The 492,569-nt window shown below is 43.7% G+C and overlaps 16 protein-coding genes, 1 long non-coding RNA gene, 3 other non-coding genes and 2 pseudogenes across 35 annotated transcripts; 19 read left to right on the top strand and 3 right to left on the bottom strand.

Moving 5' to 3' along the window:
* Positions 1-26,333: 26,333 nt before the first annotated feature.
* Positions 26,334-61,069, top strand: Atg16l1 (autophagy related 16 like 1). 3 transcript variants are annotated; one of them, XM_052750496.1, is made up of 19 exons: positions 26,334-26,608; positions 30,810-30,903; positions 36,093-36,198; positions 37,177-37,250; positions 37,968-38,219; positions 40,777-40,842; positions 43,223-43,309; positions 43,895-43,951; positions 44,164-44,214; positions 44,837-44,939; positions 47,930-48,035; positions 49,123-49,193; positions 51,070-51,141; positions 55,142-55,262; positions 55,597-55,702; positions 57,442-57,591; positions 57,681-57,728; positions 58,912-59,013; positions 59,685-61,069. In XM_052750496.1, the coding sequence occupies exons 1-19, from the start codon at positions 26,494-26,496 to the stop codon at positions 59,776-59,778; spliced, it is 1,875 nt and encodes a 624-aa protein (XP_052606456.1). In that variant the 5' UTR covers positions 26,334-26,493; the 3' UTR covers positions 59,779-61,069. The 3 variants fall into 3 exon arrangements, with proteins under 3 accessions (XP_052606456.1, XP_052606457.1, XP_052606458.1); XM_052750497.1 differs by lacking the exon at positions 44,164-44,214; XM_052750498.1 differs by lacking the exons at positions 43,895-43,951; positions 44,164-44,214.
* On the top strand, positions 46,017-46,289 carry LOC128118095 (small Cajal body-specific RNA 6). The gene has a single exon (XR_008221014.1). It is a non-coding gene; the product is annotated as a small Cajal body-specific RNA 6 (non-coding RNA).
* Positions 53,823-54,086, top strand: LOC128118094 (small Cajal body-specific RNA 6). Its single transcript, XR_008221013.1, has one exon. It is a non-coding gene; the product is annotated as a small Cajal body-specific RNA 6 (non-coding RNA).
* Positions 57,790-57,896, top strand: LOC128118061 (U6 spliceosomal RNA). The gene has a single exon (XR_008220986.1). It is a non-coding gene; the product is annotated as a U6 spliceosomal RNA (small nuclear RNA).
* Positions 60,079-70,324, bottom strand: LOC128117933 (uncharacterized). Its single transcript, XR_008220952.1, has 2 exons — positions 60,688-70,324; positions 60,079-60,631 (listed from the first exon to the last, which is right to left on the bottom strand). It is a non-coding gene; the product is annotated as an uncharacterized LOC128117933 (long non-coding RNA).
* Positions 70,325-70,418: 94 nt separating this feature from the next.
* On the top strand, positions 70,419-112,913 carry Sag (S-antigen visual arrestin). Its single transcript, XM_052750495.1, has 17 exons — positions 70,419-70,831; positions 71,481-71,687; positions 72,924-73,026; positions 78,205-78,265; positions 81,158-81,202; positions 82,880-83,073; positions 86,134-86,193; positions 89,622-89,698; positions 91,083-91,218; positions 92,342-92,426; positions 97,205-97,277; positions 100,547-100,684; positions 102,903-102,980; positions 105,178-105,201; positions 108,963-109,018; positions 111,191-111,200; positions 112,571-112,913. Exons 3-17 carry the CDS (start codon positions 72,961-72,963, stop codon positions 112,677-112,679), a joined length of 1,212 nt encoding a protein of 403 aa, XP_052606455.1. The 5' UTR covers positions 70,419-70,831; positions 71,481-71,687; positions 72,924-72,960; the 3' UTR covers positions 112,680-112,913.
* A 7,044-nt stretch (positions 112,914-119,957) lies between these two features.
* Dgkd (diacylglycerol kinase delta) lies at positions 119,958-224,235 on the top strand. Of its 3 annotated transcripts, XM_052750493.1 has the most exons (31): positions 120,036-120,131; positions 129,468-129,575; positions 158,354-158,464; positions 159,931-160,011; positions 193,646-193,750; positions 194,174-194,306; positions 195,001-195,107; positions 195,433-195,558; positions 196,342-196,444; positions 197,064-197,226; positions 200,186-200,294; positions 202,798-202,937; positions 204,268-204,352; positions 205,697-205,791; positions 205,877-205,976; positions 206,056-206,329; positions 206,838-206,999; positions 207,675-207,800; positions 209,882-209,978; positions 212,143-212,253; positions 213,097-213,193; positions 213,355-213,462; positions 214,276-214,389; positions 215,195-215,329; positions 215,889-216,040; positions 217,339-217,450; positions 217,531-217,623; positions 218,350-218,469; positions 219,870-219,987; positions 221,118-221,248; positions 222,088-224,235. In XM_052750493.1, the coding sequence occupies exons 3-31, from the start codon at positions 158,372-158,374 to the stop codon at positions 222,175-222,177; spliced, it is 3,480 nt and encodes a 1,159-aa protein (XP_052606453.1). In that variant the 5' UTR covers positions 120,036-120,131; positions 129,468-129,575; positions 158,354-158,371; the 3' UTR covers positions 222,178-224,235. The 3 variants fall into 3 exon arrangements, with proteins under 3 accessions (XP_052606452.1, XP_052606453.1, XP_052606454.1); XM_052750492.1 differs by lacking the exon at positions 129,468-129,575 and having other exon boundaries at positions 119,958-120,131; XM_052750494.1 differs by lacking the exons at positions 120,036-120,131; positions 129,468-129,575 and adding an exon at positions 120,383-120,742.
* A 658-nt stretch (positions 224,236-224,893) lies between these two features.
* Positions 224,894-302,960, bottom strand: Usp40 (ubiquitin specific peptidase 40). 10 transcript variants are annotated; one of them, XM_052750484.1, is made up of 32 exons: positions 302,869-302,960; positions 301,704-301,921; positions 298,913-298,980; positions 297,285-297,398; positions 293,868-294,032; positions 288,084-288,230; positions 286,203-286,346; positions 279,791-279,919; positions 276,436-276,531; positions 275,269-275,376; positions 266,135-266,435; positions 263,018-263,099; positions 261,315-261,486; positions 259,068-259,152; positions 258,023-258,093; positions 256,312-256,637; positions 255,288-255,411; positions 253,607-253,664; positions 248,681-248,734; positions 247,656-247,744; positions 246,660-246,746; positions 244,891-244,927; positions 242,411-242,475; positions 239,464-239,538; positions 237,151-237,274; positions 233,386-233,480; positions 231,574-231,692; positions 230,989-231,054; positions 229,490-229,700; positions 229,267-229,362; positions 227,944-228,038; positions 224,894-226,343 (listed from the first exon to the last, which is right to left on the bottom strand). In XM_052750484.1, exons 2-32 carry the CDS (start codon positions 301,900-301,902, stop codon positions 226,232-226,234), a joined length of 3,714 nt encoding a protein of 1,237 aa, XP_052606444.1. In that variant the 5' UTR covers positions 301,903-301,921; positions 302,869-302,960; the 3' UTR covers positions 224,894-226,231. The 10 variants fall into 10 exon arrangements, 8 of the variants coding, with proteins under 8 accessions (XP_052606444.1, XP_052606445.1, XP_052606447.1 ...); XM_052750485.1 differs by lacking the exon at positions 302,869-302,960 and adding an exon at positions 302,422-302,803; XM_052750486.1 differs by lacking the exon at positions 224,894-226,343 and adding an exon at positions 226,350-227,016.
* Positions 302,961-308,721: 5,761 nt separating this feature from the next.
* LOC128117443 (UDP-glucuronosyltransferase 1A8-like) lies at positions 308,722-309,633 on the top strand. Its single transcript, XM_052749332.1, has one exon. The coding sequence runs from the start codon at positions 308,752-308,754 to the stop codon at positions 309,631-309,633; it is 882 nt and encodes a 293-aa protein (XP_052605292.1). The 5' UTR covers positions 308,722-308,751.
* A 13,806-nt stretch (positions 309,634-323,439) lies between these two features.
* LOC128117442 (UDP-glucuronosyltransferase 1A9-like) lies at positions 323,440-325,800 on the top strand. Its single transcript, XM_052749331.1, has 2 exons — positions 323,440-324,213; positions 325,771-325,800. The coding sequence occupies exons 1-2, from the start codon at positions 323,455-323,457 to the stop codon at positions 325,798-325,800; spliced, it is 789 nt and encodes a 262-aa protein (XP_052605291.1). The 5' UTR covers positions 323,440-323,454.
* Positions 325,801-340,351: 14,551 nt separating this feature from the next.
* On the top strand, positions 340,352-341,236 carry LOC128117441 (UDP-glucuronosyltransferase 1A7-like). The gene has a single exon (XM_052749330.1). The coding sequence runs from the start codon at positions 340,355-340,357 to the stop codon at positions 341,234-341,236; it is 882 nt and encodes a 293-aa protein (XP_052605290.1). The 5' UTR covers positions 340,352-340,354.
* A 12,467-nt stretch (positions 341,237-353,703) lies between these two features.
* LOC128117439 (UDP-glucuronosyltransferase 1A7-like) lies at positions 353,704-354,588 on the top strand. The gene has a single exon (XM_052749329.1). It carries the CDS (start codon positions 353,707-353,709, stop codon positions 354,586-354,588), a length of 882 nt encoding a protein of 293 aa, XP_052605289.1. The 5' UTR covers positions 353,704-353,706.
* Positions 354,589-368,767: 14,179 nt separating this feature from the next.
* Positions 368,768-371,002, top strand: LOC128117438 (UDP-glucuronosyltransferase 1A9-like). The gene is given in 3 exon segments (XM_052749328.1): positions 368,768-368,874; positions 368,876-369,611; positions 370,988-371,002. Coding segments are annotated over 3 exon segments (855 nt in total). The 5' UTR covers positions 368,768-368,770.
* A 9,514-nt stretch (positions 371,003-380,516) lies between these two features.
* LOC128117437 (UDP-glucuronosyltransferase 1A8-like) lies at positions 380,517-381,398 on the top strand. Its single transcript, XM_052749327.1, has one exon. The coding sequence runs from the start codon at positions 380,517-380,519 to the stop codon at positions 381,396-381,398; it is 882 nt and encodes a 293-aa protein (XP_052605287.1).
* Positions 381,399-392,688: 11,290 nt separating this feature from the next.
* LOC128117436 (UDP-glucuronosyltransferase 1A7-like) lies at positions 392,689-393,576 on the top strand. The gene has a single exon (XM_052749326.1). The coding sequence runs from the start codon at positions 392,695-392,697 to the stop codon at positions 393,574-393,576; it is 882 nt and encodes a 293-aa protein (XP_052605286.1). The 5' UTR covers positions 392,689-392,694.
* A 4,407-nt stretch (positions 393,577-397,983) lies between these two features.
* LOC128117435 (UDP-glucuronosyltransferase 1A8-like) lies at positions 397,984-398,627 on the top strand (annotated as a pseudogene).
* An 8,839-nt stretch (positions 398,628-407,466) lies between these two features.
* Positions 407,467-409,502, top strand: LOC128117434 (UDP-glucuronosyltransferase 1A8-like). Its single transcript, XM_052749325.1, has 2 exons — positions 407,467-408,294; positions 409,419-409,502. The coding sequence occupies exons 1-2, from the start codon at positions 407,536-407,538 to the stop codon at positions 409,500-409,502; spliced, it is 843 nt and encodes a 280-aa protein (XP_052605285.1). The 5' UTR covers positions 407,467-407,535.
* Positions 409,503-414,905: 5,403 nt separating this feature from the next.
* On the top strand, positions 414,906-489,293 carry LOC128117924 (UDP-glucuronosyltransferase 1-6). Of its 3 annotated transcripts, none has more exons than XM_052750480.1 (6): positions 425,879-426,011; positions 430,112-430,973; positions 485,974-486,105; positions 486,701-486,788; positions 487,034-487,253; positions 488,463-489,293. In XM_052750480.1, exons 2-6 carry the CDS (start codon positions 430,113-430,115, stop codon positions 488,758-488,760), a joined length of 1,599 nt encoding a protein of 532 aa, XP_052606440.1. In that variant the 5' UTR covers positions 425,879-426,011; position 430,112; the 3' UTR covers positions 488,761-489,293. The 3 variants fall into 3 exon arrangements, with proteins under 3 accessions (XP_052606441.1, XP_052606440.1, XP_052606442.1); XM_052750482.1 differs by lacking the exons at positions 425,879-426,011; positions 430,112-430,973 and adding exons at positions 460,022-460,108; positions 472,598-473,374; XM_052750481.1 differs by lacking the exons at positions 425,879-426,011; positions 430,112-430,973 and adding an exon at positions 414,906-415,787.
* On the top strand, positions 418,642-419,496 carry LOC128117997 (UDP-glucuronosyltransferase 1A7-like; annotated as a pseudogene).
* On the top strand, positions 443,353-444,267 carry LOC128117996 (UDP-glucuronosyltransferase 1A5-like). The gene has a single exon (XM_052750592.1). The coding sequence runs from the start codon at positions 443,353-443,355 to the stop codon at positions 444,265-444,267; it is 915 nt and encodes a 304-aa protein (XP_052606552.1).
* On the top strand, positions 454,374-455,288 carry LOC128117995 (UDP-glucuronosyltransferase 1A5-like). The gene has a single exon (XM_052750591.1). The coding sequence runs from the start codon at positions 454,374-454,376 to the stop codon at positions 455,286-455,288; it is 915 nt and encodes a 304-aa protein (XP_052606551.1).
* Positions 476,247-478,074, bottom strand: LOC128117926 (dnaJ homolog subfamily B member 3). The gene has a single exon (XM_052750483.1). The coding sequence runs from the start codon at positions 478,003-478,005 to the stop codon at positions 477,280-477,282; it is 726 nt and encodes a 241-aa protein (XP_052606443.1). The 5' UTR covers positions 478,006-478,074; the 3' UTR covers positions 476,247-477,279.
* Positions 489,294-492,569: the final 3,276 nt, after the last annotated feature.

The raw sequence follows: 492,569 nt of genomic DNA, 5'->3' as shown, positions 1-492,569 counted from the left end.
CAAAGAACTTCGCCCTCATCTCCAGGCTCCAGCATTCTGACCCAGTACATGAGTGAACCAAGGGCCCCCCCAGCATTCTGACCCAGTAGACCAAGAGACAGGTAGAGACACAGCAGAAGTTACCTTGATATTCTAGAGGGAAGACACAGGAAGTACAGGCATGCTCCACCCTGCTGTTCTTCAGCTCATTTTTCCTGGGAATCCACCCTGGGTCAAACTCCCTTGTGACCCCAGAGCTGAGGGCCAGGACCCTAGTGCCTTTGGCCCATGGGACACTTCCTGCTACTATAATAGGCTGGTTTGCTATGTGGGGGTGCCTGCAGCCGCCCATCCATGGAGTAGCAAATAGCTCCTTCCTGTAGATGTCCAGGCCTCCCCTATCATTTCTGTGGCCTCAAAGAGAAGCAGCAAGGTAGGATCTATGCATGCTTCCTGTCCCTTCACTTTGAGCGCTAGTCACCTGTGCAGTCTCTAGACCCTTTTTCCTCTTCCTCCATGGTCCAACACAGCTGTCTTAAGAACCTAGCTTTGTGTGTGGTCAGCTGGGGCCCCCTGATGCTCAACTGGAAACACTACAATTGAAGTTTCATTCTCGTCCTCCCAGCCTCTCTCAGTCCTGTACACACCTCTGAGCTCCCTGACCTGGGCTCTGGGCCACCACTGTCCCCCAGAACCAACTCAAGCTGTCTCTTTTCCTAGCAATTCTGTCTTACCCCCATCCTCCAGCCTATAAGTTTTCCCTTGTGTGGCTGAGGAATGGGAGGTCGGATATTGGCCCCCTGTCACCTCAGTTTTCTTCACTGAGCTCCGTAAGAGGTTAACAAGCTTTGCTCACAAACTGCCCCACCCCTAAGATGACCCAACACGGCTAAAATTGTGGATCAACAGTCACTTTGTCTTTCAAGAAGCAAATCTGCCCTCCTTTGCATGGCTATATGAAGCTGGTCAAAGCCCAGATTTCCTGTTACCATAATTATGGTCTCTGGCATGAATGAGTCCGCCTCTAATCACCACACGAGGGATCCAGATAGCGGTGGCTGCCCTGCCAGGCCACTGGTGGGACTAGATGGGCAGCCACTTCACTCCTCCGTCCAGATTTCTGTCGCTTTCCTGTGACTTTCTAACCACAGAAATGAGTGAGTCACTGGGCAACACTCTCTCCCACAGACACCTTCCCTAACCCAAGCCTACCAGGTCTGTCTTTGCTTGTCCTTAAAATAGCTCCTTTCTGCAAACTAATTTCCATGGAGACCCAGCTATGGAAAGACCCAGAAGCTTTCTAAGAGGCAATCAGCTCACTCTCGGCCTTCACTCCAGCAGAGAGACCCTTTATGATGCAAATATCTGGTCTCACCCTTACATTTACCCCCGCAAGGCCCCATTCTGAGAAAACTACTCTGCTCTGCTCAGGGATTCACACAGGCACACGGAGTCCAGCTACTGACAGTCTGTGTCTGGTTATGCTCTGGTTAGTGACTGCTCCAAGCTGATCATTTCTCTCTCAGCTCACAGATGACCCACTCGTTGGTCCTACATTCAAGTGATCTTAGACTTGATGTGAATGGTTCATGTTCTCAATCTTCCATTCAACCATAGTTCCACTGGACCTGAGGAGACCAGGAAATGGCCATGTGGGTCAGACTGAATGGGGTTTCAATACCTTAGTTTGTGTTTCCTGAGAATAGAGTCTTCAGCAAGCCTACAACCTAAGTTGGATCCCCAAAACTCATGTAAAAAGCTGGATGCATTACCTGCGGTGGTGGCGCATGCCTTTAATCCCAGCGCTCAGGAAGCCGAAGCAGGTGGATCTCTGAGTTCAAGGTCAGCCTGGTCTACAAAGCGAGTTCCAGGAGAGTCAGGGCTACACAGAGAAACCCTGTCTCAAAAACAAACTGGATGCAGCTATGCATCTGTAAGTCCAGCACTCCCTCTGAGAGGTGGAAGGAGGGTAGATACACGATGACCCGTCCCACGGGCCAGGTTACTGGGGAGACCTGAGGAGGCACCTCCTGAAAGATCAATGGGGGCAAGAGAGAAAGGAGACCAGGCGCATAAAGGAAGACAGAGTCAGTCTGAGTCGCGTCAAGGTCTCGTTTATTGACTGGGTATTGAGGCTTATAAGCAGGGCTTCAGGCAGGGAGGGGGAGCAGGGGAGAAGAATGGAAAATTCCTAAGGAAGGGTGAGGTCACTTTGGTCCCAGGCCCCTGCAGCTGGCTGATTAGCAGGTACTCCAGGAAGTTGTACAGCCCGCGGTTAGGCCAGGAACCTGTTTTTGCAAGGTTTGATAAAGTAAGGAAGGTCACACAAAATTCAAGACACAGCTGTCCGGGCTCGGCCCCCAACAACACGAGGATTGCCTGGAAACTCGGGGGGCCAGAAAGTGAGGGGTGTGCATCATAGCAGCAGAAACAAGAAAGGCCATGCCTCAACTAAGTTGAAGGTGAGAACCAACTCCCAAAAGTTGTCCTCTAGCCTCCATACACACTCTGTGGCGTGCATGCGTCCATACTCACGTGTACATACATGCAATATACACACACTCAAGTATGCACACACACAAGAAGAGGAGGAGACGGCAGAGGAGGAGGAGGAAGTAATTACAGTTGTCAGGGTGGCCAATTTGAGGCCAGGAAATCTGTACTTGTCTCATTAGTTTGGGTTCAGACAGTAAGGCAGATTCAAGGGCAAGGAGGTATTCAGTAAAAGGCAGAGACCTGAGGCGAGGAAGGAAAGAATGCCCTCATGAGCAGGTGACTGCTGGGGACAGCTGGGTTTGACTGGAGGACAGCAGCATGGGGCAAAATACCTATTACCCCATCCAAAGAGAGTCATAATAAGGGGTGCCTCTGGAAGCTGATTAATCCTCAGCTCCCCTGGTCTAAGCAGAACGCTAGCTCCAAAAGCCAGGCAAGAGCCTTCCAGCCTGAAGGCACATGGGAAAGCCATTTGTGATACACAGGAGGCACCGATGTGTCTTGCCAATAGTGCCATAGGACAATGTTTCAGTACTAAGCCTGCCCCCAGAACACTGACCCCTCCTGCTACAACTGTGTGTCTACAGGCTGAGATTTCTGGATGCTCAGACAGACATCTCTGAAGAGGGGCACTCCCTTTGGATATGTTCTGTCTCTTGAGAAAAGCCAGCATGGAAGACCCAGGAAAGAGCGTTCTGGGTGGAAGGAGGTGCATAGGCCCTAACGCAGTATCATGGAGAGTGGAGAAGTGAGGGAGATGGATGGGAGCAGGAGGGGATGCCAGGGGGTGTTGGCGGTGCTGGGGGTCCTATAGAAGCCAGTCTCCAGATTTGCAGAGAGCTGTAGGATCTGTGCGGTTACGAGAAAGGCCCATTACTCAGAGTAGATCTGAACCGGGATGCTGGCTGGTAGTCTAAAGAGGGAAGAAGGTGTCCGTGAGAGTGGACTGTGGGAGGTGGTAACAGAAGAGGGAGAACAGGGGAGCCTGCATGAGTGTCTTCTCCACACCGTCTCTGGCACTTGACCCAGGCCAGGCATCCTGGACCTTTGCTAAAGCTTCTGGGAGGAACACAGACAGATCGGCCCAAACATCATAGGGTTCCGTGGTCAAAAGGTCAGCAAGTTTAGCAAACAACAGTATAAGATGCCCAATTCAATTTGGTCATCTAAACATCTAACAGTTTTTAGCGAAAGCTTATCACCGAGGAGTGGGTTTGTGGTTTTCTGCCTGGATTTTGATTAGAGATCCTGTATTTTTTCCCCAGCTAACCTTGTCCTGCTCCCTCTTACCTGAGGAGTCACCTCATGGAGTTGGGGGGTGAGGAGGTACCATGCTTCCAAAACTTGAATGAGGTGCTACCACCTTGAATCCATAAGACATAAGCCCAGTGCAAGCAAAGAAAGATGGTAAATAAAATCCACCACAGACTGAGCTTGAATTCTGGCTTCACTCCAAAAAGAACTACGTGGAGGCTGAGAGAGCAATATTTGTTAAGTTAGATGTTATAGAATTTATTAAATTTTATAAGAATTTAGAGGAGTAGACTGTCTTTGCTTAACTTATGCCATGCATAAGTTATTGACACATGCCTTTAATCCTGTCACTCAAGGGGCAGAGGTGGGAAGAATGTTGCAAGTTTGAGGCCAGCCTGATTTATGTAGTCAGTTCCAGGTCACCCAGGACTACATAGTGAGACCCAATCTCAATACCACCACCACTAATAATAAAAATATAATTAATCATCTGAATTTAATTACCTATTAGCTCTATGAATTTGGACAAGTATTTTTCCCCAGAGAGACAGAATTCAACTAAGATGATTTTTTTTAGGCAAGTGTAATGTACTTCAGGGGAACATACTAAAATTCAGAATTTCATCATGTCCAGGAAAGATAAAAATACTTGAAGTTTGGTGGTTTGAATAAGAACGGACCCCTCACAGGCTCCTATATTTGAATGCTTAGTCACCAGGGTGTGGATCTCTTGGAAAGGATTAGAAGGATTAGGAGGTGTGAGTTTGTTGGAGGAAGTGTGTTGCTGGGGGTGCATTTTGAGGTTTTCAAAAGCCTGCTGTTTCTCTCTCTCTCTCTCTCTCTCTCTCTCTCTCTCTCTCTCTGCCAATGGATCAGGACATAATGATAAGTTTTGGATCCCCAGTTATTGGGTATCTTCCACATTACACATTAAAACCTGGATTTATTAACTCGGCTTGATTGGCTTATTAAATAGGTGGCAGAGGATACCCAATACCCGGGGATCCAAAACTTATCACATAGTTCTCAGCTACCAGCACCAGGGGTGCGGCCATGCTCCTGCCATGTTGATAATGAACTAAACCTCTGAAACTGTAAGAAAGCCCCCAGCTAAATGCTTTCTTTCATGGGATTTGCGTTGGTCATGGTGTCTCTTCACAGCAATAGAACAGTGACTAGGACACAAAGCTCCGCACAACTCCTGAGGAACGGCCAGGGTCCAAGCCTGTTCCACAGGCTGGAATTAGCAGAGACGTCAGTTGCAGCCATTGCTATAGTCCAAGGATTTCTCTGCCGCTCATGCTGCCGTGACACACTTGATACAGAAGTTTATTTGGTTCATGGTTCTGGAGTTTGGGAAATCCAGGATTGAGGAAGGCCAAGAAGGGCCAAGGACCTTCTTGCTGCCCCAGAACATGGCAGAAATCAGGACATGGTAAAAGAATACACACCAGAGAGAGGCAAGGGCCCTGAAGGCGACTTTTGTTAGAAACCCACTTCCTTGATAGCTAGGTAACCAACGTGCTCCCTTGAGAAAGACACAAATCTCCTCATGAGGGCTCTGTCTCTTCGAGGACTCACCTCTCAACACTGCTCCACTGAGGATGAAGTTCCCTGCACATAACCTGGAGGTCATAGACAAATGATAGCAAAGACATAAAGGGGTACTCTTGGGCTGATGAGATAGGTTACTGGCTAAAGGGGCTTGCTGCAAAGGCGGACCACCTGAGTTCCATCCTCGGAATCCTAATGCTGAAAAGAACATTTAGTCCTCTGACACACGTGCACACATACATATTGGATAAATAATCAGATGTAATTTTATTTATTTTTGGTTTTTTGGAACAGAGTTTCTCTGTGTACTGGAACTTGCTTTGTAGAACAGGCTGGCTTTCAACTCATAGAGATCCACCTGCCTCTGCCTCCCAAGGGCTAGGATTAAAGGCGTGCACTACCACTGCCTGGCAACAAATGTAATTTTTAAAATTTAAAGGAAAATACTTTTGAAATTAGCAAAAGAGGTAGGAAATCTCAGCAAGGAAAAAGAAAGTATGAAGAAATCAACTCAGAATTCTCCAGAGATAAAGGTGAAGTAAAGACATTTTCATAGAAAAGAAAACAGATTTGTTGCTATCAAATCAACTATCAAAAATGCTAAAGGAGTCAGGTGTGGTGGCACATGCCTTTAAGTCCAGCACTCAGGAAACAGAGGCAGTTGGATCTCTGTAGAGTTCAAGCCAGCCTGTTCTACATTGCTAGTTCCAGGACAGCCAGAGCTACATAGAGAGACTGGTTTCCAATTCCACATCCACATCTCTTCCCTAACTCTGGTCTTCTGACCCTTTTATGCCTCATGCCAGACCCTGTCCCTGTCTGTTTCCTTCACTCCCAGCTGCCACCAACAGAAGGCTGGTAAAGCAGACGTCACTGAGAGTTTTGGGCAATGAATGATTGCTATTCCAAACTACACAGCCAACTATGTATAAATAACTGTAATCCATCTGTTTGTTTGTTTGTTTTATGAGACAGGGTTTTTCTGTGTAACTCTGGCTGCCCTGGAACTCACTCTGTAGACCAAGCTGGCCTCGAACTCACGAAGATCTGCCTGTCTCTGCCTCCCAAGTGCTGGGATTAAAGGCGTGCGCCACTACTTCCTGGCAACTATTACCCATCTTTGCTATGAAAATTCTTCAGTCAGCTGGCAGACCAGAAATCTTTCTCCAGCCCTCCCTTACCCCCAACCTACCCAAAACCCATTGTTGCCATACCTTAGGGTTGTTACTTCACAACAGCTGTGGTCCTTACACTGTCCTGTTACAAGGAAACAGCATTCTCTCTGAAAACATTCACAACCAGCTTTTAAACCCACCTTTTCTCCCTCCTACATATAGATGCACTATTAAGCTATCTCCTGGCTCCATTTGCTATTAAACAGCAAAAAAGCTCAGATTCAAACTTGCAACACCCACTATGCAGGCTTTGAACCCACTGAGAGCCTTAAGGGCATCAATCCACCCCTTTCCCGTGATTATTCTTGCTAATGTCTACTCCTTGGGTACCATTTGCCATCCCAAGTGGCTTTTTTTCCATGAATATATATGTGAATATACACACACACACATATACATTTATACTTACTATGTGCTAGGTACAAGATTTTGGGTCAAAATATTACGTTCTTTACTTTCCTTAGGAGGAATCTTTCTGTTGTCTCCATATCATCTTCCTGGTGCTGATGAGCATGGGGCCACCTGCAGGCCAGTTTCAAAGATGCAAGTCTGGCTATACAGCTTTTGTTGCAGTCATCTGGTGCCAGTAATGAACTGCCCACAGCTTGGCAGTCTTTAATAATAACGTGCTTTGTTCTCATTCAGCTTCACTCTCCTCTGGGAGAATGGGGCTGCGGACACCAGCACAGCTACTCATCTACAAGATTCCAGAATCCCATGGGATGATGATGTCTGGCAACTGAGACCTGGGGTGGGCTGGGTTGTAGCTACAACACCTAGGAGTCATATTCCTGTAGGACTTGCTCTCTTCTCACTATGTAGTTGCAGGGAAGAGGGAGAGAAAAGGGAAGAGGGAGAGGGAGAGAGAGGGAGAAGGAGAAACAGGCAGGCCGAGTTGAAGACCCAGCCATGGATGCTAAGGCACTTGGAGACAGGGACACAAAGTCTCCACTCTTCTTGTGGTACCCAGTTAGCTGGAGTCCGGGAAGATCTACAGCACTAGAGGAAATCAAAACCTGCAGGGAGGCAGAAGAGATGCGGGTTGAAGTTATGTTAGCCACTCCTCAGTCCTCTCACCCATCTCTGATTCTTCTCACTGCTCATACTCAGGCAGAGTGCAGAGCGCTGGGGAGCCTGGTTCGTGATAGCGATGTGAGAGCTAGCCTGCAACCCAGAGCTCATTGAGAAGTGCAGAGGATTCGTGGAGGGGAAGAGTTTTGTGAGTGGAGAAAAGCAAACACCATGTTACAAAGATGAGTAACATCATCTCTGACAGCAGCTCTCAAACTATACATATATTGAGAGTGTGTGTGTGTGTGGGGGGGGGGGGGGTAGAGGACAAGTGTCCAAACAGTTAAGGAAAATAGACAGTGCCAGCAATCGGCATGGCAGTCATTTGTAACTACATGAGCTAACAAAGTAGAATTCCTGGCATGCCTTCCCCCAAAGTCATTTAGATTTGGCTTAGAAAGCAGAATGGTTTTTATAACAGATTTTTTAAAATTATGTTTTGCTTATGTTAATATGAAGATTTTATTCCTCAAGTAAATACCACCTGATCACAAAGCAGCAGGGCCCAAAAGTACACTGAACGCCAGGTGGAAGCCACACTAGGGTTTCACAATTTGCTGCTGCGCAAAGGTTTGTATTCGTTCTGCGTGGGCTCCTCTCTCCAGCTCATCTGGGAAGAGTGAGGGCAGCTACTCTATCTTCTGGGCTTCCTCTGAATTCCTTCAAAAGAACGACGCTTAACTGGGTGTGTTGGTACATGGCTAGAACCCCAGCTGCCAGGAGGCTGAGGCAGGAGGATGCAAACTCAAGGCCCTCCTAGGCTACAGAGGAAGTTCAAAGGCAACCTGGGCAACTTAGTGAGACCCTGCCTCAAAATAAAAAGGGTCTAAAGTGGGGCTGGGGGTGCAGATAAGTGTAGAGCTCTTGCCTTGCATGAGGCTCTGGGTTCGATCCCAGTGCTAAGAAAAGACCAGTCCAACTTGGCTTCACATAAAGAACCTATTTAAACGCAGGCTTCTAAGCCCTGCCAGGATGATTGACAAGGAGTTGATTCTCTTGGTCTAGGTGGTACCTGGGAAGCTGAATTTCAGCAAGTATTCTAGATCCTTCTGGGATACCTGGGCGTGTCATTTCATTTGTTAAAAAAAAAAAATGTTCCTCAAAGGATTAGATACATGATTACTACTTGAGGTAAAGCAGGCTAGCAGGTAAAGTGAGGGAATGAAAGCCAGACTTGGGCTTCAGACCCCACCTTGGCATTACTGAAGCATGCTTCCCTCTCAGACTGCCATTTGTGAGAAGGGTGATAAATAAATACACCTCAGAATCCTGCATGGGAAGACTGGAGGAAGTAATCCCCAAGTTAACAACTGGAGCACTACCGAATGGCTCTCAGCGTTGTGTCTAGAACGTTCTAGAGACTTTCTCTGTGATTCTTGCCTCCAAAGCCTCGTAGGGTCCACACCTGGGAGCACTAGCCTTGTGTCCATGGGTCACTGAGCCACCTTGTAATTCTGTTTCAGAATCCAGACTGTGTATCAGACTCTCTCTCTCTCTCTCTCTCTCTCTCTCTCTCTCTCTCTCTCTCTCTCTCTCTCTCTCTCTCTCTGTGTGTGTGTGTGTGTGTGTGTGTGTGTGTGTGTGTGTGTGTGCATGTGTACTCAATCACCTATGTGTCCACATGGGGAGGGGAGAGGTCAACTTTGAAATCTTTCTCTAATCTCAGTCCACCATATTTTTTGGGACAGGGTTCCTGACTGCATCTGAACCTCACTGTTTCTGCCAGATTCAGTGGTCATCGAGTGCATGGAATCTACCTGTTCCCCTCTCACTCCCAGCACTGGCGTTACGGGCCCACGCATCACACCCAGCTCTTATGTGGGCTCTGCAGAGCCTAACTCGGGTCCTAATGCTTGTGTTCCAAGTGCTCTGCCCACTGAACCACCTCCCCCCCGCCAGAGCTCGGACCTTGGAGGCTCCTCGGTCTCTTGTTTCCACTCATGCTATTATTGTTATCCTACAGCATATGGACAGCAGGTTTTGTGCCCGCTCTCCCTTGCTGCTGGCACCGCACCATTCAACAATATGGTGTTAACAAAAAATATTAAAACTAGCTGTCTTACATTTTTGTTCATAATGTTGCATAATGAAAAGGAAAATCTTCCCCACAGTCCCAGTGGCGCAGAAACATTTAGAGATGACTCTAAATATAGCCTCCCAGATGACAGAGAGGTTGTTTTATGTCATTCTGTGATTTCTTTTTCACAGCATGTTCTATGTGCTGGAATAAAAAAAAATTTTTTTAATGAAGTCAGAATGCTAAATTTAAAGGCACCTTTGCTCTTTGCTGATTGCAAAACACATTTTGTTGCCCTGTAATTTGCTGTGCATCTTGGCATCAGACTCTAGGCAATGACAAAACAAAAAGCAGAAAGCGATGGCCCTGAGTCCACCAGATCCTGTCCTCCACCGTGTCTCTCCTAACCTGTCAACTATGGACTCCCAGTGACTGCATGTAGAAAGAGCCGCCACGGTTCCTCTTAAATTCCTCTGCTTGGGCTTGGGTATGTGGTAAGAGAAGACTGAAGGGATCCAGTATTTTACATAATGTAATCACCAATCCCGGTAACATATAATAAGCTTCCAGATAGCACCAGAGTACTAGTTGTTTTTTTTTTCCCCGAGACAGGGTTTCTCTGTGTAGCTTTGCGCCTTTTCTGGAACTCGCTTTGGAGACCAGGCTGGCCTCGAACTCACAAAGATCCACCTGCCTCTGCCTCCCGAGTGCTGGGATTAAAGGTGTGCGCCACCACCGCCCGGCCAGAGTACTAGTTGTTAAGCAGAGTGAATTGTAACTGCAAATACTTCTAACTCAGGTACAAAATCATTTGTAACCTATTAGTGGCTATAAACTTCAGTCCTATATCCAATACAGTTATAACACGCTTAGGGCTTCTGCATGTGAATCAGGAGGGGACATGGCTCAATCTGTAGGACATAGCTTTGGTTACATTGATTATTTCCCAGAAAGTCAGCTTTGGTGAGATGCATATGGATAGCTTTCCTTAACTGAAAAGAGAAAGTTCTAGCTGAGAAGAAGAAACCTTTCCAGCCTCTTTCTCCTTTGTGCTGAAGTAGGTGGTTTTTCAGGAAGACAGCATGGCCCTCAGCTGGGGGGATCTAGGAGACACTGTGGCCGACACACTGGGTTCCAGCGTGACTCCGGTTGAATTGTATGCAAAGAGCTGTGTGGGTGTGAGTGCTTCCTGTATCGGTGTGCTTGTTTCCTGGGGAGGTGTGTTCAAGACGAGGCTTCCTTGGTGTTTTTTGGAGACAGTAGGCAAATTCTGGCCTCTGCGCTGAAATTTTGGGCCCTGTGATCATTAATATTGTCAGTCACCTAGGACGCAAGGCTATGGGCACACCTGTGAAGAATTATCTAGATAGGCTAACCTCCAGGCTTCCTCATGAGGAATTGTTTTGATTCCACTAATGGAGGTGGGAAGACCCAGCCTGAGAGTGGTTGATACCATTTCCTGGGCTGGGATCTTGGACAGCCTAAAAAGGAGAAAGCTAGCAAGCACTAACAGGTTTTCTGCCACCCCTCTCCCCCTAATAGGTTTCTCCACCTACACAGTAAGCCAGATCAAGCAGAATTGAAAAAGTATAACAACAGGTTTATTTGAGCAAAGCAACTCCCGGGCGGGTTCTCCAGTCCCAGAGGTCGAGGCCAGAGAAGCCATGCCACCTCCCTTTCCAGCTAAAGCAGGGAGACTTTATAGGTTGCAGGTGAGGGGTGATGATGTGTCCACCACAAGCTGGACTTGTGCCCAAGTACAGTCAAAGGTTGAGTGCTTTAGGCAGGGACCTGGGCAGCTGGCAACTTCGGGGAGGAAGCTGCAGTGGCGGCCAAGAATTCAGAACTGGGCTTTTGGTACCTTTCCTTTGTTTGGAGACTCTCTGAGTGGGTGGGGTTTGAAGAGAGAAAGAGACAGGAATGGGGCTTTCTGGATCATGCAGGGGTGAGCAGGAGGTTCCAACCTAACAAGCGCCAGCAATTATTTCTCTCTGTGTGTTGATTGTGGAGTCAGTGTGACAGTCACCTCACGCTCCTGTCGCCACTACTCCCCCTCCATAATGGACTTTGCCCTTGAACTATGAGCCAAAAGAAGGCTTCTTTCCTTAAGTTGCTTTGGCCACAGTATTTTATTATAACAACAGAGAAATAACTAACGCAGTCTCCAATGTATGTTGATGTGAGAGAGATCACCCCGGGTCTGGCTGGGTGTTAGACAGATCCTCACTCTGCAGAAACATACATAGGACCCAAGAAATGGTTCAAGGAGGTCAAAGTCTTCTAAAAGTCTGCTCTCCTTCTGATTCTGTACTACAGCAATAAATGTGGACACTAATTTCTATATATGTTGGCAAAGATGGCCAAACAGGGTCTTGCACATGCCAGACAAGTACTCTGCCACTAAATTATAGCCCCAGCCATCAGGCTGGGGTCTTATGTAGTCCAGGCTGGCTATGAACTCGCCATGTACCCAAGAATTACCTTGAACTTCTGATCTTCCTGCTTCCACCTCACCAGTGCTAGGATTATAGATGTGTGCCACCGTGTCTGTTTTAGGTAGTGTTAGGAGTCAAACCCAGGGCCTTGGGCATGCCAGGCAAGCAGTCTACCAGCTGAGCTATATCCATAGCCCCTGAGTTTTCCTTTCTTTAAAAAGTTACATTTAGTTTTTGGTCTGTTTGTGCACACACATGTACATGCTTGCAGGCACACACAAGTGCCACAACATATGTGTGGAGATTGGAGGGTAGATTGTGGGAGTTGGTTCTCTCCTTCCATCCCTTCCACTATGTGGGTCCTGGGCATCAAACTCAGGTCCTCAGTCTTAGTGGCAAATGTGTTTACCCATGGAGCCATCTTACCAGTAACTTGAAAGACAAACAGTCTTCATCCCAATCATCTTTCAAAATAAATAGGTTCATCTCTATGCTGGAAAAAATCACACTCTAAAAAATATGAGATGTTTATAGCTGAATGACCTAGCATTGCTCTGACCTGCACTTGGACAGTCCTCTCCTACACTGTGGGGTCTGTGTGTGTTCTCTCAGAAGCACACAGGGAACTCAATGGGCAGCATACACAGACCGTGGTGGTCTCCTGCCTCTTCCTCCCTGAGAGATCCTCAATCTTGTTTGGATAGCACCCCAAAGCAAAAACCCACAATTTCGTACTCTCACACTTCTGTAACTGACTGGTCTCAGCTGAGTGCTTTTATCTGGAGAGTTCTCAGGATGTTATAGTTGACGGCTGCCAGGGCTGGGTCATCCAAAGCTTTCTTAAGGTTCTTCACTCTCAAGTCTGAGGCCTCAGCTGTCATGGTAGCAATTGAGGACCACTGACCAAGCATCCCTCTTCCCTCCTCTCATCAGCTCCAACATGAGTCTGTCTTGGGCTTCCTTATAGTCAGCTGTGTGTGGCAGATGTGTTAGAATTCCTAGCTACTCCCTCAGCTACATGAGTGCACATGTGCTGTCCAGCAGCCAAGCAAGAGTCATCCCAGGGCCTTACGTCCCATGTAACTTGCGTGCAGTGTGATCATGCAATCTATGTGCATGCGTGGTGTAGCTAGGTAAGCTCATATGTGCATGTGCAGGGGGAAACCTATAAAAAGCAGGTTCCATCTATCCCTCCTCTCTCCTCTTGCACGACCTTTCCAAAGGCCTAAGCACCCCCTTCTGTTCCCTTCCCCTAACAAACTCTTATACTGGGCTTTGTTGTACCACGTGGGTTTACTCGCACGGTAAACAGCACCGCTTAATGAATAACATTGTGCCACTTAATAGCAAGATGGCTTCTTACAGGATGCACGGGCAGAACTCTAAAGCTTCTATCACCAAGCCCTAAGAGCTATGCAGTACCATATCTTGTCAGTGATCTAGTGGTAGTCCAGACAGTCCAGGAAAAGACCACCGGGTTGCCATTGGGTGGGGTGGGGTGGGGGCGTTTCCTTTAGAACATTTGATTTTCTCCTGGGCTGGGCTGGAGGGGCAAGTTGGACTCTCCTTGTAGTGAGTGTGGAGATAGTCTCCCTAGAGGTGAAGGGGGAACCTACCTACCAGGTGGGTTCTGGGGACTTAACTCAGATAACCAAGCTTGGCAGGCCCTTCTCTTGCTAAGCCTGCTTGACAGTTCAGAAATATAGCCTTATAGCTCAAGGCCTGGAAATCACTAGCCAGAGTCAAAGAGCTGATTGTCTTCTGACAGTTCCCCACCACCCACTTCTTGTCCAGACCATAAAGGCCGCTTCTTCTCCTTTCTAAAACAGAGTCCCCTAACTGAGGAAGTGGTTAGAATGGAGAATGGTGAACAGCCGTAACTTTGTGAATTTAAGAAAATGGGAGGAGGGAGGGAGAGGGGAGAGAAGGAGAGGGAAGCTGGAAAAGAGAGGGATTGTGTAGTTGAGAGGGTGTTTTTTCCACCTATCAGAGTGTGAGCTAGTGGTTTACCCCCAAGGTCTAGGGCAGAGTAAGGCCCTTGACAGATCTCAAAGGTAGATTGCAAGAACTACAGAAGCCCCTCCTTAATCTCTACCTCAAAGTGGACTTTGTAAGGGTGAGGCTAGGTTGCTTGAGCCTGCAGGAAAAGACAGTTAAACATTTTCTGAGATCCTATTGTGCTTCACAGGTGCTATGATTTGGATGTGTCCCCAGAGTTCATGTGTTGGGAACTTTATAACCAGTGTGGCAGTGGGAAGAGGAACCTGCCTGCACTGAGTGGGTGGGTGCTATTATCGAGGGAGTGGGCCTCAATAAAGGGTGAGCCCCCCTTTCCCTCCCTCCCATAGCTTTCCCTCTACGAGGATCTTTGGCTGTACTATGGTGAGCTCAGAAGATCCTTGGCAGACACTGTCCCTCCATCTTGGATAGTTCAGCCTACAAAATCATAAGCCAACTATACTGTGGAATATCTATCTGTATGTTGTGAATATATGTTGCTCTGATTGGTTAATAAATAAAGCTGTATTGACCTATGGCAAGGCAGCTTAGAGGCAGGCAGGAAATACAAGCAGATAGAGAGGAAGAAGGAAGGCAGAAGGGAAGAGACATAAGCCAGCCGCCCAAGGAGCAACATGTAATGGGACACAAGTAAAGCCATGGAACGTGGCAAAACATAGATTAATAGAAATGGGTTAATTTAAGTTATAAGAGCTAGCTAGCAAGAAGCCTGCCTTAGGTCATGCAATTGGTAATTAATATTAAGCCTCTGAATGATTATTTTATAAGCGCCCACAGAACCACAGAGTAGGAGGAACGCAGACCGTGGGGCCTAGGCATGACCAGAGAAACCTTCTGACTACATAAATAAATCTCTCTTCATTATCTACTTCCCCACCTATAACGTTCTGTTAGAGAGACAATATGCTGGGACAACATGCTAGGCCCTTTTGCCCTGGGATGGACTGCCCACATTTTCAGGGGAACCAGGTCTGTACTTCCCTTTAGTTACTGGAGAAGCTGCTTGTCCTATATACTTTGACAAAATTAAGAAAGACGTGAAGGGGGCTGGAGAGATGGGTCAGCAGTTAAGAGCACTGGCCACTCTTCAGAGGACTGGTGTTCAATTCCCAGCACCCACATGGCAGCTCACAACTGTCTGTAATCACAACTCCAGGAATTTCGACACCTTCACACAGACACACATGCAAGCAAAAACACCAGTGCACATAAAATAAAAAATAAAATAATTTAAAAAAAAGAAAGACATGTAGAATTTTCCAAGGAATCTTTAGCTATGGGATGCTTGACAAGAGACTAAGGTGTGCACAGGGCAAGAAAATTTCTCTTATTGGAAAGAAGTGTGGGACAAAATGCTGATGAAATATTTCTATAGAGTAGAACAATACTCAGCTCTCATCAGAGAGACTTCTCATTGCAGCAGATGGTACAAAGGGATCCACAGCTGGACAATGTGCAGAGAGTGAGAGACTTTGGAGCAGCCCAAAGAAGATGTCTCTATCATGTCTCCCCTCAAGGCTCAGTGATCTATGTGGAAGAAGAAGGGGAAAGATTTGAAAGCCAGAGGTTGGGGATGACTCCAGGGAGACAGTGCTTCCAGACATAGCAGGGCTGATACACACATGAACTCGCAGAAACTGATTGCACCCACAAATGCACATCTACCCAGGTTTAAACCAGGCAAAACCCCAGCCTGGAGAAGCGGGGGTAGACACAGGGTCCCATCCCTAACCAGAAAGCTATTATTGATGCCTGCTGGGAAAGGAAAAATCATTTTTCTCCAGTGGAGTGTCACAGGGAATTTCAACCACACTTCGGGGCAGGCTGCATGCTCTGGAGTAGTTGGGCAACACAAAGCAGACTCCATGCTTTTTTTTTTTATGTGCTTTTTTTTTTGTTTTGGTTTTTCAAGACAGGGTTTCTCTGTGTAGCTTTGCGCCTGTCCTGGAACTCACTTGGTAGCCCAGGCTGGCCTCGAACTCACAGAGATCCGCCTGGCTCTGCCTCCCGAGTGCTGGGATTAAAGGCGTGTGCCACCACCACCCGGCTGCTTTTTGTTTTGTTTTATTTTGATATTGTTTGTCTTATTTGAATTTCTTACCCTCCCCCAACCCGCATAGTTTGATTTGATTTTTGGTGTATTTTTTTTTTGAAAGAGAGAAAGAACATGAAGTTGGGTAAGTAAGGAGGTGAAGAGGACCTGGGAGTAGTTGGAGAGGGGAAAGAATATGATCAAAATAATTGTATGAAAAAGATTGTTTTAATTAATTTTTTTCCCAAGACAAGGTTCTCTGTGTATTCCTCACTGTCCTGGAACTTGCTCTGTAGACCAGACTGGCCTCAAACTCAGAGATCAGCCTACCACTGCCGAGTGCTGGGATTAAAGTCGTGTGCTACCACATCCAGCTAAATAAAAATTTTAAAAAATGGTCAGGACTAAGGGCTGGAGAGACAGCTCAGTGCTGGGTTCAATTCCCAGCACCCACATGGCAGCTCATAACTGCCTGTATGACCCTCACACAGACATATGCAGGCAAAACATCGATGCACATAAAAATAAATAAATCACTTTTTAAAAGTTTTTTTAAAAAATGGCTACATAAGTAACCATCATTGGCCTCATCCCTGGAGGAAGCTGTGTCCCTGGGAAGCTTTGTACTTGGGTATTGTTGTCAGATTTCGTCCATGTGACAGATACCTGAAACCATTTAAGGAAGGTAAGCTTTATTTTCAGATTGGGATTTCAGGCCTCGATGGCACAGAGGTTTTGACAGAGCTGTGACGCTCACATCAAGGAGCAGGAAGCCAAGTATGTACCTGCACTGTCTGGCCTCCTCCTCCTGCGAAACACTGCTTATTCCATCCAAGCCCCCAGCTTATTGGACAGTGCCACCCATATTCAAGGCAGGTCTTTATAAACCCCTCATGGACACACTCCATGTTGTTCTTTGCTAATCTAGGCATCTCTCAATTCAATCAAGCTAACAGTCAAGTTTGTGTGTGTGTGTGTGTGGGGGGGGTGCTTCTAGTATATGTGTGCATGTGGTACATGCAGGCACACATGTATATGCGGTCATACAAAGGCTAGAGGTCAACCTTGGGTGTCACATTCTTCACCTAATTTTTTGAGACAAGGGCTCTTGGTGACCCTGGAGCTCACACTGTGGCAGTTTTGGTTGGGAAATGAACTTCAGGATCCACTTGTCTCTTTCTACTCCTATCCCTAACCCTAGTTCTTGCGTTTTAGACACACAGTATATCCAGCTTTTTTGCCTAGACTCTAGGGTTCCAAACTCTGATAGATCCTCAAGCTTAAGTGTCAGAACTTGACTGAGTTACTTCCCCTGCCCAACAGTCAAGAGTAACTGCCACATTAGGCATTCTAATTTGCAAAGCAGATCAACAAATTGCTATATCAACTCTGAGTCTTATTAAAGACAAAAATGTCAACTTGACCGCTAAACAAAGAACCATATCTCATGGCCTATGATATTTCATTATTCATTTGTTGAATCTTCTGCTGCTGCACTTTCTGGCTCTGCCACATGAGAGTGCGGTGTTGGTGAGACACCCTGCAGAGCTATAAATATCTCATGACTCATTTGAACAGCCCGATTTGAAATGGTGTCCCTTCATTTGCTGTTTAGGAAGAAAAGAAAAAAAATAGCTTCAACATATGGCATTGACAGTATTTTCTAATATTCTAAGTTATTCTCATCTTTCTAATTATAACTTTTAGTTTACAATTTAAAAAAAAAATCCGTATCTTACCAGCAAATACTATCATTTAAAACAGAATTGAACTTACTCAAAATTCATGTGATCTCAGCTTCAGAAACTCCTGAGTTTTGGGCAGGGCTGACTCCTCACACCAAGTGCTAGAGAGAAGAACAGCTGGTCAACCTTTGGTCATCACTTGCAAGTGGAAAGGACTGACTTAATGACTGCCATGGTGTCTGCCTAGCTCTGGGCTTGCCTGCTGTAGGCGACAGATAAGAAGAACTCAACATTATCCAGATCGTGCATGTAACCAGGAAGGCAGAGGCTGTTACTAAAAGGAGGAAGGCTGGGCAGCCCAAGCAGAAGACATGCTCTACAAGTCCCTTCTGGGAACTCCCTGGACCTCTCTAAATCCACCCTCAAGGAAGATTGGCCTATCTTCTTGCCACACTGGTTGTTAGGCAGGGGCACCTGCTGGTCCATCAAAATCCTTTCCTGTGAATTAAGAGCGGAGCTCACAGATGAAGCTCTACTAGGGGAGTCCTTGATCCACCATAAGGATGGCAGGACTGGCTAACAAAAAGAGTAGGACACAGGCCACGGGGAGGAAAGCAGGAAGTTTAGGCGGAAAAGGATGCCAAGGGCTAAATATCCTGATTATCCTGTATCTAGGTGGCAGGGATTCCCGAGGGCTGGCCACATTCCTGCTTCATAGCACCCTGAATCCAGATGATTGTCTCTTGTTCATATTAAGGTAGTCATATTGCACATATATCTACCATTGGTGATGAGGAGCATTTCAGCACTTTATACTAACTCAACCCAAAACAGACAACTAAGAACTTGTCTTACAGTTCAAGTGGTGAGATTTGACATCAGTCTTCCTGGCTATATCTGAGCTCTGTCACTTACCAAGTACCTCTTTATGCCTGTCTCCTCATCTGTAAAAACGACATATTAATAGTTATTTGGATCACAGTGTTGTGAGGGAAAAAAAGTTGGTTCTTAGAAAATAGTGCCTAGTGTGCAAAAATCACCCAACAAAATTCACAGTAGGCAAAAGCAAGAGTGATTAAGAGAAATATAATTTCCTTTAAGATTAAAGAAACTGAGATTCCCCTGCCCTGCTAAGAATCACAGTCCCAACTTGTTTGAATTGAAGTGTGGAGGGGGCTGGGAAGATGACTCACTGGTTAAAAGCACTTGCTTCTCTTGCAAACGACCTGGGTTCAGTTCCTAGCACCCACATGGCGGCTCATGACTATTTGTAACTTTTGTCCTAGGGGATCCAATGCTATCATCTGACCTCCAAGGGCACCAGGCACACACATGGTGCACATATATACATGCAGGCAAACCACTCATACACATCAAATAAATAAATCTAAATATTAAAGGAGCAGCTGCACCTGTGAAATCCTTCAGCCAGTGTTCCAGATGCTAGGCTGCCAGCATACAGAGGAGAAAACAAGAACCCCTCTAAGGGGGCTGCATGTCATCAAGTGCTGGTAGTGCCATCTTGGCCAGTTTTTAGATATACAATCTGCAAGTCAAGGCATGGTTACACACCTGTCTTCCCAGAACTTGAAGGCAGACACATGAGGAATGCAAGTCCTAGGTCAGCCTGAGCTACAGATTGAGACTCTGTCTCAGCAGCAACAGCAGACAAGTGTGCAGTCTGCCAACAGAATGTGGACACGAGCTTCAGGGGTTCTACGAAGAATTCTTCACAATGAAAATGTCTTGCACTGTGCAAGCATCTGCGAAATTGGTAGCACTAAAGGCAACACAAGGAAATAGGGGAGTGAAAAAGTCAAGTGTGATGCCTGTGAGGGAGTCCCATTGCTGACCTGGAGGTGGGGTGGGGGCTGTCCTGGTGTGATGCCTGTAAGGGAGTCCCATTGTTGACCTGGAGGTGGGGTGGGGGCTGTCCTGCTGTGATGCCTGTAAGGGAGTCCCATTGTTGACATGGAGGTGGGGTGGGGGCTGTCCTGCTGTGATGCCTGTAAGGGAGTCCCATTGTTGACATGGAGGTGGGGTGGGGGCTGTCCCGGTGTGTGTGTCTGAAACCCTGTGTAAGTTGGTTTCTTGACAATCATTAGGTTTCCCTAATAGCCACCAAAGGTAATACAGTAACACAGTTCCCTTCATCTGGCTCCATTTGGGGAGTTATATTTTGAGGGAGAGTTGAAAAGAAATGGAAATAAAGATGAAGAGTTAAAATACAGAGACTTCCAGACATGGTGGTACATAATTCTAATCCCAGCACTCAGGAGGCAGAGACAGGCGGATCTCTGTGAGTTTGAGGCCAGTCTGGTCTACAGGGTGAGTTCCAGGATAGCCAGGGCTATACAAAGAAACCCTGTCTTGAAAAACCAAAATTGAATGAATGAATGAATGATAAATAAATAAATAAAATTGAGGTTCATGCCACCACTGCCTGGCAGGACTGTGTTTTAGAAGAGAGGATAAAAGCGAGAGAAATAAAAGGGAACAGAACAGTATGGAAGCTCTAGGAACTTACTGCCATCATGTGTTCTATTCCATACATACTATAGAATCAGGTCTGCTCTGGAGAGAGGTCCTGGAGGTCAGGACCCATGCTGGGATGTCTCTGTCCTCCTGGATCTGCTCACCCCTAAGGACTGAACTATTTTCATATTCTGGTTAAAAGACAAAGGAAATCAAAGCGACAGAAATAGCAAGGAAAACAGCCTCGGAGGTCAAAGCTGATCTCCTCTGGGTTGGAGGGTAGGTGATGGACCACATGGATAAGATCAGGCACCAGGGCCATCACTGTCCTGGCATGACAGTCATTTTTATCTTCATCAGAAGCAGCTGTGGCTACTTGTGAGCATCCTTCAGGACTGGACCTTTTGGCACCCTCTCATAGAATGAGGAGGAGGGTGAAGTCCTCAGACCCTCACCAGAGTCTCAGGCACTCCCTTGCACAGCCCCCTGCCAGCTATATGCAGTTCTGCCCCAGATGTACATGAACTTGGGAGGTGATACACAGAGTGCATACAGTATGGAAGAGTAACTGGAAGGGATCTTCATTTAGACAGCTATGGGGAAATAATCCTTATGGGGACTTTCCAGAAGTCATTGTTTTTGGTAATATAACTGTTTTAGGATCATCTACACTCCTGAGTCTCCTCATCTGTGCTCTGTAAAGCAAGCCCAATAAACTCACTGAGTTGGGTCTTGGTGGAATCATCGCTGTGGTCTGTCATTGGTACCCTATCTGGGGAGTAGCCACTTGTTCATGTCTGCCTGGGAAAAGTCACCCAACATAGGCTTAGGGTAAGAATCTCCTGGAAGGTCTCAGCAGCAGAAATGACACCACTGAAAATCCATTATGCAAAAGCAGGCGGTGTTTTGTCTCAGGGAAAGCAGACTTTCCACAAAGTGCCTTGGTAAGTGACGCTCCTTCCACTCCCATGAGCAAATCTGTGCTGATTATTATGTTGCTTCAAGAGCTGGGAGATATTTCATGTTCTGCTTACATCCATTATGAGCAGTCAGAATCTATTTCATACATGCTGCTTCCCAGCAAAGCATGCTGAATCCTGCAGACACTCGTTATTTACCAGAACAGAGAAAAATCTCTTTAGATCTGTTATCAGCCACTGGTAGATTCTGACAGTCTCATTTCCTGCTGATTTCTGTTACTAATCTCTGGTCCATTTGTTTCCCTTAGAGCCTATAAATGCATGAAGGCCTCCTCAACACTGCCTGCTGGCTAACTGCCAGGATGCTGCAAATTACTGGCTAATTTGCAGATGAACTACAGATTATTTAAATTTATTCTCTAGCCCTGTATGGTGGCACATGCCTTTAACCTCAGCACTCAGGAGGTACAGGCAGCCTGATCTCTGTAAATTTGGGGTCAGCTTGTTCAACATAGCAACTTCCAGGACAGCAGAACTGTATATAGATAGATAGATAGATAGATAGATAGATAGATAGATAGATAGATAGATAGTGAGACCCTGTTTCTAAAGACAAAAATAAAATAAAACATAATATAATAATATTCATTTGCTCAATGAGTTCCAGCGAGCTGTAATGCTAGCTGGATAAGAGACTAGCTAGGTAAGTGAGTGGTTAAGAGCACAGTACTGGCATTCAGCTGCCTGTATCTGAATCCAGGTCTAACCAGGTTTCTTCAGGCAAGCACCTTTCTGGGCCTCAGATTCCTCATCTGTAAATAAGGGTGACAATGCTAACCCTAGTTAATGATAGCCGAGTAGTGTTATTATGAGAAATAAATGAGTTCTATTAAGTGAGATGCTCAGAAGACTGCATAGCTTACAGCCCTGCAGAAGTATTCCTGCTCACATTATTGTCCACAGAGCTGAGCATGCTGCCAAACAGTTGGTTTCATCAATAACTACATGGTCACTTGTCGAACCTTTTTCTAGCATATATAGTACATATATAATGTCTACCAATTAGAAAATGCACAGAAGGTACTGTGGTGGTTTGAATAGGAATGACCCCCATAGATTCATATATTTGAATGCTTGGTCCTTACCGAGTGTCAGTACTTGACAGGGATTAGGTGTGGCCTTGCTGGAGTAGGTGTGGTCTTGTTGGAGGAAGTGTGTCACTGGGGGGTGGACTTTGGGGTTTTAAATGCTCAAGCCAGGGCTAGTGTCTCTCCTTGCTGCCTGCGGATCAAAATGTAGAACTCTCAGCTACTCCTCCAGCACCAAGTCTGCCTGCATGCTGCCATGCTCCCCACCATGATGATAACGGACTAAACCTCTGAAAGTGTAAGCAAGCCCCGTTTAAATGCTTTCCTTTCTAAGAGTTGTGGCCATGGTGTCTCTTTACAGTAATAGAACAGTGACTTAGACAGGTACACAGATAAACAAAGACCCCGGATGCTTGGAAAGGCTGAGATAGGACCAGGAATATGAGTCCAGCTGTAGCCACATAGTGCGTCTGAGCCAGCCTGGGCTACATGAAACAGAAATGGGGGTGAGGTGAGATGCCAGCATTGCAAGTATAATGTCCCAAGAAAATATTGTTAATATTGTTGTATTCTTCCTTCACTAAACTGTTTGCTGACCACCCACTGCTTCAGAACTTTCATGTCTTTGCTGAACAAGTAATAATAAGCAAAAAATACACAGGGCTCTTGCCTCATGGAACTTACAGATGAGTCGGGGAGGTCAGGCCTCCATCAAGTAATGACACAAATACATGTGCAACAAGTGCTATGAGGAGATGTACACTTGTAAGAAGGAGATCTGACCTGGTTGCTAAGAACTGTTCTCTGTGAAGAAGTGGCTACTGGGCATTAAATCCAAGGAATCAGAAGGGAGGAGTGTGCCCAGTGCTCTGCAGAGGGAGGGAGCACAGTAATAGAAGGAAGGATGGCGCAGGGTGATTCAGGGTGTGCTAGCCAGGGCTGTGATTAGGAAAGAGGATGGAGCAAAGCTTATTGCACTTAGTTTAGTATTATCCTTCATCCAACAAGCATCAATAGTGTCTGAGGAGTTAGGAATACTTCTTTTAAACAAGTAAGATCTGTGCCATAATACTGCTTTTACTATGAGCAATTGACAATGAATCTACAATAACTTAGCCAATCTCTTAGGGTTGGAAAAACCATCTCTAACTTTACACTTTATTATTAGCAATGCTATGACAAACATTTTCACATATGGTCACGCGTCAAAATATTATTTGACATACTTCCAAGTGGATGCTGGCTGGACAAACTAGTAAAAATATCAACACTATTTTAATTATACTCTTGTCAGAAAATTATCATGGTTAGTTGTCAAGTTTTGATGCCATGGTCTTTTGCAGTTGACGTTGGAGATATTCCTGGTGATTTTCAGGACCTGTTTCTTCATTTCCTTCTCTGTAGGAGGAAATCGCCTACATCTCTGACTCCCCTGGATCCTTTCAATGCCTCCAGAGTGATGGGTAATGGAGTGTCCTTACTACAGTTCTAGAAACTGACTGTCCTCAGCTCCATGTTTGTTCTGTTCCAAAGATTTCTTACCTGTCTATGAAGGATCTTATTAGAAGATTCCCTTGACATTCCTTCCCCCTCTGTGACCTCTGACTTCATGTGATTCCATTATTTTTTAAATTACATTTTATTTACTTCTTATATGTGCACATGCATGTGTGTTGTGTATGTGTGTGTGCATGGGTGCCCATATGTGTATGTATGGTAAGAAGTCAATTATCTCCTTCCACTGTGTGGGTCCCGGGAGTTTAACTCAGGTCATCAGGCTTGGCAACAGTTGCCCTTACCTACCGAGTCATTTTATTGGCCCCATTACAACTTTACTAACATGTTAAAGGCAATGTATTCACTAGTCTGTTCAAGGTAATGATGTTCAGACACTTCTACTTTGACCCAAGTTTTCTGTTCTATTGAACTTGTCAACCAAAGCTATCTTTTCAAGGATCTGGGCATCATCAGTTTCTCCCATCCAAATTCTACTAGTATTAGATTGCCTTATGAGGCTCCTAGGAGTCTAATAATGGACACAGACACTGATTCACTATTCACATTTTTTATTAGCTTTTGTTTTCATCCATCCCCCTCTCCGGTGGTGGTGGGGGTGTTTCTAAGGTCAGTGGTTCTGGGCACAGGGACACGTGACTGTATATAGTCTCAGATACTCTAGAAACAGATACAAGAATTTTGGGTAGAAGGCAACCTGAGGAGAGAATCTGGGAGAAGGGGGTCCTAGAAGACAGCTTAATCCCTGCTCCTAACTTTATACAGCTTGAGAAAATTGTGAAACCATGGCACAACTTTATAAATAAAACTTCAATTTGCTTTTTTTTTTTCCTAGACAGGGTTTCTCTGTGTAGTTCTGGATGTCCTGGAACTCACTCTGTAAACCAGACTGGCCTCCAACTCACAGAGATCTGCCTGCCTCTGCCTCCTGGGTGCTGGGATTAAAGGCGTGTGCCATCACCACCTGGCTAAACTTAAATGTTCTTTTTTTTTTTTTTTTTAAGATTTATTTATTATGTATACAACATGTATAACTGCAGGCCAGAAGAGGGCACCAGATCTCATTACAGATGGTTGTGAGCCATCATGTGGTTGCTGGGAATTGAACTCAGGACCTCTGGAAGAGTAGTCAGTGCTCTTAACCTCTGAGCCATCAATGTTCTTAACAGAGAGCCAAGAGATCATTTCTGGGAGCTTGAACAGTCTTAAAAAGGAGCTAGGTATGAAACAACTGTCTTAGGTTTTTATTTTTTGGTTTATTGAGACAGGTAGCCTTGACTGTCCTGGAACTCACCATGTAGACCAGGTGGGCCTTAAACTCACAATGATCCACCTGCCTCTGCCTCCCGAGTGAGCCATCAAGCCCAGCCTTTAGTTTGTTTGCTAATCAAGAAAACACTGCACACACTTGCCTACAGGCTAATCTTATGGAGACATTTTCTCAGTGGAGGTTCCCTCTTCCCAGATTGTGTCAGGTTAAAAGAAAACAAAACACACGATTAGCACGGCTCAAGAGAGCTATAGCAGTAATTTGGTATCTGTGCCTCCTAATGAGCAAAGTTCTCCATGGGCTTAAATGTCCTTGAGCTCGCATACATCTCTCCCCTAGCTAATCAAAAACTAAGGCTCCAGGGTGTTTCCTTATGTATGTATGTACATGCATGTATGTATTCATAAAGGATCTGCACTCCTCCAGCTCCTACCTTGTGGGCTTTTCTGGGAAAATCAGAAGAAATACCCTAAAAGGGTGAACTAGTCCACCATGAGGGAAAAGGAATGGGAGGGGGAGAGGGATGGGAGGGGAAAAGGGACGCCTTACTCCATGAATTATGCTACCCACCTCCTTTTCATAAAATGGCAATAAAGTCCTCAACAGAGACACCTTTGAAACAACCCACTCCTCTCTCTCTTTAGCGTGTTTGCTTTGCTAAACTACTGTTTAACTGTGTCTCTCAAATGATTTCTTTCCTCTGAGAGCATAGGAACCAAAAGACTGGAAGGATGGTTTGAGCCCAGGGGTTTGAGACCACCCTGGGAGGCACACACACATGCGCAAAGTCAGTTGCCAGCCCCACAGTACAGCAGCTAGACGTTGGGTAGGCCTTGGAGGGGCATGGTCGTCTATTTAAAGATAGACTTGCCAGGCAGCTGAGACATAAATTACATTGTATAGCTTTTCACAATCCTTTTAAGTACCATTACTGTTCCTATTCTACAGGTTAGGCGACTAAATGCTTAGGGAGGCTGTCACTCAACTTACTCAACGTTCAGTTACTAGGAGGGCAGTGGCCCCCACTTCTGAGCTGAAATGAGGAAAAAGGAGATGGACCAAGAAAGAAAATATAAATATATATATAAATATTTACACAAATAAATAAATATATAGGTATGTATCAAAGAAAACAGACATCAGCAGACAAAATATCCCCGTTCCTGTCTCCTTCTGCGCAGTCAGGGCGCCCCACAGCGGCAGCGTCTCATCACCGACGCTTCCGGCTTCAAGATTGCGTCATTTGAGAGCGTCCCGCGACGTCTCCGGCCGCGAGCTTGCGCGGGGCCTACGACGTCTGGCAGCGAGGCGGGCCTTCCGGCCTTCTCTAAAATCATTTCCTGCAGGGAACCGGAAAATCATCCCGGATAGCCTCAGGGGTACCCTGTGAGTGGAGGTGAGCTTCCGGCGCCGGTTCCCGTGCGCCCGCCGCTCGCTGCACGCTGCAGCCTGCAGTCCCCAGTGTCGGCGCGGATCGGCGGCCTTGAGGCGCCGGGGCAGCGTTCGGCATGTCGTCGGGCCTGCGCGCCGCAGACTTTCCCCGCTGGAAGCGCCACATCGCGGAGGAACTGAGGCGCCGGGACCGGCTGCAGAGGCAGGCGTTCGAAGAGATCATCCTGCAGTGTGAGCCGCGCTCGCGGGCCCGGGGCGGGGAGTGGAGCGGCGCGGCAGCGGGAACCCCAGGCCGAGCCCCGGCTCCGCCCGCGCTCATGGCGGCCTCGGCGGGGACCTTGGGCCCTCACACCCCAGCCCCTTTCAGCGCTTGCCTTCCCTCTTTGACTTAAACCTCGGGTGGGATCGTGAAGGGTTCCACTCCCACTTTCTTTCCACAGGCATCAATTGTGGTTGTAAATCTCGACAATCCACTTGGTGCTGATGCACTTAGGTAGTTAGGCTCCCGAAACATCCTGTTTAGGTGGTCAAGTTCGAGACACACGTTGACTTTAAGCAGTTACTTGAGAGGTTAACGTTCTCTTCGGAGTGCTGTGGAACGAGTGGCCTTTGATTTCTCAGGCTTCTCCATATTTTTTGTGCACATTTTGAATCTTATGGTTTGTCCGTTGGTTGGATCATAGCCTTTGCTATTATTGAAAGTCTTAGGTGAGGAAGAAGTGGTTTTCTTCGCCTCTTTTTACGACTTTAAGGATCAAAAGTATCTTTTGTATTCGTAAGGCACGTCTCACGAGCATTTTCGTGCTTCGTGTTCTCAACTTTGCCAGTCTGACATTTGAGCGAAGAAATTGTCACTCTTCGGTCCTAAGGTCCCATCTGCTTCAAATCAGTGGTTTCTAAGCTTACCTGCACATTAGAATCAAATGGGGATCTTTTGAAAAATATTTGAAAATCAAAGACACCTCCGACTAATTAAGCCAGCATAAATGGCAGAACATAATTATCAGTTGTAATGCTTCCTAAAGGGTTTTGATTTGCAAACAAGTTTGAGCACTTTGTTAAGTAATTGGCATGTATTATTTCATCTTAAATTCTACGAAGCACCAAGTCCAACAATGATTAAGTAACATCTTTCGAGTTGCCATGTGGATTAATGGCGGGGCTGGGATTCGGTTTTTAGACACTTAACTTTTGCATTTGCTCTTCTTGGATCTCCTGAAATGGCCCTTCTCTTCCACTGCACTTAGCCTCTTTAGGTGAGGAGAAAGAGGGTGCTGTGTCTCTGCAGTATTGAGTCCTGGTACTCTGGGAGAGCAACGGCTATTTTTCTCTAGCACAGGAAGCCGCTTCTTACTCAAAATGTGTTTCCCTGACACATTTCATGGGTTCAGTTCTTTAAAAGATAATGTACTTCGGAGCTGGAGAGATGGCTCAGTGGTTAAGAGCACTGGCTGCTCTTGGACCTGGGCTCAAGTCCCAGCTTTCATGGTAGCTCACAACTGTTTGTAAGCTCAGTCCCAGTGGATCCGATGCCTTCCTCTAGCCTCCATGGGCACCAGGCATAAATGCAGCTCACAGATGTATACATTCAGGCAAAAACCTATACACATAAAATAAATAAAAGGGTTTTTTGTTTGTTTTAAAAAGAAGATAATAAACTTCAAAGTCAAATTGTGTTGGAGGCCTCACTAGCTCCTTACTGACCTTTTCATTTTTCTGGTTTGATGTGTCTTTAAAATGGGGGGGGGGGGGTTGCCCTGCCTGCTTCATAAAAACAGTATAGTGTGTATAAGGGCTTTAAAAGCCATCTGTATGATAAAACATTGTCAGGTGCAAATAATCTCAGACACAAAGTGAACCTTTTTTTTTTTTTTGGTTTTTTGTTTGTTTGTTTTTCTTCTTCAAGACAGGGTTTCTCTATGTGTTGTTTTTGTGACAGTCCTGGATCTCGCTCTGTAGACCAGGCTGGCCTTGAACTCACAGAGATCCGCCTGGCTCTGCCTCCTGAGTGCTGGGACCAAAGGTGTGCGCCACTACTGCCTGGTGTGGATTATTTTTTAATTTCAAAACTGGATGTCCTGCTGGTAGGAGAGGGTAGAACTGTCTGAACAATCAGATTTTGGTTGTGAGCCTAGCCTTTAACGGCTGAGCCCAAGAGGGGGAGTATTTTAAATAATGAGGATTCCAAATTCTTGAGCTGAGATGAATTTCAGGTTCTTAAATAATGCTGTCTACTTGGAGCAGGGGAAGCTGGAATGTCCAACAGCAGCCATAGAAGACAAGAAATTTTTTGTAGACTTTGGAGGGTGGGATCTCTGAGCTTGCTAGTTAGTGAAGGCGGCAGATATAATATAAAGGTGGAGTTTAGGAGGCTAATCCTGTTGTCCCACCCTACCTTGGGCTGTTATATACTAGTGTTTGTCAGTTTAGGGGAGGTACTGGATATGATCCTACTGAAAGACTCTATCTTTAAGTCAGACAAGTTAAGTAATGGCTGCTCGGGGCCCAAGAGAAGTGAAAACAGTGTGAGAGACCTGGAACAGGTTGGCAGACACCCTTTGCGTGCTCAACTCTTCCTTATAGGCCAGGGCATTGGGCATAGCTTTTCCAGTTTGACTGTGACCTCGTTCATTCTAGCCTTCTCAAGCCAGTCAATCCCGACCATCCACCTGTGCTTCCTGTGTAGTGTCTGTCTGAGCCTGAAGAGAAACATGAAAAGAGGCCGTGGGTAGGGATAGGTTTACTTACCTAACCTTCTCTGTGGGAGAAAAGAACCTGTATGAAAGAGCCCTCTTAAATGTGTTGTGTCCTTTAAAAGACCTGCCTACCCTTATCACACGGTGTCTGTCTGTGGTGGAACTAAATGGCACCAGATTTTAAACCCCTCTTTTTATCATGCTAGCCAAGGAACCACTTCTTCCTAAAGTTCATCAAACATAGGAAAACGTTTCCTGGACTTCCATTTTCAAGAAGTGGGACGGCCATTGCATCTGTGGCCATCGTGTCTGGCCTTTGTTGTTTTGATCTGTAACTGTCCTCCTTCAAAGTTCTACCAAGTTCCCATGGTCAGTTTCTTGTTCTGCTTGGTGAGGTTGGAAATTAGAAGGTGGCCCTTTATTTTTTGAGACTGGGTCTCTTTGTAACCCAGACTAGCCTCCAACCCAGATCCTCTTTAAGCCGACAGAGTGCTGAGGTGAGAGGCATTGCCCCGACTCAGAGCTGTCCTGTGATGTGCTCAGCTGTGTCTCCTGTTTGTCCCCTACCACACGAAAATGTTCAAATTCCCAAGTGAGAAATTGTTTTCTTTTGGCAATGCTTTGGCCTCCAGCCCAGAGACTTCAGCATGCTAGACTAGTATCCCGGGAAAGAGTCTTAGACTTCATCATCTCGCTTCTCAGTTGTGTTTTGCATAGCTCTGCATTAGTGGACTGACCATGTCTCCTTTCTGTTATTTGCTTTTTGTTATAGGACTGTAGGCTTTGACCTTTTGTGGAAGGATCGCCCCCATTTCTGCCCCTTGGGAGCCCCTCAATCAGACCTTATTGGACTGTGCCTTTTGTTCCCAACTATATCTTTCAAGCCCTGTCTGGTCTTTTGAATTTCTTTACTGTTTACTGTCTCATGGGCAGAAAGAACTTGTTTTATTGCCAACGTCTTTCCTACGGTGTTCTGACACAAACCTCCATCTGATTGTGTGAGCAAGAAGCCTCACAGTGGAATTGACATTTTTCTAATTCAGATTTTTTTCATGTTGCTGCCTGCTTTTACAGTGTCTTATTTCATCATTGCCAGTAAGAAGTCTAAATATTTCAACTCACACCTTTAATCCCAGCACTTGGGAGGCAGAGGCAGGTGGAGTTTGAAAACAGCCTAGTCTACAAAGCAAGTTCCAGAACAGCCAGGGCTACACAGGGAAACCCTGTCTCAAAAAAACCAACAAGTAAATAAATAAAGTCGAAATATTTCATCCTTTTTTTTTCCCTGTGTTGGGCTCTAACCTTTCTTTCCAACCCACTAGACTTTCTGCTTTTCCCAGGATCCTGATCTAAAAATTATTTAAATTCATCAATACAGTTAAGTTCTGTAATACCCAGCATTTCATTTTGCTGTGATGTGTGGTATTTTGTTCCTACTCCTAAGCAGAAAACAATAACCTTGGAGATGGGAAACAATTATAGCTGCCTCTGTAGGGGTCATCCTTGCAGGTGTGTGTCTGTGGTGTCTGTAATTGGGCTTCACAAGCTTAGGCCAAGAAGCATCTGAGGAGTTGAGTTCCTAGATTGCTACAACATGTAACCAAACCTACTGCAGACATAGTCTACCACCTAATAATGATGACGCATGCCCAGGACATCTGGTACTTTTTTGGTCCCAAGCTTTGTAAGATATATGCATGGTGTAATAATAGCTTTTTTTCTTTTTATATATATAGATACCAAGTTGCTGGAAAAGTCAGATCTTCATTCAGTATTGGCCCAGAAACTGCAAGCTGAAAAGCATGACATACCAAATAGGCACGAGATAAGGTATTCTGAAACAGACTTTTATTGTACACTTGATTTGAAGCTGTCTTAGTGTTCTCTTTCATGCTTGCTTATCTTCTATCTATCTATCTATCTATCTATCTATCTATCTATCTATTTTTATCTATCTATCTATCTATCTATCTATCTATCTATCTATCTATCTATCTGTTATTTTTGAGCCAAGGCCCCACACTATAGCCCAGGCTAGTCTTGAGCTTGTAAGCCCTCCTTCTTCAGCCTCCCAGATGCTGGGTATGCCCCCTGCTCAGTCAGCTCTTTTAAAAGCAAACATGTGTTTTCTAGCCTAGTTTTTCTCAGTTCCCTTCAAATAAAAACTCATAAAACGTGTAAAGTGGTTGTTCAAAAGATACACACACACACACACACACACACACACACACCCCTAGAAACTTATCATTACAGTATTATCAGGTTGAGAAACTTTTCAAGGCCTGTTCACATGGTACCAATCTCATTCTCTCTTCTAAGCCACTGGGTTTTACTTTTTGAATGATCAGAAACAAGGGCTAGGTCTGGTGTTGCACACTTGTAATTCTAGCACTTGGGAGGCAGAGGCAGGCAGATTTCTGAGTTCAAAGCCAGACTGATCTGCATATCAGGTTCCAGGATAGCCAAGGCAGCATAGTGTGACCCAGCCTTTACTCACAAAAAAGGTGAGTAATCAGAAAGAGCTGGGTTCCTGAGTAGTCTTCCAGAGCCTTGTTAAAACAGGATTAGCTTGCAAATAAACACAGATGTTTTTTATTATAGTGCTGGTCTGTTTGATCCTTTTTAGCCTGGTGTTTTCAGCTTTAGCTTGTGAAATAAAACTAGCAGGTTGCAACAGGTTTTTATTTTTCTTTCAAGAACTAGATTGGAAAAGTAGCAGTATTTGTTCATGGCAAAGGTAAGTTGATAAATACCCATGCATGTTCATGTGGGATGTTTGATTGTTTACTGGGCCTTCATGAAAAGCCATACTCCAGTGCAAATGGAGTGCAGAGTCTTTCCGTCCTCTCCATTCTGTCTATGACGTTTGCATAGCTGGTGGCTGATGGAAATAGTACCCGTTATTAATCAAAAATTTATCCTCTTTGCATGTTGACACCTAGCAGTTGTTAAAAACAAGTTAACTAATTTAAGGTTTTAAAAACAAAACCAGAAGCTGGGCAGTGGTGGCGCATGTCCTTTAATCCTAGCCTGGTCTACAGAGTGAGTTCCAGGAAAGTCTCCAAAGCTACACAGAGAAACCCTGCCTCAAAATAAATAAATAAATAAATAAATCTTGATGGGTGTGGCCTACCATTTACTTCTGCCTGTAAATGTATCTTCCATGTAGCCTTCTGCCCATCTGGGAAGTGACAGGGTGGGAAAATCGTAGAGAATAGATGACTCTGCCCAGCTTATATTCTGTCTTTGACTTGATCACAGTTCAGGAGATCCTGCCAGTGTGACCTGAAGAGACTTCTGTAGTGTTTAAGATATCAGTTATAATGATTTGGTTAATTACAGGAAATGTGGTTTTACCTTGTTCATCTAAGTTCATTCAGTTAAAAGATTATATTTCTATCTGGGTAATTGCTTTGGTTTCTCAAGACAGGGTTTCTCTTTTTAGCCCTCGCTGTCCTGGATCTCACTCTGTAGACCAGGCTGGTCTCAAACTCAGAGATCTGCCTGCCTCTGCCTGCTGAGTGCTGGGATTAAAGATGTGTGACAGCAGGAGGGCTAGTCTGGTATGCTCTTGGTGACTGTCCTAATTAGATTTCTATTTCTGTCATAAAGACTATGATTTTTTATCCCACTCACAGTTCATCATTGAGGGAAACTGGCATACATACTCAGGTAGAGCAGGAAGCTGGAGGCAGCAGCTGCAGCAGAGGCCATGGAGGAACCCTACTCCTCCTGGCTCACTCAGCTTGTTTTTTCAGACACCCCAGGACCGCCTGCCCAGGGTTGGCACCGCTCCCGGTGGGCTGGGCCCTCCCACATAATCACTAATCAAGAAAATGCCCATAGATTTACCTACAGGCTAATCTAATGGGGCCTGTTTTCAGTTGAAGTTTTATCTTCTCAAATGGTCCTAGCTTGGGTCAAGTTGATGAAAACAATCAGCACAGTGACTGTATTCCTGTATCATCAACAAATTGATTTGTTTGGGAGGGTATTGGAAATACAGACAGACAGTTCTTTGAATTTTGCTAGTGTAGTAGTTTTACTGGAAGTCTGTCTTTTCCCACAATGTACATCCATAATGAGCTGGTCCTCCTGACTGCCTTGTTTCCATTAACGTGTCCTTTCCACAAGTTGTCTGGGGGTCCTTTTTCCCTCGATATCTTTTCCCTCCTGTGTCCACTCTCTCAGCCAGGCTTTTGGGTCTTTATTTACCTCAGGCTTGTGATTCTGTCCATTGGTTTACATTTATTTTGCTACCACTTTTTATTCCTGAACTATGGCTTGAGTCTCTTTCACTTTAAACTTGTGACTGTAGTGTGTCCCGACATTAGAGATACAAAGGTGAGCGTTAAGAGTCCACTTTGTGGGGACAGAAGCTAAGCCAGAGACCAGCACAAAGGGTGTTTGCTGGAAATGTGTTGAGTGTTCACAGAAGGTATTTTGTTTTGTTGTGAGGAGGAGGAAGTCACCGGTCCCAGAGCAGGGGGGTCCTTCTTGCCTTGTTCCTAGCAGTTCTGATGGGTGCTGTGTCTGTCTGTCTGTAAGGCCCTGCAGCCTGCTGTTCTTGTCTGCAGTTAGCATCCTAGGAAGTTACAGCCTGTTACTCTTTTCCACCCCTCCTCACCTTGTGTGAGGAGTGACTTGGTTTTCTTATGCTTTCGTTTCAGGAGTCTTTCTTTTGAGTGCTAGTTCGTAGGTTAGAAGGAGTGTGTTTGATGCTTTGCGTAGCCCATGCTGCTTTGCATTTGGAGAAAGACTTGGTGAGATACTTTCTAATCACTCAAAGTCTTTAAGAATGGTTTTGTATAGAGTATTCTACTTTTTTGACTGCTGCTATCTACTTCTTGGGCTAAGATTAGGGACGTATCCAGTTGCCTAAAAGGGTGAGATGGATGAATATTTATGCTTAGATACATGATAAAAATCCAAGTATAAGTAGAGGTTTGAATTGTGAGGTGTTATTTAGCCCTGGCTGTCCTGGAACTTAGTGTGTAGACCAGGCTGGCTTCGAACTCACAGAGGTCTGCTGGGATTAAAGGCTCTCACCACCCGCTCAGTTTATTCTGCTCTTTGTCATCACCCCTCCCCCCTTTTCCATTGTAGCCTAAATCTTAAGGAACCGGCTCTTCTCTCTCCCCCCAAGCGTGGATGTTCTAGTCAGTGTCCAGCCTCTTCCTTTTTTCCTATTTCCTTTCCAGATTAGAGTCACCTACTAATATGCAGCTGTAGCTCTTGCCAAGACCCTCCCCTTGAACCTTGAACCATAAATCTTCAGTTGTTGTCAGCCAAAATTTTGTAGAATCTCTGCAATAAAAGGGTTTATTAGTCCATTGCAGATGCTGGCCACAAACTAAAGAGGCAGATCCTGGGACCCTGGGCCTTCTCCTGGGAGCAGGGCTGGATAGCCCTGGTAAAAGTGTGTCGTCACCACACCCGATCAGAACTGTTGGCAGTGTTGTTTGTTTTCCCCTGAGCTTTGGAGAAGAAACCTTTGATAGGACTTCCTAGAGGAGAAATGGTTACTTCTGGATCTGTTTGGGTTTGAGTCCAGATACTGAACAGGGTTTAGTGGCCGTAGAGGTCTGTTGTGATAGGTTTAAGTCTGGGTTTCCACATAGTTTGTTTTGGCCACAGCTGTTGAATGATTGACTTCTTTTATTTCTGCCCCTCCACCCTTCTGCCTTTGTAATTTAGAGCCTCTCGCCATTTCTCATCATAGTGCTGTTTCTGAGACACTACCAAAACTCTGAGAGTTCCTAAACCAAGTTACTGTGGTGGCGGCCTGTACTCCCGCAGCATCGTACGCATCTGTGTGCTGACTTTAGCTGTGTGCCTTCAGTGCACCAAAACAGAATCCTGTCCTCACCTGGACCTGTTCTCCCCGTGCAATCAGTAATGATACCTGGCTTGCTGGTTGCTCAGGCCCAAAGCCCTGAGTCATCTTTGATTCCTGTCAGTCTTCGTTCCCCACATCCAAGGACTGTAGGCACTCTTCAGAATGGGACTAGACTGCAAACCGTCTCCACTGGCACCACTGTGGTGTGAGCTACCTTGTCTAGAAGGGTTATCTGGTGTGTCTGCTGATTGGTCTCACTGTTTCTGCTGCTGTCCTAGCACATCCAACCTACCTAGACTAGTCAAACCCTTCATCAGCCGGGTGGGCGGTGGTGGCTCTCGCCTTCAATCCCAGCACTCAGGAGGCAGAGGCAGGCGGGTCTCTGTGGGTTCAAACTACAGAGTGAGTTCCAGGACAGTCAGGACTGTTTAACAGAGAAACCCTGTCTTGGGAAAACAAAACAAAACAAAACAAAAACAAAACCCTTCATCAGTGAATGAATGCTACCCCACAGTCCTCGGGAGTGGGAGGCTCAGCATCATCTTACTTTCTGAGTCTTGGCTCTGGCTCCTCTTCACTGACAGTGGTCTCCCAGGTCTGTAGTGTGCTCCCCCCTCTACTGGGATCCTTTTCCAGGCAGGGGTGATCATATGTCTGGCTCTTCATTCTTTTTGGTCACCCTGGAGAAGCCCTGCTTCCTTGTGTAAATAATAGGACTTTCCTCCCCTCGTTTGTGCTGCTTTTGTAGCGTGTGACGTCACACGTTCACTTGTTTTTGCCCATCTGCTTTTTATTGGTTGTCAGATGCCTGAGGCCAGAGCTCTGTCCCCCTTTGCCTTTCTGGTCACAAGGACAGTACCTGGCACAGGGCTGGCATGCAGATACTTGGTAATGAGTGAGGGTGTTGGCTGTTCACCTACACTTAATTCAGGAGCCAAGCCTTTGCTCCTAATCTGACTGGTAGCTGTGGTGGTTTGATTTATCATCACTAGTCTCCTGCTTTCTATCCATAACGGCTCAAGATTTGCCACTGTGTCAAATACCAAAATGGTTTGGTAGATCGGCAGGTTTAAATTCATGTTAGTGCTGTGTTGCCTAATGGGAAAGGTCTGGAGTCTGATGCTTTATTCCACTCTCCTTTTTTGCATGTTGCCTTCATGTGGCTGGTGGTGATTTTTAGTCCTGGACACGATGGTGCGTGGAATGATAGTCAGCTACAAGAAATGGCCCAGTTGAGGATCAAACACCAAGAAGAGCTGACAGAATTGCACAAGAAACGTGGCGAGGTAAAGAAAACCCTTTTGCTCTTTGCAGGACCCTTTTGGTAGAGGCAGGAAAGCAGTCACTTGCCTGAAACTTTTCAGTAATCTGGTCTAATTGGACATTACAAAGTCTGCATGAGGCAGGGGAAAGGCTGGGGGGCACATCAGAGGAATCCATCCATCAATCAACAGGAGATCCGTTATCAGGAGGTGAGCCAGAGCCAGACCACTGCTTTAACAGCAGCATGAGAGAAACGGTCGGGAAGTCTTCAAGGGTCAAAGGTTTACTTTGTGATCCCCTAAAGTCTTCCTGATACATCAGCTTTTGAGTGTGAACTCTCAAGTATCAGTCACCGAGGTTGAGTGCCTTACCTAGTTTCTGGTCTTGTATAACATAGCTCTAGATGAGAAAATACCTCACCGTTTTCAGCTGAGTCAGTCACAAGGTGGAGGGTATCCTCTGCACACACTGGGCTGACACTTTATGTGTGCTATTTTACTTGTGCTCTAACAAATAAAGCTTGCCTGGAGATCAGAGAGACAAAGGAGCAAGCCACAGCCACTTCTTACTTTGTCAGCTCCTCAGCCTGCAAGGGGCCGAATTCCTGTCTCCACTCCGCCTTATCACTTCCTCTCTCTGCCCAGCCCTATCACTTCCTGTTTCCTCATCCCAAGTGCCGATTAAAGGTGTGTGCCACCGCTGCCTGGCCTCTGTGGTTAACTAGTGGCTAGCTCTGCCCTCTGATCTCCAGGCAAGCTTTATTTGTTAGCGCGCAAACAAAGTATCACCACACAAACGTCCCAGCCGAGATTGTCAGTAAGAGGCAGCGGACAGCCCCACAGGCCCTTCTGCCTGCTCCGCAGCCTTCTCCCTTTCCTTCTTAACTTTGCTCAACCCGCAGGCGCGTCTTCTCTCTTCAGAACAGAGGAAGCAGTAACCCTATGTAGCTTGTGGTTGAGATGCAGCAGTCTCTATTAATGCGAGCGTTCTTTCTCTCCCAGTTAGCTCAGTTGGTGATTGACCTGAATAACCAAATGCAGCAGAAGGACCGAGAGATACAGATGAATGAAGCAAAGTGAGTAGAGCCTGTCTCCTGGGGCTCTGACCTTTGCAGCATGCATTGGCTTTGCTGTACTACTGTGAGCAGGGCTGGTGGAAAACAGTAGCCACGTTGCTCTCCACGAGAATTTTAGTGCATTGCTTGCAATTTGGGGTTCTTTTCTAAGTAAAGCAAGGGCAGTGCCCTTGGGTTCCTAGGTGCTGGACATCTGCCTAAGGAAGTAATGATGGCCCTGGCAAGTGAATGTTCCAGAGGCATTCTTAGTTCTCTGGGGCCACTGTGTGTGGTCACTGGTGTCTTCTACTAGAGGCGGGGCCACAGTGTCCAAGCATGTGCATGTTAGGAGGGTGAGAGGTACATTTGTGAACAGAAAGATTGCTAACTAGCAAGAATTCTGGCAGACAAGAAGCAGACTCAGGCCTTGTGCCTTAGAGCTGTGGAGAGGGCCTCACAAGGCCTTTTGCTGCTGGAAAGTACCTAGAGCTTCCCCTTTTCTCAGGTCCTGTTTTCCTGAAAGCTACTGTTACTGGCCATTCGTGGTCAGTAGGAGCTTCATCCTGGGTGTTTGCTAAAAGAACTATTCTGCACACCAAGGTGTTGGGTAGGCCAGGTATGGTGGCCAGTGTTCCTGCTGCTGCTTGTTCAAGCCCACCTAGGTGGCACTTGGCCTGGTGCTCTGGCTGTGGTACAGGGCTCTGATGAGGGAAAGCTCCTCTCAAATTGTACTTTCAGAATTGCGGAGTGTTTACAGACCATCTCTAACCTGGAGACAGAGTGCCAGGACCTGCGAACCAAACTGCAGGACCTGGAGCTAGCCAACCAGACCCTGAAGGATGAGTATGATGCCCTGCAGATTACTTTTACTGCTCTAGAGGAGAAACTGAGGAAAACTACTGAGGAGAACCAGGAGCTGGTCACCAGGTGGATGGCTGAGAAGGCCCAGGAAGCCAATCGTCTCAATGCAGAAAACGAGAAGGACTCCAGGTGGGTGTTAGCTGCAGTCAGTGTGCTCTGAGGGAAGTGGAACAGAACCTGGTTCTTGGAAAAGAAAAACATGCCTGGCAGTTGTCGATGTGGTGGCAGTAGAGGAGACGTGAACCAGAAAACTTTCCCACATTGGAAATGCGGGAGTCAGAGAAGTTTGCGTTTGCAAGAACATTTGCAGCTGAGCAGAGGGAAACACTGTTTGGAACACACTGTTCAGGTGGCGTGTCCCTGTTGCATGTCTCCCTACTACCTCCCAATTTCAGGAAGCTATTCAGACCTATACAAAACTTCTGATTCTGCTAGTATGTAAGAAGACTATAGTTTATTCTCAGGAATGGAAAATTGAGATTCCTAAACCAAATTTATTGCTAATATTTTTTTAATACAGTGAAGTCTGGGTAGGGTTTATGCCAGGAATTAAAAGATGGGTCACTGGGGTCAGTGACAGCACTTTGAATAAGGAATTTTATAACCATTCAGTTAATACTGTCCACTAAGTCATCCTTTAAAACGCCATGAATCTAGAACAACAGCACCAGCAAAGCTTTTAAAAAAACATCTGTCTGACCAACATCCTGTAAGTGTTTAGTAGGGAAGCCTCCCTCCCACCCTGCAAAGTAGGAAGTTGCATCTGTGTGGCAAGACATGAAGGAATTCAGAGTGCACATGTAGACGCTGACGGTATATTCATGTTCGAAGTCCTGTTACTACACATACTCCCATTCAGACAAGAAGACTACACTTTGAAGCATCTCTCTGGAAAGTCTCCATCTGTAGCTCAGTCTGAAAAGAATTTTAGTTCATCTACAGTGGTGTTGGGAATGAGTCCTAGGGACTGATGAAGAGTGCCTACCCTGTCGTGTTTCATAGTCACGTTAGTGGAAAAGTGAAGTCTTAGAGGTCGAGTTAGAAAGCAAACGAGTGCTGATTATTTTATGAATAGTTCCTAAACAGAAATATTAGAGAAGTTTTCAGTCAGAAAATGAAGTACAATAAATAGTTAGATTTATTAATATCAGAGAACAGTAAATTAAGAAATGCTCTTTATTTCATTACTGTGTGTGTTCTTGTGTGTGTGCTCACACAAGGTAGGGAAGAGAGGGCACGTACCACAGTGTACGTGTGGAAGTTGGAGCACACCTTTGTGGAATCAGTTCTCCCCTTTATGTGGGTTCCCGGAAATCAACCTCAGATCATCAGACTTGCACATCAGTCACTTTTATCCATTGGGCCAGAAATGGTCTTTTAAAACAGTGTTCTTAGTGCAGCCATTGGGAAGAGATGGGTACGACAAGCCGCAATGGTTATGGCTAGTAAAGATGATAGAAAGCTTTGTTAGAAGGCCAGCATGTTCTGGAGGCACATGGCACCATTGTAGGAGGACTGCTGTAGACTAGCAGGTTTCTGACAGCTTTCCCCACTTGTTGGACCTTATCCCAGGGAAGTAAGAAAACTTGTTCACAAATGGTTGGTCAGGGTGGCACATTATTCATAGTGAAAAAGTTAGGTCCTTACACTTGTGACATAAGCATACAGACAGTGGATTTATGAAGACATTTAAGATTAGTGTTTCAGGTATTTCATTTGGTTGTTTTTTGTTTTAATATTTATTAATGTATTTGTGTGTGTGTGTGTGTGTGTGTGTGTGTGTGTGTGTGTGTGTGTGTGTGTGTGTGTCTACAGCCATTGGGTTTCTTCTTTTTTTTTGTTTTTTTTTGTTTTGTTTTGTTTTTTTTTCGAGACAGGGTTTCTCTGTGTAGCTTTGCGCCTTTCCTGGAACTCACTTGGTAGTCCAGGCTGGCCTCGAACTCACAGAGATCCGCCTGGCTCTGCCTCCCGAGTGCTGGGATTAAAGGCGTGTGCCACCACCGCCCGGCTGGTTTCTTCTTATTTTTGTGTTGTAGCTGGGTTAGTAGATAGTTCACTCCAGGAAGCTAAGTCAGAACTATAACTAGCTCCAGGATCCTGAAGCACCTTTTTGTCTTAGGCAGCCAGGGGTCCCTGGCAGGCTGGGTTTCTTTTGTGTGTGAGAGAGTGCACTTGCCACGGTGGCTCCCACAAGGGTCTGACATCAGGCTGGGTGGGTGGCACGTACCTTTCCACTGGCCCTGGAGCCTTTCTGTAGTGGGGAAGCTCATCAGTACTTGGGTGTCTTTGGCCATACTGTTACTTGAAATGCCTTAAACATTCTTTTGTGTGGAGAGGGACCTGCCTCTCTCATGCTCAAGGAGGCTCTTAGGTATTCTGCTCTGTGATTGCCTTATTCCTTTGAAGTAGACTTGCTCACTGAGCACAGCCCCAGTGGTCCTCCTATCTACACTCCACTAGGGTTACGGGCATGCAGCCATGCTGGGCGTCTTCGGTAGGTCCTAGGTCTGAACTCAGGTCTTCATGCCTGTGGTCGTGAGCACTCCTACCCACTGAACCATCTCTCCAGTCCTGTACTGAACCTTCAGAGACGCTTTCAGAACTAGAGTGTGTGTGAGTGACCCTTGGTGCTTTGGAGCAGGCATAAATTTATGCTTCGGTTTGTCCGTGTTGTTTTTGCAAACAGGAGACGACAGGCACGGCTGCAGAAGGAGCTTGCGGAGGCCGCGAAGGAACCTCTGCCTGTCGAGCAGTGAGTACGGAGAAGTTACTCTCCGTCAGCTCTTAATGCTTTTGTTTATTACAGGGAGGTACTGGGGATTGGAGCTCCAGCCCCAGCCCAGAGTTAAACAGTTAAGGGCAGAAAGTAAGAACACGTTATTCTACCACCACAGGAAAGTAGGATGCACACAGCCGCTTCTGTTACTTCTACACTGGTGGCTTCCTCTTGACTTAGAAATAGCGTACTGAACATGGTCTTTGACCATATTTCAAAATCAGTTACTTACTTGGGATGAACTTTTGGTTTTTCCAGACAGGGTTTCTCTGTGTAGTTTTGGTGTCTATCCTGGATCTCTCTCTGTAGACCAGGCTGGCCTCGAACTCACAGAGATCCTCCTGGCTCTGTCTCCCGAGTACTGGGATTAAAGGCGTGCGCCACCACTGCCCAGCTGGGATGAACTTTTTAAAGTAATATTGAATTGACTTAAGACTTTCAGACATATCACCAAATCCAAGAAGTTTTTCTTGTTGACAGCAGTCAGCTGATTATGACTAACTCCCTGCACACAGAGCCAGCTTACTGTTTCCTGTAGACCCTTGATCACTGGCCTTCCTCTAAACCTCTTGTTATGTCATCTGGGCTAGAGTTTCAGTCTCTTACTATCGTAGCCTGTGACCTTAATGGAAGTTTCTCCAATTTTTGAGACATTGGTGAGGTCAGAGATCTCTTTGCAAAAAGAAATGAAATCAAATCAGCTCTCCCTAGTCCACCTACTAATGAAGGTGAAGCACTTAGTATTGGAAGTCCTTTGTTAAGTGGTGGGTATTTCAGTAAGAGTCCTCTCTGCTCTGATTCAAGATGGGTTTCCTGCCAGTGCCCTCTTCTCATCTTCCAGGCATACAGTATCATACATACATACATACATACATACATACATACATACATACATACATGCAGGTCAAACACACATAAATTTTTAAGTGGAGACGAATAAGTTTAAACTCGAGCCCATACACCTTCCCTTAGAGGAAAGGAGAGTTCTCATGCTAAAACTTTTGCTCTAGGAGAGAATGTGAATGTGTGTGTCTCCTGACCTCATTGGAGAAATCTGGTCTTGATGCATTTTTTTCAAACCTACAAAGTAGATAAGTAGGTGGCCTAAAAATGAGATTTGGTTCCTTTAAAAAGGAAAATTTAAAAAAAGGAAATGTCGTATGTCTGCCTCTTGTTTGCCAGTGTAACAAGATGACATGGTTAAAGAAGGACCCAGGATCCCACATGGAAGGCTTGTGCTGAAATGCCAACCTGGCAGAACTTGCTATAGAGGTTTTCTCAATCTGTCTACTCCTCAGGAATGTAGCAGAGTCTGGGTCAGAGACTTTACATTTCCGGGACGGGGAGGCAAGACCTGGTATTTTCTGGGGTGTAGGCCTATGTACACTTCCAGGCACTTTAGAACCCTGAGACTCCACCGAGAGCATCACTGTAGGCTTAGTTCATACTGTTCCTTTTGCCATCTCTCAAACTCTAGGTCTGGGAAGGCCAGCCAAGAAAGAAATCAGGCATAGCCTTGTTCTCCTTATCCTCTCTAGACCCCTGCTGAGAGTGTAAGGCAGCTAAGTGTAATCCAAGAGTAAACAAGGGAAAATAAATTTACTTAGTCATGGTTTGACTTGCTTGGTGTAACAGGTTCTTAAGTGTATATGCTCATAATCCATATAATCATAGGAAGGAAAAAAAAATCTTGCTTTCAAATTCTTAAGAATCCAAACAGTAGGTGGTGAACTCGTAATTTTTTTTTTTTAAGATTTATTTATTTATTATGTATACAGAAGAGGGTGCCAGATCTCATTACAGATGGTTGTGAGCCACCATGTGGTTGCTGGGAATTGAACTCAAGACCTCTGGAAGAGCAGTCAGTGCTCTTAACCTCTGAGCCATCTCTCCAGCCCCGAACTCGTAATTTTTTAAGGTATTTTTTTCCATGAAGATTGCAGCACAACAGATAATTAAGACCAAGATAATTACTTGCCTTCCTCACAGTCAGGAAAGACTTGACCTGTAAGAATGTGTAGAGAGAGGAATAGCAGAGGTGCCTGGCATCCGCTGGCATGAGCAGCAAAAGGAGCATGTTCTGAAACCAGATGATAGCACAGGACGTGTGCAGACCCTCCAGCCCGTGGAATCACGTGTGTTTGGGTTTTGCTTTTGGAAAATTATTCTTGGTTGGCATTACTGGTTTTGAATAAGTCAAATGGTTTATGTTTCTCAAACATGAGGTAGTTCCCTTTTCTCCTTCACCATCACTTTTCAGCCAAGTCTTAGAAAGAGTCTGTCTTTAGAACATGATCCTGGCTGTTGCAGAGCTCCTGTTCAGGACAGTGGCAGATTCCCCTTCATTTCTTTCCAGGGATGATGACATTGAAGTCATTGTGGACGAAACCTCAGATCCCACTGAAGAGACCTCTCCTGTGAGAGCCGTCAGCAGAGCAGCTACGTGAGTGGATCGGCTGGGTGGGGAGAAGGCATGCACCAGCATCAGTGTGACTGCCCATTTGTGGCTATGATAGGAGAACCTAGTCAGACGTACTGAGAGTCCCCCCAGCCCTTCCACCGCAGAGAGGAGAGTGGGATGGAGGCAGTACAGGTGGCCTGGCCTTTCTAACACAAACAGGTGCAGCAACCTCCTGAAAGATGGGCGGACCGTTAAACTTCGCTGTGCACCATGACCATACACATCCTAGGACACAAAGATGTATATTGTAGGGTTTTGTCTTTTAATTTGCTAAAGTAAGGCTGAAAGAATGGATGGAAATTTGTTATTAACGCCCTGAAGTTTTTGGTGAGTTAGACAGATCCCTTGTCGGGATTTCTTAGGGAACCTTGTTTCTTTTAAGACTGTAGGCTGGGTTTTCCCTTCTGCCTTCTTACTGTTTCCTGGTGGTTTAAATGCTGTGTTGAGTTTATCTTGGCTGGGATTTGGGAATGGCAAGTGTATTCCCAGGTATTTGTTTTTAGGGGCTGTTTTGATTTGGGGGCAAAATGTTTCTAAGGTTTAAACCTATCCTCCCCTCCTCTTTAGTAAGCGACTCTCGCAGCCTGCTGGAGGCCTTCTGGATTCTATCACTAATATCTTTGGGTAGGTTAGAAGACCTTCACCTTTCCTTTTAAAAATGTGTGAATATACCTAAGCATATGTATGTGATGTATTATTTTTAATAGACACAAGAATTTCAGCGGTGCCAAGAACATGGATGCCTTAATTCAGCTTGTCATTTAGCTTCTTTCTCTTTTCTGCAACTTCCTTTCTCTTTATCTTGCTATGAGCTGATCTATGGCCTTTCCCTTTAGTCTGTCCGAATCTCCCCTTTTGGGACATCATTCTTCTTCTGATGCTGCCAGGTGAAAATATTACCCTCTCTCAGCCCAGCATGTGAGTGTGGGTTGTTGGTAATCGTGCTGATCACGCTGCGCTGCCCGCAATCATCGATGTCCACAGCTAACCAGGGCGCTTTGCATGCTCCTGGGAGTGAATGCTGGAGCCCTTGAGCTGGGCAGTCAGGTTGAGCTCTGCAATCATCGTGCTCTTGACGCTCTTCCTCTTCGCATGCATTTGACTCTGCCTCGACCACAATTATAAAAGAGAAGGTGGTTGTACTAGGCATGGAAATCAGCTTAAAATAGTGTTTCACAGTGCCAGGGGTTTGCCTCTAAGCTAGCTAGTATGTTAGGTTGAGAACATTTCCCCAAAGTTTACTGACAGAGCAAGGAACTTTTGTTCAAGATTGCATCAGTGCTGAGTTTTGAAGCCCATGAATTAGCAAACAGAAAAGTAAGGTGTGTGCTAACTCCTGTCATTTGAGTGAGATGGTATGAATCCTAAATTTTGGAGGGTCTAGAAAGACAATAGCTATTAACACGGGCACACAGCTTAAGCAAGGTTGTTCTTGAGGCCTTTCTAGCAGTTTGGTGGACACTAATCCTGAACAGTCCTGTATAATGTTGCCTTTGTGTTGTTCCTTAGGAGACGCTCTGTCTCTTCCATCCCAGTCCCTCAGGACAATGTGGACACTCATCCTGCTTCTGGTAAAGATGTGAGAGTCCCAACTACTGCCTTGTATGTCTTTGTAAGTATGCTTTGTACCCAGACCCCTCTGAGCCCGGGATAGTACAGGATCTGGAACTAAAGGGTTCTTTGGGGCTGCAGCTAGGCTTTCCATTGTTGACTTACTTAGACCTGCTGGCGTTGTGACCCCTGAGGAATTAAGGTATGTTGTGCTTAGTCTCAGCACACAGAATTTATTAAAGCCGTTCTCTGTACCCTGGCACTGGCCGAGAGGATTGGTGGCTGGAGCAGTGGGGCAGGAGAGACCAGTGACATTGGTGCAGTTGTTTCTGTCAGTTAGCTGCAGCTTACGGTGAAAGTTGATGGAGACTGTGTCTTTCTCAGGTTAAAAAGCGGGAGCTAGAGAGAAGACTCAGATTTATTTCTAGCACCCATATGGCAGCTTACAACTGTCTGTAACTTAAATTCCAGGGGATCTAATGCTCTCTTCTGGCCCCCACGTTACCAGGCATACACATGGTGCACAGGTATTCATGCAGACAAAACACCCATGCATACACACATAATTAAAAACTAACAAATTTCACCAGGACAGGTGTTGGCTTCATGAATCACATTGTAGCTGGATGGCTTCCAACCGCTAAGAGCCTGTTATTGGAAGCAGGACACAGCACTGGACAGAAACCACGGCAGTACCCGGGATTCTGAGTCGGGTTCCTGAAGTAGCAGCCTTAGTCCCAGTTGGGGCATAGAGGCATAGAGCAGAAATTGGTCTAGCCTGAGGAAATGTGGTTACCTTGCTCATAGCTTTCAGAACAGTGGGGAGGCAGAGCGGCATTGTGACTCTAAATGCCCTGGAGTTGGTTAGGTGGGTTTGGGAGATTGAGAGGGACATGTGGCTTAAGTATCCTGCTTTCAGTTAGTGTCATAGAAGTGGAGTGGCACCTGGGTGGTGGAGCTTTCAGTTCAGGACCTTGACAAGAGCTTCATTGGTAGTCAGGCTTTGCCATTTAGTGAGCTGACTAAGCCTCGGGTACTGAGAATGAGCCTTGCTTTGGAGGAGGAGTTGCACAGGGCAATGGCAGGGCCATTCCCACCCCACTCCCATGATTCCATATTGGGTTGGGCACCTTACAGAGGTCAATGATGATTGGTAAAAGGTCTGATTGCACTAAATGTCACAGCTCCTTCCTTGCCCTCTACTCCCAGCAGCCCGTTCTGTTTTTCCTAGCACATTGAAGTCGTGTGTGGGAGAGTGGGGCAGCTGATAGTTTAGGATTCTGTCAGTGTGTGTTCCGAGAGTGAGTGGTTCACAGCTGACTGCTATCCAACAGAATCCATTGTACAGGAGTCTTGATGAGTGGCAGGGTGGATGTGACGGTGCATGATCTCAAGTTTTCAATCTGAGACCTCAGAACAAATGGTTCTTAAAAAGGGGAACTTCGTAAGGTGAAAAGTCCAGGCACATCACCAAAGTGCTGATTATGTCCCAGTCAAGGAGATGCTGGCTCCCCCGGCTTTGCTGGACTTGAAGCAAAACCTAGACATCAGCTTTGTCTGTAAGTCCTTCTTTGTCCACTGTGTGTTAAGGGAGAGCATAGCAACAGCGTCTCTTATTCTTTCTTCCCCTCTTCTTACCTGAACGTGAATGCTCGTCTGTACTAATCTTAGACATTCACTCATGAAAAGGCCAGGCACAGTGGCACACACTTTTAAACCCAGCACTCGGGGAGCAGAGGCAGGCAAGTCTCTTTGAGTTAAGGGTCAGCTGATCCAGAAAGGAATTTCCCTATGAAGAACTTGTAATTCTTCCAAAATAATAGCACTTTTATTGATAGTTTATTCATTTTTCAAGCACAGTTTGGGTCATAAAAATATTTCTGATAGAAAAAACAAACTGAAGCTCCAGGAAGTTCAACCCGTGATGAACATACACTGTTAATATATGCTAAAGCCATGTTTCCAGAGTGAACTACACAGACTCACAGTAGTAGGACTGGCCAAGAAAGCGTTTCTTGGGCTGTGTAGATGGCTTAGTGGTGAGAGCGTTTGGTGCAATCCATGAGGACCTGGGTTCCTCTCCACAGACCAGTACTGAGGGGTGGGGAACAGAAAATTTCAGGGTTTTGCTGACTGCCAGCCTCGCTTCTAGTTCAGTGAGAAGTCTTGTCTAGTGTTGTACGTTACCAGGTACATAGCATTTAATATTAGTAATAAGTAATAAGAGTAAATCTAGTAAGGATCTGGCTCAGAAGAGGCAGTTTGGAGACTGGAGAGATGTCTCAGCAGTTAGTGTGCTTTGCTGCTTTTCTAGAGGATCTGAATTTGGTTCCCAACCCCCTGTATCAGTCAGACAGCTCATAACCACCTGTCACTTCACCTTCAAGGGATCTAATGCCCTCTTCTGACCCCCCCACAGGTACCCACACACATACACATACATTCATAAATAAAAATACACATTAAAGAAAATTCATTTCTCTATTTACTTTTAAGCTAGTAAAATTAAATAAGTCAGATTATAATTCTTAGGAATAAGATTAATGCAAAGGCAAAATTTAAACAATATATATTAATTTTGAGTACTTTTTTTGTGGGGGTACATCATTGAATTTCCTATCTGGCCTTGAACTTCTGGCAGTCTGTCTGCCTTCTGAGGGCTGGGATTAGAGGTGTGTGTCACCACACCCGGCTGATTTTGAATACTTTTTGTTTAAGCGAATACAAACCAAACGTGCTAGGGGACTCCTGTAACCCTTAGCTCAGGAGGCTAAGGCAAGAGGATTACAGTAGTAGTTCAGGTTTGCCTGGGCTCCACAGTGAGATAGTACTGTATTCAAATGAATGGATTCATGCCACTGCAACTGTAAGAATGAAATGAAACTAGAAACTTCGGAGACTTTGGGCACAGAGCCCACTCAGAGTTCATAATTGGGTCCAACTCTATTTAAGATTGAGTGTCTGGCCTAGGGTTAGGCAGTTGGATATGTATGTCTTAGGCTCCTGAGTGATGATAATTGGGCTTGAAGCACGGTACTTACTGTCTTGCAGGATGCACATGATGGGGAAGTCAACGCAGTGCAGTTCAGTCCAGGCTCCCGGTTACTGGCCACTGGAGGCATGGACCGGAGGGTTAAACTGTGGGAAGCATTCGGAGGTAAGAGCCCCATGTGTCCTTAGAAGGAAGCCCTGGTGACATGTGAGTGACTTTTTGCTTCATTTTGAATTACATTTTAATTTGTTTAATATATAAGTGGTAGAGTCAGGGCTCATTGAGAGCACATGACTTGAAATTCATGCTCTTTGTTTTTGAGACAGTCTCACTGTATTTGCAGGCTAGCCTGGAACTCACGGTTCTCCTGCTGTATCTTCTCCAGGGCTGAGGTCAAATCCCATGCTCTTAACATTGAAGACTTCTCTAGGCTCTAGAGTGGAGAGAAAGATGTGGGTTACTGCTGTTGATGTTCGTTTGAGCAAGAGCAGTGTATGGAACCTTTTGATTGTTGAGAAGTGTTGTGCCTATCTTCCCTGAATTGTGGTTAGCAGGAAAATGACTCAGATAAACCCCTTAGTCTTCTGAAGCCTGGGAGAATGTGATCTTTTGCTCAGAGACTTAGGTTAGGACAGATGGAAGGACTGAGGCTGTTAGAAGATAGAGCTCAGCCATAAGGAAATCTTGGCAGATGCGCTTCGTGAAGATGATGTGGAGTTGGAGGTGTAGCTCAGCAGTAGAGCACTTGCCTAGCCACTAACTAAATAGCAGCACAATTTTGTTTTCTTTGGTCAGTAAAATACTCCTGAGGAGATTAGAAGGACGAAAGTGGGGCCGAAGAAGTACTATTGGTGAAGGAGGATTGTGTGCAGGAGGGAGGTATTCATACAGAGTTGGCTGTCTTAAGTGATAGGATTATAGAGTCCAACAATTTTTTAGGCCGCAATGAAATGAAGATTCCGAAAATAGGAATTATGAAAATTAGTTAGTGGTTGATTTCAGTGAGAACTAATGTAAAGACTTGCATGTATCCCAAAGGACAACTTGGAAATATGCATATGACATTGCTGAATCTTCCTTGTTTCAGAACTGAGATTGCAGCAGAATGCCCTTGTTTTCTGTTTATCTTATCTGATTCTGCAGAGCTGCAGGAAAGCTCTTGTTTGGTGTCATGATTGACTTGCCTTGTGTTACACGGCCCCTTTTAAATGTATTTGTTAACTCTTAAGTTTTTTGATTTTATTTCATGCAGATAAATGTGAATTCAAGGGTTCCCTGACTGGCAGTAATGCAGGAATTACAAGCATTGAATTTGATAGTGCTGTAAGTACCTGATACCTATGATTTTAAGTCGTTTGTTTGTTTGTTGAGACAGGTCTCTGCAAAGACCAGGCTGGTCTGCCTGTGCCTCCTAAGTGTGCAACACCATGCTCGGCCAATATTAGAGATTTTTTAAAAATAATTTAAGGTATCTGATTCTTGAAATTAAAAACGAAAACAACATGGGAGGAAGAGTCAGGTAGATCTTCGTGAGTTCAAAGCCAGACTGGTATACAGAGCTAGTTCCAGGACAGCCAGGGTTACACAGAGAAACCTTATCTCCAAAAAAAAAAAAAAAAAACCCACAAGACTTCTGTTCTCTGCGATTTGAATCCAGTCCACACTGGGGAGGGTTAGAAGTAGATCAGAGACCAACCAACTCTCACCACTTCAATCTGTTTCATAGCCCAATGTCGTTTGTTTAGATGCATGTTCCTAGGGGTCAGGGTGGTGGCTTCTCTCAAGGAATTTCCCTTTAAAAGACCCAGGCCAGCAAGGTGGCTCGTGTTAGATCCCTGGGATCCCTGTGGTGGAAATAGAGAACTGACTCCTCAATGTTTTCCTCTCTCTCTCTCTCTCTCTCTCTCTCTCTCTCTCTCTCTCTCACACACACACACACACACACACACACACCATACATACATACATACAATTTGTTTGTTTGGTTTTGGTTTTGGTTTTCGAGACAGGGTTTCTCTGTGTAGCCCTAGCCCTCCTGGAAATCACTCTGTAGACCAGGCTGGCCTCGAACTCAGAGATCTGCCTGCCTCTGCCTCCGCCTCCCAAGTGTTGGGATTAAAGGCGTGCGCCACCACTGCTCAGCTTGAATTTTTAAGGGAATGGCAAGAAAGCATTGAGTTGCAGGTCTTTATATTAAGGTAATACACCTCTGGGGTGGCTTAGGGACCAAAGTAAGCCATTTGAGGCAGACCTCGAGGTCATATGCAAAGGGTGGCATTGCAGCAGAGGAAGCAGAGAGAAGAGCTGGGGCAGGGCTGGTCCGGAGGCTGGTGAGTAATGGTAGCATCCCCATTGCTCAAGAATACTCACGATGTGATGGAACCTTTTCTGTTTTCTAATAGCCTGTGTTTCCTGAATTTTGTTGCCCTCCTGGGGAAGGTGCTAACCACATCTGCCTCTTCACAGAGCTGAGAACCTTCTCTTAAAGGATGGGCACTGACTAGGTGTTAGTCATCTTTATGCCTCAAGCAGTGGTGCCAGGATACTGGGGGAAAATAAGGAAATAAGAATGGCTAGTTGTGTGGGAGTCAGAATATATGTGATGTCAAAATGTTTAAATAACCATAAAGCCATTCTGAGAGTCTTGAGAGGTTTCTTGGCAATTTTGGGGATCAAACCCAGGTACTTGGGCGTGCTATACAAGTGCCTTACCATTGAGCTACATCTCAGTTCCTGAGAGGTTTGACAAACAGATTCAGAATAAAAATGCGGGTCTGAAATGGCCCACAAAAGCCCAGTGTTGCAGAAGTGGTGAAAGCCCGGAGGAAGGGGCAGGACGGGGAAGATGGGCAGCCTTGAAGGGAGGAGGTGAGTGAGGCGGCTTTCTGGTTTGCTCAGGGTTGGAAGGAAGTCCCGTTTATTGTTAAGGACTTGGGTGAAGGGAACAGCGAGTGGGCGAGACCGAGCTCTACTTTGAGCTTGAGATGTCTATCGTACTCTTGTAAGGTCAAGTGAATCCAGGAAGAAGGACTTGACTTCAAAGACTAGGTGGGGGTAGTTATAAACACATTGACAATATAGGTTGTGTCTAGCTTAGAGGTGTAGTTGAAATATCTGAATTCCTTCTTGGACCTGCTAACTGGGGAATTTTTATATGTGAACTGAATTTTGCTAAACGTTTTTCTTTTTATTCTTGTAGGGAGCTTACCTCTTAGCAGCTTCAAATGATTTTGCAAGCCGAATCTGGACTGTGGATGATTCTCGATTAAGGGTAAGACCCAGTATGAGAAAGCTAGCATAATCTTCTAATTGCATGTGTTGATCAGTGTGTGAAATATTAAAAAAAAAAAACCTGGCAGGTGTTTATAAATATATACATACATACATACATACATATGTATGTATGTATGTATGTATGTATTTGTTTTGTTTTTGTTTTTCGAGATAGGGTTTCTCTGTGTAGCCCTGGCTATCTTGGAACTCACTCTGTAGACCAGGCTGGCCTTGAACTCAGAGATACACCTGCTTCTGCCTCCCGAGTGCTGGGTTTAAAGGCCTGTGCATTGTGGTTTGTAAGAGCCCTAAGCCCTGAAAATTACCTCCTAGTTGGGACTTGGGACTACAGAAATACATGGATGTACTTACACAGATGGGAAGCTGGGAACAGGAGATAGGTGCAGAGGAAGGAGAAGGATGGCGTCAGCTCGTGAGGAAGTGTGCATCTGAGCCCAGTTTGATACCCAGGACAGTGCTCAGAACAGGGTGGTTCTGAGAGTTCAGTAACTGCTGGAGAGAAGTTCTCACGTACTCTTACTGGCGTTGGTGGGACATTCTAAGTGGTTGCATTCGTGTCGGCCCACACAAAGAATGACGTGGTGTTAAAGTGAATATTTGAGCTCTGCAGAGGGAGTCGGTTACATTAGAGTGGTCTTTACAGGTATTTTGGTGGTCTTATTGAATGCTATGAGGATGAAGCTAGAAGGTTCTTCAGAAGCAGATTAACTTACCACTTCAGCTTTTCACTTTCCTGGAATTACTATTTAGACAGGACCTTGAGGGTAATAATTCCTGATTCTCAGTTGAAGGAGAAATCCATTCTGAACATGTCAAACAAGAGCCCAGAAAGATGGCAGATACGTACTGTGAGTGGTGAAGAGTCAGCCTTGTGTTTTTTGAAGGGAGGGCTGCAGCAAGGGGCTGCTGCAGCATTTGTCTGTGCAAACATCCCACACATTTTCAGGTGTTGCACCACAGCTTTGCATTCTAAACATGGAAAAGGTGCCCGGCCAATGCTGCTTCTGAGTGCACAATGATTCACCTGTGGTCAGCTGTCAGTTGTTTAACTGTTCATCTTTTTTGGTCTTCTTTTTTGTTTTTGAAGTTGTGTGCCTGTATCTGTGTGGGTATGTGCACATGAGAACGGGTCTGTGGAGCCTAGTGGTATCACAGGAAGATGTGAGCCACCAGTGCCCAAGGGCCTGCACACATACACACACCTTTTTATTATTTGATCGGAATTTTCCCTACGTAACGTTGACTCTGGCGTGGAACTCGTAGAATCCAGATTGGCCTCTGCTTTGCAACAGTCCTCCTGCCTCTTCCTCCCTGGTGCTGTGATAGGACACCATGCCCAACTCTGTTCATCTGTTATTGGGTATTTAAGATTGAGTGAATGCTTCCAGGAGTTAGTTTGCTTAAAGAGAAAGCATTGTGTGTGTGTGTGTGTGTGTGTGTGTGTGTGTGTTGGATGTAGTGCCGAGCTGTGACTCTTTTTAATTATCTGGGAACTCAGATGAGAGAGGTAGATAAGACAGATTCAGATAGGGGTGAAAGGTCACACAGTTAAATAATGTGGTTAGAATTTGAATTGAGACCTATGCTTCTAGACTGAGATGTAACAGTGCTGACGAACTATGGAAGAGGGACCTGCAGGTTTCTTTATACTGGACCCTGGGAGGAAAAAAGGAAGCATTTGAGGCAATATGAATTAGGGGTTGGTGTTTTTGTCATTGGTAAAGAAAAATTATAGATAAATGGGGAGCACCCTCCTCAAATCCGGATGAGGCAGCTGGAGAAGTAGACCTAGAAGATGGAGATCAGATCTGGGATTGTTTCCAGTTCCCTGAGCTGAAGCACTGAGACCTAGCCAGTGGGCCACTCATGTGGATGAGGTGGGTGCTGGTGATATCATCCGTGGGCTGGCCTGCAGCAGCATTTGATAGACTAGCTTTGATAGGTAGCTGTGAGAGCTTTGGTCTGCTTGTAGCTGTGTCTTGTCCGTGGGTAAATGGAAGATGTGGAGGCCTTTTTTCTATGACTTTTTTGTACCTGAAGAGCTCAGGCAGCTCCTCCTAGGTTCCGGAAATGACGGGGTGGGGGAGTATACTTGTAAAAAATGATTCTAGTCAGGTGTGGTTGTGCATACCTTTAATCCTGTCTGGTCAGCATAGTGAACTCTAGGACAGCCAAGGTTACATAGTGAGTATCTGTCTTTAATTTTTAAAAAATGGCCCCTGCGAAGCCAGAGATAGCTCAGCAAATATTGTGCTTACCATACAAGCCTGATGATTTGAGTTTGATCCCTGGGACCTTGTAAAGGGAGGAGAGGACTGACTCCACTTGACATTCACACACATAATTAATAATAATATATAAAAATCAGAAGGGCTGAAGAGATGCCTCAGCAGTTGAATGCCAAAGTGCTCTTTCAAAAGACCAGAGTTCCATTCACAGCTACCTGTGGCATCAACTCTAAGGGATCCAGTGCCTCAACCTCCTGGAAGCTGTAGTGGTGTACACACAAAAAAAGTAAACTTTTAAAAATAAGTAAAAATAAAAAGCCAGGTGTGTTGGCACATGCCTTTAATCCCAGTACTCAGAAGGTAGCCTTGTCTACATAGTGAGATCTTGTCTCAAAAAAATAAAAACAAACAAAAAACTACCTTGAAAAGAGGTCAATGATGAACAGTAAAAGGTCTGACTTCCGAGGTCACTTACCAGCATCCTGCATCCCCAGCTGCTTGCCTCTTTCCCATCATGCTCTAGTAGTGCTGTCGTGGGCAAAACAGTAGCTGACATGCAGTGATGTCTCCATTCTGTGTTCCCTGACAAGCCCAGGGAAGACACTGGTTGGCATCCAACAGCTTAGTCTCAAAGGGATTTGATTGTTGGGAGTGCTGGTATCCTTGGCTATGATCTGACTTTCAAGCTGAGACCTCTTATTTTAAATGTCCCATGTCTTCTAATTATCTATATGGAATTCTGATGTTTCTTTTTGTAAATTATGCCTGCAGTGGACCTGTCCTCACTTTAAGTATAGGACTGACTTCAATAATTTGAGCCAGACTTGGTGGTACACCTATTAATCCCAGACCTAGAGGAGTGGAGATGGAGATTTTCAAAGCATCCTCTATTTGCTTTCTGTTCCCTGTTTTTCGAGTTTCAAAGAGTTTATGAAGTTTGGTACTGTGTATTTCTCTTTAGTAGGAGATCCCCGCTGCTCCAGTGCTGGGGTCCAGAGCCTCGTATGTGCTAGACAAGTGCTCTGCCATTGAGCTATATCCCCAAGTCTTACTATGTTGCCCAGGCTGATTGTGAGTTTACAGATTCCAGGAATCCAAGTACTGGGATTATGTATGCAACACCGTGTCTGTCTTTATCTTTGTGGCCTTGATCTCTGTGTTTGGTATTCAACTTTCTGCCAATGTTGGGAGAGATGTAATAAGGGAGGACAGAACGCTTAACATCAACATCTCGAGCTCAGGTTTCAGAAGTTTAGCCCATGGTTGCTTGGGCCTGTGGTGGCACAGTACATAGTGTGGCTGATGAACCTGTTTGCCTCGTGAGAGTTAAAGAGCAAAGGAAGAGTCCAGGGGCCCCAGTCTTTCGGGGGAGCGTGTGCTCAGTGTGTAATCTTCCCACTGGGCCACAGACTAAAGAGACCAAGCCTCAACACGTCAGTCCAAGATCAAACCAAGCAACGCCTCATCTCTAGGCAGCACCAGAAATAATTTCTGGAAGATTCTGAAAGCTAGTCCTCAGGTCATAAATGGGGTGCCTAGTAGAAAGTGCTTCAGATGAAAACATGCAGCTTCTTTGATTGAGGCTGAGTTAGGTAAAGTGTTCCCCATATGCCAAATTTCTTTCCTCTCTTCTGATTACTTTGAGGGTGTCTGGCAGGATTTCAGGGCTCTTTGAGACTGGCTCTGGAGCTCCTCTGGGAGGGCAGTGTGTCATCCCAAGGCTCACCTTGGCTGTGTCCTCTCTCCTAGCACACACTCACAGGCCACAGTGGGAAAGTGCTCTCTGCCAAGTTCCTGCTGGACAATGCTCGGATAGTCTCAGGAAGTCACGACCGGACCCTCAAACTCTGGGATCTCCGCAGCAAAGTCTGTGAGGAAATTCAGTCTCTCTCTCTCTCTCTCTCTCTCTCTCTCTCTCTCTCTCTCTCTCTCTCTCTCTCTCTCTCTTCATATAGATATTAGCGGTGAGGTGATGTGCCACATCAGAACTTGCATTTTGTGTAATCAGTCTGAACCCCAGATTTATTTCAGTCTTAGGGACACTGGGGTAAGGAGGGTCATTTCTGCTTGGTCTCATTTCGGTTTGTAATTCGGGGGTGTTCTGTGTTCAGGAGTGTAGCCATATTATATGTGTATATAGCCATATTATATATGTATATAGCCACATGGTTGTCTTTGATTGATGATGTTTGGCTTTCTTTCAGGCATAAAGACAGTATTTGCAGGTTCCAGCTGCAATGACATTGTTTGCACTGAGCAATGTGTAATGAGTGGACATTTTGACAAGAAAATTCGCTTCTGGGATATAAGGTATGACGCCTAGGAGCTTGGTGTGGAGGCTGATGAAAGTACATTTAAAGAGCTGTGAGCATGCTTTGTGTGTAGGTGTGTTCTCATACTCCAGGACGGGCAGAGCTCCAGGACACCTGGGTCTGAACTGTGCTGTTCTTTACACACAACAGCCATCATTTGTTGTACATGAACTATGTACCAGATGTTCTTCCAGCTGTAAGATAAGCAAGAGATGAGAAGATACTCATTCCTACCTTTAGGCAAATTAAGTTGAAACAGGGAAGACAGAACACAGGGCAGTGAACATTTTGCTGTAGTGAAGACTGGCCTTTTTCGTGGTGATGGGAATGGACTTTATACGACAGAAAGCCATTAAAAGGCATGCCCAACTAGAACAGCCTGCTGTAGCTGACATGTAGCATGCCTCAGAGGGCACATGCCAATGAGATAGCAGGGTGAGTGGGCAATCAGATGTCCTGAGTGTGGATGATAAGAGAAAAAAGTGATGGCACTGACTCTCAGATCTGCTCGGTGACTTGTTCTGTCTTCAGAGAGCAGGTTAGGGCACATTGAAAGCAGTGTTGATGAGGACCTGAATTCATGGCAACAGGGCATAGATAGGGACATGCTAGGAGGTTCCCATTGCTGGGCAAGGTTAGGAGGAGGAGATCTGTCAGGACCAAAAGAAGTCCGGTGAGGTGAAGCCCTGAGCTGCTTGCTGAGGACAGAGGCGGCTGGTAATTAGATTGAATAGAGAGGCCACAGTTCAGGTAGGGGACTTGTGAGTGTGGAGAAAGAGGTGAGAATGTATGGCTCTGGATAGACTTTGAAATGCAGAGTGCCCACAAGGACGTCATTGTGAAGCTTGTGACTCCTAGACCCTACTTCAAGCTGTATTTTATCTTTTTCCACCCCCCAAATCTGAAGTTTGAACTTAAAACATGGAATTTTAGAATCTCACTGGATATTACAAGTCTCCTAGCTAATCCTTAATTTGTCGATAAAATGACCCACATACCAGAGAACTGGAGTAGTAGTCTATAGCTGTATATATAATAACAAGACAGACTTCTGCTCAGTTAAGACCGCAAATAAGTTCATTGGAAACCTTCAGCAAAACCATTGAGAGTGCCCCCGTTGGACCCTGTCTAGTGGTGGCCTATTAGCTGACTGACTGCTGTGGATTGAGTGTGTAAGAGAACTGGGGAAGCAGTAGATGCACAGAGTGACACCTGTCCCCTGGGGTCATCCAGTCCCATGTCTGAAGCAGCCACGGTGAAACTACCTGAGCATGTCAGGGTCTGTGGGCTCCTCAGACCCACCTAAGCCGCTTCTATCCAGCCTTATGTAAAAGCTGAAAGTGACATCGTAGAAACTGTGCTACTCTGCAGCTTGGGGGCACACCGTGGCGGGACACATGCTTGCCATGCTCACGAGGCCTCCGACTCAGTCTGCAATGCTAACAGCAGTCACCCTGGCTCACTCTTGCTTATCGGGGGTTCTGTTGGTAGTTGTCCTGTTATTCTAAAAACGGGCAAGAAAATTTCTAACCAGTCCCGCAGTTCTGGTACTCAGCATTCCTGTAGGCTCTTTTGTGGGGAAAGTTTTATAAGTAGTAGTGAGGCCAGAGGCATGCTTACTGCTCTTGAAGACAGTTGGATCTAGCTGGGTAGCATCATTTTTTGTTCAGTGACAACAGCCTAGTCAAATTGGGTGTGGTCCACTTGCCTTAGGTCTCAGGCTTCTGTCTCCTTTAGATCAGAGAGTGTGGTCCGAGAGATGGAGCTGTTGGGGAAGATCACTGCTCTGGACTTAAACCCTGAGAGAACTGAGCTCCTGAGCTGTTCCCGTGATGACCTGCTGAAAGTCATTGACCTCCGGACAAATGCTGTCAAGCAGACATTCAGGTACTGGGCCTGGCCTGGCCTGGCCTGCTTCTGGCCTGCCGGGTGAGTGCAGTGTGGGTACTAGCTGATCTGTCTGCTGTTCGTTTCAGCGCTCCTGGGTTCAAATGTGGCTCTGACTGGACCCGAGTTGTCTTCAGGTTAGTAGCCATGTCCTTCCCCCTGCTTGGTTTATCTCAGAGGTTAAAACTAGACATTTTCATGCTCGCTTCGGCAGCACATAGACTAACATTGGAATGATACAGAGAAGATTAGCATGGCCCCTGCGCAAGGATGACATGCAAATTCGTGAAGCGTTCCATATTTTAAAAAAACAAAAAAAAAAAACTAGTCATTTTCCTTTAAGGGAAGTAAAGCACAATCCTTAAAGTACTTAAAGGAAAGTACAGGAGTGAGTCTGAGGGGCATCTGGTGGTCCTGCTAGGATTTAAAAAAAAAACAAAAACAAAAACGGTGTTACTTTCATGATTGTGAGCGTGGTTGGCAGATAATTGGTTCTGAGTGAGCTGCCACATTCCCCTTTTCATCTGCCCACTTCCCAGACTTGGCACAGTTTCAGGGAACAGTGGAAAGGCTTGGCCTCCCTGGAGTGGAGCAGTACAGTCGAAGGTGATCAGTGTCCCTCTCCTCACTTTGCCTTCTGTGTACCATACTTTTCTTAAGTGTATTCTGGGGTTGGCTCTCATAATAGGGAAAAGTGTCTATTCCATGTGGAGTGTGTGTGGGCTCCCGAGCTTATGCACACATGCAGAGACCAGGGGAGGACATCTAGTGTCCTGCTCTACCATTCCACTCTATTCCCCTGAGACAGTCTTTCACTGACCCTAGAGCTGGGCTGACAACCTGCAAGCCCCAGAAATCCTGTCTCTTCCAGCAGCAGCGCTGGGGTTACAGGTACAAACGTGCACACACACACTTTTTTAACATGGGTTTTGGAGATTCAAACTTGGATCCCCGGGTTGCAGTAAACACTCTGACCCATTAAGCCATCTCCCCAGCCTACGTCTCAACAGTTCATGGTTTCCCCTGCCTACTCTCTAAACCATGCAACAAGTCTGTTCATGGGTGGAAACCTTAAGCTGTTTGGAGGTTGGATTTGGGCTCTTCTGTGTGTTGCTTAAGTCTGGTAGGTAGGTAGGGATGGGGAGCCTGAAGATGCAATCTGGCACTGCTCTTCAGTAGCCGGGCGGCTGAAAGAGCAAAGGGAACACATTGGGCTGCCGTGCTCATGGCTAACACATGACCTGCATCTGTGAGCACGGGAGTGGTCGGTCACGTGAGGTCAAAGCTCTACAGCTTTTGCTCTCCTGTTGTCTTCTCTAGCCCTGATGGCAGTTACGTGGCAGCAGGCTCAGCTGAGGGTTCTCTTTATGTCTGGAGTGTGCTCACAGGGAAAGTGGAGAAGGTTCTTTCAAAACAGCACAGGTAAGATGGGCCCCATCAGTACGTGTACTCAGGCCCACATCCCAAGCAGAGCCTGTGATTTCATCCCAGGGGTTATGTCATATCTGGTTGGGTGTGAACCTCTGAGCCTCTTGAGGGCAGTCCCCTCTCATTTGCAGGGCTGACTGACCAAGGTTAGTGGGGCCAGGCTGCACCACTCAACAGTCTAGCAGACCACAGTGATTGAGGTGCAGCGGGTAGAATCTTCATCCTTTTTCCTACTCCGTCCTCCTTTCCTTGACTCCCACATCTGTCAGTAACTTCACAGTTGTAAACACTCGTTTTTACATGCCTTCCTCACCTACCAGATTAGTAGCCTTGGGCCCTTGTTACTTATTCTTTGCCCAAAGCTTCCTGCCCACTAGAACAGAGGCCCTGGCTTCCTGTGGGTCAGCGGCCTCTCCTGATGACCTTGTGGGTTGTGCAGCTTTGTGGTGTGTTGTCTCCCTGCTTCACTCAGAGCTGTTCTTGGGGTGAGCAGATAAGGCCTGGTTGCTAAAGGAGACGATGTCTTCTGTCTGGTCCAGTGCTGCTTACTGGAATAATGCAGCTCTCTTAGCCTGAGTCCCTGCTGTGAGTGGTGGGCCTGTGTTTCCCACGTGCCTGGGCCTGGTGTCTAGCTGACTGAAATCTCTTCTGATTGATCCTTAAAGCTCCTCCATAAATGCGGTGGCATGGGCCCCCTCGGGCTTGCATGTTGTCAGTGTGGACAAAGGAAGCAAAGCTGTGTTGTGGGCACAACCTTGATGCAGCCCTCAGGAGCAGCGCGGGATCTGCACAGCCCTGTCTCGGAGGGTGATGTGTCCTCCCAGAGAAGAGCTGGAGCCATGTGGTGCCGTGGCTTTCCTGAGAACCGACTTAAGGTCTCTAAGGCCTCGAAGAACCAACACTGAATCAAACTGACTCTGCAGGTCCCTAGCAGAAGTTTGGGTTCTTGTCTGCATTTGGATGGGAAACACTACTAACTCTGACCTTCCATACCTCATGGGGAGCACAGGGTCCCTGCTGGGTCTCCCCACTGGACACAGTGCCAAGGACAGCCCCACACACTGGGTATTGGGTCCTCTGTGCTTTTCCTATCTTTCCAAAGTCGACTGTGGCCTGATGCACACCCCCTTCTGGGGTCACTTACCCAGGGGACTCACTTGTAGGCATTGGGTCAGTGGAAACCAAATGCAAGGCCTGTCCTCATGTGACAAAGGATGGGTGGAGCTGTTTTCAGGGCTGGAGGTGTGGTCTGGTCTCATTGCTAAAACCTCTTGCGTTCTTTGGCTGGCCTTCACAACTCCTGGCTCCCTTCCTGCCAACATTTCCACATAGCTTTGTGTGTATGTGTGAGAGAGGGAGAGTGGAAAGGACCTGTGCCAACCTTTTCCTGTCAGGTAGATTTGCAGCAGGTGAGAAACTTCGTCATCCTGCATCACTGCAGCCACACAGCAGGGGTCTGAGTGCTCACCTGGGCGTTTCTGCTGAAGCCGGGAGTGCTGAGTCCTGTGCCGCCACTGTGCCGTTCCTGCCGTGTGGCCTTAGTGTTGGGCGCAAGCAGCCTGTCTAGGACTGGTTATGATGAAGGCTGGAAAGCGCTGTCCCTACCGCTCACCTGTGCACATGTCTGAGCTGTGGCTGGGTGGCTGGGGCGCTGTCCCTACCGCTCACCTGTGCGCACGTCTGAGCTGTGGCTGGGTGGCTGGGGCGCTGTCCCTACCGCTCACCTGTGCGCACGCACGTCTGAGCTGTGGCTGGGTGGCTGAAGCCCCGTGTGTTTGTCACATTTACTTTGCACTTTACTTTTGCCTCCACACTAGTTCTCTGGACAGGAGGGACAGGAGTGCTGGAGCTGGGGAACAGGGATGGCAGTCTTTCTTCTGACGTCTCCCTGCTTGCAGCTCACCTGTTGGTTTGCTGCCAGAGAGCTTGTGTTGATGGAAGTTGAAATTCGCTGGCAGGGCACATCTTTTATTTATTTAATTATGTGTCCCAACAGAACTTGATTGTCAATAAAGAAAAAAAATGTGTTATATACTTTTCAAACTCCTTACATCTTGGTTGCATTTTGTATTTGGTTGTTTGTTTTCTTCTTTTATGTCCTTAAGTAAGGAGGAAAGGAACTGATTTTTTGATACCTGCTCATTTAGGAGATTCGGTCTTGCTTTGTGTGTAGATCCTCTTGCCTCCTAGTGGGTGGGGTAACAAGGCTGCACAGCCTTGCCCAGCGGGTATTTAGTATTTCCGGTAACGGTTTTCCTGGTGTTGGTCATTCTCAGCATGTCACCCATCCCCGTCAATCATCACTCCCATAAACACTGCACTCCAGCTCTGTGTCTGTGCAAGTCTGAGTACAGGATGTGTCTGCAGATCCCTCCCACCCTCCACCCCACCTGGGCATTGCTGTGGACTGATACCCTGCGTCCACTGAAGAGGTAAGTTGGGGGTGCAGAAACTGTGCCAGACGTCAGCTGTCCTTGTAAGGGAGAGGGAGCGTCAGGTGAACATCAGTCACTTCAGTCACCCTGCTTTTGAACTTGCAGCAGAACTGCTCTTGACTTAGTTCATGCCCCTCCCCAGTATCTGGTCCTCTTTAACTGCCAGTGCTGACTGAGCACTGGTGTGGTCTGCACCCCTGCAGGTCTGCACCTTTCTCTGCCTGCAGGTGGAGTCCTCGCATCACTGGGTTTCTAGTCTGGTCTTCACATGGTGTCTTCTTGTTCTCGGCTGTTTCTCTTATGCAGTCTCAAGGAGGAACAGGCCGACTTCCTCCTCTAACCTGTTCAGTCTGTTTCATGTTACTTGTATGTAACATGATATTTTAGTTAACAGCTTTATATTCACTAGGTCATTGCCCAGTACGATATTATAAATCAGGTTAAAGGCTTGATTCCTTAAGTACACTCTGGGTGCACTGCTCCCCCCACCCCCCATAGGGTCTCACTGTGTAGCCTTGACTGGCCTGGAACTCCCAGAGATCCTCCTACCTGTGTAGTGCTGGGGTTAAAGAGGAACGCCACCATTTCTGACCCTTATACACTGCTTTATATCATATATCCTGGACACTGGGGAACTGGGCATTTTGTGGACACTGCAGTAAATGTATGGAGGAGAGGGCAGGGCAGCCCAGTTCCCAAGGATAGTTTGGCTGGGAAACAAGATTGCCGTGATTCCAGGCATACAGAACACCCACGTGTCTTTGTGTGTCTGCCCACCTGGGTTCTGTCAGACTCACGGTTTGAAGCCTGTGTGGACTATATTAAGAGGGGAGGAGCGATGACCTGCCAGATTGTACTTCTACTTTATTTAACCACCATTTTCGTTTCTACAAGGTGTCCTAAGTAGGAATAAGAGGAGTTCTTAGTTCTCAGATTTAGTCATCTGAATTATATTTTATTTTATTATAAAAATGGGAGGAAGTTTCACAGCTGAGTTCTGACCAGCTTTCTGACCTCAGATGGGCGCATTTGTGTGAAGACTGCCTGCCATTCTAGGTCCATATGGGGGGAGGCATGCAAGATGAGTCAGCTATGATGTCGTCTGTATCCTATTTCAGTAATATTGACAGTGGATCCCAATTTTCATCCATCAACTTAAATCTCAAATGAAGTGAAGGATCCTCAAACTTGAGTTTCTGTAGAAGTGCCTGAGTATGTGTGCCAGTGAGAGGTCACACTGGTCTGTTGACTCCCTTGCTTCAGCAGACTGCTGCTCTGATCTCACATAGTATTTTAAAGTGGACAATTTTGTGATCCTTTATAGATTTATGATGTATAGTCACCAGCTCATAACACCAACAAAGGCACTGGTTGTCTTTCAAATTAAGATCTATAAGTAGCAGATCAATCCAAAGAAAAGTGGACACTTTCTTCTTAAGTAGAGACCACTGCAGAAAACCAGTCAATCAAAATGCAGAGTTGTGGACCCAGTCCCAGTGGATACCTGTACAGAACATTTTCCACACCTAAAGCTCAGGGAACGTTGATGAAGAGGGACAGAAAGATGGTAAGAAGCAGAGGGGCTTGCTGTGAGACTGTTCCTCGTCACATCAGAAGCTATACATGAAGTCTCACCAACATGACCACCCAGATGTGAGGACCCAAGGGGGACACCAACATACACACCAAGTAACGGGGGCGGGGTGGGGGAGGACGACGACAGCTCACGAGGCCTCAGTCCTACACAGCTATAGTCAGCCGGGTAAAGCTGGGAGTGGGAGAGGTGGTCTTCCAGGGAAGAGCACACTGACGCCAGTGCCAAACAGTCAGCCGGGAAAATAGACATACTAGTAACATTCAGCACAAATTTGCACAAATGCCAAGTTCACAGATCCTGGACTCCATCCATGGGGTGGTGGAAGGACACAGTTCTTTAGTAGTGGTTTCACTATTCCGGAGACCCCATTGTCATTGGGGTTCAGTGAGCATTACAGAGCCTAAGGAAGCACCCAGGTATGTATCAACCTCCAGGGTAGGAGGAGAAGAGTAAGTCTGAGAGCCCTGCCTAACCCTATACTGAGCATTTTTTCAAGGGACTTGTCTACACATTCCACAGGTTTCTTCACCCCACCACAAAATGGTCAGGTAGTGATGTTGCCTTATACAAATGGAGAAAAGGAAATCACAGGGCGACTGAGCAGCTTTCTCATGGATACAGGGACTCAACAGTGGACTACAGAACTGAGGGCCACCTCTGGAGCTACCCATCTCCCACTGCACACATCTGGAGCCCCAGTAACATTGGATCCCAGAGTGGTGAAGGGATTCCAGTGCCCTTGGGAAGTAAGCATCCTTATGCTTATCAGAGAAATTTGCATGGAACTTGAAGCAATGGAGAGAAGTAGAGGGAACGTCAGTGTCATTCCATCAGCCCTCCCACGCCTAAGCTGTAGAGGCACATGCCTGTAAGCCTAGTATTTGGAAGGCTGAGGCTGGAGAATCCAGAATCCAGAGTTCAAAACTAGTCTAGGCTGCAGGATGAGATAAAAAGTGAGTTATTGATTTCCCAACCTTGGAAATAACTTACTGGGAATGTTACATAAGAGATCCAAATAAAGGCTGGAATGTGGACCTTAGTTTTTTGTTTGTAAAGTCTTACTACCTTGAGAGTTGTGAACTAAAAAAAAAAAAAAATTGTGAACTATAATTATGTTTACAATTAAGTATTAGGCAGCCCTCTGTTCTATAGAATTAACTAATGTAGGAGTTGGAGTGATAGCTTAGATTTTTTTCAGTGTTTTATGTGTTTGAGTGTTTTGCCTGCATGCATGTCTGTACACCACTTAAATGCCTGGTACCTTTGGAGGCCAGAAAAGGGTGTCAGATCACTGGAACTGGAGTTAAATACAGCTGTGAACCTCTGTGTGGCCTGTGTGCACTGGCAATGCAACCTGGGTCCTCTGAAGAGCAGCCAATGCTCTGAACCACTGAGTCATCCCTCCTGCCCCAGGCGATGGCTTTTAAAAGCTCCTGTTCCTGACACTCTTCAGAAATGGCAGCTACTTCAGACTTCCCTGTGTTTGTTTCATAAAGCTCTGGCAATGAGGACATGCCGTTTCATTTGCAATTGATGTTTAGTACAGTGCCTGTTTTCCTCCAGCGAGTGCCCTTAAGATGACAAGCATAAGCCTCTTGGCTGACAGTGCCCATAGCGCTGCCCCTCCCCCACGAGCCCTGACTGTCCTTAGTGTTTAGAGTTGAAACACAGGGCTTGGAGCCTCATCTCCCTGTGGGTGACTCCAGAGAAAGGTGTCCTGTATGAACAGGACTTCCTGGACTGGGAATTCAGGCCAGTCAACTTCAAGAACAAACCTAGAGGGAAGGTGCAAAGGAGTTTGTGTGTCTGTGTGTGTACACCTTTGGAGGGTGTTAGATACTCTGGAGCTGGAGTTAAAGGTAGTTGTGAGCAAAGGTGCGTGTGTGTGTGTGTGTGTGTGTGTGTGTGTGTGTACACCTGTGGAAGGTATTGGATTCCCTGGAACTGGCGTTAAAGGTGGTTGTGAGCCACCCAGTGTGGGTACTGGAAACCGAACTCGGGTTCTCTGGTAGAGCAGCAAGTGCTTTAACTTGGAGCCATTCTAGCCCCCTTATTTATTTTTTTTTCTTTTTCTCATGTGTATCCCAGATTGTCCTTGAACTTAAGATCCTCCTGCTTCAGCCTTCAGAATGCTGGGATTAATAACACGAGGCGTCATGCCCAGCTTTGGAGTCACCTGTTTTTCCTAAGTAAGGACTTGTCCCTGAGCACCACACTCTGCTTGTTTTATAGAGTGGGTATTTCCGTCCTTATGCTCTGGAGCCATCTTCTGGAACGTTTATGGGCTAAGTGTTCCGTGCCCACACAGCAAGCATTGCTGGGCTTGCTTGTTGGGGGTTTATTGTGCTTCTTCCAACTGTTCCCTGGGCTCTGGAGTTTCATGTAATGCACAGCTAAAGACAGGCAGATCTGCCTTTGCCCAGGGCTGGATGGTCTGTGTAAGGCTTGTCAGAAGTGGGTGCTAGATGTCACTAGATGTTACACTGAGGGTAAGCAAGTCATGTTGGTTCTGAAGCCTATCCTGTAAAGATGGGAAGAGTCACACTGAAAAATTGAGAACCTCAAAATCAGAGTAAGAGAGTCCTGTATCTGGAATACTTGGTTTTTAGGAACAAGAATGCCCTTTTTGTCCCTCATTTCTCTATCAAGAAGAGAAAAATCATCACAAACCAGAGGTTAAAAATAACATTTCCGCCGGGCAGTGGTGGTGCACGCCTTTAATCCCAGCACTCAGGAGGCAGAGGCAGGTGGATCTCTGTGAGTTCAAGGCCAGCCTGGGCTACCAAGGGAGTTCCAGGAAAGGCACAAAGCGACACAGAGAAACCCTGTCTCGAAAAACCAAAAAAAAAAAAATAATAAAAATAAGAAAAAATAACATTTCCGCCAGGCGGTGGTGGTGCACGCCTGTAATCCCAGCACTCAGGAGGCAGAGGCAGGTGGATCTCTGTGAGTTCGAGGAAACCCTGTCCCGAAAAAACCAAAAAAAATAAAAAATAAAAAAATAACATTTCTAAGCCAAGAGGGCACTGAAATCAAAGGAAGCTCCTGCCCCTCCTAAAGCCAAAGTCAAAGCGAAGGCCTTGAAAGGCAAGAAGGCAGTGCTGAGAAGTGTCCACAGTCTCAAAAAGATCTGCACGTCACCCACCTTCTGGTGGCCCAAGACCCTGTAGCTCTGGAGGCAGCCCAAATCTTGAAAAACACACCGAGGAAAAACAAGCTTGACCACTATGCCATCATCCAATTGCCCCTGACCACTGAGTCAGCCATGAAGAAGATAGAAGACAACAACATACTCATTCATTATGGATGTCAAGGCCAACAAGCACCAATCACACAGGCTGTGAAGAGACTGACATTGATGTGGCTAAAGTCAACACCCTAATAAGGCCTGATGAAGAGGAGAAGGTGTATGTTCAATTGAGTCATGATTATGATGCTCTGGATGTTGCCAGCAAAACTGGCATCATCTAAACTGAGTCCAGCTGGCTAATTCTAAATACATACTTTTTTTTCACCATTAAAAAAAAAATAGCATTTCCACATAGAAGTGTGTAGAGGTTTCTCCAGTGTGTATGAACCCAAAGCTTCTGGTTGGATCCCCAGTGAACACACATGCACATGCTTGCATGCATGTATGCACACACACAAAGTTATGGCAGGCCAGTGACTAAGATATGCTCAACTATACCCTTCCTGTGGCCTGGCACCCATGAAGCAATGGGAGGATGCAGGATTCCACAAGCAAACAACTGCAGCCAGGCAGGGCCAGAGAGTCCTGGCCATTTTTCTTCTCTTTGAGTTTGTGGAACTTTTTGATTTTTGTATGTTTAGCTTTTAATTATCCATTACTGTATGTATACATGATGTGTATATATGGGTATGCACACGTGACAGCTTATGTGGAGGTCAGAGGACAACTTTACGGAGTCAGCGCTCTCTTCCCATTTCCATGTGGATTCCGGGGATTGAACTCATGTCATTAGGATTTTGTGGCAAGTATCCTTGCCCACTGAACCATCTTGCTGGCTCTAGTCTTGGAGTGGAGTTACATGAGGGGAAGGTAGAGTCTCACTATGTAGATCACTCTGGCTTTGAACTTGTGGAAATCTTCCCATCAGCCTCTAAAGTGCTAGGATTACAGGCATGCATCATCATGCCTGGCATTATTATTTTATTATTATTAATTGAATTTATTCATTTATTTTACATCCTGATGGAAGTTTCCCCTCCCTCTTCCTCCTATTTCCTTCCCCTATCTCCCTACTTCACCCACCCGCAAATGCACTTCTCTGTTTTGTATTTGAAAAAAAAAAACTTAGATTTTTAAAAATTTGCATTGTTAGAGTGTTTTGCCTGCATGTATGTGCATGCCTGGTGCCTGCAGGCATCAGAAGAGAGGAGCAGCCCCTCCTGCAACTGCAGGTTTAGATGGCTTCGAGCAGCCTTGTGAGTGTTGGGAGTCAAACCCAGTTCTCTGCAAGTGCAAGTGCTCTTAACCACTGCCACTTCTCTCCAGAGATGACATGAGTTCAATTCCCTGTCTTTGTATTTTAAAGGGAGAAGTTAAGAGCATCCTGAGGGGCTGGAGAGATGGCTCAGTGGTTAAGAGCACTGGCTGCTCTTCCAGAGGACCTGGGCTCAATTCCTAGCACCTACATGGCAGTTCACAACTGTCTGTAACGCCAAGATCTGACACCCTCACACCAATGCACATAAAATAAAAATAAATTTTAAAAAGGAGTTTCCTGGATTCATAGCCTATTTTTGGGTTGTTGTTCGTTGGTTGGTTGGTTGTTTTGTTTTTGAGACAGAGTCTCACTATGTAGCCCTGGCTGGCCTGGAACTTACTATGTAGACCAGGCTGCCTCAGAGATCTTCCTCTGCCTTCTGAGCACTGGGATTAAAGGCATGTGCCGCCATGCTTGACTTATAACCTGTTTTAATGCTTATCTTTATTTTGTTGTGTTTTTTTTTTATGTGTCTGAATGTTTTGTGTGCATGTATGTGTATATATGCACCATGTCCATGCCTGGTGCTGGTGGAGATGAGAAGAAAGTGTCAGGTTCCCTGAAATGAGTTACAGGCGGACTGTGAACCACAATGTGGGTGCTTGGAACTGAACCCAAGTCGTCTGCAAGAGCAGCCAGTGCTCTTAACTGCTGAGCCATCTCTCTAGCCCCCCCTTTTTCGGTTTTTGATAAGGGTCTCTGCCTGTACCCCCATGTGCCAAAGCACTCGTGGAGATCAGAGCACAGATTTGGGGGCAGATTCTCCCCCTCCCACATGGGATCCAGGGATTGAACTCGGGTCATCATCAGGTTTGCATAACAAGCAACTCTACCCACTGAGCTATCTGCCAGCCTCTGTTCTGGCACTGTCTCAACCACATTCACATTTCCTCAGTTCATCCAGAATGTTCTGTGCACCCCACTTAGCCAGCTGACTATCCAGTCTGGGATCACACACATGGGTGTTGAGTCCTTAACTTTGTTGTAATTTAACACATCCCCCTTTTTGGCCAGAAGTAGGATCTAAAGACTTCATGGATTCAAGCTAATCCAAAGGGATACCTCCCATGCAGTTGGGACAGAGATCTATATACATCACCTTGTACTAGAGGGACCTCATCCCTACATCGCCTTGTCCTAGAAGGACCTCATCCCTACATTGCTTTGTCCTAGAAGGACCTCATCCCTACATTGCTTTGTCCTAGAGGGACCTCATCCCTCCATCGCCTTGTCCTAGAGGGACCTCATCCCTCCATCGCCTTGTCCTAGAGGGACCTCATCCCTCCATCGCCTTGTCCTAGAAGGATCTCATCCCTACATTGCTTTGTCCTAGAGGGACCTCATCCCTACATTGCCTTGCTGCTTAGTGGCTTAAAGGCGAAGGACTAGTCCTAAAGTTTCAAGATGGAAGTTTTACTATAATTCAGGTATGGTGAGCCAGAAGATCAGGAAATAACTTTACCATAAAGAAATTTGTCACTCAGTTCCCCAGGGGAGGGGGCATGCCATGCATGCCACACAGAACCACACTGGGACCGTGCTAGGGTTGACCAGGGAGTAAGAGGAAACCATGGCAATAATCTTGCCATTTCCATGGAAATAAGAGACAGGCCATGCAAGATCTGAAGAGCAGGGCATGTATCTAGCTGTGATTAGGGCAGAATGGGGCCTGGAGTACAACATACTTGATAAAAGGGCTAGGCATGAAGATGTAGGACTGTTCTACTAGCACTCCAGAAGGTGAGAGGCAGGAAGATCATGAGTTCAAGGACAGCCCAAGTTAGATGCGAGACCCTGTGTCAGAAAAACGAAACCAAAGGCAGCAGATGGGGAATATGGGTCTAGGTTAGGAGCACTAGGAAGCCCGGACTTTTACTGTCTGTAGGAGAAGAGCAATCTCTCTAGGGCCTGGAGTGTTCCAGCTACAGAAACTAGTTAGTGGCACAACACCTAGAATCCCAGCACTTGGGAGGCTAGTGCAGGAGTATTGCCGTGAGTTCCAGGCCAGGAAAAAAACAAAAAAACCTAAACAAGCAAACCTAAAAAGCTAGGATTAATACAACTACATTTTGTTGGATAATGTTTATCATTCCTTTTACATTTGTTAGCTGGCATTTCTGTTAAAAAACAAAAAAACAAAAACATCAGGACTAAAGAGAGAGCTCGGTGATCAGGAACACTGACTGCTCTTGCAGAGGATCTGGGTTTGATTCCCAACATTCATGTGGAGGCTCATGACTGTAACTCTGGTTCTAAGGGATCCTGTGCCCTTTTCCGGTCTCTGCAAGTACTATATACATGTGATACACAGACATGCACTACAGCACACACATACACATAAAAGAATTTTTTTTAAAGACAGTGTTGGGGCTTGAGACATGGCTTAGTGGTTAGGAGCACTCACTGCTCTTAGAAAGGACCTGGGTTCAGTTTCCAGCACCCACATGGAGGTTCACAACCATCTGTAATTCCAGCCCCCAGGTACGTAAGCATGACCCGATCTCAAAGTAAATAATACAAATAGCTGCTGGGTTTTTCCCTTGGAAATTAAAAGCTTGGCCAGTTTTAGGTCAAACTAAATAAAGGGGGCAAAAAGGAGAGTGTATGGGGGACGGGATGAAATAGAATGAAATGCAGTGACGGATGTGTGAAAGCACTATCAAATCCATCACCATGGTAACTACTTCACTAAATCATGAGCTGTTACTACTGTGGTCCAGGTTCTTGACTTGCTAAGTGTGTGGAGTCCCAAGTACTCCTTTGGTTGTGTGTGTTGAAGACTGAGGAGGAGGGGGAGGGGAAGGGGGAGGAGCAGGAGCAGGAAGGGAAAAGGTGGGTTTACAGAAATCAAGGGAGGGCAGCAGACCCGACAGTGGTGGTGGGCAGAGTACTGAGAAATAAGGCCAGGACCTGGCAGGTGTTATCCAGGAGGGACTGAAAGCCACCAGGTTGGGGGACAGAGAGTGACACCCTAGGTATCACAAGAAGTCTTCTGTTGCTACTGTTTTATTTCTAGAGTGAATACCACTATATAGGTGAGTTAGTGGCCATAGCATTCCCGACTTTCATTCCCTGAGGGTTTTGGGGAGTATGGATTACTCCCCTCAAAGTGAGGAAAACACAATGTCATAGGCACTCTGCCTTACAGGTCCAGAGACTGGTAAAGAAGAAGAGTCACACGCCGGGCGGTGGTGGCGCACGCCTTTAATCCAGCACTCGGGAGGCAGAGGCAGGCGGATCTCTGTGAGTTCGAGGCCAGCCTGGTCTACAGAGTGAGTTCCAGGAAAGGCGCAAAGCTACACAGAGAAGGACCCATGTCTACATGCACGAGTGACAGGACCTCCCCATCTGGGGAATTGATGGGTCAGGGCTAAGAAGGGCTGGGCTGGGTGTGGAGAAGGGCCTAGAAAGTAGAGATGGATGCCCATCAGATGTAGACTCATTACTGCCCAGGGAAGCCCAGGTGGTGCATGGACCCACACTGGACATGTAAAGATGTAGGAAGATAGAGAGCCCAATAGGACTCTTGATGTTGAGTGAAGAAGAGGGACACCTGCAGCTCAGCCCTAGCCTGACATTTCTCCTTGACCTTTTCCTTTATATAATACCTTAATGCCTGCTGAGCCTAATCAGGTCAGTCACTTGAACATTCCCCTTCCTGATGATGTTGAGGAGTGAAGGGATAAGCTATCTATTTCCAGAACCCAAAGAGGTTTAGGATTAAGAAAAAAAAGAGAGAGCTTTTAATTAGCTGTTCCTCCCACTGCACCTTCCCCAGGCCAGCAGGATAGCTTGTGCATCTTTGGGATCCTCTGAGAAGATTGGAGCTCCCAGCTAATGCTTAGAACTGCTGAAATGGCCAATCTGCCATCTCACTAATCCAATCTCCTCCCTGCTCTTCAAATCTGATTTGGCTTTTAGACACTGAGACCTCAGTGCTGGGCATCCCTACCGATACCTACAAATTCCCCACGTGGCAGCCAGGGGCCTCACTCTTGCCCTGTGGGGTCATCTGGTGGGACTTCGCCAGTTGCCTCAGAACAGGAGCTGGCTGTTCACCATCTGTAAACACAGGGACCCTTTCCTGACCTCCTTGGCCATCCCAGCTGGTTTGTGGCAAATCACAAGGTAAGTGAGAGCCAAACCCAAGCAAGGGTAGACACAGGCCAACAAGGACAGGCATGCTTCTGCAGGGCGAGATGCTAGAGTTTGCTACCACAGGACTTTGCTTGGGAAAGAAACTTGGAGGGTCTTTAATCCTAGACCGTGAGATGGCCTGACTATCTGTCAGACTGAGGAGAGGGAACAGATACGTTGGTGGGGGAAAGGCCTTCTTGATGGAACTGTGGGGTTCTCATATGCTCCTGACAACATCATTTGGGGAGCAGTTCTGTTCTGGTGTGTTTCAGAAATGGTTTCTGTATGCTTACCACAAGGCACAAAAAAGCCAGGTATGGTGGTACACACCTCTAATCCTGGCAGTAGGCAGGAGGATTGCCAGTTTGAAGCCAACCTGGGCCACATAATGAAACAAGAGGAGTAGGAGGAAGAAGAAAGGATCTAATTATGATAACATTGTTTGGTTTTGTTTGTTTGATACGGTCTTACTATGTAACCCTGGCTGCCCTGGAACTCGCTATGTAGACCAGGCTAGCCCCGAATTCTCTACAACCTAGCTCTGTCTCTTGAGTGCTGAGATAATAGGTAGGAGTCACCACACCTGGAATGAAAGCATTTTAGACGTAACCTGACAAGTACATGACACCAACATTTAATCAGAAAAAGCCAAACTTCATTAGAATCTAGTTGGTGAAGTTTACTGACGTGTTTGAAGCTTACCAAGAAAAACAGAACACACCCCTGGGGAACTATGGGCCAGGTGTGGTAGCACAGGCCTTTAATCCAAGCACTCTGGAGGCAGAGGCAGGTGGATTTCTATCAGTTTGAGGCCAGTTTGGTCCACAGAGTGAGTTTCAGGCTAGCCAGGGCTATGTAGTGAGACCCCATTTCAAGAGTGGGGGTACTGGTGCTTGAGAAATGGCTCAGAAGTCACAAGTACTTGCTGCTTCTCCCGAAGACGTGAGTTGGGGTCCCAGCACCCAGGTCAGGAGGTTACAACTCTAGCTTCGAGGGATCTAACACCCTCTTCTGGCCTCCACAGGCATCTGTACACACGTGGTGCACATAGAAATAAATGAAATATTTTTTAAGCTTACCCTACAGTGAAGTGCAACCAATCAGCTGATTTGATCAAGCGTGGATGCTGAAGCATCCATGGGGGAAATGTCCAAGGGAAGAAGACTCAGGAGTGGGCTTTACATCCAGAGTGTCCTTAATTTTATGTTTGGGATTGTACTTTCCCAGCCCTCCAACCTGACGTAGTTCCCAAGGGACAGACAACATGGCAGCCTGTGTGAAGACCAATAAGTCCCACATCATCTTCAAGAAGGTCTCTCGGGACAAGTCGGTAAGTGGCACGGAAGAGAGGGGCTTCATGGAGATTCCTGTAAGAACAACAGGAAGCAGACATTTGTCAAGTGTAAGCATGACCAACATCCAGCTGCCAGGAGGCCTAGGGATGCTCTATGTCCACGGGCTGGGCAGCCAGTGAGAGGACCAAGGAACACCGATGGATCCTGCATCCCACCATCTCTCAGTCCCGTTGTCCCCACAACCTTGTTACTCTTCCTTGCTAAGTTACGGGAATGTGTTGTGTGTTACAGCGCAGGCCAATTTGAAAACACACTAAGGCTGGCGTATCTAGTGGCTACCTAATGGACAGTGCAGCTCTGCCTCAGTCTACCACCGGTTTCCTTATGGTGCCTCACAGAGGAATCGGCTTTTCCCGTGTCCCTTCCTGCCTGCTCCTCTGTGGGCCGGAAGTGTCATCATTTTCATCAAGCACGTGGGTTCTTTGTGGTGATAGCTTTGGTACCCTACATCTTTTCGTTCGCCAACGTTTATTCCCACTGTGTCTGTTCAGCCCCTTTCATCTCCACTTCCGACAGAAAAGGAATCGCTTTGTGCTAGTTTCCATGGTCACTTACCATTTCCCCCCAATACCTAACAGACATCCATTGTCTAAGGCCATGCCTCCTTGAAATGTGTTTAAACAGAAATCATTTGAACAAGAAATGTATTTCCTCTTTCCCTCCCTCCCTCCCTTCCTCCCTCTCTCCTTCCCTCCTGTGGTACCAGGGAATGACACTTGGGGCCTCATACATGCTAGGCCAGTACCCCACCACTGAGCTATATATATATCCCCAGCTCTAATTTTATTTCTATTCTGAGACAGAATCTTATGGAATTTCCTGGGCTGGTCTTGAACTTGGACTCCTCCAGCCTTGGCCTCCTGAGAAACTAGGATTGCAGGCATGTGCTGCCAGGCCCTGCTTAGTTTTTTGCTGGTCCAAGGGTCAGAGTGGAGGAGAATCTGTCAATTAATGTTTCATGTACTGGGGTTTTCAATGGCAACCTCTGTCTGCCCCAGTCTTGGGGTGCCTGGCCTCTGCAGCTATTTCTCTGTGATTCTTTCTTCTGTGATATCCTCAGGCTGGTGGTGAGCACCCCAGCTCACTTCGGTTCATGGTTTGAGGGTACAGCCCAACACAGTGGGGCTGGCCTGGTGGCAGGAGCATGAGGTGGTTGGTCCTTAGGCAGGAAGCACAGAGAGATGAGGGACTCTTAGGGTGTCTTTTAAAGGCCAGGAAACCTTTCCCAGGAGCTCTCTAGACTTGCCTCCTGTATTCATCGGTTGGGCCTGCATTACCTGCCTACACTAAGCCAATCACAAGCCAAAGGAATTAGACGGTCAGAATTGGATCAGAGCAATCAAGAAACATTCCCAGAGCTGGAAGTGGCAGCACACACTTCCGATTTCAGCACTCATGAGGATCCCAAATTCAAGGCCAGCAAGAGCTACACAGAAAGAACTTGTCAAAGAGAAAGGAAGGCATGCAGGCTGGCTAGCTGGCTGGGGAGGTGGCTCAACAGTTAAGAGCACTTGTTGCTTTTGCAGAGGACCTGGGTTCAGTTCCCAGCACCCACCTGGTAACTAACAACCATTCATAACTCAGGTTCTAGGGGATCAGTTGCCCTCTTCTGGCTTCTGCAGGCACCAGGCACACACAGTATATATACATACATACATACATACATACATACATACATACATACATCCATATACATACATACATACAAGCAGGCAAAACATTCATGCATATAAAAACAAAAAAAAATATTAAAGAAAAAGGCAGGGTTGGGAGAGGGGAGAGAAGAAGGGGGGAAACCCATTAGAGCTGGCCTCCTCTTAGCATGCTACCTAACGAGGATGGTGTGGATCTTGAGTGTGACTGGCTGTTTTAGCCAGGAAGAAGATGTGTTTAGTTGTAGGTGGGGTGCCAGAAGTCTGTTGGTTTCACATGGCAACCCTTCTCCTCCACCTGTTCCTGTCCTTGCCATGCCTTTCCAGGGCAATAGAAGAGTGGTCTTGTTCCCAACTGAGTTCAGAGTCGCTCACCCCTGGGTAAGACTCATGATGTACCACCTCGGGAAACTTAGTCTCATTTAATCTGGATTGGATCTACAGCCTTTCCCAGAGTGGGAACAGGTCTTAGCTGGGCTTGACAGCACACACCTTTAATCCCTGTACTCAGGAGGCAGAGGCAAGTGAATCTCTCTAAGTTTGAGGCTAGCCTGGTCTACATGGCAAATTCCAGGACAGCCAGGGCTATGTAGTTAAACCCTGTCTCAAAAACAAAAAATGTCTTAGCACCCTGCCTCTTATAATAATGACTATCAAAAGCTCCCCTTGGCCTCCAGCTCCAGTTCTCTCTCTTCCAGCCAAAGCTTGGGAGAAGAAAATGCTTCCTCCATCTCCTCACCTTCATGCTCCTGGAGACTCTTCACCCCTCTCTTTTCCCAACCATAAAGAGGCTGCATGCCTGGCTCTCCTTGCTAATCCTCCTTCCACTTAGCTTCCAGCAGGGCCCAGAGCTCAGTGTCTGTAGAAGATAGGGCCAATCTCATCTTCCAGAGTTGTTTTGAATTTGAAATGACCAGTGTCTAGAGTCTTCCTGGGCTCCTCAGGCCTGAGTCCTAGAGACCTTGCCTCACTCAGCCTTCATCCTCACTCTGTGGCCACCTGCTGCAAAGGAGGCCATTGCTGACTCCAGAAGCATTCTCTTCACTCGGGCATCTTGCCATCTCTTTTGCCCAGAGAGCCACCCCTGCCTGTTGTCCAGCCACCTGCCTGTGCCATCTGCTCAGGCAGAGCCTCCTTCAAAGGCAGAGCTCCCCTTCTTCCTGACCACACCCTTTGCCTGCCTCTTCCCCACCACTTACCTCAAACCTAAAGGTAGCAACCTGGAGAGGTTTTGTCCCCATAGACCAGTGATATGGTGAGGCCTCCATAGTCCTGAAGCCAGATGAGGGCATGAACTGGGATGGGGTTGCAGATCTTGAATGTTCCTGTGGTACCATAGGCTGAAAGATGTTAGGCATGATGACTGGTGCCCCTAATTTTAGCACTTCGAGAGGCTAAGGTAGGAGGTTTGAAGTCAGCCTGGGCTACACTGCGTGTTCTAGGATAGCTTGTACTATAGAATGAGAAACACTATCTCAAAGTAACTCAGGGACAGCCAGAGTATGCTGAGATGCAAGAGACTTGAAGTGCCCAATTGTTCTCTTGAAGCATGGGTAAGCATGGGTAGGGGCTTCCTCAGCTAGAGATGTAGCTGAAGGGCCTTCCTTGCTGTGCAGGCAGCAGGAACAGATGGGTTCATCAGAGCTGCCATGGCCAAGGCCAAGGCCAAGGTGAAGACAGAGGGGCCTGGAGCCCAGAGGTAAGGATCCTATTGGCCACCTTCAAGGAACTGGATGCTGTTCTACAGGAGGGAGGAGCAGGCACATCTATGAATCAGGAGGTGGCCACATGTTAGGGTTCCTGCAAGAGCACAGATAGGTTGGATTTGAGGAAAGTTTGTGTTCCTGGGTAAAACTCAAGGTCTACTACCACTGGGAACCTAGTCCCATCTGGTCTGGTTGGGTCTGTAGCACTGGGCACAGGTGCTTCCCTGGTCCGAGGGGATGGGGTATCCAACAGGTTTCAGAACCCAGAAGCCAACAGGCCACCTTCTGGGAACTATGACCATGTTTAGAGGAATGTGCCAGCCATGGGCCAGGCAGGAAAGCAGGGGGCAAACACCAGCTCCCCCTTCTCTCTCCCTCTACTTTTGGGTCCATCCTACATAGAAAACAGAGGGCCAGGGAGTTCACTGGGTGAGTCAGCTGGGCTAGCCTCTGAATGGAACTCTGGTCTAGAGGGTGAAGCTTGGCGCCTGCTGCTGCACACTTTGCAATGTCCCTGCATCCCATGCCCAGATCCCACCCTTCCCAGGCTGCAGAGACACCATGCACAGATTTACAAGGTTTCTCACGGGATCTTCTCTGTTAATAGGGATCTAGAGGCATTTGCTTGATACAACCTCCACCATCAGTCATGCAAATGGACCCACCCTGGGGACAAATGATATATTGTAGAGGATTTGAGTATAAGACATAATTTAATATCAAAAATCATTTGGAATGTTTGCAGAAATAAAAAATGTGTACTAGCCAGGGGATGGGGTCTTGCTCATTGGTGTACTTAGCAAGCACTGATTGAATCCCTCTATGTATAATCATAGGCTGTAATAAATACTGAGAAGGCTGAAAGGGGCATAGAACACTCTAGATCATCAGTTCTCAACCTGTGGGTTGCGACCCCTTTGGGGGGAGTTTAACGACTCTTTCACAGGGTTTGCCTAAGACCATTGGAAAACATATTTACATTACAATTCCTAACAGGAGCATAATTACAGTTATGAAGTAGCAACGAAAATAATTTTATGGTTGGGGGTCACCACAACATGAGAAACTCTATTAAAGGGTCATAGTGTTAGGAAGGTTGAGAACCACTGCTCTAGATCCTCACCTCAAGGACTTTGTGGTCCTTTGGTAGAGCAGTGAGCAGCAGGGAAGCAGCTTTACAGAAGAATAGGCAAGGAGACTGGCTACCACGAGCAGGGACGGCGTCCCCACCAACTCAGCTCCACCACCTCCTTCCTGAGCGAGTGGTTACCGGTTACCTGTGCAGAGCTCACCCGATGGCATGTCAGGCTCCTCTGGAGTTCCTACTTCTTTGGCTAATCCAGAAAGTCTCTGAACAAGAAGACAAGGCCTTTCAGTGCTAGAAATAGAAAGCTGACCGTGTCCATAGGCATAACCTTCCACGAGTGTATGGGTTGTTTATACAGACCTGAGCTTGATGGGAAGGACAGAACAGAGTGGAAAGGATTCCCGCCATCCCTGTGGATGGAAGGAGTTCCTGGGAGCTGATATAGGGCTGGAAGAAAGCACCCTGTACTCGGAATGAACCATCTTTACCCACAGCCGGGAGAGAAGGAAGCCACAGAGCAGCTGTGGAGCCAAGTGACTCCTCCTTTGAAGACTAACGGAAAGGGCTGAGGCTCCAGGGTAGAGGGCTTGCCGTGCATGTGTGTGGCCCTGGGTTTGATGCTCAGCACTGAATAAGAGGAAGAGAAGAACACTAGTGGAAAGCTTGGGGTTGTTGACAGCTAAGTGAATGCCTTTGTTGTTCCCACAGGTGACTATTTACCTGGGGAAGAGAGACTATGTTGACCATGTCAGCCAAGTAGAGCCTGTAGGTAAGTTGAATTTGGAGGAAAATTTAATGCTAGTTTTTCATTAGTCATCAGACAATGACTAGTTTTTCATTAAAAAAAAAAAAAAAAAAAAGGATTTCCAGCCAGGCATGGTGATGCAGAGGCACAGTGGTGCACGCCTTTAATCTCAGCATTTGGGAGGTAGAGGCAGGTGGATCTCTGTGAAGTCAAAGCTGGCCTGGTCTACATGATGAGTTTCTGGACAGCCAGGGCTACATAGAAAGACCATGTCTCAAAAACACAAACAAACAAAAAGATGGATCTCAGGTTGGAGAGATGGCGCAGAGGTTAAGAGCATTGGCTGCTCTTGCAGAGGTCCTAAATTCAGTTCCCAGCACCCACACGGCAGCTTACAACCATGTGTAACTCCATCTCCAGAACATGTGATGCCCCCTTCTTGCCTCAGTGCACAGTACATGTAGATGATATACATAAATGCGTACATACATCCATACATATAGGCAAACACCTCTCTCTCTCTCTATATATATATATATATATATATGTATATATATATATACATATATATATAAAGCAAATATTTAAAAAATTCAATGTCACAAATAATCTAACCAAAGAGATACAAATGAAAATGACCTCAAGTGGCTACTGGTCGATCAGAAACAGTTTATTTTTACAGTTATTTATTTATTTGGGGGGAGGGCATATGTGTGGAGGTCAAAGGACAATGTGGTATAGTCAATTCTCTTGCATACAAAACCTGTGTATGGTTCCACGGACTGGACTCAGGTTGCCAGGACTGTGCAGCAAGCACCTTTACCCACCAAGCCATCTTGCTGGACCCTCAAATTAAAAAAAAAAAAATTAAAGGGCTGGTTTGTAGCTCAGGACTTGCCTAGTGCAAGGCCCTGGGCTCAATCTTTAGTACTACAAGAAAACGTTCGTCTCTCTGCTTCCTGACTGGGCATGCAATGTGGCCAGCTGCCTCAAGCCCCTGCCTCCATATTTTCCCCATCGTGATAGATTGTACCTCAAACTGATGCAAAGGAGACACATAAAGACTCAAAGGAGGCTTTGAGCAAGAGAAGATGTCTGAGGTAAATGGGTTGGAGAAGCCAGAGACAACAGAAATTGTCCTAATCCTAAAACTTTAAATGCACTGGGCCTAAGGGAGGAAGTAGCCAAAAACCACCGCCAATAGCTTCTGTATGTGTTTCTGGGTGAATATGTGGCTGGACCGGCCATTCCTTATATCTCCAGAGCCACCTAGACTCTAGGAAACACCTAGGAATCCAACTATCTGTTAAAAAAAAACTGTTCCTATATGTGATTTTCCTGACACAATATTAATATATTTCAATTTTTCAAATGCAGAAAGAAAGATGGCCAAGAACAGGCAGTGGCAGTGCCAGTCATGAGGATGCCAAGGAACTGGCCCTGTGCACCGCTGCTGGGAGTGTGCAGTGCCCCAGCCACTAGGAAGGCAGCTTGGCAGCTTCTTTAGGAACTGAATGTACATAGGACCCAACAGTAGCACTCCTGGGTATTTGTTGAGAAGGCAAAACCATGCATACAAAACCTGGCTGGACATAGTTGTTCACAGAAGCTCCAAACCGAAAAGAACGAAAATTTCTCTTCAGTAGATGAATAAGGCTAAACAAACTGTGGTATATCCATACCATGGATTACTATTCAATCACAAAAAAAGAACAAGCAGCTAGTTGTTATGGCATACATGGTTTCCCAGCACTTGGGAAACTGAGGTAGGAGGATTGAGAATCTGATGTCGGCCTGGGCTGTATAGGACAGACACTTTCTCAAAAAAGAAAGGAAGGAAGGAAGGAAGGAAGGAAGGAAGGAAGGAAGGAAGGAAGGAAGGAAGGAAGGAAGGAAGGAGAGGGTATAAGAAGTGTGACCTATTGATAACTGCAACAACTTCGAGATCTCTAAGGCATTATGCTGGGTAACAAGAGCAATCTCAAAGGGGTGTGGACTTCATGGTTCCCCTTACGTAACGTTCTCATGATGACAAAATTCTACCGACAGTGCTTGCCAGGGGCTGAGGATGCTGGGAGCAGGGATGGGTGGCACGAGAGAGCCCAAAGGACAATTCTAAATGTCGACTGTGGTGCTTGTGACATGGGTCACCTGTGTTAAAGTAGCACAGACCTGTGCACAGCCATGGTGTGCTTGTCCATGTTTGTAAGCCGTAAGCCCAGGAGGCAACGGGACAGAGGACACCGGAGCCCTGTGTACTGGCTCTGCAACTTCCTCTGGCTTGATAAGCATTAACTATCTATCAAACGTTTGAAAGAAATATGGGGGAACTTGGCAGTTTTAAGCACTGAAAATAAACACTCCCTCAGTGGGTAAGGATTCTTGCTGCCAAGATTCACAATCTGAATTTGATCCCCAGAGCCACATTTTAAAAATTACTATTCTTATTCTTGTATGTGAAAGTGTATGGGCCTGCCTGTATGTATGTGCACCACATGCATGCAAGAGCCCTTGGAGGGCAGAAGAGGCATTGGCCCCTCTGAAACTGGGGTTACAGACAGTTGTGTGTTGCCATGTGGGTGCTGGGGACCAAACCCAGGTCCTGTGCAAGAGCAGAAAGTGCTCGTAACTGCTGAACCGTCTCTCCAACCCCTAATAACAAAACTACGATTCTTAAAAACAATAAAAAGCAAGCTGGTTTGGTGAATCAGGCCTGGAGGTAGGAGGATTACTTGTTTATGGTCATCCTTAGCTATGTACATAGCAAATCCAAGGCTAGCCTGGGCTACATGAGACCCAGTCTCAACCGCCTACCTCCAAAATAAAAACAGAAGACACAATATTGTATCTAGCTTTAAAGCCAGATGTCTGGTTTTCTTGGTCTCACTCTCTGGGTTTCCTCTCTTTTGGTTTTAGATGGTGTTGTTTTGGTGGATCCCGAGCTTGTGAAGGGGAAGAAAGGTGAGATGAACGAGCCCCTGGCTCCTCCTCACTGCCCGTCCTTCTGGCAGTGAAGGTTATCTCTGTGGATAACAGGCTTTCATGTGGGAAACCATGCCTAGTGAGAGGCAAGGGGATAAAACCCAGAGTTTATTTTTCTGTGTCCTTGCAAAGTTCTGTGCCACAGTATCATGGTGCCCTTGAGATCTCTGGCAGCTGGGATGTGTGTGGCAAGCCATTTGTTACTAATGACAGTTGAAAAAACTGAATTAGAACAGATTCGAGCTATGCTTATGATAATGTCGCTGACTCAGTTCCATTCTAAATATGCCTTTGGAGTGGTTGCTACTGGCAACCACAGGGCATTGTTCTAAACCTTGGATGTACCCGCTAGAATATGTCAGGTGTGGGCTGGCAACAGTGTGGGGAGTGAGAGGGGGCAAGGCAGGAATGGCCGGAAATTGTTCTCCTCTGTTGCCCCACCTTCCTGGGTGCTCTGCGGCTCTCTGGTTCGAACCCAGTCAGCCCCTGCCCTTTACCACACAGGGATTCAGTTTTCAGGGGCAACCACAGCCTGGTGGGTGCAAGCAGAAATCCAGGCCTGCTGTGGGCACCTTTCTCAAGCACTCACCTCAAAGGAAGCATGCACGAGTGCTTAGTGGTTCGTCTGAGTTGGTAGTTAAGAGACAGCTGGCCTCCGAACTGGTACGGAGGAAATTCTCAGGCAAAACTAGAGGACTTGAGGCACCACTTTGACAAGCCTTGCGATGAAGAACTATGCACTTCCTGTCTTCAAAAAACTTGATGGGAACTTTCATACACTGGGCACAGGCCGTCTTTAATCAGAGAGAATTTTGGGAAGTGGTGATTTAGAGAATGCTTAATATGCTTCTGAGCAATGTACCAAGACTATACCTGAAACTTTTCCGGTTTGATTTTGTCTCTCTGCCTGGCCCAGGCCTTTGACTGTTCCCTCGGCTTCCACATGGCTCAGGCACACGTCATTTTCGCTTCTAGCACTCTCTGTCTGTCTGTCTCTCCAGACGTCCTGCCCTCTCTAACCCAAGCAAGCACATTAGCACCATTTCAGACGTCCAACTCCAGGTCCCCAAGCTGGTGGACCAGGCGGAGGGAGGGTGGGAGAGCGGACACAGGAGGATGGGTGGACTGCACATGTTGTCTGTCTGCATATTTTTAAACATTGATTACATTGTTACTTATGTACGTATGTATGTGATAGATGCAGAAACACTAAGGCACACCTGTGGAGGTCAGAGGACAACTTGTGGAAGAGTCGGTTCCCTCCTGCCACCATGTGGGTCCTGGAGATGGACTTCCGTTGTCAGGCTTGGCAGCAGACACCTTTCCTCAATTAGCCGTCTTGCCAGCCCTGTCGACAGATTTCTACCATCCTAGCAAAAATAATGTGGTTGCCAGGGAGATGCCTCTCAATCCTGTGACAGCCCTGTTTAGGATAACGAACTCTAACCCTAGGAACGTGCTGATTCTCTCAAAATGTGTCAGCCAGCTGCAGAGTATTAGTCTCTTGGCCCCTATTCCTTCCAGGCAGCAAAGCCTGGAACCAGGGCAGACAGTGTGGTGTGGTCACTCTGTTGCTGGCTCAGCCCAGTGGAAGTGGCTGGGGTAGACGGGCCTGCGCAATGGACCAGGTCTCACCTGTGTGCATCTTCTTCCCAGTGTATGTCACTCTGACCTGCGCCTTCCGCTATGGCCAAGAGGACATTGATGTGATCGGCCTGACCTTCCGCAGGGACCTGTACTTTTCTCGGGTCCAGGTATACCCTCCCGTTGGGGCCATGAGTGCCCCAACCCAACTCCAGGAGAGCCTGCTCAAGAAACTGGGAGACAACACGTACCCATTTCTGCTCACGGTGAGCTCTCTTTCCCCTGCTGCTCCCCTGGCTTGCCTCCTTCATCCACAGTACCTCACAGTGGGAACGGGGCAAAGAGAAGGGGGCAGAGGGAGGATTTCACATATGTGGGCCTGTAAATTGCACCCTTGAAAGAAATTCTAGATTGCATGGTCTGTGATTGTCTGTTTTTAAGTCTTTGAAAATAGCCTCCCTGCCTCTGAAGGCCCCATTTCAACCTGCCCTTTGGTTATTTTCCTTCATCTGACTGCCTAATTAGATGAGTATGTGTTCTGTCTTCTCTCATTCAGCTATAAAAAGAAACTGGTAGCAATGACCCCCAGTTGGCCCCAGGGAGTTCTAAGCAAGCAAGAGCCCCCTATGGACAGGAGGTCTTGGTAGAGAAAGTATCTTTCTTTACCCTTTTGCCCCCACCCTGCTTCCCCACATGGTGCTGGGAATTGAGTCAGGGCCTTGGTCTGTCCCCTCACCTCTCCTGAGGCCCATGTATCACCCAGTAAAACCCAAGTCCTGGGCAAGAGCCGGGGGCGAGGAAGCTACTGCGGCCCTTTCTGTTTGCACGGTTACTATCTTATTGACATTTGCTCTTCCTCCACATAAGTGCTGTGGTTCAGCCTCATGAAGCTGCCCAAGTCAGAACATGGATGGACCCCCAAAACATGATGCCCCATAAGAGAAGCCAGGCACAAAGGAAAAACAGTGTCATACAGTCCCACTTCCTTGATGCGATGGGCATAGCCCATTCATTAAGACAGAAAGTAGGAGACCAGGTCTACTGGCGTGTGGGGAGGACAGGGATCCCAGGCTCCGTGGACAGAGCTTCTCTTTGGGTCAATGGAAAAGGCTCTGGAGACAAATGTGGTGACTGTTGTTTGGCAGTGTGAGCAGATCTAATCACAATGAAACACACATTGAAGTGAGCTAAAATGGTAAGATTTCATGATGTTCTATGTTACCACAATTATTAATATAAAATTCTTTTTAAAAAGATTATTTAGCCACGCGTGGTGGTTCATGCCTTTAATCCCAGCATTCAGGAAGAGGAGACAGACGGATCTCTGAATTTAAGGTCAGCCTAGTCTACAGAGCATGTTCCAGGACTGCCAGGACTATGCAGAGAAACCCTGTCTTGAAAATAGAAACAAACAAAATTCTTTAGTCCTGGGTGCTCCTATGCACCTGTGCTGAGAACCTGAAATGACATAACTTCTTTTGGTGACATGCCAATGCATATCAAAAACTGTTAGAGGCCAGGTATGTTGGTATATGCCTTTAATCCCAGTACTCAGGAGGCAGAGGCAGGAGGATCTCTGTAAGTTCAAGGCCAGCCTGGTCTACATAATGGGTTCCAGGTCAACCAGAGCTACACAGAGAGACCCTGTCTCAAAAACACAAAAAAATTAGGCCAGATGTAGTGGCATGTATCTTTAATATCAGCACTTGGGAGGTAGAGCCTGGCGGATTGCTGAGTTTGAGGCCAGTTTGGTATACACAGTGAGTTCTACATAAGATAGCCAGGGTACACAGAGAAATCCTGTCTCAACTCTCACCCCAAAGAATACAAAAAAAAATTTTAAAAAATCTTTAGAAATGGGATTTTTTTTTTAAAGATTTATTTATTTATTATGTATACAGTGTTCTGTCTGCATGTATCCCTGCAGGCCAGAAGAGGGAGCCAGATCTCATTACAGATGGCTGTGAGCCACCATGTGGGTGCTGGGAATTGAACTCAGGACCTCTGGAAGAACAGCCAGTGCTCTTAACCTCTGAGCCATCTCTCCAGCCCTGGGATTTTTTTTTTGAGACAGGTTCTCCAGGCTGTCCTGGAGCTCACTATGTAGATCAGGCTGCCCTCAAACTCAGATCCTCTTTCCTCTGCCTCCCAAGTGCATGAGCCAGCATGCCTGGCTAGTAATGAGATGAGATCTTTAGGTGCTGGAGGTATAGTTTGGTGCTGGAGCACTTGTGTAGCATGCACTAATTTGGTTTTTGAATTTGGTCCCCTGTACAGAAAAACAAACAAAAAACCCAACAAGCAACAGCCAAAGGCTGGAGAGATGGCTCAGCGGTTAGCTGCTCTTGCAGAGGACCAGGGGTCAGTGTTCAGCATCTGAATGGCAGCTTACACTTACCTATAACTCCAGTTTCAGAGGTTCCATCACCCTCTTTAGGGCTCCATGAGCGTCAGGCACACATGCAGTACACATATATACATGCAGGCAAAACACTCATACACATAACATTTAGAAAGTAATAAATCTTTTGAAAATGTGGCTTTTCAGCCATGAATAATGGCATACAATTGGAATCTCAGCAATATGGAAGCAGAGGCAGAAGGATTGAAAGTTCAGGGCCAGCATAGACTAAATAGAGAAAGACCCTGTGTCTCCCTCACCCCAAACAATAAACTATGATTCTAGTCTGAATCTGGTCCCTTTCTGGCAATGTAACACAGCATTAATTGGTAACACTGGACTAAAGGGTTTGAAGATATCTATTTATTGTGGCATTGTTTTATTTTGTTTGTTGTTGGTTTCTCAAGACAGGGTTTCTCTGTGTAAACAGCCCTGCCTGTCCTGGATCTCACTCTGTAGCCCAGGCTGGCCTCAAACTCACAGAGATCCACCTGCCTCTGCCTCCTGAGTGCTGGGATTACAGCACTGCTTGTGGTATTTTTTATAATGGCAAAAAAATTAAATACCATGAAAGTGCCCAACAAAGAGGAACGGCTACATGAAGTGTGCACTGTGGAAGCTCTGAGCACTGTGGAGAGAAATTGTAATTCATGGTGTGTAAAAACGGTTAGAAAGATTTCTGAGTAGGATAAGGGCTAGTGAGGCGAGCGAACCAGATAGTGAGACACATTTGGTCCCAGTGAACATGTGCCCTGTGTACAACTTCATTTGTGTGTTTTTATGCATGCTGGAGATTTTTAAATCAGTGTCCTGGGTGTTAGGGGAGCGGGAGAATTCTGTCTTTTCGTGTCATCTTGCATGATGGTTTTATACTGCATGTCGAATAGCCCCTCTGAATGAAATGGTTTTGTTTTTGTCTTTCCAGTTTCCTGACTACCTACCCTGTTCAGTGATGTTGCAGCCAGCTCCACAAGATGTAGGGAAGGTGAGTTAAAGAAGAAATGCCACAGGCCCCTCCTCTTTCAATAGGCTTTTGATGGTTTGTTTTTGAGGCAGGGTCTCATGTAACTGAGACTGACCTTGGACTCCTGATCTTCCTGCTGCCGCCCTTCCATGTGCTGGGATGATGGTCATGAGCCACCATGCCAGGTTTTCAGCAGACCTTTAAAGTAGCTTTTTATCATGGAAAATTTCAACTATACGCAAAGATAAAGGGCCCAGCTTAAAGACTCTCCATGACCCCACCACCCATCTCCAGCAATTATTAACCATGAACATTCTTGTGAACAAGAGATCAGAAGCTCCCAGGTCTCACATGTTAATGGAAAGTCACAGGCAACAACAAAAACCCACAAGCAGGGTGTATTAGCTGGCCACAGGTATCTGGAAAGCCTCAGGCTTGTGTGAGGGAGGGACAACAGGTGACATTTAAAGTCAGAATCCTTATGCTAAGAAGAGGGGAAAGCTCGACTCTGCAGCGAGAGAGGCCCCGATCCTTGTGGTGGAGGGAACATGTCCAGGCTCTTTCCTGCTAAACGAGGGGAGAAGGGATGAAGGGTGGGAGCTGAGGTCTGGGGGGAAGCATAGGAAAGCCAGGACTGGAGGACTTGGGTTTGAACCTGAGTGACATGGGAGCCACTGAATAGCAGGCCTTGAGTCAGGTGTACAAAGGGTCAAGAATGGATCTGAGGTTGGTCAGGCTTGTGCTGTGAAGGGGAAGGGAGGGAAAGGGGAGTGTGACCAAGATGGACTAGAGACTCCAGGCACAAAGGAAGGAATGAAGACCAGAGGAGAAGGGGACCAAGACTGACCGTGACGGCAGGTCTGCACCTGAGCATGGAGGACAGGGGACAGTGGTTGACAATGACAGGTGTAAGGACACTGTTCCTCAGGGTGGCATCATCACTCACTCGTGGTTCATAGATCAGAAATATCATTAAAACAAAAATGGGTGGGATGGACGCTCTCAGAACTGGTCACATGTTGCAAAGGTCAACGTCATGTCGGGAGAGTGGTTTCACACATATGTGTCTGTTTTCTAGGCCACACAGTAAATATTACTTCTAAAATATTTGAGTGCCGTGGTCCAGCGAAGCTGAGCACAGCTGAGATCAGGGATAAGGAGGTCACTCAAGAAAAGGGAGGCCAGGAACTAAGAAAATACACCTGAGCCATGTCAGATCCACCAGTGCTCTTTCAAGGAGGCTCCAAATCCTGATTCTTCCATGACCTTTCTGGAGTTTTACAACCCTGTGGAGGCCAGAGCCACTCCCATCCCCTGTATTCTTAGAGGGGAGAGCTTCTTAACTTGGTAGGAAGGCTTCTGGGCTAGGAACCTCCAGTATCCTAGAGCTGGAGACTTGGTTGCAGATGGGAGGCTTGAGGGACACATAGGAGATTATCAGATACATATATATAAACAAATATATAGAAATATAATACATATATATAACATTATATATGAATATAATACATGCCATTTTATGTATCATAAATTACATGTTACAATCATATATAATATTATAGTTTATTTGATGTTATATTAATAAAATGATAATATAATATACTTTACTACTATATAATGGTTACACAAAATAATGTCTTAACATTATATAATAGTTAACAGTGTATAATTTATAAGCAGAAATTTTTAAAATACATGATGTATTATTATGTTATTATTCAGTTTTATACACTATAGAGTGAGTGCTTCAGCCTAGGGCAGCCACAGAGCCCAGGGAGGCCTGTAGAAGTGTGTGACTTGTTCAGAGACCAACACAGAGTGGGGCAGATGGCTGGGATGGGTGGATGACGAAACAGGCTGCCTGCACATTGCCTGACTGATGGAAGGGACACTTGTTTCTTTACAACCTGCAGTTAAAAGGTGCTGTGTCCCTTAGTGTCAGAACCTTTAGTTCTGTTGTAACCGGAGGTGGAACTTTATGTCCTGACCACCTGTTCCCAAAAACCTAACAGCCGCTTCCCAAATTACCACACAGAAGCTTATATTAATTATAAATGCTTGGCAGATGGCTCAGGCTTATTACTAACTAGCTCTTACATTTAAATTAACCCATTCTATTAATCTATGTATTGCCATGTAGCCATGGCTTTTCTGGTCCTCTGGCATCTTGCTTCTTGGGCAGCTGGCTCACGTCTCCCCCAACTCCACCCCTCTTCCTCTGAGTCCTCAGTTTGCTTGTTCCACCTAACCTTATCCTGCCTTGCCATAGGCCAAAACAGCTTTATTATCAACCAATGAGAGCAACACATATTCACAGTGTACAGAAGGACCACCCCACAGCCGTCACCTGTAGCACTGAGACACAAGAGACATCCTTGCTGTCTCTGATTTTCTCTCTAGGCAGAGACCAGGACGTACTGGGCCTACACAGGGAACTGAGGACTGGGGATCACAGGCATATGGCATTTACTCCATCCATGAAGGCTTCAAAGTTCTCTTTCATTTTGAAAATTAGGTGATCTTACCATTTTACCTCATTTTGAAGGGGGAAAAAAATCAACCATTGTAAGCCATTGCTGTCTGGCCAGAGTTGACTTTGCAGGAGCCACTGAGGTCAGAATGTTTGCAACGCTGCAGAACATTCATGGATACTGCTCCCAGCCCCAAGAACCTCTGTGTCTGTCCCCACTGCTGTGTGCAGCATTTGTCAGAAGTTTTTGCAGGGTCAGGTTGTATATTTGTAAAGAAAGTAGAGGGAGGCATGGATGTACCAGGACTTGAGAAGCACATCTCGGGAGGCATGTTGACAGCTGTCCTTCTGTAGGACTCTCAGCCCCCTGCTTACTCCTTGTGGTGAACAATTTTATGTCAACCTGACACAGGCTAGAGTCATCTGAGAGGAGGGAGCCTCGGTTAAGAAAATGCCTCCATAAGATCAGGCTATTGGCAAACTTGTAGAGCGTTTTCTTAATTAGTGACTGATAGGGGAGAGCCCAGCCCACTGTGGGTGGTGCCATCCCTGGGCTGGTGGTCCTGGGTTCTATAAGAGAGCAGGCTGAGCAAGCCATGAGGAGCAAGCCAGTAAGCAGCACCTCTCCATGGCCTCTGCATCAGCTCCTGCCTCCGGGTTCCTGCCCCATTTGAGTTCCTGTCCTGACTTCCTTCAGTGATGAACAGTGATGTGGAAGCATAAGCCAAATAAACCTTTCCTCCCCAACTTGCTTTTGGTCATGGTGCTTTATCACAGCAATAGTAACCCTAACAAGGACACTCATCTTGCTGATGTTGGATTCCTAGTACACTTCTCCACTAGTCTCATGGAACAACCCCAAGAAAGACCCAGCTATGATGAAAAGCTAGGGTCATAGGTCTGCCTGCATGTGTGACCTTCTGCCCTAGCTGCTGGGAAGGGAGGTGCTAACCACTGTCCTGACACTTGTCTCCAACAGAGCTGTGGGGTCGACTTTGAGGTCAAAGCATTTGCCACAGACATCACAGATGGTGAAGAGGACAAGATCCCCAAGAAGTAAGAGTCCTCTTGTGGGACTGGGGAGGGTCTGGGTGGTATAGAGGTAAGGACAAGAAACAGCCCCACCTTATCCTGGTGTGGCAGAACTCTCCCCACAGGTTTCCTGTAGCTGGCTTCATGGAGCCCCCTGATCAGGGCAGATAAAAACTGAGCCATCATCCATTTATAAGTGGGTTGGGGGCAATAACTAATAATATGGGGTGGGGGATAAAAGAGAATGACAGTGAACTTGGCAACCTCAGGGACCCACGGGCCCCAAAACCTTCTGGGTCATTTCTTTCGTTTTCTTTCTTTTAATTTATTTATTTTCTCTTTTTAGTTTTTCTTTTCTTTTCTTTTCAAATGGTATCATACTGTAGCCAAGACTGGCCTGGAACTCATGAGGGTGGTCTTTCTGCCTCAGTTTCCCAAGCACTGGAATGCCAGGCTTAAGATACCATGTCTATTTTTTCTTTCTTGGAACTTTTTTTTTTTTTTTGGTGTTTTTTCGAGACAGGGTTTCTCAGTGTAGTGTTGGTGCCTGTCCTGGATCTCTCTCTGTAGACCAGGCTGGCCTCCAACTTACAGAGATCCTCCTGGCTCTACCTCCCAAGTGCTGGGATTAAAGGTGTGAGCCACCACCACCTGGCTCTTAGTTTTTTAAACTTATGATAATCTACACACACTATGAAGTTTATGATTCTAACCACTTTAAATGTATAACTCTGTAACACCAAGTATATTCACGTTTTGCCATCATCAGATCAAAGCTTTTGTATCATTCCAAACAGAATCTCTGTCACCAATAAACAGTCCTCCTACCAACCAGGTGCTTGATTTTCTTTTTAAATTTTTTTTTGATAATTTCATACATATATGAAGTAAAATATGATGATACACACCTCCACTTCCCTTCCTCCCCTCTACTTCTCCCGTATACTCCCAGCCCTCCCCCCAACTTTATGTCTCCTTTTTATTTGATAACTCACTTTCACTCCTAAGTCTCCACCTAGCCCATCTCTTCCAATATTTTCCTCATACTCAGCACCCATATCTCACAGTGCTGTGTGTTTCGATGTAGATCTGACCCATCATATTGTACGTACTAGGCAAGCACTCTACTCCCAAGCTCTGTGATTTTGATGCTTGTGATAGTGACAATGTGTCACAGTTACATGGCGCTCTAAAGCCTGGTCACATAAGTCATCTGAAACCATTGATACAGGCTCTCCTGAGAGAAGGCTAAGCTGAGTCTGGCAGGCTGAAAGGGATCCTTGAGGGCATTGCTGGTTCAGCATTCAGCTTCTGGGATCATGGAAGAGGGCCCTGGGAGGCTACTTTGAAGCCTGGGGGATGGGTGAGGGTGGGTACCAACCAGGACCCCTGGACCTTTTCTCCTCAGGAGCTCTGTGCGGTTACTGATCCGGAAAGTGCAGCATGCCCCTCCTGAGATGGGTCCCCAGCCCTGTGCTGAGGCAGCCTGGCAGTTCTTCATGTCTGACAAGCCCCTGCATCTCTCAGTCTCCCTCAGCAAAGAGGTAATCCACATCCCTATGGGGATTCAGGTCGGGGGTACAGACCACAGCCCCCTCACTGTGTGGACGCATCACAAGTCACCTTGTTCCTGCCGTGGTGGAATCATAGATGTTTGCAAATTGCCAGCTTATTTCCATTGATCTGGAGCTGGTCACCATGAGCCACCATGGCTTACCATTGCACTTGTTGGCTATCGCAATAGACTGGGGGCTGTGGAGATTAGAAGCAGACATCCTCTCCCATCCACCTTGGCCGTTTTCCACCCCGTCTCTAAAGCAGCACTGCTCACTGTATGACTTCAAATTGCTCACTTCCTTGGAAAATTCAGATTTCATAGAAAACTCACACGGCAGCCATATCGAGAATGATGTCATCGATGAGGATAGTCATGGTAGTAGAAGGTGAAGAGCAGCTGGCTAAGGCTCTTATGATGGTCCAGAGTCAGTGATACACAGGTTAGCCAGAGCCTCATGTAGTGTGTATACATGTGTGGGTGTGCCCACCCAGGGCTGGATAGCACAGGGTGTTGCTAGGTAAGGCTCCATCAGCCAGCTTTCCTAGTGCCTTCTTTTCATTTCACACATCCCATCTCCAAACAATGAAGTCAGGGCAGAGACTTAAAAGAGCTGGTTGTATCACATCCACAGTCAGGAACAGAGAAAAATGAACGAATGCATGCTCACTGGCTTGCTTACATTCAACTTGATTCCTCCACTCTTAATACAGTTCAGGACCTCCTGCCTAGAGAATGGTGCTGCCCACAGTGGGGCTGGCTCTGCCCACATTAATTAACAGTGAAGATAGCTCCCCACAGACATGCCCACAGACCAACGTGATGTAGACAATCCTTCATCAAGACTCTTCCCAGGTGATGTTAGGTTGTGTCAAGTTGACAATTAAAGCTAAACCATCACACCCCTCAACCCCCTTGGCCTTCTGCAGATGCGGCTGAACATGTTCATACCCTTCTCTAGAAGAAATGTCGCTATCATTTTAGTTTCTCTAGTACTGGGGTTATTTATTGGAAAGAGATTAAGAAAATCTTGGTCTCGAGAGTCCTCAGATCAAAGATTGTACCCCCACTGCACTCCATTCTTCTCTTCTGATGTCTCTCTCACTTTTCAGATATATTTCCATGGGGAGCCCATCCCTGTGACTGTGACAGTGACCAATAACACAGAGAAGACTGTGAAGAAGATTAAAGTGTTAGGTAGGACCTTCTAGAACTCAACCTCATGCTATTTCCTAGGGGCCACTCTGATCTGATAAGCCTCCACCTCACCTGTGTCCTTGCGTCTGCCTGTGGTTGCTGTTACCATTGACAGTAGGTCCTTAAAGAGGGAAGGACCTTAAAGGTCATCGCATTCAGGCTGTGGATATATCTCAGTTGGTAGAGCATGCAGGAAACCCTAGGTTCAATCCCAGCACCACATAAAGCAGGTGGTGCATGCCTAAAATTTCAGCACTTAGGAGGTAGAGACAGGAAGATCAGAAGTTCAAGTTGTCCTTGGTTATATGTCTATATTGAAGCCAGCCTGGGCAACATACCTAGATATGTCTATGTTGAGCCCCTACCTCAAAACAAGTCATTGTATTCACCATCATGGTCTCTTAGGTTGCCTTTTGTCTTGGTGCTTTGTCTCCTACAGATGCCCTTCCCATCTTCCCATGATCATGCCATCCCAGAGACACCCCTCTGAGCCAGGTCTCACTTGGGAAGTCCAGGGAGAAGTGTCTCTCTCTCTCTCTTTTTTTTGTTTGTTTGTTTAATTATTTATTTTATGTGTATGGGTGTTTTGCCTGTGTGTGTCCATACCATATGCATGCCGTGCCTGTGGAGGCCAGAGAGGGCATCAGATCCCCTGGAACAGGTGGTTGTTAGCTGCCCTGTAGGTTTGGGGACTTGAACCTGGATGCTCTGGAAGAGCAGCCAGTACTCTTAACCACTGAGCCATTTCTCCAGCCCCATTTCCCTTTTTGGGCAAGTGAGAGTTTCTATTGATAAATACAGCAAGTGTATTGAAAACATGGGGCTTAATCTGTGGGCTCCTGGTATCCCACCCTTGAATCCCAGTTGGTACCCACAGTAGTGGCTCCTTGCCCTTCTTCCCAAGCCTATAGGCACTAAGTAGAGCTCCCACATAGGAGTGCTTCATGAATAGTGAAGTGAGATGTCTCACCTTGAATCATCATCTAGTGAGGATCAACCCTGTTGTATACTACAGTAGAGTGCCCCCCACCCCACATTTACTGCTCCTATATATTATTTCCTCAACTCAAAGCCCATCCAAGTGCAGGTCTTAGAGTATCGTGGCACATACCTATCATCCCAGCACCCGGGAGACTTAGGCAGGAGGATTATGAGTTTGAGGCCAGTCTGGGTAACATACCTATATTTTGTCTCAAAACATTAAAAGTATAGATCAACAACAAAATATGTATGTAGGTCTTTGTGGGCAAAACAAACAAACAAACAAAAACCACAATGGATTGACCTGGGAGAGTAAATTCAGACTTCAACTTCCAACTAAGGTAGATTTACAATGTCAGAGTAATTAGCCATCCCAGGTTACCCAGGACAAAGGATATGGGCATTTCAATGTTAAAATAGGCATTGTAGCTGGGCTCAGCTAGCAAGAGGATCAGGAGTTCAAGGCCAGCCACAGTTTCATGTAGAGGCCAGTCTACATTATGTGAAATTCCACTTTTAAAAAAGCTAGTGATATCGCTCAGTTTGTAGCATGCTTGCTGGGTATAGGCAAGGTCCTTCAGTATGTGTAATCTTCAGTGTGCACATGCGCACTCTCGCATGCGAGTGTGCGTGCACACACACACACACACACACACACACACACACACGCACGTAAATAGGGTTTGTTTTATGCAAACCATGGGTGGTTGTGCAGTCCAGTTATCTGCTGTGGTTTCAATGTGTCCACTGAAAGCTTATGTGTTTGGAACTTAATCCTCACATTCATACGTTAATGATATTTGCAGGTAAGACTTTGGGAAGTAGCTAGGGTCAAATGAGGTTATGAGGAAGGACCTGTAATGACATTAGTGGCTTTGTAAGAAGTAAAGAGGCTTAAATTAGCACACCTGCCCTGCCCCCACCATTTGAGGTCCCCTGCTATTATGATCAAACAGGAAGGCCCTTATCAGATGCCAGTACCACTTGGGAGACCCAGGTTCCAGAGCCAGGGGCTAATTAAACCTCCATTCTTTATAAGTGGTATTGTCTATGGTATTCAGCTATAGCAACAGATAGTGGGCTAACATGTTCCTCTTTCCCTATATGTCCATCCCTACATGTCCATAATAAGATGAAGTTCAGTTTGTGTGCGTGCATATTAGAGATTCTATATTTTTTCTTATTGCTAATATGAATATTAATTTATCCTTGTTTTATGTCAGTGTAGTTCTCTGTAGGACTGAGTTATTCAGCATATTGTATGTAGTGTCATACCTTGGTCTATGTGGTAGAGTCTATCTGTCCATTCAGGCTGCTGTAGCAAAAATACCATAAATTAGGTGGCTCTCACACACATTGAGATGTGGTCCTCAAACTTGTGATCCTCCTGCCCCTGCCTCCCTAGTACTGGTATTTGCAGGTGTGTGCCACTATATTCAGCTAATAACAAATAGTTATTTCTGGCAGTTCTGGAGGCTGGGAAGTTCAAGATCAAGATGCTGGTAGATTGGTGTGATGAGGCCCTCATATTCCAGCAAGTTCCTGGAACCTCCTTTATAAGACCATTCATCCTGTTCATGAGTGTGTCCATTCCCATGACCACATCACTTCCCCAAAGAGTCCTCCTCATAATAATAATGAATGAATGCCTCCTTGGGCTAGTGAGATGAGCTGGTAAAAGTGCTTGTTTCCCAGCCTGGTGATGTGAGTTTGATCTCTGGAACCCACATGGTGAAAGGAGAGAACTGACTCTCCTACAGGTTGTCCTCTGACCCCCAGACAAGTGCCTTGACATGTACATGGCTCTCTTCAATTATGCAAATTTAAGAAATAATGTCACCTTGCAGTTATAATTCCAACTTTGAAAGAGTAGAAGCAAACTTTGAGAAACAGCAGCAAAAACTGATAAAGTATCATCAAATACTGGTATTTAAAATTATGTCTCAGCCAGGCCTTGCACTCGGGAGCCTGGGGCAGTATTGTGAGCTTTAGGCCTGCCTTCGGTACACAGTAAAACCTGTTTCAAAATAAAAATAGCTCTCAAGATTTATTGAATACTAGCAGCAAAACTAATGACCTTAAAAGAAGCTGTTGAATTTTCTGAAACAAAATGTTAACAGCTTTCTATAAGTTGGACACATGATGGGTGCCTTAAATTGTTTCTTTCAGCAGCGTGGTGATGCTACACGCCTTTAATCCCAGCACTCAGGAGTTCAAGGCCAGCCTGGTCTACAGAGTGAGTTCCAGGACAGTCAGAGCTACACAGTGAAACCCTGTCTTGAAAAACCAAAACAACAATGTTTTTAATTAATTTTTAAAATATTTAATTATTTTATGTGTATGAGTAACCTGTCTTCAGGCACACCAGAAGAGGGAATCAGATCCCATAACAGATGATTGTGAGCCACCATGTGGTTACTGGGAACTGACCTCAGGACCTCTGGAAGAGCAGCCAATGCTCTTAACTGCTGAGCCATTTCTCCAGCCTGATTTTGTTTTTCTTGCTGCAATGGAGTCTCGGATGTTCAGGTTGCAGCTGAGGCTGTCCCTGAACTCCTGATCCTCTGCCTTGCCCTTCCGAGTCTTGTGGGCATCAGCCACCAGTCTCAGCTTCATTGTTATTGTGTTGTTTTCTGAGGCGGGGCCTTTCTTGTCTATCTTGCTGGGTGGACGAGGCTATCCTCAAGCTTGCAGAGTCCCTCTTGTCTCTCTCTTCTGAGTGCCAGGATTTACAGGTGTGTACCATCATGTGTGTGCATGCATATACATGCATGTAGAGACCAGAGAACAATCTCCAGTCTGGTTACTCAGGTATCACTCCTCCACACATACACTTTTTTTGGGACAAGATTTCTTACTGGCCTGGAGCTCACCAAGGAGGCTAGGCTAGCTGGTCAGCAAGCTCTGCTCTAGGGATTCATTCCCCTGTGTCTGCTTCCCAAGTGCAGGGATATGTGTCTACCTGAGAATTAGTGTAGGCCTTTGTGCTTTCAAGGCCCAAAGCCATCTCCCCAGCCCATCTTTGTTTTACATTTATTGTCTGTGTGTGTATGGTGTGTGTGTGTGTGTGTGTGTGTGTGTGTGTGTGTGTGTGTGTGTGTGCATATGCCACAGAATATGTGTGGAGATCAGAGGACAGCCTGTGTGAGTCAGTTCTCTCCTTCCATTGTATGGGTTCCAGGAATTGAACTCATGACATCAGGCTTAGTGACATCTCCCTAGTGCCAGCCTTTCTTTTATTCTTCAGACCTGTACTACGAAATCGTCATCCTCATTTTCCTGGTGGGGGAATTGAGGTTTAGAGGAACTAAAGAATTTCCCCCATGGAGATTTGAGCCTAAGTAGTCAGGATGCAGAGCCATCCTCTCTGTCCACCATATCACACAGTGGATGGTCATGTGTTGCTTCGGGCAGGTTTCCAGAAAGCTTAGGGACTGGGAAGACAGTACTCCTTCTGTAAGATGGAGGATGATGGAAAGGGGCTGGGTTTGTAGGCGAGTACATGGTGAGTTCTGAGATGCTGGAGACACCATGCCTTTGGATAAGGACACCCAGTATAGATCATGGGCTTGCAGGAGAGGGGGGAGCTCTTGGGAGCTGCATCTGAAAGCCTAGTGTTTTGGTGGGAATTAACTCAGAGCAAGTCACTGGTGTACAGCGATGGCCTGAAACCAGACCTTGAAAAGTTGCAGCCTTTAAACTGGGGGCTGAGAAAGCCAGAACTCGATCTGATGGTGTGTCTCCTGGAAGGTGTGAGGGCCCGCCCTGTTCACCTCCCTCCTGTCTTCCCTTTGCAGTGGAACAAGTAGCCAATGTGGTTCTTTACTCAAGTGATTATTACGTCAAGCCTGTGGCCGCAGAGGAGACACAGTAAGTCTCGGTTGGCTTCCCACTTCCTGGGCGGCCAGCCCACTTTGTCAACTTCCTCTTCTCAAGAGGAAACTAGAATGCCCCTCCAGGCCCCCGGCCTTTGCTTTCTTCCCCTTTTCTCACATCAAGGGCTACAAAGCAAGTCACCTTTGGGGCCCATCTCTTAGGCTGCAAGATAAGGCTTCATGAACAAGGGATCAAAGAGGAGATATCTAGAGAGAAATGTCACCATGGGAGCATCACAGACTCTGCCTATCCTTGGAATGTGTTGATAGGAATGGGGTGCTCTTTCTGTCCCCAGAAGATGATTAAATGAGCTATCAGCCCAGGGTAGGGCCGTCCTATATATATAGTAGAGTTGGGGTTTAATAAAGGTATTTTAGGAATTGAGGAGATAGCTCAGTAGTTAAGTGCATGTACTGCTCTTACAGAGGACCTAAGTTTGCTTGTTTGTCCCAGCACCCTTGTTATATGGCTCATAAATGCCTATAACTTCAGCTCCAGGAAATCTGATACCAATGGCCTCTGTGTGCACCTACACACACACACACACACACACACACACACACACATGCACACACACACATGCACAAGCACACCGCCTGACTTTGAGGTCAAGTTCTTAATCCACGGGCAGGGTAGAGAGGCTTGGATATGCTTCTCTGCTTTGTCTAACTAGCATGTTCTATACAGAAAACATTACCAGGGTGACAGGAAGGTTAGAGTGAAAGGGAGGGTTGGGTACTAAGGAAAGAAAACCTGAGGTCATATTAAAGAAAAACATCATATTATATATTTAGACCCACAGTAAGCTACTACTCAAAACAAAGACAGCCTTGCGTTTAAGTGTAGTATATAGTGTTAAGAAAGAGAAGAGCAGGGCTGGAGTGATGGCTCAGTGGTTAAGAGCACTGACTGCTCTTCCAGAGGACTCGGGTTCAATTCCCAGCACCCACATGGTGACTCACAACTGTCTGTAACTCTAGTAACAGGAGATCCCATCACACCCTCTTCTGGCCTCTGAGGGCACCACGAATGCAGTACACAGACATATATACAAGTAAAACACTCATACACATAAGATAATAATAAAATGAAGTCGAAAGAGAAAGAAAGAAAGAAAGAAAGAAAGAAAGAAAGAGAGAAAGAAAGAAAGAAAGAAAGAAAGAGAGAAAGAAAGACAAGAAAGAAAAGAACACCTCACAGCTGACTTCCTTATGCCAGGCTGGGTCTGTTCACATTTGGTTCAAGGAGTAGGGAGTCTTGGCCTTGGCTGCCTTTTGGCAGATACTCCACAGCTGTGGGGCTCATTGTCCTGATAAGAGTTTTTTTTCTGATATATATATTATATATATATATATATATATATCATATATACATGCATATATACACATCTCCCATTTCCTGTTTCTCATTCAAAACTTTGTGTGCTTTTTAGACCAAATGATCCTCAGGGAAGTGAAAACCATTCTGAGATTTCCCTGAGGGCAAAAGGAGTCTAGAAATGGGGTCAGATCACGTTAGCTTTTTCATTGTTGAGGCAAATACCTGAGAAAACAAACTCTCATTCATGGTTTCTGTCCGTCACAGCAGGTGGGCGTGGCAGGGAAGAACAGCTCAGGAAACAGCATGCCTGCACTAGTGGGGTGTCGCCCTTTTTTCTCTCCGACTACAGCCAGGCTTCCAGCCAATGAGATGGCGGCATTTGTATTCAGGGCAATCTTGCCCTCTGGGTTAATCTTCTCTGGAAATGTTCTCACAGACACATCCAGAGTTGTGCTTTTCAAATCTCCTAGGCACTTCTCAAGAAAATCCGTTAAGACTAATCCTCATACTGGTCTCAGCCACTCAGAAGACTGTAGCACCCAAGCCAGTCTTCCAGACACACCCAGCCCCTGGGACTCTGGTGGGCAGGCTTCCTCAAACCAGGTCAAACCTGACTTCAAAAATGCTGCTGCTAGCCGGGCGGTGGTGGCGCATGCCTTTAATCCCAGCACTCGGGAGGCAGAGCCAGGCGGATCTCTGTGAGTTCGAGGCCAGCCTGGGCTACCAAGTGAGTTCCAGGAGAGGCACAAAGCTACACAGAGAAACCCTGTCTCGAAAAACCAAAAAAAAAAAAAAAAAATGCTGCTGCTGACACGGTCTGGGATCCTAATTGCCCTAGGCACAGCTGTGGGCCTGGCATAGTCCTTCAGAAAGTTCCACTACAGTAAAGGCTATCATGCTAGCCCCCAGGGCCCCCTTCGTGACCATCAAGCTGGAGAGAGAGAGTCCACCATGACCCAGGTGAGAGGATGTGGCCACCCCTAGCTCAAACAAAACATTGCAAAGGGCTTTCTGTACTCACCCACCAGAGACAGGCGAAGCCAGAGCTGCTTTAGACTCCTCATGGGGAGCAAACAGGGAAGCCCTTCCCGTGGGATGTCTGGGAACTTATTCAGGAAGTGGTCCTGATGCTTCCAGCCGACATTTGCAGGCCACACCCTGCCTTCTGCCCTCAGCCCAGGTCTGGTGCCTAGTATGTGAACTGTAGAATGAATACTGCAGCCCAGAGGCCACTTTGGGGTCCCAGGAATGCTGTGTCCCCAACTGAGTCCCAGAACTGTCCCTTGGCCCAGGGTTCCTTATATCTATCAGACATAGGGAAAGCCACAGGCCTCTGAAGAAGCCCTAGTAAAGAAAGAGATGTGCTGCTTTGAATGAAAGCAGAGTGATCTGCCTGGATAATAGGCCCACCATTAGTCACACACTGACTGTCCTTCTATGGACAGTTTTTGGCTACAGTGGTCCTGTATGAGCTTTTTTCGTTTTCTTTTCTTTCTTTCTTTCTTTTTTTTGTTTGGTTTTTCAAGACAGGGTTTCTCTGTAGCTTTGGAGCCTGTCCTGGAAGCCGCTCTGTAGACCAGGCTGGCCTCGAACTCACAGAAATCTGCCTGTCTCTGCCTCCTGAGTGCTGGGATCAAAGGTGTGTGTCACCACCACCCAGCTGCTGCCTCTTCTTCTTCTTCTTCTTCTTCTTCTTCTTCTTCTTCTTCTTCTTCTTCTTCTTCTTCTTCTTCTTCTTCTTCTTCTCCTTCTTCTTCTTCTTCTGAGACAGGGTCTCTATCTATCCTGGAGCTTGCTATGTTGACCAGGCTGGCCTTGAATTCACAGAGATCCCCTTTACCTTGTAAGGAGGCTTTGACTCTGAAAATGCTCATGACAGATAGGATCTTGAGGTGTGGATGGTGGCCGTGACAGCCATCAACTCTCTGTGGTTCTTCCTCAAGAGAAAAAGTGCAGCCAAACAGCACTCTGACCAAGACGCTGGTGCTGGTGCCCCTGCTGGCGAACAACAGAGAGAGGAGAGGCATTGCACTGGATGGGAAGATCAAGCATGAGGACACAAACCTGGCCTCCAGCACCATGTGAGTCCTGTAGGCTCTGTCTGCGAACGGGCCACCAGTGCAGACTGGTACGGGGATGCCCATCAGCCTTACACCAACCACAGTGCCACCGCCTGCCCTCTGGGTGGCCATGGCCACATTCCTTGAGTTTTCCTGTCTGTAAAGTGGGAGTAATCACAGTTCCGATTTCACATGCCAGTGATGACTAATTAGGACAGTGTATGTAAAGTGTGGTGTCTGACACTCAGAGCATTCCGGAAGTGTCAGTTACATCCAAAAGAATTGTTAGCTCATGTGGTACCCTGAACACGTAAACTGAGTTACCGCATTTGGCTATTTTCATTCATTCATTTCCGTCTCGAAAGATTGGAAGACCTACTGGCTGCTGATAGGCACCAGATTTTCAGGAAAAGGAGAGCTGATTCTGTGTGCCTATTCTGTCTTGGAGAACCACTAGCTGGTTTTTTGGCAAAAGATCTAGGGGAAAAATCTCTGTGCTGAAGCTAGCTGCTAGTTGCCCTTCTGGGCTTGATTTGCTGGGAGACTGTAGGCTGCTAAATGCTGAAGGTGTGAGGCAGGAGCCAAGATCTAGGCTTGAGACCTTACTTCCCTCTCCCATAGGATGTGCTGGGGGCTCCCTTCTGGCCTTACCAGGCTGCCCTCAGAGGTGATGTCAGGAGAAAGAGGAAGTGTTCTGACTCATATGGACCTGTAGCTCACATTATGTGAGGCCAGTAGTGGGGCAATGAATATTTGCCAGAATGAAGGTGGAAATCAAGGGATTTTCTGAGGATAATTTGCCAACTGTCTCTGTAAGATTCTAAAGTCGTGCTCATGAAATTCCAGGGAAAGAAAATGATGCCCTAGATCAATTTAAGGGAGCAATCAGCTGATGCCAGTGGTACTTACTTCTACGAAGTCATTTTTACAACATATGGGGTGGTTTACAAACACTCACACCTCTCCACACCTTTGTGAAGAAGCTGTAACTGAGCTTACTTTTTATACATTGGGCAGTGAGCCCTCAGTAGAACCAGGATGAGAAACTTGTGGAGGGTTCCTGAATGAGTTAATTATTGAGCAAGTCCACTCTGCACTGGCGCTCCCACTCAGGAAAGTGATGGGGAGAACCCTGGCAGTCCCAGGCATACTCTGTTCCCTGTGTTTGGGCCTTCCATATGGCACAGGTTCACAAGCCAATCCCAGCAAGAGCATGGTCTCAGCTGTGCCTCCATCCTCCCATCAGATGGTGATGCTCTTTGGGGAGTGTTGTAGTCCTAGAGCACAGGATCCAGCAGAAGGCCTCTGGGGCTAGACACAATTCCCGGTGCCTGGCTCCAGATCCCAGGACTGCCAGCATAACTTCCCTCTGCCTCCTGCCTTCAGAGTTCTCCATTGAGATTTTTGTTGTGGTTCATAGTAGCTTATCTAGATTTCATGGTTATCTTTCGTCTCATAATTCCTGTTGTCAGACATCATGGAATACTTAAGTCTTTCATGTTGGGTCATAGGAGATAATAAACTCTGGCAAAATGCCCAGTGGGGAACTTGATTGAGAGTGGGAATTCCATACGTGATCACTGAGCCTGGAGTTACCCTTCACTCTGGTCACATCTCATGCTCCTTGTCATCCATTTAAGCTTTCCCTTGCTGTCGGTGCCATGCTGGCTGCTGGGCACACAGAGCTTTTGGGTACAGGAACAATTGTGATCCTGTGATCGAGTTACAGGAGAGTGTCCCTCTGCCTTTCTCATGAGCAGAACACAAGAGCGGGCAGGCAGTCCTACCTGGCTGTGTCCAGGAAGGCTTTATAGCTGGAGGTATTGGGGTGCAGGAGAAGGGCCTTCTGGGCAGGTTTGGAATTGGGAAGAGTGGTGCGTAGAGGCCTCAGGGCATAGCTGGGTAGGATGTGGCAAACGTACCTCACAGACTGCTTGCTGAAGCTGGAACCTGGATGGACTGAACTCAGGCTTCAGGGGAGGATTCGGCAGCTCTGAATGGTGGGCAGGGCATGGCAGGGAGAAGGAGGGTATAGGAGAATGAAATAGATCAGAAGCTGAGCCTTGAGAAGGAGGACAGATGCTGTGCCCAGTGTGAACAGGGAAAAATGCGGAAAACCCACTCCTTAGCCCCACAAGTGGAGAAAGACATGTGGCCAATCTATGGAATTCTCCAGTTCCAAGACAACAGCTTCAGAATTCTACTCTCATAATCCTTCTCCTTCTTTTTGATTGGGCAGTATCAAGGAGGGCATCGATCGGACTGTCATGGGCATCCTGGTGTCCTACCATATCAAGGTGAAGCTCACAGTGTCAGGGTAAGTGATGGGTGCTCCATCTCCATCTGGCCGGTTCCTCTCCTGAATGACTAGTAGGTAGATAGCAAAGGAAACCCGAAGTGCCTGCTGATGCCTACATAGAGTTTGGCGAGGTTCCATTTGCTGGTCTCTGCAGTTTTGTTGGAGGCGATGTGTACTGGAAAAGCAAACCCAAATACATGCACTGTCAGTACCGCTAAGCGGAAGTGGGTGTACATCTGCACACACAGTGGAAGCTGAAGGGCAGGAATGACAGTCGGATCCTTTTGCAAAAGTAAATTGCCTTGCTCAGTTAAAAAAAAAAAAGAATGACATCAGTTTAATTTTCAAATTTCAAAAAGACTTGCAGCTGCAAGTGAACTCTCTGTAAATCTTCCTTGTGTGGCATGAGTCACTTTGGGAGGCTGAGGCAGGATTAAGAGGCATGGTCAGCCTGTGATACATAGTGAGACTCTGATTTTGTTTTTGTTTTATAAATTGGGGCTGGACGTGCAGCCCAGTTGGCAGAGTGCTTGCCTGGCAGGCACAAAGCCTTGCCTTTGATCCGTACCACCCAATAAACTGGAAGTGGTATCCCGGGTCTGTAATTCAGCATTGCAAGATAGAGACACGAAGTTCAGAAGTTCAAGGTCATCCTTGGCTACACAGACATTTTAAGGCCAGCCTGGGGTACATGTGACTCTGTATTAAAAAACAAAACAAAAATCAAGTAGAGCATGTTGGTGTACACCTGTAATCCCGCCACTTGGGAAACAGAAGCAGGAGGATTGCTGCAAGTTCAAATACAGCAAGCAAGGACTACAAATAAATAAACAAATAAAATGTTTATTTAGATCTTAGACTTTTCTGTCCCTAAGGGGGTTCCTTCCTTCCATTCCCTAACATGTAATCACGTGATTAGGAGTTACCTTTTTATACAAAAGTACTGCTATGGAGAGTTCTAAAGAAATGACTTCCTTTTAAGGACTTTTTTATTTTTATTTTATGTGTATGGGTATTCTGCCTACATGTGTATAAATGCGCATGTGGTGGTGTACACCTCCAATCCCAGCACTTGGGAAGCAGAGGCGGGCAGATCTCTGTAAGTTCAAGGCCAGCCTGGTCTACATATCATGTTCCAGGCCATCCAGGAGTATAGAGAGAGACCCTCCTTGTCTCAAAAACAAAAACAAAACAAAAAAGAGTAACCAGTGCCCTTAACTATCTTTCAGCCTTAAGAGACAGTTCTTTATTTTTTTTGTGAAATCAGTATCCTTACTCTTATCAGAAGGGAAGGAATTGAGTTCTCATTTTCCTCTCAGATTCCGTTGGCAAAGGTGCTGGCCTTTTCCCTGACGGGGCCTGTGTTAGCTTGGTCATGCATGTCCCTGTTTCTAAGTAGGGAGAGAGTTCCTCAATTTTGCTTGGGTCCATTTTGGACATCTGGTCCATATCTTTGAATTCTGTCTCTTCCTTCAGTTTCAACAAATGACAGACTGAAAATACTTGGGAAAAAGTAGTTTCTAGTTCAAGGCCAGCCAGGGCTACATCGAGAATCCCTGTCTCAAAAACAAGCAACAACAAACAAAATGTTTCTGTATTGGACATCACGGCGTTTCACCTTGCTTATTCCTTAGACAATACAGTCTACTATCTCTTAGGCATCATAAGCAAAGTAGGGATGGTTCAGAGCCTAGGGAAGGATGTGTGATGGTCATTTTCAAATTTGATACCATCTTCTGAAGAGACTGGGAACACTCTCACAAGGAACCCTGAGACCAGTCCCCAACAGATGCCAGGGGACAGGGACTGCTGTAACAGTGCATCATAGTGTCCTCTGTGGCTGAGAGTTCTCTCTCTCTTCTTCTTAAGATTTTATTTTTATTTTTATTTTATTTTTGAGCTCACTATATAACCTAGAGTAAAGGTCTCACTTGCACTGCCCTCCCTATGCCCCTTGAGAGGACTGAGGTCTCAGGTGTGCTCTGCCACCATAGGGTGGCTGAGAACTTCTGGTTCTGTAGCTTAGGCTCGATTCTATCCTTAAAAATTTCTCCTTTGGAGAAAGAGGGGAAACCGTCTGCAGGATGCAGCTGAGAGTTGGGAGACCCTGGGATCCTGGGATCCAGGGAGTGAGAGCCACGCCTACCAGGCTGGGAGGGGCCTGTCCTGCCTGAACCCTGGGACTTACTGTGGCTGTTTGCTTTGTGTTTTCCAGCTTTCTAGGAGAGCTTACATCCAGGTAAGCCTCATTGCCTCCCTACTCCACTCAGCTCTGGGCAAACTGAGGAAAAGGAGCCTGAGGCTGAACAGAAACTGGTAAAAACTAGTTTCTGGGCAGCAGTGCTCAAAGATGCTGTAAATGATACATGCTGACTCTGATGTGTTTTAAGAGGTGTGGCCAGTAGCCAAGAGGCATGTGGGCAAGGGGACACACACACACACACACACACACACACACACACACACACACACACGGCCCTCAGATTACTAATATACTCCATCCAGCTGTCGTTTGTGTATGTAGGGTGGGTACAAGCCACATAGAGTAAGTTTTACCATTTTAACCATTTTTTTTTTCTTTTTTTCAAGACAGGGTTTCTCTGTGTAGCTTTGCGCCTTTCCTGGAACTCACTTGGTAGACCAGGCTGGCCTCGAACTCACAGAGATCCACCTGCCTCTGCCTCCCGAGTGCTGGGATTAAAGGCGTGCGCCACCACCGCCCGGCCATTTTAACCATTTTTAAACATATACAGTAGAATTAAGTACATTTACAATGTCATTCAACCATTACCACTACCTAGGGTTTTTTTTCAAACCATTTTTAACATCTGTAAAAGAAAGCTAGTGCTTGTTCAGCAATCACTCTTTTTCCCTTCCCACAGACCCTGGCAACCACTGGTTGCTTTCTGTCTCTATAGATTCCCTTTGCTGGGCCTGGGGAAGTGGCTCAGTTGGTAAGGCATTTGCCTAGCATGCATGAAGCCCTGGGTTCAGTTCCTAGCACTGCATAAAACTGGAATGATGTTACATACCTGTAATGAGAGCACAGAGAAGAAGTAGAGGATGGTTGTTCTCAGCTATATAGGGATTTCTAGGACAGCTTGGACTCCATGAGACCCTGTGTCAAAAAAAAATTCCATATGTGGCTTTTGTGATTGGCATCTTTTACTTATTATAATGTTTTAAAGACTTAATCATATTGTAGCATCTACCACAGTACATTCCTTTTTATGACTGGGTAATATTCCATTATGTGGATATACCACATTTTGTTTGTTCACCTGTTGGTGGCATTGACGTAAACTTGCATCTCAAAGAAAATGAGAAAGTGTTTACTCTGGATCTCAATATGAGTGATGCTGAACTGGGAACACAGATTGGGGTCTCCAGATATCATATTCTAAGATGGTGACAGTTTTATGAAGTTTTTTTTTTTTAGTAGTAAAATTTATGATTTTAGATTTAGAAAATCATAAATCAAGGTTTTTTAAAAAATACATTGGTGGGAACATCAGTCGGGCAGGTTATAGTAAGGTGGGAAAATCTCTGCAATAAGCCTCAGGTGCCAGCCTGGTAGCATTCTTAGTTTTGGGGTTGGTAGAAGATAGGGGGGTCTATTTGTATATCCCTCAAAAGATTTCATCTTACAGTCACAGGATGCCAGGTCAAACACAAGGGTAGGCAATGAACGGCTATTAAGGGCTAAGGTGGACCAGGATAAATTTGTCTTTAGAGCTGCAATATTCTTACTCTCCATAGTCACGGAATTTTTAATCAATCATTCAGCCTCACAGAATTTTTAACAAAGATGTGGCTACCACCACCACCACCACCACCACCACCACCACCACCACCACCACCACCACCATCACCACCACCACCACCACCACCACCGGAAACTTTACTTCCCAGCAAACACTTGAATTGTTTCTACCTTTTGACAAAGGTGAATGGTGACACATGTCTTTTGAACCATGCACAAAGAACCAACAAGTTTGGAAATATCTGAGACAAGCATTCACTTGACATAGTTCTTTGTCTCAGCTCTTATCACCTGGGCTAAGAGGCTGATTGACTGATTAGCATCTCTGTGATGTGGAGAGTTGGAATGTTGCAGGCCTGGAGCTGAGTCATCTTGGGGCCATCTTTTGCCCTTAATAGCCATTTACTGCCCTCTCTGTGTTTGACTTGACATGTCGTCTAGCCCTGGTTTGCATCAGGGTCACTGTTAGCAGTTCAGTGCTGGTAGGCTACAGGAGTCCTGGGATGCACCTGGGTCGCTGTTAGCAGTTCAGTGCTGGTAGGCTACAGGAGTCCTGGGATGCATCAGGGTCACTGTTAGCAGTTCAGTGCTGGTAGGCTACAGGAGTCCTGGGATGCCTCTGTTTTCTCATCCCCTTTCTCTACTTCCATTCCTAATTTCTCTGGATTTCCCTTTGGTTCATCTTTCTGATACCTTTCCCATCTTCTCATATACATTCTAATGTCCCTCAAAGCATTTTGGTATGAGAGATATGATGGACCCTGCTCCTCTCTTTTGCAGGAGATGGGTGTGCCCACTCTTGTACCAGCCTCACAGAGATTTTTAAAAAATATTATTATGATTCTGAGGGGTTAAGGGATTTATTTTCAGCCTTGAGGAGAAGTATGAAAGAGTAATGTATACACTATGGCAGAGGTTGGGTTAATTGTCTGTTTTAATTTTTACCTCCCAGAAATGATGGGATGTCTTGAAGTATAGTCTTGCTTTCCAGACTTCTGTTCTGATAGCCATGCTTCTCCATAACACTCATACATATTATATAATTTAGATCTAGACCCCTAAAATTGCTCCAAGATCCTGTCATGTAAGTAAAGAGGCCATGCCATGTCGCCTCATGGGATGCACAGCAGAGGAGTGGGCATAAAAAGGAGGTGGCATGCGCTTTCATGAAGTTGATGAAAGGAACTTTTACTGTCTGACTTCCTGGTGGGATGTCAGTCTTCAGCAAAGGAGGCTGTGACCACTGGCCCCACAGCAGCATGTCACAGACAGTGGTTTCCAGAGGTGGTCACTGGGTCCACCTCCTCTGGACTGCTGTCCAGGCATGAGGAGGACTAGAACACTGAACTTCTAGTTGATTTCCGTGTACTACAGTAACTCTTTATTTATTATAATCGTTATTATTTTTTAGTGCATGTGAATGTTTTGCCTGCAAGTGTGTCTGTGTACCACTTGTGTGTCTGATATCCAGAGACCAGAAGAATGTGTTAGTTTCTATGGAACTGGAGTTACAGATGGTTGTGAGCCTCGTTGTGGCCTCTGGGAATCAAAGTCAGGTCCTCTGGAAGAACAGTCTGAACTACTGAGCCATCTCTCCAAACCCTCACATAAAAAATTAAAATGTATTCAAATGTGTCTTGCTGCAATCAATAGCTGTTTTTAAAGAAAAGATTTAAGTTTTTAAGGGGTGTGTACATGAGAGCATTTATTGGCGAAGTCCAGAAGTGGGTGTTGAATCGATCCCCTGGGCCTGGAATTACAGGCGGTCGTGAGCTGCCTGATGTAGGTGCTGAGAACTAAACCCAGATCCTCTGGAAGAGCAGCAGGTGCTCTGACCACTGAGCCACCTCTTCAGCCCTATGAATGTTTTTTTTTAATAACCAACCTTCCTTTAGGGTTTCACCTTGTCTCTTCCCACAGTGTCACATCTCTACAGCCAGGATACAGGGAACTAAAAACACTAGCTGCCTCAGCCACGCCTGAGTGAAGTTCCTAGACCACATTCCAGGGAATACATTTCAAATTCCTGCCTGACCACTTCCTGAAGTCTGTTTTGTTTTGAATCTCACTGAATGAATCTTCTGGAGAATCTCAGAGGCCCCAGTTTTGTGTTGTGTGATCTGTAACTCTCTCTGTGTGTGTGTGTGTGTGTGTGTGTGTGTGTGTGTGAGATCTGTAACTGTGTGTGTATCTGCCTGTGTGTACACTCACCAGCCTGTATTCTTCCTTTTTTCTAGTGAAGTGGCCACTGAGGTGCCATTTCGTCTCATGCACCCACAGCCCGAGGACACAGGTCAGTCATTCCCATGGTCCAGGATGCACCCCACCCATTAACCAAAGGCAAAATTATTGCCCATCAGTGTATCTCTGGTCTTCCTTGACTATCCCTCTGAGCATGGGTGTCATCCACAGGGTGACCAGATCAGCCTGGAAGGGAGAGCTAGCTCACCCACTGAGCCCTGGGCCTGTCCACCCCTGTCTACATGTGGAGGGTGTAACATTCCTACTCTCTGTTGAGTATGGCTGGCCTCGATTTTAGCAGGGACAGTGTCACTGCGGAAGCTCTGCTGTCCATAGACCTTGATTTAGATTTAGAGACAAACCCTCTGAGGAGCCCGAGGAACTGCTTTATGTACAACGAAAGGCCTCTCGTTTGGAAGTGTCAACAACATCTAGAAGGTGATACATATTTTTGAAAGTAGTAATAGTGATGAGATTACAGAAAATGGTAGAAAAGGTCAGCCTGGGTTTCCACCGTCTCCGTTCATGATGATCCATCCACTCACTCTTGTGTGGATATAAAATGGAGCAATTGTTGCACACATCTGTGAGCACACTGCAACACTCCCACTGTTCCTGCAAAGATGTGAATGGGATGGCGTATGAGCTAGGAGGTTCTCAGAAGAAAAGTGAAATGGAGGTAGGTGTGCTAGGGTATGCCTGTAATCCCAGTGCTCAGGAGGCTGAGGCAGGAGGATGGCAAGTTTGAGGCCAGCCTAGACAGTAAATAGCAAGACTGCCAAAAAATAATGTCTCAAAGTATCTTTGCCAAATATTGTAGACCCAAACCCTGACTTTGCCAAGAGCTTCCCTTTGGGAGAAAATGCAGTCTAGTCATACATTTTTGTTCATTTATGTTTGTCTTATTAAAATGCAATTTTAAACATTTATTTGAGACTAATCAGGATGGCAATCCAGGAAAATACAGATTCAAGCAGTCTTGAAAATGTGCTCCTCAATACTTTTTCCCTCCCTCCCTCCCTCCCTCCCTCCCTCCCTCCCTCCCTCCCTCCCTCCCCCTCTCCCTCCCTCCCTCCCTCCTTCTTTCCTTCCTTCCTTCCTTCCTTCCTTCCTTCCTTCCTTCCTTCTTTCCTTCCTTCCTTCCTTCCTTCCTTCCTTCCTTCCTCCCTCCCTTCCTTTTCTCTTTCTTCCTTTTTCTCTTTCTTTTTTCCCCCTAGAGATGAATTCAACATCTCACACATGTTAGGCAGGTGTTCTAATACTGAGCCTCATCCCCAGCCACCAAGAAAACTTTTTTTTAATGGTGTAAGATTCAGATATCCTGGTTCTCTTCAAAGACATTGAAAACAGTCTCCTGAAACCACACTTATGTTGGGTAGTTTTCTGGAATGAACTTTCTTTCTTGTTTTGTTTTTTTGAGACAGGGTTTCTCTGTATTAGCTCTGGCTGTCCTGCAGCTCACTCTGTAGACCAGGCTGGCCTGGAACTCACAGAGATCCTTCTGCCTCTGCCTCCTGAGTGCTGGGATTAAAAGTGTGCACCGTTACCACCTGGCTGTTTTTTGGAACTTTCAATACAGGTGACTTACTTTGGAAGAAGTGGAGTTATTCTCCCTTCACTTAGAGTATTTTCACAGTCTGGTCATTACAGACCCTACATTAGACAACTTGTAATTTTAAGATGAAACAGTGATCTTTTGTGCTTAAGATTTCAGAGAGTTGGGGCCAGAGAAATGGCTCAAAACCCTGATGTCAGGGTTGCTATCCTTGTGGTCTACCCCTTCAGGCTCAAGGTTCCTTTACTCAACAGAATAAAATTCTTGGGTGTCTCTTTCCAGTGGAAGTTTTATTTTATCTTAAAATTTCATTGGAATGAGGGTTGAATCTAAGGCCTAGAAGGCCCTGGCAAGTGCTCTACCAGCCTTCATTTTGTTATTTTGAGATAGAATCATGGTGGCACAGGCTTGTCATTTCAGCCACCAGGGGGTTGAGCAGGAACTTTGTGAGTTCAAAGTTAGCCTAGCAACTAGTGAGAACCTATCTCAAAAAAAGAGAAGAAGAAGTTGAAAAAGGTCTGAGAGGCTGGAAGTTCAAGGTCATCCTCAGGCTATAATGAGTTTAAGGTTAACCTGGGATACACAAAACCTCATTAAAAAATAATTAATTGATCTCTCTCTCTCTCTCTATCTCCCTTTTTGCCCACTCCCTTCATTCTGGGCCTACAGCAAAGGAAAGGTGAGCCATTTGAATGCTGCTCTGAGTTTTCCCGTGTTGTGTGACTCCTTTCCCCATAGACTCCTCTCAGAATGTCTGTTCAGAGTCCCTGTGTCCTGCTGCTTGTAAGAACTTGAGATGACATATACATATATATACATACACATACATATACACACATATACATATACACATATATAACATAGTTATGCCAGATGTGTCTTTTGTTCTGTAGCTTTTTACACTGTTCTTCTTACTTTTGTTTGTACAGTCTTAGCTAGGAGTGATGGCTTACCTTTAATCCAGGTACCTGGGAGGCTGAGGCAGGAGAATCACTTCAAGTTCAAGGCCAGGCTGGTCTATAGAGTGAGACTCTGTCACAAAAACAAAAGAAAACAAAAGCCCTAAAAATCCCTGAAGATGCCAGGCAGTGGTGGCGCACGCCTTTAATCCCAGCACTCAGGAGGCAGAGGCAGGTGGATCTCTGTGAATTTGAGGCTAGCCTGGTCTACAGAGTGAGTTCCAGGACAGGCTCCAAAGCTACACAGAAAAACCCTGTCTTGAAAAACCAAAAAAAAAAAAAAAAAAAAAAAAAAAAAAAAAAAAAATCCCTGAAGAAAAAGGCATGGTCCCTGTTCATCCTGGTGATGACATGGTCCCTGTTCATCCTGGTGATGACATGGTCCCTGTTCATCCTGGTGATGACATGGTCCTGTTCATCCTGGGATGACATGGTCCTGTTCATCCTGGTGATGACATGGTCCCTGTTCATCCTGGTGATGACATGGTCCTGTTCATCCTGGGATGACATGGTCCTGTTCATCCCTGGGATGACATGGTCCTGTTTATCCTGGGATGACATGGTCCCTGTTCATCCTGGTGATGACATGGTCCTGTTCATCCTGGTGATGACATGGTCCCTGTTCATCCTGGTGATGACATGGTCCTGTTCATCCTGGGATGACATGGTCCTGTTCATCCCTGGGATGACATGGTCCTGTTTATCCTGGGATGACATGGTCCCTGTTCATCCTGGTGATGACATGGTCCTGTTCATCCTGGGATGACATGGTCCTGTTCATCCCGGGATGACATGATCCCTGTTCATCCCAGGAATGATATGGTCCTGTTCATCCTGGTGATGACATGGTCCTGTTCATCCTGGGATGGCATGGTCCTGTTCATCCTGGGATGGCATGGTCCTGTTCATCCTGGGATGACATGGTCCTGTTCCATCTTGGGGAATGGTATGGCCCTGTTCATCCTGGGGAAAAACATTCATCTTGGATTGGTTCCTTTACTGCAGAAAGACCAGTGGTTTTGTTTCATTCAGGATTTCATCTTCAGCTTCAGAGTAAGCACTGACTAACCTGTTGTCTTTTTTCTTCTAGTGTTCAGGATGAAAATTTGGTTTTTGAGGAGTTTGCTCGCCAAAATCTGAAAGATGGGGGAGAGAACACGGAAGTGAAGAAAGATGAGGAGGCAGTCCCGGATGAGTGAAGAGTTAGCCTAGTTACCTAGAAGTGGCTTGTAGTCCTGGGTGCCTTGAGCGAAGCCCCAGGAACCTTTCAGAGTTATGCTAGATGGATATGAAAGCCCAAGTGTTCCTCCCGGAAATAAAGTCTGTGGACTCTCTGATAACAAGTCAGGCTGGTTGGCTGGGCACTGGGCTGTTGTCACTGACAGAGACTGACACCTTTAGGGTCCCTGGAGCTCGGGAGTGAGGGGCACCATCTAGAGGAAAAGGCGGCCTTTCACAAAGTAGCTCAGTGCCACTGGGTTCTTCCACTGGGGCCTGGGTGTATCCAGGGCTTTCGGTCCTGTATCTCTGGACACACATGGAGTGGTAAACAAGTTTAGTTTTCTGACCATCCTAGACCCAGGCCCTCTTCAGAGGTTCCTGAGGTAACCGAGCAGAAAACAAATACAGACAGAAATACCCTTGCGATTCCACTTTGGGGTCCAGTCCCTGTTTGAGCTTTCGGTTGCTGGTCAAGTTTCTATCAGACACAATCAACCAAACCAGACTTGGTTAATAAAAGGGAGCAGAACAGAAAAGGAGGCCCCTGGAGTGTCCGGAAAGCTGAAATGAACCGAGGAAGAACCTGAGCTGTCATGCCCGGTGTTGGCAGAAGCTGTCAAGGTCCTGGGGACTCAGCTCAGAAGCTGGGACTGCCAGCCCCCAGGCCATTCCAGCACCTAGCCTCTGCTGTCTGGGGCAAGAGAGTCTGGCTGGCTCAGCTTTGGCTTGGTGGACCAACATCTCATGGGCAGCAGTGGTGGAGCCCAGGCCTGGGGAAAGGGGTTTATCAAGACCAATGGACCTCATGATCATATTGTTATTACAAAGAGGGAATGGAGAGTGCTGGTGTCAGAGATGGTGGAAGGAGCACAATAGGGGCTCTTCCATTGGGCGGTGGTGGCGCACGCCTTTAATCCCAGCACTCAGGAGGCAGAGCCAGGCGGATCTCTGTGAGTTCGAGGCCAGCCTGGACTACAGAGTAAGATCCAGTATAGGCACCAAAACTACACAGAGAAACCCTGTCTCAAAAAAAAACAAAAACAAAAAATCCCCAAAAACAAAAAAGTTGGGGGGGGGGGGCTCTTCCAAGCCCTTTCAACCAGAAGGCCATTCCTGGCTGCAGTACCCAGCAACCGGTATTATACCAAAAAATTCTCTTGGCAGCCATGAGGGCAGGCTGTGTGTGTTGGGGATGGTAGGAGATGGACGGATATGTGGCTCTTATCCATATTTAGGAAGTAGCTAAGGGGAGTCTGGAGATTTCTGTATAGTTCAGCCTATTCACTATTAGTAGTAGGGTGTGTGTGTGTGTGTGTGTGTGTGTAACTAATTACTTCTCTTATTGCTGTGACAAAATGCCTGAGAAATGTGACTTAAGGAAGGAAGGGTTTATCTTGGCTTACGGTGTCAGGAGATAGAGTCTACTGTGATTTGGGGAGCACGAGGAAGCTGCTCCTACTGCATCTGTGCTCAAAGAGAGATGAACGCTGGTTGGTGCTCAGCTTGCATTTTCCTTTTTTTCAGGGCAAATCCCCTCCCTTTGGTTAAACCTCATTAGAGATGCCTTCATAGAGACACCCAGAGGTGTTGCCTAGGTGATTCTAAAAGCCACTCACGTTGACAAAGAAGATTAACCTGCACAGTGTATACTCCTGGGATTGGTTTTCTGATGCCAAGAGCAGCCGTAGAGAGCTGAGGTTCTGTGTGCATGGAGGTGTCAACATCTGAATTTCAGGCTGGTGTGTGCTATGATGCCTGGGATTTGGATGTGGAGGCACAGTTGGCTGCACTCGGTACCACACAGACAAAGCAAGGTTTGGACCTGTGTGCTGACTGTGAGGTCCCCTGGTACTGGCAGAGATGAAGACTCATTTTTGAAGCTAAGAAAACAGTAATATAAGTAGAAACTTGTGGGTTATCGGGGCAGACACCAGTCTATCTTTTCTTCCTCCCAAGCTAGGGAACAGCTAGCTACCATTGCACACCGCTGTCATGGTGCTCAGCGAAGGGATGGCATGCTTTTGGGGGAGCCCACACTGTGCTTCCTCATGATCTTATCCCCCTGCCTTTTACCAGACACAGTTCTCAGTGGTTAGCTCCTGGTGGGTGGAGCTCTCTGCCAGTCAAGGAGGCTGGGACTCTGCCTAGCAGCTCCTGGTGAGAACCATCCTGTTGGTTCCTGCATTGCTTGACCCCAGGACATCCTAAATCAGAGTGGACATTAATAGGCCCGACCTTTGGAGCAGTGTGGGTGAGAGAGCCAGGAGGGAAGGCCGAAGCCCGAGCCCTGGGGACCAGAGGTCAGAACAGCCCTTGCCCTCCAAGCTATTTCGGTGCTAAAACATCCAAAACAGGCCTCCAGGTGCTGGTTTGTTTACACTGCAGCTGCAGAGGGAGGGGGGGGGGGGCAGGAAACCAGCAGCCAGCTGCCCCAGCAAGCCTGCTGTGTGTGTGTGTGTGTGTGTGTGTGTGTGTGTGTGTGTGTGTGTGTGTGTGTGTGTGGTACTGGCTCAGCTCAGTCTGCACATATCTATGTGTTCTCTGCTGGCATGAAGAACCCTCAGGAGACAGCAAGTTTGAGGGTAGGTTGAATGTGTGGCCCAGAATTTTAGGGACAGGTGCAATGCAAATAAATAATGAATGAATGAATAAATAAATAAACAAACAGTACAAAGAATTGAGAGTGTTGTACAGACAAAGGAGCATTTGGGACAAAGTTGGTGGAAGAACCTGATGACGAGAGTCTTTACCTGTTGTGCATCATCTGACCAGCCCCGAGATACACTGGTTTTGTGTGTGTGTGTGGTGTGTGTGAGAGAGAGAGAGAGAGAGAGAGAGAGAGAGAGAGAGAGAGAGAGAGAGAGAGAGAAAGAGAGAGAGTGCCTTCTCCCTTTCCATCAAAAGGTCCTGGAGATCCAAGTCATGTTGTCAGGCTTGACGACAAGTGCTCGCCTCACTGAGCTCTCTCCTCAGCCCAGTGGAAGAACCTGGGACAAAGTTCGGCATCCAGCAACCAGAGGGCTGGAGAGACATGGATTCCTGCCACGTACCGAGTGCCTGCCTGGTGCCAGGCACTTCACGTGATGGCCAGTTGCCCCAGCAGGTGGAACCACCACCTATTTGTTAGGGGAGAAACTCAGTTCAGCGAGATTAGACCGAAGACGCTGGCAGGCCAGCGAGGCGCGCAGAATGTTCGTGAATAAACAATGCCTGCCCTTTAGTTATCTGGAAATTTTACCGACCGACACAGTTGCCATTCACATGTGGTTGTCAGATATGATAGAGCCCTCATGGGGCTGCTGCTTCCCCCCGTGGTCTCATTGTGCAAAGCTATTGTAGTACAATCCTGCAGGCATGTGCTTACCTTGGTAGAGCCCCTTTTCTGGCTTGGATCTCCCCGATCTTCCCTCTTCTCCTGTGTTAATCTACTTCTGTTACATTTTTTTTTTTTCCGCATGCCAACTCCTTTGGGGGCTGTTGGTTTTCCTGCTCTTTTGACATGCTTTATTGCCTGCTTCCACATCCATTTCACAGACCAGATAGTGAACAGGTCCCAGGGGCGGGTGGGGCATGTAGGGGTGGAAGTCATGCACATTTAGAAGTTTGTGTGTGGTGGGGTGTTCTTGTGGTTGTCGAAAATGTTCTGGGACCCACAGAGTCTCTCTGTCACACTCAGTGAGAAGCTGTCCTGCTTCATGGAGAATGAGGGTCATCTCAAGCTTTCGGGTACAGACATTCTAGTCAGGCGGTTCTTTCTGACAAGATGGGTCCTCTTCCTTGCATGTCACAGAGACTGATGAGGTTCGATGTGAGGTGTGTTATTACTGCCACCTTGGTATGCCCTCCAGGTGGGGTAAACTCAGGGCGCAGCACATCATTAGACATGATTCATTGTGTGACTCACTCAGGGAAAGAGGCACCAGAGGGAATACGCTCTTCCTAGCCAGCCGCCTTGGGGGAGCTGATGGCTCAGCTTCCTGAGATCTCCAAGGGAACCACACTGTGCATTTACCAGGGAACAAAAGGGCTTCTTCACGTGTCAAAAAAAAAAAAAAAAAAAAAAAAAAAATCATGTCCAAGTTAGATTTCTCTGCCTTCAGAGCATAATGTAATTCTTTTCAAGCCTAATACCCTTCTCCTAAGTACATGTTTTATTTCAAATAGTTTTAGATTTACAGAAAAATGAGCACAGAAGGACCCACACTGTTTCCCTATTATTAATATCTTACATCAGTGCAATCCGGTGGCTGCCCCAAGTGAATTGGCATTGACACATTCTTATTAAACTAAACACATACTTTGTTCTTCAGATTTCCTTACCTAATGGCCCTTTCCTGTTCCAAGATCATGTCTGAGATCCATGGGACACACAGTCACACAGTCATCTTGTCTCCTTAGGCTCCTTGGCTGTGGCAGTGTCCAGGGCTTTTTCCTGATTGCAGCTCTCTCTCCATCCTCCTCTCCAGCCCCGATTTCTCCCTGCCGGCTGCTGCTGCTACCATGCTCTTCCCCATGCCTTTGGTTTCTAAAAATCACCAACTCTGGAGCCCAGATGTACCCTGAGCTTCTAGCAGGTGTGGTCAACACACCCAGCACCTCAAGCCAAACCCATTTCTTTCTTACGTTGTGGGGCTCTTGCTGCTGCTGCTGCCATGCCCAGAAAGCCCCTCACGGAAGGGCAGCCAGATTCCTACTCCCCTTTTGTGCTGTGAGCAGCTGGTCATCTTCCCTCTTCTGCTTTGTCTCCTGTCCATCATCCCTACCTCTAAGACAACCAGCCTGGAGCCGGCCTGGTCAGCATGGCGTTGTCACAGCCCTTTCTAATGCCTTCCCTGTCTCTAATCCCTTTCTAATCCACTGCACAAGTCTCTGTCTAGGTGCACAAGGGCTTTGTTTCCCTCCCCTCCTCCTCTTCTTTCTCCTTTTATTTGGGCTAGGGTCTTCAAACTTGAGATCCTCCTGCCTCAGCTTCCCGAGTGCTGGGATTGTAGCTATGACCTCATCTTAACATTGCTTCTTTTTTTTTTTTTTTTTTTAAAAAAATACTTTTTACATTTAAAAATTTTAGTGGTGTGACTAGGCGTGTGTGTACCACATATGTCAAGGTCAGAGGACAATTTGTTTTTTTTTTCTCACCACCATATGAGTTCTAGGGATTGGGCTTAAGTCCTCACTCTTCATAGTAAACACCTTTTCTTCCTAAGCCGCCTCACTGTCCCAATTACCTTTTTTTTTGAGGGGGGGGTTTCAAGACAGGGTTTCTCTGTGTAGTTTGGGTGCCTGTCCTGGATCTCCCTCTGTAGACCAGGCTGGCCTCGAACTCACAGAGATCCGCCTGGCTCTGCCTCCTGAGTGCTGGGATTAAAGGTGTGCGCCACCACCACCACCACCCCGCCACAATTACCTTTTAAAGACCCACTCTACAAATACTGTCACGTACAGTCTCATTCTTTGATGAGGTCAAGACTTCAGTACTGAATTATGGTGAACTTCCTTCTACCCCATACTCTGTCTTTCTGTCCATGCTCTACCTATGATATGAATGTCCCCCAGGTCTTGGCTTCCTGGGAGACCAACCCTGCAGCACCCAAACTCAGGAATCAGCTGGTCTGAGTTTACATCCTGCCTCCTTGACACACCTAGAGAATGATGCCTGAGACTTCCGTGTCAGGGTCTTTCTTTCCCATTGGTTCTGGAGGGTGTGGCTGAGGGCTATGTCTCATTCAGCATGTGCAGGTGATCTATAGTTCGGAGTTGTCACTATGAAGTGCAGTAGAACTTGCCTGTGATGGAGGTACACCCACTCTGATAGCTGTTAAAGCCACTGTGGCTACGGAGTGCTGCAAATGTGACGAGTGCCACTGAGGAACTGAAATTTGTTTTTTAGTTAATTGGAGTTTTTATTTATTTTTGGTTCTTTTTAAAAATGTCATTCCAGAGCTTAGGCTGGCCATGAACTCTCTAATGCTAGTTAATTGTGATTTACATATAAATATTTGCATGTAGTGGGTATAGCACAGGGTGGAGTGTCCTAGTTCACCCAGGGGTCTCAGATCTTTTCTACGACATTCCTGCATTGGGCCTGGTCTTCCTCTGTGCTGGCTGTGAGGTCAGTGTCCTGGCCTCATCTTTGTGCCAGACGGCATCCCGTGGCTCCTGGTGGTGTTTGACTTGTATTGCCTCTGGAAAGAGTTGCCCAGGGCAGTGAGGCCCAGAGCTTGCTGACTGGTGGTCAGGACAGAGGCCCCTGGTCTCTAGCAGCAGCCTTCTGAAATGGGGAGGGGATAGCTAGTCAGTCCCCTGCTGACTTGACCCTTCCAGCCAGGCACAGTAGAAGGGTAGCACATTCTCCTGGATGGCACTGAGTCCTTTTCCATCCATGTGCCCCAAACACCCCAAACTCAAGCGACTCCTTCTCCAACTGCATAGCCTTCCTCTTTTGCCCCAGTGTGGAGTTCATGCCGATCACTTCTGCCTTCCTTTAGTGCCCCATCATTCCCTTATGAATCTCAGTTCCCTTCTCTATCTCTCAGCCTCACCCAGTAATTCAGGTTGCCTACTTGCTCAATACGTCAAAGCCTGGATCATAGGTCCCAGCTTTGTGACCCAGCTAGCGCCAGCTTAACCCACCTCCACCCCTCATCCCCCACCCCGGAGCTACTTGCTGCCCTCAGGCCTCAGCAGAAAAGGCCAGTCCTTAATCTGGTCCTCATAGCCTCATTTGACCCCACAGCTCTCCAGTTTTTATCTTACGCCATTTCCCTCTCTCTAAGCCACAGCTTCTTTTCTTTCTCGCTGCTGGGCTTTTGCACAGAACTGGCCTCCGCCTAGAACACGGTTCCCAGGTTAGGGGCAAGTCCAGCTTACTTTCTCCATCTCTCCCTTACAGAGTTCTGTCTTCTCTCTCTCCCGGTGTACATGCACGCACGCATCCACTCTGCAAACTTTCACCAACATAGTCCAACGGCCTCCTAGAGGTCACTTACTCGGGTGTGAAAACAAGGAAAGGGTACTTAGAAACAAGAAACAGAAATTGTGTTCCAAGAAGAAAACGACACAAGACAGAAGAAGGAAAGAGATGGGTAGGGGCAGAAATAACCAGCGAGGGCCGGACAAGCCTGCGTCTGCGCCCACTGCCGACCAGGACGCGGTGGGGTGGGGCGGCCGGCCTCTAGGCCCCGCCCCGGCCCCGCCCCGGCCCCGCCCCCGGCGCTCGGCCCATCCCATCCCCGCCCCGCCCCGCCCCCCCGCGGCGCGCGCGCTGGCCGGGCAGCATGGCGGCGGCGGCGGGCGCCCCTCCGCCGGGTCCTCATCAGCCGCCTCCGCCGCCGCCGCCTGAGGAGTCGTCCGACAGCGAACCCGAGGCCGAGCCCGGCTCCCCACAGAAGCTTATCCGTAAGGTGTCCACGTCGGGCCAGATCCGGCAGAAGGTGAGCCCGCGGCGTCGGCCGGGCGCGCGCCCCTCACGCCGCGGTCCCTGCCGAGGCCCGTGGCCGTGTGCGAGCGGCCGCCCAGGCCCGGCCCGGCCGAGGTCCCGCGGTCGCTGCCGCCGGGCCGAGCGCGCCGCCGCCTAACGGGCCGCGGGGACCGGGCCGCGGGGACGGGGCCGCGGGGACTGGGCGCAGGTGGGCGCCGCCGCCGAGGAGACTGAGGCCCGGCGTGCTGCTGGGTCGTTGCGGGGACCACAGGCGCGCTCTCCCCGAGGCCCGGAGGTCTGTACGTTTGAGAACCGGGCGCTGCTTCCCGTACTCACCTGTGTTGGCCTCACCCTCCAGTGCCCACCCGGCTGCGGGGTCCTCACCCACCCCCAGGTCCCGAAAGGGAAGGGATGCGCGTGTAGTGGCCGCTTCTCCCTCCGTCCTCGGGAAAGCCGGGACTCCTCACCCGCTGGGCACAGAACTCTTCGTGGAGAACTCCAGCCGCCCGGGATGCAGTGCAGAGAGACGCATGCCTTTTTGTTTTCTTTCCCGAAGAATAAAGTTGCACCCTTTGCTTTCCCTTTCTTGTTCCTCGTGAAAACTGCGTATGGTTTCTTGCTGAGGTGAGCCCTCCTTGTTGGAAGGGCTTCCTCGGGCAGGTGGCTGGACAGGTGGCGGAGAGCAGGTTGCCACCGTCGGGCATCCCTGGCAGTTCCGGCTGGCACGGGCTTGCTCATCCTGCTGCAGTGCGCCTTTCCTCCGAGGCCAGTTAGTTACCCTTTACTGGAAGAGCCATTTCTTGCTTTATCTTCTGTCAGCCTCTGTTACTTGCGATTGGGGGTGGGGGATGCATTTAGGTGCTGCTGTGTTACACTGTTGTGAGGTACCTCAGTCATTCAGCACATGGGATTGAACACCTGTGCTATTCTAACAGCGCCAGTGATGATAGAGCGATCGCATGCAACGGTTCTTCAGTTTCTCTTGGGTTAGCTTTGAGCACTTCAGTTGGGTTAATTTATTTGGAGTTAATGGTTACTGGTATCTGTCATTGTGCTCTTATGGATTGGAAACTGAAGTGGAGCAGTTAAATGACTTGCCCAGGGTGGTAGAAGTAGTAAAACATGGGTCTGGGTTTGAACCTTGATGAGGATCTCACTGATGAGAGGCAGTTTCTCCATCTAGGGGTTACCTGTCAGGTAGGGAGAGGACCCCTGTACTCGTTATGTTATAACATAGTAAATGCTGTGGAAGATTTGAACGTGGCATCTGAAAGTTTAGGCACACCTGGAAATGGTCAGGTTGAGTGGAAGAGGCTGGAACGATCATTCAGGGCCAGGCTGCAAGAGAGCACCAGTGAAGGCCATTCGAAGCGAGGGAGTGACGATCAGATGTGCCCCAGGAACTAGTTTAGGAAGCCCTGGTACTGATAGGAATGCCCTTTCCTAGTGCTTGTCCTTAAGATAGGTACTAGTGTGAGGCGATCAGATCTTGTGACTGAAGGGAGTGATGAATGAAGGCTAAGATCATGGTGGAGAGGGATGGACTCCTCGGAGATTCAAGTGAGTCCAGACTTTTGTTGGTCAGGGGGTGTCTCCCTGCCTTTCCTCAGGATGAAAACAATAGCTGCTGTACCAGCTGTTCTGGTTGGCTGGGGGGAGTGGTGGTTATGGTGTTAAAAATACATTCCGAGGACATGCATTCAGAATACATTCACATCTGCTGTACAGATAGCTCAGGGCTGATTTTTCTTCTGGTTTGCTAGAGCTTGTCAGGATGTGGGAAATGTGAGGTTTACTGTGTGTACAATACCTCCCTTTTGTAGCAGAGAGGCCATTCACGAATTTTTTTTTTGGGGGGGTATATATGTGTGTGGTACATAGTGCGGATTTCCAAATGATGTGATCAGAACCCCCTCTTACTGTTTGATGAGAGGAGTTTAGTTCAGGGGAGCTGTGGCACAGGTGCTGGAGAACAGAGCATGGAAGCTGAAGGCAGTGATGCAACTCAGAGATGAAGCAACATACAGGAAGCCACTGCCACCAGAGTGCAGGGACAGAAGTCAAAGGAAGGAGACCACATCAGACTCCAGGGGCAGTGGGGCTCCTCCAGAAACTGGAATTGTGGAGTCCCACCTGGCACAGCTCTGGGAGGATAGAGCTGCAGCTGCACATATACAAAGCCCCTTCTGCCTGGACATCCTGCCTGTAAAGGTTACCTCCGCTGCAATTTGAAACACATCAGAAGAACCAGAGATGGATCTGAGGACCAACTGGCCGAGAATCGGAGCTGTATGTATGACAGGTTTTCAAAGATATTAGTCTACTGCAGCCTCTAGCCATCTTAATTTAGGGGAGAATTGGTAGTGGTCCTCAGATTTTAGTGTGCAGACACATCCCCTGGGGACACTGTTAACTTGAAGATGCTGGGTGAGGAGGACTGGGGCCTTGGAATGTGTATTTTTAGCACAATCCCAAAGTCATTGATACTGCTGTGCAGGAAGCATGCTTTGAGAAGCAAGACCCTAGGGTGGTCTTGTAGAGAAGGACGTCTTACCAATCTCCGTGTACATCTGTCTAAGGAGTTTGGAATGTTTTTCCTGTAATCCTCTTCTGAAAATTCGATGTGTGTAGATTTGGGGTGGCTATTTATGACATGTTTGATTGGTGTGCCCCCCCCCCCCATTTGAATTCTTTGCAGTTGAAACTGCCCCCAGAAAACACATGGCTTCATTTGTGCTTTCTGACCACAGTACACAGTAACAGCTCCAGGACTACATAGCTAGAGTGGAAAGAGAAAACAGGTAATGCACTGAGCAGTGAGCTCATCAGTACTTTGGAGCATATTTTGAAATTTGAGTAAAGAGCAGTGTAATTCTTTGAAGCTAGTATTTAAGACAGAATTTTGTTATAAGTTTTTAAAAAGTTAACTTTAAAAAAAATTTGAATATAGAAATGTTTGTATTTCATCTTCTTTTTTTTTCCTTCTTCTTTGAGCCAGGGTTTTTCTATATAGCTATGGCTGTCCTGGAACTCACTTTGTAGAGCAAGCTGTCCTCAAACTCAGATATTTGCCTTCCTCTGCCTCTGAGTGCTGGGATTAAAGGTGTGCGCCACACCCAAAAGAAATGTTTGTATTTCTGTTTTCAAATGTAAAGCTTTTTTTTTCTTTGTGAAATGAAAACTAGTAGAAATTAAGTAAAGGGTTCAAGTTTTATTTTTTATTTTACTGTTTGAAGGGACAGGGTCTCATGTAGTCCAGGCTAGTCTTGAACTGACTACATAGTTGAGGATGACCTTGAACTTCTGGTCCTTTTGTCCCACCTCATTGTCTACCACATGCCCGCCACTACTAGTTTTTGCAGTTCTGGAAATTGAATTCAGGGCCTCAATGCTAGATAAACTGTCTACCAACTGAGCTATATCCCCAGCTCTCAAGTTTAAAGGACTTAAAAAACTCGGGTTTATGAAACAACTTTGGCTGGGAAGGTGGGTAGAATGCTTACCTAGCATGTGTGAAGCCCTGCACCACATAAACAAGGTGTGATAGGGGCATGCCTGTAATCCTAGTCATTGGAGATGGGAGCAGGCGAATCAGTTTAGGGTCATCCTTGGAAACCAGCCTGGGGTACAGGGCCTTGCTTTAAAAAAGCGAGGTGGGGGTGGGGATGATAACTCACATGTCATTCAGTTTATTCATCTAAACAATATAGTTCAGTTGAGTATAATGGCACACATCTGTAATCCCAGGGGCCCTGGAGACTGAGGCAGGAGGGTCTGGAATAGCCTGGGCTATATAACAAGATCCTGTCTTAAGAAAACAAAGCAAAAACTGTATAGTTGGGTGGCTTTTAGTATATTCACAGTTGTGCAACCATCACCACAGCCAATTTTAGAACATTTTCATCACCCGTTTCCTCTCAGCTCCCCCAACCCTAGGCAGCTACTTATGTACTTTCTGTCTCTATGCTTACCCATGCTGATTATTTTCTAGAACTAGAGTCATTTAGTATGCTGTCTTTTGTGTTTTGTTTCTTTCATTCAACTATTTAATTTTTTTAAAAGTTAGCATGTACAGTGATGGGGCTTTATTAGAATACTCATACATATATATTATTATTGTACTTATATTCAGTATATTTTCAGGATTCTTCCAAGTTATAGCATGTATCAGTACTATATCTTCTGCTTTTTGGCCTTTCTAAAACACCCCTATGAACGTTTGTGTACATTTTTTGTGTAGACATGTCCTCATTTCTCTTGGGTATATACATAGAAGTAGAATTTTGGGGCTATATGGAAACACTGTTTAACCTTTTGAGGAACTGTTGGGATGCCTTATGAGTGGCTCCATTTTACATTTTCAACAGCATTGTGTAAGGAGGAGTCTCCAGGTCTCTGCATCCTTGCTCATACTTTTCTTTTTTATTATAGCCCTTCTAGTAGGTGTGAAGTGGTAAGATTTTTTTTTTCTCAAATTTTTTCTTTTTCTTGTGCTAGAGATGAAGCCAGGGCCTCATATGGGCTAGGCAAGTGCTGTACCATTGAGCTACACTTCTAGCCCCCATAAATGTTCATATCTTCCACAGCATTTACTACGTTATAATGTCACATGTACTAGTGTCATCTCCTCACTAGACCAGCAACCCCTAGATGGAAAAACCCTCCCATCAGTGGGATGTTCAAGGTTCAAACCGGGAAAACAGTAGCTGCTATACCAAGCTGTTCTGATTGGTCTCAGTAAGGTCTCCAGGTCTTGATATGTCAAGTGTTGTGCTAGGCACTTGCTGCCCTCTTAATAGACACTGCAGGACCCAGAATTCAGTTGAAATTTAAGTTCTGGGAGAAGCTGAATCCAAGGATTCTTTATGGAGCAAAACCATCCTCTAACAATGAACTGACCCCAAGTAATACGAGCCCAAGTAAACAGTATTTTGTAAAGAAAACATTCAGGGAGATTGTTTGTTTTATCTAAAGGAAAAATGACCTCAAGTGAAAGGTTAGAATTGTTAGAAGGGATGAAGAACAATATGCACACTATGCAGGGTGTTTGTGTGGAAAAGACCAGGTGGGTATTGACTGTGTATATTAACTCTTTCTTTGTGTTTAAAACACATATAGATTAAAAACAGTAACGTCATGAAAGAAAGATAAACAGTAAAACTTTTTAAAAAGTTATTTAATGTTAAACTAGTTTAGAATATGAGTCCTAATCTTTTAGTAGCTCTAAAATAACCATGGACCGTAAGTCCAGGACTGGGAAGTTGAGAGAGAGAGAGAGAGAGAGAGAGAGAGAGAGAGAGAGAGAGAGAGAGAGAGAGAGAGAAAAGAAGAAGAAGAAGAAGAAGGAGAGGAGAGGAGAGAAATAAAAAGGAAAGGAAAGGACATGACCACTTCTAGGTATGATAGAGGAGAAAGTTTATTGTAGATAAAAGGGAGAGTGTAGGGAGAGACAGGGACATATGGGAGAGTCCAAAGTGGACATGACCAGACTGAACTGGGCCAGTGGGGAGAGGGAGAGGGGAAGGAAGAGGAGAAAGAGGGGGAACAAGGTGTAGCAGTCTGGAGGCCAAAGGACCAAAAACGGTGGGGAACCAAAATGTCTGGATTTATATAAGGAAAAGCCTCTGGGGGAAGGGCAGCGTAGCTCCTGGGCTGGAGAGTTCAGGGTAGAGGGTGGTGTATGCCAGCCATTCTTTGTAGCAGATAGAGACTGAGGGATGCTGGGAGAACCTGGAGGCCCACTTTGATTTGTTAAATAGGCACCTCAAAAGCCAATTTTCCTGGGTTTGAAACTTAAGAAAAGTGATATAATAAACTCTAGGAAAGAAGGCAAGAAAAGAGAAAAAAAGGGACACTGAGCAAGTGTAACAAAGAAAGCAAACAGTAAGTTAGGAGTCTAAAGTCCCAGTGTTCGTTCCATAGACTTATTTGGATTAAGTTGGGGGGAGGTGGCACAGAAGTGGAGTAAGTACTCATTTGCTTAGCATGTGTGAAGTCCTGGGTTTTGAGTCCAGCATCATATAAATGTAAGTGGATTTAAGTTCCAGCTAAGAGAGAGTACGTAAACTAAACTTATCTAAGCTATTTAAAATGATACATTTAAAACACAGATGTAAAGAGATTAAAAATAAAGCAGTGGAGAAAGTAATGCAAAGACTAACCAAAAGAAAATTGATGTATTAGCTTTAATATCCAATAAAATGGTCAAAGCCAAAGTTATCATATATAAAGGTATTATACTGAAAAATGAGTTTATAAAATATTTCAAATTCAAGAATTAAAAACTTGTAAAAGAAAAATTAACACAAGGATAACATGGATCTCAAATATCCACAGTTTGGAGGCATACCACCCTTAACACTCCCAGGAGAGAGAGAGGCGGGAGGGTCAGAAGTTTAAGGTCACCCTCTGCTGCATAGTGAGTTTTAGGCTAGCCTACGATACTTGAGACAAAACAAAACAAAAAGCAACATCCTCTTCTTCCTCCCTAAAATCACAGCAGGATTTACTTTTTTGAGGTGCAGTGTCTTGTTATAAGGCCCTTGTTGGCTTCAAATTCACAGCAGCCTTCCTGCCTCAGTCTTATGAGTGTTGGTATTACAGGTATTCATCACTGTACACAGCTTCATAGTGGAGCAATTTAATGTATGTTTCTCAGGTGGTGGTAGGACAAACCAGACCAGAAAAAAAAAATGTAAGAATGTAGCAGAATCCAATAACGTGACACATGGATAGACTACTGTAACTAACAGCCAGATAATTTAGTTCTCAGATTTATAGACACATTTGTCAAGATTACTCATGTGCTGGCTACAAGGCAAGTTTCAGCAGTGTTCACAAGAATGCAACTGTACAGAATATGTTTTCTAATTACAGTGGAATTAAATAAGACAGGAATTAATACAAAGAAATCCTGAGAGTGTATATGGAAATTTAGGAGTCTATCTCTAAGTAATTTATGGACCAAAGAAAGATAGAAATACTTTTTGAGTAGAATGATGGCAAAAAATATCTATGTAGCTGTAATTCCAGCACTCAGGAGGCGGAGGCAGGAATGTGAGTGTGAGGACAGGTGGGTCTACAGGCTGAAACTCTTCCTCTAAAAACAAAGCCCCAAAACACCAACAGCCAACCAACCAACCAACTACCAACCAACCAACCAACCAACAACCAAACAACTACCAAACAACAACCAACCAACTACCAAACAACAAACACTAACCAACTACCAACCAACCACCAACCAACCAGCCAACCAAATACCAGCCAACTACCTACCTACCAGCCAACTACTAACCAAACCAACCAACGAACAACCAGTTAACCAGCCAACTACCAACCAACCACCAACCAACCAATAACTAACCAACTACCAACCAACCAACCACCAACAAAAAAACAAACCCAAACCAATTGAACCAGCCAACCAGTCAAACAAGCAAGCACAACATCAAGTAGGATGTAGCTGGAGTCACATCTAGAAGAAAATTTCCATCAATTACTATAAGCACTAGAAAAGAAGACATGTTGGAAAGGCATGAAATTCAAGAAGCAACACACCGAATCCAAAGAAAATAGAACACTGTTTAAAGAAGATGGGGGACTGATAAAGAGTATGCACAAGTGCTGTGGCAGAAGGGAATTGAGGAAATCAGCTAAAAGCAGTTAATAGGCAGAGGGGAAAGGAGGCTAGAGAGCTGTGTTGGAAGCCACATTAAGAAGTAAGAGGTCGCCAGGCAGTGGTGGCGCATGCCTTTAATCCCAACATTTGGGAGGCAGAGGCAGGCGAATCTCTGAGTTCGAGGCCAGCCAGGTCTACAGAGCAAATTCCAAGACAGGCTCCAAAGCTACACAGAGAAACCCTGTCTCGAAACAAAACAAAACAAACAAAAAAGCAAAACAAAAACAAAAAATGGTAAGAAGTCTGTTAATAAGATCCAGATTGACAAGATAGCTCTGGTCATGTCATGGTTGCTTGAGAGGATGCTGCCAGTCCCCATGGGTAGGGATGATGGCAGCCTGCACCAGGGTGGATGGAGTTAGCTGGGTTTGAGAGCATTCTAAGAGAGGACTCTGCTGGCTTGTATAGGTGCTGGGGAAGAGGAGGTTGATGACTCTCATGAGGCATTGAGGCCCTTTTCTGAGGCAAATGCCATAAGTGAATAAGGACCAGTTTGGGGGTTTTGTTCTGATCATCTCCACCCCTGTGTTCTATCCTGGATTAAGCTGTTTCCTCCTCTCCACCCAACCCCAAATCACCATGTGGCAGCTATAGAGACAAGTCAGGGTGAGATTAGGATGTTCAGAGACGGGAGGGAGGACAGGGAAGAGAGGTGGAGGGAGAAGGAGAGGAGCTCCAGTGAAGGCTGGGCAAGGTTTCAGCAGAAGAGCGGTCTGCAGGCCATCCCCAAACACCTCAGCAAGTGCCTCCTAAGCACACCATAGCTTTTCCTCTATCACACCAAGTCTTTGCACCTAAAACACTAACATCACATATCCAGATAATTTTTACATCTCCCTGACAGAACCCAAGTGTCTTTTATGGCTTCCCTCTTAGGACAGGTACTAGTCAATTCATGCGTTGAGCTGGTTATCTTGGCTCTAGTTTTTTTAAACCAGAACAGCTCCCTCCCTCACTTTTTCCCCACCATGACAGTAAAGGCTTAAGAGGTAAGGGCAGCTGTCTTGTAAGAGCTCTGTCTGATTGCTTCCTAACGGGTCTTTTCACATTGTTCTTTTATCCTCTGTTTCCTGTAACCTGGAAGTGAGAGGTCTCAGAGACTCCTTAAGATTCAGGCTGGCATTTGGGGAAGCTCTGAACTCTGTCATGCATTCCACAGAAGCTATGTCCTGTCATCTTGTCCCTCTGAGGTATCGTCACTAGATGTTTTCATGGAGACATGGGTTCCTTTGCGTTAGTAAATTATCTGAGTGGTGCTTCTTGGGCATTATGCAAATGTTTTTTGCCCCCCAGCTTTTACACAATGCAATACTTGTCTGAGTATATAGAATGGAGACTACTTGAATCCTGTGTTCTGCCACTTATTCCATATATATATAGACAGGGGTTCTCTATGGCTGTCCTGGAACTCCCTCTGTAGACCAGGATGGCCTCGAACTCAGATGTCCTTCTGCCTCTGCCTTCTTAGTGCTGGGATTAAAGGTGTGTGCCACCACTGCCTGGCTCACATTTATGTTGTTGTTGCTTTACTATGTAAGCAATCCAGGCTGGCTTCAAATTGAGATCCTTCTGCCTTATTCTCCTAAATGCTGGGACTATAGGCAGTGACATAGCATCTGGGCAATCATGGTTTTTGTTTTAATTTATTATGATTTTTTTGATTTTCAGACAGGATTTCACTAGCTCTAGCTGGACTGGAACTCACTACATAGATCGGGCTGGCCTTGAATTCACAGCAAGATGCCTCCCTCTGTCTCCTGAGCACTGAGATCAAAGGTGTGCATCACTATACTTAGCTATTTTTAATTCAAAATTTTTACTTATTATTTTATGTGTATGTGTGTATTTGCTTGTACACATAAGCTAGAAGATGACTTTTGGTAGTTAGTACTCTCCTTCTACCATAATTTACAGGGATGAGTACTTTTACCCACTGAACCATGTTGTTGACCTGAGAGTTTATTTAAAAAAATTTTTTTTTTAAAAAAATTTTTTGTTTTTTTTTTTTGTTTTTTTTTTTTGTTTTTCGAGACAGGGTTTCTCTGTGTAGCTTTGCGCCTTTCCTGGAACTCACTTGGTAGCCCAGGCTGGCCTCGAACTCACAGAGATCCGCCTGGCTCTGCCTCCCGAGTGCTGGGATTAAAGGCGTGCGCCACCACCGCCCGGCTAAATTTTTAAATACAGGGTCTCTATTATGTAGCCCAAACCATCCAGAACTTGGTGTGGAGACCAGGTTGGCAGTTGTTGATTTTGATGCTTTCATTATCTCTTTTTCTGAGTCAGGCCCTTCATCCTAGCTGTAGTCTTTGCAGGTCTGCGTGCTGTATTACCATGTCTTCACCTTGAGGATTGAGTCTCAGAGTTCTAGTTGTATGGCTAATGGGGCACAGGTGCATCCTGTAGCAGAGGTGGTGTGCTGTTATGACACTGTACATCTCCCTCCTGTGCCTAGGATAGGAGTGCCTAGTGGTCCTGGCACTTTAGGCTTGTGGGCCTTTGCCTACCCTTTATGCACTGGATTAGGTTTAGGATTGAGTTTGCCTCCTGAAAGAGTCTGGCAGCCTTCTCCTTAGCAAGTCTTCTTTGATCTCCTATTGTTTCTCCTTGTATTATTTTGGACAGTTTTTACTGTTTGCAGGCTGGATGGTCTGACCACTGTGCCCATGGTCATGTATCCTCTCTTGATTTAACCAGTAGCATTCAGGGAGCGACAGTTTGTTATATATTGCTGATATCTTTGTGTATTGTACATTTTCCCCATTAGCCCTTCAAGTTGGATTTTAATTCTGCTGTTGAGTGATGAATTTTCCTTGTTTTTTCTAATCTTTGCTTGTATCTTAGCTTGTTGTCTTAAATTTCATCCTGTTCTCATTTTGATGTTCCCTGTCCTTAGAAAAATGCTTCATTTTATTTTTTAATAAAGCCAGTGCCTTCCTGGATCTTACAGATGAAGAGAAGAAGCACACGTGCCTGTCTTCCCTCTCTTTCTCTTGCCTTCTCTCCCCGATCCTTCTTCCTCAAATGAGACCCATGTTACTCCCATGTTTGGCAAACTATCTACTCCCAAGTCACTCCTCCAACCCAACAGCATGAATTTCTAAAACAACCTTCTATTTCTATAATAATTCATTTCATAGTCACGCACATACTTTATTGTAGACAGAAATTTCTCCAGTCCTGCCTGGCCCTGTAGTCGGGATGAATCTCTCCCACCCACACTCTTGCAGCTGCTTACAAAATAATAACTCAGAGGCTTACATTAATTACAAACTGTATGGCCCATTTCTATAAATCTATATGTTGCCACGTGGCCGTGGGTTAACCGTCTGCTGGCATCTTGTTTCTCCTTCAGCAGCTGGCGGGCTGGCGTCTCTCCTGGCTCCACTCTTCTCTCTGTGTCTCTGCTTGGATTTCCTGCCTGGCTGAAAGCTTTCTTGCCATAGGCCAAACAGCTTAAATAAAGCTGTTATTTATCCAGTGGGAGCCACACCTATTCACGGCATACAGAAAGACATCCCATAGCACTTTATGGCATATATTTTCTTCAGTCTACCAATGTTCTCCATTTTTTTTAACTAACTAGTTAGTACCACCATGTGTGTGGCTGCTGGAAGAAATGCTGAATGCCATCAGACTGACCCTAGCTATGCAGCCACACTTGTGTGGATCCATTTTCAGTGTCCATTGTGGATTATGTCCTTGATTTGTGGGTATTTAGCAGTCTCCTACCACCCACCATCGACTGGCTCTTCCCTGTTGCATCCTAGGTGAAGAGTGGGTTGTGGTCATGATGGAGAGGAATCCCTTGCCTCCGGTTTGAACTCTGCTCAGTTTCACTGATAAGTGGTACTTTGTATTTTTGGAAATATTGAAAAGGGTCCCTCTCTCCCTCTTTCTCTCTTAGATCTTACTAAGACTTGTCCGGCCTCACCAAGTGCTAGAGTTCCAAGCCTGTACTATCACTTGCAGATACAAACTTTTTTTTTTGGTTTTTCGAGACAGGGTTTCTCTGTGTAGCTTTGCGCCTTTCCTGGAACTCACTTGGTAGCCCAGGCTGGCCTCGAACTCACAGAGATCCGCCGGCCTCTGCCTCCCGAGTGCTGGGATTAAAGGCGTGCGCCACCACCGCCCGGCACAAACGTTTTTAATTTTAGAGAAGTCTCTTGTTTTCTCCCCCTTTTGTTGCTTATTCTTTTGGTGTTGTATTTTAAGAAGCCATTGCCAAACCCAAGGTCAAGATGATACAGTCCTAGGACTTGTGAAGCTTTATTGTTTTAGCTCTTATCTTCAGGCTGACTGTTTGGAGTTGTTTTTCTTATCTGGTGTAAGTCCATGGGGTATTTAGTTGCCATAGTCCTCAGCTGCAGTCTCGAGTGCAGGTGTCCCAGTGAAAGTGCCTTCTAGGAAGAATTTGTTGTCTTGACACTTTTGGAGTTTTTTGTTTTCTTGTTTTGTTTTGGTACAGGTTCTCCCTGTGGCTCAGCTGGGCTCTCAACTCCTGATGATTCCCTGCCTCTCCCTCCTGAGTGACACCCCATCAGGCTCTCAGTGGAGGTGTTTTTGGGTGGTGGTGGTGTTAAGACAGGATCTCCATCTATAGCCTGGGCTGGTCTAGAATTCATCATGTAGCTCAGGATGGCCTTGAACTGATGATCCTCTTGCTTTGTTCTAAGTGCTAGGATTAATGGTTAGACTTCTGCAACAGTAAAAACATTCAAAAGCAAGTCTCCACCCATCCCTTCCGAACCCTTCTGAGATAGACACTTGACTCAGCTCTTTGCACAGCTTTTTTTTTTTTTTTTTTTTTTGAGACAGGGTTTCTCTATGTAGCTTTGCGCCTTTCCTGGAACTTGCTCTTGTAGCCCAGGTTGGCCTCGAACTCATAGACATCCGCCTGGCTCTTCCTCCCGATTGCTGGGATTAAAGGCGTGCACCACCACTGCCTGGCTGCACAGCCCTTTTTAAGGTTTGAAATAACATTGATGTCATTAGACCTGGGGATGCACCCCTCTTTCATTTTCCCTTTTGGTCATGTCTGCATTTGAGATCTTTATGGAAATCTTTTGAGCAAAGGGAATCTGGGAGTGCTACTGGTCTCCTTTCTGTGTATGGCTGGGTGGTTTCATGCTTTGAGTGGACAAGTAGAACCCAGGGTTGTTAAGACTGTTAAGTGTGCACATGCTCAGCACCTGTTGAAGCTGTGGGCTCTATCTCCAGCATCAAACCAGACCAAATCAAAGTTGCAAACAGCCTCACATTAAAATACCAAGTCAAGCTAGGTGTGGTGGTATATATCTTTAGTTCTAGTACTTGGGAGACTGAGGCAGGCAGGTCTCTCTGAGTTCAAGGCCAGCTTGGTCTCCACAGTGAGACCTTGTCTTAAACAACCAAACACAAACAACAACAACAAAAACATGTCAAGGGTTGTAGAAATGGCTGTGTCTTGAGTACATATTGTACCCAGGACTTACATCAGTTACCTCACAACTGCTTGTAACTCTAGCTCCAGATCTGACACTTCTGTCATCTGCAGGCACTGTAGATGACATGTGCACAAACCCATATATAGACACCAACATACATAAAATCAAAAAGAAAATACATCTTAAAAGCAATTTATCAGACCTTTCCCAGTTGACTATCAGTGGGTGAATGATAAAGTTAACAGGTACTAAGTGCTGGCCTGTGCCGTTCTCTCTCTCTCTCTCTCTCTCTCTCTCTCTCTCTCTCTCTCTCTGTCTCTCTCTCTCTCTCTGTCTCTCTCTCTCTCTGCGTGTATGTGTGTGTGTGTGTGTGTGTGTTGATTTTACCTTCACAACCATATGAGGGTTATGAGAATACTAGGGTACCCTGAAAGTGTCAGAGTGACTGACTGAGCAAGCCAGGGAGGCTGGAATGGGACACTGTTATGAATTGTTATGCATGCATGGGAAACCCCCAGCTGGCCGGGCCAGGGTATCCCAGTTGTGCAAGGAACCATGCTGGCATGCTGGGCAGATGAAGCGGCATGCTGGGCAGATGAAGCGGCAGGCTGGCGGGATGCACTCCATGTAGGCATGGCAGCGGGATGGCGGGTGGACATTCACAACCCAGATGCTACATCTGCACAGAAATGGTTTATTATAATAGACAAAAAGAAGATAGGAAAGAAGAGAGAAAGAGAGAGGGAAAGAGAGAGGGGGGGCAAGGGGTGCATACTCATGGGAGTGGAGGGAGAGAGAGAGAAAGGGGTGGAGTTTTTCTTTAAGAAGAGACTTCTATGTCAGGACACAGGGTGGGTTCCAAGGGGCGGGATCAGAATATTGACAGACACTGCTTTGTGCATTTGGGAAACATCAAGGCAAAGTCATGTTTACAGAATGTATTTTAGCTATGTGAAAAACCAGCATTCAGAGTGAAGATGATATTAGGGCTTCTGCTGTGTGTGTGTGTGTGTGTGTGAGAATTTGGAGTATTTTTAGTTCACATAAATTGTTTTCTCACAGGGACATGTATTATTTTATACTAGAGAACAAGGGTGCTGTCCTTCAGTGAAGATCTGAAGTGGAGCCTGGTAGTGAGTGTCCTTCTGGGTGTGGCTATAGAGGGTAGTATACTATTGTGGGAGATGGAGAGAGGCCTGTCCTTATCCTCTTTTCTAGAACTTTCTAAAACACAACCAGACCTGGTAGATTAAAGCAGGATGAATCCAAGTGTAACCCACCAGAGATGACCACTCAGACACAGTTTATAGCAATTGAAGGTCTTTATTCCAGCTGGCTAGGATGATACTTAGGTATTCAGGACCCAAGTGTAGTGCTGAGTGTTTAAAGTAGGGGGTTTTTAAATGTAAAAACCACATCCCGGTATCTCACTCAGCATCTACAAGGGGAGGTTTGCACAAGCAAGCAGTTTAACAAAAGCTGAGAAAAGAAGTTAGCTGAAGGAGAGAATTTGCATAAGCAGGCAGTTTAACAGAAGCTAAGATAAGTTAGCTGGGGCATCTTGACCTTAGGTTCCTAGAATAGAGTTGGATACTTTTCTTGGGGCTCTCCATAAAGTAGATCAGATTCTAGTTAACCTAAAATGGCTTTGGCAAGAATACAAGATGGGGGAAACGCTGCACTGTTTTGCCTGGTCACATTCTCCACTAGTTGTATTTGCTCCACCCTTGACCTTGGGCTATAGGGCCCGAAGGAGGTGGTGCTTCCTGCTGTTGTGACCTCTTATAAGGGAAGGGAGAAGGGTCACGTGCCTCTGCTCCCTGCTACTGCCTGCGAAGTAGATTATCTGGTCACCTTCAGCTGTCTACTCCGTTCTGTATTCATGAGTGTATTTCCTTAATTTCTATCTTAATAAATTCTGTTACCCATTTAATAGACTCACATGGATTGATCATAATAAGTGGAGCCCAACATGGGGCTCAGCCTTAAGAGCACTGATTGATGTTCCAGAGGAACCGGGTTCAATTCCCAGGTTGTCCGGAGTCTGATCACACCAGGATAAAAAATAAATAAATAAAAGGAAGAAGGGACTACCGAACCTTTCTCTCCTTTCTTATAAGTGGTCATGTACAATGGCAGGAAGCACTGCCTCATTCAAGCCCTTTAGTTCAAGGTCATGGGTGGAGCAAATACCACTACAACTAGTTCTATGGGCATGAATCAAATCATTGACTTGTTCTGTTCTAAGGGGACATAGTTGTTCCTAAGGACTGGTAGCTTAACTGTTTATTCTGTTTGATGTAGTTGGCCATGCAGTTGAAGATGCAGGGTCCCACTGTTAGCTTGATCAGTATAAGAATCAATGGTCAGGGGTTGGGGATTTAGCTCAGTGGTAAAGGCCCTGGGTTCGCTCTTCAGCTCTGGAAAAAAAAATAAAAAAGAATCAATGGTCGCCAGGCGGTGGTGGTATGTGCCTTTAATCCCAGCACTTGGGAGGCAGAGGCAGGCAGATCTCTGTGAGTTCGAGGCCAGCCTGGTCCTACAGAGTGAGTTCCAGGACAGGTACCAAAACAACACAGATAAACCCTGTCTTGAAAAACAAAACAAAACAAGACAAAAAAAAAATCAATGGTCTATGATACCTATTATCTGATCTTTGTCTTCCTTTTTTCCCCTTTCCTTTATGTTTTCTCTGACTGTGACAAGGTTTTTCCTAGTTACCCTGATTGGTTGGCATGGAAACAGCAAGTTTCTCCTAAGGCCATTCAAAGTCCTCCCTGTTTTATAAAAAGCAGGTATAACGTCCTTTAGTTCTGTGGGACTACCTCTGCAAGGGAGTCAACTTAGCTCTCCAGCCTGGAAAGAGAATTCTCTAAATGGTCTAGGCCTAAGTCTGTCTGGGAACTGAGTTCTCTAAAGTTTTGGTTTCCAACAATTAAGGCTGACGTGCCTATGGCAGTTGCACTGGCTATTCCTGCCCCTACTAGAATTGGGACCAGAATTGGGGTCATTAACATTAAGACAAGGCCAATATGAGTTCTCCTCTCTTCTCCATTATGTGCATATACCTGGGAGATAACATAGACCAATATACATAGAGTGGGAGTGTGATTTTCCAGTGAGTTGGAGGAGGCACATTTAGTCAAACTGTTAATACAAGCAAACCAGGTAACTTGAGAAAATGACACAGGTACCTTGTCCATGGCAGAACGACTCACCATTGGCAAGGCACACATAAAACTGTAATCCATGAAGGTTCATTTCTAGGTAGTCTTCCCCACAATCTGATTTACTGATTCCCCATCCCTCCCCTAGACACATATTGTTCCATCCCTGGAAGGGACATGAGAGAGCAGAGGTCCATTTGAAAGATGGGATTTTCCATCCCTAGTTTTTCTGAGTTCCCATGTCCAGGTTTGGGAATGATGGTGTTTATGTATCCTGGGTAGTAAACTCTGGTCAGTCTTATCTTTAAGGGGTCTGAGGTCCAAGTGATGGACCATCTGTCCTCAGTGGCTTCTTTTCTTCTCTCAAAGGATGCCACCAACTAGTTAGACTTCAGTTGGGTTGGTGAGAATAACTAGGTGGGTCCCTTCCAGACAGGTTCCAAGGTCTAGACAGGGACCCTCTATATCCAAACCAACTCTCCTGGCTGGAACTGATAGTGGGTTCAGAGGTAGGAGATGGGTAGGATTCCCTCCATAGTTCAGTCAATGGTCTAGTGAACTTCCTGCAAAGCCTGCAAGGACTTGAAAAATGATTTAGATATTTCTGTCTGGGGAATTTCTTGTAGTTTGGGAGGGGATGGGAGGTTGTCTCCCAAACATAATTTCAAAAGGAGTAAACCCCACCCCAGGTAAGGAATACACCAGGTCCTAAGCAAAGGGGAGGTGACACTTTTTTTTATTTTGCCACTTTCCAGGGTCAATGTGGTCAGTCTCCTAAGAGTTCTATTCATCCTTTCTATCTGACCTGAGCTCTGTGGCCTGTATACACAATGTAATTCCCAATTAATATTTAATACCTTTGTCAGTTGTTTTTTTTTTATTTTTGAGATGGGGTTTCTTTGTGTAGCCTTGACTGTCCTAGAATTAGTTCTGTAGACAAGGCTGGCCTTGAACTCACAGCAACACTTTGGCCATGAAGACTAGGCCATTGTTTGACCCTGAAGCTAGAGGCAGTCCAAATTTAGAGATTATTTCCTGAAGAAATTTTTTAGTAACTATTGGTATTGTGGTGGTGTAGGCCTATACCAATCCTGAGAAGATGTATACAAACACCAGCAAATATTTATAGCCAAAACCAGTAGGCCTGATTTCAGTAAAGTCTAACATTCAATTTTCCCTGGCCCATTTCCTTGAGCCTGGATCCCTTCTAGGGTCTTCCTTTCCCCTTTTGGATTTATCTAAGCACAGGTAGCACATCTAAAGCACATCTAAAAGTGGTGTTTTAATCAGACTTTCTGAATTTGGAACATAATACTTGCATCTGAGAGTTCAGTTTTCATGGCCCCTAGGTGGATGGCTTGGTTGGAGATCCATAACCAGTTGTCTTCCTAGACTTGAGAGAAGGATGGTCTGCCATCCAGCAGCAACCACCATAATTGTTTATCCTTGGAGAGGCCCTACTGGTTCTAGGGCCACTTCCTGGGTGGCCAAGTTAGCTACTCAGTTGCCTCGGGCTTCTGGGAATCTGTTTTGGTGTCCTTTCCTTTGCAGTGAACAACGGCCACCCTTTTAGGTAACCAGATAGCTAACAATAGGGCTAAGATTTCTTCTCTATTTTTGATTTCTTTTCCTGCTTGTGTTAGCACATCCTTTCTTTCCTTGTGTAGAGTTCCATGGACATGAGCCATGGCAAAAGCATATTGTCTATCAGTGTATATGGTGTTAGCCTGGTCTTTCCTCCAGTAGAGTGCTTGAGTCAAAGATAAAAGCTCCACTCATTGAGCTGAGGTTCCCCTGTTTAAAGGTTTATACCTGATCTGTCTTGGATGAAACTGCTCCTGTCTGTAAACAATACCTTGTGCGGTGTCACTAACGGGTCATCAGTCAGATCAGTCCTGATGGACTAGATTAGGTCAGTCACTTCAAGATAGTCATTCAGGGGTTCTGCAGGACCATCATCCAGCAGGAGACTGGCTGGGGTGATGTCTTGTCAAACCAAATGCTGGCTTGATTTGAGAAGTAGGGCTTGGTATTGCGTCACCTGGGTGTTAGACATATATCTCTCAGGTGCCCCCTCAAGAAGGCCTCAACAGAGTGTGGGGCTGTCAGAACAGTTAGTACCCTAAAAGTTAATTTGTCAGCTTCTTTTACCAGCAGGGTGGTGGTAGCTATGGACCTTATATACAGTCATTCAGCTGTGACTGGGTCAAGTCTCTTGGAAAGATATACCACTGGTCTTTTCCAGGGTCCCAGGGTTTATATGAGGACCCTTTAGGCAATGCCTCTGGCCTCATCCACATACAAGTGGATGTGTGGAAGGGCCAGGTTTGAGACAGATACCAGGGTCTTTTTCAAGACTTCAGAGGTTGCTTAATGTCAGTTCGTTCCAAAGGCTATACCCCTGGTATTGCCATAGAGGGGCTTGGTTGTTTCAATAAATCCCATTATCCATATCCTGCAGTATCCAAATGCCTTCAGAAAATCTTTTTTTCTTCAATGTGGGAGCAGGGATTTGCAGGATAGCTGAAATACAATCATGGGAAATTGTCCACTTATCCTCTAGGTTGTAGCCTAGGTATGTGATCTGAGGGACTTCGCAGTTGAGCCTTCTTGGCTCACATTCTGTACCCCAGGACTTGGAGGGTTTCTAAAAGGGTTTCTGTCACCTTTCTACATTCATCCTCAGTGTTTGAAGCTATAAAGAGGTTATCTACATGCTGGAGAAGGGTGCTTTGTAGACTTGTTGCCTGAATTCCAACAGATCTGCACTCAGGGCTTCAAAAAACAATGTTGGTAAGTTTTTGAACCCTTTCTCATAGTCTAAGCAGCGATCACCACATGTCAGTTTCTTTCCCTGTCTGTCTTCAGCTGAATCTTGGCTGTTATAAACTTTCTGAGCAGTTTTCAAAAGTTGAAATCTATTCATCCTTTCAAACCTCTCTTTTTTTTAAATGATTTATTTTTATTTTATGTGCATTGGTGTTTTGCCTACATATATGTCTGTGGGGGGGTGTCAAATCACTTGGAGCTGGAGTATAGACAGTTTGTGAGCTGCCATGTGCGTGCTGGGAATTGAACCGTGTCCTTTGGAAGAACAGCCAGTGCTCTTAACTGCTGAGCCATCTCTCCAGCCCACAAACCTCTCTTATTTCTGGAGCTTTTTTTCTTGTCTGGGGCCAGCTGCATGACAAAGGGCATATTAGTGGCTTGCTGGTTTTTGGTGGCATCTGGGTCTATTGGGAGTAAATACCCGATTAGTCTCACAGAGAAAAACCCAGCAGATGATTATCAGGTTCTTGAGTAACTTGACTTACCTTGGGTAAGTTGGTAGTTTTTTTGTCTGCTGCTTTTAATCTTCCCAATATTTGGCAAAAAAGCATCCAACACCCTCTTAAAGCAGCTGATAAGGGATTGTGGCCTCTCTGAAGAAATGGAGGATTTTGGGTCTTCCAATTATACAAGCGAGTCACTGGTAGATAAGGAAACATCATAAACCATGAACAGGGAAGCAGTTGAACTTCCACTCCCCCTCCCCTGCCTGCTTGGGGGACTTGCTTCCCCCTTCTCCCACTGAAACCAGGTGCTTAGAGCAAGCAGGGGAGGGAACAGAGAGAGAGAGCATTCTGCTCAGGAAACTATTTCTTCCTCCCTGCATGCATTCTGCTTAGAAGGCAGTGCCCCCTACCCCCCATGAGAGAGGTTGGGCCCTTCCCCACTTCACAGAGGGAACAGGACCAGGATTCCAGGACCTTGAGCAGAGTCAAGGGACTAAACAAGCCAAAGGCTAGTGCTCCAGAGCAAGAGGACAGGGAAGGTCAATTTCCTCTGGCAGGGGGAGGTTTTGGGTTTCTCTATGTGACTTGGCCAAGCCAAAAAGATTCTGGTCCCCAACAAGAGGCCGTAGGTCTTAAGCTGGAGTTGTAGGGGTGTGGAGTGTGGTGTGTGTGGGATGTCTCAAACCAGAGAAAGCTTTGTTATTACAGGGAAACTGATGGCTTGCTCAGAACACCATTGTAGCCATAGCAACAGCAGCAGCAGGCTGCCAGTAGGAAGCGGGTGAGCCGAGTGCCCTAGCAGTTCCACTCTTGGGCTCCCTGTTCTTTCCATTTTAGATCTGTTTCTCTAACTGATAGAACTGACAGAAACACACAGAGAGACATAGTTTCTAAGGTTGCTTCTGACTTCCCCTCTTGTGTCCTAACCAGATGGTGTCTCCTATAGACCATACTTACCTCTGGAGGTGTTCAGACCAGGTGACTTTTGATTTACTGTTCCCCCCCCCCTCTTTGGGGGTGTCAACTTGGTGCCTCTGGAGCACTTGATGATGGTTAGTCAGGATTTTTTTGGGGCCCTGGGACGTTTCAGGTTGCCCCCTATGAGTCCTCACCAGCCAGTGTATTCTTCCCCCATTCCTGGGGTTACTGCTGCTCCTAAGTGTTGGTTGGGGGGGGGGGGGGCTAGTCTCTGGAGATCTCGCTGGGGCCTCCAAAATATTAAGAGGAGCCCAGGAGAGACTACTATTCAGGACACAGTTTACAGCCAGTTGGAAGCTGGCTGGTACTAAGGTATTGAGGACCCAAGTTTTTAGAGTAAGTGTAAGCATTGCAGCTTGGAAGGAAAGGTATCCTGGCAGTTTGGACCAGAGGAATACCACAGAGTCATTGTAAGTGTAGCAGCTTATGGCTCTGCTCCAGTGAAAGGTTCCCAATGCAAATGTAACAACTCTGCTCCAGCAGGGGAGGGTTTTCCCAGTGAAGTTGTTCCAGCTCTGCTCAGGATCAATGAAGTGTTACAGCCCTGCTTTGCTAGGGGAAGGTTTCCCCAACAAAAGCATTACAGCTCTGCTTAAAATCCCCTGGAGTGTAACAACTCTGCTTTGCTAGGGGAAGGATTCCCTAACAAAAGTGTTACAGTTCTGTTCCACTTTGCTCTACAGCTCTACACCAGCTCCAGCAAAAGTTGTTACAGCTGAGCCCCACTCCAGCAAAAATGTCACATTGCATAACAAACCTTACTCAAGAGATTCATTGGGAAGGAAGAATCCAGGAGGGTGGCTGCCTCTAGGGTGAGAAGCAGTAGCAAAACAAACAGGGTACAGAGCTTATATAGGGTTTCTTTTGGGGGATGGAGCTTTTCAGGGTGACTTGGGATTTTTGTGGTCTTATTCTGGGGCAAGCTCAGGAATTGGTGGGATTCTGTGCTCAGGGATTGGTTGGATTTCAAACCCTGGTCCTGGGGTCAAGTCAGGGTCAGGGTGTTTTTCTTTGGCCCAGGTTTTAGGTCTAATCAGGGGTAAGGTTGCTGAGTTACCCCCCAACCCCCAAGACAGGGTTTCTCTATGTAGCTCTGACTGTCCTGAAACTCACTCTGTAAACCAGGATGGCCTTGAACTGAGAGATCCAACTGCCTCTGCCTCCCAAGTGCTGGGATTAAAGAGTCTGCTGCCACCATAGCCCAGGCTGAGTAAGTGTAGATGTAACCAACCATCTTATTAAATAAGAAACACAGAGCCAATGCAAAGAAGAAAGCCAAGAGATCAGAGCTAAGAGCCTTATCCACCTGCTGCAGCTAGCCTCTTTAGCCAAGAGAGACCTACTTCCTGAGTGTTTGTCTTTATATAGACTTTCTGTTCTGCCTTCTCATTGGTTGTAAACCCAACCACATGACCGCTTCGTCACTGCCTGTTTGTACAGACCTCCAGATCTTCTGTGGTTAGTATTGAGAATAAAGGTGTGTGTCTCCAATGCTGGCTGTATCCTTGACCACACAGAGATCTACCTAGTTCTGTCTACCATGTGCTGGGATTAAAGGCATGCGCCACCACCGCCCAGCTCTGCTATGGCTTGCTATTAGCTCTGACCCCCAGGCAACTTTATTTATTAGCATACAAATAAAATCACATTTCAGTACAAATAAAATATCACCATATTTCCCCTTTTCTATTTTAATAAAAAGAAAAAAGGAAAAAGGTTATAACTAACATAAGAAAAACTATATACAAAAGTACAATAACTATATACAATATATACAAGTAATAAATACCTAAACAATGTCTAGTCCATTTGTATTTGACAAATTCAGAGAAAATAATTCCATTATCTATCCTATTTTGGTAAGTCCAAAATGTACCTAATTCACTCTCTATCCTAACTAGTCTTCAACTATAACTAACTAATCTTCAACTCCCTCAGAGACCCAAGAAGGAAATAATATTACCTAACAAAAATAAAAACAGGAAGTGCATGCAAGCAACTTCCAAAAAATTTCTGAGTTGACAGAAACAGCCAGCTGCCTGGACAGTCACCTGAGGTTTCTCCACAGTGTTGGGGCATCATCTTCAGCCTATAGGCTTAGTGTATCTGACAGACTCATTTGTGAAGTAGGATGTACACAAGGTCAACAGTTCAACCTCACATTGGGTGAGAGCAGTCCATGTACCAGAAACACCTGAATTCCACTAGTGTCATGTCATGATTCAGGATTTTAAATTCTGGAAATTGCTGATGGTTTTTGAATTCAGCTGTCCATTCTTCTTGACTGTGTATATATGGCTTCATCTCAGCATCCCGTTCTCCACATCCCTCTATTAAATGCCAGTCTACTATTGAGAGGCGTGAGCTTAGTTACTCTTCAAGAATAACTGTTTCAGCTGCTGTTCCATTGCACATCAGAAGCCATCAGCCCACTGCCTGTTCAGCTGCCTTTGAAGAAAAGGGCACTGTACCTTTTCCGGATTGCGAAGGCCACTTCAGGGATGGTGCCATATTGTCCTGGCCTCAGAACATGCCTTTTGATAAAGCCATAACCACACTTGTTTTGGCAAGAATCAGTAGTCCTTTGTTTCGTGTCCTGTCTGTCCTGTTTGTCAACAGTTGATTCGAGGATACTTTGTTGTCCAGTGGCTAACTTTTGCCACCATGATAGTTAACTCCATATGCAGTTTCTTCAATGCCCATATTTTCTCTGAAGTAGATTGGTACTGCCAGGAGCCGACATGTCTCATAGTCATAACAAAAAAGAAAAATTTTCTAAGTTATTAAAACATTTTAAATGCCATATTTTGTACATCTCTGAAGGTTTGAAGATGACCTATCTATCTAAAATATATCTGCTCAATTTTTAAAACATATCTAATATGACTACAAGTTCTATTGTAATGTCTAACTACTAACTTTCATTTCTTTATATCCTAATAGTTGGTAATAATAACATTCAAGGATCAGCAAATTGCATTACATTGTTAAATGAACGGTATAAGTACAATTAGAAATATACATATAGCATTTTCTAACAATATCAATTTCAAGATATATAATTTGTATACAATATAAAACAATCCAATCCAATGTAAAGTATTTAAAACTAGTAATTGTCTTTTTCTTTTCTTTTTTTTTTTTTAAAAAACAAGAACCTTAAATCTAATCTCCTTTGCCTAGCCTTTTTCCTAACCCTTGACAACAACTTGTAACCAACCCCCCTAAACAATGAAAATTACCCCAGACCTCAAACCCATTAAAAAGACCAAAAAACCACCTACCCCACACCACCTCTTTGGGAATGTGGGCGTCGTATTCTTAAAATTGCTTCCTGCTGGGTATGGGCGAAGTTATCTTTATCCTGAAAGAAAAATTTTAGGTTAATTGTCAAATTCTAGGAAAGGTAACTATATTCTTCATTATCCAGTCTGTGTATAATGCCAAAGTTCAGGGTTTATCTCAAGTCCTTATTCAAGTAGTCTTTGAGACTGAATCATCTCAGCTAGCCCTCTCAAAATTGCTCTGAGCACTTTGTAGTTCAAAGCTGATCTGTAGATGATGTTTGTCAGCTTAGTGATACTGTTATTGTCCATGTGGAATTGTTGTTGTTGTGGGGCCCCATCTTCTTCCTGGAGACTTCAGTTGATGTTAGGCCTGGCTGTGATTTCCTGAAGAAAACTGGTAAGAGATTCGAACACAAAGACATATATATGCAGCTAATTGAAGCCTTTTTTCTTTCTAGAATTAGTTAGTATTCTATATGACCATTCATATCTTAACAAAGTTTAAAATGTATCTATCTATCTATATCTATCTATCTATCTATCTATCTATCTATCTATCTATCTATCTACCTATATCTATATATATTAATCTTGTAAATTTTGATATAAAACTTATACTTTAAGAAAAGTTTAAAGAATCAGAATAGAATCAAAGCGTTGAGATTAGTAATAGAATAGTCCCTTAATTAATTTGGCTTTTCTCCTGTCCCATAGCAGAAGGTGGCTCTTTTCTTCTGGCATGATACAGGGAGTTTGCATTTTCCTTTTAACAACATGCTTGAGTTTAAAGAAGGAGAGAGCCAGCCGGGCGGTGGGTGGCGCACGCCTTTAATCCCAGCACTCGGGAGGCAGAGGCAGGCGGATCTCTGTGAGTTTGAGGCCAGCCTGGTATACAGCGTGAGATCCAGGAAAGGCGCAAAGCTACACAGAGAAACCCTGTCTCGAAAAACCAAAAAAAAAAAAAAAAAAAAAAAAAAAAAAAAAAAAAAAAAAAAAAAAAAAAAAAAGGAGAGAGCCATTCTCCAACTCCAAAGTCAGCTTTAAATTTTAATTGAACTGAGACTATTAGAAGACCAATAGTGTGAGATCTTTAGAGAAGAGCAGAAACAAACATTTAGGAAGACATAAAATTTTTTTAGATGATATACCCATACGCCATTTAACTCTGTTTCCTGGGATAGATGATTTGTCCCTTTTCTTCAGTTGTCTCATTTGTCCAGTGTTCTTCAGATTCCTTAACCTTCATTCTCCTGAAAGACAAAAACAGAAACCTTTCCCCAAGACTAATTTTGGGGATGTTCCTTTTTGACAAGTTATTATCTGATTAAATGAAAAGGCACGTGTTACTGGTATAAGTTAGTTTAAATTGGATGTTCATGCTGGTTGATGAACTATCACCTCCTCTAATTAATAGGTCTCTCTTGTTCAAATCGAACCTTTATCAATTTTGATGGTACCCACAGCTTATCTTCTCCTGTAGAAACAAAAGCAAAATCTTGTCCCCAATGTAACACATATCCTGTTTTCCATTCTGAGGTCAGCATATCCTTAAAGTATATACGCTGATTTAATTCTGTAGTTTTTTCTATTATCCAATGTCTCTCTGCAGCTGTTGTTCCTTTCTCATTGGCATTGAGAAAATTCAAAGTTAATAGAGCATTATGCAGTCTATTTCTGGGTTTTTTTTGTTACACCTTTCTGTTTATTTAGCATATCCTTTAGTGTTCTGTTTGATCTTTCTATAACTGCTTGACCTGTAGGATTATGTGGTATGCCTGTAATATGCTTTATGTTGTAATAAGCAAACAAGTGTTTCATTTTAACAGAGACATATGCTGGAGCGTTGTCAGTTTTCATTTGTGCAGGTATACCCATGATGGCCATAACTTCTAGCAAATGAGTGATTACAGAATCAGCTTTTTCAGAACTCAAAGCAGTTGCCCATTGAAATCCTGAATAAGTATCAATGGTATGGTGTACATATTTCAATTTTCCAAATTCTGCAAAGTGAAACACGTCCATCTGCCAGATTTCATTCCTCTGAGTATCCTTTGGGTTGCATCCTGCTGGTAATGGCGTTTGATTGTAGAAGGAACAAGTAGGACATTTCTTTACAATTTCTTCAATATGCTGAGCATTTAACTGTTCTTCTACCAGCTCTTCTAAAGCCTGGAGTTTCTCTGTTGTTAAAGGCCATTGCTGAACCCATACAGGCTTGTCGTCTGTTAACCATTTTAAAGGTAGAGCTGTAGGTGTCTTTGGAAGATCATCAGTTGTTGTGCCCTGTTCTTGTATAATATGGATGGCTGGTGACCACTCATTAGAATAATATCTTCTAATATTTCTCTCAGAAACATGTGCTAGTTTATGATTTGTTTCTGAGATTGGAGGGATGTTAATCTGAGTATTCCATTGTTGCAACAAGTCTCGACCCCACAGATTCATAGCTATGTTAGCCACATATGGTTTTAATTTTCCTCTCTGTCCTTCTGGACCTATACATTCGAGCCATCTTGCACTCTGTTTCACTTGAGATAATGTCCCAATTCCTAACAGTTGAACGTTTACCTCCTGAAGAGGCCAAGTTGGATGCCAAAATTCTGGTGCAATTATGGTAACGTCTGCACCTGTGTCTACCAGACCAGACAACAAAACACCATTTATTTTTATTGTTAATTTTGGTCTTTTTTCATTAATAGAAGTTTGCCAAAAAATTTTCTTTATTTTTTTTCCTGAATAAAAATTTTTTTCTTTTTTTCTTTTTTTTTTTTTTTTTTTTTTGGTTTTTTGAGACAGGGTTTCTCTGTGTAGCTTTGCGCCTTTCCTGAAACTCGCTTTGGAGACCAGGCTGGCCTCGAACTCACAGAGATTCACCTGGCTCTGCCTCCCGAGTGCTGGGATTAAAGGTGTGCGCCACCACCGCCCGGCAATTTTTTTATTTTTTATTCAGGAAAAAATAAAATTTTATTTTATTTTTTTTTCTGTTTCATCATCCTGACCAGCATGATTTATTCCAGTAGGCATTTGGTTATTTAATTGCTCTGAGTAGGGGTTTCCTCTACGACTGCAGGAAAGGTTTGAACTGGATTTGCTATGGGGGCCTGCATGAGGCCCCTCTGGGAGTTTCCCGAAGACTGAGGCAAAGGATTACCTTGTCTATCCCTTGTTGATCTACATTCGTTGGTCCAGTGTTTTCCCTTACCACACCTTCTGTATACTCCAGAAGGAAGGGGCATTCTGTTGCCATTGTTCCTTGAAGAAACATTGTTTCTAGGAATGACCTGTTTACAGTCCCTTTTCAAATGTCCTTGCTTTCCACATCCAAAACATCTAACATTCCTCAAACCTTTTGAAATTGCTTCTCCTACCCCCATATCATCATGGTCATGAGCCTCAACATTAACTGTGTCTCTAATCCAATCTTCCAAAGGTGCAGATCTTGCCTTTAACGGCCTGATTATTCTTTTGCATGCTGCATTTGCATTCTCAAAGGCCAAAGATTCAATTATTATCTGACTAGCTTCTGAATCCAGGACCATTCTCTTTACTGCTGAAGCCAGTCTTTGTAAAAAATCTGTGTAAGATTCTTTTGGGCCTTGTATAACCTTTGTAAATGACTCAGTTTTTTTTCCTGGTTCCTCAACTCTGTCCCATGCATTCAAGACTGCCATTCGACATAGAATTAGGGTTTGGACATCATATAAACATTGTGTTTGTACTGAAGCATATTGGCCTTCTCCAATAAGCGGATCCTGGCAGACTTGTATTCCTTTATCCCTCCATTGTTTTTCTATGTTTTTAGCCTCATCCCTGAACCACATTTCCCACTGGAGCCTTTGACTGGGTTCCAGAACAGCCTGTGCCAACTCCCACCAGTCCTGTGGTATAATCCTATTATATGTTGACCAAGAGTTTAACATTTGCTTTACATATGGGGAATGCATGCCATAAGATATTATTGCCTCCTTAAACCTTCGTAAATCTAACATTTCAATTGGAGCACAAATATTTTGTGTAGTCATTTGATTAGGCAACTGCTGTACGGTTACCGGATAAATTAAGGGTGACTGTGTGAAAACAGGCTTTCTTTCTGTAACCTTATGATCCAATCTTGAAACAATTTCACTGTTAATTTCTTCTGTCTGAATTTGAATTTCTCTATGATTCATTTTTACAGGTTTAACAAGTTTTTCTAAAACTGTTATCTTGGCACTTAAGTTGACTATCTTTTTAAATAGTAAAATGAGGATAAGCATAGTAATAAACTGCATAATTCGTCAACATTAATCTTCTCATATAGTTGTTCCATTGTCAGAGTGCCTAAAATTTCAAACAAAGCCCAATTTTCTTCCAATGTACACATAAAACCCATTTTTTTAAATGTGGAAAAAATTTCTCTTTTAAATAGTTTCCTTTAAAATATTTGATATGTTAAGTGACTTACCAAGTCTGTGTAGAACAGTAGAAATTCGAGGGAATTTCAAAACAGCCACCTAGTGTCCGAGGTGTGAATCCAGAGAGAGAGAGAGAGAGAGGGAGAGAGGGAGGGAGAGAGAGGGAGAGGGAGAGAGGGAGAGAGGGAGAGAGAACGCAAGAAAGCGTAGCCAGAAGTTCTGGCTAAAGCTTAAATCCAGCCATGTGTTCCCTCTTGAGCCGAGGCAAGCCTTGGCTCTGGCTTCCTTAAACTCCGACCACGTGCGTTGGCTTTACAGGCAGGGGCCCTGTTCATCAGGGCAGGCCTGAGTTGTTTGTAGCACCGGCTTTAAGCAAAAAGCTCTAGCTGCAGCTAACTGCTTGGGGCTATGGTCAGTCTGGCCTGAGGCCAAGCTGACCTGGGCCCCGGGCTAGGGAGCTGGCCGCCCAGGCGGGAAACTGGACCTGCCACCAAGCCAAGTCAAGTCAAGCAGTTTTTAATGGATTCTTGTCATGTTGGGCGCCAAATGTAGATGTAACCAACCGTCTTATTAAATAAGAAACACAGAACCAATGCAAAGAAGAAAGCCAAGAGATCAGAGCTAAGAGCCTTACCCGCCTGCTGCAGCTAGCCTCTTCAGCCAAGAGAGACCTACTTCCTGAGTGTTTGTCTTTATATAGACTTTCTGTTCTGCCTTCTCATTAGTTGTAAACCCAACCACATGATCGCCTTGTCACTGCCTGTTTGTACAGACCTCCAGATCTTCTGTGGTTAGTATTGAGATTAAAGGTGTGTGTCTCCAATACTGGCTGTATCCTTGACCACACAGAGATCTACCTAGTTCTGTCTACCAAGTGCTGGGATTAAAGGCATGCGCCACCACCGCCCAGCTCTGCTATGGCTTGCTATTAGCTCTGACCCCCAGGCAACTTTATTTATTAGCATACAAATAAAATCACATTTCAGTACAAATAAAATATCACCATAAGTAAGTTTTGTTTTTGTTTTTGTTTTTTTGTTTTTTTGAGACAGGGTTTCTCTGTGTAGCTTTGGAGCTCTTCCTGGAACTCACTCTGTAGCCCAGGCTGGCCTCAAACTCACAGAGATCTACCTACCTCTGCCTCCTGAGTGCTAGGATTAAAGGCATGTGCCACCACAGCCTGGCTGGTTAAGGGGTGTTTAAAGGCAAAAACCACACTCTGGTATCTCACTCAGCAGCTGCAGGGGGAGGTTTTGTGCATGCAAGCAGTGTTACAGAAGCTAAGTGGTTTTAACTGGAAGGGGAGGTTTGTACATGCAACAGTTTAATAGAAGCTAAGATTAGTTAGCTGGGGCATCTTGACCTTGGGTTCCCAGATTAGAGCTAGGTAATTTTCCACAAGATTCCATCAAGGAGATCATATTCTAGTTAAACCTAAAATGGCCTCAGCAAGAATATATGATGGAGAAACCTCTGCACCGTCATGCCTACAAAAAGACACGACTTGTAGAATTTAAACATGGGGTTTAAATTCCCTAATAGTGTAATAATGTGCACATTATATGGAACAGCTTTGCTCTGTTCCCCTTTGTTTAAACTTTTAAATTCTGTGTTGGAAATTAAATTTGTCTAATCAGTTAGTTGAAGGTCTTGATATAAAGAGGATCTGTTTTAGCTGGACAGTCAAACTATTTGATGTTTGAATACTGTTAGTTTCTCATAGATACATTCTTAATTGTGTCAGTGTCCATCAGTATTTGAATGAACTCAAGTAGGATATGGAGAAATAAAACAGGAAGGAGATCTAGTCAGGTATTGTTGTTTGGGAAGCAGGTTCTTTTTTTTTTTTTTTTTTTTTTTTGGTTTTTTTCAAGACAGGCTTTCTCTGTGTAGCTTTGCGCCTTTCCTGGAACTCACTCTGTAGCCCAGGTTGGCCTCAAACTCAGAGATCCGCCTGCCTCTGCCTCCCAAGTGCTGGGATTAAAGGCATGCACCATCACCGCCCGGCGGGAAGCAGGTTCTTAAGTGATTGTTGTATTGCATTATCCTGTACATGCACACACTTGAAAAAAGGCTGAAAGGATGTTATCTGAGAATGTGAGCAGTGGCTGGACCCTGGGTGTGGCAACTAAATGAGAAGCAACCTCTCCATACAGAAAGGTGTCTAAGAGTTGAGCTGTTCAGCTTGGTGCTTTATTTATAACTGAGGCCTTAAAAGAAGTGAGATCAGGGTCCCAGCTTCCACTGTTTGAACATGACAGTGGCACTCCATGGGACCCTGAAAAGCAGTTTCTTAAGAGGTCTCTGTGCTGTATTTTAGAGAATGATGGAGGATCAGTAATCTAGTGTGCATCTTCAGGCTTCTTGACCTCTGACTTTCTCTGGCACTTGAACATACTGTATGAAGCATTCCACACAGATACAGAAGTTGAAAGAGCCGAGTTGACTACACCACAGTGTGTTTTGGTTTATCTTTAATCCACACCTTTTCTGAGTGTTCCAGAGCTGGTTCTGCGGTACTTTATGCTTTGTGAACTATCCTTTGCTCCAGTGCAGCTTTCCTAAGACCCATCCCTTTCGTCATAGTGTTCCCAGCAGTGCTTGGCATGTTGAGTGCTCAGTAAATATTTGCTGAAACTCAGCAGCTTCATTCCACAGCTTTATAGGGGACAGACCATACTCTGTGGACTCCAAATGAATCCTTTCCACTGTGGCTGACCCACAGTACCATGTGTCTTAGAATGTCCCTCCAACTGCTGGTGGTCCAGGTTTGTCACTTGATGTGTGGTGCAGCTGGGCTGTGTCTCTGTGTATATACATTGTCCTCCAGGAACAGTAGGATGATAGTTTATTTATTTTTGCCTGAACCCGTGAAAGCAAAAATAATGAAGGTAACTCTACTCAAAACATATTCCCATCCCACCTCCACAGTTTTGTAATGGAAGCACACGGATTGATAGGACAGATCCAGGGTCAAGGCCCACAGCTGTTCCTTCTCTCTAGGTGGAGGTGTTTCCCTTGGATTCAATTTCTTTTTTAGCATCTTCACAGGATGGCAAGGCTGACATGAAGGCTTTCTGGCTTCTTGTGGGCACTACAGATACTTCGTTGTTTGCCCTTTCTTCTGCTGAGTGGAAATGTTTGCCGTGGCTGCCTTGAGAGGGCCTCTGTGTAGACTAAATAGATGGTGTGTGAACACATGTGGACTTGGCCAGTTGAGCAAGAAATTGAAGCCAGTTTCTCCAGTATTGCTGCTGAAGCGACCCCTTAAGAATCCTTTGTAGATAGAGACCTGGCATTGTCTCAGTTTCTACCCTTTCTTTCCCACTCGAGGTGACCACTTAATCACCTGTATTATTTTATATTTTTATTTATTTCTTCTTGAGAATTTAAAACTGCTTGTTTCTGTTCACCCCTCCCCCTCATGTCTTCCTGTGGCAGGGGGAGTTACTCACCATTCTTACTCCTTACTGCTCTGAGGACCTTGTTGCAGCTTGTTAGAGAGCTTCTTCATTCTGGTGCAGTTGTGTGGTGCAGTTCTTAGTGTAGCACAGTTGATCCAGCCCTTGCCTCTTATGTACTGGACCTTTCAGGCATTTTCTGTTTCTGCCTGTAGCCCATGGCAGCGGTAGCAGAGTGACCCCCCTCCCCCATTACTCAGGGTGTTTGTGCCTGGGGTAGGCTTGGATAGAAGGGAAATGAGTATAATCTTGTTGGATGTTGCTATGTGCAGTTTTGTTCCCACAGCCTGGCCCACAGTATTCTCTAATATATATATATTTATGTTTTTTTGGTCAAGCTGATGGTGAAGATGGTATTTTAGTTAAGCTTTCTTTTTCTCTTGTGTTTAAGAACCATTTGTATTTCTCTTTTTATGAAATGTTTGTTCATATTTTTGCCTTTCTATTGGATTGTTAGTCTGTTCCTTTTTGTTTGTTTGTTGTTTATTTGTTAGACAGGGTATCATTATGTAGCCCAGGATGGTCTTGAACATATGATCCTTCTGCCTCAGCCTACCTAGTGCTAGAATTAGAGGGTGTACCATCATGCCTGACTTTCCTAGACTGTTCTTGATGTTTAGAAGCTCTTTATAGATAGGAGATGTTTGTTAGCCCTTTATGGTTTGGTGAAACAGTTCCTAAGGCATTGGGGTGACCAAGATGGATAGAATCATTAGGAGTTGGTATGGTGAGAGAGACAGTCTTAGGATGAAGTCTGTATACTTGTAGAGCAGACAGCAGCTATTGTGCCTACCAGGGTGGGGGTTCTGGAAAGGCTTCCCTCAGAGACAGTGTCATTTACCTCTGGTCTGAAGCATAATAGTTTTTCAGCTGATGGAAAGAGGAGCTGAAGATTCATAGTCAGGGGAGGGTTTCTTTAAAAGAACAGGGGTGAAGGGCAGCTGGGCTAGGAAGGAAAGAAGGATGGGGAGAAGCTGCAACCCACATTAGACTTACCTCCTGGGTAGGTCTGTGACTGGGTGTGGGTTCTCAGAGAGGATGGTTATTGGGACCTCCAGGGAGCTTTAAACACTGCCCCCTTAGGTTCCTGCCTACTTGATTCTGATTTCTCAGGAGGGCTGAGATGAGGAGGGATGAGACCAGAGGCTAGTGTTTCTCAAGTCTGTCTGCTAGGTAGTTATAGTGGTATCTGAGTTGAGAGGCACTGGGTGAGAGAATATGGCAGCAGGAGAGATGAGGAGAGTCTGGAAGAAGTCTGATTCTTAAACTTATGTAAGTGGGTCTTCATCAGAACTGCTTGTTCCCAGGCAGGTTGGGAGAGTCCTACATTCTAACAGGTGCCTGTGAAGCCAATTCAGGTGGTCTGGGGGTATACTTTCATCTTGTTTTTCTTGTGCATAGTGTTGGAGATGGAACCCAGGGGTCTGTCTCCACCAAGCAATTTGCTTTTATCACACAACTATATCCCCAGCCCTTGGGTCACACTTTGAGAGAAACTGAGGCATAGAGACAGTAATTTAAACTGAACATGGGTGCATGCTTAGAATCCTAGTATTTGGGAGGTGGAGGCAGCAGGGAATTCAAGACAACAGCTTCAGTTGCACAGTGATTTGAGGCTAGTCTGAGTTATATGAACTCTTATCTCAAAAAAAAAAAAAAGAAAATTGGAGATTATATACTCATATGTATATATATATATAGCCAATCTCTCTCTCTCTCCAATCTCTGTTTCTCTCTCCAGTCTATCTCTCTCTCTCCAATCTCTCTCTCCCTCCAATTTCTATCCCCCTTTCAAACTCTCTCTCCAACCTCTCTCCCCAATCTCTATCTCTCTGTCTCTCCAATCTCTATCTCTCTATCAAAGGAAAAAAAAAGAAAAAAAAGTTAAAAAAGACAGAAGGAAAAAAGAGAGAGTAGGGGAGGGAGGGAGAGGGAGAAAAGGAGAGAGGGATTGGTTGAGATTGATCAAAATTTTAGCTCTAGCTGGGCATCTGAACTCAGGAAGAGAGACAGAATCAGTGGTACTTGGTAGCCGCTTAGAAATGGGGCTACTTCTTTTATTTTTTTTTAAATTAACGTTTATTTGTGTGTGTGTGTGTGTGTGTGTGTGTGTGTGTGTGTGTGTGTGTGTGTGTGTGTGTGTTGTGGAGGGTGGAGGATGTGCTACAGCACACATGTGGAGGTCAGAGGACAACTTGTGAGAGTCAGTTTTCTTCTTCTACCATGTCAGTCCTAGAGATTGAACTCAGGTTGTCAAGCTTGGCAGCAAGTGCCTTTATCTGCTGAACTTTCTCATTGGCTCTGATACTTCTTTTAGCTTTGATGCCATTGATTCTAAACACAGGAAATGCAGGGCTAAGAGTGAGTGACATGGCATAGGTCAGTGAAGAGAATGGCTTGAGATGAGGTCTATTTCATGTGTTGTGGCTTGGACCCTGGTGACACCAACATCAGTACTAAGTAGAGTGGACAGTGACCTTTATTTGGCAGAAATGCGCCCGATTGCTCATTTACTTCAGGGCCTTGGTGTGGCTGCTGTAGTACTAGGCATTGTGTCTCTTCAAGTCAGAAATGAGGGAGTGTTGAAGCTACTTGTGGTCCCTTATGTCAGAGACAAGCGAGCCATCTTCCATACCAACTCTGTCTTTGACCAGGACTAAGGAAGTGCTAGTGAGCATTGTGGTGACGACGCTCCTTGCAACATCACTGCACTTCTGAGATCTTGTTCGCAGTGCCAGGAGAGAATCTGCTTGACTGTGCTGGTGGGTATTTGCTGTGAACCCCAGATGAAGGACAGGCCCCTGAACAGCTCTTGGGGATTCGGATGTTACCTCTTTTGGTTCCTTTCTGATTCAGTCCTTCCTCACATTAGTGAAGATAGGAATGAGACATCTCCCCTGCTCTTCGTGTAAACTTTTATGGTATAGGGGGTTTGAGAACATGGATCACTTTTAATATTGGTGCTGTTGGAGAGAAACCAGGGCACTGGTATTTGAAATTAATTCTCTTTGGTAAGAAAATAAAGCTGTTGACACTTTTCCCAAGTCGGTATTTTAGAGGTCTTTAGGGGAAAAAAATCTGTGTAGTGTTCCTTTTGTTACACTGACAGTGCCACATGTGGGGTCCTGGCTCTGTGGAGTTGAGAATTCTCCAGGATGGTGGATGCCCAGGTATATTTTAGTCTACACTCTCTTGCCATGAGATATTCAGTGTAGAACATTGTGTGTCCCTAGTTGTGCATCTCCTTAGTGTCCTGGTAGACTGTAATGAGAACAGGTAAAGGCCGAGTGCACATAGCTCTGAAGCACATGAATTTGCATATGGTGTTGGAGCAGAGGAAGGAGTTTACCTGTATCCACTTGATCTAAATCAGGATGTTGTGGATGTGCATGTTTGCACAGGGGTATGTGTGTGGTTGGGTATGTGGAAGCCAGGGGACAATTTTGAATGTTGTACTTTAGGCACCCCACCTTGTTTTTTGATAGGACTGGAGGTTTCATAGATTAGGCTAATTTGATTGGTCAGTGAGCCCTGGTGATCTGCTAATCTCTGCTTTTCCCAATGTTTTGATTACAAATGTAATTACAAAATTTACAATTTTATTTTCATGGGCTCTGTGGATTGAACTTGGTTGGGTCCTTGTATTGTGCTGTAAGCTCTTTGCTGACTGGACATTCTCTCCATATACCCTCTTCTCTTCTTCCTCTGCCTGATTCATATTTAATTTTTAATTATGTATATATGCTGTGGGATAATGTTGTTATACACTGGTTTAATAAAATGCTGCTCAGCCATTAGCTCAGGCTTACTACTGCCCAACTCTTACATTTAAATTCAGCCCATTTCTGTTAATCTGAATATTGCCACGTGTTCTGTGGCTTTACCCGTGTGCCATTACATGCTGTCCGCTGGACAGTGGGCTGGCATCTCCTGACTCAGCCTTCCTCTTCCCAGAATTCTTGTCTGTTTATCCCGCCTATACTTCCACAGTTAGACACCAGTATACCTCTTTGCTCTGTGGCCTGAGCTGTGATCTGAGCTATTGTCTGCTCTGTGTTTGAAGAGGGGAGACAGGAAAGAGAATATATTCTCACATGTGCCAGGACCCTGTCTGTGGCTGTCCCTGACTCTCACTGGCTCTGTGGTGGAGACGGTCTGCCAGACCAGCAGCATTTCCTGTGGTGCCTCTTGCAGCCTTCCATTGCAAAGCTCAGCACATAGTTTCAGGGTGCAGTTTTCTTGGCTTTTAAAAGTTAACTGGTTTGGACTGAGTGTTTAAAAATATCCTGTAGTATATCTGTAGTATTTAGGAGCACGAATGAGGAGACAAAATATAGTTTCTGAGAAAGCTTCAAGGAAATATCAGTTTTTATCTTTCTCCATCCTTTTCCGCTGCAACCCACTAGGGTCTCCTTCTGAGCATGCTTGTCCTATAAATAGAATAGCAGGTCTCTTTGGGCAGCCCAAGCTTGCAGGCTGTGGTCTACTTTCTGAAAGATATTTGTGTGTCTGTGTATATGGGTGGTGGTGGGGATTGTGCTTTAATTTTGCTTTCCCTCTTTTGTATGAGATACTAGCAGCATATTCGAAAAAAAATACTCTTATCTGTCCTTTAAGGATAATTTGAAACTTTTTTGGGTTCAGCATATTGATTTTGTTGCCTTATTTTTATTTTAAAATTTGCACATAGGAAAGAAGTGGAAGCAGTTTCTTTCCCTTCATAGGTAAGGAAACTGAATTGGGCTGAGGAGGTATCTCTATAGGTGAGCCCTTTAAGGTCTACAGGAAAGGTTCTCTCTTTGTGCTCTAGGCATCCATGGACTGGTGGTGTTATATACAGATGTTTCTAACAATAGTGCCATCCATGTGAACTTGGATCTGTAAAGGGTGCTGAAAATCAAAGTTGGTTATAGCTCTTCCATACTGCAGATTGGCTTGTGCCCTGATCTTAGGTCCTTTTGGTAGTCCTCTGTCATAGTACAGGGCCTGCGTGTGAGTGACTAGCTGGATGTGTTTCTTCTTGGATTGTGCCATCATGTTATTTTTCCCTTGATACTCTTTAACTGCCTGGGAGATGGGGTGAGTGACTCCTGCAGAAATAAGAGGTGAAGGTATAGACACGACAACATGAGGAAGTGTGCTACTCATCAACAGTTTCCGCCTGGTTTGGTCTCAAGAGGGCAGCTGATGTAGTACCAGGTAGGTACCAGAGCAGAGTCCATTCCAGTGAGCCTGTGGGTAAATATGGGCACATGCATCACACCCAGCCCAGAAGGTGCCTCAGGAAGGTGGCTTGTCAGGAGGAGACGAGGAAATCTCAGGCACCATGTAATGGCCTATGTGCTGCTGGGCTGTGGGCCCTGAACTTGGCTTTGTGTGTTTAGAGGGTGAGGGAGCTGGGGTTTGGTTTAATATTCTCTGTCCCTCTACCTCTCTCCCCTATGATAAACAGACTTGTTTACATAAATGTGCTGTCTTTGTATTTTGGCACGTTTGGATGACCCGAGGTTTCTGTGTCTTGTTCACTATGGTTTTATGTTAGGAAGTTTTAAGTATCCTCAAATGTCTAGGTGCTTCATACATACACTGTTTTAAAAGTTGCTTAAAGGGCAAACCTGCATGGGGTTGCTCAGCTGTTTGCTGTAGTATAAGGAAAGTGCTGAATGTGGAGTAGGATTCTTGTTCTCCTGGATACTATTTATTATTATTATCTTTTCTTTGTGGTGCTGGGAATGGAACCCAGGGCTTTGAGTGCGCTAGACAAACGTTCTATACTGAGCTATACCCAGCCTGTTTATTAGTGTTGACTGTATTAGTGACTGAGTGGCTCAGAGCATCTGGCCATTCCTTGAGCATTTGATTTCCAAGTGTTGTGTAGGACTCAGTGTCCACTAGGAGCCATGTACATGGGGCAAATGAAGGAAGACAGCTCTGACTTACTGTTAACTGAGCAGGGGAAGTTCTCTGGGGAAAAAGGAATATTTCCTGTATTATAATGGCTTATCTGTATCACAGGGAGGATGAATATCAGATGCTTATACTGACCTCAGAACCATGCAGAGGGCTGAGCAGAACACAGGCCTGAAGCCACACTGAAACCCAGAGCAATGAACGTGGACAGTTTTGGCAACAGAATCCTGAGAAATGGCAAGAGGCCAGAGAACATGAAGGCAGGGCCAAGAATAGCTGAAAAATACCAAATGCTGAAGCTGGAGAATGTGCTGGTCCTGTGTCCCAGTTGTTCCCAGCTGTTCCCAGCTGCTACTTCCTGGAGTCCTTGAACCTCAGTTTCCCTTTTGCTAATCTGCTGGGCATAGCTAGGACAGACCTTGGGTCTCTAACACAGGTACTCTGTGGTCCCTTAGAGAAATGGTATGCCCCTTGCCCCCCGCCTTGCATCACAGTGCTTTAGCCTGAGTAGAGGTCAAGGTCTGTGAGAAAGTGAGAATGTTCTTCTGGTAGGCTGCCTAGCCCTTTAGAGGCACACTTTGCTCATCAGTCATGATAGGGTGTTTCAGGGCGATGGGCACCTCAGAATGTAAGCTCACAATGTACTTCTGTGCTTTCAGACCATCCTCAAAGAGGGCATGCTGACCAAACAGAACAACTCGTTCCAGCGATCCAAAAGGAGGTACTTTAAGCTTCGAGGACGAACACTGTACTATGCTAAAACTGCAAAGGTAAGGCACCGTGAGAGGGTCAAATTCAAGAGCCACCATTTAGGGACTGAGTTCTCATGCACAGGATGAATACTACAAATCAGTTATTTCTAGCTGAGTTTATTTGTTTGTTTATTTTATTTGTTTGTTGTTTGTTCTTTTATTTGTTTTAGTCATGCTGGAATTGAACCCAAGGCTTTGGATGTTCTAGGCAGATTCTACCACTGAACTACAGTCTCTCTTCTCTGGCTTGTAATAATACTTGCTGTCAGGTTTTATTTGTCACTAATCATGCTTTATTTCTTGTAAAAATTATTTTTGTTCATTTTCCTCTTCCCTAAAAATGGAAACATGGTCACAGAACTAACTATATTTCAGTTAGTTTCCTTCGGAAAGATGGGAACCACAGGCTCATGGATCTCTTATGGGCTTAGAGTTCCTCTGTGTGAACAGAAATATGCAGCTCTTTTATCTCTAAGCTTCCCAACAGCTGGGCCTGGGCGGTAAGTTCCCAGCTATGTTAAGACTCAAAGCCAAAGCCCCCAGACAGGTGCTGTTAGAGGAGCAGCTGGGCGGCTGCTGCTCTGGTCCAGGTCCAGTGAATGCTGTCAGACTTCAAACCCCAGTGTGCAGGCTGGCAGTCCTAACACCTGTGCTTTTGTCTCAGTGTTGGTGGCAGTTCTGATACTTGGGCATTAAGAAAAATCTGGAATCATTTTGCAAAGCATCCCTAGGGAGTTAGTTTGCTGAAATTAGAAATGGAACAAGGCAACATGTTTAGAAAGGGTTCTGACCACAGCCAAGGTTATTTTGGTCCTGTTGGTGGGGGTGGGGAAAGTTTTCTTAGTTGCTAGTCTTTTCTCCAGGGGTTCCATATAGAGGCATCTTAGAACAGAGGGAACAGTAAGGTAAACAGGAGGAGGGGGCTGTGGCTTGGACCTTAGTGGGGAGAGGAGAGGAACACAAGACATCCTTAGATCTGGCGGGGTCTCACTAGGACTAAATTCCTGTGTTCCATTCCCTAATTTCCTTATGGCTGGGTTCCTCTTATTAGGGCCTGTCTCTTCCCCCTACAGTGTTTGTTTTAGTTGGAACTTCTCTCCTAAACGTGCTCGCTGGAGAATTCCAAACCAGAAAGATCCTCTTACTCTGGACCCTGACTGGCTGTCTCACATTTAAAAGGGAATTACTGGTATTGATATTATTTGCTACAAAGAACAAGTGTAGAAAGAAATATCAGCATTGCTATTGTAATGTACCCATTGATGAACTCTGTAGATGGAAAGTCACAAGCTACCTGTGATCCATGCTCTTTGGGAGAGACAGGCAGGCAGGTGGTTGCAGGAATTTCACATGGTGGATTGATCAGATATTGAGGTTTCAAGGAACCTGGGCTTGTAGGGGTGGGTAGGGAGAGTAGCACCATGAGTGCTTGGAATATGCATGCCCTGGCTTGCCTGAGACCCTCTGTTTGTATCTCTCTCCAGTCGATCATATTTGACGAGGTAGACCTGACTGACGCCAGTGTGGCAGAATCTAGCACCAAAAATGTCAACAACAGTTTCACGGTAAGATTCTAGGTCACACCCTTCTCCAAGGTTTCTCATTGGAGCGTGGCATGAAGTAGTTCAGACTTTCTCATCCCCTTTCTGATTGGAGGGATTCCTGGGAAATGTTGAATTTCAATATGAAGGTAGTACTGTGGCTGTGGCTGGAGAATAACAGAACTTGATAATGTAAGCACAAAGTAAGATGATCTAAATGACATGTTTTTGAAGTGTTGCTGCTTATTTATTAACACTTTTTGTTCAGAAGCTTGTTGATTTATTTGTTTATTTGATTTCTGAGGCAGGGTTTCCTCTATGTAGCCCTGGTTTCCCTGGAACCAGCTGTGTAGACCAAGCTAACCTTGAACTCACAGAGATCTGCCTGTCTCCTCCCAAGTGCTGGGATTAAAGGTGTATAAAGGGGCATGCCATCACACCTGGCTTATTTTTGTAATAATTTGGGAAAGCCAGAAAAGCGTATGTTAAGACAATTGAAAGCGACCACAATTCACCCATTTCACAACATAGAATATTAATATTTTGATATACTTCTTTTTTTATGTATTTGAACCCTTTCTTTTCCAAATTTGTAACAATTATGTAGTACTTTTTTTTTTTTTTTTTTTTTTTTGCAAAAGTTCTAAGACCTCAGAATCAGCCAACCACCCGATCTGGTGTCATATTGGTTCAGGCTTTTTCTGCATCCGTCTTGAAATCAGACTGGTTTTTTTTTTCTCTTGAAAACTTTTGGTGACTCTTTTCCCTTACAGTTGATCTAAATATTCACATTATTTATATAGCGCTTTCTGTTAAGACTTTATACAGTCATGGGCTGACTTTAACAGTATCAGGGGTTGCTCGGCTGGTGGCACTGGAGTTTTTGTTTTTTGTTTTTTCAGACTAGGTTTCTCTGTGTAGCCCTGGCTGTCCTGAACTCACTCTGTAGACCAGGCTGGCCTTGAACTCAGAGATCCGCCTGCCTCTGCCTCCTGAGTGCTGGGATTAAAGGTGTGCTCCCCCAGCCCGGCTAAAATATGTTTTATTTTTACATTAATTACATGCATATATGTGTAGGTGCTGCAAGAGGCCAGAGGCCTTAGATTCTCCCTAGAACTGGAGATCTAGGTGGCTGTGAGCTGCCTGATGTGGGTGCTGAGGGCTGAATGGTCCTATGCAAAGCAGTACATTTAACCATCCTTTTGCTCTTTCCTCTTTCCCTCTTAAAATTTCTGTTTGCCTGCCTGTGTGTCTATCAATCTTTCTATCATTTGTCTGTCTATCATCTGTCTGTCTGTCTGTCTATCATCTATGTATATATATGTATGTATGCACCTATCATCTGTCAATAATCTGTGTGTGTGTGTGTGTGTGTCTGTCTGTCTGTCTTATCTATCTAAGATAGGGTCTGTCTTTCTGTATCATCTCAGATAAGGTCTTGCTGTGTAGCCTAAACTAGCTCATAACTGGTGATCCTTTAGCTGTAGCTTCCAAGTGCTGAAATGATAGTTATGACCCACCACACCTGGCTGGGTTTCTAGTTTTATTTATTTAAAGATATCTTAAAAAAAATTAAAAAAAAATTGTGTGTGTGTGTGTTTGAAATGGCATGTATGTGGTGGTCAGAAGACAATTTTGAGGAGTCAGCTCTCTCCTTCCATTGTGGATTCTGAGGATAGCATTCAGTTTGTCAGACTTGGTGGAACTTGACTTTACCTGCTGAGCCATCTCATTGGCCCTGACTTTTCAAGGTTGCAAAGTCCCAGGTGGGTTTTTGTTTTTTGTTTTTTAAATTTACTCGCATTTATTTTAGAGTCTGTGTCAGAAAACTCAGGTATCTGGGAATTTTGTGTATCTTTTCTGTTTAGTTTTTTCCCTTGGCTCTTATCCTTCGGCCTTTCCTGCTGCTGTGTCAGGTAATTTTGATTGACATTGTATAGTAGAAGTTGACAGGATGAGTTTAGGCTCTGGCTCTTTTTTGAATGGATTTGTTCTTATGACCCCCAAAGGCAGAAAGGAAGCAGCAGATCTGCTGAAGTCCAGGCTGAGGTAGAGGCAGTTTGAGGATTGTCTTAGTTACTGTTCTTTTGCTGTGAAGAGACACTATAACCAAGACAACTCTTTTGAAAGAAAGCATTTAATTGGGTGCTTGCTTACAGTTTCAGAGGCTCTCTTACTTAGGGTTTCTGTTGCTGTGAAGAGTCACTATGACCACAGCAATTCTTATAAGGAAAACGTTTAATTGAGGTAGCGGCTTACGGTTTTAGAGGTTCAGTCCATTATCATCATAGTGGGATATGGCAGCATGCAGGCAGATATGGTGCTGGAAACGTAGCTGAGAGTTCTACATTTTGCAGGCAACAGGAAGTGGTCTGTCTCATTGGGTGGTATCTTGAGCATAGGAGACCTCAAAGCCTGCCCCCACAGTGACACCCTTTCTCCCACAAGGCCACCACCTACTCCAACTAAGTTACACCTCCTAATAGTCCACTCTCTTTGGGGGCCGTTTTTCTTTCAAACCACCACAGAGTCTTAGTGCATTATCATCGTGGTGGGAAGCATGTCAGTACACATAGTACTGGAACAGTAGCTGAGAGCTATATCCAGATCCACAAACTGAGGGAGGGAGGGAGGGAGGGAGGGAGGGAAGGAAGGAGAGAGGGAGGGAGGGAGAGAGGGAGGGAGGGAGAGAGGGAGAGAGAGACTGAGAGAGAGAGAGACATACACATACATGATACACAGAGAGAAAGACAGAGAGAGACAGAGCAATGCTGAGCCTTGTAGCCAGAGCCTTTTCTCTGTTCCGATTGATCCCGCAGCTTATAAAATAATCACCCAGAGGCTTAATATTAATTACAGACTGTTTGGCCCTATGGCTCAGGCTTATTACTAACTAGCTCTTACAGCTTAAATTAACCCATTTCTATTAATCTGTGTATTGCCATGTGTCTCATGGCTTTACCCGTGTTCTGTTACATCTTGCTTCTCTGACTTCTCCCAGCATTTCCCCCGACTCCGCCTTTCTTCTCCTTGTATCTTTGGATTTCCTGCCTGGCTGTAACCTGTCTTGCCATAGACCAAGGCAGCCTCTTTATTTATTTATATTTATTTATATTTTATTTTATTTTATTTTTGAGACAGGGTTTCTCTGTGTAGCTTTGGAGCCTGTTCAGGAGCTCACTTTGTAAACCAGGCTGGCCTCAAACTCCTAGAGATCCAGCTGCCTCTGCCTCCCGAGTGCTGAGATTAAAGGCGTGCGCCACCACCGCCCAGCTGGCAGCCTCTTTATTAACCAACTGTAGCAACACATATTCACAGCATACAGAAAGACCATCCCACAGCAGAGTGTGGCATGGGCTTTTGAAACATTAAAGCCCACCCCCAGTGACACCCTGCCAACATCAAGGCACACCTCCTCCCAGTAAGACCACATCTCCTAATCCTTTCAAACAGTTCCGCTCCCTGGTGACCAAGCATTCAAATGTATGAGTCTGTGGGGGGTCATTCTTGTTCAAGTCACCACAAGGATGGTTTTACTTTTTCTCCTTGCTAGTTTTCACTTTTGATTCACTTGTGTCTTCATGCATGAGTCATTTCATGGGTTTCTGTGTATAACACCAGCTCTGACCAACTTTTTGGCCTCTCTCGATCCTACTTAGAAGTCAGTGTTTGTCACTGTTTTAATTTTCCCCATGTCTTTATCATTCCATTATATTTATAAGCATCTGTTATTAAGATTACTTGTTGTAAATATGAGAAATTATAAGGGCAGTATTGTTGTTAATCTATTGTAACTTAGGAGTATTGTTGCTCAAGTCTTCTTGTGACTTTGTTTCTTTGTTTCTGCTTGATCATAGACTTTGTCTTGTTCTTTGAGAACTTTGCTTGGTCATTGGTTCAACAGGTGATCTTTCAGAGCTTCCCTGGGCCACATATTTGAGGGCTAAAGTTCAGCAGACAGGGAGAGGAGTTCTTTTTATTAAACTTGCATCCTTATGGAGAATTGGGAAAATAAAACCTGAGTGAGTCCCCAGAGGACCCTGAGAATCTGCCTTTGACTGTTTCCTTCATCAGATGAAGGGCCTCGATAGCAGGCTTTGTCTCCCTCCTGCTCCATTTTCTCCCTCTCCCTGTGTTGCTTTCCCTACTCTCTCTTTAACAAAAGAGTATTCATTTATTTAGGTACATGGGTGTTTATCTGTATACCATGTGGGTGCTTGGTTCCCATGGTGGCCAGAAGAGGGCACTGACTCCCTTGGAACTGGCATTACAGATGGTTGTGGGTGCTGGGAACAGAACTTAGGTCCTCTTCAAGAGCAGCAAGTGTTCTTAACCACTGAGCCATGTCTCCAGCCTCTCTTCTTCCCTTTCTGAGACAGTCTCATGTAGCTCAGGCTGACCTCAAACTTGCTCTATAGCTGAGGATGACCTTGAAGTCCCAATCTTCTTGCTCCTCTACCTTCCATTTGTTGGTATTACAGCCTTGTGTCTCCACAACCAGTTCTCTTCAGTTTTCTTTTTTTTTTTTTTTTTTTTTTTTTTTGGTTTTTCGAGACAGGGTTTCTCTGTGTAGCTTTGCGCCTTTCCTGGAACTCGCTTTGGAGACCAGGCTGGCCTCGAACTCACAGAGATCCGCGTGGCTCTGCCTCCCGAGTGCTGGGATTAAAGGCGTGCGCCACCACCGCCCGGCTTCTCTTCAGTTTTCTTAATCTGTGAAAACACAGAACCTCATTGTAAGACAACACAGAGATTTTGTCAGTTTGAAACAATAAAACATAGTGTTTAAAGTTTAGGCTGTGAAAGTGGGAGGAAGTCCTGTCTCAGCCTTACTAGCTGGCTCTGAATGTCAGGTTCTTCATCCAAGGAATGAAGCCTTTGGGGTTGCTAGGAGCTCCAAATTAATGAGTACAATGAAGGCTGGGTAAAATGGTTACTGTTAGTATCGGGATGCTAGGTACCCACTGAGTAGTCAGTTGTGAAGCACGAACACTAAATTAATTGATTATATCATTTGGCTCCTAACTGGAGCTTCTTCTTCTTTGGTATCATTACATTTCTGAAATACCACAGTTTTTATATTTGCTAAGTAACATGTAACTGAACATAATTGCTGTAACTTATTCTCCATTTTACCAGGCCTAAGGCCATATAGCCATATCATTTGACCCTTTAGGTCATAGAAGCAACATCAGTTGGGTTGAACCTTAAAGAGGAAAGACAAGTTTTTACTAAAATGTTCCTGAAATAGAAAATCTTTGGAAAGAATCGTGCTCTGCTCATTTTAAGAAGTGTATAAATCTTTGAATGGCTCCTTGATTCTTTCTTGATGCAGCTGAAGGGACTGTCCTCCTGTCCCCCATCTTTGCATGCCCTTATGTGTCCTAGCATGATCTTGCTCCAGCCACTGCTTTTAGGAAGTGCCATATGCACAGGTGCCTGCTGGTCTTGTGTCTGGAGGGGCCTCCCTTTACCATCTGGAGACCCAGTCCTTTTCTTGGAGATCATGTGTGGACTTTTCCTTCCTATGCTATGCTTAGGAAGCTGTCCTCTGCTTCTTCAGAGTAGTAGTCCCAAGCCTGGTTGTGCTGGAGCTTCTTTGGAACTTAGGAGTTCCTGGCACTACCTCTAGGGACTCTGAAGCTAACTCACAAATGATATTTCAAGGCTGCCGAGGATTTGGAGGTACAGCCAGGTTTAGGACCTCTCTTGAGGATACTTTATTCCACTCATGTAAGGTTGAAGCATCACTTAGTAATTGATGTCCTTGATGATACTGTTTTAGGATGTCTCAGGTTTGAGGCCAAGAGAGGCTTAGGGTCCTAGCACTTCACCTCTAGGCTGACTCCCTCTGAGTGCAGCTACTCAGAGGTCCTGCTGCTCCTTTGTCCAACATGGGCATGAGGATGTGGGGCTACTTCTTTCTTGGATCCTTTCTTGTAGATTTAGGGTCCTCATGTTTGGATAGGCAGTTCTGAGGCAGGCAGGACCAGCCCTGGTTCTCTCTGTATGTCTGTGCACAGAAGCAAATTCAAAAGCTTGTTTATCTATGGAGAATGGGGGATTTATTTGACAGCTGGTTACCAGATTTCTAAAATGAAACAAATAATTGGAAAACATGTTAAATTTAGAAAAACTTGATTTTACTTTTTTTTCAACAGTCTTACATTGTAGCAAACTCTATTGGAAACCTGAAAGGAATATTGGGTGAATAAATGTTCACTCTGTTCTGAAATGTGTCTCATATGAGATATGAAAGAACTAGCTATAGAATCAATAGTAAGCAGGCTAGGAGAAAGCCCAAACACAACCAGGCACTGTGTGTGTGTTTTCGCATGCACGCTGGATGTGGGTCCTTTCTGCAGGGAGAGAGATGTAGGAAGAGTCATTGAGTGTCTTAGTTAGGGTTTCTATTGCTGTGAAGAGACATCATGACCACGGCAATACTTATAAGTATTGGGTGATTTATTAAGGCAACTCCACATAGTTAAAAAGGTTTATTTTGGGGTAACTTACAGGTAGTAAAGGGGTTGGTTACAGGATCCGGGAGAGGTGAGGTGCAGTCCAGCGGTGTTCTCTGGAGAACTCTGCTCGGCCTACCGTCCAGCATCCAGGATCACCAGGAACAAAGAGAGCTGGCACATCCAGATCTCGGGTTTTAAGGGCTCCTGTCTCTGCCCTGCCTCAGGGGCAGGTCATAGGTAGGTGTGACAGTTACCAGAAGCCTCACTGGGGGTAATACTTCCATGTCAAAGCTGGAGCAGCTACCCACTACATATAAGGAAAACATTTCATTGTGGGCTGGCTTACAGTTCAGAGATTTAGTCCATTATCATCATGGTGGAAAGTATGGTAGTGTACATGGTGCTGGAAAAGGAGTTGAGAGTTCTCTATCTGGATCAACAGGCAGCAGGAAGTGAATGTCACACACTAGACCTGGCTTGAGCATTTGAGACCTCACAGCCCACCTCCTTTTGACACACCTCCTCCAACAAATCCACATCTCCTAATAGTGCCACCCCCTGTGAGCTTCCAGGGGGCATTTTCTACCAAACCACCGCAGTTAGGGAAGAGGAGTCTGGGAGCATTTGTTCACTCGGGAAACCATAGTTGTGTCTCTTAGGTACTAGGTTCTATGAGTCAGTTAGTCATTCATTTTCCTTAAAGTGTTTAGATCAGAGTAATGATTTTAAAACAAGTTCAAAATAAAGGGAAATGCCGGGCGGTGGTGGCGCACACCTTTAATCCCAGCACTTGGGAGGCAGAGGCAGGAGGATCTCTGTGAGTTCAAGGCTAGCCTGGGCTACAAAGTGAGTTCCAGGAAAGGCGCAAAACTACACAGAGAAACCCTGTCTCGAAAAACAAAACAAAACAAGCAAACAAACAAAAAACAAAATAAAGGAAAACGTCATTGCTGTAGTTCAGCAGCTTTGTTTTTTTTCCCCTTAGTTTTTCAAAGGGAAACATTGTTTTGCTTTATGATATTTACTGTATGATGTATTATGTCATACGGGTGTCGTTCTGTATTCTGCTTTATTTACCAGTTTGTGATAAACATCTCCCTGTCATGAGCTTCTGTAACATGTGCTGTCTATAGTGGTAAGTCTTTTTACCATGTCAGGTGTTATAGTTGGCCAGTTACTCCTAGAACTGAGGGTGTCTGACTAGTCATTTAAGTTATTGTTAGAAAAGTGTCTCACATTAAGGAAGGACCATGTGTGGTAGTTCATGTGGCTTCCCCTGCAGAGTGGCTCCCTCTCTCTGCCTTTTCTGCTCAGAAGATGTGCAGCTTCTGTTGACCTTGGTCCTTCTTCCCACTACCCATCCTGCAGGCTGAGTAGAGACAGCTTCCTTCTGTGTCACCAGACTTCTAAGAGGAGCCCTTGGTAAAACTCTTTTGTGATATCCTCAGAATATGGCTTGGTATTTCTGGTTGCTACCTCCACTATACCATGAGCCAGCACATGGTCATAAGACCACACTGTACAGCTGTTGTGGTAGAGACCTGGTGGGTATTAATAGCATTGTAGTAATTTCTCTGAAGTAACCTGGTCAGAGTAACCCCACTGCACACACCAAGGAGTGAGCTCTCACAGTGGGCTTAGGAAAATTAAGAAACTTCCAGGAAATACTGTGGGAGAAGTGAACAATAGCCATAAATTTTATGAGATCTTCCTTGTTTATTTGGTTTTTGAAGCATGGCCTCACTGTGTAGCCCAGGCTAGCTTCGAACTTGTGATCTCCCTACCTCAGCCACTTGAGCGCTGAGATTACAGGTTAGGTGTCACAACATCCCACCGAAGATCTTCCTTGCTAGCTCTGTGCCCTAGGGCAAGAGTAATTGTCTTTTTAGGTTTTCTTATCTGAGAGATGGGAGTAATCCTAGGATCCTTCCATGGGGTTGGGTTGGTTTAAAGCATACTCTGCACATTTGCTACCTTTCATTTCCACCATTACTCACCCTCTGCTGAGCAGGAAAGTAATAGGGTTTAACATGCTGATACTAAGCACTTAGTCTGATGTATTGGAATTCCAAAAGATTTCAAATGAGGCAGACTGTATAGATAGAGCTAAACAGTAGCACCTATGGTCAGAGAGTGGATGTCGGGAAAGCAGTTCTCCTTAGTTTTATGAATGTCAGGTTTCTCCCAAGGAGCAGAGCTGATGGAGGATGGGTCACTGTAGAGGGATCTGTACAATTAGCATATATGATCAGAATATGAATTGTCTCACAGTGGTAGACTGCTGGAAAGCCCGTCAGACTAGTAGCTGTGCAGTCCAAAAAGCTAGAAATCTCAGTAAGAGGGACCAGCAGTGGATGCAGCTCCAGTCTGAGGCTGAAGGCCTGGAAGCCTGTTGGACAGTCACTGGTACAAATCACCCCAGCTCCAAGGAGGAGGAGGAGGAAGAGGAGGAGGAAGAGGAGGAGAAGGAGGAGGAGGAGGAGGAGGAGGAGGAGGAGGAGGAGGAGGAGGAGGAGGCGGAGGAGGAGGAGGAGGCGGCTCTCTGAGGTTTGCTAGGTTCCTACCTAGCTGAGAAAACATGAACCACAGGTTCAGAGAGAGACCTGGCCTCAAAGGAACAGAAGAGTGATAGTCAAGGATATACCATAGAACCTTTTCTAGTCTCTACTCGTGCACATGGGTGCATGCACCTCACACACACATGTGCATACATTCACAAACAAACAAAGCACAAAGCCTAAAGAATCTGGAATCTGATTTGTACAGAGATGACAGGAGCAAAAAAACAAAAACCAAACATGCTTATAAGAGATAAGTAGGCTTGTACCTGGAGGCCGAGGCACTATGATTATAAATTTGAGACCAATCTGAACTGTGTAAGTATACCTAGGAGATACCTTTGTTTAATTGCTGAGTGATAAAGGAGCTTTATAATGGATTGGAAGAATTGTTCAGTAGTTCTCTGTGTGTTTGGCCTTTAGGATTATGGGTGAATGGTAACTCCCTGGTGACCCTGAGTATCTCATCTGTTCCCAGCAGATGTCAGCCTGTGGGTGATCAGGGCCGCTCCTTTGTGAGGAACTGTGACCTCTATCCAGATTTCAACATAGGTTTTCCTTCTCAGCTGTTTAGATTTCTCTTATTTCCTGGGCAAACCCCCTAGCCAATCACTTTGGCTTGGAGAAAGGAAAAACTGTCTACACTTGGCAGATTTCCCCCTTAGGCAAGACTCCCTGGTTCCTGTGACTGTTGGCCTTGGCCTGAGGTAGGCAGAACTGCATTTGAGGGTCCTTGGAGTCATCTTGTGTGCCAAATGTTGTTGTCCTACAGTCAGGAGCCCTTGCCTCTCCACTGGGAGTGGGTCCTTCTTTGTGCTCAGCTCAGGCTCCAGGGCTCCTAAACATGGCCCCACATGCCACCATACCTCAGCTGAGATATCAGGCACTTCTCAGCCACCTTCTCAGGTACCTGCAGCTTTACACTGGTATGGTCCTGCCCAGTACAGTGTTGGGCCATGGTTAAGGCCCACCTTGGTTAGTGGCAGGAGCTTGTGAGAACCAAGCAGAGGGACTTTACTCAACATATTCCATGCTTTAGAATTCATTCTGTGTTCTTCAAATCTAGAAGCCGGAAGAAGGCCAGGCCTTGTGCCAGGTTGGTGGCTACGTATTTACCAAGTGTGTGGCTTTGTTGGAGGCAGTACCCATGCCTGGACCATAACTCGTTCAAAAGCCAGGCTTAGGCCAGTTCTCCTAGTCACTCTAGGCAGAGAGGACACAGGTCTCCCTGGCAGCCAGTGGCTTGGTGAGCAGAGAGTGCGTTGTGGATATGGGTGGATTGGAGTCTGGATATGCTGTGTGGTTATGTTGTCAGGAGGGTTGTCATGGGAAAAATCTAAGCTGTTTACCAGATTGTTGTTGTGTGTACTTGTGTATGAAAATGTGTGTTTATTATTAATATTCACTTGTCTTTCTTTACAAATGGCGGAGAAAACAAAAGCAGAAGTTGAATAACTGCTGTTTGATTCTAGTCAAAACCCTTAATAGTTTTATGAAGGAATTTTTGATAAATGACAGGTGGAAAGGCCTTGGATCTGATTGAGTCTTTCTTAGAGTGCCTATGATATTAATAACTAGTTGTTTACTAAGTGTTTTTGATAAATGTGCCTATGGTGTGATGGAGCCAAGTCCTGTCTGTGTTGTTTTTGACCTTAGAAATATGGTGTCATTATTTAGAAAATTAATGTGGAAAAAATCCTACCTATCTGTCTCAGAGTGCCTAGTATTTCAGAGTACAGTGTTCTGATAGCTTGTTAACAAGTTAATACAATTCTCAGCAGTGTTTACTGACTCGTCTTCCCTCCCATCTGAAGAAAACTCGAAACGAAGTCTGTGAGTTCCATGTTCAGACAGCATTCTAGGAGCTGTTGGTGCTAGCTTTCAGAGGGATGTGAGGGCGTCCTCCACACAACCTGTTGTATAAGGTGCCCTGTGCAGGGCTACACCCAGGGCGAGGTCCAGCCCACTCCCGCCCTGATGGACTTTGCTTTAGAGAAGTTGGCACAGCTTTTTCTATGGGCTCATTGTTCATGGCCGCAAAGGTTATTAAGGGAGGATCAGGACAGTCCAACATTTGGAGGATAACTGGAGGTGGGGGTATCTCTGCACCTTCTTTGACGTCTTCATCCAAACAAACAAACAAACAAACAAACAAACAAAAAGGCTGAAATAACATCGACCTTGGAGGTGGGGCCTGGGTGTCTGCCCTGCACCCAGCCCTGCTGGCCTGTGTCTCAGGTGTCAAGCAAGGGCATGTGCAATCTGCTGCCAGCCTTGTTCTGCCTTCTGAGGGATGAACTTTAGGGTCTGCTCTAGCCATGAAAAAATCTAATTATACCCAAACTAGATTGGCTGTTTGTTGTATCCATAGCCAGCTTGCTTCCTGGCTTAGATGATAAGCTATATGGTCACATTGGTCATCAGAAAGGTTCATAATGTTCTTTAATGAATGCATCAGTGTGCTAGTGCATTTTTTTTTTTTTTTTTTTTTTTTTTTTGGTTTTTCGAGACAGGGTTTCTCTGTGTAGCTTTGCGCCTTTCATGGAACTCGCTTTGGAGACCAGGCTGGCCTCGAACTCACAGAGATCCGCCTGGCTCTGCCTCCCGAGTGCTGGGATTAAAGGTGTGCGCCACCACCGCCCGGCTAAATATTTATTTATTATGTATACAGTGTTCTGTCTGCAGGCCAGAAGAGGGCACCAGATCTCATTACAGATGGTTGTGAGCTACCATGTGGTTGCTGGGAATTGAACTCAGGACCTCAGGAAGAGCAGGTAGTGCTCTTAACCGCTGAGCCATCTCTCCAGCCCGTGCTAGTGCATTTTTATAGCTTAATTGATACAGAAATACATCATTCAGTGCAGTATTTAAAGTGTGTGAATTTTCATGTACACTTGCTCAGGCACACGCATATTGAAACTTGTCATAATCAAGATAATAAATATTTCCATCACTTCCAAAGTAAGTTTTCCTGTCTTTTAAAAATTATTAAGATGGGCATTGTAGCACACACTTTTAGTCCCATCACTTGGGACAGAGGCAGGTGAATCTCAAGAGTTCAAGGAAAGCCTGGTCTATAAAGTGAGTTCCAGGACAGCCAGCACTACACAGAGAAACCCTGTTGGGAAAAAAAAAAAAAAAAAAAAGCAAGCAAGCAAGTAAATAAATAAATAAATACAATTTTACGTAGGGGCTAGAGAGATGGCTTGGCTGTTAGAAGCGCTGGCTGCTCTTACAGAGTCTGGCTTGAGTTCAGGTTCCAGGACCAATAACGTAGCTTACAAATGCCTGCAACTCCAGCTCCAGGGGATCCAGTGCCTTCTGGAAGAAAAGGGCACTGCACTCATGTACACAAACTCCTACACAGACATACACATATACAAATGGTTAGAAATAAAAATTAAGATAAAATTAAAACAATAAAACAATCTACTGCTGTCTTCTGGAGAGGTTGTATTTACATATTTTCCAGTAGTGGATGCAAGGTCCTTCTAGTTGTCCATCTGATCAGAGTTGGTATCCTGATGTGTATATAATGATGCTCTGTGTGTGTGTGTGTGTGTGTTTTAAATTTTCTGTCTTGTGTCATGTAGCCTGGTTTGTCCACAGACTTACTATGTAGATGAGGATAACCTTGATACCTCTGATTTTTTTGTCTCTGTCTCTCCCAAGTGCTGGGATTATAGGTGTACACCACTGCATGGGGTTTACCCACTCATGCTAGGTAGTCCCTTTCCTAACCAACAAGTTACATTCTAGCCACAGGGACAGCTCTTAATGTGCTTTTGTACATCTTACTTTGTGAAGTGTATGCTGGAATAATTTGTTTTTGTGTGAGATTATTTTCTTGATATATTCTGGATGTCTTTTGTCTGGTAGCCTTTTTGTGACTGTTCTCCACAGTTCGTCATCCAACTTTTCTTAATGGCATTTTTAGAATAAGTCTTTTGTGGAATTGAATTTGTCAACTTTTTAAAGTTCTGCCTAAGAGATCTTTTTTTTTTTTTTCACTAGAAGTTTTGTAACCTTAGATTGTATACTTAGATCTGTACACAAATGATTTTATGTTTGTCTTGAGGTACAGAGTTGATGTTTTCTACATGGATGTCAGCTTTTCCCCTGAAGTGTTTATGGGAGAGAAACATTCCATTCTATTTAGTTATCTATGACTCCTTGGTCAAAAGTCCAGTGACCTTGTATTTATGAGTCTGTTTTCAGTTTGTGCATGCATGTATGCACTTTGAGACAGGATCTCACTAAGTAGCACAGGCTTGCCTCAAACTGTGTAGCTCAGACTAGCCTTGATCCCATAATGATCTTCCCATTTAGTCTTACAAGTTAGGAATAGAGGCATAAGCTACCCACCCAACTCTCCAGATTCTTACTCTGCTTCTCTGGTCTGTGTATCTGCCCATATCCTAGTCTCATGCTTTATTACTTATTTGATATGTATATATGCTTCATGTGAGTGTATGTCAGTGTACCACATACACATGGGCATGGATGCTATCTGTGGAGGCTGGAAGAGGCCTTCAGATCCTTGGAGCTTGAGTTATTAGTGGTTGTGAGCTACCATGTCGGTACTGGGAACTGAACCTGGGTCCTCTGGAAGAGCAGCAAATTCTCTAAACCGCTGAGGCAACTCTCCAGCTCCAGGAGACTGATTTTTTTTGGTTTTTATTTTATTTTATTTTTTTGAGACAGATTGTCACTATGTAGTCTTGGATGGCCTGAAGCTTGCTGTGTAGATCAAGCTAGCCTTAAACTCACAGAGATCTGCCTGTCTCTGCCTCCTGAGGGCTGGAATTAATAGCAAGTGCTACCATACCCAGGAAATGTGATGTTTTAATGGAGCGTTGTAGTCCTTGGACATGGCACTCCTATTTTGTTAAGAATTTTGCCTCTCTATAGATGCAGTATATTGACTTGTATCCTCCGCCCCACTTATTTTCTTCCATTGTCTCTCTGTCTTTTTATCTTTGTTGAGTGTTGGCACTGGTTTAGCTGGCTTCATAACAAGTGGAGAGTTAGGCTTGGGCGGTGGTGGCGCACGCCTTTAATCCCCGCACTCAGAGCCAGAGCCAGGCAGATCTCTGTGAGTTTGAGGCCAGCCTGGTCTACAAGAGCGAGATCCAGGACAGGCACCAAAACTACACAGAGAAACCTTGTCTTGAAAAACCAAAAAAAAAAAGCCGGGCAGTGGTGGCGCACGCCTTTAATCCCAGCACTCGGGAGGCAGAGCCAGGCGGATCTCTGTGAGTTTGAGGCCAGACTGGGCTAACGAGTGAGTTCCAGGAAAGGCGCAAAGCTACACAGAGAAACCCTGTCTTGAAAAGTGGAAAAAAAAAGGAAAACCAAAAAAAAAAGGGGGGGGGGGGGAGTCAGTAGTGTTGTTTTCTGATAAACTTTATGTAAGTTTGTGTTATTTCCTTCTTAAATGTTTACTATAATTTACTAGTGAAACATGAAGTGTTGGAGTTTCCTTTTGGGTACAGTTTTTGATAATACATCTTAATAGTCTCCTTTTTCTTTTCTTACATATTGGATGAACCCAGGGTCTTTTTTGTTAGGTGAGTGCTCTACTACTCAGATTTCTAACCTTACCTTTTGATATTTCTGACACTGAATTCAAGTTTTAGAAACGAACATCATCTGTTCAGACTTAACTTTGTTATAGCTGTATCTTCTTCCTCCAGCTGTGTCTGTTGGAGGGAGACGTGTGAGCTTTATGAGAGGGTTCTCTCTTTCTAGATCATGCCTAAACAAAGTTGGATTAACTGCTTTATTGTTTTTCTAGTTCCACCCTTGGGATTTCTGGGAAGCTGCTCTGTTTTCACGGATGTGGGACAGTGTCGTGGCTGTGCATGATCAGGGAGATGGCTCCTCAGTCACTCCGGCTGCTTCAGCCACCTGCAAGCCAGGCCTGCTCACTGTGGCAGCTCACATCCTGGTGATATGTTCATGACCTGGTACACAAGGCCTCTGAGGCAGGGTTTACCTTGGGGAAAGAGGTTTTGAACTGTTTTCAGGTCTTTTCAATCTTAAATCCTGTAGTTAGAATGCCTTCCTCCTCTCCTCTTCTCTCCTCTCCTCTCCTCTCCTCTCCTCTCCTCTCCTCTCCTCTCCTCTCCTCTCCTCTCCCCTCCCCTCCCCCTCCCCTCCCCTCCCCTCCCCCTCCCCTCCCCTCCCCTCCCCCTCCCCTCCCCTCCCCTCCCCTCCCCTCCCCCCCTCTTTCTTTCTTTCTTTCTTTCTTTCTTTCTTTCTTTCTTTCTTTCTTTTCTTTCTTTCTTTCTTTCTTTCTTTCTTTCTCTCTCTCTCTCTCTCTCTCTCTCTCTCTCCTCTCTCTCTCTCTCTCTTTCTTTCTTTCTTTCTTCTTTACAGTCTTTTTGACACACCAAGAGGAATAAGGAAGCAATTGTAAGTTTGGTCAGAAGGAAAAGATGTACTACCTCTGATATCTGAATCACATGAGGAACGGGTGCCTGTAGAAGAGGAAGTGTCATTCTTTGGTACTTGTTCTTGTATGTGGTGACTTCTCTGCCTTGGGATGTGGTCTAAACTGGCCTTTTCTGGGTATTTGACAAGTGACAGCCTCTGGACCAAGTGTGTGATTTCATCAAGGACTTACAGAGGACAGACAGGCAGCTAGATTGGTAGGACTTTTTTCTCTTAGGACACTGCACAGCAGCTTATTGCATGCAGGTTCTTGGCATCTATAAGAGGCCTACTCATGTACCCTTTGCATCTTAAAGGGCCTGAGGTATTCATGTATTTGCAGCCAAGATCTTGGGCCTAGGATTAGGGTTTCCTTGTCAGGGCTGGCAACTTAGAAGGACAGCTGTGCTTCTCAGGTTCCGTTCCCTTTCTCATCTGGATTTGAAGGATAGCTGTGTTAGAGTCAGTTTCAAGTTTGTGTGCCATTACATCTGTCACAGGGTTTATTGGCAGGCACTCAGTCCCTCCAGGAGAAGCCCCACAAACCTACCTTGAATACCCATTTTATTTGTGTGAAAGGAGATAAGCACAGATGGACTTCCAGCAACAGGCACTTGCTGTGATTCTTTGAGCTCAGTTCAGACTGGTCCTGAGAGGACCTACATGATGACTTTGTGACCGTGAAGAGGACTGTCTCAATGTGAACATCCTGGCCTTGTCTCTTTAGTCCTTTAGCTGGACTCTACTGTGACAACGTTTGAGACTTTCATGGCATGTGTGCTCAAAGGAGTGTAGTCATGATGTTTTTCTCCTCAGATATTTTTCCTTACTCAGCTTGCTCCTTTTCATCATAAATCTTCATCAGAGTTATAACTAATAACCACACAACAGAGTCTGTAGTAGGCTGTTTTGAGATTTCCTCTGCACTTTATCTTTAGGCAGACTCTTTAGACAAGGGCAAAAAGCAGCCACTTTTTTCACCAAAATATCACAAGACCAGTCTCTAGGCCACATACGGACATTTTTCTTCTCTGAAACTTCTTGATCCCCACACTTCAAATCATTCTTAGCACCACTGTCTTCCGTGCTTCTACTAGTCCGGCCCACTAAGCAGTGCTTAAAGCATTCCACTGCTTTCTTAACCCAAAATCCCAAAGTCCATATTACGCCAAACAAAAACATGGTCAGGCCTATCACAGCAATACCCCAGTCCCTGGTAACAATTTGTCTTAGTTAGGGTTTTTATTGCTGTGAAGAGACAGCATGACCATGACAACTCTTATAAACGAAAACATTTAATTCGGGTGGTTCACTTACGGTTTCAGAGGTTCAGTCCATTATCATCATGGCGGGGAACATGGTGGCGTGTAGCCACCATGAGTTCATATGTGCAGCTGCCCTCTTGTGTTCGGAAAGCTCTGTTTACCTGTCATCAACCACTTCTGGCTCTTACAATCTTTCTGACCTATTTTCTGCAACCTTTTGTGGGTTTTTTGTTTGTTTGTTTTGTTTTGTTTTGTTTTTTTGGTGGTTTTTGGTTTTTGGAGATGGGATTTCTCTCTGTAGCTTTGGCTCTCCTGGAACTTGCTCCATAGACCAGGCTGGCCTTGAACTCAAAGAAATCTGCCTGCTTCTGCTTCCAGAGTATTGGGATTAAAGACATGCACCACCATTGCCTGGCCCTGACCCATTTTCTAAGAAGGTCCCTGAGATTTGGTGGGAGGGGTGAGCTGTCCCATTAGGGCTGAGCCCTTTATAGTCTTATTCTCCGCATGTTAGCCACTTGTGTGTTTCTGTGCTACTAATCTGTTGTAAGAAGCTTTTCTGATGAGGGCTGAGAGATGCACTCATCTATGGGTATAGCAGTAATTCATTAGGAATTGTTATAATACTATGTCCATTTAGTAGAATAATAGTAGGTTTTCTCCTAGGTCCTGTGATCTGTTTCATCACGGAGTTTTGGTCCTGAAAACTGTGCCAGATATGGGTTCTATCTCATGGAGTGGGTCTTAAATCCAATCAGAAAGTGTGTGGTTACTTCTCTAACATTCATGTACTAGCGGGCATATCTTGCCAAGACAAATGTTATAGATCACAGGGTTCCTCTTAAGTAAGACTGATTACTTTTCTTTGTCTGGTAGTGTGCATAGCACCCTCTAGCACTGTGAAATCTAGCCAGTAGGGATGAAGCTTCCTGGTTAGTACCCACTTGATTTTCTCCAGGTTTTATGACTCAAGTGTGTGGTATTTTCAGTAATAGGGTCTTATTGGCAAGTTCTGGAGGGTAACCAAGAGCAATGGCAATGTAATGTTTGGGGACCCTAGGGGACCTAACAACTCAAAAAGAGGTTCTTTTCTTCAGCTTTACTGTGTTGTTGTCAGGTTCCTTGATATTGCTGGCTGTTTGAGGTTAGAGTGTCACTACTGAGGCAGTGAGTTAATTTATTTTTGACAACTGGGAGATAACTAGACGATTCCCTTCCTTTGCTTTCTGTGATGATGAAGATGGTATCTCAGCTAAGATTATATTTGGATATTTAGCTGAAGAGTTAGAGGTTTCTTTTTCTTCCATAGAAAGGCCTGGTTTAGCACGGCAGTGGAGGGTGGAAGCTCAGCTCCCTGCTGTGTTTTCTGTCCCCACTGTTCTTAGGATGAGGAGTCCCCGCAAGGTTTCTTTTGGAAGCAAGATGCCTGCTGCAGGGACCAAGCAAGGGCCAGTGGGTGGCTGCTTCTGAGTCTCCTGTGAGAATGGTGCTGGAGGCCCACCTGGTGATGTCAGCCTAACTCTTCCTTTGCTACCCCAGCTGTGTAGTGTTTTGTCTGGGCCTAGGCTTCATCAGCTAGAGAGCTGTGTTTGAGGAGGGGTTGCCTTAGGTGCAGGGTTTGTTTGTTTTTTTTAACTTTGATTGTTAGTGTGTGTGTGTGTGTGTGTGTGTTTACACATGCATACCATGACATGTGTGGAGATTAGTTCTCTGCTTCCATCATGTGGGTCTTGGGGATTGAACTTAAGTTGTCAAACTTGGCCTCAGTGCCTTTACTTGCTGAGCCATCTCACTGGCCCTCAGAGAATGGTTTTGTATGGACAAGTGTTTTGTGTGCTGTGGTGGTTGAATGAAATGTCCCCCATAGTCTTTGGTGTTTGAATCCTTGGTTCTCATTTTGGGTAGTTTAGGTTGTGTGGCCTTGCTAGAGGAAGTATGTCACTGGGGGCTTTGCGAGTTTAAAGGTGTCACTCATTTCAAGTCCTCCCTCTTTGCTTGCTGCTTATTCAAGATATGAGCTCAGCTGTTCCTGCCGCCCTGCCTACCTGATGCTGTGCTTCCTCATCATGAAAAGTAGAAAAGTAGTTAATGCAAATACTGTTTGCTGTAGACTGAAAAATATAGAAGATCAGAAGAAAGAGGAAAAAATGATCCAGTAGTCCCGTGAGATGTGAACTTCTAGGCATTGTATGCCCTGCCTTTAATGGTTCTTTAAAAAAAAATACATTGTATACTATACATATGTCATTCTCTATGTTCATCCAAGCCTTTTTATTGTGATAAAGTACACATGACATAAAGATTGCTGTCTCAATTGTTAGATGTGTGTGCTCTGAATATGCCCTTCACTGATCCCTGTGGATTCTGTACAGCCTTTTGCTTTTGGTTTGCATCCTATGCTGCTGTGGTGGTTTATTTAACTCCTGCAAGCGTTGAGCTTAGAAACATCCCCAAGACTGACTTATGAGTAAAGGTCCATTACTGCCCTTGCTTCTCTGCTCTGGGCAGGGTCACTGCTTAGTCAGGTCCACTTCCAGTGGTCAGAGGACTGCACACAGGCTTTGAGCTGTGCTGGTTGCCTAAGAGCAACCCCTTTAATTGTACTGTTGTCAGTGGTGTGCTTGGGCATATACAGAATTCCATCAGATAAATATTGGCAGAGAAAAGCGGATAAATATGGGTTGGTAGCTGTCAGAATTGAGGCCAAAGCCTTTCCATCCCCCTCTCCCCTCACTATCCCTTATAGCCCACAGCAGGAGCCTTTCTGCTGTCCCAGCTTTCTCTAGCAAGGTTCTCAGGATTGATAACACCCTCCCCACAGTATAGATGCAAGCTCTGCTTGGAACTGCTTATTTTGCCTTTGCCCTTGTTTCTGGAACTTGCCCACAGTGACTTCTATCTATTAAGCTTTTTTTTTTTTTTTTTTGGTTTTTCGAGACAGGGTTTCCCTGTGTAGCTTTGCGCCTTTCCTGGAACTCACTTGGTAGCCCAGGCTGGCCTCGAACTCACAGAGATCCGCCTGGCTCTGCCTCCCGAGTGCTGGGATTAAAGGCGTGTGCCACCACCGCCCGGCTCTATTAAGCTTTTATATGAAGTAAAGACCTAGCTAGTCAGTGGTGGTGCATGCCTTTAATCTCAGCACTAGGGAGGCAGAGGCAGGTAGATCTCTCAGAGTTCCAGGATAGCCTGGTCTACAGAGTGAGTTCCAGGACAGCCAGGGCTACTACATACAGAGAAACCCTGTCTTGAAAAACCAAAACCAAAACAGACAAACAAACAAACAAAAAGAGGTAAAGACCTAAACTTACTGAGAGATGTTTCCTTATAGGTTTAAAATTTATATATTAACAAATACAGGATTTCTGCCATTTCCTTGATTACAGTTGTGTAGGGTCTAAATGGCTGCCCCAGACTTCTGATGATTTTCACTGTATATTTGTGCATAATGAGAGAGGTTTTAGGAACCTAGTGTATCCTAGCAAAAGACCATGGAGTGTATCCATTATGCTATTTCATTTCTATCTCCTTTTCTGTAAGTATTATAGCTGAGAGTCTAGAAATGAGCAGTATTATGCAGATCTCAAACATGGATTCTGAAGCATCAATGGGGAGAAGGAGTTGGGGGTGCATGCTCCTGAAAGGGACATTTGGAGACACATTGACTGTTGTGTGCTGCTGGCCTCTACAGGATGGAGTACAGGATGCTTGTTACACAGACCCTCAACTCTACAGATTTTTTTTTTTTTGGTTGTTGTTATTGCTGTTGTTTTTGTTTCATTTTGAGTTTTGGAAACACAGTCTCACTATATATAGCTTTGGCTGGCCTGAAAGTTAGTATGTATAGACCAAGCTGGCCTTGAACTCAGAGATCTGATTTCTGCATTCAGAGTGCTGGGTTTACAGGTGTGTGCCATTATACCCAACTACTGCAACTTTGTGGGGACACTGTTACAGAGAATTATTTGGCTCAAAATATAGTAATGTCAAGGTTGGGAGGTCCTGATACAAACCAGTAGTTTTCAGGTCATGTCCTGTAATGAAGGGTACATGAGAATGTAGGTTTATGAAGCCTATCAGTTATACACTCTTTGATTTGCTTTTGATACTATTACACCGGGAGGCTCTTTCTGTGCCGCCAGTGTGCTTGTCATCTCTTAATAGTCTGCCGTGTATGTCCATCATGGAACACTTATAACCTCTCTGGTTTAGACATCTAGAGTAGTTATCAGACCTCCTGAATAGAGCCTGTTTGTGTTTTGACTTCTGCATGCTGGTCAGCTGTCACAGATGGCTGCAGGAGATGTTCCACTGGATTTCAGCTCCTGAACCAGAGGTTCCTTCTGTAGACGCTTCCTTTCCTCCCGGAGGCACATCCCACTCACTCAGCCAAGGTCGGCGCAGACAGTTTCTCACAGCTGAGCACAACTGAATTTAATGAAGCAGCAGCAGATATGAAAAAGATAACCAAATGTTCATCATTTTTCATTTTTAGATAGAACTTTCTCTTCTTGCTTTATTTTACTTTTTGTTTCTTTAACAAAAAACTTTTGGATAGATCACATGCTGGGCTGTTTGCTCCATGCCTGGGCTTCCTGGACTGGAAGGGTAGAATGGGCAAATGGCTTTGCTTTGGTGGCATCTGCCAGCTGTGATGCAGCCCTTCCTTGTCTCCAGTTCTTCTTTTTTTTTATTACATTTTTTTCATACAATATATTCTGATCATGGTTTCTTCTTCTCTGACTCTTCCCAGGTGTCCTTTCTTTCCTTCTCTCTTTAGAGAGCAAACAGGCAAACAACAACAAAAAACAAAACCCCAAACCAAATGAATCAGAATAGAAAAAGAAACACCTATATTCACAACCCATAAAAACACAAAAGCAGAAACCCATAATATACAAGTAAAAAAAAAAATACCAAAACAAAGTAATATGAGACAAAAAGTCCACAAAATACCATTGGGTTCGTTATGTGCTGCTGACTACTTCTGGGCATGTGGCCTGTCCATAAGTGTGGTTAATATATCCAATGAAACTCCATTGGAGAAAACCAATTTTTCCTTTGTAAGTGGGTGTTGGTTGCAGATAGCTTCTTGATTAGGGGTAGGAGCCAATGTCCATGTCCCCCTTTCAGTGTTTCTTGCTCCCAGTTCTGGGGGATTGGAGGAAGCATGTGGCAGCCGTCCTGCCAGGATTCCCTGTCATGGCTATGGACTGGATGGCGGTAACCTGTGGGACCCTGTGGAGGCCTGGACCTGTCTTGAGCTCTTTCTACTCAGGTTGGGCGGGGCAGGTGGGTGGTGGTGGTGGTGGTGGTGGTGGTGTCTGTTTCGTGTTCCAAGGTCTACACACATCCCAGCTGCTGTGAATGGTCTGTCTGGGGTGCTTCCAGTTAGGGAACAGTGCATGGGTACCCAGGGGCCAGAGCTGTACCAGAACAGCAGGATGTGAGTAACAGGAAGTGACAGGAATCGCCCTGGGCGCCGGACCCTTTCTGGGCCACCTTCCTGAGCCAGGAGCTATATTTAGCAGAGCATTTCCCAATCCTGTTCTCTGCAGACACTGCCTGCCACCTCCCCAGTCAGTGACTGGATGGTACAGTTCTAGTGTTATAGTTCTGTGTCCCTGGTCTAGCTGTGTGACCCACAGGTTGCTGTTGACTGTAAAACTTCTTCCCACTTGTGCTGGTTCTCTTGGATGCAGAAACACTTGAAGCTGCTGCAGAGTGGAGAGCAATGGGCCACAGACAGAGCTCACGGGAGACTGTTAGGGTCTCGGGGTAAGAGGTAAGGTTTTCCTGGAGAATGAGAAGGACTGTTTCTGAAAAGAGGAAGGTCTTTAAAGCTTCTGACTTCACGTACATGCTAGAAACATCCTTCTGTTCTTACCTACTAGAAGAAATGCTGCAGATTTCTCTGATTCATCCCAAAGGTTCCAAGCTGTGGCGAAAGGGATGATTTCCCTGTGGTCCCAGAGTAGATGGTGCAGTGTGTAGACCACACCTGCCCTGCCATGTTCTGATCTACTTAGAGCTAGGTTTTCACCCTAAGGCATCTATTCACACCCTCAGCCATATGGGACATGTGTCCACAGTTAGGGAAGAGTATCGAGTTTGTGGTGGTGGCCATCCTTTGAATTCACTGATTGCGTGTTTGGGGTAAGGTGTTTTTTTTGGTCTCTTCTGAAAACTTCCTCGGAGAGGTTTAGATGGTGCCTCCCCTTTCCCTGCCTAAAGCATCAGCTGTGCTTCTGAGACCTTAGCCACTCTGAGGATTCAGGCAGCTACACAGTAGAATGGCATCTGAGAGGCTCTCTGAAACTAGTTGTCTGCTGTAGACTCAGGAGACCCCTAAATATAGCTTCTGGCCCAGGAAGATGCCCCAAGAGAGGTCCTTCAACTGTGGCCTCAGGAGACCCCTCCCATTTCCTCAGCCAAAGAGTCAGTCCACTGGTGTGGTTGCCAACTAGCCTCTTTTTTTTTTTTTAAATTTTATTTATTTGTCTTTATTTTATGTGTGCATTTGTCCATGTGACAATGTCAGATCCTCTGGAACTGGAGTTACAGACAGTTGTGAGCTGCTATGTGGATGCTGGGAATTGAACCCAAGTCCTCTGGAAGAGCAGCCAGTGCTCTTAACTGCTGAGTCATCTCTTCAGCCCATCAGCTAGCCTCTTATATTTCTGAGCTTTGAATATAAACCATAGTTGTATTATTATCTCTGTTCTGCATCTCTATTTTTTATGCTGAAACATTTAAGGCATTCAGAGTCACTCTGCTTCCTAGCCAAAGACACGTGGGTATTCACTGAAGGACGCTCTTGGATAGTCTTTCCCTCCCCAGTCTCACTTCTGTTCTGCTAGCGGTCTGAGTTTGGTGTTCATCATGTTTTGCTTGCTGTTCTATAGGCATATACAGGTGGAACACTAGGCAGTGCTGCCCAGCTGGTTTAAAACTTGAATTAGTGGCATCATGCTTGTATAGCCCCATGTTTCCTAGATTTATTAATTAATGTGAATTATTAATGTGGACCTTTCATTAAGTAGCTCAGGTATGGCCTCTTCCTAATTCTTGGAGTTAAATGTGAATTCTTATAGAGTTCTGTTTACAACTGCAGCCCAGAGTAAAGACCACAAAGTTGGTTTTCATAGGTTCCGTAATGTTCCAGGACTTTTGGAATGTTCCAACCCACTGTCAGTAGGTTTCCCTAGATTTTGCTACTATTAGCTGTGGTGTCAAGGACATAATTATCTTTGTGTTCCTGGCATATAGGCAGAAGTCTCGGGCATGTGTTTCTAGGGATAGAATTACCAGGTCTGCACATCTTCAGCTAGACCAGACACTATTACATTGCTCCCCCAAACTGTGATTATATGTGCTACTTAGTAATAGGATCTGCTTCAAGATCATGTACAGATACCATGGTGTGTACTTACATGGCATGGCTGGTTGCTTCTGGACTGCCAACCTGTAGAACATATTGCTGTCGTGAATACTGTAGAAACTTGTCACATGGTGGTAAGTATTTGTTTATCTGGCCAGGAAAGGAACAGTAAATGATGTGTTTATCAAATTATTCTTTATTAATAAAAAATCAGGAGTCAAATATTGTGGTAAGAACCTGAATGATCAGAGAAGCTGTGGGGAAGTGACCAGTGACCTCCTATCGCTTCCGTTCCTCCATCCAAAAAAGGACTGAGATCCTTTCTAAGTCCTGCTTAACTACTTCCTGTTTCTCTATCTGTCCTCAGTCTTCCAAATACTCTATGGTTAATTTTGGTCCGCTAGTGACTAGCTCCGCCCTCTGATTCAAAACAAACTTTATTGTCAGGATGCAATCAAAATATCACACAACAAGTAAAAATAATAGGTAGCAGGAGCTCTTCAACAGCTCAACTTGTACCTGGTGTCTACCATTGATGGAAATGGCATGTGAGGTGCTAATGAGTGGTTTCATTCATAATGTACCACACTGATGGTAAGATGACGACTTTATGGATGTGACAAGACATTGGCCACAACTTTAATATAGACACTTTGAATCACCGTGTCTAAAGCAGAACTTCTGATCCCATATCTCTCGACTCAGCTTCCTTCACCCCTGGTCTCAACATGGAAGTGGGCCTTATCCATTGCCCGAGGGGGCCTGTTGACTCTTTCTCTTACCCATCTGGCTTGTCCACAACTCCTGTGGACTTCAGAGCACATTAGGGCCCAGCCCTCTTCTCTCTGCCCTAGTGCTGGATTGCTAAGCTGTCTCCCAAAGGCTTCTTGACTGCTGCCTGTCAGTTTTCAGTGGAGTATGCAGAATATTGCTGGAGACATGAGTCAGAAGCTAGCCTTTGTGAAGAAGTTGTTGGATTTTATCATTTCATCTGCAGTAGAAGCTACTGTTTTATGGGGCCTGTATGGCCCACCATCTCTGTCTTGCCTTGTTTAGTTCACCCATTGGATCTCTTCACCCATTCCATCTTTGCTCTTGAGTCACCTGGGTACCACTCCCTGCAGGGTTTCTTTCTTTCTTTTTTTCCTGGTCTTCTTTTCTTATACATCACATTGTGTTCTGTGAGACTCACTTTTGTGTTCTAGTGTTTGTGTACAAACAGGGGTTTTACCTGTTTGTTCAAATAAAAAATACTGCCTAGATTTAGTTCTGAGGAGGAAAGGAGTTAGAGAGGAGGTGGGGTCTAGAGGTGGTTTCTAACTTGGGGTGCTGAGTGGCTGGAGGCAGTCACTCGCCTCTGAGGGCAGTTGGCAAGAAGACTTCAACCCTCCTTTGGTGTACACATGGGACTCCTGAGGTGCCTGGCCGTTGCTCTGCCGTCTCATGTTCCGAGCATTCCTGGTGAAGTGGATGCTGGGTAGACTACTCTCTAGGGAGGGCTCTGCCAACTGTCTTCGTTCATGAATTTCTCAGCTCCACTTATCCCAGACCTTTCTTGGTAGTACTCTGCTGGGACAGGCCAAGTGCCTGGCCATTTGTTACAGCATCTGAGCCGGAGGGCATGGTTCACAGAATGACAATGCTAAGAGGCTTACTGAGTGCTCCCCTTGGTGCCTAGTCCTGGTACAGAGAGCACTGGGATCACCTTTCCTTTGGATATGTGCTGAAGGTGTGTCTGGGACTGTTTCCTTGGCAATCTGGGAGTCTTAACAAGATAAGGGTGCACTTTTGTAAGTGCTGAGTCAGACCTCTTAAGAAATGTGGCCTACTGTAAGGTCACTTCTCTGTTCCCATGTCAGACTTAATTGCTGTTGATCATGGCTTCTTGTAAATAACCTTTTCATTTTGAGTGCCTTTGTATCCTTTACTAGCTTGCCTCAGTGGAGAGCTCTTATACACTGCAGAATGTGTCCTGCAGATATGCTAGCATTGAAACCATCTAGACCCAGCGGATTGCCTTCTCTCTCAGGCGCGTTCCTGCTCCGCTTTGTTTCTGCTCAAGACTTCCTTCTGCAACCCTTGTAGCCACTGGCCTATTTGCCATGCTTATAACCTTATCATTTGGGGAATGTTGTACAAATAGACTCATATGGCACATAACCCTTGGGATTGGCCCTTTTCTGCCCAGCATAGTTTCCTGGAGTTTGACCTAAGTTGTGTGCATCAGTCACTGTTTTTTTTTTTTTTTCTGAGTATATTCCATGGTATTGGGTGTGCCACGGTGCTTATAGTTTATGGAAGGAGAACTTCAGAGTTGTGTTCAGTGATTATGAATAAGGTTGCTGTGACCATCATGGCTATTGGATGGGTTATATGTTCTTCCATAATGAATGCTGAAGAGTGATTGCTGGGTCTTATGGATGTTGCATGTTTAGTTTTTTAAAAATGATTTTGTGACACTTATTTATTAGGGGTGATGGTGGCATGTATCATTGTGTAGTTACGGAGGTTAGAGGACAACTTGGAGGACTCAGCTGTCTCCGCTGTGTGGGTCTTTGGATTGAACTTGGGGTTGTCAGGATTGGTGCAAGAGCCTTTACCTGTTGAGCCGTATCACCAGCTTGCATGTTTAATTCTTTAAAGAATCCGCTATCTTCAGAGTGGTCATGCTGTGTTATATTCTAACTGATAGTGTGACCCAGTTTCTCCACCTCATGTCCAGCTTTTGGAGGTGTTGCTCTGTGTGTGTGGGGGGGGTGGGGTGGGGTTGAGCATAGATATGTATTTGTGTAGAGGCCAGAGGTCATCCTTGGGTGTCATTCCTTGTTTTTTGAGACAGTGTGGTCTCTTACCTAGACCTGGAGTTAGGCTTTCTGTCTTCTCAGCTCTGAGATTACAAGTGTGCCATTATGCCCAAATTTTTATGTAGATTCTGCCTAAGATTCAGGTCCTAGTGCTTGAGTAGCTTTACTGACTAAGCCACCTCCCGATCCCCCTTGTTTGTTTTTATTGTAGCCTTCTTCATGGTGTCCAGTGTTCTTTCATCTTACTGCTGTATGCACCTTCCTTGACTGATGAGTTGAATGGCTGGCTATGTTCTCATTTGCTACTGGCACTTCCTCTGTTGCCACAGAGTGGTTGTTATTTCTGGGTGCAAGGAAGGTAGCTTTGCATCCTCCTTGTCCTTCTCTGGATGCCATCTGGTAGCTGGGGAACAGGTCTATGCTGGAGTGCCCTGGGTATGGCAGGAGTAGGGAGCCTCTTGGCCATTCTTCTGTGGTGGGTTTGTTTTATCAGGCTACCTCTTCTCTGGGCCTTGGCTGTAGAGAGACTTTGGAGGTGGTGGGGCTTTCTCCTACACGAGCGCACGAGCGGTGATGTTAGGTCCTGTCTTCAGCTCTCATTTCCAGGACATCCAGATGTTGAGAACTGAGGAGAGGCCACTGTGGTCATCCTGTGATCCCAGGTCCACCAGCCTTTGCTGTCAATCACCGATGTTTTCGTTGCCCAGGGTTTTCATTTGTTTTTTGTTAGGGAGTAAGGAAAGCTGTATTAGCTGGATTTGCCTTCATGAAATCTGAAGAGCAAGTGTGGCTCAGCATCCAGGCTGCACCCTGCTCACTCTGTGCTTTGCCCTGCTCCACGTGTTTTGGCCTTTGAACATTCTGGGTGCAGGGCCTCACCTTAATGGTAGGAGGCTGTTTCCTGAAACGGTTTTAGTGGTTGTTTCACCCTGATGGTGCATTATCCTCCAGGTCTTACTTCTCTGCCTTCTGTTTTGAACTCTTGAAAAATGTGGTCAGGGTGGGAGGGGCAGCCAGTTGATGACTTACTGAGGTGTGCATTGAACCTCAGGCCACTCACCCTGCAAGAAGGGAATGAGATGAGCTGTCCCACTGTGCTGTGTGAACCCAGAAGAGCTTGAGATTTATTCTTGTTCTCTCCTTGCCCACTGCCTGCTGCTTTGGAACTAGGAACTTTGCAGTCGTCCCTTCTGCCAAACAAGAAGCAGCTGTGGGTAGAGGGCCACTGTGAACCTGGCCTGCCTGGTGCTGCCCCTCAGCTTCCTCATTTGCTGTAGGACTTGGAGCAGCCCCATCTGGCTGCACTGGGTCTCCTCTTGAGAGAGTGAGGACTTCTTTAGGGCGTGAAGAAGGCTCGCTGGGCAGACACTGTAAGTAAAACACCCTGTGGGTCACCCGAGGTTGCAGGTGTCCATCTCTGTTAGTCAGTGTCCGCCAGCCACAGCAGGTGGGACCAGAGCCCGCTTTTAGTTCTGTCTTTTAGACACAGAGTCAGTCATCTGTGTCTAGTGTAGCTTCTTTGTTTTGATCCCAGGGCCTTGTACTAGACAAGTACTCTACCTCTGAGCCACATCGTCAACCCTTGTAGTTCAGTCATCTCCTTAGCCAGTTTTTTTCCCAGCATAATGGTAGCTCTTCTGATACCTTGAGTGTCTTGAGTCCATGTGGAGCAGTGCCTAGGTGGGATCTGCTGAGGGGAGTGATACCAATTTGCCCTTTGTGTCCTGGGAGGAAGATTCTTGTTGTGTTCCTGTTGGCAGGGCTGCAGCTGCTGGAAGTTTCTCCTTGTCTTGTGGGAAATCATGCACTTGTCTGAAGAGATGGAAGCAAAAGTTCTTTTAGACAAACAGATTTTTTTTTTTTTGAAACAGGGTCTCATGTAGACTAGACTGGCCTGGAACTCCTTGCCTTTGCAGGCATTAACGAATGCTGGAATTAAAGGCTTGTACCACCATTCCTAAGTCAAATAGAATTCTCTTCCATAGTCACTTTTCTGGAGCCATAGTGTGTATTGTAAACTTCAGGCTGTTTCTTAACTGATCCTTTGGGTTGGCAGTAAATGGTGCAGAAATGGTAAGAAACAGATGTGAAGTATTTCCTAGCTTCTCAGCTCCCCCTAACTGACACTGCGTTTCCCTCTGCACCACACAGTTGCTGTGCTTGCTTTTGTTGTTTGTATGTCTTGGGAGCTGTGCTGCAGAGGTTCCATCTTCTCAGTGGCAGTGTGGATGTCTACTATATAAACACACAATAATTACTGTAGCCAGTCTCCTGCCATCTTTGTATCTGTCAGCACATGAGTGATTTCTTCTGTCTTTAGGAGTGCTGCTCTGACTAACTTTCTATGCAATGTGTGGTTTCTTAGGCAGGTGAAGGGTAGAGTAAATTTATAGAAGTGCTTCTGCTGAGTTAAAAGTCTGTATTTGAAAGCTTGCTAGGTTTTACCATATGCTCTCCATAAAGGCTGTGTTAACTTATACTCTGCCATTGAGAATCAGTGTAACTGCTATCCCACTGTGAGCTCTGGTAGGTTAAAAAGCGTCTCAGGGCTGTTGAGATGACGCTGGGTAAGGAACTGACTTCTGCAAGTTTTACTCTGACCTCTACATGTGTGTTGTTACATGAACCCTTCCACACATAATAAATAAACAAATGCAAATAAAATAAACTTTTAACTCTAGAATTTCAACTTGGGAAGAATACCAAGCAAATATTTCTATATAGTTAAGATCTGTGTCTAACCCTGAATCATTACAACCCCAGCGGCCTTTCATGTTCATTGCTGGATGTCTGTCTCCTGCTGTCTTTTGTGCATGTACTTTTCTTTCTTTAATTTTTTTACATTTATTTATTCATCTTGTGTGTGTCGTAGCACATGTGTGATGAGAGTCAGTTCTTTACTCCTAGATGTGAGTTTCTGGGATCAGACTCAGGTTGTCATGCTTTACCTGTTCAACTATCTTGCCAGTCCTCAAACATGGGCAGACATGTAGGTTTTCCTTTTTTTTCTGTCTGTCTCCCCTCTTCCCCTCCCTCCCTCCTTCCTTCTTCCTTTCTTTGTTGTTGTTGAAACAGGGTCTCACTATGTAGCTCTGGCTGGCCTGGAACTTGGTGTGTAGACTAGGCTAGCCTCCTGCCTCTGCCTTAGGGTGCTGGACTTAAAGGTGTGTCATACTGTGCTTGGCTACATGGTGTTTTTTTTTTTTTTTAATTAATGTTTTTAAGAATTCCAACCTCTGTATTCTTTCTAAAGTTCAACATACACACATGGGGAAAAAGACATTTCTTGTCTCTGTGGTATCTGTTGGCAGGTGGTATGGCTTGCCTGGAGGGTTTCTCCAGGGAGATGAGAACTGTGGGGCTGAGCCAGGTACAACACTTGGGGTATCAGTCATGAGGGTGCATGAGGGATAGGTACAGACAGGGCAGACTCAGGGTTGTCTGTGGGCAGTTCAGAAATATGGAAGGGGGTAAACTGTTTGGCGAGGAGCAGGGGGATAATTTTATTTGACAGGACTTTGCTGTGATGATCTCATTTCGTTGGCTGGGCTGTTTATGCTAGAACCATTTCAAGGAATGCAGTGTCCACATAGACTGCCTTTTGGTCTTATCACGTGGGCAGTACTGAAGGTGGAGGACTGAAACGCTGACAGTGACTGTGGGAAGGCTTAGGTGCAGAGTACTGGGACAGTGCTTTGCAAGGTGCTGCTGACATACACCCCGACAAGGCTCAGATGTAGTGGGGCCATCAGTAACTGTTTTCAGATGGGGAAATGCAGACACAGGTTGGGAAAGCACCTGCTACAAGTTATGCAGCTTTGGGTGCAGGGGTCAAAATGTGGTATTGATCTTAGGCAGATTGGGTCCCTCTTAAGGGTCTGACCACCCCTTTCCAAAAGAGAAACAGAGACTTACCACATTCAACCATGAGGCCAAGTGAGGTTTGCATCAGTGTCTGTTTTGGGTTTCTTCACTATAGAACAGATGCAGGTTAAAGGAAAGTCCAAACTCAAGTTCCTTGACATCTCTCTGCTAGCTTAGCCTGTACTCTGCTCTTCAGGCTAAGGAAACGACATCATTGATTGTTTGGTTCGGTAACTCACTGGCTTTAATCATAACACTTTTGCAGTGGGTACTGCCCACTTCAGTATGTGCAGGGCTAGATTAGGGGAGGGGGCAAAGATCTGTTTTCCAATATATGCTGAGTCTGGAATAATGCAGCAGTTCCTCTTATAGTTGTGGAAGAAGTAGACATAGCATTGATATAGAAGGGGATGTAAACTCCTCATAGTTCACCTCTGTGAGCATCTTGATGCCCTGTTATCGCTGAGCTATGCAGTGTCAAGTACATATTTTTTCTTTGACTGTGTTTTATTATGCTGATGAAAATGTTCACCTGTTGAGCCCGTCCTAGAGTGAATCATTAAGGAAGAGTTTGCAGACGTTGCAGAAGACCAAGAATAATAAGTAGGGTTTCAGTTCCTGCCATCTTCTCTCACCATGCCTGAAGCACTTGCTAATCCCACTTCTGGGCCTCATATTGTAGTCCTTGTGGCCAGGTGAGCATCTGAGGTGGTTGTAGGTCTGTGTTTCTCCAATGTGAGTTTTCTCTGGGTGGCAGCTTCACTTTCGTGTCCTTGGAAACTCAGCTCTGGAGCACATCAGCAAGCCAGAGGGTGTGGGTGGTGGGAGGGAAGCCCTTCAGGGTCTCTAGTCTCAGGAAAGCCATGCTCCTCCCCTGCTGTCTCTGTCTTCACTTTAGCATGCTCTTGGCTTTTCCCGTGCCTGTGCCCAGTGTACCCTCAGATTCAGATTCTTCATTCTGAGAACCCAGGGAACCTGAGAGTGAACAAAGCTTTCAGTGGAAATCCAGTTCTGCTCATTCTCTGTGGATTGAACCTCAGTTGCTAGAAAGAGCACTGCTTCTATGTGTTTTGAGCCCCAGACAGAATCATAGCCACTTGAATGTCATCTTCCTGAATTGGGTCTTCTTAGAAGTTTAAATAGCTAAGATGGGTAGAAATCCAAAAGTTAAAATCCTTTGATTGTGCAGCCTCCCTGGAAATAGGCATTTTTCTAAACCCGTTGGTGGGAATCAAAAAATGGTCCAGCACTTGCAGAAGGGAATTTGGCAACATTAACAAAGTTACATATGCATTTATTCTCTCTCAGGGAAATTCCACTTCTAGGAATTTGGCCCAGAGATACACTGTAAAAATAGTAAAAGATCATTCACTATGTCACTCCATGAACTAGCAAATGATTTTAAACAGTGCAGAGTTCCCAGTGGCAAACAGGACTGCCTGAGCAGCTGGTGGGTCTGCATCATGGATTGCTGTGCTCCTCTAAGGAAGAACCAGGGGTTATGTGTTATCAAGCATGAAGGCGAGGATATGAAGGCTACAATTAGGAGAGAAAGCAAAGGTGGGAAGTGATGTCTGTAGTATGCTGCTGTTTAGAGAGCGAATATAAATACTTTTTTGTTTTCATGTAGCTTATAAATGGAAGGAAGCTTTTCTTTCTTTTCTCCTCTAGGGAATCTAAATAGAGGGGAAAGACATAAAAAACAGACTTCTCCCCAAACTTTGTTTTGTATATAGATTTGATTTGGAATATTACATGTATTTGTTTATGTGTATGCACACATATTGTACATGTGTGAAGGTCAGAGGACAACTTGCAGGAGTTGGTTTTCTGCTTCCATTGTGCAGGTCCTGGGGCTTGAACTCAGGTCATAGGTTTGGTAGTGAGAGCCTGTACCTGCTGAGCTTGTTGGTCCTGTATCATGATATGATAAAATTAAGAGGTTATGGCAATGTTAATAAACCTTATTTTTTTTTAAATGTCTGTACCTGTTTGCTTCCCATCAGTATTTGAGAACTCTTTTTTTTTTTTTTAATCACACTTTTGACAAGTCTAGATGTCATCTTCTTGACTTTACCAAATGGGTAGGGAAAGAAGCTGTTTCTTCCCTTCCGTGGTTATGCTGATGCAGCATCCCTGCATCCATTATTAGTGTTTTCTCTTCTGTGACTCTGAGTTTGTAGTCTTGCTTCTTCAGAAGGTGGCTTCTCACTAGTTTATAAACTCTCCCTGCCTTCCTTTCCCATTTGCTGGATAGCACCAGTTGTATATCATTCCAGCCAACTTGCTTAGTCCCTAACTGTAGAAGCTGGTTGTCGCATGTGGGACACATGCTCATGTTAGTTTAGTGTTGCTGGAGCAGACTTCCTATGCCATTTAAGTGCTGGCCATTAAGTGAAAGCTCTCTGGAGCAGCAGCTCTATGTTCCTGTGTTTGCTTCTCTTTTCAGTTTTCTAGGACTTCTTTCTTATGTCTGAGCAGTGAGTCCTCAGTGTTCATTAAAGTTGTTAGCTGGTAGATAGCTAATGAAATGCCATTGGCCGTTTGGCTTGAGAGTGAGATTGATTGTTTTTGGTTTTGGTTTCTCGAGACAGGGTTTCTCTTTGTAGCCCTGGCTGTTCTGGAAATCACTCTGTAGACCAGGCTGGCCTCAAACTCAGAGATCTGCCTGCCTCTGCCTCCTGAGTGCTGGGATTAAAGGCGTGCACCGTCGCTGCCCGCCTGAGATTGACTGATCTTAATTTATAGTGACACTTGATAACTACTTTTATGATCTGTTCAGTGTGACTACCTGAGTGAAGTATTTTCCCCGTGAGCACACACACACAGATATAGCTTTGGTAGCTGCCAGCCTTGGCCATGTTCATAGGACATGGAATGTGTTCTTTTCCAGGTCATCACTCCCTGTAGGAAGCTCATCTTGTGTGCCGACAACAGGAAAGAAATGGAAGATTGGATTGCAGCACTCAAGACTGTCCAGAACAGGGAGCATTTTGAGGTTAAAAGAGAAGCATGTTTTCTATGGGTGACTGTTGTTGCCTCTCTTGCTCTTGCTCTAACGGGTCCCCCTTCCCCAGTATCTTCTGAGTGGACTCAGCATGTGTCTTGTAAAATTGAGGCCCAGGGCTCTTTCTTTCCATGGACCTGTCAAGACTGTGGTCCTGTCCTTCATGAATCTGACTTCCTCTCTGGGGTACTTTATGGAATTCTCTTTAGCTGTTGCATGAAAGAATTCCAAAGAGAATTTTTTTTTAAAAAAAAAAAGATTTATTTATTATGTATACAATCTTCTGCCTGCATGCCAGAAGATGGTTGCTGGGAATTGAACTCAGGACCTCTGGAAGAACAACCAGTGCTGTTAACCGCTGAGCCCACCAAAGAGAAATCTTATCTTTGCCCTCTTTATATATCATTCTTCCAGCCTACCCAATATAGTATGGACCATTTCTCAGGGATGCACAACTGGTATGCCTGTTCCCATGCACGGCCAACCTATTGCAATGTGTGTCGTGAGGTTCTGTCTGGAGTCACATCCCATGGGCTGTCCTGTGAAGGTAAGAAAGCTGCATTTGTTACTTTGTGTGAAAGGTGAACTAAGGATTGATAAACTGTTTGACATCCCAACGCAGTCATAGTAAATGAGTATTGCTATGACGGAGGGTGGTCAAGGGAGAAGTGGTTCCCACCACTGCATTCTTCTTGATCTTCCCATAGAAGACTCAGTCCTTGAGTGTCATTTATCACAGAGCTTCTAGAGGGAACAGAAGGAAAGCAGTAGTGAGGAGGGAGGTGTGGGCCCTTTCTGGGTTCTGTGTCATGGATGCAGGAGAGAAGATGCTTCACAGAGTGCAGGGTCATGGGAGGGTTCTGGTGGCAGAGCAGGGGTCACATAGGGACTGTAAGCTCTGACTCATGGCCAGGCCTGTCTTCCATTTATTTTGTATAGCTTGTGAATATGGCTTGTTTTACATTTATTTTCAGTGGATGAAGACAATCCAAAAGAAGAGTATTTTGTAATTATGGAGTTAGATGAACTTCAGATTTCAGTTCTGTAGTGCTTTCTAAGTTTGCTTATCTGCTGGGCAGAGGCTAGGTGCTGTGATGACAGTGGCCAGCATGGCCTGAAGCACCACGTGACGTCCCTCCAGAGCTTATTATCCACCCCAACTTTACTAAACAGTCATCTGTCCCACTGGGAGGCTCCTGCCGAGGGTGAAGCTTATGCGGTTGTGTGTTCCTTTTCCACAGTGTGTAAGTTTAAGGCTCACAAACGGTGTGCTGTGCGTGCAACCAGTAACTGCAAGTGGACCACGTTGGCTTCGATTGGGAAGGATATCATTGAAGATGAGGATGGGGTACGTCCGGGGGGATTCTGCCTGTGACTTGCACAGCACCCACTATCTCTTGCCTTCCCCCTACACTTGTCATTTGAGATGTCACACTGGGATCAGGTATACCTGCCAGTTATACCTGGGACCTTGGTGGTTACTGTACTCTTAACTCCGCCCTCATCCCCATAAGTCTGGGTGTCTCCTTCCCAGTAGGTGCTGTGATGTGAGCCCTGGGTGGGAAGCTTGGATGGGAAGGAGTGTCTCAAAAAGAGCACTTCTGCCCCAGGGTGCCCAGCTGACCCTGGGCTGGAACTCGGCTGTCTCTAGCATGCTCCTGCTTGGTCTACAGATTGCCATGCCCCACCAGTGGCTGGAAGGGAACCTGCCTGTGAGTGCCAAGTGCATTGTGTGTGACAAGACTTGTGGTAGCGTGCTGCGCCTGCAGGACTGGCGCTGCCTCTGGTGCAAGGCCATGGTGAGTGGGCCCTACCTGCTCCTCTGCCTGTGGGTGTGTGGAGACACCTGGGCGCCGGGCTTTCTTTCTCTCCTTCCTAACTCTTGTAAGTTTACCCCAGAGGTTTTCCAAAAGCCCAGAGCCTTGACATCCATGTGTGTCTGGCCACCCTCATTCTCAACAGTTTTGTAGTGCCTTTCCTGTGACTTTGATCCTGCCTTTTTCATGAAAATTATCCTGTCTGCTCCAGATGGCGTCTCAGTAGGTTGTGAAGGGGTCTTTTGGGACAGGTTCATGGACCTTTCCTGAGAGAGAGAGTAGGAACACTTTAGAGGGTCTTTTGAGAGAAGTTTGTTCTAGTACAATAATTATAGTGATCAAGGCCCTCATGTAAGGAGGTGGCACTGCATGGCTGGAGCCTCTTGAATACAAATCTCAAGGTGTTTAATGTTGGGTCAGTGATTAGACAGCTGTGATTTCTGTGGCTTGTACCTGGTTTTGAGCATGTGACTGACCAGAAAGGAGCCTAGTCACATGAAGGCAGGTTGTCTAGGAGCCCTGAAAGTTAAGGGTAGCTATGACAGAAGCTGGGGGCTGCTGTTCAATTTCATGTCTGGCTCCTATTGGATGTATCTGATTCTCACTTCCATGGTGCAAGGCCAGGAAACAGGGTGCTCAGAACACAGGTTGGCCTACTCTGATGGTGTTTGTCTCTTCTTGAGAGGACTTTCCAGCTGCTGGCCAGGGAGTCTCTGGTATGTCTGAGGAGACTGACTCCTGGTGACACATGGATTTTCATTTTAGGTTCACACATCGTGCAAAGAGTCCTTGGTGACAAAGTGCCCACTTGGACTGTGTAAGGTGTCTGTCATCCCTCCCACAGCACTCAACAGTATTGACTCTGATGGTAGGTGCTCCATGCTTGTGTTCACATACACGCTTGTGTTCACATACACGCCCTTTCTCCGTGCTGCCTTCCCCTACCAGCTCTGGAGATGGGTGACTTGGCAATTTTGAGACATGGTCTCAAGAGGCTAGGCTCAGCTGTGGAATGGTCAGGGGCCACAGTTGGCATCCTGGGAATTGCCATACGACTCACAGCTTGAATGAACCAGCACTTTTTCTGGAAGGGTTGATAGAGACCTTTGGCTATTGAGTGGAGACCAAATGTAAAGTGTCTTGGTCTGCCATGAGCTAGAGGGCTGTGCCTGTCACCATGTGTGGCAGAGCCTAGCATGCTGGCCCAGAGCCTCTCTCCATGTCCATCTGGACAATGAAGAAGCATGCTGGCAAGGATTGGTGAAGGTGATCTCTGAGGTACATGTTTCAGAGGAAAGAGTTCTGCCAGGCTAGAAGATGTGAAGTGAGATGAGGTGGGCTCAACCTCCTCACAACTGGGCTGTCCCTCACAGACTCATTGGCTCACTCTGAATTCTGTGCCTCTTGTGCTGACTGTTGCTGCTTATTGAGTCCACAGCACCTCAACAGCTTGTAAGGGTTCTTTCCTGTTCCACCTTCACTTCCAGGGTTCTGGAAGGCCACCTGTCCCCCATCTTGCACAAGCCCCTTGCTGGTCTTCGTCAACTCCAAAAGTGGAGACAACCAAGGTGTGAAGTTTCTCAGAAGATTCAAGCAGCTGCTGAACCCTGCCCAAGTTTTTGACCTCATGAATGGAGGACCACACCTTGGGTAGGGATTGTGTGAGATGTGCTGTTCTTACAATGTTTTGTAGTTAAGACATGCTTGTTTTAAAAGGATAAGAAAATTTTTAGCTAGTGCATATGAGCACTAGCTGCTCTTGTAGAGGACCTAAGTTTGATTCCTAGCACCCACATGGCAGCTCACAACTGTTTATAAGTTCCAGGGGATCTGACACCCTCTTCTTGCCTCTGTAGACACTGCACACATGTGGTACATGATCATACATGGCAGCAAAACATCAATATACATAAAATAAAAATAAACCTTTATAAAGAAAATTTTAAATAGCAAAGGAGTTCACCTGCCAAAATCCCCAAATTACACTTATGAAGGACATGCTCCTAATAGGTGGTAGATGTTTGCCCCCTTTGAGCTTCCACTGTAAAAGCACATGTCTGTAAACATGTACCAAACACCTACACTAGCTGCTATGTGCAGCATGTTCACATGCATCAGCTCCTGTGCTTGGGGTCTTTCCATGTCAGTACCTACAGACCGGCCTTGCTCTCTTTACTGCCTGCTTAGTTCTTTGGTTTCTCCAGCAAAACCAAGGGGGCTTTTCTATCTCGAGAACACAGTAGTATCTTCATGCAGGTGTAATGAGACTTTAGGGGCATTGGGGTCTAAAACTTCTCATCTCCTAGCCATGGAGACAGTGCTTTTCCCTTTTGGGTTTGTATTTTCCACAGGTTTGTAGGAAACATTTGTTTTTGTAAGGTAGGACTCAGAGGACATGCTAGCATTTGGAGAGATTGAAGTGGAAGGTGCTTGCAGCCCTACTTCAGTGTGAGTTCTGGGAGGAACTCAGGAGGGGCTTCTTTTGGAGCCAGATGCTGCTATAACACGAGCCGGGGCTGCTTCTCTGTGTGTCTTTAGCTGACGTGCTGTGGGGCTCATGTTTCCCATCACTCCTGGGTACTCTTCCTTCAGTTTCTTTTTTCTATTCTTGCCAACTTGCTGCACAGCTTGCTAGAAGACAGTCACAAGTGGCCTCCTCCCTCAGACTGCTTGCTCAAAGGCAGCATTCCTAGAATCCTGCAGATAACTGTTTTCTGAATGGCACTGATCCATTCTTTCTGAGGTTGATGAGGAACTAGTCTCAGTTCAGCAGTAGGGAGATTGAAAGTATCATATGGAGGCGGCACTACATCAAACAGGTTCAGGTGGCTATGAATGTGCTGCCAGGGATATTGCATGAAGGTTCCACTCTACTCTGGCAGGAAGCTGCATGGTAGAACTGAGTTTTAGGCTTCACTGTGCTGTGGCAGGGAAGCTGCACAATAGAACTGGATTTTGATGTGCAAGAACTCCATGATTTACAGCTGGGCACAGGCTGAGGTGACACAAGAGGTCCAGTTGAGGTGGCATGGGAGTTGGTTTACTCACTTCCTGTTTATGGGAAGCATCTGACATCATACAGTTCGTAACCTTCCTGAGTTCTGGCCTTGACTGAGAGCACTGCTTCACCAGACAGCAAGGATCTTCATAAGTGAATATTTAAAGGACACATGTAAATATTTCTCTCACCACTTGGAGGTCACATGCAGCCTTGCTGCTCAGAACTTAGGTTCAGATCTGAGGCCATGTCTTGTGCCTATCCTAGCTTGTGTTCTGAGCATGTCCTCTGTGACTCGCTCTGCTAGAAACAGAGTCTGCAAGCTCCCTAGGTGGGAAGGCAACATATGTTGATAGTTAGGGTCACATGGTAGGACCCTGTGCCACTTGAATGGAGGGAGACACTGATTCTTTGGAATCTCCTGTAAGGGTACCTATGTTAAGCCAGTGTCTTAGTATCTCCAATGTGCTAGCGAACCTTCATCTTCTCCTACATGCATGGTGGGGACTGGTCAGACCATGGGAGAGCTGAGGGCATCAGATGCTTGTCAGAGAGGGCTGCAATTGTTTGCTGAGATATTTGACTCTTTCCTGAAAAGGAAGGACAACAGCCTCTTTATTATCAACTCATTAGACAAAACATATGACAGACCTCTTGTTTGAGAAGGCTTTTGTTGGAGGCTCCCTGAGGACTCAGAGCAGCAATAGAGGGAGCCTAGCCGAGCTTATTGAGAGAAAGAGGAGGATGCTAGGGGGCCTGTCCAAAAGCTGGGCTAGGACCGTGTCCAAGGAGGAACATATCCTGGTGGAGGCACTGTAGGACACTAGGGATGTGCATCCTGCTGGAGGTATGAGCATGAAGCTTCAGGGGGGTACAATGTGTGGAATCAGTCATTAGCACCTGTATGATTCTTGAATTGAAAGCAAGGATGAAATCTGCAGGAAGAGTGTGAAGAGTGAGCAGAGGCTGTGGTGGCTTATGAGTGGGAGGGGCCATATAATCAGCAGGAGCCCATAAGGGAGACTGAAGTTAAGGAGAGAAGGCCTGAATTACATGGCTAGGAGGACTGTGTGGCTGGTCTGGGGGTTAAGTGCTGTAGAGGGCCTAGCATACTGTGCATATCTGTAGCCTGGGTGAGTAGTGTCAAGGCATACTGTAGCCTGGGTGAGTAGTGTCAAGGCATATCTGTAGCCTGGGTGAGTAGTGTCAAGGCTCAGTGCCAAGCCACCAGGAAGGCTGGTTGATTAGCACATGAATGAGGAATATTGAGGGTGGAGATTCTTGGGTCTAGTATTGGGCTGGGATGTGGAGACTGTGCCCATAAGTCCTCTTAGGCGCTGACATCAAGTGAGACTGTCTTGATACTCTGAAATGTGTATATTGTCTCCTCCTTGGCCCTGGCTGAAAGAGGTACTGGGATCACCCACATAGACAAAAATGGGTCCTGAGCAGAGGGGCTGGACAGACACCTAATGTTGCCTTGTAGACCCTGTGTACACCTGGGCTTGGCCTGGGTGCAGGTTCAGCCACATGGAATAGGGTGCTCCCCTCAGCTCAGGACAAACCCATTATTTGTCTTAGAGTATACTCATTTCCCCCTATTTTCTACAGCTTACGATTATTTCAGAAGTTTGACACCTTCCGGATTCTGGTTTGTGGCGGGGATGGCAGTGTTGGATGGGTCCTCTCTGAAATTGACAGTCTCAACCTTCACAAACAGGTACCTGGGTTGAGGGACATCCCAGCTCCAGGCAAGAGCTGAGGTCAGAAAGGGGCCAGGAAGTCTGGGTACTGTGCGTGTCTGTGTCCAAGATGTAGCAGTGAAGGTACTGGATGCTTTGTGTGTGTGTGTGTGTGTGTGTGTGTGTGTGTGTGTGTGTGAGAGAGAGAGAGAGAGAGAGAGAGAGAGAGAGAGAGAGAGAGAGAGAGAGGGAGGGAGGGAGGGAGGGAGGGAGGGAGGGAGGGAGGGAGGGAGGGAGGGGGGAGGGAGGAGAGAGAAGAGAGGGACGGAGGGCCATCATTTAGGTCAAGGGAGCTCTCAAAACAACATGGCATCAGGCTTTATGTGGGGAATGAGTGTGGGGGCTGTAGTCACCTAAGCTCCAGCTGTTTCCTGGGAGGTGATGTTCCTAATTGCTGGATGCCTCGGGCTTGAGAGGAGAGGAAGAAAGAATATTCAACAAGTTAGAGTCTTTACACTAAAATAAAAATAGATTGTCCTAATTGCTTATTGTGTTCATTGAATTTTCACTCCCAGCCCCTTCCTTGGTCATTAGCCAGTGTGTACACTGTCATAACCATCACTCAGGTTGTTTGTATCAAGATGTGCACAGTTCATCTGATATCACCTGCTGGTCTGTTACTGTACTGCTGAAAGAGCAGTATGTGTGCACTTTGCTCCCTGGGCAACTCGGAGTGGCAGTTCTTTCTGCAGGGGATGTTCTCCCCGAGGTAGTGCTTCTCCCTAGGGCAGGGGCTGGATGGCTGAGACAACCCTGGCAAAATCCTGTACATGTTCCACTGTCTTCTCTTTTGAGGAGCCATTGTTTAAATATTTGTAGTGCCACACTGCCCTTGTCAGGACTACTCCAGTTCACATTCTTCCTTTGTGGCTAATTCATTTTGTTTTGCCCAGCTATATAAACAGTCTTTTTTTTGGTTTTTGGAGACAGGGTTTCTCTGTGTAGTTTTGGTACCTGTCCTGGAACTCACTCTGTAGACCAGGCTGGCCTTGAACTCACAGAGATCCGCCTGCCTCTGCCTCCCGAGTACTGGGATTAAAGGCATGCACCACTGTCACCCAGCAACAGTCTTATTTTTAAGTAATGATAAAGTCAAACACAGCCTTATTGGTCTGATGTTTTAAATGGATCCCTGTTCATGGGTTTGGTCTTAATTTTTATTGAGGTAATCACATTTAAAAAAATTGATGTTTCACATCACATCATTGTTATACCAGCATCTCACTTGTCATTAAAGATCATTTTTCCTAGTTTTTTGGTTTGTCATTTTTCTCTTCCTTCATATTTTTTGTTGTTCTTGAGTTACTTGCCCCTATGCCAAGATCATAAAAACATTAATCTGTGTTGCATTATATATTGTCTAATGAATTCCTGACTTGAATGAGTTTTCAGTGATTTTGTGTTCTCTGTCCAATCCTGCTCAACAAGTGGTAGGTACTTTGTGTGTCCTAGGGCTTACTGACGCCACCAGTAACTCTAGGAAAAGAAGTATCGCCTCCCAGTGGTGGGATTATGGTAGGACAGTTAGTTTTGTGACTGAGCTTACTGTTGCTTGCTAGGAAGGCTGTGAATGTGGTTCTTCTACTCAGTCATGTTCTGTGAACATTAGTTTCCTGTGGTTCCTTTGTGTTCCTCGGAGCTCTGTCAACTCTCTCCTGCACTTCTAGTTTCCCCCGCCCTGTATATGGCGGTGTTCCTTCTCCTGGCTTCTAGTCCATGCTGTGTGGATAGATCTCATGGGTCCCATTCTCATCCTTCACACTCTTCCTTAGGATAAAGCTTTGTGACTTGCTGGAGTTTGGTGCCATGTCAACTTTGGGGACACTCTGGGGTTTTTGGGTGTTGTAGTGCCGCAGGTTTCCAACCCTACCTGCCACTCAGCTCTTACCTTGCTCATATGTCTCCATGCATCCCGGGCCCAAGTAGAAGCCCTGCTCAGTCTAAGATAGAGCAGGGTTGGGGTCAGTTTGGGGAAGCCACCCACTCATAGGTAAGTGGGAGCAGACTAGGCCTGGTATGTTCATACTGCCTTAGCATGCTTTTGATAGGATCCTGGAAGTCAGTGGGGGTGATTTTAGCAGTGTGGAGTGATACTAGCGATAGCTTTTGGAAAGTGAATTTGGCATCAGAGAGTGAGCTGCAGAGTGGGTGGAGAGATGTTTGGGAAGTTACAGACTTTAGGTGTGGTACTGCAGTATCTTTGGGAAGGAAGGGGTTGTAGAAACCAGAGTCCTTAAGGGTTCATTGTCAAGACATGTGAATAAGTGAGGAAAGGCTGGTGGTCCTGGTATCTACTATTGACCCCAGAGCCTATGTGTCCCCTCTGGTGGTGTCTGCTGAGAAGGTACAGGCCACATACTTCAGATCAGACCTCCTGTACTTCCTGTGGCCATTGATGACATCAGCAGGGTGGGTCCTGGATGGGAATGATTCTTAGACCTGGCGTCTTAAGGACATGTTTTTCCCACTGTTTTCCGCCAGTGTCAGCTAGGTGTGCTGCCCCTGGGGACAGGGAATGACCTGGCCCGTGTTCTCGGCTGGGGCTCTGCCTGTGATGATGACACCCAGCTCCCTCAGATCTTGGCGAAGCTGGAGAGAGCCAGCACTAAGATGCTGGACAGGTGAGTGGGGCAGCCAGCACTGTGTGAATGGCAGCTGTGGCCAGGCTTCTTAGTCTGAAACCAGTAAGGACCAGGAGCGTGGGCCTTCTGACATGACTTGTACAAACTGGAGTTGAGCATATATTTTTTTTCTGATGATTTTTGAATGGATTCTGAAAAGGATAAAAGCAAGTGAAGAGAAAACATGATTTAGACTTTCAGGCCATCTTCTGAGGCCGTTCTTGCATCCTTTAGGGTTGCAGAGAAGGTGACTATAGTCTGACCATCTTGGTTCAGGGTCTAGTAATGATCTACAAAATGATCCTCATACTTGGGCAATACTATTGTCCCACTTTTCTGTTCCCAGAATGAGTATGAGTAGTTATCCTCTAGAGCACTGGTTCTCAACCTTCCTAATGCTGGGACCCTTCAGTACGGTTCCTCATGTTGTGGTGACCCCAGCCATACAATTATTTTCATGGCTACTTTGTAACTGTAATTTTGCTACTGTTAGGAGTCGTAATGTAAATATCTGTGTTTTCTGATGGTCTTAGGTGACCCCTGTGAAAGAGGGTCATTGGACCCAAAAGGAGTCACAACCCAGAGGTTGAGAACCACTGTTCTAGAGCATAACTACTTTGGCCTCCTTGAATGGAGTATTTCTATTTCTGAGCCAGATGGCAGGTCCCCCACCCTCCAAGACTCTATAATTTTTTTTGGTGAAAGTGTTCCTTGGTGCTTAGGATTGAGGAGCTGATGGCCAGAATGATTTTAATATACTTCCCATTTGGGCCCCTCTTAGTGAGGGGGTCCGTGTGTCAGCTGTTGTGAGATACTTATCTCCTCTGGGCACACGGAGCAGTGTGAAGCTCTCGAAACTGTGTCTGATGTCAAGGTGGGAAACATTTCCAGTCTCTTCCAACAGAGCTGTGGTGACCTCTGGGTTGTGGAGGTCATCACTGGGTTGTGGAGGTCATCTGAGTGATGATTTAGCTCATCACTCAGACAGGTGATGAGCTAAATCACAGATGTAAAGTCAAGATAAAACTTAACAATGAGGCCAGACTGCAGGTGCTGTGGTCGGCTACAGTCCTAGCACTTAAGAGGGGGCAGAGCTCTGTCAGCTCATTCTGTTTCAGTTACAGAGCGAGTTCAAGGCTACCCGGGGTCACACTAGCCCATGTCTCAAAACAGACAAACAAACAAACAACAGAAAAAGAAGTCAGAATAGTACTAAGGTTAAGGCACAAGGACCAGAACATTGGAGCAATGAGGGGATGGTTCTGGGGGTCTTCAGATCCCTGGGTGCTGGTGGGCAGCCTGCAACTGAGCTGACTTTGGACCTGTGCAGGTGGAGTGTCATGGCATATGAGACCAAGCTTCCTCGGCAGGCCTCCTCTTCCACAGTCACTGAAGACTTTGGCGAGGACTCAGAGGTACCACTACCTACTTGCTCTTTCTCTTTTCTAGTGCTGGGCATGGCACTTAGGATCTCACTCGACACTGAGATGCACCCCCGCCCATCACCTGCTGTATAAGCCCCACATGGTGATCTTCATGTACTCAGCTGTTTGACTGCACTCCTGCCCCTTGTGTGGTCCTCAAGGGTGAACCTCGGGCTAAGCAGGCTCAATCCTAGGGCTTCATAACTGTATGGGGGTTTCCTAAGTTGTCACTAGGATTTGAGGGGCTTCCTAATACCTAATCCCCTGTGACATCCTGTGTTCCTGACTGTAGCTCAGCACCTATTGCAATCTGCTGTTCCTTTCTACCAGCTCCTCCTGTGTGCTTTCAGAAGTCTCCGTGCTCTATTTCTGCTCACCTTTCCCTCTTGGATGTCTGTGCTGTCCTTGCAGTTAGCTCACTCTGCGTCAGCATCAGTTCTCCCTGGATTCAGCTCTGCAGTCCTGAGGGGTGGGGTTTTGTCTTTATGTCCTGACTGCAGTGCTGGGCACATGCGATGTTGGCCCTACTAGGTGACTGGCACTACCTGAGTGTTGGTTGGTCTGTCAAGCAAGGGGTCAAGGGCAGCAGCAGTCAGCAATCAAAGCCAGACTGCTTTGCATGGCTTCACAGGCAGAGATGGGTCTGTGCTTTTGTTTTGAGAAGAATATTTTGCAGATGCTGGGCATGGTAGGGCATGCCTTTAATCCCAGGCAGAGGCAGGAGGATCTCTGTGAGTTCCAGACCAGCCTAGTCTATAGAGCAAGTTCTAGGACAGGCAAGCCTACACAGAGAAACCCTGTCTCAGAAACAACCCAATAAATATTTGTTCCGAGCCTGAGAATTGCCCAGAAAAATCTTGGAGAGTCCAGCCCAGGTGGTCTTTTTTGGCCCATGGGAAAGCTTGCTGGCCATGGGGAGGACAGAGAACAGTGGAGCTCTCCCATTGGTGGGTAGAGGTGTGCGGGCTAGTTTACACCCCATTGGCAGAGTTCCTGGTGAGGTAGAAAAGGTAGCTTCTGCTCTGACTGGCCACTAGTATATCACTGAAGATAGACTGGGGTTACATGCCAGGGCCTCCAGGCTTGTTTCACTGTCCTGACTGTCTCTTACCTCTGACAGGTTTTGTTTTGTTCAGACCCATTGTTTTAGTCTGTTCACAGGTTGGTGAAGCTTTTGACCTTGTTCCCTTAGCAGTGGATAGCACTGACAGTGTTTGGAGAGGGTCTGTTCTGTTAGAGGTTATACCAGAAAGACCCGAGAAAACCCGAGTTGGAGACTGATGGCACTCACAGTCAACTGTGAGACTAAGTGCCCCTGTTTTGGTGTGATTATAGGTGCAACAAATTCTCTTCTATGAAGACTCGGTTGCAGCCCATCTTTCTAAAATCTTGACTTCAGACCAGCATTCCGTGGTGATCTCATCAGCCAAGTGAGTGCCAGGGCTTCAGGGATTCAGAGAGGCAGCCAAGGGTGCCGCCCAGGACCCCACCCCAGCTGCCTTCTGTTTCCTGCAGAGTGCTCTGTGAGACAGTGAAGGACTTCGTCGCTCGGGTGGGCAAGGCCTATGAGAAGACAACAGAGAGCTCACAGGAGTCGGAGGCCATGGCCACGAAGGTGGGCTCCCGGGCACAGGGCAGGTGGGGCAGCAGCTGCACAAGGACTTGCTCTCCAGGCCACTTTTTCTTCCATGTAGTGCTCTGTCTTGAAAGAGAAGCTAGACTCTCTCCTCAAGACCTTGGACGATGAGTCTCAGGCTTCATCCTCCCTGTCCAACCCACCTCCAACTATTGCTGAGGAGGCTGAGGATGGGGACGGATCAGGCAACATCTGTAACTCTGCTGGGGACCGGCTGATGGGCTCGGCATGCCCCTCCCGGCCACAGATCTTCCGGCCTCGGGAGCAGCTAATGCTGAGAGCGAACAGCCTGAAGAAAGCAATTCGCCAGATCATAGAGCACACAGAAAAAGGTAATGGATCTCTCAGTCACTAGGTGGCACTGGAATTCCCATGTTCCCTGGATGTGGCAATAGACCAAGCACTGGGAAGCAGTCATTCTGGTCCAAGGGCTTCCTCACCTTCACCCTTACATAGGACACTCCCAACCTTACCACCATTCACACCCTCCTGTCCTCTCTCACTTCCCTCAGACAACACTTCACACCATGCCCTTCCCTCACTCCTTACCCTGAGTGGACCCACCTCTTCTCACTTCAGACTCTGTGGTCACACACTACCTTGTCACTCTCCTGCTAGGGCCTCTCTCTAACTCTTTTCACCTCCAAATTCTCCTGTCTCAGAGTCCTTCTCCCCAGCCTATTAGCTGGGATGCCTAGGTCCTGTTACATTAACTGAGCTAGGGCACTGGGCTAAGGTGTGGTATGGTGAAGATTTTGGGTCTGAGCCTTGAGAAGAGAGGACCTAAAGCCCCGTTAGTCCTACTGGCACAGTCTTAGCAAGAATATTCTTTCTTACCAGCGGTGGATGAGCAGAACGCCCAGACCCAGGAGCAGCAGGGTTTTGTCCTGGGCCTCTCTGAATCTGAGGAGAAGAAGGACCTGAAAACTGATAATAGGGTGTGCCCGACATCTGCCCATAGTGAGAGCTGTGTAGTTGCCAAGGGGAGGAGCCACCGCAAAGGTATGACTGGGCTTTGGTTTGGGTGATACTTGGTGCGCTTGTCATGGGCATTTTAGGGTGCTTTTTCTCATTGCTCTGGCTTCATGAGTAAACCAACATTCCCACCTGTGGCCTACATCTCTGTACCTCCTTCATGTCACTGAGATGTGTTTAGTGGAGACATGTGCACTGTAGGACCTGCAGGAAAGAGGGCCTCCCCAGCTGAGGAGCATCTGGTGCCTGTCTTCCCTGAGTTTCCTCAGAGCCTTCTTATGGCTGCTCATAGGTGTCTGGGAAAACTGAGACTTTGGTCCCTCTTGCAATAGACCCCAGCAAAGGTTTTCAAAAGCCTGTCCTGCCACTGTTGGGGAGGGGGGCTCTTCCAGAGTAGACATAGTGTTGATTAGCATCAGAACTCTGTGCCTTCTATACCCAGACTGTGATTAGGGATCAACCCCTCTCCATCCTTACACTGCTTTCCATGTCTGTGTCCGTTCACGATGAATCCAGACCCACAGTGTATGTGTGAGGACCTCTCCCTTTCCCCAGGGACTGTTCATCTCACATACTGCTGGCTGATGAGTGGCTTATAACCCTCCTTCTTCCCACAGCCCTCTTGTCTGTTCATTTTGTTGTGACTTCTTTCAGCTGTGTTTGACTTTGGGCAGTTTCAGTGTGTGTTGTCCTGTTTTACAGCATCCAGAGCCCCTTGTGAAAAGCTAACGAGCAAAGGTCTGTCCCTTGGCAGCTCTGCCTCACTCCCTCCCCAGACAGGAAGCCGGGATGGCCTGCCTGCTCTGAACACCAAGATCCTGTATCCAAGTGAGTGAGCCACTCCCTGCTGGAGGTCTCAGGTTGGGGGTGGGGTACCAAGGAGGCTAGAGGTGCTTGCTGGCCATGGCTGGGCTTGTGGCACCCTGAGTCTTGGAATAAGAGTGTTGCTATCCTTGGAGAGCTTGTAGGCTCATGGAAATACAGACAGAACTCTGTAGTTTATGTGACTCTATGAAAAGTGCCTTTTTGTTTAATTAGTTTTTTATTCTTTAGCAATTTCATACATGTATATAATGTATTTTGATCATATCTATTCCCAACACTCCCCTCCAGATCCCCCCATGGCCCTCCAATGTGTTCTCCCAACTTTATGTCTCCTCTTAAAATTTTTTAATTTTTTTATAATCCACCTAGTCTAATTAATATGCTCCACCCACTGCAACGTGGGCAACTTATGAGCAGCCACACACCTAACAAAAATTACCCTCTCTTCCCTAAAAGCTATCAACTGCCAGTAAGTAGCTCCTTAGCTGGGCCCAAGGCCTTAGAAGGAGCCCTTCCCCTGTCCGTCTGAATTCTGACTGGCTTGATCTTGTGCAGGTAGTCAGTGCTGCTGTGCGTCATGAGTGCAGTTGCCATGTTGTGTCCAGAAGACAGCCTGTCACAGCTCTCTTCCCCATCCTCTGTCCTGTTTTCCTCAGTGTTCCCTGAGCCTTTGGGAGGGCTTGATATAGATGTCCTATTTAGGGTAGAACACTCAACACTCATTCATTCTTGGCACTTTGACCAACTAAGAGTCTCTCCATTAACCACTGCCCACTGGAGAAGCATCTCTGACCAAGGTGGAGCATAGCACTAATCCACAGGTAGAAACAAATATTTAGATTACAACTTGATATCGTAATTGTTTAGCAAAACAGAAGGTTCTTTCTTAGGACCCATACTCTTCCCAGGCATGGACTATTGGCCAGGCTTATAGCACTAGGCATGACTTCCCCTCTTGTGGTACAGGCCAAATCCAGGCAGGAAGTAGTTAGCTATCCCATAACAGTCATACCACTATTGTACCATGGGCACCTCTTGCCTGGCAGGTCAGTATTGCAGCATGCAGGGTCCAGGGCTGGGTAAGACCATTGGTATTTTTTCTCCCAGCAGTCCACAAAAGCACATTCTAGCTCCATGAAAGCTAGCCAAAAGGGAGAGAGCTCCAGATTGATTTCTCTCTGCCCTGAAAGTCAGGTGTGCTGTGTCTTTAGCAAGAGAGGTTTACCATGTAGTTATGGTGGACAACTGTAGTGGTATGTTTCTCCGGTCCTGCCTGGCCTCGTGGTCCTGTAGCTGATTATAAAACAATCATTTAGAGACTTAATATTATTTACAAACTGTATGGCCTATGGCAGGCTTCTTGCTAGCTAGCTCTTTCATCTTAAATTAACCCATTTCTATTAAATCTATGTTTTGCCACATGGCTGTGGCGTTACTGGTCTGTAGGCGTCTTGCTGCTCCTTGGGTGGTGGCTAGGCCTCTCTCCCTACTCTCCTTTCTTTTCTCTCTATCTCTGCTTGGATTTCCCACCTGCCTCTAAGCTGCCTTGCCATAGGCCAAAACAGCTTTATTTATTAGCCAATGGGAGCAACACATTCACAGCATACAGAAAGACATCCCACAGCACTTCCCCCCTTTTTAAGCCTCTGAGTGATTATTTTATAAAGGGCTGCAGGACCTCGTGGCAGGAGGAGAAATATACCATTACAGACAACCAGAGCAGTGTCAATAGTGCATGTTGTTTTGGGAGCTCCTGGGGCCTCCCTTGACCAATAACTTATAGGGTAGTATCTCAAGCCTGGAAAGGTACCTGTTTAAATAAAAGGCATGTAGTGCCCAAATAATGCCCAGGTATATAGCTAAGGAGACAGTTTTTAGGTGTCTTCTGGGTGTTCAATTCTACTGGCTAATATAACCTACTTTTGTTGCATAAATATGGGATGGTAGTGGTGATTTTGAATTGTTAGTCACATTGGAGCACTTGTTCATAATGTTGTCCTGTAGAATATGTGGTGTCAACCTTGGAGATTTGATTTGCTCTGTCTAGAGCTCCCGGCCAGTACCCTCTTCCTCTTCCCTTTCAGGTGTTCGGGCAGGGATGTCTGGCTCCTTGCCGGGGGGCTCAGTCATCAGTCGCTTGCTAATTAATGCTGATCCCTTTAATGCTGAACCTGAAAACCTGTGAGTATGAGGCAACACCACTGGGACATTTTGTTAGGATGCAGAGTGCAGAGGTCTGATTCAAAAATCAGAGCCATCAGCGGACAGCTGAGTAGCAAGCTCTTTTTGGGCTGTTCTTAAATGAGGAAAATTGGCAGCCTCAGAAGTGTGTCTGAGAGCCTTCCCCATAGGCTACTGTAGGACAGCAGAGGACAGACCTGTTTATTGTCCTGTCCCAGGCTCCACAACAGGCCAGATCAGTGTTGACTGTGTTGACATCTCTTTACTCGTTACATTGTTTTTGTCCTTGTCTCTTGTCTTCCCATGATGTCTGCCATCCCTTCAGTGATGTAGCATTCCGAGACTGAAAGATGGGTCCTCCAGGTGGTTGTTCCCTGGTCTTAGGGTTCCCAGGAGACAGTCTTACTTTGAGGATTTTAGAGAGAAAGTCTGATTGCTGCTCTCTGCTGTGTTACAGTGGGGGCGTGGCCTCTTCTGCTGTGTTCTAAGGCCTTGAGGACATCTGCATAGTGGTTTAATGGATCCCTTGTGTATATTAGAGCTCACTGTAGATGGTTTTCCTCAAACCAAAGAAGACAATATTCTAGAGATTTTTTTTTTTATTACTGCTGATTACAGCCTGTGGGCAGCTAGAGGGCGGTGACAGCTGGCTATAAGTTGCCTGCTCCTACTGTCTGGTGTGGTATGACGGAGTACTTGTGTGGTTCACAGAGGCCCTGTTTTGGTAAGCTGGCTCTTCAGCCAGGCTGGTGGTACATGGATCTCTGCTCCTGGTCTGGTCTTCCCTCAGCAGGGCCAGAGTTGTAGTCCCTCTGGGACAGCACTCTTGGGGCCCTGGACCAGGAGACTTCCTTTGCTTACGTCCTTTGATGTCATGGCCCCCATCTGTGACTAAGCCTGTTCTTCCCCTCTCTGTCATTGGTAGGTTCCTCTTCCTTAGATCCCTGCACCCAACCTCCTCCTTTCTTGTCCTTGTACCCTATTTTCTGCATTACTTTTTTTTTTAATCTTCTAGGACCTATAAGTACTGTTCATCATGTGTTCTTTAGCTTGTAATATAGTTTGGCCCCAGAGCTTTTCTGAGCAATTATAAGGCACTTGAATTAGGTGTGTGATCAGGAAGGATTCCTGCTGTAGAGATTGGTTCTCATCAGAGTGTAAGAAACTTAGGCTAAAATGTATTAGAATTCTGGTGCAAGCTTTGTGGACTCTCCTTCATGTCCAGTGTCTATGGGAGTTTTCAGAATTTCCCCTCCTCACAGAGTTTCCCTTCCCTGCGACTGGGGGAGAGCATGGGGTAGGGCACACCTATGGCTCTGGAGGGGTGGGTGAATGCAGAGACAGGGCCAAGGACAAGTCCCCAACAGTGCCCTGGGGAAGGGAGGCTTTTGACATTGGTACAGGAGTTTTCAATCACTGCCTTTTCACTTCAGAGATTGCTTGGGCAGTATAGGGATGTTAGAGAAGCATGCCATGATGATCTTGGGAAACAGGCTGGCAGTGCCTCAGAAGGGCACACCAGAAGCTATGTGTCCCAGTAGTTCTGCCCGTGGTACAAACTCTAGAGATTCTAAAACACATGTCTACAGCAACACTGGGCATTAATGCTCCCAAGTCATCATTAGAAAACAAAACAATTTGAATGTCCATCAGTTAATGATAGACAAAAATATGGTGTGTCCACATAATGGAAGATTGCTTTGCAATAAATATAAACTGTGGATGAGGGAAAGAGCCAGATACACAGGCCATACTGTTTCATTCCATTGGTTTGACAGCTCCTGGGTAGGCACATCCAGAGGATCAGTGATTGCCAGGGTCAGAATGGTAGGAGCCAGTGCAAGTGGTGGTGGTTCTGAAATTTGATCGTAGAGATGAAATGTACTAAAAACTGTTGAATCATGTACGCTAAAGTGATAGTGACATTGTATGTGAATTATGTCTCAGTAGAGCTCTTACCAAAACAAACAAATACCCCAAACAAACCCTGAACAGGGCCCTGGGTTCAAACTCTAAACACAGGAAAACAAAACACCCAAGTGAAACAACAGCAAAACATGGAAGAAGTGATGAGTTTTGCTCTGTGGGAAAAATGGCAGCAGGTCAGTCTGTGGAGGAACCTGTCAGGCCGAACTGTTATGAGACTTTAAACTCACCTTTGCAGAGAGTACTACACAGAGAAGTGTGTCATGAACAACTATTTTGGCATCGGCTTGGATGCGAAGATATCTCTGGACTTTAACAACAAACGTGATGAGCACCCAGAGAAATGCAGGTAGGTAGTCCTCGTTGTCAGGTGTGGAAAGCAGGCAGCCCAGCAAGCCAGCCTAGAAGGGGAAGGGCTCCACCCCTGGAGTTGGCCAGCTTGGGCAGACTGGGATGGGTTGTTTCTTACCGAGCATCAGAGTCTGTGATGGTGCATTAGAGGCAGGTGATGGGTGTGCTGCACAGTCACTGTCCCAGTACTGTGTAGGGAGAGCTCTGCTCATCTACAGACTGCCTAGTCCCTTCCCAGTTGTGGTCAGGATGGCGTGTATAGAGGCTGGGGATTGAAAATTTATTTTTTCCCATGTGCATTTCTGTGCTTTCTAGATTCTCTGTGGCAAGCATAATTTGACTGACTTACTTGTGTGGGTGTGGATGAGCACATGCTACAGTGCATGTGTGGAGGTCAGAAGACCACCACAGGGTGTCAATGTGCTCCTTGATTACCACTCTTTTTTGAAAGTTTTCTATTTTTCACTGCTGTGTACCTGGCTGGCTGGTTCATGGTCTTCTGGGGATTTTCTTGCTTTCCCATCAATCTAGTATGCCTTGGGATTATGGATGTGCTCTACTAGTCATCTCCCCAGCATAATTTTACAGCCAGAAGTCATGATCTATACATTTTTTTTTAAGGGTCACTTACTTGTTTTTCAGGTTGTGATTGCTCTTGGTAGAGTGTTAGTTTGTAACATACTTCCTCATTGGTAAATTTGCTCTTCTTGCATGTCTGAGAAACCCAGACTATCTTGTTATGGTGTCCTACTATACACAGTTGCTGAGTCCCCAAGCTTCAAAGCAGTAATTCAGGTTATTGTAAGGGAAGCCCTGCCCAAAGGAACACTTCTTTTTCCAGGAGTCGGACTAAGAACATGATGTGGTACGGTGTCCTGGGCACCAAAGAACTGTTGCACAGAACCTATAGGAACCTGGAGCAAAAGGTCCTGCTGGAGGTGAGTGGTAGCCTCCTGGGTGCTCTCTCATCCCTGGCTATTGACATTCCTGTTGGACTCCCTGAGGAGCTCCTGCCTCGCCCCAGGTCTCCAGCTAGTGCTGGGGAAGGATTGGTGCATGCTGAGCATTGCTCTTTTCTCTCCACCTTTTTGTGGCTCAGTGTGATGGGCGCCCGATTCCCCTCCCGAGTCTTCAGGGAATTGCTGTTCTCAACATTCCCAGCTATGCCGGAGGGACCAACTTCTGGGGGGGCACCAAGGAAGATGATGTACGTATGGGGTTTGAGGTGGGTGGGCTGGGCTTAGCAAGGTTGGGCATTTGGGACTAGATGTAATATTTCCCTGGTCCTGGCAGTGGACATGGTGGAAGACCAGACAGACAGGCTCCCTCACTGATTGGCCTGCTGTCTAGAAGGCAGGTCTAGCATATGATCACGTGAGAGGAAGCTGAGACTTGAAGGAGAACTTAGCCTGGCCAAGTTGGCTGGTACCAGATGGGGGGAGTACACCGTGTTGGTAGAAAAAACAAGATGTAAAAGCTGAGAATAAGGGGCAGAGAGCATAGAGAAAGGTTCCCCAACTACAGACGGAGAAGGGCTTGGATTGCATGGGGCTGTAGAAGCCAAGGGCAGAAGTATGGAATTTATGCTAAGAATATAGGAAGATATCAACAGGCTTTAACGGAGGTGGGGGGGGGTTGGCATCTTTGCATGTAACTAAAAAGAAAACTAGCACTTACTGCAGACCTAAGAGTGGGCCACTGTTCTAAGCATCTGTTAGCACATTCATTTCACATACTTGCCCCTAAGGAACTAGCACTGTTATCTCCCTCTGAAGGAAGAAGGGCATGAATAACTTGCCTGAGGTCTCATGACTAATAAGTAGTAAGTGTGAGAGCTAGTCCCAGGCATTGTGCTAGCTGGATAAGATACCCAACCCTGTGCTGCATTTACAACCATCTCTGCACCGACCTGTGGGTGTGGGCCTGTCTGCCTCATCAGAACCCCCAGAGCAGGAAGCAAAATAAGGGAGGTGGGTGTTTGGGGAAGTGGGACAGACAGCTTTCAAGCTGGCCCTTTCAGACTTTTGCAGCTCCATCATTCGATGATAAGATTCTGGAGGTGGTCGCTGTGTTTGGCAGCATGCAAATGGCTGTGTCTCGTGTAATTAAGCTACAGCATCATCGGATTGCCCAGGTACTGGCCATGCTGCTCCAGGGGTCTAGCCCACCCCCTTCTGGGGCTCATCCCTGTTTGGCGAGGTAGGGCCTGGCCTCGGACTCCCTGGATTTACTCACAGTACAGACCCAAGGAATACAGGTGTCTTCCTAAGACCTAAAGGTAGCCCCGCTCTGCTCCCTTTCCCACTGAGTGCTGTGAGCCTTGCTGGTGGGAAAGGCCCAGCTGAGCCGTGTCTGCTGCAGAAGTAGTGCACTGTGGGCATGGAGCTGTCTGTGACAGTGAGTGAGCCCACCAGGGCCTGAGGGCACACGACTGAGGCTAGCTTTAATTCTGACAGCATTGGTGAGCTGGTGTAGGTCCACCCACTTGGGGGCAGGGATGAAGTGACTGCACACACAGTGGAGTGCTGATAAAGTCTGTGGGTGAGATTTGCTGGTGTCCGCTTGCGCTCTGTCCCTAACAGCCACTGTTCAATGGTTACCTTTTCGTTCTTGGGCACGTTTAGTAAAAAGAGTTGCTGGACTTCATCACCTGCTGTTGGACTTTGCCCTGCAGTGGGGATGTTTACACATAGCATGGATCATGACCGACTCCTTTACACTTTGATATCTATCTCTATCTGAACATCCTCTACATCTATTTACTTTATATTTGGGGAAGGAACAGTAGCGGCAGGTGGGGCAACAGAGCAGAGTATAAAAAAGGAGGGCCTTAGGTCAACAGCCACGTAAATGGCTATGGGTGAGAAGGTGAGAGTGTAGACACTGTGGGTGCTTTAAAGCCCTTGGCACCTGAATAACTGTTAATGGCATCTGCTTAGTGTCGCACAGTGAAGATCTCCATCCTGGGGGACGAGGGCGTGCCTGTGCAGGTGGATGGAGAAGCCTGGATCCAGCCACCTGGGTACATTCGGATTGTGCACAAGAACAGGGCACAGACGCTGACCAGAGACAGGGTAAGAGCAACTGCCAGAAGGGGCGGGTGGGGTGGGGGCTACCAGTGGCTTGCCCATGGGCTCACTTGTACATTTACAAGAGGCAAAGGTGTTTCATGCTTTGTTGTTGGATTTCTCTTCACGATGCAGAGATTAGTTGACGTGGTGGCGTGCCCTATAGTCTCAGTAATCCAGAGACAGGAGGCCAGCTAAGGTTATATAGTGAGACATGTTTCAAAAGACCCAACGACGCCGGGCAGTGGTGGCGCACGCCTTTAATCCCAGCACTCGGGAGGCAGAGCCAGGCGGATCTCTGTGAGTTCGAGGCCAGCCTGGGCTACCAAGTGAGTCCCAGGAAAGGCGCAAAGCTACACAGAGAAACCCTGTCTCGAAAAACAAAAAACAAAACAAAACAAAACAAAACAAAACAAAACAAAAAAGACCCAACGATGAAGCTAACATCCCTTCCATAAAAAGCTGTTCCCTTGCTGAACCCTTAGAGTGTGTTGTGGGCAGGTGTTGCTCACCCTCTGGAGGGGAGGGCAAAGGAGAAGTCTTGACTCTGGTTCTCACGGTTTAGGCCTTTGAGAACACTCTGAAGTCTTGGGAGGACAAACAGAAGTGTGAGCTGCCCCGCCCACCATCCTTTTCCCTGCATCCTGAGATCCTGTCTGAGGAGGAAGCTACCCAGATGGACCAGTTTGGGCAAGCAGCAGGGGGCCTCATTCACAGGTAGGCCCTGCTGTATTTCCTGAGGCAGGCCCCACGTGCTGGCTCGGTGTCACTGGGGCCTAAGCCTGACTCCTTGGACTTGGTTTGCTTCCCTAGTCTTCTTGGTTATCCGGGTTTGCACAGTGAAAATGTCAGATCCACAAGGGTTTTCAGAGCCACTAAATCTTCAATTCCTATGGTGGGTTTCTGAGAAAGGCCTCAGTTGCCCTGGAGAGTAGTGTGCATCCTGCTCTGGTATTTATTGAGGAAAATCACCAGGCTTTTTCTTCTGTTAGCTGTCCTTGACAAGTGGTTCCTGGAGCTGCTGTTGCTCTTGTGGTATTGCCATTGCAGGCTCCTCCCTGCTTACCTGGGGCTTTCTCCAGAAGTTCTTGTCCTTTCCACAGCTTAGCCTCCCTCTTCTCCTGTGAAGCTGCAAACTAGTTAGTGCCCTTGGCTGGACATTTCTCGTTTCTCTTGAGCGTTTTTCTTTGGCTCTGGCTAAGGGGGCGCTTTGTGTTTCCTGGCCATGTCTGCCTTGCTGTGATGGGCGGAGGCTTCAGACTGCTTAGCAGGTCAGTTTCTCTTTGGTCCTTGCGGGCGTCTCCAGGTGCCTTTGCCTCCACGCTGTTGTCTCTTCTTGGCAAGTAGCTGTCACTGGCGCTCCACTCATTCTACTCTCTTCCCTGTCCGCTATGTTTGTCTAGTTCCTTGTTTTGCAAGGGCCATGGTCCTATTGCTTTATAGTCCCTGGTAGCCTAAGAAGCCTGCCTGGAAGGTGTGTTTACTAGGTCAGCCTTCTGAGAGCCAACAGTAGTCCGATGCTTCCCGTAGGATATGCAAGTTGCTCCCAAGCTTCTCACTCAGCATGCTCTCTCCCATCCCACCTCACCTTACCCAGCTCTCTGAACTACCCTGTGGTTGGCTCTTGGTTTTGCCCAGGCACTCATCATCAACACCAGGTTCCAGTCAGAGGTGGGTCTAACTTCAGATTGCAGAATGACTTGGCCTAGTGCACAGTCTGTGTCTCTTGAGTTTCTTGATGGCCAGCCTGTCTGCAAAGCTGCCTGCAAAGCTGCTTGCCTACTTTGCATTTTGTAAGAGAGGTTTCATTTTATACATTTTCTTCCCTGGAAAAGCTAGGATTTGGTAACAGATTTCCCACTTAAGTCCACTGTTTGGTATTGATCAGAATGTGATATGCCAGTGGCTATGACTGAGATTGTGATGGTCTGTAGACCACTCCCTGTGCATCTGTCCTCTGAGTGTGTTCATAAGCAGTGTGTAAAGGCCTGACATGTGTCTCCTTCCTTCTTCAGCATTCGGGAAATAGCACAGTCCCACAGAGACATGGAACAAGAACTTGCACACGCTGTCAACGCCAGCTCCAAAGCCATGGAGCGAGTATACGGCAAGCCCAGAACTGCAGAGGTACTTAGCCTTTTTGGATCTGGAACCTCCTCACCTTTGCAGCTCTTGGCCTTCCACATAGATGCATTTGTTCTTCTCAGGGGTTGAACTGCAGCTTTGTTCTGGAGATGGTGAATAACATCAGAGCGCTGCGCAGTGAGACAGAGCTGCTGCTGGCTGGGAAGATGGCCCTGGTGAGCTGATAAGATGACCCTTGTCACCAGGGTGTTGGACACTGAAGGGTAGCAGTTTTCAGTTCAGGGTCCTGAGCCTGAAGGAAGGGGACTGAAAACCATGTAGTGTGGCCACTGGGTTGTGGCCACACTCTTTGGCAACATTTCAGCCAGGGTGTTGTTAGATGTTAAAGACCCCTCTTAACAGTATCCGTGTAGTGGACAAATCATGTTTGTTCCTCTTCCTGTGGCTAGGTGCCAGTCACATCAGGTAGGCTGTGCCATCCTGTCTCCACTCAGCATGTGAAACCCTCAGTCTATTGGGTGGGGTGGAGTGTTGCCAAGCTCCAGTTTGCTGTGATGGCTGGCCACTAGCCTGAGTAGGGCCTTACTGGAGACTCCCAGACTCCTTAATGCTCTAGCCGCTGTCTTAGTTGCCTCCCATGCTTGTGCAGGAAGAGCAGGACCTGCCTGCTTGGTGACAGAAGAACCTAGAAGGACTATAGCTGGCCAGGTGCCAGGGCTGCTGCATGTGGCTCCCCAAAGCCAGGGCAGAGGTTCACCCATCCTCACCTATTCCCTCAGGAAGGGAGGTTCTGGGCTCAAGCCTTCCTTACCTGTAGCTTCAGTTCTACAAAGTTTGTATAACAGTGCCTAAGGAGCTTGATAAGCCTTACCCACCTGACTTGGCTGGTCCAGGCTTGCTGTGTTCACAACTCCATTTCTCTCTCCCTTCTTTTGGAGCAGCAGTTGGATCCCCCTCAGAAGGAAAGGCTTAGAGCTGCCCTAGTCGAGATGGACCAGCAGCTCAGGAAGCTGACAGACACACCCTGGCTCTGCCAGCCCATGGAGCTTGGTGAGGAAGAGGTATGTTGGTCCTGAGTTTAATGGCTCATGCTGTTAGTCCCTGTGTGCAATACAGTCCTTGAGGCAGCTTTGGTCTGGAGACTTCTCTACTAAAATGGCCCTCAAGGCCAGGAGAGATTTAGGCATGAAGGAAGGAGTTAAGGGTTGGGGTGAAGAGTGACCCTTGAATAATGGGTCCCCACTGCCTCTGAAACAGGTGGGACTAGGGGTGAAGGAAGCAGCAAGATGTGGGCTAGCCTGCCGCTGTGACTAGTACACTGCAGCTTCTCAGAGGCTGTTGACAGGGACTGAGCCGGTGTAGTGGAATATTAGTGTACGGGGGGTTACTTGTGCTTATGTTACTTTTGTTTAACTCTGTGAAGCTGCACTACTGTGCTTGTGTAAAACACCTGATGGTCTAAAAAGAACTGGCCAATAGCAAGGCAGGAGAGAGGATCGGCAGGGCCAGCAGGCAGAGAGAATGTATAGAGGGAGAAATGTGGGAAGAGGGAGACTAGCAGCCAGAGAAGGAGGAGGACTCCAGGGCCAGCCACCCAGCTACACAGCCAGCCACGGAGCAAGAGTAAGATTTACAGAAGTAAGAGAACGGGAAAACCCCAGAGGCAAAAGGCAGATGGGATAAATTAAGGAAAGCTGGCTAGAAACTAAGCCAAGATAAGGCTGGGTATTCATAAGTAAGAAAAGGCCTCTGTGTGTTTATTTGATAGCTGGAGTGTCACAGCTATCTATGTGCATCTGTGGGTACTTAAAGAGATTCCAACTGGGTGCATATCTAATAGTTTGGATAGCCGGGGTTCCAGGACATACTGTACCTGGGATAGACTCCACCTACAGCAGGAAGAGCAAGCTGAAGGAGGCAGAGGAGGGAGGTATCTGGCAAGGACAAGCCCTAGGCTGCCTCTGGGCTTCTGGTATCTTAGAGATGGAAACAGAAGGGGCCAAGAGAAAGAGTCATCTTGGCCTCCTATAACACAGGAGACAATGTCCTCTTTAACACAGTACAGGAGGTAAATGATACAAAATAGCACCTCTGCCCAGCTTAGTCTGTTGGAACCTTTGGCAGCAGGATGTGAAACGAAGGATGAGGATGTTGGGGCTCAGAGTTTAAGAACACAAGTACCCCTTCCAGATGACCCGACTTTGGTTCCCATCACCTACATCAGGCAGCTCACAACTACATGTAACTCTACTTCCACGGGATCCAATGCCCATTTCTGGCCTCCCTGGGCACCCATGCATACATGGCTTACCACACAAATAAATAAACCCAAACAAATGTATAAGAATAAGAGAATCAAACATTTAGTGAACGTGTTTCTTCCTACCCCGAATTCCCAAGGATAGATTAGGTCTTGGCAAATGAGTTCCTTATTCTCAGTGTTTCCTACTTTCTCCAACAGAATGTGATGCTGGATCTTTCTAAACGCAGCCGCAGTGGTAAATTCCGCCTCGTGACCAAGTTTAAAAAGGAGAAAAATAATAAGAACAAAGAAGTTCACAGTAGCCTAGGAGCCCCTGGTACCTGCCGCTCTCCTGCGTCTGTCTCTCTCTGGCTGTCAAGGCCAGCTGTCCTGGCTCAGTTCTCCTGGTCTCTGCTTTTCTCCTTATCCTTGAGGCTTTCTTTTCCCCTTGGTCCTTGTGCTATGATCCCTAGTCACACTGGCTGCACTAGTCTGTCTTGTACCTACAAGACCAAACCTTGCTTGCTTCCTTTCTCTGTCTGGGTACTGACTGATGTAATGCCCTGCTCAAATACACCTTCCATGGAGACTGTGGGGTGATGGGCAACTGAGCTGACCTGCCTACCCTGAATTTGGGGGCTTGAGGTAGGGAGGACAACAACAGAAATGACAGACAAACTTGGAGACACAAAACTCAGATTGTGCTGGGGTCCTCTGTGCCTGCTCCTTCTGTCAGGCTGCCGATTCCTGTTTAATTGACTCACTGATCAAGGTTCCTAAGCCTGGCACTCCAGGCCACCAGTGATTGCGGGTGAAGAAATCAATAGGAAATGGCGCTAAAGGACATTTTTCTCCCCTTGGATCAGTAAATTGGGGCTTAAAATGTATCTCAGTGGTCGGCCCAGAGCACTGTGGCTGTGTCTGGCACCTTTGGGGCCCAGGGCTGGATTTGGTGTGGCACCTGCCACCACTCAGGGCAGCTCCTGTTTGATTTCTCATCTTTGCATGTTTGTCTAGAATTCGGGTTATGTGAATGATGGTGGATCTGACTCTGCATGGCCTAAGTCTCTGCATGTCTCCCTGTAGTGCTCCAGCTGTGATCTCCTCTGGAAGCTGGAGGAAAGGCTGGCTTTAGTCACAAAGATGTTCCCTTTGTGTTTGGTGTGTTTAATGCCTCTGGAACACAGAGGTATCTAAAAGGCTGGTGACCACCTGGCAGGAGTAGCCAGCACTCCTGCAGTGCATGCCCCTCAGAGGAGGGTGGCTCTCTGTCTCCTTTGCACTGCTGGAGCACAGTGCCTGTGGCTAGGTGATGGGTTCTGGCTTCTGGGGACATCTTGGGTGCCACTGCTGGGATGTCTTGGGTGCTGGTTGCTGGAGGCATCTTGGGTAGCACTGCTGGGTGTCTTGGTGTTGGCTGCTGGGCTCTGAGCATTCACTGCACTCGTGCTTTTCCGTCTCTGACAGTTCACCTCTGGGGGACAGAGGAGGTTGCTGCCTGGCTGGAGCACCTCAGTCTCTGTGAGTATAAGGACATCTTCACGAGGCACGACATCCGGGGCTCTGAGCTCCTGCACCTGGAGCGGAGGGACCTCAAGGTACTTCACAGGTGTCTTCTAGAACCCACACCTGGGCTTTTACACACTCCTTTCAGCTCTGTTCTCTTCCCTGGCCTTGCTGCATCCTAGCATCACCAGTCATCACACAGTTCTTGGTCTTGGACCTTTTTGTGTACCTCAGGTTGACTATGGTCCTTGCTTTTATCAGTGGTGACTTTCTCTGACAGATAAGCAAGGCCAAGTGCAGACACAATGGGGGAAGCGGTGGTTTTCTTAGCCATATAAGAAGGTAATATCCTAACATTCGAAACCAGGGAATGCAGCCCTGTGGTACAGGTTCAGCTGACAAGCTCTAAGTCCCAGTGGCTGGTGGGCCCTGCTGTGCTCCATATGAGCGAAGATGGAAGAGTCTGCTTTCTCAAGCCTGGGAGGAGGGTCAGGCTGCTCATCCTCCCTTCCCTGAACATGTGTGGTCAGGTCTGCACCCATTGCACTACATAGCTAAGCCCTGGCCTGCTTGGCCTTGAAGAGCTGTCTTTTGGGTATTGTTTCTGGTTTTGTCCCAAGGCGGCAAAAGGCCATGGGGACTTCCTTGACAGGTGGCTTTTCCAAGGCTGCCACCCACTTGCTGTCAGGCCTCTTTTCTTTTGTCTGCTGGCTGTCCTTCATGACAGCAGTCTTTGTAGGCAATAGGAACCATGTGTGGGTATCTGCATGACTGATGTTTGTGCCGATTCCTTCCTATTTCATCCGCTGGTATTCTCCTCATTTGTATTTGAAAAAGAGACTGAGAAAAAACATTGGTGGCAGCCAATTTGTAAACCCTCTGGCCTGAGCCCTCTTCCTGATATCCATGGTGCCTTTCTTCTCTGTTGCAGGACCTCGGCGTGACCAAAGTGGGCCACATGAAGAGGATCCTTTGTGGGATCAAGGAGCTGAGCCGGAGCTCCCCTGCCGCCGAGGCCTAGCCTCTGCATTCTCTGCCTGCATCTTCCGCTCCTCCCGAGACTGAGGCCCAGGGAGGACACTGCCACCACTCAGCCCCTGGCCTTTCTCATGGTGCTATTCCCTTTGTTAATGACAGGAAGCCTGATGCTCCTTGGTAACAGCTTTGAAGTCTTGAACGTACCAACACAGCTACCTTTGAGAATCCCTTTCCTAGCTGCAGTCATGGGGCAGACTGGGGCAGTCCCACTTGCGGCTCTTGCTGACCTGCCTTGTGGGCCACAGAGAATATGGTGAAGCCCGACCTCCCAGCACCTGGCACCCCTGCAGAACCTTCTTACCTGGGCCACATGCTTGGACTGTCCTGTGTACTCCTTTTCAGTGTCCTTTATTGGTCCTACTGGGCAGTACCATCGCCACCTCTACTGGGCCTCAGAAGCAGAGTTGGGTCCAGCCTCAGTGGTCCTCACCGGAATGTTCACTGTGCCTGACAGCCACTCTGTGGTTCTTCACAGCAGCCCCACAAAGGCCGCCCACTGCTATTGCCCCTTTTGTTCATGAGTTTTAATTTTTAGAAACAAAAGTTATGTACTTTCCTGGTTTGAAAGTGACATGGATGTGTTTCCAGGCTTATTAGAATCTGTGAAGGACAGGAAAGCCCTCCTGCTTACGCCAGCCAGGCCTTAGGGCACTGGGCTTTCCACTGGGCTCTAAGCATGTGGACAGTCCATGTATCTCCTCAGGATGCTACAGGCGTCTGCAGTCTAGTCTGGGGCAGACAAGGATGAGTTTACACTAGCTCAGCATTACTGTGGAGACCAAGCTTCCTGGGTGCTGGAGACGATGTATGCCATGGGAGAATGAATAGTCAGCAGGGGCAGTCTGGGTCCATCTCAGGTGGCCCAGAGTCTCAGGCTGTGTAGTGGCTTCTTAGTGGTGTGAGGACTCTAACCATAGCCCATGCTGCTGCTGCCCTGCCACTATCTGCTGGGCAGAACTGGTTCTCAAACAGCAGGTGGCACTGTTGGTAGCAGAAGCTCCACAAGGCCCAGACTACATGCTGTGGGCAGTTCCCAGGTGAGGATGCCCCTGGCCTTCAATGCCACTGACTTCCCCTTTTCCCCACTTTCCTCACAGGGACTTGTAGACCAGCTGGAAAGGGCTTTAGCTCAGCCTTGGCAGGAGGTGGGCTGCTGGGCTGTGGTCCTTACCCAGAGAGGACAGTGCCGTGAACTCTGCCAATGCTGTCCTATCTGACAGGGGAAGGAAGTGCTGAGCTTGGACTCTGGGTGGGGCCTCCAGCAGCCCCAGCTGAGGAGGCAGAGTTGACATGCTGCTTGTTCTGCAGACAGACGCCCTGGTCGTCTTCCCTTCCCTGTCAGTTACAGGCAGACCTGAGAGCCCTAGTGGCGTATGGAGAGCCTACAGCGTAATCGCTGCTGCACTGTGCCCCAGGCCTAGAGTTCCACCACAGCAACTGCCTGTCTCTGTGGGACCTGTTGCTCATCATATGTGGGCTGGGAGAATCTCTGCCTGTCTGTGGACTTCACTGCCTCCATGAAAGCAACCCTGAATGGAAACAGCTGTCACTTTTCCGTCTGTTCTGTTTCTCACTGAGCAGTCAGTTGAGACCTGAATGTGAAGGCAGGGATCATCTGGCCTCAGAGAAGTCACAGAGCCTGTGACAGACCAACAGAAACTTAGGTGAGGAGGAAAAACAACTGAGGGCAACACTCAAGTCCTCAGTGGCCTCTTGAGAAAGCATCGCGTTTGGGTGAGGGATGCTGGAAATCAGTGTTGTCTATGACTGACACAGCACTGTTTATACAGTCAACAAGAAGTGAGAGGCCCAGTCTGAGTGCTGGAGGGGCCTGTCAGAGGGGGAGAGAAGGAAGGATCCCTGAGGAATTGGAGAAAAGGTTTTGTGCCTGCAGGTGGGGCTAACCCTCATATTTATAATCTTAATTTATAGTGACCACCTGGAGCCGATGCCTCTTGTATTGTTATGTACATAGTCCGCATCAGAGAGTTGTAAATAAGTTCTTCTCTGTATAATAAAAATAAGCCTGTTTTTGATCTTCCATTGAGCATTCCTGTCCTCATTCCTGTGCTCTGACAGTTGCTAGCTGCTCTGAAGACTTGGTGGCTGTAAAGCAAAACAGTCGTTGTAATCTGGGGTGTGTGTGTGTGTCTGTCAGATGGGCAGTTCAGCCAGCACAGCCCTGGATTAGTCACTAGCAACAAAAAAGGTCAAGCTGGTGCAGGAGCCTCAACTGGTGGCCTGTAGCCACTGTCCGTGCTTCTTGTCAAGGTGCCGTGAATCACCTCCATACACTGAGGTTTGGCTTACTGAACTTCAAAGAGGGAGCTGCTTGTGCTCCCTTAGGTAGTGAGAAGATTCTGCCATCGTTGAGACCCTTGGATTGACAGGAAATTCTTGGTACCACCTTGGCCCTGGCCAGATCCTGTTCCCCAGAATAGTGAACAGATGATGTGACAGCCAGTTTCTTTCAAAATACTTTTCCATGAGTCTAGATTTATTTTAAGCCAAAATACACATTGCCAAAGCAGTATTTCTACTATAAGCCATGTTTGTTGAGTGTCTGAAGTGCTTGGAGAAAAGGCCATACTCTTCAAGCAGCAGGACACAAAGCAGTCAGTGTATGATAGAACCAAGGGCTGCAACTTTAAAAATGGTTTATTTTTTCTTTAATACAATCTTAGTGTTTCCCCCCCCCCCCCCCCCTCTGTTTAGCCTGTTCTATCTCCCAATTAAAAAACAAAACAAACAAAAACCAACCAAATAGAAAGGCCTGTCAACAGGCTTGGGCTGCAGCCAGCACTTGAGGCGCATCTTCTAAAAGCAGTGTCTCAGCTCGCCCATCAGTACTGTTGCCAGAAGCTGGGGTGAAAGGGCAAACTAAGGAGCCACGTCAGTTACAGTACAAGAAACAATAGCCATTACCCAGAGGACTCAGTTGTAGTCAAGTAATGTTTACTGTGTGGGTCTCCTGGAACCCCTTGGTGTGTAGCTATAAGGACATGGCCTAAAGATCACTCACTAGTCCAAATCCAACATCTTAAGATCCATGTGCTTCCACAGAAACAGTCACCTAAAATGACACCAACTCTGGCAAAATGGTGTTGAGAAGACAAAGGACGAACAGGATTACCTGCTGAGTGTCAACTCCACAGAGAAGTCAGCATAGCAATACCAGAATGTGAGACGCTTTAGCCAGCAGGAAACAGCTGAAGCCCAGGCCAGAGTTACTTTTGCCCTGTCTCTCCCTACCTTAGTTCTGTTACATGAAGACATGTAAGAGCTGATGAGAAACTGAGACCTGACAACTTCTTTTAGGAGTGCTGTCTTAGACTAAGTCAGTCCAGGGTCCCAAACCTGCCAGTTCAGTAATAGATACTGTTTTGATAGTGTATTAGTTACAGTGCATAAATACCAAATCTCTTAAATCAGCTAGTTACATGTGCTGACTGAGAAGGAAAAGGCCAGTCTGCCCAGGACAACTGGGAACCTGGATTTGTTGTGCTAGGCTTCTATGATTTCCTGCCTCTTGCCAGCCTGTAGATGGTCAACATCACACCAAGGGAACGTCAGCCTGAGCTCTCTTAGAGTCCTACCTTGAACTTGTCCCAAGAAGAGGCACGTGCTGGAACCGGGAATGAACTCAGGACACACATACCCTTTCCTTGCAGCTTCAGCTTTAGATGGCTAACTGGTCACCTCAACAGTGTAAGCAACTGACTGTGTGTCTTAGCTATCAGATTTGTCCTCTTTGAACAACCTGCCACTGTCCAGGAGCACACTTTATGGAAAGAGGCCGCTGGGGCCAGGCTTGGGAGGTCTGTACTGATTGGCACAGTGTCTGGGTCTGATCAGCTCTGCGGCTGCTGTGCTGCAGAGCTGGTGATCAAGTGTACCTGCTTGGCCTGAGAAGTGTCATCCCTTTGTCACAAGGCTGAAGACTTGGTATCACTGGCTATGGAGGCAACCAGCTTGTCCACCATAAACCCACAAGGCCGCAGTCACAGGACTGGAACACAGTGCATACGGCTGCAGGGCTATCTGAAGCTTGCAACATGGATGGACAGAGAAGCTTCTGGTCCCCGGGGCCGAGTGCGCATCTCTGCACTGGAGAACACATCGCTGCTCTGTGCACGCAGGACTTCTCGGCTGTGGGAGACAGGGTGGCACTGATACACAGGCATGGGTGAGGGGCCTATTTAGTTTTTTTCTTTTTTTAAGATTTACTTTCATGTGTATGTGTGTTCTGCCTGCATGCCTGGTGCCTGTGGAGGTCAGAAGAGGGCACTAAATATCCTGGAACAGGAGTTATAAATGGTGTGAGCCACCATGTGGGTGCTAGGAACTGAAGCTAGGTCCTCTCTCTGCAAAAGCAGCTAGAGCCATCTCTCCAGGCCCTGTGCCAAGGGTGCTTAGAATGGCTCCCAAATGCATTCCTGATACTAGGGCTCAACGTAGAATAGGGTTTGCAAGTCGGACAGATGTTTTCAAACTGCCCATCTGAGGGCTCCAGTTCACTCTCACGCCATCCCTGTAAGAAGGGGGTTCCCCACATCCTGGCTGCACATTCAACAGTGTAACCCTTCTCTCCTTCACATTTTAAACTGAAAGTTAACATTCACAGTGTACTCAAATCATAGCCACACACCTAGGTGACAGTTCGGTCAGCTCCATTTTGCTTTCTCAGTCTCTGTCCCCAAGTAGCCACCACTCTCTCTCACCACTTCGCAGACCAGTCTTCACTGTGACTCCCAAACACAATCATGGCACTGTGGCTGCTGGTCTGGCATTCACACTGCATAGTGCCCTCTGCACACGACTCCTAGGACAGACTCATGCGAAGGCGGAGCTCAGGCTACTGTGCACTTTGTACTGTATCTGCTAAAAGTGAGTTTCTGAGGGTACTGCTGTGTGACAGGTGTGTACTCCTCAGTAGTGCGAAGCACCTCCCAAGTGTTGTTCCATCTCTACCTGCCAGCTGGGCCACTGTCCCAGGCACTGTCTTCTTACCAAGGTGGCATCATTTCAGTAATGCTAGTGAATGTGTAGTAGTTTGAATTGACATTTTGTTGATGAATGAACTTAGTTAAGCATTTTCTGTATGCTGACAAGCTGTCTGCATTTCCCTTCTGTGAACTGTCTGCTCAAACTCTTTATGTTTTTATTAGCTTGTTGGCCTTTCTACTAGCAGGTATGTTTATACTAGTGGTCCTAGCTTTTGACCTAGCCATCACACTCACCTGCTCTCCAGATTAACCAGTATCTGTGCCACCAGTTACTCTGAGCTTCACCCGTGTATGGCAGCAGAGTGCCATACTACCACCATTTGTGAAGGGTGTCAGTGAAGGGCAAGCATGCTCTCTGAGAGGGTGTGTAGGGAACAGTGATGCTGGTCCTTTAGGAAGGTGAACCTATAATGAGCCCCATTGGTGGCTTTTGAATCTGGAAGTCTATAACAACACTAAGTCTCAAAAAATAAGATGGAAAAAGTAGGAAGCAGTGCTGGCTGGTAAGGACACAACCATTCCCGTCGCACGCAAAGGGGGCGCCTGGCCGCACACAGGAGTGGCAGCAATACACAATGTTCCAGCTCTTCATGGGGATGGTCATGAAGGGCCTGACCTGGAACACTGTTGGGTGACAACTAGGGCCCTGCAGAAGATCAGAGGAGATGTCTGAAAGGGTAGCAAGAATGCCAGCTTTCATTCCTGGTGACCTTGAGTAGGGCCTGGCCAAGCCTCAGAGTTACCTTTTCTTTTTCTCCAAAGCCAGCTGCTTCTGGTTTTCCTTCCCAATGTCATCTCTGATGGTGCTGAAGTCATCATCGTCATCAAACAAGAGATTCTACATTTCAAAACAATAAAGACCAAATTTTCAGTCTGGTCTACATTTACAACAGGCTTGTAGTAGACTATTCAAACTGACAAGATACTCAGACTTAACTGGTTTTTGGAAAACTAGATTTTTTTTTTCCAGTCAGTATTTTTATTTATTTGTGTGTGTGTGTGTGTGTGTGTGTGTGTGTGTGTGTGTGTGTGTGTGTGTGTGTGGCATGCACATAACATGAGCATGCCACAACATGTGTGGAGATCAGAAGACAACTTTGTAGAGTTTGTTCTGCCCTTCCCATGGTCGGGAGGATGGCTGAGCAGGTAAGGACTTGCTGTTCAAGTCTGAGAACCTGAATTCAAATCTCCAGCAACTATGTGGGAAAAGTCAGGCGTGTCTCCTCATGCTGGCCACCTCTGCACTAGAGGGGTGAAGACAGGAGGACCACCAGGGCTTGCTGGCCATCAGATTAGTTCCAGGTTCAGCAAAAGCAAAGTGCTAGAGCAGGATACCCAGCATCCTCTCCTGGCCTCTGTGCATGCATAACTACACATACACACAAATGAATAAAATAAACTTAAAGTCTAGACTGGCCTGAAACTTATAATCCTCCTGCCTCCAACTCCCAAGTGCTGTGATTACAGGTAAAGGCAGCATGCCTGGCTGTTTGCTACTATTTTATTTAGAGTTAGATTTTTATGTTCATTGGGTGTGATGGTTCGTATTACCTGTCAACTTGACAGAATCTAGAATCACTTGGGAGAGGGGCCTGCCTGTGGGGATATCTTGATTGCCTGAACTGAGGTGGGAAGACCTGCCTACTACAAGTTGCATCTCTCCGGACACAGGGTCCTGGACTGTAAAGTGGAGAAACTGAGCAGCAAGCATGTACTCACCACCCTTCCTGACTCCGGTTGTGATGTGACAAGGTTTCTCAGGCCCTGGCACTGTGAGCTCCAATACGCCCTTTCTCTCCTAAGTTGCTTTTGTCAGGGTATTTTATCAGAGGGATAGACAGAGAAACTAGGACAAGGGTCATAAGCAAGCTGGCCTAAGTCCTTTATTATTGTCCTTGGCAGGGTTGGTCTCAAGGCTCTGCCTCCCTCACAGTGAATTATCTGTCTTTCCCCTCTTTCTCATTCATTCCCTGAAACAATTTGTATAAAACAAGATTATCTGCTAAGTTTCTCTACAAAATATTTGATCTTTGTGTTTCAAAATGGTAAATTCACTTTTAACCCACCTTAATGCCAATAGTGTCTCCATCTTTCAAGTAATATGGTCCCCCTTGCAAAGTATCTTGGTTTTTCTTCTTTTTCCTTTTGGCAACTTGCTGATTCTATTGGAAAATCAAATACCAATAAAATTCAACTTGGAAATTTTCCCTGGACTCTCTACCGCTGTGGAAAACTTGGTTCTAATGTCAGGTCAACCAGCTCTGCTTTCTCCGAGAAAGCCCAACTCACCCAGCTAGATATTGGAAGCCACTCAAACTTTTCAGGAAAATATTTGGCAATTTCAATCTTCTCCACAGGAAGAGAATAGAAATCAGCCACTCTCTGCCTCAAGGAGCCAGCAGTCCATCCTCGGGTGGTGTCCCATACCAGGTCCAGGGCCAGGGTGTAGGCTCTCTCACCAGGGATGCGTAGCTGTGTCCTCAGCAACACATCCCGGGGGCTGCAGGAGAGCAAAGGGGGCACCAGGCAATAGCACAGAAAAGATGGATGCTGCAGGCACGATGGACAAGGCTGCCCACCTCAGGTGTGCAGTAGGACAGAGGTCCTGCAGCAGCGTGGCGAGGGGCACATGGAAAACAGCTGTGTGGCACAAGGCTACCACTACTGTGAAAGACATTGTCAGAGTCTGGTCACTCTAGATAAAGGGTTCAAACCAATCAGATTGTCTGCTAAGAAACTTCTGGAGAAACATGAAAAATACACACATCACCCATGCTCATAAAATACAGGTTTATAAGCTTGCTGGAAAAAGGCTTAGTAGTAATTACAGTACTGGAAAAGTCATAAACAAGAGGACCTGTTTTCATTTGCCAATTCAGGAGGCATCTAAATGATAAATATTCAAGGTGGGTTTGAGGGTGAAATCAATACTCATGAGCTCTGCTTATGGGACTAGAAACCACCATGACCTCACTTTCAAGGAGATGAAAGCATTTAAGAGACTCAAAGTGTTCACATGAATTGGTCCCTAAACTCCCTGTCCACACATGTACTCTTAGAAAGAGGCTGGGGTTGAGGGAAGGTCAGGCCTGGACGGAAGGGCACTTTTTCAGACCAGGCTGACCTAAGAGCAATCTCACTGCAATGGGGAGAAGGAAGACAGTACTCACTGACAGTCATAAAGGTCATATAGACATTTTCCCCATGTGCAAAAAGCACAAAATGCTTGGAGTGTAGATGATCTGGGGGTACTTCTTTAGTATATAAATAATTACTACATCACACATACTATTGCAGGTCTTGGGGCTACAGCAATGAAAGAATGAACAGTTTGCTCTCATAGCACTTCTATAAGAGACCAGGAGACAGACACCTGCAAATGCATCACTCAGCACGCCGTGTGTCAGCAGGGGCAGAGTGACAGGAACCACTCTAAATCACATGCCCTGGGGAGAGTTGTGAGTGTGCATCCCTTAATGCCTCAGGTTGCCAAGAGCTCAGTAACTCCTTGGGGATGACAAACTAACACTCGCTGCTATTGACACCAAAGTGAGTTATAAGAAAGCCACACAGATCTCTAGAACACAATCTAGAGCTTTTTGAGGCAGGTTCTTGCTACGTAGTCTAGGCTGGCAATGAACTTGTGGGACTCCTGCTTCAGCCACACCCAGTTACAGTTGGAGTTGTTGGACTATTCAGACGCAGTGAGAAAACCACACTTCTGATCAGGCCCCTATATTTTCAGGGAAACTGCCACCCTGTGGGAGGTGTACAACGGGCTTCCTTACCCCAAGTCCTCCTCTTTTTGAAGAAGCTCTAAGCAGAGCTCTGCTCTCCGGCCCAGTCTGTACTCCCTGGGAATTCAAACAGAGCAACTGAGTAAGTCAGTAGGTTTTCTCCGAGCCCCAGGCCCCAATTCTAACACTTCCCTGAACAAAGGGGGTGCTGTCTGAGTGCTGCACTTGAGGAGCCAGGCTTTCAGAGAGCAGAGCATCTGCACTGTGGTGGCTGCTTCGAGGACACTGGGTCGTTCCTCACTGCACATGGAGACCCAGCTCTGGGAAGACGGCATTGTGTGTGCCCTGAATATCAGAGACCTCTATTTCTTGAGTCACTCCGAAATCCTTTAAGTTATGATGTTGTGGTCTCTAGGGCACAGAGAAAATGCACAATGCTATGTCTGATCTTACCATGGAGGCTGATATCATCCCAGAGTTACCTTGGGACAAGAAGCTTATCCAACTATAAGTTCTTAGGGATGGGTTTTCTGGGATAGTCTGACTCATGGCACAGCTTCCCTCATGGACCCTGCTTGCCCCCTATCCCCTACAGTGGCAGCAGGAAGTTGGCCAGGAATCCATTGAGATACTTACTTGAGCTGCCGCCGGTCAATGCGCAAGAGCCTGCTGGGGCGTTTGCTCTCCACTGTCCAAACTCTAAGGAGGGCTGGAGACTGGACTGCAAGCTTTGAGAGAGAGGTCAAGGCCATGGCCTAGAAGAAGAAACAGACATTTGTCTCTGATTTTAAAAGCACTCCAAAGCATCTGAATGAAACACTATGTAACTCCACGGGACGAGCACTTCAGTGTCAGCGTGTCAAGAAATCTATTAGAAACCACAAGGGTCTGGTGTGCTAGGACATGCCCACAACCACAGCCTTGGGAGGTGGAGACAGGTGGATTAGGAGTTCAAGGTCATCCTTGGGTACAGGTTTGTATTCCAGGTGGGCCCGGGATATATCATATCTGCCTCAAAAAACCCCATAAGGTTACAGAAATATCTGTCTTAAATGAAGTATATCCTGGTACTTTTTATATTCCTTTCATTGAAACAGACCAGAAAAATGAACTTTCTATTTCTAAATCCAAGTTAAAAAATATTTTATTATTTTTAAAATTTGAGACAGGCTTCTGCTCTGCAACCCAGTTTGGATAATCCTCCTGCCTAACCTCTTACGTAATTACAGGTATGTACTAGCACTCAAGGCTGAAATTTTTTGTTGTTGCTGTTTGTTGTTTTGAGACAGGGTCTCTCTATGTAGTCCTGGCTGTCCTAGCATTCACTATATAGATCAGGCTGACCATGAACTCACAGAGATCCACCTGCCTCTGCTTCCCAAGTGCTAGAATTAAAGGCGTGCATCATTGCACTCAAATTGAAAAACTTCTTAGTCATGTTTTTACAAAGTCATTTAAGAATCAATTCTACATGGGTGTGACTTACACACACAGAGCCTGCTTGTTCATCTACATGAACACAAGTATGCAAACACATCTGCTCTTCGGTTACAGAACTTTTGGTTTTGAAATAGTTAAAAGACTTTGTTTTGGCTCTAACAGGCAGGCCCAAACTGCATGATCTAATTCCATAGGGGCAGGAAACTTTAAGCGCCTTTCATATGGGGATAAAGCATGGAAAGCAGCCATTGTGCATTAGTTTTTTGCCTAAAAATGGCCATCTTTAATCTTTCAACTGAGGACCAGGAATAAAAAGGTCTTCCCACTTGTTTTCATGGGAATGGAGCTACTGCTTTTCTCAAGTAGGATTATTTCATTTCTTGGGGACACAAAAGATGCCCACTGCGGGCCATAATAGGCACTGTATCTGTCTCTGCAGTAGCAGAAGCAGTGTTCACGGCAGTCTAACAGCACAAGCCACTGTCTCATCACTGTGTGCTGTAGGGTCATCCAGGTATGACAAAGTGACACACAGACAACAAACGTCCAAGTCAGCATCCTCATACAGTCAGCTCTCAGCTGACCGAGGGAAACCCATACCACACAGCTCGGAACTAATGACATTTAACAAGTGGATCACAATGTACAAACAATATCAATGAAGAGCTAAAGGGAATGCTTTACAGATGGTTCAAGAAGCCATGTTTCCTAAAAAGTCAAAATGAACATAGGCCACAAGTCCCCGAGGACAGATCCAAACACAAGCACAGCATGCCTGTGAGGACTGGGTGAGTGGAAACCACGAGAACAATGGCACCAACAGATACCACGGTGTCTATGTTGAGCGTGGGCTGCCTGCTGATACTTACCCCTGACCATGGCATATAACACATGCCATATCAGGACAGACTGTAATTGGGGGAAGAGGAAATAGAAGAATACATTAATTAATATCTCCCTGGAAGAAGCCAGTTCAACACCAACGAATGCTTCAGGAAGGGGCCTGACCTTTGACTTCAGTTCCACCAATGTGGCCTCTTCTGAAATCTCCACGTCTCCCAAGTAGAGGAGGGTAACGTCTGCAGTCTCAGGGCCAGGAGCACCTGCAAAAGGACAGAGATGCATGTTTGGGAAGAACCTAACCTTCCTGACTTCATGTTTCTCAAGTGCTCTGCCATGTTCAAGACTGTAACCAGGCTCACTAGAGTGCTGTCTGAACCTCTGACCTGAGCCTTTGTACCTGCTCATGACCTCACTGTTGGCATTCAGCAGTCCGCCTTACACTCAAGGCTGTCTCCCTGCTGGCTGCTTCCTGCCTCACAGAAGACCACTGGCCAGATACTCGACGTTCTTTTTCTTCCTCAGAACACTTACCTGAACTTTTCATTTTCCTGTGTGTGTGCATATTTATGAGCAAGATTTTCAAGAGGAGGCAGGCAGTTATGGTTTTGTCTACCAGTGTCTGCTGTGCTGGATGCTATACAGTAAAGGCTCAGTAAATAAATATTCATGGAATGAAGCAACTCTTAACAAGAGGATCTATGTATGCTTAAAAATAAAACCCAAACCAAAAGACAATGCCTGGGTGCCGAGCACACAGATCCAGTTGGAGGCAAGTATAGGAAGATCACTGACGTCTGGGTCACTCTGATCCACTGACTGGGCCAGTCAGGGCTACCCTGTCTCAAAACATGTAAACATGGTGACCGGTGAAGTGGCACAGCAGATAAAGGTCCTTTTCTGGGAAAAACTGGTGACCTGGGTTCAAGTTCCTAAATCCATGTAAAGGTAGAAGGAGGAACCAACTCCACAAAGTTGACCTACAACTTTCACATATGCCCCAAGAAAACACACACACACACACACACACACACACACACACACACACACACACACACACTCACACACGATATGATGGGGGAACATGTCAAATGTTCTCTCATGGAAAATAATAACTAAAATTTAAGTTCAGGATATCCACACTCATTTTTTAAAAATTATATTTCTTGATTACTGTGGAGCACCCTGCTAACACATACTAAGAAATTGCAGGTTGATTCTACATAATTAAATGAAGTTCTCTTCCTTAAGTGGGTTTTGGTAAGTTGTTTGGCTGGCTTTGAACTCTTAATCTTCCTGCTTCAGTCTTCTGAGAATGGGGAGGACAAGTGCATCTACTACTACCAGCTTACCAGTGGTTCTTATGTCCCCCAAACACTCAGAAATTCTAAATGAAGAGTTCCACTGTGACACAGAAGCACTACCCAAGGTGAATCTTTCTCTTTACTTTCAAGGAGAAACGGGTTAAACATGCTTTCTAAACCTGTCCCCTCTCTATATGTAATCATGATTTCTAGCACCTAGATATCTTCAGAACTATTGACAATGAACTCATATAATCTAATCAGAATAATTCTCTGCAAATGCCACAGCTGACACTTAGAGAAGAATTTGACTTATTTACATTGATTTCCTCATGGAGGTTTAAAACAAGAACAAATACCATTTGTTCTTCAAAGCACCAAAACAGCTCAAGGTTAAGTAAAAGATACAGCAACCACACCATATTCCTAAAGCGCTGGGCCTGCAAAAACACATGCAGTCCCTTTATTCACGCCTCCAGCCATGAAGCACACTTGCTGGAGTGAAGTGGGACTCTGCAAAGGCAGTTCCCTTCCTGCTGGGGGCTATGTCCACCGTGATGCATGAGTTGCAGTCTGAATTTGACAGCAAGCTTCTGCTGCCTGTATTTCAAACAAGTCAGCTGGGTGACACCCAAGAAGCAGCCCCTAGGTGCTTTGGTAAAGACTCCAAAAGGCCTGGAACTATGCAGGATGTGTCTGGGCTCCAGCTCTGGCTCTTACCCTTGTAGCCATGGGAATGGTGAAGCCACAATTATGTAGGCCCATGACAGTAAGTGAGACTGTTGCCCTGAGGCCCTTGAGAGCTGCCACATAAAAGGTCTTTGAAAAAGTACCAGGTATTAGTATCAAGATCTCCATTCTAGTTCATGTTTTGGTCAATTTGATACAAACTAGCATCATCTGGGAAAAGGTAAACTCAATTGAGAAAACTGTCTCCATCAGATTGCCTGTAGGCAAGCATGCATGTGGGACATTTTATTGACTGATGTGGGAGAGCCCAGCCCACTGTGGGTAGTGCTGCCACTAGGCAGATAATTCTACCAGAAGTTATCTGAATGTGAGCCTGAAAAGCAAGTCAGTAAGCAGATTTCCTCCATGGTCTCTGCTTCATTTACCTCTGCTCTTACCTCCAGGTTCCTGCTAGAGTTCCTATCCTGACTTCCCTCAGTGATGGATAATCATGTGAACTAGGAGGCTTATTTGCCTTTCTTTCCCAAGTTCCTTTTGGTCAAGGTGTTTTACCATAACAACAGAAAGCAAACTAGGGCAATTGCTAAGATCACAGCGCTTCCCAGAGCTCACAAAGCACTGCTTAAAAATGGACGTTAGTATGGAAGATGTTATAAAGGAATGACTGACTAGCTTTTGATTTTCAACTTGCCATATATACATAAGTATATATGTACATATGATAAGATAAAAGGTAGATTATTGAATCTACTTTTAAAAAGGAATTACTTGTTTTAAATATGATAAATAATGAAATTTTTTGTCTGACTTTGTCAAATGTTAATGGAGTGGACATTGTTAATATATATAATGGAGTTTTTTGTCTGAATCTGTCAAATGTTAATGGACTAGACATTGTTAATGCAATTCTTGACTGTATATATTGTATATACTTATTGGATATAGTTTATCTTATATTAGTCATGAACTTCTTTTATTATTTTAGACAAAAAAGGGGAAATGTGGTGATATTGTGTCCCCCAATATATTGTGCTCCCTAATAAACTTATCTGGGATCAGAGAACAGAACAGCCTCTAGATAGACATAGAAGCCAGGCATGGTGGTACATACACCTTTAATCCCAGGACTTGAGATCTAATGTCCTGCTTGGAAAAAACACACGCCTTTAATCCCAGGAAGTGAGGGCAGGAAGCAGAAAAGTATAAAAGGCGAGGCGTGAGAACCAGGAACTAGAGGCTTTTTAAGCTATGCTTTTTTTTTGGTTTTTCGAGACAGGGTTTCTCTGTGTAGCTTTGCGCCTTTCCTGGAACTCACTTGGTAGCCCAGGCTGGCCTCGAACTCACAGAGATCCGCCTGCCTCTGCCTCCCAAGTGCTGCAATTAAAGGCGTGCTCCACCACCGCCCGGCTAAGCTATGCTTTTAGCAACAGTTCAGCTGAGATCCATTCAGATGAGGACTCAGAAGCTTCCAGCTTGAGGAAACAAGATCAGCTGAGAAGTTGGCAAGGTGAGGTTGGATGTGGCTTATTCTGTTTCTCTGATCTTTCAGCGTTCACCCCAATACCTGGCTCCATGTTTCTTTTTATTAATAAGACCTTTTAAGATTCGTGTAACATACATATATATACACACACACACACAAGTATATTTATGTATGCATATATATATATATATATGCACACTTTTATGTGTATGGGTGTTTTGCCTGCAAGTAGTCTGAGCACCATGTGCAGGCAGTGCCTGAGGAGGCAAGAAGAGGGTGTCAGATACTATGGAGAGGAGTCAGATGGTTGTGAGCTGCCATGTGGGTGCTGGGAACTGAATCCAGGTCCTCTGGAAGAGCAACAAGTGCTCTTAACTGCGGAGGCCCTGCTCCAACCCCTCAACCTGGCATTCTTTATGTAAGTACTGCAGCTGACTCCCAGGGCACTGTTCTTACCTTGGCTGGGAGCAGATGCCCAGCTGCTACCTTGAGGAGAGGCACAGTTGGAGTGGTCCCGACTCTCCCAGAGTCCTGACAGTCTTGCAGGCTGGTACCACCAGATGGGCACCTTCAAGAAACCCTGAAGAACAGAGTGTTTTAAGACTGAGTCTTCAAGTCTTCACTTTCACTGCTAGAGAGTTACAGGCTGTTGTGAGCTGCCTGCTGTTGTGCTGGGAATCAAACTTGGGTCCTCTGTAAAAGCAGTACATGCTGATTGCTGAGTCATCTCTCCAGCCTTCATACGTACATTTCTACAACGTTCTTTGAGAAGAGACTGGTCAAATAAATTACAGGTCAGGGATGTAGTGCAGTGGCAGAGTGAGAGACTAGCACAGGCAAGGTCCTTCCTTCTATCCCCAGCGCACACAACCCAAGTCCTTGCACGAAGTGGACTACCATGCAGTTACTGACAGAATGAGAAACTTCATATGTACTGACATAACACATACTTAGAGACAAAATACAAATGAAAAAACTAGGTACAAGTCAGGCAAGGTGGCTCATGTCTTTAATCCCACCACTTGGGAAGCTGGGGCAGGACTGCCATGAATTCAAAGTTAGCATGGACTATATGCAAAATATGGTATGCAGCATATAATCATTTGTGCAATGGGAAAATATGCACATGCATGTACATGTACACTGTACACTGTATACATACAGGACATATACCTGAGTGTACACACACCAAAGTGTAAACCTCTGCAGGCTACAGAAAAAATTGGATGCCTGTGTGGAGGACTGGAATGGTGAGGGCTGGGAAGAAGAGACATTCCAATTTTTCCTGGTCCAACATTTTAGGTATTTGGGATTTTATATCATAGATCTATTCAAACATTCACTTTAAAGATCCTTGTGCAAAGTCAAATAAGAGTCTATGAAATTATGAAAAAGAAAAGAGCAGATTTGATATGTGATCCTCAAGACATGGTTAAGTGAATTTAAAGACAGAACATTAAAATAATGAAGAGATGTGACCCTTCAGTGGACAGTGCAAAGGATGCATATCCTCATTAACTCGCAGCTTATAAAAATGCACATTTTGAACCTCCTTTCCCCTCTTTTCTTTTTTTCTCACCATCCTCCTGCTTCACCCTCACTGGACTCTTAATGCTTGGCTACAGTCCATTTTCTTAGGACAGAAGGGAAACGAGGGGAAAGACATGGCAGTGACTCCTGCTTTCCATTTTCATCATTTGACAAACAGCTTTCTATGCTGTCTGAATGTTCTAATAAGTGAATGTCATTTATCTAGCTATTGGAATTTGGACATTTTTATTTTTATCTTTTTGCCTTAGAAATGAATAAACACTGGTCTTAAAAGCAGTGATGTGCAATGCTTGTAAAAAACAAACAAACAAACAAAAATCACAACGCACGCGGGTCTTTTTACTTTCTGAGAGGACTGTCATTTGGAATGTGTCAGAAAAACAATTTGGCAATATAGAGCAAAAAAGTCTTTTAAGAACATGCATACCTTTTGATTTAATAACCCTACCTTAGAGAGTTTCAGTACTAATTGTCAACAAAATTAGGGGCTGGAAAGATGGCTCAGTGCCCTTCAGAGGACCAGTGTCAGCACCCACACAGCAGTTCACAACTATAACTCCAGTTCCAGGGGATCTGGAGCTCTCTTCCAGCCTCTGTGGGCACCAAGTACACACGGTACACAGAAAAACATACAGGCAAAAATAAAAATAAATACAAAAGCAAAACTTAAAAACAAGCCGAATTTGTAACACTGGGAATATAAGAAATTAAGTAGCAGTGAATGACTAGTTTGGATGTAATGGTAATTTCTGGACTTTTGATAAGGTTAAAATAGTAACTATAAAGCTTGGTATGGTGGACACGCCTTTAATCCCAGTACTTAGGAGGCAGAGGCTGGTGGGTCTCCTTGGGTTCAAGGCCAGCCTGGTCTACACAGCTAGCTTCAGGGCAGCCAAAGGTATATAGTGAGACAGTGAGACTCCCTCTAAAAAATAAGTTAAATATAAAAATGGAGGAAATAAAATTCTCTATATAATTGATTTTACATATAATTTAAACTTAATTGTTTATAGACATTTTAATAGATAATGATTTTAATTTTACTTTACATATAGCTATTTTATCTAGCAGTTAGGAAGGAAATTTGCCTGACTGGTAAGATTTTGGCAAAGCTGTCTAAGTTTTTATGACTGTTATATTTTCTCATTCCCCATCATCACAGTAATCAGAAAACAGTAACCATTACTTACGAAATGCTATTTAGAAACAGTATCTTACCAGAGGAGGGAGTTCTCCTTCAGTTAAAAGTAAAGTATCCCCAGAACATATCATGAGCTCTTTCAGGGTTGCATCCTGGGAACACAGAAATTCTCGTTGTCACTTATGACTTCTGAAAGGGTCTTTTAAAGTCTCATGCTTCTATCACCCTCTCAAGAAGTAGACAATGCAGCAGACCCCGAAGACCAAGAGATAAAGCAGACCACACAGTCATAGCAGCATTATGTATTAAACTGTGGGTACAAACCATGCGGACCGTGAGATCTCAGGAAAGAGAGGATGATTTGTGGAGTGTGAGATGTAAGTAATTCTGGGAAAAAGGGCTGGATTTGGAAAATTAGAGGAAAGAAGAGAAGGAATTTTGTGGTGGAAAAAAAGAACAAAGGCAAAGTCAGGGGTGACAGCGGCTTATTTCGGTTAAGAACTGAGAGATGGGAAGGATCGGAGTGGACAGCGCCAGGTGGCAAGCGCTGGAAGTGAGTACAAGAATGGACACTGGCTGAGGTGTGGTACAGACAGCCGCTAGGACAGTGTGGCCACTGTGGATGATGCTGCAGAGGAACACCTGGTGCCAGGGAAGCCGCTGAAGTAATTCAGTTAAGAGGAAAAAGGCTCAAGTGACAGTCTGGCAGTGTAAAGGGTCAAGGAGAGTGTAGACAGGCCGGCAGCCTTTGAAGGCCTGGACTAAGTCAGGGAAAGAGAGAGACATAGTTTGAAGACTAGGACGGGGAAGACTGTAAAGCTTGGAAGGGCACACTGCTTTGAAGGCAATGTATTTGCTTTGAGATAAATTGTTTGATACTGATTTGGGAACTGATTATGAAGAAAATGTCCAGGCATGATGGTGAATGCCTATAAGCCTAGCACTTGGCAGGCAGAGGCAGGAGGATGGAAGTTTGAGGCCAGCCTGGGGTATGTAGTAATACACTGTCTTTGGAAAAACAACAGAAAAGTGAAGAGGCTACCTAATTTTAAGACTTCAGGATTCTCTGAGGTGCTGTGGGGCCGCAGGAATATATCATAAGAACTCAGCTGGTTATGGCAAAGTCACTACCTGGAGGGAATCAGGGAATTCCTCCAGAGGAAGCCAAATTCCAAGGAGTTTTTGGTATTATTTGGCTTGTTATGTATCAGCTGTATTTTGTTATGAAAATCATGTGTGCCTTCATAGTTTTCCCAATTGACTTTTCCCTAAGAAGGGCTAACAGTGTGGACTGATCACTCTCTGGACATACACATTCCAGGTATTTGGAGAACAGCCTCAGGAAAGGCTTTCTCTGGAATCAGATATCTCCCTTGGCCACTTTCAAGGACTAACAGTGATATGCTAACCAGTCATTAGCACTCAGTTGACCTTCTCTTTTACCACTCCCATTTTGGATTGTTAAAGAAAGCCTGGTGCTCACTGCCAGAGGAAAAATTCTTATCTGCCTTTATGACCCTGTAGAATTCAAGCCTGGTGACCTTGCTTGACTAGGAGCTTGATATAACTGAATTCTGGGGAGACTTAGGCAGAATGTGGAGAACAGAGAAGAGAAAAGAGAATGGAAAAACTAGATGGGTAAGAACTTGAGAGGAACAAACTGAGATGGGGAAGAACAAGATTGAAGAGCTAGAAGAGAGTACTAGAGGAACGAGATGGAAGATGAGGAAGAGTCAGATGGGAAAGTCCTAGCTGGGTAAGAACAAGGTGAAAAGAACCTAGATGAGGCAGAATTAAGACGAGAGAATTAAGATAGAGCTTAAGAGGGAGCAGTAGATAAACAGAGAGAAATCAGGCAAGAAAGGAGCTAGGCACGAGAACAGAACTGAAGCTGTGTATACAGGATGTTATGCCAGAGGAATTAAAGCAAATGGACTATAGAGCTCGGTGTGCTGAGATTCTATTTCCTGAAAATAGTTCTCGCCGTTAGTAGTTCTCTCTCCTGAGCCCCTGGGATGTATAATATTAAGGCTGGTCCCGCTACTATTATACAAGACTGAGGCCTGTTTCTTCCTCTGTCATCCAATCCCACTAAGACTCAGTGGACTTTACTGACTGGTAAAGGGTATCCCAGTGGAAAGCCCTGGTATGCCTGTTTGAAAGTGTTCTACTGTAAACCACTGCTGATTCCTAGACAGTAGGAAGGCACACAGAGCTGTGCCGTCCACAAGATAGCAGGAAGGCCGGGGTGGGGTGGGGTGGGGGGGGGTGGTAGTGCTGACCACCGCTATCTAAGGCAGAGCTTCATTTGGCCACTTGCTAAAAATGTGGGTGAGGAGGTCTAAAGCAATTTAAGACCAACAAATGGACTAATTGGATTCCAACTACCTAAACATAATTCTTCCTGCTGCTGGACCATGTGGCTGGTTGGTAGGGGTATTTATTTATAGAGAAATTCTGAAATTAAAGTATTTGGGGGGTGGAATTTCTGAGTGTCTTCAAAGGCTTTCCCACATCCACATTTGCTCTCTGAAGTTCTCACTTTCTGTGAACTATGCCTCAGGCAGCCTGCTCATCAGAGGGAATCATCACTCATGTCAGAAATGCTTTTACCTAGCCCAGACTTGTCAGTTATCAGAAAACCAGTTGGAAAAAGTGAACATAGACATACATGTTCACAGATATTTTTTTTTTTTGTATTCTAAAGAATAAAAGCTTTCTTTAGAATTGCTTCCTATAAGGGAAGAAGGAATTATGTATGGAAATATGAAATAAGCTTAACCATTTTAAAAAGCAAATTGTAGAAAAAGTGGGCTGGCAAGATGGTTCAGTGGGTAAGGGAGCTTGCCACCCAAGCCAGGTGAACTTGGAACCCACATAAGATGGAAGGAGAGAAGTGACTGCATGCAGTTGTCCTTCGGCCTCTAAGGCCTGCTGTGGCACATGTGGCATGTCCCAGCTCCCCATCACACACACAATATGAAAATCAAGTATTCTGAAAATGAGGAGAAAGGAGGATCTTACTTCTTCACACAAAGGCTCCCCGGCTTCATAGCACCAATCCATCTTCCTCAAGTGCCACCGCTCTCCTAGGAGGGAATCAGCAGCAAGATGAAAGCTCTAGAGGAGAAGCTGTAAGAGTGTGCAGGAGCAGCTTCTAGAGAAAAAAGGCAGCCAGCGCGGCCCCAGTGCGGTCACAGGTTCATTTGTGTTGAAATTATGTCCTCTACAATATGAAAAATACTAGGTTGTTCCTTCAGCTCTCGTTTGCTTTTCTCCCAGCAGGAACTTGTAAATCAAAGCCACATACTTACTGGGGATATGTTCAGGAGTAACACTGAGCCGCCAAGTGCAAGCTCCTGAGCCCACCCACACTGCACAGTCGGGCACACAGTAAACTAAAGGAACAGTGGGCAGAGTGTACTTGCTGCTCTGCTGCGGTGTTTCCTTCGTGCCTTACGAATACATGCATACTAGATCATGTGTCAGTGCCCTCCCTCCCTCTCTCTCTCTCTCTCTCTCTGCCCCCGCCAAGTACTCAAGAAGTTGAATTTGATTTTGCTGTTACACCTGGGAAATTCCTAAGGTGTACAGGAAACTATCCCCACCTACTTAGCAGTTAATCTAAGGAAAATAGTACTTCCTGAAAGGCATGTTCATCAAGTGAATGTGAGTATTTACAAATGTTAAATACAATTTGATTAGAATTCTGTTTTTCAGTAGACTAGCTACACTGGTGAAATGACACTTTCTTTTTTTAAAAAACTGTTTCTTTTCTGTGGGAAAAATGTTGAATGGGGGAAGTTAAAAACCCTGATTATTAAAAGACTAGCAATGTTGATAAGTAAATATACCTAACAGGCAGATGATGTTATTTCTTATTTACCTTTAGGTAAATAAGAAAGTTCCAGGTTTGACTCTCTACAGTACCCTTTTTTGTAAGAACCTGATTAGCTGTCAGTACTGGTTTAAACACAGTTAAGATTTGTCAACTAACTTCCTTCTTCCTTTCCTTATTTTTTTTAGGGTTTGGAGGGGCAGGAGGCTGGAGGGATCAAATCGAGCGCTTTGAACATGCTAGGGAAGTACTCCACCACTGAGATAAGTCATCAGATATTGCTTTGCTCTGAGACACGGCTTTGCTATGCTGCCAGTCTAGCTTAGAACTTGTGTTTGTTTGTTGAGTCAGGGTCTCTCTACAGCTCCCTGGCTATCCTGGAACTTACTCTGTAGACTAGGCTGGCCTGGGACTCGAAGAGATCTGCCTGCCTCTGCTTCCTGAGTGCTGGGGTTAAAGGTGTGCGCCATACAACTTTTGATCTTCTTGCCTCTGCCTTCAAAGGCTGGAATTATGGGGATGGGGCAGCACCCTGGTCCCTTACACTAATTTTTAAAATTAATCTAAGTATCTTTTAAAAAATCGCTAATGAGTTTCACAATAGTAGCACAGGCCTTTAATCTCAGCACTCAGGAGGCAGAGGCAGGCAGATCTCTGTGAGTTTGAGGCCAGCCTGGGCTACGGAGTGAATTCTAGGACAGCCAGGGCTATACAGAGAAATCCTGTCTCAAAAAAAAAAAAAAAAAAAGTAAGTTACAAATGAATACCATCTCTTCACTGTACTGCACAATGACAAGAAGCTGGGTTCTGAAAGCAGAGAAATGCTCCCCGTTGACTGTCTGGGAATGTCTTCTAGCTGTTTGAAGCCTATTTGAAGCTTCCTCATCACAAACTGGAACTAGGTGGAGATCCTTATGCTGGAGGGCTGCTGCTGAGGATGAACAAAGCACTGCACATACACACACTGCACATACACACACACACTGCACATACATACACACACTGCACACACACACACACTGCACACACACACACACTGCACATACACACACTGCACATACATACACACACTGCATATACATACACGGCAGGAGTGCCTTGCCTTGAGAGTATATTAACTTCCCTCCTGAGACAGAGTCAGGACTTCTGCCTATAGAGAGGCTTGAGAACAGGAGAGCACTCCAGCAGGTCAGTATGGTGCCCTGCTAAGCTTACTGACACGGTTCTGGGTGGGAAGCATGTTCAATTATCCTCAACTTATTTTCTTCATTCGCATTGTATTTTCTAATTTACAACACAAAATACAGAAATAAACAGGGTGTAATTAAATTTTGAATTACTGTGATTTTTTAAAAAATCAGTAAAAGACCTGCCAGAACAGTCCCAGGTGGTAGAAACCTTAGCTTTCTTTCTGTTACATCTTTGCTGGATGCAATGTTAGTTATCTTTACTTAGCACTAATTTGCCATTATTTTAAGTATGCAAATAAGAACCAGAATTTGTTATGTAGTCACAAGATTTAAGCTATTTTTTTTCCTCACACTCTGTAAAATATTTTTCCATAACTTCCACAGAAGGAAGAAAGCTTGAGAATTCATCAAGAAGCTTCCAGATAACTGTTTTAAAGCATGTGGATAAGATTATATTATCAGGGTAAATAGCTTACCTTGCTGACCTGACTTCTCCAGCATTATCTTTAAACACTGTAAAAAAAAAAAAAAATTACCCTCAGTGTTAGTTTTCTGCTTCTGATCTACATAGTGTGAGGAGACACCTGGATTCTAAGCCCAGGACTAATTAAAGTCTGATTATCTACTTCATTGTTCTTGGATAAAGACACACAGAATTTTGATTATTCACAAGCTAGCTCTCCTTTAGGGGCAAGGTAGGCCAATCTGGACAGAGAAACAATCCCTGCCACTTGCAACCAGGGCTTAGTTTTGGGTTCTGTTAACAATACGAGGCCCTGTGGGTGGCACACACTTGTAATTTCAGCCACTAAGGGTTAAATAACCAGCAACACAGACCAAACCAGACATTTAATTCACTGACTTCTTAAAAGGACAAACAGTGTACACATGACCAAGTTTTACATACACAACCACTTAGGAATCCTCCAGCCTGAACTAACACCTAGGAAAATCCCATACAAACTCACAGGAAAGAACTGTGGAAGTGACCTCACAGCACAATGTAAAACACCAGACACTTGCCAAAGATTAAAGAAAACAAAAGCATAATTAACAACACCCAACTTCCTCAGGAAAAACATTTCTAAACCAAACTCATCCAAAAGATCAAAGTTGGAGTGAAATTACTTAAGAGCAAAGGGAAGCAAAACCCAGCTTCTCATTGTCTGTCAGTGACTCAAGGTCTAGTTTAAGAAGGAAAGTGAACACACGTCTGACTTTTTTGGTCCCTAGCATCTACTACAGGCCGGTAACCAGTTATTTTCTTGTAGAGTTTGCATTATGGAAGCATGTGGGTGAGGACATATATGTGGACTCTGCTTGTGTAACCCTGCCTAGCCTGTCCCTCACTAGGTAGCTCAGGCTCCTCAGACTTGTAATACTCCCACTTCAGCCTCCTGAGTGTCTGGATAACAGCACACCATGGTTAATGGTTTTTCTTCAAACACCTTTCTGAAATTTTGTAAGCTTCCTTCCATAGGATTTTAGTTCTTCTTCTGAAGTCCAATCGTCCCACTTTGATAAGTGGACCTCAGTCTCCACGGAAGCTTCACTGTCTTTTGTGAAGACGGTGCAGCTTGGCATACACTTTCCTGTCCTAGACAGAGAACCAGCACTTACTACAGGATGTCCTGGCTCCTCCTTCTAGAACCAAGTAGCTAAGCCTAGCAGCTATGTCCAAAGAGAAAATAGATGCAGTCCATCAGACTCTCCTAGTTTACTAAAAATCCCAGTTCTTAATGACAACAACATAATTCTTCATTTGTTTTCTCAATACACTTAAACATACAAAAACATTCAACCCTGCTGTGTGATATTTTTATGTATATTAAGTAGGAAATATATCAAAATGTTAATAGTAGTGGGATAAGAAACAATGAAGGATTTTAATATTTTTCTTTTAAATTCATTTCTTGCTGTTTTGAAACAGGGTTTTCTGTCACTCAGGCTGGCCTGGAACTCCCATATGGATGAAGATGCCTCTTCCACCTTCCAAGTGCTGAGAATGCAGGGGTGTGCCACCCTGTCTGCATAGCTCAAATTTCTATAGTATTGCTGATAATCAGAAAAGTAAAAAGAACAATAATAATCTTATTTAAAAGTTCCAGTTGGTTCACCAGCTTTCTGAATTGCCTTCTAAAGAGCACAAACAAATCCTGGAAGTATACTGTGCAGGCCCTCAGCTTCTGACTTCCAGATCCCGGCTGAGGACAGCATGGCCCCCAAGCCCAAACTCATTACTTACATCTCTCACAGAGAGTGTTTCTTCTACTATGACTTCCATCTCCGCCCCAGGATGAATGTCACTCGCCAGAGCAAAAAACAGGAACAGCTATGAGCAAGACAGAAGTGTGAAGATAATTTCCCCTGAATTGAAATCTCCTACAACCTGTTATTTATTTCCACACAAATAGAGCTAAATGTCCATAGAGCATTAATAACAAGCTCAGTGGTGGGAGCAGAGTGCTTGCCCAGCATTCTTAAGGCCCGAGTTTTAACCCAATGTTGCAAAAACATGCAGTCAGGCAGACAAAACAAGCACCAAATTTTGTGAAAACAAGATCATATTGAATAATTTCACGTTATCATTTAAGTAACAACTTCACTTTTCTGAAAGCAAAACTACAATGCTACTCATGATCACCGGAAGCCTAACAAATGTCCCCATCATTTTAATCTACCTCACTTGTCACAGCTTGTCATGCCTGATACTTGCAAGCATTCCAAGGAAAGCGGACTGAAGGGCAGTGATTGGGAAAGTAATTAGATGGATCCAGGAGCCACAGGGAACAGGATCAAAGTCCAGGCTGCCCTGATTCAGGTAGTAATGAAGCTATGGCAATAACAGCTCTTTATCTAGGCAGTTTCTGGCAAGGGGTCCACTTTGTGGGCTGCTGAAAAGGACAAGGGTGAGGGAAGTCGGTATACAGCTATCACATCCCTGCAAGACTCACTTAAGCCCAGTCAGTGTTTATAACATCTACTTGTTCAAACTGGTGGCCACTCAACCTTACACAGTTTCCCCAACCACAAAAGGAACCTCAGAAATATCCTTTGGAATAGTATTTTTGGTTTCAACAGGAAAATATATACATAGTCTAATAATATAAAAATTTTGAGGAAATTTAAAAGTAACTTTTTACAGAAAAACAGCACTCCTGGAGCATTTAATGTATCAGTAACAAAATAAAGACTTTCTAGCAAGAAAGGTCAAACTCTCTTCTGCTGGGCTTTACTGTACCTGAGAGGAAGTTGGTGCTTTTCCCAGACAAAGTCCCAAGGAACTCCCCATCTTCACCTCTGCTTCCTCCAAAGTCCAAGCATCTGGTACTATGAAGAAATTTGATAACCAAGTGAATATTTTGAATTCCTACCTCTCGTAGCAAAATGACATTATTTTCTTTGAAAACCTAAGAGGATCAAGGCTGGGCTGTAGCTCAGTAGAATCTGTACTTATCCTGGGCAAGGCCCTTAGTTTCAGCCAGCACCACACCATTACTAGATTTTTTTTTTTTTTTTTTTTTGGTTTTTCGAGACAGGGTTTCTCTGTGTAGCTTTGCGCCTTTCCTGGATCTCGCTCTGTAGACCAGGCTGGCCTTGAACTCACAGAGATCCGCCTGCCTCTGCCTCCCGAGTGCTGGGATTAAAGGCGTGCGCCACCACCGCCCGGCTAGATTTTTATATACACTCTAAAGAATAGATTATTGGGAGAAAAAGGTGAGTTGTGCTTCATATGGAAGTATCACATGTACAGGGGCTATGTTTAGTTTCCACATTCCTACAGCAGTCTCATTATCTTGTACCACAATGCTAACAAACACGATTCATACTTAACATAACTTGACCAAAGACTTGTTTACATGCATTAAAAAGTCTGCACGATGGACTCGCTTCATCCACATTTAAAGTTGTGAAAGGGAGCACCATCAGTCATTAAATTATCTATGGCTGAATCAGGTCTGACGACAAGAGGTGTCAGGAAACAGACTATTCATAACTGGTATCACAATGGACTAAACAAGCAGAGACTAAGAAGTCAAGTTATGAAGATCCTTAGACAACACCATGATTACAGCAAGGACTGCAGCATCAGAAGGAGTTTTACTTAAGAAAACAGAAACGGTGTAACAAATAAGATGCCTGGATGGAAATATGTCCATAAGTCAGTTTCCCAAAGGTAACTTAGGAATGTGAGATATCGAAGCCATTATTTACTGTCCACATGTTCTGTCCACCTGCTAGTCTTTGAAAGCTGCCAAGATTTACCTGGACAAAGAAGCTTCCCGTTTCTATCAATGGGTCTCAAACAGCTGTTTTCAGCTGTGAATGAAAAGAAGGTGGTTAATTACTAAACAAAGAGCTCCGAAGCAATCCCTCACTACACTAATTACAGGAAATACAATAAGCAAGCCCCCAGCCCCCAAAAAGCAAAACTCTGGATGAACACAGTGGCTCTATACTGTGTCTGTAATCTCAGTGCTCACTCAGGAGGCCAAGGAAGAAGGGTCATGGATTCAAGGCCAGCTTTGGTGGCTATCCTTCACTTTGCAGTCATGCAGAACTATATAAACAGCTGAAATGGTTCAGTGGGAAAATCACAACTAGCCAATGACTTCAGCATGTTTCCCCCCAAACATTACAAATCCTAAGGTTACACAGATATTAGGAAAAGAAAAAAAGTGAAATGAATACATATGCATTTAAAACACTAGAAACAGCCGAATATTTATGTCTTGCAGAACACTGATCTAAAGCAGGGTATGGTAGTACGCACCCTACTTATTATAAGCATTTGGAACTACTGCTAAAAATCTGAAGTCAGCCTGCTCCACATAGTGAATTCCAGGCCAGTCAGGGCTACACAGCAAGACCTGGTCTCCAAAACAAAAACAAGGAAATAGGTCCAGAATGTGGACAAGGACTGTCTTCCACTCCCAGGACAGCTGGTGATGAGGCATGAGCAGCTTTCCTGCTCCTTGGCAAGTGCTCGGACTTCGGAGTTGAGCTCGGCTCCCAGGACTCTCTTTCTGTGTTTAACGTCAGGAGACATCTCGGAGAGCTCTTTCAGTCTGAAGTCTTTCTCCAGCATCACTTCCCCCGGGCTGCTTTTGCACTTCTTGTCACAACTGCCATCCTCACTTAGGTCACTGAGTGTGCCTTCAGCAAGTTCCTCTGCTGCATGTCTGGAGCCTCCTGAGTGACAGCTATGTCACCATTCTGTGGACAGCAGCTGCTTCTATACTGTGACTTTAGTTTCTCTGGGGGCTTCTTTCATGATCCATTTTTGTATGATGTCAGGTAGGCGTACAGCCGGGAGAAGAGGCAGCAGAACTACACACGCTTTGCTTTCTGTATGCGGAAATGCATGAGACATGCACTAGCCAATCACCACTGGACTTGAAGGAAGGGATGTGACTGGTCTCATCTGTGCACCGAAGAGTGATAACTATGGACATGCTTCAGTCAAAGACACACTGAAGTCTGAACTACTTAACTGAAATTCAAGCAAACTGCAAGTGTGCAAAGCAGAGCACCTGCATTTCAAATATACTTAGCAAATGGATGAGGCCAGCATGTGCTGCTGAGGATGCAGACTCTTGATCTCAGGGAAGGAGCACACTAAGTTTTCAGTCCAAAATGAATTCTTATAAAGCCAAGCATGAACTGGAAGGAAGGAGTGTCAAGATTTCTCAATGGGCAAGAATGGCACAAGCTTAAAATGATCTAACTTCATTAGAGTGAAGACTTTCTTCCTGAGACTCCAGAGTTCTGTCTCGTATATTATGCTGTTATGAAGCTGGTATACATTTTAAGTACACATTTCTTGCTAAAGAAGTAGATAAAAGCATTTCCCTAATTTAAAAAGTAGGTTTTAAATACTGTGTTTTCAAAATCATTTGTTTCAGTCCCAGCTGGGTATGATACTGCATGCCATCTACTTGGCCTACTACTGCAGGAGGGTTGTTTAAGCCCAGAAGTACAAGGTTGAGGCAGGGCAACATAGCAAGACAACCTCTTACCTCAGTTATGAACAAAGAAAACCAACTTTCCTTTTCCCTCAACAAGTCTTTTCTGTGTATTCTGTGCCAGGGCACCGGGCTAGAAGCTATGGTACAGAGGTAAGCCTGGCAGCATGGCCTCTGCCCGCACAGAGCCTCATCTAATGGGAGGTGAACGGCAATGGCACAAATCAAAAGGCAGTTTGCAGAGTCCAGGGTATTATGAGTAAAGCAGGAAGACTGAGACTCCACGGTCAGAACAACAGAGAATGTGTAAGTTAAGAGCAGAGGAACAGCACAAGCTAGAAGACAGAGTGCAAAGGCAAGAAAGTTCAGAGAACAGAGCATGGAGAGTCTCCAGGGAGACGAGGGCTTGTGCAAGGGACTCACAAAGGCAGTCTGCAGTTTGCTGTGAAGAAGCAGAGTGCTGGCAATGAGGTCACAGATAGGCAGGCCCTGACTGCAAGACCCACAGATAGATAGCTTTAGGGTAGTGGAAAAGCAGAAGGAGCTTGGACAGAGGGCAGGATCTAGCTCCTAAAGTGGAGAGGATCCCTTGCTGCTTGAGACATGGTGTGGAGGGAGAACAGGTGTCGAGAGGAGGAAATTAGTTACTGGGCACAGTATCGAGCCAGGGTTCTTTATAAACCATATGCCTTTGATAAACTTGACTGATGTATTTTTACTTAGAGTAATATATATCCAGTCTAAGAGACAGGGTTTCTCTGTGTAGCCCTGGCCGTCCTGGAACTCGCTCTATAGACCAGGCTGGCCTCAAACTCAGATCCTCCTGTCTCTGCCTCCCCAGTGCTGGGATTAAAGGTGGGCACCACCACCGCTCTCATTTATGTTTTTATAAGGTTGTATGTTTTACCTTTCTCCAGTAAGTATCTAGGAATATAACTGGTAAGTAAATGTTTACATCTAAGTTTTCCAAAGAGAATATAGCACTTCCTAGTCCCTGCACACAGCAACTCCACAGGTGGTTCTCTTGGGATTGGATGTTTACTTAGGTGTAGGTGCTGTGACTTCCCTCTAGTGGCTCCTGACACTATTCTTCTCTCACAGGCAGGCCTTCCTAATTTGGGCTGGGATATCTTCTGTCTGGGTTACAAGTACTTTCTGTAAACTCTTTATCCAAGTCTAAACCACGTGTTTTATAAGTTTTTCTCCTAGTTTGTAGCTTTTTTTTCAAATGTCCTTTGAAGAGAACTTATCATGGCGACTCTGGGTAATTTACTTTTTTTTTTTTTTTTTTTTTTTTTTTTTAATATTCTTTCATGGTTTGAGTGTGCTTTAAAAAAAAAAAAAATCCTTTCCATATAGTAAAGTCACCAAGATTTTCTCCAAGAAATTTTATTCTTTTTAGTTTTAGCATTTAGTTCTATATTGATTTTAAGTTAATATTTTATAAGATGGAGGGTAAAGATGAAGTCTATATCTGCATATATAGAAGTCAAATGATCCATAACTTGTCTATGGTACATTGGCTTCTTCTTGAAAGCCTTAAAGTCTTAAAGGTGCAAAAACTATTCTTTGTTCATTGTACATAAAAGTGAGTTACACACATCTACAAGCTCTATGCCTCTTCCCAGATACCAACAGGCAGGACAAAGAGGAAGTCTTGAAGCCATACACGGTAGCACTTCCTCAAAGCTGTCCTGGCTACTTTAAGGCTTTTGTTGTTGCTGCAGTTTTCGAGACAATGTCTCACTATGAAGCCCTGGCTGGTTTGGAACTTGCTATATGTAGACCAGTTTGACCATGCATTCACAGAGATCTGCCTGCCTCTGTCTCCCAAGTGCTGAGACTAACCATACTTGGTTACTTTCAATTCTTTATATTTCCATGCAAATTTTAGAATGGCGTTATCTTGTAAAAATAAACCTGCTAATCGTTTTGAGTGAGAACACACTGACTCTAGGGAGATAAGCTCTTCACAATAGTGTGTCTTTGGATTCGTGAACGTGGCACACTGTTCCAGTTACTTGCATTTCTCTTTAGTTTCCTCTGCACGTTTTCTAGTCCTCATGGTATAGATTCTACATATATCTTCCAAACATATCTTTGATACTTTATGACATTATTACTGTTTTCTGGTAAGCACACCAGGGCAAACACTTGTAATTCTAATACTTAGGAGGCTGAGCTAGGAGGATTTTGAGTTCCAGGTCATCTTGAGCTATATAGTAAGACCCTATCCAAAAGAAAACAAAACAAAACAAAACCCAGATAAATAAATACAGTTTTCTCCATTTTAATGTCCATTTTGTTTTTTGCTGTTGACAGATAAAAGTTTAATGGATTCCTGTATATTAATTTTGAATTCTTGCATTTAATGAGATACCCATTTATATTCACTAAAATGACAATGAGAAGGGACCATCACAAACATTAGCAAGGACGTGGAGAAACTGCAACCTTGACACACTACTTAATGTTCTGAAAATTAGTTAAACTAATTTACTAATGGTAAATACTTAAGCCACTTTGGAAATGTGGCAGTTTCTAATAAAAATAAACATAAGTTTGCCAGATGACTCGCAGTATTAAAATGTTCTAAGTCTAACCAAGGGCCTTGAAAGCACATGTCTACATGAAGATTCACATCCAAGTGTGTACAACAGCACTACTCCCAAAGTCTAATGAAATGTGAACCTTCTACAAATGAATGGCAGTCAGAACTAAAAGGGGATAAACTGTTTGGAAAGTTCTAACTAATGGACAGACTTCAAAGACTAGTGTGCTAAGCAAGAAGCCAGACACAAAAGTCTACGAACCATGTGGCTCCATTTATATGAAATGTTCAGAGAATAAACTGACAGAGACAGAAAGCCCATGGATGTTTCTGGAATGATAGAGATGTTCTAAAACTGGACTGTGATCTTCTATATCCATACATTCCTGACTGTCACTAAATTATACACTCAAGTTGAATGGATTTTATGATATCTAGTGAATACATTTGAGTCAGGTATCTCATTGTCTTGGGGAGAAAGGGATAAGTTTGAGAAGGACACAGAAAACTTTTTATGGTTCAATTAAAAACAAACACATGAAAAAATATTAACATTTGTCCATTTTGGGTGGTAGGTATGAGAGATTTCCTTATTTTTTGTACTCTTCCATATTTTTCAATAAAAAAACAAAATTAAATTAAGCTAAAAACCAAAAAGCAAATAGAAATGATTACCTAGTTCCTTCATTAATTTTAATTCCTTTATGGCTTTAATTCGAATATCAAACACCACCTAAAATAGAGAAATAAACTAATGACTGTGTATAGGTTCAATGGATGGAGATGAAAATGAAGATTACCGGTGTGCACACGCAGGGGTCATCTGACATATTACATGACATCTGTGTCTGTCTACAGAGTTTTTAGCCACTCTGACGTCATTCTGTAAGACTGAAAGCAAAAGCTCAGAAGAGATCCTGACTGTCCTCACCAAACTGATGGTAACGGGATAAAAGGGTACCATGGGAAATGAGAGAAACAGGTCTCACTGGAAAGTAATCAGCTGACGACCACTCACCTGTAAAAGTCAAGGAAAGAAATAGTGGACAGGCCCATTCCTCACAATGGGGACAATGGAGCTGGGCCCCCGCAACAGAAGATAAAAGCGCATAACAGCAATCCAAGATGACTATGGCTTCCACTTAAGTGACTTTTAGATTCTTTTTCTTTTTAGCTCACTTTAGGGTAATATCCCCTAGGGATCAAATGCTGGTAAAACTCAGAGGTGAAAGTGATGTCAGAGCATACACCTAGTCCTCCACCAGAACCCACATGGTGCTGAGCAGCAGCAGACTCAAGTGACAAAGGGCATCCCCAGCACTTTCCAGCTAGGGTCAGGTACTAGTGTGCACTGGTCCTATACTGTTCTTCTAAGACAACCAACGAGTATAATGCTCCTTAAGAAATTATAACGTCAAGGATCGAAAAGATGGCTCCAGGGAGGCAGTTTCTGCTGCCAAGCCTAATGACCTGAGTTTGATCCTTGGAACCTGCATAGTGGAGAGAGAGAACCAACTTCCAGGCTGTTCTCTGACCTCCACATGCATGCCTGTTCCCACAAATAAACAAATGTAAAGGAAAACATTTAAAGAAATTATAAATTAGTATAAAAGAAAACAACTTAGTTTAATTTGCTATAGAAAAAAAATCATTAATAAGCTAGTAACAAGAAAATATAAATAGATGTTTCCTAACCAGGTGTGGCAACACATGGCTTTAATATCAGCACTCAGGAGACACAGGCAGGTAGATCTCTGTGAGTTTAAGGCCAGCCTGGTCTATATAGGAAGTTCCAGGACAGTGAGAACTACACAGAGAGACTCTGTCTCAAAAACCCAAACACTGCCCCCCCCCAAAAAAAAAGAAAGAAAAAAATTATCTGAGATTATTTTTAAGAAAATTAGAATTATAGTCTTCAAATGGAGCTGGAGAAATTCCTTCTAAGGGCAGTTGGTAGGACACAGTATATATATAGAAAGAATAACTTAGGATAAAAGCAAAAACTTGGCAACACAAATACCAAAAAAACAAATATACATTTGCACATACACATGTGCACTTTAAACAATGCAGAGAAGATCCTTGACAACAGATCTTCGTGTTTATAAAATCCAGAGGACTCCATGAGCCAGCAATGAGTCCCATATTCTAGTTGTAGACTTCTAGGGTTAGGAGTGTAAAAGAGCACAAACTGCTTTGAAATAGGCCACTGGTTGATATAAGTAAATAAGCAGTAATAAAGGCAGTAAGACTTCAGGTGTCAATTGACACCGCTGTTCTGAAAGACTGACCCTGTTTTATAAATATAAATTCTGTTGCCAGACACTGCCAGCCAGGCTAATGGCCATCTACTCACTGTGTGCATGGTCGCGGCTATCTGAACCTGCTCCTCTTCAGATTCTAACTGGCACAAGTTTTTCACCTGGAGCCAGTTCAGCTCGTCCACACTGGAGGTCCACCTCCCTTGTCTGGGCAACAGACTGTAAGTAAAGAAGGACATTGAAAGAATGAGTCCTTCTACTTTCTTTGGGCATCACTTTTCTAAACCAGGCATGTATCTCTTAAAGTGACTAAAGAAAAGGGACCACACTCTACTGACTCACTGTCACAACACCAGCTACCTTTTTAGGGTAATCCCAAGTTAAATAATTGGTGCTTGTTTTCAAGGAGATTTTTTTTTTTTTTTTTTTTTTTTTTTGAGATAAGGTCTTATGCAGCCCAGGCAGACCTTCAACTCACCATGTAGCCAAGACTGGTCTAAAACTCCCAAGTGCTGGGATGACAGACATGTACTACTACATGTAGTACTATACCCGGCTTCAAGGGACACGTATAAATGAGTTCTACTGGGTAGTGCTGTAATTAGGATTACTTTGAAAGTTCTCCCCATGGTGGGAGGACCAACCCTGAAGCTGCCTAGGCCCAGAACCAGGGTTATGACTTGGCCTGCCCCCACATCTACTCCATCTATGATCTGCTGGAGAACATGAAGGAACCTGACCTGCAGGACCAAAGCTGCAGGATCTCTATAACACAGGCAACAACAGGATATCCAAGAAGAGTCCCAGTGAGGACCCAGCATTGATAGTGTAAGAGAAACCAGAGTCTTCGAGCCAGACCAATGACTCTTTGCGAGGAACACTTGCAAGTAAAGATACGTGGACACAGGGGCTCACGGTGTGACTCACTGTGTCACACTGCAGCTTCCATGACGAGATTTTTAATTTTTTCCCTTTTTCCTATTAAATTTTGTTTTATTGGGGGGGGGTACAAAGGTGGAGGCAGATGCAAAGGGATAGGGAAATGAAAGATATATGATGTAAAAGACACACAGAATAAATAAAAAGAAAGTTCTTCCCTTTCTCTTTTCAGTGAGTTACCTGTTATCATCACTGTCTGCATCCTGAACCAAAATTAAGCTTCCATTTCTGAGACCTTGTTCTCTGAATGTCTTCTTCATGTCCTCCTTGGGAATAGCAGTCCAACACTCTTCATCTGCAGACTCCACACTGTTCGTGAGGAGGACGCCTACAGGAATGGTCAAGGCTGTGAACACAGTGCCCACTTCTGCGCTAGCTGGAAAGACGTGTGGCGACTCCACCAACTGCTCACACTTTGAGCCTTCTTCACCACTCATTTCGAGATGAAGAATGTGTATCAGCAGAGGCTCACAATCAGAACCAGTCTGAATCTGGACTCCACCAACCTGCAACAACATCAACACAACCACTAGGGAAGTTTGTTTGCCAAATTAAAACAACACCCTACCACAGCAAAAGCCTGTTCTTGTAGCACAACCCACATCTTTTCCAACTGAAATAGTTAATCGCTTTTTCATACTGCCTTTTAAGTACTGAAAGAACAACTTTGGGTTTTACATTGAAAATTTCTCTTATCCATCTTTTCTGACTTGAAAGGAGAGATTTATGAGCTGCCAAGTGGTAGTGATGAGCCCCTGGAAAGTCAAAGGATAAGGACAGGCCACAGAGCAGCAGAGATGCGCCTCACTCCTTTCTGAGATAGTGTTCACTCCTCCGTCATCCCTACCTCAGCAGTGCTGGCCACACTCTTCCCCATCCCTACAGCTGTCACACTCACACCCCCATAGCCTATGGTGCAGTTATTTGCACACGAAGGCCATTGCTGACTAACCTATCTCTGCATCTAGCACGTGACATACAGTCTGGTAAAACGGAGGTGCTCAATAAGTTACTGTTATGTGTGTGCATTTGTGTGTACAGGTGTGCACGAACACATGCATATATGCATGAGTGTGTGCAGCCAAGGTGACAGTCTTGGGTGTCCTTCCTTTTTGTTGAGACAGAGTCTCTCACTGACCTAGAATTCACCAAGCAGGCTAAGCCGGCTGGCCAGTAGCCCCAGCAATATGCCCATTTCTACCTCCCCAGTGTGGGGATTACAAGAGCATGTCATCATACCTGGCTTTTTTACCTGGGGTCAGGGGATCTATCTCAGGTCTTCAAGCACTTTACCTAGGAACAATCTCCTCTGTCATCAAAATATTTAATTTAATCTAACAACTACCGCTGACAGGACCTCAAAAGTACTGAACATTCCAGCAATTTCCTTTCCTCCATTTTTCCCTTGCACCTCTTTTCAGTTTCTTAGACACATATCTTAGGCTGGCCTAGAACTCACTATGTAGTTTAGGCTGCCCTTCAACTTGAGCAGTTCTTCTGTCTCAGGCTTCCCTGGTGCTGGGATCACATGTGTTCATTACATCCTGTCCATTACAGTAATTTTTTAATGGCTAACTGCATGCTGAATAAAATTTCATTATAATGACTTTTTTGTTTGGAATGAGACAGTCTCAGGTTGCCCAGGTTGGCTTTGAACTTGCTATGTAGCTGAGGATGACCTTGAACTTTGATCTTCTTGCCTCTACTTCCTGAGTGCTGAGATTACAAGTGTGTGCCATCATCATACTTGGTTTTATGTAGCGCTGGGGACTGGGCTGGGTCCAAGGCTTCCTGTATGCTAGGCAAGCACTCTACCAACCAGGATAGCCCTGTAATGGAATTTTCAAACACCCTAAATTACCATGAATATTTCTTCAGCCATTTTTCTTACCTCTACTCCATTCCATACAAAGATGTCTTCCCCATCAGCGATTTCAGCTTCACACAGTGTCAGTTCATCTCCTAGAATGATGAGACAGTCAATTCATTTCCCATGACCACCAAATGCAGCTAAGTTAAAGGGAGAGCTGCAACTCTCCAATGTGTATTTGAAAAGGCACTTATTAAGGAAATCACAAAAAGCATTAATTTTTTTACTATTTATAGTATTTTGTATTGCTTTTATCTGGATCATTATATGGTTTTGTTAGCACAGCAGCAGGACAGGAGGGTACACAGAAGTCAACAGTCAGGCCCATGTCACCTGAGATTAGGCATAGACTCCAAATGGCACCAGATCACCACCAATCTGCTGTAGGGGTTAGTTGTCACACTATCTGGCAGGGTCCCAAATGTATGTTACTGCTCTGTCATCCTCACATTGGTTTGTTGTTATTTCAGAGAAGTAAATGCCTTTAAACTCTCAAGAGCTGTTTTTGTCTGCTACAAAAACTGAAGCTGAGTGGGAAAAACAAAGTCACATAAAAAAAATTCTAATGGTTTTAAACCATTTTGCTCAATCATTTGTGGTTATATATACATATGTAAATTATACGTATATATAATTTAAAAGTTTTGGTAGAATGGTGGCCTTAAGTTTCAAAATGTATAAAACATTCCATATTGGGAAGATGGACAGATTGTTTCTTTAAAACTCACAATGTTACCCTAATCTATGCAATCAAAAGATGGAAGGGCTACTGAGATGGCTCAGTGGGAAGATACTTGCTGACAATCTGATGACCTGAGTTTCCATATGGTGGAAGCAAAGAATCCACTCCTGAAAGTTGTCCTCTGACTTCCAATGGCTCCTGTGTCTCCATGTGCACACCCTTGTGCTGGTGTACACACACACACACACACACACACACACACACACAGATAAATGCAATTTTAAAAAGAAGGTAAGAGGCAGAAAAGGACTGACAAAGAAAATTACAGATAAATTCCCAAGATAAACACATAAAATGAGTTGCTATGTTCCTTACTGATCTTACCATCGAGGGTATGGTATACATGAAGTCCTGCTGGCACACGCTTCGCAACACTAAGAACCATGTCTCCTTCCCAGAATTCCAATAGCTAAAGAACATTAAGAGTGGAGAAACAGTGAGCTATAACGTATGAGCAGCACAAGCCCTGACTCAGGAAGAACAGCAAATGAATACTCCTGTCCCTGACCAACACCAGCATTTTAGAAAGAAACATCATTTGATAAATTATTCGAGTCCGAAGATGTTGACTGCATCCATTACAGACTGAAGAATTTAGATGCATAAGGAAAAACCCTAATAGCCATCTAAACAATCTTAATCAACGTAAGGACCAAGCCGGCCTAGGAATTTCTACCCCAAAGAGCTATGGTTTTGCTTAGAAAAGCGACACTGGCTCTAGCCCACATGAATGCTCCAGGGATGCTAGAAAGGAAGGCCCCTACTTTAAATTTAAAAAGGAGTTTTTATTTTGGGCTGAAGTGCAGCTCAGTGGTACAGTATTTGCCTAGCTTGCATGAGGACCAGAGTTTTATACCGGCACCACACACAAGCACAGGATCTGTTATCTACTGGATGGCCAGAGGTTTGCTAAGTTTCTACACCTGAGCCTGAGGACTGTAGGAACTGCACTGAAATAGTATCAGAATGGTATTTCTACTCTAGGCTTTCTTCATAACATTGTAAGATATTTCTTGTAAAAAACCAAGACATTTTGTTTTAGAAGATGTTTATAAGAGTCATTTACTGTGTTGATTTCCTGGTCTCTTGCCAGCAGCTTATATCTGAGGTAACAATGTGCAGAGATGTGTGCTTGAAATACTAGATAGACAACAGAGAAAAGAGAGCACAATACTCAAGAGACAAGTCAGGCCTGTTCAATGTGAAATGCCCACCACAAGCTCAGAGCCCCAAGTTCCAGGACAGGCTCCAAAGCTACACAGAGAGAAACCCTGTCTCGAAAAAACAAAAACAAAACAACAAAAAAGATACTAGTTTGCTTTTCTTAGTAGAAAATAAAAGAAAAAGTTGATACTTTTGGTGATAGATACAAATATTTAGAGAATTCATTTAAATTTATTCTGGGGCACTCTTGCCCCAAGTTTACATTTTCTTCTTTTTTCTCCTTTTTTTTTTGACATGGAGTCTCAAACTTACTGTGTAGCTGAGACTGACCTTGAACTCCTGATCTGCCCGCACCTTGAAAATGCTGGGATAATAGACACGTGCCACTAAGCCTGGCCAGAGTTTCCATTTCTAAATCCTCTGATCAGGAAGTAGTGAGGGGTGAGGAAGTGGGGCTAAGGGACAGGACACCAGGTAGAAGGAGGAGAGACCAGGGCTGAGGTCCTAGCACTACCATACTAACTAGATGTCTGTGCATGTGCAACACTGGATGCTTTCAGATATAATTTATTTTCAAAATGGAGCTGGCTTGCCCTGGTGAGGCTGAAGAGCCAAATGAAATGATGTTTATGAAAGCATCATGAGTAAAAATGAGGATCCTCTCCACTGTCCTGTGACTTGAAATACAGGCAAATCAATGACCTGGAGATGAACACTAGATGAAACTCCTGTCTGGTCAATCACATCTGTAAATCCAACACTTGGGGGGCTGAAGCAGGAGGATTACTGTGAGACTGAGGCTAGCATGGGCTATAGAGTGACACCATCTCAAAATCATAGAAACAAGAGCTAAATATCAAACAAAAGGATCTATTAAGGGCTTGCCTAATATGTTCACACCAGAACAACAAATACAAATATTAGCAGTCAAGTGACCTAACACCAGACAATACAAAACTAGATATCTTCATTTGTTCAGTGGTTCTTGTTTTAAGTATTAGGCTCAACTTTTCCTCTCATTTCTTTTGAAAAGCAATTCTCTTTCATTTGTTTTGCAAAAGTAGAGACTATTTTACTTTGTCATCTATCAGGCTCCATCACCTCAAAAGCTGCTGAGAAAATATACAGAAATGCATTTCTGAAGACTTACAATGGTGGCACAAACCTGTGATCCCAGTACTTAGGGGGCTGATGTGGGAGAACTGTGGTTTCACATCCAGCCTGGGCTATATAGTGAGATACTATCTAAAAACAAATCAAACCAACCACGCAACCAATCGAACAAAGAACAACAACAAAACCCCAGACTTCCAAGTAAGATAAGGTTTGGTTCATTTATGCACTGGCAGATATAGCCAGCCTGAAATAGACCTCAATGTTTCTGTTAAGAGAAAAAATAAGAATTACCTGAAATATTGACTGACGGAGATCTCCTAAAGTTTTTCTTTTATCAAAGGTTAAATCCCACACACTCTCTGTCTGAGAGATTTCAGGGTGCAGAGCCCCATTGAAGAAACGGTAATGAGGACCCAGATGGAGATGCAATTCAAAATTGTTGTTTGCAGAGTCACATTCTGCCCTTTAGAGACATAAAAAACATTCATATACTATGTTTTTGTAACATCCTATCTCAAAGCAAAAATAGTTGTCTTACTAATACAAGCAAGTTCTCCATCCTACCTTGGTAACATCTTTTTCTTCTGCCTGCCAAAATGATTCATTTTGGCTTTCAACACAAAGCATACATTCAGTTGGAAGTGCATCATGAATTCTAAGAGAAAATTGTTTCCATGGAAACTGTACACTGTTAGCCATCTCCAGTCCTGTCACAAACACTGACAGACAGAATGCTGAATGCCCACACACATGTTCAGAGGTGGATCCCCAACTTCCACTAGGCTCCCGAGGCTTTCCCAGAGGATGCCGACAACTGTTAGAAGATCTTCCCAGCATTTGTTTCCAGGATGAAATCCTGAGTGACAAGCTGTTTCCTGCTCCTCTCGGCCTACACTCAGTTGACTCAAAGCCTGGCACCAAACTCATCCTCCTAGGCAGAATGACCAGTGCTGGGCTGGAATGAAGCTGCCACCAAGCCTCAGTACTTTAGATGCATTCTATTCTGATCAAGAGGAACATTAATAAAGCCACACTAAGGACTTTAGTTTTAGCTTTTGCTGTTCCGTTTTTATTTCTTAAGTTGCAACTGCTACCCTAACAGGTTTTTTTTCCTGCATTTAACGGGTTTCAATGTTTTAGCTTTTATTGAGAGTTCCATTGATCTTGGTGTCTCATTCGCTGGATCTGCTATTTTCACTCCCAGCTACAAATCCAGGATAAAATTTCTGAACACAGCTTGCTACATTATCTGCCCCTTCAACACCCAGGAGGATCACAGAAACATCCATTTCCCTCTCCTAATACTCTGCTGACACCCCTGGAAAGCAAATACAACAGCAGAACAGTCTCCAAAGTCCAAGGTTAGCCATGCTCTCAAGTCATGCTTTCAGCTATTTTAAGCCTTTATTTTTATTTTGGGTATTTTGCTTATACGTACACATGTGCATGTATATATATGCATGGCCATATGTGTGCAGTACCTTCAGAGGCCAGAAGAGAGCACAGATCCCAGAGAACAGGAGTTACAGACAGTTGTGTGCATAGTGTGGGTGTTGGAAACAAGGTTCCTCTGGAAGAGCAGCCAGTGGTCTTAACCACTGAGTCCAGCCATTACAGTCCTCATCTACCCACCCATCTACCCTAGACTGACATTAAGCCCCTTTGCAATCAACCCACCTCTAGTCTTCAGTCACTATGTGTTAGTTCTTACAACTACTTAAAACTGAGGGAATCATTTGGCCAGGCAGAGCACAATTCTTATAGCACAACTGCAAGCTTGTGATCACGTCTCTAGACTTCCTAGGCTCTGACTGCTACTTAGCAATGGTTACTCTATGTTATTACTCACTCTTACATATGGATAAATAGTATCTTTACTATAACTAGTTGATAGGTATATGTATTTTGGTGAACTTTCATACTTAATGCTTATGTCCCAAACTGACGAGTATTTTCCAGAAACACTTTGCAAACACCAAATGTATTCAAACTACCTTCTCATGTGCAGTTGAATGTTGGCTGCATCCATTTCCTTCAGCAAATGACATGGAACCCTGTATCTTGGGTTGGCTCGAGCTGTGAACAAAACTGTCCATTAATTTGTTTTGACTAAACAAAACTGGGTTGCTAAGGAGACAGGATAAAAGTCTGAGGTCAGGTGTGGTAATACACACCTGGGATTCCAGCATTGGGAAAGCTGAGACACAAGGAGTTGGAGGCCAACCTGGGATACACTGAAAGACATTCTCTCAAATAAATATGGGGGGCTGAAGATGGCTCAGAAGTTAGGTGTGCTTGATGCTTTTGCATAGGACTGGGGTTTGGTTCTTATCACTTCAGGCAGCTTCAACTGCCCATAATTCCAGGGGTCTGATGCCCTCAGATACATGCACACATATATGCACGCAAGCAGACATGCACATACACAACTGTGCTGGAAGCCAGGGGCACTATCATTGACTAGTTAAGTGAAAACAGATTTTTCTCTCAATCTTAGTTTTGCTGGATAAGCACCACCAACAACAAAAAGATGAGAATAACTTTTTTTTAGGTTGATCTAGAAGAATCCCATTGTTTCAACTCTCTTTGAGCATTCTGTTGTTGTTGTTTAAAAAACACTCACTAGTTTTGTCCCTATTATAAATTTAACAGTTGGTTACTCTAAAAACTCAGAAATTGGGGCTGGAGGTAGCTCAGCAGTTAAGAGCTTCTCTTCCAGGAGACCCAGGTCTGGTTTTCAACACCCACATGGTGTCCAACAACCCTCCGTAACTCAAGTTCTAGGGGATCCAATGCCCTCTTCTGGCCTCCAGGGCACCCAGGCACACACATGGTGCATATACATACAGGGCAAAACACTCACACACTTAAAATACATAAATCGTTTTTAATTCCAGAAATCAATTTTTTTTTTTTTGATAAAGGATCCCACTATAGCCTGGGCTGGCCTGAAACTATTTAACTTGGGTTGGTCTTGAATTCACTACAATCTTCTTGCCTGAGGCTCCCAGGTGCTGGGGTTATATGTATGAATCACCATGACTAGTGTGAAAGTTATTTTCAAAGTATACGAGGGGACTACCTGTAGTCTCACCCCCAAGACATCACCCACACATACATTTTATAAAAACTGAAATGTAGTCAGCAAACTGGTAGCTTGCTTTTTCACTTCGTATTCCCACAGTCTTAAATATGTGACTGAACAGTTGTGTACTTAGGAAGTAGCATAATTAGTCTAATATTTTTCTTTATTTTGAAAAAAATTACTTAACAAGCATGAGTTTTTTTGCCTGCATGTGTGCCTCTGTACCACCTGTGTATCTGGGGCTCGTGGAGGCCAGCAGAGGGTATTGGATTCCCTGGAGCTGCAGACAGTTTTGAGTCATTATGTGAGTGCTGGGAATCAAAAGTCAGATCCTCTGACGAGCAGCCAGTAAGCTTAACCACTGAGCCACCTCTCCAGTCCCTAACCTTTTTCTGTTAGATATTGTGGTAGTTTGAATAAGAATGGCCCCCACAGACCCATAGATTTGAATGCTTGGTCACCAGGGAACAGCATATTAGGAGGTGTGCACTTGTTAGTGTATGTGGCCTTGTTGGAGGAAGTGTGTCACTGGTGGACTCTGAGGTTTCAGATGCTCAAGCCAGGCCCTGTGTCACTCTCGCTTCCTGCTGCCTGCCTATCCGGATACAGAACTCTCAGTTACCTCTCCAACACCATGTCTGCCTGAATGACACCATGCTTTCCATCATGATGATAATGGACTAAACTCTGAACTGTAAGCCAGCCCCAATTAAATGTTTTCCTTTATGAGAGCTGCTGTGGTCATCTGTCTTCACAGCAATAATTAAGACAGGTATGAAGGCGATTTCTAGCTAGAAATGATTATAAAGATAACGATGGCAACCAATACCTTTAAGTATTAAGTACTCATCCACTATCCTGACCTCCTTCTCTCTTGCTGCACTTGGATCTGTAACCCTCTAGGCTGCAGAGTTACTAGGTTGCCCAGCCAGGCCTTGAACTGTAATCCTCCTGCCTCACTTTCTGAGTAGCTGGGATTACAGGTCTATGCCACTAGGTTGGGATCTCTTTCCTTCTTTCAAAGACAAAGGCTTTCTGGTTCGCAGTTGTCATGTATATTCAAGATCTAGAAAGTTAGTTTTTCTTTTTCATGCAAATTAATAACTGTTTTATTATTTATAAAAAGGATCGCTATTCCCATTTTCTAAGAATATTATCTTACTGCTAATCATAGCTCTGCCAATCTAAGAAGCTTTTTCTTTTTCTTTTTCTTTTTTTTTGAAACAGGGTCTCACTAAATAACCCTGGGTGGCCAGAAATTTGCTATGAAATCAGGCTAGCCTTGAACTCACAGAGAGATCTGCCTGCTTCTGCCTCCCAAGTCCTGTGATTGAAGGTGTAAACCACCACATTCAGCAGCAGTTTTTTTTTGTTTTTTTTTTTTTACTTTTAAGAGAACTCTGGCAAGGGATCAAACCATCTTACTGATTTACTCATGGTAATAGTTTCTATTATAAATACTTATTATTTATTATGATGAGGTTGGGATGGTTAAACTATAAGGTAGGAGCTCTCTCAGAAGGTTCAACAGAGTGCTTCAATTATACTTCAACTGCTGAAGAACATAATACTTTGAGGAAATGGAAGAGACAGGAGTGTAAAAAGCAAAGTAAAAAAACAGACCACGTACAACTCAAAAGCAACACATGGCTGAATGACAGAGCCAAGTGTAAACCTGGGCAACTGCACTCAAGTTTGCCACCATAATAACAACATATGCCATCCAAGAACATTCAATTTTGAAAAACGCAACTATGACCAAGAGGAGAAAAATGTAAGACATTTTCTCATAAAATGACAAACTGAAAAATAAAGTATGATTTCCTGCTTAAATAAAGATATGCATAAGTAAGGAAAACTTAAATGACATGCTGATAGATTTCATTTGGCACACTAGTATTAGTTTTAAAATATGTAAAGACACCCAGGCAAATCCATCTCTTCAAAAGACACGACTTCAGGCAGCACTGGAAGCTTGTCTGCTGGAGTCACTAACAAGAAAAATCAGAACACTTCTCTCCCGTACCTTCGGAGGGCCTCTGCAGCTTGGCTTTCCGATAAAACAGCATGTAGGCACTTTCTTTACCCTGGAACTGCTGTGCGATAGCGTTCTCTCTGATTGGTTGGACTTTGGAATCATTGATATCAAACCAGTGGGGGTAGCTGGTGTTATCACTTAACCCTGGGGGTTCTGAAGCAAGTGTATGTAGAATCTGTTCCTGGTTCCTTTGGAGATCAGACGGGGCCTGAGTAAAATGGCTCTTCAGGAGACTAACTGTACTTTCATCTGTGCTGAGCAGAAACATCTGAGGATGGAGCTGTAAGAACTATTCAGAACAAACAAAAACAAAAATTAGGTTTATTAAAAAAAGTTTTAATAAAAAGTTTAACTAGATAAGACAGTGTATGTGTGTGTTTAGATGTTTTTAACTTTCTCTTTCTTTTTTGCTAGCCTTGTGTGTGTGTGGGGACACTCATGTGGGCATGACAAAATCTGAGCACACTATTACACGTTAACAGTTCTGCTAAGGGAAAAAGTGACAAGCCACGGTGTGAATGCACTTAACCATCTATCACCACTGTGTTTCAACAAGGGCTTCAATTGGGAAGAACAAACGTTTCTAAACTATCCAGAAGCCATCTAACTACAGATTCACATTTGCTGATTCTTGAGATTGAGTCCTGTGTTCTTGGAGTTCTCAGAAAACTCTTGCCCACACCTGTATGTTGAAGTGTTTTCAATTAAAAGGCTTCCACAAAACAAAGGAGCAACAATCAAAGTGAAAAAGTCTAAAGAAAAAAAAATTTGCCAACTACAAATTGGACAGGGGATTAATATTGAGCATGTAGAAAGAATAGCAAAAATAAAAAAATAAAAAAACCACCAAATCAACCAATCAATAAATGACCTAATGAAATGAACAGAAAGTTCTCACTAGAAAAAGCACAAAGACCAATAAAAGCTTTAAAAAGAAATCAACATCCTTAGTCATAAGGGAAATGCAAATGAAAACCACTTCGATTCCATCTTACCCCAGTCAGAATGGCTGTTATCAAGAAAACAAGACAACAAATGCTGGAGGATCCTTGGGAAGAGGTGTAAGGAACCATTTATAGCCACTATGGAAATAAGTATGGATGTTCCTCAAAAAATGACAGCTGTGCCAACTCTGGGCATATATTGGAAGGACTCCAGCATGCCACAGTCACTTGCCCATCCATGTTTATTGCTGTGCTATTCACAATAGCCAAGGGAACCAGAGTAGATGTTTGTCAAGAGATGAACAGAAAATGTGGTACATGTATACAATAAAATTTTATATAGCCATAAGGAAAAATGGAGTCATGACATCTGTAGGAAAATGAATATAACTGGAAATCATTACATTAAGCAAAGTAAGCTTTGTCTTAGGAAGACAGATAATATATGCTTCCTCTCATATGTGCAATCTAGATTTAAATATATATATTTATAGATATCCATATATTAATAGGTATGCATTTATATGCATATTTATATTATACATGGTGATATACATGGAGCAAGTGATCTTAAAGGCAGTGGGAAATAGAGATGGTAAAGAATATATGCAATAAGAAATGGAAGTTGGGACTAACAGGAGGAAGAAAGGAAACCATTGTTGCAGGATATTTGTTCACACTGACACTCCTTGACTACCAATAAAGTTTACCTTGAATCAGAGGGCTGTGGAATATTCCTTTACACTGTGTGAATATATATCGCTATGATTGGTTTAATAAAGAAGCTGACTGGCCAACAGCTGAACAGGATAAAGCTAGGTGGGAGAGCCAAACGGAGAATGATGGAAAGAAGAAGGGTAGAGTCAGAGGAGTTGCCGGCAGAGGCAGAGAGAAGCAAGATGGGTATGCCATATTGAGAAAAGGTCCTGAGCCAAGTGGCAAAGCATAGATAAAAAATATGGGTTAATTTAAATGTAAAAGATAGCTAGTAACAAGCCTGAGCTATCAGCTAACCATTTACAATTAATATTAAGACTCTTAATGGTTATTCAAGAGCGGCTTCTGATATAGGAAAACTCTGCCTACAGAGAGTGAAGTCAGTGAGTCAGTCAATATTAATAAATATTATTAATATTAGCCATAGAGGGTTTGGAGGACCCAGATAGAGGGGCACAGGAAGATACAGGAAGAGGCTTAAAGAGATTCACGGCCTTTTTGATCTGTGAAGTGTGGAAAGGTAGGGTCAGTTCATCATTTCTCTACTGCTCTTTGGATCTATCAGGTTTGTTTGTTTTTGTTTTTTTAACCCCAATATCTGACTTCTGAGTTTTTATTGATATCGGAATAACTTAGATAAACACAATATCTTAAGGGACTATTCTTTTTTTCATTCTATAATTATACTTATGATATTCATTAATTACATTAATTGTATTGATTTATTATATTCATGACATTATGTCCTGATACTACTGTCCATTTGTGGGTTTTTTCCATCACACAAAACAGAGATTCTGTACTTAGGAAATCATTGCTCTATATTCCTTTCTTCTCTATCTTGAGATAATGTCTAATCTTTCTGTCTCTATGAATTTGTATATTCTATATATTTCATGTAATACAATTCTATAGTATTTGTCCTTTTTAATGTAAAAACATTTTATGTACAACTGCGGGAGAAATAATATACAGATAGCTTGAACATAAAAACAGGTTATAGCCGGGCGGTGGTGGCGCACGCCTTTAATCCCAGCACTCGGGAGGCAGAGCCAGGCGGATCTCTGTGAGTTCGAGGCCAGCCTGGGCTACCAAGTGAGTTCCAGGAAAAGGCGCAAAGCTACACAGAGAAACCCTGTCTCGAAAAACCAAAAAAAAAAAAAAAAAAAAAAAAAAAACAGGTTATAATTTAAAGTCCAGGGTTATTTTAAACAGTAAAATATTCTCTCTGTAGAAAATAGTATAAATGATAACATTTCCCAATAAGTCCTTTTAAGCCAAATAATAGCTGAATTATACATATAAATATTGATTAGATTCTGGGATACAGAAGAAACGTATCTTCATCTGTTCAGAGAGCTATGTTTTACTTAAGTTGTGTAAGTGAGCTTCCTATTCATCTTCCCCTTCACTGTTTGATTTACAGCAGACATTTTTCTATAGATTAATCCATATTCTAAAAAGATTGTAGCCTCCCCTCCTGAAAGTACAGCCAGCATTTTCTGTCATCAGCTTGATACGGTACAAATTCTTATCCTAGTAGTGAAATGTTTCATTAAAGCTTGCCCTGTGACTGGGTAAAACCAAAACTTATTATAAGTCACAATCATCCTAGGGTCCCCCCTGCTATGTAGCCTCCCTGGATCTGTTGGTTGCAGTCTGATTATCCTTTGCTTTATATCTAGTATCCACTTATGAGTGAGTATATACCATTGTTTGTCCTTCTGAGTCTGGGTTACCTCACTCAGGATGATATTTTCTAGTTCCATCCATTTGCCTGTAAATTTCATGCTGTCATTGTTTTTCTCTGCTGAGTAGTACTCCATCCATTGTGTATATGTATCACATTTTCTTAATCCATTCTTCAGTTGACGGGCATCTAGGTTGTTTCCAGGTTCTGGCTATTACGAATAATGCTGCTATGAACATAGTTGAGCATGTTTCTTTGTGGTATGATTGAGCATTCTTTAAGGGACTATTCTATTATCACTAATTTCATAATCCTTTGGTTTTATTTTGACTCTTTAAAACTTTTCTTTGGTTTAATTTTTACTCTTTAAAACTTTTATTAAGGTATAAATATTATTTTAAAATTTATAAGATTATTATATATATTTAAACTTTCTGTTATTATATTAATGGCCATATAGAGTACTAAATCTAGAAATAGGCTTTATCTAGCTTCCTGTACGTGATTTTGAGTCTGAAGAAGGTAACTAGGAACTAAGTTTATGTACTCCTGATGTACTTAACAAATTGTGGTCCTTTAACCTCTTGGAGATCTACTGCATATGACATTTAAAATGTTTAAGTTTTCTGCAGTGAACCATGACCATTCCTGGCAGTGACCTTTAAGGTCTCCAAGATGATGAGGCACTGCAATGACAAAGCTACCTGGACTGCAATAACGCTATTAAGCTGATAATACCACCCAAAAACCAGCTTTGGACTACAAACTGCTCAGAACAACTTCAAACAGTCAGCTAAGATGGTCCAGCCTCATAGACTACTCCAGCCAGGATTTCAAATAAGCCCTGCACTTTCCCATCACACCTAGACTGGACAACAGCTAGCTCTTCCAGGACTTAACCATTATCTCAGTTTTTCTCAGGGTCTCCTAAAGATGCCATAACCCCAGATAGTAGGAAGTAATTTTAAGAACATGATGCTCATATTCCCAAGAGGTAGGGTGTGGTTTTTGATTAGTCAGTGGGTTACAGATGGTTATCATTACTTAGGGGGGTTGTTTGCAAGTTGTTACTGGTTATGGTAAAGGAGGTTAAGTTAAGGGATCTCGTTCTGGAAAGATTTTTTTTTAAAAGGGGGATATGGGAATGATAGGATAAAAGGGTAGGTAATTGAATCTACTTTTAAACTAAAAAGTAGTTATTAATTTCAAATATTTTACACTGGTATGGATTTTGGTATATTGATACAAATTTAAGGTTATTTTTGTTAGAACATACTGTATATATGCTTCTCCTCTTAAGGTATTTTTGTATATTGATACAAATTTCAGGTTATTTTTGTCACAACATACTGTATATGTTTCTACTCTTGTTTAAAGTATTGTACCTATGAGGCTCATTTAAAAATGTAATGTAAAGTTCTAGTCCTTGAAAGCTATTTAGGATAATAAAGAAAAACAGGTTAGTAGTTAGTCATCTATAACAATCAAACTTATAGTCATGTTAGGTATAGTCATGTTAGGTATGTTTTCAAGGTCAAACAGAGATATTTCTTAGATAGATGGTTTTTAAACACTTTAGAGAGCTACAGAATATGGCATTTAAGATGTTTTAATAACATAAGGCTTTTCATGACATCTGCTCCTGGCAACACCAATTTACTTCAAAAACGATAATGGGCATTGAAGAACCTCTATATGGAATTTGCTTTCATCGTGGCAAAGTTATCCACTGGGCAAGAAACTGCCCTTGACTCGACTGCTGACAGTACGCAGTCCAAATTGGACAAGCAGGATACAAAAGAAGGCAGCTACCAAACTTTGTCAAGACAAGATAGGACAGTCCTTCAAAATTTCTGCTTCACAGAAAAGTTTGTCAGAGATTCTAGGCCTGTAGGATGGATGCCCAATGTGGCAGAGCAACCTTCGGTCCAGGCAGCTAGATGTCTCTGTCATTTCTGTATTTTTAAAAGTTGTTCGCTCTGTACTTCCTGTTTACTCAGGTAATATTATATCTTTCTTGGGTCTCTGATGCAGTTGAAGACTAGATAGTTATAGATACAGTTTTCCTTGTTATCAAATTCAGAAAAGAAATCCACAAAAGAGATGTAAAATGTATAAGGCTGAGAGACATAAATACTTAAGTTGTTTATCTAAGAAAATGTTTTAAGGTCTAAAAAGATATTTCTAGGTTGGTAATAGAAGTTGTGATAAAGAGTGAATTAGGTACAAAACTTTGGACTCACTAAGATAGGAAAGATAACAGAGCATTTTGTCTGAATTTGCCAAATATAAATGAACTGGACATTGTGAATGTAATTCTTACTTGACAATTGTTTTTATTGTATATAGTTTTACTTTGTTAAAGTTAAAATCTTCCCTTTTTATTTAGACAATATCTAATAATTATTATTGTATATAGTTTTACTTATATTAAAGTTAAAACCTTCCTTTTTATTTAGACAAAAAGGAGGAAATGTTGTGAGATATTTGTTTGCATTGACAGTTCAAGACTGACAATAAAGTTTATCTTGAATTAGAGGGTAGACTCAGTGATTGGCTGACCAGAATTAGCCATAGAGATTTTGGAGGACCCAGATAGAGGGGCACATATAGGAAGGGCCTAAGAGAGATTTTCAGCCTTTTCAATTTGTAAGTATGGAGAGTTAAGGTCAGCTTATCACTCCACCACTCTTTGATCATTTTTTTTTTTACCCCAATATCTGACTTCCAAGTTTTTATTGATATCAGAATAACTTAGATAAATGCAACAAACCATGTTGGGGAAAAGGAATAATTGGGAAGGTAATGTGAGAGGAAAATTAATGAGAATAAAGTAAAATGACAAACAGGTTATAGACCAAGATGAAACCTCTTACTTTGTATGCTAATCTAAAATTTTTAAAAATAAAAAAAGCAACCTAAATAAAGGCAATTACAAAGTTTAAAAGTATTTTTAATAGTGGTTCACTATAGATCCAGAGTGTTAGGAAAAGAAGTAATCACATGACCAAGCCTCCTTTATTTTAACCTTACTAATCTTCTCTACGATGGAAGATAATAGGGAACTTCAGGTAGTCTGAGCATGGAAAGGCTCAAGTTGCAACCTCTAAGACTATTCAAGTTCTTGCAAAGGAAGAGAAAAAAAAATCTGCCCCATTACTGTCAATTTCTCCTCCTCACTCCCTTTTCTCTGACCTCTATTTCCCTCTTCTGTGTGGTATTGGACATCCTCTCCATTTGCTGACCCCCATCAATCAACAAAAAAACTAAGACAACATGGAATGACATTTTTTACAGACTAAAGAAAAAGCATACCCCCATATCCAGCAAAAGTATCATTAAAAACTGAAGGCAGAATAGAGATTTTTCTGATAAACAAAGGCTGAGTATGTTTCCCACTACAGTCTGGAGTCTTTTTTTTTTTTTTTTGGTTTTTCAAGACAGGGTTTCTCTGTGTAGCTTTGCGCCTTTCCCGGAACTCGCTTTGGAGACCAGGCTGGCCTCGAACTCACAGAGATCCGCCTGGCTCTGCCTCCCGAGTGCTGGGATTAAAGGCATGCGCCACCACCGCCCGGCACAGTCTGGAGTCTTAAGAACTGCTGCAGGGTAGGATACTAAAAATAAACCTGGACAAACAGAAAAAGCATTGAACAACAAGATGAATATATAAAATAACTTTCCCCCTAATTTCTTTAAAAGTCGCCTAAATATTAAAAGTAAAATTAGTTTGTGTAGCAGAACTGACATCACATGCTGTGTTGAGACGTAGGATAGCAGCAACAGAAAAGGATGGAACTGTGCTACTAGCATCTTATACAGGGCAGATTCAGTCTGTTCATCGATAATTAGCAATAACAATGTAAAATGTAATCTAGACATCAGTCACTAAAATTAAACAGACAGGTAAAAAATTAAAATAAACTAAAAGTGAGGATGGAAAAACAAAATAGAAGAAAAATAGAAAAATTAGTGATCTAGAAGATTCAAGGACAATCCTATCAATTATTACATTAAATGTAAATGAATAAATACTAAAAACAGGAAGATGTTGACAAACTCTCATCTGACAGCAAATAGAATGGAAGTGATGAGAATCAGGAAAAAGCTGTTTTCTTAAAAAGTTTAAAAGCATGTAAACTTCTAGCAAGACCAATGAAAAAGAACTCAACAGTATACATTATCAATACATAAATGGAAAGGAGACATAATTCCAGGCCTTCAAAACTTAAAAGGATAACATGGTAATTTTTCAAATAGCAGTATGACAACAAATATAACAACCATAAAAAGTTAATTAAAAACCTTATTCCACCCTGCAAAAAGAAACTGAGACATGCCTAAGAATCTTGAGTAGCTATATTCATACCAGACCAAGTATACCTCATAGGACAGGTATTAGCAGAGATTAAGAAGGACATTTGATGCCAGGAGGCTGTAACAATATTAAATGTTCATATTCTTAGTAATACAGCTTCAAGATATACAAAGAATAGTCATAACTAAAGAAGGAAGGGACAAGCCCATAATTTTAACTGGAAGATGAAAAAATACCTCTTTTAATAATTCATAGGACAAAAAGAAAAAAATTAGTAAAGGCAGAGAACAAAGACCACTTTTAAGCAATTGATCTCATTGATATTTATCTTTGGTTGTGAGCCTAGCCTTTAATGGCTGAGCCATCTCTACAGCCCTCTCATTGATATTCATGAAACACGACATCACCAACTGCAGAAAACAATGTCTCAAAAACTGAGTCATGAAACAAGTCTCACTAAATTCAAAAGAAATGAGGTCACATCTAATAAGTTCCTAGAGCACAATAGTATTAACCAAAAAAAATCGGTTTGTAGATAAAATTAAAAGTTACTAGAAATCTCCAAATATTTGGAAATTAAGCACCACATTTTCACACATGGGAAATTACACAATTTTAAACTGAGAGATAAGGAGAAGTTACAGGTAAGTTAGTGCTTAGCAAGAAGTCTTAACTTTATAAGCATATATTAGAAGACTTAACTACAAAAAGATGCTAAATTAAATTTCTTGAAGTAGAAACAAAAGTGAGAACATAAATAATAAAATAGAAAACAGATAATAGAGAACATCAACAGCTATATATTCAATTGCATCATCAAAAGCAAAGGTTGGCTTTTTTGAAAAGCCTTTCCACAACAACCTCAATAACTCCCTATGAACACTGATGGGAAGAAAGAAGCAAGGATATAAATCTTATTCATGAGAAGTGAAAAAGAAACCAAAACTTCAAGTTCTAAAGACACGAAAAGGATAATACGGGACATTTTGAACCAATTTTATGCCAGGAAATTAGAGCTCATAGACAGAGTCTCTAAAACAGCATCATTACAAACAAATTCAAGCAGTGGAAAGTGAGCTTTTCTGATGGCCAAATTACTCACTTAACACTCAGAAGAGCAGGTCAATGCTTTGTGCTCTGTGAAGTTGCTGCATTTCTTATAACACTAGTTCTTGAGTCCGATTTAAACCCAGGAGCCAAATGCCTGGCTTGACTACTCCTTGAGCTTTAGAGTAACTTCTTAGTGATTAACAGCTTCTTTTCCTCCTTATGTCTTCCTAAATAACCTAAATACAATGTATGTGATCTGTAACCTACCAGCAGAATTCTAACCACTAAACAAAAAGACTGATTACTTTTTATCTGTTTTAACGCTCCTTTTACATAGGAACTCATGTTGCTAGGACCATGATATGGTTCTTGGGATGAGGACTGCCTATGTTGACGCCAGCACTACCTTTCGCAATGGTCCATGCTGTTTTCTGTACTTCTTGTTCCAAGATATTCCTGTCTTTTTCAAGAGTTTCTGGCCCAGCTGATCAACGGGAATTTGATTGGTCTCCTCCTTATGAAAGAAATATAGTCAGTTAACATCTGATGAGAAATAATGACACTACAAATTCAGAGGGATCAAAAGGAGTACACCTGCTTATCTTCCCTAGAGCACAAACTTATAATAAGATCAATCAGACTCTATGTTTTTAAAGTAACCTTAAGTGCCAGTTTAGAAGACCTTCAATTTGAAAACCCATTTGCTAAGGGTCTCAGACAGAAATTCAAAGAGCACCATGCAGAGGGAGTTCTGCAGTTTGCCACATTCCTAACATTATTTATGATTTTGGAAGAACAAACAAGGAAGAAGGAAGATGTTGCTGACACAGGTTTTATATCTTCCTAAGACTAATAGGCTGTACCTTTAGCCCCCAATACTTCAGAATAGGATGTGCTTAGAGATAAGGACTCCAAAGACGTGGGTTAAAATGCTCTTTTGTTTGTTTGGAAATAGGGTCTTATGTTGCCCAGGCTAGCTATGTAACTGAGAATGACTTTGAACTTCTGACCCTCTTACTTCTACCTCCCAAGTTCTGGGATTATATGGCACTTCATACACTATTTTATGTGGTACTAAAGACTGAACCTGGGTCTTGTATATGCTAGATAAGCATTTTACCAACTGGGCCACATTCCTGGTACTTGTCTTTTTTGCAAGTGCTTCTAGTATCAGGACAAATAGATTTTTCTTTGAAACAGGCTCTCATTCTGTAGCCCAGGCTGGCCCCAAATTCAAGATGTTTCTTCTGCTTCAGCCTCTCAAAATGAGAGATTAAAGGAAAGAGCCACCATACCTAATGATTAAATTCAAATGAATCAGGGTGTGGTGGCACACACCTTTAATCCCAGCACTGGGGAGGTAAAGGCAGGCAGATCTCTGTGAGGTCAAGGCCAGCTTGGTCTACAAAGCAATGAGACCTTTTTTTTTTTTTTTTTTAAAAAAAAAAAAGTTAAAAGGAAACTGTATTTCAATTTAGATATCCTCATATAAATTACACCACATACACAAACACAACACACACGTATATATAATACTTACTTGCACATAAATATGTACAAAGACCCACTTTACCTGCAATAAGATTGTTTTTAGAATCATCAGTGGGTCATCAGCCTCTTCTTCATTCTGAAGATCTTTCAAATGCACATCCATATCATTTATCTCTTCCTAAGAAGGAGAATAGTGTTTCACAGATGCCAGTTTAAAGGAAATAACCAAATAAAAATATTTAAGCTACTGGAGGATGAAAGGTAAAACTATCATTATAAGCTATACACAAGCTGGAGAATCAGGCAATTTTACACAATTTACTTAGTCTCTCTGGTTTTATATACAAATTAGGACTATGAGACAAAGAAAGACTCTAGCTTGTGGTTGTGTAAGAATGGCCTCCATCAGCTCATATATTTAAATGCTTAGTCACTAGGGAGTGAACTATTTGAGAAGGACTAGGAGATATGACCTTGTTGGAGTAGGTGTGGTTTTGTTGGATGAAGTATATAAGTGGGGGTGGGCTCTGAGGTTTCAGAAAGTTCATATTAGGCCCAGAGTGCCTTTCTCTTTTTGTCTCCATGCTCTCTGCCATAATGATGGACTAAACCTCTGAACTATAAGCAAGCCCCCAATTAAATGCTTTCTTTTGCCTTATTATGGTGTCTCGTCACAGCAATAGAACAGTGACTAAGACATAGTACAATACACATAGTGGGTTCCAACATTTTCCAGCTAAGAAACGTGGTGTCTCATAAAATTTGTGTTCATTACCATTCATTTAAAAATATTTTTTGGTCTTCACTAGTATGTTTACAGTTTCTTGTTTTGGTTTAAGGAAATCCTACCCATTTTTGTAGGCTCAACTTAAACATTGACTTCTATTTCCTTATCATTCAAAAAGTTAACAGCCCAGGCTGTGCACTGTGGTACATGTCCCTTGCTAGGCAAATTTTGTTGACTTTAAAAAACATACATATAGTTGGGCAGTGGTGGCATACTTCTTTAATCCCAGCACTAAGCAGAGACAGGTGGATCTCTAGTTCCAGGACAGCCAGGGTTACACAGAGAAACCTTGTCTCGAAAACAAAAAAAACAAAAACAAAAATACATATAACACTTTGCAAAAGTATTTTTGTTTGTTTGTTTCTGTTTTGAGATGGTCTTGAACTCAGAGATCCACCTGCTTCTTCTGCCTTCAGAGTGCTGGGATCAAAGGCATTGGCTCTACAAGTTTTTTTGCTTTTTTTTTGTCTTTGTAAATTATAACTTTCTTAGATTTCTGATTTTTAAAAAAAGATTTATTTATTTTATGTATGAGTGCTTATACTTCATGTGTCGTTGGTGCCCTCAGAGGCCTGAAGATGGTGTTATATCCCTTGGAACGAGAGTTACAGATTGTGTGTTCCCATGCAAGTGCTGGGAACTGAGCCCAGGTTCTTTCCCAGAGCAGCAAACTGAGCCTTTTCTCCAGTCCAATGAAAAAGAATTTTAAACTACCTAAAAAGTATTTTAAAACTAGCTAACTGCTAATTGATAACATTAAGAAAAAAGTAGTTAAGAAATAACAGATTATGGCAGACCAGATCTATCATCTTTGGCAACTCATTAAAAATGATAAAGCAGACAAAACAAAAGCATCTTTTCTTTTTAAGTTGATTATTTTAGTAAGTATACAAAATAATAATTTTCACTGTCAACTTGACAAACTCTAAAATCACCTGGGAGGTAGGCCTCTGGGCATGCCTGTGGGGAATTATCTTGATTGGGTTAACTGAGGTGGGATGACTCACTCACTATGGGTGGCACCATTCCCTGGGTTGAGATCCCAGACTGTATAAAAGAGAATGTACACTGAATACAAGCATTCATTTCCCTCTGCTTCCTGACCAAAGATGTACTGTGACCAGCTGCATCCTCGAGCTCTTGACCCCATAACTTCCCTGCCATGATGTACCCTTCCTCCTTTGGCCAGACATTTTAGCACAGCAACAAGATAGCAATTAAGCCCAGCCTTGCTGACAGTACCCATTTCAATGCTCATACAGAACAGCTTCAGGGAAGGAAGCTTAGGGCTGACTCAAATCAGGGAGAAACAACCAATTCTCCAATTCTTTGGCACCAACTGAATGTCCTACATCTCCACTCAATTCTGACACTAGCTATGTGGTAATAGATCCCACCTGTTGAGGAGTCAGTCTCAAAAGATTGGTCCTGGTCTAGAGAGTGAGTTCCAGGACAGCTAGGGCTACACAGAGAAACCCTGTCTCAAAAAAAAAAAAAAAACCAAAAAACGAAAAACAAAAAACAAAGAACAACAACAACAAAACCCACAGGAAAAAAAAGAAAAGAAAATCCATATTCTACTTATTCTCTTTTGTTTGTATTGAATCAGGGTCTTACTCTGTAGACCAGGATTGCCTGAAACTCTCTGTAGCCCACACTGGCCTCAAACTCATGGTGATTCTCTTGCCTCAGCCTTTCAAGTGCCAGACTTATAGGTGCCCACTTTCTTCAGAGTCCCCTTGATTTTGTGAGGAGACAGGACTTTAATAGATAAGCAACTGGGTGTGACAGCCCACCCCTATGCCTGGAGTCCCAACACTTGGGACAGGCAGGATAAGTATCAGCTACAAGACACCATAGACTGCAAAGTAAGACAGTGTCAATAGACAGACTAACAGAAAACACAAAATCAAACCACCAGATAGGCAATGAAGAGAACACAAAGTCTGTTCCTTCAAGTCACACTAACAGCAGAAGATTCTAACATTTCTAGAGAAGAGCAAGTCACTGCTGAAGAGATGAACACAAAATTTCAAAGAGATCTAGAACCCACAACCCTAGGGGAAGACAGAAGAATCATTAAACCTGAAAATAAAATATCATGTGACTGTTTTACGAGTTAACAGGCTGCCAGCTGGAAAAATGACACAACCTGAAAGCAGCTGAGCAAAACTACAGGGAAAGCAGAGACAAGTGCCCTCAGGCTGACCTGGCTCCGAGGCAGGTGCACCTTTCAAGTCCAGAGCAAGGCCTTGTGCTACTGAAAAAGGCTGAAACAGACAATGTTAAAGGTCTGTGGATTTGATGGAGGGCTAGGGAAGAGAATATCCTTGTGTTTAGTAGGCAAACACAAAGCATTTACAAGCAAAGGGGCCAGACACTCTCAATTTTAATCCAAATTGTTCACTAAAGTGAGGTCACTAGTGTGTAGGAGTCTATGCCATGTGCACAAATATGACGAAGGTAAACAACTGGAGATTCTAGGTAGAGGGCACACAGGAGCTGTACATGTAAAATGAACCTTCAGGACTATCAAAGTTTTCTAAAGGAGGGGTATATACTAAAGGCAAAATGATCAACAGAATACTGTAACAGGAACAGAAATGTAACAAAATTACAAACTTATTTCTAAACAAATTTGTTAGCTTACTTGACATTGCCAGTTTCCTAGATGATCAACATCTTTAATGTACACATGGTAATGACCTCCATAGCAGCCACCTTTGTGGATAATGACGGAGAAGAGGTCATACATATATTCTGTGTCGTCCAGTTCACTCTAAAAGAAGAAAAATAAACACTGATACAGTTTAATAAGGTGAGATACATAATCAAAGGGAAGAGAACCCCCTACCCCTGAAAATAGTAAGAAACATCCTTGTAGTATTCATATTTCACTGTAATGCCCCTTTGCTGCTGAGTCTCAAAATGATTAGAATGCTATCACTGTATTTAAGGATAAATAAAGATAAATTTAAATAATTGGGCTTAAATTAAAATTTTTTTTTGTCTTTGAGGATGGCCTCAAATTCTTGGAGATCTTCCTTCCTTGGCTTCTTATGTGTTAAGATTATAGGCATGAACCACTATGCACAGCTGAATTTTAAGTCTTAACAGATTTATTGTCGATCATACCACATTGAACACATGCATCTGAAGATGTTATTTTTACTGGCATTAACTAAGATAATGAGTCTGTGTTAGAGACTGTTAGTAAAGAAAGTCATCTTTTTATTATGCCCATCATGCTATTTAGGACATATGCTCTTTTCCTACCCAAACTGTCTGATTTCCCAAGAAGGATGCTGTGTACCTTCAAGTCAAGGCTCTCCTGGCATGTTAGTTCCCTGCACAGAATAGTAACTCAGCAATTGTGAACATCACCTGGTCTTGTTCAGAGGCGGTTAGTTTAGTGGAATGAACAGGTTCCTCTATGATCAACCTCTTCTATAATATACTATGCAATCAATCTCAAGTAACTCAACAGTAAACTCCTACAGTAACAATGAAAAAATTATATTATATTTAAGAGATACTTTAAATTCCAGATGCAGAAGGAAAAGGAAAAGCCAGCTATGGTGGCACACCTCTGTAATTCCAGCACTTGGGAGACCATCCTTAGCTACACAGCAGGTTTTATGCTAGCCTGAGCTACATGAGGCCCTGTCTATAAAAACAACAACAAAAAGAAAGAAGAAAAGACAGAGAAAGAAAAGAGATGTGGGAGAGAGCAAGCGAAGGGAGGAAAGGAGGCAATGAAGCCTTAGTCTTTTCATTCTAGGAGTGTGAACCACAGGACATGAGATATGAGGTCTCTTCTGGCTTTGAACTCAGTGTCATCTGCAATGTAAAATGTGCACATGGGTGTTACCTGGGAGGTACAAGTGACTGGAAGAATTTATTTCCTTAACTATAGTTTTTAAGTGGACAACATTTAAAAAATGTCTTATTAAGACAAAAGGCAAGACACAGAAAGATAAAAAATGACATTTTTTCTCAATATAGATATTCAAAACTAAAATTAATGTGGAGTTTCTAGATAAGTGCCTTTTTGATATATTAAAATATGTTAGAATCATGTGACAAACTGCCTTTTATAAAAGGAAAAACAAGTATATTAGTAGCTCTAGGAAAATCATTTTTTGAGTGTTTCAGTAACAGGCTTAGAGCCAGCAGGCACTACTAGATCCCAGGGATTCATGTAACAAAACAAATAAATAGCACAGAGCTCAGCAGTGAGGCCCAAAATAAAGGGAGGCTCAGCTATGAAGTTAAAAAAAAATTATATATATATATATTTTTTAACACAGAAATTCAATAGCTGAATGTTTGTAAACAAAACAATTACCTGTAATAAGAAACAGGTAGAATGATGGAAAAAATACAGAACCTGGAAATAAATGACAAAACTATGCCCACTTAATTTTTGACATACACTGGATAAAAGGCAGTCAATTCAACAATGGCTCTAACAGAACTGGGTTTCTACTTGTAGAAGATGAAGTTAGATTTTTATCTTTCACCTTGTACAAAAATCTATTCAAAATGTATCACAGACCTTAATTTAAAGCCTGCAACCCTGAAATTTCTAGAACATAAGGGGACATCTTTCAAGATAATGGAGAAGGCAAAAACTTTTTGAATAGAATACTAACACACAGGAACTAACCCATTATCAAAAAATGGGACTACACAAAAATAAAAGATTCTATACAGCAAAGAAACAATCAGCAGAATTAACAGACAGTGCATAGGATAGGAGAAAGGCATTCACAGCCACACTTCAGACAAGGGGCTGATATCAGAATTTACCAAGAAATGCAGACATTAAATGCCAAGGAAATAAAACTGCCAGTCAACACAAAGGCAGACAAATTTAATAGACAGTTAATTTTCAATAAAATAAAATAACTAAAGAAACACAAATGGCCAATAATTACTTTAAAAGTGCTCAAATCCCTAGCCAAATACTTGGAGATGCTCCACCTGACCATAATCAGAATGGCTCTCATCAACAAATGTGAAACTGATACAGGTGAGGATGTGGAGAGAAATGAACCCTTAGCCACTATTGTTGGAGGTTTAAGTTAATACAGCCATTGTGGAAATCAGTTTGGAGATTTCTCAAAAAATTCAAACTATAACTACCATACAACCCAGCTACTTCACTCCTGGGTATATAATATACCCAGAGAACCCCACACCTTACTGTCTTAGTTAGGGTTCCTACTGCTGTGATGAAACACCATAAACAACTTGGGGAGGAAGAATTTATTTGGCTTACTTATCTGGAGTCACAGCCCACTGAGGGAAGCCTGGGCAGGAACTCAAACAGGGAGGGACCCTAAGGCAGGAGCTGATGCAAAGGCCATGGAGGAATGCTGCTTAGGTTTTGCTCTGCCTGCTTTCTTAGAGAACCCAGGACTACCAGCCCACAGGTGGAACAACCCATAATGGGCTGGGTTCTTCCAAATCAACCACTAAGAAACTGCCCTACAGGCTTGCCTGCAGCAAGATCTTATGGAGGCATTTTCTCAATTGAGGTTCCTTTCTCTCAGATGACACTAGCTGTGTCAAGTTGACAATTGACCCCTTGTCAATCTGACATACCAATATAACACTGTTTAGCCATACTCTTTCTTGTTCATCCCCAAGAGCACACATTAATAAACATAACACTATAAAACATTCCAACTTTTAAAAGTCCTAAAACCTTTAAAAATTCAAACACTTAATGTTAGAATTCCTAGCCGCTCCCCCAGCTACACCACTGCACATGTGCTCCCTGGTACCCAGGCAAGATGCTTAGTCATCCTAGGGCCTTAGGTCCTACGTAATTCATGCGCTGCATGATCACATAATTTGTGCCCAGCATGATCACGTAATTTATGCACATACATGGCACAGCTACGTAAGCCCATATGCGCATGTGTGGAAGGGGGGAACCTATGAAAGCAGGTTCCACCTATTCCTCCCCTCTCTTCCTGCATGATGATCATTCCATAGGCCTCTGCACACCCCTTCTGTTCCCTTCCCTTAATACACTGTTACAGTGGGTTTTGTTGTGCCTCGTGGCTTTTCTCGAATGGTAAAAAGCACTGCTTAATAAATAACACTTAAAACTGCAGTTTCTTTAAAATATTCAAACTCTAAAAATCCAAGGTATTTTTAAGAGTTCAGAGTCTCTCAACTGTGGGCTCGTGTAAAATAAGAAATAAAAAAACACTTTCTTACTTTGAGAGGGAAGAACCAGGGCATATTCACAATCTGAACCAAGCTAAACCAACTTGAACAGTATAAATAACTCAGTGTTCAATGTCTGGGATTCACTCATGATCTAGGCTCCCCCAAAGGGCTTGGGTCACCTCTCCAGCTCTACCTTCTTTAGCTCACACAGATTGTCTTCTAGGCTCAGGTCAGTTCCACTCCATGGCTCCGGCTGTCTTTGGTGATCTTCCCATGGTACTAGCATCTCCACAATGCTGCAACTGGGCTGCACTTTCTCCAATAGCCTCTCATGGGCTCTCTTCATGGCACTATGCCTTAACTTCCCCCCATGACCCTTTCAAAACTGGGGCTCCAACTGCTACTGAAGTCCCAGAGGCTGCACTTTCACCAGTGACCTCTCTTGACCTCTCAGAGTACCAAGCCTCAGATGTTCTCTATGACCCTTTCATGCTTTCAAAACAAGTACCATTTGGGAGACTCTTACACAATACCAGTTCAGCTGCCAGCTCAAGGTACAACCTTGGCTGCCTCTGGAACACAGCTTCTGTGTGTTGACCCCAAGAAAACAACTTCCAGAAGATTTCACCTCAATGATTCTGCTCTCTTCTTAATCACTGCTAATTACTCAGCTCTAGCTGACTAGCATCAATTGTCCCAGTAAAGGAAAGGTTTCACTTTAGTGGTTCTTGTCTTTTGTTAATCATGCTGAGTCTTCAGGCCCAGCTGACCACAATCACAGACTTAATTCAAAATAGCAAATAGCCAAGATAGAGTCTTTAAACGTCCCCCTGAACGTCCCCCAAGCCAGGCCTCCATCTGCACTGTTCTCAGTATTATCTTCCGAGCTCCAACAGAAAACCCACAGAGATCTCAACACTTAATGGCTTTTTTAGCCCAAGTTCCAAAGTCCTTCCACAATCCTCCCCAAAACAACACGGTCAGGTTTGCCACAGCAATACCCTACAATCTTGGCATCAATTTCCATTTTAGGGTTACTGTTGTTCTGATGAAACACCATAACCAAAAGCCTCTTGGGGAGTAAAGTGTTTTATTTGGCTTACATATCTGGAGTCATGGTCCACTGAGGGAAGCCAAGGCAGGAACTTGAACCTGATGGGAACCTGGAGGCAGAAGCTGATGCAGAGACATGGAGGAGTACTGCTTACTTATTCGCTCATGGCTTACTCAGCCTGCTTTCACATAGAACCCAGGACCACCACCCATGGGTGGCACCACCCACAATGGGCTGGGTCCTTCCAGATCAATCACTAATTAAGAAAATGCTCTACAGGCTTGCCTGCAGTCAGATCTTATGGAGGTATTTTCTCAGTTGAGCTTGCTTCCTCTCAGATGATATTAGCTGGTATCAAGGGTGACATAAAAACTGTCTAGAACATTTACTATTGAGATATTTGCAACCCCATGTTTATTACTGCTTTTTTCACTATAACAAAGAATTGGAATCAATCAACCAAGATGTCAATAGACAAGTGGATAATGGAAATTAGGTGTGTATATATACATACCATATATATGTATATATTCATATATATACATGAATATTAAGCAGCTCTAAAAAATATAATAACAAAATTTGCATGAAAAATCCCACATGGTATCCCTCATATGTGGATATACCAAGTCAATAATATGCACATGTGGGAACAGTATAACAAGTGGGAACGAGAAGAGGAAAGGCTAAGTATAATAGAATGAGGAAGAACTGAGTATAGGCAATGGCTATGAGCTATGAAAGAGGATATAAGGGTTATTATTTTTCTAGTTCTAATTTTGCCATGGTCTTTTAATTTTTGGTGGTGGGCAGGTTCATAAAAATATATTTGATCGTGAAAGTGTAAAATCAACGTGAAGCTCCACAGCTTCGGAATGGCTATCTGTATAGAAGCTCGCTGAGCTCTAAACACTTAGGGTCTGGTTAATTTCAGTGTACGACATTTTTTTATTTGCAACTTTTTTTTTAATAATAAAGTTTATTTAAAAAAAAGAAATACATGAGTCCTCACTCTGATTTTGGTATATATATATGAGTGACAAAAAATATTTTAAAATGCCTTATAAAGTAGGCTAATTTAATAATTAATTTGATTTCAAAATATTTTCTTTCCTGTGTCTTAAGGATTCCACTGTTCTGCTGCTGCCATTTGGTGGCACTGCAGATGAAGCCATGTTCTTGCCCTGCCAGGCAAGTGCCTATAATAGCTGTACCCTGGCCTTGCAAACTCTAGGAAAGTTCCATTTGCCTGTGCAAGTTCTAGATATGAACTCATTACTACACTCAAATTAAACTAAATCTAAACAGCAAAGTAACAAAATTACTGGTCATTTTTCTAAAAGCAGGTAATTTATAGTTTGGTTTATAAATTTTCATCTTAAAGATTTTTCAAGAAGAATTTAACAAAGAAAACTGAGATACTTTAGATATTCAAAAGGACTGTCAGGCATGGTACCACAGGCTGTAATCTTAACCCATAAGGTAGATAGAGGTTGAGTTCAAGGCCAACCTGGGCTGTAAAAGATCCTGTTTCAAAGAAAAAAGAACAAAAGGAGAATTCAAAAAGAGTGTAAGAAAACCAATTTGGACCACTTTCTCCTCCTAGGAGACGTGAACTTTTGGCCATGTCTGAAGATGTTCTGGCTTGTCTGTTGAGTAGGGATGCATACACGTTATACGATTCAGGGGGCAGTCACCATGACAAAGAATTATTTAACTCAAAATATTGATAGGACCATGGTTGAGAAATCCTATAATAAACTGAGTATTTTAATCTAGGGAAGGAAGGAAGGAGAAAGAATTAAAAAATAAAGGTTCAAACCTGTTCACAAAAAGGCTTGAGATTGATCCGGAGGGGGAAGGTATAACAGCTCGTTTCCTTGTAGCGTTCACATTTCACAAAATCGAAATTAAATCTTAGTAATGAAATAGTAAGAAAAGGAGGCAGCTTACGCAATTTGGCAGACTGTAAAAAGAAAAATTAACAAAGTTTTAAAAATGAAAGGATACATAATGCTATGTAAAATAGTAAAAAATGACATAAATATGTCCTTAAGTCATACAAATGCATACTGAATTCAATATAAACTTAAATCACACAAGCAGATTCTGAATTCAATATAAATTCATTTACTTTATGGAACTAAGGATGGTATTGTGCAATTACACTTACAGAAAAAACATTTACAAGCCCCAGTTTTATGCTTTTAGGGTTGTTAACGAAATTACTATTTGATGGGTGTGTCCTAAATGGGTGCTCCCTCTCTGTCATTATTCATTTCCTGCCTAGCCCTTGGCCTTTCACCTTGCTCCTTGCTCCTTTGCTTCACCTAGCAAACACACAATCTTATTCAGTGTAGAACTCTGAATGATTCAAAGTTGTACATGTATATATATTTTTTCTGGAGAGAAGATTTATAGTTGTCATTAGACAGTGAAAAGAGACTCTTGTTCTTTTAAGATTTATTTTTATTTTGTGTATGGGTGATTTGTCTGATTCTCTGGGACTGAAGCTACAAATGGCTGAGAGTGGTGGGTGCTGGGAATCTATTCCAGTCCTCTGGAAGAGTAGCTAGTGCTCTTAACCAATGAGCCACCTATCCAGACCCTATCTGTTGTTTCCTAAGTTCAAAAGCAGACATCTTATTGCTGTTTTAATTCCTCACTTTAAAACAAAATACTAATTAAGCTGCTTTTTAAGAGTCATCAGCTGTCCCCAATGCTCTTGCAATGGTGGCCTCAGGGAAGAAAAATGCTTCCCTGCAGAAATCAATAATTATATATGTTTAACATTACTAAATACATACTTAAAGTTACAATTTCATATATCCTATGGGTTAAAAAAGGTGAAATAAGGCTAGGAATAGTAGTGTATACTTATAATCCCAGGATTTAGAAGGAGGAGGAATGAGAGTCTGGAGATAACCTGGGCTATATAGCAAGTTCCTGGCTAGCCTAGGCTACACAGAAAGACTGTTTAAAAACAACAAAATAAAAAAAGTAATCATTATAACATGGAAGACTTCTAAACTTATTGCAAAGACACACCTAAAATAAACGAGAAACTCAACTCTAATATGGCTAGGAAAAAGTGCCACATTGGTCACAGGTAGAGAAAGAGCTGAGAGGAAGGCTAGAGAGGTAAAGCAAATGGCACATCCAAGTCAAAGGAATGGAAAATGCTGTAATCACACACACACACACACACACACACACACACACACACACACACACACACACACTCTACCTCTAATAATAATTTTATATTAATATTAAAGAATTACTAATACTTAGCAGATCTGCTAACACTAGCTTTTGTTGGAAATTAACCATGTAAAATACATTAAAAACCCATTTCACACAGAAATCACATACAGCTGTGCAAGTATGTTGAAAAAGAAATATACTTGGTTGCTAGAGGAGATAAAGGAGGGAAAAACAAACTCAAAAAGGTTTTCCAAATCTGTCTTCTGAAGACAGCCATTCATAGGCCAGACTCCTGGAGAATAAGTAAGCTCGTGTAGGACACATAACTCTTCCCTTAACTGGCACAACACACTAACATGAGGCCACTTTTCAGCTTCTGAGGTGTTGCCGTCTGTAGTATTCAAAGCAATTAAGTGTATCTTCCTGACTTCACATAGATGACTTCAGCTGGCATATCTTCCTGTCTATAGGCATGAAGGAAGGAAGGCATGGTTACCTTTGCTGCTTTAACTAGCCGGTCACAGGTTCCACAGTGGTACAGGTTATCACAGTCGAAAACTTCCTCTTCCACATACATGTTCCAGAGTGCATCTTCTAAACCAGATACGTTTTTGACTGCTACTGTCAGATCCAAGAAGTCTTCCTGAAATATAAAAGAATATTACACTGAGAGAACAAATGATTTCACAGAAATTTACAACTGAAATATATATTGGGAGTGATCAAATATATATATATGTTCTTCTATTTGCACATAAGAAGATATATATGCCATGGTTATATATTGTAAATTCCTATCACTAAATTATTATTCTTTCTAAGTCAAACTATAATTTCGTTTAAAGTACATTAAGAAAATAGTTTATAAGAAAAAGGTTTATCAGTTTAAATGTAGATGCAATAAATCTCATGTTTCCCCAGGAAATAAATTATAAAAAGATACATACCTGAGTTTAAGTACTACACACACACAACACATAACGCATACGTGTATGTACACACACACACACACACACACACACACACACACCCACGTACACATACACACAGTTGGTTAGTGTTGCTTTAATCTTTAAAATGATAATAGCAACCCCTAGGCAGAGTTGAATTTTTCTAATGTAAACTTCCTCATTTTCTTTTGCTAAGATTGGTTTAAAATATGCCAAGAAAATGACAAGAAAAAAATATTTTGATACAGATTAAACAGGTATTTCTATGAAAATTAAAAAGATGGCACTTTGTAAAAAGGAAATCTCCTAAATCTACAGTGGGAACTCACTAAGTTTTCCTAGTGAGATCTGAGCTTGCTTTACCCAGCAGAGCTGCATTAGCATGTGTATGGTTACTAAGTGATTGGAAGGGTCTACACCTGGCTGAGCTGGGGGGGTCTTTGCTCCACCCCTTGGCATTCCTATAAATAGCCCTTTAGAAGAGACAGAAGTTGCCGGTGGATAATGATCCAGGTCCTCCCCAGGCTATCCTGTGTTTCTATCTGTTTTTCTCCCTTCCATCCTTCTATCTAATATCTCTTATCCCTTTCTGCTCAAGAGTTCCCTGTCATAAAATGTGGGAGTTAGTCTCCCAGCTGGGCTCCCACAAATGGTTCTAGGAACAGGGACAGGGGACTTGGCAAAGGGAGAGAAAGGGCATCATGGGTGTAAGGGAGCATGCCTGATAAGGAATTAAAAATAAAGGCGATAGTATTTTATTGTCAGGAGTGAAAGTAAGGCAGCTGACTGTCGAAGTTGGAAAGTGAGGCTGCAGTGAATATTTCTCTCTATCTAGGTTTCTTTCTTTTCTCTCTCTATTTCTACCTATAAAAATGAAAAAAAATAAGGTAGAATGTAGGAATACAGTGTAGAAAAAAACTTAGGGCAAGAAGGAAAAAAATATAAGGTAGAATCTAGGAATATAGTATAAGAAAAAACTTAGGATAAGATAAGCAACAGGATAGAGGAAACTATGTCCTTGATTTTCCAACTCTGGGTCTATGAATGCAAACTCCTGGGGAAGAATCAGAGAAAATATATCAAAGATGAGAAAAACGGGCAGAAAGATTCCTGTGGAAGCTTTTGGCCTGTGAACAGCTTAGATTTCAGTCCTGAGCAGCAGAGGAAAGAATTTTCCCTGAGGTGGATATGAGTGAAATAAAACTCTTCACTCCACTGACATTGTTACTGTATGAAAACATCATACCATCAGAATTAGTTTCCTTGGCCATGAAGCCAAGTTTAGGGAACAGAAGTCTTGGGCAAAACTTAGTAATCTTTCTCTCAAAAACTGAAAGCTTTCTTGGGAAAAACTTAGTAATCTTTAAGAAATTGAAAGCTTTTCAGGTCTTTCCTTTTCAGGTTTTTTTCTTCCTCTAAGAGCAAAATTAAACTCACCTGGAAAATCTATCAGAATGAGAAAATCACCTGTAATTGCTCTAGAAAAAAACAAAAACAAAAACAAAAAACCTCTTGGAATATGACAAATCCTCTCTGCTAGTCCTGTCTCTCCTTCAAGCCAGTAGTAGAAAAACAGCAGCCAGAATACCCTGCAGCCAGAGATATGCCCAAGAAAATGCAGGCAGAAAGCTGAGGAGAGCTGCAGCAGAGGCAGTGCAGGACCCAGGGAGGGGCTGCTGGTGTGGAAAAAGCAGTTAGCAGAGCCTGAGCAGTGCAGCGTGATGATATAAAGAAAGGCAGCTTGGGAAATGTAGTCCGTAAAAAAGATACTGGTACTGCACTGCCCCAAAACTCTGTTTTTTCAGGTTTTTTTTTTTTTTCCAGCTCAAAATGCTATTTTTTCCACAAGCTTTGGTAGCTTGCCTCTCGAGAACTACAAACAGGTGAACACCTTGCCTGTCAGAAGGCAATTAAAATGCTAATACCATTTGTCAACAAGTCACTTTGAAACCCTTTAGAAAACTAGGGAAAGAGGACCATACACTGGGAAATTGCTTTGGTTGTGAAAAAAGAAAAAACTTACAGGCAAATAAAAAAAATAAGAAACTTGGGTTGTGCTTGAAATGCAAGAGAGAAACATTGGCTTCACTGAAACACTCATGATAATCTTAAAAAGCAGTTTTAAAAAATTAAGAAGAGGGAATTTTACCCTCAAACTTAGAGGCACTGATGAATTAGGCTCTGACTTCAAACTGTCAGGAAAACTTTCAGAATGATATCAAAGCTGACTATAAACTCCGAACTTAAGAAATGATTTGTGTACTTCCTGTCTTGTTAATAGCTCTGTTAAGAAATATTTTCTAGATGTTTGTTATAGAGTTTGCTTTTGAATGTAAGTTAGGTCTATTAAGAGATTCTCTCTAGGGGCTGGAGAGATGGCTCAGAGGTTAAGAGCACTGACTGCTCTTTCAGAGGTCCTGAGTCCAATTCCCAGCACCCACATGGTAGCTCACAACCATCTGTAATGAGGTCTGGCGCCCTCTTGTGTGTACATAATAAATAAATAAATCTTTAAAAAAAAAGAAATTCTTTCTAGTATAAGTTAGTTCTGTTAAAAGATTCTCCCAAATAAGTTTGTAAAATAGGTCTATAAAGTTTCTTCTTGAATATAAGTTTGTAAAAAGTGTAAATATTGAATGTAAAAAGTGTAAATGTTGAATGTAAGTTTGTAAAAAGTGTAAATGTTGAATGTAAATATGTAAAAAGTGTAAATACTGAATGTAAGTTTATAAAAAGTGTATAGTGATGTTCATATTGGAATTATTATTATTATTTTTTTTTGGTTTTTTGAGACAGGGTTTCTCTGTGTAGCTTTGCACCTTTTCCTGGAACTCACTTGGTAGCCCAGGCTGACCTCGAACTCACAGAGATCCGCCTGGCTCTGCCTCCCGAGTGCTGGGATTAAAGGCATGCATCACCAACGCCCGGCTGAATTATTTTTATTACTCCATTAATATCTGTCTAGTCTGGACAAGTTAGGTAACACTAATTTTTAAAAGATAAACCAAATCAAATTAGAGGCATCTTGAAGTTTTTATTACTCTTTTACCCTCAGATATATTTGAATACTTTTTACGATATCTTAAAATATAATTTTATGGTCTCAGTAGCCTCTGGAAAACTTAAGTGAAGGTGTCATAATTAGGAGAGCTTTTCTGTCTTCTTCCTAGAAGTTTCTACTACTCCTGTTTTTCTTTAAAAAGGGGTAGGCCTCTCACAAAGGGATAAGTCTCCCACAATCAATTTAGTTTGTAAAAGTGTCTTTATAATTAGCATGGGTTTTTGTTTACTTGAGTGGATACTTTGAAGTGATTTGAAATGACTGTTTTCTCCTAGGAATCAAAATAAGTCTCTTGAAAATTTTATTGAACATCTGTTATGAGAGAGTTTTGATTTAGAAAAGGGCTTAGTGCAGCTAAGACTGCTGTAGTCACTTTAGACCCATTCCAATAAGGATATTCCATCTTTATTATCCTCTACTCCTTTATAGGGAAGTGTGGCAGCTATAAAGATCACTGTGGATGTTTGCAAGCTCTTAGCAGGGACCTGAGTCAGAGCTGAGTTAGGCTCTGTACCCACTCCTGCCAGAGGCTGGTAGCCAAAGATGGGCAACTTTCTTCTTGATAGTTTCCTGAACATATGTATGTAAAATTAATGAAGAATGACCTAAGACAGGCACAGTCTATCTGATGGGCCTGGGGGCTCTTTATTATATCAAGAAGGGGGAGTTGTGGAGGCCCACAAAGTTTTCCTAGTGAGATCTGAGCTTGCTTTACCCAGCAGAGCTGCATTAGAGGATTGCTTGACCATATGCATGGTTACTAGGTTAATGGAAGGATCTATACCTGGCTGAGCTAGAGGAAGGTCTTTGCTCCACTCCTTGGCGTTCCACAATCTACTGAAGCTACATTTGAATTGTATTTCTAGCAATAAATGCTGTTATAATTTTGCAAGTTTAAATCACATTTCTAATTCTGTTTATGCATGTAGTACAATTTTTTTAAGGGATTATGGAGACTGAAATGTAGCAGAGCATAGGTTTACTTCATGACAAAATTCTTAAGTAATAGAATACTTCATGTTAACAATATGCTGTTTACAAGGAAAGTTACTGTTTATAGTTTCAATATGCTTTTTGTATGCCATGTTTTATCACTGCTTTGTTAATCACTGCATTAGAGCTCAGTCAATCAAAGATATGGAGGACACCTTATTTTCAAACTAGGCTAACCAAGACAGCTTCTGCTAGCACAGATAAAAAGGGCCAGATATACCATTTTTTATCCCCCAACTCTTCCTTACAAAATAAAAAAGAAGACTGGAGTTGTACCTTTGCCCAGCATTTGTAACTATGTAAGGCCTGGGCTCAAACTCAAGGACCCACATAAATAAATAAATGTAAAAACCATAGATATATTTAACACATATTTATTAATATATATTTGCATCTATTTCTAAAAAAAGCAACAAATGCATTTGGAAAATGGTATTAAATTTTCCATTCAGTCAGATACAGAAACTTCCTACAACTCCTACCATAATAACAGGAGATTTTCATTAAATGTTCAGTAATGAACCCATTTGCTGAGTAGTAGGACTTGAAATGCAACAGAGATGATTTCATTGACACAAATTAATTCCCAGTCAAACTGAATTGGCAATCTGTATTATCACAAAGAAATTAAAGTCATAATTCAAACAGAACTGTACCAGCTCTAAATGACAGTTTATATATCATATAAATATAAGCACACGCTGCGAATACACTTCCCAAAGGATATTAACAAACTAAACCATTTAATTAGAGATATGTTAATTAAATATTTTTTTGGTATCCTGACTTTATTATCTCCCCAATTAACTTTCTTTTCTGTGTGTGTGTGTGTGTAGGTCATGTGTGTGCCAGAGCCTGCAAGGGCCCAGAAGATCCCAGGGAGCTGAAGCTACAGGCAGCTGTGAGCAGCCCTACATGGGTGCTGGGAATGGAACAGCGGTCCTTTGGAAGAGAGGCAGCAAGCATTCTCAACCACTGAGCCATCTTTCAAGCCCCCTAGTGAACTGTCTTTACACTAGCTTCTTTCATGAGATGTCTATGTGTAAACATCTCCCCAAACTGCTTTTTTTTTAACAACTATCAGAGCACTGAATCAAGACTGTTTTAAGAATTTGCAGGCTGGTAAGAAGGCTCAGTAGGTAAAGGTCCCTACCACCAAGTCTGACAATCTGAGTTCAATCCCTAGGACCCATGTGGTGGAAGAAGCATAGCAGATTTCATTGTATGGATTATAATTTACAAAAATTTGTTAGCAGAGGAACTCTTGTCCACTCACCTGCTTCTCACTGATGTTCTTACACTCTTTGCAAATAATCTGGTTCACAATGGTGCCATGGTATAGACGATTAATGAGGTCATGGCCAGAGGTCCCAACTAAAGAAGTTTCCAAAGCACTAAAGAGAATTCGGTTCAGTTCCTGCACATCATGTTGTCTCATTTCCTAAAAAACAAAAATAGTTTTTGTTTTGGAGAAAAGGTCTTTGGATTGTCAAGGCTGGCCCTGAATTTACAATCTTCCTGCTTGAGTCTGAGCGCTGCTGGTATTACAGGTACACTATCCAGCTAAAACAGCTGACTTTTAAATATAACTTTTACTTCAAATTTTTAAGAACGGATTTTTAAGAATACTATCAATTAAACATATAAAAAAACTTTGGATAGATGTATAGATGACTAAGTAGGTTAAAACACCACCTATTTTTATTTATACTACAAAATAAAAATATAGGTAGGCAGTGTTTAGTGTGTACACACAATTCAGCTCCCTCGGTGACTGTGAAGTATACTCTGAATTATGAGAGAACACCCACCTGCCCATGTCACAGGAGGACAGAAGAAAGGAGCAGGACAGGTTTAGACAGTGTGTAAGCCAGCAGTGTGTGCACAGGTAAACCTCACTTAGATCACAACAGCTGGAGACAGCAGAAATCAGAAATGAGTATTTCAAAGCATAAACCAACAAAAACAAGAGTAATGTAGTGTTGCTGAGAAAAATTCAAACTGCCTCTTAACTTGAATCCATTTGGAGTCATTGGCCATGTGAGAATAAGTCTTCCAGAACAAGCTGTACCTCCAAGACGTGCTCTACCACTGGCAGGCAGAGAAGGGCAGTGAAAGGGAGAATCAAGGGCCAAGTCCAAGGCACCAGGAGTGGGGGCCTTAACCAGAACAGCAAGTGCTACTGAGCCCATCCCACTGACATAAAAGTGTCACAGACACCGCAAAGTGTCTTTCAGCCTTGGCACATTTGATGTCACTGTTGCCTTCACTAAGGAAAGCCAAAAGGAGGCAGAGGAACAATTCAGGGTGTAGAAATAGAGGCAGCCAGGGGAACAATATAACAATAAGTTTATGTGACATGTGGCAGGTCAAGGGAATGAAAGCTGAAGCAGTGTGAGACTGGTGATCTTTTTCTTGCCCTTTAAAATATAAGATACCAGGGGATGTAAATCTGTCCTATATCACTGGTTTGAAAGGGAAGAAAAACTTCAAGGTCTGTTTCTGAGCAACCAATTATTTGGCAGAGGTACCTCAAAGACCTTCTACCACCCAGGTTCAGTTCTTTACTTACAAAACATAAAAGAATTAAGAAAATTGTTTCAGCCAGATGGTGGTGGTGTACATCTTAAATCCTAGCACTCGGGAGGCAGAGGCAGGCAGATTTCTGTGAGTTCTAGGATAGCCTGGTCTACAAAGTGAGTTCCAAGACAGCCAGTGCTACATAAAGAAACCTTGTCTCAACACACACACACACACACACACACGCACGCACGCACGCGCACACACACACACACACACGCGCACAAAACAAACAACAAAAAAAAAAACAGGTGATGGGCCTGGGTGGTAGCTGAGCTGGTCAGTCTAGGCCACTGGGGCCACCTACCTCAGGCAAGGGCGCACTCAAGGTCAGTTCACCCTTGCCTGTGGTGAGAGGTGGGGCCATCTCTCCTGAGTGCAGGGGCTAGCACTCCTGTAAGGGTCAGGGCCAGCTCTCTTGCTGCAGTGTCCAGAGAGAGGCAATGCCATCTTTCCCTGGGCCAGCAAAGGGCAGGGTGGGCTCAGTATGACTCATTGCAATAAACACTTGCTAATAAAGCTTATTGGACAAAAGGGTGTATATACTATATTACACACTGAAGCTCCCAATGCCACCAGGACGAATGAAGAGGTGTTGGAGAGATGGGAATAAAGGAGAAGTGAAGAGGGTTTTTGTTTTTTGTTTTGATCTTGTTTTTGTTTGCTTGCTTGCTTCGTTTTGTTTTGATTTTTTTTTATTTTCTTTTGTGGGGAGGCACTGCAGGGGTAAGGGGGACCAGGAGGTGAGTAGAATTGGGGTGCATGATGTAAAACTCATAAAGAATCAATAAACAAATTAAATTTTCAAAAAAACTATTATGAAGCCAGCAACTTAGTAGAAGCTCAAATATAAAGAGAAGCCTTCATTGAAACGTGGCATATCCATACAGCAGAGGCTCACTGGGCAGTAAGAAGGAATAAACCTTGACATTATGTTAAGTGAAACATATCAGTTACAAAAGATCACATAATGTATAACTCTATTCCTATGTAATGTTCAGGAACAGTCAGATCTACACACAGAAAAGTAGGTTTTAGACTAACCAAGAGCTGGAGGAAGAGATGAATGAGGAGTGATTGCAAATGTATGGGGGTTCTTTTTAGAGTAGTGAAAACAATCTAAAATTGATGGTAGTAGTGATGGTTGCCCAATTCTGTGAAAATACTAAAAGCCACTGAACTATACCTTTAAAAGAGTAGATTTTATGGCATATAAACCTCAATGAAGTGGTTATAATTTTAAAGGGAAGGGTATAAGAATACACCCCAAGCATTAGTCCTATGCCTGAAATGTAACATGCTTTTTAGAGAATGTGCTATTACCTGCTTCAAAGTCCAAGCCCTACTTCTTTAATACCATAGGGCAGTACCACTAGATTAAGGAGTGCTCCTAGTTAGAAGGCCACAGGTGAGAGCTTTACAGGAATGTACCTATTCTGCAAACAATAAGACCTTGTGTTGTCTGAATTGATATACTGACAACCCATCAGTACTGACAACAAGATCTTCAGTTGTTGCCACAGAAGTTTGTCCGTATGTTGTGGAATGCTTTTTAGGAATACAAACAGAAAAATGAGTCATGCCCTACAGCAGATACAGGGAGAATATGAAAAGTTAGGAGTCAGGGTGGAGAAAATTAAAACTCAGGGGTCAGGACAGGGAAATGAAAAAATCAGACAAAGCACTGATCTGGCTGCAGTGCATTCTCATCAGGGTGCTCAGATCAAGCAAGAAGCCCATCCCAAAAGTGGGCAACACTCTGAACATCCACTAGTTTATGGACTATCACTGACGACTGAAAAGTCGATGAGCAGTCTGACATCTACACAGTAAATAACCTCAATGTAACAGGTGTTAAAGCTCAACTAAACTACATAAAAATTGTGGAGTACAAATTTAAAAAATCAGTTCCTGTATCTCTCCCTGTATTAACAACATTCTTCCCAACCCCAAGGCATAGGCAATTGTAACAGCCTATACTCAGTAAGCACCTAAACATCCACATGTGCCTTGTAATTATTTATGTGTAAAGACTTCCCATCAGGCTGAGCTGCTGAGACAAAATTAAAGGACATGAGAGAGAACAGGAAGCCTCCTGCTGACACCTTCCTACCTCCTCGCTGGTCCACCCGAAGCTGTCAGTGAGGTCTATGGTGGATGCAGCCTCCTGGTCTAAGAGCAGTAACTGAGCAAACAAGCGCTGTAACTGCAAAGGTATGATCCGAACCTGGGGAGACAGTGATAATTTCCAGATGAGTATTCATGTGCGGAGTGAAGCTTCAAAAGCTGTAGACTAGTTTTCTCCTGTCTCCTGGCTCACTCAGTAGAAAATCCCTCATTACACAGGGAGAACTAAGATTCAGTTCTTTGAAAATTCTAATTCAGTCCAAAAGGTTTTAGTGATGTGGAGTTTTCTCCCTTGACACAGTTCAGATCAATATTAAAAATTCAAATGGGTCCTAACGAACCACACAAATGATCACAGACATACAATTCCCATAGTTCATTTGTCCTCTACAATATCTCCATACACACATTCCAGGTGAATGCAGGCAGGTTTCAGGCACACAGATCTCAGTCTGGAGTTCTGAAACTTCAGAAGCTAGGCTACACCCTGCTTCCCTTTCTGCTAGCTCCAGGCCAGAGAGCAGGGCCTCTCACAGTCCAGTATGCAGGCCAACTTTAAAGACTCAAAGAAAGAGTAAACATTCAGGAAGTCCTGTGACAATTCTATGCTCCCATGACATTAAAAATATATACTTCAAAAGCACTGCTCTGCAACAGATTGGAAAGAAATTGACATCCACTAAAGTCATTTCTTGCCATAAAGTTGGTTTTGAAGCATGAGACTGCATCATCAATCACTATTCTTCGCAGACCTGAGCCTGCGTGTGATGAGGGGCTTCTGAGTGAGGTTCCAGCAGGAAGAACACAATTAGAGCTGTGCTTTAAACAACTTCACCACAGCAACGTACAAAACAATGTACTAATTTCTCCTTAATGTATTTCCAGAATACTAAAGTGAGAAAATACTGGTCTCTAGGGTTTCCCCCACGTATTACTGCAAATAAGTGCACTGAATAGATGTTCTGTTTAGCTAGCATGGATAGTTTCCAAGCTTCTCCTTTGCCTTGAAAATAAGCACAGCAAAGTGAGGCATGTTTGTGATAGCAGCAGCAGCAGCAGCAGCAGCAGCATGGCATTTTGAAAAACCATTCTTTCTTGGAGGAAAATTTCATTGCTAATTAAGTATGAGGCAAGTCACTTTCTGTCAATAAAGACAATACTTTGTAATAAATAACTTTGTTTTCTATGGATAAGAATCTTAATTCCTTCCTTAAGAACCATTTCCTGGGCTAGGGAGATGTGCTTGCCACACAAGAATGAGCACCGGAGTTCAAATCCCTAGCACACACTTACAGGCTGGCTGAGTGTGATGACAAGCCTTAATCTCTGCTCTCAGAAGGCAGAGCCAGGGTCCCTGGACAAGTGGGCTAGGTAAATTAGCTGGAGTGAGAGTACAAGTGAGAGACCCTGCCTCAATGAATAAGGTGGAAAGTGATGGAGGATGTCAACCTCTGACATGCACATATACACACATGTATGCTCACATGCATATACATGTACACTCCCACAACAGGCAAACATGCATATGCACAGGAATACACACAACACACATGTACACATGCAAAAAAACATTTCCTGAATATTCAAAGACTCAATAAATTATAGATTTAGTACCTTTGCATCAGGCTTATCCTTATCCTCTAAAGAACCAAGCTCTTCTGGACCAAGAGAAAATAAAGCTTCTAAACAAAAAAAGTAGAGTCAGATATGTAAATGATACGATTTCTTCTTAGAAAATTGTTTAGGAAGCCAAGACCTCCATTAAGCAGCATCAGCAAAAGATTTAGAAATGACTAAGTCAATACTTGTGCCTTTCATTTACACATTTTGCAGTCTTTTAACATTGTTGTCCACTGGATCTAAGAACATCAAGTGATGTACGAGCATGTGACCATCAGTATGACAGATCCAAAGGACATAAAAATATAAGCAGGCAAAGCACTATGGGACATCCTTTAATCCTGGAATTCCTGGGGCAGAGGCAGGAAGATCTCAAGTTCAAGGCCTACTTGGTCTACATAACAAGACCTAGCCTTAAAAATCCACAGACTAAGAGGACGTAGTTCAAGGGTAGGTGCCTATCTAACAAGAGCAAAGACCTGGTACTGCCCCCAAACAACACCTCTATAAACATAAAACAAACAAACAAAAAATGATTGATTTCAACTCCCTTTGGCTATGGGACTCAAAAGTTATGAGGAGTCTCAGAAAATAGAAAAATGTCACAGGTGAATATTTTCCCATGTGAGGCTGCTAAGCAATCTTCCAAGTCAAAGGCCAGACTGGGTGTCTTTTATCTTGATATTCTGTCCTTTGCTTTTTGGTGTGTAAATGTCTTTTCTAGAGTTCCAGTAATAAGAGATGGCAAAAAGGAAGTTGTCAGCCCCTGCACTGGCCTCCAGATTTCTTCTTTTTTGAAACATTCCACTGAGGTAAGTGATGAATGGGGTAAATATGTCTCTTTATTGAAAAACACTGATGCCCTAGTGAGTACTCTTAAGAATGTTTTGTTTTTCACTAAGTGCTGGGGCTGGGAAAAATAAACTAAAAGCCTATAGGTTAAAGAACAAAACCACTCAAGGACTTTTTTAGAATAATCTCCCATTATTCCTCACTGTAATGTACTAGCAATATAACGGAATTCAATTTAGTCTTACTTTAAAATACTACTCCCCCCAAAAGACATATATACACATAAGTTCCTTTTTTCCTCCATCAGTACTCTGTTAGCCTTTCCAAAGCATACCCCCTCCCCCAACAGCAAGATCATGCTAAGCCATGCTGAGTGCACAGTGCACACTACAATGTCAAACTACATGCTTGAACAGACAAGAGGAAGCTGGCCTGCAGCTCTCAAGCTCCTGATATTCTCCACAATCTGCCCTGTACCTCACCTTTCTTTTTCTTTCTTGGGTTTTTGAAAAAGGTCTCACTATATAGCCCAGGCTAGCCTTAAACTTTTAATCTTCCTGCCTTAACCTCCTGAGTGCTGGGACTACAGGTGTGGGACATACAGCTGACTACTCAGTTTCTTTTTTTTCATTTTGTTTAGAGAGAGTGACTCATGTGGCCTTGAACTTCTGATCCTCCTCTTGCCTTCACCTCCCAAGTGCTCTCAGTCTGTTCTTAAGGCTATTTTCTGCCTCAAACTGCCTTTTAACTTCAACCACATTAAAACCTGGAAGATCTTTATCCCTCTTAGTTATCTGCTTAGTAATGCTGAAAACTTCTAAAGGCTGGGAGGCAACTTTATGTAGAGGCTGAAGTCAAGGGCACAAGATACCACTCTGAAGTGTCAGCTCACTGCACTAGAATGGCCCACTAGAAGTGGACAACAGTAAATATTTCCTAGATCTTTGGAGAAAGAAGCCTTTCTAAGCTTAGAGCAACAGAAGAACCTTCCAAAGATCTGATAAGCTGGGTGGTAACGGGAACTTGGCATTCAAATACAAGACAAATTAGATTGTCCTTGAGAGAACCTGTGGAGACATGAGCTACATATTCATGTACACTGGGTCCCCCAATCAGAATCATGCAGAGGCCAAACAAGGCTCATGCTGGAATCAAGAACAGACGCTGAGACCCTAATGAAGGAGGCTGGAGGAGAGAGAGGGGAATGAAACAAATGTGTTGAGAAACAAGGGCAAGAAATCAGGCTTTAGTGCACACTGGCTGCCTTCCAGCATTTGGTTTCTGGAGAAATAGTCTTTCATCACAGTAACTCCCCACACCCATTTAATATAACTAATCTGAGTGGGTTTATGTTTCTTTTGGGTCTTTGAAATTCATAATTTCTAGATTTTAGAATGATGAAGGAGGAATTTGTACATTACTTTTCATTCCCACCACGGTCTGGGACAGACAATACTGGTTAATTAGATTAATGAATATAATGAATATAGTCACCCTCCTGAGAGAACTAAAACTCCCAAGAAGCTTCACCCAGGTCAGGTTCTGAGGCCAAACAAATTCAGGACAGATCAGCTCAGAATCAGAGCTCTCTGAATTTCAGAAATGCAAATAAGTACTGATGTGTATAAATAATGTGACAACTCTTCCCACTGCAGAAGTCAAGGCTTTTTTGTGTAACCATGACTTAAGTGTTTGTTACATTGGAGAAAGATGAGAGAACTGTCATTACGTTGTCTTTTAAATTATGGGAATTAGAAAAACTTTGCCTTATTTTTTTTGTTATGAAACATTACAATCACTACACAGAATAGATTTTTTTAAAATTTAAGCTTCACAATTTTCTTTGGAGAACTGCCAGTGCATGTCTTACTTTGTGACAATGAACACATATTGGTGAATCCACCTTTAAAATACTTTCTCTTTTATGTTTTTTACATAATTACATATAAAATCCATGATATATTATTATTCAAATGCATGTAACATAGCATACCTCTGAATTCAGGTGTGAAATGAAGAGTCTGAAGAAGGGAATTGAGGTAACAGGTTCCACCCTGATTTCTGATTCCACTTAAATTGGTGACTTCTCTAGGGGCAGGTGGCTCCAACCCTTTAGTCTTTAATTTCTTCCCTTTTCCATACTGACTATTTGACACACTGGAATAATCCTCTTCAAATAGGCTCCCAAACATTGTGGAACCAAATACTATCCTTTAAAGAAAATGACATGTTACATAAATGCTTTTATTCTTAAAATGAACCCCCATCCCCTAATCTTCCTTGTTCTGTTAAATTGTTCTTCAGAAAATACAGTAGTTTGTGTTTTGGAGATAGCAAGATCTGACTTCTCTTTCATACCTACAAGGGTCCTAATTAACCTGTATGACCCTGGACAAGTAATTTAGCTAATATTTACTTCCATGTAAACTGTGGCTGCACATGTTTTATAGGGTAGTTTAACCAGTACTAAGTACAAAGGGCATGGTCCACAGGAACCGATAACTATTCTTGGATTCCACATCACTAAATGAGAAAAAAAGAAAGTTGACAGCAACCTTTGGGTCATCAATAACTCGCTGAAATCTCAGCTTCTCCCATCTCTTTATATACTGTATCAGACCACAGTTTCAGTGAATTAAACCTATCGCGTTAATCATCTCGATAGTAGTCTCAGCACTTTGGCCCCAAACTAGAGAGTCTGGAGTAAGTACCTGAAGGAAGACAGACTCCGGCCATTAGAGCCTTCCAACGCATCCAAAGATCAATGTTAGTACTGGGGAGCTGCGGGAACCTGCTCTGTTTCTCGTGTGGTGGAGGGGAAATTGAGGTACAAACGCTGAGGACACTTTCTAAGTGACAGGAAGGGCCGAAATGCAGTTCCTTCCCTTTTCCACAAGGTCCTCTGAAGAAAAGCTCAAGAAATGGAACTCGCGAGTCAGGCCTCGAGCTCGGGAGCTGGACTCCCGTCATGCCGTTCCACAGAGGCCTTCCCGCCCACCAAGACGCCCAGGGCCCAGGAGCGCAACCAGGCGCGCGTCCCCGCGGCCCGACCCCTGACGCGCCGCCAGGAGAGGCCGGGCGTCTTGCCTCAGGCCGCCGGCGTCGTCCCTACGCTGCCCTCGTCCCTCCCTGCGCCCCCGTTCCCCAGCCCCACTTACTGCCTATAGCCCAGACCCCCGCCCCGGCCACAACACAGAGTAAACGAACTCGCTCCGAACGGGTACCGCCATGCCGGCGAGGGCAGGTCTCTGGAAAATGATTCCCCCCCCCCCTACGAGGACTACATTTCCCAGGATGCTTCGCGCCACGCGGAGCTTTATGGGCAATGTAGTTGTTGCTAAAGAAATTGTGGGTGGGGCAGCGAGGCTTTGCTCTCTTCCCAGTCAGCTTGTAAGTTACGTTTATTACAACCTGCAAAAATTAAAGACTAACGCATTGGGGCCATATGTTTCTAGAGCTTTCACCAATTAAATGGAATATGTATTCTCTGCTCTAGAATATTCAAAGGGACCTTAAAACCATCTTTCCTTCAAGCATATATCCAATACAAAACTTGTGAAAATGTTGTACGTTCTGTGAACCTTACATCGTCCTCAATCGTTATTTAATCTCTCTCAACCTTAAGCAGTTTATATATAAGCATGCAAGCATGTGTGCACACATATTTCCTTCAAAACGACCTATCCTGCCTGGGCACTCGGATGGGAGCCTACTTCCCAGCCTCTGTAGAGGCTCTACTTGTATCTTTCTTGTCACCCAACCTCTATCAAGACATGAATGAAGGACACAGAGAAACCTAATTTTTATTTCAGCTGAGGGTTTGAGAGCTGAAAAACAGGAATAAGGATGGAGGGAGCTGTGGGGGCAGGGGTTGGACAGTCAAAGTGAATGTCAGCCCAAGGGATTTGTATTTGGAACATTTGAGGAAGACTGGTGTGGCTAGAAAGCTCAGAGAATGTCGGGAAGAAAGGACTGCAGGCAAAGAGGTTTGGGCCAGGAAATGGGCAGGGTGCTGCTGTGGAATAAGCCTTCTGTACACTGTGAATAGGTATAGGTCTCACTGGTTAATAAAAAGCTGATAGGCTGGTAGCTGGGAAGTATAGGCAGGACAGCCAGACACAGAGAACTTTGGGAAGAGAAAGGGCAGAGTCAGAGGAGTCACCAGCCAGACACAGAGGGAGGAGGAGATGAATGTGCCATGTTAATAAAGGTACCGCCACAATGCAGAGTGTAAATAAGGAATATGGGTTAGCTTAAAATGTAAGCGCTGGTTAGTAATGTTGGGGGTTATCTCCTGGAGCTGTCCCCTCCCAACTCTGTCCCTGAGAAAGCCCATAAAAGTCAGCCCCTCCCTGTGGCTGCTCAAGACCACACCTACAGGCTATTTAAGACCATGTAATTCCTCTCCTGCCCCCTGTCTCCCAGGAGTTGCTTTGTTCTGCTCATTAAACCTGGGTTTATTAATTCGGTTTGGTTGGCTTATTACATCAGAGGCGGCGGCGGATATCCAGTAACTGGGGATCCAAAACTTATCAAATAATAAGCCTGAGCTATTGGCTGAGCATTTACAATTACTGTAAGTCTCTGTGTGGTAATTTGGAAGTGGCTCCAGGGATGGGAAAACTCCACCGACAGGGAGAACATTCGGCTCTCAGTACTGCAATCTGTGGGCCACTTTGCTTCTAGCAACCTCCTCTTCACTTTTCTTTCCTGGCTGCATCATTTTCTGCCCTCTTGTCTGTTGGCTGCTCCACCTCGCCTAACCCTGCTTCATCCCCCACCTCTTTAAAATTGCACATATACCTCAAAGTTTTATTCCCTGACCCGAGACCAACCTCTGTAAAGTGAGATTCACACGTACAGGAGGCCTTACTGTTGCAGGGTATTTGATCACGCTGTGAACCCCGAGATTGCATTATTTACTGGAAAAACCTGTTTCTAGTTCTGGTATGGCTCAGCCCTAACACACACACAATTTTTAAAAATAAGTTTATTTATTTATTGATTTTATATCCCAGCTGCAGCCTCCCCTCCCTCTTCTCCTCCCAGTCCCCCCCCACACCACCACCCATCACACACCTTTAATCCAGGAGCTTTCTGCTTGAATATTGTAAACAGGATTTAATAAAATCGACCATAAGTTATGAGACACAGCAAGCAACCAGTTGACAGGAAGTGAACATAAAAAACCACAGAGAGTAATAGAGAGAGGCGGGATGATGGATAGAGAGATACACAGGAAGTAGAAGGGAAGGACAATCAGTTTGAGATTTTTGTTTGTTTGTTTGAGCTGGCAGAAGAGAGGAGTTCTTCCTGGGACATCTATGGAGGAGGAAGTTCAGCAGGGTGCTCTCTCTGCCTCTCTGACTAGCAGGTTTTCACCCCAGCATCTGGCTCCCAAGTCTTTATTGGTAAAATCAAATAACTGAGATTTTGTTAAAAACAACACTCTACCTTCTAGGCAGCTATATCCCCACGTGCCCATGTGCTTGTTAGTTAGGTTTTTTCTTTTGCTGGTTTTTGTGTTTTGTTTGTAAACTCGATACAGCCTAGGGTCTTGTGTCTTTCCAGAGGGAACCAATATTGAGAAAATGCCTCTATAAGATTGGCCTGTAGGCAAGTAGAGGGGAGCATTTTCTTGATTAAGGAGTGATGTGGGAGGACCCAGTGTCAGGGACAAGGACAGAATCTCTAATTAGTGGAAAAATACAGACCACCCCCCCACCCCCCCCCACCCCCGCCATAGACAGGGAACTAGATCATCTTACAGTCAGGTTGCCTAGCAACAGGACATTGAGTCAGAGCCCTTGACCCTTTCACCCTGTAAACATCCTATACAAACATCCTGTTAGCTTGCCCCACCTTATGCAGATGACAACTTCTTGTTCCCCCCACCCTGAAGGAACTATATAAACTCTCCTGGAGAAAAATAAAATTGCACCTTGATCAGAATCTAGACTTGGTGTATTTCCTTTGTATCTCCTGTCCCTACATTCCCTCCTTAGGGTGGTCGAGTACCCATTGTTGCCCTGCAGGCTGGGGCACCCAGCCCACTATGGGCAGTAGCACCTTTGGAAAGGTGGTCCTGGGTTGTATATGAAAAACAAACTGAGTGAGCCACACAGAAGAAGCCAGTAAGCTGGGTTCCTCCATGGTCTCTGCTTCTAGGTCCATGTCTCAAGTTCCTGCCCTGAATTCCCTTTCTGATGAACTGTTAGCTGGATGAAATAAACCCTTCCCTTCCCAAGTTGCTTTTAGTTATGGTATTTATCACAGCAATAGAAAGTAAACTATGACACCCCAGCAAACTTCCCAGTGCCTGGCTCATTATTAGATCTTAATATTAATCAAATGGAAGAATGGGCCATATTTGTAGGAGGGTGGAAGACAGTGATGCTGAGAGCAATGTAGAGTATGATGCCCCTGCTTCCAAATTCTTGTCTCAAACCGCTTCCAAAGGTTTTCCAATTACATAGAGTTAGTCACAGCAATGGCTCTCTTCGTGACACTAATCTTTGAATTAGTTTTTTTTTTCATTAGTGCGTTAAATACTTAACCAAAGCTACTTAAGCAAAGTAGAGTTTCTTTTCTGCTCATAGTTGGAGGGATAGTCCATCATCATGGAAAAAAACTTAGTGGTCAAGGCAATTCTAGTTGTGGTGGCAGGAATGTGAGACAGCTAGCCCACACTGTGTCTGCAATGAGGAAGCAGAGAAAGATGAATGCCGATGCTCAGCTCACTTTCTCTTTTTGATTCAGTCCCAAGCCCCAGCCCATTTGAAGGTTCCATTTACATTCAGAGTGGGGCTTCCTTCCTAGTTAAGCCTTTCTGGTAACACACCCAAAGGCATATTTCCTTGGTAATTTTAAAAATCCAGCCAAATGAACAATCATGCCAGTGCTCCCATCCCCTGTCTTATATCCTCAAAACTCATATTTCTACTCCAAAGACCCTAGTGTGAGGTACAGGAGCAGTGGTATCTCCACAGTTTGTAGGGTTGTCAAGGTGGGAGGTGTCATCTCTTTCCAGTCCATAAAGACAACAGTCCCACTTTGAGTTTTTACATCCTGGTTAGGGGTGGGCTTAATCAGTGATGTTTAAAGTTAACAGAAAAATTCCTGCAGTAAGAATTCTATATTCTCCTCTTCCTTACAACCAAAGGAAAGAGGTGGGAACATTTTTAAATATGATCATAACTTTGTTGGTAAGAGAACATAAAGACCAATGCAGGTAGAGATGGGTGCTCAGGTGCTTCATTAATGTCTGAAGAGGGAAGAGGGACAAATGGTAGAGAAGTGAGCTTGTTTATCACAAGGAGGGATGGGGAGCGAAGGGCTTCTTTTCCAAAGCCATTTTGGTCAGCCTGATGATCATACAGTGGATGCGTAGGGGTCACCATAAAGAAGTATCTGCCTCACCCCATTTTGGTCTTTTGTTGGAATGAGAGGTCTAAATTTCCACTGGGAATGTGTGAGACCCAGTCATAAAATGCTTATGATGGGCTGTGTGCAGGTGCCCTCTCCTGTGATATCAGTTAGCTCCAAGTTGGGGTATGGAGTCAGTAATGCAGTAGCCAGAGGGGAGGAGGGCGTTACCACCAGGAAACTTAGAAGCTAATCCTTGAGAAGACTCTAGCCAGACATGGCATCTCATCTGTCAGCACATCCTGTAACAGGAAAGAGGATCATGATATCTATCCAGTGCTTTACACCAGTGCTTCACAAAGCTACCTGGGTTAAGGAAAATCAAGAGCAACTCAAATTTGTTATTATTTTATCACAGATAATAAAGCTCCTATAGATAGAAAACACAGAAGATAGAAAATATGAGATTGCTGGTGATGGACTTAGTTGACCAGGCAGCAATCATTGCTCGTTGCTCTGAGATTCTCACCACAGGTGCTGCATCACCTGTCCTGGTAGCTGAACCCACACTGTGTGCTGGGAGAAGACCCAGAGCAGCACTGTTTTGGACTCAAGCAAAAGAGTTTGCGTGACTACTGTTCAGTCAGAGATAAGAGAGATTAGAGTTCTTAGTTAAACACGCTAGTACATTGCCAAATGTCCTAGGACAAAGTCTGGTATCCATCCAGGTTTGTTCTCATTACCTGTTTGGGAACCTGGTAACATTTCTGTTCTGAATCTGTGGTGACATCTCAAAGTTCTAAGTTAGGGGGATCTTAAAGTCTTCAGCAAAAAAGAGCCCTTGGCTGTTGTACCTGGAGCAAAGAAACCTGGCCATCATCATTGGAGGGCTCAGAGGCTTATCAGAGTTCAGAGGCTCAACACTCTTCCACCTTCTGTCTAGGTGACGATTCAGAAGCCAGGCTCAGAAATAGTCATCCTTTCCTTGAAGGAGAGAAAGGAATCTTTCCATGACTATCAAATAGCCAGTATTTCAGAGATGCTGCTTTTAGCACAGGTGGTGCCTAGATTATTGGTTTACAAGAGTCCTGCAGTAAGTAGGACAGTGTTCCCAAGCTCGGTGCTTATCAGCCTCTTGCAATCTCAGATCCGTGAAGTTGCCATACCTGTAAGAGCAATGTAGAGTTGTTTTGGCTCTGTCCCAGCCCTTCCTAACACAGTGTCCTTTAGTGAGGGACTGGCTTTCCTGTGACCTTCTCTAGCATTTTACACCTCTTCCTCTTGACTAACTCATTTCTCACTGTCTATTCTTCTTATCCTACCTTCTTATGATGTTAAAACAAACACATGATATATACAGAGACTCCGTATGGGTAGTAAATTCTGAATTCTGAAAATCCAAACAAATTGTTTTATTACTCTTTCAAAACTAGTTTTGCAATAGAGGACATAATCGTTCCAAGGCAAAGATCATACTGTCATTATCAGAAAAACACACAAGTAGATATTTCAGCCAGTGAAAGTCATTAATTATTATTCGTTTGTGTGAATCATTATCACTGAATTTAACTCCCCTTATGCATATACAAACACTTTTAGCTGCTGGTTGCTTTTCTGTCTGTGTTGTAACAGTTCAGAGTCTCAGCAGCAGGATTTCTCTGTGCTCCACTTCTCCCATGGCTCCTGCAGATCTCCCAGCCTCCCTTCCTCTGTGTGTGTGTCTGCTGCTGGCCTCTGGCTTTGCCCAGGCAGGCAGGCTGCTGGTGGTGCCCATGGATGGGAGCCACTGGTTCACCATGCAGATGGTTGTGGAGAAACTCACCCACAGAGGGCATGAGGTGGTGGCAGTTATGCCAGAGGTGAGTTGGCAACTGGGAAAATCCCTGAATTTGACAGTGAAGACGTACTCAACTTCTCACACTCTGGAAGATCTGGACCACGAGTTCAAGGTTTTTAGTGATTCCCTGTGGAGACCTTGGGAAGAAACCTTCTATTCTATATTACACAACAAAGCCAGCAAGTATCTCGAATTATTATTTTCACATTGTAGAGATTTGTTTAACGACAAGAAGTTAGTGGAGTACTTGAAGCAGAGTTCTTTTGATGCTGTGTTTCTGGATCCTTTTGATGTGTGTGGCTTAACTGTGGCCAAGTATTTGTCACTCCCTTCAGTGATCTTCACTAGAGGAGTATTTTGTTATTTTCTTGATGATGGTGCTCAGTGCCCCAGTCCTCTTTCTTATGTTCCCAGAGGTGTCTTGAAACTCACAGACACCATGACTTTCAAGGAGAGAGTGTGGAACCATATTTTTTATATGGTGGAGCATTCAGTTTGCCCCTTTGTTTACAAAACTGCCATAGAAATTGCCTCTGAAGTTCTCCAGACCCCAATGACTATGTATGACCTCTTCAGTCAAGTATCCATTTGGTTGTTACGCACTGATTTTGTCTTGGAGTTCCCTAGACCTGTGATGCCCAACATAGTCTTCATTGGTGGGATCAACTGTCACCAGGGAAGGCCACTTTCCAAGGTATGCTTTCTTTCTGTTAGCACATGAAGAGAAGTCCACCTTTGGACAAGAAAAAAGAAATTCTTTACTGAGCTGTGATTTCATGTTTACATTAGCTGCATCTGGAATCTCTTTCTGGTTAATAGAAAATTCTATACAGGTGTCCTGTTAGTATGGATGTGTATACCTATGGCATAATTGCATGTAACTTCCAAACTATGATCTGGATTTAAATTTGTGTGTATGTATGTGTATATCCCCTCTTCTTTGCCCCATGTGTATGTAAGTTTGTGTAGAACATGAAAATAAAAAAGGTACCTTGAAAGTGGAGGGAGTGACCTGAAGGGAAGGGGTAGGGAAAAGAGACCGGAGTAAGATACATGTAACATGAAGCAGAAAGTGGGGGTAGCTAGTTGGAAGGAAGGGGATAAGCAAATAGATGCAAAGGACATAGTAGGATGGGTGAGGACTGGGATATAGAAGGACAAATTTGAAACACATGTGCATGAAAATGGCACAATGCCACCCATTACTTTGTATGCTAACTTTAAATTTAATTTTAAAATGGCACAAAACACTTTCAAGCTACATTTTAATATTGTTTTTAGAATCACTGACATACACTTCAAGTCATGAAAGTTTTCGTTTTCCTAGTTCCAGTCTACCCTCCATAAGAAAGCACGCTTAGCTGTATTTATAAATTTTTCCAGTTTTCAGAAATTACACATAACCCGAATTGATACATTCATTCCATTACATAAAATAACAACAATAACACACACAATTTTATTTACTATGCATTGGCATTTGTCAGTGATCACAGACAAACACCATGTCTGTGATAAACTAATAAGTACAATACTTTACTAATCACATTAAAATCTTTACATTGGTTAGCCCTTTTATAATTTTTTTGTGAACAAGTCTGTGCTACCCATTCTTTGACATTTCTTTTACATGAGTATGTGTCTATATTCTTTGCATTATCTGAGTAGCAGGTATAAAGTAGAGTTTCTGAGTCAAATGGTTCATGCAGGACTTTAATCAGTTAGAAAAACCGTTTTGTGAATCCTGAACAACTGTGTGCTTTGACTGGCAGCCTCTCAGAGCCTTAGCTTTCTTACGGCCCAGTGATGCTAGCCAGCCATTGTCAAGCTTTTTGTTTTATGGGTTTTCTGGGCCAGTGCCCCAGTCCACTGTCTTACATTCCCAGAGTTCTCTCAAAACTCACAGACACCAGGACTTTCACGGAGAGAGTGGGAACCACCTTTCCTACATGGGGGAGCATGCATTTTGCCCCTATTTTTTCAAAACTGCTTCCAGACATTGCCTCTGAAGTTCTCCAGACCCCAGTGACTTGGATGACCTCTTCAGCCAGGTGGCCATTTGGTTGCTCCACACAGATTTTGCATTGAATTTCCCTAGACCTTTGATGCCCAACATGGTCTTCGTTGGTGGGATCAACTGTCGCCAGGGAAGGCCACTTTCCAAGGTATATTATTTCTTCTTTAGCACATGGACAATAAAATGAAATTCTCTACTGACCTGGGTTTTATTGTAAATATCACTACACATGGAACTTCTTCCTAGGTTAGAGAATTGTTTTGTGCCTATTCACTAAGTAGGAAACAATTCTATATAAATATGTCTGTGTACACCTGTGACGTAATTGCCTATACATTCCAAACTACAATCTAAATTTAAATGTCTATGTATGACTTTCAATTTGTGTGTGTGGAAGGGGCCATGAAATTAGGAAGGGGAGGGGACAAAGAAAACTTTCCTGAGGAGGAAAAGGGACAATAATGGTAGGCATGTCCCATGAAAACCGAAAAGCGGAACATTCAGGGGTAGAAAGAGAACATATGGAGTGTAAGGCTGACTAGGGAAGAGTGGGATAAACAGAAAAGACAAAACATCTGAAAAATGCCAAAATGCCACAGAATACTCTGTATGCTAACTTTAAAAAGTGATTTAAAGAGACAAAAAACACTTCAAGCTACATTTTACTGTTTTTTTTTTTTTTTGGAGATGTTTAACAAACACATGAAGCCACGAAGCAGCCCTTATATGCTCTATATAAGTGCATATGTAGTTTTTCCAAGTTGCAAAAATTATTGATATGATATGTAGGATGCAAGGAAGGTGCATTTGTTTTTTTTTTAACAAATAAATATAATATGATAAAAGAAAAACCACCATACCAAGACTGGTCAAGATAAGTCAACAGAGAAAGAAGATCATGAAAGGAAGTCACAAGAATCAGAGACTCACTTAACACATTCAGGAGTCCCATAAAAGTACTAAACGGAAAGCTATGGTGTATATTCAGAGGGCCTGGTGCAGACCCATGCAGGCCCTGTGCATACTGCTTCAGTCTCTGTGAGTTCCTATGAGCATTGCTGAGTTGTTTTAGAGGACCTTGTTCTCAGGGTGTCCTCCATCCCTTCTTCCTCTGCCACTCCAACTCCTTCTGCCTCTCTTCCTTGGGGTGTCCTGAGCTCTGAGGGGAGGGATTTGAGGGAGACAACTCATTTAGAGCTGTGTGCTCCAAGGTCTCTCTATGTAATGTCTTTTTGTGTGTCTCTGTACTTGTTCCCATCTGTTGCATGAGGCCCCTGGCAAAGCATCTCTGATGATGGCTGACTAAGGCACTGATCCATGAGTATAGCAGAATATCATGAGTCATTTAATTGTTACTTTCCCCTTAATAACAGGAGTATTTGGTTTAATCCTAGCTGTATGGACTTATAGACTCTGGTTCTTGGTCACCCAATCAGTGTCAGGTATGGGTTCCATTCATAATGTGGGCCTTAATTCAAATCAGACATTGATTGGTTACTCCCACAAGGTTTGTGTCTCCATTGCCCTGGTGTGTTTTGCAAACAAGACAGATTGTAGGTCAAAAGATTTGTGATTGGGTTGTTGTTTTTTTCTCTTTTGGTAGCTTGCAGAGTACATTTCCATGTCATAGACACTAGAACATGGGGTGAAGGTTTGATATAGGCACCAGCTCAATTTCTCCATGTTCAATGAGTTGTGTGGGTATTGTCTTCAGCAATGGGGTCTTGTCAGTTTGTGGAGATCAACCTATTGTCTTGGTCACAGCCTGGGTTGTTTGGGAATTTTCATGGGATCCCTTGACTAACAACTGAATTGGATGAGAACCATTCCCAAAAAGGAAGCTTAGTTTGGTGTCAAGATATAGCCAGTAGCGGTTCCTTCTCCCTCATTATGTGGAGACTTCTGTAGGATTGCCTTTATATATTACAGGAAGTTCCCACTGCGCTGCACTGGGTTTCCTTACTGCCACTCAAAGGTTCTTTATTCTAGCCATCCCTCCCCTCATCGCTTCCCTCAATCCCCCCGTCCTTCCTCCTTCCCACCTGATACTCCTGCTCTAGTTCTCTTCCCCTGCTCCCTCCCACTTATAAAATCCATTCTATTTTCCCCTCCCAGTGAGATCCATGTGTTCCCCCCAGTGTCTTCCTCTATGCCTAACCTCTTTGTGTCTTTGGAGTGAAGCTTGGTTATCATTTCTATAATGTTCAAATCCAAATATCAATCAATACATATCATATTTATCTTCTGATCTGGGTTACTTCACACAGGATGATTTTTCTAGTTCTATACATTTGCCTACAAATGTACTGTTGTCACATTTTTAAAGAGCTGAGTAATTACCCCATTATATAAATGTATCAGGTTTTCTTTATCCATTCTTCTGTTTAGGGACATCTAGGGTTTTCTTTTCTAATTTCTGGTCAATAGAACAGCAACAAACATGGTTGAGCAAGTGTCCCTGTGGTAGGATGAGGCAACCTTTGGGTATATGCCCGAGAGTGGTTTGTCTGGATCTTGATGTAGCACAATCCTAATTAATCTTAATAATAAAAACCCAGAGTCAGATATCAGGGTAAATGCTGAAATATCAGAGAAATAAAGGAGAAGCATAGTCACCTCTTACCTCAATGACTTCTCATTCTGAAAAAGGGGCTGAGCTCCTGTCTCTGCCCACCTTATGACTTCATTCTCTCCACCCAGCCATATCACTTCTTGTCTCCTGTCTGTATAGACCTTCAGACCTCTATGGTTAACTAATGGCTAGCTTCACCCTCTGATCTTCAGGCAAGCTGTATTTGTTACAACATTAACAAAATATTACCACATTTCCCCTTTTTTGTCTAAAACAAAAAAAGGTTATATAGCTAATATAAGAAAAACTATACAATAAGTACAACAACTATATATAAATATATACAGGCAATAAATAATCAACAATGTCTAGTCCATTAATATTTGACAAATTCAGAAAGAATACTCCATTGTCTATCCTATCTTGGTGAGTCCAAAGGGTTGTACCTAATTCACATTCTATCCTAATTTGCATTACTAACCTCAAACTATCTTTTGATATCTCTCAACCCTATACACTTTACATCTCTTTAGTGAGTTTCTTTTCCTAATTTGTTAACAAGGAAATGTATAACTGTCTAGTCTTCAACTCACTCAGAGATCTGAGAAGCAACTAATATTACCTGAGAAAGAAGGAAGTACAAGAAAGCAACTTCCAAAAAATGTGAGAAATGACAGATATCCTGGTTTCCTGGATAGTTACCCAAGGTTCCTCTGCAATGTTGGGGCATCCATCTTTGGCCTACAGGCCTAGCTTATCTGACACACTTTACTGTGAAGCAGGATATTCTGAATGGCTGTCCTATCTTGTCTTGGCAAACTTCTGCAGTCTTTTCTTTTGTGTCCTGCTTGTCCAATTTGGACAGTATACTGTCAGCAGTTGAGGCAAGGGCACTTTCTTGCCCAGTGGCTAACTTTTGCCACAATGAAAGTAAACTCCATATGGTGTTTCTTCAATGCCCATCATCTTCTCTGAAGTAGATTGGTGCTTCCAGGAGCAGACATGTCTCATTGTCATAAAAAAAAGCAAATGAACCTATGTTATTAAAACATCTTATATGCTGTATTCTGTAGATCTCTGAAGTGTTTGAAGATGACCTGTCTATCTAAAATATATCTCTGCTTGACCTTGAAAACATACCTAATATGACTACAAGTTTGATTGTAATGACTAACTACTAACTTGCATTTCTTTATATCCTAATTTGTTGGTAATAATAACTTTAAAGACTAGAAATTTGCATTACATTGTTAAATGAGTTGTATAGGTACAATACCTTGAACAAGAGTAGAAATGTATGTACAGTATGTTCTAATCAAAATAACCTCAAATTTGTATTAATATGCAAAGATCCATATCAATATAAAATATTTAAAACAAGTAGTTGATTTTTAAAGGTAGATTCAATAATCTGCCCTTTTATCCTATCATTTCTATATCTCCCTTTTTTTCTTTTCAAAACAAGAACCCCGAATCTTACCTCCTTTGTCCAGCTTTTTTAAAACCATTACCAATAACAACTTATAACCAACCACACTAAAAAAATGATAAATATCCATAACCCATTGAAAGACCAAAAGCCACTTGGGAATGTGGGTATTATGTTCTTAAAATTACTTTCTGCTGTCTGGGGGTGACAACATCTTTAGGGGATCCTGAAAAGAAAAATTTGGGTTAATTGTCAAGTCTTGGGAGAGATATCTGTATCATTTGTTATCCAGTCTCTATGTAATGGGAAAGTGCAGGGCTTGTCTCAAGTCCTGGCTAGGGTAGTCTGTGAGGATGCATCAACTCAACTAGTCACATCCAAATTGTCCTCAACAGTTTGTAGTCCAAGGCTAATCTTTGGGTGGTGTTTGTCAGCTTAGTGGCATTATCATAGTTGTGGTGGAATCATTGTGTAGCCTCATCTTCCTTTTGGAGACTTCAAAAGTCTCTGTTAGGTATGGTCATGGTTCACTGCAGAAAACTTAAACATTTTAAATGTGATATGTAGCAGACCTCAAATAGGTTAAAAAGACCATAATTTGTTATATACATTAAAAGTTCAAAAACTGCCGGGCGGTGGTGGCACCCGCCTTTAGTCCCAGCACTCGGTAGGCAGAGCCAGGTGGATCTCTGCAAGTTCGAGGCCAGCCTGGGCTACAGAGTGAGTTTCAGGAAAGGCACAAAGCTACACAGAGAAACCCTGTCTCGAAAAACCAAAAAAAAAAAAAAAAGTTCAAAAACTTAATTCCTAGTTACCCGATAGACACTTAAACCTGAAATCATGTACAGGAAGCTAGATGAAGCCTTTTTCTAGAATTAGTACTCTATATGACCATTAATATTATGACAAAAAATTTAAAATATATGAATATATATATATTAATCTTAAAAATTTTCTGCTGAAGGTTTCTTTTGGGCCCTGTATAACTTTAGTAAATGACTCAATTCTCTTTCCTACTTCTTCATTTCTGTCCCAAGCATTTAAGGCCATTGTACCAGGGTGTGATCATCTTGTACATTAGCATAATCTCCCTCTCCAACAAATTGGTCTTGAGATGTTTCCATACCTCTAGTCCTACTTTGTTATTCAATGGTCTTAGCCTCATCTTTCCACCAGTTCCTCTATTGTAATTGAGGACCAGCCTTCAAGACTGCTGTAACCAAGTTTCTGCAGTCTTGAGGGATACTTCTATTACAAGTTGACCATGAGTTTAACATCTGCTTCACAAAAGGTAAATGCATGCCATATGAGACTATAGCTTCCTTGAATCTCCTTAAATCTAACATTTCTACAGGAGTCCATACAGCTCTTACGCAGCCTTGGGGATATCTGTCACTTGACAGTTCCTGTGAGGTTACTGGATAAATTAATGTTGGATGTTTGAAAACTTTAAGCTGTTCCTCTCTAACCTTATAATGCAATGTTGAGATTGGTTCTCCTTCAGATTCCTCTGTCTGGGTCTGAATATCTCTATGGTCTGTTCTAATAAGTTTTTGTATCTTAGCACTCATATTAACCAACCTCTTTAGTAATAAAACAAAAATGGTAAAACTGATGGTTTATCATTGACATTACATAAATCCCATCTAAATTAATTATCCTCTCATTTAATTGTTCCATTTTCAAACCATCCAGCATATTATCATACAGAGACCTAACTCCCTCCATTGTAATAGTGTTTCCCATTTCTTAATGTGGGAAAAACTCTCTCTCATCTTTTTTTTTTTTTTAACTAATTTACCCCTTTAGGAAATCCCAATTATCTCACCAAATCTGCTGCTAATGTGACAATGATGGTGAAGATGTGAGGCTGACTGCCGCTGCATAGAACTGTAGAAGCCTGAGCGGTTGTCAAGGCAAGTACCTAGTGTGGCAGCAGCCTGAGGAGGGGGGTCAGGAAAAGTCCATAACCCACCAGGAGAGGGACCCGCTGAATGAAAAATGCACACAGGAGATCATGGGGAAGAAACACATGTGGCAAGAGCTGCCTAAAAGGCAGAGCTGGCTGGTGGTGAGGGGCTAACTCTGGCAGCATATTGAGCCCACTCGCCTGTGGAATTTATTGCAGAGAGGCCGCAACAAAAACTTAGCCGGCAAGGTAGTGACTCAGGAAACGTGCAGCTCCGGCCTGTGCCAGAGGCTGCAAAGCCACAGGAAGCAGCTTTTTCGTGAATTCGTGCCCCCAAAAGTTGGATGCCAGATGTAGCACGAATTCTAATTATTCTTAATAATAAAATCTTGGATTAGACATCAGGGTAAATGCTGAAAGATCAGAGAAGTAAAGGCACCAGCCACTAGAGAGACTTCTTACCTCTACCGAATCCTCAGACCAAAAGGGGTGCAAGCTCATGTCTACTCCTGCCTTATATTACTGTCTCCACTTCCCTAGTGCTGGGATTAAAGGTGTGAACTTCCACAGCCTGGCTCTGTTTCTCTTTTAGAATGGATAAATCTCATATAGCCCAGGGTGGCCTTGAACTCCTGATCTTCCTGCTTCCTCCTCTCAAGTGCTGGAATTAAAGGTATGTGTCACCCATAGCCCAGCCAATCTTGTGTGTTTAGTGCAGTGAGATGATGATGATGATGATGATGATGATGATGATGATGATGATGATGATTTATTATCATCAGAAGCCCTGAGTGACTGTGGGCTGTGAGAGAGTACTCTGCTCTCTCGGCTCACTCTTTCATCTCGACCTGCCTGGCTCCACAGAGTTCTACTCCTGCAAAATGGTATTCCATTCATCATCAGCCAGAAGGTACAGCCAACCTTACTGGTTGTCACAAGTAGGATCTTGGGTCCACAGATGTTCAAAGGAGTCCCATGTCTGTGGAGCCATGAGCAAGTGGGGTATGAAATATGTTTAGATATTTCAAGGTTGGCTTCTCTTCATATCCAGGTCAGTGCCTAGGATCAAGGACTCTTACTAATGCCCAAGGGCAAAAGCTCCACTTGCTATTGGTCCTAGTGATTGTGAGTATATTTTGCCAGTTGTTAATATTCTGACCCGCCCCTTGAAATCCCACCCTCTTGGTGCAGCCCTGCTCCTAATGTAAAAGCTCCATTCTAAGGAAAAACTCCCTCTCCCTCTCTCTTCTGCTTTTCTTCACACGAGGTGCTCACCCTCAACCTCTCTCTCTCTTCTTCTCTTTCTTTCTCTCTGTCTCTCTCTTTCCTATTTTTCTCTTCATGTCTCTATTATAATAAACTCTCAATGTGGCTGCAGCGTCTTGGTTATCAATTACTGGCCACCACTGCTGCTGTCACCGCCATGCCAGAATGGCATGCATCTGCCCAGCATGTTTTCCTGCACACTAGGGATACTCTCGGGGGTTCCCTCTTCACATAATAGTTCATAACACCAGTGCTATGCTACTTAGTTGCCGTATGTTTGTGATGTAGTTGGAAAGCAGATATGGAACAGCGCAGCCTTGTTCTTTTGCCTTCACCAACTAGAGTCCTTTGTGGATCTTTATGAACTTTAGGACTTTTCTCCTTTTGTATGAAGCATGTCCATTAGTATTCTAATAGGGGATGACATTAAATCTGTAGACCGCTATGGGGATGTCAAAGTGAGGTTTCTGTTGGTGGAATAACCACATGACCAAAAGCAACTGTAGGTGGAAGGTTTATTACACCTTCAGATGGCAGTCCATCATGAATGGAAGTCAGGGCAGGAACTCAAGCAGGGTAGGAACTCTGGAGGCAGGAACTGAAGCAGAGGCCATGGCAGCCTCTTAGGCTTGCTTTTCATGACTTGCTCAACTTTCTTTCTTATCCAACCTGAGACCTCCTGGCCAGGGATGATCCTCCATCAATCATTTCATCTGGAGAATGTCCCACAGACTACTGATGAATCATACAGGCAATTCCTCAGTTGATGTTTCCTCTTTTCAGGTGACTCTAATTTGTGTCAAATTGACAAAAACCAATCAACACAGAGAACTACAGACATCTTAACAGTACTGATTTATCTTACCAGTGAGCAGAAGATATCTTGCATTTATGCTTTCCTTTAAATTCCTTCATGCACATTTCATAGTCTTCAAGAGATTAGGCTGAAAAAATCTGCTCTAAGTCATTGAGGCCACACTTGGTGTGTGATGTGTTTCTTCTTGTCAGCTTAGCAGAAATTATTGTCATGGGGTCTGAGGTTAGGTGGGGAGAATAACCACACAGGGACAAAGGCCAGGTTGACCTTTCTGCCCTGACTTTTTTGGGGTTGACAGACAACTGGGCAGGCACCACACAGGAACAACACCCACATACTGCATAGCTGTGGATGCTGCCCACTGTGAACCCCAGTTCTTTCTTCTTTCTATTAGCTGCATAGCTGTGGGGATTAAATGAGTGTTCCCTGGACAGTAACAAGAGAGAGTGCCTCAGAAGCATCTCAGAATGTTAGGAGAGAAGACCACCAGGCAAGAACATTCCCCCTCTCCACCCCATGCCCAAATATTGGTGTGTGGCTCTGGGGAAGAGAGTAGATTGACATGCTTTAGATGTTCTTCTTCCGGTTCTCAGTTGGATCTCATTAGTTCTGTGGTCCGTGAAGCTAGCTGAGGCGTCTGTCTAAGTGTCTGAGAGGCAAAGGTGTCCTAGTCTCTGAGTAATTGTTAAGGAGGATTTCTGTGAGCAGGAGGAATGTGAAAATTCAGATTGAACCAATTGCTGAAATCACTGTCCTTAGTTTTGCTTTTCAAATACAATGATCAGAAAGTGCCTCTTGGTGCCTAGGACAAGGTCCTGTAATGTTTAGGTTTCTTCAATGAATGGTGTTTTCTTCCTAATAAGGATTGGGTAGCAATATTGACTGTTGAATCCCTCACTGACTCCTCCTCAGGTTTCCTGACACACATCACACTGTTTCCCATTGAGAGCATCTCGAAACTGTGTAATGCAGTGGGAGCACATGCAACAACACAGGTTTTCTTGTGTCCTTTTTCTGTGCAGGCCCACTATAGCTCTCCTACTACCTGTGGCTATGTTTTGTTTTCCAGGAGCTTGAGGATTCAGCTTCCTAGTCTGTTTTTTTTTTTTTGTGTGATTTTTTTTTGGCAGAGATCCACCATGTGTACTAACCTATAATACTGGAAGGAGCAAATAGTGACAACCTCAAGGAGGCAGAGCTCACATTGACTTCTCTACTTGGATGGGCCACTGCCTTTGTCTGGTCATCGTATGGTCTGTCTTTGCTGTCTAGTGACAATACTGTCGAAAGTAGCTGGATGGGTATTGCAGTAGTGTCTGGTCCAGTGAGTCAGAAGTTAACTTCTCTGGTCAGGAAATTTCTCAAATTGTATCTGACACTGAGAAAAGCTGCAGACTAGTCTCTGAGGTTAGAGTATCCTCCTCAGAGTCAGATCTTCACAGCACCAGATCCGCACAGGATCAGACACTATGTTTTGTGGACTATTGGTTTAATATGTGTTTCATTCGTTTATGCTGTGGAATATTTGTTTAATGATGCAAAGATGTGTTGTACTCATTTATGTTGCATTTGTTTAACTCTGTGAAGCTGTGTTACTTTGCCTGCCTAAAACACCCGATTGGTCTAATAAAGAACCGAATGGCCAGGAGAGGGATAGTTGCAGCTACCAGGTAGATAGAATAAATAGGAGAAGAAATCTGGGCTCAGGAGAAGGGGGAGGAGCAAGAAAAGGAGAAGGAGAGGAGGACGCCAGAGGCCAGCTACCCAGCCACACAACCAGCCATGGCATAAGAAGGAAATGAAAGGACATAGAATAAGGTAAAAGTCCAGAGGCAAAGTGTGGAAGACGAGAAACGTGTTAATTTAAGTCCAATTAGTAAAGCTGACCACAAACAAACTAAGCTGAGGCTGGGCATTCATAAATAAGAATAAGACTCCGTGTATTTATTAGGGAGCTGAGTGGTGGGCACCACCAATAAAACCAACTGCATGTATGCCCAGTGGATTGCCTCTCTTCTGGGGCAGAGCTGTATGGTGGATTTCTGCCTAAACTGCTTGTCTGAATTCCCAATAAATCAAGCCTGGCTCCTTCTCCACAGTATGCAGAAGTGGGATTTAGCTGTCAGGCTGGAGCTGTTGCACAACCTTTCAAGTTGACGGGACCCACTGCTTGACTTCCCCAGACAAGCAGGACTAACTCCTCCAGTTCTGGAACCTGGGAAGGAGGGAGGCTCTGATTCCAGAATGAGTTATTGGCCAACTCTTTTCTAGATTATTATAGCTATTGCTTTTTTTTTTTTACTAATAGGATCCATGGAGGTGGCAGTCTCTTAGTGTGATGATCATGGCCAGTATATTTTTAAATAAATTATTTTTGTTTTATGTTATTGGTGTTTTCCCTGCATGTATGCCTGTGTGAGGGTGTCAAAAATCCTGGAATTGGATTTACATACAGGTGTGAGCTGCCAGGTAGATACTGGGAATTGAACCTGGGTCCTCTGAAAGAGCAGCCGGTGCTTCCGACCACCGAACCATCTCTCTAGCTCCCATGCCCACTTTTAAAATTTTTTCAGAGTTCTGCTTCTATTTGCCTTCTTAAAAGAACCAAACTTTGCTCATCTGAGGTCCACAGAGTTGGACACCTACATGCCAGACCATGTTGCTGGGTCATCTTTCATGGATAAATGAAGCCACTATCGGCTTCCTAGACCAAGCATTACTAGCTCCAACATATTTCTGGAATTGGTTGAGTGGGACTTCTCCTATTTGGGAGGGCTTAGTAGAGTAACTCAGAAGTTGGGCTAGAAGAAACAGTCCAAGGACTCCAGGTAGTTTTGAACCTCCTCTCCTGATAGAGAAGGCAATCAGCTCAGCTTCAGGGATGGTCTGTGGAGTTGGCATATGTGGCAGCCACACTGAGATACCACTGAGACACAGAGGCTGGTCCCTGTGGTCACTGCCTTTTTGTTTATGTCCTCCCCCAGGTGGAATCATTAAGCCATTACCACTCTACTTCCCAAAGAGGACCTTCTGGAAAGGGTCTTGAAGGCTAGGAAAAGTTTACGAGTGCCTCTGGTTTCTCTTTTTCTTATTGACATCATAGGCCTGGGACACTCACCCCGTCTGTTGCTGTGCTGTGTGATTTGTGGGTGTAGCACGAGAGAGGTACAGAAATGTCAGCCTGTTTCTACACAAGAAAAGACATAAAATTATACCTTTACACCACACAGAGAAATTAGCTTCAAGATGATACGTGATGGTATAGAAAAGTTAACACCAGAAAACTTACAATATCTGGTTAAACCGTCATAACCCTGCTCTGAGAGTCTCACAGAAGTCACGATGTCTGGTGCCTGCAGGTTATGCTGGAACACTGTGCCTACATTGTATGTGGAGAACAGACTCTGGGCATCACTGTTGTAGACCCAAGTCGAATGGTTCCCTTGACTAATGTTTGTCAGAAACAGTAAGTGGTTAAGGGATTGTTTACAAACTCACTGGATACACTGTCATGTCCTGACTCATTATTTAATACCAGGACTAGGTCCAACATCAGCCCCTTCCTGGAATTGTTCTGATCCCTTTGTTCCTAGGAAAGCAGAGCCCCTGGCCATTGTGGCTGGAGTAACTTAATCTGACCATCATCAAGGAGGCAACAAGCTTTCAGAGACTCAGCTCTTCAACTTCTGTCTTCTGTCTGGATGTATATCTAAAAGCCAGGCTCAGAAAGGACGTCATGCTGTCTTAGAAAGGTTGCTGAAATAACAGAAAGTGATCTAACACAGAGAATGTTTCCATTTTGGCAGGGACAGTGGCTGTGCATTATTGGTTCACTGGAGTCCTACAGCAGGGCAGAGTCCCAAGGCTCAGTGCCTGTCAGTCAAGACTCCTGAACTCTCAGATCCATGAAATCACTGCAGTATACAATTGATTTGACCCTGGCCTGTCCTATGTACCATAATGTGCTCTTTAGGCAGGGCCCAGCTTTTCTGTGACCTCTAGCTTTCTCTATCTGCCTCTTCTTGGTGACTTTCACTGTCCATCCTTCTTAGTTTCCCTTCTTATGAAGGATAAATGAGTATGTGATGAATGTAGAGGATCCTTATAGGCATCTTCTTAATGTTTCTGAATTTAAAAATCAAAACATATTGTTTGATAACTCTTCAAAACTGGGAGTGCAACAGAGGTCATGATCTTTCTGAAACAACTTCTTGAATGTTTTTTTTAAATCTGTAGGGCACAAAAGTAGTCATTTCAGTCAATAAGGATTGATAATTATTGCTCTTTTGAGTAATCATTAGCATTAAATTTAACCTCACTTGGAAACATGCAAATACATGTGTCCACTGAGAAAAGTCTTGTGCCTCTACTCAACCAGCTCTATTAGAAGAGCTCAGAGTCTTAGCAGCTGGACTGCCCCGGGCTCCACTTCTCCCAAGGCTCAAGGAGATCTCCCAGCCTCCCTTCCTCTGTGTGTGTGTCTGCTGCTGGCCTCTGGCTTTGCCCAGGCAGACAGGCTGCTGGTGGTGCCCATGGATGGGAGCCACTGGTTCACCATGCAGATGGTTGTGGAGAAACTCATCCACAGAGGGCATGAGGTGGTGACAGTTGTGCCAGAGGTGAGTTGGCAACTGGGAAAATCCCTGAATTTGACAGTGAAGACGTACTCAACTTCTCACACTCTGGAAGATATGAACTGTGAGTTCAAGTATTTTTCTGACACTCAATGGAAAAATCCAGATCAAAGTATGTTTTCTTTACTGACAGGCTCAGCCAAACCTTTCTCTGAATTATTGTTTTCACATTGTAGAGATTTGTTTAATGACAAGAAGTTAGTGGAGTTCTTGAAGCAGAGTTCTTTTGATGCTGTGTTTCTGGATCCTTTTGATGTGTGTGGCTTAACTGTGGCCAAGTATTTGTCACTCCCTTCGGTGATCTTCGCAAGAGGTGTATTTTGTCACTATCTGGAAGAAGGTGCCCAGTGCCCCAGTCCACTGTCTTATGTTCCCAGAATTCTCTTGAAACTCACAGACACCATGACGTTCAAGGAGAGAGTGTGGAACCACCTCTCCTACATGGAGGAGCGTACATTTTGCCCCCATTTTTTCAAAACTGCTACAGAGATTGCCTCTGAAGTTCTCCAGACTTCGGTGACTATGGATGACCTCTTCAGTCAGGTGTCTATTTGGTTGTTACGCACAGACTTTGTGTTAGATTTCCCCAGACCTGTGATGCCCAACATGGTCTTCATTGGTGGAATCAACTGCCAAAAAAGAAAGCCGATTTCCAAGGTATGTTATTTGTTGTTTAGCACATGAAGTGTGCCCTGGTTTTGGACAATAAAAAATTCTCTACTGAGCTGTAATATATGAAATTTCTTCCTGGGTTGTAGAATTGTTTTGTGCCTATTCACTAATTAGGAAACAATTCTATATAAGTGCCCTTTAGATATGTCCATGTCCACCTGTGGCAACAGTGCATATACGTTCCAAGCTACAATCTAATTTTAAATATCTATGTATGCCTTCCTATTTGTATGTGTGTGGCAGAGGCAATGCAATTAGTAGGGGAGGGGACAAAGGTAACTTTCCTGAGGAGTGAAAGAGACAATAAGGTTAAACCTGTCCCATGAAAACAGAAAAGGGAGCACTCAGAGGTAGGAAGAGAACATATGGAGAGTAAGGGTGACTAGAGAAGAGGGGGTGAACAGAAAAGACAACATGTCTGAAAAAGGCATTAATGCCACTGAATACTCTGTGTACTAACTTTAAAAAGTGATTTGAAGAGACAAAAACTTTCAAGGTACATTATACTATTTTTCAGAAATTTTTAAGATTTTTTAAGCCATGAAGCAGTCCTCCTTATTTGTCGGCTGCACTCTATAGGAGTGCACATGCAGTTTTCCAAATTTAAAAAAATCATTGATATGATATGAGCATTGCTGAGTTGTTTTAGAGGACCTTGTTCTCAGGGTGTCCTCCATCCCTTTTTTCTCTCCAACTCTTTCTGTCTCTCTTCCTCCGGGTGTCCTGAGCTCTGCGGGGAGGGATTTGACAGAGCCGTCTCATTTAGAGCTGTGTGCTCCAAGATCTCTCTATGTAATGTCTTTCTGTGTGTCTCTGTGCTTGTTCCCATCTGTTGCATGAGGCCCCCGGCAAGGCATCTCTGATGATGGCTGACTAAGGCACTGATCCATGAGTATAGCAGAATATCATTATGAGTCATTTAATTGTTATCTTTTCCCTTAAGAACAGGATTATTTGTTTTTACTCTATCTGTCTGGACTTATAGACTCTGGTTCTTGGTCACCCAATCAGTGTCAGGTATGGGTTCCATTCATGATGTGGGCCTTAATTCAAATCAGACATTGGTTGGTTACTCACACAAGGTTTGTGTCTCCATTGTCCTGGTGTATTTTTTGTTTGTTTGTTTTGTTTTGTTTTTAGAGATGAGATTTCTCTGCATAGCGTTGGAGCCTGTCCTGGAACTCACTCTGTAGACTAGACTGGCCTCGAACTCACAAAGAACCACTTGCCGCCGGGCGGTGGTGGCGCACGCCTTTAATCCCAGCACTTGGGAGGCAGAGCCAGGCGGATCTCTGTGAGTTCGAGGCCAGCCTGGGCTACCAAGTGAGTCCCAGGAAAGGCGCAAAGCTACACAGAGAAACCCTGTCTCGAAAAACCAAAAAAAAAAAAAAAAAAAAAAGAACCACTTGCCTCTGCCTCCCATGTGCTGGTATTAAAGGTGTGTGCCACTACTGCCTCGCCCTGACCCAATGTGTTTGCAGGCAACACAAATCATAGGTCAAAGGATTTGTGGTTGGGTTGGTGTTTCCTGTTCTCTTTTAGTGCCTTGCAGAGTACGTTTCCATGTCGTAGATACTAGAACATGGAGTGAAGGTTTGATATAGGCACTAGTTCAACCTCTCCATGTTCATTGAGTTGTGTGGGTGTTGTCTTCAGCAATGGGGTCTTGGAAGTTTGTGGAGATCAACCTATTGTCTTGGCAACAGCCTAGGTTGTTTGGGAATTTCCATGGGACCCCTTTGACCAACAACTGAATTGGATGAGAACCATTCCCAAAAAGGAAGCTTAGTTGGATAACAATATATGGCCAATAGAGGTTCCCTCTCCCTCATTATTTGGGGACTTCTCTAGGATTGCCTTCATATATTACAGGAAGTATAAACTGCACTGCACTAGGTTCTGTTCAGGAAGTCTGTTCCTGAGCCCAGGTACCCAAGGCTATTCCCCACTTTCTCTTCTAGGAAGTACAATATATCTCCTTTTATGTTGAAGCCTTTATCCATTTGGAGTTGAGTTTTGTGCAGGGTGATAGGTATGCATCTATTTGCACTGTTCTACATCCAGTCATCCAGTTTAACTAGCACCATTTCTGGATGATACTCTGAATTTTTTTCAGTGTGTATTTCTGGCTTATTTATCAAAATCCTGGTGTTCATAGGTGTGTAGTTTTATGTCCAGGTCTTCAATTTGATTTCACTGACCAATGTGTTTATTTTTTTAAAAAACCAATACCATGATGTTTTTCCTACTATGATTTTGTAGTATAATTTTAGATCAAGAATGGTAAGAGCTCTTGTAGTTCTATTATTGTTCTGGATTGTTTCAACTATGCTGGGTTTTTTTTTTCGTGTGTGTGTGTGTGTGTGTGTGTGTGTGTGTGTGTGTGTGTGTGTTTCCATATAAAGTTGTGAATTGTCCTTTTAAGGTCTGTGAAGAAATGTGTTTTATAATATAGGGGATTTCATTGAATCAGGAGATTGCTTCTGGTAGGATGGTCATTTTTACCGTGTTGATCCTTCAAATCCATGAGCATGGGAGATCTTTCCATTTGTTATTTTCTTTAGTTTGTTTCTTCGAGGACTTGAAGTGTTTATCATATTAGTCATTCATTTACTTGGTTTGAGTTACCCACAAGACATTTTATATTGTTTGAGGCTATTGTGAATGGTGCTCTTCTGCTGTTTTCATTCTCAGTGTGTTTGCAATTTGTATACAGGAGGACTGCTGATTTTCTGATTGTGTATCCAGCTCCTTTGCTGCTGTGTTATTCAGCTGTAAGTGTTCCCTGGTGGAATTTTAGGGTCACTTATGTACACTATCATAATATCTGCAAATAAAGACAATTTGACTTCTTCTTTTCTGATTGGTATCCCCTTGATCTTGTTCAGTTGCCTTATTGCTCTAGCTAAAACTTCAAGCACTATGTTGAATAGGTGTTAGAAGAGTGGAAATCTGTAAGTCATAAAGATAAACAAAGTTCTTTTCCTAGTGTTTCACTTGCCATTAAGTTAGACATGGTCAAAACCAAATATTAACAGATTTGACATCTTCCTTTATTGGTAACTATCATAGTCTTTAGAGTGCCTGCTCCAAGACCACATCTAGTGTATGCAAAATAATCTGTATCAATGAGAACAACCTTTTCTATCTGAGAGGTAAGGAAGAAACACGCCCATTTTGATGCTAACTTTCTTTATTCCTCTATCTTGAAAATGTCTTTCTTTCCTTGTTTGTCTTTATAAAACTATATATAAATATATATCTATATTTCCCAACAGAAAGTCCTGGATAATATATGAGTTACATTTTGAGGGTCACATTGCATTTTTTGAGAATACAATAAGAAGCAGAGCCATTCTGATAACACACGTGAAATCACAGGGTCTCTAGGACTTGGAATGTTGTGCTGACCGACCAGGCAGCCAGCATGGCTGGGAATGACTGTCAGCCAAGCTCCCTGGTGAGCAGGCAGAAGGCCTGTAGTGCTCAAGTGCTCCCCAGTTTCTGGAGGGACAGTGACCTTAAAGTCACCCCAGGACCTAAACATAAATAGTTAGTTGGTTGAACCTTTACTCTTGTATTGTAAATCATAGATTATGAGTTTGTGTTGAGAGAATCTGTGCAGGGAGTTATGTCTTTAATGTTATCAGCCAGGGGTGAGCTACTGGGGAACTGGCTACAAAGTTTCTAAGGCCTGACCTTGGTTCAAACAAGACACCTGGGAATCTGTCCATTTGTGGTTTATTTGCAGGTGGCAAATAGTCTACTTTGAATTTGCTCTGAGGTCTTAAATCAGCTAATTGTGTAAAAACCTATCTTTGTAGCTGAGAATATTATTTTCCTATGTCACTCTGAGCTATGAAAAATATCCTGGTATTATTTCTGTTCATCAAAGTTATACAGCTTAAGAAGAAATTATCTTTAGACAGTGCACAGAATAAGTACCCATTAGGTTGAGATGTAATCATGAGAGTACAGGTACACATTAGATGAAATGCACGGTAATAGGGAGATTCCACAGCTGTTTTTGCACATGTGACATTACAGACAGAAGCAACCAGTTTTCAGTGTCGGTGGCCCCTTAAATTCTTGCTTGAAACAGGTTCCTCCCTCAGAGAATTACTTTTCAGGTGGGTTGACATTTGAATTATTAGTTGTCATCTGCTATAATGTGCCATGGACAATGGCAGATAACATTACAGTATTTTCATTGATTGTCCTCATATTTTCAGTGACCATTAGTGATATCTACTAGCTTACCAACTTTTATTTTTGTGAACAAGACTGTGCTGACTGTTCTTAAATACATTCTTGTTCTGTAATCTCACTAGTGAGAAATTGAGTTGTTGGGTCAAATAACTGGACACATGTCACATTCATTCACATCCGACACACTTAGTCACACACACACACACACACACACACACACAGCACCACCACTACCTTCAGTCTCACACACCACACACTAATTCACACACACCATGGTTAGCCCCATACAAACACATATGTGGTCATGCAGGGCCTTTTGATAAAGAGCTTGTAAACAGCACAACCACACATCTAAAATAAAAACAACCCTATTATTGTGTTCGTGTCTACCCTATTTTTTCATATGGCAGCCAGGTTTCACACACAGTGTGCTGCCAGGGAATAGATGTTATGGGTGGAGGAAAACCTGTGTGTTGAGAAGGAAACACTGATGAGAGACTGTGTGTGTCTAGGCATGTATATGTGTGCAGTGTTAGGGCATACCTGGGGACTTTGGTGATGGTTATAACACAACACTGAGAAGTTTCCCTGGAGATTTCATTACACAGGTTTAATTAAATCGTACAGCAATGGTGACTTCATGGAGTTGCCATAGCCACAGGAGCAACTCAGAGTTGGTTTGGCTCTGCACCAGCCCTTCCCTACACAAGGTGTCCTTTAGTGAGGGACCCGCTTTTCTGTGACTGTCTCTAGCCTTCATTCCTTCTCCCTGCCAACTAACTTCCCTTCTCTCCTCCCCCCTCCTTAGTCCACGTTATGATGTGCAAACAAGCAAGCACATTACAGAGGCAGAGACTCTTTATGGACAGTTTCTTTATTTTTCTGAATTCTCAAATTCAAACACATCACTTGATGACTGTGTTTGGAATCTGACACTGCAATGGAGGGCGTGATCTTCCCAAGGCAAAGTCACAAACTTTTCTTTTCTGGAAAACACACAACTAGCAGTGAGTAAAATCATTTCACTAATTATTCTTCTGGATGAATCATTGGCACTGAGTGTAACTTCATCTATGAATATGTAAATACATGTCTCCATTGAGGTAGCCTTTGTACCTGTACCTTCCGTGCTGTGTTATTAGAGAAGTTTAGCCTGACTGGCAGGATTGCTATGGGATAGGCTTGTCCTGTCAGCCCCTGTAATTTTTCCAGCCTCCCTTCCTCTCAGTCTCTGTCTCTATCTCTCTCTGTCTGTCTCTGTCTCTGTCTGTCTCTGTGTGTGTGTGTGTGTGTGTGTGTGTGTGTGTGTGTGTGTGTGTGTGTGTGTGCTGCTGGCCTATGGCTATGTCCAGGCAGGTAGGCTGCTGGTGTTGACTGTGGATTGGAGCTACTGGTTCACCATGAAATCTGTTTTGTATGAACTGTACCACAGAGGCCTCGAGTTAGTGATGATGGTGCCAGAGTGGGATGGCAATGGGGAAGATCACTGAATATGGTGGTTTGAAATAAAATGGCCATCAAAAGGAGGGACAATATTAGGAGGTGTGGCCTTGCTGGAGTAAGTGTGCCTTTGTTGGAGGAAGTGTGTCTCTGTGGAGGTGGGTTTTGAGGTCTCCTATGCTTAAGACAACCTCAGTGTCTGTTCACATCCTGGTTCCTGGTGATCAGGATGTAGAACTCTCAGGTTCTTCTTCAGCACCATGCCTGCCTGTATGCTGCCATCTCCAGCCATGATGATAATGGACTAATCTTCTGAAACACTAAGCCACCCCATTAAATGTTTTCCTTTGTAAGAGTTGCCTTGGTCATGGTATTTCTTCACCAAGAGACTGTATTATATGAGGAACAGTCACATAGCTTCTCACTCTCTGGAGGGTTTTGACTGAGAGTTCAAGGTTGTTGCTGACACTCAATGGAAAACTCAGGAGGTCATTATGCTTTTTCTATAACATCATCTTTCACTGTGGAGGAGTCTGTTTAGCAAAAGGTAGTTAATATCTTACCCACAACAGAGGGTTCTGGTTTTGTTTTTGTTTTAGGGTTTTTTGGACCTTTGGATGTGTGCAACTTAGTTGTTGCCAAATATCTTTCCCTTCCACGTGAGATGGTCAGATGATCAGCAGAGTGATGTTTTGCTCTAATGTTGAGGGAAGCACTCAGGGTGCCAGTCCCTTTCCCATGTTCCTAATCTTCTGCACCTCCTCCTAGATACCGTGACTGCCAAAGAGAGAATGGGAATTACTTTAAATTTTTGGTTAAATAGTTATTTTCTCATGGAGATCACCTCTGAATTTCTCCAACTCCCTGTGACAATGGTCTCTACAGGGACATTTCCATTTGGTTGTCAGGCACTGACTTTACTTTTGACCATCTGAAGTCTGTGATATTCAACATGGTCTTCCCTGGTGAGATCAATGGCCACCAGGGCTAGTCACTTTCCCAAGTGTGTTATCTCTCCCTAAGCTCAGGAAGGGAGGCCTGATTTTGGATGTTAGAGGGAAAACGATTCCTTATTAATCTCTTTGTCATTTGTGTTTGTAACATTTATAGTTTCTGGTCCAGTGAAATATTTCTTGCCCATTTACTTAGGAAGCTTTACACATCTTCACTTGTGTGTATGTGTGGGCAGCCGAATTAGTTATTTATTATGTTCAGGATGTTTAAAAAATACTAGTTTCATATCCATCCCTTCAAACCACTCTGTTATTCCATCCTTAGGATCTTTGCCTACAAAAGTGCTCCAGGAGCTGAGTCTGAAGCTTTTAGATTTTTTTAAAATTATTTTGTAATAGATGTATATAAGTGATGCATTATTTTCTATTTACTTTATTAAAATTATATCTAGTTATTGGTGTAGCATTCTGCTCCTTGTCCTGTACTTTGCTTGGTAACAGATCACTGACATCTTCACAGGCAGGAGCTTGCAGAATTGCTGTGCTTAAATGAACCATATTGTCTTCCTAGTGAGGGTTATTCAGCAATATTGGTGGGAGCTCACCCCACTGACTCCTCCTTGGGGCTCCAGACATATATTATATTTTTCCCATCAATGGAGTCAGTAAACCTGTGAAATACAATGGGATTACATGCAACAGCAAAGATTTTTTTTTTTTGTGTGTGTGTGTGTACCTTTTTTGAGCATGCCCACTATAACTCTTCTAATACCTGTGGCCATGCCATGTTTTCCAGGCATTTCAGGATTCAACTTCTTGTTTTGTTTTTTCTCAAGTGATTTTTTTTTTTTGTGGTAGAGTTACACCTATGTATACTAGCCTGAAACTCTGTAAGGACCAAATAGTGAACCTCAAGGATGCAGAGCTTGTGATAACTTCTCTACATGGATGGGCCACTGCTTTTGAATGGTTAACAGATGGCCCATCACTACTGTCTAGTGACAACAGTGTCAAAGTAGCTGGCTGGATATTACAGTAACATCTGGTCCAGTGAGTCACGAGTTACCTTCTCTGGTCAGGCAATTTCTCAAATTGTATCTGATACTGAGCAAAGTTGCAGACTAATCTCTGAGGTAGAGTATCCTGCTCAGAGCCTTATCTCCACAGTACCAGACCATCAGAGGACCAGACTCTATCTATGAACAGTTGATTACCTTTCTTCTGGGGCAGAGCTGTATGGTGGGTTTCAGCCTAAACTGAGTTTTTGTCTGATTTCCCAAGTAAATTGAAGCTGGCTTCTTCTCCACAGTATGCAGAGTTTGGAATGTAAGTGTTGTGGTGGAGCTGTTGCACAACCTTTCAAGTTGAGGGGACCCACTGCTTGACTTCCCCAGACAAGCAGGACTAACTCCTCCAGTTCTGGAACCTGGGAAAGAGGGGGGCCCTGTACCTGGATTATTGGCCAACTCTTTTCTAGATTATTATAGCTGTTGCTTGGTTTCCACTATAGGATCCACAGAGGTGGCAGTCTCTTAGTATGAGGATCAGGGGCCAGTACATTTTTTAATAAATTATTATTATTTTATGTTGATTGGTGTTTTCCCTACATGTATGTCTGTGTGAGGTTGTTGGAAGCCCTGGAACTGAATTTACATACAGTTGTGAGCTGTCACGTGGATGCTAGGAATCGAACCAGTGTCCTCTTTAAGAGCAGCCAGTGGTTCCAACCACTGAGCCATCTCTCCATCCTTCATCCCCTTTTGATTTTTTTCAAGTTCAGCTTTTATTTGCATTCTTAAAAGGACCAGAGTTTATTTCTCTGAGGTCCACAGAGGTGGATACCTATATTCCAGACCAGTTTGCTGGGTCATTTTTCGTGGATAAATGCAGCCACTATTCGCTTCCTAGGCCAAGCATTCCTAGCCCCAATATTTTTCTGGAATTGGTTGAGGATGCATTTTTTTTCTGTTTTGGAGGGCTTAGTGTGGTGCACTCAGAAATTGGGCCAGAAAACACAGTCCAAAGACTCAGGTAGTTTTCAACCTGATCTATCTATCGAAATGTATCTCTGCTTGACCTTGAAAACATACATAATATGACTACAAGTTTGATTGTAATGACTAACCTCTAACTTTCATTTATTTATATCCTAATTAGTTGGTAATAATATCTTTCAAGGGCTAGAAATTTCCATTAATTTTTATTATGTTACAAGTTACATTAATCTTGTTACAATACCTTGAACAAGATTAGAAATATATGTTCAGTATTTTCTAACAAAATCAATCTCAAATTTGTATCAATATGCAAAATTTATAAACAGTATACAAAAATCCAATACAATGTAAAATATTTAAAACTAGTAATTGTCTTCTAAAGTAGATTCAATCATTTACCTTTTCATTTTATCATATCTATATAAATCAATCTCAAATTTGTAGCAATATACATAATTTGTATACGATATATAAAAATCCAATATAATGAAAAATATTTAAAACTAGTAGTTGTGTTTAAAAGGAGATTTAATATCTGCCTTTTTATCTTATCATATTTATATTTTCTCTTTTTTCTTTTCAGAATAGATTCAATATTCTACCTTTTTAGATCCTCCGTTTTCTTTTTTTTTCAAACAAGAACCCTGAATCTAATCTCCTTTGTTGAGCCTTTTTTCCTAACCATTAACAATTAACAACTTGTAACTAACCAACCTAAACAATGACAATTATCCATAACCCATTGAATGGCCAAAAATGACCCACCTCACCTCTTGGGAATGTGTGTGTGGTTTTCTTAAAATTACTTCCTGATGTCTGGGGGTGAAGGCATCTTTAGGGAACCCTGAAAAGAAAAATTTTGGTTTAATTGTCAAGTCCTAGGAGAGGGAGCTTTATCATTTGTTGTTCAGTCTCTACATAATGCTTTTTTTTTTTAGGGATGATTTGTTCTTTTTCTTCAGATGTCTCATATGTACAGTGTTCTTCACATTCCTTAGCCTTCATTCTCCTGAAAGATAAAAACAAAAACCCTTCCACAACAATAACTATGGGGAGGTTCCCTTTTGGCAAGTTATATCTGATTAAATGAAAAGCATTTGTTAGTTGTATAAGTTAGTTTAAATTGGATGGTCATGCTGGTTGATGAACTATCACTTCTTCTAATTAAGAGGTCTGTCTTGTTCAAATTGATCCTTTATCAATTTTGGTGGTATCCTTAGCTTTTCTTCTCCTGTATAAACAAATGCAAAACCTCATCCCCAATGTAGTACATATCCTGGTTTCCATTCTGAGGTCAGCACATCTTTGAAGTATATAGGCTGATTTAACTCTGCAGTTTTTTTCTATTATCCAATGTCTCTCTGCAGCTGTTGTTCCTTTCTCATTAGCACTGAGATAATTCAAAGTTAATAGAGCATTATGTAATCTATTTCTGGGAGTTGTTGCTACCCCTTTCTGTTTATTTAGCATATCCTTCAGAGTTAGATTTGATGTCTCTATGACTGTTTGGCCTATAGGATTGTGTTATAATCCTGTAATATGCTTTATATTGTAATAAGCAAAAAACTGTTTCATTTTACCAGAGACACATGCGGGAGCACTGTCAGTTTCAATTTGTACAGGTATACCCATGATGGCCATAACTTCTAGCAAATGTGTAATTACAGAATCAGCCTTTTCAGAACTCAGAGCAGTTGCCCATTAAAATCCTGAATAGATATCAATGGTGTGGTGTACATACTTCAATTTTCCAAATTCTGCAAAATGAAACACATCCATCTGCCAGATATCATTCTTCTGAGTGCCCTCTGAGTTACATCCTGCTGGTATTGGAGTCGGATTGTAAAAAGAACAAGTAGGACATTTATTTGGCTTGTTGCCAGGTTATGGAAAAATCCTTTTTTAAACTCTGACTATTGACATGATGGTTTTTTTTTTTTTAATAAACTTCTGAGGCCTCTAGCACCTTTCCTATCAATAGTTTATTGTTCTTGTCATTACCTTGTGCTAGAGGGGCTGGCAAACCCATATGGGATCAGATGTGAGTTATGTATAAAGGATGCTTCCTATTCCTGATTATATCTTGTAACTGAATAAATAACAAAGTTAATTCTGACTCAACAGGGATAAATTCTGCAGTCTCAATATGTAAGACTACTCTTTCAGCATACTGAGAGTCAGTAACTATGTTGAGAGTTTCTGAAAACCCCTTAATACAATTAGAATAGCATACAATTCTGATTTTTTAACTGAATAATAAGGACTTCGAGCCACATTACTTAAATTTTCTGATTTATAACCTGACTTTCCTTGTTTGTTTGCATCTGTATAACATGTACGAGCTCCAAATATGGGTGTTTCCCATACAATGCTAGGCAAAATCTAATCAGCTCTCTTTATAAAAGTTAAATTCTATCGCTTTGGGATATTTGTTGTTAATCTCCCCCCAAAAATTACTGCAAGCTCTTTGCCAAGGTTCACTTTCTGCCCATAATTTGTCAGTTTCATCATTAGTTAGAGTTACAACAATTTCTGTTGGGTCTATTTCTGCTAATTGATGAATTCTCAATTTTCCTTTTAAAATCAAGTCAGAGATCTTTTCCACAGAAGTTTTTAATTTTTTACTCTGTTTATTTGGTAGAAATATCTATTCCAATGTAATATCTTCCCTCTGCATTAAAATTCCAGTACGAGAATGCTTAGAGAGTAAAACAAAACAAAATACAGTCAAGCTTTATATCCATGCAATCCACATGTGCATCCTGTATTTTCTTTTCCACCAAAGCCAATTCTCTCTTAGCTTCAGGTGATAACTCCCTTTGACTGTTTAAGTCATTGTTACTCTTTAAGGTTTTGAATAGTTTATCATTTATTTTTTACCCCAACAGCAGTCCGTAGATAGGAAGTGTCTCTGAATAATCTTTGAAAGTCCTTAAGAGTCCGTAATCAATCTCTCCTAATTCACACCTTTTGGGGTCTAGTTTTTTTTGTAGACCTATTTTATATCCTAAATAATTAATAGAATCTCTCTTTGTATCTTTTCAGGAGTTATTTGTAATCCCCAACAAAGCAAAATTTTCTTTATTTCTTCAAACATCCTTTCTCAAGTATGTACATTTGAATCAGCTAGTAAAATATCACCCATGTAATGATAAATTATAGATTTGAGAAATTGTCTCCATATTACTTCCAACGTTTGTCCTACAAAGTATTGGCACAGGGTTGGGCTATTTAACATTTCCTGTGGGAGAATCTTCAATTGATATTTCTTAAACAACTGAGAATTATTATAAGTAGGCATGATGAAGGCAAATCTTTGTCTTTTTCTTGTATGTGTATTGAGAAGAAATAGTCTTTTAAATTGATAACTATAAGAGGCCATGCTTTACGTAACAGAGTAGACAAAATAATTCCAGATTGTAGAGAGCCCATTGATTGAATTACCTTGTTAATTGCTCTTAGGTCTGTTACCATTGTCCACTTACCAGATTAATTTTTAATAACAAATGCAGGAGAATTCCAAGGGCTGATTGATTCTTCAGTATGTTGAGCATTTAACTGCTCTTGTACCAGCTGTTTGAAGGTCTATAGTTCCTCTGATGTTAAAGGCCATTGCTGACCCCATACAGGTTTGTCTGTTAACCATTTTAAAGTAGAGCTGTTGGTGTCTTCAAAAGATCATCAGCTGTTGTGCCCTGTTCTTGTACAATCTGGATGGCTGGTGACTCTTCTTTATAATACCTTCTAATATTTTCTCAGAAACATATGTTAGTTTATGATTCATTTCAGAGGTTGGAGGAATGTTAATCTGGGTATTCCATTGTTGTAATAAATCATGGCCCTATAAAATCATAACAATATTAGTCACATATGGTTTTAATTTTCCTTCTGTCCTCTGGCCCTGTACATTTGACTCATCTTGTGGTCTGTTTCACTTGAAATAATGTTCCAATCCCTAACAGCTGAACATTTTCCTCATAAAGAGGTCAATTTTCATGCCAAAATTCTGGTGCAATTGTTGTTACATCCATACCTTTATCTATAAGACCCTCAATGATAATGTCATCCTTACTAATAAAAACAAACTCAGAGCCAGGTATTGGGGTGAATACTGGAAGAGAAGAGAAGCAGAACAAGCCACAGCCACCTCACCTTGCCAGTTCCTTAGCTGATCCTGTTTCCTCAGCCTGGAAACCTCTGAGTCCTTATCCAATTAGATCTCAACTAAACTGTTGCTAAAAGCCTGAAAGCTTAACCAGCTCTAGTTCCTGGTCCTCACACCTTTTATACCTTTCTGCTTCCTACCATCACTTCCTTGAATTAAAGGCATGAGTCCCCATGCCTGGTTGTTTCCAGTGTGGCTTTGAACTCACAGAGATCCAGATGGATCTCTGCCTCTGGAATGCTAGGATTAAAGGTATATGTGCCACCATTTTCTGGCCTCTCTATCTAGTGGCTGTTCTGTTCTCTGACCCCAGATAAGTTTATTGGGGTACACAATATTTTGGGGAACACAATATCACCACACTCAATGATAATGTCATTTATTTGTATTTTTAATTTGGGTCTTTGTTCATTTATACAAGTTTGCCAAAAAATTCATTTTATAGTTTCTCCTGAATTTTTGTTGTCTCTGCTATAGCTGCTCTATCACCCCAAGCACTCTAGGTTTTTACAATAGGCATTTGTTTATTTAATTATTCTGGGAATTGGTTTCTTCTACCATGGCAGTAAAGGACTGAACTGTGAGAGGCCTCTCTGGGAGTTTCCCAATGGCAAAGGTAAACAATTATCTTGTCTGCCCCTTGTTGATCTACATTTGTTAGTCCTATATTTGTCTTTACCACACCTTCTGCATAATCCAGAAGGGATGGGCATTCTGTTGCCATTGTTCCTTGAAGAAACGTTCCTAGCTAAGAATGTCCTGTTTACATTCCCTTTTTAGGTGACCTTGTTTACCACAATTGAAACACCTGGCATTACTATTTTTCTTCAGACCTCTGGAAAGCACCTCTCCTATCCATGCATCATCATGGTCATGAGATTCAGTATTAATTGTGTCTCAGATACATTCCTCCAAGGGTACTATTCTGGCTTTAATGGCCTAATTACCCTTTTGCATTGTGCATTAGAATTTTCAAGAGCCAGAGATTCAATTACTATCTGTCTAGCTTCTGAATTTGGTATCATTCTATTTACTGCTGAAGACAGCCTTGGTAAGAAATCAGGTAAGGTTTCTTTTGGGCATATATAATTTTCATAAATGACTCAATTTTCTTTCCTACTTCTTCAATTCTGTCCCAAGCATTGAAGGCTGTCATTCAACATAAAATTAGGGTGTGGTCATCACATAAAGTTTGTTTTTGTAAATCAGCATAATTACCTTCTCCAAGAAGTTGATCTTGGGAAATTTTTGTACCTCTAGCCCTACACTGCTGTTCTGCAGTCTTAGCCTCCTCTTTCCACCAGGTTCTCCATGGATCAGTCTCTAGTGCAGCTGTCACCAAATCTTTCCAGTCCTGAGGGAAAATTCTATTACATGTTTATCATGAGTTTAACACCTGCTTTATGAAAGGAGAGCACATACCATACGAGAGTATATCTTCTTTAAATCTCCTCAAATCTAACATTCCCACAGGAGTCCAATTAGCTCGTATACAGGCCTGAGCATTTGGCAGTTCCTGTAAGTTACTGGATAGATTAAGATTGGTTGTTTGAAAATCTTGGGCTGTTTCTCTGTAACTGTAAAATGCAATGCTGAGACAGGTTACATTGAAATTCTTCTGTCTGGGTCTGAATATCTCTGTAATCTGTTTTAACAAGTTTTTCTAAAACTTTGATCTTGGCACTCAAATTAACCAATCTTTTTAGTAATTAAAACAAAAATGACCAAACAAATAATTTTCATAATTGATATTATATAAATCAACAACATTATCATCTCATTTAGTTGTTCCATTTTCAGACTGCCTAATGTGTTATCAAACAGAGACCAAATTACCTCCATTGTAGAAATGTTTCCTATTTATAATGTGGGAAGAATTTCTCTTTTAACTAATTTCTACCTCTAAGCTATCTTACTTGGCTCACCAAACTTGCTGACAATAATGATTCAGTTGTGAGGCTGACTCCTGTGCATACATCAATAGATCCCCAAGCAGGTTTCAAAACAGCTACTTAGTGTGTTATCAGCCTGAGATGGGGATCCAGAGAGAGCCTACAATCCACTGGGAGAGAAGAAGTGAAAGAGACTCTGGCCCACATGGGGTGGAAACTCCAGCCATGTGCAATTCAGGCTTGAGCCATGGCCTGTAAGGCCACAGGCAAGCAGCTTTTTTTATGAATTTATGCTACAAACTTGGGCTGCCACATATAAGACAAATTGCTGAGTCTACTTTTAATAAAAAATCCAGAGCCAGATATTGGGGTGAAACTGAGATCAGAGAGGCAGAAGGAAGCCAGCCACATTCTTACTGCTAGGAAATCCTCAGCCAAAGGGAGATTGTTCCTGTGTCCTCGTGCCTTGTATAGCTTTCTGTGTCCTGCCACATTACTTCCTGGGATTAAAAGCATGTGTCTCCACTGCCTGGTTCTCTTTCTCTCATGTAGCCCAGTAGGGCCTAAATATCAAAGAGATGCAGATGGATCTCTGCCTCTTGAATGATAGGATTAAAGGTCTGTTGCTACCACTGCCTGATCTCTATGTTTAATATAGTAGCTGATTTTTCCCTCTGACACCCAGATAAGCTTTATTGGTGTGCAAAAATAAATTATCACCATGGCCTTTGACCATTGTTCCTAGAGCAACTTAATCTGATTATCATCGTTGGAGGAAACAAGCTTTTAGAGGCTCAGCTCTTCATCTTCTGTCTTCTGTCCAGATGTCTGTCCAAAGGCAGGCTCACATAGAAAGTCATCCTGTCTTAGAAAGGTTGCTGAAATAACAGAAACTGATGTAACACAGAGAATGTTTTCATTTTGACAGGGACAGTGGTTGTGTAATATTGGTTCACTGGAGTCCTACAGCAGGGCACAGTCCCAAGGCTCTGTGTGTCAGTCAAGACTCCTGAACTCTGAGATCCATGGACTCAGAGCAATGTTGATTTGACCCTGGTCTCTCCTTTCTGACATAATGTGCCCTTTAGGGAGAAACTCGCTTTTCTGTGACCTCTAGCATTCTCTACCTCTTTTGGGTGACACTCATTGTCTATCTTTCTTAGTTTCCCTTCTAATGAAATACAATTGAGCCTGTGATGGATACCGAAAATCCTTATAAGCACCTTCTTAATTTTTCTGAATTTCAACATCCAAACACATTGTTTCAAAATGATTTCAACAAATAGGTTTTGGAGCCAATGAAGTTTGTTAATTATTACTCTTTTGAGTAAATCATTAGCATTAAATTTAACCTCACTTGGAAACATACTAATACATGTGTCCACTGAGAAGTCCACTGTCCTCTACTCAACCAGCTCTATTAGAGGAGCTCAGAGTCTCAGCTGGACTATCCTGGGCTCCACTTCTCCCATGGCTCCTTCAGATCTCCCAGCCTCCCTTCCTCTGTGTGTGTGTCTGCTGCTGGCCTCTGGCTTTGCCCAGGCAGACAGGCTGCTGGTGGTGCCCATGGATGGGAGCCACTGGTTCACCATGCAGATGGTTGTGGAGAAACTCATCCACAGAGGGCATGAGGTGGTGACAGTTGTGCCAGAGGTGAGTTGGCAACTGGGAAAATCCCTGAATTTGACAGTGAAGACGTACTCAATTTCTCACACTCTGGAAGATATGAACCGTGAGTTCAAGTATTTTTCTGACACTCAATGGAAAAATCCAGAACAAAGTATGGTTTCTTTACTGACAGGCACAGCCAAACCTTTCTTTGAATTATTATTTTCACGTTGTAGAGATTTGTTTAATGACAAGAAGTTAGTGGAGTTCTTGAAGCAGAGTTCTTTTGATGCTGTGTTTCTGGATCCTTTTGATGTGTGTGGCTTAACTGTGGCCAAGTATTTGTCACTCCCTTCGGTGATCTTCGCAAGAGGTGTATTTTGTCACTATCTGGAAGAAGGTGCCCAGTGCCCCAGTCCACTGTCTTATGTTCCCCGACTTCTTTTGAAACTCACAGGCACCATGACGTTCAAGGAGAGAGTGTGGAACCACCTCTCCTACATGGAGGAGCGTACATTTTGCCCCCATTTTTTCAAAACTGCTACAGAGATTGCCTCTGAAGTTCTCCAGACTTCGGTGACTATGGATGACCTCTTCAGTCAAGTGTCTATTTGGTTGTTACGCACAGACTTTGTCTTGGAGTTCCCCAGACCTGTGATGCCCAACATGGTCTTCATTGGTGGAATCAACTGCCAACAAAGAAAGCCGATTTCTAAGGTATATTATTTGTTGTTTATCACATGAAAAGATCTCTGGGTTTGGACACTAAAAAGAAATTCTTTACTGAGCTGTAATTTTATTGTTTATAATACTGCATATGGAATTTCTTCCTGGGTTGCAGAATTGTTTTGTGTCAATTCACTAATTAGGAAACAATTCTATATAGGTGCCCTATTGATATGTCTGTGTACACCTGTGATGTAATTGCCTATACATTCCAAGCTACAATCTAATTTTAAATATATATGTATCCTTTCTATTTGTGTGTGTAGGGCATGGTCATGATATTAGAAAGGCAAGGAAACAAAGAAATGTGTCCTGAGGAGGAAAAGCGACAGTAATGGTACACACGTCCCATGAAAACAGAAAACGGAAGCATTCAGGGATAGGAAGAGAACATATGGAGTGTAAGGCTGAGTATAGAGAGAGGGGGTGAACAGAAAAGGCTAGATGTCTGAAAAATGCCCTAATGCCACTGAACACTCTGTATGCTAACTTAAAATGTGATTTAAAGAGACAAAAACTCTTCAAGCCAAATTATACTATTTTTTTTTAGAGATTTTAAAAGATTTTTCAAACCATGAAGCAGTCCTCCTTATTTGTGAGCTGCACTCTATAGTAGTGCACATGCAATTTTTCCAAATTTAAAAAAATCATTGATATGATATGAACATTGCTGAGTTGTTTTAGAGGACCTTGTTCTCAGGGTGTCCTCCATCCCTACTTCTGCCACTCCAACTCTTTCTGCCTCTCTTCTTTGGAGTTCGCTGAGCTCTGAGGGGAGGGATTTGACAGAGCCCTCTCATTTAGAGCTGTGTGCTCCAAGGTCTCTCTATGTAATGCCTTTCTGTGTGTCTCTGTACTTGTTCCCATCTGTTGCATGAGGCCCCCGGCAAAATATCTCTGATGATGGCTGACTAAGGCACTGATCCATGAGTATAGAAGAATATCATTTTGAGTCATTTACTTGTTACTTTCCCCCTTAAGAACAGGATTATTTGGTTTTACCCTAGCTGTCCTGACTTATAGACTCTAGTTCTTGGTCACCCAATCAGTGTCAGTTATGGTTTCCATTCATGATGTGGGCCTTAACTCAAATCAGACATTGGTTGATTACTCCCACAAGGTTTGTGCCTTCATCGCCCTGGTGTATTTTTGTTTGTTTTATTTTGTTTTTTGAGATGAAATTTCTCTGCATAGCTTTGGAGCCTGACCTGGAATTCACTCTGTAGACTAGACTGGCCTCGAACTCACAGAGATCCACCTGCCTCTGCCTCCCATGTGCTGGGATTAAAGGTATACACCACTACCGCCTTGCCCTGACCTAGTGTGTTTTGCAGGCAAGACAGATCATAGGTCAAAGGATTTGTGGTTGGGTTGGTGTTTTCTGTTCTCTTTTAGTGGCTTGCAGAGTACATTTCCAGGTCGTAGACACTAGAACATGGAGTGAAGGTTTGATATACGCACCAGCTCAACCTCTCCATGTTCAATGAATTGTCTGGGTGTTGTCTTCAGCAATGGGGTCTTGGAAGTTTGTGGAGATCAACCTATTGTCTTACAACAGCCTGAGTTGTTTGGGATTTTCCATGGGACCCCTTTGCCTAACAACTGATTTGGATTGGCTCCTTTCCCAAAAAGGAAGCTTAGTTTGGTGTCAAGATATGGCCAGTAGAGGTTCCCTCTCCCTCATTATTTGGAGACTTCTTTAGGATTGCCTTCATATATTACAAGAAGTATAAACTGCACTGCACTAGGTTCTGTTCAGGAAGTCTGTTCCTGAGTGAAGGCACTCAAGGCTATTCTCCACTTTCTCTTCTAGGAGGTCCAATATATCTCCTTTTATGTTGAAGTCTTTATCCATTTGGAGTTGAGTTTTGTGCAGGGTGATAGGTATGCATCTATTTGCACTGTTCTACATCCAGTCATCCAGTTTAACTAGCACCATTTCTGGATGATACTCTGAATTTTTTTTCAGTGTGTATTTCTGTCGTATTCATCAAAATCCTGGTGTTTATAGGTGCATAGTTTTATGTCCAGGTCTTCAATTTGCTTTCACTGACCAATATGTCTATTTTTTTAAACCAATACTATGTTGTTTTTCTTACAATGGCTTTGTAGTATAATTTGAGATCAAGAATGATAAGACCTCTTGTAGTTCTATTATTGTTCAGGATTTTTTCAACTATCCTGTTACTTTGTGTGTGTGTGTGTGTGTGTGTGTGTGTGTGTGTGTGTGTGTGTGTGTGTGTGTATGTGTGTGTGTGTGTGTGTTTGTGTGTGTGTTTCCATATGAAGTTGGGAATCGTCCTTTCAAGGTCTGTGAAGAATTGTGTTTTATAATGTTAATGGGGATTGCATTGATTCAGGAGATTTCTTCTGGTAGGATGGTCAGTTTTACTGTGTTTGTTAATCCTACAAATCCCTGAGCATGGGAGATCTTTCCATTTGTTATTTTCTTTAATTTGTTTCTTTGAAGACTTGAAGTTTTTATCACATTATTCTTTCACTTACTTGGTTGGAGTTACCCACAAGACATTTTATATTGTTTGAGATTATTTTGAATGGTGCTGTTTGGCTGTTTTCATTCTCAGTGTGTTTGTCATTTGTATATAGGAGGACTGCTGATTTTCTGAGTTGATTGTATATCCTGCTCCTTTGCTGGATGTGTTATTCAGCTGTAAGTGTTCCCTGGTGGAATTTTTAGGGTCACTTATGTACACTATCATAATATCTGCAAATAAAGACCATTTGGCTTCTTCCTTTCCAATTGGTATCCCCTTGATCTTGTTCAGTTGCCTTATTGCTCTAGCTAAGACTTTAAGTACTATATTGAATAGGTGTTGGAAGAATGGACAATCTGTGTGTCATAAAGATAAACGAAGTTCTTTTCCTAGCGTTTCGCTTGCCATTAAGTTAGACATGGTCATAACCAAAAATTAACAGATTTGACATCTCCATTTATTGGTAACTATCATTATTGGTGAAATTATTAAGGCCACTCCATGTAGTTAAAAGGGAGGTTTATTTTGTGCGGTAACTTACAAGTGAAGGGATAGGTAACAGGGTCTGGGAAAGGTGTGGTGCAGTCTTGCGGTATTGTCTGGAGAACTCTGTTCAGTCTAGCTCCAGCATCCAGGGTCCAGGAACCAAGAACGCCCACGCTTCTGGATCTCAGGTCTTCAGCATCCTCTCTCAGCCCCACCTTGAAGGCATGATCATTACCGAAGCCTCAATGGGGGTTGGAACTTCCAGGTCAATGCTGGAATGGCTACCCACTAAATATCATGGTCTTTAGAGTGTCTGCTCTAAGACCACACTTAGGGTATGCAAAGTAATCCATGATATCAATGAGAACTAAACGTTTCTTTCTGAGAGGTAAGGAAGGAATACATTCATTTTAATGCTAATTTTCTTCCTTCCTTCCTTCTTTCTTTCTTTCTTACTTTCTTTTTTGTTTGTTTTTGTTTTTCGAGACAGGGTTTCTCTGTGTAGCTTTGTACTTTTCCTGGAGCTCACTTGGTAGCCCAGGCTGGCCTCAAAGTGACAGAGATCCGCCTGCCTCTGCCTCCTGAGTGCTGGGATTAAAGGCGTGCGCCGTCATCGCCACCCGGCTGATGCTAACTTTCTTTATTCCTCCATCTTGAAAGTTTCTTCTTACCTCATTTGTCTTTATATAGTTTTATATATCTATATATTATTTATATATATGTAGATATATAGATATATAAATATAACCAACAAAAAGCCCTGGATAATGTATAAGTTACATTTTGAGGGTCACATTGCATTTTTTGAGAATACAATAAGAAGCAGAGCCATTCTGATAACACACGTGAAATCACAGGGTCTCTAGGACTTGGAATGTTGTGCTGACCGACCAGGCAGCCAGCATGGCTGGGAATGGCTGTCAGCCAAGCTCCCTGGTGAGCAGGCAGAATCATGTAGTGCTCAGGTGCTCCCCATGTTCTAGAGGGATAGTGATGTAGCTAGAGTTTTCCTTCCTGGTCCACAGTCAGGACAAATCTCTGTCACGTGCCAGTCCCACAGCTGCTTAGACCCAACCAAGTAAACACAGAGTCTTATATTGCTTGCAAACTGTATGGCCGTGGCAGGCTTCTTGGTAACTGTTCTTACATCTAAGTTAATCCATTTCTATAAATCTATACCTTGCCATGTGGCTCATGGCTTACTGGCATCTTCACATGCTGCTTGTCATGGTGGCGCCTGGCAGTGTCTCCTCCTCAGCCTTCCACTTCCCAGAATTCTATCAGTTCTCCTCTCTGTTTGTCCCGCCTATACTTCCTGCCTGGCCACTGGCCAATCAGTGTTTTATTTATTGACCAATCAGAGCAATTTGACATACAGACCATCCCACAGCACAGTGACCTTAAAATCACCCCAGGACCTAAACATAAATAGTTAGTTGGTTGAACCTTTACTCTTGCCTCATAAAACTTAGATTAGGAGTTCATGCATCTAGGAGTCAGATGCTGAGAGAATCTGTGCAGGGAGTTATGTCTTTAATGTTATCAGCCAGAGGTGAGCTACTGGGGAACTGGCAGCAAAGTTTCTAAGGCCTGACCTTGGTTCAAACAAGACACCTGGAAATCTGTCCTTTTGTGGTTTATTTGCAGGGGCAAATAGTCTACTTTGAATTTGCTCTGAGGTTTTAAATCAGCTAATTGTGTAAAAACCTGTCTTTGTAGCTGAGAATACTATTTTCCTATGTCAGCCTGAGCTATGAAAAATATCCTGGTATTATTTCTACTCATCAAAGTTATACAGCTTAAGAAGAAATTATCTTTAGACAGTCCACAGAATAAGTACCCATTAGGTTGAGATGTAATCATGAGAGTACAGGTACACATTAGATGAAATGCACGGTAATAGGGATATTCCACAGCATTTTTCCATATGAAATGACAGACAGAAGGAATCAGTTGTCACAGTCAATGGTCCCATAAACCTTGCTTGAAACAGGTTTCTCCCTCAGAGAGTTATTCGTCTGATGGGTTGACATCTGAGTTATTAGTTGTCATATGCTGTAATATGCCATGGACCATGGCAGATAACATTACAGTATTTTCACTGATTGTCCTCATATTTTCAGTGACCATTAGTGATATCTACTAGCTTACCAACTTTTGTTTTTGTGAACAAGACTGTGCTGACTGTTCTTAAATACATTCTTGTTCTGTAATCTCACCAATGAGAAGTTGAGTTGTTGGGTCATATACCTGGGCACATGTCACACTCATTTTCATCCCATATACTTAGTCACACACACACACACACACACACACACACACACACACACACACACACACAACACCACCACTACCTTCAGTCTCACACACCACACACTAATTCACACACACCATGCTTAGCCCCATACAAACACATATGTGGTCATGCAAGGCCTTTTGATAAAGAGCTTGTAAACAGCACAACCACACATCTAAAATAAAAACAACCCTATTATTGTGTTTGTGTCTACCCTATTTTTTCATATGGCAGCCATGTTTCACACACAGTGTGCTGCCAGGGAATAGATGTTATGGGTGGAGGAAAACCTGTGTGTTGAGAAGGAAACACTGATGAGAGACTGTGTGTGTCTAGGCATGTATATGTGTGCAGTGTTAGGGCATACCTGGGGACTTCGATGATGGTTATAGCACAACACCGAGAAGTTTCTCTGGAGATTTCATTACACAGGTTTAATTAAATCGTACAGCAATGGGGACTTCATGGAGTTGCCATAGCCACAGGAGCAACTCAAAGTTGGTTTGGCTCTGCACCAGCCCTTCCCTACACAAGGTGTCCTTTAGTGAGGGACCTGCTTTTCTGTGACCATCTCTAGCATTCATATCTTCTCCCTACCAACTAACTTTCCCTTCTCTCCTCCCCCGTCCTTAGTCCACGTTATGATGTGCAAACAAGCAAGCACATTACAGAGGCAGAGACTCTTTATGGACAGTTTCTTCATTTTTCTGAATTCTCAAATTCAAGCACATAACTTGATGACTGTGTTTGGAATCTGGCACTATGATAGAGGGCAGATAGAGGGTGTGATCTTCCCAAGAAAAAGGTCACAAGCTTTTCTTTTCTGGAAAACACACAACTGGCAGTCAGCAAAACCATTTCACTAATTATTCTTCTGGATGAATCATTGACAGTGAGTGTAACTTCACCTTTGAATATATAAATACCTGTCTCCACTGAGGTAGCCTTGGTTCCTGTACCTTCCCTGCTGTGTTAGTAGAGAGGAAGAGCCTGACTGGCAGGATTGCTCTGAGATAGGCTTGTCCTGTCAGCCCTGCGGGTTATTCCAGCCTCCCTTCCTCTGTGTGTGTGTGTGTGTGTGTGTGTGTGTGTGTGTGTGTGTGTGTGCTTCTGGCCTCTGGCTATGTCCAGGCAGATGGGCTGCTGGTGTTGACTGTGGATGGGAGCCACTTGTTCACCATGAAATCTGTTTTGTATGAACTGTACCACAGAGGCCTCGAGTTAGTGATGATGGTGGCAGAAGTGGAGGGCAGTGGGGAAGATCACTGAATATGGTGGTTTGAAATAAAATGACCCCCAAAAGGAGCAACAGTGTTAGGAGGTGTGACCTTGCTGGAGTCGGTGTGGCTTTGTTGGAGGAAGTGTGTCACTGTGGGACTGGGCTTTGAGGACTCTTATGCTTAAGCCAATCTCAGTGTCTGTTCACATCCTGGTTCCTGCTGATCAAGTTGTAGAACTCTCAGGTCCTTCTTCAGCACCATGTCTGCTGTGTGCTGCCATGCCCAGCCATGATGATAATGGACTAACCCTCTGAAACACTAAGCCACCCATATTAAATGTTTTCCTTTGTAAGAGTTGCCTTGGTCATGGTATTTCTTCACCAAGAGACTGTATTATATGAGGAACAGTCACGCAGCTTCTCACTCTCTGGAGGGTTTTGACTGAGAGTTCAAGGTTGTTGCTGACACTCAATGGAAAACTCAGGAGGTCATTATGCTTTCTCTATGGCACCATCTTTCACTGTGGAGGAGTCTGTTTAGCAAAAGATAGTTAATATCTTACCCACAACAGAGGGTTCTGGTTTTTTTTGTTTTTGTTTTAGGGTTTTGTGGACCTTTGGATGTGTGCAACTTAGTTGTTGCCAAATATCTTTCCCTTCCACGTGAGATGGTCAGATGGTCAGCAGAGTGATGTTTTGCTCTAATGTTGAGGGAAGCACTCAGGGTGCCAGTCCCTTTCCCATGTTCCTAATCTTCTGCACCTCCTCCCAGATACCGTGACTGCCAAAGAGAGAGTGGGAATTATTTTAAATTTTTGGTTAAATAGTTATTTTCTCATGGAGATCACCTCTAAATTTCTCCAACTCCCTGTGACAATGGTCTCTACAGGGACATTTCCATTTGGTTGTCAGGCACTGACTTTACTTTTGACCATCTGAAGTCTGTGATATTCAACATGGTCTTCCCTGGTGAGATCAATGGCCACCAGGGCTAGTCACTTTCCCTAGTGTGTTATCTGTCCCTTACCACAGGAAGGGAAGTTTTTTTGTGTACCTTTTTTGAGCAAGCCCACTATACCTCTCCTTATACCTGTGGCCATGCTTTGTTTTCCAGGCATTTCAGAATTCAGCTTTTTCTTTCAGTTTTTCTCAAGTGATTGTGGGTTTTTTTTTTGTTTTTTTTTTTTTTTGTTTTGTTTTTTTTTTTTTTTCAGAGTTACACCTCTGTATACTATCCTGTAATTCTGGAAGGATCAAATAGTGACAATCTCAAGGAGCCAGAGCTCACATTGACTTCTCTACCTGGATGGGCCTTTGTCTGGTCATCGTATGGTCTGTCTTTGCTGTCTAGTGACAATACTGTCGAAAGTAGCTGGATGGGTATTGCAGTAGTGTCTGGTCCAGTGAGTCAGAAGTTAACTTCTCTGGTCAGGAAATTTCTCAAATTGTATCTGACACTGAGAAAAGCTGCAGACTAGTCTCTGAGGTTAGAGTATCCTCCTCAGAGTCAGATCATCACAGCACCAGATCCGCACAGGATCAGACACTATGTTTTGTGGACTATTGGTTTAATATGTGTTTCATTCGTTTATGCTGTGGAATATTTGTTTAGTGATGCAAAGATGTGTTGTACTCATTTATGTTGCATTTGTTTAACTCTGTGAAGCTGTGTTACTTTGCCTGCCTAAAACACCCGATTGGTCTAATAAAGAACCGAATGGCCAGGAGAGGGATAGTTGCAGCTACCAGGCAGAGAGTATAAATAGGAGGAGAAATCTATGCTCAGGAGAAGGGGGAGGAGCAAGAAAAGGAGAAGGAGAGGAGGACGCCAGAGGCCAGCTACCCAGCCACACAACCAGCCATGGCGTAAGAAGGAAATGAAAGGACATAGAATAAGGTAAAAGTCCAGAGGCAAAGTGTGGAAGACGAGAAATGTGTTAATTTAAGTTCAATTAGTAAAGCTGACCACAAACAAACTAAGCTGAGGCTGGGCATTCATAAATAAGAATAAGACTCCGTGTATTTATTAGGGAGCTGAGTGGTGGGCACCACCAATAAAACCAACTACATGTATGCACAGTGGATTGCCTCTCTTCTGGGGCAGAGCTGTATAGTGGATTTCTGCCTAAACTGCTTGTCTGAATTCCCAATAAATCAAGCCTGGCTCCTTCTCCACAGTATGCAGAAGTGGAATTTAGCTGTCAGGCTGGAGCTGTTGCACAACCTTTCAAGTTGACGGGACCCACTGCTTGACTTCCCCAGACAAGCAGGACTAACTCCTCCAGTTCTGGAACCTGGGAAGGAGGGAGGCTCTGATTCCAGAATGAGTTATTGGCCAACTCTTTTCTAGATTATTATAGCTGTTTTTTTTTGTTTTTGTTTTTACTAATAGGATCCATGGAGGTGGCAGTCTCTTAGTGTGATGATCATGGCTAGTATATTTTTAAATAAATTATTTTTGTTTTATGTTATTGGTGTTTTCCCTGCATGTATGTCTGTGTGAGGGTTTCAGAAACCCTGGAATTGGATTTACATACAGGTGTGAGCTACCAGGTAGGTACTGGGAATTGAACCTGGGTCCTCTGAAAGAGCAGCCAGTGCTTCCAACAACTGAGCCATCGCTCTAGCTCCCATGCCCACTTTTAAAATTTTTTCAGAGTTCTGCTTCCATTTGCCTTCTTTTTTTTTTTTTTTTAAATTTATTTTAATTTATTTTGCAATACAATTCAGTTCTACATATCGGTCACGGATTCCCTTGTTCTCCCCCCCTCCCGTCCCCCTCACCTTCCCCCCAACGCCCCCCCCCCATTCCCATCTCCTCCAGGGCAAAGCCTTCCCCACAGACTGAGGTCAACCTGGTAGACTCAGTCCAGGTAGGTCTAGTCCCCTCCTCCCAGGCCGAGCCAAACAATCCTGCATAGGCCCCAGGTTTCAAACAGCCAACTCATGCAATGAGCACAAGATCTGGTCCCACTGCCTGGATGCCTCCCAAACAGATCAAGCCAATCAACTGTCTCACCCATTCGGGGGGCCTGATCCAGTGTGGACCCCTCAGCCATTGGTTCATAGTTCATGTGTTTCCATTCATTTGGCTATTTGTCCCTGTGCTTTATCCAACCTTGGTCTCAACAATTCTCGCTCATATAAACCCTCCTCATTCTCGTTAATTGGACTCCCAGAGATCCACCCAGGGCCTAGTCATGGATCTCTGCATCCAGATCCCTCAGTAGTTGGCTGGAGAGGATGTGGAGCTAGGGGAACTCTCCTCCACTGCTGGTGGGAATGCAAGCTTGTACAACCACTTTGGAAATCAATATGGCGCTTTCTTAGAAAATTGGGAATCAATCTCCCCCAAGATCCAGCTATACCACTCTTGGGCATATACCCAAGGAATGCTCAACCACACCATAAGAGCACTTGTTCAGCTATGTTCATATCAGCATTGTTTGTAATAGCCAGAACATGGAAACAACCCAGATGCCCTTCAACTGAAGAATGGATAAACAAAATGTGGTACATATACACAATGGAATACTACTCAGCAGAAAAAAACAATGGCATCATGAGGTTTGCAGACAAATGGATGGATCTAGAAAAAATCATCCTGAGTGAGGTAACCCAGACTCAGAAAGACAAACATGGTATGTACTCACTCATAGCAGGATACTAGACATGAAACAAGGATGAATTGTCTGCTACTCACATCACCAGGGAGGCTACCCGGAAAACAGGACCCCAAGAAAGACACAGGGATCGCCCAATGACAGAGAAATGGAATGAGATCTACATGAACAGCCTGGACATGAGTGGGGGTATTGAAAGGCGAGGGTCGAGGGAAAGAGAGCTTGGGGGAGCGGGAGATCCCAGCTGGATCAACAACAGAGAGGGAGAACAAGGAATAGGAGACCATGGTAAATGAAGACCACATGAGAACAGGAAGAAGCAAAGTGCTAGAGAGGCCCACAGAAATCCACAAAGATACCCACACAACAGACTGCCGGCAATGGTCGAGAGACAGCCCGAACTGACCTACTCTGGTGATGGGATGGCCAAACACCCTAATTGTTGTGCTAGAAACCTCATCCAACTACTGAGGGATCTGGATGCAGAGATCCATTTGCCTTCTTAAAAGAACCAAACTTTGCTCATCTGAGGTCCACAGAGTTGGATACCTACATGCCAGACCATGTTGCTGGGTCATCTTTCATGGATAAATGAAGCCACTATCGGCTTCCTAGACCAAGCATTACTAGCTCCAACATATTTCTGGAATTGGTTGAGTGGGACTTCTCCTATTTGGGAGGGCTTAGTAGAGTAACTCAGAAGTTGGGCTAGAAGAAACAGTTCAAGGACTCCAGGTAGTTTTGAACCTCCTCTCCTGATAGAGAAGGCAATCAGCTCAGCTTCAGGGATGGTCTGTGGAGTTGGCATATGTGGCAGCCACACTGAGATACCACTGAGACACAGAGGCTGGTCCCTGTGGTCACTGCCTTTTTGTTTATGTCCTCCCCCAGGTGGAATCATTAAGCCATTACCACTCTACTTCCCAAAGAGGACCTTCTGGAAAGGGTCTTGAAGGCTAGGAAAAGTTTACGAGTGCCTCTGGTTTCTCTTTTTCTTATTGACATCATAGGCCTGGGACACTCACCCCGTCTGTTGCTGTGCTGTGTGATTTGTGGGTGTAGCACGAGAGAGGTACAGAAATGTCAGCCTGTTTCTACACAAGAAAAGACATAAAATTATACCTTTACACCACACAGAGAAATTAGCTTCAAGATGATGCGTGATGGTATAGAAAAGTTAACACCAGAAAACTTACAATATCTGGTTAAACCGTCATAACCCTGCTCTGAGAGTCTCACAGAAGTCACGATGTCTGGTGCCTGCAGGTTATGCTGGAACACTGTGCCTACATTGTATGTGGAGAACAGACTCTGGGCATCACTGATGTAGACCCAAGTCGAATGGTTCCCTTGACTAGTGTTTGTCAGAAACAGTAAGTGGTTAAGGGATTGTTTACAAACTCACTGGATACACTGTCGTGTCCTGACTCATTATTTAATACCAGGACTAGGTCCAACATCAGCCCCTTTCTGGAAGTGTGGTGAAAGGTGGAAGTCCTAAGTTCTGATCCCTTTGTTCGTAGGAAAGCAGAGCCCCTGGCCATTGTGGCTGGAGTAACTTAATCTGATTATCGTCGTTGGAGGCAACACGCTTTCAGAGGCTCAGCTCTTCATCTTCTGTCTTCTGTCTGGATGTCTGTCTAAAGGCCAGGCTCAGAAAGGACGTCATCTTGTATTAGAAAGGTTGCTGAAATATCAGAAACTGATCTAACACAGAGAATGTTTCCATTTTGGCAGGGACAGTGGCTGTGCATTATTGGTTCACTGGAGTCCTACAGCAGGGCAGAGTCCCAAGGCTCAGTGCCTGTCAGTCAAGACTCCTGAACTCTCAGACCCATAAAATCACTGCAATATACAATTGATTTGACCCTGGCCTGTCCTATGTACCATAATGTGCTCTTTAGGCAGGGCTCAGCTTTTCTGTGACCTCTAGGTTTCTCTATCTACCTCTTCTTGGTGACTTTCACTGTCCATCCTTCTTAGTTTTCCTTCTTATGAAGGATAAATGAGCATGTGATGAATGTAGAGGATCCTTATAGGCAGCTTCTTAATTTTTCTGAATTTAAAAGTCAAAACATATTGTTTGGTAATTCTTCAAAACTGGGTCTGCAATAGAGGTCATGATCTTTCTGAAACAAAGTCATAAATGTTTTTTTTTTTAATCTGGAAGGCACAAAAGTAGTCATTTCAGCCAATGAAGTTCATTAATTATTGTTCTTTTGAGTAAATCATTAGCACTAAATTTAACCTCACTTGGAAACATACAAATACATGTGTCCACTGAGAAGTCCACTGTCCTCTTCTCAACCAGTTCTATTAGAGGAGCTGAGATTCTCAGCAGCTGGATTGTCCCGGGCTCCACTTCTCCCATGGCTCCTGCAGATCTCCCAGCCTCCCTTCCTCTGTGTGTGTGTCTGCTGCTGGCCTCTGACTTTGCCCAGGCAGGCAGGCTGCTGGTGGTGCCCATGGATGGGAGCCACTGGTTCACCATGCAGATGGTTGTGGAGAAACTCATCCACAGGGGGCATGAGGTGGTGACAGTTGTGCCAGAGGTGAGTTGGCAACTGGGAAAATCCCTGAATTTGACAGTGAAGACATATTCAACTTCTTATACTCTGGAGGAATTCAATCATAAGTTCCAGTTTATTTCTGACTCTCAATGGATAACTCCAGAACAACATATACTTTCTGTAATAACAGGCTCAGGCAAAGTGTTTTTCGAATTAATGTCTTCACACTGTAGGAGTTTGTTTCACGACAAGAAGTTAGTGGAGTTCTTGAAGCAGAGTTCTTTTGATGCTGTGTTTCTGGATCCTTTTGAGGTGTGCGGTTTAACTGTGGCCAAGTATTTGTCACTCCCTTCAGTGGTCTTTTCAAGGTATTTCTTTTGCCACCATTTTGAAGAGGGCACACAGTGCCCCAGTCCACTGTCTTATGTTCCGAGACTCTTCTCCAAATTCACAGACACCATGACTTTCATGGAGAGAGTGTCAAACACTGTTTTCTACATGGAAGAGCGTGCATTTTGCCACTACTTGTTCAAAACTGCTACAGACATTGCCTCTGAAGTTCTCCAGACCCCAGTGAGTATGGATAACCTCTTCAGCCAAGTGTCCATTTGGTTGTTACGCACAGACTTTGTGTTAGATTTCCCCAGACCTGTGATGCCCAACATGGTCTTCATTGGTGGAATCAACTGCCAACAAAGAAAGCCACTTTTGAAGGTATGTTGTCTCTTCTTTAGCACATGAAGAGAGGCCTGGGTTTAGGCCATTAAAAGAATATTCTTTACTGAGTTGTGATTTACCTTTGATATCACTGCATATATAATATGTAATTTTTTCCTGGTTATAGAATTGTTTTGTGACAATTCACTAATTAGAAAAAATCTATAGAGTTTTCCCTATTGATATGCATGTGTACACCTTGACATAATTGCATATACCTTCCAAGATACAATCTAAATTTAAATATATATGTGTGCCTTCCTATTTGTGTGTGTAGGTCAGGATCATTACATTAGAAAGGAGAGGGGACAAAGAAAACTTTGCTGAGGAGGAATAAAATGGTCCTGATAGACATGTCACATGAAAACAGAGAGGGGGATATTCGGGGTAGGAAGAGAACATATGGAGTGTAAGGCTGGCTAAAAAGAGAATGGAGTAAAAAGGAGAAAATACACCATGTCTGAAAAATGCCATAATGCTGCCAAATAATTTGTATGCTAACTTAGGAAAGATATTTGAAAAGACACACACACACACACACACACACACACACACACACACACACACACACACACATACACACACACACACACACACACACACACACACACACACACACACACAAACCCTTGAAGCTACATTTTACTATTCTTTGGAGATGTTTACATACACATCAAGCCATGAAGCAGACCGCATTATTTATCAGTTGCTCTATATGAGTGCATATGTAGTTTTTCCAAATTGCAAAATTATTGATATGTATAGGATGCAAGGAAGGTACATTTGTTTTATAACAAAATAAAATATAATAAGTAAAACAAAAACCACTATATAAAAACTGGTCAAGATAAGTCAACAGAGAAAGAAGATCATGAAAGGAAGTCACAAGAATCAGAGACTCACTTAACACATTCAGGAGTCCCATAAAAGTACTAAACGGAAAGCTATGGTGTATATTCAGAGGGCCTGGTGCAGACCCATGCAGGCCCTGTGCATACTGCTTCAGTCTCTGTGAGTTCCTATGAGCATTGCTGAGTTGTTTTAGAGGACCTTGTTCTCAGGGTGTCCTCCATCCCTTCTTTCTCCCTATTTCTTCCTGCCTCTCTTCTTTGGAGTTCATTGAGCTCTGAGGGGAGGGATATGACAGAGCTGTCTCATTTAGAGCTGTGTGCTCCAAGGTCTCTCTATGTAATGTCTTTCTGTGTGTCTCTGTACTTGTTCCCATCTGTTACATGAGGCCCCAGCAAAATATTTCTGATGATGGCTGACTAAGGCACTGATCCATAAGTATAGCAGAATATCATTTTGAGTCATTTACTTGTTACTTTCCCCCTTAAGAACAGGAGTATTTGATTTATTCCTAGCTGTATGGACTTATAGACTCTGGTTCTTGGTCACCCAATCAGTGTCAGGTATGGGTTCCATTCATGATGTGGGCTTTAATTCAAATCAAACATCGGTTGGTTACTCCCACAAGGTTTGTGTCTCCATTGCCCTGGTGTGTTTTGCACGCAAGACAGATTATAAGGCAAAGTATTTGTTGTTGGGTTGGTGTTTCTTGTTCTCTTTTTGTAGCTTGAAGACGTTTCCATGTCATAGACACAAAAACATGGTTTGAAGGTTTGATATAGGCACCAGCTCAACCTCTCCATGTTCAATGAGTAGTGCAGGTGTTGTCTTCAGCAATGGGGTCTTGGAAGTTTGTGGAGATCAACCTATTGTCTTGGCAACAGCCTGGGTTGTTTGGGAATTTCCATGGGACCCCTTTGACTAACAACTGAATTGGATTGGCATCCTTCCCAAAAAGAAACCTTAGTTTCATAACAAGATATGGCCAGTAGAGGTTCCCTCTCCCTCATTATTTGGATACTTCTTTAGGATTACCTTCATATATTACAGGAAGTATAAACTGCACTGCACTAGATTCTGTTCAGGAAGTCTGTTCCTGAGCCAAGGTACTCAAGGCTATTCTCCACTTTCTCTTCTAGGAGGTCCAATATATCTCCTTTTATGTTGAAGTCTTTCATTCATTTGGAGTTGAGTTTAGTGCAGGGTTATAGGTATGAATCTATTTGCATTATTCTACATGCACAATGTCTGGATGATACTGTGAAATTTTTTTCAGTGTGTATTTATGGCTTATTTATCAAATCCTGATGTTTATGGGTTTGTGGTTTTATGTCCAGATCTTCAATTTGGTTTCACTGATCAATATGTCTATTTTTTTAAAACAAATACCAGGTTGTTTTTCTTACAATGGCTTTGTAGTATAATTTGTGATCAAGAATGGTAAGAGCTCTTGTAGTTCTATTGTTGTTCAGGACTATCCTGTTTTGTTTTGTTTTTTTTGTATGTGTGTGTGTGTGTGTGTGTGTGTGTGTGTGTGTGTGTGTGTGTGTGTGTGTTTCCATATGAAGTTGCGAATTGTCCTTTCAAGGTCTGGGAAGAATTGTTTTTATAATTTTAATGGGTATTTCATTGAATCAGGAGATTGCTTCTGGTAGGATAGTCATTTTACTGTGTTAATCCTACAAATCCCTGAGCATGGGAGGTCTTTCCATTTGTTATTTTCTTTAGTTTGTTTCTTCAAAGACTTGAAGTTTTTATCATATCAGTCATTCATTTCATTGGTTGGAATTATCCACAAGACATTTTATATTGTTTGAGGGTATTTTGAAGGGAGCTAGCTGTTCCACTGATTTCTTTCTCAGTCTGTTTGTCAATTATATACAACAGGACTATTGATTTTTCTGAGTTGTTTGTGTATCAGCTCCTTTGCTGGATGTGTTATTCAGCTGTAAGTGTTCCCTGGTGGAATTTTTAGGGTCACTTATGTACACTATCATATCATCTGCAAATAAAGAGCGTTTGACTTCTTCCTTTCCAATTGGTATATATATACCCAACAGAAAGCCCTGGATAGTGTATAAGTTACATTTTGAGGGTCACATTGCATTTTTTGAGAATACAATAAGAAGCAGAGCCATTCTGATAACACACGTGAAATCACAGGGTTACTCTAGGACTTGGAATGTTATGCTGACTGACCAGGCAGCCAGCATGACTGGGAATGACTGTCAGCCAAGATCCCTGGTGAACAGGCAGAAGGCCTGTAGTGCTCAATTGCTCCCCAGTTTCTGGAGGGACAGTGACATTAAAAGTACCCCAAGACCTAAACAAATTAGTTGAACTTTTACTCTTGCTTCATAAAACTTAGATTAGGAGTTCGTGCATCTAGGAGTCAGATGCTGAGACAATTTCTGCAGGGAGTTATGTCTTTAATGTTATCAGCCAGAGTTGAGCTACTGGGGAACTGGCAGCAAAGTTGCTTTATGCCTGACCTTGGTTCAAACAAGACACCTGGGAATCTGTCCTTTTGCCATTTATTTGCAGGGGGCAAATAGTCTACTTTGAATTTGCTCTGAGGTCTTAAATCAGCTAATTGTGTAAAAACCTGTCTTTGTAGCTGAGAATACTATTTTCCTATGTCAGCCTGAGCTATGAAAAATATCCTGGTATTATTTCTGTTCATCAAAGTTATACAGCTTAAGAAGAAATTATCTTTAGACAGTCTACAGAACAAATAACCATTAGGTTGAGATGTAATCATGAGAGTACAGGTACACATTAGATGAAAATGCACGGTAATAGGGAGATTCCACAGCTGTTTTTTCATATGTCAAATGACAGACAGAAGGAACCAGTTTTCACAGTCAATGGCCCCGTAAACCTTGCTTGAAACAGGTTTCTCCCTCAGAGAGTTATTGGTCTGATGGGTTGACATCTGAGTTATTAGTTGTCATATGCTGTAATATGCCATGGACAATGGCAGATAACATTACAGTATTTTCATTGATTGTCCTCATGTTTTCAGTGATCATTAGTGATATATACTAGCTTACCCACTTTTATTTTTGTGAACAAGACTGTGCTGACTGTACTTAAATACATTCTTGTTCTCTAATCTCACCAGCAAGGAGTTGAGTTGTTGGGTCATATACCTGGGCACATGTCACACTCATTCTCATCCCACAACTTAGTCACAAACACACATACCCACACACATACACACACACAGCACCACCACTACCCTCAGACTCACACACCACACACTAATTCACACATACCATGCACAACCACATACAAACACATATGTGGTCATGCAGGGCCTCTTGATAGAGAGTTGTAAACAGCACAACCACACATCTAAAATAAAAACAACCCTATGACCTTGTTCGTGTCTACCCTATTTTTTCATATGGCAGCCATGTTTCACACACAGTGTACTGCCCGGGAATAGATGTTATGGGTGGAGTAAAACCTGTGTGTTGAGAAGGAAACATTGATGAGAAGTTGTGTGTATCTAGGCATGTATACATGTGCAGTGTTAGGGCATACCTGGGGACATTGATGATGGTTATAACACAACACCCAGAAGTTCCCCGTGTTCCCAATCTTCTGCACCACCTCCCAGATACCATGACTATTAAAGAGAGAGTGGGAATTATTTTTTTTTATTTATTTTTTATTTTTTTATTTTTTTATTTTTTTGGTTTTTCGAGACAGGGTTTCTCTGTGTAGCTTTGCGCCTTTCCTGGGACTCACTTGGTAGCCCAGGCTGGCCTTGAACTCACAGCGATCCGCCTGCCTCTGCCTCCTGAGTGCTGGGATTAAAGGCGTGCGCCACCACCGCCCGGCGAGAGTGGGAATTATTTTAAATTTTTGGTTAAATAGTTATTTTCTCATGGAGATCACCTCTGAATTTCTCCAACTCCCTGTGACAATGGTCTCTACAGGGACATTTCTATTTGGTTGTCAGGCACTGACTTTACTTTTGACCATCTGAAGTCTGTGATATTCAACATGGTCTTCCCTGGTGAGATCAATGGCCACCAGGGCTAGTCACTTTCCCAAGTGTGTTATCTGTCCCTAAGCACAGGAAAGGAGGCCTGACTTTGGATGTTAGAGGGAAAACGATTCCTTATTAATCTCTTTGTCATTTGTGTTTGTAACATTTATAGTTTCTGGTCCAGTGAAATATTTCTTGCCCATTTACTTAGGAAGCTTTACACATCTTCACTTGTGTGTATGTGTGTGTAGCCGAATTAGTTATTTATTATGTTCAGGTTGTTTAAAAAATACTAGTTTCATATCCATCCCTTCAAACCACTCTGTTATTCCATCCTTAGGATCTTTGCCTACAAAAGTGCTCCAGGAGCTAAGTCTGAAGCTTTTAGAATTTTTTGAAATTATTTTGTAATAGATGTATATAAGTGATGCATTATTTTCTATTTACTTGATTAAAATAGTATCTTGCTATTGGTGTAGCATACTGCTCCTTATCTTGTACTTTGCTTGGTAACGGATCCCTGACATCTTCACAGGCAGGAGCTTGCAGAATTGCTGTGCTTAAATGAACCATATTGTCTTCCTAGTGAGGGTTATTCAGCAATATTGGTGGGAGCTCACCTCACTGACTCCTCCTTGGGGCTCCAGACATATATCATATTGTTTCCCATTAATGGAGTCAGTAAACCTGTGAAATACAATGGGATTACATGCAACAGCAAAGATTTTTTTGTGTGTGTGTTTACCTTTTCTGAGCATGCCCGCGATAGCTCTTCTAATACCTGTGGCCATGCTTTGCTTTCCAGGCATTTCAGGATTCAACTTCTTCTTTTGTTTTTTCTCAAGTGATTTTTTTTTTGACAGAGATACACCTATGTATACTAGCCTGTAACTCTGGAAGGACCAAATTTTGACAACCTCGAGGAGGCAGAGCTCATGTTGAGTTTTCTACTTGGATGGGGAACTGTTTTTGAAAGGTTATCAGATAGATGGCCCATCACTACTGTCTAGTGACAACAGTGTCAAAGTAGCTGGCTGGTCCAGTGAGTCACAAGTTATCTTCTCTGGTCAGGCAATTTCTCAAATTGTATCTGATGCTGAGCAAAGCTGCAGACTAGTCTCTGAGGTAGAGTATCCTGCTCAGAGCCATATCTCCACAGTACCAGACCATCAGAGGACCAGACTCTATCTATGAACAGTTGATTACCTTTCTTCTGGGGCAGAGCTGTATGGTGGGTTTCAGCCTAAACTGAGTTTTTGTCTGATTTCCCAAGTAAATTGAAGCTGGCTTCTTCTCCACAGTATGCAGAGTTTGGAATGTAAGTGTTGTGGTGGAGCTGTTGCACAACCTTTCAAGTTGAGGGGACCCACTGCTTGACTTCCCCAGACAAGCAGGACTAACTCCTCCAGTTCTGGAACCTGGGAAGGAGGGAGGCCCTGTACCTGGATGGAGTTATTGGCCAATTCTTTTCTAGATTATTATAGCTGTTGCTTGGTTTCTACTATAGGATCCACAGAGGTGGCAATCTCTTAGTATGAGGATCAGGGGTCAGTATATTTTTTAATAAATTATTATTATTTTATGTTGATTGGTGTTTTCCCTACATGTATGTCTGTGTGAGGTTGTCGGAAGCCCTGAATTTACATACAGTTGTGAGCTGTCACATGGATACTGGGAATAAACCCAGGTCCTCTTTAAGAGCATCCAGTGGTTCCAACCACTGAGCCATTTCTCCAGCCTCAATCCCCTTTTAAATTTTTTTCAGAGTTCAGCTTCTATTTGTTTTCTTAAAAGGACTAGACTTTGCTTCGATGTCCACAGAGGTGGACACCTACATGTCCAGACCTGGTTACTGGATCATCTTTCATGGATGAATGAAGTCAGTATTGGCTTCCTAGGCCAAGCATTACTATCCACAATATGTTTCTGGAATTGTTTGAGGTTGCGTTTTTCCTGTTTGGGAGGGTTTAGTGGGTGCATTCAGAAATTGGGCCAGAAAACACAGTCCAAAGACTCAGGTAGTTTTCAACCTGATCTGTCTATCTAAATGTATCTCTGCTTGACCTTGAAAACATACCTAATATGACTACAAGTTTGATTGTAATGACTAACCTCTAACTTTCATTTATTTATATCCTAATTAGTTGGTAATAATAACTTTCAAGGACTAGCAATTTGCATTAATTGTTAAATGTTGCAAGTTACATCAATCTTGTTATAATAATTTGAACAAGATTAGAAATATATGTTCAATATTTTCTAACAAAATCAATCTCAAATTTGTATCAATATACAAAATTTATAAACAGTATACAAAAATCCAATCCAATGTAAAATATTTAAAACTAGTAGTTGCCTTCTAAAGTAGATTCAATCATTTACCTTTTCATTTTACCATATCTATATAAATCAATCTCAAATTTGTAGCAATATACGTAATTTGTACACGGTATATAAAAATCCAATACAATGAAAAATATTTAAAACTAGTAGTTGCCTTTAAAAGTAGATTTAATATCTACCTTTTTATCTTATCATATCTATATTTTCTCTTTTTTCTTTTCAGAATAGATTCAATAATCTACCTTTTAAGTCCTCTTTTTTTTTCTCAAACAAGAACCCTGAATTTAATCTCCTTTGTTGAGCCTTTTTTCCTAACCATTAACAATTAACAACTTGTAACTAACCAACCTAAACAATGACAATTATCCATAACCCATTGAATGGCCAAAAATGACCCACCTCACCTCTTGGGAATGTGTGTGTGGTTTACTTAAAATTACTTCCTGATGTCTGGGGGTGAAGGCATCTTTAGGGGATACTGAAAAGAAAAATTTTGGTTTAATTGTCAAGTCCTAGGAGAGGGAGCTTTATCATTTGTTGTTCAGTCTCTACCTAATGGTTTTTTTTTTCAGGATGATTTGTTCTTTTTCTTCAGATGTCTCATATGTGCAGTGTTCTTTAGATTCCTTAGCCTTCATTCTCCTGAAAGATAAAAACAAAAACCCTTCCCCAGCAATAATTATGGGGAGGTTCCCTTTTGGCAAGTTATATCTGATTAAATGAAAAGCATTTGTTAGTTGTATAAGTTAGTTTAAATTGGATGGTCATGCTGGTTGATGAACTATCACTTCTTCTAATTAAGAGGTCTGTCTTGTTCAAATTGATCCTTTATCAATTTTGGTGGTATCCTTAGCTTTTCTTCTCCTGTATAAACAAATGCAAAACCTCATCCCCAATGTAGTACATATCCTGGTTTCCATTCTGAGGTCAGCACATCTTTAAAGTATATAGGCTGATTTAACTCTGCAGTTGTTTTCTATTATCCAATGTCTCTCTGCAGCTGTTGTTTCTTTCTCATTAGCACTGAGATAATTCAAAGTTAATAGAGCATTATGTAATCTATTTCTGGGAGTGGTTGCTACCCCTTTCTGTTTATTTAGCATATCCTTCAGAGTTAGATTTGATATTTCTGTGACTACCTGGCCTGTAGGATGGTGTTATATATCTGTAATATGCTTTATATTGTAATAAGCAAAAAACTGTCTTATTTTAGCAGAGACGTATGCTGGAGCACTGTCAGTTTCAATTTGTACAGGTATACCCATGATGGCCATAACTTCTAGCAAATGTATAATTATAGAATCAGCCTTTTCAGAACTCATTGCCCATTAAAATCCTGAATAGATATCAATGGTGTGGTGTGCATACTTCAATTTTCCAAATTCTGCAAAATGAAACACATCCATCTGCCAGATTTCATTCTTCTGAGTGCCCTCTGAGTTACATCCTGCTGGTATTGGAGTGTGACTGTAAAAAGAACAAGTACGACATTTCCTTATAATTTCCTTGGCTTGTTGCCAGGTTATGGAAAAATCCTTTTTTAAACTCTGACTATTGACATGATTTTTTTTATAAATTTCTGAGGCCTCCAGCACCTTTCCTATCAATAGTTTATTGATCTTGTCTTTGCCTTGTACTGGACGGGCTGGCAAACCCATAAGGGATCGGATGTGAGTTATGCATAAAGGATGCTTCCTATTCCTGATTATATCTTGTAACTGAATAAATAACAAAGTTAATTCTGACTCATCAGGGATAAATTCTGCAGTCTCAATATGTAAGACTACTCTTTCAGCATACTGAGAGTCAGTAACTATGTTGAGAGTTTCTGAAAAACCCATTAATACAATTAGAATAGCATATAATTCTGATTTTTGAACTGAATAATAAGAACTTTGAACCACATTACTAAATTTTCTGATTTATAACCTGACTTTCCTTGTTTGTTTGCATCTGTATAACATGTACGAGCTCCAAATATGGGTGTTTCCCATACAATGCTAGGCAAAATCTAATCAGCTCTCTTTATAAAAGTTAAATTCTATTGCTTTGGGATATTTGTTGTTAATCTTCCCCCAAAAATTACTGCAAGCTCTTTGCCAAGGTTCACTTTCTGCCCATAATTTGTCAATTTCATCATTAGTTAGAGTTACAATAATTTCTGTTGGGTCTATTTCTGCTAATTGATGAATTCTCAATTTTCCTTTTAAAATCAAGTCAGAGATCTTTTCCACATAAGTTTTTAATTTTTTCTCTGTTTATTTGGTAGAAATATCTATTCCAATGTAATATCTTCTTTCTGCATTAAAATTCCTGTAGGAGAATGCTTAGAGCGTGAAATAACCAACATGCAATCAAGCTTTGGATCCATGTGACCCACGTGTGCATCCTGTATTTTCTTTTCCACCAAAGCCAATTCTCTCTCAGCTTCAGCTGATAACTCCCTTTGACTGTTTAAGTCCTTGTTACTCTCTAAGGTTTTGAATAGTTTATCATTTATTTTTTACCCCAACAACAGTTCATAGATGGGAAGTGTCTCTGAATAATCTTTGAAAGTCCTTAAGAGTCCGTAATCAATCTCTCCTAATTCACACCTTTTGGGGTCTAAGTTTTTTTGTAGACCTATTTATATCCTAAATAATTAATAGAATCTCTCTTTGTATCTTTTCAGGAGCAATTTGTAAACCCCAACAGAGCAAAATTTTCTTTATTTCTTCAAACATTCTTTCTCAAGCATGTACATTTGAATCAGCTAGTAAAATATCACCCATGTAATGATAAATTATAGATTTGGGAAATTGTCTCCATATTACTTCCAATGGTTGTCCTACAAAATATTGGCACAGGGTTGGGCTATTTAACATTTCCTGTGGGAGAATCCTGCATTGATATTTCTTAAACAACTGAGAATTATTGTAAGTAGGCATGATGAAGGCAAATCTTTCTTTGTCTTTTCTTGTAAGGGTATTGAGAAGAAATAGTCTTTTAAATTGATAACTATAAGAGGCCATGCTTTACGTAACAGAGTAGACAAAATAATTCCAGATTGTAGAGAGCCCATTGTCTGCATTAACTTGTTTATTGCTCTTAGGTCTGTTACCATTGTCCACTTACCAGATTAATTTTTAATAACAAATGCAGGAGAATTCCAAGGGCTGATTGATTCTTCAGTATGTTGAGCATTTAACTGCTCTTGCACCAGCTGTTTAAAGGTCTATAGTTCCTCTGATGTTAAAGGCCATTGCTGAACCCATACAGGTTTATCTGTTAATCATTTTAAAGGTAGAGCTGTTGGTGTCTTCAAAAGATCATCAGCTGTTGTACCCTGTTTTTGTACAATCTGGATGGCTGGTGAATGTTCTTTAAAATATTTTCTAATATTTTTCTCTGAAACAAACGTTAGTTTATGGTTTGTATCTGAAGTTGGAGGAATGTTAATCTGGGTATTTCATTGTTGTAATAAATCATGGACCCATAAATTCATAACTATATTAGCCACATATAGTTTTAATTTTCCTCTCTGTCTTCTGTCCCTATACATTCGATTCATCTTGTGGTCTGTTTCACTTGAAATAATGTTCCAATCCCTAACAGCTGAACATTTCACTCCTGCAGAGTCCAATTTGGATGCCAAAATTCTGGTGCAATTATTGTTACATCCATACCTTTGTCTTTAAGATCCACAATGGTAACATCATTTATTTTATTTTTATTTTCATTTTTTTAATATTGGTCTTTGTTCATTTATAGAAGTTTGCCAAAAAATTCACTTTATGGTTTCTCCTGAGTTTTTTGTTCTCTCTGCTATAGCTGTTCTATCACCCTGAGCAGTATAGGTTTTTACAATAGGCATTTGTTTATTTAATTGCTCTGGGAATTGGTTTCTTCTATGGTGGCAGGAAAGGACTGAACTGAATTTGCCATGGGGACCTGCAAGTGGTCTCTGAGGGAGTTTCCCAATGGCAAAGGTAAAGGATTGTCTTTTCTGTCCCTTGTTGGTCTACATTTGTTAGTCCAATATTTGCCTGTACCACACCTTCTGCATAATCCAGAGGGAGGATCATTTTGTTGCCATTCTTCCTTGAAGAAACATTGATTCTAGGGATGCCCTGTTTACAGTCCCTTTTTAGGTGACCTTGTTACCACATTTAGAGCATTTGACATTATTATTTTTCTTCAAACCTCTGGGAATCACCTCTCCTATCCATGTATCATCATGGTCATGAGATTCAATATTAATTGTATCTCAGATCCATTCCTCCAAGGGTGCTGATCTTGTCTTTAATGGCCTAATTACCCTTTTGCATTGTGCATTAGCATTTTCAAGAGCCAGAGAGTCAATTATTATCTGTCTAGCTTCTGAATTTGGTATCATTGTATTTACTCCTGAAGACAGCCTTTGAAAGAAATCAGTGAAGGTTTCTTTTGGGCCCTGTATAATTTTCATAAATGACTCAATTTTCTTTCCTACTTCTTCAATTCTGTTTCAAGCATTCAAGGCTGCCATTCAGCATAAAATTAGGGTATGGTCATTATATAAAGATTGTCTTTGTATATCGAAGTAATTGCCTTCTCCACAAAGTTGATCTTTGCTGGGCGGTGGTGGCGCACGTCTTTCATCCCAGCACTCGGGAGGCCGCATGCCTTTAATCCAGCACTTGGGCAGCAGAGCCAGGTCGATCTCTGTGAGTTCGATGCCAGCCTGGTCTACAGAGCAAGATCCAGGACAGACACCAAAACTACACAGAGAAACCATGTCTCAAAAAAACTAAAAAAATAAAAATAAAAAAGTTGATCTTGGGAAATTTCCATACCTCTAGACCTACTTTGTTGTTTCATAGTCTTAGCTTCCTCTCTCTACCGGGTCCTCCATTGTAACTGTGGACCACCCTCTAAAACAGCTCTAACCAAATCTTTCCAGTCTTGAGGGATAATTCTATTACAAGTTTATCACGAGTTTAACATCTGCTTTATAAACAGAGAATGTATGCCATATGAGACTTTAGCTTCCTTGAAACTCCTGAAATCTAACTTTTCCATTGGAGTCCAGTTAGCTCGTACACAGCCTTGAGCATTTGGCAGTTCCTGTAAGGTTACTGGATAGATTAACATTGGTTGTTTGAAAGCCTTAGGCTGTTTCTCTGTAAGTGTAAAATGCAATGCTGAGACAGGTTACGTTTAAATTCTTCTGTCTGGGTCTGAATATCTCTGTAATCTGTTTTAACAAGTTTTTCTAAAACTTTTATCTTGGCACTCAAATTAACCAATCTTTTAATGATTAAAACATAAATGACCAAACAAATAATATTCATAACTGACATTATGTAAATCTCATCAAAATTAATTATCATCTCATTTAGTTGTTCCATTTTCAGACTGCCTAATATGTTATCAAACAGAGACCAAATTTCCTCCATTGTAAACATGTTTCCCATTTTTAATGTGGGAAGAATTTCTCTTTTAACTAATTTCTACCTCTAAGCAATCTTACTTGGCTCGCCAAATTTGCCGACAATAACGATTTAGTTGTGAGGCTGACTCCTGTGCATAGATCAATAGAACCCCAAGCAGGTTTCAAAACAGCTACTTAGTGTGTTATCAGCCTGAGATGGGGATCCAGAGAAAGCCTACAATCCACTGGGAGAGAAGAAGTGAAAGAGACTCTGGCCCACATGGCATGGAAACTCCAGCCACGAGCAACTGAGGCTTAAGTCTGGACCTGTAAGGCCACAGGCAAGTGGCTTTTTTGTGAATTTATGCTACAAACTAGGGCCGCCAGATGTAAGACAAATTGCTGAATGATCTTATTAGTAAAAAAAATCCAGAGCCAGATACTGGGGTGAAACTGAGATCAGAGAGGCAGAAGGAAGCCAGCCACATTCTTACTGCTAGGAAATCCTCAGCCAAAGGGAGATTGTTCCTGTGTCCTCGTGCCTTGTATAGCTTTCTGTGTCCTGCCGCATTACTTCCTGGGATTAAAAGCATGTGTCTCCACTGCCTGGCTCTCTTTCTCTCATGTAGCCCAGTAGGGCCTAAATATCAAAGAGATGCAGACGGATCTCTGCCTCTTGAGTGATAGGATTAAAGGTTTGTTGCTACCACTGCCTGATCTCTATGTTTAATATAGTAGCTGATTTTTCCCTCTGACACCCAGATAAGCTTTATTGGAGTGCAAAAATAAATTATCACCATGGCCTTTGACCATTGTTCCTAAGTAACTTAATCTGATTATCATCATTGGAGGCAACAAGCCTTCAAAGGCTCATCCCTTCATCTTCTGTCTTCTGTTCAAATGTCTGTCCCAAAGCCAGGCTCAGAAAGAAAGTCATCCTGTCTTAGAAAGGTTGCTGAAATAACAGAAACTGATGTAACACAGAGAATGTTTTCATTTTGACAGGGACAGTGGTTGTATAATATTGGTTCACTGGAGTCCTACAGCAGGGCACAGTCCCAAGGCTCAGTGTCTGTCAGTCAAGACTCCTGAACTCTGAGATCCATGGACTCAGAGCAATGTTGATTTGAGCCTGGTCTCTCCTTTCTGACATAATGTGCCTGTTAGGGAGAGATTTGCTTTTCTGTGATCTTTAGCATTCTCTACCTCTTCTGGGTGACACTCACTGTCTATCTTTCTTAGTTTCCCTTCTAATGAAATACAATTGAGTCTGTGATGGATATAGAAGATCCTTATAAACAGCTTCTTAATTTTTCTGAATTTCAACATCCAAACACATTGTTTCATAATTATTTCAAAACTGGTTCAGCAATAGGTGACATGATCTTTCTGAAACAAAGATCCTAAACTTTTTATCTTGAAAACAAATAGGTTTTGGAGCCAATGAAGTTCGTTAATTATTACTCTTTTGGGTAAATCATTAACACTGAATTTAGCTTCACTTGCAAACATACAAATACATGGGTCCACTGCAGTAGGTTTTCACCTGTACTGTTTCAACCAGCTCTATTAGAAGAGCCCAGAATCTCAGCAGCTGAACTGTCCCGGGCTCCACTTCTCCCATGGCTCCTGTAGGTCTCCCAGCCTCCCTTCCTCTGTGTGTGTGTCTGCTGCTGGCCTCTGGCTTTGCCCAGGCAGGTAGGCTGCTGGTGGTGCCCATGGATGGACATGCAGATGGTTGTGGAGAAACTCATCCACAGAGGGCATGAGGTGGTGGCAGTTGTGCCAGAGGTGAGTTGGCAACTGGGAAAATCCCTGAATTTGACAGTGAAGATGTACTCAACTTCTCACACTCTGGAAGATATGAACCGAGAGTTCAAGTATTTTTCTGACACTCAATGGAAAAATCCAGAACAAAGTATGGTTTCTTTCCTGACAGGCTCAGCCAAACATTTCCTTGAATTATTATTTTCACATTGTAGAGATTTGTTTAATGACAAGAAGTTAGTGGAGTACTTAAAGCAGAGTTCTTTTGATGCTGTGTTTCTGGATCCTTTTGATGTGTGTGGCTTAACTGTGGCCAAGTATTTGTCACTCTCTTCAGTGGTCTCTTCAAGAGGTGTATTTTGTCACTATCTTGAAGAAGGTGCCCAGTGCCCCAGTCCACTGTCTTATGTTCCCCGACTTCTTTTGAAACTCACAGACAACATGACGTTCAAGGAGAAAGTGTGGAACCACCTCTCCTACTTGGAGGAGTGTACATTTTGCCCCCAATCTTTGAAAACTGCTACAGAAATTGCCTCTGAAGTTCTCCAGACCCCAGTGACTGTGAATGACCTCTTCAGCCAAGTATCTATTTGGTTGTTACCCACAGACTTTGTGTTAGATTTCCCCAGACCTGTGATGTCCATCATGGTCTTCATTGGTGGAATCAACTGCCAACAAAGAAAGCCGATTCCCAAGGTATGTTATTTGTTGTTTATCACATGAAAAGAGCCCTGGGTTTGGACAATAAAAAAAGAAATTCTTTACTGAGCTGTAATATATTATTTATATCATTGCATATGGAATTTCTTCCTGGGTTGGAGTATTGTTTTGCGTCAATTCACTAATTAGGAAACAAGTCTATATAAGTGCCCTATTCATATGTCTGTGTACACCTATGACGTAATTGCCTATACATTCCAAGCTGCAATCTAATTTTAAATATCTATGTATGCCTTTCTATTTTTGTGTTTGTGGCAGGGCCCATGAAATTAAGAGGGGAGGGGACAAAGAAAAGTTTCCTGAGGAGGAAAAGAGACAGAAATGGTAGGAAGAGAACATATGGAGTGCAAGGCTGACTAGAGAAAGAGTGGGGTAAGCAGAAAAGACAAAATGTCTGAGAAATGCCAAAATGCCACGGAATACTCTGTATGCTAACTTAAAAAGTGATTTAAATAGACAAAAATACTTCAAGCTACATTATACTGTTTTTTAGAAATGTTTAATGACTTTTTTAAGCCATGAAGCAGTCCTCCTTATTTGTTGGCTACTCTATAGAGTGCACATGCAGTTTTTCCAAATTTTAAAAAATCATTGATATGATATGAGCATTGCTGAGTTGTTTTAGAGGACCTCGTTCTCAGGGTGTCCTCCATCCCTTCTTTCTCTCCAACTCTTTCTGTCTCTCTTCCTCGGGGTTACCTGAGCTCTGCGGGGAGGGATTTGACAGAGCCCTCTCATTTGGAGCTGTGTGCTCCAAGGTCTCTCTATGTAATGTCTTTCTGTGTGTCTCTGTACTTGTTCCCATCTGTTACATGAGGCCCCAGCAAAATATCTCTGATGATGACTGACTAAGGCACTGATCCATGAGTATAGCAGAATATCATTATGAGTCATTTAATTGTTTCTTTCCCCCTTAAGAACAGGAGTATTTGTTTTTACTCTAGCTGTATGGACTTATAGACTCTGGTTCTTGGTCATCCAATCAGTGTCAGGTATGGGTTCCATTCATGATGTGGGCCTTAATTCAAATGAGACACCAATTGGTTACTCCCACAAGGTTTGTGCCTCCATTGCCCTAGTGAATTGTTTTTTGTTTGTTTGTTTGTTTGGGATTTTTTTGTGGGGGGTTTCAAGACAAGATTTCTGTGAGTAGCTTTGGAGCCTTTTCTGGAACTTATTCTGTAGACTAGACTGGCCTTGAACTCACAGGTCCACCTGCCGCTGCCTCCCATGTGCTGGGATTAAAGGTGTGCACCACCACAACGTGGCTCTGACCTAGTGTATTTTACAGGCAAGACAGATTATAGGTCAAAGGATTTGTGGTTGGGTTGGTGTTTCCTGTTCTCTTTTAGTGGCTTTCAGAGTAAGTTTCCATGTCGTAGATACTAGAACATGGAGTGAAGGTTTGATATAGGCACCAGCTCGACTTCTCCATGTCAATGAATTGTGTGGGTGTTGCCTTCACCAATGGGGTCCTATTGTTAGTTTATGGAGAGCAACCTATTGTCTTGTCAACAGCCTGGGTTGTATGGGAATTTCCATGGGACCACTTTGACCTACAGTTTAATTTGATTTGAAGCATTCACAAAAAAGAGAGCTTAGTTTGGTGTCAAGATATGGCCAGTAGAGTTTCCCTCTCCCTCATTATTTGGAGACTTCTTTAGGATTGCCTTCATATATTCCAGGAAGTTTCCTCTGCACTGCACTGGGTTCTGTTCAGGAAGTCTGTTCAAGAGCCTATGTGCTCAAGGCTATTCCCCACTTTTTCTTCTGCCAGGTTCGATGTATCTGGTTTTGTTTTTAAGTCTTTGATCCATTTGGAGTTAAGCTTTGTGCAGGGTGATAGGTATGAATCTATTTGCATTCTTCTACATGCAGCCATCCAGTTTGACAGCCCCATCCTTTGAAGATGTTCTGTATTTTTTTCAGTGTGTTTTTGCATTGTTTATCATAAACACATCTTCATAGATGTGTGGGTTTTTGTCCAGGTCTTCCATTTGTTTTTACTGACCAAAGTGTCTGTTTTTATACCAATACCATGCTGTTTTTCATACTATAGTTTTGTAGTTTAACTTTAGATAAGGAATGGTAAGACTTCCTGTCGTTCTGTTATTTTTCAGGACTTTTAGGTCTGGTGGGATTTGTGTTTCCATATAAAGTTGTGAATTGTCCTTTCAAGGTCTGTGAAGAATTGTTGTCTAATTTTCATGGGGATTGCCTTGAATCAGGAGAGTGCTTCTGGTAGAATGGCCATTTTTTACTGTGCTAATCCTACAAATCCATGAGCATGGGAGATCTTTCCATCTTCTGTTTTCTTCTTCAGCTTGTTTCTTCAAAGACTTGAAGTTTTTATCATATCAGTCTTTCACTTACTTTGTTGGAGTTTCCCACAAGACATTTGGTATTGTTTGATGCTATTGTGAAGGGACCTGTTCTGCTGATTTCTTCCTTAGTCTGTTTGTCCTTTGTATACAGGAGGACTGCTGATTTTCTGAGTTGATTGTGTATCCAGCTCTTTTGGTGAACGTGTTAACCAGCTGTACGTGTTTCCTGTTGGAATTTTTAGGGTCACTTATGTAGACTATCATATAATCTGAAAATAATGACAATTTGGCTTCTTCCTTTCCTATTTTTATCCCCTTGATCGCCTCCATTTGCCTTATTGCTCTAGCTAAGACTTCAAGTAGTATACTCAATAGGTATTGGAAGAGTGGATTTTCTGTCAAGTCTTGAAGATAATCAATGCTCTTTTCCTTGCTTTTCAATTGCCAATATGTTAGTGGCATTGTCATAAGCCAAAAGTAAATGGATTTGGACCTTCCTTTATTGATCACATTACATTATTTTTATTGATTGTTCTTATATTTTCAGGGACCATTGGTGATATTGACTAGCTTTCTATCTTTTGTGTTTGTGAAGAAGACTGTACTAACTGTTCTTTAATATTTTTTTTACATTAACATGTTTATATATTATGTTCTGTAATCGCACCAGGCAAGAAGTAGGGTTTCTGGGCATGTACCAATCTCCTTCACACCCCACATAGTTAGTCAACACACACAGACATACAGAAACACAGACATACACAGACACACACAGGCACACAGACACACACAGACACACAGACACACACACACACACACACACACACACACACACACACACACACGCACACACGCACACACACAAGCTCCACCACCCTCGATCTCACATACCACTCTCCAATTCACACACACTATGCTCAGCTACACACAAAAACATATGTGGGCAAACAGGGGCTCTTAATAAATACTTGTATACAGCATGACACAAATCTAAAAAGTAACAACAACAACACCAGTACAACACCAGTTTATGTATCTATCCCATTATTTCCTATGGCAGCCATGTTTCCCATACAGTGTTTGTGCTGACAGGGAACAGAAGTCATGTGTGGAGTTAAACCTGTGTTTGAGAAAGAAACACTGACAAGTGGCTGTTTGTGGCTATGTGCATCTAGGTGTGTACGTGTATGCATTGTGTTAGGGCCTACCTAGGGGACTTGATGATGGTTATAACACAACACTGAGAAGTTTCTCTGGAGATTTCATTACACAGGTTTAATTAAATCGTACAGCAATGGTGACTCCATGGAGTTTCCATAGCCACAGGAGCAACTCAGAGTTGGTTTGGTTCTGCACCAGCCCTTCCCTACACAAGGTGTCCTTTAGTGAGGGACCCGCTTTTCTGTGACTGTCTCTAGCATTCATTTCTTCTCCCAACTAACTTCCCTTCTCTCCTTCCCCCCTCCTTAGTCCACGTTATGATGTGCAAACAAGCAAGCACATTACAGAGGCAGAGAGACTCTTTATGGACAGTGTCTTCATTTTTCTGAATTCTCAAATTCAAGCACATAACTTGATGACTGTGTTTGGAATCTGGCACTGTGATAGAGGGCAGATAGAGGGCGTGATCTTCCCAAGGCAAAGGTCACAAGCTTTTCTTTTCTGGAAAACACACAACTAGCAGTCAGTAAAACCATTTCATTAATTATTCTTCTGGATGAATCATTGACAGTGAGTGTAACTTCACCTTTGAATATGTAAATACCTGTCTCCACTGAGGTAGCCTTGGTTCCTGTACCTTCCCTGCTGTGTTAGTAGAGAGGAAGAGCCTGACTGGCAGGATTGCTCTGAGATAGGCTTGTCCTGTCAGCCCTGCGGGTTATTCCAGCCTCCCTTCCTCTGTGTGAGTGTGTGTGTGTGTGTGTGTGTGTGTGTGTGTGTGTGTGTGTGTGTGTGTGTATGTCCAGGCAGGTGGGCTGGGCTGCTGGTGTTGCCTGTGGATGGGAGCCACTGGTTCACCACGAAGTCTGTTTTGTATGAACTGTACCACAGAGGCCTAGAGTTAGTGGTGATGGTGTCAGAGGTGGGAGGGCAGTGGGGAAGATCACTGAATTATATGAGGAACAGTCACTCAGCTTCTCCTGCTCTGGAGGGTTTTGACTGAGTATCAAGGTTGTTGCTGACACACAGTGGAAAACTCAGCAGATCAGTATGCTTTCTCTAACAGCAACCTCAGCCAAAGGGTCTGATGGCATCATCTTTTCACTGTGGAGGAATCTGTTTGGCAGTTAATATCTTACCCATAGAAGAGGGGTTTTTGTTCGTTTGTTTTTAGGCTTTTGTGGACCCTTTGGATGTGTGCAACTTAGTTGTTGCCAAATATCTTTCCCTTCCACGTGAGATGGTCAGATGGTCAGCAGAGTGTGTTTTGCTCTAATGTTGAGGGAAGCACTCAGGGTGCCAGTCCCTTTCCCATGTTCCTAATCTTCTGCACCTCCTCCCAGATACAATGACTGTCAAATAAAGCGAGTCCCAAGTCCAAAAGTCACTGTCCCAAGTATGTTATCTGTCCTTTAGCACAGAAAGTGTTGCCTGGCTTTGGATGTTAGGGTGGGAGGAGATTCCTTACTAAACTGTGGTTTTTCATTATGTTTATCAGGTTACAGTTTCTGGTTCAATGCATTTCTTCTTGCCAATTTACTTAGGTCACTAATAAATCTGCCCTCACTGGTGTGTAAGTATGTACAATTGAATTAGTTATTTATTTTCAGGTTGTTTAAAAAATACTGGTTTCATACCAATCCCTTCAAAGCACTCTTTTATTCCATCCCTGGGTTCCTTACTTATGAAAGTGCTTCAGGAGATAAATATGCTGTGTTTGAAAACATTTTTGAAATTATTTTGCAATGAATGTGTATGTAGGATGCATCATTTGATGTTTACTTTATGAAAATAATATCTGTTTATTGGTGCAGCATGCTGCTCCTTACCTTGTACTCTGCTTGGTACCTATCACTGACATCTTCACAGGCAGGATCCTACAGATGTGCTGTGGTCTTCAACAGCTGCTTTAAAATCTTCATGTTTGAGCAGTCACTAGCAATAGACACTTGAATTTTTGCTTCATTTTTCTCTTGTGGACAGAGCTGTGTGCAAAGCATCCTGAAATACCTGTTTCCTGTTTAACTCTTTCCATGTTTTTTTTTATCTCAGGCTGGAATCCATTTTGATTTGCATTTCACTGATGACTGAGGATGTTGAGCAATTCCTTAAATGTCTTTTGGCCAGCTGAGATTCTTCTGTTGAGAATTGTTTGTTTAGCTCTATAGCCCATTTTTTAAATTGGACTGTCAGGTATTTTGATGTCTAGTTTCTTGAGTTCTTTATATATTCTGGAGATCAACCCTCTATCGGATGTGAGGTTGGTGAAGATCTTTTCCCATTCTGTAGGCTGTCATTTTGTCTTATTGACTGTGTCCTTTGTCCTACAAAAGCTTCTCAGTTTCAAGAGGTCCCATTTCTTAATTGTTGCTCTCAGTGTCTGTGCTGTTGGTGTTATATTTAGGAAGTGATCTCCGGTGTCAATGCATTCAAGACTACTTCCTACTTTCTCTTCTATCAGGTTCAGAGTAACTGGATTTATGTTGAGGTCTTTGATCCACTTGGACTTAAGTTTTGTGCATGGTGACAGATATGGATCTATTTGCAATCTTCTAACTGTTGACATCCAGGTATGCCAACACCATTTGTTGAAGATACTTTCTTTTTTCCATTGTACAGTTTTGGCTTCTTTGTCAAAAATTAGGTGTTCATATGTGTGTAGATTAATGTCAGGGTCTTCAGTTCCATCCCATTGGTCCACATGTTGGTTTTTATGCCAGTACCAAGCTGTTTTTATTACAGCAGCTCTATAGTAGAGCTTGAAGTCAGGGATTGTGATGCCTCCAGAGGTTACTTTATTGTACAAGTTTCTTTTAGCTATCCTGGGTTTTTTGTTTTTCCATATGAAGTTGAGTATTATTCTTTCCAGGTCTGTGAAGAATTGTGTTGGGATTTTGATGGAGATTGCACTGAATCTGTAGATTGCTTTTGGTAAGATTGCCTTTTTAACTATGTTAATCTTACCTATCCATGAGCATTGGAGATCTTTCCATTTTCTGATATCTTCTTCAATTTCTTTCTTCAGAGACTTAAAGTTCTTGTCATACAGGTCTTTCACTTGCTTAGTTAGTTACCCCAAGGTATTTTATATTTTTGTGGCTACTGTAAAGGGTAATGTTTCTCTGATTTCTTTCTCAGCCCTTTTATCATTTGTATATAGGAGGGTTATTGATTTTTTTGAGTTAATCTTGTATCCTGTCACATTACTGAAGGAGTTTATCAGCTGTAGGAGTTCCCTGTTAGATTTTCTGGGTCTCTTATGTACACTATCATATCGTCTGCAAATAGTGAAAGTTTGACTTCTTCCTTTCCAATTTCTATCCTTTTGATCTCCTTTTGTTGTCTTATTGCTCAATCTAGAACTTCAAGCACTATATTGAATAAATATGGGGAGAGTGGACAGCTTTGTCTTGTTTCTGATTTTAATGGAATCGCTTTGAGTTTCTCTCCATTTAATTTGATGTTGGCTGTTGGCTTGCTGTAAATTGCCTTTATTATGTTTAGGTATGTTCCTTGTATTCCTGATCTCTCCAGAGCCTTTATCATGAACGGGTGTTGGATTTTGTCAAAGGCTTTTTCAACATCTAATGAGATGATCATGTGGTTTTTTTCTTTCAGTTTGTTTATATGGTGTATTACATTGACGGACTTTTGTATGTTTAACCATCCTTGCATCCCTGGGATGAAGCCTGCTTGATCATGGTGGATAATTTTTTTGATGTGTTCTTGGATTTGGTTTGCCAATATTTTATTGAGTATTTTTGCATCAATGTTCATGAGGGAGATTGGTCTGTAATTCTCTTTCTTTGTTGCATCTTTGTGTGGTTTGGGATCAGGTAACTGTAGCCTCATAAAAAGAGTTTGGTAATGTTCCTTCTGTTTCTATTGTGTGGAACGATTTGAAAAGTATTGGAATTAGCTCTTCTTTGAAATTCTGGTAGAATTCTGTGCTGAAATCATCTGGTCCTGGACTTTTTTTGGTTGGGAGACTTTTTAGACTGCTTTTTTTATTTCCTTAGGGGTTATTGGCCTATTTAAATAATTTATCTGATCTTGATTTAACTTTGGTATGTGGTACCTCTCCAGAAAATTTTCCATTTCTTTCACATTTTCCAGTTTTGTGGAGTACAGGTGTTTGAAGCATGACCTGATGATTCTCTGGATTTTCTCATTGTTTTTATGTCCCCCTTTTCATTTCTGATTTTGTTGATTTGGATGCTCTCTCTCTGCCTTTTGGTTAGTTTGGATAAAGGCTTGTCTATCTTGTTGATTTTCTCAAAGAACCAATTCTTTGTTTTATTGATTCTTTGTAGTGTTCTCTTTGTTTCTATTTCATTGATTTCAGCCCTCAATTTGATTATTTCCTGGCATCAATTCTTCCTGGGTGAGATTGTTTCTTTTTGTTTTAGAGCTTTCAGGTGTGTTGTTAAGTCACTAGCATGAGATTTCTCCAATTTCTTTATGTGGGAATTTAGTGCTATGAATTTTTCTCTTAGCACTGCTTTCATAGTGTCCCATAAGTTTGGGTGTGTTGTACTTTCATTTCATTGAATTCTAGGAAATCTTTAGTTTCTTTCCTTATTTCTTCCTTGATTCATTTGGGCATTGTTCAGTTTCCATGAGATTGTAGGCTTTCTGTAAATTTTGTTGTTGTTGAAATTTAACTTTAAGGAATAGTGGTTCAATAAAATACAGGAGGTTGTTCCAATTTTTTTGTATCTGTTGAGATTTGCTTTGTGATAGAGCATGTGGTCAGTTTTAGAGAAGGTTCCATGGGGTGCTAAGGAGAAGGTATATTCTTTTGTGTTAGGGTGGAATGTTCTGTCGATATCTATTAAGTCCATTTGAGTCATAACTTCTGTTAGGTCCCTCATTTCTCTGTTAAGTTTCAGTCTGGCAGATCTGTCCAGTGGTGAGAGTGGGGTGTTGAAATCTCCCACTACTAGTGTGTGGGGTTTGATGTGCAATTTAAGTTTTTAGTAATGTTTCTTTTACAAATGTGGGTGCCCTTGTATTGGGGCATACATGTTCAGAATTGAGACTTTTTGTTGGTAGATTTTTCCTGTGATAAGTATGTAATGTCCTTCCCAATTTCTTTCAATTGATTTTAGTTTGAAGTCTATTTTATTAGATATTAGGATAGCCACACCAGCTTGCTTCTTAAGCACATTTGCTTGGAAAGCCTTTTCACAGCCTTTTACTCTGAGGTAGTGTCTGTCTTTAAAGTTGAGGTGTGTTTCTTGTATGCAGCAGAAAGATGGATTCTGTTCTCGTATTCATTCTGTCAGCCTGTGTCTTTTTATAGGTGAATTGAGACCATTGATATTAATGGATATTAATAACCAGTGATTATTAATTCCTGTTATTTTTTGTTGGTAGTGTTGCATGTTTCTCTTCTTTGGTATTTGTTGGTGTTGGATTATCTATTGCCTGTATTTTCATGGTTGTATCTAACTTCCTTCGGTCGCATTTTTCCTTCTAGTGCTTTCTGTAGGGCTGGATTTGTGGACAGGTATATATATATATTTTTTTTTGGTTTTTTGAGACAGGGTTTCTCTGTGTAGCTTTGCACCTTTCCTGGATCTCGCGCTATAGACCAGGCTGGCCTCGAACTCACAGAGATCCGCCTGCCTCTGCCTCCCGAGTACTGGGATTAAAGGCGTGCGCCACCACTGCCCGGCAGGTATTTTTTAAATCTGGTTTTAACATGGAATATTTTGTTTATTCCATCTATGGCAATTGGAAGTTTTGCTGGACATAATAGTCTGGGTTGGCATCAATGGTCTCTTAGTGTCTGCATAACATCTGCCCAGGACCTTCTGGCTTTCTGAGTCTCCATTGAGAAGTTAGGTGTCTGACTTCTGATAGGTCTGCCTTTATATGTTACTTGGCTTTTTTTCCTTTGCAGCTCTTATTTTTTTTTATTCTCTGTGTTTAATGGTTTGATTATTATGTGGAAAGGGTTTTTTTTTTTTTGGTTCCAGTCTATTTGGTGTTCTGTAAGCTTCTTGTACCTTCATAGGCATTTCCTTCTTTAAGTTGGGAAAGTTTTCTTCTATGATTTTGTTGAATATATTTTCTGTGCCTTTGAGTTGGTATTCTTCTCCTTCCTCTATCTCTATTATTCATAGGTTTGGTCTTTTCATGGTGTCACAAATTTCCTGGACGTTTTGTGTTAACTTTTTTTTGGCTTTAGTGTTTTCTTTGACTGATGAATCTATTTCCTCTATTGTATCTTCAACACCAGGGATTCTCTCTTCCATCCCTTGCATTCTGTTGGTTATGCTTGCATCTGTAGTTCCTGTTCATTTACTCAGATTTTCCATTTCCATTTCCAGTCTTCCCTCAGTTTGTGTCTATTTCAGTTTCAAATCTTGGACTTTTTTATTCACCTCTTTAATTGCTTTTTCTTGACTTTCTTTGAGGGATTTATTGATTTCTTCCAATTTTTTGTTTGTCTTTTCTTCGAATTCTTTAATGGTAGTTTTCATTTCCTTTTTAAAAGCTTCTATCATCTTCTTAAAGTCATTTTTAAGGTCTATTTCTTCTGCTTCTTCTGCTTTGGGATGTTCAGGTCTTGATGTAGCACCACTAGTTTCTGACGGTGCCGTATTGGTCTTTATGTTGTTGACTGTATTTTTGCACTGGCGTCTACTCATCTCTTTCTCCACTCTGTGCAAGTGCTGTCTGTGTCTGAGGGAGCCTCTTTTGGTCCGGTTGATACTCTTGGTCTAATGGGAGCTCTTGGTCTCATCCGGGCTCTTGGTCCAATCTGTTCCCAATCAGTGCAGAGTGAGCTTATGTCTCTGGTTTTCACTGGTGTCACAGGGGGCTGTTTTCTTGGTGAGGGGGCGGGGGTAGAGGTAGCTGGCTGGTCTCTGGGGCTCCAAAGGCTTAGGGGAGGGGCACAGGTAGTGCCACTGGGGCCTAGGGCCCAGGGACCTGGTCTGCCCAGTAAGGAGATGGGGCCTTACTTGATCCCAATGGGTGCAGGATGTGCTTATGTCTCCCTTAGTTTCCAAACTTACAAAGTATAAATGAGCATGTGATGAATGTAGAGGATCCTTATAGGCAGCTTCTTAATTTTTCTGAATTTAAAATCAAAACATATTGTTTGATAACTCTTCAAAACTGGGTCTGCAACAGAGGCCATGATCTTTCTGAAAAAAAGTCATAAATGTTTTTTTAATCTGGAAGGCACAAAAGTAGTCATTTCACCCAAGGAGGTTCATTAATTATTTCTCTCTTGAGTAAATCATTAGCACTGAATTTAACCTCACTTGGAAACATACAAATACATGTGTCCACTGAGATGTCCACTGTCTTCTACTCAGTCAGCTCTATTAGAGGAGCTTGGGGTCTCATCCGCTGGACTGTCCCTGGTTCCGCTTCTCCCATGGCTCCTGCAGATCTCCCAGCCTCCCTTCCTCTGTGTGTGTGTCTGCTGCTGGCCTCTGGCTTTGCCCAGGCAGGCAGGCTGCTGGTGGTGCCCATGGATGGGAGCCACTGGTTCACCATGCAGATGGTTGTGGAGAAACTCATCCACAGAGGGCATGAGGTGGTGGCAGTTGTGCCAGAGGTGAGTTGGCAATTGGGAAAATCCCTGAATTTGACAGTGAAGATGTACTCAACTTCTCACACTCTGGAGGAATTTGATCATAAGTTCAAGTATTTTTCTGACTCTCAATGGATAACTCCAAAACAAAGGTGGCTTTATTTAAAAACAAGCTCAGGCAAAGTGTTTTCTGAATTAATATCTTCACACTGTAGGAGTTTGTTTAATGACAAGAAGTTAGTGGAGTACTTGAAGCAGAGTTCTTTTGATGCTGTGTTTCTGGATCCTTTTGATGTGTGTGGCTTAACTGTGACCAAGTATTTGTCACTCCCTTCAGTGGTCTTTTCAAGGTATTTCCTTTGCCACCATCTTGAAGCGGGCACACAGTGCCCCAGTCCACTGTCTTATGTTACGAGATTCTTCTCAAAATTCGCAGACACCATGACTTTCATGGAGAGAGTGTTGAACCTTGTTCTCTACATTGAAGAGTGGGCATTTTGCAACTATATTTTCAAAACTGCAATAAAAATTGCCTCTGAAGTTCTCCAGACCCCAGTGACTATGGATGACCTTTTCAGCCAAGTGTCTATTTGGTTGTTATGCACAGACTTTGTGTTAGATTTCCCCAGACCTGTGATGCCCAACATGGTCTTCATTGGTGGGGTCAACTGCCAACAAAGAAAGCCACTTTTGAAGGTATGTTGTCTCTTCTTTAGCACATGAAGAGAGGCCTGGGTTTAGGCCATTAAAAGAATATTCTTTACTGAGTTGTGATATACCTTTGGTATCACTGCATATGTAATATGTAATTTTTTCCTGGGTTATAGAATTGTTTTGTACCAATTCACTAATTAGGAAACAGTTCTATATATGTTCCCTATTGATATGTCTGTGTACACCTGTGTCATAGTTGCATATACATTCCAAGATACAATCTAAATTTAAATATGTATGTAGGTGTAACCATATATGTATGTGTGCCTTCCTATTTGTGTGTGTAGGTCAGGATCATTACATTAGAAAGGAGAAGGGACAAAGAAAACTTTGCTGAGGAGGAACAAAATGGTCCTGATAGACATGTCACATGAAAACAGAGGAGAATATTCGAGGGTAGGAAGAGAACATATGGAGTGTAAGGCTGGCTAGAGTAAGAGGGGTGAACAGAAAAGACAAAATGTCTGAAAAAAGCCATAATGCCACTTAATACTTTGTATGCTAATTTAAAAAGTTGATACAAAGAGACAAAAAGACTTCAAGCTACATTTTACTGCTTTTTGGAGATGTTTAACAAACACATCAAGCCATGAAGCAGGCCTCATTATTTGTCGGCTGCTCTGTAGGAGTGCACATGCAGTTTTTCCAAGTTGCAACAATTATTGATATACAAGGAAGGTGCATTTGTTTTTTTCTAACAAAAATAAAAGAAAAAGCACCATACCAAAACTGGACAAGATAGCCAACAGAAAAAGAAGATCATGAAGTGATGTCACTTGTTAACACATTCAGGAGTCCCATAAAAGTACTAAAACGGAAAGCTATGGTGTATATTCAGAGAGCCTGGTGCAGACCCATGCAGGCCCTGTGCATACAGCTTCAGTCTCCGTGAGTTCCTATAAGCATTGCTGAGTTGTTTTAGAGGACCTTGTTCTCAGGGTGTCCTCCATCCCTTCTTCCTCTGCCACTCCAACTCCTTCTGCCTCTCTTCCTTGGGGTGTCCTGAGCTCTGAGGGGAGGGATTTGAGGGAGACAACTCATTTAGAGCTGTGTGCTCCAAGGTCTCTCTATGTAATGTCTTTCTGTGTGTCTCTGTACTTGTTCCCATCTGTTGCACGAGGCCCCTGGCAAAGCATCTCTGATGATGGCTGACTAAAGCACTGATCCATGAGTGTAGCAGAATATCATTATGAGTCATTTAATTGTTACTTTCCCCCTTAAGAAAGGAGTATTTGGTTTTATCCTAGCTGCATGGACTTATAGACTCTGGTTCTTGGTCACCCAATCAGTGTCAGGTATGGGTTCCATTCATGATGTGGGCCTTAATTCAAATCAGACATCGGTTTGTGCCTCCATTGCCCTGGTGTGTTTTGCAGGCAAGACAGATTGTAGGTCAAAGGATTTGTGGTTGGGTTTGTGTTTCCTTTTCTCTTTTGGTAGCTTGCAGAGTACATTTCCATGTCGTAGATACTAGAACATGGGGTGATGGTTTGATGTACCAATTTGTAGCCCCTTGTCTCGTTTAGACTTTAAGACTTGGAACGTTATGATGACTGACTGAGCAGCTGATGTGGCCAGGAGGGGCAGGAGGCATGCAGTGCTCGAGTGCTCCGCACTTTCCTGAGGGACAGTGACCTTAAAAGAACCCCAGGACCTAAACAGAAATAGTTGGTTGGTTGAACCTTGACTCTTGTATCATGAAACTGAGATTTGGAGTTCGTACAGAGAGTCAATTGCTGAAAGATTTTGTGTGGGGAGATATGTCTTTAAGGTTATCAGCCTGAATTCAGCAAGCAGGGAACTGGTACCAAAGTTGCTTTATGTCTGACCTTGGCTCAACAGCCAGACACCTGGGAATCTGACCTTTTGCAATCAATTTGCAGGGGCAAATAGTCTACTTCGAATTTGCTCTGAGGTCTTAAATCAGCTAATTGTATAAAAAATCTGTCTTTGTAGCTGAGAATATTGTAATTTTCCAATGTTATCCTGAGTTATGAAAAATCTCCTAGTATTATTTCTATTCATCAAAATTATACAGCTTAAGAAATCATCTTCAGACAGTCCATAGAATAAATGTCTATAAAGGTCAAGATGTAATCACTAGATTACATGTACACATTACATAAAAATGCACAGTAATAGGGAGATTCCACAGCTGGTTTTGCTCATGTGAAATTACAGACAGAAGGAACCAGTTTTCAGAGTTAGTGGTCTTGTAAACCTTGCTTGAAACAGGTTCCTCCCTCAGAGAGTTATTCATCTGGTGGGTTGTCATATGAGTTATTAATGTCATCTGCTACAATATGCCATGGACCATGGCAGATAACGTTACAGTATTTTCACTGATTGTCCTCATATTCAGTGATCATTAGTGATATTTACTTGTTTACCAACTTTTACTTTTGTGAACAAGACTGTGCTGACTGTTCTTAAATACTTTCTTGTTCTGTAATCTCACCAGCAAAGAGTTGAATTGTTAGGTCATATACCTGCACATGTGTCACATTCATTCACATACCACAAACTTAGTCACACACAAACACATGCACACACACACACACACACACACACACACACACACACACACAGCACCACCACTACCCTCAGTCTCACACACAACACACTAATTCCCACACACCACGCAAACCACATACAAACACATATGTGGTCATGCAGGCCTCTTGATAGAGAACTTATAAACAGCACAACCACACATCTAAAATGAAAACAACCCTATGACCTTGTTTGTGTCTACCCTATTTTTTCATATGGCAGCCAGGTTTCACACACAGTGTGCTGCCAGGGAATAGATGTTATGGGTGGAGGAAAACCTGTGTGTTGAGAAGGAAACACTGATGAGAAACTGTGTGTATCTAGGCATGTATATGTGTGCAGTGTTAGGGCATACCTGGGGACTTTGATGATGGTTATAACACAACACCGAGGAGTTTCCCTGGAGATTTCATTACACAGGTTTAATTAAATCATACAGCAATGGTGACTCCATGGAGTTTCCATAGCCACAGGAGCAACTCAGAGTTGGTTTGGCTCTGCACCAGCCCTTCCCTACACAAGGTGTCCTTTAGTGAGGGATCTGCTTTCCTGTGACCATCTCTAGCATTCATATCTTCTCCCTACCAACTAACTTTCCCTTCTCTCCACCCACCCTCCTTAGTCCACGTTATGATGTGCAAACAAGCAAGCACATTACAGAGGCAGAGACTCTTTATGGACAGTTTCTTCATTTTTCTGAATTCTCAAATTCAAGCACATAACTTGATGACTGTGTTTGGAATCTGGCACTGTGATAGAGGGCGGATAGAGGGCGTGATCTTCCCAAGACAAAGGTTACAAGCTTTTCTTTTCTGGAAAACAGACAACTAGGCAGTCAGTAAAACCATTTCACTAATTATTCTTCTGGATGAATCATTGACAGTGAGTGTAACTTCACCTTTGAATATGTAAATACCTGTCTCCACTGAGGTAGCCTTGGTTCCTGTACCTTCCCTGCTGTGTTAGTAGAGAGGAAGAGCCTGACTGGCAGGATTGCTCTGAGATAGGCTTGTCCTGTCAGCCCTGCGGGTTATTCCAGCCTCCCTTCCTCTGTGTGAGTGTGTGTGTGTGTGTGTGTGTGTGTGTGTGTGTGTGTGTGTGTGTGCTGCTGGCCTCTGGCTTTGTCCAGGCAGGTAGGATGTTGGTGTTTCCTGTGGATGGGAGCCACTGGTTCACCATGAAATCTGTTTTGTATGAACTGTAACACAGAGGCCTTGAATTAGTGGTGTTGGTGTCAGAAGTGGGAGGGCAATGGGGGAAGATCACTGAATGTGGTGGTTTGAAAGTAAATGGCCCACAAAGGGAGTGGTCAAATGGGAAGTTGTGGCCTTGCTGGAGTAGGTGTGGCTTTGTTGGAGGAAGTGTGTCACTGTGGGACTGGGCTTTGAGGTCTCCTATGCTTAAGCCAATCCCAGTGTCTGTTCACATCCTGTTTCCTGCTGATCAAGTTGTAGAACTTCTTCAGTACCATGTCTACCTGTGTGCTGCCATGCCCAGCCATGATGATAATGGACTAACCCTCTGAAACTGTAAGCCACCCCTATTAAATGTTTTCTTTATAAGAGTTTCCATGGTTGTGGTGTCTCTTCACAGCAAAAGAAACGTCAACCAAGAGACTGTATTATATGGGGAACAGTCACTCAGCTTCTCTTGCTTTGGAGGGTTTTGATTGTGAGATCAAGGTTGTTGCTAACACTCAGTGGAAAACTCAAGATATCAGTATGCTTTCTCTATGACATCATCTTTTCACCCGGAAATCTCAGGAGATCAGTATGCTTTCTCTAACTGTAACACGAATTGCTAAACAGTCTTAGTAACTAAAAAATCCCAGAGCCTGATATTGGGGTCAAAGCTGAAAGATCAGAGAACTAGAACACCCAGCCACATCCTTATCTCTACAAAGTCCTCAGCCTCAAGAGAGAGACTTCCTATTTACTTACGCCTTATATACCTATCTACGCCCTGCCATCTTACCTCCTTCCTAGTGCTAGGATTAAAGGTGCATGCCACCATGCCTAGCTCTGTTCCCATTGTGGCCTTGCACTCCCAGAGATCTGGATGGATCTCCCTCCAAATGCTAGGATTAAAGGTGTGTGCTATCATTGCCTCACCTCTATGTTCATTATAGTGATTGGCTTTGTCCTTTGATCCCAAGGCAATCTTTATTGGGATATACAATATATCACCACATTTCCCCCCTTTTTGTCTAAAATATAAAAGAAGTTTATAACTAATATAAGAAAAACTATGTACAATAAGTACAATAACTCTATACAATATATACAGTCAACAATTACATTAATAATGTCCAATCCATTAACGTTTGACAAATTCAGAGAAAGTAGTCCATTATTTATCTTATTTTGGTGAGTCCAAAATGTTCCTAATTCACTTTCTATCCTAACTTGTATTACCAACCAAAAACTATCTTTTGATGTCTTTTAAACTTACACACTTTACACCTCTTTAGTGAGTCATTTTCTGAAATTATTAACAAGGAAAACTATAACTACAGCTATCTAATCTTCAACTCCCTCAGAGACCTGAGAAGGAAATAATATTAACTGAGTAAGGATGTGCAAACAATCACCTTCCAAAAAATGTGAGAAATGACAGAAACAGCTGGCTGCCTGGACAGTCACCCGAGGTTTCTCTGCAACATTGGGGCATACATCTTCAGCCTACTGGCCTAGCATATCTGACAGATTCATCTGTGAAGCAGGATTTTCTAAAGAGCCTTCCTACCTTGTCTTGGAAAGGATTGACAGTCCCTTCTTTTGTGTCCTGCTTGTCCATTTTTGACAGCATAATGTCAGCAGTCGAGGCACAGGCGTTTTCTTGCCCTGTGGCTAATTTTTGCCACAATGAAAGTAAACTCCAAAAGGAGTTTCTTCAATGCCCATCATCTTCTCTGAAGTAAATTGGTGCTGCCAGGAGCAGACCTATCTCATTGTCATAAAAAAAAAAACTATGTTATTAAAACATCTTAAATGCTATATTCTGCAGATCTTTGAAGTGTTTGAAGATGACCTGTCTATCTAAAATATATTTCTGTTTGTCCTTGAAAACATACCTAGTATGAATATAAGTTTGATTGCAATGACTATTAACTTGCTTTCCTGCCTTCCTTTCTTCCTTCCTTCCTTCCTTCCTTCCTTCCTTCCTTCCTTCCTTCCTTCCTTTCTTTCTTTCTTTCTTTCTTTCTTTCTTTCTTTCTTTCTTTCTTTCTTTCTTTCTTTCCTTTTCTTCTTTTTTTGGTTTCTCTTTCTCTGCATAGTTTTGGTACCTGTCCTGGATCTCACTCTATAGACCAGGCTGGCCTCAAACTCACAGAGATCCTCCTGGCTCTGCCTCCTGAGTGCTGGGATTAAAGGCATGCACCACTGCCGCCCGGCCACCTTGCATTTCTTATATCCTAATTAGTTGGTAATAATAACTTTCAAGGACTAGCAATTTGCATTACATTGTTAAATGAGCTGTATAGGTACAAAACCTTGAACAAGATTAGAAATATATGTTCAGGATTTTCTAACAAAATCAATCTCAAATTTGTATCAATATACATACATAATTTGTTTACAATATACAAAAATCCAATCCAATTAACATATTTAAAACTCTAAACATAGATTCAATAATCTACCATTTTATTTTATTATATCCTTGTCCTCCTCTTTTTTCTTTTCAGAGTAGATTCAATAATCTACCCTTTATCCTATCACTTATATATTTTTCAGAGTATATTCAATAATCTACCTCTTATCTTTATCCTCTTTTTTCTTTTTATTTCAAACAAGAACCCTGAATCTAATCTCCTTTGTTTAGCCTTTTTTTCCTAGCCATTAACAGTTAACAACTTGTACCTAACCATCCTAAACAATGACAATTATCCATAACCTGTAGAATGGCCAAAAATGAACCACCTCACCTCTTGGGAATGTGTGTGTGGTGTTCTTACAATTACTTCCTGATGTCTGGGGTGAAGGCATCTTTAGGGGATCCTGAAAAGAAAAATTTTGGGTTAATTGTCAAGTCTTGGGAGACATAACTGTATCATCTGTTGTCTAGTCTCTACATAATGCAAAAATGCAGGGCTTGTCTCAAGTTCTTGCTCAAGTAGTCCGTGAGGCTGGATCATCTCAGCTATCCATCTCAAAATTGTCCTGAGCAGTTTGTAGTCCAAAGCTGATCTTTAGGTGGTGTTTGTCAGCTTATTGGTATTAGCATTGTCCTGATGAAATCATCATTGTGGTGCCCCATCATCTTTTTGGAGACTTCAAATTTGCTGTTAGGCATGGTCATGGTTCCCTGCAAAAAACTGATAAGAGACTCAAACCTGAAATCATGTACAGGAAGCTAGATGAAGTCTTTTTTTCTAGGGTTAGTTAGTACTCTATATGACCATTAATATCATGACAAAAGTTTAATATATATATCATAAATTTTGATATGAAATTCATACCTTAAGAAAAGTTTAGAGTCAAAATAAAACCAAAAAATTATGAGATCAGTGGTAATAGAATAGTCTCTTAATTTTGGGTATTCTTCTGTCCCATATCAGGTGGCTCTTCTGACATGAAACAGAGATTTTTGCATTTTCTTTTAACAAGCGTGCTTGATTTTAGAGAAGAGAGCCACACTCCAACTCCAAAGACAGCTTTAATTTTTAATTGAACTGGGACTACATACAGACCATTTGTGTTATGTGTCTGTAGAGAACAGCAGAAACAAACATTTAGGAAGACTTAAGGAAATTTTTCCTGTTAGATATATGATATACCAATAGGCTAATATATATGATATACCAAAGGCTCTTTCTCCTGGGTCATTTTTTTTTTCTGGATGATTTGTCCTTTTTCTTCAGATGTCTCATTAGTCTAGTGTTCTTCAGATTCCTTAGCCTTCATTCTCCTGAAAGACAAAAACAAAACCCTTTCCTAACCCTAACTTTGGGGAGTTTCCAAATCTAATCTCTACCCATTTTGATTTATGGTTTCTCCTGAATTTATTTATAGCTCTTCTATCATCCAAAGCTGTATTTTTTTAACAATAGACATTAGGTTCTTTAATTGCTCTGGGAAGGGTTTCTTTTTTTCTATGATGCCAGGAAAAGACTGAACTGAATTTGTCATGGAAGTCTTTGAGAGGTTCCTCAATGAGTTTCCCAATGGCAAAGGACTATTTTGTCTGTCTCTTGTTGATCTACATTCATTAGTCCAGTGTTTGACTTTACCATACTTTCTGCTTATTCCAGAAGTGAGGGGCATTCTGTTGCCATTGTTCCTTGAAAAAAACATTATTTCTAGGAATGCCCTGTTTATAGTCTCCTTTTTGTTTACAACATTTGAAACACTTGACATTATTATTTTTCTTCAAACCTCTGGAAATCACCTCTCCTATCCAAGTATCATCATGGTCATGAGATTCAATGTTAATTGTATCTTGAGTCCATTACTCCAAGGGTGCTTGATCTTTCCTTTAATGGCTTAATTATCCTTTTGCATTGTGTATTAACATTTTCAAGAGCCAGAGATTCAATTATTATCTGTCTAGCTTCTGAATTTGGTATCATTATATTTATTGCTGAAGACAGCCTTTGTAAAGAATCCATAAAGGTTTCTTTTGGGCCCTGTATAACTTTTGTAAGTGACTCAATTTTCTTTCCTACTTCTTCAATTCTGTCCCAAGAATTCAGATGTAATGTGAATTTTAAAAGGTCTTATTAATAAAAACAAACCTGGAGCCAGGTATTGGGGTCAAAGCTGGAAGATCAGAGAAGCAGAACACAGGCACCTCACCTTGCCAATTCTTCTGCTGATCCTGTTTCCTCATCCAGAACGAATCTTAGTTGAACTGCTGCTCCAAAGCCTAAAAGCTTAACCAACCCTAGTTCCTGGTTTTCACACCTTATATACCTTTCTGCTTTCTGCCATCACTTCCTGGGATTAAAGGCTCTTGCTACCATGCTTAGCTGTTTCCAGTGTGGCTTTGAACTCACAGAGATCCAGATGGATCTCTGCCTCTGGAATGCTAGGATTAAAGGCATATGTGCCACCATTTTCTGGCCTCTATATCTAGTGGCTGTTCTGTTCTCTGACTCCAGATAAGTTTATTAAGGTGCACAATATTTTGGGGAACACAATATCACCACATTCAGAGCGGCCATTAAGCATAAAATTAGGGTGTGGTCATCATATAAAGATTGTCTTTATATATCAGCATAATTGCCTTCTCCAAGAAGTTGATCTTGGGAAATTTCCATACCTCCAGCCCTACATCATTATTCTATGGTCTTAGCCTCCTCTTTCTACCAGGTCCTCCATTGTAGCTATAGACCAGGTTCTAGGACAGCTGTAACCAAAACTTTCCAGTCTTGAGGAATAATTCTTTTTTTTTTTTTTTATTTTGCAATACAATTCAGTTCTACATATCAGCCACGGATTCCCTTGTTCTCCCCACTCCTGGAATAATTCTATTAAAAGTTGACCATGAGTTTAACATCTGCTTTTCAAATGGAGAATGTATACCATATGAAACTGTAGCTTCCTTGAATCTCCTCAAATCTAATATTTGCACAGGAGTCCAATCAGCTTGTACACAGCCTTGAGCATTTGGCAGTTCCTGTAAGGTTACTGGATAGATTAAGGTTGGCTGTTTGAAATCTTTAGGCTGTTTTTCTGTAACCTTATAATGCAATGCTGAGATTGGTTCACCTTTAAATTCTTTTGTCTGGGTCTGAACTTCTCTATGATCTGTTTTAGCAAGTTTTTCTAAAACTTTTCTCTTGGCACTCACATTAACCAACTTTTTAAATGATAAAACAGAAATGATCAAACAAATAATATTTATAATTGACACTACATCTATCCCATCAACATTAATTATCCTCTCATTTAATTGTTCCATTTCAGACCGCCTAATGTGTTATCAAAAAGAGACCAAACACTTTCCATTGTAAAGATGTTTCCCATTTTTTAATGTGGGAAAAATCTCTTTTAACTAATTTCTCCCTTTAAGATATCTTAATTGACTCACCAAATTTGCCAACAGTGAAAATCCAAATGTGAAGATGACTGCTTCTTTGTAGAACAGTAGAAGCTGAAGTGGGTTTCAAGGCAGCTCCTAGTGTGGTAGCAGCCCAAGATAAGTATCCAGAGAGAGCCCACAACCCACCAGGAGAAAAGAAGCCAAAGAGACTCTGGCCCCCATGGGTTGGAGACTCCAGCTGTGTGCAGCTCAGGCCTGAGCAGGGGGCCTGAGCATGCTGGGAAGGGTCTTGGAAGGCTAGGGAAACTTCATGAGTACTTCTGGATTCACTTTTTCTTATTCACACCATAGGCCTGGGACACTCACTCCTTCTGGTGCTGTGCTGTGTGAATTGTAGCTGCAGTAAGGGAGATATACATTTGCAGTAAATGTTCTTATGCTTGTTATATGGTTTATGTTCAGGTCTACAAACCATACAGAAATGTAAGGCCTGGTTCTACATGAGAGAAGACTTGAAATTATACCTTTATGTCACACACAGAAATTAGCTTCAAGATATGCATGACAGTATAGAAAGGTTAAGACCATGAAACTCTTACACTATTCTGGTTAAATCATCATAACCTTGCTCTGTGAGACTCTGCACAGAGGTCACACTTTCTGGTGTCTGCAAGGTGGGATGGAACACTGTGCTTACACTGTATGTGGAGAGCAGGCTCAGAGCATCACTGTGTTAGACCCAAGTCAAATGGTTCCTGTGACTACTGTTTGCCAGAAACAATACGTGGTTAGAGACTTCTTTACAAATGCACTGGATACGCTGTCATGTGCTGACTCATTATTCAACACCAGGACTAAGTCCAACATCAGCCCCTTCCTGGAACTGTGGTGAAAGGTGGAAGTCCTAAGTTCTGATCTGTCTGGTCCTAGGAAAGCAGAGCCCCCGGCCACTGTTCATAGAGCAACTTAATCTGACCATCATCATTGGAGGCAACAAGCTTTCAGAGGCTCAGCTCTTCATCTTCTGTCTTCTGTCTGGGTGTCTGTCTAAAAGCCAGGCTCAGAAAGTCATCCTGTCTTAGAAAGGTTGCTAAAATAACAGAAACTGATCTAACACAGAGAATGTTTCCATTTTGACAGGGACAGTGGCTATATAATACTGGTTCACTGGAGTCCTACAGCAGGGCAGAGACCCAAGTCTCAGTGCCTGTCAGTCAAGACTCCTGAACTCTCAGATCCATGGACTCAGAGCAAAGTTGATTTGACCCATGCCTCTCCTTTCTGACATAATGTGCCCGTTAGGAAGAAACTCACTCTTCTGTGACCTCTAGCATTCTCTACCTCTTCTGGGTGACACTCACTGTCTATCTTTCTTAGTTTTCCTTCTAATGAAATACAATTGAGCCTGTGAATGATATAGAAGACCCTTATAAGTAGCTTCTTAATTTTTCTGAATTTGAACATACAAACACACTGTTTCATAATGGTTTCAAAACTGGTTCTGCAATAGATGGCATGATCTTTCTGAAACTAAGATCATAAACCTTTTTTTTTAATCTCAAAAGCAATGATTAGGTTTGAAGCCAATACAGTACATTAATTATTACTCTTTTGAGTAAATCATTAACACTGAATTTAACTTCACTTGCAAACATACGAATACATAGATCCACTGCAGTAGGTTTTCACGTGTACTGTTTCAACCAGCTCTATTAGAAGAGCTCAGAGTCCCAGCAGCTGGACTATCCTGGGCTGCACTTTTCCCATGGCTCCTGGAGATCTTCCAGCCTCCCTTTCTCTGTGTGTGTGTCTGCTGCTGGCCTCTGGCTTTGCCCAGGCAGGCAGGCTGCTGGTGGTGCCCATGGATGGGAGCCACTGGTTCACCATGCAGATGGTTGTGGAGAAACTCATCCACAGAGGGCATGAGGTGGTGGCAGTTGTGCCAGAGGTGAGTTGGCAACTGGGGAAATCCCTGAATTTGACAGTGAAGATGTACTCAACTTCTCACACTCTGGAAGATATGAACCGGGAGTTCAAGTATTTTTCTGACACTCTATGGAAAACTTCAGAACAAAATCTACTTTCTTTAATGACAGGCTCAGCTAAAAATTTCTTGGAATTATTATTTTCACATTGTAGAGATTTGTTTAATGACAAGAAGTTAGTGGAGTTCTTGAAGCAGAGTTCTTTTGATGCTGTGCTTCTAGATCCTTTTGATGTGTGCGGCTTAACTGTGGCCAAGTATTTGTCACTCCCTTCAGTGGTCTTTGCAAGAGATATATTATGCCACTATCTTGAAGAAGGTGCCCAGTGCCCCAGTCCACTGTCTTATGTTCCCAGAATTCTCTTGAAATTCACAGACACCATGACTTTCACGGAGAGAGTGTGGAACCATCTCTTCTACATGGGGGAGCGTGCATTTTGCCCCTATTTTTCAAAAACTGCTACAGAGATTGCCTCTGAAGTTCTCCAGACTTCGGTGACTATGGATGACCTCTTCAGTCAGGTGTCCATTTGGTTGTTACGCACAGACTTTGTCTTTGAGTTCCCCAGACCTGTGATGCCCAACATGGTCTTCATTGGTGGGATCAACTGCCAACAAAGAAAGCCAATTTCCAAGGTATGTTATTTGTTGTTTTACACATGAAGAGATCAGAGCCCTGGGTTTGGACAATAAAAAAGAAATTCTTTACTGAGCTGTAATTTATTGTTTATATCACTGCATATGGAATTTCTTCCTGGGTTGGAGAATTGTTTTGTGTCAATTCACTAATTAGGAAACAATTCTATATAGGTGCCCTATTCATATGTCTGTATATACCTGTGACATAATTACATACATATTCGAAGCTGCAATCTAAATTTAAATATCTATGTATGTCTTCCTATTTGTTTGTGTGTGTGTGTGGCAGGGGCCATTTAATTAGAAAGGGGAGGGGACAAAGAAAACTTTCCTGAGGAGGAAAAGAGACAATAATGGTAGACATGTCCCATGAAAACAGAAAAGAGGAACATTCAGGGGTAGGAAGAGAACATATGGAGTGTAAGGCTGACTAGAGAAAGAGTGGGGTAAGCAGAAAAGACAAAATGTCTGAGAAATGCCAAAATGCCACGGAATACTCTGTATGCTAACTTAAAAAGTGATTTAAAGAGACAAAAACACTTGAAGCTACATTTTACTATTTTTTAGAAATGTTTAATGACTTTTTTAAGCCATGAAGCAGTCCTCCTTATTTGTCGGCTGCACTCTATAGTAGTGCACATGCAGTTTTTCCAAATTTTAAAAAATCATTGATATGATATGAGCATTGCTGAGTTGTTTTAGAGGACCTCGTTCTCAGGGTGTCCTCCATCCCTTCTTTCACTCCAACTCTTTCTGCTTCTCTTTGGAGTTTGCTGAGCTCTGCGGGGAGGGATTTGACAGAGCCCTCTCATTTAGAGTTGTGTGTTCCATGGTCTCTCTATGTAATGTCTTTCTGTGTGTCTCTGCACTTGTTCCCATCTGTTGCATGAGGCCACCAGCAAAGCATCTCTGATGATGGCTGACTAAGGCACTGATCCATGAGTATAGAAGAATATCATTATGAGTCATTTAAGTGTTACTTTTTCCTTTAAGAACAGGCGTATTGGGTTTTATCCTAGCTGTCTGGATTTATAGACTCTGGTTCTTGGTCACCCAGGCAGTGTCAAGTATGGATTCCATCTCATTAAGTAGGACTTAATTAAAATCAGACATCTTTTGGTTACTCCCACAAGATTTTTTGCCCCCATTGCCCTAAAAAGTGTTTTTATTTGTTTGCTTGCTTGCTTTTTCGAGACAGGGTTTCTCTATGTAGCTTTGGAGCCTGTCCTGGAACTCACTTTAGAATAGACTGGCCTCAAACTCACAGAGATCAACCTGCTGCTGCCTTCCATGTGCTGGGATTAAAGGTGTGCACCACCACCCCCTGTCCCACTTTAGTGTATTTTGCAGTCAAGACAGATTATAGGTCAAAGGATTTGTATTTGGTTTGTTGCTTCCTGTTCTCTTTTGGTGGCCTCAGAGTATGTTTCCATGTCATAGACACTAGAACCTGGGGTGAAAGTTTGATATAGGTACCAGATCAACTTCTCCATGCTCAATGAGTTGTGTGGATGTTTTCTTCAGCAATGGGGTCTTATTGTTAGTTTGTGGCGGGCAACCTATTCTCTTGGCAACAGCCTGGGTTGTATGGGAATTTCCATGGACCGCTTTGACCAACAACTGTATTGGGTGAGAATCATTCACAAAAAAGAGAGCTTAGTTTGGTGTCAAGATATGGCCAGTAGAGTTTCCCTCTCCCTCATTATTTGGAGACTTCTTTAGGATTGCCTTCATATATTACAGGAAGTTTCCTCTGCATTGCACTGGGTTCTGTTCAGGAAGTCTGTTCAAGAGCCTATGTGCTCAAGGCTATTCCCCACTTTCTCTTCTGCCAGGTTTGATGTATCTGGTTTTATGTTTAGGTCTTTGATCCATTTGGAGTTGAGCTTTTTGCAGGGTGATAGGTATGAATCTATTTTCATTCTTCTACATGCAGCCATCCAGTTTGACAGCCCCATCCTTTGAAGATGTTCTGTATATTTTTTCAGTGTGTATTTCTGCATTGTTTATCATAAACACATCTTCATAGATGTGTGGGTTTTTGTCCAGGTCTTCCATTTGTTTTTACTGACCAAAGTGTCTGTTTTTATACCAATACCATGCTGTTTTTAATACTATAGCTTTGTAGCTTAACTTGAGATCAGGAATGGTAAGACTTACTGTCATTCTGTTACTATTCAGGATTTTTAGTTCTGGTGGGATTTGTGTTTCCATATAAAGTTGTGAATTGTCCTTTCAAGGTCTGTGAAGAATTGTGTTTTATTATTTTGATGGGGATTGCATTGCATTTGTAGATTGCTTCTGATAAGATGGTAATTTTTACTGTGTTAATCCTACAAAACCATGAGCATGGGAGATCTTTCCATCTTCTATTATATTCTTCAATTTGTTTCTTCAAAGACTTGACGTTTTTATCATAGCAGTCTTTCACTTACCTTGTTAGAGTTTCCCACAAGACATTTGGTATTGTTTGAGGCTATTGTGAATGGTGCTGTTCCTCTGATTTCTTTCTCAGTGTGTTTGTCATTTGTATACAGGAGGACTGCTGATTTTCTGATTGTATATCCTGCTCCTTTGCTGCTGTGTTATTCAGCTGTAAGTGTTCCCTGGTGGAATTTTTAGGGTCACTTATGTACACTATCACATCTTCTGCAAATAAAGGCCATTTGACATCTTCCTTTCCAATTGGTATCCCCTTGATCTTATTCAGTTGCCTTATTGCTCTAGCTAAGACTTCAAGTACTATATTGAATAGGTATTGGAAGAGTAGATAATCTGTAAGTCATAAAGATAATCGAAGTTCTTTTCCTAGTGTTTCACTTGCCATTAAGTTAGACATGGTCAAATCCAAAAATTAACAGATTTGACATCTTCATTTATTGGTAACTTTCATGGTCTTTAGAGTGCCTGCTCCAAGACCACATCAAGGGTATGCAAAATAATCTATGATATTAATGAGAACTAAACTTTTCTATTTGAGGGGTAAGGAAGGAACACACCCATTTTTTGCTAACTTTCTTTATTCCTCCATCTTGAAAATTTCTTTCTTACCTAGTTTGTATATATATATATATACAGAAAGCCCTGGATAATATATGAGTTACATTTTGAGGGTCACATTGCATTTTTTGAGAATACAATAAGAAGCAGAGCCATTCTGATAACACACGTGAAATCACAGGGTCTCTAGGACTTGGAATGTTGTGCTGACCGACCAGGCAGCCAGCATGGCTGGGAATGACTGTCAGCCAAGATCCCTGGTGAGCAGGCAGAAGGCCTGTAGTGCTCAGGTGCTCCCCAGTTTCTGGAGGGACAGTGACCTTAAAATCACCCCAGGACCTAAACATAAATAGTTAGTTGGTTGAACTTTTACTCTTGCCTCATAAAACTTAGATTAGGAGTTCGTGCATCTAGGAGTCAGATGCTGAGACAATTTCTGCAGGGAGTTATGTCTTTAATGTTATCAGCCAGAGTTGAGCTACTGGGGAACTGGCACCAAAGTTGCTTTATGCCTGACCTTGGTTCAAACAAGACACCTGGGAATCTGTCCTTTTACAGTTTATTTGCAGGCGGCAAATAGTCTACTTTGAATTTGCTCTGAGGTCTTAAATCAGCTAATTGTGTAAAAACCTGTCTTTGTAGCTGAGAATATTATTTTCCTATGTCACCCTGAGCTATGAAAAATATCCTGGTATTATTTTCATTCATAAATATTATACAGCTTAAGAAGAAATTATCTTTAGACAGTCTACAGAACAAATAACCATAAGGTTGAGATGTAATCATGAGATTACAGGTACACATTAGATGAAAATGCACGGTAATAGGGAGATTCCACAGCTGTTTTTGCACATGTGACATTACAGACAGAAGCAACCAGTTTTCAGAGTCAATGGCCCCATAAACCTTGCTTGAAACAGGTTCCTCCTTCAGAGAGTTATTCATCTGCTAGGTTGACATCTGAATTATTTGTCATCTGCTATAATATGCCATGGACAATGGCAGATAACATTACAGTATTTTCACTGATTGTCCTCATATTCAGTGATCATTAGTGATATTTACTTGTTTACCAGCTTTTATTTTTGTGAACAAGACTGTGCTGACTGTTCTTAAATACCTTTTTGTTCTGTAATCTCACCAGCAAGAAGTTGAGTTGTTGGGTCATATACCTGGGCACATGTCACACTCATTCACATCCCACACACTTAGTCACACATACACACACACACACACACACACACACACACACACACACACACACACACAGAGAGAGAGAGAGAGAGAGAGAACCATCACTACCTTCAGTCTCACACACAACACACTAATTCACACACCATGCTTAGACACATACAAACACATATGTGGTCATGCAGGGCTGTTGATAAAGAGCTTGTAAACAGCACAACCACACATCTAAAATAAAAACAACCCTATGACCTTGTTTATGTCTATCCTTCTCACACTCTGGAGGATCTGGATGGAGAGTTCAAGGTTTTTGCTGGTACCCGATGGAGACCTTGGAAACAAAGGCTGTTTTCTCTAGTAATGGGTTAATCAACTGACTTTTTCAAATTGTTGTTTTCACACTGTAGGGGTTTGTTTAATGACAAGAGCTAGGGGAGTACTTGAAGCAGAGTTCTTTTGATGTTGTGTTTCTGGATCCTTTTGATGTATGTGACTTAACTGCTGCCAAGTACTTTTCACTCCCGTCTGTGGTCTTCACCAGAGTAGTATTTTGCCACTATCTTGGAGAAGGTGCCCGGTGCCCCACTCCTGTTCCTTACATTCCTAGACTTCCCTCTGGCTTCTTTGATGTTATGACTTTCAATGAAAGACTGCTCAACCAACTTATCCACTTGGGGGAGCAATTATTTTGCCCCTGTATTCTCAAAACACCCATAGAATTTGCCTCTGAAGTTCTCCAAATACCTATCACAGTGTATGATCTCTTCAGTCACACATCCATTTGGTTGTTACACACAGACTTTGTTTTGGACTATCCCAGATCTGTGATGCCCAACATGATCTTTGTTGGAGGAATCAACTGCTGCCAGGGAAAGACACTGGCTTAGGTATGTTCTCTCTCCTTCAGAACATGAAGAATAAGCTGATCATAAACTGTTAATCAAAGCTTTCCTTACTGAACTGTGAGTTGTCATGTTTGAAGTTTCTTCCTGGTCTTGTGCCATTCATTTGGTGATGCATTACTGCATTTTATAAATCTGTGCTTTTTGATATGTGTGCATGTATGGTTGATACTCTAGCATATAATCTCCAAGATGCATTTTAGTATTGTTTTGGGGAAAATGAAAAAAAAATTAAGAAATGAAACATTTCCTTTTGCTGTTTGCATGCCCTATCCTGTTGACAACACTATGAAAAGTTTTGTATTTCTCAGTTTGTGGTGGGGATATTATTTTATAAATAATATGTATAGTAATATAAATTGTAACAATTTCATTAAAGTAAAAGCTAGCATTAGTCTGGACATAAGGTTCTTTACTTTCATTTTATGTTCTCTAGTAACTGATAGCTGCCTTTTCATTTCAGTAGAAAATGTTACAGCTTCTCTCTTAAAATATATTTTTTATTTTGTGTTTGATAATCTCATACATGCATACAATTCATTTTGATCAAATCCACCCCTCCCAACTCCATCCTTTCCAACTCCTCATACTCTTATACCACCACTGTGTTGTTTTAGACGTATCTTTTCCTTTTTAACCAAATAATATTGATAGATATTTAGCTCCAGCTTGGAATAATCATCCCAGTCCTTTAAAGAGAGAGCATTTCTTAATCCTGCTATTATCTCAGCAGCACAGTGACCCAGGAGCAGGGTGACTGGGTCTGGGGATGCACACACCACATTTTAGTGCATGTGGCTAATTGCTTTCAAACCATTTGATCATCTGTTTATGAGAGTTCTCATTTTTCCATGTCTTCTTCTGCTATGGATATTGTCCAACTTTTAAGGTTTTGTTGATTTTGAGGGTGAAAAATTCTTATTATAGATAAGGTTCTTTTCTTTAAAAATAATACTTCAACAGTTGAGTCCAGTCTCTTTCCTCCATGTGGAATTCCCCATTGGCTCCAGTAACAATCAATATGGTTGCCTTCCAGTGAATTCCATCTTTCAACCTTCAAAATATTTTTCAAACTTGCAAAAGTGCTACAATGTTTTGCAATAACTGGGCTGGCATCTTGCAGAACAGTCTCATTGTAGTTTATCATATTGCTCTCACATGGTGGTGTGGAACCTGTTCCTCTACACTGGAAGTGAGTGTACATTGTACTAGCACATGTCATAGGAGGTGTTGTATACTTGGGACAGTCTTAGTCTCATTAGAAGATGCCCTGATGCAGGTGTTTCATTTTCAGTGATTCTGAGATTGATCTGGTAATGAGAAACATCACCAGGTGTTTTTTTTCCTTCTCAGCATTCCTGAAGAAACAATGACACACAACACCAGGCATGCATCAACTGGACAAGTGTTAGCCTCTGAGCTCTTATCCTTGATGTAGTTGCCAAAGCTCCGTTCACATCCTGCCTGTCTTTCCTGCTCGTCACTATACATCTGTGTCCCAGCCATGCTGCCTTTTCCCTGTAAGAGGATTTTTCTGTCCCGCCAGCTAGATCCCAAATCATGACATGGAGACTTATTATTAATTATAAAAACTCAGCTGATAGCTTAGGCTTGTTTCTAACTAGCTCTTAAAACTTAACCCATTTCTATTAATTTATGTGCTGCCATGTGACTCATAGCTTGTTACCTCATCTCCTACATGTCATGTTTCCTCTGCATCTGGCTGGCAACTCCCTTCTTCTTGCCAGCGTCTTCTCTGCCCCCAAAATCTTGCCTAGCTATTGGCTGTTCAGCTTTTTATTAAACCAATCAGTGGCAAATCTTCGCAGTGTACAAAAAAATTATTCCACAATATTTCCCAGTCTCTCAAGCCACCACAGTCCACTTTTCCTTGGGGTCTTTCTGACTCCTGTTTCCTCTGTGAAATCCTCTTTCTCCCACAAACATTTTTCCAAAACTCACTTATCATTTGATTCTGGTTCTAATGATATACCTTTGGGAAACTTTCCAAGACCCCCTGAGAAGGCCACCCCTTCAAACCACATGGTTCCCTGGAGACATATTTTAACGTTTGTATCACAATCATAGCTAATGAATTCATCCACTAATCTCCCCCACAGTGTCTACACTCCCCACGTTTTTAACTCCCTCATGCAGGAACCACAGTTGGCTTCATACTGCCACATCTCCAGAACCTGCCTGGAACTTGGAACACACTTGCTGGATGAATGCAAATGGTCGGCATAGGAGGCTGTGCCTAAGGGTTTGTCCTCAGAAGGCTCCGTAGAGAGGAAGGCTCATGGTCTAAGTTAGATTCTGGGGCCACCAGACTTGGTATTCTTGTGATGAATCCAAAGGGACTTGCCAGACAAGATGCATGGACATGTGGACAGAAGTCTGAATTATTTGCTAATTGCTTATTCATAATTCAGTTCTATTTCTATGGGCTTTCAGTGTCAGTAAGGAGCAGTGGGGTTCCCACAGTGTGTGGATGATTAAGTTAGGTCTGACAGAGTCAGTAGGGTGACTTGAGGTATGTTTGAAGGTCATTAACAGTTTGAGAAGATGGTTTCTAGAGCCACCCAGTACTGATTCCCTATGTCACCCATATCTGAAACTTGCATATCTGTAAGAAGCTTTCAGAACATCCTGCTGAATCCAGATGAAATTCCAACACAAAAAAACTGTCTACAATACAGCAATGAATCCCTGGTAGCCCTGGTCAGATGGACAGTGCCTTGTCTAACACAGCTGTTTCCCACCTCCATGGTGTTAATGGGAATAACCACACATCCAGGCCTCTTCAGAATGGTTTGAGTAGATGTCACGCTTAACCTCATGTTGGGAGCTTTCCATGAACAATTGTATTCAGATAGGTGAATTGTTCTCTTATGGAGAATTTGCAAATTAGATATAACAAAACATAACATGTATTGGGCGAGAACCATGTTCTCAGTGTTATCCTAAGCAATTGTATGCAGGACAGCAAAATTAAGACACCCATTTTGCATATGATGAAACTGAATAAATTGCCCCAAATTACAACTCCTTGTAGTATAGTTGCCTAGTATAATGCTTCCATCTTTGTTCTTGTTTGTGTTGCCCAGGATTACGTAGGACCAATGGGCTCTTTTGCAATTAAAACAAATATATGGATTGCTGTTCCATGTCTGTGAAGAAAGCCTTTGGTGCATTTATAGGCAGCACATTGAATCTGTGTATCACTCGAGTACTATGGACACTGCAGCAATATCAATTCGTATAATCGAAAGCACAGGCTATCTTTTTTGTTTCCATGTTTGTAGCCTCTTTAGGATTTTTTTCAGTGTTTTTTAATATTCAAGGTGTAGACTTTTTATCTCTTTGATTAAATTTATTCCTAAGTATCTTCTTGGGAAGGGGTGTAATTACTATAAATGGAATTTTCTCTGAATTATTTTTTTGTGTAGTTTGCAGTTAGTGTGAAGGACACTACTGCTATTTAGTGGCTGACCTTGTGTCTTGTATTATTACTGTCTTCCTTCATTGGTTCTAGCACGTTTCTCTTTCTGGTGGTGGAATGTGTGGGGATTTCTGTATTATGAAATCAGCAAACACTGACAGTTTCAGTTCTTCTTTCTATGGGATGCTGTGCTTATTTCTCTTACCTAATGTATTTGGCAACAGCTTCTAATATTATATTGGCCGGAAAGGGGAAGAATGAGCATTCTTACTCTTTTTGAGATCTTAGGGGGAAAAATTCCATGTCTTGTGATATAGATGCTGTCTTAGTTAAGGTTTCTATTGCTATGATAAAATATGATGACCAAAACAACTTGTGGAGGAAAGAGTTTCTTTCAGCTTACATCACCGAAGAAGTCAGGGCAGGAACCTGGAGGTGGGAGCTGATGCAGAAGCCGTGGAAGGATGCTGCTTCCAAGCTTGCTCCTCATGGCTTGCTCAGTCTGCTTTCTCATAGCTCCCAGGACCACAAGTGCAGGATGGCACTGCCTTCCATGGTCCCCAGAGTAATTCTAGATAGGCACAGAACTACTACCGCTCTGCTAGTTGCTTTCTAATTTTGGAGACAATACCTTCATTGTTCCTAATTTCTTGCTGCCTCTGTTTTGCTTTGCCATTTTTAGATTTGAGTTTGAGTATTTTGTGGTGTGTTTAATTCCCAGCTTATTTTAGGTACACGTTATTCATGGCTTTATAGTTTATCCCTGATAAGAGGAGTAAATCTGCTGCACACTCCATCTTGACAGACCTAGAGCGTTGTAAATGCAGACATTTCGCCTTTACCATTAGGGTTTGTGATGTGCAATAATCAGTTTGTAGCCTTCTCAGGTTAAAGAACATTATCACCTTTCATCAGGTCTAGTGGTGAATTCCCCAAGCATTTGTTTATGTGAGTTTTATTCTTCATTGTTCACTGTTTTTCAGGCCAGATCATTGTGCAGCCTAGGTTGAGCTAAAACTGAGCACTAGAATTATAGACATGTGCCACCACACCTTGGCTCTCTCAATCGTTTATAAAAAAATAACTTGCTAGATAAAATATTCTTGGCTAATATGCTCCCCTCCCAATACCTTGAATACATCTTTCTGTTCTCTCCTGGGCTGTGGGGAATGTCCTGAGAAGTCTGCTAACAGTGAGTAGTGTTCATACTCTTTTGTGTGTGTTTTGTTTTCACAGTCTTAGTCATTGCTCTATTGCTGTGAAGAGGAACCATGATGAAGGCAACTCTTATAAAAGGAAGCTTTTAATTGAGTGCTTGTAGTTTCAGAGTTTAGTCCATCATCATCATGGTGAGGAGCATGGCAGCAGGCGTGGCAGACATGGTGCTGAAGAAGTAGTTGAGAGGTACATCCTGATTCACAGATAATAGATAGATAGATAGATAGATAGATAGATAGATAGATAGATAGATAGATAGATAGATAGTAGGTAGATAGATAGGCAGGCAGGCAGACAGACAGACAGACAGATAGAGACTGGACCTAGCATGGTCTTTTGAAAACCTCAAAGACCACCCCCAGTGACATACTTCCTTCAACAAGGCCACACCCCCTAGTCCTTCTCGAACAGTTCTACTCCCTGGTGACTAAGCAATCAAATATATGAGCCTATGCATGCTATTCTTCTTCAAACTACCACATACCTCTTCTTGTTCTCAGGATCGCTCACTATCTTCAGAGTGTGCCTTGGTGTATTTGGTTCAGGTGAACATGTTTCCTTTTTTTTTTTCTTTCTTCAACACCTGTCATATGGCAGATTGGTCTCTTGGGAAAGTCCTGCCGTTCCTGTAGAGATGTCTCATCCTCTTGCTCTGTATCTAGACAGCTTCAGCTACTCCGTACTTCAGTTTGCTGATCCTCTGCTTGGGCAAACCTGCCGGTAAAGTACTTGTCGTCTGACTTCCTGGTGTCTGTTGCACGGCTTCTGCCTTTTGCCTGCTGTCATTCAATGTTGCTTCCTCTATTCTGACAGTTTGTTGAACATTTTCATGACTCTTGTTCTGAATTCTTGTCATTTCATGGATCTCGATTTCTCCGGTGCCCCCATTACAGTTTTATTAGTTTCCTTCAGGTGTGTCACAGGTCTTTGATTTTTTATAATATCCATGTCCTTGTGCTGAAAAAAAAAAAAAAAAAACCTGCTGCTTTGAACTCCTCCCGACACATATTCTTTGGCAGCAACAGACCTTTGCTGTTCATTCTAGTCTGTAACTCTGGAAGGGCCACTGTACTCCCTGAGCAAGAAGGGCTTCTTGTGAACTTCCTAGTAGACTAAGATGCATGCTGCTTCCATGATGATGCTGGGTGGGGCTGCTGGAGGCTTTGCTGTTAGATGGTGCTGCCTGGAGGTTGCTACCATGTGGAACTGCTGCCTAGGCACTGTCACAACTTCTGTTTAATCTGTTTTCAAGATCTAGTCCTTGGCCGGTCGATGTCATTGTTTAAGATCTTGGGCATGGCTGAAGGCTCAACTCAAGAGTTCAGCAGAGTTGCCGCTCAATAAATGTGGGGCCAGAGGCTACCTTCTTATAAATGTGTAATTGAAAAAAAAAACCTTTTCATCAAGTAGGAGATGTGGTATAGACTTTTGCCTGAGTTGAATGGCTTTGAGCTCCTGAGGTGTATCTACTGTGCGTCCATGAAGTGTGAGGAGTGGGGGTCTCTCTGCCTGTGCAGGACCATTTGGTGTCTTTTTGACTGAAGGGAACTTCTGATTGACTTTCCTGATTAAGCATGAATATGCCCTTTGGGTCTCTGAGATCTATAGGATCAACAGATTTCCTGTCTGCCCAGGAACATTAATCAGGGGTTTTAGCTGAATAGAACAGATGCCTTATAATGCTTCTGGAGTGGAGCAGGACTAGTTACTACTAGGTAACCGAACTGATAGGACAAATATATGGGGGTTTATTACATTGGCTTACATAGTACAGTCCCAGTAATCTAATAATGGCTGTCTTTACACTGGAGAGCCCGAGAACTTGGTTAAGTCTCAGCCCATGAGGTTGTGTACCTAACAAGTCTTCAGGTGGCATTGAAGTCCTAGAAGATCTATCCCTGGTGAGCCACTGGTCTTCAGTCCATGTTGGAAGCCTGGTGAAGCTGAGTTCTGATAGCAGGAAAGGAATGTAGTGGCATTGGCAGCAACAGGATAAACTGTTCGGAGGGTCATGAAGGCAACAAGGCAAAAGGCAAAACCTCCCCCCCCCGGGACTCCTTTACCTGGACTGCCACTGGAAGGTGCCACCATGTTCAAGGTGCATCTTCCCATTCCAAATAGCCTGATGAAGAAGAGCCTTCACAACTATGGCCAGCAGCTTAGTTCTTGGATGGTTCGAGATCTGATCGTGTTGACAAGTAGGAAGAACCATCATAGCCATCCTCCACACTCTTCTAAAGTAGACAGGGAGACCTCTCCTTGTCTATGCAGAGAAGTCAGACTACACTCTGAGAAGGAGTAGAAACACAGAAGTATAATAAGTGACTTGGATGTCTTCCTATGCCTATGAAGGTGACCCGGCTGGTTTTGTAGATGGGCTGGGATTTAGCTGTTATCTCTGGACAGGTTCCATAGCTGGCAGGGATAAGGTGCCATGGTGATCCATGTACAGGTAACTAAGACCTTCACTTCCTTTCTGTCATTCTCTTTCACCCTATGTGGCATGATCATGCCCTTTCTCCTAGTGACTCCCAAGCCCCAGAGATATCTCTAGGGGCAGCCCTCCTAGGAACTCTGATAACACTAGGGACTTTGTATTATGAGTGCCAACTTACTTCTCTGCCAGTAGGTCTGTGCTCAGGGTAAATGATCTCTTTATCAGCGTTGCCCTGATTGGGGAACAGGGGTTGGGTGGCATGACCTGAGTAAGACAATTGTCCTTTCTTTCTTATTTGAATTTCATTAAGTTCTGGGAACCACTCGTGCCGATTGGACTTGTTTTCAGTTGTTAAGCTTTCAAAATGAGGTCCTGGAGAGTTGTTAGTTTATTTTTCTGGGGGAGGAGTAGAGCCTGAATCTTCCCATACCAAAGTCATATAGATTATCACCTTAGCCATTTTGCTTTCTTTTAGACAGGGTCTATTATGTAGCTCCAGCTGTCCTGGGACTCACTGTGTCCACCAGCCTGGCCTTGAACTCACAGAGATCCACCTGCCTCTGTCTCCCTAGTACAGTGATTAAAGGCATGGCACCCTAGCTATTTTTAATCTTCAAAGATGATCACCTGAGTGTTCTCCAGTCACCAAGAAAAATAGTTGACTCAGTAAATATCTATTCACAGTGACATTTAAGGTAAAAGGGGACCATGTTGTGGTACTAACAAGGATCATGCCTCTGGCTGGCTATAAAATTCCTCGCTAAATGTGCCTCAGTGTATTACCTGACATATGTCATTGAGTTACCATGAAAGTATATAGAAAACTTGCATAATACGGTTGAGTCTAAAAAAAAAAAAACCCACTTTTTGTTCTTCTCTGAACAAACCATAGTTGGGTACTGTGCAAATAGGATGAACACATAAGGAAATCACATGCCCTGACTATAAGGAATGCTCAAGGGAATGTGGGACAAAAATACATAGACCCTTTGGGGAAACCCACAGCAGAGGTCCCGACCTCTCTTTAGAATATGTGACTGTCCCTGCATTGAACATGTGAAAGGGAAATGTGAAAGAGGTGGCAGTCACATGCCATCAAGTCCCTGGAGTGGTCCATAAGATAGTTGCCTATCTCATTTTAGCAATCCACAGCTCCCAGGGAGTTCAGGGGTGGAACAAGAATTCTACGGCACATGCACCAAGACAAGCAGCATTGCTCATCTGGCAGAGTTGTTTCTAACCACTGACCGGGTGGGACCAGGCTAAGGACCCTTCCCCTAGGCCTTGGAAGCAGACGCAGCAAATCCTTTTGGAACATAGTCTGGTGCCCTAAAGGAAGTGTCCAGGTTTTCCTTTGAGACCAATTCTAGAAATGTAAGGGTCTTTGAAGCTTGCTTCCTTTTGTGAAACCCTTTGGACTCCTCAGGGTCAAGCACATTTCTTCACAACTATTTCTAAACTCATGTTGTGTGATTCTGCCCAAGGAAAAGCTCACAAACCCTTCTTATCTGGAAAACAAACAAGTAGGTATCTCGATCATGGCTCGATTGTTATTGTTCTTAAAAGGCAGTCATTGTCAGGGAGTGTGCTTTCTTACACGCCCTCCTCAAGACGGTGGCTTTCTGGCTTACTCTCCCTAAAGTAGGAGAGCTCAGAGTCATAGTCATAGGCCCTGAATTGCCTTGGACGGTGCTTCTCCCATGGCTTCTGCAGTTTTGATGACCTCCTTTCTTCTCTGTGTGTGTCTGCTGCAGACCTCTGGCTTTGCCCAGGCAGGCAGGCTGCTGGTGGTGCCCATGGATGGGAGCCACTGGTTCACCATGCGGATGGTTGTGGAGAAACTCATCCACAGGGGGCATCAGGTGGTGGTAGTCGTGCCAGAGGTGAGTTGGCAACTGGGAAAATCACTGAATATTACAATGAAAACTTACTCCGTTTCTTACACTCTGGAAGATTTGAACCACCATTTCAAGTTTTTTGCTCACAATCAATGGAAAACTCAAGAAGTAGGAATGTTTTCTCTGCTAAAGAACTCAGGCAAAGGTTTCTTTGAAATATTGTTCTCACACTGTAGGAGTTTGTTTAACGACAAGAAGTTAGTGGAGTACTTGAAGCAGAGTTCTTTTGATGCTGTGTTTCTGGATCCTTTCGATGTGTGTGGCTTAACTGTGGCCAAGTACTTTTCCCTCCCGTCCGTGGTCTCCAGTAGGGGAATATTTTGTCACTATCTTGAAGAGGGTGCCCAGTGCCCCAGCCCTCCTTCTTATGTTCCCAGAATTCTCTCAAAACTCACAGACACCATGACTTTCACAGAGAGAGTGTGGAACTTTCTCACTTATGTGAAGGAGCGTGCATTTTGCCCCTATTTTTTCAAAACTGCTACAGACATTGCCTCTGAAATTCTCCAGACCCCAGTGACTATGGATGACCTCTTCAGCCAGGTGGCCATTTGGTTGTTCCACACAGATTTTGTGTTGAATTTCCCCAGACCTGTGATGCCCAACATGGTCTTTGTTGGAGGGATCAACTGTCACCAGGGAAGGCCACTTTCCAAGGTATGTTGTCTCTCCTTTAGCACACGAAGAGAGAGCTGGCTTTGGACAACAAAATGATTCCTTGCTGAGCTGTGGGTTGTCATTTACACTTGTCATTTTTGGTTTTATTTTGCTCCAACAGTCCTTGACATTCACACAATCGTGCAGCAGTGCACCTTGTTACCTTGCTTACTGACAGGTGTGTGCACCGCTGACGCTCTTAGAACCACCAGGGTGCATTTGTTATTGTTTTTTGAGACAGAGTGAGAAACACAGTAAGAAATGAAGCTTCATTTTGTTCATTCTTGTATTCTACCTCTTTTTAAAAAGGCTCAGTTTCGGGGAATTGCTTCACAAATAGTATGTGTAATTCTAAACATTCAGAACGATTTTCTTAAAATAAGCCCCAGCGTCAGCCTGGATGTAAGGTCTTCATCTTCCTTTTTCACCTTCCAGCAAGTGATCGGCCTCACAACAGTAAATTTATCATATTCTCTTACAAATTATTTTTAAATTTTTTTATTTGAGACTCTCATATATGTATAAAATGTACTTTGACCAAATCCACCCCTTCTCTCTCTTCTCCAACTTCTCCCATACCCTGGAATGACAAGTGGGTTGTTTTAAATGTCCTTCTAACCCACAAATATTGGTAGATATTTAATTCTAGATGGGGCCAGTCATCCTCAGCCCTTTCTTTCTTTCTTTTTTCTTTTCTCTTTTTTTTTGTTTTTAATATAAGTGTTCTCTGTGCACCCCCGGAACTCACTCTATAAGCCAGGCTGCCTTCTGCCTGCCTCTGCCTCTGCCAGTGCTGGGACTAAAGGTGTGTGCCACCACAGCCTGTTCCTTAGTCCTTTCTTAGACACAGAGCGTGTCCTAATCCTGCTCTTTGTCTCAGCAGCACAGTGAGAGACTCGGAGCAGAGTGCCTAGGTCTAGGTGTGCACACACCACAGTTCAGTGCATTTGGATAATTGCTTTCCGATCTCTGAGCGACTTCATCATTCGGTCAGCTGTATGTGAGAGTTCTCATTTTCCATGCCCTCTTCTGCTCTGGATCTTGTCCAGCTTTTAAACTTTTGTCAGTTTTGGTGATGAAAAATTCTGTGTAGCTGTTTCAATGTTCTCTATCTGTTTCGGTAGGCAGTTGGGCGATTTACATTTCCTCCTTGGTACATTACACATTGGCATCCGTTTCCCATCTTTCCCATTGCTACCAACCTCTAGAGTTCAGAAATATTAACACTTAGCCATTCAAATATGTGCTCACTTTTTTACTTAGGTGTTTATCTTTAAATTTTTATGAGTAAGGTGTTTTGTCTTTATGTATGGGTATCATATGCATGCAGTCCCCATAAGGCACCAGAAGAGGGCATCAGATACCCGGAACTGGAATTACACACTGGGAACTGAACTTGGGTCCTCTGGAAAAGCAGCCAATCCTCCTAACAGCTGAGTCTCCTCTCTGGCTCTATGGCTGTTTATCTTTTAATTGACATGGTTTTTGTTTTGGGTCGCCCAAATTGGTTAACTTTTCCCTTCACTTTCAATGTTAGCTTTTTCTTTGAAACTTTCTGAATTTTAACACATACTGCTGTTTCCAAGACTTAAATATCAGAATGTTTACACCATCTCCTATGTGAGCATTTTAAATTCCTCTAAGGTTGACAATATTTTTCTGAGAACTTGACCCTACACAGTGTAGGCATCTAAGTTTAGTTGCTGCTGAGCGGTGACTGCGGTTCACTGACACTATTTGAGGAGGACTTTACTCTTCATTGACAGACTTCCATCTTGGTCAGGCTTTCGTTTTCCATGTTTATTTCTGCCTGCTTCCAGCCTCTCAGCTCTGCCACACCCCTAGGCAGCCCTGTATTTCCATTGATGGTCTCTGCAGTAAGTTTTATTATAGATCTCACGCTTACTGATTTCCAAATTGTGTTGGTGATGCCCATGATATATTCTCCCTCAAAACTTAAAGACTGTGTTGTTGGAGCTGGAGAGACAGCTCAGCAGTTGAGAGCTGGTGCTGCTTTTGTAGAGGCCCCAGGGTTAGCGCCCAGCACCCATGTCACACTGCTCACAACCACCTTTAGCTTCAGCTTCAGGAAGCTAACTCCTGATTCCGGCCTCTGTGGGAACCGTCACACACCTGCACACACACCCGTACAGACACACTGGTACTCATAACTAAAATAAACCCTTGAAAATTGTTGTTGTGAAGCTCCACAAATCAAAACAGACGTTGGAGAAATACTGGTATGTTTCTGATAGTGTCTTATTAGTCAGGAAGATGCATTCCATTTTACATATTTAGATTTTATTTTATCCCCATTATAACATTTTGTTCTTAAAAATTGTCCATTATGGACAAATTTTTATCTTCATCCTTAAAATTTATTTCTAGGTTTTTATTATTTTAAAGCTATGGTGTACAGGTTAGTTTATTTTGGTTTTGAAGTGGTTATTGGTAGTTGAAGCATACATTTGTCCTTTTATGTTCTATCTGGCCGTGTTACTAAGTTTCTTTATTAGTTCAGAAGATTTATCAGGTACATATAACATGCAAAGGACCCTGCCATTATTATACTTAGTTTATATATTTAGTTTCTCTTTTGGACTATGTACCTCTGTCCTGGTTGATTGTGTCAACTTGATATCACAAGTTATCTGAGGAGAGGGACCCACAATTGAGAAACTACTGTCCCAAGATTGGCCTGTAAGCAAGCATGGGGTGCATTTTCTTAATCAGTGATTACTGTGGGAGGGCTCAGGTCATGGGAGGCGGTGCCAGCCCTAGGCTGGTGGTTCTGGGTTGTGTCAGAAAGTAGGCTGAGCAAGTCATGAGGAGCAAGCCTGTAAACAGTATTCGTGCATGGCTTTTGTTTCAGTTCCTGCCAGGAGTTCCTACCCTGCCTTCCCTCAATGAGGTAGTGTGACCTAGGAGTGAAAAGCTGAAATAAATCCTTTCCTCCCCAAGATGCTTTTGGTCATGGTGTTTTATTACACCCTCATAAAGCCTAACTAAGACAGCCTGTAAGACTTTGGACTGTAGTGCGGCTGTAAGCTGTTTCAATTAGGATTCAAGTGAACTCAGGTCAAACACTCTGTTTCTTTGTGTATGTTTTATAACAGTGAACCTGTGTGTTTTAATTCTTATACTGGCTGATTCAGAATTTCAAAAGACTTTGTTCATCTTTAAAACAATAATAGGACAGAATATCAAGAATAACAAGATATACATATGAATTCATTTGTGTAAAATGTGTATAGCACTTTATCAAGTAAAACATATGCATTCCATTTAACAATATAGTTTCCAAAACTCTTACCAGAATTAAAAATATGCTGAATATTAAAATACTTAAGATAATCACAAACTTTTCAAATTCTTATGATTATTTAAAATAATTTATGGGGCTGGAGCCATGACTCAGTAGCTAGAATATTGGCTGCTTTTCAGAGGACCCAGGTTTAATTCCCAGCAACCACATCACAGTTTATAACAGTAACTCCGGTCCCAGGAAGTTCTGGTTTCCATGGGCACTGCATACATGAGGTCCACATATATATATATATGGAGGTAAAACACACATAACATAAATAATAATTTTCAAAAAATCAAATAAATACATAAAATAATGTGTGATATACCTGATTTTTTTTAAAAAAATAAATGAACTTTGTTATTTAAAAATACTTGCGAATAAATAAAAACATCTTGTACCAAGATTAACCAGACCCAAAGTCTATACAGCTCACCAAACTTCTACCTAGTTAGAGCAACAATTCTGAATGGATGCTGTGCTGAACACTAAAGACTTGATAATGAGGTGGTATTTTTCTCACATACCGGGGTGGAGTGTACTCGATGATGAATGAGAGATTTTCAAGTAATTCATGGGAAAGTGAGACAAGGTTGTTTCTGAAGATTAGAGACTGCAGGGTTAGGCCTTTCAAAATTAAGCTTTGCTTTCTTGTCTTGGCAAGATCAGGCAGGACGTGGGAATGGTTTCAAAAATGCAAATAGAAACTACAAGATGCTATCCACACCATCGTGAAGACGAAAAAACAAAACAAAACAAAACAAAACCCCCAAACCCAAACTAAAACAACAGGTAAAAATATCTTTAGAGTGTCCATGGAAATCAGACACTAATATAGGCTTGGTGGGAAATTAAAATGATACAGCCCTCTGAAGAGCCGCCTGATGGTTCTCAACAGGGAACACCAGAATTCCCTTATGAACTAGTAGTCTTTTTTTATTTTTTAATTTAAAAAGTTTTTTTTTCATTTTACATACCAACCACAGTTCCCCGCCCCCCTCTACCTGCTCCCCTCCCCTCCACCCCACCCCCTATCCACTCCTCAGAGTAAGGCCTCCCATGGGGAGTCAACAAAGTCTGGCATATCAAGTTGAGGCAGGACCAAGCCCCTCCTCTCTGCATCAAGGCTGAGCAAGGTTTCCCTCCATAGGGAATGAGCTCCAAAAGCCAGTTCAAGCACTAGGGATAAATCCTGGTCCCACTGTCAGGAGCCCCACCAACTGCCCAAGCAACACAACTGTTGCCCACAATCAGAGGGCCTAGTTTGATCCTATGCAGGTTCCCCAGCTGTCAGTCCAGAGTCCATGAGCTCCCACTAGCTTGGGTCAGCTGTCTCTGTGGATTTCACCCTCATGATCTTGACCCCCCTTGCTCCTATAAACTCTCCTCCCTTTCTTCGACTGGCCTCCAGGAGCTCAGCCTAGTGCTTGGCTATGGATCTTCGCATCTGCTTCCATCAGTTACTGGATAAAGGTTCTATGATGATAATTATGAAAGTCATCAATCTGATTACAGGGGAAGGTCATTTCAGGTACCCTCTCCACTATTGCTTGGAGTCTTAGCTGAGGTCATCCTTGTGGGTACTTGGGAATTTCACCAGCACCAGGTTTCTCCCTAACCCCATAATGGCTCCCTCTATCAAGATCTCTTTCAAATAACCCAATTAAAAATGGGGTACAGAACTAAACAGAGAATTCACAACAGAAGAATCTCAAATGACTGAAAGACATTTAAGGAATTGCTCAACATCCTTAGCTGCCAGGGAAATGCAAATCAAAATGACTCTGAGATTCCATCAAAAACACTGCTGACAGCTTATGTTGGAGAGAATGTGGAACAAGGGGAGCACTCCTCCACTGCTGGTGGGAGTGCAAACTTGCACAGCCACTTCAGAAATCAGTATGGCAGTTTCTCAGAAAATTGTGAATCAATCTACCTCAAGACCCAGCTATATCACTCTTGGCATATACCCAAAGGATGTACAATTATACCACAAGGACACTTGCTCAACTATGTTCATAGCAGCATTATTCATAATAGCCAGAACCAGAAAACAACCTAGATACCCCTCAATGGAAGAATGGATAAAGAAAATGGAGTACATTTTCACAGTGGAGTATTATGGTAAAAAAACAAAAACAAAAACAATGACATCATGAAATTTGCAGGCAAATGGATGGAACTAGAAGAAAACCATCCTGAGTGAGGTAACCCAGACCCAGAAAGACAAATACAGTATGTACTTAATCATAAGTGGATATTAGATATAAAGCAAAGAATAGCCAGGCTACAAACCACAACCCCAGAGAAGCTAGGTAACAAGGAGGACTCTAAGAGGGACATGCATGGAACACCCTAGGAAGAGGAAATAGATAAAACCTCCTGGGTAAACTGGGAGCTCGAGAATGGGGGGTGGGTGGAGGTGGGAGGGTTAGGGGGTAGGAAGTGGGGGTGTGGAGGGAATGTACACTGAAAGGACCAATTCCTAAGAAAAACCTGCATGAGGTTGTCAGCACCATTCACAGCAACCACAAGGTGGAGACAACCAAGCAGATGCAGCAGTGACATGGGAGACAAATCATAGATCTGTGCAGAAGGTCCCTGGATAACTGAGAAGGCTCGCATCAGAGCTCTCAGCCTCTCCATAGAATATGCAACTGTCTACAACATCGGGATGTTGGAACTGGGATGATGGTCAACTTCCTTTTAGTCCCTGGAGTGGTCTGTGAAGATGGTTGTCACTCTTACATCAGCAATTCAGAGGACACACAGTGTTTGGAAGTGGAACAAGAATTCTACGGCACATGCACGAAGACAAGCAGCATTGCTCATCTGGCAGAGTTGTTTCTAACCACTGACTGGGTGGGACCAGGCTAAGGACCCTTCCCCTAGACTTTGGAACCAGTGGCAGCAAATCCCTTTGGAGCACAGTCTCGTGCTCTAAAGAAAGTGTCCAGATTTTGCTTTGAGACCAATTCTAGAAATGTAAGATTCTTTGAAACTTTGCTTCCTTTTGTGAAAACTTTTGGACTCCTCAGGATCAAGTATATTTCTTCACGACTATTTCTAAACTCACATTGCCTGATTCTGTCCAAGAAATAGATCACACACCCTTCTTATCTGGGGAGCAAACAAGTACATCTCATAATAATGTTAGGTCATTTACTACTGTTCTCCCAAGTAAATCATTGTCCGGGATTTTGTTTCTTAATGGTGTGAGTACACGCCCTCCTGAGGAGGCAGATTTAACTCACTCACACTTCCTGCTTTGTTAGAAGAGCTCAGAGTCTCCCACAGCTGGATTGCTTCAGGCTCTGCTTCTGCTTCTCCCATGGCTCCTGCAGATCTCCCAGCCTCCCTTCCTCTGTGTGTGTGTCTGCTGCTGGCCTCTGGCTTTGCCCAGGCAGGCAGGCTGCTGGTGGTGCCCATGGATGGGAGCCACTGGTTCACCATGCAGTCGGTTGTGGAGAAACTCATCCACAAAGGACATGAGGTGGTGGTAGTTGTGCCAGAGGTGAGTTGGCAGCTGGGAAAATCCCTGAATATGACAGTGAAGACGTATTCAATTTCTCACACCCTAGAGGATTTAAACCAAGAGTTCAAGGTTTTTATTGATGTTCAATGGAAAGGTGCAGCAGAGGGACTGGTTCCTCTAATAATGAGTCCAGCCCGAAGTTTCTTTGAATTACTGTTTTCACATTGTAGAGATTTGTTTAACGACAAGAAGTTAGTGGAGTACTTGAAGCAGAGTTCTTTTGATGCTGTGTTTCTGGATCCTTTCGATGTGTGTGGCTTAACTGTGGCCAAGTACTTTTCACTCCCGTCTGTGGTCTTTGGCAGGGGAGTATTTTGTCACTATCTTGAAGAGGGTGCCCAGTGCCCCAGCCCTCCTTCTTATGTTCCCAGACTTCTCTTGAAATTCACAGACACCATGACTTTCACAGAGAGAGTGTGGAACTACCTCTCCTACATGGGAGAGCGTGCATTTTGCCACCATTTTTTCAAAATTGCTACAGACATTGCCTCTGAAGTTCTCCAGACCCCGGTGACTATGAATGACCTCGTCAGTCAAGTGTCCATTTGGTTGTTACGCACTGACTTTATGTTGGAGGTCCCCAGACCTGTGATGCCCAACATGGTCTTTGTTGGCGGGATCAACTGCCACCAGGGAAAGCCGATTTCCAAGGTATGTTATCTCTCCTTTAGCACATGAAGAGAGGTGTTGTGGAATATTATTTTAACTAGGCAAAGATGTGTTACATTTGTTTCTGCTGCAGAATATTACTTTAACTATGTGAAGCTGAGTAAAAGAAACAAGAAAAAACCCCATCTCTGTGAAGTTTGTTACATTTGTTTCTGCTGCCTTTGTTAACAATGTAAGGATGTGTTACATTTGTTTATGCTGTATTTGTTTAATTATGTAAAGATGTGTTGCATTTCTTTCACCTTGCCTGCCTAAGGCACCTGATTGGTCTAATAAAGAGCTGAACGGCCAATAGTTAGGCAGGAGGGGGATAGGCAGGGCTGGCAGGCAGAGAGAATAAATAGGAGGAGAAAAATCTATGTGAGAGAAGTTAGAAGAACAGAGAATGAGGGAGGAAGAGAGGGAGACACCTGGGGCCAGAATTCAGGCAGCTGCCAGCCAGCCATGGAGACAGGAAGAAAGTAAGATATACAGAAAGAGAGAGTGGGGGGAGGGAGGGAGGGAGGGAGGAAGGAAGGAAGGAAGGAAGGAAGGAAGGAAGGAAGGAAGGAAGGAAGGAAGGCCGGGAGGCCTGACTTTGGACAATGAAGTTGTTCTTTACTGAGCTGTGGTTTGCCATTTCCATTTGTCATTTTTCAGTCTCTTTGCTCCAACTAATTCTTTTGACCATTCACACACAGTTGTGCAGTTGTGTAATGTATAAACAGTGCTTCTTGATTTGTGTGTACATCCGTGACGTTCTTGTACATAATCACCAACCTGCATTGTTTTTGAAACAGAGTGAAAAACACAGTAAGAAATGAAGCTTCATTTTGCTCATTCCTGTACTCTACCTCTTCTTTTAAAAAGTGCCCCTAAGAGTTTTGTATGTTTCTTAGTTTTGAGGAATTATTTCACAAATAGTATGTGTAGTTCTAAACATTCAGAACTATTTTCTTAAAATAAGATCCAGTGTCAGTCTGGACATAAGATTCTTCATCTTCATTTTTCACCTTTCAGTAAATGATAGCCATCTTCTAATACTTGAACATTTAATGTTATTTTTGTTATATATATGAATATATATATATATTCATATATATATATATATATAGAGAGAGAGAGAGAGAGAGAGAGAATCTCATAAATGCGTACAATATAGTTTGATCAATCCACCTTCCACTCTGTGTTCTCCACCTCCCCCTACACCTTTTCACCACAGTGTGTTGTTTCAGATGTACCTCTGTCTTTTTAACCATCTAATATTGATAGACGTTTACTTCCAGGACTAGTCATCCTTAGTCCCTTCTTAAACTCTGAGCATTTCCTAATTCTGCTCTCCTCTCAGGAGCGCAGAACCTCAGTAGCAGCATTTTATTAATTTTGAACATGAAAAATTCTGCGTATCCGCTTCAGTCTTCAGCGCCTGCTTCCCTGGCCGGTTGAGTCCTTTGCATTCCCTCTGTGGCGAATAGCACACTCACATCTGGTAACCAGCATTACCAGCTACCCTCCTCCGCAGTTCAGGAATAGTAACACACAACCTTTCAAATATGTGCTCTTTTTTTTTTTCTTCACTGTTTTTGTTTGTGGGAGTCCAAATTGGTTAACTTTCTCCTTTGCTTTAAATGGTAACTTTTTCTTAAAATTTTCAAGACTTCAACATGTTTTGTTTTGTTTTGTTCTGTTTTTTGAATCTCAAATATCTGAGTGTTTTCACTATCTTATGTATGAATGTTTTTAATTCCTGTAACAGTGATAATTTTTCTGGATCAACTTTTTTTTTTGCTTACATTTTTAATCGAGACAGAATTATATTATTATCCCTTTCCTTTCCCTCCCTCCAACCCCATCCATACCTCCACTCTCAAATTGATAGCCTCTTGTTCTTGATTATTATTGTTGTGTGTGTGTGTGTGTGTGTGTGTGTGTGTGTGTGTGTGTGTGTTTCACGAATATACAAATAGAGCCTGCTGAGTCTGTTTTCATTGTGTGTATATGGTTTCAGGGCTGACCACTTTGTATTGGACAACCAATAAAGGTCTCATGCCTGGGAGAGGCTAACTCTCCCGCTCTCAGTAGTCATTAGTTGCCTGTAGTTCTTTGTCTAGCAGTAGGACCCTGTGAAAATTTCCTTTCCACATTAGCCTGTCCATTGATATTGCCGTTGCTCCGATTTCATTTACGACAGACAGACTGTTTCACAGCAGACTTCCTGGTATTCTGACTCTTACAGTCTTGGTGGGCCCTCTTTCACAATGTTCTTTGAGTGGTAAATGAAAGACTGTGATGCAGATATATCCATTGAGGGAAGAGTTGTTTCACTGTCTGTGGTGTGTGCGCTCATGCATGCATGCATGTGTGTGCTCAGGCTAAGGATCCTCCCCTCACACTTTGGAAACAGCGGCAGAATTTCCTTTTTGAGCAAAGAGTGTGGTAGTCTGAAGAAATCGCACCCATTTTGCTTTGAAACCAGTTCCAGAAATGCAAGCTTTTTTCAAAACTCACTTTCCTCTACTTTTGGGATACTTGTGGAGTCACACACATTTCTTCATAGCTATTTGTAAATTACCCGATGACACATTGCACACCTCTGTCCAGGGCTAAAGGTTTTAAGCTTTCTTGATCAGGTAAACATACAATTGGCATCCCAATGAAGACTGCTCATTTGTTATTGCTCTTATTGGTTACCCACTGTCAGAGAGCGTGCCTTGACAGATGTGCAGTGAGTGCATGCCCTCCACAGGGGAAAGTTTGTCCCTGTACTCTTCCTCCCCCGACACCCCTTGCCCTATGCCCCCATAAATCAGAGTGGCAAAGACCCAGAAGCTGGATTCCCCTGGGCTCTGCTTCTCCTATGGCTCCTGCAGATTTTCCAGCTTCCTTTCCTCTGTGTGTGTGTCTGCTGCTGGCCTCTGGCTTTGCCCAGGCAGGCAGGCTGCTGGTGGTGCCCATGGATGGGAGCCACTGGTTCACCATGCAGATGGTTGTGGAGAAACTCATCCACAGAGAGTGGTGGTAATCATGTCAGAGGTGAGTTAGCACATGGACCAATCATTGAATTTTATGATAAAGTCCTATTCAATTTCTCACACTCTGGGGGATTTGGACCACAAATTCAAGATTTTATTGACAAGGGAAGACACAGGAAAGATAGTAGACTTTCTCTATTAATGAGTCCAGTGAATGGTATTTTTGAATTTTTTTTTGCACTGAAGAATTTGTTTCATGACAAGAAGTTAGTGAGTACTTAAAGCAGAGTTCATTTGCTGCTCTGTTTCTAGATCCTTTTGATAAGTATGGTGTGATTGCTGCCTAGGATTTTTCACTCCCATCCATGGTCTTTAACAGGGGAATATTTTGCCGCCATCTTAAAGAGGGTGCTCAATGACCCAGTCCTATTTCTTATGTCCCCAGAGCTCTTTTGAGATTCACAGACACTGTGACTTTCAAAGAATGAGTGGAGAACCTCTCTACTACATGGGGGAATGTACTTTGCCCTTGGTTTTTCAAAACTGTCTCAGATACCTGTCACAGTGCATGATCTCTTCAGCCAAGTGTCGGTTTGGTTGTGCACGTAGATTTAGTATCGGAGTTCCCCAAACTTGTAATGCCCAACATAGTCTTCATTGGTGGAGTCAGCTGCCATCAGGGAAGGCCACTGCCTAAGGTATATTATCTCTCCTTCATGAAGAATGAGCTGGATGGTTAGGGCTACAGCTTCCTCATGAGTACTTGCCTAGTATGTGTGAGGCCCTGAGCTTAATCTCCAGTAACCCTACTGTGCTGGCTAGTTTTATATCAACTTGATGTAAGCTAGAATCAGTTGGGGAAAGGAACTCTCAATTGGGAAAATGCCTTCATAAGATTTGCTTGTAGGCAAGTCTTTAGTGCATTTTCTTAATTAGAGATTGATTTAGGAGGGCCCAGTTCATTGTCCTTGGATAGGTGGTCCTGGGGTGTATAAGAAACAGGCTGAGCAAGCCATGAGGAGCAAGACAGTAAGCAGCACCCCTCCATGGCCTCTGCTTCAGTTCCTGCCTTCAGGTTCCTGCCCTGGCTTCCCTCAGTGATAGACTCATAAGCTGTAAGACAAAATAAACCCTTTCCTCCCCAAGTTGCTTTTGATCATGGTGTTTTAACACAACATTGGAAACCCCAAGACACCAGTGAATCAGGCTCTGGACATTGAGAAAGAAGAAATTTTTTATTCAACTGTATCTTCTCATTTACATTCACTGAAATTAGGATTTCTGGTTCACTGAATCACTTCATGTCAGTTTTTTTTAATGTAAACCAGAAGATTTTATAAATCTGTCTTTACTGATGAACATATGTAGTCATCTATCATTTCTTGGCTTCCTTTCTTATTACTATTCTGAAAAAATAATAGCAAAAACCAGAATGAGATGAAAATTTCCTTGCTTGAATTATGAGTTATTCCATATGGGAGCAGTCTTAAGAGTGTTGTTCAAGACTTGCATGCTTGCACATGCCTAATGTAGATCATTGCACCTGAAATTAACATAGAATCCAGTGTCAGAGTTGGTTTAATGTTCTTTATTTTTCCTTTTTTATTTTCCAGTAAGTCCTAGACATTATTCCAGGCACTTCCTGACATTTCCCATTTAAATGATAAAAGTTTCTATTTTGGTGACATTACAGTGTTTCCACACACTTGCCTTATTCCCATAAGAAATAAGGTGGGTGGGTTGGGTGGTATACACACCTCTTCATTTTTAACGTGTTTGAGAAACTAATTTCAAATCTTCATACTAACATGAAGCGATTGTGGGAGTTTTTGTCTTTTCATATCGTCTCCAAATCTTGATATTATCTACCTTCTAAAGTCTGTTGACTTTTCTGGGTAAAACATCCCACACAGCACTCACCTCAGTTCTCACTGCTTGCCTTCATGGGCATGTCCATCATTCCCATGTCTTCTTTAGTGAGCTATGTATTCACATGCTGTAGCCAAGACAGGAGTGTCTAGTGATGAGCTCCTTTGAACTCCCTGAGGATTGGGCATACGAATGCTTAGCGTTTTTATATGTTCTGTGTATTTCTCCCCTGATGGCTTTTCATCTTTTCCCATTTGGAATTTTTCCTTTGGAGTAATCAAATCAAAGAAATTTATTTTTGATAACATTTGTACTTCAGCTTTTTAATTTTTTACCAGTCAAACATGTACACACATTTTCTCTATGCTCTGGTTAAAGCATTTGATTCCTCCACTGTTGACAACTTTATTTTACTTTCTGGCAAGAGATTTTTAAGATATAGTGTAAAGGGTACATGTTATATGTCTTCTCAAAGGACAGCTTTAGTGCTATTTACTGTTAGTTCCATTATTTGGCCTCTAAACTGAAATGCTTATTTATTGTATTTAATTTTCTGAATTCCTTGCATCTGCTGCTCAGTTATCTTCTTGTCCCACTGACTGGCTTACCCACTCGTGATCAGAACCTATCCTGATTAAGACGATTCATAGTAAGTTAGTGTCTGGGAGACATGTTCCCAAGTGGGTACTTTCATTCTTCTAAATTTCCTTGTTGGGCTCCAAAATACCCTTTCCTCCTTAAAATTTAAAATGGTTTTATTGGATTCTAAAAAACAACCAGCCAACCAACCAAACAAACAAAGAAAAAAATCCCAGCATACCACTAAGGCTCTGTTAATATCATATGAAATATATTTTTGTCTAATTTGAGAAACATTAGCAGGGTTTTTCTATTCATTATATATCATTCTATTCAGAATTAGTCTGATTTTTTTACTGCTTCAGATCTTATTTTATATCTGTTGTAATAAAAAGCACATATCTTTTTATTGCAATTTGTTCCTAGGTATTTTATTGGCTTGGGAGAAATTATGGTACAAACGGTCGATTTTCCTTTTCTAATATGAAGTGGTCATCGATGAAGTACAGCTTTGCTTTGAGCACTTTGTGTATCTTGTGTATTGCCACATTCCTAATCTTTGATTAATTTTTAAAAAGATATTAGGCATATAGTGGCAGAAGAAAAGTCTCCTCTTCTGAAATCTATAGCGCTGATTTCCTTTTGCTAGAACACACACCTCTAAAACATTGTGGAATAATGGTGTTGGTTCAGATCATTTAAATTGTGATGCAATCACTTTCAAGTAAAAATGTCTTGATAAATACAAGCATAACATTCTTGGTGAGTGCATTGTACCTAATCTTTGGTGTCTTATCTCAGTGTACAGATTGGTTAGGGGTGGGATGTTCTTTGCTATCTATTGTTCTGACCACCTACAAGGTCCAGCAGACCTTGTAACTGGGACATATTTTCTCATAAATTGACATATCTTTATGAGAGGAAATGACTTTTTAGACAAAGTGAAGTACTTGTCTTTCTACAAGGTCAGAGGACTACAGATATTTAGTTGTATCAAGATGAGGAATGGGGTGGCAGAGACGACCTGGGTGCCGTTCCTTGAAACCACACAGCTGCTCAGCATCAGTAACTCAAGTCCTAGAAGATCTGGTGCCCTTCTTCTAGCCTCTAAGGGCAATAGGCATACAAGTAGTGCACAGAGATACAGGTAGGCAAAACACCCATACATGTAAATAAAATTGGAAACCATGAAGCGAGGCTTTCTGCTTTGGGGATAGTCAAGCAAGGGAGTTGCAGATGGCAAGATCTTAGGAGGGTGAGTCAGCTCAAAGGTCTTTCCTCCCTCTCCTTTCCTCCCCTTTCCTCCCCTTTCCTTCCCTTTCCTCCCCTTTCCTCCCCTTCCCTCCCTTTCCCTCCCCATTAATAAAGTGCCAAGCACTCCCCAGGCCGTGCCTGCACCCTGCCCTCTTTTCCAGGGTGGGACCTGGAACTCTGAACAGCAGTGATGTTAGTGGCTCATTGCACCACTCCTGTGTTTATAGATATAAAAGCTATATATGATTTTATATCTGTGGACCTGCAAAACATAAGTGCCTTGAGCCATAGTTTTACAGATAAGTATTTTTTTTATGTCTATGATTTTATGTATCTGTTGAGGAGCTACACAAGGGAAAGGTCTTCTATATGTAAGGTTATTGATAGATAAGTAGGAAGCAAGGCAACTTCACTATGTAGTGTTCAGATCTCAAAGCTAGCCCTTTAACTAAGACCAGGGGCATAGTATCAGTAAAAGGTAAATTTTCACTGAATGACATCTAGATGTATGTATCTCTTCATCCCATTTCAGGTGAGAAGGTTATCTCTTGGAAAACTACACAGGTTTCATATTACTAGAGAACAAGATTTCTAGCCTGGATCCTATGTCTAATAAGGAGGAAACACTGCCTAGTCGTGTGTGTGCATGTGCGTGTGCATGTGCGTGTGTGTGTGTGTGTGTGTGTGTGTATGTATGTATGTGGTGTGTATATTTGTATGTGCATGTATGTGTGGTGGTGTGTGTGTGTTTTTGTATATGTGTGGTGTGTGTGTGTGTGGTGTGCATGTGTGGTGTGTGTATATTTGTGTGTGCATGTGTGTATGTGGTGTGCATGTGTGGTGTATTTGTCTGTATGTATTTGTGTGTACATGTGTGTGTTGTTGGTGTGTGTATGCATGCGTGTGTGTAAAGAATGGAAGTCAACATCAAATGTCTTCCTCTATTGCACTACATCTTATTTTCTTGAGTCACAGTCTCACTGAACCTGTAGCTCACTGGTTAATCTAGACTGGCTGGCTAGGGAGCCTCAGGACTCTTCCTGTCTCTGCCTCCCCAGCACTGGGATTACAGGTCTGTGCTGTGGTGCTTGGATGCTGCCTCCTTCGAGGTTTGGGTACTGGAACCCTGGCTAGGGGTGGCTGTGAGAAGATGAAGACAGGACAGACACACATACAACAAGGCTGATGTCACATGAGGTTCTCTGTCTCTTAGCTGTCCCATATAGATAATGGTTTTCCCAACTTACTGTGGGCCAATTGGTCTCAGGCCATGCTCATGTGAAAATACACATTCACTAGGGACATCACTCACTCAGGGCTTCCTCCCATCCCTACACTTGGATTTTTATGTAGATGTTGGGGTCCAAACTCAGGATCTAACATTGCATAGACTGTTTATGTAACTTGATGAATTGAATGGAGTATATTGTTATGTGGTTACAATTATACAGATCTGTACTAAAACATTAGCATGACTGTTAGTTTAATTACTAACTTGATACAACCGAGAATCACCTGGATTATCTACCTTGGGTTGGCCTATGGGCATGTCTATGGGGGATTGTCTTGGCTGCCAGAATTGATGGGAAGAGATCCAATCTGAAAGTGAGCAGCACCATTCCCTGGTTTGGGTCCCTGGGCTGTATAGAAGTAGAGAAAGCTCCCTGAGCACTAAGCACATATGCATCCATTTTTCTCTGCCTTTGATTGGGATCTGACTGGCTGCCTCCCGCCCCTGCTGTCTGACTTCCCTGTGATGATGGACTGGAACCTGGACTCACGAGTGGCAGCGAGTCCTTCTCGCTAAGCTTCTTTTTGCCAGTGTATTTTATCACGGCAGCAGAGATAAAACTGGGGCAGTTAATTAATTTGATTTTCCCATTCTTATGTTCTGGATCCAGATTTTTCATGTCTCTAATTGTTCTGTATGTCCTCCGGCATCTGGAGGTCCTGGGTCCTTTGTCCATGGCCAGTAGATATCAGAAGGATCTGGAATGATGAGTACCTGAGAAGGGATCTCCTCTACATGGCTAACTTTTCCAGATAGCACTCAGGTCCTGCCCTAAAAGTGTCCCCTGCAAACCTTCAGACTTCTTCCCTACTCCAAATGCCAGGTGTCCTTCACTTGCTTTGGGGTGGGGTGGTGTAGGGGCATCTGCTCACTATCCACAGAGACTGGTTCCATCCCAGGGTCCATCCCTTTGTTCCACTGGTATGTGCCTCATACCAGAGTTGTTTGTTCTTCAGAAATCCTGGGTGAAAGCTGACCTTTCCCGTACACTCAGGCAGAGTGTGGTGAGACCTGTAATACCTCCAAGGCACAATTGGGCCTCCTGGGCAGCAATTCTTCAGGGTTCAAACTTAGAGTAATAGTCATACCAGACTCCCTTTTCTAATGCCAAGTACGGAAACACTCCTCACATGCCCACATCTGCAAACCCCTGTGTCTCTATGTACGCATGTACACACACACACACACACACACACACACACACACACACACACACACAGTCACATGCACAGAGCAGTCTAAGAAATAGCTGAGTCAAATCTCGTGAGTCAAAGCTTGTAAGGCACCCTTCTAGTGATACTATGCTGTGACAGCTCTTCGATTTCCTCTCCTGCCCTCCTCCTGCCTTCAACCATGTCCCTTTGGGCCTTCTGGGAACAGAAACAGGACTTCCTTCTTCCAGCACCCAGATGAGCCTGCTGATTTTTGAGCAGGATTCTGCTTAGAAGGACCCAGGCCATGGGCCTCTCAGGAAGGTGTGTGTGTGTGTGTGTGTGTGTGTGTGTGTGTGTGTGTGTGTGTGTGTGTGGTGTGTGTGTGGTGTATCAGCATAAAGAATCCGAGGTTACAGTTCCTCTTACTTCTCCCAACTTTCTTAAAGCCTTTCTTTCTCCAGAGTGCTTGCTGTTGTGGAAAGAACCTTGCTCAGCTTCTCAGGAAGGATAGAACTGCAGTGTGCTTCCTTTGTGAATCTCTGGGGAGGGATTTCTCACTGCTGTGTAGGCAGAGCCAGGATGTGGGCACCCTTGAGTCGTCTCCTTTCATTCTGGACAAAAAGAACCTTGAGGATGCCTCTCCCCAGCTTGGACTCAGTGGAATCTTTGTATGCCTTAAACAAAGATCTTTCATCATGGTTGTGTTCCTGCGACCAGCCTTGCCCTTAGGATGGCCCTTTTAATCTGCTTTCCTGAGCCCCATCACACTAGGGTGCCAAGGTTAAGGCAAGCTCTGGCAAGCCAGAGTATGCATGTGCGTGACAAGGTCTTGGTGAGTGAGTTCTGTGAAGCAAAGAACACCCTCTGTCAGGACAGCCTGCTTTCCACATCCATCACTCCCTGGTCCGCCCTCAGCAGAGTGCTGCTCAGGCAGAACATGCCCCTCCCTCCTCAGTGGTGGTTGGGAAAGCCGGAGTTCAGGGGCTGAATTGCTTCACTGGCTGATGGTGGTTGACTGAAAGCAGACTACCGGATTTCTGATTCTTCCCCAGGGGCCCTCATCACGTGCTACCTAGAAGCACACTTCTCTAACCTTAATATCTTAAAGGCAAGTAACAGATTATGTGTTGTGAGAGTATAATACAGAATTTGGAATAGACGGGTCTTTGTCCTGACTTCCTGTCCAGAGTTTCACAGATGCCTGTAGTTTCCTGAGGGAGGGAGGGCAAAGCTGTATTGGTTCATTATTTGTAACAAGCTGGTTTTTTTTTTTAAGCTTATGTTAAAGGGAGACTTATGTAAAGTTTCTAAGGAGGGGAGTTTTGAGGTTAGAGGGACGGACCAAGAAAGGGGCTGAAGGTTGGGCTGATTACTGGTCAACAATAATGCAATCAACCCCGTGTGTTGCATAATGAAAGCCATGTTAAAGCACAGAGGGAGTGGGTGTGGAGTGGGTTTGGGGAGCTGCCAGGTTGCTGAAGGGAACTTCCCTGCCCCCACACCCTTGCACTTCTCCATCTGTGTCTTGCTGCACTGTTGCTGACACCTACTGTCATGGCCTTTAGCTGAGTAATGTCAGTTCTATGAGCAGCCCTAAGAGAGTGTACAGAGCCAAGGGAAGGAGCCTCTGGCCTATAGCAGTACAGGAGCTGTGGGTGTCTGAAATGGGAGACAGCCTTGTGGGACAGAGCCCTTCACTTGAGGACTTTGTCAACTCCGCTAAGTGCTGGAGTTGAGTCATACATACCAGCTGGGAGGGAGGACCCCCTCCTCCCTCAGTCTGGTAACACAAGTGCTTTGTGAATGAGAGTACACATAACGGTTGGTTTTTCCTTTATACACGTGTCCAAGAGTCAGTGACGAGCTCCTCAAAAGGGAGCTGGTTCTGTGCTTGCTCTTCCTTGAGTGAATTTTTACGACATGAATGAAAATGAAGTGCACAGATAAAATGGATAGGCAGCCCCAAAGCTAGTCCACTCTCCCACAAACACGTACCGAGAGCCTCCTGTATACCAGACACTGATCTGGATGCTGCAGATGCAATAGAAAGTGAAAGGAGTGTTGATCGGCCCTGCCCGGTGCTCACTCCTGGTAGTCGAAGAGATACAATCAACGCACAGTAGGTGAGGTAATGATGGCAAAGAAGGGAAGGAGCTCCAGAGTGACAGGCTGGGCTGTTTGACCATGGGCTTACCAGGGAAGGTATCACAGATGGGACACTAGCAGAGCCTCAAGGAAAGGGGATGATCAGAGCTGACCTCTTGGTTATTATGCATATCGTCTAGGGGGAGTGTCTTAGTGAGGGCTTTTATTGCTGTGAAGAGGCACCATGACCATGGCAGCTTTTATAAGGGAAAACATTTAATTGGGGCTGGCTTACAGTTCAGAGGATCGGTCCATGATCGTCACAGCTCGAAGCATGGTGGCACACAGGCAGACATGGTGCTGGAGAAGGAGCTGAGAGTTCTACATCTGAATTGGCAGGCAGCAGGGAGAGAGAGAGACACTGGGCCATACTTGAGCATCTGAAACTTCAAAGCCAACCCCCAGTGACACACTTCCTCCAACAAGGTGGTTCTAATCCTTTTAAGTAGTGCCATTCCCTATTAGCCTACAGGGTCATTTTCATTTAAATCACCACAAGGAGGGTTAGAAAATGCACACCTCTGGTCACATCTGACCTGAGCTCTGTTGTTACTGGAACATGCTCATCATATTTGTTTGTAGATTTCACTCTCCAGGGCTCTGTCATTGAGATCAATGGCATGCATCAATAAGAAAGGCTTGGGCCGTTAACCGGAATGTTTATCTACCCTTAATGTCAAACGAAGGGTTTCAAAATGCAGTCTAGGAGTCCTGTGGCTTTTTGAGGCCATTTTAGGACATGTGAAAGGCCACACTGTTCTCACAGCGGCACCAGAACGGTGATTTGCTTTTCCCAAGCGCATCTTCTCCTAAGGGTACTGTAGAATTTTCTGGAAGCTGCAGGGCATGCAACATTGCAATAGAACAAATGAAGAAGGAAATTAGGGATTCCAGCTGCTGCCCAGGAGGCCAGCCATTAAATGGACTTGAGAAAACATCAAGCAAGGCCAGTCTTCGGCAGATTTCTGCCCCTGACTGATGTATGTTAGCAAAATGGGTTGATTCTTATTTGTATAAGTTAACTAGGAGGTGTTTGGTTGTGTGTGTCTGGGAATGTCAACTTTAATTTCTGAAGTAGCCCCCTTGACTCCATTAACCCACCGAACATCGTGAAGAGCGTGACGTAGAGGGTTCTGAAGGCCTTTGGCAGTTGTCTCCCAGGTTGGCTCACTGTGGCACTTACTTTATTTGAGGTGCCAACTGATGCTAGAGTTGCAAATAAAATCCTCTTGAGTTATTTTTTATAAATTTGTTTTGAGATCCTATTTATTTTAATTGTATGTATGTGTATGGGCGTTTGCCCGTATGCAGATCTGTGCACCACGAGCATGCCCTGCCCACAGAGGTCGGAAGAAGGTATCCGAGCCCTGGAGCTGGATTTACAGACAGGTTTTAGCTGCCGTGAGGGAGCTAGGAATCAAACTTGGGTCCTCTAGAAGGGCAGTTGTTGCTCCTCACTGCTGAGCCTTATCTTCTGGGCCCCTCCTGGTTTTGAGGGAAACATGTACCCCAGGCTGTCCTCAAACTCACTATGTAGCTGAGGATGACCTTGAACTTCCGATCCTTCTGCCTCCACCTCCCTGGTGCAAGGATTACTGACTGGGCAAGCATTCTACTGTATGAATTTCATTCCTGGCCCTCAATTCAGTTTTGTTTTGTTTTTAAGATTTATTTCTTTTTATGTGCATTGGTGTTTTGCCTGCATGTATGTCTGTGTGATGGTGCCAGATCCTCTGAACTGTAGTTACAGACAGTTGTGAGCTGCTATGTGGGTGCTAGGAATTGAATCTGGGTCCTCTGGAAGAGCAGTCAGTGCTCCTAATCATTGAGCCATCTCTCCAGCTCACCCCTCAGTTAAGTTTTTACATTAAACTTATCCTCATTTTCTGCCATTTGTTTACCGTGAAGGAATTCTAAGTCCCATAGTTTGTGAACAGTTGGGTTAGAAGTAGCTAATTTTAGTTTTCTTTCAAAAGCTACAAAGGTCACTAGAAATATCCTCTGCTTAGGCAGCACCCTCAGTTTCTTGCAGGTAGATGGCAGGCCAAACTGCTTCTGAGCTTTGTACAGTGTAAGAAGATGGGTGGGGGTTAAGGCCTAACTTGTGTCTCCCCCAAAATACAGTGAGGTCAATGCCCAGAAGCTCCCAAGTTGACCTTGTTCGCACAGTCTTTACAGCTGGAGCTAGTGAAGAAGAGGTCCTCAGGATGGGTCCCACTTTAGTAAGACTGGAATCCTTCTAAAGATAGGGCCATATGGACCCAAAGACACACAGGAGAAGATGAAGATAAAGAATTTGGAGGAGGACAGGGCTCTGTGTTGCTCTGAACATTGAATATGTCTATTGGTGAAATTATTAAGGTGACTCCACATAGTTAAAAGGGAGGTTTATTTTGTGGGGTAACTTACAAGTGAAGGGACAGGTAACAGGGTCTGGGAAAGGTGTGGTGCAGTCCAGCGGTGTTCTCTGGAGAACTCTGCTTGGTCTACCTCCAGTGTCCAGGGTCCAGGAACCAAGAGAGCTGGGGCATCCGGATCTCGGGTCTTCAGGGTCCTCTCTTGGCCCTGCCTTGTAGGCGTGACAGTTACTGAAGCCTCAATGGGGGTTGGAACCTCCAGACCAAAGCTGGAATGGCTACCCACTACATATGTCCTCTGTTAAGTTAGTGCTTCCTCCCTGTTGTGAACAAGGCTGGCAAAAAAGTGTCAAGGCATTGAGAGAGGGAGCCATTCCTCCACCGACCTCACAAGGTGCAGTCTGCTGGGGCCCCCAGACCCCTCCAGATTGTCCTTAAATAGTAGCAAAGATCTACTGGAGAGGGAGAGGTTCATTGGTGGAGATAAAGAAACCTAGAATCTCCAAGGAAGGCTGATAAGCTGGGGAAAGTGAGCCATGTGCTGTATGGTTAAATATTAATTTCTCTTTCTTTGTAGTAGAGGGTATGATTCAGAGCAAGAGAGAGGAGGGCGGGGAGTATTCAAATCACCGTGTGTGTTAGAGGGAGTAGCTCAGAGCCCTGTGGCTTCAGGAGTGTTCACTGCTGTTGCTTTAACTTCCTCTAGGATGGCTTGCCTTCTTCCTGCTGCTCAGAGAGTTCCTGCAGGGTTTCTCTTCTTAGTGCTTTGGGGCTCGGTTCTAGGTGACAAGCTGCTCGTGGTCCCCCAGGATGGAAGCCACTGGCTTAGCATGAAGGAGATAGTGGAGAATCTCAGTCAAAGGGGACATGATGTCACAGTGCTAGTGCCAGAAGTCAACTTGCTTTTGGGAGAATCCAAATACTACAAGAGGAAAACCTTCCCAGTGTCCTATGACCTTGAAGAGCTGCAGACGCGTTTCCGCATCTTTGGAAACAACCACTTTGCTCCCCGTTCACAGCTGATGGCTCCTTTAAGAGAATACAGGAACAACATGGTTATCATCGACCTGTGCTTTTTCAGCTGCCAGAGCCTCCTGAAGGACTCTGCCACCCTCAGCTTCCTCAGGGAGAGCAAGTTTGATGCTCTGTTCACAGACCCAGCCATGCCCTGTGGTGTGATCCTGGCTGAGTATCTGAACCTGCCCTCTGTCTACCTCTTCAGAGGTTTCCCATGCTCTCTGGAGCACATGCATGGACAAAGTCCTAGCCCCGTGTCCTATGTTCCCAGATTCTACACCCAATTCTCAGACCACATGACATTCCCCCAACGGGTGGCCAACTTCATTGTTAACGTCTTAGAGAACTACTTATTTTACTGTCTGTATGCAAAGTATGAAGTCCTCGCCTCAGAACTCCTCAAGAGAGACGTGTCCCTACCGATCTTACACCAAAACTCTCTGTGGCTGCTACGGTATGACTTTGTGTTCGAATTCCCCCGGCCAGTCATGCCTAACATGATCTTCATTGGAGGAACTAACTGCAAGAAGAAGGGAGAAGAACTGTCTCAGGTGGGTGGACGCATGTCTTCTGTTTGTATCTCTCCACAGACAGGTACGGTTCTTGTCGGCCGCCCCTCTTCTGCATTTGACATCAGCTGCCTCTCACTGGAAAGGTGGTCACATGACATGGTGGTAGGCAAGGGAGTGCCAGGCTCAGAGTAGCAAGATGTGTGTCCTTGAGGCTGGATGAACACAGAGTCCTTGCTTGGCATCAGGAGAAAATATGCTTGGTTCAGTGATCTGGTGACAGTCTCAGAACCTTTGAATGAGCCTTAGAAAGGTTTAGTCCACAGAGGTGAAAATTTGACTCAGGGGACAGATCCAGATCAAAACCCTTTCAACCAGCTCTGTCCCATGCTTAGTTCGTGGGCGCTAAGTCAGAGGTCAGCCAACAAAGGTCAGAGGTTATAGCTCCCAAAGTCTTCCTTTCACATGGTCCAGAGCTAAGTAATAAGCATGGTCAGTATAGTTTTAAAGGGATATTGACAACTGTGGAAGAACGTGTGGCAGGATGTATGTGGCTTCCAAAATCTGGTCATTTGCCCTCTGACCTTTATCAGAAGGAAGTGGTAGTCAGAACAAGCATCTCTTTATGATTCAGGGCATGCAACTACTTTGGAAAACAATAATGTGAGTTTTTAATTCAAAACAGCTGAAGGGCATCAGGCCACTCCTGTCTTTTATCTAGGATTTTCATCAGAGAGAAACCCTCGAGCAGACCCCAAAAGCATTTTGATACTTTCCCACCTGCTGTGATGAGAATGCTTGGAGCCAGGTAGACTAGTGGTTGCAAAGTGCTGTAAGCATTGTAAATATCTGATCTGGGCCTTGGGATGTAGCTAAATGGGAGCACAATTGTGTTTACCTAGCATGTGCCCCAGGGTCCAATTCCATCACAGTAAAAAGACAAGCAAAGGAAACAAAGGTGTAGGGAGAGAAAGAGGAAGGAAGGGAGGGAGGGAGGGAGGGAAGAAGGAAGGGAGGGAAGGAGGAAGGGAGGGAGGGAGGGAGGGAAGGAGGGAGGGAGGGAGGGAGGGAGGGAAGGAGGGAGGGAGGGAAGGAGGGAGGGAGGGAGGGAGGAAGGGAGGAAGGGAGGGAGGGAGGGAAGGAGGGAGGGAAGGAGGGAAGGAGGGAGGGAGGAAGGGAGGGAGGGAGGGAGGAAGGGAGGGAGGGAGGAAGGGAGGAAGGGAGGAAGGCAGGGAGGGAGGGAGGGAGGGAGGAAAGAAGAGCTACCTCTGTGCTTTTGTTTGTTTAAAAGAAGGCCCCATGGGGCCACATGGGGTCACATGGGGCCACAAACCTGCAATCTGAGCACTCAGGACACAGAAAGCTGAGGTGGGGGGGTGATGAACTCAAGGACAGCCTGGGAGGGAGAGAAAAAAGAAATGGGAGAATGAGGGAGAGGGTAAAAGACAAAAGGGAGGGGGAGAGGGGAGCAGAGAAGGAGAGAAGGGAGGGAAGGAGAGAGAGGGGGAAGGAGATGGGGAAATGGAGATGTGGGGAAGGATCGAGAGGGTATATCACAGAAAATAAAATAAAGCCTTGAGTTTTTAAAAACCCACTCATTCTGCACCCGCACCAAAATGCTGACTCATTCCACCTATGCACTTTTAAAGCAGGTCATTCAACCCAGTGTCTACAATGCCTGTAATTTGTGGCTTATTTCCTTGGAGATTACAAAACACTTTGGCTTCGATTTTCTGTTAATCAGTTATAAATGCTGGAGTGAGTCCAGGCTCCCACTCATTATTCAGCATCACTGTCCAAATAGCTAGAAATTTAGCTAATAACTGAGGTAATACTGGATCAGATGTATGACTTCAAGTTTGTAAAAATGTTGTACATATCGTTTTAATCTTTCTCTTTTAAGTGAGTTACAAAAAAGTCAAAAAAAAAAAAACCCAAAATAAACAAAAAACCAAAACAAGGAAACCAAAAAACTCTCAGATATAATTTGTACACCGTATAGACTCACTCATTTAATGTTTACAGTTTAATGATTTTTGCCCTGGTTTTCTCTCTGTTACTGTGATAAAGCACACTGACCAATAGCAGCTTAAGTGAGGAAAAGATTTCTTTGGCTTACATTTCTAAGTCATGGTCCCTCATTGAGGGGAGTCGGGATAAGAACTCAAGCAGGAGCCCTGGGGGAAGTCGCTTGCTGGCTCATGCAGGCTCATAGTTTTGTATACAGCTGAGGCCCACCTGCCCAGGGAATAGTACCGCTCACGGTGAGCAGGGCACCCCTACATCAACTAAGGATCAAGAAAACCTCCCACAGACCAGTCTGACCTAGGCAACCCCTCAATCGAGACTCCCTTCTCAGGTGACCGTAGGGTGTGTCAAGTTGACAGTTAGAGCGAACTAGGACAGTTTGTGTATAGCTTTATGTTCACAGATTCGTCATTTTACGGCAGCCATTCCCAAAGACAGCCCTTCAGCCTGACCTTTACCCCCTGTCTCCATGGACTTGCCTATTTGGAAATTTCAAATAGAATTTGTGGTCTTTTGTGTCACCTTTCCTTGTATGTTTTTAAAGTTCATCCACCTTGTAGCCTGTATCAGTACTTCACTTTTCTGGCTGAATAATAGTGTGGGTATGACTATCTCACATTTTATCAGTTTACCGACATTTGAGTTTCTACAATTTGAATAGTTTCCATTATTAAGAAAAGTGCTGTTATAAACACTTTGGTACAAATCTTTGAATGCATTTTTGGTTCTTTTGAATATATGTTCAGGAATGGAATTGCTAGGCTATATAATAATTTTACGTTTAAATTATTGAGATTGTTTTCCCACAGCTGCTTCACCATTTTGTATTCCCACCACTAATGAAAGGAAGGTTCCAGCTTCTCAGCATCTTTGCCACTCTTGCTTTTTCCCACTTAAAATCTGTGGCCATCATAGTGGGTCTGAACGCTATCTCAGAGTTTTTGCTTTCTTCCATAGGGCTCAATGGTCACCACGCTTTCAACTGCTTCTTGGCCATTTCCGTGTCTTGTTTGGAGGAGGGGGACATCAAGGCCACATTGCACATCTCTAAATGTTTCTGCAGTTGTGGTTGAGTTGTAACGTGTGCATGCTACGTATTAATCGCTTACCAGATTATTTTTCTTCGTAGTTTCCTTTTTTATGTGTGTACGTGTGTAAGAGATGTGTATGTGTGTGCATGTGGTTCTGTGTATGTGGGTGTAGGCCCAATGGTGACCATGTGGGGGTCAGAGTGCATGTGGGTATAGACCCAACGGTGCCCATGTGGAGGTCAGAGTGCATGTGGGTAAAGACCCAACGGTGCCCATGTGGAGGTCAGAGTGCATGTGGGTGTAGGTCCAATGGTGACCACGTGGGGATCAGAGTGTGTGTGTGTGTAGGCCCAATGGTGCCCATGTGGAGGTCAGAGGTCATCCTTTCCTCTTTGTTCCAGCAGGATCTCCTGTTGGTCACTGCTGCAGATGCCAGGCTAGATGGCCCACGAGCCCTTTGGATTCTTTTGTCTCTGTCTCCCATCTCCCTGTAGGTGTGCCCAGGTTCCAGATGCATGCGTCCACATCTGGTTTGTATGTGGCTTCTAGGGATCTGAACTCCAGTCCTCAGGCTTGCTCCTGTAAGCACTCTACCTTGTGAGCCATTGCCCCAAGCTTTCTTTCACATCCCTAACGCTGCCATCTTAACAACATCAAAGGTTCTGTTTCGTGAATGTGGGATGTTCTTTGGTGTGTTTGGGTCCTCTTGAAGAGTTTTCAACACTCTTTAGTACTTCTTATTTAAGGCTCGCGCTTTAATCTGTGACGGAAATATTTTATTTATGAGCATTTGTGCATGTGTCTGTGTGGAGGTGTATGTATGTGTGGGTGGGTGCCAGCAGAAGCCAGAAGAGGGTGTAAGATCCCCTGGAGCCGAAGTAGCAGTCAATTTTGAGCCGCCTGACAGAGTTGCCAGGCACCAAAGTCTGGTCCTCTGAAGAGCAGCCAGTGCTCTTCAGTGCGGAGCCATCTCTCCAGCCCCTGAAATTTCAGTTCTTGGTGTAATTTTAAATGGGGTTATTTCACTTTAATTTTGAATTGCATATTACTAGTGTACAGAAATATAATCCATTTTTGGATATTGGTTATATACCCTGTAACCTGGCTGGATTTATTTATTGCCAAAGTTTGTAGTGGATTTCTTAGGATTTTCTAAATAGAAGATCATGCCAGCTACAAATAGAGATCTATATTTCTTCCTTTCCAGCCCTGGAGGATATTAATTAATTAATTTATTTATTTATTTATTTATTTGTCTGTCTATCTATCTATCTATCCATCCATCCATCTATCCTCCTCTATCTATTTTTGCTGCTTAATTGCCTAGTTAGAGTGTATGAGGAAGGAAGACGTCCTTTCTTTGTTCCCAGTCTTGGAGGGAAAACATTTCACACTTTACCCTTACATGTTATAACTAGAGATTTTGGGTAGATTCTCAGATTAAAACATTGTGACAGTTTCCAACTGTCACTAATTTGTTTCATAATTCTTACTATACAGGGGCTGCTGGTTTTGTCAAATGCATTTCTTGTGTCTGTTAAGATCAAAATGTGGCTTCTTCTTTGTTCTGTGACACAGTATAATACGGCAGTCGATCTTAAGCCAGCTACATTTTTGGGGGACATGACTACTTACCCTATCGTAACTTTTCCTGTGCGCTTACTAGATTCAGCTTGACATTATTTTGCTGAGGATTTATGTGCATATATTCAGGAAAGACATTGGAAGGTTCATACATTTTCAAAGTAAGTATCTAGTGTAGCGTAAGGGCGCACACACTATGGACGTGCATGTGGACATCAGAGGACAACTTGCCGAAATTAATTCTGTCACCGTGTGTGCTCTGGGGTTGAACTCCAGTAGTCAGGCTTGATGGAAAGCACTCATATGCTGAGTTTTACCTCAATAAAACGATTTGATCTTTGTGAGATAGCAGGCTAGCTCTGGCCTTGTAGGGTGAATTGGAAACGTTCTCTCCTCCCCCACTGTTGTGAAGAACTGGAGCTGATTGTGTACATGTAGGATTTCTGATTTCCACATGAAATCAGACCTCCTTTGTAGGGAATTTTAAAAATGACTAACTCCACTTTGTGGTTGTTTCCTGCTGCCCTGAGGAACATGCTGCCTTGTGTTCATGTGCCAAACAATGGCGCTTCACTGTGATTGTCTCATACACATGTATCTTGGACTTTGCTCATATTGACTGCCAACCCTCTGGATCCTCTGCTGTCACGGCCCCTCCCCCACCTCCCACTGGTCCTCTTCACAAACAATTTGTGGTTGCTTTGTTCTAGTACCTCATTTTGGTTTTCCTCAGGCTATACACTTTCCATTTTCCTGGGTAAATGCTTATAGGTGGGATTGCTGAATCCCACGTTTCCCCAGTAAATTACCAAGCTGCTTTCCAAAGCAGTTGCCCCATTTCATAGACCTCACAATATTCTATTTGAGTTTGGATTACTCTGTGTTCTTGCTAACGTGTGCTATTAGCAGACTTTTCTAGTGTGCTAGAAGTTCATCTCAGTGACTGTTTGTGTTTGCCTCTTCTTCTTGGCTGGCAATGATGTGCGCCCTGCACAGCTCTTTCTCTGTTCCTGAGCACATTTCCGGATGGCTGTCTTATCAGAGCTTCTATTCACTTTTATTGTTTTACTTATTTTAAATTGTGACATCTCTTTGTACATTCTAAATACTGTCTTTGTCAGATACATGTTGCCATTTTCTTAATTGTCTTTTTCAATTTTAGAAATGAATATTTTCAAAGAGAAAATGTTTCAGTGTGTGTGTGTGTGAGAGAGAGAGAGAGAGAGACAGACAGACAGACAGACAGAGACAGAGAGACAGAGAGTCCGTGGCGTGGGTACCCCGGAGGCCAGAGGAGGGCATTGCATCCCCTGGAGTTGGAGTAAGGCTGGCTGTGAACCATCTGATGAAGGGTCTGGAAACACAACCCAGTCTTCTACAAAAACAACAAGTGCTGACCCATCTGTACAACCCAACTTAGCTAATGTTTAACTATTTTTTTAACCTTTAGTGTCCCAGGAGGTATTAAAAGGTGTAAATATTTGTTCCTATTCTCTTCTACCTGGTTAATATATGACTAAAGTACCGCTGAGGTAATTTGGTGAAGAAGCCTCTGTAATGGACTAGGTACCCTCGCAGAGCAGGTCTGTTCCCACCCCTCTCCATGGTCATCTGAAAGGTGCTTACTAGACATAGTTCGGGGGCTGGGATGCTTCACCCACAGTAGAGAAGCTCTTTCTAGAGTGCTGTGTCTTCAAGGCTCCCAGGGCCTGGGCCTCCCCATCACAGGCAGTTCTGGATGATCCTGTAGACCGGCCTTCTCTATGCTGCTCTTGCGCGCCCCCTGGTGGATGTCTCCATTCCTGCTTTCACATGGGTCTGTTCCTGGGATGAGGCTGCTTTTAACTCTCCCCTCTGCACAACCGTGGGTTCAGGCTGACCCGACTAGAACCTCCTCCACTCCTTTAAGAACACCGCATGGCTGTGCCACACCTCCTTCTGTAATCTTCTCCATGATGGGGATGAAACTCAGACCCTGGTGTAGTGCACAAGGCTTCGTTACAGGTTGAATTGGGATTGCAAATGGAAGGAAGGAAGGGAGGGAGGGAGGGAAAGAGGGAGGGGGGAGGGAGGGAGGGAGAGGAGGAAGGGAGGGAAGGAGGGAGGGAGGGAGGTTGGGAGGGAGGGGAGGGGAGGGAGGGAGGGAGGGAGGGGAGGAAGGGGTTGAAGACTATGCCCCATGATCTTAAAATGTTACTCATTTAGACAAATTACTTCATGGCACTTAGTCATATATTAACCAGGTAGAAGGAAACAGGAACAAATCTTTATACCTTTAAAAACCCCCTAAGACACAAAAGGTTAAAAATACAGTTAAAAATGAGTCGAGGTCCGAGACCCCTGGCCCTGAAGACTTGGATGTATGTTCTCTGGGCCGCTTCCCCGTAGCTGGCTCCTGAACTTGCTTTTCTCTGACACCTCACAGCCGGTAGTCTCCAGTCTCAGGGATATCCTGTCTTGCTGTCCCCACTCACCACCCGCTTCTTTTTCCTGCCTTCTGGATGCTCCTGAGCTGTTTGGCTTCTTTGTTTTTAGCTGTGGCCAGGACAGGTCTGCAAGCGCTCAACTACCGCTGCCTCTGTGGCTTCACGTCACTCACTCAGTCCTCACTGCTTGCGCAGCCAGAAAGGACCACACTAGAACAGCTGTTCACAGGAGGGTGTCCCCGAGACAGCTCCCCTAGAGATCCTGAGCAGCCCAAGGAGAGGTGTTTGAACCAATTCTAGACTGCCTTGCCTCATCAGCTATTTGAACAGACCAATCACAGTCTTGCCTCCTTAGCACCAATCACAGCAGCTCCTCAGCCAGGCCAAGGGAAGTGCTAGCCAAGGGGCTTGGGTTGAGCCACTGCTTGGGGATCTGGAGTTCACTAACCCTCGTGGAAGCAAATCCTCTGGTACAAACCACCCTGGACGGGCCTGGTGGAAGCTTTGTCTTCAGGAGACAAGGCAATTAGCTGCAGTCTTTGTATGTGGTGTCTCAAGGCATCCACAGTGTGTTGATCTGGCTGGCGCTGGTTTAGGCCTCATCTGCCTGGCTGTTAGACAACAGACATTTTACTCAAGATTGGCAGGTCACCATGGAGATACATCAGCGGCTAAGGAGGGGCATCAGTCTGCCTTATCCCATGGCACTTGCTTGTTTTCTGAAAACGACACATCAGAGAGCATTTTAGCATTAGTTTACCATTAAAACTATAGTGATTTTTAATGGTACCCCAGACAAGGTGGGTTCCCCTTAATCTATCTAAGGCTAATACCACAGGCTGAAAAGGCAGGGCCACAGTGCTTCTTTGGACACTTCAGAAGGAGTGTGGCCCTGCCCACACCTGAGTTGGACTGAAGGCCTCTAGAAAGGTGAGAGGCCAAACACACACTCCAGGCCTCCACATTCTGGGTTCTTCGGTTCTGCAGCCCTAGGAAAAACGTCTCTCAATATTCAGCCTTCTCTTATATTTTTGGTTGTGAGCCTAGGAAAGGCACAAAGCTACAGAGAAACCCTGTCTTGAAAAAACAAAACAAAACAAACAAACTAAAATTCAGCCTTCTATGGATGCTCTGGCTGTCTCCCAAACTCCTGGCATCTCTGCACTTCAGTTGTGGAGAATGTCAAAGTACTGAACTGTAGTTACACACACGTGTGAACCATCTTGTGGATTCTGGGAATTGCACTTGGGTCCTCTGGCAAAACATTCAGTGCTCTTGACCAACGAGCCATCCCTCCTGCCCATCTTCAATGTTTTCAAAGGAAAAACTCCTTCTCCAATGCCCTAGTTCCATTTCCTTTGCTGAGATAACATGTCCCTGCCTCCCCCCACAAAAAAGCAACTTAAGGGAGAAAGAGTTTATTTTAACTAACAAATCCCAAGTCACAGTCCATCATAACGGGGAAGTCAAAGGTGGTGTGAATTTGAAACAGCTAGTCATGTGAGATCCACAGTCAAAAGCAGATGAGTTCATGCATGCTGCTTGCTTGCTTCCTTGCTTGTACTCAGCTGGATCTCTTCACTGTTGTACAGCTCAGGTTACTCTGCCTAGGGAATAGTGCTACCCGCAGTGGGCCGAGTCCTCCAAAATCAGTTAACTAAAGAGAATTCCCACACACACGCCCACAGGGCAACCCAAAATAGATAATCCCCACTTAAGACTCTCTTCCTTGGTGATTCTAGGCGGTGATGTTTTGTTTGTTCTCTAACAAATAAAGCTCGCCTGAAGATCAGAGGGCAGAGCTAGCCACTAGTTAGCCATAGAGACCAGGCAGTGGTGGCACACACCTTTAATCCCAGCACTTGGGAATCTCATGCCTTTGATTCCAGTACTTGGGAGGTGCATGCCTTTAATCCCAGAACTAGGGAGGAGGAAACAGGAAGTGATATGGCTGGGAGAAGAGGGGAATATAAGGTGGGTGGAGTCAGAGCTCAGCCCCTTTCAGGCTGAGGAGTTGGTGAGGTAAGAAGTGGCTGTGGCTTGCTCCCTTGTCTCTCTGATCTTTTAGCATTTACCCCGATATCTGACTCCAGGTTTTTATTATTAAGACCAATTAGAATTTGCACTACAATTCTAGGTTATGTTGGCAGTTGAAGCTGACTACCACAACCGGCAAACCACTCAGTGACTATTACTGTGAGACCTCCTTGTCCAAAGTGTTGATGCTTAAAAGCTCTGTTATTTGGTCTTACGCTGGCACTTCTCATTCAGTTAGCATGTAGGAAGCAGCTGCCCAGATACCTCAGAGACCGTTGGATGTTGTTTGACAGATCTATGTGCCCTGTGTCAAAACCAAATCTTATGGACCTCTCCCATGTTGTGTGCATGTCCCAGCCTGCAGGTCTGACTGTAAGAGCACTAATAGTTTTCCAAGACAATTCCAACGCTGTCTAGTTTGTGACGCTATGTTTAGGCCCTGTTGGCTTCTCTGCAGAAAATTGAAAGCTTGCTTCGTGTTTAGCTCATTTCAATTGCTTCCTTTCATATCTTATACGATCTTCATCTATGAATATGGGGGTGGTAAGGCGGCTTGTGGTGACCATCCCATGTCACCTGGACTTCCAAAGGTCTTTGTGTGAGGCATAAACTGTACTATAAGATGGACTTCCCAGATGTGTGTAGTCACTTCATCCTCTCAGACAGCTGAAAGCTGGCTTTTGTCGAGTCCCTTCTTTTCTGCCCCCTGCACGGCAATGGGCTGGTTTGTGTGGACTTAGGGAAAAGGTTTTTCCCATTTTCAAAGTCTGCCACTGTTGTAGGATCAAGTTATGGCTGAGTCCAGTCCTAACATGCTGCTAACCAACTGTGGAAACCCCAAGCATTGGCTTGAATATTTTGCTCTCAGCCTTCAGAAAGAGCACAGTCCCTGTAAGACTGCTGTCTGGGAAGTGAAAGTGAATGCACAACAGACCCACCTAGGGATGTGGGGGATCACCAACACTGTCCTGGGCTGACAAGGGCCTAAGAGAAACAGGTTAAAGCAGGAAAGGATTGCTTTCACTTGTCGTTTGAGAAGCATCAGTTCTAGCAGGCTGGTTCCATGTTCTCTAGGCCTTTGGCAAGGCAGAAACATCATGACAGAGAGGTGTTCACATCACGACAGCCAGGACACAGAGTGGGACGGTGAGAGGAGAGGTTCAGAGAGAAGAGACAACATTTAAAGGCGTACATCCCGTGCCCTACATCCACATCTCTACCCTGGTTCCTTAAAGGACAGTCAAGTATAAATTTACCCATGGATTAATCCATGGAGAGAGTCAGCGGCCTCTTCATCCACTGACTCAATAGTGCCACCAGGTGGGGGCCAAGCTTTCAGCAATGGGCCTTTTAATGGGACATTTCAAATCAAAACTCTGGGATTCCATCCAGTGATCACACTGGGGTCCAAGGCATCAGACATTATTCAGAGCTCAACGGCAGTTTGTTAGACGTGGCTAACAGGGTGGAAGCAGTGAGATGAAATGGGTTTCCCACAGCCTTTCTCAGGAGTTGGAAGAAAAGAGGTGAACGGGGGTATCTTTAGGAAGAGCAGTGGGTCATGGGAATTGTTCTAGGAAGGAAGTGAGAAGATCAGATTCTTTGAAGAAGAGGCGATGAAAGAGGGCAGTGGTGAAGGGCAGGGTGGATTTATTCTGCAGTGACTAACTTCAGGGCAGTGCCATGCTGTCCAGTGCCAACCCACTTTCTCAGGTGGCCTGGTGCTAAGAGGGTAAAGATGAAGAAACTGTGTAGGAGGAATATGACCCGATGAGGAAGGCTCCCCACCGAGGGCTTCTGGAGAGATGGCCGCAGGACTCCATGTGCCCCATGTGAGGACTCACAAGGCCTCTTTTCTTGCTGTGTGCCCTGCCCTGGGCTGAAGATGCAAAGATGCCAATGTTTTCCACCAAGGGCAGCCACTGGCTGAGCGTTAGGAGATGCAAGGGGGTCACCAGACTGTGGTCCTGGCTCCAGAGGTAAATTCACACTTCAGAGGAAAGGGTTTTTTTCCACCCTGGAAGCCTATACTGTTTCTTATACCAAGGAAGAAGACAAGCACAGTTGCATGGTGGTTTTCAAAAATTCTTTAGTCTGAAACACCCGAGAACACTTCTAAAGGTTTGGCATATTTGAAAAAAGTTATCTGCCTTCCATATGAAGTCTTGCCTGAGTCTACAGGACATGCCTCTGACGAGGCATTAAACTCTAGTTCCTTCAATGTGGTTTTAAGAGTTCCTATTTATCCCTGGGATGAGGTCCTGGTGATGTACACATCCCAGCAAGAAGTCACTATGTCAGGTCTCTGTGGGTGCCTTCGCCCAGCTTATGGTTCAGGCAATGTCCATTCTTTAAGAACTTTGTTCTAATTTCTTCCGTTTCTAATCTTTCCAAAGATCTCTCCCTTTCTTCTAACAGTCTTTGGTGAGATAAAGTATTGAGGTGTAGCTGCATACTGGAGGTTTGCAATTTCCACTGGGAAGACTCAGAGTAAATACAGAAGCCTGCGACCCCCAGCATCCAGGAGACTAGAACTTTAGACTGAGCCATATCCCAGGCTAATGCAAAGTGAGGAGCTTATGGGAAACAGAGCTTGTTAAGCCCACTTTATGCCATTGCCTCGGTTGGACTGGCCTAGGTTTTAGTGACTTGTATCCACGAGTGCACACAAAATTTCCAGAAGACCTTGCTTTACCGTCAAGTCATCTAATTTTGAGTTTGAAATATCTTCCTTTATTCCCATACTTGACAACAACCAGCAGCTTCAAAAACTGTTCCCAGCTCATTACAGAGATACCTAGGTAAACGAACCTCACCAGAGAGCCACAAATCCTTTTTCTGGGGCAAGCTGATTTAGTGATGGTCCTTATAGTGTACTGAGTGCTCCTTGTGGAGGGGAAGCGATACTTTAGAGAGTTGCCTAACAGGGTTACAGTCAGAAATTCTACATTGTAGATCAGAGCTCAGGGCCAGCCTGTTAGAATATGGCCAGCAGAGAATGAGGTGATGAAATGAACCGGGTATACACAGCCTTGCTGGTTTTTAATTGAGGGAAAACAAGACATGAACTGGCATGTCCCCTAAAGAGAGAGGAGTGTCCTTGTCACAGTTTTTAAGAAAGAAATAAGAAGGTCAATATTATGTTGGTTGGAAGTAGGGTTGGGCAGGAGCCAAAGATAGATTTATTCTTCAATAATTAACATTTGGGGGCCTGTGCCAATGACACGGCCAGGTTGGACTGGAGATAAGACGAAGTAACAAAAGCAAGAGGCATAGCCTGGTGAGGAAGATCAGCTCCCCTGAGTTTCCACAGAGATGGCTACGGGGTTCCATGTGCCCTTGCAAGGATTGCTGGGGCTGCTCCTGCTGTGTGCCCTGCCCCGGACTGAAGGTGGGAAGGTGCTGGTGATTCCCATGGAGGGCAGCCACTGGCTGAGCATGAGGGATGTCACCAAGGAGCTCCATGCCCGAGGCCACCAGATTGTGGTCCTGGCTCCAGACGTGACTCTTCACATCAAAGGAGAGGACTTCTTCACCCTCAAAACTTATGCCTTTCCGTACACTAACCAAGGATATAAGCAACAAGTGATAAAAAACATTAACCTGGTCTTTGAAACAGGAAACTCTGTGAAGACATTCTTTAAAACATCTGAGGCTTTGAAAAAAATATCAGCAACTCTCTTAACGTCTTGCAAGAATCTACTGCACAATGAGACCCTGATCCGGCACCTGAACTCCAGCTCCTTTGACGTGGTCTTAACGGACCCGGTCTTCCCCTGTGGGGCAGTGCTGGCCAAGTACCTACAGATTCCTGCTGTGCTTTTCCTGCGGTATATTCCCTGTGGCATAGACTATGAGGCCACACAATGTCCAAACCCTCCCTCATATATTCCAAGTCTACTCACAAGACTTTCTGACCACATGAACTTCCTACAAAGGACCAAAAATATGCTGTACCCTCTCGCCTTGAAGTACCTGTGTCGTGTATCTTTCACTCCCTATGAAAGTCTTGCCTCTGAGCTTTTGCAGAGAGAGGTGTCCTTGGTGGAGGTTCTCAGCCATTCATCAGTGTGGTTGTTCCGAGGGGACTTTGTGTTCGACTACCCCAGGCCCATTATGCCTAACATGGTCTTCATTGGGGGCATAAACTGTGCCAACAGGAAGCCACTCTCTCAGGTCTGTATTGAAGCCTTTAACCAATCAATATTCTATGCAAAATATATTTTCTAATGCTGACTTTCCTACTGGTCTTTTAAAGGATTCTGCCCCTTTACTGATAGCCTTTCTTGGCATAAACTATTAGAATCAGGCTCTCCTGTTTTTATTTTATGTGTGTGGATTTTTGCCTGGGTGTGTGTTTGTGTACCACATGCAGTGACTGTGGAAGCCAGAAGAGATCACTGAATCCCCTGGAACTGGAATTGCAGACGGTTGTGTGAGCCACCATGTGGGTGCTGGGAATCAAACTCAGTTCCTCTGGAAGAGAAGCCATCTCTCCAGCCCCAGAGCCTTCTATTTTTCGGTGGCCACTGGGGGGACTAGTGACTGAGGGTCTCTGATAGACTGAAGAGTGGTGGTGGTCTCTACTGAGACTGTCCATGTGTCTGTGTGCTGTTTTCCTGAGGGTGAGTTCCTGGATCTGGGCGGGAGCAGAGACACTGAGCTGTGACCTGACCTATCACGGGGAGCGCTACTGCCTAGGGGGATAAAGGAATTTCACAGTGCAGTTGTTGGGTCCACGCGCATAGTAAGTCTACCCTTTTCCTGGTGTCACCTTCAATGTCTTCCCTCAGTGTTGAAAGTCTTTATTGTAGAGTTCTTCCACAGCTGCGGTTAGCTGGGCATTTCTAGTTTGAGGCAATTGTTAATGGGGCTTGTTCTTGGTTATTTTCACCATGTTTGCCATTGGCGAGCAGGAAGACAACTGTTGATTTCCTATTCTACCACTTTGAAGAGTGTTTCTCATCTCTCAGAAGTGCAGGTGGGTCTTTAGGGCTGCTCTGTGTACAACCATATCCTATGCAATTGAGGACACGTGGATGTCTTCTTCTCCTCTTTGTGTCCTTCTAGTTGTCTCCTTGTCTTGCACTAACAAGACCCTGGTGCTGGATTCAGTGAGAGAACAGAATGGACACCTTGTTTAGATCCTGATTTTAGTGGAAGTGCTTCTCCCCATTTCCTATAAAGTTGTCTCTAATTTCACGGTACATAGCTTTTGCTATGTTGAGATATGTTCTTTTAATTTGTAGAGGCCACAGGGCTTTTTGTATTAACGGATCCTGGGTTTTGCCAAAAGCCTTTTCTGTATCTGTTTGGATGACCTGTGATCTCGGTCCTTCTGTCCACTTTAGTGATTTTCTACACATATTGATTTGTGTGTGTTAAATCAATATTACCCTTCAGGTATAAAGCCAACTTGATCATGATTGAGCTTTCTGATGTCTTCTTAAATTTAGTTGGCAAGTATTTGATTGAGAAATTCTTCATCTATTTTCATCAGAGAGATTGCTTTGTGGTTTGTCTTATTTTCTTATATATTTATGTGGTTTGTGAATTAAAGTAACGCTGGCTTCATAAAGAGTTTGATCATGTTCTTTCCTGACTTCTTTTGTGGAGTCCTTGGAGAAGCATGGTGTTAGTTCTTTGAAAGTCTGGTAAAATTAAGCAGTACTTCATGTGGACCTGGGAGGTGTTGACTTTGGAGGTTTTAAGTTACTGCTTTGATTTCCTATTTCACACTTCAAAAGGAACCCAGATGCACTTTCTCAGGGTCCTAGTTTGTGCCAGTGTGTTCAGGTCCTTTTACTCAAGAAAGGTTGTGTTTTTAGCTCGATTTCATTTCCAATTCAGTTTAGTGTCTTATGCAATTTCTTAAACTATCCCAAGGTAAGCATGCCAAAAATCCTCTTAGTGTGGGGCTGGACTAAGTTAACAGCATGAACTTCTCAGATGAGTGTGGACTACCTCATCCAGTCAGCTTCTCCTCTGGTCTGTGTCCCTGTGTGACAATGGGGAGGCATGTGCACCTAAGTGGGGCGTCCTCATCAGCCACCAACACTGTTTTAGAACCAAGCTAAGGCTGAATGGCATGCTAAGAAGCCACTAACCACCATGGAACCTTGAGGCCCTCAAGTGAGTATGTTGCCCTCTGCCTTCACAAGGAACATGGTCCTGGAACCAGTTTCTGATCTAAAAAAATGTAGAGAGAAATTAGTGAATCAACTTAAACTACTACAGTTGAGATAATAGGAGTCTAGTGACAACCCCTTTCATAGTTCCCTAAATTTTAAATCTGGATTGACATTTTAATGAATTATCGAATGGCCCCTCATTATTCATGTGTAATTGAAAGCCATCATTTTAAATTTGTTTTGTTTTTTCATTTATTAAGTTAAAATATAATCACGTTCCCTTTCCTTACTCCAACCCTTCCCATGCCCACTCCCTCACTTGCTCTCAAGTTCCCGACCTCCTTTTCTTTAATTGTTTATATATTACACACGTACACTACACATTGGGGAGAATATCTGGCATTTGTCTTTGTGAACCTGGGATACCTCAGTATATTTTCTAGTTCCATCTATTTACCTTCAAATTCCACAGTTGTGTTTTCTGTGTGTGTGTGTGTGTGTGTGTGTGTGTGTGTGTGTGTGTGTGTGTGTAAATCTCTAAGTACAACTTACTGAGTCTATTCAGGGTTGCACGCACATGACTCCAGGGCTGACAGTTTGGTATTGGGTGACCAACTTGGGACTCCAAATGGGGGGAGGACTCTTCTCCCGCTCTCAGCGCCCTTCAGCTGCCTGGAGCTCTTTGTGTAAGGGTGGGGCTCCTTGAGATTCCCCTTCCACATTAGCCTGTTGCCAGCGTTAACATGTTAGCGTCCTTACTCAAGTCTTGTTTAGGTAGCCACATTGTTGAATAAAGCTTTCCTGTCACGTCTAGGGGACACAATTTCATGACAGATTATTTTGGGTCCTCTGGCTCTTCAATCTATCTGTCCCCTCTTCTGGTACATTCCCTGAGACTTATGTGCAGCAGTTGTATTGTGGATGTATCTCTCCATTACAGCTGGGCACCCCCAATCAGTTGTTGTAATCTGCGCTTTGACTTTCTATAATAGCCTCTGTGTGTTGCAAAGAGAAGCTTCTTTAGTGTGGGTTAGGTGTCACACTTACATGCTTGCCTAGGGACAAATATTTAGAATACAGTTAGGAATTACGCTGGTTTAGTAAAGTGGTGGTCGTCTCTTCTCTGAGATCCGTGGCCTCACCAGCCTCATATAATTGGCTGGGTTTCTAGCACCAGGCATGATCTCCCTCCTGTTGAGTGGTCTTCAATCCAGTTAGAGAACCGTTGTTGTCACCAAGATACAGTACCACCGTTGCACCTTTAGGGATGGCTTGCCAGGCTGGTCACGGTTGGGGTTCACAGGCTTCACAGGCTTCACCGCTGGATGTGACTTCTGGTCGGTTCCCTTCCTTGGCAGCTTGCCTAGTACCTTCCAGAACTCTTAGAGTTAGTCCTTGGGGAGGGGGCTTTCAGGTCATATCCAGCATTGAGCTTCCAAGTCCTGTGTCCAAACTGCATGGTGTCTTCATCAATAGGGACCTACCTTCAATCTCTATGAGGCAACTAAGGGCAACATAAGTATAAAAAGGAAAGTATAGTTAAAAATGATTCAGAGAAAGCATATACCTTACCCAACATTTCATATAAAATGTGAAACGGAAGACTGACAGTCTTTTGGCAAACACCTTTCCTAATGCCAGGAGCACATGAGCAACCAGGATCTCTCAACATCTTTAAAGACATAAAATTAAGAATATTATTGGAAATATCTGCTGTGTGCCTCTTCATGTCATGCTTCATAGATTTATGTCTCTGACTCAGCTGGGCCACACAACACTCATGGCCTCGTTCACAGGTAAAGTGTTTCTTTGGATGCAGCATTTGAATGATTCTGTGTGCTTTTGAAAGCGAATGAATGCAAAAACTCACAGTGAGGAGAGGTACCAACACTGTCCTGGGGTGGTTTTCCACAGCTGTCTACTGCAGTTTTAGGTGGAGCAGGGGTGAATATTGAGTCTGGGCAGAAGTGCCACTAAATAAGTGCTGTAGTGGGATTCTGAGATGGCCCCAGGACCCCATGGGGGGGGGGCTCATACAGCTGATGTTTCTGCTCTGTGCTCTGCCCTGAGCTGAGGGTGGGAAGGTGGTGGCATTTCCCATGGAAGGCAGCCACTGGCTGAGCGTGACGACCGTCATGGAGGAGCTCCATGCCTGAGGCCACCAGACTTTGGACCTGACTCCAGGTGTGTCTGTGTGCATCAAAAAAGAGGACTTCTTCACTACTGTTCCACTCAGCAAAGAGGAACACAGGCACAGCTTACTGGGCCACCTTCCAAAGTTCTTTGAAATAGAACATGACCTGGGGATATTTCTTAAAGTTATGGCATACATGAAAAATGTATCAACATGGATTTGGGTCTACATGGGTCTTCATGGGTCTACTGTGTGGGTGTACTGCAGAATGAGGCTCTAACCCACCATCTTAATTTGAGTTCCTTCAATGTGGTTTTAAGAGACCCTCTTGAGCCCTGTGGGGTGGTGCTGGCCAAGTGCATGTTTCTGCTGTGTTTTTCCTGCACTACTTTCCCTGTGAACTAGACTTTAAGGCAGTCCAGGGTCCAAACCCTCCCTTGTATGTTTCTCATAAGAACTTCAGACCACAGATCTGCAGAGGGTCAAGAACATTATTCTGATTCTGTGAATATATCTGTTCTGAGGCCTTGAGTTATCTTTCATATTTTTTAATACTCCCTATGTGAGCCTTGCCTCTGAGCTTTTGCAGAGAGAGGTGTCCTTGGTGGAGGTTCTCAGCCATGCATCCATGTGGCTGTTCCCAGGGGACTTTGTGCTTGACCCCAGGCCCATCATGCCTAACATGGTCTTCATTGCGGGCGTAAACTGTGCCAACAGGAAGTTACTCCATCAGGTCTATATTCTGCCTTTGTCCCAACAATGTTTCCACAAGACTATGTTTAAAAAGACCTCATAGTCTGAGTTGTACAGTTAAATTCTCATCTTTTCAGGGATTTCTCTCTGTGTAATTCTCCTAATTATCTTTGGTGAGTCTAATTCTTTTTGCTGTTGCTGTTTTTTTTTATTTTTATTTTTCATTTGTTTTGGGAGATGAGGTCTCTCTCTGCAGCTCTGGCTGTCCTGGAACTCACTTTTGTAGACCAAGCTGGGCTTGAACTCACAGAGATCCTCTTACCTCTGCCTTTCGAGTGCTGAGATTAAAGGCATGCACCACTATGACTGACTTGAGTCTAATTCTTGAATTTTCCACAGTAGGTATTCAGGATTTTAGTGGCCACTGAGAAGACTGGGAGGCAATATTAAAGCTCTCTCCTGGTTCTGAGGGGTGGTAGGACTCCATGGAGACTGTCAACTAGTTAAGGCAGGATCTTCCAGAGGGTAAGGTTTCCTGAAACGTGGCAGAGGCAGAGAGGCTAAGCTGTGATCTAGCCCTTTCCTAGGTGGAAAAGGCAATGTTAAGCATTTTGCAATGATTTACGTTAGAAGGGAATTGTGGCAACCAATGACAGGCCCTACTGATGGGCAGTGCTGGCGTAATAAAATGAATTTAGGAATTTAATGGAGGAGATGCAGTCTATGGAAGATCCGCTGCCTTGGGATTCTATGGAGATGGCCCCTTGACTCCAGGTGCCCAGGGGAGGGCTCACAGAGCTGCTGTTACTGCTGTGTGCCCTGTCTTGGGCCGTCTGGTGTTTAATGTGTACAGTCCTTTATGTACCTGGATATCCATGCCCTGTCCTATGTGTTGTTTGCAGACTCTTGCATGTCCTCAGCTGTCTTCCACTCTGGTGACTGCTTCAGTTTTGTATAATCCTGTTTGTCGATTCTCGGGATTATTTCCTGAAGTCTTGGAATGTAATTCGGAAAGCCATCATCTACACCCATTGTTAGGTTTGGATGGGGCTGGCGGTTCAAGAGGACACTGGGATTGATCACTGGGCATTAAGGAGTTTATTTGAAGAGTTGTTAATGCCATGTACTGACAGATAAAGGAACAGCAGCATTTCAGGGGCTCTACAGAGAGTCCAGGTACCAGTAGCAGTGACAAGCAGCACGGCGGTGTCTCTGAAGAGAATCAGAGCCCATGTAGTAGGCAGGGGTAGAGGTGGGGAATCTGTTGTTTCGGATGGAGAGGCCCTCTTGGTATTAACTAACCCTCTGGGTGAGACACTGTGGCTGTAGCAAATGTGTCAGGTCAAGGGTCACAGAAAATCCCAGCGGACGTCTGTCAGTGTCTGTGAGGGAGGCCTGAGCATAGGCGGACATCTGTCAGTGTCCGTGAGGGAGGCCTGAGCACAGGCGGACATCTGTCAGTGTCCGTGAGGGAGGCCTGAGCACAGGTGGACATCTGTCAGTGTCTGTGAGGGAGGCCTGAGCACAGGTGGACATCTGTCAGTGTCCGTGAGGGAGGCCTGAGCACCCGTGGACACCTGTCAGTGTCTGTGAGGGAGGCCTGAGCACAGGCGTACATCTGTAAGTGTCTGTGAGGGGAGGCCTGAGCACGGGCGGACATCTGTCAGTGTCTGTGAGGGAGGCCTGAGCACGGGCGGACATCTGTCAGTATCTGTGAGGGGAGGCCTGAGCACGGGCAGACATCTGTCAGTGTCTGTGAGGGGAGGCCTGAGCACAGGCTGGACTCTAGCATTACATTCTTACATCCACATCTGAGAAATAGGCCTACTACAAAAATATAGCAACTGTCGATTAAAAAGCAATTTATCCTTCAACTGCAATACTTGAAGTAATTGAACAGCAATAATAGTGCCACATGTGATATTAGTTATCTAATGTGCGAAAGGAAAATTTAAAAGTCCAATAAGACTGGTGATTAGTATTGGAATGCTGGAGAAAAACAGAGGGAAAATAAACAGAGGAGGGGAACAGTGGGGAAGGGTGTGGGTCAGAGGCAGCTCTAACCTAACGCAGAAGGAAAAGACAAAGGGGTAAAGAAATACAGTCAGATACCCTGAAACAACCCCAGCTCAGGGAAGACTGAGGCAGAGGTCCTCAAAACCAAGACAGCCTTTGTTCTTTGGAGAGCCTTTCATGGGAAAATTGAAAAGACTAGAACAGAAGAAAAGAAGAAGGATGTAAAAAGCAATGCGAACAAACAGAGTAGGAAATGGGATCGTAGATGGACCTTAGGTGCTAAGTAAGGGGGGAATAAACGTAAAGGGAAGAAATAGGAAGTAGATACAGAGTCTGACTTGGCCTCTTACCTTCTGGACATCCCTTTCTAGGCTCACAGACCCAGGTCACACCCGTGGGCAGTCTTTGACAGGCCAGGTAGCAGATGCCATCTGAGTTTCTAGGTGGTCTTTCACTGGTCCATTTAAATATGTCAACAGGTCACACCTCTAGGCAGTCCTTTGTAAGGTTGGGCCACAGGTGCCGACTCTGTGAGTGAGAGGTCGTGTGGGATTAAAGATGCTGGCCCTGCCCCTGGACAGTGCTGACTGGTGTCCAGCATTCCTTTGGAATCTGTGTCTGAGTTCCACTGTAGATTCTGGCCCTGATCAGTTTTCAGCCTTGCTGAGTACTGCATGGTTTTGATTCCAAATTTAGTTCCTGATATCTTGAGGTATTTTGTGGGCTAAGTTTCAGTGTATATAGTCCTATGATACGGTCGGTGAAAGAAACAGTCCTCACCTCCATGGAATAAAAGATGTGGTTTATTCTAGAGTCAAACATGCAAGCCTGAGGATGTAGATTTGGGTCTCTTCAAATACCATGTTCTAATGAGGTAGAAATTTCATTAAATTTTTTAAAGGAAATAAAACAAAACAAAAAGCCACAAGTCAAGACACTTTTCAAACATATTGTTGGGCACATCAGGCAGGCAGGTTATGGAAAGATTGGGAGAACTCTACTGTGGGCTTTAAACGCTATCAGACAATACTCTTAGCCTTTGGGTTGGTGTGAAACTAAAGCTTTATTAAAATATTCCAAAAGATTGATTTATCTCTTTGTTAGGATGTTAGGTTCAATGGTCACAGGGTGCTGTGGTTTGGCACAGAGCGAGGCAAACAATGGCTACTTAGAGGATGATGATTGTCTAAGATAAATTGCAAGTGGGCTTTGAGCTTATAAAATCCCCCTCTCTTCATGCCATTGAAGTGCTAATCCATCAGCTATCCTGTGAGACACAGCTTTCCCCACTCCCAGGAATTCTTATTCACAACTCTTGCTCTGGGTTCCAGAGTGTATGTTTCATGGAGGGTCTATGGTGGCCAACCTGCCCACCCAGCAAGGGTCCTTTCAAAAATCATTACTCCACTCCATCTAGAGAGTTTTGCAGGGCTTCCTTCCCTCTGAGTCTCTCTCTCCTCTCTTTTTCTGCTTCTTCAAATGTCTGAATGTATAATACAGACTTTGTGAGTCACTTTGCCTTAAGTCATAGTTCAGAGTATCCCGCTCATGGAAAGAACATCACCAAATGCTTCTGATAGCTCCTTTGACCTCTCCTTGGTTCATTCAGTTGCCTTTGGGGGTCCTACCTCCAGGAACTGGCTGCCTCTCCCACTGGATGTGGAGGGGGTGGCTTTCTTGCAAACAATGGCAGCAGCAGCTCAAGCAGAGACCAAAAACTTATCAGTCACCATCTGCATCCTCTCTAGAGTTCCTTTGACCACCTCAACAAACAGGAGGGGTCTCAACCTAGACCCAGGTCATTTTGCATGTTTGTTGGGAGAAGGGAAATGATAGAATTTGATGTAGACGTAGAAGACCAGAAACCGAGTATAGGGTAAAACATACAGAGAAATCTGAGGACAGGAGAAAGAGCCAGGGAAACAGAACAGAGAAGTTGCTTTTGGAAAGGAAGTGGGATTCTGGACTCTTAGCCTCCTGGAGAGCCACAAAGGATTGCTGCACAGTGACACCTGGTGGCCTACAGGGAGCATTTTGCAAACACACATCTGCCCAGTAGTAGATCTGTTATTATCAGAGTAAGTCTCCAAGTCAGTGGCTTCTCTTCACATGGAAATTCTCTCTGTACAACTATAGCTGACCAGACTTTGCAGAAGGTCTTAGGTACCTTGAAGTAGAATGCTAGCCAGCCCTGGGACATACTCCATGAACAGCAGAACCTCAAGCCAAGTAGAACCAAGACAAGGCAGCAACTGCTGAACACCTATACAAGAAATACTTTGGGTGGGGACCAGACTCCTGGTTATATGTGATCTGCTGACCTGCTCAACTCAGTCTTAAAGTTAGAACACAGGCTCCACAAGAATGCACCCCATGTTGTTATCACAGAAAACATCCATATCAGAACACAGAGCTGCCATTGATCATGAAAAGGAGTCTGATCACAAACTCTAGGAGGTAATGAAGGCCCAGATTAGTGTCCACCCAGTCCCCTAAACAGGGGGCTTATGGCTGTAGCCCTCATCACAAAGGGGAACGGAACTTCAGACGAGCCGAGATCCCAGGCCAGATGTAGGCTCCATTTGGTGAGTAGACCAAGGTAACAGCTCCCGTGAAGGAGCAGGATGCTGTTTTTTCGTAGATTGGTCTTGCCTAGGTATGCTTCAGATAGCATTGACTTGATAGCATGGAGTAGATACCAAACTTTCCACAAAGCATTGAGTAGATTCAAATAATCAACTCATGAGTTCAAAATCCTTCAAGCATTCCAATATTTGGTATCTGCCAACCACCTCAAATTCAGTGTTCCTGATAATTATCATCACATGCTAATAAATGCATGAACTAGTGAGTTCAAAAATTCTCTTTCTTTCCAAGCAAGCTTAGCGGCGGTCTGTGTTCTATGACATAATGACTGCTACTTGAGAATGGAAAGAGAGACTTTAAGGAATTACTCAGCTGGTTGTGTCCAGAGGAGAAGCCATGTTGGGTATCCAGCCATCAGAGATACACCAATGGCTGAAAGAGAAGGAAATGATGAAATGAGTGCACACAGCATTGTTTTGAAAATTGGGGGCAGGGGAAGAGGTAAATAATGCTTAATGGTTCAAGAACAGCCATAAGTGTAAGGAGTTTTTCTGGTAGATGTTAAGAGTGGCTTCTCCTTGTGTAGAGGCACAACGTTAGGACTGTAGTGAAAGTCCGCCATGGATTTTTCATGCAATGATTAACTGCAGGTGGGCATTGTCCCTACCAATGACATGCCATTGTGCAAGGTGACTTGATGGTTATATAAAATGAACAAACTCATGTTTGGGGCACAGACGGGTAAGGAAGGTTAACCTCTGTGGGCTTCTCTGGAGATGGCCATGGGACTCCAGGTGTCTCTTCAAGGACTCTCAGGGCTGCTGCTCCTGCTCTGTGCCCTGCCCTGGGCTGAGGGTGGGAAGGTGCTGGTGATTCCCATGGAGGGCAGCCACTGGCTGAGCATGAGGACCATTGTGAGGGAGCTCCATGCCCGAGGCCACGAGACTGTGGTCCTGGCTCCAGATGCGTCTGTATACATCAAAGCAGAGGATTTCTTCACCCTGAAGACCTATGCTGTTCCATACACCAAGGAGGAATATGCACATCACTTGCTAAGCCTCCTTCAAATGTTCTTTGAAACCGAATATTCTGTCATGATGGTATTAAACAATATGGAACTTATGAAAAACATATCAACGTTCTACCAGAGAACTTGTACGAGTCTGTTGTACAACAAAGGCCTTGTCCAGCATCTGAACTCCAGTTCCTTCGAAGTGGTGTTAACAGACCCTGCAAATCTCTGTGGGGCACTTGTGGCGAAATATTTGAATATTCCTGCTGTGTTTCTTCTGCGCTTCATTCCTTCTGAGGTTGACTTTGAGGCTGCCCAGTGTCCAAGCCCTCTCTCATATGTTCCAAGGTTACTCACAAGGAATTCAGACCACATGAGCTTCCTGGAGAGAGTCAAGAACATTCTCTACCCTCTGCCGTTCAAGATCATTTTCCGCTTCTCTTTTGCTTTCTATGAGAGCCTGGCCTCAGAGCTTTTGCAGAGAGAGATGTCCCTCATGGAGGTTCTAGGCCATGCATCCATATGGCTCTTCAGGTTCGACTTTGTGTTCGACTACCCCAGGCCCATCATGCCCAATATGTTCTTCATCGGGGGAATGAACTGTGTCCTCAGAAAACCACTCTCTCAGGTCTGTATTAGGCCTCTATCCAAAGCCTGCTCCACCAATATAGCTTTGTAAATATCCTTATTCTGAGTTGCTCATCTATCTGTTCATCTTTCCAGGAACTTTGGTGAGTTAAATCCTTAAGGTGTCCTCAGTCGGTGTATCAGAATTTGAGTGCCTAATGAGAAGAGTGGGAGGCAGTTGTGAGGGTCTCTAATAGAACCAAGGAGCCATGGTGGGAGTCCACCGAGTTTGTCCACTAGCCATGATGGTGTCTCCCGAACATGATCTTTCCAGAATCTGGGGAGGACCAGAGAAGCTGAGCTTGCTCTCAGACTCTCAGTAGTAGTTTCTGGGATTCAGATATTGGCTCCAGGGTGGGCCTATTCCTTTGCCTAGAGAAGGCAGTAAGCCTGAAGTGAACCTGGATCGCACACAAAGCTGGGAGTATTCTCTGCTAAGGCACTAGTCAGCTTGACCTGATGGCCCTTAAGCGCACCGGTCCTACTGGACTTCTGTTCTCCGGGCTCAGTGACCAGCTCTTCACCCTTACCGTCTGCTCTGCTTTGCCCTGCATCTGAGAAGAGAAGCAGACGAGGATGGGTTCCCTCTGCTCATTTTTCTCACCATCAGTGCTCCAGCATTGGTTTGAACGTGTAGCTCATAGATTCAAGTTGCACATTTTCATTTTTTGTGTATCAAAACTTGCCTCTGAATCTGCCCAGTTCCCAAGTAAACGTCTCGTACTGGGATTTCCACAAGTTATGTTTGCATATTAATTGTTCTGCCCCGAACACATGGCAGTTAGGTTGATGGACAGAGATGAACAATATTTTGATCATATCGCTTTATCTTATCACTGAGTGACATACTTTTTACTTACCTATCTGATCTAATACTATCTTTTGTTACTATATTACTCAACCCTTTGCCTCTAGTGAAATATTTTGTTAGAATTTTATTGAAAATGCCATTTTAAAAAAAAAGCCTTCAACCTGGTGATATCTGTTAATATGTATCTGACTTTCTTTCTCTTAATTTATGTAATCTTGGGGTTTTACAGTAATCATTTTCTTTTTTCATCATTTTCTTTTTTCTTTTTAATTGTGGAATTTGGTGACTTCTAGGGAGGTGTGGTGTATTATGGTCAAATCTCTGACTCTCACGTTTCTCTTTGCTGACATTGGGTTATCCATGTGGAAGGGAGCCATCTCCCAACCACCTGGAGAGGTATCGGCAGCATTAATCTTCCAATGGATAGAACATGGTTCTGAGTTCTGCAGAATTAGGGGCATGGCTCTGTGGGAGGCCCTTGCTTTGAATATAGCATGTTCAGTCTTCTTGAAGTCAAACCAGATCTTCCACAAAACTACGAGTATCTTCTGCTAAGGCACTGAGCGGTTTGTGCTGACGTTTTTCTAAGGAACCCCTGCCCTTCCTGGATCTCTGGTCTTTGGTCTCTGTCATCTCCTCTTTGCCTGTATTGAGTCTGTTTTGCCTTGTGTTCTTGGGAAGAGCAGGTTTTAGCCATTAAATTTGTATTCTTCATGGTCAGTTTTCCAAATTGGTTTTCAAAGTGAATTTCATAGATTCTTTTGGTTTTCTTTAATATGATCACAACTGCAATCATGCTCAATAAGTAATTTGGCTTTAATAGATTCCAAGGCAATGAATTTCTCAAATGACATAGCATTGAACACTTCAAATGACATATCATCTTAGGCTTTTTGTAAATATTCACATTTTCTATATGGAATAGCCCACCACCTAGACAAAAAGAGGAGGCCACTTTAAAGACTTCCATCTTGACCAAGCTTAATTTTGGGGGGATAAAGGCAGAGAATAAATAGCCTAGCATTGTATGATGTTCCGTTGACATCGAGAGCTTGCCAGTAGATAGTCACACCAGACCTTGAAAATGAAAGATACAATGATTGGGAGCTGTCTTTGATCTTCGGAAAAATAGAGATATAGATAGCTAGGTCAAGGTAAACGGATATGGGGGAGATGGAGACATAATCTGCATGTATTGACAAAGCCTGTTAACAAAGTAGAATTAGAAATTCCTGGAAAGCTGAGCAGAGTCCAGTGAATCATTTCCCAAGGTAAAGAGGATGACTGTGCAGGGTTGAACACAGAAGGAGAAGCAGGTGAGAGGGACGGTTGATGATTTAAATAGTGGTCACTCCTCCACCAAAAGGGTCCCATGGGTTCCTCTCAAGTGTTAGATGTGGCGGTGGCTGCTGAAGGCCCACCATCTCCAGGTGACCTTGGTTGCCATGCTCTTTGTCTCCCATGGGGTCCTTTACCATCTTTGGCTCTCTGCGTGGATGCAGACACACTCACTCAGCCCCAACCAGAGTGACAATTTCAACCACAGGGTTGGGTCTGCTTCTTCCCATGCCCACACTCCTGACATCCCCAAATTCCACTGAGGCAAAATAATCCTCTAGCATTCAGTTTAGTGACTTCCTCACTGTGGGAGTTCATGTCCAGGGAATAAATGAAGACACGTTTTCAAAGTTTTATTCTGGTGTTTATGTAGCGCATGGCTGGCAAGGTGCCTCCCTGACTGTCCTCCAGCTGAGGGGTCCACAGATTCTGTTGCTTCTTCAAGACATCGCTCAGTTCCTGTTCTTTCTGTGTGTTGCATGTGACTCACTGATACACTTTGGACTTAGGATCCACTAGACAACATCCAAGCCCATTCTCATACTGTCCTAGTCTGCAATGTGAACAGAACTTGCTGCTTTTTGAGCCCATTTCAGTGGCCCTATTTTTTTTCTATTCAGATCTCGAACCATCTTCATAAGTGACGATGGAACCAGGACACATTATAGTAGAACCTCCCAAAGCAAGCATGTCAAAAAAAAAAAAAGCCCTTCATGAGAGGCATGAATAGAATAAACTTTCTCAAATGGCTTTAAGGTCCCTTTTCCATTCTGCATGTCAAGTGACAGCTGGATTTTGTCAAGCTTCTTTTTGTTATTATGCCTTCTTAATGACAGTGGGGAGCTTTATGATGTCCCATGGAAAAGCTTTTCCCTACTGCCAACATCTGTCATAGTTTTGGGACCTAGATAGGGCCAAGTACTAGCCTAGCATGTCCCTGATCAATATGAAACCTTAAGGAGTTGACATTGTAAAATTGTGACCTTCAGCCTTGAGAGACACACACGTTGGTCCTTCAAACACACTGAGATATTAGATATGAGTTCATCAACTGCTTCATCCATGTTCATGCATTTATGACCATCATCTAGGAAAGGAAACTGGAACTTAGAGAGGCCATTTTGTGTGTGTGTCCATAGAAGAGATATAACAGAGTTCACCTGCATGTAGATGACAGAGAGTGGACCTCCCATAACCATAGAGAGAAGTGCCAGAGAAGAAGCAGAGCAGTGGCTTGTGAAGAGGGGAGAACAGACCCTTTCCCCATTCCTGAGTCTCACTGACAGTGAAGGGGTATGTAAGACCCCAAGCCCAGGGCAGCAGCTGGCACAAAGGAAGCATCATCCATATGCTCATGTGCCTAGTGCTGAGTTTCTTCTGAGTGAAGACCACTAAATAGGTTCTGTCTGATGAGACAGGACCTAAAGATAAACATGAAGTAAATTAGAAAACTGTAAGCAACTGCTTAGCACATGGGAGGCAAATTCCCTGAGACAGGGATGGATTCCTGATCATGTACAAGGTTCCAACAAACAGGAACATGCTCTCACCTAGACCTCAATTTTGCTTTCTGCATGTGGAAAATTGAACAAATTGACCCATAAGAATGTACCCCATAATGTTCATATTATGGACAGCATCTGTATCAGGACTCGGAGCTGCCAAGACTTTTGGCAGAGATCAGTTACAGGTCTCTAGATTAGTGACAGCCTAAAACAAGTCCCCTGCCCAGATCTCTAAAGAGAGTGCAGATGTCTACAACCCTCAGCATCCAGAAGACCTGAATGTCAAACTGAGCCAGAGGCCAGAGCAGTGTCTTTCTGCTTCTAGTCCCAAGGAGAGCAGTCCACGGGGGCAGGGTGCTGCTCAATACAGTGTGTCCATGAGTAGGCTGGTCTTTCTCAAGTGTGATAGAGACAGCATCTGCTTTATTCTGTGGGTAGCTGAAAGAATTCTCAGTTGATCTTTCAGTGGAATTCAATTTCAAATCATGAATTCAAGACCCTTCCAGAATTGCCACAGCACACAGCTGCCCACACTTCAACTACAGTGTCCCCATCATACAGTTATCCTGTATGAAATGTGCCAAACTAGAGAGCAAGCAACCTCTGTTTGTCTAGGCTGGCTTAGCAGTGATCTGTGTTTTCTAACTCACTGAGTGCTTCTTGAGAATGCTAAGGCAGACTTTACAGAGCTACTGAGTAGGCCATGATTCGTGGTGAGGTTACAATGGGTGCCCAGGCATCAGGCGCTGCTCAGAGCTCAGTGGCATCCTGCTGATGTGTGACTGACAGAGAGGAAAATGACACAGTGACAAGGTTGCGCAGATCTTTGTTGTGGAAATCAGAGGAGAGAGAGGGTGGTCGCTGAGGTTCATCAGAGAGCAACAGCTGCTGACAGGAGTCTTTCTGGTGGAGAGATGGTAAGATGTGCTTTTCTCTGGGCGAGGCAGAAGGTTAGGACAGTAGTGAAGTTCAGACTTGAGTTTATTATACAGTGACTAACAGAAGGTGGGCACTGTGCCTACCAATGACGTGCCACTGTGCAGTGTGGCTTGATGGTTATACAAAATGAACAAACTCATGTTGGGGGCAGAGACAGGCAAGGAAGGCCCTCTGCTGTAGGCTTCTTTTGAGATGGCCGTGGGACTCCAGGTGTCTCTGCAAGGACTCTCAGGGCTGCTGCTCCTGCTCTGTGCCCTGCCCTGGGCTGAGGGAGGAAAGGTGCTGGTGATTCCCATGGAGGGCGATCACTGGCTGAGCATGAGGACCATTGTGAGGGAACATTATGCCTGAGGTCACAAGACTGTGGTCCTGGCTCCGGATTTGTCTGTGTACATCAAAGCAGAGGCCCTCTTCTCCCTGAAAACCTGTAACATTCCATACACCATGGAATGATATAGACATCACCCTCTGGACTAACTGCTAATTTTCTTTGAAATGCAATTTTCTGTGAGGATACCTTAAAAAAATGGGAAGTAAGAAACAATGTATCAACGTTCCATGTGATGACCTGCATGGGTCTGCTGCACAATGAGGTTCTGGTCCCAAATCTGAACTACAGTTCTTTTGATGTTAACAGACCCCGATTTTTTTCTCTTTGCAATGTACCTGGGATGTTCTTGCTGTGGTTTTTCTGCACCATCATTCCCTGTGAAATGGACTTTGAGGCCACAGTGTCCAACTTCGCCCCTTGTGTATGCCGAGGCTGCTCACAAGGCTTTCTGACCACATGAGCTTCCTGCAAAGGGCCGAGAACATGCTTACCCTCTGACCTTGGAATGCATGTGTGCTGTATCTTTCACTCCTTTTGAGAGCCTCACCTCTGAGCTTTTGCAGAGAGCGGCGTCCTTGGTGGAGGTTCTCAGCCATGCATTGACATGGCTGCTCCTAGGGGGCTTTGTGTTTGACTACCCCAGGCCCATCGTGTCCAATATGGTCTTCACTGGGGGCATAAACTGTGCCATTAGGAAACCACTCTCTCGGGTATGCATTGGAGCCATAATTTATCTTTACAGTATTCTAGTTTTCTAAATATCTCATTTTGATGTGATCATTAGTCTCAGCTTTCCAGGGATTTTTTTTTTTCTTACCTTGAATTCTCCAGTGTGTCTCTGATATTTTCAGTTTTCAAGATAGCTATAATTGACATTTCAGGTTTACGATGGTCATTGAGGGGGACTACAATGCCACACTGAGGGTCTCTCCTGGGACTGAGGCACAGCAATGGGACATCACCAACACTGCTTACTTGTCTAGTCACTGTCTTTCTTGAGGTGAGATTTTCTGAAGCTGGGCAGATGCAGAGAAACTGAGCTAGGACCTGACTCAAGTGGACACAGATTGCTTTCAGATCTTCAGTAGCAAGATAAGGGAGCTTTTTACCCAATATTTTTTAATGATGCTCTCTAGGAGGGCTGGGTATGTGCTCCCATGACACCTGAGAATGGAAATGGAAGCACTCAGCATGCAGTTTGTTTACATCGTCTCTCAATTTTTACTAGCTACCTTTCAGGTGCTCCAGAGTCACATGACTAGTGTTTCTAAATGTTCTGCAGATACACCCAAATTGTCACATTTTTATGTTTTGTACGTCTAATACATCTCTGAGATTCTTCAGTTCCGAAGGAAATGTCTTCTACCTTCCATTTCCTGCCTTAGAATCACCAATATTTGCAGAGGGTTTATTAGCATTTTTAATAGTTGTCATCCTGTAGGTATAGAAGATAGATTGGTACATGGAGGCACTTGTGTTGTGGTAATATACTTTGCTCTTATCACTAAGTGACATATTATATAGCCTACCTATCTGATCCCAGTATTGCTGTCTTATGCTATTTTCATATTATTCTTACCCTTACATCTAATTAAATATTTTAGAATTTTGGTTAAATGTTTAAAGTGTTTTAAAAACTCACTCCTGTTGATTTCTCTTGATCTAAGAATTCTGTCTATTCAGATAAGTTGGACTTGATTTCATTTCTCCCAATTAGTATAAATTCCTTTTACATTATTGTTTTCCTTTAACATTTTCATCTTTGATCTTACTTTTGTAATTCAGTGGCACTCTCTGTCTCCATGGAGATGTGGTGGAGCTTGCTCGTTTCTCTAACTCTCACATTTCCCTCATTTACTAACAGGATCTTTTGTGATGATGTTGGACCACTCATGTGAATTAGGACAGGCTCTCCCCTTCAAGGTCCTCAATGTTAGCTATAATCTCTTTGCCATATGATGTAACACTGTCTCAGGTTCCAATAATTATGATATGGGCTTCAGTCTGGTGTCTACTTTGCCTCCAGCAGACAACCAATCCACTTGAGTGAGCCCCTGGATCTCATTCAAAGCTGAAAGATGTTCTCTGCTGAGGCACCAAGAACTTTAGTCTGCTCTCTTCCTTCAGACTCTCCTAAGGCAGCTATGGCCTGGACCATGATCTTTGCTGACAGCATGGATTTTATCTGATGTGTTTAAGGTGCCTCATCTAGTTAGACACTCAAGTGAACGCCAACTTTTTGTCAAGTTGCTCTGGTCTGTGTCCCCTGGATGCCACAATGAGTTTGGTATACCTTAAATATCCTTTTGATACTTTCAGCACCTGTGGTAATTGTGAAACCAAGATAAGGCCAAGTGTAGACCTAACATGAGACTAGCCAATAGTGGAATTTTGAGGTGTTTGCTTATATTTTGGCCAATCTTGGTAGCATTGATATTCTTTCATTGTAGAGAATAAATGTGGACTGATTTATAACACTGAGGTTTTAATGACTTGTTACAGGAGTGGTAGGAATATTATTATACCCACTCTACTAGGTTACTTGTTTGTTTGTTTAAGACAGGGTCTCATTATACTTTAGGTTGACTTGGAACACACTATGTAACTGATGACGACTTTGAACTCTTGCTCCTCCTGCTTCCATACCCCAGAATTACAAGCATGTACCACCATGTCCAACTAAATTAAACTATTTTTTAGAGTTAATAGTGGCCAACTATTCCTAAATAATTGAAATTTTAAATATATTTAATAGTTATATATTAAATGATCTGAGGGCCATTTTTAATTTGTTTATCCCAGAGTATCATAAGAACTGCTAAGATCATAACCTGCTTCAGTTCCCTTTTCGTTTTTAAATGCAATGTTGGAGAATAAACTGTAGCTTTTTCAGAGGAAGATATCTGGCACAGATTTCCCCCAAAATGGGAGACATTAAGTCTTAAGGTGCTGGGCAATCAGTTTTCCAGGAAATAATACAGTTTGCCTAGGCAATAGTTTAATACTAAAGAACATGCAGGTACTCACAAAAAAATTAAAAATCTAAATCAAGACTGTTAAAAAAGACTTTGCTGCATGTTTCTTCATGAGTCTAGTTGAGATGCAGGGTTCTGACCAAACAAAATCAACAGCACACCCATGGGGAGTTGCTACCTAGAATATTTCTTTAGGTATAGCATCTGGATCCTTGTGTGCTTTGGGGCTCTGAGCACATGGTAAACCCTCACAGTGAGAGAAGCCATCAACATTGTCCCCACAGTGCTCTTCATAGGCATCCTCCATAGTCACATGTGCACAAGAGCTGCATATTGAACCCAGGAAAGAGATGGGGTCCCTCCTCCAGGAACTGGCCACCTCTTCCATGAGATTTGGTATTGGGGGTGTTCTTGATAATGCTGAGAGCAGCAGCTGAAGCAGCAAACACAGATTTCAGGTTCTGACTTCTCAGCCCAACTTCTCCATGTAAATGGACATTTCTCTCCCACCCAACAGTTCCCAAATAACCACTCAGAGGCTTGTATTAATTATAAATACTTGGCTGGTAGCTCAGGCTTATTACTAATTAGCTTTTACATTTAAATTAACCCATAATTCTTATCTATGTTTAGCCATGTGGCTTGGTACCTTTTGTCAGTGTAGCATTCTCATCTTGCTTCCTCTGCATCTGGCTGGCGACTCCTGACTGCCCTTCCTCTTCCCAGCATTCTTAGTTTGGTTGCTCTGCCTATACTTCCTGCCTGACCACTGGCATTTTATTAAACCAATTTGAGTGACAAATCTTTACAGTGTACAAGAGGATTATTAAACAGCAGCTCCATCCATTCTTTTCCTTTTATAGGCATTGCATGGACGGGCATGGCCACTGCCTAGACTCAGATAATTCTATATAGATAGCCATAAAAAGGAAACAATGGGATTTGGCATGAGGTAAAACATATGGAGAAGTGGCAGGTACAGAGAGAAGATGGAGAAAAAGAAGGCAGGGGACTAACTTTGGAGGAGAAATCGAAGAACATTTATCTGAATTCCTATCCTCTTCAATAGGGTGAAATGCAAAGGCTACTTGCACAGTACAGTGGAGGCACATAGGAGGTATATTCATATGCACATCTGCCCAGCTGCTGAGTCTGCTCCCAGTTAGGTATTAAGGGTGTGGCTTTGCTGCAGAGGGAAATCTCAGCTTTGACAACCAAGCTGAATGGGCAGAATGACATACGCAGTGAGGTGGAATGCAGGACACCCCAGTAAAGCTCATACAATGGAGAGTGGAACCCCAGGCATGTAGAGGAAGGAGGTGGAGCAACTGCTTAGTACTTGTGAGAACAATTCCCTGAGTCAGGGCCAGATTCCTGGCCATGTGCACAGTCCCCACAGCTAGAGTCCTGCCCTCAAATGCATCTCAAATTTGCTTTGCCATCCTGACATTTGAGCAGTGTCCCACGAGATCACAAGCCCATGATGTTCTGGGGAATCCAGCCTTGTAAGAATTTTGAGCCAGCAAGAACTGTAGAATGGAGCCTAATCACAAACCACAGGAGGCAGTGGAGGCCCAGGTTAGTGCCCACCCAGGTCTTTTAAGGAAATGCAGAAGCATGCAGCCGTCAGTATCTAGGAGAAGAAAAATTTGGCATCGGCTGGGCATTTGCAATACATTGTCCCAGATTACTACAGTTATATCACAGTACAGGAAATGCACCAGTCTGGAGATCCAGCAATGTCTTTGTTTCTCAAACTGCCTTAGTAGTGTTCTGTGAAGCAGCTTGTAGTGGGAAGAGTCCTGAAAGTGTTTCTGAGTGTATTATGTCTAGCAGAGAGTACAACAGACACCACCTACTTTAGTTATTGTTCTATTGCTGGGAAGAGACATCATGACCGAGGCAACGTATTTTAAGAAGCGCTTAATTGGAGGCCTGCTTATAGTTCAGAGCATGAGACCATAACCAATGATGGCAGGGAGCATGCAGCAAGCTGGCAGGCATGGCACTGGGGCACTGGCTGAGAGTGTATGTTTTATCCAAAAGTTGGAGGCAGAGAAGAGAGAAAGGAGAAAGAGAGGAGAGAGGGGAGCAGGAGGAGAAAGGTGAAAAGGTTGTGCACCAGGATAAGTCTCTCCTCCAACGCAGCAATCCAAATCAGACCGAATCAAACCAAATTAAGAAAAAACCCAGGTTTAATGGGTAAACCACTCCCAGATGATTTTCCAGCTCCCCCAGAGAGGAGACAAGGAAGAGAGCCTGAAAAACCACATGTCTGTTTTCTGGGGGGCAGTTTAAATACCCTGTGGGAATGGTCTTGAGCATCTCTGGGAGAGGAGCCATGTTTGGCAAGCTTTCTGAGATGATGCAGGGTTTGAGGAGAGAGAGATGGGGGAGGGAGATTGAGGTAGAGCTTCTACTAGAACAAAAGGGAGGGAGACATAGACAGTGACAGAGGCAGAGACAGATATAGACTGGGCCTGGCATGTGTTAGGGTTCTGGAGAAGTCCCACAAAAGACCATCATCCACATATGCAATCAGCAAGAACATTTATTATCTTGAGAAAGCTTCCAACGTGTTGGGGCCTGCCATCCCATACAAAGGCAAGATGGCAAAGACCCCGAGAGAGGTGTATAAGGTCCTTTTAAGCCTAACTAAGGAGAGTGTCCAAGGAAGTTATATCATCTTAGAAATGATTGGCTTATGCGAGTGGCGATCATGTTGGTAACTTTTAATTGGCTAGGGTCAGTTAGGGGGTTGTCAGGGCTACAGTTATCCATTTTTGGGCAGGCCTGGACAATTTTCAGGCTTTGTCCTTATTTGGTTATTACCTTGAACTGTTGATTATGGTGGCTGGCTCAGTGGCCCGAGTTTGCTACATCTTATCTCCCTTGTCCCTGTTGTCAGGGCCACCAGTGATTAATTGCCCTTTGTTCATGGCTCTTCTTTAGAAGCAGCTTGTTCAGTTTCAGGAAACTGAAATTGAGGCCTGATCTCTAAGAGAAGACTGAGCAGCCTGTTACGGTGTCTGCTCGGTCCCCTCAGCATGGGCTTTTGAAATCTCAAACCCCACTTGTAGTGACACACCTCCTAATCCCACCCAAAACAGTTCCACGAACTAGGGACCAAACAGTCAAATATATGAGCCTATGGGGGCCATTCTCATTCAAACCACTGCACCAACCATCGGTTCTTCTCTGAGTTCAATGGCTGACAAAGAAAGAAATGATTACATCAAGTGAGTGTGCAGAACCTTGTTTTGAACATAGGAGAACAAATGAGGTGAACTCTGATTTTCACTAGGTAGCAGCCATGGGCCACTGGAGTTTAATGCATAAACAGCTGATAAGAGGCGAAGGGTAAGATAGTAGTCACTGCCAAGTATGGATTTATTCTGTAATGATTAGTGGGAGGAGGGCACTGTGCCACACAGTGAAATGCTGAATGCCAGGGAACATGGAGATAAAGAGATGATTAAACTAGAATAGGGGTCACAGCCTGGTAAGGTAGGTCCACTACTATGGGATTCTGGAGTGATTTTAGAACCCGGGATGCCCATGTAGAGCTCGTGTGGCTGCTGGTTTTCACAGATGCCAGACAGCATACACATCTTGAAAACATTTTTTTAAATTTTATTTTATAATTTAATTTAATTTTACATATCAGCCACAGATTCCCTTGTACTCCCCCCTCCCGCCCTGCCACCCCCCTGCCGCCCCCTTCCCCCCAGCCCACTCCCCATTCCTGTCTCCTCCATGGCAAAGACTCCCCTGAGGATTGAGTTCAACTTGGTAGATTCAGTCCAGGCAGGTCCACTCCCCTCCTCCCAGGCTGAGCCAAGTGTCCCTGTATAAGCCCCAGGTTCCAAACAGCCAGCTCATGCACTAAGGACAGGTCCAGGTCCCACTGCCTGGATGCCTCCCAAACAGTTCAAGTTAATCAACTGTCTCACTTATCCAGAGGGCCTGATCCAGTTGGGGGCTCCTCAGCCATTGGTTCATAGTTCATGTGTTTCCATTCATTTGGCTATTTGTCCCTGTGCTCTTTCCAACCTTGGTCTCAACAATTCTCGCTCATACAAACCCTCCTCTTTCTCACCAATTGGACTCTCAGAGCTCCACCTGGGGCCTGGCCGAGGATCTCTGCATCCAGTTCCCTTAGTCATTGGATGAGGTTTCTAGCATGACAATTAGGGTGTTTGGCCATCCTATCACCAGAGTAGGTCAATTCAGGCTGTCTCTCGACCATTGCCAGTAAGTAGTCTATTGTGGTATCCTTGTGGATTTCTGTGGGCCTCTCTAGCACCTTGCTTCTTCCTATTCTCATGTGGTCTCCATTTACCATGGTCTCTTATTCCTTGTTCTCCCTCTCTGTTCGTGATCCAGCTGGGATCTCCCACTCCCCCAAGCTCTCTTTCTCTCGACCCTCACCCTTCATTACCCCCAACTCATGTCCAGGCTGTTCATGTAGATCTCATCCATTTCTCCATCATTGGGCGATCCCTGTGTCTTTCTTGGGGTCCTGTTTTCCAGGTAGCCTCCCTAGTGATGTGAGTAGCAGTCCAGTCATCCCTGCTTTACATCTAGTATCCTTCTATGAGTGAGTACATACCATGTTTGTCTTTCTGAGTCTGGGTTACTTCATTCAGGATGATTTTTTCTAGATCCATCCATTTGCCTGCAAACCTCATGATGTCATTGTTTTTCTCTGCTGAGTAGTATTACATTGTGTGTATGTACCACATTTTATTTATCCATTCTTCAGTTGAAGGGCATCTAGGTTGTTTCCAGGTTCTGGCTATTACAAACAATGCTGATATGAACATAGCTGAGCAAGTGCCCTTGTGGTATGATTGAGCATTCCTTGGGTATATGCCCAAGAGTGGTATAGCTGGATCTTGGGGGAGATTGATTCCCAATTTTCTAAGAAAGCGCCATATTGATTTCCAAAGTGGTTGTACAAGCTTGCATTCCCACCAGCAGTAGAGGAGAGTTCCCCTAGCTCCACATCCTCTCCAGCATAAGCTGTCTTCAGTGTTTTTGATCTTAGCCATTCTGACAGGTGTAAGGCGGTATCTCAGAGTTGTTTTGATTTGCATTTCCCTGATGATTAGGGATGTTGAGCAATTCCTTAAATGTCTTTCAGCCATTTGAGTTTCCTCTGTTGAGAATTCTGTTTAGTTCTATAGCCCATTTCTTAATTGGACTGTTGGGCATTTTGATGTCTAATTTCTTGAGTTCCTTATATATTCTGGATATCAGTCCTCTGTCAGATGTGGGGTTGGTGAAGACCTTTTCCCATTCTGTAGGCTGTCCCTTTGCCTTGTTGACCATATCCTTTGCTCTACAAAAGCTTCTCAGTTTCAAGAGGTCCCATTGATTGATTGTTTCTCTCAGTGTCTGTGCTACTGGTGTTATATTTAGGAAGTGATCTCCTATGCCAATGTGTTCAAAACTACTTCCTACTTTCTCTTCTATCAGGTTCAGATTAACTGGATTTATGTTGAGGTCTTTGATCCACTTGGACTTAAGTTTTGTGCACGGTGACAGATATGGATCTATTTGCAGCCTTCTACACATTGATATTCAGTTATGCCAGCACCATTTGTTGAAGATGCTTTCTTTTTTCCATTGTGTAGTTTTGGCTTCTTTGTCAAAAATTATATGTTCATAGGTATGTGGATTAATGTCAGGGTCTTCAATTCGATTCCATTGGTCCACATGTCAGTTTTTATGCCAGTACCAGAAAACGTTTTAAAACATGAGTGGAATCAAGGGTAGTGTTAAATGCAAGCCAGTGGGGGATGGCTCAGCAAATAAAGGTGCTGTTGGGAAGTCTGACGACCTGAGTTTGATTCACTGGGATGTACATGGTAGAAAGGGGGAAAATGACCCCTGAAAGTAAGCTTTTGAACTTTGGGTGTATACTCAAGTTGTATACTGTGTATACTGTGGCACATGCTACCCCTTTGAGTGTAAGCACACATACATACACACACACACACACACACACACACACACACACACACACACACACACACAATTTAAAAAGTAATGAAACTGCTTAGACTCAGGTAATTCTGCATAGATAGCCATAAAAGGGAAACAATGGGATTCAGCATGAGGTAAAACATATGGAGAAGTGGCAGGTACAGAAAGCAAATGTAGGAAAAGAAGGCAGGGGACTAACTTTGGAGGAGAAGTTGAAGAACATTTATCTGGATTCCTACCCTCCTTGAAAGGGTGAAATGCAAAGGGTGTGTGTGTGTGTGTGTGTGTGTGTGTGTGTGTGTGTGTGTGTGTATGTGTGTGTATGTTTTACCCACTGCATTTATTTTAGACTTTAACGGTACTGAACTGTATCCAAACCCAGTTTTATAGCCCAGTTTGTGAACTCTCTGCAGAAGTTTAAGAAGGGCTGGAGTGGTGGCTCAGAGGTTAAGAGCACTGGATGCTCTTCCAGAGGTCCTCAGCAACCACATGGTGGCTCACAACCATCTATAATGAGATCTGGTGTCCTCTTCAAACATGCAGGCAACATGCAGGAGGAATATTGTATACATAATAAATAAATCTTAAAAAAAAGAATTCTGGATTGGCCCATTTCATCTGCCCTGCTTTTTTTCAGATCTTAGTCAGTCCATACAAATAACCATGGAGGAGCAGGATTTTGTGCTGGACTTTCCATGCTATAAAAGCCCTTTCTGTGGGGCATAAACTGTGCCAATATAATTGGGTTGTTCAGGTGTGTATAGCATTCTAGCACAGGCTGTGCTTAGGGTGAAAGCTGCCTTTTGTCAGACTGTAATCAGTGCCCCCTTAGTGGTAATGGAGAGGTTGGCATTGCCTTATGATGATTTTTGAAATGATTTTTCCTATTTTCAACATCTATTGTAAGTATAGAACCAAGATGCAGCTGAGGCCATTCCTGACATCCCATCAACCAACCTCGAAATCTTAGAGTGCTCAGAGGGAGTGTGATTCTAGTAACACAGTTTTGTGGCTTCCAAACCATGCAGAGATTAAATGTGAATTTAAGCCATGTAGTGTGTGGTGAGTTGATACAAGAGTGCTGAAAACTAAGAACGCCCACTTTGCCAGGCTTTACTACTTTCCAAGAGGCAAGATTTACTTTTAGCCAAGTGATGGTCAACTATTAAGACACCGGCAGCGTCCATGTACAATTGAGTCATCTCAAAGTTACTTAAGAATGATAATAATATACTCACATGTTTCACCAGGATGGATGAAATATCCAGGGCCACTTACCTGGACCTGCACTTTTCCAGTCAAGGGCAAATGCAAGGATCTAAGTGCTGTGCTAACACCATTTCCTAGTTCCAAGAAAGAATAGTTTGCCTAGGGATTAATCATAATTGATACACATAGTCACAACATTTTAAAATAAAAAAGGAAACGAGAATATTGTGAAGGCTAATCTTTGCCATGTACCCTTCATGATTCTAGTCCACATTTACGGCACTCAGTGTGCAGAACGGCCAGTATCCTTTTGCCCTAGTTTATATGTAGAAATTATTCAGACTTGGTATCTGGCTCTTGTATGTTTTAGATCTGTGAGCACACTTCAGGCCCTCAGAATGAGGAGAGCAACTAATACTACCCTGTGTGCTTTTCCCCAGCACTGGTGCACAAAAGCCACATACCAAGTCTGGGCACCAGTGGGTCCTGACTCCAGGAACTGGCTGCTTCTTCTACTAGATGTAGTGATGGGAGTGTTCCTGTTAATGCTGACATCAGCAGCTAAAGCAGCAATCACAGACTTCAGATGCTGACTGCTCAGCCACCAGCTCATTCTATTCTTTTCCTTTTATGGGCTTGGCATGGACAGGAGTGGCTATGCCCTACACAGGTAATTCTGCATAGATAACCATAGAAGGGAAACAATGGGGTTTGAGATGAGGTAAAACATGCAGAGAAGTGACAGGTGCAGAAAAAGAAAGCAGAAAAGTTACCCTTGGAAAAGAAACTGCAGAACATTTTTCCGGACTCCTGCCCTCTATGAAAGGGTGAAATACCAATGCTGCTTGCCCAGTGCAGTGGTGGCACACATGAGGAATTTTGCATATAAACAGCTGCTGATTCTGCTCCCAGTTGGATTCTCAGAGGGTGGCTTCTCTCCAGAGGGAAGCCTCAGCTTGGCCACCCTGGCAGAATGACACAGAATGACACAGAGAGGTGGAATGTACAACACCCCAAGCAGCTTGCCTAGTGGAGAGTAGAGCCATCCCCAGGGCATGCAAAGGAAGAGGTGGTAGCAACTGCTCATCCCATGTGGCAGGAATTCTCTGAGGCAGGGCCAGAGTCCTGGATATGTAAACAGTGCCCACAACTGGGCTCCTGCTCTCACCTGGGCCTCAAATTCACCTTTTCTTGAATTTGGGCACAGTGCCTAGAAAATTGTAACCCATGCTTTTTGGAGGATTCCATCCTCATCAGGACTCTGATCTGGCAGGGACTGCAGGAGGGACCCTGATCAAAAACCTCAGAATGCAGTGTTCACCTTAACAGAGTGTGAGATCCTGCAGCCCTCCACATCCAGGAGAATAGAACCTGAGACTGAGCCATATCCCTCAGCAGTCTTTCTCCCTTTTAAGGAGATCAGCTTATGGGAGGGAGCAGGATGCTTCCAGAACTCATTCTGTGTCAGTGATGAGGCTGATGTTGGCCAAAGGTGCTTTACAGAGCATCAGCCTCATTCCATGGAGTGCTCACAAGATTCTTAAGCGTTCTTGCAGCAGAGTTCAGATCCTCTGAGCCTGACTTTGAGATCTTTCCAGCATTCCCGTCTTTGTTAGCAGTCAGCTCCTTCAAATTGTGTTCCCTGAACCTTAGAGTCCTGGCACCATGAAGAATATGAGCCATGGCAAAGGGATATCGTCTTTGGTTTGGTCAACCTTGCTTGCACTGTTCTGTATGCTGTGATACATTGATTGCCACTTGTGAATTGGAGGAGAGACTTTAACGAGCTACTGAATTAGGTCTTACCCAGCAGAAAGGTTTTGGGAGACGAGGGCACTTCTCAGAGCTCAATGGCCACTTGCTGACAGTCTAGGTGGTGAAAGAAATGGGTGTCCTCCAATGGGGAACTGGAGGAAAACAAGAGGTGAACTAGTATGCCCTAGGAAAAGAGAAGCATGTCACAGGAGTTTTTAATTAAGCAAGAAAAGCAAAGCTTAAGTTCCTGTGGGTGGAGGCAGGCAGAAGGGTAGGGCATTAGTGAAAGGCAGGGGTGATTTACTTTGTAATGATTGACTTAAGGGCACTGTCCTACCCAATGGTATGCAGAGTGACAGGTGGCCTGGTGATAAGAAAAGGAATAAATTGACAAAGGAGGTACAGGGTGTGGACAGTCCACTGTTGTGGGCCTCTGGGGAGATGGACACTGGACTCTCAGGGCTGCTGCTCCTGCTCTGTGCCCTGCCCTGGGCTGAAGGTGGGAAGGTGCTGGTGTTTCCAATGGAGGGCAGCCACTGGCTGAGCATGAGGGATGTCACCAAGGAGCTCCATGCCCGAGGCCACCAGATTGTGGTCCTGGCTCCAGATGTGACTCTTCACATCAAAGGAGAAGACTTCTTCACCCTCAAAACCTATGCCTTTCCGTACACCAATGAAGAATATCAGGAAAAAGTACTGGGAAATGCAAAGAAGGCCTTTGAAATACAACATACTGTGAAGTTGTTTTTTGAAAGTGTGGCAGCTCTAAGAAATTTTTCAGAACTCTATGCAAATTCTTGTGTAGCGCTACTGTACAATAAGACTCTGATCCAGCAACTGAATTCCAGTTCCTTCGATGTGATCTTAACGGACCCCATTTTTCCCTGTGGGGCAGTGCTGGCCAAGTACCTACAGATTCCTGCTGTGTTTTTTCTGCGCTCCATTCCCTGTGACATAGACTATGAGGCCACACAGTGTCCAAACCCTTCTTCATATGTTCCAAGGCTGCTCACAACACTTTCTGACCACATGAGCTTCCTGCAAAGAGTCAAGAACATGCTGTACCCTCTGACCTTGAAGTACATTTGCCATATCTCATTCTCTCCCTATGAAAGTCTTGCCTCTGAGCTTTTGCAGAGAGAGGTGTCCTTGGTGGAGGTTCTCAGCCATGCATCAGTGTGGCTGTTCCGAGGGGACTTTGTGTTCGACTACCCCAGGCCCATCATGCCTAACATGGTCTTCATTGGGGGTGTAAACTGTGCCAACAGGAAGCCACTCCATCAGGTCTGTATTCTGCCATTATCACAATAATTTTCCAGGAAAAATATTTTTTTTTACTTTCAAGTGCTTATTTATTCATCTCTCCAAAGTTATCTATCTTTCTTTTTCTAAGAGGCTTTGGTAAAATTCATCTATTAAGGTGCTCAAGGTGCTATGCTTCAGGTTTTCAGAGGCCACTGTCAGGACTGAGGGGCTAAAGTGGTACTCTGTTGGGACTGCCCATCTAGACACTTTTTCTATTGGTGAGTATCCTGATTCTGCACAGGAACTGAGAAACTGAGCTGTGGCCTGACCCATCAGAGGGTGTGTTGCTTTCAGATTTTTTGGGGGTTAAAGGAATCAGTGAATGTCAGTTGTTGGTGTGGCAGTTTTTAATAATGCTCTCAGGGATGAAATGGGTGTGTGTTCACAGGATGCTTGAGCACTCAACAGACCCGGAAGCAAGCTAATGAGTAGTTTATGGGATCAATTGGACCAGCCACAAATCAAATGCTTGATAGTCTATGTGTAACTGAGCAGCCTCTGTATGACTGTACATCTTCCATGATAAAACTAAATTGTCTGTTTTCAAATTTTAGAAAACTAAAAGAAAAATAGTCTAGAGAAGTCTATCTTAACAAAACTTTTTACTTTATCATAGGGTAGAGGTGGAGAGTAAGTTGTACATTTAGTCCTGAGGCTACTGGCTACTTCCCAGTCCAGTCAGCTTGTCTGACAGTAATTGAAACTATACTAAATGGTTTAATGAAGATTTAAGGAAGTTAAATGAATCTGTATTTAATGAGAAAACCTGTGTGCTGGGTCAGGTCTGTAATCCTAGCACTTCGGAAGCTGAGACAGGGTTATGAGTCCAAGTCCATCCTTGGCTACATAATGAGAGCCTGAACTGGGATACACAGTGAGAGCCCGAGAGGGGAGGAGGGAAAGAAGAGGAGGAAGGGAGGAGAGAGAGAAGAGGGGTTAGGAGAAAGAAGGAATGAGGAAGATGAGAGTGAGTAGGGGAAAGAGGAGAAAGAACTGATAAACATGGGGAACTGGAAATTCTGGAAACATAAGCTGATAAAATGGAGAAGGTACCTTTCTTCCAGTTTGGAGGCTGCAGTATAAAATCAAAGGGAAGGTGGTTATTTAAAGACAGAATAATTTCTTCCAAATGCTTTCAGCCATGTCACAAAGCCAAGCCCAAAAGAGCCGTGTGTGAACCTCCAGCCACTGTGACTGGCTTTTTGAATTCTTGACCCTGTTTTAGGTGCAACAGGGCCTCCTAGTCATCTGGGCCTTACAGTGCATTTCTCTTCCTTGCCTGCTGCATTCTGGAAAATTCTCCCAGTAGTTCCATGAAGGGATCCCCTGTAGTGGATTGGAATGCTTTAAAAATATTAGATGAGAAGTGCATGTGTGTCAAGGTGCTCATGTGGAGGTCAAGAACAATTTCAACTTCCGGTTGCTGGTTCTCTCCTCCCACCATAGGTCCCAAGGATCAAAGTCAAGTTGCCAGGCTTGTGCAGGAAGTGCTCTTATAAGTCCACTGGTGGATTCAAGAGGCTCCCCTTTGCACAGGAAATGCCTTTTGACCACTATGACAAGCCTTCCCTAAAAGAGGACCTTCCACAGGGATGTCTGCAGAAGTCTTTTGAGACTGAGCAATTTTTGAAGAGATTTTCAAGCTTGACAATTTATTAAAATGTTTTTTATAGTTGGGTCTGGTGGCACATGCTGTGAATTCTTACACTTGGGAAGCAGAGTAGATTTCTGTGAATTCAAGACCAGTCTGGCCTACATAATAAGTTCCAGTCCAGCCAGGAACTTTCCATTTACAGCTCCATTAATCTAGGATATATGAATACTGATTCTTCTTTTTGCTCTCAACTATTAAAACTAGCCAAAGCTGAAGATCTATGACCTCTGAGTGACATCCTATGCCAGGCTCTTTGCCTACCATGGTCTTTTTTCCACTGTGTGGTTTCAGACTCACTCATTCCATTCTACCCTGGGTACTGATTTCCACATTTAACCATCACAGAACTGTACATTTGTTATCCCCAAATCCTTAATACTTCCTACCAGTTCAGATACAAACCCACACTAACATTCTACTCAGTGTCTTTCCCTCCTGCTTTCTTTTTTTTTTTTTTTTTTTTTTTTTTGGTTTTTCGAGACAGGGTTTCTCTGTGTAGCTTTGCACCTTTCCTGGAACTCACTTGGTAGCCCAGGCTGGCCTCGAACTCACAGAGATCCGCCTGGCTCTTCCTCCCGAGTGCTGGGATTAAAGGCATGCGCCACCACCGCCCGGCTCCCTCCTGTTTTTATGTGGTCTGCATATGTGTCTGCATATTTTGCATGTGTGTGTGTGTGTGTGTGTGTGTGTGTGTGTGTGTGAGCACATGAAGAGGTCTAAGGCAGATGTCAGGAATCAGCCTCCATTATTTGTCTACCTTATCCAAGGGTCTCTCAAAAAAAAAAAATCCAGAGTTTGCCAATATGGCTCATCATGCTAGCCAGCTTGCTCTGGGGATCCCATGCCTCTGCCTTCTGAGGACTACCACATACACCAGACCTTATGTGGGTTTCTGGGGATGATTACCTAGTAAGCACCAAAACCCCTGGGCCATCTCCCCAGCCCTCAGTCACTGTCTTCATTAGCTCCCTAGGCTGAAGAAAACATTTGTTTCAAAGTCTGGTAGTTGGTCTGATTTGGGCACTTGTTATTGTTATAAAGCAGCTGTGATTTCTAAAGGCTCTGTGCACCCCGGGGGACAGTGCTGAATCTCGTGTTTCTGCTGTGTATTGTACATATATGTCCCAGCATGAGGTTACACTAGGGGGAGTATGGGTATCCAGCTTATTTTCATGTAGTCTTAGTTTATAATAATGTGCTTAGGTCCCATGACCTCTTGGCAGAGAATTACAAAGTGTGGCAATTTAAACCTATTCAGATCCCTTTTGCTTCCATGTCTTATGAGTCTTCACTGATGACATTGGAGTGAGGTAGAACACTGTGTGGTGTACTCTCTAAAGGCAACCATCTTCTGCAAGGTTTGAATAGGAAGCACCCAACTGAGCTAACAGAATGGACTCTATTGTTACATACATAGTTACATATATATTACATATTGCAATCGAGAACCTTGTTTAGCCTTCAAAAAGTACTTCTATTCACTTCCAGAATCTTCCACTGTTGTAGAACAAATTTAGGGCTGAGCACTAACCAGCTGTGAAACTTTGACTGATAAATGCAGCCCTAAACATTCAGAGACCATGGTCCTGGGAATCCTTTTTGCCCATTGAAATGGATTTCAGATTCCTAGCCTACAAAACTTGGGAAGAATAAATGTGATAGACATTACCAAGTTCATGGTAATTCATTGCAGCAGGGACCAGAATCTACCTAGTGCACTTTTTCAATGTAACTCCTTTCAAAAGCTTAGTTTTAACCTTTCGTTTTAAACAGTAGTCAATTGTGCCTATATCACCATCATTTTAGGCAAGCTAAAAGCTACTTTTTCCAATTTACTTTAAACTAGATAATTAGCATATGCATATCTTTCACCACAGTGTGAGTGTGGGGAAGTGGAGCTATATGGCTACACTTCACAGAAAGCTCGCCAGGTCGAATTGTCAACAAAATGGACATTGTGTGGTTTTAGGTGCTGTGAACAGGGTTTCCTACCACTAGGACAGAACGGTGGTCTGCCTCAGGATTAAGTTTAATGAGTGCCAAAGGCATACAGATATTTACAACAGGCATAAAGACCAAGAGAGATCCTATCCCTGCAGTCCCAACAATAAGAGGCACCGGCACGAACTGTATATAATGTCTTGAATACAGTTGTTCTGAAAGTAGAGTTCCCTTGAAAACGCTTTTAAACAAAAAAGTCCTGATAGTCCTTAAAACACACTTTATGCCTTTACTCAGTATCGATGCGAAGCAACTGCTCTTTGCCGTTAATTATCAGGGATTTTAACTCTCCGTCTTCTTCCACTTCCACTCTTTCTTGGCCATTCTCAACGATTCTCTTGGTGGTGATTTTTCTGCCATTAACTATTTCGGTGGAGGTTGACACCGACTTGAAGTTGCCTGCCGCGCCCCCGCCACAGGACATGGAGAAAGAAGAAACTCCCGAGCTGCCCGGAGAACCGAAGGATGTGAATCCGGTATCTAAGGAAGCAAAGCCACCCCCGAAAGCTGGGAAGTGGGTGAAGGAGGAAGAGAAGGGTACGGCCCCTCGGCTTCGGCTTCCTCGGGTGCTCCTCCGTTCCCCAAAGAAGTTCTCAAACGGGTCTCCGAAGAAGTCGAACGAGAAGGGGTCGCGGCCCCCGAAGAACTCCCTGAAGACCTCGGCGGGGTCTCGGAAGGAGAAGACATACTGGAAGGCGTCCTGGAACGGGCTGCCGGCCGCGCCGCCGCCGCCCACCTCGCCCACCTCGCCGCAGCGGTCGTACACCTCTCGCTTGCGGGCGTCCGAGAGGACCTCGTAGGCCTGCGCCACCTGCTTGAACCGCCTCTCGGCCTCCTCCTTGTGCTCAGGGTTCTTGTCCGGGTGCCACTTGAGCGCTAGCTTACGGTACGCCTTGCGGATGGCCTCGGCCGAGGCCTGCCGCGGCACGCCCAGCACCTCGTAGTAGTCCACCATGGCGGCTGGCCGGCCCGCGGCCTAGGCGCTTCAGCGCGGCTGGTGGCTGCTGAACGCCCGCTTACCCGCCGGCGCCGCCCGCGCGCGCCCTTGTGACGTGGACGCCTCTCATTGGTGGAGGCGGGCGGCGCTTCAGCCTATCAGAATGGGGAGGACTCCAGGGGTTGGTTCCGCTCACAACAACGCCCAGGGATGCTTAGGGTTAGAGATGGGGCTGAGTCCTGCGGTCTTTGTCTTGCTGGTTGGTTTTGTTGGTCTCGTATGAAGGACAAAGGACAACTTAGGGGAGAGGCTGTGATTCTGGCTGCCATAGAAAAGTACTACTTCACTTTTTCCTCCTCCTCTCCCTCCTCCTCCAACTTCTCCTCTTCCTCCTTTCCCTTCTCTGTCTCCTCCCATTTCCCCCTCCTCTTCCTCTTACCCCCTCCTTCCTTGTTTTCTCCTCTTCCTCCTCCCTACCTCTCCTTTTTCTTCATCTCCCTTTCTTCTTCTGCTGCTGCTCTCCCTTCTCTTCTCAGCTGTGTAGATCAAGCTAGTCTTGAACTTCCGGTGATGCCCTGCTGCATCCACATCCTGCGCTGTGGGTTTACAAGTGTGCTTCATAAAGTTGGCTCTTTAAAATGTGTTTCTGTGCCCTGCCCCAAGTCAGCTTTCCTCTAGCTGGGTAAGAAGACAGGGAAGTTGACAGGGGCGGCTTTTGTCTGACTCTGAAGGACAGTGGTTTGTGAAGGACTGAGGTCCTCAAACAGTTTGGCTTCGGAACCCTTTGTTTTCATTTCTATGGCTCTGAGGCCCATTGAGATCACAAGAAAGTAAAGCAGTGAGAAGGGCATATCTATTAGCTGCATGCTGAGATAAATCATGTTCATATGAGGAAATAACTTCTTCAAAAACTCAGAAGAGTGGTGTACGTTTATATTTCTTTAAGTCACTCCAGCTCTGGGCTTAATAGAGCGGGTTTCTCCTGCTTCTGCATTCAATCTACTATGATTTCACACATGGAGTAACCTTTAGAAAACTCTACCATACGCTTATGAGAAAATTAGATCTTTAAAAAGTCAGTATCCCTGTGGGTGGAAATAGTTTTGATGTTGTAAAATTCCCTTGTAAGGTCCTCAGGGTTCCCTAGCTAATACTTGGAGAGCCATTGTTGTCCTGAACAAAATAGTTAGAACTTGTGGGCTGTTTTTGTACCACTGCAGGTGAGATGCTCTTGTTACCACTTGCTGTTGTATCATGACTAAGGGTTTCCTTCTGTCCTTGCTTGATACTTGTGTTGTCTCCACTTCCTTATTTTTTTGAACATTATATTACCTGACTTGATCAGTTGTGAGGCAACACTCATCTATAAAGGTTACTTGGCTCTAAAGGGAAATAGTTAACCAGTGAACTTTTAAAGACTCTATTATGAAGGGCACTAGGTCTAACCAGGAGCGCTAGTGCACCAGAACAGTCATTGGAGTTTTTGTCACACCCAGTGACTGAACTTGAACCTCTAGGCCTGGCACTTGGCAAACATGAAACAGTGATAGAAACCTGATCAGGAGGAAAGGGCAGATGGATTGACTAATCAGAAGAGCTAGAGAGGAGAAATAATCTTCAAAAAGTGGCCCAAGGTCTAAGGAAGGGCAAGGCTAAAGGGTTTGAGTGTTCTTGTGTGCCCAATGAAGCTGTTGACAAAGGCACCAGAAGCAGGGATGGTATGGGATAAGATGGGGACCAACTGATATAGTGAGATAGTTGGAAGGACAGCCTAGGGGCTGAAGCTCTGAAATAGGACCATGGCAGCTGGGTTTAAGAGAATGAGCACTTGGCTTAAGTATTGGGCCTATAGTAAAAGTGGATGAGGTCTGTACAAAGACAATTACTGAGTGCAAAGCTATGGGCTAGCACTTGGGTTGATAGAGTGACTGCAAAGCTGAAAGCCTGTCTTATGAGGAATGTGGCCATTATACATTGTCTAGCACATGGGCAGTTATGTGAGCTTTTAGATGATGAAAGGCAGGACAGAGAAAAATGCTGCAGAGATTCTAGGAAAACTGCCTTTTTCCTCTAGAAGATCCTTAGCTCATCCACAAGGGGATGATGAGCTTATGTGCTCTGTTTAGTATCAATCTTCATTCTTATCCCCTCAAAGGATCTAGATGTCCCACAGATGGGAATACTAACTTCTAGCTCCAGCTTAAAAGGAAATTCCATTTGAAAAATGGGACTTTTCAAAGACATCGCACTCTTCAAGGGTCTCCAAAGTAGGACCACATTGCTGCTCTGTTCTGTTTTCTCAGCCAGCAGAGCACATCTTGTTGTGCCTGTAATTGTTTGGATCCCTCCTTACAGGCACTGACCATTGGTCATTTGTGTTTTGGCTCTGGCACCTAGCATTGCTCCAAGCACAGTTGGATTCACATGCTTCACGCATGTTAGTGAAGAAAGGGATTAACTTTGCATTTGAAATATGTTCAGTCTGCTCATGTTCCAGAGCAGACCTATTGTTGGATTGCTTTGAAGTGATTTTCCTTGTGGGTCATAAGAAATGTAGATTGCCTTGCATTTAGGTCAGTGAACAGTGTTCCTTGGCCAAGGGTAGGGTTGGGGCCCTAACCATTCAGGTCCACAGTGGCTCAGGAAGCTCTGAAGCAGCACACTGTGAGCTTTGCATGTTGCCCTGGGTTCTATCTCTGGCACCATTTAAATGAAAGAGCTCATGGTTCTGAGTAATGACAGGAACAGAAAGTCATAAAAGCATTGTCGTATTTATGGACTCTTTGCTCCATATAAGCTGTAGGTGAGTTCTCACGAAATAGGGCTTCCAAGGGTTACTTATCCTAAAGTTTAACTCCAATTGTGAGCTTTGGAATTTCAGTTAAATGCACAGCAAAAGCAAAGGCATCCCTACATCTTTTCTGCTTACTGAGAAGAGTAATGGAGTGACTGAGTGTGGGGAAGGATTTCAGAGTGCATGTGTGGTGTGTGTGTGTGTGTGTGTGTGTGTGTGTGTGTGTGTGTGTGTCTGTAAAAACACAAACAAAACTGGGATTCTGCTGAGGAAGGTGAAGGTCCAGGAAAAGGGTCCAGGAAAAGCACCTGAATGAGAGGGGTCCTGTCACCTGCACTCCCTAGAACGCCAAAGCTTTACAGTTACGTTGTTTCTCTTGTTGTTCCTGGCACAGCTCCATGCAGGCAGGAACAGCACTGTGGTCAATACTGGGATCTGTGCTTTCTTCCTGAACCCCCAGAAAGAGTACCAGACTGGGTTCTGCCCACAGGCTGGTCGCCCACTTCTGGAGGCATTTCTGTACAACAGCTCTTCCCTGGGTCTCCGAGGGCCTCAGATAGTGCTGTTTGAACACCTCTTTGGGCTCAAAGTCCTCCCTTTTGCCTTTTTTTCCATTCATGACCTGAGGATCACAGTTTTCCATTCAACTTCTAACTAGGGCCTGTGTCTTTCGGCTCTGCCAGGGACTCTGGCAGATGTCTTTGCTTCTGTCAGCCTCAGTGTGTTTGTAAAATGAGGGAAATAACCTTCTGCTTTTGTAGGACAGCTCTACAGGATAAGATGTGTTGCAGAATGCTTAGCTTGACAACACCTGATACATAGTACACACCTGACTTTGTTACCTTCAATTCAATCATCAGAATTTCCCCAGGACCTTGGGCCAGTGTGGTGAGCACAATTGTACTTGTCTAACCAGCTTATCTATTTTGATTTTCTGTTTGAAATATGTTTTCTCACTGTTTCTCTGAGGGAGTGTGGTTCTGCTCTTGGAGAGGACTTCTGCGCATGGACTCATGTGACTTTGCCTTGTCATTCTCTACCCCAGCCTGGTTCCATTCATTTGCACTCTCAATGTGCCTCATTTATTAGCTTTAGCTGTGGGTCTGTCTGTCTTGATAGAGCCTGAGCCCTGGAAAGGCAGGGCACTCCTCTGTGCTGGTCTTAGCTGCAGTCCCTAGACCCAGCACTCTACTAGATTTATTAAGTATGAAGTAAAAACAGCGATAGAGGCCATGGAGATAACTCAGTAAGTGCTCTGCAAGCATAAGGACCTGAGTTCAAGCCCTAGAAGCCACATGAAAATTCTGGACATGATGGGGCATGCTTGTAATCCCAATGTTGAGGAACTAGAGAAATGAAAATTCCTTGGTTCAGTGGCCTCTCAGTTTAGCTTAATTGATAGGGTCTACTCCAATGAAAGAGCCTACTTCAACACAAAATGTATGGCCTCTGGGAGATAACACCCAAGGTCACCCTTTGGACTACATACCACACACAGACAGCCACAGCCACACACAGACAGCCACAGCCACACACACACACACACACACACACACACACACTTTAAAAAGTGATAGAAGTGGTTAAGAGGAATCTCAAGTGAATGATGGTGGACATTCTTAGGGCCTTCATGGACAGAAGTGGAGTTGCAGCACTTTTCAGTTCCTTTCTTTCCAAAAGACTTTCTGAGTAACTTTTTATCCTTGGGAAGGTGGCATGCTATGACACTTCATGGTAACCCTTCCTGATATATGAAAATGCTAATTTAATGAATCCAAATTGGGCAGGGATGGTTTGCTCACTATATGCATTCAAAGGCGTGATTTGAAGAAGGAAATGCAGTCATTTCAACAGTTTCTATCAACATAGACAAACTCACAGCTAAAGCTAAAGCTGTTGCTCATTAAGGAGCCCAGTAAAGCTCCACCCTCTTCCTTTTGAAAAGCAAACATTCTGTGGTCTTTGCAAGTTGACTGCCAGCTTTAGTCATGGGACGCAGTCAAAAATTAACTGGTTGCACAGATTTCTCTTCATGAGTTATGAGCAGACCTGAGTAGACCTTTGACAATAGCAGAGGGAGAGGTACCGTGACTATGGTGTGCTGGGGCTCACATTTGCTTCTGCTTCTCCCGGGCCTTCTGATATGTATGTTTGGCCCCTCTGTGTCCCATGCTGGGAAGCTGCTACTGTTCCCTGTGGATGGCAGCCACTGGCTCAGCATACTTGGAGTTACTCGGCAGCTCCAGCAGAAGGGGCATGAGATAGTGGTTGCAGCACCTGAAGCCTCACTGTACATCAAAGAAGAATCATTTTACACTTTGAAGAAGTACCCTGTACCATTCAAAAAGGAAAACTTGACAGCTACCTTTGTGGAACTTGGACATAGTGTCTTTGATCAAGATCCTTTCCTGCTACGTTTGGTCAAAACATACAAGAAAGTCAAAAGGGACTCTGCTATGTTCCTGTCCGGCTGCTCGTACCTACTGCACAATGCTGAGTTCATGGCCTCTCTGGAAGAAAGCCACTTTGACGCTCTGCTAACAGATCCTTTCCTTCCTTGCGGCTCCATCATGGCCCAGCTCCTGGCTCTGCCTGCTGTATACTTCTTGAATTCATTGCCATGCAGCCTGGATTCGGAAGCTACCCAGTGCCCCATTCCTCTGTCCTACGTGCCCAAGAGTATGTCTGTAAACTCAGATCACATGAACTTCCTGCAGCGAGTGAAGAACATGCTCATTGCTTTGTCAGAGAGCTTTCTATGCAATGTGGTTTATTTTCCCTATGCATCACTTGCCACAGAGATCTTACAGAAAGAGGTGACGGTCAAGGACCTTCTGAGCTCTGCATCTATCTGGCTGATAAGAAATGACTTTGTGAGAGATTACCCCAGGCCCATCATGCCCAACATGGTTTTTATTGGTGGGATAAACTGTCTTCAGAAAAAGCCTTTATCCCAGGTGTGTATTTGAGTGGGGCCTCTTCCTGCCCATGTGTTCCCTCAGGAATGGGACCTTCTGTAGGTATGTGCTGAGCTCAGTGAGCATTCTGGGATAAGTACTCTCTTTTGTTAACTTTCCTTTCCTAAGTCTCCCAGTCTTGAATTTGTCTATCCTTGGCATCCTCTTCTGACTTACCTCTTTGTACACAGTATTTTGGAAAACTGTATCTTGGGCATTTTATTCTGTGGAATTCAGTTTAATGCAACCGCCATTAACTGTCAGAGAACCGTGACATTTGGGATATTTCTCGGAGAATACAGCTGTGTATTAGAAAAGCATGCCCTTGCTTGGGGCATTTGATTCCGGCACTAGCAGCTCAAGTCTGATGCAATTGTTCTTTAACCTTTATAGATCCTAGCAGGATATTATGGTCCTGGCTAAAGTTCTAGACCTTTTTAACAGGAAGCTAGATCCCACAGCTTTCTCCTTCTTCTAATAGGACAAGGCACCATCCCTCTGTCTGATCAAGAGACAGTCTTTGTGGGAGAAAGCAATTCACAAACCACAGCTGTTATGTGTTGGGTCTGAAGTAAATAGCCAATAGGAGATCCCAGAGGCCAGAAATGTAAAGATAATGAAGGCAGAGACCAAACATAATAGGCAGACAGGCTCCAAGTACATGTGCTTGGCTCAAGGGAAAGGCTTTCCACAGTCTGTCTCAGTGGATCCTGGGAAAACAAAACATGTTTTGTTCAGAGCTCCTACATTCTACTGAGACCAAATACACAGGTCTCAGTAGAATGTAGGAGATGTTTAAGGGTCTCACCATCTTGGGGCGGTGGCGAGGGGTATCCCTAGTGAGAAGGCCTTTATTTTGGAGCATTTAACCTGTTTAGAAAGAAACAAAATCAAAGATTATTTGCAGTTACCATGTTGCCTCACTGTTGACTGTCTCATGGACTGTGATGTTGTGGCAAAGTTTAGGGCATAATGTGCTAAGCAGAGAGGACTCACCTTCGCTGAAAGCTCACCTTTGTTGAACCCACAAAAGTTGAATCAGAGTGAGGCATTGACCATCTTGCTTCTGTGGCTTACTCTGTTGGCCTCTGTACACAAACTTGCGTGCCAGTTAAGCCTTAGTTAAATCATACTATCTGATTGTGGATGTTTATGACCCTACAGATCTGATTTTGTGCCAATCACGTACTATTGCCTGCTGAGTAGGCGTTCAAAGGCATACAGGAGGGCAAACTACCCTGCCTTTCCCAGCTAGGCTTGCATGGATCTGGAAGGAGCAAAGATTCTGGAATGTAGGTGAGCTACGTGCTATCAGGAGGTAGCAGGAAAGCAGAGCACACTAGGATGTGAGCTGCCTATCCCCAGGGAAGAAGTGCATGGGGAAGGAAGAAGAAAAATGCGATGTGATCCTAGGGAAGAAAGGCTTCAGAGCAACCAACTCCGGGATGCTCTTGATCAAATCCAGGGCAGTGACAGAAGAGCCTGGTCTTTAGATGGGCCCAGTGAGTGAGACCAAGGTGCCAGTGCTCTAACGATCCAGGGAACTGCAGGAGCCTGGCCTTCAGGTAGATGCTTCCATCTTCCCAGGGGTGTGCCTCTGGGAAGACTGCCCAGGGTATGAGATCCTGATATGTTCAGGATAGAGTTTAGTAGAAGCCTCTTACATGCAGGGAGAGTCGGGACATGCTTTGCCCAGGAATATTTGTGTTTTGTTAATAAAGGTATGGTGTTCCAGGCAGCCCCTCAGCTGCGGGTAGCCTGTCACATCATGCCATCATGTTGATGCTGTTTATGTTCTTTGGAAACATCTGAATCCATCTGAGAGACTCTTGATGGTTAGTTAGCTTATTAATAATGTACAGCGGGAGAGAACTGCCATGCCACTTAATGTCTATTTCCTGTATGGGGCCACAGGTGGCCACATGTATATGGACGTGTGTCGTGTTCATGTGTATGTAAACTCATGTACATGCCTCTGCTTCTCTTGTGGGAAATCAGCACACTACCTGGATTCTGCATCTCCAGGAAACCCCACAGATAACCCTGTAAGCAAGAAATCCTCCTGAATTGACAGGGGGCAGGAAGACAGAGTTGCCATGATAATTTTTGTCTATTACATACACACCTTTACTGATTTCCACAAGAGGAAAGTATCTAACTTATAGTCTAATGTGTGCAGCTACCGTGGAATATGAGAAATAAGAGATGAATTGGAAATTTCTCTTCCTCCTCTAGGAATTCGAAGCCTATGTCAACGCCTCTGGAGAGCATGGCATCGTGGTTTTCTCTTTGGGATCCATGGTCTCGGAGATTCCAGAGAAGAAAGCTATGGAAATCGCTGAGGCTTTGGGCAGAATTCCTCAAACTGTAAGATGGTTCTGCAAGACTCCTTCATATCTGTTTTCATGAGAGCTCTACTTCTAGACTTCAGGATCTAAATGCAGAAATTTGGGGTGTGAAGCGCCTCTGCCATTCCACAAAGTTATTACTTTATATTGCTGTTTTGCAATTCATTCAGGCACTCATACACCATGGTCTGCCTTACTCACACTTCTCATTTGCTCTTGGAAACTCCGAAGAATTAGGGAGATTTTAGTTAAAAAATAAGCATGTGCTTTTTTTTCATATCAGTGAAGAATGTTTCTCCAAAAAGCTATTTTGTTTTGTTTGTTCCTGCTTGGATAGTTTTGTATCCACTTGCTTTGTCAAGAAAGTTTCTCTTTGAGGTGCAGAAAAATGAAGAAATCCTGAATGTGACTTGATGGCTTTTCACACTTGTGTTGTCAAGTTTTAGCATCAGGATACAATGTTGCTCCGGGGACTCCCCATTCCCCCAACCTCCCATCCTGCAGAGCCCATAGGTATTCTTACTCATGGGACTGGCTTTTCTAGCTAGGATAGCAGATTTTAAAAGATCACAATGTGCTCCTTTATTAAACCATGTGCGTTTTATCCCTGCCAGGTCCTGTGGCGCTACACCGGACCTAGACCATCGAATCTTGCAAAGAACACAATACTTGTCAAATGGCTTCCCCAAAATGATCTGCTCGGTAGGTTGGGAACCTCTGACTTGTAGGTCAAACCAGGGTTAAATTAAGAAAAGGACAGGGATTAATATTCTAAATGATTGCTTAGCTTGACTATGGCTGATACACATCACATACATCAACCGACCCCCACCCACCCCTAGAGTTTCTACAATGGTCACATGTAGATAGTGGTCCTTGGGGGTTTTTCAGAATCTAGACATCGTCAGGCTGAGAAACTCAGTGTCCCTCTCTGTTGTACTTCTCAGGTCATCCAAAGGCTCGTGCATTCATCACACACTCTGGCTCCCATGGTATTTATGAAGGAATATGCAATGGAGTTCCCATGGTGATGATGCCCTTGTTTGGCGATCAGATGGACAATGCCAAGCGCATGGAAACTCGGGGAGCTGGGGTCACCCTTAATGTCCTTGAAATGACTGCTGATGATTTGGAAAATGCCCTAAAGGCAGTCATCAATGACAAGAGGTAAGTAACAGAAAAGAAAAAGAAAAACAAACAACTTGTATTCATGTCTGCAGCATTTGCAATCAACACAATAGCACAACAACAAATACATAAAAAAATCTAGATTTATACACAAACAATGTGGGGATTATTCCTACTTGTAAAAGGACTTTGTATTTTAACATAGAGTTTGTTAAAATTATTACTTTCCTTAGATTTAAAATCTTCAGGTAAAAATGTCACCATAATAGGCATCTCATCTCTAAGATCCTTTAAAGAGGGAAATAATCCATTAAAACATACATAAGAGTGGTGCCAGAGAGATGGCTTCGTAGGTAAGAGCACTTGCTATGCAAGCCTGAGAACTGAGTTCAAATCCCAGCACTTATGTGAAAAGCCAGGCTTCAGCATCACTGAAAGGGAGATAGGAGAACTGCTGGGGTTTGCTGGCCACCAGCCTAGCTCCAGGTCCAGTGAGAGACTTGGTCTCAAAGAAATAAAGTAGACATTGACAGAGCAGAACATCGTCTTAGGGCCTGTGAGTTACTATATAAATAAACACACACACACACACACACACACACTCCACATGCATGTGCACACCATGAGGTCACTTTGTCTCTACTTGAAATTTAGTTCATTGTTGTCAAGGTTACTGAAACCATTTTATTTAAAACCTATGGGAAAACAAGCATGGAGACAGACACTGGTAATCTAAGTACTTTGGAGACAGACAGGAGGATTGCTACAAGTTCAAGAAGAGTTCAAGGCTATATAGTCAGTTCCAGGCCAGCTGGCTGCATAGCAAGATTTTGTCTTAAGACAAAACCAACCATCCAAACCCAACCAAACAACCGAACCCCCAGACAACAATGTAAAAGGCAGGGAGGTGAGCAATGGCACAGCAGTTAAGATGGTATAATTTCCCTACAAAGAAGTCACTAAAAGGCAAAAAATAGGAAATGAAGTTTAAAAATTAATAACTTTTTTTTGCTTTTGCTTTCTTTCCTCCATACCTCTCCTTCTTCCTCCCTTTCTTTCTTCTTTTCACCATCTATCTGTCCTCCTCCTTTTTAGAGATAAAGAATATTGATTGTGTGTATGTGTGGGGGGGTGCTTTTCTGGTTATAATAGAAGCAGGCTTCTCTTCCTGACTAGAGTCAAGCCTAAGGGGATGCTGTCTGTTCCATGGATGTTCCAGGCACTAACAACCGCTTTCTTTGTGTCCAGCTACAAGGAGAACATCATGCATCTCTCCAGGCTTCACAAGGACCGTCCTATAGAGCCTCTGGACCTGGCTGTGTTCTGGGTGGAGTACGTGATGAGGAACAAGGGGGCACCACACCTGCGTCCGGCCGCCCATGACCTCACCTGGTACCAATACCATTCCTTAGATGTGATCGGCTTCCTCCTGGCCATCGTGTTGACAGTGGTCTTCACTGTCTTTAAGTGCTGTGCCTATGGCTGCCGAAAATGCTTTGGGAAAAAGGGGCGAGTTAAGAAATCACACAAATCCAAGACCCATTGAGAAGTGGGTGGGAAGTGAAGAGGAAATATTGGTTCATTCTCCAATCAGTTTGACACTTGAAAACAGAATCAGTGTTAAATTTATTTTGTTTTTATTTGGGAAATAATTAGCCATACACTGTACACTCAAAGCATTTTTTTTTAAATAAAAACAATCTAATTGCTGGCCACGCCCATCAGGGAAGGTATGGACAATGCTTGCCATCTGTTGGTAACTTACAGAAAGTTTGGCACTCTGTATTCAATGACAGCCCCACAGTCATTAGATTCCTCACCTGGATTCTCAGATTGTTATGACCTTCTGCAGTGCTAGCCATTTGTCCTTATGCTCATGTGTTGCGGGCAACATGACCTTTGTAGCTTTGGGAGAAAGGATGATGCTATGAAACCGATGGTACTGTCTTTGAGATGATAATCATTGCTTGTGTGAAGCAGGTCTGAATTTGATGAAAACCAAAGTATATTCTTAGGCAAGTACATCTTCTGTAGTGTTTCCCAAACCAAGAACTTATTAATAAATTCACATAAATTGTATTTGTTATTTCTTTCTCCATTGGTATTATATTTATTTGTTGTCAAAGTATATCCTCTAATTCTAAAAGTGTTACATGATTAGGACACAGAACTTGAAAACCAGAAGAGATTCACACATGTGTACATACACACAAGAGAAGGGTCACCTGTAACTGCATTGCTCATTAATGCAGTTGCAGTTCATGCAGTTAGTGCAGAGGCACCACTGTTGCTGTGTTGTGTGATATTTTGATTACATTCTGACACTCCCGAGACTGACAATAAAGTTTTTTTTGAATCAGAGGACGAAGTTAGCTACTAACTGACCAAAACTAACCATAGAGGTTTTGGAGGACTGAGGACAGTTAGGCACAGGAAGTAGTAGGGTGGGGCTGAGAGAGGGTCTTGGCCCCTTTTGGATGGGGGAATGAAAGAGATAGGAGGTCACTAGTCACTCCTCCACCACTTCTCTGATCATTCAGGTTCTTACACTGGTATCTGACTCCTGAGTTTTTATTGATAAAGAATAATTAGATAAACACATCATTGCTGCCATAGTTTTGATTCTGAATCTTCTAAGATGCATTTGCTGATGGCTTGGTCCTTAGGCCTGTGGCACCACTGAGAAGTTGTGAAACCATTAAGAGGGGGGGTCTAGTGGGAGGAAGTTAGGTCTCTTCATCCTTTGAAGGGGATGTTGGCATGCACCTTCCTCTCTCTTTTTCCCTTGCTATCGTGAAACAAGAAGCTTCTGGGACACTCTCCCTGAGTGTTCTCCTGTCTTGCACAGGTCCCAAAGCAACATGGCCACATGACCAGGGATAGAATCATCTATAACGAGCCCAAAATAAACCTTTGCTTGTGAGCTACTACATCTTAGGTATTTGTTACAGTAACAGAAAGCTTATTAACATGGGTGATGTTTTCATAAATATACATGAAACAGTGCAGATACCCTAGATATGCCTAAGGGTTTTATAACATTCTGCACTGGTCAGTTTTGCAATGGTATAAGGAAGCACCCAAGGCAAGTAACTTATAAAGAGAAAAAGGTTGTTTAGCTTACAGGCTTAGAGGTTCAGAGGTGATCCTGCATTGACTCAGTTCGGTGACATAGCAGAAGGTCTCATGGCATAGCAGTAGCATATACATGAACAAACCGGTGTATGCATGAACAAACCGGCACAGACATGAGCAAACCAGTGTATACATGAACAAACCGGTGTATACATGAACAAACCGGTGCACACATGAACAAACTGGTGTGTACATGAATAAACCAGTGTACACATGAACAAACCGGTGTGTACATGAACAAACTGGTGTACACATGAACAAACCGGTGTACACATGAACAAGCTGGTGTACACATGAACAAACCAGTGTACACATGAACAAACCGGTGTACACATGAACAAACCGGTGTACACATGAACAAGCTGGTGTACACATGAACAAACCAGTGTACACATGAACAAACTGGTGTGTACATGAACAAACCAGTGTACACATGAACAAACTGGTGTACACATGAACAAACCGGTGTGTACATGAACAAACCGGTGTACACATAAACAAACTGGTGTGTACGTGAACAAACCGGTGTACACGTGAACAAACTGGTGTGTACACGTGAACAAACTGGTGTACACGTGAACAAACTGGTGTACACGTGAACAAACCGGTGTACACATGAACAAACCGGTGCATACATGAACAAACCGGTGTATACATGAACAAACTGGTGTATAAATGAACAAACTGGTGTACACATGAACAAACCGGTGTGTACATGAACAAACTGGTGTGTACATGAACAAACCAGTGTGTACATGAACAAACCAGCAAACAAACTGGCGTATACATGAACAAACCGGCACAGACATGAACAAACCAGGAATTATTACCAGTAATGGGTGTGGAGTCTGGGGTATCACAGTCCTCTTTGAGGAAAATCCCCAATAACCTAAGGACTTCCTAATAGGCCCTACCTGCAAAAGGTTCCCCTGATTTTCAATAGCACACTTTGGGGACCAGGCCTTTATCACAGGGCCCTTGGAGGCATTCCAAATACAAGCTATATATTCTGACCCTGGTTCCAAAGGTTCATGTCCACTTCACAATTTAAAAAAAATGGAGGGGGCTGGAGAGATGGCTCAGAGGTTAAGAGCACCAACTGCTCTTCAAGAGGTCCTGAGTTCAATTCCCAGCACCCACATGGTGGCTCACACCATCTGTAATGAGATCTGACAACCTCTTCCATATACATAATAAATGAATAAATCTTTAAAAAAATTGGATTAATACCGGGCCTTAATCTTGAGAGGCAGAGGCAGGCAGATCTCTTGAGTTCGAGGTCAGCCTGGACCACAAAGCAAGTTCCAAGACAACCAGGGCCACACAGAGAAACTGTCTGGGAAAAAAAAATGCTAATAGATTAGTTCTATGTCTAAAGCCAGCCTCAAAGTCCACTGTTCTGGCACAGGTTGGAATTCCAAGTCCAAGGTCTCATCAAGACTCATGACAGTCAGTTATGAACCTCTGTAAAAGAGACAACCAAAAACCCAGAAACCAAAACAAACCCCCAAACCAAATCACATCCAGTGGAGGCCAGCCGTCAAGTAAACATCTCTTATTCTGAAAAGAAGTCATGGAGAAACGAAAAGAGACATCATCCCCAGAACAAGAAAAGGGGAAACATCAAAACCCAAAGATCTTGTCTGTATCAGGGGCACACTGTGGTAGGATGTGGGCTCCCAGAGAGCATGGACATTTCCACTTCTCTGGCTCCAGAAGTTGCATCCCACATATCCGTCCTCTCAAACTGTTTCTCACACTTCCTGAATCTTTTCCCTCACAGGTGTGGCAAGTTGCTGGCATCTCTTCCTTCCTTGGGCCTTTATTATGGCTCCCTCAGCTCCACTAAATATCACTGTATTGGGTGTTCAAATCTGGCTGGGCAGCTTTGCCTGGTTTCCCAGGCTTTAGGATCTGGTGGAAGCCTCCAAACTCAATAACTTGCATTCTGCATGACTCTAAAAGCCAGTATCCCATGGATGACATTTTGGTCTTTTGCCAGTAAATATGGAATGAAGGCTGGCTAGATGCAGAGAAGTGAATCCTGAGTGCCCGTGGCAACATCAAGCTCCCTGGATCTCTCTCCTGAAGGCACTCTGTCCTGGAAAAGCAATGAAACGGAATGAGATTTCTGTGTCTGAGCCCGTAAGAGTGGTAGCCTTGAAGACTTCACCAACACCCTTAAGGTTGAGGCATTGTTCCTAATTTCCTGATTCAAAG

Source organism: Peromyscus californicus, unplaced genomic scaffold (assembly GCF_007827085.1).
Source record: "Peromyscus californicus insignis strain IS unplaced genomic scaffold, ASM782708v3 Scaffold_21__1_contigs__length_65335640, whole genome shotgun sequence".
Taxonomy (NCBI): Eukaryota; Metazoa; Chordata; class Mammalia; order Rodentia; family Cricetidae; genus Peromyscus; species Peromyscus californicus.
The sequence above is the reverse complement of the archived record's forward strand: the minus strand, read 5'-3'. Positions and strand labels throughout refer to the sequence as shown.

Bases quoted from the DNA above. Each gene is read 5' to 3' on its own strand.
- Usp40 (XM_052750484.1), bottom strand. From the start codon at position 301,902: ATGTTTGGGAGCCTATTTGAAGAGGATTATTCCAGTGTGTCAAATAGT. The intron at 288,231-293,867 runs GTGAGTGGACAA...TTTATATTTCAG, and splicing joins AGAACATCAGTGAGAAGCAG to GAAGACTTCTTGGATCTGAC. The intron at 266,436-275,268 runs GTAGTGCTGGCG...TGTTCTGAATAG, and splicing joins AGCATGGACCATTGCGAAAG to TTCTTACAGCTCCATCCTCA.
- Sag (XM_052750495.1), top strand. From the start codon at position 72,961: ATGGCAGCCTGTGTGAAGACCAATAAGTCCCACATCATCTTCAAGAAG. The intron at 89,699-91,082 runs GTAAGAGTCCTC...TTTTCTCCTCAG, and splicing joins GAGGACAAGATCCCCAAGAA to GAGCTCTGTGCGGTTACTGA. The intron at 100,685-102,902 runs GTGAGTCCTGTA...TTGATTGGGCAG, and splicing joins AACCTGGCCTCCAGCACCAT to TATCAAGGAGGGCATCGATC.
- LOC128117995 (XM_052750591.1), top strand. From the start codon at position 454,374: ATGGCCATGGGACTCCAGGTGTCTCTTCAAGGACTCTCAGGGCTGCTG.
- LOC128117996 (XM_052750592.1), top strand. From the start codon at position 443,353: ATGGCTACGGGGTTCCATGTGCCCTTGCAAGGATTGCTGGGGCTGCTC.
- LOC128117926 (XM_052750483.1), bottom strand. From the start codon at position 478,005: ATGGTGGACTACTACGAGGTGCTGGGCGTGCCGCGGCAGGCCTCGGCC.
- LOC128117441 (XM_052749330.1), top strand. From the start codon at position 340,355: ATGGCTCCTTCAGATCTCCCAGCCTCCCTTCCTCTGTGTGTGTGTCTG.
- Atg16l1 (XM_052750496.1), top strand. From the start codon at position 26,494: ATGTCGTCGGGCCTGCGCGCCGCAGACTTTCCCCGCTGGAAGCGCCAC. The intron at 51,142-55,141 runs GTAAGACCCAGT...CCTCTCTCCTAG, and splicing joins TGGATGATTCTCGATTAAGG to CACACACTCACAGGCCACAG. The intron at 55,263-55,596 runs GTGAGGAAATTC...GCTTTCTTTCAG, and splicing joins GGATCTCCGCAGCAAAGTCT to GCATAAAGACAGTATTTGCA.
- LOC128117436 (XM_052749326.1), top strand. From the start codon at position 392,695: ATGGCTCCTGGAGATCTTCCAGCCTCCCTTTCTCTGTGTGTGTGTCTG.
- LOC128117924 (XM_052750482.1), top strand. From the start codon at position 460,022: ATGGCCGTGGGACTCCAGGTGTCTCTGCAAGGACTCTCAGGGCTGCTG. The intron at 460,109-472,597 runs GTGCTGGTGATT...GAAGGTGGGAAG, and splicing joins CCTGGGCTGAGGGAGGAAAG to GTGCTGGTGTTTCCAATGGA. The intron at 486,106-486,700 runs GTAAGATGGTTC...TATCCCTGCCAG, and splicing joins TGGGCAGAATTCCTCAAACT to GTCCTGTGGCGCTACACCGG.
- LOC128117439 (XM_052749329.1), top strand. From the start codon at position 353,707: ATGGCTCCTGCAGATCTCCCAGCCTCCCTTCCTCTGTGTGTGTGTCTG.
- LOC128117443 (XM_052749332.1), top strand. From the start codon at position 308,752: ATGGCTCCTGCAGATCTCCCAGCCTCCCTTCCTCTGTGTGTGTGTCTG.
- LOC128117437 (XM_052749327.1), top strand. From the start codon at position 380,517: ATGGCTCCTGCAGATCTCCCAGCCTCCCTTCCTCTGTGTGTGTGTCTG.
- LOC128117434 (XM_052749325.1), top strand. From the start codon at position 407,536: ATGGATGGGAGCCACTGGTTCACCATGCGGATGGTTGTGGAGAAACTC. The intron at 408,295-409,418 runs GTATGTTGTCTC...CTGTTTCGGTAG, and splicing joins AGGGAAGGCCACTTTCCAAG to GCAGTTGGGCGATTTACATT.
- LOC128117442 (XM_052749331.1), top strand. From the start codon at position 323,455: ATGGATGGGAGCCACTGGTTCACCATGCAGATGGTTGTGGAGAAACTC. The intron at 324,214-325,770 runs GTATGTTATTTG...GTTCTCTTTTAG, and splicing joins AAAGAAAGCCGATTTCCAAG to TGCCTTGCAGAGTACGTTTC.
- Dgkd (XM_052750492.1), top strand. From the start codon at position 119,976: ATGGCGGCGGCGGCGGGCGCCCCTCCGCCGGGTCCTCATCAGCCGCCT. The intron at 207,000-207,674 runs GTATGACTGGGC...CCTGTTTTACAG, and splicing joins GGGGAGGAGCCACCGCAAAG to CATCCAGAGCCCCTTGTGAA. The intron at 216,041-217,338 runs GTAGGCCCTGCT...TTCCTTCTTCAG, and splicing joins GCAGGGGGCCTCATTCACAG to CATTCGGGAAATAGCACAGT.